Source organism: Caretta caretta, chromosome 11 (assembly GCF_965140235.1).
Source record: "Caretta caretta isolate rCarCar2 chromosome 11, rCarCar1.hap1, whole genome shotgun sequence".
Lineage (NCBI taxonomy): Eukaryota > Metazoa > Chordata > Testudines > Cheloniidae > Caretta > Caretta caretta.
In genome coordinates this window covers 38,581,767-39,107,400 of record NC_134216.1, presented here as the reverse complement: position 1 = coordinate 39,107,400, position 525,634 = coordinate 38,581,767, and the positions used below count along the sequence as shown (strand labels likewise).

The 525,634-nt window shown below is 41.8% G+C and overlaps 8 protein-coding genes and 1 non-coding gene across 19 annotated transcripts; 4 read left to right on the top strand and 5 right to left on the bottom strand.

Annotated features, from left to right (window-relative positions):
* Positions 1–3,894: 3,894 nt before the first annotated feature.
* Positions 3,895–68,687, bottom strand: LOC125644979 (uncharacterized). Of its 2 annotated transcripts, XM_048869851.2 has the most exons (37): positions 68,612–68,687; positions 65,557–65,726; positions 63,152–63,720; positions 62,099–62,119; positions 59,710–59,769; positions 58,292–58,345; positions 57,910–57,954; positions 54,294–54,320; positions 54,056–54,100; positions 53,297–53,341; positions 51,402–51,455; positions 45,796–45,864; positions 43,747–43,815; positions 41,335–41,403; positions 38,227–38,295; positions 37,453–37,521; positions 37,303–37,371; positions 34,445–34,513; positions 29,523–29,594; positions 26,051–26,119; positions 23,349–23,420; positions 21,251–21,319; positions 21,062–21,130; positions 18,915–18,983; positions 17,650–17,718; positions 15,736–15,804; positions 13,574–13,642; positions 12,535–12,603; positions 11,565–11,645; positions 10,313–10,348; positions 9,837–9,873; positions 9,048–9,605; positions 7,960–8,189; positions 6,807–6,897; positions 6,625–6,717; positions 5,324–5,512; positions 3,895–4,822 (listed from the first exon to the last, which is right to left on the bottom strand). In XM_048869851.2, exons 2-37 carry the CDS (start codon positions 65,711–65,713, stop codon positions 4,815–4,817), a joined length of 3,579 nt encoding a protein of 1,192 aa, XP_048725808.2. In that variant the 5' UTR covers positions 65,714–65,726; positions 68,612–68,687; the 3' UTR covers positions 3,895–4,814. The 2 variants fall into 2 exon arrangements, with proteins under 2 accessions (XP_048725808.2, XP_074974034.1); XM_075117933.1 differs by lacking the exon at positions 17,650–17,718.
* Positions 68,688–81,576: 12,889 nt separating this feature from the next.
* Positions 81,577–107,010, top strand: LOC125645064 (ATP synthase F(1) complex subunit beta, mitochondrial). Of its 2 annotated transcripts, none has more exons than XM_048869868.2 (10): positions 81,577–81,791; positions 83,060–83,242; positions 88,823–88,997; positions 92,293–92,414; positions 92,803–92,987; positions 93,481–93,639; positions 95,796–95,918; positions 96,084–96,296; positions 96,480–96,681; positions 104,329–107,010. In XM_048869868.2, exons 1-10 carry the CDS (start codon positions 81,677–81,679, stop codon positions 104,352–104,354), a joined length of 1,503 nt encoding a protein of 500 aa, XP_048725825.1. In that variant the 5' UTR covers positions 81,577–81,676; the 3' UTR covers positions 104,355–107,010. The 2 variants fall into 2 exon arrangements, with proteins under 2 accessions (XP_048725825.1, XP_048725824.1); XM_048869867.2 differs by lacking the exon at positions 104,329–107,010 and adding an exon at positions 99,316–100,213 and having other exon boundaries at positions 81,584–81,791.
* A 36,697-nt stretch (positions 107,011–143,707) lies between these two features.
* Positions 143,708–324,442, top strand: LRP2 (LDL receptor related protein 2). Of its 3 annotated transcripts, none has more exons than XM_048869191.2 (79): positions 143,708–143,973; positions 162,488–162,595; positions 165,305–165,427; positions 168,060–168,176; positions 181,776–181,886; positions 182,019–182,132; positions 182,310–182,426; positions 183,712–183,855; positions 189,949–190,068; positions 192,402–192,530; positions 193,404–193,573; positions 197,347–197,570; positions 198,674–198,880; positions 200,669–200,871; positions 201,770–201,910; positions 202,292–202,495; positions 204,583–204,775; positions 207,720–207,845; positions 208,197–208,327; positions 209,242–209,379; positions 210,305–210,586; positions 211,655–211,894; positions 213,533–213,652; positions 214,067–214,183; positions 214,896–215,273; positions 216,225–216,473; positions 217,777–217,988; positions 219,105–219,289; positions 220,570–220,798; positions 222,415–222,592; positions 224,585–224,713; positions 228,773–228,939; positions 239,105–239,248; positions 240,274–240,383; positions 241,893–242,070; positions 243,209–243,422; positions 245,164–245,403; positions 245,972–246,160; positions 247,683–248,603; positions 249,886–250,051; positions 251,526–251,684; positions 258,281–258,570; positions 260,719–260,922; positions 261,350–261,592; positions 263,140–263,265; positions 266,164–266,283; positions 267,655–267,786; positions 268,697–268,898; positions 269,333–269,628; positions 270,248–270,764; positions 272,143–272,295; positions 272,567–272,737; positions 274,481–274,704; positions 275,170–275,347; positions 276,433–276,629; positions 278,583–278,828; positions 280,644–280,772; positions 282,054–282,173; positions 282,809–282,925; positions 283,223–283,339; positions 284,884–285,021; positions 285,944–286,066; positions 287,301–287,429; positions 290,298–290,429; positions 292,123–292,254; positions 293,448–293,591; positions 294,462–294,627; positions 299,831–299,959; positions 301,162–301,382; positions 301,846–302,025; positions 303,102–303,221; positions 308,163–308,253; positions 308,818–308,885; positions 309,031–309,148; positions 312,752–312,881; positions 317,221–317,331; positions 317,991–318,098; positions 321,442–321,513; positions 322,903–324,442. In XM_048869191.2, the coding sequence occupies exons 1-79, from the start codon at positions 143,742–143,744 to the stop codon at positions 323,062–323,064; spliced, it is 14,115 nt and encodes a 4,704-aa protein (XP_048725148.2). In that variant the 5' UTR covers positions 143,708–143,741; the 3' UTR covers positions 323,065–324,442. The 3 variants fall into 3 exon arrangements, with proteins under 3 accessions (XP_048725148.2, XP_048725147.2, XP_048725149.2); XM_048869190.2 differs by having other exon boundaries at positions 143,709–143,973; positions 309,028–309,148; XM_048869192.2 differs by having other exon boundaries at positions 143,710–143,973; positions 301,849–302,025; positions 309,028–309,148.
* A 1,303-nt stretch (positions 324,443–325,745) lies between these two features.
* DHRS9 (dehydrogenase/reductase 9) lies at positions 325,746–363,537 on the bottom strand. Of its 3 annotated transcripts, none has more exons than XM_048870228.2 (7): positions 363,139–363,537; positions 353,423–353,771; positions 349,040–349,298; positions 348,004–348,167; positions 346,675–346,897; positions 329,278–329,441; positions 325,746–328,388 (listed from the first exon to the last, which is right to left on the bottom strand). In XM_048870228.2, exons 2-7 carry the CDS (start codon positions 353,739–353,741, stop codon positions 328,138–328,140), a joined length of 1,380 nt encoding a protein of 459 aa, XP_048726185.2. In that variant the 5' UTR covers positions 353,742–353,771; positions 363,139–363,537; the 3' UTR covers positions 325,746–328,137. The 3 variants fall into 3 exon arrangements, with proteins under 3 accessions (XP_048726185.2, XP_048726186.2, XP_074974033.1); XM_048870229.2 differs by lacking the exon at positions 363,139–363,537 and adding an exon at positions 359,516–359,601; XM_075117932.1 differs by lacking the exon at positions 363,139–363,537 and adding an exon at positions 354,648–354,727.
* A 6,434-nt stretch (positions 363,538–369,971) lies between these two features.
* LOC125645243 (U6 spliceosomal RNA) lies at positions 369,972–370,077 on the bottom strand. The gene has a single exon (XR_007359256.1). It is a non-coding gene; the product is annotated as a U6 spliceosomal RNA (small nuclear RNA).
* Positions 370,078–383,444: 13,367 nt separating this feature from the next.
* On the top strand, positions 383,445–452,798 carry ABCB11 (ATP binding cassette subfamily B member 11). Of its 2 annotated transcripts, XM_048869326.2 has the most exons (28): positions 383,445–383,520; positions 385,684–385,705; positions 387,696–387,744; positions 392,316–392,557; positions 396,069–396,156; positions 397,540–397,673; positions 399,233–399,404; positions 401,155–401,279; positions 403,282–403,456; positions 406,618–406,731; positions 407,648–407,758; positions 410,893–411,018; positions 413,952–414,155; positions 417,894–418,064; positions 420,373–420,578; positions 421,149–421,180; positions 421,346–421,385; positions 423,115–423,247; positions 425,805–425,966; positions 431,934–432,038; positions 432,153–432,314; positions 442,281–442,484; positions 445,851–446,092; positions 446,206–446,362; positions 447,143–447,340; positions 449,581–449,787; positions 450,314–450,460; positions 452,160–452,798. In XM_048869326.2, the coding sequence occupies exons 1-28, from the start codon at positions 383,445–383,447 to the stop codon at positions 452,358–452,360; spliced, it is 4,005 nt and encodes a 1,334-aa protein (XP_048725283.1). In that variant the 3' UTR covers positions 452,361–452,798. The 2 variants fall into 2 exon arrangements, with proteins under 2 accessions (XP_048725283.1, XP_048725282.1); XM_048869325.2 differs by lacking the exon at positions 421,149–421,180 and having other exon boundaries at positions 420,373–420,574; positions 421,310–421,385.
* Positions 452,799–464,238: 11,440 nt separating this feature from the next.
* Positions 464,239–473,140, bottom strand: G6PC2 (glucose-6-phosphatase catalytic subunit 2). The gene is made up of 5 exons (XM_048869927.2): positions 472,923–473,140; positions 472,467–472,576; positions 468,381–468,492; positions 467,059–467,174; positions 464,239–465,911 (listed from the first exon to the last, which is right to left on the bottom strand). The coding sequence occupies exons 1-5, from the start codon at positions 473,138–473,140 to the stop codon at positions 465,400–465,402; spliced, it is 1,068 nt and encodes a 355-aa protein (XP_048725884.1). The 3' UTR covers positions 464,239–465,399.
* Positions 473,141–487,908: 14,768 nt separating this feature from the next.
* On the top strand, positions 487,909–495,941 carry SPC25 (SPC25 component of NDC80 kinetochore complex). Of its 4 annotated transcripts, none has more exons than XM_075117931.1 (8): positions 487,984–487,998; positions 489,387–489,452; positions 490,223–490,380; positions 490,461–490,526; positions 491,506–491,652; positions 492,857–492,961; positions 493,712–493,810; positions 495,660–495,941. In XM_075117931.1, the coding sequence occupies exons 3-8, from the start codon at positions 490,227–490,229 to the stop codon at positions 495,782–495,784; spliced, it is 696 nt and encodes a 231-aa protein (XP_074974032.1). In that variant the 5' UTR covers positions 487,984–487,998; positions 489,387–489,452; positions 490,223–490,226; the 3' UTR covers positions 495,785–495,941. The 4 variants fall into 4 exon arrangements, with proteins under 4 accessions (XP_048725887.2, XP_074974032.1, XP_074974031.1 ...); XM_048869928.2 differs by lacking the exon at positions 487,984–487,998 and adding an exon at positions 488,075–488,093; XM_048869930.2 differs by lacking the exon at positions 489,387–489,452 and having other exon boundaries at positions 487,909–487,998.
* Positions 495,942–496,674: 733 nt separating this feature from the next.
* Positions 496,675–524,821, bottom strand: NOSTRIN (nitric oxide synthase trafficking). The gene is given in 15 exon segments (XM_075117653.1): positions 496,675–497,199; positions 497,476–497,559; positions 499,575–499,689; positions 500,390–500,515; positions 500,918–501,006; positions 501,928–502,036; positions 506,431–506,544; positions 506,657–506,755; positions 510,269–510,394; positions 512,554–512,652; positions 514,829–514,891; positions 516,024–516,105; positions 516,728–516,835; positions 517,980–518,063; positions 524,727–524,821. Coding segments are annotated over 15 exon segments (1,527 nt in total). The 3' UTR covers positions 496,675–497,065.
* Positions 524,822–525,634: the final 813 nt, after the last annotated feature.

The window sequence follows — 525,634 nt, the reverse complement described above, 5'->3', positions numbered from 1 at the left end:
TAGAACTTTTCACAAAAAAGGAAGCAGTATTTTTTGCAAGGCAAGATGCTCTGTGTTTGTGGCTTAGTCCTCCAGTCAAGTCACATATATCCTCCCCTTTCCTGGAGTATCAAAATCCCTTCTTACTAATGGGCTCAGGCAGCCTTCCCATTCACTGCCTAACTGGTGCCACTTTCCCAGTGGATGGTAGGGGCCCTCTACTCTGGGTTCTAGCTCAGGGATCCTCTAATGAGCAGTCAAGGTGTGTTCCATTCTAGACCTTTTTCCCTGGAGCATTTTCTAACCTTCTGGCTCCCCCCACCACTTTCTCTGGGTTTGCCCCAAAACTTCCTCCTCCCAGGGAATAACTGTAGGCTACTTTGGCTCTGTCGCCTCTAGACACACCTCCCTTCTCCCTGAGGTGTGACTGCACCCTCCTTGCTGCAGCATCCTGTCTTTATTAATACAGTCCAGTTCCTTCCTCCTCTGCTGGCTCCCTCATTATTCAGTCAAGGGATTATTAAACCACCTCATTATCCTCAGCTGTGGCCTGTCTAGTTAATTGGCCCCCTTCTTAGCCTACATTAACCCTTTCAGGGTAAGTGTGGGGGATGAACACTCTGTCAGAGGTGGGTATATTAAATGCCAAAAATATGGCCCTTTTTGGAGAACTGCTGTCTCCTATGCTTCCAGTGACCCCTCTGCTGGGCCTAGGTAGTGAGTAGGAAGAAGCTGCCAGACTTCAGTTCAGAGCGGAAAAGAGCTGAACCTTAGTAGATTGGGATAAATAGCCTGGGGGGAATGGAACTAGAAGCTGGTAGAGGGAGAGGGAAACAGGGACTTGAGATGGGACTGGCTGGACAAAGAGACTGGTATTGGGAGCTGAGGTTGCAGAAGTGCTGAGTGCTCACAACTGAAGTCAATTGCTATGCAATATGTGCTTTGAACATATAAAGTGTCCTATAATAATAAATACTCTAAAAAATCTTGTCTTAGATGTCACAAATTGGGCATCCAACATTAGTAGATACTTTTTTACCTTAATCTCTGCATACCTAAACTCCCCATCTGTAGAACAGGAATAATAATACCCCTTCATTTCACAGGGTTGTTGTGAAAATATATTAATGTTTGTGAAGCACTGGGATACTATAGTGATAAACGCCCTAGGAAAGCCCATGAGGAAATTAATAATTTTGTCTTCAGAGCAGGATTTGAATAGTGTGCATGAAATAAAGTCTGGGGCCACACATTGAACAATGAGAAAAAGACTAAAATAGCTGACCATAAACTGAGCACTGTTCTTTCTGTGCACTAAATGAGGCAGAGATCCTGTGGAAAAACAGCATGTGATCATGTAATTCAAGTCTGTATCATAATGCATATGCACAAGGGGGCTGAATTAAGGTTGCACATGCAGCTGTAATTCTGGCATTTCCTAACTTCTGAGTGGTGGGTTTTTACAAACTTAATAGGTTTGGTTTTTTTAACATTTCACGTACGTGTGTGTGTATAATATATTAAATAAAGCAAGACTGACTGACAATCACATCAGTTACTGCAAATGGGAGGCAGTAAGGATAGATATAAACTGGGATAGTAAATGTAATATATAGTTTTACAGTACACGTCTCCTCTATTCCAGTGAATGTATTCCAGATTGACAGAACTGCAGCCTGAAGTAGAATCATAGATGATTAGGGTTGGAAGAGACCTCAGGTGGTCATCTAGTCCAACCCCCTGCTCAAAGCAGGACCAACAACAACTAAAGTATTCCAGCCAGGGATTTGTCAAGCCAGGCCTTCAAAACCTCCAAGGATGGAGATTCCACCACCTTCCTAGGTAACCCATTCCAGTGCTTCACCACCCTCCTAGTGAAATAGTGTTTCCTAATATCCAACCTAGACCTCCCCCACTGCAACTTGAGATCATTGCTCCTTCTGTCATCTGCCACCACTGAGAACAGCTGAGCTCCATCTTCTTTGGAACCCCCCCTTCAGGTAGTTGAAGGCTGCTATCAAATCCCCGCTCACTCTTCTGCAGACGAAACAAGCCCAGTTCCCTCAGCATCTCCTCATCATGTGCCCCAGCCCCCTGATCATTTTTGTTGCCCTCCACCGGACTCTCTCCAATTTGTCCACATCCTTTCTGTAGTGGGGTCCCAAAACTGGATGCAATACTCCAGGTGTGGCCTCACCAGTGCCGAATAGAGGGGAATAATCACCTCAATCTGCTGGCAATGCTCCTACTAATGCAGCCCAATATGCTGTTAGCCTTCTTGGCAACAAGGGCACACTGCTGACTCATATCCAGCTTCTCAACCACTATAATCCCCAGGTCCTTTTCTGCAGAACTGCTGCTTAGCCAGTTGGTCCCCAGCCTGTAGCCATGCATGGAATTCTTCCATCCTAAGTCCAGGACTCTGCACTTGTCCTTGTTGAACCTCATCAGATTTCTTTTGGCCCAATCCTACAATTTGTCTACGTCACTCTGGACCCTATCCCTGCCCCTACCCTCTAGCGTATCTACCTCTCCCCCCAGCTTAGTGTCATCCGCGAACTTGCTGACGGTGTGATCTATCCCGTCGTCCAGATCATTAATAAAGATGTTGAACAAAACCGGCCCCCTGGGGCACTCCGCTTGATACTGGCTGCCAACTAGACATTGAGCTGTTGATCACTACCCTTTGAGCCCAACAATCTAGCCAGCTTTCTATCCACCTTACAGTCCATTCATCCAATCTATACTTTTTTAACTTGCTGGCAAGAATACTGTGGGAGACTGTATCAAAAGCTTTGCTAAAGTCAATATATAGTCTCTTTATAGATCAGTTATAACACAACAGCACTTCTAGTTTCTTCATCTGTATTCTGCAGGGATCACCTCTGTAGGTAAGACAATAGATTGTTTCTTGGTTTCTCTGTTAAGACTGCCAATGAAGGTACAAATACTGGTGTTAGGTTTTGTAATATGGTCAGCTCTGTATTTGGAACTGAAGTAAAACCAGCAACTCAGGTCATGTAGGCCATTGAAGAATTGTCAGATAGTATCGATATACTGGCTGGTCTGGAATCAGCTTGCTCTAAAGATATAATGCACTTTGGCTTGCAGGGTTAGTAAAGAGTAAGGCTATGATTCTGTCACAGAGGTCAGATTCCGTGACTTCTTCCACAGTGACAGGGCTGGAGCAGCTATCAGCCCTGGGGCCACTGCAGCAGCAGGCAGTGGTCAGCCCCGAGGCTGCTGGAGCAGTGGCCCCGGGTCTGCTGGAGCAGCTCCCGCAAGAGCAGCAGCTCCAGGGCTGAAGCAGTGGCCAGGGTTGGGTCATTCCCCCTGGGGCTGGAGCATCAGCAATCAGCCCCTGGTGCAGTAGCAGGCCTGAAGCACTCCGACTGTTACTCCTCCCCACGTGTATTTTTAGTAAAAATCACAGACAGGTTGCGGGCTTCCGTGAATTTTTGTTTATTGCCCGGGACCTGTCCCTGACTTTTACTAAAAATACCCATGACAGAATCTTAATCTTAGTAATGAGCTATCTAGTTCTCTTAGAATATTTAGGAGTAAGTATTTAATGAAAGTCCTCACTGATTACATGTAGGAAATGCAGTATATTCCATAAGGGTGAATTGTTATCTCATATCTGCTGTAAATTTTGTTGATATTCTGGATTTATTGTTGCAGATATTTATATAAAACCCCAGATGTGCAGTGATTGGCAGCGTGTATATGAGTGGCAAGCATAACCTAGAAGGTTCAATCCTGTTAAAGTCAGTAGCAGTACTTCCAGTGACTACAGCAGGAACATGTAAAACTGCAGGTGTTAACCTAAACCCTGTGCGATTGTTAAATATCATATCAAGACAGATGTTTAGTTTTGCAAAGCTGCTATTCTCTACTGGCAGTAATTCTCTCTACTGGCAGTAAAAACAAAATAAATTTTATTACAAACAAGCTTTGTAGTATAGAATTTGATTAATACAAAATACATCAGATACTGTTATGCATGCACATAAATGCAGCAATGCAGATGGGCGCTGACTTAAACAGGAATGCAAAATGGCTTGTTATTGTCAGGCCTATGCTGCAGTTGTTCTTCTGAACATAAGTTAAACGAGTTTTAAAAAAATGTTGAGGTTAGAATATTAAAATGCATTTAAAAATCAAACACTGCCTTCAGAAACAATACTTTAAAAAATAAAAACTACTTTACGACTGAATTGATCTATTTTAGCAATGCCAGTTACAGTTATAATCAGTCACATATGTTTCTAGGCATTATTAAATAGATTCCTCTTGTATCTTACTAGCCAACAGAAACTAAAGAAAAAGTCTTTACATCAGAAGTACAATGTTTTTGTATAGTTACAAATATAATATTTTGCATGTATACAGTGACTTTCATAGTGATCTTAAAAGTACTTTGTAAACATAAATTACTTATGCGTCAGACCCTCCCCATAAGGGAGCAATATTACAGTCTTTCATTTTACAAATGGGTGGATTGAAACATAGAGGACATATGTGACTTTCCCAAGATCATGGAACTGTTAATTGGTAGAGCTAGGAAAATAACCCCAAGAATCCTCTATGCCACTTTCTCTTAAAATATTTGTCCTTCTCGTTGAAGCTCTAATATTGATAGATAGCAAGTTGACAGACATAGGTGATGATAACCCCTGAGTAGTATTTGCTTTCAAATTGTAAGTTGATGTACAGTGATTTATTTAAGTATTATATCAAAATACTTTACAAGTGTAAAAACAGCACTTGGGTAAAACTTTCAGTTTTTACTTAAAAAAAAGAAGTCGTCTTTGTTGCAGAATTCAAATCAAACTTTAGTCTTCTGTAACAGAGGAGAAGAAAGTACATAATTATACTGTTCAGAGACTTACACACAAAAAATGTTACTTAAGCCAAGCCATATGTACAACTTAAATTTGCCTACTCTTATTATTTTATAATTTGAGTAACAGTAGCACTTAGGGACCCCACTCAAGGATCAGCATCCCATTGTGCTATGTGCTGTACAGATTTGTAGTGAAAAGGTAATCCTTGCCCAGAAAGCTTACATTCTATGTACCTCTGAATATGGTCCTATAGAAAAAAATAGTATGTTGTCATGTAATTAAAGCCTGTATCATTTTGCTTATGCACAAGGGGGCAACATTAAGGTTGCACAGGCAGCCTTAATTTAGGCATTTTCTACCTTTTGAATGTTTGACTTTATGTTAATAACATTCTTTAACTTTTTTTGGTATGTAATATAGGATACCAGATAATTAACCATACTAGGGAATCACATAAAATACTAGTTCTTAATGTAGAAAAATGTATACAGACTTACCTCCAGAATAAAATACACAGGCCTTTTTACATTCATCTTCAGCATCAAAGCGATTTGCATTTCCATCACAACCGCCATACCAAAACTGAGCACAGGCATTGGCTTGTTTATCATAGTACCATTTTATTATATACACACGACATGACCCTTGATCTAATCTCAATTTACATCGTGGATCCAGGATATTTTCTTAAAAAACAAAGGATAAAAAGAGCTGTCAGCATGTGAAAATAACTTACATCTCAATGTTTGTGCCTTTTAAACTGTTTTATTGCTGCCAAAGTGATAGAGCAATGTAAAGTTTCAGTTGAAATTTTTAAATATTTTAGTTGAAATTTGGAAGCCTAATTAAATGTGCACCTTTATTAGACAGGCACCTTCATAAATCATAAATATTATAATTCGAAATATTGTACTATAAAATTATTATTCTATAAAAAAAAAGTTTGGAAACAGTCTGACAATTTTGGAAGCTAACTGTCAGCAGTCAATCTTACCAGCAGCGAAGAGGGAGAAAAGACTGATAGGCTAAAGATCTAGGAAGTATATACAGTATTCTTGCATTGGTACTGTGTGTGAAAGCTTCTGGTTCTAAAACCCTTATGTTAACTACCTACAATACATAGTCCATCTAAGTTCAGGTACAGCATCCATCACTGTGGTATTGGAGCCCTCGCATTAGAATAGTTATTAGAATCAGAAATTGTACTCAGTGTTTTTTCTAAGATGTGCACACTTCACTTCTAATGGCAATAGGTGGTAATCAAGTGCTGCACATAACAGAAGAGCTGATAAGCAAAATAAATCAATGATAAAAGAACGTAGCCGCAGCAGTGTGAGCTGTGGGATGGGTTAGGTGCCCTGAGTATGTGCCTAGCATCTCTGATGGGTATGTATTGGGGGTCTCTGTCCTGCAGCTCATGCTGCCACAGCTACATTCTATTTTTAGCACGCTAGCTCGATGAAAGCTAGTGAAAGTATGCCCCCTTGTACTGGGAATCACCCACATCTAGAGCAGACCTTCCCTCAGATTTTTTCTGATCCTGGCCTCTGTTTCTGTTCACAGCATGAGGGAAGCAGCTGGTCCTGGCTGTTGGGGAAGGCAGGGCATGTTGGACGAAGATGCTGGAGAAGCAATGGGACTGAGTCCACTCTAAATCCTAAAATGGTCCCTCCTTCCCATCATAGCTTTACCAAACCTAGGAAATGAGTTAGTCCTGAAGACATAACTTTGATTTAGGATCTTTAATAAAGGTTAATGTTCAAGTAATCAAAATTAAAAGTTGAGTATAATATATAACCTGGTCTGGGTGTAAGCAACACAGAGGAAGCTGATGAAAGAGATGGTGACAGCATTTTGTCTGGCAGTGATGATGGCAGTGATGATACCACTACTGCAAGTGAAGAAAAAATAATTGTTTTTTGTCTGGCCTAGAAGAATTAGGACACGAAATAGTAAGAAGCAAGATGATAGTGAAAATACCTCTGGTGTTCACTGAAGGCAAGGGTGACTGCCCATCTTCCTCAGCCTCCTCTTCATGGTCTTCATAAACTGTCACAGATGATTCTTTGGTCTGAAACAAATGTTTCATTTTCTTTAATTTTAAAATACTTTTAGGTTAACCGTGTCCCTAAAAGTGAGGTGGGCTCCTGAAGAATCCACAAGTAACTCTAATTTTTGAGCCTAGGACTAGATGGGATTCTATTTGGGAACCATCAATGCTGTTTCTTAAAGTGTTGTTAAGGTACCAAGAGTGACGAAAAGTGGCACCATTTTAGTATCCTGATTAGGTCCCTATGCAAATTCAAAGTTAAATCTGTTTATTTTTCTGACAAAAATAAGTTATTTTTTCTCCGATTAGCTAAGTTTGTAGTAATATGCGAGAGTGAACTGTATTCTATTCTGGATCATGCATAAGCCAGAGAATTGTTAACTAAATTTTGGTGGGGAATATTGGTGTCTGGTGGTGATGCATGAGCCCAAAGAAAACAGTTTGACTCTCATCTCAGGACAGGTTTGTGGTTTTGGCTCTTCAAAATTCTGTAATCAGCAAAAATATAATATAGAATCATAGAGTAGAAATGCCACTTCTTAGAAAAAAGAAAAGGAGTACTTGTGGCACCTTAGACTAACGAATTTATTTGAGCATAAGCTTTTGTGAGCTATAGCTCACTTCATCAGATGCTGTAGCTCACGAAAGCTTATGCTCAAATAAATTTGTTAATCTCTAAGGTGCCACAAGTCCGCCTTTTCTTTTTGCGGATACAGACTAACACGGCTGCTACTCTGAAACCACTTCTTAGAGTTTCTTTTCAGAGTATAACTGCCCTTTCAATATCTCATTCTTTATATTACAGCACAAATATATTATTATAAAACATGTTTGTAATAATCCTTGTCTCTTCATGGATATTGTTACTATTGTTAGTTAACTGCACACATGCTGCATCAGAACTAGCATTCACAAGATGTAGCTCTCAGAATTCCCAGTGAGGTAAAGGAGAAACTCCAGAAGCTCAATCAGTAGAGGGAACTAGGGGGAAAAAAACCTGATGTACTGCATCAGTAGCAGAAAGCAGACAAGGAAGTACAAAGAAGCCAGTTGGTTATTAAAATAAATGATGCATTTTTATACCGGAACTAATGGTTGAGAAAGCTTGCTTTCTCTCACAGATGTTCCATGCCTGTCTGATGAAACTGATTGTCCATTAACATTATTGATGCTGTGAAGTAAGTAATGTGAAGAACCGGAAGACAATGAATGGATAGATGGTCCACTTATGCTTGCACCATTTCCAATACGATTATATATTAAGGCACCATGCTCGTCTTCACAAAACTGGTTTACTAATTTGGACTCCAAAGCTTAAAGAAGAGAGAACAGCATTATTTATGGAAGTAGAGAGTCAATCAGGAAATAAGGTTATTTACATGCAATAATAATTATTAATTAATAATAATAAATAATACAGACAACCCCTCTGGACTATTTGTCATAAGTCTTCCAGCTCCCTCAGACCTCCATTACTTGTACTCCAGTGTGCATGGCACATTGTGGCATAAAACAAGATCTGTGTCTCTAAACTCAGCCAACTGTGCTTATACAAGCCCCTGAATCTCTTAAAATATCTCTTAGTCATTACCTCATAATAGGCCAAATCCTGCTTGCCTTTGTCATGTAATTAATCCCATGGAAGAGAATAAGAAATCAGGAGTTGGCTCAGTGAGCCAGATTCTGGCTCCCTGCTCTGGATGCTTTGCATTAGGCCAGTGGTGCAAATCAGCTGGACGCCTTGCTTAATTACCTATTTGGGAATTCCCATTTTGTAAGTGGAACCCGTGGCTGGCATTGAGCCAATGTAGAAGCTCAATACCTTACCTCTGCCCAGCCCTTTGGCATAGCTGATGTCACTGGACCATCTCAGTGCTTCTGCAATTCCCAGCTGCCAGAATGATTCCATTTGGACATGTGCAGCCTAGTGTAAATTAAAGCAGCCCAAAGACTGCTCTAATTTATGCTATGTGTTGGACCACTCCTTTACCAGCCTCAGAAACTACTGCACCCCATCCCATAAGATGCACCCAGTATAGCTCAGAATCTAGGCCAAGATCTCTGGAAGTTTACACAGAAAGAAAAACAAGCCATTCTTTCCACTGGACGAGTTTAGCATGCTCTGGATTAATTTACAAATATTTAACACAATTAAAACAAAATGCACTCACCTGGAAGAGTATTAAAATCATCAATGAGATACATATGTTCTCTGTCAGGATCTGATGCGATCAGATTTAATTCACGCAAGAATTCAACTTGTGTTGGATCTGAAGTATTTACAATTCCTATTGCATACATTTCAATGTTGGTTGCATGGGCCTCTCGGACAGCGATATCCAATTTAACAGCCTCTCTCTTATCTGCCTGTCCATCTGTTAATACTATAGCTACTTTTCGCACACCAGTTCGAGCACCAAAAAATCCTTCCTGTGTTGCTTTACGGATAGCAGTTGCTGTGTATGTACCTTCCCCCATATACAGCATTTTTCTAATTGCTTGTTTCACGTCCTGTTGGGTTGAGTACCTGTTAAGTCCAAATTCTAGCCGAACCTCTAAACTGTAGAGTACAAGACCAATTCTGGTAGCATTTCTGCCTACAGTTACTCTATCCACTAATGCAGTGACAAAGTCTTTAATTATCTCAAAATTTTCTGGTCCCACACTTTCAGAGCTGTCAATCACAAACACAAGCTCCATAGGTATTTCCTTACATTTAATACCACAGCCTGTAGAGGAAGAATAAAAATCAAATCATGATTAGTTCTGAATTTATTACTATACTTAGTCTTGTTTGTTTATAATGGATATTACTTCCATTATAGCTTGAGTAGAGCTTAATATATTACCATATACTGGCTATGCAATGTTAACTTTATTCTGTACTCATGGTGGAAGAGGAGAAGGTAAAAGTAAATTAATAAACAGGATCTGAAATGTAAGGTTGATTGAACACTTACCACATATCTCTTTAATTAACTTAATTATATCTTCTCTCTAAGTACGAAAATAATAGAAAATAACAAATAGCACATTATTTGACAATTGTACACTTTCAGATGACCTATAATATTGTCCTTGCCAATCATTTAATTTCAGATATTTGTTCTGATAAAAAATGCCATAGTCTTTCATGCTGTGAGCTTAATTATGCCTCTGCTGAGCCTGAACTGCATCGGGGCCCCAATTCAGCAAAACTCTTACAGGAGTGTTTAAGTCCCATTGAAGTCAATGGGACTTAAGTCAGGCACCTTTTGTATTGTTTCTTAAATGTGGATAATATAGCCAGTTGCGAGACTTCTTAAATTTTTTTCTCAATGTAAGACTCAATCAGGAAACATTCCAAATTATAATTCCCCTGTGATTCATTAACTCATAACATCTTGCATTTAATTTGTATCTTGCATTAATGGAATTTACAACAGGATTTGCTTACTGTTAGGCCTTGCTCTCCCTTGGGTCCAGTACTGCCCTGCAATGAAGACCATAATTTAGCTATTAGCAATTAATTAGTAACCATTGCTGTAATGTGAACCATTATTTTATCAGCCTTGTAATTATATAATATTTAGATAATAAGAACTCTCTTTTCTATAAAAATGTATAGTTAAAATATTAGGGCTCAGTCCGACACAAAATATCTACAGCCTTCTGGGCAGTACAAGTCTTGTGAGACTGCAGCTGTAATTGGAGTCTAGTTAGAAGAATGATCAAAATGCTATGAAGACCAGAAGACCCCAAACCTCCAGCTGCAGGACTATGAGTTACCATCTATGGAGGGAAGGGAAAACTCATGCAAATTATTACCTGCCTGCCATGCTCTGCAAGTGCCAGTTCCCAGAACATTGTGTCTTCCAACCTGCTACTATAGGAGTAGCTGCAAGAACTCTAGGATTGCCATAATTCCCCTTTGAGTGCACAAGTAGACAATGATAGGCTCAATACCAGGGTTAAGGGCTGGGGCAGTTTTATTTAAAAAAATGAAACAAAACACAAACAAAGCCCACTAAACAAGAAGCAAATGGCAGAGGAGGAGTTGGTCATCAGGCTTTTCCCATCTCTCTCTCTCCACTCCTTGCTGTGATGATTATTTGGGTCTCTCTCCATCAGTATTCCTTTCCATACACACATGCCCCCACTTAATCATTTCTCTTTTATGGAAAGGGTTGATTGACAGTTAAATTTGACTTTAGAACAGAACTATGTGGTTGTGTACCTTTAAGTGGATCGGTTTCAGAGTAGCAGCCGTGTTAGTCTGTATTCGAAAAAGAAAAGGAGTACTTGTGGCACCTTAGAGACTAACCAATTTATTTGAGCATAAGATTTCGTGAGCTACAGCTCACTTCATTGGATGCATAAGTGAGCTGTAGCTCACAAAAGCTTATGCTCAAATAAATTGGTTAGTCTCTAAGGTGCCACTAGTACTCCTTTTCTTTTTAAGTTGATTGACTTTCACTTCTCTAAGGAAGAAGCTGCACCTATTGTTTTGACCTCTGGACTCTCACTGAGCAAGGGAATGTTTATGTTATAAGGAATTCTGTCTTTAAAATCCTTGCATAGTTTGACTTTTTCATAAGCATTTCAGATTATTTGCAGTTAAATAGTGATGAAAACACTTTATGCAGTCATATACTTAGGGTGTTTAAAATTTGTTACAACAAACTCATTGATGAATTGTAGGAACTCACAGGTTCTCCGAACAAACCAGGATCACCCATGTTGCCTTTTTCTCCTTTTCTTCCCCTTTCACCTGCAGCACCGCGATCACCCTTGGAATGATGCATTAGTTAGACAATAGCTGTAAGTCACATCTTTCAGTTAAACTTTTCATTTTATATCTAGCTGTCATTGTGGAAACCCTGTGCAGCTGGTGGAAAGGACTAAAAACTATTCTACCAAAGTTCTGTTGCTTTTTATTGTAATAAGTTCTACATGTCATATTTCAAAATATATTTAAATTGTAATATTGTGAAAGGTACTTTATAAAATATTAAACTGAAGGCCTGATCCTGTGGGGGGCTGGATGTTCCCAAATCCCACTGACCATAAGAGGAGTCACTGAGCACTTTACAATGAGGTGTTCAGCACCTTGCAGGATCAAGCCCAGCGTTAGTTACAACAGTACCTTTAAATTGTACTAAACTCAGATAAAGCTTTTTATTGCTTTCTTGCACTCTGACTTGTGTAAGATGTAATCAGATTAATAATATCTGTGAGGGAAGAAAATACTGGAGTTGAAATGCTGGCTTTCTACTGTGAATTTCTCATTGGCTCACTTTTTAAGAGGCGTGCATGATAATGAAAAGAAGACATACTCTATCAGACAGAGTAGAAACTCCAAGGAGCAGGCTCCACTGAACTAGATGGCAAACGGAGCAATCTGCTGCCACATTAGTAAAAACTCAATTTAAAAAGTTCTGCATACCACTGCACCTAATCAGACTATAGTATGGCAAGATAAAATATGACATCTGGAATACGGTTTACTTATTTTCCTCATCTCTAACTATATTCTCTATTACATAATTGCCCTACAAATTCTCATCCCCTAGCCTTTCTCCCCAGAATAGAAGTAACTCCACTCGGAGTTGACTCCAGTATGTTGACTTCAAAGGGAGAACTGGGCACCAGACATTATCTTTCATTTATATACTGTACCTTTGGTCCAAGTAGTCCTTCCCCAGGAGGCCCCCGAGGTCCTGGCATTCCTTGAATTCCTTGCTCACCCTAATGATATTTCAGTTAGAAATGTTAACACTTGATGACCATTCATCATATATTAATGTTAAATGTTCACAGCAAAATTGTTTCAAGCTAAATTTTAATGAATATACTGAACAATATCACAGGTCATGTAGATTTCTTTATGCAGATATATTTTTGACATATGCTTTCCTTGCGTCCCATCAAGAATATTTTTGAGCTTCCTGTCTCCAACCCTTAGAAGGGCCAGCTTGTGAATCCCTCATTCGCCCTGCTGAGCACCTATTTGTGTAAATAGACAAATTAAAGTGAATGGGACCTTCTCATAGGAGCAAGTTCTCACCAGGGTGAATAAGGGCTGTACATGCCAGCCACATATACACGCCTGCTTTCCTTCTTAATATTTTAAAATAAAATTGGCTTTTTCTGTTTCTTTTTCCATCTTCTGTGTCTCTCCCACTCATTCCTCTCTCCCATCCCTTTGGTCTGAATCATCACTCTCCACTGATGCATCCCTTCACAGTGTAAAAGTACCAATTATAGGAGAAGAGGAGCATGACATCTAGACTCAGTGCTGCACCTTCTCCTTCCCATCTGACAGTTAATTGAACTACTCCAAGCTTGGCACAAGTGTGCATCACAGGGATTGAAAGAAAAGGAACAGGGAAACATGGCCTTGTTTTTTGGTGCCCTCTTGCAAGGCTAACTATATTTGAGACTAGAACCTATCTGTCCTGGAAACTCCTGGGCCACCTCCCCTTGGCCTTGCTGTTAATCTAGAGGACAGTCACTGTTGATGCTCATGTTACTCTTTTCAGTCTCCACCTTCAGCCCCTTAGCCAACCAGGGTATTAAAAAAAAAAGCAAAACAGGAAACAAATACCCACCCCTACGCAATAAAAACAGGCAATCTGTTTCTCAATTCCTTTATATTGTGATGGTCAGGTTCTCCCCTGAGTTACGTATGAGTACTGAAGTCAGTGAGTCTTTATACCTTAGATCCCTGAATACCTTCACCTGGAGGTCCCTGGAGGCCTGGGGACCCTTGCCGTCCTACATTTCCCTAAATGGAGAAAAACCCACACATGTTAAATACAGTACCTAATAAAACAAACATATCACACAATTTCATGTTACTCCTCAATAACATGTGATGTCCACCTAGAACAGGGGTGGGCAAACTACGGCCCGGGGGCCACATCCGGCCCTTAAATCTTTTTAATCCAGTCCTCGAGCTCCAGCCGGTGAGTGGGGTCGGGGACTTGCCCTGCTGTGCGCATGCCATGACTTTGCACAGTTCCTGGAAGCAGCGGCATGTCCTCCCTTCTGCTCCTACATGTAGGGGCAGCCAGAGGTCTTCATGCTTCCCTGCCCCAAACACTGCCTCCGCAGCTCCCATTGGTCGGGAACCATGACCAGTGGGAGCTGCAGGGGCGGCACCTGTGGATGGGGCAGCGCGCAGACCCACCTGGCCCTGCCTCTGCGTAGGAGTCAGAGGGGACATGCTGCTGCTTCCGGGAGCTGCTTGAGGTAAGTGCCATCTGGAGCCTGAACCCCTAACCCACTCCCATGCCCCAACCTCCTGTCCCAGCCTAATCCTCCTCCCGCCCTCTGAACCCCTCGGTCCCAGCCCAGAGCACCCTCCTGCACCCCCAACACCTCATTCCCAGCCCCAGCCCAGACCCTGCACACCCCCATACCCCCCAACCCCCTGCCCCAGCCCAGAGCCCCCTCCCGCACCCTGGACTCCTCATTTCTGGCCCCACCCCAGAGCCTGCACCCCCAGCCGGAGCCCTCACCCACTCCCACACTCCAACCCCCAATTTTGTGAGCACTCATGTCCTGCCACACAATTTCCATACTCAGATGTGGCCCTTGGGCCAAAAAGTTTGCCCACCCCTGTCCTAGAAGTACCATGGCCACAATTCATCAGAGAGACAATAAGGAGATATTTGTTTTTCAAATGTTATCAGATAACTAATGGCTGTAATATGGTTCAGCTTTCAGAAAGCTCATTAAGGACTAACTGGGCACTGACAGTGAATCACTCTCACCCTTAGAGGTGAGCTCTCCAGTGAAAGGATGCAGCACGTTGGTGAGGCAGTGGGGAGAAGACTGCCCTGTGGATAAAGAACTAGAATTTCCAATATAGCACCTTCCACCAACACTAAATTCATTTTAAAACACCGCAAGACACATGCACTAATTATATGGCAAAGCAAATAAATGGTACTTTGTTGCCTATTTATAAACGTTTCATTTTTAATGGATTTTCTGTGTTATTCACATGAAAATAACTGCAACCAACACATTTTAACATTCATGAATTTTATATAAATATAGCTCTAATAATTCTCACTAGATCTGTTGGTCAAAATTTGAAAAGAAATAGACTTCGAAACACAAAATGTGCTGGTTACTTCTTTGATCTCTATGTGCATAACTTTTGTTTTAATCATTTGTAAGGGTCTAACCACACAGTGGATCCCACTTACAGGCCCAATCCTGTACCCAGTCTACAGGCTGTGGCTGCTCTGTGGTTGCTACTGCAGCCTCTGGCTGCATTAGCTTCTGCGACAGACATACCTATCCCTATAACTGTGTACCATTTGATCAGTGTAGTCACAGATCCCTTGGCCAAGACCCTGTCCACCATGCTAACATGGATTGAACCTCTGGGAGCATTACTCTGCAATGTACAGGCAATACAAAACCAGTTTGCAGGCTCGTTGCCTCCTACCCTGGTGTAAGCAATACTGTTACATTCAAGGGTTTCGTGGCTGGGGATTGTAGGGAGGCAGGATCCTTCCCATAGTAAGTTTGGAAAAAGTGACACTTCTTGGACAGATCTCAATCACTAAATTAACAAATTTCCTTTTTTCTGTGCATAGTACGAAACAAAATAGCACTTGGCCTGGGTGAGTCACTTAACTACTTTATCTCGGTTTTCCCATCTGCAAAATGGGGACACTGACTCCCCCTTCTATCTTACTCATGGGACCAGTTGTTTCTAGAGTAGCATGAGAACAGAAAGTACTGCAGTGTGTGTGTGTGCGCGTGTGTATGTACAAGTATTTATATTATATTTGTATATTAAACATTTCTTTTTTTATAAAATTGTTGATGAAGTGAGACAAAACTGTTTAATTGACTTACTTTTGGTCCTGGAAGGCCCTCTCCTGGAGGACCTGGGAGACCAACTGGTCCTCGAACACCTGGTTCACCCTGAAAATTGATACTTGTAAAAACCACATACTGAATTCAGGCATGGCTTCATGGGTTTATGGGTTCAGTTGCACGCACAGAAATCATGAAACCAAGGATACAAAAACACTGATTGTTTTATATACTCCATTAATAGGTATTTATATTGAAACATCACGAAGGAGTATCATTTTGACTGGACCCTAGGCAAATATATACTTCTTCCACTAGTGCAGGGGGAGACGTGGAGGTAGGGAGCCGAGGGGGGTTGGAGCGTGAACCCACCCTGCACTCATCCCACAGCGATGTTTTCTGTCCTGTGGGACTGGGAGCCCACTGTCATCATTGTGATCTGGTGCCACTCAGGTTGATGGTTGCCCAAGTGACCCTTTGTGCCAGATCACAATGCCCAGAGTGGGGAGTTGGGTCCATCCTGAGAGGCAGAAGACACTAGCCTATGCTTTTGGGCTCCACACCAAATTTATAGTATAGTTTAGTATAGTGCACTCATTGAATTGGGAAGCTACATCTGCTCCTGAGTGAATACCAGAGTTTCACTTGTTTTTATGATTTCCATTGTCTGCAGTGCTCAATGGGGGACAAAAGGAAATAGGGGAATTAGCTAAACACCAAAGCACATGTCTGAACAAGTCTAATTAAAGAGCAGGACAGGTTGGGTCAAAGAAAATGTATTAAACTAGGAATGAGCACTGGCAAGTTGTCCAATTTGACTGAAGAACAAAAGACTAGCTCCTCTTAGCTGGTGCAAATGGCCTTTGCCATAACATCACTATAATTTCAGTACTCTTATTATATAGTAACCAGGGGTTTGAGCCAATGGGAGTCATTCCTTTGACTCTCAGGGGAGTTGAATTGGACTGCATGTTATTTAGTTGCTGTTTGGTGTTACTCTTTACCCCTCAGGGGCCTGGGGCAGACAGTATTCTGGTTATGTTGGGAGGGAGTTTTATGTCAAGAGATATAAAATGTGATAAAACTGTAGAAATCCCATCAAAGTACTTGTATAATTCAAATCAGCTTGCAGCTCCTTTTTATTTATATAAACAATTGTCAGTACATCTAGGTGACCTTCATAGGAGAGGGAAGTGATATCCCATTATGCTCTGTACACTCACTAGTCATTGGAGAGAGAGGGATAACTGAGTTCTGAAGCAAAGTTTGAATGAAAGAATGAAACACAGCACATAACAAATGTACCACAGTGCACCATTAAAGGGCAATTACATTTATGGTGATATTGCACCATACCTAAAGCATATATCAGTGCTACACATATTTGTTAATTATAGATCTGATCAGGCTCCTATTGGAATCAGTGGGAGTTTTGCCATTTATTTCAACTGAAGCAGAATCTGGGTTCTCCCTAAATTTTGTAGATTCCTTTGAGCTACTTCCATTTGTGTACGTAGTCCATAGCCCTTCAATAATGTGACCATGGAATATTCATTAGTGTTTACTAGTATCTCTCAGGAAAGCTGCATGAGATTTTCATTAGGCTAATTATTATTTCTATTCTAAACAGGTTGTAAGTGTCCTCTGAAGAGAAAACGAAAAGTCCTTAGGCCATGATTGTGTTTAATATTAAGTATGTTTGATCTCTGATATATATCTGATAACTGATATATTTTTGAAAAATACAGAGGAATATATGCAATAATATATGAAAAAAGCACATCTTTTCTCCATGCACTAGAAGTCTCTGAAAGGGATAATATTTTAGATACTAATGAATAAACCAAATCTGGGTTTAACAGACCTGACTGTACTTTGAATATAACCCATCTGAAGGAAACAATATCTATGTAAATGAGAATTTGCTTTATATTTGAGTTTAGTGGCCTGTACCTTAGGTCCTGGTGATCCAAATCCTTCGGGGCCTTGTTCACCAGGAGCTCCTGGAAGACCTGGAAGTCCCTAACATGGAAGGCACACACAGACAGACTATTAATCTAATCTGAGGCTACATCAAAGGGATGCGGGTTGTGTTTTTATGGGACACTCTCTCTTTGTAAACAACACATTCAATTCTACCTTCAGGAAAGCATGCACTGAAGTCTATGGGAACTGTATGCATGTTTGGAGATACAGGATTCTCTGATACCATGAGCCAGATGCAAGGAATCCCAGCATCAGATTTCACAAGTGCATCAGAAAACATGACAGTAATTTGTATTTTGACATTTACTAACTTCACTTGACAACATTTTGACACTTAACTTCTTTAATTCTTAAATATTAGAAATATTAGAGAACTTAATGTAGATCAGTGCTGACTCATCATCATTAGACACTTTGGGCTCTCTTCACAATAAATGTTCACTATGCTCTGGAATGTTGGCACATCACTCATGTAACTGACAGGTCCTGCAGTATGTGTTTCTGCATGTTACAGGTATACAAGTGGTTAAGGGTCAGACTGTGCCTGGCTCATGCATACGCAAAGGAGGATGAGGATACAAGGAGCCTCTTCTCTTTGAACCCTCTTCATGTGGCTGGGGAAGCATTTGTCAGCCCTAGCCTGAGAAAGGGGGCTGAGAGGGGTGAGAAGGACCCCACCACAGAGGTCAGCAAAAGTGACCAACAGCAGAGGAATGTGCACACTACTTTCTCTTTAAGGGTGATGTGGTACCTGCTTTTTCTAGAAGTTCCCTGAGGCACGATGCTTCCCAGAGCTCCCACTGGTGTACTGCAGCTGTGCAAGAACTGATTTTCAGAACTGTGGCATAACGCCACAGTTAGCTCTAAACAGTTTCCCTGGCTGACTCTGACTAGATGTTCTATCAGCTACGTCAAAAAGGAAGAACCAGCCCTGCATTAGGATATTAAGGATACTGCTTGAAACATCAGTGATGGCATTAGAAATTTCCAACTTGTAATCTCTTGAAGATTGTAATCAGAATGAATGAGAGGCTTTGCTCCTTGGAAGGAGTTCGACTCTCATGCTTCCCAGAGGGAAAATTTCCCTTTCACTCCCAACACTTTGATGAGCCTCCACGGCAGATGAGCCTAGGAGACCCATAAACTTCCTGCGGTCCAACAGCCATGGAGGCTAATTTCATCTGGTCATGTTTATCTATTCACAACGGGCATATCAAAAATTGTCTACTCACAGGTGGGCCTGGATAACCATCTCCCTTTGGCCCAAATGGTCCAGGTAGTCCCGGATGACCACGGTCACCCTGATAATAGCAGAAAAATAGTTAAAGCGCATGCCCATACAATAGCGGTCAGGTAGGTTTACACAAAAATAAAACTCGTCTGCAGAATTTGGCAAACAAATACTGAAAATGGCTCTCTCTTATTTGTATATTTCAGTTTATCAATGGCTGATGATGTAAGAGTGGGCTTAAGTTAGGGGACCGAAAGGCTCTGAGGACTTACAGGGCCTTTCAGTTCTAGAATGCCAGTTCAAATCTTGTCCAAAGGCTCTGTAATTACCATACATTGTTACAATTTGGTGGCCCATGTAGAATGAGTTGATGGCCTCAGTCCAATTCCCGATGCTCACATCTCAAATACCATCGCTCCAGGCCCTGTCGGAGTTGAGGGCATCCAGCAACTTCCAGGACTGGGCCCAAAATTGGCACCCTTGTTGACAGTGTCAGCAGAGAGGCACAGAAACTGAATTACCCTCTAACTGCATGGGACAGTACCTGCAGCTGAGGCTGCCAAACTACAGCAGAACAGTGGGAGGAAGTTATCACTGCCACTGCATATGTTGTACATTTTCTGTGGATAAAATGGAGGATTTAAAGGGAAACCATCAACTTGAAATCCAGTCAGTTTAGAAAAATGTTTTAAAAGTACTGTCATGCATTTCTTCTGCCCCTGAGTTCCCTGTTAAGTTTGTGTGGTTTCAAAATCTCATTTTCTTATATTTTAAAATGTTTTTCATTCTCCTGTTACTGTGTGGAAGACAGACACAGACAACAACAGTCTGACTGACTGTACTCAAGGGACTGTCACAGGTACAAAGTCAACAAAAACTGAAAAAACAGGAATAGGAATAACACCCAACTTCATGGGTCCTTGACATCAAATGTAAACTGCACCACTGCTCACCTTTCTGGGTATCTAGCCAAAATAGCACCTGAATGAAGAGCAGCTGACTAAAGATGAAGCTAGGCAAGACTGAGGGGTGTGGGAAGAGGGAATGTGTTTGTAATAATTTGCCTCTCCTATATCATCTCACACTTTCAAGGGCATCTGCTATGTGGTCCTTTTGGTAACTGTTGGACTCTGATCTGGCCATGCCGGTGATTCTGTTGTAACTCATACTTAGGAATGAAGCCACCTCCTGAAAAAACTGCAACAGGGAGAAAATGCAGCAACCTATGTGAATTGCACGTAAGTTTTTGTCATCACCCAGGTGCTCTGCTGTCTGTGCTTGCTTCCCAATGGACATAGAAAGCTCAAGCTCTCCATGCAATTGACTCTAGCTAGCTGAGAGGTTGTCTCTCCCGCTGTGGTCATGGCTCTTACAACAGCTATGGAACAATTAAACTGTCCATCAACACGTAGAGGCTTGTAAGTGCCAAAGATAGAACTTTCACAGAAGCAGGTCCTAGATTATGGAACTCACACTCTCTCTTGAGAAGAATGAGGACAGACTTAATCATTTTCAGAACTCATAACAAAACTGATTTTTAAACTTAGCTCTCCCTTGATTAGTTACTCACGTTCATAACACAACACACCCACCCATGCATACCTGCAGAAAAACAAACACACACAATATCCTTGAAACTACTTAAGCTATTTCTCATACTAGTTGTGAAGAAAATATGTCAGATTGTCTTTTATTTTAAACTATTTTAAAATACTTAGTAGTTGTTCAGAATACAATAATGGGAGCCATAAAGATAGACAGAAACACATGAATAATAAGAGTTAATAAACTTATTTTGTTTGACTTTCTGTTAGCAAAATTTTTACCAACATTTAATTAAATATATTGAGGCAGCCTAACCCAAATATCTTGAATAAGCTCCGCTGTGGCTTGGAGGAATAAAAATGTTCAATAATTGAGATTTTGGTTTCAAGTTTTCAAATGGTTATTTATAAAATGATGAGTAAAGATGGTTTTAAATGTCTTTTGCCGGTCTTTCTTGAGGGATTCTGCGAATCTACTTCAGTCATTCACACTGACAGTTATAGGGCATTTGCTGTCCTAGGTTACCAGCTCTTCAACTTATAGGGTAAGGCCAACCTTGGGTTCTCTTATGTTTTTACTTTAGTCTGCCAGTTTGGGGTTTACCTTAGCGCCAGGAATCCCAACTCCTGGTTCTCCAACTGGGCCAGCTGGACCAGGTAACCCAATGTCACCCTATAATTAAGAAAATATATATCCTGGTTTAATTAGCTCACCATACTCTACAATGGATGCTTAATATATTCCATATGTTGATGATCATAAACATTTGGCAGCTTGGAGTACAGACGTTACCTTTGGTCCTAGAATAGCTCGACCAGGAAGGCCCGGCATTCCAAGACGTCCTGGCCCACCAGGTTCACCCTACAGCAAATGAAAAAAGTAGAATGGATTTTTATGAGAGGTGGGCCTGAGCAGTTTCTGGGTAGCAACATTTCTTGAAGGATGTTTTAATGTTCTATTAAACAAATTGCAAGTGATCATGACAAGTTCTAACTAGTGCAATTATACTGGTTACCAGTATAATACTGATTCCTCAACGGAAAATGGGATTTTTCTTTTTTCTAGTTCATTTTACAATATTTAAGTTTAGAAGATCCTTATACTAATGCACTACAGGCTCAGTCTAAAGTACATTGGAGTCAATAGGAAGACTCTCAATGGGCTTTACTATTGGAATAAACTGAACACTAAAAAATTCAGCCTCTTTTCTTGTCTTAAAATACAAGATTTCCATCTCTAAATACATGTGACTTAGAGTTCTTAAATGTTCTTTTCTCTATATTTTACCCCTTTTCAATTTTTCCTCCTCTTGTGTGTTTGTGAACATCAGAAGAGTTCATAGAAAGCTGAAGGAAGGACATGAAATTGCTAGAGATGATAGGCTTGATTCTCCTCTCATTCTCACTGGGGTAAATCAGGAGTAACTTAAAGTCACTGAAATTACATTAACACAAAACCAGTGTAAATAAGAGGAAAATCAAGCCCTGTCCGTTTCATATGTACCTACTGAGACAATGACAGCCCCATCACTGTATTATTCCAAGTACTTCCCAAACATTTAAACATAGAAATAACAACAGTCTTCATCTTCTTTCCCAGACTGTAGAAAAAATAGTGGGATTAGTTCAAAGGGTTTTTTAAATGTTTGTTTGTGTATATATGAGTGGGTATGTTACGTTCCCATATGTAAAGAACTTACTGAGCGAATCCTTAGTTGAAGAAATGAGTTTTGCATTAAGTGCTGAGAGTATTTACTTTTGTGGTCATTCATATCTCTTGCAGGAGAGAGCTCATGGCATTCAGTTATTTTTGGTGCATAGGACAAGCCAGATCAAAGGTACCAGAAGGACTGCAGAAGTGTGTGGAGGAGGAGAAGCAATCAAAATGGGCCAAATTTGAGTGGGGTTGCAACCCCATGTGCCATGTTACTATACCACTCATTCAGATTTGACTTGGCTACCCTTCCGTCGTGATTAAGGCTGCAAGTCTTTCATGGAAGTCAGGGATTCTGTGACCTTCCGGGACTTCCGCCGCTGCAGTGGCTGGTGTGACTGACCCAAGGGCCGCCAGAGCAGCTGCTGGGGTGGCCCTGGAGCCAGCCACACTGGCTGTTGTTTGGGCGGCCCTTGGCAGCTGGTCCTGGGCACTGCCCTGGAGCAGTGGTCCGGGAACAGTGGCGGCGCTCCAGGCTGCCACCCCTGAGCCGCAGTAGTGGTACCCTGGGCCGCCCCCCAGCCTGGAGGAGGAGTGGCAGCGGGACTCCCGGACCATCTCCCGCTGGAAGCAGCGGCGGCGGCAGGATCCTTGGCCATCCACCCACCCAGGAGCAGCAGCAGGACCACAGGCCGCTCCCCCCGAGGAGTAGCGGTGACCACCAGAGCACCCCGCCAGAGCAGCTGTGTCTGCTGGAGCGCCCACCCTCCCCCAGCACCTGAGATGTAGTTAAGGGTATTTTTAGTGACTTTTTGTTTATTGCCCATAACCTGTCCATGACTTTTACTAAAAATACCCGTGACCTAATCTTAGCCTTAGTCATGATTTGGGCCAACGTTGAGAGAGTGTCTGGCATTGTAGCCTGATGCATGGGGTCTCCAGTAACCCACTCAGATTTGGCCTGACTGCTTTTCTGTCATGCAAGCAGGGAAGAGGATCTGCCATTACACCACCCAGCTTCAGTCACGGGCCAAGGAGAGGGTGTGGGCCCTCTTCTCCTCCTCCACTCCAATTGAGCCTGACTGAGTTCAAGATCTCAAAACTGGGGGTGAGGGAACATGTATTCTCCCATTTAAAAGGTGGGGGGCAGTGGCCTTTTCACCCCACCATCTCCACCACTGATGAGCTATATCTTTGAGACCTCAGTTATAAAGATACAGTACAAAACTAAGAGTACTTTAGCACCGGCAGGTCCAGGTACTCCTGTTGGTCCCGATAATCCACGTACACCTCTCTGACCTTGATCACCCTAAACAAATGAAGAAACATTATTCTACATTTTATCAATATGGTTAGCAAAAAGTCATTTGAAATCTCTTGTAAAAATCAATCAAATCAGGGCCACACAGGTCTTTTTGGGGCCTAGGGCAAAATCTGAAACTAAGCTTCCTCCCATCCTTTCCAAAAATAACTACCACTGAAGGGAGGCAGGGGGAGAGGTTGGAGAGCAAGCCTGCCCTGCTCTCACCTCATAGGTGTGGGTCCTGTCCCACAGGGCTAGGCCTGGCTCCCTGCTCAGGGTGCTATGACCAGGCATGCAGGGTTGCAGCACCACTCAGTTTGGCCCAGTGTCCCCTCCATCATGACAGAAGGGTTGGTGGGCTAAATTTCAGTTAGTCGTTGCAACCTCACACAAGAGCAATGCCACTCACTCAAATTTGCCTGGCTCTTCCTCTGTCATGATGAAGGGGTTGCTGGGCCAAACCTGAGCGGTGCTATGACCCCATATGCTGGGTCCCAACACCACTTGGTCTGACGCCTCTCTCAAAAGTGGGGTCCAGGGCAAACTACCTGTTTTACACCTGCTGCCCCAGGGGGCCATGAACTAAACAAGGGCCTTATTCTACAGCTGCTGCACATGAGAAATTTCCATTAACTTCAATGGGAAGTCAATTAATTCAACTTCAGTTGCAGTCAATGGGCCAAATTCTCCCTTAATTACATCTGTGTAAATCAGGTGTAGCTTCTTGAATGTCAATGGTTCTACACTGGTATAAAACCATTGTGAAGAGACTCAGATCCAAAAGGAGTTGTTTGCTTGCATCAGCAAAGTCGAGTCTAGTGAGTGGAATCAAATAATAGAGAAATCATTTACATGAAATTATTTTAATAAAAAAGACTAATAAATAACTGGAGACCCATTTTTTAAAAGGTAAATACACTATACATAGAATAAGATCTTTTTGTCTGTCAAGGAAAATCAACAAGCCAAAACACTCACCCTGATTAATCTGTTTATATACTTCTAGACAGAAAAATGTGAAGATCAAGTGTAGGTTGTAAAGGGATAACTATTAACACATTATTAGAACACAGTTATAACAAAAATACACACGAGATAGTGGTTCAGAAGACCTAAACATCTGAAATTCTGGAAACACTCAGTTAGGGTTCCAACCCCAGCCATAACTCTCTCTTTACCCTGTAGGATATCACCTAAATATATTTCCTAGAGAGGAAATCTTTTGAACTCATCTTAGATAGTGTAATTTCCAGTCTTCACTTTCTCTTAGCCCTTAAAACTTATTGTTATGGTGACCTTCAACCTATGTAAAGAGGACTGGATGCGGCTTCTTCCAGACACCCTAACTCAGAGGTGGGTAAACTATGGCTTCTGGGCCACATCCGGCCCGCGGGACCATCCTGCCCAGCCCCTTAGCTCCCGGCCGCAGAGGCTAGCCCCCGGCCCCTCCCCTGCTGTCCTCCCTCCTCCGCAGGTTCAGCGCACCACGCTGCCAGTGCTCTAGCCCGACGCTCCTGTTGGGCAGCGTGGGTGGCATGGCTGGCTCCGGCCAGGCTGCGAGCTCCTGCTGCTCTAAGCAGCATGGTAAGGGGGAGGAGAGTGTGTGTGGGGGGGTTGGATAAAGGGCAGGGGGTCCCGTGGGCAGTCAGGGGACAGGGAGCAGGGGTGGTTGGATGGGCATGGGAGTCCCAGGGGAGCTGCCAGGGGGCAGGGGTGTGGATAGGGGTCGGGGCAGTCAGGGACAGGGAGCAGGGGGAGGTTGGATGGGGCAGAGGTTCGAGTGGGGGGTCAGGGAACAGGGGCCTTGGATGGGTTGGGAGTTCCGAGGGGGGCAGTCAGGAGTGGGAAGTGGGAGGGGACGGATAGGGTCGGGGGGCACAGCCTTCCCTACTTGGCCCTCCATACAGTTTCACAACGCCGATGTGCCCCTCGGGCCAAAAAGTTTGCCCACCCCTGCTCTAATTGAATGGGTTTCGTTAGCACTGACCCCCCACTTGGTAAGGCAACTCCCATCTTTTTATGTGCTGTATATTTATACCTGCCTACTTTTTTTCACTCCATGCATCTGATGAAGTGGGTCATAGCCCACGAAAGCTTATACCCAAACAAATTTGTTAGTCTCTAAGGTGCCACAAGGACTCCTCGTTGTTTTTGCTGATACAGACTAACATGGCTACCCCTCTGAAACCTGTCACCATTTTTTCAGGTGTCTAGAGGGCTTCCTAGAGAATGATCAGAGGTGTTTCATCCTCCTGCAACCAATCATGCAAACATAGGCCCAATCATGCAAACATCTATTTGAGTAATCCTTACTCAGATGAGTAGCAATCGGAGGATCTGCAGGATTGGAGACTGTAGCAGTGTGTTGAATTGCTACTGGATTGATGGGCTGCCCAGCTCCACAATGAAAACTTGCCTTTAATTGTATTTTATCAATTTCACTACATTTTTTTTATTGGGCTGAGACTGAAACCAACTTTGCAGTCAGCCTGTTTCACAATATAATTAAGAAAATCACATAGTGCACTTTTTCTTCACTGTATTTATTTATACTCCACCAAGATGGGGAAAACTGTGACAAATCTATTTCCTGAGCATTGCTTTAGCTAACTTTAATTTTCACAAGGAATTCTTACCTTCTCACCTTGTATTCCAATCCCTGGGGCACCCTCAGGACCTCGAAGGCCAGGTACTCCTGGCTCCCCCTGTAAAGAAAAAAACAAATCAGCACTTGAATTTAGTTGTATTTTTAATTAGTTTTATTATTAAGTTGTAAGGCTGGAAACAGAAGTCCTCTCTTTAGTCATAGAAACTATATACTCAGGTAGCAAGTCCTGCATTGCTTACTCAGAGTAAGAGATACCTCAGACGAGTTTGTATATACATTTGTTATAAGATAAATTCTGAATTAGTTTGAATAAACTGCAGCTCAGCAGGAGCAGGAGTGGAATCCTGGCCCCTCTGAAGTCAATGACAAAATTCCCATTGACCTCAGTGGGGCCTCAGGTTTTCAGACAGTCTCAGTAATGAACTCTTGCAGGGATGTACAAGGTGACATGTTTCTGGCAATAAATGATGTCATGCTCAGTACATTATTTTTAAACATGTAATGCAAACTGTATTATAATGTTTAGCCACTCGGTTGCCCCTTGCATAACATACTTTACCTGAGCTGGATAGTGTCTTAGAGAATGTCTACACACTGAAAATGCTTCGGCAGCACTACTGTTGCACTTCAGTGTAGAAACTACCTATGCTGACCAGAGGAGTTTTCCTCTTGGTGTAGGTAATCCACATCCCCAAGAGGCAGTAACACTATCTACACTGGAAGTTAGGTTGGCATCGCTAAGTCTCTCAGGGACATAGACTATTTTTCCAGGTATGTAGAAATAATGTACTTGAAAGTCATAACAGGTTGCAGTATTACAGAGAAACTGGAGTGCACTTATTTGACAAAGGAAACACAATGAACTTATGACTGCCTGATGGACCTTCAGCCTGGAGCCAAGGTTCCCTTCAGTCATATATATGCCTCTCTGAACCAGAACTTCTGACTCTTTGCACTTATCTGCACGAAAGCCTACAGAAGGGGTTTATCCATCCATCCACATGTTTGGTGGGGGCCCCAATCTTCTCTGTTAAGAAGAAGAATGGCTCCTTGAGGCCCTGAATTGATTACTGGGCACTCAACAAGGTGACTATTCAGAACTGATATCCCTGCTCCCTGTCATCCACAAACTCTTACATCAACTGCACTCCACTCGAATTTTCACAAAACTAGACCTGAGTGGGGCCTATAACCTGGTGTGTGTCTGTGTTTGAGAGGGAGACGAGTGGAAGATGACCTTCCATGCCCACTATGGTCGCTTTGAGTATTTGGTCATGCTGTCCAGTCTATGCCATACCCCAGCGACCTTCCAGCATCTTCGGGGACTTGCTGGACTGATTCATTACTATTTACCTGGATGACATTCTTATTTTTTCTGAGAACCAGGCCTTCACTATAGGCGATAAAGTCTGGTTTTCTGCCCAAATTCTTAAATCAATGCATCAGCAAACTTGGACACCTGCCAAATCTGAGGAAAACTTCCTGCTTAGCCCCACTCCTCTCCGCACTGCAGCCTTTGGCCAATAAGCATTCGGGGCCAAGAAGAATACTGGCCTGCTTCCTTGCTAACTTCACTACTAAGAAATAATAGGGTCAGTTGCACTGCCCTAGAACTGCCTGATTAATCGCAGTGCCCACTGCCTGCAGGATCAGCAGCCTGATTTATAAGCCCAACAGCAATAGCAAAGCACTGGCTGCTCAGCACAAATGCCCATAGATTTTCTGCCTTCCTCTGCTTGCCTCATTCCTAGCCCTGCTCCTGCCTTGCTCCAGCCTAGAACCTGCTCTGCACCTGGCCTTGTTCCAGTCCTGTCCCAGCCTTGCTCCTGCCTTGGAACCAGCCCTGTTCCTGCTTTCCCTGACTCCAGATAACACAGTTATGACCCTTAGCTCTGACTCTCTGGACCCTTGGCTCTGGTATGTTGACTCTGACAACTAGGCCTGACTCCTGCTCTGACCACTCAGTCTGACTACCTATGACCTGGTCCCCTGACATCAGGTAACTCAAAAATGGCTGAACATATTTCTGTGAAAGATTTCCCTCAAAATATACTTTTGGGCTGAGAATTTTGAACCCCCCACCCCTCCCAAAAATCAATCAATTTATTTATTTTTGAGAAAGAAAAAAGGCACTGTCAAAGGTTTCTAGCTCACCCTCATGTATACTCATATCAAACTCTGATATCATTAGCAACATGGGAAGCCCGTTAATAATTGCGGACCTATGATGGGATGTTCACATCAGCCCTGATGGGGTTAAGGTGGCTCAGAAAGAGCCAATTAACCATATAACTGCATCTGGGGAAGAGACAGGGACTGATAAAGGCTACCTGATGATGCTGCCCAGCTGGGCAGGGGAGGCTGAGCTTGTATAAAGCCATGAAGTTTGCAGCAGAAGGGGGCTGCTACAGTTGAGGCTAATAACATACATCAGAGCAGGGATAGACCTAATGAAGTGTTTTAGTTTAGAGCACTATCTGGCCATTGTGGCTTAAATAGAAATATTTTTTTGAATAAATAGACCCAATGATGGACTGTGTGTATTCTGTAGGGTGAATGAAACAATTGATGACCTTTTATAGCTATGTAAGGTCTTTGATAAAGAAAGGGAGAAACTTTCTGAGGAATTTAAACATCTTAAGGTAAAAAAAATTATATTGTTATTTAGTAAAAACATTGGGGAAATGGGGCATTATTAAAAGGCACTGTTACATTACCTGAAAGACAGCGGGCAGAGAGACATTATAAATGGCTAAGTAATGAGGAACTATAGTTGGTGGCAGGTATAAACTATTCAGTCAAGTCTGCTTCACCATACAAAAGAGGAAGAAGGGGGCTGCAAGGAGATGGTCTGCAGCCTTTCTTTTGAAAGGATGAAATCTAGAAGAGACCATAAGCCCTGGGGTCTGGACCCTGAAATGACTGTCAACCCAGAGGGTTTTGGGTGAGAAAGGCTTGAGCAAGGTTGGAAGTGGTCTAGAGAAATAGCAACGGTGTCTGGGATTGAACAGACTGGTTGCTAGGCATAAGGTCGCTGGGCTGAAACCTGGTGTAGTGGGTGGGCCCATGTTTGTGAACCAGCCACTGGGAAAGTGGCATAGAATTGGCACAGAGGACTGCCTGGGACAGTGTACAGACTGCTGGTCCAGAGGGACTTTGGTACCCTGGAAGGGGAGGACTGGAGGGTGACCTGGATGGAGGGCTGAGTCACAAAGAGGGAGCACCCTGAGTCTACAGAGAGAGAGAAACCATTCTCCATGGTGTGAACAACCAAAGGACTGGGCACCAGAGAGCTAATCCCCTGACTCAGTGGTGAGTGTACCCTGTTACAGGTCATCACTGCATCTGGATCTCCCTTTCTCAGCAATCCCTTTGTCAATCCCTTTGTCCCAGACTCCATGGAGGGCTTTCTGCTGGACCAGGGTATCCATATGAGGGATGGGGCAGGCAGTACGTGAGCTGAGAGAGGAGAAAGGTTTGGGACAAAGAAATACACAAACCTTTTGTCCTGGGGCTCCATCTTCCCCTGGAAGACCAGGCAGACCTGCCAGTCCTGAAGATCCTGGTTCACCCTGAAATGGAGATAAATAAAAACATGTCCATATCTTAAATGTAACTATATACCATTATCTCTTATAATCTGGGAAACCTCTTTTTTTAAAAAAGGGCTCCTAATTTTTTGCAAGAAAAACCTTTAGGCATATGAGATCTAATCTTGCAGTCATTCTGTACACAGAACTTCTCTGAATTCCAGACATGGAAGGAAGGAAGGATCAGGAAATACTGTACTAGCTGATTATTAAGAACATACATTATATATTAAGGATAAACTATGTAATTAATCAAGTATCAGAGGGGTAGCCATGTTAGTCTGGATCTGTAAAAGCGGCAAAGAGTCCTGTGGCACCTTGTAGATTTATATTCACCCATGAAAGCTTATGCTCCAATACGTCTGTTAGTCTATCAGGTGCCACAGGACTCTTTGCCGCTTTTATATAATGGATGTTAGTTAGGCATACAATTGTTTTGAATATTGGTAGTCTGGGAGGGTGACCTAAGTTCCTAAATTTGTGTTTGGCTGAAAGTTTACAAGACTTATAACCTGTTTTTGAAGATATAAGAATTGAGAGGCATAGTAGTAGTTAATAACTTGTGAATTGATGTCAGTGCTCAGGCACCACAATGATAGACAACTTTGCAAAAACCGACATAAATGAGAACAGGTTTTACAAAAATATCTAAGCACACAAATACTTTTAACAGTATCTGAAACCAGTAAATTAATGCTAGTTGTGGAACTACATACTGTAATAATGGGTATTAATGTTTTTGTTTACTACTTTAGAAGTTGGGGTAGCTTGGAATTGTTTGTTGTGGAGTATGAACCTCTGAAAAGACCAGTGCTGGTCTTTGCAGTTAGATGACTTGAAGTAGTCCACCAGGATAGCTTGCAAGAAACTTTGCTGCATCTCTAGTTGAAGGAATATCATTATATGCTAGTTAACTAATTTACATATTTAGACCTCTTCATTAAGTAAGTTAAATACATCCCCATCAACTTTAAGTGTTACCTGTTTCATTGTCCATCTTCCTGACTTCCAATAACCTCAATAAACACAATCATGCGGGTGCTATTCTACCTCTTTTCTGAATTTCCATTATGGACCACAAAAAGAAAAGGAGTACTTGTGGCACCTTAGAGACTAACCAATTTATTTGAGCATAAGCTTTCGTGAGCTACAGCTCACTTCATCGGATGCATAAAGTGGAAAATACAGTGAGGAGATTTATACACTAATACTCATTACAATTTCTCTCTTCCACCATGATTTCAAAAATTTCCATCCCACCATCAACCTCAGCCTGGACCAGTCCACACAAGAGATCCACTTCCTGGACACTACAGTGCTAATAAGCGATGATCACATAAACACCACCCTATACCGGAAACCTACTGACCGCTATTCCTACCTACATGCCTCCAGCTTTCACCCAGACCACACCACACGATCCATTGTCTACAGCCAAGCTCTGCGATACAACCGCATTTGCTCCAACCCCTCAGACAGAGACAAACACCTACAAGATCTCTATCAAGCATTCTTACAACTACAATACCCACCTGCTGAAGTGAAGAAACAGATTGACAGAGCCAGAAGAGTACCCAGAAGTCAGTTACTACAGGACAGGCCCAACAAAGAAAGTAACAGAACGTCACTAGCCGTCACCTTCAGCCCCCAAATAAAACCTCTCCAATGCATTATCAAGGATCTACAACCTATCCTGAAGGATGACCCAACACTCTCACAAATCTTAGGAGACAGGCCAGTCCTTGCCTACAGACAGCCCCCCAATCTGAAGCAAATACTCACCAGCAACCACACACCACACAACAGAACCACTAACCCAGGAACCTATCCTTGCAACAAGGCCTGTTGCCAACTGTGCCCACATATCTATTCAGGGGACACCATCATAGGGCCTAATCACATCAGCCACACTATCAGAGGCTCGTTCACCTGCGCATCTACTAATGTGATATATACCATCATGTGCCAGAAATGCCCGTCTGCCATGTACATTGGTCAAACTGGACAGTCTCTCCGTAAAAGAATAAATGGACACAAATCAGATGTCAAGAATTAGAACATTCATAAACCAGTCGGAGAACACTTCAATCTCTCTGGTCTCTTGATTTCTGATCTAAAAGTGAGTATTCTTCAACAAAAAAACTTCGAAAACAGACTCCAACGAGAGACTGCTGAATTGGAATTCATTTGCAAATTGGATACAATTAACTTAGGCTTGAATAGAGACTGGAAGTGGTTGAGTCATTATACAAAGTAAAACTATTTCCCTTTGTTTATGCCTCCCCCCCACTGTTCCTCAGACATTCTTGTTAACTCCTAGAAATGTGCTGGAAATGGCCCACTTTGATTATCACTTCAAAAGGTTTTCTCTCCTCCCACCCCACTCTCCTGCTGGTAATAGCTATCTTAAGTGATCACTCTCCTTACAATGTGTATTTTTTCATGGTCTGTGTGTATATAAATCTCCTCACTGTATTTTCCACTTTATGCATCCGATGAAGTGAGCTGTAGCTCACGAAAGCTTATACTCAAATAAATTGGTTAGTCTCTAAAGTGCCACAAGTACTCCTTTTCTTTTTGTGAATACAGACTAACGTGGCTGTTACTCTGAAACCTGTCAGTATGGACCACAGTTTCCTTCCATATACTAAATACCGTTCTATAAACTGTCTTTATCATAGAATGGACAAAGAATTTTTCAATTTAAATTTAGGTAGTTTTGAGGATGGAATGAATTTTACCAGCAAACTGAGTTAATTTTGACTAGAAATACTAACTTTTATTTTAAGAGTCACTATCCTATCATTTTAACTAATAACAGTGACAGTATTTTAAGAAATACTAGCATTGACCTTAATATGGTATGATGAGCCCAATCTTCAGCTAATATAAATCAGCAAAGTTCCACTGAGTCAATTGAGCTAGGACAATTTACACCAGCTAAGGATATGAGCTGATACATTAGGATTCAGATTAAATGTGGTAATTTTGGATTCAAATAAACATTTGTAAATTAAAAAAACCACCTAGCTATATATTTTGTATTCATCTGTCCATCAATGACTGATTTTGATCTCAAATAGTTTTAGACTGACAGTCACAATTGGTTAGTCTCTAAGGTGCCACAAGTACTCCTTTTCTTTTTGCGAATACAGACTAACACAGCTGTTACTCTGAAACCAGTCACAATCTGGTTGTTGCTTCCCCTGTGTGTCATAGGGAGAGTCTTCTTAGCGTATGCACAAGGTGCCTCAGCTGGCACATGACCAGGATTCATCACCAAATTTGGTCCGCTGGTTGGATCATTAGCTTCCCCAGCTTCGGCTGGGTACTGATGGGGAGTGTGACATGAACACTCATCCATGCCCCCCACAGGGGATATAAGTTGTGCCAACCCTTTTTACTGACATAACTTACTCCCCACTCTGTGCCAGCTCCGATGTATTGGCTGGTGAGCTGGGGACAGAGCCAAGGTTCTGCTCACTCCCCATCCACTTTTCTAAGAGGGAGAGTAACAGCCTGTCAAGGTTCCTCCCCCACTCTGAACTCTAGGGTACAGATGTGGGGACCTGCATGAAAAACCTCCTAAGCTTATCTTTACCAGCTTAGGTCAAAACTTCCCCAAGGTACAAAATATTACACCCGTTATCCTTGGAATGGCCGCTACCACCACCAAACTAATACTGGTTACTGGGGAAGAGCTGTTTGGACGCGTCTTTCCCCCCAAAATACTTCCCAAAACCTTGCACCCCACTTCCTGGACAAGGTTTGGTAAAAAGCCTCACCAATTTGCCTAGGTGACTACAGACCCAGACCCTTGGATCTTAAGAACAATGAACAATCCTCCCAACACTTGCACCCCCCCTTTCCTGGGAAATGTTGGATAAAAAGCCTCACCAATTTGCATAGGTGACCACAGACCCAAACCCTTGGATCTGAGAACAATGAAAAAGCATTCAGTTTTTTTACAAGAAGACTTTTAATAAAAAATAGAAGTAAATAGAAATAAAGAAATCCCCCCTGTAAAAATCAGGATGGTAGATATCTTACAGGGTAATTAGATTCAAAAACATAGAGAACCCCTCTAGGCAAAACCTTAAGTTACAAAAAAGATATACAGACAGAAATAGTTATTCTATTCAGCACAATTCTTTTCTCAGCCATTTAAAGAAATCATAATCTAACACATACCTAGCTAGATTACTTACTAAAAGTTCTAAGCCTCCATTCCTGTTCTGTCCCTGGCCAAGACGACTACACACAGACACAGACCCTTTGTTTCTCTCCCTCCTCCCAGCTTTTGAAAGTATCTTGTCTCCTCATTGGTCATTTTGGTCAGGTGCCAGCGAGGTTACCTTTAGCTTCTTAACCCTTTACAGGTGAGAGGAGCTTTCCCCTGGCCAGGAGGGATTTCAAAGGGGTTTACCCTTCCCTTTATATTTATGACACAGCCCATGGCTGCTGCTCTCCCCTTGCTGTTCAGGGTCTGCTAATGTGGCTAGCCTGTGCTGGGCACTAAAGCAGCTTCTATGCCCCCTTACTCTCGTGCATGATTGTGCAGCCAGGTTTAGTGAGGCCTAAGCACCACTGAAGCCTAAGTTTTGGCTAGGCATCTGGATTGTTTCAGTCCTATGGAATTTGTCTACTAGCGTACAGTGCTAATATTTTAAAACATACAATTTTGGATGCCATTAAAAGTTAGTGTCCACAGTTTTCAAAAATAGGAGCTTAAAGTTTAACTTGTAAGTCCATGTTTTAGTGCCTACAGGTGGGATTTTCAAAAGCGCATAAGTAATTTAGGAGAAGGAAAGAGCTCTTTATTAACACCATACCTTTGAACCAGGTTCCCCAAGTCCTCTTTCTCCTGGAGCTCCAGTTTCTCCTGGCAAGCCTTGTTCACCCTTAAACAGAAAATGTTTTTGAAGAATTTTAACACCAGAAAGATAAGACTACATTGTCTTGGCAGCTTACATTTACAGAAAGAGCATTCAGCTTAATAAAAATGCATTATTTGAGGTCCTAGCTTTTTAAAATTTTGACTGAAAGGGCTAGATTCTCCAGAGTATTATCTACTTCATCCTCTCTTGGGAAATTTGTCACTGAAACTGATGAATGCTGTAAATGTATGAATAATGTAGCAGACATTTTGAGAGCACATGTGACTCAAATACACTTTACTCATGTCTCTTTATATCATGAGTAGAGCATATCCCTGCTATTAATCATTCCAAATGTGTGAGGAGCGCTCTGCTGTTCCCTAGTTACTTTTCTTTACCTGACAGAGATTGCTAAACCTGTTATAACCATATCAAACTCCTAATGATGTGAAAGGATTCAGAACTGGGATCCTGTGATGGGGTGATTGGGACCATGAAGGGGTTAATGTGGGTCTGAGAGCCAATTAACATACCTGGCAGTACCTGCAAGAGAGAGAAGGCCAGACTTAACTGATAGTGAAGTCCAGCTGGTGGTGATTATAAAGTCAGGAAATTTGTAGCAGCAAACAGCTGTAAACACCTACCTGAAGGAAGACTGAGAGTGGTACTAAAACTGTACAGTAGTATATGAAGAAAAGGTGAGGAGCCCATTGGCTGGAAACATGTGGTTAATGTTCCAGTAAGGAAACCGAGCAAGCTATGATCCAGACCTGATGCATGCAGGCCAACTGTCCTTACAACATGTTTGAAATGGTAAAAATGATAACTGAGAGATTGGTTTCATACTTCAAGAGAAACAGACTCATAGGTAGCAAGCAGAGTGAGTTTAGGAGGGGAAGGCAGACAACTGACTGTATTGTAAGGATAGAAATGGAAGAATGAAAAGGTAAAAGAACTAAAGAATTTATAGTCACTTTTCTGGATATTGAAAAAATTTATGAGATGATATAGAGGGAGGGTTTACTTTATGAAGTGGCTACCATGGATATAAAAGGAAGAATGTATAGGTGTAGAAGGGATTTCTTAAGTAAAAGAACTATGCAGGTCAGAGTAGGGAAAGTCTATTCCAGTATATATACACTTACAAATGGCACTTCACAGAAGAGTTTCATCAGTCCTACTTTATTCAACATCTTGGTAAGTGATCTTCCAAAAGAAATAAGTGTAGGAATAGGCATCACTTTATTTGCTGACTACTGTGCCATATGGCCAAAACCAGAAACCATGAAATAGCTGCTTAAGAGTAAATGAAGCACTAATGAAGTGTGTAGAATGGGGAAACGTGGGGTTTTAAATTCTCAATTGATAAAACTAAGGGAATAATATTCACAAGAAGGAAAATTTTAAAAAGATTATAAATTGTATCTATAATGGACAGCAAATAAGTATAATTAAAAGCTTTCAAATTTGTAGGTGTAGTATTTGATAGCAAGCTCCCTTGGAAGGATCATATTGACAACATTAGAGATAAATGTAAAGGCAGAATCAAATGACTTAGAAGTATTTCTGGAACTCCCTGTGGTGCAAATAAGAAAGCAGTGGTAATGCTATTCAGAACGCTAATAAGACAAATTATTGAGCATGGGTGCCAGGTTTTCAGTTTGGTATCAAAAACAAATTTGAGAAAGCTTGACTTAGCCCAAGCTCATTGCATGCGGTGCCTTCATCGCAATGCCGCTGTATGTACTGCAGAGAGCTGTGGGTGAAATGCCTATTACTTTAAAAATGAAGCTTTGGGATTTAACCTTTTTGGCTAAAGTCACTGGAAATGTAGAAGATGGAAACACCCAACTAATATATGATGAATGCTGGGAATTAAGCGGTTAATGTGTCGGGCAAAAACTCAAAATGTCTCATGTAAGTAGGGTTAAAGTGTGGACAAATGATCTCAGTGAAAAGAAAGACCAAAAAGAGGTTAATCTATCGCTTTGGGAAAATGCATTACAATTGGAAACCTCTTAAGATAGATATGGAATTGTATAATAAAATTAAAGGAAAAGGAGTGTTAAATGGGCAAGATATGGCATATCAATATGGTTTCTGATAAGTGGGATGCTACCGCCGTATGTATACTCAGGGCACCAAAGATGTAAGAACGGGAAGACTGGGAACAACATTCTGCGTTCCTTCACTCAAGAAAGCTGTGAGGCTATCAAATTTTGTAAATGTTTTGACAGCTGAACAGGCAGGGATAATACTGGCATTAAATACTGGCACCCCTCTATACCTAAGGCGTATAGAGGGGTGCCAGGTGCCATAGTCATCCTGTCTGATCCATTATCAAGACTACTGGTGATCAGAAACAACACTTCAGATAGCAGAAATTATATGTTTAATGAAATATTACCATTAACAGATTTCAGAGTAACAGCCGTGTTAGTCTGTATTCGCAAAAAGAAAAGGAGTACTTGTGGCACCTTAGAGACTAACCAATTTATTTGAGCATAAGCTTTCGTGAGCTACAGCTCACTTCATCGGATGCATACTGTGGAAAGTACAGAAGATCTTTTTATACACACAAACCATGAAAAAATGGGTGTTTACCACTACGAAAGGTTTTCTCTCCCCCCCACCCCACTCTCCTGCTGGTAATAGCTTATCTAAAGTGATCACTCTCCTTACAATGTGTATGATGATCAAGGTGGGCCATTTCCAGCACAAATCCAGGGTTTAACAAGAACGTTAACCCCCAGACGTTTAATGCTAAAACCAGAAATTTCTGTTGTAGCTCTTACATCAGTGAATTTCCTTACCTTTGATCCAGGTAGCCCTTGTCCAGGTGGCCCTCTTGGACCAGGTGGTCCTTTTGGGCCTTCTACCCCCTAAAAAGATTTTAAAATTAATCTTGAAAATTACAATAGTCTCCCAATATTACAGAAATGCTTTAAAAATGAAAATGCCACCTTTTCTCCTTGAATCCCAATGCCAGATAACCCAATAGGCCCAGGTAGACCAGGTGGGCCAATTTCACCCTGTTGAACAAAGTACAATTGCTTAACTTTGTAAAGATATGGAAACAATTTGGGTCGGATCCTCAGCTGGTGTATACTGGCATAGCTCCTCTGAAGTCAATGGAGTTACTTCAATATACACCAGCTGAGTCTCTGACCCTACCCCTTATTAACATTTCTTCTTTTTCCACTTGTGTTTTATAGTGTGGCAGACTCACTTGCTGAGTTTATGACCACCAAGCCCTGGAATCTCCATCATTGGAGATTTTTAAGAGCAGGTTAGACAAACACCTGTCAGGGATGGTCTAGATGGTGCTTGTTCCTGCCATGAGTGTAGGGGACTGGACTTAATGACCTCTCGAGGCCCCTTCCACTCCTATTATTCTAAGATTCTAAAGAATCCATTTATACATCTTAGCACATGCTGGTCAGCTGCTGTAAACGACTGTTAGTCTCTCTCCCCCCCCCCCCATTCCAGATCTTAACTTTCCCAGAGAATCAATCACTTTTTGTTCCGTCTCACATTTTACTATGAAGAGATTTTAGAATTGGTTGGGGCAGTTTATTGGCTATAAATCTCACCACAAAATAAGTATTGTGAGGCTCCTATTGTAGATACCAAATTCTTTATTTTGCTTCATTACATCTTTTGTAGCTAATATCAACCCCCACTGCATTCAGATTCCTTTGTAATTTTGTTAACTGCCTGACATATTTACTGCTCACCTTTTCACCTTTTATGCCAATGCCTGGCTGGCCACGAGGTCCTTTTGGACCATCAAAACCACGCTCTCCCTACATGAAGAAAATTACATGATGTTAACTTCAGCAATCCATGGTTATTTACTCTCCTCAAATCAGAGAGACTAGTGGTAGCATAATGATGGAAATCAAAACAAGAAGAAGAAGGCAGTGCCTGAATTTCTTTGTTTCTTGGTGTACCAAAGAGGTCTTCTTTTCAGACGAGAACGCTCGTCAGTTTGAGATTGATCACAAAAGAGAAATTAACAAGCTTCTCTTTACCCTTCTTTCCATTTCAAGCACATTCGGCTTAATTCTGCTTCCATTCAAATCAATGGTTTAAATGTCAGCAGGGCTGAGCCTCATAACCTGCTCAGGGCTGAATTCTGCTCATTTACTCATGTGAGTAGTCTTGGTGAAATAAGGTAAGCAGGATTTGACCCTAGTTGTTTTGCCTGAATAAGGATTTCAGCACTGAGTCCACATTTTGTCATTGTAATAATTTGAGAGTAGCAAATGGCTTTCTCAGTATGGCAGCCACGCATTAGTGATGATAATGGGAGGTGATAAGTCTACAGTGTTTCCCGAACTTGGGACGCTGTTTGTTCAGGGAAAGCCTCTAGGGGGCTGGGCCGGTTTGTTTACCTGCTGCGTCCGCAAGTTCAGCTGATCACAGCTCCCACTGGCCACGGTTCACTGTGCCCGGCCAATGGGGGCTGTGGGAAGTGGCGGCCAGTACATCCCTTGGCCCACACCACTTCCCGCAGCCCCCATTCGCCGGGCACAGTGAACCGTGGCCAGTGGGAGCTGTGATCGGCTGAACTTGTGGATGGGACAGGTAAACAAACTGGCCGGGCCCGCCAGGGGCTTTCCCTGCACAAGCGGCGTCCCAAGTTTGGGAAACACTGTGACAAGAAATAGACAAGTGAAAAAGGGTTTGTCATACACACAAAGAATTTTTTAAAGAAAATTTAACTACAAAAGGAGGTCTTAAGGAAAATGCAAGTTAATAAGGAGAAAAAGATTGAATTTCCTTGTATTTCTATTACTAAAGCATATAGGAGAAGCGCTCAGCTGGTGCAAATTATCATAGTTCTACAAAGTGAAGTTAATAGAATTAAAGACCTTCCCCCACTAATCACATTTCTCACTTTAGTTTTCCTTACTTTTTTGAAATTTCCTACTTAAAATAACATTCTTTACTCCTACTACTGTTGGACATCTGCTATGTTTTCCTCTGACCAAAGTCTGATCCTTTAACAAACAAGCTTTCTTAGAAGAAGCAACTGTATAGTTTTTCAGATTTACAAATCAACTTCTAAAATACATGATTTAATGTCAGAGACCTGACATACTTGGCAACAGGATTGGAGATTATACAATAATATAGAATCTGTTGATATATGTTTGGCTTTATTTCAAATTGGCAGTAAAATATAGTGCATTTTTGTATGCACAGGAGTGCTAATAACCCTGCTGTCCTGGCCAGATTCCAGTCTGGTTAAAATATATTCATTCTGCTTATCTAAATTCTCTCTGTAGCTTCAGTTAGATGCATTCTTCACTTCCTTAACCTGTTGCGTAGTGTTGCTTGGCACTGTTAAATAGTGGCTGTATTTCAGTAGTGGTGGAGTGATTTCTGTCTGTTTTCTTTAAAACATTTTCATCTTTGCTATGTAAATGTAAGCGATGAACATTAACAACATCAGAGAACTTATACAATTCTTCCTGAAATATATATCATAAATTGCGATGAATTAAGTAAAAATGATTATTCTGATAGCAACAGCCAAAATCAAACCCAGCTATTGCAGTATTGGTCTAAACAAAATGCAAGAGAGTTTGAGCTGAGGGAAAGCCAACATTAGCATCTGGGGCCGTACTTGCAAAATGATTTTTCACCACTCCCCCAAACATAACTGACATCTAACAACCATGATCACCCTCAACTATGCCCAGGATCACCGTGGGGATTTTGAGGGGAGTTAGTTCTTTGGGATATACCTCAACCTTACCTAATTTAATTTCACATTTAAAAAAAATTCTTTAGGCCCTCTGCCTGCATTCCAGAGGAGTCCAGCTGCTTATGCTCAGGGCTATGCCTGGCTGTCAACATTTTAAAAAAAGTTCTGCAAGGAACAATTGTTCAAGCACATTGGGAGTTTGGGTGTCATGAAGTCCCCAATCACTGGAAGGTTTTATGTGAATTCTGGTGACTTTTAGCATTTGTAGAGAATTTACTCATAACTATATAATTACAGTTTACCCGGGAGGTATTTAAGATTTAATCTCCATTTATAAAATGGGGATAATAAAGCAGAAAGTACATAGAAGGCCACAGAGAGAGTCAGTTTCAGGGCAGGGACTAGAAGTGGGAGACCCTTGTGAGTCCCATGCCTAGACCACTTTATCTCTCATGCTATTTAGTTGTCTGTTGTTGTAGCCAAAGATCAAACTGGCTTGTCAGCCTAGGAGTTGGCTCAGCTTCGGGCCAATATCTGGAAGAGAGTTAGCAATGTTTCTAGTGCTGTCCCCTCATCAATGAACTACCATATCTGAATGCCAACGACAGTAGTAGCATTGCCTTCAGCTGATTTGGGGTTCTCCACAAACTCAGGGACCTATGGCCAAGATTTTCATTAACCCTAAGTGCCAGCACTGGATGAAGGTAAAGGGTACTGAGTATAAAGATTTAGGAAAAATCAATGACAAGTTTTCACTCTAGGGATCACTTTAGATTAGTTTGTTTTCAAGACTCTCTTCCAAGGTAAGGTGCTAGAGGCTATTGTAAAATTAAAGCTCCAATTATTTCCCTTTTTAAGGTGCCCTAAAGCAGAAGGGAGAGGCCACAGGCTATGGAGGCCTCAAAGGCCAGCTCTGATTAGAGGTAACATTCTGAGCCACTGGCTTCAATGAATTTGTACTAGTTTAATTGAGCGGCCTATTTGCCCCAGAGGGTTAGTTTGCAGGCTAATTTGACTAGCTAAATTTGTTGCCACAGGTCTAGTCCTATGTGCATTGAAGTAAATGGAAAGTGGGTCACTGGTTTTAATGGGATCAGGATTGGGCCTTATATACTATCTGTTACGGTACCTTTGGTCCTGGAAGCCCTTCACCTGGTGAACCTCTTTCTCCTTGAATCCCTAGAGGTCCTTGAGGCCCCTGTTAAAATAAATTTAAAACAGCCTAGAAAATATATCAACTATTCAAACTGATAACAGAGCAATAAGTCTTACTGTTGGTCTTTAAACACCTCTTTGCATTGGTACATAGTTATAACCTGTTAAAAATAATATGGTAACATGATAGTCACAATAAATCAACAAAGAAAGCATTCTAGCCTGCAGCTATAACATGTTATACAGGATTACCTTAGTGGCTTACTTATGAGTCATTGAAAATTCCTTCTCTTTACTCATCTTCTTAATTCTTCCCTCCTCATTCTTTCGTTCATTTTGGAAATTATTATTAATGCTTATTAACATTTGAGCATAATATACTATGCAGAGAGAACCAGATTAAAGGCCGCACAAAATAATGTGGAAGAAGGTTTATGTGAAGAGCTACAACTCCGTGGTATGAACAAAACAGCATACTTGCTGGTGGGAATGTAGCCTAACAAATATGAGTGGGCAAAGATTTGTGCTAAAGACAGGTCCAGAATCTTCATATATTAGGCCTGTTATACAGTGGCTCCCTGTGTCTGTCTGCCTCTCAACTTTATCCTGGCAGGCACAGAATGACAGACTTCAGTACAGTAGAATCCATAGAAGCTAACTGTGGTTGGAGAGGGTCCTGTGTACAGCTTCAGAACTATCCTTATTTTTTAGGTGGAAAAAATCCTACTGTCTTCAATAATAAAAAGGAAACTCCCTTTCAAACAGTTGTGCTTTTCAGCTTTGTAATTTTTTTTCTGGTTTCCAAAAAAATTAACCAGAAATATGATTTGCCAGAAGAGTTTACAGTTTATAGAGAGCTGGACACAGTTTATTGTTAAATAATGATTGTAAAACAAGTAGGACCTGCAAAAGAAAGGAGGGACCCTCAAAAGATTGAGGACATTGATTCTGCTGTCCCTCCAGTGTGGCGTTCCCAGTGAGAACTTTGAGCGTGGAGCAACTGCAGAATCTGGCCCTGAGACAAATGTTGAGCAGAGAGTTCTATTATTGCTTAGCCATGAGTCGCATGTATAGGTCAATGCATTGTTGCCATAATCTGCTTCCAAGTCCTCTTCTCTGTACCAGGGGATATTCTGAGTGACATCAGTCCTATATGTAATACACTGTAAGTTTCTTGGTGCACCGGTGCAGCTATGATGGTTGGCATATGGGGGTACAGACAAGTCTTTGTCCATTCACCACCTCTTCTCATCCACATGCTCAGGATAGGGGATGTAGGACCTCCACAGAGGCTGCTCTTTCCTGTGTAGCTACCTGCAGTATGGGTAACTAGCACAGGTGATGAAGGGGGCATTTTCCTAACTTCACTGATTGTCACTAGTGGTATGATTTAGTAAAGCTGTTTACCCTGTGGATTCAGAACCCTTCAGCAAGAAGCACTCATTCTTCTACATGAATTTCTTTTCAAGCTGGGCTGAGGTCACTCTATTTCTCATCAAATTCAGCTTTCTCATTTTAAAGAGAAAATGTTTTATGAAATGATTCTTACAAATTTCTGCCTGTTCATGGGGGAAAAGCTACCTCTGAATAATCCTGGACTATATTCTCTCCTGGTTACAGTGGTACAACCTCATTGAATTGAAGAGAATTTAGCCCAGAGTACATAGAACAGCTTAATAAACCACACTGATTTGGAAAAGGGACTGCACTTGACTCTGACGATTGGTTCTACTCTGAAAAGTGACTCTGCAAAAATGGTAAAGTGGGCCCCGGGTTTGCCTCAAGTGTGCTCAATTTACAAGCACAAAGATATGTGGAGGGAAGGGCAGGCTTCCTCATTGACAAACCTACAAACCCAGTCATGTGCGGGTTCTTAATTCATCAGTCATTGGTTTTGCTGATCAAATTATGATTTTTAGGGAAACCCATGCAACCGGAATGCCTTTATGGGGATTGCACAGATGCACTTGTTTGGAATGTACCAAAAGAACTGGGTTAATAATCCACAGAAAGGAATAGAACCCAGATCTCTCTCTCTTAGCTGTGCAGGCTCTGCAACGTTAAGAGGAGTGAGAAGCAATAAAACCTTAAATCAGCAGATATAGCTTTGAGTACATGCAGGAGCAGATTTATTTTATTTTTTTTCCAAGTAAGAAGGTGCCATTTTTCATCGTTACTTTGTGGAGTAGAAGCACAGTTTAAGATAGGGAATTCAAGATAGGTTCTTCAAACAACCAAGGGTGATGAAAGTCATACCAATTTCATGTGTATAAGAGAGAACTAGTCTAAAGATGAAAAGAGTTGGCATAATTTAGCATGCAAGTACTTGTTAACATTTGGCCCTTCAGAAGGTTTCCCTCTCTCAGCTCTCAAACACAGAACATACCGGTAGTCCTGGCTCACCAGCTCCAGGTGGGCCAACAGGGCCTGGTCTTCCCATCAAGCCAATGTCACCCTTCCAACAAAAGACATATTTAAAAACCCATTTTTTTTATGTATGGGTATTTGCATTTGCACAATATATAAACACATTTTAATCAGGCATCCTTTGTTTGGGTGTTTAATCTACCTGAATATAATAAGTGAGGCAAATCCTAATTTTCTCACCTTGCTGGCATCACATAAGACCCAGTAGATAGTAGAACTGGTGCAATTTCATGGTAGGGGGGGATGGATGGGAAAGCTGCAACAGAGATCATGGAGCAGCTTCGCTGCCACATCACTGGATATAGAATCCAATACATCAATAGGATGCTTTTTACCATGGCTCATAACTATGGATATGATTTTGTCATGGTAAAATTGGGCAAAATTCATGGAACAGACATGGTAAAAATGTACAAAATCAGGATATGATCACAGCGGGGCTGAAGCCGACACGCGAGCACCGCTGCAGGGGATTGGAGCTGAAGAATTTGTGGACATCTGTTAAAGTCATGGAATCTGTGACCTCCATGATCAAATCGTATCCTTACCTATAACCATCTATCAGACCTTATTCTGACATGTTTATAACCACCTCTAACATATGTAACTGACAGCCGGACACCCTCTTAAGGTTTCTGGATCCCAGCAGTCCTCACTCTTGGGCAGAGACCCGTGTCTCTCTTCTTCCTAACTGACATTTTAAGGCTGCACAGCTCCCTGCCTTACACTGAAATATCCCCAGCTGCTTAAGGCCACTGCCTGTGCTTTGCTTACTCTCTGAGGGCTAAGACCAATGCATTGCCAGCAGTTACAAGTTACCACCCATTGCTTTCTAAGCAAGCACCTTTATTCTTAAGGTAGAAAACATTACAGAGAGAACATATTTAAAAAAACAATAAAAGTTCCTATGTGCATTCTAAAAGCTTGCCAGAGGTCACCCATCAACCTTATGGAGCCCTGGCTGGTCAAAGTCTTTCCAACTCTTCTGCAAAGGTTGGGGCTCTTGGACAAAAGGCCCTGTCTGTTGTCTGGATCAGAACAAAGGCCCTATGTCAGTTCAAGCTCATCTTTTTATATCAAACATCCTTTGTCTTTTAGTCTCTGCAAAACCCAGTCTGAATCAGAATATGCAAACCACTCCACAAGGTGGTACCTCTTTAGAGTTGTGATTAAGGTGAAACACAGACTAAACCTCTCACTGATTTTTAGTACCTGGAAGAGCTGCTCCCCCATGGAGCAGAACACAATCATACATAAACCATTCATAGACTTAGTACAATACGGTCCCCAAAGATAGTGCATATGATTGCAATATCTGCCACAGCATTGCTTTGCTCTTATTTTAGAAAAAATATTTTTCCTTATATAAACTCTGTTTTCAAACATGTTTTTGAAATTGAATTTGGACCATGATTCAGACCTACATGTATGCATAAGACACAGCATGCACTATGAGTTTTTTGGTAAGTCTGTGTTTGATATTAACATTTTTAAATTATGATTTTTGATGACAGATCATTGACAAAATAAATGAATGGAGAGCCCTTCTGAACCTTAACTCAGCAGAAGTTGAGACACTACAATGTTTACTCTAGAAAGAGATGATGATGATAGCAATCCCAGTACAGTATAAGTCAGACATAGCCCTTATTCAGAAGGCTAACATTTTGTTTACAGTAAGCTTGTATTCTTTGTGCCAACTATCTGAACCACCAAGTGTGTTCATAATTATTCTTTTGTTTGTGACAATATGTATGTGTCTATACTCAATTAGCCATGTACTCCCTGGTTTTAATTATACCAATACTATAAAGCGGTGGTTTGTTGTGTGGTTGTTTTTTTTTTTTTTTTAAATCTATGAACACTTCGAATAACTTTGCAGGTACCCCAATCTTAGCATTTATTGTACTTTATCCGATAATATATGAAATATTTATATATTCAGCTGCTGTTGCTTTTGTTCTTTTACAAAGTCATGCACAGTATACTGTATGACTAGCATTTTTACCTTTGGGCCAGGCAATCCTATTCCAGTTTCTCCAGTCAATCCAGGCGGCCCAGGGAGGCCTCTTTCACCCTTTTTAAAAAATAAAAAGGAAAGAATTATGGATCTCTCATAAAAAACCAACCTTCTGCAGAAACTTCCTCGTGGCTGGACTTTACTAGAACTAGACAAGCCATTTACAACACACACTTTGCTTCTCTACAAAAGAAAAAGGACACTAAACTTTCTAAACTACTACATGCCACAAGGGGCCACAGCAATGGTTCCCTCAATCCACCCAGCAATATTAACCTATCCAACTATACTTTTAGCCCAGCAGAAGCAGCTGTCCTATCTCGGGGCCTCTCCTTCTGCCCCTCCACCCCCACGAACATGATACAATTCTGTGGTGACCTAGAATCCTATTTTCGACGTCTCCGACTCAAGGAATATTTCCAGCATACCTCTGAACAACATACTAATCCACAGAGACCTCCCTACCAACACTACAAAAAGAAGGATTCTAGGTGGACTCCTCCTGAAGGTCGAGACAGCAGACTGGACTTCTACATAGAGTGCTTCTGCCGACGTGCACGGGCTGAAATTGTGGAAAAGCATCATCACTTGCCCCACAACCTCAACCGTGCAGAACACAATGCCATCCACAGCCTCAGATGGCCACTATGGATGTAGAAGCCCTCTACACCAACCTTCCACACAAAGATGGACTACAAGCCATCAAGAACACTATCCCCAATAATGTCACAGCTAACCTGGTGGCTGAATTTTGTGACTTTGTCCTTACCCATAACTATTTTACATTTGGGAACAACGTATACCTTCAAATCAGCAGCACTGCTATGCGTACCTGCATGGCCCCACAGTATGCCAACATTTTTATGGCTGACTTAGAACAACGCTTCCTCAGCTCTCGTCCCCTAACGCCCCTACTCTACTTGCACTATATTGATGACATCATCATCATCTGGACCCATGGAAAAGAAGCCCTTGAGGAATTCCACCATGATTTCAACAATTTCCATCCCACCACCAACCTCAGCCTGGTCCAGTCCACACAAGAGATCCACTTCCTGGACACTACAGTGCTAATAAACGATGGTCACATAAACACCACCCTATACCGGAAACCCGCTGACCGCTGTTCCTATCTACATGCCTCCAGCTTTCACCCAGACCACACCACACGATCCATTGTCTACAGCCAAGCTCTGCGATACAATCGCATTTGCTCCAACCCCTCAGACAGAGACAAACACCTACAAGATCTCTATCAAGCATTCTTACAACTACAATACCCACCTGCAGAAGTGAAGAAACAGATTGATAGAGCCAGAAGAGTTCCCAGAAGTCACCTACTACAGGATAGGCCTAACAAAGAAAATAACAGAACGCCACTAGCGATCACCTTCAGCCCCCAACTAAAACCTCTCCAATGCATTATCAAGGATCTACAACCTATCCTGAAGGATGACCCAACACTCTCACAAATCTTGGGAGACAGGCCAGTCCTTGCCTACAGATAGCCCCCCAACCTGAAGCGAATACTCGCCAGCAACCACACACCACACAACAGAACCACTAACCCAGGAACCTACCCTTGCAACAAAGCCCGTTGCCAACTGTGCCCACATATCTATTCAGGGGACAGCATCACAGGGCCTAATAACATCAGCCACACTATCAGAGGCTCATTCACCTGCGCATCTACCAATGTGATATACCATCATGTGCCAGCAATGCCCGTCTGCCATGTACATTGGTCAAACTGGACAGTCTCTACGTAAAAGAATAAATGGACACAAATCAGATGTCAAGAATTATAACATTCATAAACCAGTCGGAGAACACTTCAATCTCTCTGGTCACGCGATTACAGACATGAAAGTTGCGATATTACAACAGAAAAACTTCAAATCCAGACTCCAGCGAGAGACTGCTGAATTGGAATTCATTTGCAAATTGGATACAATTAACTTAGGTTACCTTGCATAATGACTTAGCCACTCCCAGTCTCTATTCAAGCCTATTTTCCCCTTGTTTTTTCCTACCCCCCCCCCCCCCCCGACGTTCTTGTTAAACCCTGGATTTGTGCTGGAAATGGCCCACCTTGATTATCATACACATTGTAAGGAGAGTGATCACTTTACATAAGCTATTACCAGCAGGAGAGTGGGGTGGGGGGGGAGAGGAAAACCTTTTGTAGTGATAATCACCCATTTTTTTTCATGGTTTGTGTGTATAAAAACGTCTTCTGTACTTTCCACAGTATGCATCCAATGAAGTGAGCTGTAGCTCACGAAAGCTTATGCTCAGATAAATTGGTTAGTCTCTAAGGTGCCACAAGTACTCCTTTTCTTTTTGCAAATACAGACTAACACGGCTGCTACTCTGAAACCTGTCATTTTTCAGACTAATCTCCTTTTAGTCCGAGTCCAGCAATCACTCACACCTTCTGTAGTTACTGTCTTTTGTTCCAGTTTCTTTCAGGTATCCTTGGGGGGTGGAGAGGCTAACATTTATTTGAGCATAAGCTTTCGTGAGCTACAGCTCACTTCATCGGATGCATCCGATGAAGTGAGCTGTAGCTCACGAAAGCTTATGCTCAAATAAATATGTTAGTCTCTAAGGTGCCACAAATACTCCTAGTCTGTAAAAGGAAGCTTACTGGAACTGGTGAGGTTTTGTCTGTATTCAGTTTTATTAGACATTTGGGTTTTATTTTATTTTGCTTGGTAGTTCACTTTGTTCTGTCTCTTACTACCTGGAACCGCTTAAATCCTACTTTCTGTATTTAATAAAATCACTTTTTACTTATTAATTAACCCAGAGTATGTATTAACGGGGGCGAGGGGGGAAACACCTGTGCATATCTGTCTATCAGTGTTATAGAGGGCAAACAATGTATGAGTTTATGAGAGTAAAACGGATTTATTTAGGGTTTGGACCCCACTGGGAGTTGGGCATCTGAGTGTCAGAGGCAGGAACGCTTCTTAACTGGCTTTCAGTTAAGCCTGCGGCTTTGGGACACATGTTTCAGACCCTGGGTCTGTGTTGGCTCAGCAAGACAGGGTGCTGGAGTCCTAAGCTGGCAGGGAAAGCGGGGGCAGAAGTAGTCTTGGCACATCAGGTGGCAGCTCCCAGGGGGTTTCTGTGATCCAACCCGTCACACCAGACTTATGCAATTTGTCTAAAAAGAACAAATTTTGAATATGAATCACAATGTTTTTTTGTTTCTCCTGTTAGGAATTGAATATTTCAAACCCACTGGTATTACATTGTTGGTGACTGAATCCACTGCCTTCTCCCTAGACCCTTTTAAGTCATTCTGTGTAAAAATGCAAGCCCTGTCAGCTAGATTCAGGCTCGTGGGTCAAAATGGGATTGCAAAAGGCATTAGAAAAAAACAAAATGGTAGTGAAATAGATTAGATTACCTGGGTCTTGAGCTGGTCATTCTTTCTCACAGGAGTCGATCCACTGAAGTCAAGGGGATTTTACATGATTCAGGCTTACTCATGTAGGTAAGGGTATGCAGGTTTAGCACTAAGAGCTCTTTCTTATTTCTAATGTTTATGATTCAGTAACACTGTGGTAAGCTTTAATTCTGAATCTTCTTGTTTATATTACCTCTGTGCTTCAGTCTTCTTATTTTAAAGTGTGCTGAGTGCTTCTGGTAATAAAAGCCAGGATTTAGCATTTTGGATTTATATAGTGAAAAGGAAAACTTGGTCCACAAAATATTAGCATTAGAAAAGGGATGAAGCACTAGGAGAAAGAGGGCACTTTCCCAGTATTGTTTATGGATTATACTCAGAAACCCTGCATACCCACAAATTTCTAACTTAAAAGTTAGTTAATTAAATGATTGAATCTTGGAATTTAGAGATCTGATCCAAAGCCTATTGAGGTATATGGAAAGGCACTTACTGACTTCAGTCGACTTTGGATCAGGCCCATAGTACTTAACACTCAAGGACCAGATTTTTAAAAAGTATTTAGGTGCTTAACACCCACTGATAATCTGCCTATATTTATACTTGTCTTCAAGACTTCGTTTAAGGGCTTGATCTTGCTCCTGTCACTGTCAATGGCAAAAACTCCCATTGACTTAAATGGTGACAGTTTAACCCCTAACTGCAGGATTGGTAGTTCTGCAGAAGGCTGGAGTCCTAGGAACATAGGAATTGTCACACTGGATTAGACCTGTGGTCCATCTAGTCCATTATATTTTCTCTGAGAATGGCCAGTACCAGATGCTTCAGAAGAAGGTGTGAGAATCCCACAGGAGATAGATGTGGGATAATTTGCCACTGTCATTAGTTCTCATCCTGATCTGTGACTGATAGGGATGGGTTTACACCCTGAAGCATGAAGTTCAATATTCCCTCCAATGTTATCATAATTAATTATAAACAGCTCTGGATATCCTTATCCATATAAATGTCTGAAATCTTTTTGAATCCTGCTTAGTTTCTGCCTGTGACACAGTGCTAGGAATCTAGAGCTGACCCAGCGCTCTCAGTACTAAGGTACTCGCTATTTCCCCCTTGGAGTGGATTTAACGGGGGTGGGGGGAATGGGATGTTCAATGGCTTAATTAGTCAGGAGGCTGATGAGCTAATGAGAACAATCAACCCACCAACAGATAAAGGACAGAAGGAAGTGCAAGGGAGGAGGCTGGCAGGGGCCAGGGGACACAAAATCTCAGGATGGTGAGATCTTGCCTTTTACACCCCTGGAGAGTACACTAAAGGGAAAGTTTATTTCCAGTTGTATGTTGTAGCATAGAGTCGTACTGGTAAACTGGTGGCGAGGACCCAATAAATAACACACTAGTATCAGAAATTTAAAAGCATCCATCCTGTTTGTGGTGGTCCAATGGGAAGAGAAGGGAATTTGTGATATTACCCTAAAAGAGTTCCTGTGAAAGGTCAAAAGGCTGATAATGTAAAAATAGCACCTTCTTATTCAATGTATTTGTTCACGGTGCAGATTCAAAGTCTGATTTGTTTACCTTACTGACACATGTAAGTTCTGATTTTGATTTTTACTTCTTGTTAGCTGAATTGGCTCCGCAATGCTATGGGAGAACAAAATGGCTTTGATCCCTTTTCATGCATAATCAACAAGACTATTCAATGAGATCCAGTTGCAGAATTCATATTACTAATAAGAATGCACAATCCAAAAGAAACACTGTTCAGCTTTCAGATCCCAGGCTGAATTTCCATGGTTGGCACTTACAAGTAAAACATGTTGTTGTTTTCTAAATTGAACACATCTGATACCTCAAGTGGTAAGAGACAACAAATTTTTGGAGTAATACTGCACTTTAAATGTTCAAGTACTAGAAGAATGGGGTATAAGTCACTATACTGAAAAGACAATGTCCAGCTGAATCTACTGTAGTAAACATCAGGAGTAGACGAGCAGTTTTTGCTAGGTAACTTGCAGGGATATTAGATAGATGAATTACTTGCAGTCCCCATTTAGCGAAACCCCTTGAACAGAAGGGAAAAGTGAATGTGGGGAAGAGCATTATTGCGGTATGGATAACTGTATATATCTTTTAATGTTAAAAAAAAAAAAGAGGAGATCTTTTATTCTTGCCTTTGATCCTTGCACACCTTCAGGCCCTTGGTCTCCGGGTAACCCTTGGGAACCCTGTTAAAACACAAATGTTTTTTCAGAATATTCCAGGCTTTCAGAGCAAGGGGTTTTTGAGAAACAAGCAATAATTTACTGCAATCCACATGAAAACCTTTGTCACAAACATTTCAAAACTAAACACAATTTAAATTCTGCCCTTGTATGCAAGAATGCAGCTAGTGGTGTGTAAGCATCTGAGGACAGCACTTGGCTCTTTCTTAGGTAGAATAAAAGTAAACAGTCATCAAAATTTATTTACAGCATCACTGCAACAATGACAATACTACAAGCTCCTCTAGGTATTAGTAATGTAGGGTTTGGGGCAGGGGTGCTGGAACTATTTTTATAGCAGGGATACGGAGAGCCATAGAACCAAATTGTAAACCCTGTATATAATGGAAACTCCTTCAAGACAGGGGGTGCATCAGTGCCCCCCGCATCTCTAGTTTCAGCACCTATGGTTTGGGGGCTCTTTTACAAAACACTGCTCCCACTAAAAGGTTGTTATGGCAAATCTGATCTATTTAAAATGTGTAACTTTAACTTTCTTGGGTTGCATATTTTTCATAAAGATTTTCTGATTTTTGTTATTGATTTTTATGATGCACTATAACAAGTTTGCTTATATGACAGATTCTCCTAAAACAATAGGTACAAAAACAAGCCATTTTAAGTCACAAAACCTCATTGCATCGAGTGGGAACAGAACTGATCCAAAACGTGCAAACTGGCAATATTCTGGACTGTTCTAATTCCCTCATAATATGAGAGTATAATTTATCAATGTACATGACTTTCAACCCCTTTTAGAAAACAATAAAATGGGCTAGATCTTCAGCAGGTATAAATGGGCATAGCTTCACTGACTTTGGTAGCTCTATTGACTTCAATGGACCTATGCCAGTTTCCATTAGATGAGGATGGCCGAGCCAATTACTTTGATTTATATGGGTCACATCTCACTAGTGCGCTCATTTATTTCAACAGTCTGCTGCCCACTGCTCCTAAAGGATATGTTGTTAAGTTATCAGTGTTATTTCTTTTCCTACATTACTTCTTAAATCAACTACTCCATTATAAAGGGACAGTGGTTGGTAGGCCTGACATTTTATACGCTTTCTGTTTCCTAAAACTTGTTGCATATTTTCATCTTCTGCCTAATCAAGAGTTTAGTCACCTGCTCCTTATTCAGACCAATGAAGACAACAAGGATGAAATCCTGGCCCTGTTGCAACCAATGGGAGTTTTGCTCCCATGGGGCCAGGATTACACCCCAGGCATTTTGCCCAAGTAGGGAGAACAGAATGGGGCCCTAGAAGTGTCTTAGAGATTTTTCCTTAAGGACGTACAAGGTGACAAGGTCAAATTATTCTGCCATCCTAAAGATGCAGAATATGACACTCTGAATTAGATAAAAGATACAAATGTGTGAAATCAATCCTTAAAATAAACACATTTTTGGGGGGAACAAAGTCTCCGATGCTCAGCAGGGATCTATACTCTAATTAGGCCAAACTACCTGAGGCCCCAATTCAGGAATAAATATATGCTAAGTATTGTCTACAGCATTAGACATAACAGCATGGTCTTTCCATTGCTGTGGGGGTCTCTTCTCCTGCACACTCTACTATTTCTGCCAGTCAATAATCGGAGAACAAAAATATTCAGTTGTCTACACTGAACTCCAAAAATCCCTGTCAATGTTACAATGAAAGAGGATACATGTGTTAGGCATGGAATATTTTGAATGAGACTGGCTCTAGAAGTCTAGGCAGCTGAGCCATGTTGTGAACTAAAGTGATTTCACAGCTTTGCAAAGCACCAAGAAAGCAAAGTATGTCTGTGCTGTTTGTTACCTGTAGACCTCTCAGTCCTGTGTGACCAACTGGACCTTCTGGACCCTGAAAAGCAAGAAGACAAAAGTGCCTACAAAAATCTAAAACTTCTAAAATATATTTGGATACATTAAAATATAGTACAAAGAACATCAAGAAAAGAAATCAAGAAGTCAATAACTTGCAAGAAAGTACTGCATAAATATGAAACTGGGATACAGTAGTTAAATTACAGTATGAGAATGAATTTGAAGTCCGATACCAAGATCCTGCATGGTCAAGTTTTACATCTATTTCATTAAACATGTTTACAGCTACCATACACTGAACCTTCAAGCCCATTGCTGGAGTTAAAATCTTGATTTTCATTTTCATAGTCATACGCCCCTCAGTCCATCTTCCCCCTTTAAAAGTGGGCCTGATTCTGTTCCTGCCAAAGTCAATGAGAGTCTTGCCAGTGTCTGAAGTGGAAGTAGGCTTGCATCCTAAATGCAACAGCACTAAAGTATAAGAGCAGCTGGGATAATTATTGAAAAATGACCTTTTTCAGTTTATCTTTATTTGATTGACCTTAAAATTTGTCAACTGTATTCTCCCTCTGCTTTATAAATAACATTTACACTAAATCTACCACAATGTCTATTATCAGGGATAGCAAATTTTAAATCTCAGGTAATTGTGTCCTATAACTTCTCCATACTCCATTTCACTGTACATTAGGAGAAATAGTGTTCTATAACAATGTTTTCCCGAAAGTATAATAAGCAGATAGATACTTACTCTGTCACCTTTTATCCCTGGAGTGCCACAGTCACCTCTTTCCCCCTAAGGAAATAAACCATGAACATTCAAAAAGTTTACTGAGCATTACAAGGATATTTTTATTCATTACATCTTCCTGCCAGAACACACATCCCAAATGCTACAATTTTTCATGAACAGCCAACCAAATATGTTGATGTGTATATCTACAAGACCATACAAACATGTCAATAAATGGTCCTACTGAAAATCATACCTTTTCTCCTTTGTAGCCAGATTTTCCCTGGGAAAAGAAACAAAAAAGATTGGAAGATATTTTAACCTGATTTAAATAAATTAATTGTGACACTATTACACAAGCTGCAACTCCATAGTCTTTACAGAAAAAACATAAAATTTCAGGCTCCAATAAAAATTCAGCTACAACACTGGATCTCTGAGGTGGCAATATGGCTGTGTATATGACAGCTGTCTACAATAATATATATTATTATATGTACAAAATACCCTATGTCAATTGAATTTTAAACTGAGATTTTAATTATACAAAGGCTTGAGCTCTAGAGTTAAGGCTGACACTCCTGTAAGTGTAAGCATTGTATTTCTGGAAAGGTAGAGGTGGTGTGGGCGTGGTGAGGACATCAAAGTTTCAGACTTGTTGCAAAACTTTTTAAAAAACTGGAGGAAACTCAGCACGGGGGGAAATGTTCAGTGCCCTGCACATAACAGTGCAACTCTGAAAGAACTGCTGTATTTGTGTTTTTCCAATCCTTGTATGACTATTATGTGAGTGGAAAGGCTACAAAGCTGAACCCAGTGTTAATAACTACAGGTGGCAAAATGAAATAATGCTGATATTCTTCTTTCCATTGTAAATCAGGTTTCCGGTCCTGCAAGAATATTTGTCTGTGCAGACCCCAATGCCTGTGTGGAATCTCACTGAGTCAATGAAAGCATGTTGGTCATGCAGCTGGATCAGGGACATAGTGAGAACTACTTTACTGGTAAATGTTGATAACTCATTATAACAGGAATTCTCAAACTTTTTCATAGACTGGACCACATGTCAGAGTGTTTTGCAGACCACCTTCCCTCACATTCACAATCACAAACACTACCTCCACTGCCATTTATGATCGCATACTTCCCCTATGCCAGCTACAGCCATTTTTAAATGGAAAAGTAATACTTTCCTCCTATTTAATATATTAGGTTGTCTTTTAAAGCAATTGGGCCTGTGTTACACAGGAAGTCAGAGTAGATGGTCAAAATGGTTCCTTATGGCCTCAAAAATTTATTATTCTAACAGCAGGAAATGTATCACTCCCCCCAGTTTTTGTGTCCTCTACAAACTTTATCAGTGATGATTTTATGTTTTCTTCAAGGTTATTGATAAAAACGTTAACTAGAATAGGGCCATGAACTGATCCCTGCAGGACCCCACTAGAAATGACCCTGCTCATTGATGATTCCCCATGTACAATTACATTTTGAGATCTATCATAGACATATAGGGCAGGAAGAGACCTCAAGAGGTCATCTAATCCAGCTCCCTGTGCTGATGCAGGACAACGTATACCTAGACCATCCCTGACAGGTATTTGTTGAACAAGTTCTTAAAAACTTCCAGTAATGGGGATTCCACAACCTCTCTTGAAAGTCTATTCAGAGCTTAACTATCCTTATTGTTAGAAAGCTTTTCCTAATATCTAACCTAAATCTTCCTTGCTTCAGATTAAGCCTATTACTATTTCTACTACATTCATGGACACGTAGAACAATTGGTCATCATCCTCTTTATAACAGCCCTTAAAATATCTGAAGACTGTCAGGTCCTTCCTCAGTATTCTCTTCTCAAGTCTAAACATGTCCATTTTCTTTAACCTTTCTTCATAGATCAGGTTTTCTAAACCTTTTATCATTTTTGGTGCTCTCCTCTGTTCTCTCCAATTTGTCCATATCTTTCTTAGTCTGTTGCCCAAAACTGGACACAATATTCCAGCTGAGGCCTCACCAAAACTGAGTAGAGTGGGACAGTTATATACAACACTCCTGTGAATACATCTCAGAATAGTAATAACTACAGTTGACTCTCTCATTCAAAATATGATCCACTATAGTCCTCAGATCCTTTTCAGTACTACCACCTAGCCAGTAAGGCCCCATTTTGTAGTTGTGCATTTGATTTTTCCTTCCTAAGAACTCTGCACTTATCTTTATTGAATTTTATCTTGTTGATTTTAGACCAATTCTGCAATTTATCAAGATCATTTTGAATTCTTATGCTGTCCTCCAAAGTGTTTGCAAACCCTCCCAGTTTGGTGTCATCCACAGATTTTATAAGCATACTCTCAACTCCATTATTCAAGTCATTAATGGAAATATTGAATAGTACTGGACCCAGGACTGACCCCTGCGGTATCCGACAAAATACCTCTCCCCAGTTTGTCAGTGAACCAATGATGGCTACTTTTTGAGTATGGTCTTTCAACACATTTTCACACACCTGATACTAATTTATTCTTGACTACATTTCTTTAGTTTGCTTATAGAATGACATGTGGGACTATCCCAAAAATCAATATATTTCATGTTGACAGTTGCTCCCCATCCAGGCCAGGCTGGTGACTTTGTCCAAAAAGAAGCTGAACTCTGGCGGGATTCAAATCCACATCCTTTGAATACCCTCTCAGATCTAGAAAGCCAATGCACTATCCATTGTGCTTCAGAGCCTCTGTTAGTTAGCAGGCCACTAATTCACTTAATATGTGCCCTATTAATTTTGTATTGTTCTAGTTTTTTAATCAAAATGTCATGCAGTACCAAGTGAAGCACGTAACAGAAGTCTATTAAATCAACACTATTACCTTTATCTACCAAACGTGTAATTTCATCAAAAAAAGATATCAAGTTAATTTGACAGGATCTATTTTCCATAAACTCAAGTTGATTTGTATTAATTACATTACCTTCCTTTAATACTTTATTACTTGAGTCCAGTATTAGCTGCTCCATTATCTTGCCTAGGATCGATGACAGACTGACAGGCCTAAAAGTTCTGGATCATCCCCGTTATCCTTTTAAAATATTGCACAATATTATCTTTCTTCCAGTCCTCTGGAATTTTCCTAGTGTTCCAAGACTTATTGAAAATCACCATTAATGGTCCAACAAGCTCCTCAGTGAGCCCTTTACAAATTCTTGGATGCAAGTTATCTGGACTTGGTGATTTAAAATGTCTAACTTAATCGCTCCTGTTTAACATCCTCCTGAGATACTAGTAGAATGGAAAAAGCGTTAGCCATATCCTATGATGATGATATCTTCTGTTTTTCCCCAAATATAGAACTGAAATAGGTATTGAATACTTCTTTCTTTTCTGGATTATTATTGATAATTCTACTGTTTCCATTTAGTAGTGGACCAATACCACAGTTAGGATTCTTTTTGTTCCTAATATAGTTAAAAAATCCTAATTCTTATTGTTCTTAACTCTGCTGGCCATACTCTTCTCCATCTGTCCCTTTGCTTCCCTAATCAATTTTCTTCAATTCCTAACAAGGAAGATTGTAAACTGAATATATCAAATATAGAAGATTAAATCATTTGAAGGGAGTATATAACCCCAATGGAAGTGTGTAATTGTAACTCCCATTACTATTAAATAAGAGTTAAACACATTCTTTAAACAACAATACTCCTTTTCAGTTTTTCTAACTCTTTTTTATTTCTTGTGTTAACGAATCACTGGATGCTAAACTGGAACTGAAAACTCTGCTTGGCTATTATAATGTTTATTGCAAACATGGGATCACATCCTTGAAGTAAATGAACAATGTAATGACTAGAGAAAATACTGATTTCCTTTTTACCTCTGTTCCATCTTTTCCTGGAATTCCATTGAGACCTGCATCCCCCTATGAAGAATCCAACATCAAGATCAGTCAAACAAGGAAAATGTAATGTTTTGAACTGTACTTACATTGTTCTCTTTAGTATAATTTAGTACATAGTAAAGGATGCATACCAGCTCCCTCTTCTAAAGTTTTAATTATCTTATATGCAAAATACTAACATAGAAGTTCTGTTTGCAAATTACATTAATGTGTATTTTTTTACTTCAAGAGAAAAGGAGGACTAAATAACTTAGATGAACTATTCCAGTTCATAAATGCTAAGTACATACATTACTATTCTTTCAGTTCAAATGAAAATATTGGATGCTTTTACTAAATCTTTAAAAAGACATGCCACCTTTACTCCTTTCTGGCCAGGAGCCCCATCATCACCTGGACGACCCTTTTTACCCTAAAAACAGCCAAATAAAAAAGTTATGTAATAAAACAGTCACATATCATATGCCCCACATCCCAAATTCTGTATAAATCATTCAGTACTTTTAGACAGGTTCAAGTAACTTCACCACAAAAGGAGTTATTAAATAAAATGATTTTTTGGCAATGTATGTAGTACTTTAGGAATTATATTTTGGTCATTTGTTTCCTGAACCTTAAACAAACCAGTGTAGTTATCACAGATGTCAAACAGCATGTCTGGGAGGGACATGCTCACCTGCACAGAAAACCTGTTTTCTTCTTAACATTGCTGTAAAGCACCTAGGACTGATTTCATCTGAAAACAGATGCAGATGTTTTTGTAGAGGTCACAGTTGTTCATTTTAGCACTGTTTAAATGATGCATGTTTGTATTGAACTTTTTGAAATGTATGATTTCATATAAAAGATACCTGTGTTCTTCAAGTAGTGATATCTTATTGTAACTTAAACAAAAACTGTATAATATATATTAGTTTAAACTAAAAGTGCTAGTCTATAGAAGGAAGAGGCAGTAAAGTTTAGTGTTTGTAACGGGTCCAATGAAAAAAAGTAGTCAAGACTGCTGGGTTCTATTCCTAACTCTGCCTCAGACTCTGTGACCTTGGGCAAGGAATATATAATCCTTTTATACTTCAGTTCGATTTTAATGAGTATAATAGTGGGCTGTTCAAAGGCTTCAGGATTCAGTTTGACAGCTAAACCCTGCAGTTTAGTTCATTGGGACTGACAATGAAACAATCCTGCATCTTTGCTTGGAGGGTCTAGTTCGATGTACTCTCCAAAGGAAGCCCCCTCTTCTCTATATGTACCTCAAGCCAGTTCCCTCTTGAGTTGGAAATTCCTAATGTTTCACCCTCCAGGATTTCCTTTCTCTCTTTTTTTTCTCCTTACCTCCTTGCCTCAAAGCAACTCAGTTTTTTTATACTCCTGATTTGGAGCTAATGAGTCATCTGGTCTGGCTGTCAGACTGAATCAGTAGAATAACTCTGCACTTCCACAGAGATGAAGCCTTCTTTTTGCCCTTTAACCATGGGGTTGTTTTTTTTTGTACATCTGCTATGACCAAAGCAGATCTCTGGCAGATCATAAATCACATAGCTGTTCCCTTTTAGAAAGGAGGATCTCATGAATAGCAGGCAAACTTTCCGCACATTTCTCATTGATCTGACACTTCCACACGGTGTAAGTACAAAGAAATACTACTTATAGCTCTAACTTTGTCTCATGGATCAGATTCAGAGGATTAATCAAAATGCCTAGAACAAACTTAATAGCAAATTACATTATGCATTATTCACTAAGACAGAAGGAAAATGAGAAATGACAGCTACTTACGGCAGGGCCAGGAAGGCCTCTTTCCCCTTTCTCACAGTTACATGTGGGAGCTTGGGGACACTTTGAATGAAAATGTTCACAGCAAATCAGTGCACTTTAATGGGTAAGCCAGAAAACATTGCAACATTTCAGTTTCCATATAGCTAATCTACAAGCACCAATGAATTACTTCTGTAGAATAAACAACTTTGTATCTTTTAATTGCATTCAGTTACTTTACCGCTCATAAGTAATGTGGTCGTCCCACACCCAAGCCAAGAAATCCTTTATATCACATCACATAATCATGACTTTGCCACAACCCCCTTGTAAGGGGTAGCATGTTGTTGTGCAGCATGGTGGTGGTGGGGAATGTAATAACTCTGTGCTGCTCAACCCACCTTACACAACTACCTGTTGTAGGGGTAGCTGGTACAGGGGAATAAGGGGGCACCATACATCCTTACACCCCCTTATTCCATTGCACAGGCATGCAGGATGGGTCATAATCTGACCTTATAGAAATGCATAAACAAAATGCTTATATGCAAATTAAGATAATCTAATTAATAAAATTAATTTTAATAAATGTCCTGCATTTTTTCTCTTTACTTTGCATTTATATTGTGTCAGTGGATCACTGATCCACAGTGATTATATGTAGTTACTTTTTTTATGCTTCCAAACCATAAAATATGAAGACTCAATACATATGGAAAAAGTTTTTAAAAATTATTTATTAAATCTCTATTCAACTTTAAGACTTAGACAAGTGGGCACCCCAAGCATCATTGTTATCCGAATATCCCAGATAATGTGCCTCCCAAGGACAACAGCATGTAATCCATTTTAGGGTTTTGTACTGTCACACATCACCATCATATCTGAATGCCTACAGGGAAGTTTGATTAGCATAGCAAGATCCCTAGAGGACTTCATGGAATCATTTGGCTTGTCTTCCCTCTCAGGTTATAGGAAGCTTTGCTTAGAGCAGGATTTTTCTGGAGAGGGCAGGAGAGGAGAAGTTATTGTCAATGTCATTCTTTTTATGGTGTTTCTTGTTGTGCGTTGGTTCTCATTCCTTTTGTTTTCTCTGTGTTTATTTTCAACCCTACTAATTGTGCATAGGCCTGGAGATCATTTGTTTTGCCTTGCACATCTCTATTGATATGGAATAGCATGTTAATGTCATCTGCAAATCCAATGTCCTTTAACTTCTGTTTGAAAATCCATTTTATGTCACTTGGCTCTTTCATGGTCTTTCTTATTACCCAATCTACTGCTGTAAAAAGATTGTGGGTGACATAAGACATTCTTGTATGACGCCTGTAGTAACATTGAACAAGAAACGCCAATCATACTTTTCAGGACAGACATAGAACAGTTCCAGTGTTTCACGTATGTTGAATTGTAAATACACCAGGTGGAACAGATGAATACATTACAGCCAGAAAATCAAAAGCCAGACATGCCTCTGTAACCTTAAGTCTGATCTGGAGAAATAGAAATCTTGCCCTCCAAAGTAAACTTAGAATATCTAACGCAATTGTAAAGTTGGTCTTAGTATATGGTTCTGAAACTTGAAGACTTATTAAGATGCTACTATCTAAACTCCAATTTTTCATAAACAGCTGCCTTAGACAAAACTTCTATTAGATCTCCAGAAAAAAAATCACAAATGAAGAACACTGGAGGAGGATGAAACAGAAGCCGACAGGACAGGAGATTACAGAATGAAGGATTGAGATGGCCGTGAAATACACGGAAGAAATATACAAACAATGTAACAAGACAGGCATTGGAACACCCAGGGGAAAAGATGACAAGATACACCAAGGATAACATGAAAATGCACAATAGAGGCAGAATTGAAAGCTATCAAAATGACATGGGAAGAAGCTTAGACTGCAGCAGGAGATCAGTAAAGATGGAAGGCTGTGTGTTCTGCATGGAATAGAGAGGTATAACTATGTATAGATATAGATAGTGTTATTCAATTATAAATATATTGCTGTTACGTATACATCAGAAATAATTTCACTTATATCTAATTGCTAAGAGAATATATAAACTTATTAAAACTTATTACTTTGGCTTTATCTGATATCACTATATATTTGAGATATTGTTCCTCTTTGAAAATGTAAAGTATGTCAGGCCACAGAAATTTGTAGTTTCTCTAATTCTTGTAAACTATTTAAATTTAGAAAGAAATAAAGGCTCCAATCCTGCAAAGACTAACATATGAAACCTTACTCACATGAGTAGCCCCATTGAATTGTATCTCATTATCTAGTCCCTCATAGTTATTTTTCTATTACATGAATATTTATTACATTACATATACTATTTACAGGACAGCATGATTAAATAGCAATTCTCATATTTTGTTTACCAGTTAATTACTTACCCCTTCTTCAGCCAGATCTTTCTGTGAAGACAGACATTGAAAACAAAATTAGAAATTAGAGGTCATAATCCACCTATAGAGGAAAAAATGCATGTTGCTATCCAGAAAGCCAAGAATGTTGTCTCTATCTTTTTCCTTTGAGCATAAGCTTTCGTGGGCTAAAACCCACTTCATCTGATGAAGTGGGTTTTAGCCTACAAAAGCTTATGCTCAAATAAATGTTAGTCGCTAAGGTGCCACAAGTACTCCTGTTCTTTTTGCGGATACAGATTAACACGGCTGCTACTCTGAAACCTGTCTCTATCTTTGATTACAGTGAGTGAAATCTATTCCTTGTTCAGCAACTAATTAACACAATTTCAAGTTATTAAAAGACTTCCATCAAATTCTCTAATCTATTTTATATTTCAGTTCCTATTTTGTAACGTTAACCCACACATAAGCATACACACACTAATCCTTTCAGTCAAACTAATGCTGTCAGAAAGTCTACTATGACTCCAATGATATAGTAAGTAATAGCAAGAGAAAACAGTGATGAAGAGCAGGAAACTTTCAGGTCTGGAATCACATTTGCTTCTCGACTCCCTGGTAGGTTTTCCAGTGGACACTTATAGAGATTTAGGGTCAAATTCAGATATGTGCTAAGTGGACATGCCTCTGTTAAAGTCTATGGAGGAGTGCTTATGCCAGAGGTGAATCTGGTCTCTGTGACTAAAACAATATAAACTCTCTGGCTTGTTGCAGAAGAAAGAATTAGAATGTTAATTATCTTTTTAAACAAAGAAAACTAAAAAAAGTTTTAAAATACCTTTCCTGAGGAAAAAAATAATAAAAATATCCCACATCATGGAGGAGAGTGAGGGAGAAACTTGTGCTTTGGAATGATGACAAATGGCAAATGAACTGTATTAGATTGAAATTTAGAGTGTTGCTTCTACCCATAAAATACTGATTTTTTTAAAAAGAACACCAAAAATTAAAAACACTCAGAAGAGAGCAGCTTTTTAAATATTTGGCTAGAATAGTTTCAAATCTTTGGTCCATACATACCATTTCTTTCACAATTTTCTCCACAACTCCTTTCTCTTGGAGGTTGAAAACAAACCTTGATGCTGGGACACTGGCCAGAAGTCGAAGCTTGGCAGCATTGGCCACCTCCTCAGCCACTCTGGTCATTCCTACTGTGAAGAACACAATTCCTTGATGTTTAGCATCAGCAGTAGCTGCAAAAATATCTGGATTTCTTGGATGATCCACTCCATTTGTCAAGAGCACAGCTGCTTTCACACTGCCATGAGTCCCTTCAGTCATGTACAGTTGTGTGAGATTGGTTATAGCATATGTTGTGTAGGTACCATGGCCTATGTAGGTTATGGGAGCAATGCGGGATTTGAAAGCTTCAGGACCTTTCCAGTCTCGGAAAGTTTGCTCTATGAGAACAGTGCTACTGTACTGAAGTAAGGCCATCCTCCAGCTGAGAGTACGTCCAGAATTGACTTGAGCTTCTTTCATACTGTTCACTGTTCCTAATACAAATTTTTTCTGTTGTTCGTGATTATAGTCCTTAGCACTTTCTGAACTGTCCAGTAGAAAAGCTATTTCAAGAACGCAATCTTCATCTGGAATAAATTTGTTAGATAAGTGAGTTTAATTACATTAGGAAGCTATGTTACTCATAAAATGATATATTTGTATGTACATAATAGGCTTTGAAAGTGGAAATCCAATTTTCTGGAAGTTTTAGAATACTTGCATAATAAACGTAAGGATGAGGAACCTTCTGAAATTTGGGAGAGGTTTAGAGTCTATGGGATGAGGAACCTTCTGAAGTTGGGGGAGACCTTCTTGGGGGAGAAGAAACCTTCTGAAAGTGGTACGATCCTCTGGCATGAGGAATGTTCTGAAGATATTTAGACCTTCATTCAGAACTCCTACCTGGTATCTTACCAGGGCGGGGACACAGAAGATCGAGGGTGGGCAAACTACAGCCCGTGGGCCGGGTCCAGCCCCTCAGAACTTTGGATCTGATCCACAGGATTGCCACCGCCATGGGCTGTGGGCTGCTCCCAGAAGCAGCCGGCACCATGTCCCTGCGGTCTCTGCTGCTGGGGGGTGGGGGGGAGGGCTCTGCATGCTGCTCTTGCCTGTGGGTACCTCCCCCGAAGTTTCCATTGGCCAGGAATGGGGAACCATGGCAAATGGGAGCTTCAGGGGAGATACCCACAAGCAAGAGCAGTGTGCGGAGTCCTCTGCCCCCGCCCCCTCCGGCAGGGGCCTCAGGGATGTGGTGCTGGCCACTTCCTGGAGCAGCACAGGGACAGGGACAGGGAAGACAGGCAGGAAGCCTGCCCTGGCCCCGGTGCGCGCCACTGCCACCTCGTAGCCACTCCAGGTAAGCGGCACAGGGACGAAGCCCACACCCCAAACCCCTCCTGCACCCTAAACCCCTGCCTTGAGCCCCCTGCTGCACCCCTCCTGCACCGCAACCCCCTGCCCTCAGTCTCCTGCCGCACTCCGCACCTCTCCTGAACCTCAACCCCCTGCCCTGAGCCCCTTCCTGCACCCTTCCCTGCACCAATGCCCTGACCCCCTCCCGCACTGTGCACCCCCTCCTGCACCCCAACCCTCTGCCCTAGCCCTACATTCATCACTCTGCATGCAATGTCCCCACCCAGATGTGGCCTTTGGGCCAAAAAGTTTGCCCACCCCTGCAGAAGATTCACTTCTGAATGGCGAGTTGGGAGAGCTGGGTCATATTCTTGGCCTTGCCACTGATGTGCAGTATGATCTTAAGCAAGTCACTTTATCTTTCGGTGCCTTTGTTTTTATTCCTGCACTTTATCATGTGTATTTCAATTGTGAGCTCTCCAAGGTAGGCATATTGTCTCTCACTATAATGTGGGCATACTGCGCCTAGCATAATTGGTCCCCAACCTCTGTTGGGACCTCTAGAGGCTACTGTAATACAAATAATTAATAAATATATTCATAGACTTGCATCTCTGACTAGGTGGTGCACTGAACTTTTTAGAACACTTCATTTATCCTGCTCCCATTGAGTTCAATGGGAGTACACAGGTTTGTAAACCTAAGTGTGTACTTAAAAGTTTGCAAGCTCAGGGCCTAACACAGTGCAAATTAGGTAATATTAGTTTTCTGAAAACCTAAGAAAATTGCTTCTGAATAAATGTCTATCTGCCACTTTTCTTTTACTGATAATACCATGGCTGATAGACAAAAATATTGAGAATGTAACACAAGAATCCTCCAACCTTGCTCTTTTAAGCTCTTCTTCTCTCACCCAAGTGAACTATACATCTAAGTGTAAAAATATGGCAAATGAAATTGTAAGTGGGAGTAGCTCTGCAGGTTGTAAATATACTGCTTTAAGTGCAAGTTAACTATACAGTCTAGAACCTGAATAAATGTTAAGAAAAAAATGTGTTAAAATTCACCTTGATCACTTGGACTGGGATATTTTTCTACAGTATTTGACAGAAGGTGCTTAGATTTTTGTCGTCTTACTCCATCTCTTTTGTCTTCATTGAGATTTTGTGCCAAAAACACATGCTGTCCTAGTGTCCACAAAAGCCACCAGAATCTGTAGAACATGTTTTGTTTTTTCCTAAACAACACAAAATACAGTGATGATGCACATTATTTGTGCTGCACAAGAACAATGAAGTATGGGTCTGCTTTGCTCCAATGGTAGAAACAGAGGTTAATTCTTTAACAGCAGTACATGCGCCAAGCAGAACATTCAAGGGTTCTATTTGTACATTTATTTACTGTAACAGCTACTGTTAGCATTAATGGGAATTACTTACCTAAAGTCTAACAAAAGGATGGGAGAATAAATCTTCAAAACAGTAACTTAAAAAAAGTCAAATGAAAAGTTAGGTATTTTACTGCAGTGTATTAAGACCTAGATTAAGTTTTATGCCTACCTTTATCTTAAAGTGATTCATGTATGAAGCAAACGGATAGTCCTTGTGAAACCCTTAGGCTATCTTCCAACAAAGATTACATAAGAAAACCTTTACATATACCCAGTGAAATATTTTAAAAATAGAAAATAACCACCCCTAGGACTCAAGTATTATGCCAATTTACAGATGGAGAAACTGAAATAGATCATAAGGCTCAAATTGTCAAAACTGTTGGTACTTGTGGGTGCCTGGATTTGTGGATGCCCACCTTCAGACACCTTCAAGCATTGGGTGATTTGTGAAAGGACACACAGCAAGGCTGTACTGGAGCTGGGAGTAGACTTTCAGAGTTGCTGGCTGTCAGCAATGCACACAATCCACTAGACTTTGTTGCCTCTTGCTACTTCCATCTATCACTCTGTTAGATGGAAGTAAATTGGCTATGAAACCAGTTTTTCTGGAACGCTGAAGAAATTCCCTATTCAGTCACTTTGCCTGTGTTTACTGTCACAGTTTTCTTCAGATTTCCTAATCTTGAAATATCACTAGTACTGCTCCACCACTGGTAGCTATGATGGGAGCAGTAGTGTAGTCCAGCCACCATCAGCACCTTGACCACCAGCTCTTCTCAGCCTGAATAAGAGCCGGTATAATACTTGAAACTAGTTGTAATTTATTTTTTATATTGATCCTATTTGAAGTTGCATGGGTGCCTTTTAAAATAATCAAGATTTCCTCTTCACATGGACCAGGTGCATGACAAGGCTGGATAGGCTTGTTCTTTTTTTCTGAAGCATGGTGTATGCTGTATGAACAAGGAGAGCAGTCTAGTAAATGGAATAATTCTCTGGCCTATGGCAGCTTCCAGTCACTTAACCTCTGAGCATTTATAACACGATATAATGGCTCAGATTACATCACAAACTTCCACATATATTTTAAAATCCGGTTCCTGTAAGAACGAGCTGTTTTTAATCTTCTACGCACAGGAATTTCCTTCATGCAGCCACCATGATGATATTGTATTTGATAACAGAAACATACTAGAGCCGTTTTCAAGCACAATGTAAATAGGTTCAGTACTTGACACAAACTGATATTATAGGCACTTTCATGGTATTTTTAGAAAAAGTAAACCAGAAAAACACTCTCTCTCTCTCCCTCTCTCTCTCTCTCTCACCAGGCTACATGGCACCGCTTTTAAAATGGGCATTTCTCAGACGGAGGTTAAAATGCGTGTACGCTCGAGATTTTAACTGTAGATGAACTTGTGGTGAATGATGATCAAACACACAGAAATTCACCCAGGAATGGTTATTCACGCACCGTTCGCAGAGCCTCCAGGGAAAGGGGAGAAGGAGTGGGACCCATTCAGCGCCCCTGTTCATGTCCCTCTCAGAACAGCTGCTGCGGGGGGATGAGCCATACATGGAAATCCCCAGTTCACTCGCCCCCTATTTAACCCAGCTGCTTTGGTCCTGCTCGCGGTGCAAGTCGCCTGGCGCGTAGTTGGTTGCAAAGACGGAGCGGCTGAAAGGTCCCGCGGGCGGGGGCGCTTCGGGCTCCCGCACGGACCTTCGCTCACCGTCTCGCTCTCTGCTTGAGTCGGAGCTCCCCCCTGCTGGCCTTTGCGCCCCCCCCCCCCGCCCCCAGAAACGCAGGTGTGGGGACGGGCGAAGTCCAGACTTGACTGCTGTCTGAATGCAACGTGCGTGGAAGTTTTGCTCCTGCAGCGAACGCAGCCTCCCGCCCGCGGTGCAGAGACCCGGCTGGGACCCGCTGTCCGTCCGCACGCGCGAGTTCGCTCTTCCCCTCCGCGCGGCCAGCCGAGCCCGAGCGCCCCGAGCAAAGCGCAAAGCCCAGCCACGGCCGCGGGGCCCTGGGGCCCCAGAGGAAGCTCACACCCCTCAGCCGGCTGCACCCCGCTCTGACACGCTCTACTGTCATTGCTCGGGGATACACGTTACCCAGCCCCAGCAGCCCTAGGGTCACTGTTCCGACCCCGTCAGAAATTGCCCCCCCCCCACTAGCCATTCTGCATAATTGCGCTCTCCCTGCTAATCCTCTTCTACTGGGAACGTGCCGTATCTTTACAACTCAGTGACGGTGCCACAACAGGTCCGCGGGTGGGGGGAGGGGGCGGGGGTGTGCTGGGGAGAGTCTGAGCACAACCTTCCTGTATATTATTTCAGCAACGCTCTCCCACATTAGAGCCGTGCAGTTTCCGCTGCAGCTCGTGTGTGCACCTTGCCGCTGGGCAGTCGTGCTAAGCCCCTTGGGAAGAAGCTGCCTGTTAGAAACGCTCCTTGCAGGAGTACAAGTAATCCTGGCGCGTGCACGCTCCCGACAGGCACAGCCCAAGGCTAGTAGTGGTGGCGGGAACACATTCATCTCTTTCAGGTAGACTCCGGTTTTTCTTGCGATGGTTTAAAAGCATCGGATCTGAGGATGGGAGAAATGAGTAACAGAGCCCGGGCAGAAGCACGGACTCTTGCTTTTAAATGGGCGTTACTTCACTGCCGGTTTCCTAGCACTCCCTGCATCCAGGCACTTGCACAACAGTAACAACCAGGATTCTTACCTCGGTGCTTCGGGTGAGTAGATGGAGCGGCTCAGCGTCTAGGAGCTGGGAGTGCTGCGCTGGGCTCCGCCTTGGCTATTAGCAGCAGAGACCTCCTCCCTGCTCTAGCCACTCTATTAAGTGGGGAGGGACCAGGGACGGGCAGAGGAAACAACAGAGTCTTGTGGGAATTAATCTCTGTAACGGGGGGCGCCAACAGAGAAAGAAAAGCAACTGGATAAAGAAAACGGAGCATTCACCTCCCCATCCACACTCACTCACTTTTTCATCCACACCTCTTCACCTCCCCATCCACACCCACTCATGTCCCCATCCACACTCTCCAGTGTGTGTGTATATATGGATTGTTCTGGACTGGCTTCCATCTGGATAAAAATGAAAACAAATGATCACTATATAAAATATGCAACCATAAATGATTTTAGCGACATTGTTCCAGTACTGTAAATCTTACTTTTAACACAACCTAAGTCTTGACAAAGTGTTCTAGGTATCAATTGAGTATTTCAGACATAGATTGTGGAGAGTTACATGAATCTTCATAAAATGAAGGATTATATAAACCATGCTATAAATCATAGAACTATAAAGGTTAGACAGTCTTACTGTTATAGCTGTTCAGTCTTTGACTATATGCTTTGAAAGAGCCTTCTGCTTATATCTGTGCCAGCTGTGTTCTGAATGATAGCTCTTTTCTTTTCCTATTTGAAACCTGGAGGCAGCAAGCAAGTTGTGCAGACCTGTCACAGTGGAATGCGTCATTGAAAAGCACAACCACAAAGACCTCTGTAGTTACCTTTCCTAGTTTGGATCTTAAAGTAACTAATAGCTACATTAACCCAGTTTCCTACATTTAAGTGACCTGTTTTTCAAATGTGCTCAGCACCTGTAGTTCCCATTGAAGTGTCTGGTACTCAAGTTTGACAGTTTTGACCTAAATAGTTATGAGTTATAGATAAAAACTGATTAAAATACAAAATCTACTGGAGGTGCAGTTTATCACATAATTTTACAACCATTCTTAAAGTTTTCCAAAGTATTATCTTATCAGGTATATAAAATATATAGCTACCTTCCTTCTACAACATGCCTGTTTATTCTTCCTAAATTCCTAACTTTAAAAACAGCTGGGCAAAAATACACTCCAAATCAAAAACACCACCACCATTAAAAATGGCTATCTGTAAGTGTCTGAGACATAAAAACTGCGTAGTGTTTTGGTTTGTTTATAGATGTTGCAGATTAGAATCTGAACCCACAGAAGGGGAATAGATTACACAGGATCATATTTTAAACTTTTATACAACCTACTGTGAATGGCAACTAATTTTGGTGTCTCGTGGGGGTGGAATTTATTTTGTGGGCAGAGCTTAAAAGAAAACTGGCTACCTCCCTCCCGCCCCATTTGACTTCTGGTGGCACCTTTAAAGAAAAGAGCACTGACCCCAATTTTGCAGCATAAACTCCATACTTGGACTTTTCACTCTTTCATTGACAAATACTTTTCATAGATTAACTTTTAAAACATATAAAAAGTGATGGTTTGAAGACTAAAAATATTTTAAATTAAGAGCAACGAAATTTCCCAAGTTTTTGAATGATGCATTAAGCTTTAGTTGCATTCAAATGATTAGGGCTCCTAGGCTCTACGGTGCTACTACTACTGCTACGACTTATATTAAAACTAGAAACAATCAGTGCTAAGTCAATGAGACTTTCTTCAGTTCTACAGACTTCTTGTGTTTCAAAAATCAGCAAATAGTCATGGGTAGTATGCACTTTGACTCTAAGCAAAAGATATTCAACGTGCTTCAGTCTTATCCTTTTTAGGTCCAAACACTGTTTCCCGCTCTGTGGGACCAAAGCCCTGTGTACAACAGAAGTGCACAGCTCTGCTGCACATGACAGTAGGCCACAGAGGGCTTGTCTTCATAAGAACATTATATAATCTTTGCGTATAATTGTGGAGAGTAGTGTTTGCTGACATGGTCCTGACCATGGCCTGGTGGTCAGGGCAGACTAGGGCAAATTGCGTTTGGCCTCATGTTAGCTTTGCATGATTGAACTATTGGGACTAATTACAGTTTAATCATGAACCATGATTATCTGACACAATGTCAAACCCAATTTGCCCAGGTCTACCCTGACTTGTCAGTCATAGTCAGCACCGTGTCAGCTAACCTGACTCTTCACAATTGTATTCAAACACATTCTACTGAAGACAAGCCTGGAGAGACTTTTCAGGGGGACCCCATATTCCTTGTGCTCTACAGTCCACTCCATGGTGCCTCTCTCCACAAGAATGCAGAAGGGGTTTGTGGGAAGGCTGGGAGGAAGGCTGAGGGAGTAGCCAGTGGATAAACTGAGCTCTATCTGCTACTTCACACTATGAGCTGTAGAATAGCTGCAGCAGTGCAAATCCACACCGCAAGCAGACATAGCTAAGCCAGCAAAACCCCAGTTTAGAAAAATTCCTTCTTTTGGTATATACTGTGTCTACACGCAGGGGCTCTGCTGGCATAGTTATAACTGGTATGCTATATTAGCAGAGCCTGTGTAGTGTAGGCTAGCCCTTCATGTCAATCTTCCAAGTTGGGCAGGGGTGATGATTACTTGTCTTCTTTCACTCTTATATACTCTGTACAAGCCTATATACTTAGGTTTTGTGTCTGGCAGGGAGGAAAGGCAAGGGAATAGGGGAGCATCTTCCCCTTAGGGAATAAAAATAATATATATATTTTGAGTTGTGTCTCTAGCATATACAGTAGGTATAATAAATCTCATATAATCTATAAATCTTATCAACCAAAGATCTAACAAAAACTTGTAACTCTGGTTGGGATTGTGTGCATCCTATAAGTAAACCTTGCCATTCTTTCATTAATAGTGTTAATTCATATCTTCAAACATTGGTGGCAAATAATTTCTTAACTGATTGTTTTGTTTATTAGCAAATTCTTGGCTTCAGGGCATTTTCTTTTAGTAATTAGCAACGGTTACCCTCAGGACAGATTTCTTTTTTCACCCAGGTGTACTTTTGCCTTGAATGCAATTTTATAGCTGAATGCATGTGATGCATGGCAATATTCTGACCAGAATTCCAGGTATGTGACATGTCTTATACCATTCTATGCACTTCTAGACTTGTAGCCTTCTGAAATTGTAATGTTTTCAATATCCACCTTATGCTTAAGGTGACAGTTCATCAGATAATTGAATGATGCAGATGTACAGAATATATAACTTTGATGTTTCTGAAGCTATTCTAAAAAGAAAGTTAATAAGGCGTTCACCATTTATTACAAATGATAACGTAAGTTAGCACCAAAATGCTTTTTTCAGCATTTCTTTGTTTTTTGCATTACTTACATTAATGTAATGATTACAAACATCAGCTAAGATTAGCAATACTTTGTATGTATTTAAAACATTTTTTTAGCAAATGTGTTTTGCAAAAAGAAGAATGTGCTCTAGAAGATAAAGCCAATTTTGTTATGCTATTTTAAAAATGGTATAAAAATTACTGCTAGAATATCTTCTTAGCTGCCTGTCCAACACAATTAATTTCTTCCAAAAAATGAAGTATCTATTTATATATAAATATTGTCATTTTATTTTAATGAATCTTGGCCTTGATTCAGCAAAGCATTTAAGCATGTATATGATCCCATCCCTATTCAGCATAATATTTAAACACATGCTTAAATCCTGTTGGCTTCAATGGGAAAATTGCTGAATCAGGGCCTACATGTTTTGCTAAATTGAGGCCCAGGTATTCACATCACACAGACCACCATAACAACTGCCTGTAAAAGCATCCTGACTGGCAATCTCTGCAGAGGCCAAAGACTGAATGGGTATTGAGGCTGCATTATACTCACATCTATGCAGGCCATCAGTCTGGATCAAGATACACCAAACTTCTGGATACTTATTCAACTCTTTTGAGGCTAATTCATCAGTACTTCAAACCCTGTCTCAGTTTTCAAGCCTCCTCCACTCTTACTATTTCAATATAAGGAATGATGCTCAGAAAGTCTTGGAAGAACTTAACAGATCCTTCAAGTGATGACTGGCTTTTAAAAAATGTAGATAGATAGTTTAGAGTCAATCAACAGAAATTTCCCATCAGTTTATAACAGTTGAAAGATACTAGGCTCAGTCCTCAGCTGTGTTTGAGCTCCAGTAAGTCCAGCTAAGAAGGGGGGCAAAGGTGATATTATGCCACCTTTATGCCTCCATTACCATGGTGCTGGCTGGGGGCAGCCTGAGGACTATATTAAGCTGTGTTGTCTGCTAAGGTGTCATTCACCAGCTGGGGATTATTGGACTGCAACAGTGCTGTGACTATGTGCCTTTCTTTAGCCACCCCCTTCACATGCAAACTGTACCAAAGCTAGGGAGTTAAGCCAGTTTTCTGGAGCAGTATGAAGCAGAACGGGATCCAGGTTCTAGCCCATTACTGGTAATATGTTAGCCTAAAGAACTTGACATTAACCCTTTAAAGTGTGTGTTTCCTATTTTTGACAACTCAATGTGAAGAACGCACATATCTCCTCTGCTGTGAACAGTTAAAGATATGTAAATTTCACAAAATCTCCTTCTAATGTTTCATGGCCTCAGGACAGGTCTGTTTGTGTCATGCAGTCATGACATTCAGAGGCTATTAATACCTACAGGCTTTATCAGGATTTTCAGTTTAATGAAGAGAAGTTTATATGCTTTTGTTATACCATACATGCAAGTGCATGACTTACTTACATAGGAGAGAAAAATAATGTTGCATGATCTGGAGTTATTCTGGATTTACACTGCTGTAAACATGAGAGGAGAATCAGGCCCACTGTTTGCTATATAAATGTCTGTTATTGTATGGCTGCTCATGACTGAACTTTGGGCTGCTGACACTGACGGCAGATCTTCAGTTGATGTAAATTATAAATTAACAAAGCTCCATAAAGCCCTGAGTTTTTAAAAATAAAAAAAGCATTTAAACATTTGTTTGTAAATTAAAACTTAAAAATTTGCAAGGAATGTGACCCAGGCTCTGTGGAACGACCTCAGAAGGACATCAAAGTTGCTCATCCATTCTAAATAATGTTTAGAAATCTTTTCATTTGAGAATGACTGCAGCATGGCACAGTGATATGTTTTTGCATGTAATTTACGTTTTAATGGGGTAAGAAGCCTAGGGCACAACCTGATAGGTAAGGTGCTTAATTAAATACAATTATTACTGAAATCAGTGGAATTACACGGATGTATCCAACAACAGAATAAGGCCTTTGGTGGTTAATCCTGCCTGTTCTTAGCTTTGTGGTAAATCAAACCACCTACATCTTGCCATTCAGCCTCTAAACATGTGTCGAATCACAACAGTAGCTGATTTTGCAAGCGAGGTGGTGTTACCAGTGTCATGCTGCCTAGAGTAGCTCACAACTGAGAGTGCCAATCTCAGGTCAGACTGTCCGAAAACAGGGCAGACACCCCAAACTTGTTGTATATTCCATTTCACCAAGTCAGATACAACTGTGCACTCCTGGATTACTATTTTAGTTTTACCATGGAGTCACAAACAGTCCCCCTTAGGCTCTCCAGCGCACCTTGCCACCCAGACAAACTGGACTAAGTGATGAAAGGTTATTAAAAATCACTACACATTAGGTCACTCCTGATCCCCAATGGGCCTGTCACTTACCCCCAGGTCCTTGGATACTCTTAATCTCACACCAAAAGACAATGCTGTAGTCAATTTCTTGAGAAAATTAACTAAAGATTTATTAGCTAAGAAAAAGAAATGAGAGTTATTGAGAGGTTAAAGCATGCAAAATACATTACAGGTGAATCAGAGTTTGTAAGTGCAAATGGTAGCAGAGGCACAGTAATCTTCTGATTTTCCACAGGATTACCCAAAGTGGCTTTGAGGATTTCTCTCTAATTGCTCAGAGTTCCCCCTGTCAGAATCCATCAATCAGAGATACAGGATCGCTCCCAGGGTTCATTCTTAAAGCTGTCTTCCCCAGAAAGCAGTCTGGCACGTATTCCCATTACAGTCTGGGTCAGCAGATTTTCCATTGTTGGATGCAACAACCCGTGCTTTGAAGTTAGCATGCTTCACATTTACAGTTCTAAGGTTTCATAAGAACAGCCATTTTGGGTCAGACCAAAGGTCCATCTAGCCCAGGATTCTGTCTTCCGACAGTGGCCAATGCCAGGTTCCCAGGAATGAACAGAACAGGTAATCATCAAGTGATCCATCCCTTGTTGTTCATTCCCAGCTTCTGGCAAACAGAGGCTTGGGACACCATCCTGGCCCATCCTGGCTAATAGCCATTGAAGGACCTACCCATCATGAACTTATCTAGTTCTTTTTTGAACACTATTATAGTCTTGCTTTTACAACATATTCTGGCAAGGAGTTCTGTAGGTTGACTGTGTGTTATGTGAAAAAATATTTCCTTTTGTTTGTTTTAAACTTGTTGCCTATTAATTTCATTTGGTGACCCCCAGTTCTTGTGTTATGAGAAGGAGTAAATAACACTTCCTTATTTACTTTCTCCACAGAAGTAATGATTGTATAGACCTCTATCATATTCCTTCCTTATTTTTCTCTTTTCCCAGCTGAAAAGTCCCAGTCTTATTAATCTCTCCTCATATGGCAGCCATTCCATACCCCTAGTCATTTTTGTTGCCCTTTTCTGAACCTTTTCCAATTCCATTCCAATATATCTTTTTTGAGATGGGGTGACCACATCTGCATGCAGTATTCAAGATGTGGGTGTACCATGGATTTATATAGAGGCAATATGATATTTTCTGTTTTATTATCTATCCCTTTCTTAATGATCCCCAATATTCTGTTTGCTTTTTTGACTGCTGCTGCACATTGAGAGGATGTTTTCAGAGAACTATCCACAAATGACTCCAAGATCTCTTTCTTGAGTGGTAATAGCTAATTTAGACCCCATCATTTTATATGTATAGTTGGGATTATGTTTTCCAATGTGCATTATTTTTCATTTATCAACATTGAATTTCATCTGCCGTTTTGTTGCCCAGTCACCCAGTTTTGTGAGATCCTTTTGTAGCTCTTCACAGTCCACTTGGGACTTAACTATTTTGAGTAGTTTTGCATCATCTGCAAATTTCACCACCTTACTGTTTACCCCTTTTTCCAGATCATTTATGAATATGATGAATAGGTCTGGTCCTAGTACAGACCCCTGGGGAACATCACTATTTACCTCTCTCCATTCTGAAAACTGACCTTTTATTCCTACCCCTTGTTTCCTATCTTTTAACCAGTTACCAATCCATGAGAGGACCTTCCCTCTTACCTCATGACAGCTTACTTTCCTTAAGAGCCTTTGGTGAGGGACCTTGTCAAAAGCTTTCTGAAAATCTAAGTACACTATATCCCCTTGTCCACATGCTTGTTGACCCCCTCAAAGAATTCTAGTAGATTGGTGAGGTATGATTTCCCTTTACAAAAACCATGTTGACTCTTCTCCAACAAATTATGTTCATCTATGTGTCTGACAATTTTGTTCTTTACTATAGTTTCAACCAGTTTGCCCGGTACTTAAATCAGGCCTGTAATTGCTGGGATTACCTCTAAAGCCCTTTTAAAACACTGACGTCACATTAGCTATCCTTCAGTCATTTGATTTAAATGATAGGTTACAAACTACAGCTAGTAATTCTGCAATTTCACATTTGAATTTCTTCAGAACTCTTGGGTGAATACCATCTTGTCCTGGTGACTTATTACTGTTTAGTTTATCGATTTGTTCCAAAACCTCCTCTAATGACACCTCAATCTGGGACAGTTCCTCAGATTAGTCACCTATAAAAAATGGCTCAGGTTTGGGAATCTCCCTCACATCTTCGGCCATGAAGATTGATGCAAAGAATACATTTAGTTTATCCACAATGGCCTTATTGTCCTTGAGTGCCCCTTTAGCATCTCGATCATCCACTGGCCCCACTGGTTGTTTAACAGGCTTCCTGCTTCTGATGTACTTAAAATTTTTTTGCTATTACTTTTTAAGTCTTTGGCTATCTGTTCTTCAAATTCTTTTTTGGCCTTCCTAATCATATTTTTACACTTCATTTGCCAGAGTTTATGCTCCTTTCTATTTTCCTCACTAGACTTTTTAAAGGATATCATTTTGTCTCTCACTGCTTCTTTTACTTTGTTGTTTAGCCACAGTGGCACTTTTTTGGTTCTCTTATTAGGTTTTTAATTTGAGCTATACATTTAAGTTGAGCCTCTATTATGGTGTCTTTAAAAAGTTTCCATGCAGCTTCCAGGGATTTCACTTTTGACACTGTACCTTTTAATTTCTGTTTAACTAACTTCCCTGTTAATGGGCAATTCAATTACAGAGACATACATAATGCATTTAGTTATTTAGTTACAGCCATCCAATCTTTCATTAGTATTTATGAATAATGTGATAGCCATAAACAATCCTTCATTGGTTTTCATGCAGTTCTTCACATTGACTAAATTCTCAACTAAACGCTAATACATCCTTTGATCTAGGGCTAATTTAGTACAGGGATATATATAATGCACATTGTAATGTAATAACATTCAAGAGGTTATACATAAATGAAGACAATACCATCACATTTCCTTTGAATTAAAGTAACACTCACGTAAATTTGTATACTTAACATTCCTTTGAGATTCACACACAAGTTACTTGACCTATTGCTCTGACCTGAGCTGGCAATCTGTTAGACAACATCACAGTTGAGGACGTATGATGAAAATGGGTTATACTGATTGAGTTATGTTAGTATAACATGCAAAAATCTGCTCTCAGATGTATTTGAACAGCTCCCACTAAGTTCAACTTTTAAAAATTGTGCTGTTTGAGTAATGAGAGTCATGTCTTTGTTTTGAGTATTACTATTAAATCCCCCCCCCCCCGCGCATCTGAATTAATGCTATTTTGTGCTCATTTAACTTCACTTCTTCAATTAGCCAGAAAGGGTCACCAGACAGCAAACTGATACACTAAAATGCCTTCCCAGCTCCTATTCAAATGAAGGGAAAAATGTCTGACTGACTTTAATGAGGTAGAATTGGGCCCTGTGTGCATACCCTCCAGAAGAGCATCTCCAGGTCCTGCTGGCCAAAAGGCTCAGGACTAGGCCCGCCAATGGGGGAGGGGGGGTGGGCAAAGGCGACAATTCTCCAGGGGCCCGGGCTCTTTTAAATCGCCCGAATGGGCCGTAGGGCTCCTAGGCTCATGCAAACCGCTTCAGGCCCTACGCTCTGGGGGACTTGCAGGCTGGCGCAATTCGCCAGTGCGGGCTGTCCCAAAAGTGACAAATTCATCACTTCCATCCCAGGCCCCGCCCCGCCTAGGGCCAGCCTTAACCCTGGAGCCCAGAATTTCTGTCAGCAGGCCTGCTCAGGACTGAGATTAAATGCACGTGCAGCAGCATGCTGCATTGCCTGGAAGAGCCCTACTCCAACCTTAAATAACATTAATTTCTTTATCCTAAATTAAGAAGAGTTGCTTTTAGCAACCTTAATATTAATTAATGACATTCAGGATTGTCTGATTCAATGGTCAAAGAAGCTCTTCTGTATTTTAGATAAATATTGACTCTGCCCAAATGTTATAATAGATCTGTCTCTGAGCCATATATTCCTCAGTTGAAATCTCCTGGGAAAAGAGATGTGGTATTTACAGATATATTTACCTGGAATTAGGGGACCTTCTATAGACTGTAACAATCTAAGGGGCTCTTCAGAACACAAGCTCTTCGGGGAAAGGGCCAGGTCTTTCACTTGTTTTTGTGAGACACCTACCCCATATTGTGTGCACTCAAAGAATAAAAAATATTGATGATTTCAATAAGTTCTTCAGGTACTATGTCTTTCTATACATTCTGTACATTCTATACATTCTCTCTTTCAGGTGACGTAGAAATAAATAATAATTGGTCAAATTTTGAATCCAGCTTTAGTCCTTCTAAAGTTAAATGCTTACTATTTAGTTATGATCTAGTTTTCTAGAACGTAATATTTTTATCAGTATGAAGAGGCTGAGAAGTACAGTGCATATTTTATCGAGAAGCATCTCTATTAACTGGTAGCAGTGGATGCGATGGTGGGAGACAGAAGTTTCTGCCAGGTTTATTGGATCAGTAAGGATTCCAAATGAAGCCTTCTCATCATCTGGTGAGGATGGCAGTGTGTACATGGCAACTCATGTTTAAAACCATTGGCACTACCCATCCAAAATAATGGAGCAGCTGATATGGGACTTGATTAATACAGAATTAAAAGAGAGTTATATAATTAATGCCAATTAACATGGGTTTATGGAAAATAGGTCCTGTCAAACTAACTTGATATCTTTTTTTGATGAGATTAGAAGTCAGTGCCAGAGTTGTCACTAAAGTGGGTTTATCTGACCAGAGTTCTAGGGACAGGCAAGCAGGATTGTTGCTATGGATGCAAACTTCCAGGGTGCATCACACCACTGAGCTTTTTGTGCTGCTTATTGGACAACCATTTTTTTTTTTTGGCTCAGCTGGTTGGGGTGGGAGCCCTGAAAATGATACAAGAGTCGTTCCTGAATCTGACTTATCAAGACCAGGAATCCTGACTTTCTATGGATTGAAAGAAGAAGGGTGAGCACGCACTGCACCATTAGGGTTGCCGGGTATCCAGTTTTCGACTGGAACGTCCAGTTGAAAAAGAAACCTGGCGGTTCCGGTCAGTGCTGCTGACCAGGCCACTAAAAGTGTGGTCGGCGATGCAGCGGAACTAAGGCAGGCTCCCTGTCTGCCCTGGCTCTGAGTGGCTCCCGGAAGTGGCCGGCACGTCCAGCTCCTCGGTGCATGAGCAGCCACGGGGGCTCTGTGTGCTGTCTGAGCGCTGGCTCCACAGCTCCCATTGGCTGGGAACCACGGCCAATGGGAGCTGCAGGGGTGATGCCTGCGGGCATGAGCAGCGCACAGAAAGCCCCCTGGCTCCTCCGCCTAGGAGCTGAACATGCCAGTGGCTTCTGGGAGTTGCCTGAGGTAAGCGCCACACGGCTGGAGCCCACACCCCGAAATTCCAGCCACTGCCCCAGGTTGGAACCCCTTCCTGCACCATAACTCCCCTCTGAGTCTGCACCCCACACCCCCTCCCATACCCGAACTCACTGCCCCAGCCCTGAGCCCTCTCTTGCACTCAAACTTCCTCCCGGAGCCTGCACCCCACATCTCCCTGCACAAACCCCTGCTCTAGTTCTGAGCCTCCTCCCACACCCAAACTTCCTTCTGGAGCCCAAACCCCCACCCCAGCCCTGAGCCCCCTTCCGCATTCCAAACTCCTTGGCCCCAGCCTAGAACCCCCTCCTGTACCCCAAACCCCTCATCCCTGACCCCACCCCAGAACCCGCACCCCCAGCTGGAGCCCTCACCTACTCCTGCACCCCCTGCCTCAGTCTGGAGTCCCCTCCTGCACCCTGAACCCCTAATTTCTGGCTCCACCCTGGAGCCTGCACCAGCCCAGAGCCAGTACCCCCCACTATACCCCACCCCCCTGCCTCAGCCTAAACGCCCTCCCACACTCCAAACCCCTTGGCCCCACCCCACAACCGGCATGCCCCTCCCACACCCTGAACCCTTCATTTCTGGCCCCACCCTGCTCTTCCACACCCCAGCTCCCTGCCCTAGCCCAGTGAAAGTGAGTGAGGGTGCAGGAGACCGAGTGACCGAGAGAGGGGGTAATCGAGTGAGCAGGAGGCGGGGCCGCAGAGAAGGGGCGGGGCCTTGGGGCAGGGCAGGGGGCGGGGAAAGGGAGTTCTGTTTTGTGGGATTAGAAAGTTGGCAACCCTATGAACCAACCAGGGACAGGATAGGGAGTTGTAGAAGAGCACTGCCTATCTAAACCCAGAAGAGTAGTGGGAGCTGTCCACCTGCTTTTAACAGTGGAGATGGAGGAGTAGGTGTAGCAGAGGGATAGCTCAGTGGTTTGAGCATTGGCCTGCTAAACCTATGGTTGAGAGGTTTCAGAGTAACAGCCGTGTTAGTCTGTATTTGCAAAAAGAAAAGGAGTACTTGTGGCACCTTAGAGACTAACCAATTTATTTGAGCATAAGCTTTCGTGAGCTACAGCTCACTTCATCAGATGCATACTGTGGAAAGTACAGAAGACGTTTTTATACACACAAAAAAATGTGTGATTATCACTACAAAAGGTTTTCTCTCCCCCCACCCCACTCTCCTGCTGGTAAGAGCTTATGTAAAGTGATCACTCTCCTTACAATGTGTATGATAATCAAGGTGGGCCATTTCCAGCACAAATCCAGGTTACCCCCCTCCCCCAACACACACACAAACCCACTCTCCTGTTGGTAATAGCTTATCTAAAGTGATGACTCTCCTTACAATGTGTATGATAATCAAGGTGGGCCATTGCCAGCACAAATCCAGGGTTTAACAAGAACGTCTGAGGAACGGAGATTCCTTGAGGGGGCCATTTAGGGATCTGGGGCAAAAATTGGGGATTGGTCCTGCTTTAAGCAGGAGGTTGGACTACGTAACCTCCTGAAGTCCCTTCAAACCCTGATATTCTATGACTGCACTTACCCTCTGCCCCCCCTCATATAACAGCTTGGTCTGGGGCAGCACCTCATCATTTTATGTTATGATGCTTTGCAATTGCATTATCCCTGAAAGCGAGTCTGGGCCCTGTTTAACAGCGTAGCAGTGTGACACGGAGGCCAGCAGGAAGGGAGAGGGGTACAGTGAGCTAGAAACTTCTTTTAAAATAGTAAGGTTGCTCCAGCAGGAGCCCCTGTCATGATGGAGCCTGTAGTCCAGGGACACGCCTCAGAGGGAGCATTGCATACTGGGAAATGTAGTTTCTTTCGGCGTCGTCCCCTCACGTGAGGGAAGGTCGGCCTCTTTGGGACAGGATGGAACGCTTTCCCGCTACGCATGCGCCGTCTCCTCGTTAGCGCCAGGGGGCGCGCGCGGTTCAGCCGCGGCCGTTGGCGATAGAAAGGCGCGAGGCGGCTGGCGCGGGGGACTGTTGGAGCAGCCATGTTGGGGCGGGCGAGGCTAGGCGGCGTGGCGGTCCTGCGGGCTCTCCAGCCCCTTGCCGCGGACCGTGGCTGCTTGGCAGCAGGAGCCGCCGCCTCCGCCGTGCTCCCGCACAGTGAGTCTGGGGGTCCCGCGCCCGGGAAGCGCTGGGGGGGAGGTTTCAGCCTGGTCGCACCCTCCCGCTGCGTCCGTCCTAGGGACGTCCCAGGCGCCCGCCGCCTCCTGGCCTCGCTGGTCCCCGAGCGCCCTGTTTCGTTGTGCTTTGCCCCTTGCTCGGAGCCTGCTGCCCCTTCACCTCCCGGGGCCCAGGGGCACCCACACCGACTGCACCGGGCGGGGCGCTCTGCAGCTCTGCTGGCTTCTTGGCGCCTGCCCCATTTGAAGCCTGCTCGGGGCTGGGGTGCTGGGCCGGGAGGGGCTGAAAACTCTGGGCTGGGAGGGAGGCAGGAGACCTGGTTCTCTGCTCCACCCGTGACTCCCCTAGTCCCTGCTTCTGAGCCGCAATGGGCATCTTGATGTTTCCCTTCTTTAGGCAGCGTGGGGGTGGCCTTCAGTGATATGTGCAGAACATGCTCAGCAGCTCTGTTGGAAGCAATATGGTTTGTTTGTTTTCTCCCAACCTTCATCTTTTTATTGCCCTTTTAATCTGAACACCTCTTCCCCTCCCCCCCCCACGTACTTGTTCTGAGTATCCACTTCTGGGCTTAAAATGATCAGCACCAACATGTTATGCCAGTCAGCTCAGTGCTTGCTTTCATGTTTTTGGTTGTAAGATGCCCAAACATGGGTGTTAAAAAAAGTAAAAAGTCCCTTTCCACTAAGCACTGTATAATTAGCTAGGTGCAATGTGCTCTAAAGGGTTTTCTTCTTTTGAAGTATTAATTAGAAGGCCACTATCAGAGATACTGAACCTGATAGGTCGCTGATGTGATCCGGAGCAAAAAACCTTATGCTTCTTATCAGGGCGGTATTAGAACTTGATGCGCCGCCTTATCACTGATGCAGAGGCCCTGTGGAGGATGGTGAACGCTGCACCCATTTTTAAATTTTGCTTCTGTTGATTTGCGCATGAAATTAGGAATCAGGTGTACTTGTGGTTTCCCTGCCTATGATGTAATCTACTAGTAAAATAGCATCTGGATGTTTGTTTATTTAATCCTGAGTTCCCATAGTAAAACATCAACTTAGTCCCACTTCTTAAAGGTTTCTATTATGAAGAATGCTACATTTGTTCTGTTCCTAGAGTCTTTAACAAGTGTCACATTTGTACTTTAATTTAAATCTTGCTTATGTCAGTAAAATACATAAAATGAAGAGAGGGTCATGTTTCCAACTAATAGGCCAATTGTTCTAATTTTGATTCTGGCAATTACTTTTTGTTAGGGCGAAATTATGCAGCTAAGACTTCAGAGTCTGCCAAATCTGGTACTGCAACAGGGCGTATTGTTGCAATTATTGGTGCTGTTGTTGATGTCCAGTTTGATGAAGGCCTTCCTCCAATTCTCAATGCCCTGGAAGCGACAGGCCGTGAAACTAGATTGGTATTGGAAGTTGCTCAGCACCTTGGTAAGTCTGTCTTGTAAAGCCATGTGCTTTAATTGTTGGTCGTTGTTGCTATTTTCTCCTTTTCTCTAGCTTCGTTTTACCACTATTGACTCTAGGGTAGTTTGAAAGCTGTCCTGAAGAGATTTCCTTACTACCCACGACCCTTGTTCTATTGCACATTGTACTATTGAGGTCCCTTCTACCGTGCATTGTTGTACTTCCTCTAATCATTCTCCATGCACTTTGGATGTAGCATGCTCCCATCATTTCCCCAAATCCTGCTGCAGCAGAGATGCGTTTTCTATCAGTGTTGGTTTTGCTCTTTTTCACGTGCACCATCTTGGTTCTTCAAGTAGGCTTCCTCTTTTCCTTTGGGCCTAAGCTTCCCAGACCTGACTGGACAAAGCCACTTTGGCTTCTCTCAGACCTACCTAGAAAAGGCCCTTAGGAATGTTTTGAACTGTGCTTCTGTCCAGGCCAATGCCCCACAAAAACCTCTCTGGTCCGCATATATGCCATGTAAATTAATATTCTCTTCTAAGAGTCCAGATTTGGATGATCAGGATCTGGCACTCATTACCCTTGAGGCAAGATCCAGATCTAGACTAACCGTTTTAGAGGACCGTTTTAGAGGACTTCTAACATGGACCTCATCCCGCCAATCAATTTTCATAATTTTCTTGCCATTCTGGTATAGGTTCCAAAGGCTCAGATGAATGATTCTCCTTTCAAGAGAATCCTTTCTTTTGGCTAAAACCCAAATGGCTTTTCCGTTTATACTGGTATCCTCAGTAACATTAAAGGAAAGACCATATGACTTTGGTCCCATGGCGAAGCAGTATCCAAACACTCCTGGGGATTCAGATAGGGCACTTCCTGTTGTTGGTGGATACCAGTATTCTCTCAACTCAGAATCTGTGTTGCTTCTGTGACTTGATAGTTTCTTCCTTTCTCACCCCTAGCTAGAGGTAGATTTGGCTTTTCTCAGGGCTTGTGAAACCATATTCGTAAGATGTTGTAACAGAGGGAAAAAAATTGTGTAAGACTTCAATGGTCTACGTTGAAGAGAAAACTTCATAAATTTTTTGAAGATCTATATTGTCTTGGTTATATACTACAGCAGGGGAGGGCAAACTGTGGCCCGTCAGGGCTTTCAATCCGGCCCATGGGATTGCCAGCCCCATGGTGCAGCTGGGCTAAGGCAGGTTCCCTGGCCCCGTGCCGCTCCCAGAAGTGGCCGGCATCACGTCCCTGTGGCCCCCGGGGGAGGGAGGAGCAGAGGGTTCTGTGCGCTGCTGTTGTCTGCAGGCACTGTCCCTGCAGCTCCCATTGGCTGAGAACGGGGAACCTTTGGGAGGTGGTACCCGCAGGCGAGGGCAATGCGTGGCAGAGCCGCCTGCCCCACCCCACTCCCAGGAGCTACTGCTGGACATGCTGGCCACTTCCGAGAGTGGTGTGGGGCCAGGGCAGGCAGGAAGCCTGCCTTAGCCCCGCTGCGAGCCATTGCCACCCTGGAGCCGCTCGAGGTAAGTGGTGCCGGGCCAGAGCCCGAACCCCTCCTGCACCTCACACCCTAACCCCCTGCTCTGAGCCCCCTGCCGCATGCTGCACCCCAAGCCCCTGCCCCAGCCCTATGTTCATGGCCCTGCATACAATTTCCCCACCCAGATGTGGCACTCAGGCCAAAAAGTTTACCCACCCCTGTACTAGAGGGTTACATGCATGGTGCTTAGCCTACAGAAGCAACCAAGTATCTCTTTATTCTCCCCAAAAAGCTTCTTGTGTGCCACCCTCCCATCTTCCTGTATTTCTGGAACTCATTGCAACTGTCCCTTTCCGACTGTGTCAGGGGCTGTCTGTGCTCTGTCATTCCCCTTTCCCAGTACTAGAGTGCTCCATTCTCTTTCTCCGGGTCAGGGGCACTGTCCTTTTCATACAGGTTGTCCCATATGCCATGAACTCTGTTTTGGAGCCATGGCCAGAGATGATATTCAGGGGAGGGATTGGAGGAGGAGGTATTGTTGTGTGGGGAGGTATTAATGGCTGTCATCAACCAGTTCTTTGATCTATAGGCAACTGCAGAAGTGGTTGAAACTCCCGGGTCTGCTAACTAGATTCAGGGGGTCCATGGGGTGGGGCCTTCAGGTTTTCACCAAAATAAATAGGATTCTGCCCATTTATGTCTAGAACATTTCCTGAAATTTTGGAATTGATTGGATGTGGTGTTCTAAAGTTATCACATGAGAGACAGATGCTATAAAGTTGAGTGTAGGACCTCTCTTTGCTTGGCCAGCCAAGGTGCTGTGGCAAAAAGGGACAAAACTCTGCTGCAAGTACTCCTATATTCTGCTACATGGTTAATTTAATTTATCTCCATGAAATATCCTTAATTTCTTTCTCTGTCCTCCCCGAAAATATACACTAGTGTCTATTTCTGAGGATTTTATTTCTATAAGCTCCAGGTAGCCCAGCTCTGAGATTCTGTTCCTGTAATGTTGTTCTGGATGTTTCTCAGTATCTCCTGTCCTTCCCATTCCCTTGTGTGTCAGGAAGGGGAGGAATTTGTAACTGGCGTCAGCTCCTCACTGGTATATTGTTTTCCAGACATCTCCGCTCCCAGCCTACACTCTAGCTCCCCCCAGACTCCCTGGTAGCAAGCTGGGCTCCAGGTCTGGCTCCGTGACCCCATGCTGCCCAGGTCCAAGGAATGCTGCAGAGATTGTACACTGTAATCCAGCTAACTCCCTCTTGTGGGGAAAGCTGGAGAACAAGAGAGATGTAGACAATTCCTGGCAGGTCAGGAAGACAGGAAACTGTATCAGGCACCTAGCTGCAAATAACGTAAATTCAGTGCATCTACTGCTTTCCCCAAGATGCCACAGAATTACAGAGTCTCATGCATGGATGCCAGGTTTGTATAATTTTTGTTGGTGCCCAGAGTGGGTACAAGCCTCACCCCCTGACACCTGCCTTGTAAGCCAATATATTTTAAAACAATGTAAAAATGGACTGGAAACAGTAAGGGTTTAAGTTTCCCTATATTGCACAATGTGTGGTGGGGGTGTGGGGATGAGGGCTCTGGCTGGAGGTGGGGGTGAGGAGTTTGGGGTGTGGGAGGGGGCTCAGGGCTAGGGCAGAAGGTTGGGGTGTGCGGAGATGGGGGCTCTAGCTGGGGGTGAGGGCTCTGGGTTGGGGCTAGGAGTGTGGGAGGGGGCTCAGGGCTAGAACAGAGGGTTGGGGTATGGGGGGATGAGGGGTTTGGGTGTGGGGGGGGGCTCAGGGCTAGGGCAGAGGGTTAGGGTGTGTGGGGGGGTGAGGGCTGTGGCTGGGGGTTTGTGCCCTGGGGTGGGACTGGGGATGAGGAGTTTGGAGTGCAGGCAGGATGCTCAGGGGCTGGGGCCAGAGGAGGACCCTCCCTGAGTCCTCTCCCCACCGGCCAGGCCTGCCAACAGGGGATGGGTGTAAAGGGGGCAATTGCCCAGGGGCATGGGCGATTTAAAAGAGCCTGGGTGTCCTGGCCACTGCCGCGATAGTTCTGCCTGTTCTGGGGAAAAGCGTATCTTGATTCAAAGGTTTCAGAGGAACAGCCGTGTTAGTCTGTATTCGCAAAAAGAAAAGGAGTACTTGTGGCACCTTAGAGACTAACCAATTTATTTGAGCATGAGCTTTCGTGAGCTACAGCTCACTTCATCAGATGTTTACCGTGGAAACTGCAGCAGACTTTATATACACACAGAGAATATGAAACAATACCTCCTCCCACCCCACTGTCCTGCTGGTAATAGCTTATCTAAAGTGATCAACAGGTGGGCCATTTCCAGCACAAAACCAGGTTTTCTCACCCTCCACCCCCCACACAAATTCACTCTCCTGCTGGGCTAGCACCAGCAGGAGAGTGAATTTGTGTGGGGGGTGGAGGGTGAGAAAACCTGGTTTTGTGCTGGAAATGGCCCACCTGTTGATCACTTTAGATAAGCTATTACCAGCAGGACAGTGGGGTGGGAGGAGGTATTGTTTCATATTCTCTGTGTGTATATAAAGTCTGCTGCAGTTTCCACGGTAAACATCTGATGAAGTGAGCTGTAGCTCACGAAAGCTCATGCTCAAATAAATTGGTTAGTCTCTAAGGTGCCACAAGTACTCCTTTTCTTCTTGATTCAAAGACTCTCTTGATATACCCCATGCAGGTTCTGGGGGAATAGCAAATACTGTTGCTTCAGCCACCCCGGAACCTGCATAGGGCATATCAAAAGCATCTTTGAATCAAGAGACGCTGTGGCGTTTCCCCAGAGCAAGTTGGGTCAACATAGCTGCCCTGGGGCTCCTCCAGGCAAGTGTGGGATGGGGCTGCGGCCGGCGGCAGTCCTCTGGCAGGGAGTGGGGACTCTCAAGGCTTCTCCGGGCAGGGGGGCTTGTGGCCCTGGCTGAGGGAGGGGGAGAAGGGAGCCCATTGATCTGCCCTGGGGCCCAGAATTGCTGTCGGTGGGCCTGCTGCTGGCAGCACACACATTGCACCGTTCTGCATGTGCTCCTAGGGCCCCTCTCTGCTGTCCCGCTGTGACACTGTGTGTGTGCTGCCCAGCGCTGGGGGGAGGAGGATGTGCCCCATCACCTAGTGGCCTGATTAGTGAAGCATCAGGGCCAGGTGGGGCTGCCATCATGTCAGGTGTGCATCCTCCCTCCGCAGACAGCAGCAGCAGCCACCTCAGCCTGCCCTGCTCCCTTGTAGTCTGAGCAGTGGAGTGGTGCTGGTGGGCACAGCATGAAAGGAGGCAGCCGGTGAGGTAGCACAGTGCAGGGAGCGACAGCCAGCTGCTGCCCAGGGTGCAGGGATGCTCCAGGGAAGGTACATGGGGGCAGTGGGCGGGGTCCGAACACTGGTGAAGCTGGGCACCTGTGCTCTGAACATTGGTGGAGCATGGGCACCACGGGCCCATATAACTTGCCGCCTATGGTGTCTTGGTCTGTAATTGAGATGGTTGGGCACGACAGCTCTCCCCAACACTGTTTCATGTTATCTGCAAACTTAGGACAACATTTCAACAGTTTCCACTAAGTTCATGTTTTCAGTCTTAACTTGACAACCGAAGGGCTAGACATTTAACTTAATTCAAAATGAAAGCTAAGATTCTGGAGCACAATATGTGGTGAGCAGTGAGTTCTGCAGATAATAATTTTTTTTCCCTACAATGATAGTTAATGTTCATTGTTTACTTTTAAAAATAAATAAATCTCCAAAACAAGCTTAGAATACTCTGTAACTCTGGATAATTCAGTGTGAATGTAATGAAGACTATGTAATTATGTAGAGTACTGTTTAAAAATATTACTGTAACTTAAGATGATCTATGGAGCTTCTATTTAAACTTGATTTGCCAATGTAGGAATCTTATAATTGATTTTGGCAAGCCAACCTTAAATCAGAAAAACTAAATTTTTATCTCAGTTGGCTGAGGCATGAAGTAATGTCCAGTTGTTCTACATAATTTGACTCTCAGTTCTGAAACCTCTGAACGTAACTACTTTAAAAGTTCTGAAGTTCTCCTGCAATAAGGTGAACTTTCTCTGTTTAAAGAGTAAACTTAGATTTTATACACTTAGGTGAAAGTACTGTTCGAACAATTGCCATGGATGGCACTGAAGGCTTAACCCGCGGGCAGAGAGTTCTGGACACGGGTGCGCCTATAAAAATTCCAGTTGGGCCAGAAACACTGGGAAGGATCATGAATGTAATTGGTGAGCCAATTGATGAAAGAGGACCTATTGCAACGAAACAGTGAGTATTTTTAAATTTAGTTGATTTGGAGAAGAAATTGCTGCTGTTAGTATATTGTTCTGAAGGTAGCCATTAAAGAAGTGGTGAGGGTGCAGGAATCCAAAGGCTTGTCTAAACGTAAAAGTTGTACCATATTAATTATACCAGTATAGTTAAAGCAGTTTGACCTCCCTAGTGTGGACGCAGTTTACTAGTTATAAAAGTGTCTATCGGTATAGTTTATTTCTGTATGGGAAGGAGTATAAGCTATACTGATATTAAATTAAAAAAAAACTACATAAAATTAACATTATGAAAATTGCAAAGTAAGCACTCAAAAGTTGGGAAATGCTAGAAGTAAGGTTCTTTGCAACCTTAATTTGGCCTCCTTGTATGTATGCGTCATGATAGTCTTTAGTTACATCTCCATGTACAGTAGAACCACAGAGTTACGAACTCCAGAGTTACAAACTGACCAGTCAACCACACACCTCATTTGGAACCAGAGGTACGCAATCAGGCAGCAGCAGAGATGACCCAAAAATAAAAGCAAGTACAGTACAGTACTGTGTTAAATGTAAACTACCAAAAAACGTAAAGGGAAAGCAGAGGTTCTACCGTACTACTTCCCCCCACCACCACCACCACAGGCCCCCTGCCTCATTCATTGTCCGGGTGGACCTACTCAGGGGATAAAGCAAGGTTGTGTACTGAGAGACCAGTCTGCAGGATCTCCTGCTTCAATTGTTGCAGAAGTGTGCAATGATAGAGGGAAAAGGGTGATCTGATGGCTAAAGCAGTTGAGTGCTGCCCTGGATATTTGGATTCTATCCCTACTTCTGCCACAGAGTCAAGCAATTTAAATAAATCTTTTCGCAAATGGTCACTAATTCTTTATTTTCTGGGTGATTGACATCAGACCCTGAGGTCTGACTTGCAGAAGTGGTGACCACTCTCAGGTGCATTTAAAATCAGGGGAGCTGTGCCTTGAGCTTAAGTGCTATATCATGCTAAGTTGTCTGGAAAAATTGGGTCCTATGTGTCTCAAATTAGACACCCAAAGTTAGTGGACACTTCTGACCTTCATCTCTCTGTGCCTCAGTTTCCGTCTGTAAAATGGGTATGATATTCCTTCATCTCACAGGGATGTTGAGAAAATGATATTTAACTATAAGATACTGCATTAATAATTACTGAAACAATTGAAGAAATACTAGTCTACAGTACTAAATAGTAGTAAACTGAATACTACAAGCAAAGTCCAGCATCCTGCCAACAAAAGAAATTGGACTTGTAACCACCTAGTGAGGCCCCCCAAATATTACAGGTATTTGCCAGCTTGAGTGTGGAGGGGAAGATCATCTTTCTGTCACCCCCAAGCAAACAGAAAATAAACCTGGAAACTTGTGGTAGCTGTGCTTCTTCAACATTTACTGGGGATAGAATTTAGAGCACAGTCTACAGCTCAAGTAATTCCACTTAATGCTGGGGAATTCCCCAATAACTGGAGTGGGAGAAGGGATTTTTCCCTCCCTCATAGCCCAGATTGCAGGGGTGACAGCAGCAAAGGCCAATCTGTGTCTCCATGCCTCCTGTAGTTGGTTCCTTCATGCATGGGGAGAATGGCTAGTAGATCTATGCAGTGGAGGATCAACAGGCTCGGCTGTATGTGGGGAGCTGGGTTATGCAGCTAATAAAAGACTGCACCGGCATTCCTAATCACACTGGTTGTGCTGAAGGCAATGTCCTTTGCATCTGCAAAGGTGAAGCAGCGTATGCCCAATAAAGATAAGGAAGGGAATTTTAATTGTGATAAATCAGTACTTAAACTGAGATCATTTGAGATTATGTCCTGCCATGTTCACGAAACTGGTGTGACCTCCTTGTAAATAGTTAATGCAAAAACTCATTAGAGTATTAGTAAGAGCATCATTTTTCTGACACCAGAACAGTAGACTTTTCAGAAATATCTTAAAAGGTCAATATATTGCTGTGATGGTTCTCAAGGAACCCAGGACTGTGAGTCACCTTGCTTTACCCCCTCTGCCTCCAGTGAGAGGGAGTCTATCTTGTGGTAGCTGGGTGTTTGTCTTTGTCTCCACCAGCCTTTCATCTGCTCAAGCACTCCCCTCTGAGCTATGCCAGCCCTAAATTCGCCTTGCAGATTAACTCTAGGTGCACCCCAAATCCCTGAATTCCTTTGAATCATTTCCTTGTGATATCCAGCTTGGGATATTGGCTACTCCCAGAAATTCCAGATCCTCTGCACCCAAAGATACAGTGTAACTCAGTTTACCAGTTTTACTGTAAACCACACAGCACTAAATAAAAGCATGTTGTTTTTTTAAGAAAGAGTAAAGATTTCTTTAGAAACAAGAGTGTGTGGCAGAAACAGATGGTCGCAATGCAAAACAAAATCATAAAATGTGAGCCTAGGTCTATGCTTATGAATAGTTACTTTTCCTATGTTATAAAGTAGATTTCCGCCCACCCCAGAGTTCAGTCTGTTGCAGAGCTGGCTGGCTTCACAAGAACCAGGCTCCAAATGTTCATTAAAGCACTCCTGCTCCACATAGGGTTTCTTTGGTGAATGGTGATAGTCCTTTTCCAGCATCTGTGTTATACTGCCTTTTCTGTTTACAAGACAGGGATTCACCCTGTCTATCGAGTTTCTTTTGTACCTTTATGTTGTTTTGTTTTTTTGTCATTGCTTCTGATGGTTTTCCATTGAAAGCCTTAGTATTGTGCAAGGTTGAACAGTTGAACCTTGCATTGCATCACTTGCTAAAGAGGGCAGCATGGCAAATTCTCCTTGCCTGAATAGGCCTTCACCAAGACACATTATATCCTGGTGATTAATTTCTACTCAAGTCCATAAAGCATACTTTCAGTATAAATACATTATTCCTTAAATATTACCTGTACATGCCTCTCACAACAATTACGAATCTTGACAAATTATGAGCTTTCTTAGAGATTGTACATATTACTCTTTATGGATAAATAACCTGCAAGGTGTGTGTGTGTGTTGTAATGAATTTGTCAATTCTGGAGTAGGCTGTTTGCAGAGAACCGGATCCTTTGCCAACGGGTCTCTGTGTCACAATTGGCAAATCCAGTACTGTTTGAATTAGACACTTCTAATTCGTAATTTTTACTGATGGCGCTTCTAAATTTTACCTAGATGTAAACTTGATTTCTGTTTAGGGACCACTAATATAACCACCTTATTCAGTATCTCTTAAAAACAATTTTTTCTTGAAATTTTGATAGTAAAGACAAAAATATGTAAAATAGTTAAAGATCTTCTTTACAGGTTTGCATCTATTCATGCTGAAGCTCCTGAATTTCAAGATATGAGCGTTGAGCAAGAAATTCTTGTGACTGGTATTAAGGTTGTAGATTTATTGGCTCCATATGCCAAAGGAGGTAAAATTGGTAAGTTTCTCTTCTGAAGCAAATAGATATACTGTAAATTTATGCAACCAGTACTATACATAAAACATTCTGTACTTCAGTTTGAGGGAAACTAAGTTTGCTTTATATAAACTTTAAAATTTTAGTCTTATTCAGTTTCCTAAATCTGTGTGCTTACTAGAAAGTGTTCTAGTGCGGAAGATTAAACAAACTAGCTGTTGAAAATGGATTCTGCTAACAGCAGCAAATTTTAGATTGGTTTGTTTTGCTCTAGAGTTAGCTTAATATTCCTACACTGTTAACAGGCATTTTGAGGGATAATAGTGAAGTATTGTAGCTGGATGTAATTACATTAATTGACAATCTCAAACTGCAAACTCAATTGTATTGACAAAAATTGTTGTTTCAGGGCTCTTTGGTGGTGCTGGTGTAGGAAAAACTGTATTAATTATGGAACTTATTAACAATGTTGCTAAAGCCCATGGTGGCTACTCTGTCTTCGCTGGTGTAGGGGAGCGTACACGAGAGGGTAATGACTTGTATAATGAAATGATTGAATCTGGTGTCATCAACCTGAAGGATGCCACTTCCAAGGTAACTTTCAAAGGGTGTGAGTATTAAAACAAAACAAAACACACACCCTATTTGGCAACATACTATTTTAATACAATTTTTCCAAGAAAAAAACACTTTCTCTATGTGAGCAGTGACAATTTGACTTGTATATACATGCTAATTTTTATGTTCTTCCAGTTAGGCAGGTCCGCAGATTCTAATAGTGGACCTTCAATCAATCACCCTTGCTGCTTTAGTGGCGTACTAACTTATAAGATTAGAGTGAAAGTTTAGTCTTGTAAAAGTGTTCATACTTTTAGGGAAAAAATACTTACATTAATAAAGGGTTTTGTTGCTTAAAAAAAATTTAAAAATTACACAGCACATATGCCATTGTCATCTGGTCCCTGGCCTTTGCCTCCACAATTGGTCCAAGGCCTGTGGGTGTTGAATATAATACATCTCATTATATAGTGTTGATTATCTATAGAAAATGTAGTAGCCTAATTTTATTTCTGTAATTAAATTCCAGGTTTCACTTGTGTATGGTCAAATGAATGAGCCTCCAGGTGCCCGTGCCAGAGTAGCCCTGACTGGTTTGACAGTTGCTGAATATTTCCGTGATCAAGAAGGACAGGATGTGCTTCTCTTTATCGACAATATCTTCAGATTTACCCAGGCTGGTTCAGAGGTTAGTATTCATAATAAAAAGTTCCAGTACAATACTTACCTCAGAATCTAAAAACTACTCTTAGAGCTCTGAACCTGGAACCGCTTATTGTGCCCCTCGCCCCAAAAAAGAATGATGAAAACCTATCGAACACCAATTTTAAGCAAAAATTCAGTGTCTCCTCTTGCTTGGGAGGAGGGAACTCTGTATATGCCAGTCAAGTTTTGAAAAAAAGTTGCCTAGATATCTTCTTAGCTAGGTACAAAACCCTACAATTTTAAAGGGGAAGAATAAAGCCTTTAGGTGTATCCTCCCTCCCTATGACTTATACCAAGTGGCCCACACTTGATTGATTCCAAAGTCAAACAATTAAATTGCTCTTCAGAAGCATAGGATCAGGCCCAAGCCAACTTTAGAGTGGGTGTAGCAATATCCACAGAGTAACTGTAAATTCTTACTTTGACTTAAACAGAATAAAGACCTAAACACACCCAAACTTCACTTCCGAGCGTTTACCTCTATTAACTTAAAATAATACAAAACCCCCTCAGCCTAAGCTTTCTCTTGAGTTCAGTTTTTCCTAGAAGCTTTCTCCCTGCAGGACTCCTTCTTTCTTGGAGGTTGCAACTTTCTTGTATATTTGGTTTGCTAGTAATAAGACCTGGCTGAAAAGCATAGAGGACATACTATAGAAGTAATTAAGAGAGCAATTGAGGGTCTGAGTAAGGGGGAGTGGAGAAGGGGTGGCAAAGTGGTGACAAATTTCTGTTAGAACCCAAAATGGGAAGAGCAAAACACGGCTTAGTGCTGATGAGTAGCATGGCTTCTGGAGGCAGGGGCAATTATAGGCTGCCTTGACAGCACCATTTCTCTGGCTCCAGTTCAGTGTATGACTGGGTGAATGACTGGTGTGGGGGAAAGGAGGTGGCTAATATCCCAAACTAGCTGGTGTTGGGTCTGGTAGGGGAGAAACTGAAGAAGCAATAGATCCTCCAGTCAACATAGGCACCCAGCTGGTCCCAGTGTGGCAATGCTTAATGGCTGGAGTGGTGAAAGGTGTATGCAGTTTGGTGACCTTGTTGCTCCTGGGTAGACAAAAAATTAAACTGTGCCCATGGAGCAAGCTGTTGCTTCTGAAAGCCCCAGTTCCACCGCGCATGGTTGTATCCTTCCTTAACTGGTTTAATTTTTTATTGGGAGGTGTAGAAGCTCCAGCTGGCCTTACTGGGTCTCACTTTCAAGCTCCATTAAAACTACTTGAGTGACATAGAAAACTTTAGACAGTAGGAAAATTAGCCAAATAAGTTAAATATATCTTTATTTAAAAATAGATACAAAAGCGTTGTAGGCTTAACAGTTAGAATGATGCACACTCTTTATTCTGCATGCTGGACTACAAGCTTTTAATTATGGACTACATATGTCTTTCTGTTCACAGAATAAATATGCTCAGAAAGTGAATCACATATTGTATGTAGTACGTTTCTCATTGTAAACCTTGGGGGTTCTTGGGTTTTTTTGTTTTTGTTTTGTTTTTTTTAAAGTGGATTTCCTCAGGATAGGGAAAATTGCAACAACCCTGCTAAAGGGTGGGGATGTTGGTGTCCAGTGCCCAGAATGGCAGGCCCTGTGTGTGTCTGAAGGAGGTGGAAAGAAAAGGAGATGTATCCTTATATCACTCTTGCTATCTTTCTTTTATTTTCTTTGTGGGCACATAGTTCTGTTCTGCCTTCCTCTAATCCTCTATAATATCTCTCTGGCTCTTGTGCCTCCAAAATTCACCAACTTTTGATCATACCCTCTCTCTCCCTACTTCCTCTTTCTTGCTCTGCCCTCGTGAATGCACACAGTACTCCTGGTTTGTCGTCTGTAGCCAAGGAATAATAAACCTGCCTGCTGAAGTGAAAGAAGACCATTCCAACTTTCCTTCTTGCTGGAAGAATGAAATGGGGTACCATCCTGATTTTTGTCTCCACTCTTTCCATTTGGTGGCTGAGTGTAAAGGCTGAGAGCAGACCTGCTAACTGTTTGCCGTCTTCCCACTCCACTTAGTATTGTGCCCTGTATGCTTCCTAACACTTTTTAAACAGCGCAGTTTAAGAACCTTTGATGTATCTGAGAAAATGAACTACAAGAGTTCTTTAACTTGCTACGTTATCTTCTCCTTTGATCTTCAGGTGTCTGCACTTCTTGGTCGTATCCCCTCTGCTGTAGGGTATCAGCCAACGTTGGCTACTGACATGGGAACAATGCAGGAAAGAATAACTACTACTAAAAAGGGATCAATTACATCAGTACAGGTATGGTGTTAAACAGGTATCTTTATATCAGTAAAGAGTTCGGTGCTTAGCTTCATGAGTAGAAGGTGAAGGTGGCAGTTAATAGTAGATATATTATGAGGCTTAACGAGTATTAGTTTTTTTACTAAGATCTTATACTTTGATTTTCAAAATGACTTATTTCAGGCTATCTACGTACCAGCTGATGACTTGACTGACCCTGCTCCAGCTACTACTTTTGCACATTTAGATGCTACTACAGTATTATCCCGTGCCATTGCTGAACTGGGTATCTATCCAGCAGTGGACCCTCTGGATTCTACTTCACGTATCATGGACCCTAACATTGTTGGCAGAGAGCATTATGATGTGGCTCGTGGTGTACAGAAGATTCTTCAGGTATCTTGTTAATTACATTTTCCCCAATGAATTTAATTCAAACTGGAGATAACTGAGTGTTAAGACTTAATCAGTGAAATTCAACTTTGATATCTAGTCTTTTGAATAAGTTGCAATATTAATGTATCTACACATGGTATCAAGAGATTATTTAATTTGAGTTGCCTCCTTTCTCCATAATAGGATTACAAATCCCTTCAAGATATTATTGCTATTTTGGGGATGGATGAATTGTCTGAGGAAGATAAACTAACTGTATCCCGGGCTCGAAAAATCCAGAGGTTTTTGTCTCAGCCTTTCCAGGTTGCTGAAGTCTTCACTGGCCATGCTGGAAAATTGGTGCCTTTGAAGGAAACAATCAAGGGATTCAAGAGCATTTTATCTGGTAAACCAATATATTTTTACTTGCATGATTTCCCCCAGTTTCAGAGCTGTATTCTGGAGATTATCAGTTTCCTTTAATATTTGACACTCACTTCTACAGACTACCTTATGCTTAAATGCATTCACTAAATGTTACTGCTTTAGTAAAATAGGGGGTGTTAGTTTCACATATGTATTGTAGTGGGGCCTAAGGGCCACAGCCTTATTGTGCGGAGCACTGTACAAACATAAAGAAGGTTCCTTCACCCAAGAGCTTAGTCTAAGTATAAGATGTGGGGCGAACAAGTGGATATGGAAATGGATGGGTGGAGCACTAGGCAATGATTCAGCCATGCCAGTGTGGAGTATGATGTGCAACATCTAGTGTTTAAGCAGTTAGTTCTCAAGTACAGATTTATAAAACAGGGGAAGGGATTGAAATCCAACTTGGCTCCCAGATTTCTTCCCCTTCCACTCCATTGTCAGAACCTTCCTGGCCCCTGCTTGCACCACCCCAAGCTGTTTGAGAGTCATTGCCTGGGTATCCTCTTCACTGATCCTCTGTACATGCCTTCATCGTGACTCTAGGCACTGTGCCACTTGCTAGTCCAAGCTGGTCCCTGCTGCATGATCCAGGGAGAATTAGGAAGACAAGGGAGCAGGATTTAGTGTTTGTCAGACAAGGGTGGGCAGGACACTTCAGTAGTTCAGTCTCTCTTCTTAGTAGCTTTGGGACCAATCTCCTTCCTCTTAACCCTTAGAACTGGACAGTATTCTAAAATCTAAACTATGCTGTCTGAAATGTGGCATTATATTGTTGCTGGGAGGGGGGGGGGGTCTCCCTTGTCATGGCAGCCCCCAAGCTAGGGCTGGGGAGGAGGGGGTGGGGGTTATCTCCGGCAGCCCTGGAGCTGGGGAAAGTTGCCTCTCTGGCCGCCGCAGCCTTGCACGTCCCAGATTTCCTCCACCCCCTCTTCTCACCCCACTGCCCCTTCCCCCTTACCCCCTATTGCCCCCAAGGCCACCACCTCACCTTACATGTGTGTCTTCTCCAGGGTCCAGGCACCTAAGGGCTCCATTAATTAGGTGGGTGGCCCTTCATTCTCTTGTGTGCGGCTGCCCAGGCCCGCACCTTGGAGGGAACAATCCACGGACCACCTGAATGGAGCTCGACGGACCGCTGCCCTAGAGAACCTCTGCCCTAGATGATTACTTTAGTTTCACTAGCGTAATTACTGACCCTAACAGCGCTACTTGCACCAGTGACTACATAGCCAGCCAGTGTTGTGGGAAGTTGCAGTAGTACACCTTTCAAGCACAGAGTACTAGTGATTCCTTACTTAGGGTTGCATTCTAAAATGAGGCATAAATGGCCAGTCACTCTGTGGGGGGGGGATTCAGGGGTTTATGCCCTTTGAATTTTCTATGTATACTGTTCATTTGTTTTTTTCCCTTCATGAGTTTAATAGGAAATCTGGGTTGGAAAACTTTTCCTTGGCAATCCTGCTAGTTGTAATTGAACAATATTCATTGAACTGTCAAATAAAAAACTTGGCTGGGAGGTGGTTGGATGATGGCTCTTAGTTATGACATGCATAAGCTTTTAGCCATTAGACAAGCCTGATTAATGGGGGCCACATGCATGCAGGCCTGACTGAAAAGGAGGTGGTGAAGCGGCTGAGTGCAAATAAAATCTTATCTGGGAGCTGCCCTTTTCTGTGAGATCTGTTGTAGGATAAGGGTTTCTCGTGCAGTTCTTGATGGATAAAATCTTTACTGACGGCAGCTGCCTTCCCACCTCTATACAGGCCCATCTCCACCCCCACTTAAGCATTTTAAAAAACCTAGGGAAAAAACCCCACAAAACTTGTTTGGAAGTAGATAGGGTTCTTACAACAGCATACTTGAGACAAATCCACAAAAGCCCTCTATTCCTGCACTCTTGGGCATGCATCTTACTATTACTGCCACTATAAGAAGTAGCAGACTATGCGCTGCAGCCTTCTCTCTGTCCTGGTAGGAATGATACCCTTCAGTCACCCCCTTAATTGTCCTCCTGCAAACATCCCTTTACCAAACTGTCCTCTAACAACACAACTGCTACACCAAACATGAATTACTAGTGTTGGAGAGGGGGAAAACCACTGGGGAAAAAAGGGTGTGCAGAAAGGGGTCAGAGTCAAAGGTTGTAATGTGCAGTCTGCAATGTACTGTGTTTGTGATAAAAGTAGGTGTGACTATCTGGTGGAGGAGTAAATATGTTGCTGGCTGGCTTCTAACAGCTTACCTTTTATATATTAAGGATGGCCTTGATAACCAAGGGCAAGATACTTCAGTGTAGGTTTTTTTAAGAGACTTTTTGCTACTGTGCTGTTTACATATCACTTAATCTGGCCCATAAAAATACTGTGTTCACTTTTGTTTTCTTGTTCTATGTATTACCACAATGTTAATGGTTGAGTTGCAAATAATAGCTAATTTTTAAAGTGAAACAAAGCTGAACACCTCTTACAAGTGTAGAAAACATACTGGATCTTGTAAACACTTTCACTTTTAAAAAACCCACGGTAAACTTTGGGAATCTACTACCTCAGTCTTCATAATATCTTTTTAACTTTCTTTCAACAATTGTCCTATTCAAATTGTGTCATTGTAGGTGAATTTGACCATCTACCAGAACAGGCTTTTTACATGGTTGGTCCTATTGAAGAAGTTGTTGCTAAAGCTCAGAAGCTGTCTGAAGAACATGCCTAAACTGGACTGTTATATTTGCATATGGTCTTCTAAATTTCTGATACATGTATACGTTGTATGTGTAAAACAGTTGTTCCAATCTCTGAGGTCTCTAGTTTTTTCACATCTACTGAAGAGAATTAAAGGCCTTTTTCGTACGTGTGAACATGCAGTATTATGTAAATGTCACCCAAATGTCTGTTACAAAAGCCAGACATCTTGTTAGTAAACATTGTGATATACAATTCCTCTGATTACTAGTTCTTTATTTTTGTTTAGATTAAGACTAATCTTTTGCCTCTGGAAATAATAATTTAAGGCTATCCTGAACATCAAAGTTAACTCATGAAAGTGGCATTTGAAAGGTGATGTGTGATTACTTTTTGATCCTTGGAAAAGCTTGATACCAAAAATAGTGCTGATTAACCTCATGCTGCATTTGCCCTGAATTAGTTTTTCTACTTGACACTTTTGGACTTTACATTTTTTGTTTATTTCTGTAATCTGAGGAATTGCACAAACACAATTTTACTGTAATCAGTTACAGTATTGCAAATGGAAAACTATTAACTCTACTTGTGTGTTCTTATAAAATTGGCCTGCTTCATAGTTCAATGAGCAAAAATTTTAATCCAGTTTTTTAAGACTAGAAAGGTTGACTACCCATAATTCATGTTAGCTTTTGATCAGAGGGACAGTGCTCCTGTCCAAACCAAATGTAAAACACATTTCTGGAAGTTGAACAAAATATTAAACAATTGTATTGAAAAGTGACACTTCTGAGATCATTAAAATGTTAAATTAAAAATTCACAAAAATAATCTGAAAGGGTAATCTCTTCACTGTGCCTAGTTGTTAAAAGGTAGAGTATGCGTGTTGATTTTATAAAAGGAAAACATAGGTTCAAAAGACTATGGCAAAGGATGGATGGAATGAGGGCATTAGTGTGATAATGTGTTGTGGTGATCTGGTCAGAGGAAAGGAAAGTTAGAGAAAGGAATTGTAATACTGTACTGTGAATGTGAAAGGAAATTACAGGAATTTGAAATGCTCCAAAAGCCTCTTACATCAGAGCTAAACCAAAAGACAGATTTAAACCACATATTAAATGAGATTCAAACGGAGAACAATACTCTAAAAGCAAAAATAAAATAAAGCCGCTCCTCTGCATGCCAGATTGCTGCTAGCATATAACAGAAGGGTGATTTTACTGACACTAATTCAAGGAGCAATACTGATAAAGACCAAAACTAAATCAATTGGAAATGCCTTGAAAAACAAATCCAAGATTGGAACCTGGCACATATGGGGGAGAATTGAGGTAATTGGCCTCCTCCTCCTCTTCCTTCTAATCCAGACTTAAGGGCCAGTGCTTCCCTAGCCCCTCTCCAAGTAACCACCCGGTGACAGCAGATAAGAGTGTGTCTTATAATACTTATAAATGGTCAGGCTTTTAAACTCCATGACCCGCTAGGATCCAGTGGCCCCCTTGCTTGTCAGTACTGCTGATGCAGATATAAACCTCTCAAGGCCACGCTTACAAGCATGGATAAGGGGCCAGCCATGCACAATTCTCGTGGACATGGGAGCGTCAGTTTCCATTACTGACTACAACAGTACATTACCATTTCAGAGGTGGGGGTGCACAACTCATGGCTTATAAAAGCTACCCTGTTCTTGCAGAATCTAATCTATTCTTCTGGACTCAGTCTTTTTATGTAGCTCCAAATGCAGAGGGGACTATTTTGGGCATGGATGCCTTCTGCGACCTTGCAGCAACTCTTAACCTTGCCCAAAGTACAGTTACGTTTACTGATAAACTTATGCGTACTCATACCATTCCTCTCCGTAATAATAAAATTTCTCTCTTCTGTTGCAACTGCCAAATCCTTGCCTCTCACTTGGGACATCTCTAACCTTTTTCAAGAATTATGTTCCAGGCTCCCCTTTGTTTGGGCAGAAAAGTTTTCTTGCAGTTTGGTGCCTGCTCTTCTCTGTCCACCCGTCCCGGTTACTGGTCAACTCCCTCCACCTACCAAGCAATACCCTCTCAAACCTGAAGCCGTGGACACGGTAGGTGGCATTACTCACTCTTTACTGCAGCAAGGCAGACTGGTTCCCTGTTCCTCCCCCATCAACTCTCCCATCTGGCCAGTTAAAAAACCTGATAGTTCCTGGTGCCTACCATTGACATCCGCATGTTGGTTAACGGTGCAGTAAAACTTGCTCCTCTTGTTGCTGACCCATCAGTGGCCCTTTCGGGCCTTGACCCTTCATACTGTATTTTTACTGTGTTGGATATTGCTAACGGTTTCTAGAGCTTCCCCATTCACCCAGAATCACAGCCCTGGTTTGCATTCACCTTTGGCCCCACCCAGTATACTTGGGCCTGCCTGCCCCAAGGCTTCCACAACTCCTCTACCCTTTTTTACCGGGTTATGGCTCAGGCTCTCTCCTCGGTAAATTGGGCTGCTGCCAACTCTGCATGCTTACAATATGTTGATGATCTATTGCTTGCCTCCTCTATGGTCTCTGACCACTTATATGCCCTTCAACTGCTACTTCAGGCCTTGACAGATGCAGGTCTAAAGGCCAATCCTCGAAAGGCCCAGGTAGCTTTACCTACCATCTAATATCTGGGCTACGCGGTCTCCCAGGACTCAAAAGCCCTTACCTCAGACTGTCGAATTGCAATTGCAGCAGCCCCACAACAGTGCGTGAGCTATGCAAACTAATGGGGCTTCTCAACTTTTGCAGGCAGTATGTCCCATCCTCTTCCACCTTAGCACAACCTCTCGATCTCCTTAAAGGGGCCCAAGACTCCTCAGACCTCATTTCTTGGTCACCAGAACATGACCACTGCTTAACCAAACTTAAAATATCCCTTCTCTCTGCCACTTGGGTTTCCCCACCCCTCAGTACCATTTGAACTTTGGACACACGTACAGGTTGGCCATGCTGCTGCTTACTCAAAACCATGGCGACAGGTGCTGCCCAGTGGCCTATTTCTCTGCTTTAGTCTTTAACCACTGCCTCCAAGCTGTGGAGGCAGCTTCTTGTGCCATAACTGTCACAGCCCCTCTAGTCTCTGGGGCCCCTCTTACAATCTTTGTGCCACATGTGGTTCATAAAATCCTGGATGGGGGGGCCAAATTTCAAAAATCACCTCGGCCTAATGGTTCAAGTGGGAGTGCACCCTCTTAAGCCCACACATTACAATTGCACATTCTAACCAGGATTAACATTTAATCCTGCTACTTTGATGCCAACCACAGGGGAACCTTATCAGTACCCTCTTTCTGAGGATACTATTGTTAAGGACCAATTTTATATCTGAACAGCCATTGCCCTTCTCCGATTTTGTTCTATGTTAATGGCCAACCTTACATCGGCTGGGCAGTTTGCAACCTGTCAGGTACATATCTCCACTCCGCTCCCTTGCCTCAGTCCTGTTCGGCCCAAGTGGCAGAATTGGTGGCCCTAACACAGGCCTGCCTTCTAGCTGAAGGCCACTAAGTAACTATTTACAAGGATAGCCGCTATGCATTCGGGGTGGTTCATGACTATTTGGATTCCTGGACTAACAGAGGGGGTTAAAATGGGGGGTATGCCACAAATTTATTGGAAGCAATCCAAAAGCCATCCAAAGTCGCCATAGTCAAAATCAAGGCATACCAGAAACAACGATCCTCTTTCCCTTGCAAAGCAGGCGGCTAAAGAGACTGCCACAATGCCCTAGGACAATTTCCAAATAGCAGCCACCCAAATCCCTAATTTAAAGCAAATTTCTCTACCTGAGATACAAGAGCAAAGCCCTAAAGAAGAAAAATGACATGGTATGAAAATGCCTGCAAAATTGAAAAATCCAACACCTGGGTCACAAAAGATCAACAGTTTGTGACTCCTAGAGCAATTATAGCTCACCTTTGTGATCCAAAGCACCTGCCAACACATCCAAACCCAAAAGCTATGCTGCACCACATAAAGGGAAAGTGGTGGAGGCCTAAAATGGCTGGACATACATGACCACTGTCAACGATACCTCGATGTGCCAAATGTAATGGAGGCAAAAAGCTTAAAGTAGCTATAAGGCATCCGCCTCGACCCACAGGCCCTATGCAAAAAATTCAAATTGACTTTGTAGGTCCCTTGCCATCTGCAAAAGGAAAAAAAATATTGCTTGGTTCTAATTGATCACTTTACTCAATGGATTGAAGCTTCCCCACAGCTAAGAGTGATGCAGGAATGGTGGTCTGGATCCTGGCCAATGAATTCTGCCCCTGATGGGGCTTACCCTGTTCAATAGATTCAGACTAGGGAACGCATTTTACAGGACGAATTATGAAGGTGGTCTGCTCTGCCTTGGGCATTAAACAAAAATTCTGCTGTCCATGCCACCCTGAAAGTTCTGAATTGGTAGAATAAGCAAACTAAGCTCTAAAGAAAAAGATCACAAAGCCTTTACTATCTCAAGGAACCAACTGGGTAGCATAACTACCTGCTGCCGTTCTTTCCATGAGGGCAACCCCCAACTGCTAGTACAGGAGTTACACCCTTCGAACTTATTACTGGAATGACCATGTCTCTATGGGAAGGATGTGTAGTCCTGGCTCCCCTTCCCCTGATCTCTGATACTGCACAGGAATATATCCAATGCCAAAATGAAGTCTTGCACTCCGTAAGACTAACTGTCCAAGACTGACAAGAAGCCCAGGACCCTCCAAAGACTCCCTCCTGGGTGGACGTACAGGAGGGAGTTCCGGTCATGGTAAGAACATACAACGCTGGAGTACTTCAGCCAAAGTACTCTGGCCCGCACATGGTATTGGACCATACAGACACCTCTGTGAAGGTGTAGGGAATCCCAACGTGGGTTCATAAAACCAGAATTAAAATGTATAAATAAATTCATTTTGTTTACATTGTATTCTTCTAGGTGACAAATGTGGCTCTCCACGTTAATCCTCCTGGCAAGTGTACCTGGTGCAGCCTCCTGGGACCCGCCTTTGGTAAATGTCACGAGAGACACCTGCTTCAAAGCTGACCAGTATGTGCAACTCCCTACAAGAGGCAGCGGTGAATGGGTGAAGAAACCAGACACTTGGTTTATCCCCAGACTGGATTACCTGGGACCAAGGTCACGATCCGACTACCACAGTCTTCGGCTCCCTCACTGCATCTGGACTGTAACTGGGTATTTAGCTTCAGGGGATGTGGGCACACACATATAGGACCCCCAATTTCGGGATGCAAGATCACAGAACGTTGGGAAAAGGACCAAAGGACAGTGTCAATTTAAGGATATCCCCCCTAGAACAAACAAACTATTCTATTTCCAGGGCCTTGGATGGATCAGTCAAGATTCACACCATTTATGAAGCCGCTAATGGGTTGGGAGAATATAGGTGTGAATGTTTGTGGGAGAGTTGGGCACTTTTCATTAATCTAACTGTGTCTGTAGATGCAGGATGGATGGATGTTCCTCCTCTGCTGCAGGAACTTGGGATGGAGGGACGTTATTGTCAGGTTAAATGTTTACATTGTACTGATATACAATATTATAACCTGACCACTTATGGATACTCCCTGCCTACTATCTGTCCGGCACTGTAGCCTACGCCACCAGATGGCATTATCTAAGTAGGCCCCAATGAAACACTTTTGTATGATGCCCTTATGGTCTCTGTTCAGGTTAAATATGATTTGTCCAGATTTTTGGCACCTTTGCAAAATGTGTGCTCAGATCACCCCAGCTCCCTGCAATGGCTGTAGGTCCGGCTGCAGAATCAGCTCCAGTTTCTAATGCACAGTATGTTGTTTGGCCCCACATAGACAAAAACGGAGCATCTTAAGTGATATTGGAAGATGCTTTGGCAGCACCAATTCTATACTAAATATGCTTAACCTAAACTCTGAAAGGTCATACAATTCTTGGGACAAAAGCCAAACCACCCAACTCCTTAAACATACGAACACAGGTTTATCTTATGCTCTTACTGCAATTGATGTAGCAATAGTGGATTTTTACAAAATCATTGAAGAGACCTCAGACGCTATAGTCACCTTGGCCAAGTCAGAAGCTAAAGGCCGTGCTTGTTGTATGTTAGCTTGTGACCCCTTTAATATTGCAAAAGAAGACATGCTAGATGTATGCCTGGCTATCCCCCCTTCCCATACCTTTTCTTCCCCTACCCTTGCCCACATTGCAAGCATTTTCACTCAATTGATAGTGGGCTCTTTACTTCCTCCAGATTCATCCTTCTCCTTTAATTTCCTCCTTGTATATCCCTCTGTTATTCCTAGTCATGTGTTTCCTTTTTCTTTCTGTTTCAAGTCTATCGGATATGTAACTAACAATATGGTGTACAGAGTAGGACTGTCTGGATACCTGGCACCATCACCCATAATACCACACTAATGACAACATCAGACTGCTGCACAGAGACGGATAGCTATATCGTGTGTTCCTGGTCTACTTTCTGTCCTTTACCTCTGTCCACTTCCATTCTTTTGGATGTCCTTCCTCTGACAGATGTTGAAGCTGCTGTGCAAGTATCAGCCACTCAGTGTTTTATCACCGCTTCATGCAAATACATGTATGGACCCCTGCAGTGCCAGGCAAATGCTTCCATGTGCCTGCAGATTACTGACTCGTTTACCCTAAGTGATGTGCACCTCCCTGGCCGTGTGTTCACTGGAATTACAGTGGCTCCTCGGTGGTATGACCGGAGAACATGCCAGTTCGACTGGCCAAGGAGCTACTACTCAAAGTGGTCCTGGCTGCAGCTTCTGTGTCTACCACCGTTCATGACAGCACCACTAAAGGCCGCATCCAAGTTCAATTTTCCAATTACCAGACTGGAAGATCCTGTTCGTAATGCAGCCTACAACCCTCTCTCCTAGTAGACTATTGTACAAATAGCAGCCGCTGCTGCTTCTATTTTTGTGTTACTAGCCTCGAGTGTCATGTGTGGTTATTTCAGACACATGCTTAAAAATCTCAGTATGCTTCCTACCCTGTCCCCTTCCTCCGACTCCCCTCTTCCTCCTCTCTCCCAGTCCCCCCTTGGGTAACCCTAAAATCGATCATGTGTACCAAGCGTTTAAGTATTGACTACATCTCATCTAGGAGTTTATTTGTCAAACAGGAGGGAACTGTTAGGCAAGAATTAAAATTCAGTTAGCAGCTGAGACAGAAACCCACGTAACTAAGAAGCAGGAACACCGGAAGCCCAAGGATGCTGGCAGCTGTAAACACTTGATAAATGTGTATGGTCAAATGGCTGCCCAGTAACTCGGCTCTTAGAACAGAACAACCCCCCCCCCCCCCTTCACAGCCCTCCAGATATCTGTAAACACTCACCCCACCCCACCCCTTCGCCTAAAGGACAGTTATAGATAATGATGTAATCAAAATAGTTTTGATGCATATGTTCTCTTTCTGTCATCATGTTAAGTATGTTCTCTGTCTCTGAAACAATGTTTGTCTCTGTAAGAACAAGGTAAATGCAAATGAAGCGGTAAGAGAAAGGTATATAATTGGTCACTGTAACCCCACACTTTTGAAGCTGTCTTGTCAGTCTTCCCGGTGCAGTGAATAAATCCCTTCAGTATTGTCTGTGCCTGTCTGATTCTTGGGGAAAAGAATCTCCATGCTTCACAGCATCAAGAGAATAGCTGTCCTTCTGTAAAGAATGCATCAATGCAGAGCACTGAAATTAGCAAAACCTTATGCACAAGGAAGGCTGCTAGGGAAAGCAGCAAGCCTTGGCTGATTGGGGAAACAGCCACAGCTGTGGCCACACCCCAATCAGGGTCCAGCTGGCCTTTATAAGAGGGCAGTAGGCCAGTAGGACACAGTCTCTCTCTAGATGTTGAGAGGGAGGGGCCTGACTGCTGGGAGCTGAGGAGGGTACCTAAAATGGAGCAGGGCTGGGGAAAGGCCAGAGGAGCTGGGGAGCTCTGGCCTGAGAAACCCCCAGGCTGCAGGCCTTGATGAAGGCCTAGGAAAAGGGTACTGGGGTTGCAGAGGGCAGCCCCAGGGTAGGCAGAAGCAGCAGGTCCAGACCCTCCTTGCTGATGATGAGTGGCAATTATACAGCAGTCTGCCCCAGGGAGCGGGGGCTACATGGTGACTGGCAGTAGCCAAAGACTGAGACGAGGTGGGGATAGAGGGTTGGAGTTCCCCGGGGGTGGGGAGACCCAACTCTGTGGGGGTACTGCCAGGGGGCAGCACTCCGGTGTGAAAGGAGCACCGGGATCCGGGAGGGACTTGGGGCCCAGCGGCTGTTATACCAATAAAGTAAAAACCAGCAGGATCTTATTAAAGGGGAAAAGGCAAAATGCCACATTTATTGTGAATACAGAAAGAATCCTAGTAAGCAGTTAGTTATAGCTAAACTTTCCATTCAATTTCATATTTATTCACACATTCATTCATACACACACACAGAGGTTCTGCAAGGTTGTTATCATAGTTACCAGCCTTAGAGTTGCTCATATCAAGCCACGGGCCAGGTGGCCGAGACATGAAGAGGGAGCAGGGCCTTGTCAGATGCTCATCTGATGCTCCTGGAAGTTGGTTTGCAGAATCAGACCCCAAAGTTCTCACTTTCTAGAGTCCATTTTTATAGGAATTTCTTCCTATGCCAGTCTATGGGAATTGCTTCATCATGCTGTTGCTGAATCAATCAGCAGATGGCACATTCCTGATGGCTCCATGCTGCCAGATGTTATCTGGTTCTCCCATTCCCGAGGCCGCTGGGTGGATTCCAGTCTGCCCTCCGGGGGTCCCCTGGCCACCTCCACTTGATGTCTTCCTCAGCCGATGGACACCGGACTCTTAAGCTGGCACCTCCCCGATCACTCAGCCACCATCCACACCAAGCATCCATCCACACACATCCTCCATCTCTATCCTAATCACAATTGTCAACAAAGCGAGATGAACACAACAAAAGGGCGGGGAGTCTGTGGGTGCTGCTTCTGTTGTTACAGAGTATTGCTTTGAGTCTCTCTCTGTGTGAGTAGCTGCTGTTTACAAAGAATTGCCTTGAGAACAGACTCTGTCCCAGAATGCACCAACACAATTAGCAGCCTGCAAGCTTCACACACAGAGGGAGAGAAACAGCACCAAAAACCAAGAGACCTCCCAACCAGCAACACCCTGGAATTCAAACCATGGGGAACCAAACTCATCCGCGACTCCAACACAGAACCTCTCCAACATGATCCAACACGGCAAGCGGGACACCAGCCTGCAGAGGGCGCACTGGAAACGCTAATTCCTTGGACGACCAGCAGGAGGTAGTTGCCCCGCTACAAGGACTATTAATGATATAGCTGCTTCCATTTTGAGGGCCTTTATCTACATGCAGTACCTTATCAATAACTGCATGTTGGCCTGCGTTAAGACTGATACTTATGCTATTTTTTATTCAGGTAAGGAATTAAATTTTACCTAATACATGCAGGAACAATTTAAGTGTCTAAAAGTATAATGCTGTGATGTAGCTCATAAAATAGATCTACTTATTTGTATCCTGGAACATGCAGATGTTACAAGTACAGAACTGACCAGCTAATTCAATGGTACTACTGTTCTAGGCCTAATAGAAAACATTTTCTCTGCCCCAAATAGTCTACTTGGAATGAAAGTGCCAATCACTGCCTTGTGGTACTAAACATCACGCTGATAGTAATCACGAACAGCCAACTTACCCAGTTTGACTGGATTCATTTGGAAGATCATTCTATAGGACTGAGGTTACATGTTCTAAAGATGCAAGTAGCCAAAAAAATCTCAAAACATTTAATTATCTGTGGAGAATTCTGGGAGGGAGGGAAATTTCTGGTCAGCAGTTCAGAAGCTTGGTTTGGCCTGTGAGAACATCTGGGTGGTGGCTAACAGACAGCTGTTTCCATTAGCTCCTCTTTGATGTATTAATAGGTGACATTCACTTTTGTCTGGGACTCTTCAGGTTGAGAGTCTTTCTGTGTATGATTGAGCACCTGAAAGACTGTCTTTCATAAGTTAATATATTTTTGTCAGGTCATATCAATATTTGCCTTGCTGGTATTTGCTACTTTCATGGATACATATATAGATATGTACTCACTCAGTTTCAGATACTTAGCATATACTGATCTCATTTATTTTAAAAGTGAGATGGAAATGAGGCATTGACATACTTACGAGGTATGGGTGCAGGCACATGTCTAATGACTCCATGTATTTGGTGAATTTTTAAGTGTACATGTGAGCAAAAAATTGTAATCCAACAACTTGTTAATATTGGGTGAAAGGGAGAATAAAGGTCATCTTGTAGATGAAAGGTGAACTGTGAGCATGGGAGTCTTCCATGCTACAGCCAAATGTATTTCCAGCAAGTAGTCGGATGTATGCTATGTGACTGTAATTTAATGAGTGTGATAACTTGTGTCCACAATACATCCTTCATGTTAAAGCTGTTGGTGTTTATAGGTAATTCTCTTAAGTAACTGAATGTTACATGTTATCCATGAAAAAGCTGCATGAAATGAACAACAAAGGAGGCATAGACAGTAAACAAATTGTCACACTTTACTGTAAATCACATAATTCATGTCCTAGTGGATGGGACTGACAGGAGTGTACTCCAAAGTTAACAATGTTAAACACAAAATTTAATTTACACATTCAACTTCATTGTTGGGAAACTACAACTTTTTGCACTGTTAACCTAGTATAATAGAAAACATGAAATAAGACTTTATATCTTAAATGGCAAATTACTAAAATTAAACTTTTAACAGCTTGATCAAAAACACTGTCTTGTCACCCATTAAAATGACATGAAGGTGTTAATTTGTTCTAATTACTATTGTGATACATTTGCAAGCTGAAGAACCCAACTGCATTCTTTTTGGCCTAGTTCTCATTACTGGAAATGTATTACTAATAAAAGAGTACTGAAATGAGACAGTGATGAGAGCTGTGAAACCAATGGTGAGAGTTACAAACCAATGATGAGAGCTATGAAAATCTCTCTATTTTAGTTACGTGTTAGAGTATTGCAGTGACCTATTACCTTTAGATTACTCAATAGTAAGGGTGGCAGAAGTGAACTATCTATGAAGGAGGGTTAAAACAAAGTGCTTTTACATATATGTCCATACAGAGAGAAAGTAAGAGGAATAAACAGACTATGGTGTTTTCTTTTTTTAATTAAACCAGTAAATAATTTATACATGGCACCTATTACCATGGTGAATTTTCAGTTGTTTTTGGTTAAATGTATGGCTGAGCTGCTTTGAAGTTCTGACTCTCAAAAACTTCAGGAAAAGCTACAGAAAATAGCTAGATAGAAAGGAAGAAATTAGGTAAAGGTTTGGCCACTGGGTGTCAATCTTGATTCAGGTTTAGCTCAGTTTAGCAATAAAGATGTTTCTACAATCTTGATAGTATAATTGTGATTTACCTCTAGGTAACTTTCAGAGCAAACCAACTGAATCATCAGTACAAAGATTTGTCTTCTCCTTTTGAAAACTTCTGCAAACAGATAGAAACCAGTTGTAGTGGGTCTGTCCTGGGGAATATGAGAGCCATAACTTTATTACTGCTTAGTGCATATAACACCAAAGTAGGGTGTCTACTTCTTTTACTCCCATCTGAACTTTTAAATACTTTTGGGGGGATTGAGTTTTGCATGGCTTGGGAGCAGGATGGGTTGCAACATGGTATATATATTCATCTACAACCACCACTCAATGGGATGGCATCAAGCTGGTTAAGGCTGACACATTCAGAATTGTTTTACAAAGCATAGGTTACCTTGAAGGGTCCTTGCCATGGAGAGAGAGGGTGAAGGCTGAGGCCAGCAAGCACTGAGGGTAGTGAGAGAGAGGTCAGTTGCATAGATGACCCTGGCCACTGAAACTCTTGAGATAAATAGGTTTAAGTGGCTGACCCCCTAGCCAGTTTAATGAATATCCTGTCCTACACATACGTTTTCCCCATGTATTTGGTCCCTTTTACAACTATTCTTTCATCATTTGATGGAACTTCAGCCATGCATTCTGAAACTCAGCAGAAAAGAATTTTCTACTGTTCTCTTGCAATCTAGTTTGTCATCTTCTGGATGTGGTGGTTTGGATGCCCACTTGAATCTCAGTGCCTCTAGACTGGTGGACAGTCCCAACCGTATTGTTTGTGTGATGGTGGTGGAGCTTCCATTTGCCTCTCCTCAGCCTACTTTGAACTTGGTTATAGATGCCCATCTGGGATCACTGCAGCCTCAAGGTCCATGGTCTGCCCAGGATTTAACTCTTCACGTAGATGTAAGAGAACTTAGAGCCATTTGATAAGGTTGTCATGCTTTCCTTCCCTGTATCACAGAAAGGAATTTGCCAATGCTTATAGACAATACAGTGATCATATTTTATGTGCACAGGCAGGGAGGGGCCCTGCCAACTCTATGCCAAGAAGCAGTGCTACTATGGGGCTCTTGAGCTGATGACACAATCCACCTCAAAACATCCCAGCTTCCAGGTGTCTAGAACAGTTAGATGGACCAGTTGAACAGGTCTTTTCACCAGCCACCACAAGTGGTCTCTCTGCCCAGATGTAGCCAGTTTCATTTTCCACATAGGCCTGTCTGCAACAAAAATCAAAAGGAAGCGTCATCAGTTTTGTTGAAGAGCAGGTCACAGTACAGGTTCTCTGTCGGATGCTTTCCTGTTGTCTTGGGCACTCCAGCTTCTGTACATGTTCCCTCCTATTCCACTCCTACACAGAGTGGTGTTGAAAATCAAGCAGGACTCATAGCCCCAATGTGGTCTCTCTAACGCTAGTTTAGCCTCTCAGTCAAGGCTCTCTTGTCTCTAGTGCTGGTTCCAGACTTGGTCTCTCAAAACCACAGATGTCTCTTTCATCCCAGCCTAGAGGCCCTTTCCCTGAAAGCCTGGATGCTCTATCCTTGGTACCTCAGGAGGAGATCTGTTCTAAGGAAGTGAAAAACGTGCTTTTAAATCTTAAAAAACCTTCCACTAGGTATACTTAGCCAGTGAAGTAGTAGAAATTCTTCATCTGGTTGGGCTACATCATGATCTGGACGACTAGTTATACATAAAACAGCAAGGTCTAGCCATTAGTTCTGTCAGCTAGCTAGTTCTGGCATCTGTCTTGGCTTTCCATCCTCCAATCGATAATTGCTCTCTTTTTTTTTATCCAGTCCCATCAAAATAAGATTTTTTGAAAGGTTGGGAATGGTTATTCCCAAATAGAGGATCCTATTTCCTTGGGACTTAAACTTGGTATTGGCAAAGCTAATGGGGTCTCCTTTTGAACTGTTGGCTACCTGTTTGTTACTCCATCTCTCAATGAAGGTAGCCTTTTCGGTGACGATCACCTTGGCTGGGAGAGTGGGTGAATTATGAGCTCTAGTATCTGTCACTCCATATACAGTGTTCTATAAAGATAAGGTATACCTCCTAGGGCTGTCAAGCGATTTAAAAAATTAATCGCCTGATTAAAAACGTTAATCATGTGATTAATCACACTGTTAAACAATAATAGAATACCATTTATTTAAGTATTTTGGATGTTTTCTACGTTTTCAAATATATTGATTTCAATTACAACATAGAATACAAAGTGTACAATGCTCACTTTATATTTATTTTTTATTACAAATATCTGTGCTGTAAAAAAACCAAAAAGATTGTATTAGGTGAATTGAAAAATACAAGTACTGTAGTGCAATCTCTTTATCATGAAAGTTGAACTTACAAATGTAGAATTATGTAGAAAAAAAACCCTGCATTCAAAACAAAACAATGTAAAACTTTAGAGCTTACAATCCACTCAGTCCTACTTCTTGTTCACCCAATCGCTCAGACAAACAAGTTTGTTTAAATTTGCAGGAGATAATGCTGCCCGCTTCTTGTTTACAGTGTTATCTGAAAGTGAGAACAGGCATTTGCATGGCACTGTTATACCTGGCATCGCAAGATATTTACATGCCAGATACGCTAAAGATTCATGTCCCTTGATGCTTCAACTGCCATTCCAGAAGATGGCATTATCTCCTGTAAATGTAAACAAACTTGTTTCTCCTAGTGATTGGCTGAACAAGAAGTAGGACTGAGTGGACTTGTAGGATCTAAAGTTTTACATTGTTTTGTTTTTGAGTGCAGTTATATAACAAAAAAAAAATCTACATTTGTAGGTTACACTTACATGATAAAGAGATTGCACACAGTACCTGTATGAGGTGAATTGAAAAATACTATTTCTTTTGTTTCTCATTTTTACAGTGCAAATATTTGTAAACAAAAATAATATAAAGTGAGCACTGTACACTTTGTATTCTGGGTTGTAACTGAAATCGATATATTTGAAAATGTAGAAAAACATCCAAAAATATTTAATAAATTTCAATTGCTATTCTATTGTTTAACAGTGCGATTAATCGCAATTAATTTTTTTAGTTAATTGTGTGAGTTAACTGCGATTAATCGACAGCCCTAATACCTACACCCTTATCTGAAATTTCTTACCAAGGTGATGTCTCACTTCCACATCAACCAGGTGATATATTTACTAATTTCCTTTTCTAAGTCATGTTTATAGGGATGAGGAGAGACTCATCCCTATGGTAAGAAAGAATTAGCATTTTACTTGGACAGGACTAAACCATTTAGAACATTGTCCCAATAGCCTGTGATGATTGCAGACAGGATGAAACGATTTCTGGTCTCTTCTCAAATAATCTCATTCTGGATTTCTCCTGCATGCATTTGTGCTATGACTTGACCAGTGTTACTCCTCTGAAATTGGACAATTAACTAGATCACTTGCACATTCTGCAGCCTTTCTAGCTCAAGTGTATGCTCTGGGCATTTCTAACATAGCAACTTGGTTTTCAGTACATACCTTTACATCACATTATGCCATCTCTCAGCAATCTAGAGTTGATGCGAGATTTGGACATGTGGTCCTTCAGTCATTATTCAAATAGACTCTGATCCCACCTTCAGATCAAACTGCTTGTCTGTCACCTGAAGTAGAATCCCCCTGTGCAATCACTTGAAGAAGAAACTTACTAACTTGTTCCTGAACCACTCTTCTTCCCCTCTATACTGGTGTCTGTCTGGGAAGAAGGAACTGAGGAGGGTTGGGGGCAGTTCTGCCCTTTGTACCATTACACAGCAGCATGAGGCAGCAGAGGGTGCTGGGCACTGCTGAGGGGAAAATCTCCAACAATGCACTGGGTGTGCACACACCTGAAGTGGAATGGACATGTACAACAAGAGGTATGGAACAGGTTAGTAACCCTTTCTTCTTTCTCTCCAGTATTTTATTAATTTTCTGGAAGATTTTTCTGTTTTGACTTAGCCCTGGTCTACACTAGGACTTTAGGTCGAATTTAGCAGCGTTAAATCGATGTAAACCTGCACCCGTCCACACAATGAAGCCCTTTATTTTGACTTAAAGGGCTCTTAAAATCGATTTCCTTACTCCACCCCTGACAAGTGGATTAGCGCTTAAATCGATGTTGCCGGCTCGAATTTGGGGTACTGTGGACACAATTCGATGGTATTGGCCTCCGGGAGCTATCCCAGAGTGCTCCATTATGACCGCTCTGGACAGCACTCTCAACTCAGATGCACTGGCCAGGTAGACAGGAAAAGAACCGCGAACTTTTGAATCTCATTTCCTGTTTGGCCAGCGTGGCAAGCTGCAGGTGACCATGCAGAGCTCATCAGCACAGGTGACCATAATGGAGTCCCAGAATCGCAAAAGAGCTCCAGCATGGACCGAACGGGAGGTACGGGATCTGATCGCTGTTTGGGGAGAGGAATCCGTGCTATCAGAACTCCGTTCCAGTTTTCGAAATGCCAAAACCTTTGTGAAAATCTCCCAGGGCATGAAGGACAGAGGCCATAACAGGGACCCGAAGCAGTGCCGCGTGAAACTGAAGGAGCTGAGGCAAGCCTACCAGAAAACCAGAGAGGCGAACAGCCACTCTGGGTCAGAGCCCCAAACATGCCGCTTCTATGATGAGCTGCATGCCATTTTAGGGGGTTCAGCCACCACTACCCCAGCCGTGTTGTTTGACTCCTTCAATGGAGATGGAGGCAATACGGAAGCAGGTTTTGGGGACGAAGAAGATGATAGCTCACAGCAAGCAAGCGGAGAAACCGGTTTTCCCGACAGCCAGGAACTGTTTCTCACCCTAGACCTGGAGCCAGTACCCCCCGAACCCACCCAAGGCTGCCTCCTGGACCCAGCAGGCGGAGAAGGGACCTCTGGTGAGTGTACCTTTTAAAATACTATACACGGTTTAAAAGCAAGCATGTGAAAGGATTACTTTGCCCTGGCATTTGCGGTTCTCCTAGATGTAGTCCTAAAGCCTTTGCAAAAGGTTTCTGGGGAGGGCAGCCTTATTGCGTCCTTCATGGTAGGACACTTTACCACTCCAGGCCAGTAACACGTACTCGGGAATCATTGTAGAACAAAGCATTGCAGTGTATGTTTGCTGGCATTCAAACAACATCCGTTCTTTATCTCTCTGTGTTATCCTCAGGAGAGTGAGATATAATTCATGGTCACCTGGTTGAAATAGAGTGCTTTTCTTCAGGGGACACTCAGAGGAGCCCATTCCTGCTGGGCTGTTTGCCTGTGGCTAAACAGAAATGTTCCCCGCTGTTAGCCACGGGGAGGGGGGAGGGTTGAGGGGGTAGCCACGCGGTAGGGGGAGGCAAAATGCGACCTTGTAACGAAAGCGCATGTGCTATGTATGTAATGTTAACAGCAAGGTTTACCCTGAAAGAGTGTAGCCACTGTTTTATAAAATGTGTCTTTTTAAATACTGCTGTCCCTTTTTTTTTCTCCACCAGCTGCATGTGTTTCAATGATCACAGGATCTTCTCCTTCCCAGAGGCTAGTGAAGCTTAGAAAGAAAAAAAAACGCACTCGCGATGAAATGTTCTCCGAGCTCATGCTGTCCTCCCACACTGACAGAGCACAGATGAATGCGTGGAGGCAAATAATGTCAGAGTGCAGGAAAGCACAAAATGACCGGGAGGAGAGGTGGCGGGCTGAAGAGAGTAAGTGGCGGGCTGAAGAGAGTAAGTGGTGGGCTGAAGACAGGGCTGAAGCTCAAATGTGGCGGCAGCGTGATGAGAGGAGGCAGGATTCAATGCTGAGGCTGCTGCAGGACCAAACCAGTATGCTCCAGCGTATGGTTGAGCTGCAGCAAAGGCAGCTGGAGCACAGACTGCCACTGCAGCCCCTCTGTAACCAGCCGCCCTCCTCCCCAAGTTCCATAGCCTCCACACCCAGATGCCCAAGAACGCGGTGGGGGGGCCTCCGCCCAACCAGCCACTCCACCACAGAGGATTGCCCAAAAAAAAGAAGGCTGTCATTCAATAAATTTTAAAGTTGTAAACTTTTAAAGTGCTGTGCTTAAAGTGCTGTGTGGCATTTTCCTTCCCTCCTCCACCACCCCTCCTGGGCTACCTTGGTAGTCATCCCCCTATTTGTGTGATGAATGAATAAAGAATGCATGAATGTGAAGCAACAATGACTTTATTGCCTCTGCAAGCGGTGATTGAAGGGAGGAGGGGCGGGTGGTTAGCTTACAGGGAAGTAGAGTGAACCAAGGGGCGGGGGGTTTCATCAAGGAGAAACAAACTTTCACACCGTAGCCTGGCCAGTCATGAAACTGGTTTTCAAAGCTTCTCTGATGCGTACCGCGCCCTCCTGTGCTCTTCTAACCGCCCTGGTGTCTGGCTGCGCGTAACCAGCAGCCAGGCGATTTGCCTCAGCCTCCCACCCCGCCATAAACGTCTCCCCCTTACTCTCACAGATATTGTGGAGCACACAGCAAGCAGTAATAACAGTGGGAATATTGGTTTCGCTGAGGTCTAAGCGAGTCAGTAAACTGCGCCAGCGCGCCTTTAAACGTCCAAATGCACATTCTACCACCATTCTGCACTTGCTCAGCCTGTAGTTGAACAGCTCCTGACTACTGTCCAGGCTGCCTGTGTACGGCTTCATGAGCCATGGCATTAAGGGGTAGGCTGGGTCCCCAAGGATACATATAGGCATTTCAACAACAGTTATTTTCTGGTCTGGGAATAAAGTCCCTTCCTGCAGCTTTTGAAACAGACCAGAGTTCCTGACGATGCGAGCATCATGCACCTTTCCCGGCCATCCCACGTTGATGTTGGTGAAACGTCCCTTGTGATCCACCAGAGCTTGCAGCACTATCGAAAAGTACCCCTTGCGGTTTATGTACTCGGCGGCTTGGTGCTCCGGTGCCAAGATAGGGATATGGGTTCCGTCTATAGCCCCACCACAGTTAGGGAATCCCATTGCAGCAAAGCCATCCACTATGACCTGCACATTTCCCAGGGTCACTACCCTTGATATCAGCAGATCTTTGATTGCGTGGGCTACTTGCATCACAGCAGCCCCCACAGTAGATTTGCCCACTCCAAATTGATTCCCAACTGACCGGTAGCTGTCTGGCGTTGCAAGCTTCCACAGGGCTATCGCCACTCGCTTCTCAACTGTGAGGGCTGCTCTTATCTTGGTATTCATGCGCCTCAGGGCAGGGGAAAGCAAGTCACAAAGTTCCATGAAAGTGCCCTTACGCATTCGAAAGTTTCGCAGCCACTGGGAATCGTCCCAGACCTGCAACACTATGCGGTCCCACCAGTCTGTGCTTGTTTCCCGAGCCCAGAATCGGCGTTCCACAGCATGAACCTGCCCCATTAGCACCATGATGCATGCATTGGCAGGGCCCATGCTTTCAGAGAAATCTGTGTCCATGTCCTGATCACTCACGTGACCGCGCTGACGTCGCCTCCTCGCCCGGTATCGCTTTGCCAGGGTCTGGTGCTGCATATACTGCTGGATAATGCGTGTGGTGTTTAATGTGCTCCTAATTGCCAAAGTGAGCTGAGCGGCCTCCATGCTTGCCTTGGTATGGCGTCCGCACAGAAAAAAGGCGCGGAACGATTGTCTGCCGTTGCTCTGACAGAGGGAGGGGCGACTGATGACACGGCTTACAGGGTTGGCTTCAGGGAGCTAAAATCAACAAAGGGGGTGCCTGTACATCAAGGAGTATTTCAGGCAGGACTTCACGGAGGGTTCCAATAAGAAATGGTGCACCTAAGTTATCGTTCTTATTGGAACAAGGAGGTTAGCCTGGCCTCTGATTGATACATGGCTAGATTTACCTCGCTGCACCTTCTCTGTGAGTGACTGCAGTGTGACCTAGAGGAATGAGTCCCCTAGACAGGGGAGGAGGCAAATGAGTACAAAACAAATCTGGTCTATTTCTTGTTTTGACCCACTCCATCTATCTTTTACATCTTTGGCTGGCAGCATACGGTGCAGAAGGACTGCATGCCATCCACATCTCATGGCTGCTCGGCAGAAGATGGTACAGTACGACTGCTAGCCATCCTCATCTCTTGCCTGCCTGGCAGAAGATGGTACAATACGACTACTAGCAATCCTCATCTCTTGCCTGCCTGGCAGAAGATGGTACAGTACGACTGCTAGCAGTCCGTATCGCCTGCCCGCTCACCATAAGACGGTTCAATAGGACAGACTGCAGGACTAAAGAGAATGACCTGGTCAAGTCACTCCAAATTTAGTCCCTGCGCCCATGTCTGCCCAGGCGCTCCCAGCCGACGTGGCCAGGAGCACCTCGGACACGACGAGGACGACTACCAATCGTATTGCACCGTCTGCTGCCAGAAGGCAATGGGTTGCTGCTACTGTGCAGCAAAGCCGTACCGCGTCTGCCAGCACCCAGGAGACATAGGGTGACGGTTACCTGAGCGGGCTCCATGCTTGCCGTGGTATGGCGTCTGCACAGGTAACTCAGGAAAAAAGGCGCGAAATGATTGTCTGCCCTTGCTTTCACGGAGGGAAGGAGGGAACGGGGGCCTGACGATACGTACCCAGAACCACCCGCGACAATGTTTTAGCCCCATCAGAGTGCTCCATTGTGACTGCTCTGGACAGCACTCTCAGATGCCCGATTGTTTGCCGTTGCTCTGACGCCGGGAGGGGCGCTTACAGGGTTGGCTTCAGGGAGCTAAAATCAACAAAGGGGGTGGCTTTACATCTAGGAGTATTTCAGGCAGGACTTCATGGAGGGTTCCAATAAGAAATGGTGCACCTAAGTTATCGTTCTTATTGGAACAAGAAGGTTAGCCTGGCCTCTGATTGATACATGGCTAGATTTACCTCACTGCACCTTCTCTGTGAGTGACTGCAGTGTGACCTAGAAGAATGAGTCCCCTAGACAGGGGATGGGGGGAAGCAAATGAGTACAAAACAAATCTGGTCTATTTCTTGTTTTGATCCACTCCATCTATCTTTTACATCTTTGGCTGGCAGCAGACGGTGCAGAAGGACTGCATGCCATCCACATCTCATGGCTGCTCGGCAGAAGATGGTACAGTACGACTGCTAGCAGTCCGTATCGCCTGCCCGCTCACCATAAGACGGTTCAATAGGACTGACTGCAGGACTAAAGAGAATGACCTGGTCAAGTCACTCCAAATTTAGTCCCTGCGCCCATGTCTGCCCAGGCGCTCCCAGCTGACGTGGCCAGGAGCACCTCGGACATGACGATGACGGCTACCAGTCGTACTGTACCATCTGCTGCCACAAGGCAAGGGGTTGCTGCTACTGTGTAGCAATGCCGTACCGCGTCTGCCAGCACCCAGGAGACATACGGTGACGGTTACCTGAGCGGGCTCCATGCTTGCCGTGGTATGGCGTCTGCACAGGTAACTCAGGAAAAAAGGCGCGAAACGATTGTCTGCCCTTGCTTTCATGGAGGGAGGGAGGGAACGGGGGCCTGACGATATGTACCCAGAACCACCCGCGACAATGTTTTAGCCCCATCAGGCATTGGGATCTCAACCCAGAATTCCAATGGGCAGCGGAGACTGCGGGAACTGTGGGATAGCTACCCACAGTGCAATGCTCCGGAAGTCGACTCTAGCCTCGGTACTGTGGAAGCGCTCCGCCGAGTTAATGCACTTAATGCACTTAGAGCATTTTCTGTGGGGACACACACACTCGAATATATAAAACCGATTTCTAAAAAACCGACTTCTATAAATTCGACGTTATTCCGTAGTGTAGACATACCCTTAGCTTTTCAACAATCTTTTGTAAGGTGGTGGTGTCATCCCAATTGTATAGATGGGGAAGTTGAGGTACAGAGAAATGTACTAACTTCAGCTGACTGGGAACCTGTTCCGGAGCTGGGAATAGAATGCTGATCTCCTGCCTCTGTGCTTGAAGCAGAAGCCCATTCTTTCCCTCCTTGATAGTGAGGTAATAGTGATGGGTGTAATTTTTCCTTTGTACTCTAACTTCTCCATGACAAGCACTTAGGGTTTCCACTGCACATGCCACTTAAAAATTACAAAAGAACAGACATTTAATTTTACTGTTGACAAATTTCTTATACTCCTGAACTCTAGTTAAAACTGGCTTCTGCAAATTCTAGACAGCTATTGCCTATATATTAGAACAAATATCCTGTGGATTATTTAGGAGACACTCTCTGAACAAAGTTCTTAAGCAGCTACTTTGGTTCCAGGGTAAAAAGTGAGGACATTTTAATTTGTGATTGCATCAGATATCTGTAGATATCAAACAAACAAACTTGTAGCCTGTGTAGAATGTGTTTGTGGTTTCAGTCTGGTTTCCAGTGATCAGGTACATTTCTTTTTCTGGTGTGGATACCTAATTAGCATATTTCAGTAGATGCTCCAAGGACTGAATAGGAATGGAAACTGAACTCTCCCAGAGGGGTTCAGTTAAGGCAAGTTGGCTAGTCAGTTTGGGGAACCTATTCTGTAGACCGAGAGGGCTTTGGTCTTCTAGCATATAAATATAGCCCCTTACCTATCTTAAGTGAATTTAACAGTTACAAAAATGGCAAGTGTAGGCTGATTAAATTGGCATATATGAACTGGATCACATAGAACTGTGTTCATATTTTGTAGTGATGTTTGTGATGCTGCTAAGTGAGTTTGCTTTTTCAAAGCGGTGGTGAAAGTTTTTCAACTGTGTAAATATTGTAAATACAGTGTGCCAAATTTAGCTCTGGTATAAATATGTTGCAACTCCATTGAGGACAACATGTGGGCCAAAGTTTTAGGGATCCTGAATAGTTTTGCCAGGGTTGGAAATAATTTCCAAACTTGTAAGCAAAGTCTATTGGCCTTGGTGATCGATAAAAGTGATAGGCCTACTCACTGCTTACTATGCACCCACTGTAGCCAACCGGATACTGGATACAATATCAGGGGAGTACAGTGGAACAGTAAGTAAGAGTAGGAGGTGCCTATAATTTTTAAAAATTATTTGAATCCCAAAAATGTAGGGCCCTATTAGAAGGACTCTTATCTCAAAGATTACTATATTTGTTGTTAGTTTTAGCCAGGAAAGATGCATATAAGCAACTGATACTTGCATTTATTTGTATCCAAATGTTGGTCCCCAAATCTAAAAATACCAGTATTAACATCTATGCACAGCCCTGGTATAGTATCACTGTTGATTGATTGCAACAACATAAATTGTTGTATACTCCTGTATTTAGATTTCTACTAGTCCAGGCAAAGAATTTTCCAGAGCCAAACATAAACACGCAGAATTTGCAGAGCTCCTAATTTTGGTGGAAATTCCTAACTGATACACATTTACCCCTTCTTCAGCATCAGGTCGTTGTTCCATCACATTTATCAGTGAAAACGCCTACATAAAAGAAATAAATTCCTTTAAAAAAAATGGAGAAGAAGTAGAGGTGTAAGTTTACTGAGTCCGTTATTACTTAGCTTGCTTTTAGTGCTGGCTAATGCTATATTGAGTCTTTCCTTGACTGGGCCTACTTATGCAGAAAGGAAAGAACTGCAGCAAATTGGTGCCTGTTTCCCCAAGCCTGCTCAGTGTCACCTTACAGAGATCAGAAAATACCTCCCTCTTCCTCAGCTGGGACCCAGCTGAAGAAGAGCTCTCTTCAGAGACCCAGTCTTTACTTAGCAATAATGGATATTAGGTATAATATTGTTCTAGTTCATATTATTACTGGGCCTGCTTCTACTCTTTTTTTTTTTTTTTTATAAATCAGGAACAACTCCGATGAAGACACTAGAACTGTGCCAGCATAAAACTGGTGTGAGAACAGAACCAGGACCACTCCGCATTCCTGATAAAGAGCTCTAAAGTGGAGAAGGCATGTGATTTTCTATTTTCTTTATCTACAGCTTTAACCCTCTCAGGAGAGCAATGATAAGATTAAAAGAACCAGGCTTTCTTCTTACTATCTGCCCCCTCCTACCTGAAGAAATCCATTAGGAAGAAGTTCAACCCATAGACACAGAATTTGACCCTCCTTTATCTGAAATGGTAGAAGAGGTGCCTTTCTTGAGATACTGTGACAAGGAGGGCTCACCTTTGGAAATAAGTGTGTAAAACCACAACTCCTTCCCCCCCCCCAAACAAACAAACAAACAAAACCCCAGAAGTTTCAGATGAAGGAATGCAGTTGTTCTCTGCATTTTGTTAGTCAGCTTTCTGTGGAAAAAATATAAGCAAAACTATTTAAAAAAAAAAAAACAACCCTGATACTAGGACTCCTCTCCAAATGGTTAATATTAAATTCCTCAGAATCTGTGAGAAGGTTGCAAATTTAAGTGTTCTGCATTAACAAATGCCCACATTAAAGTTGCATGCAAAACTTTAACTCTGCTCCTTTTTGCATATGTGTTATGCTACCCTTTTTAGGATTATATGTTATTATTTTGTAGGTTGCATATAAGTTATTTGATGCCCAATAAAAGAGGAAAAAGTGACATCTATTTACATTACTAAAACAAATAAAAATGGAAGTATGCGGTGACTGTAACATCAACCAAAACTAAAAATGCTGTATTTTCTCTATGGACACAAAATCCTGATTATAAAAATTAGTAATGTAAACACATATGTAAATATATTATTTTTAGCCTCACTGTTCGATGAGTAGACTTTCTTCATTTACTGCACAATGTCTAATCTGAGCAATGAATGACTGAGGTCCTACAGGAATAATAGTATGTGATCACTATAAATACTGTATTGTAATATATATGCACAAAGAGACAGAGTTAAAGTTGTGTTTTTAGACTTTCTATGCACTGATAGAATGTGCTCCAGCAAACAAAAATACTGGTATTTGGGACTTGTTCCTATGCTCATTGAAAGCAATGGCAAAATGCCAATTGACTTTAATGGTCAATGTGTTTTAGCTTTTTTGAAATATTAGCTCTGTTTGGGAGGCGGAAATGGGAATCTAGACCAATAAGAAAAATCAGTTTATTAATGAATTAGACAAATTATGTATATTTGGAAGCCTCATTTGCTACCTCTTTTTTACAGATCCACTTGTAAAGAAGTCAGAAAGAGTCCAAGTAAAACACCTTTAACAAATTCACATTAAATGTTTGTCTCCTAATGGTGGGGCTAGTGAAGTGAGACCTGAATTAAATCTCAACATGATAGTCTCCTGAGTAGACTTTCCTATCTGACAAATGCTTATCTGTTGATTCAAATACTCCTAATAATTCTTTAAAATGCAGCATCAGTCTTTGACATTTTGACAGAAATGGATGAAAAGCCACTAGCTTGGCAAGTGCTATGATGCAGAATGGTTTTTATCAATATGAGTAAGCAGATGTAAAAATATTAACTGGTGTTTTCACTTGTTTGTTTTTTCCATAAAACAGATAAAATTAAGATTTTGTGTTTATAATCTGCACAAATCCATATTTAAAAGCCAATGGCATATATGTATGTTTAGGCTTCTTGAAATCCACTAATAGTCAAAGAAGGTAATAACTGAGTTCTTAGTGACAACATAGTAAACATTTATTTGATGGCAGCACCCAAATGCCCCACTTGGAACCAGGGTTAAGAGGGTTGGGAAACTGTACAAATGTAATTAATCTTTTTATATACACACACATATTTAGTTGTAATGAGAAGCATTGCTTGGAAAATCCTGACGTCCTCTATTCTCAGAAAAAGTGCTGCATGAGTGACAATACAAGCTTCCTGCAGCAAACCCAGAACCCTGACACAGAGAGGACCCCCTTTACACGAGAGGGTTGTCTCCGTTTCCCTTTAATACTTGACCTCTTCTGCCATTAAGGGTGCCACTGACAGTGGTGGTGAATTCCTCCCCATTGGGAACTGGTCTGACAAAACCACATTTTTCACATCTCTAGAATACTACTAACACTTTCTGGTCTTAAACAGCACCTTTTTCATCAGCAGATCTAAACAGTTTTACAAAGTGGATGTAGCATTATTCTCCACATGCAGCATAGTCATGAATCTAACCCTATGACTTGCATTGTAACTTGGTGTGCGTGTATATATATATATAAAATTAAATAAGAAATTTCAATTATACTTAGGCTTGGCAGAATTTGATTTTTTTTAAAAATAGGTTTAATGGATAATATTGATTATGTGGGGTGTGAGACAATAATTATGTAATTACGGTAGACACTGAGATTCAAAATTAACTCTATAACCATTGAAACACAAATTGTCAACATCACATGTCAAAATATACAAAATAAATATCCAGTTTGGAAAAGAGATGGCTAAGGGGAGATATGATTGAGGTCTATAAAATTATGACTGGTATAGAGAAAGTAGATAAGGAAGTGTTGTTTACTATTTCTTATAACACAAGAAGTCTTATGAAGTGAGCTGTAGCTCACGAAAGCTTATGCTCAAATAAATTGGTTAGTCTCTAAGGTGCCACAAGTACTCCTTTTCTTTTTACAAGAACTAGGGATCACCAACTGAAATTAATAGGCAGCAGATTTAAAACAAATAAAAGGAAGTATTTCTTCAAACAATGCACAGTTAACCTGTGGAACTCATTGCTAGAGGATGTGAAGGCCAAGACCATAACAGGGTTCAAAAAAGAACTAGATAAATTCATGGAGGATAGGTCCATCAATGGCTATTAGCCAGGATGGGCAGAAATGGTGTCCCTAGCCTCTGTTTGCCAGAAGCTGGGAATGAGCGACAGGGAATGGATCACTTGATGATTACCTGTTCTGTTCATTCCCTCTTGGGCACCTGGCACTGGCCACTATCAGAAGACAGGATACTGGCCTAGATGGACCCTTGGTCTCACCCAGTAGGACCATTCTTATGTTCTTATCCTTAAATCAAACACTAATAACTTCTCAAACTGCATTTTTCTTATTTTGCCTATCTGTAAATTTCAATGATCATTGATGGAAATATTATTTTCATTGGGGGGGGCTTTGGGGTGTGTGTGTGTGTGCACGTGCAGTGAAAGCAGCATTTAATGATAAAAATCTGATCCTTCCAAGCCTAATTATACTACAGCAAGAGTGATAAGAACTGTTACAGTTAAGGCTCCTAAGGCTTTTCCACACTAACTCCCTGCTTTGTTACATGTAACTTTTCAGAACTTTTGATCTTTAAAGAAGTGACTAAATATCCATGAAGAGATATGAGAAAGACATGAAGAGGTAGGAGCCCAGAAAGAAGGAGAAAAGGCCAAAAAAAATTCTGAAAGTTATCAGCATATTGGGGACAAAAGACTATAGAATTAGAAATGATCAACCAGAGGGACAAGTGTAGTGACCCTTCAGATAAAGGTAAATGGTTCTCAGAGATCTATGGTGTGGCTCTGAGAGCAAAATTTGGCCCTAATATTGTCTTGTCACACCACAGAGATCTTGGTGGGGAAATATGTGGGGGCAGCAGTTAACACACTGCACTTCCCTTTAATCCCCACTAACACTAGAGAATACTCGTTGACGATCTATTTCCATCAGGTGATGTCTTGTAAATGATTATTTTCTATAGATGTTACTGAAAACAAAAGGAAATTCTTATATACATAAGTATTATATACTTTCTATTATGTACAGTGTAAAGAATTTTAATAAAGCTAATTTGTCTAAATTTATTACAAAGGTTAGAAGGTTTCCACAAGAAACTATAAATATTAATGTATTATGGGTTGTGAACAAGCTATCTAGGACATAATTCAGACAAGATGGAGGGCATGCTGATTATTGGGGGGCAAAAGAATATGAAAACGATGGTGCCTGCACCTATTATTGAGAGGGTTCACCCTGCCTTTCTGAAGGAGATTTGTGATTCAGATTTCTTCATACCTTTATGCTCCTGCAGATCCAGGTGTCTTCCATGGGCCAAAGTACTTTTTTCCCCATCTGCTCATAATGTGATAATTATGGCTATTGCCGATGGGAACCTTGCTATAGATATCTATGCTTTTGACCTCCAGGTTGAATTACTGTATTGTGCTTTCCAGGGTTCCTGAAAAAGCCGCCGACTGACTACATAATGAGGTTAGTTAAAGGAATTACTATAGATTACACTGGCTTCCTATACGGTCAGTTAAAGGTGTCCGATATTGATCTATAGATTCCTAGATAACTTGGGTCATTTACTGGAAAGACCTCCTCTTTCCTATGAAACACTGCAGCAAGTCCAATCATCTGATGTGTTCTCCCTGACAGTTCTAAGATTTGAACATGAGGGGAGACTTCGTGCAGGGCGTTCACAACAGAGGCTCCTCAACTCTGGAGTTTCCCTGTTGGTCTAATAAAACCAGAGTTAAATCTTCTCGCTCAAACTGGCAGAATCTTTCAATGCAGAAAAAGCTCTTTAAGTGTGACAAACGTAATTTAGTTGAAGGTTTGAGGAGTTGAAAGATTTTGAGGCATACTCCTTATTGACATAAACTTGGTCACCCATCAGCTTCTTTTAGTACCATGCAAGAGTGACATGTCATGATGTAGAAACAGGAAAAAAACTCCCTTTCCAGTCTCCACTGTACAATAATTAACTGGGTATCCAAGTTAAGCTGCTAATTCAGAGGTCTAAAGTTTGAGACTTTGTTGTCTGAATTATTTTCCTGTGAATATTTTAACTAAAAAGCTAAATTAAAATAGAGTAACATGTAACTTCTTAGTCTAACAAGGCTCTGGCTCATGACCTTTGGATTAGTAAAACAGCTCTTCTACTGTACCTAGTCAGCCACAAAAGATTATGGGGAACTAGGACATTTTCATTAGTGTCTCTTCTGAACTGCCTGACACAAAGGGATGCAGCTGCAGTTGTAGTGCAAAAGTTAAATATTAAAAAGTAAAATGCTAAGGACCAAAAGGGTTTTTTTGGGGAAAGTGATATGTAACTTGTCATTTACTTTAAGTGCTTTATATCTTTTAAAAACCCTTCTAATTCACCAATATTTACGGATATGTTGCATAGCTCTACATTTAAGTGGTTTTAAAATGTTAGAACAACTTTTCCAGTAAAAATGTAGACAAGATGAGTAGTGTCCCAGTCTCTTCTATATGCCACACAGCTAAATAGGTAGAGCAGTTATACTGCTATTCCATGTGCTCTGTGTTTGAAACTTATGTACTTAAAGTCAATTTTTACATTGTTTTTCATTTAAAACCTTATCCTGAAGAATGCTGATCACCCTAATTTCCTATTGTCTTCAATACAGTTGCTCAGGAGTACATACTCACCACCTTGCAGGAATGGGTCATTTAAAAAATTATCTCGACCAAAAAAATCTCAAATTGTGGAAGAGCAGATTGTTACAGTTGTTTCTGCTGGCAGGTAGTAGCAATGGGAAAAAGATGACGTGTTGATTTTGATGTCTTACAGAACAAACATTAAGCTATTAATGACAAGTATTATCAGCAACAGAAGCTGCCCTGTATTGCCTTTCCCCTTACTGGGAGTTCTAACTCTGAAGAGTGACTATAAAAGTGACATTGCAGATTCCTATGTTTATTTTCCCTCACTGATTTCCATAGAAAATATCTTCATTTTACAAGTAAAAAGATTATTTTTTTCTAACTTCCAGCCTTTTGATCACAGCCTCTTCTGTGAGTGTCAAGCTGGGCTCTTTCTACCTTGTTTATTTTTACTAGTAACAAAGGTTCTGTAATTAGGACCAGATATACCTCTCATTGAAGTCAATGTGAATTTTCCCTTTAATTTAGGGTTTTCCATTAAGTCTGTAATCCATAAAATAAAATTGCTCCCTCATACACCTCTACCACACTCCCACACCTATGCAGCAAAAAACGGTGTCTCCTGTTTACAGGACTAGCTGCACCTCTGTCCCCTTTCCTGGTTTCTTTTGAATGCACCCTATCTGGTGTCAGACTTCATGCCTTTACCTCTCCTGTAATGGAATCACATGAATCTCCCACTCTCAGACCAGGTTCTGGGCTACAGCACCTTGTGTATCAGCTGGGCTTACCTAGCAGCTCCAACTGGGTTTTTTATCTGGAGTTCTTCCCTTCAGGAGTCTGTGACCAGTGGTATTTGGTGACAAAGCCACTCTTTTTTAAAAAAGAGTATTGTTTATTTTAACTGTAGGAGCAAAGCATTAGAGGATAAAGGATTTTTAAACAACAAACAATCTACACAAGTCTGTTTTACCTAATGGCTTACCCATCCCCTGATAGTAGCCTAGGCAGGCCTAGCTTCCTCAGATACCCCAGTGAATACCTGTATCTTAGTTTTGTTCCCCCTAACAACTCCCTCTCTTGAGAGACAAAGAGAGAGAGAGAGTCCCTTTTAAAACTGCTTATAGTCTTTTTGATCTTGTGTGTTCCTGGGCTTAGGCCAGGGCTTAAATTCAGCCAGAGTTTTTATAGCATGTTGGGGGATGGAGGCTGGGGTTTCGGGAAATACTCTATAAACTGCACTTCCCTTTGATCGCCACTAATACTAGAGAATACTTGTTAATTATCTGTTCTTCTTCGAGTGCTTGCTCATATTGATTCCAGTTAGGTGTGTGCACGCCGCGTGCACAGTTTGCTGGAAGGTTTTTCCCCTAGCAGCATCCGTCGGTTCGGCTCTGGAGCCCCTTGGAGTCGCGCCTTCATGGCGCTGCGTATAGGGCCCTGTTGACCTGCCGCCTCTTCAGTTCCTTCTTACCGCCAGTGACAGGAGTCGGAGCGTTTCGTCTCTCGTTTTCAATGAGCGATCCTCTAGCATAGTATTTCTGTAAATAGGTAGTTTTAAAAGTTGTTTGTAGTTAGTTAGATATTTGAACTCTGGGTACCTTCCCGTTCCCCTGGTACCATGGCCAACACAATGGCAAGTACTGGCTCAGATACTGACTCAGTGGCCCTTCTGGATCTCATGGGTTTACCACCAATCCCAGTAGTCCGCCTTGGCATACTTCTTTTTGGTCACTTCCGAGACAAGGATGAGTCTAGGACCAGGGATCTCTCTCAAGCATAAGGCGCTGCTACAGCTGCTAGCCCTATGATCGGCACTGCGGCCAGCACTGACAGCAGGACTGGTGCTGCACCCGGCACCGTGTCCAGCACTGCGGCTATGATCAGTGCCACGGAAGGCACTGCGGCCAGCACTGACAGCAGGACTGGTGCTGCACCCGGCACCGTGTCCAGCACTGCGGTTATGATCAGTGCCACGGAAGGCACTGCGCCCAGTACTGACAGCAGGACTGGTGCTGCACCCGGCACCGCGTCCAGCACTGTGGCTATGATCAGTGCCACGGAAGGCACTGCGGCCAGCACTGACAGCAGGACTGGTGCTGCACCCGGCACCGTGTCCAGCACTGTGGCTATGATCAGTGCCACGGAAGGCACTGCGGCCAGCACTGACAGCAGGACTGGTGCTGCACCCGGCACCGTGTCCAGCACTGCGGCTATGATCAGTGCCACGGAAGGCACTGCGGCCAGCACTGACAGCAGGACTGGTGCTGCACCCGGCACCGTGTCCAGCACTGCGGTTATGATCAGTGCCACGGAAGGCACTGCGCCCAGTACTGACAGCAGGACTGGTGCTGCACCCGGCACCGCGTCCAGCACTGTGGCTATGATCAGTGCCACGGAAGGCACTGCGGCCAGCACTGACAGCAGGACTGGTGCTGCACCCGGCACCGTGTCCAGCACTGTGGCTATGATCAGTGCCACGGAAGGCACTGCGGCCAGCACTGACAGCAGGACTGGTGCTGCACCCGGCACCGTGTCCAGCACTGTGGCTATGATCAGTGCCACGGAAGGCACTGCGGCCAGCACTGACAGCAGGACTGGTGCTGCACCCGGCACCGTGTCCAGCACTGTGGCTATGATCAGTGCCACGGAAGGCACTGCGCCCAGCACTGACAGGAGGACTGGTGCTGCACCCAGCACCGTGTCCAGCACTGTGGCTATGATCAGTGCCATGGAAGGCACTGCGGCCAGCACTGACAGCAGGACTGGTGCTTCACCCGGCACCGTGTCCAGCACTGTGGCTATGATCAGTGCCACGGAAGGCACTGCGGCCAGCACTGACAGCAGGACTGGTGCTGCACCCGGCACTGTGTCCAGCACTGTGGCTATGATCAGTGCCACGGAAGGCACTGCGCCCAGCACTGACAGGAGGACTGGTGCTGCACCCGGCACCGTGTCCAGCACTGTGGCTATGATCAGTGCCACAGAAGGCACTGCGCCCAGCACTGACAGCAGGACTGGTGCTGCACCCGGCACCGTGTCCAGCACTGTGGCTATGATCAGTGCCATGGAAGGCACTGCGGCCAGCACTGACAGCAGGACTGGTGCTGCACCCGGCACCGTGTCCAGCACTGTGGCTATGATCAGTGCCACGGAAGGCACTGCGGCCAGCACTGACAGCAGGACTGGTGCTGCACCCGTCACTGTGTCCAGCACTGTGGCTATGATCAGTGCCACGGAAGGCACTGCGCCCAGCACTGACAGCAGGACTGGTGCTGCACCCGGCACCGTGTCCAGCACTGTGGCTATGATCAGTGCCACGGAAGGCACTGCGGTCAGCACTGACAGCAGGACTGGTGCTGCACCCGGCACCATGTCCAGCACTGTGGCTATGATCAGTGCCACGGAAGGCACTGCGCCCAGCACTGACAGCAGGACTGGTGCTGCACCCGGCACTGTGTCCAGCACTGTGGCTATGATCAGTGCCACGGAAGGCACTGTGCCCAGCACTGACAGCAGGACTGGTGCTGCACCCGGCACCGTGTCCAGCACTGTGGCTATGATCAGTGCCACGGAAGGCACTGTGCCCAGCACTGACAGCGGGACTGGTGCTGCACCCGGCACCGTGTCCAGCACTGTGGCTATGATCAGTGCCACGGAAGGCACTGCGCCCAGCACTGACAGCAGGACTGATGCTGCACCCGGCACCGTGTCCAGCACTGTGGCTATGATCAGTGCCACGGAAGGCACTGCGCCCAGCACTGACAGCAGGACTGATGCTGCACCCGGCACCGTGTCCAGCACTGTGGCTATGATCAGTGCCACGGAAGGCACTGCGCCCAGCACTGACAGCAGGACTGGTGCTGCACCCGGCACTGTGTCCAGCACTGTGGCTATGATCAGTGCCACGGAAGGCACTGCGGCCAGCACCAGGGCTGGCACTGAGGCGGATTCTGATTTTGGGGCAGAGCCACAGCGTTTTGACAAACTGGATGGGCAGGACAGACCCTCCCTCGTTTGCGGTTCCTCATAGCCATCTCCAGATGAGGCTGTGGCAGGAACATAATCGGGGCCTCCCCTTCCGGACAGAAGAGCCCACCTTGAACTTCTGAAGCGGGTGGCTCAGAACCTCGGGATACAAATGGAAGAGGTCACCGAAGTGTCAGATCCAATGGTGGACATTTTGTCCCCAGCAGGATACACCAGAGTGTCCCTTCTCCTGATTAAAACCATTTAGGAGAAACAAAAACTCTCTGGCAAACACCATTCTTTCTGGCTCCTACAGCTAAAGGAGTCGAGAGAAAGTACTTTGTGCCCTCCAAGGGCTACGAATATTTGTTTGCCCAACCCCTGCCAGACTCTGTGGTGGTGGTGGCTGTCAATGAAAGGGAGAGGCAAGGGCCTACCTCTCGAGCTAAGGATGCAAAGAAGCTGGACATCTTCAGGGGGAAGATATACTCCACCGGAGGGCTCCAGTTTCAGATCACAAACCAGCAGGAGATCCTTAGCTGATATAACTTTAAATCAAGGGACCAATGTTCCAATTTTCACACCTTGTCCCACTGAACTCTAAGCCAGAATTCTTGGCTCTCGTGGATGAAGGAAGACAATCACCAGGACGTCGCTGCAAGCGGCGTTAGACTTGGCGGACTCTGTAATGTGAGTAAAGTCCTCGGGCATCGCAATACACTTTTGCTCATGGCTGCAGGCCTCAGGCCTCCCCAGGGCGGTCCAACAGACAATTCAGGATCTCCTGTTCGAGGGTGCCACATTATTTTCAGAGAAGATGGACTTGAGACTCCACAGTTTGAAAGACTCCCGAGCCACTCTGAGATCGCTGGGGCTGCACACTCCTGCCACCCAGCATAGAATATTTAGGCCTCAACACATGCCATGACCATACCAGGGGCAGTCTAGGCAGGACCAGAACCGTAGGCGATCCAGAAATCAGAACTGCTGTTGCCAACCTCAACCCCTGAACAACAGGGGATCTGGGTCGTCCAGGCTCTAGGCAGACCTCTTGAGGATGTGCCTAAGGGTGCTATACCAACCTCCTAACTGGATCCTTCTTTCCCCTTTTCGTCATGTCTGTCCCATTTTCTACTGGGCGTGGTCCCAAATTACTTCAGACCATTGGGTTCTCTGCACGGTAGAAATGGGATGTTGTCTCCAATTTTCCTCGCGCGCCCACCCCACCTCTGCTCCGTCCCTCTTCAGGGACCCTTCTTGTGAGCAACTCCTCATCCAGGAGGTACAAACCCACCTATCAGCAGGGGCTGTGTAGGAGGTTCCACTGGAGCTCAGGGGAGAGGGGTTTTACTTCCAGTGTTTCCTAATACCAAAAACAAAAGGGGGGCCTCAGACCCATCTTGGACTGCACAATCTCAACAGGTTCATGAAGAAGCTAAAGTTTCGTATGGTCTCCCTGGCCACTATTATCCTGTTCCTGGATCCAGGAGATTGGTATGCCGCCCTCGACTTGAAGGACACACATTTCCATAATCCCACCCCACAGGCACTTCTTAAGGTTTGTAATTGGGAGTACCCGCTACCAGTTCACATTACTACCATTCGGCCTATCATCAGTGCCTTGGGTGTTCACCAAATGTATGTCGGTCATGGCCGCTTTTCTGCAGAAAAGGCAGGTTAAGGTATTTCCATACCTAGATAACTGGCTAGTCAAGGGCTGGTCCAGGACACAAGTGGATCAACATGTCTCCCTCACAAGATCCTATAAGGTGGCATTTTTGGTTGCAATAACATCAGCCAGAAGGGTGTCCGAGCTCAAGGCTGTCACATCCGACCCTCCATATACTATTTTTTACAAAGACAAGGAGCAATTGCGACCTCGCCCAGCGTTCCTCCCAAAGGTGGTCTCGAATTTCCATGCCAATCAAGACCTATTCCTTCCGGTCTTTTTCCCGAAACCCCATGCCAATAGCCTCGTGCAGCGGCTCCACTCCCTGGATGTGCAGTGTGCACCTGCGTTTTATATTGAACAAACTAAGCCATTCCGCAAGTCGAACCAGCTGTTTGTTGCAGTAGCAGACAGGATGAAAAGGCCTCCCAGTGTCCACGCAAAGGATATCATTGTGGATCACATCCTGTATCCTTGCTTGTGTGGAAGTATAACATTGTATAAGGGGACATGCTGGATACATTGTATTTGAGAGGGCATGCCAAAACATGTTACAAAGTATCTGAGGGAGCACACCTAGGGACAGTTAGCTTTTGAATGGAGAAGCAATTAAGATAGAGCCAGCATGTCTAAGAAGCAGGCATCAGAATGGAAGATGTGAAGGGCAATTAGTTAAGTTAACTGGAAGCTGTTAAAGGAGATTGTTAAGGGTGGCAGGTAATTGAAGATACGTGACTGGTCTCAGGGATCTCGAAGGGTGGTGACTAAAATCTTTTTCTTCTTTTGTCTGTAACTTCTCTGTAACTTGTTCTCCAAAAAACTGTATAAATTAAAAGACACAAGCCCCACTCGGGGGGCTCACTTCTAAATGTATTAGCAGAGCAGCTTTGCCAATAAAACAGAGTGGTCTGATAAATTGTGAGTCTGAGTCAAACTTTGACACTTGTTACGACCTGCAAAGGTCTCTGCCCCTGCCCTAACTCCACCAGAGCTCAGGCGTCCTCAGCATTCTTCCTAGCCCAGGTCACAATCCAGGAGATATGTAGAATGGCAACGTGGTCCTTTGGTCCACACCTTCACTTCCCATTACACTATCACCCACCACTCTAGGGACGATGCAGTGTTTGGCAGGGCTGTGCTTCAACCAGCAATTCCATGAACTCCGACCCCACCTCCTAGGTAAGGCTTGGGAGTCACCTAATTGGAATCGATAAGAGCAAGCACTCCAATAAGAAGAAACAGTTACTCACCTTCTCATAACTGTTCTTCGAGATGTGTTGCTCATATCCATTCCAAACCCACCCGCCTTCCCCTCTGTCAGAGTATACGGCAAAAAGGAACTGGAGAGGCAGCGAGTTGGCAGGGCCCTATATACAGCACCATGAAGGCTCGACTCCAGGGGGCTCCAGAGCCAACCTGATGGATGCTGCTAGGGGAAAAACCTTCCGGCGATCTGTGCACACACCTAATTGGAATGGATATGAGCAACACATCTCAAAGAACAACAGTTACGAGAAGGTGAGTGATTGTTTCTTTCCATCAGGTGGTGTCTTGTAAATTAATATTTTCTATTCTATAAGAATTTAAATCCTTTCTGGGAAAAACTGATTTGCAGGTTGGCTGCTGAGAAGTCTTCAAAGCTACCAGTATGGGCACTGTTTCTTAGCAATGCTCATGAGCCACTGCTGTCATGAGCCATTTTGCTTTCTTCCTAGTTGTTCTTCACTACAGCTCCCTATTAAACTAAGCCCATATATTCATTCAGTAAACATCCCATACTACCGTTCTGTCTAAACAGACCGATAGCCAGGTCAACACACAGTATTCATCAATTATTACAGCTCCTCCTCCATCATGCTGGGTCTCATCACACTCAGACAAGTGATTCATTTCCCAGGCCTATGGCTGCCTATCATAAGAAAGGGGTCTTACATACCTGGTAAAGAGACTTGGACACATAGTTCATGGAACTGGACCAATAAAATTTCAGTTTATTAAGCGATTGAGAAAAATACAAATCAAAACGGTTTAGGATTTATCCGTCTTCTAACCCCATATCACTAACCCTGCCTTCTCTCCTTACTGCTGAAACTGCTGTGGGCATTATGGTTTACTGATACATACTTAGTGGTTATGTGTTTTGGGGCTTCCTGGGCTCAGATCCAAAAGCACAGAACAGACTTTTACTTCATGTGCCACTAATCCCCTAGTATTAATTCATATATTTCCCCCTGTGCTTTTGGTGGACGGTCACTGTGATCTCAGTGGGCATTTGATTTGGGCTGCTAAGAAAATAGATACTGGGTAAAGTTGCCAAAACCATCCAAGTGGTTTAGGAGAAAAAATACCATTTTCAAAGCAATTTAGGCACTTACGAGCCTAAGTCTAATTGAAATCCACTGTTAATATTACACCATTCGATTGTTTGCCTCATTCCCAAGAAATAAAGATAATCTAACATAGAATAGATTGTTTTATTTATTTAGTTACATCTCTTTGGCAATTAACAGTGTGACTCCAGTGGGAAGTGAGATTAAAATAGTAATTTGTTGGGCACGCTAATTTGAACATGAGGGGGGGGCTGCTTATTTACAAAGATTGCCCAACACTTCCCTTTATAAAATCCTATTTTTAATTCCTATTTTTAATTCCTTATGACTTTGCCAAACTTTAACTGTTTGGTCTGAAATTTTGCAGGCAGAGTGTCTATCTCAGGCTGAATGTTTTTGAAAATTTCAGCCCAAATGGTTTATCCATTTCTGAGAATGAGGCTAGTAAAAATATGATGTTTTGCCCTTGTTAAAAAATTCGGGTGCTCTTTCTTTTAAACAGTTTTTGTGCCCCCATGCATTGGAGCAGGGGCTTGAAATTTGGCAGGGGGTAGCCTGTGTGTCATGGATGTATCTTTTGGTGTCCTTGTAAAAGTCCACCTAAATTTGGTCAAATTTATAAGCCATTGAAAAATTGCAGCGAGAACATGCTCAGTGAGGATAGAATCTTCAGAGATTTTTGTTGTTATGTTCTAGTTAGTCTCCACTGAATCAAACAGCTTTGAGTCCTGACTGGATTGTGCATGCACCATTGCACAGAGTGACTGAGCACACCCAGCCCAGGGTGATAAGGCTCATTCCCTGTAATGGCTGCTCCAAGCTGAGGTGGAGCTGGGCACAAGAGTAGGGAGTGTGCTGGCAACCAGGCAACTTGGAGGAGGAAGCCATCTGCTTCAAATGCTGAGTGGACAAAAGCTGGTCTGGAGGGAGGGAAAGGAACAGAGACAGGGACTAGAGAGAAGAAACAATGACCAAGCTGGAGAGGGAGGCTGGGACTGGCAGTCAGTTTTCTGGGGGGAGGGAAACATTGAGCTCAGACAAAGAGCTGGAGGGAGACAGGGAGAAAGGATGGGGGCAGGGGAGAGGAGAGGTAGATCTGACCAGGAGCTGAGGCACTGAGGGAGAACTGGGACTGGCTGGGCATAGAGACTGGGACCAAGCGTTGCATGTGGGGAGACTGGAGGAAGGGGCTAGGTAGGGAGACTGAAATTGGATGAAGAAGCTGGGGAGGGAGACTAGGACTGGGAACTAGTGAGGGGCAGGGGAGAGACACATTGGAGTGGGGAAGTGGGACTGGGTATGCAAGATGATTGGGACTGGGTGCGGGGAGGGGTAAAGACTGGCAGTGGGGTGAGGGAGATAGGGATTTCGACAGCAAGCACAGCAATAAAGACTAGAACTGGCTGGGTAAAGTGACTGGGATGGGAAGCCTGAGAAGTGGAGACGGGGACTGGCTAGGTGAGGATAAAAGAACTACAACAAGGAGCTAGGAGTGAAGAAGAGAAGACAGGGACAGGTTAGAAGGAATGGGCAGAAAAGATAGTTTTGAGGGAAATGGGCAGAGACTGTTCCACTAGAGCACACCTCTCCATAGACTGGAATGGAAACCAGGATTCCTGAGTCTCCCCATTTCTCTGCTGTCAGCAAATATGTGGGCAATCTACTGGCAAAGTATGCACTAATATTTCTTGTTGCCCTCTGGTGCTGGTCCACATAAAGGATGACAACCTACTATTGCTATTAGTTACTCCATTAGTTCACGTGGCAAAAGTCTGTGCCGTGGGTCTAAAGGTGCCAAACCTGCCGATGACCCATGTGGGTATCAATATGATGCCACATAATAGGAATTTCATCATTTCAGTTTTCTTAATCTAGGAAAAAATAGTATGTAATTAAAGACTATCATAATGCATTTGCACAAGCAGGCAAATTAAGGTGGCATAGGCAAAATTAATTCTGGCATTTCCCAACTTTTCAATGCTTGACTTTATAACCTTATTTTAATGTTCCTTTAACATATGTTGTGTTATATTTTATGTATATGTGTGTATATATGTGTATATACACACACACACTAAACATTTTTCTGTGAAGATAATATATGGCCTTAAAATTCACTGATATGTAAAAATCCACAATTTGAGGATAGATAGTTTCTCCACCCCCAACTCCAAATGACCTGAAAAGCTGCCTCTAAATCAAGTTTTTAAGCCATAGTCTGCCACTAGTAACAGTTGTTTGCAGTGTTGTTGTAGCCATGTTGGTCCCAGGATTTTTGAGACAGGGTGGGTGATGTAGTATATTTTTACTGGACCAACTTCTGTTGTTGAAGAAAAGACACTTTTGAGCTTACACATACACAGACTTCTTCTTCTGAAGTTGGTCCAATAAAATATATTACCTCACCCACCCTGGCTCCCTAGAAACAAGAGTATAGAACGACACCTATTTGAAGGCAATAGCAAAACCCCATTGACTTTAGTAGGAGCAAGATCCGTCTTTAAGTTAAATGTAAGACGTTCGAAATTTCAATTGTTTTGTTTTAAGAGGGTGTACAGTACGAGACACTTAACACTAATGATTGACTATGGTATATCACTAATGTTCAGATCCTGGTTCCTGCAGTCCTTAGGCAGGCAAAACTCCCACTGATTTCACTGAGAGTTCTGGCTCTCTCTTCATCACCTGATCCCGTAGTAGCCAGTCCTTAGGCAATGTCTTTCACTTCAGTGAAAAGCAAATCACATGCCACCAAATGCTGTAGCTCCCTCCCCTACAGGACATTGCAGTAAAGCATGTAACTCTGAAAAAACATGTAAAAATTCAGTCCAAATAAGAACTTGGGAATAATAATAATGCTTATTTGTCCTTATTTGTTTTTCACTGCAGGGGCATACAACTCAAGCAAATATAAATAGTGGAAAGTGGGGGAAAAAAACCTTTAGATTTTGTATGTTGCATTTTTTGCATTACTGTCATGGCTTGTTTCAGGAAGATCTTAGTATAAATTTTATATGAAGACAATGGCTCCAGTTTTTCTCAATAAGTAATATTTCCATTTTTTTTAAAAGTAGTGTTTAAGGTAACTCAGTATTACCCTAACCCATCCAATTTGCATTATGAAAGTTATTTTAAAAATAAATTAATTGGAAACACTTCTTTGTACTATGGAAAGGAATCAACTGTAAATTCTACCTATTGCTTTTAATCAAGGTCAGACCAGGATGCCTGAATGGCACAGGACAATCAAAAAAGATAAAATCAGGATGAAATTCCATTTCTAAGAAGGAGAAACTGATAATAAATATATTAGGGTTGTGCTTGCTTAATGGCTTGGGTTCAAACTACCAATTTTACATTTCTCTTGCTGCATATTTATATACTTCTCATCCATTGAACAGTTACAATTCCAAGTATGGTAGATGTGATTATTGTTAAACTATGGTGTTTTCCTCCATTGTGGGATAAGCACAAAGTGTATATGGAGATTTATTTTGCTCTCCTGTCTCTGCTAATTTCACTTGAGGGAGTTTGTTACCAATATGATATTTCTTGCATGCTCCAGACTCTGTTGTTTGCAACTCATTTACATTTAAACTGCATTATGATCAAATTATGGGTTGAAAGAGGGTTATGAATGAAAGAGCCCAGACTAGAGACAGTGGGAAATACTTTAGCTGATAGTAGCATTATTACTTGCATCTTAAACAACCACCACCAAAATCCAGAGCCCTTTACAATTGTATACATGTGTAATGAATGGAAAAGGAGGAAAGCATTAGAAATCTGTTCATGAAGACCTAAATTATTACTAAAGTGGAAGAACTGCTGCAAATTTGAGAAAATTCCTAGCCTTTTGCAATATCCCCAGTGGGAGTTTCGCCTGTGATTTCAATGGGAACGGAGGTGGGTCTCAAGTGAATTTAAGAAGAAATTGATTGTACTGTGAATAGTTCCAGAAGCACCCCTACCCCAAACATAACATAAGGTAAGTGAAGTTTCTATCACATAAAAACGAGGTGGGTTGTTGTATATAGTAAGTAGAGACTCCAGAATAAATGTGACTTTTTAAACTGGAGAACTATGGTAAAGCCCATGGGAGGAAGCCACAGAGCTTTAATGCTCTGTGATGAACTGTTAAGCCCACAGAGAGATGGGGACATCTTGTACTTCAGATCTGTGCAGGCTGTCTGCTATATTAGCCTCATATTCAGAGGAGGACATAGACAGATGTACCTGTGCATATGATATACAATAAAACCTTTACAGGAGAAGGTGTGGTAAGCATAATATGATGTGGTATTAGAAATAGCACCTATAAAATAATTTATCTTTGGAAAAATCGGAGTTCTTCGGAGTGCAGACTGGCTGCAGGATTACTAAATGCTAGCGGTGACTGCAGCTCTGTTTGTACACAAGGGGGCAGATCCCCGGCTGGGGTAAATTGTAATGGTCAAGTCACAGCGGAGGCTCTGGCCACAATCTGTAAAGGTGCCTACATCTCGTTTTGCTGGATGTTAGGTCGGTTCGGTAGTTAGTAATACAGCAATCTCAGCATTTCTACAAGTTTATTAAGAGTTAGTTCTCCTTTTAGACGGGACAGGAAAAGTGAACGCTGGTCAAAAATCAATCCTTTTAATTTTTAACTTCTCTGCTCAGGGCACTTCCTTAACTAGTAAGCGATATGTCCAATCCCTGTAAATTTAAAGTTTTCACAGCTTTTCTGAATGCTTGTTTACAGGAAAACAAGAAAAGCAAACCTTTCCCAATGCGGATTTTGCATTAAAACCAGAGTAAACAGATTTTGCTGTATTTCTTCTAAACTTCTAAGTGGAGTAATTGAATTTCCTTAAACCTAAAATAATCGTTGTTCATTATTGTCTTTGAGATCGTTCACTTGACGGTACAGAGCGAGCGCCAGCCAAGCAGGAGAGCTACACTGATAGAAGTGATCGTTGAATGTAGTTTCGGAATCTGTATTCTTTAGTTGCATTTCTTGTACTACCCTTTCCCTCTAGCTGACTCTGGCTTGGAGGCATTTGGGCCCGATCCTGCTTTTCTTGCGCACCCAAACTCCCATCTAAGTCATTTGTTGGTGTAGGGATTGAAGAATCGGGTCCTTTGTTTAGTTGCTGTGGTTCAGTGGAGAAAAAGGACTTCAGAGGGAGAAAACAGTGCTGCTCTGCTTGTCCCAGGCACTTTCCCAAAGATGAGCTGTTACCCGAGCGCTGTATTTTCAGCCATAGGAGCAGCCAAGCTGATAATACTCATGACTTAATTCGCCTCCATTAATTGAAGGGCTGACCTCGAAGGAAGAAACCTTTCGAATACATTTGTGAATGAATAAAGTAAATTAAACAGTGGAATGGAACAGAAATATATCAAAACCCAAACTCCACTGACCCTAGCTGTCGGGGGGAGAGTTTCTCTTTCGCTCAGTTACCCTGTTCATATTTGGGAACCAGTGATCTTTCTACAGCTAGGGGAGGAAATAGGGACAATGCGTTTGCCTCCGAGATTAAGTAGGAACTGCCCTTGCTTTTGTGTTGATCTCAATTAAAATCTTAATCTCGAAATCCACCCCAGATAAAAATACTTTTGAAAACTCTCTGTCCCGAATGGACACACACATCTCAAGGCAGAACAACGCACGGCGTATTATTCGCCAACAGACGGGGGTTCCAAGCGCTGGAGCTCTCTGCAGTGGCTGGCGACGTTATTTATCCATAACCCGTCTTGCTTTCAGTTCCTCTGGTAGTGCCGGGCTCGCAGCAGTACGTGCTCGGGCGTGAATTGGCCAAACTGTTCCGTTCTAATTAAATGTAGCCAATCTGTGTGTTTGCTTTTCAGACACCCATTTCTATGGAAAGGATCGGCTGTACCCCTGCGTGTGGATCCCGTCCTACCCTCCCCTTGGCGTTGTTGTGGGATTAAAGCCGCGCGGCCCCATACACAAACGCAGCTGGTTCCGTTTGGTCAGCCTGAGACACTTGCTGTGAAACTACGACAAGAATTCCAGTAAGTTGGCAACACTTTCACACAAAGAAAACAACAATAGGAGAAGTCCTTCCGTGCAGAAAGGAATGTTTCAAACACTGTTCTCCTACAGTGAAAGGAGACAGGGAGGGAGGGAAGGAGGAGAGAGATTTGAAGAGGGCAGTTTCCCCCCACCCCAGCAGCTCTGGATCTTGTGATGGAGAGATCTTATCCTCTCTCTGTGATTCAGAGGTGCCAGGAAACTCGTTGAATATTCTGATCTGCCCCAGTGTTTCTTGTGGCTTGACCCCGGTGCTGTGTCGTACCACTACACCAAGCAGCCCTGAACCTGCATAAATCACAACCCTGCAAAGCCTACACTCCACATCTTATCTTTCTTATTCCCCCTCCCTTTCCTCCTCTAGCATGATAGATATTAAAAAATCCTTACGGAAACGTTTGTGGGATTAGCGTCCTAAGCGATCAACGCAAAGAAAAATACCGTATCTCCTAATCAACAACAAACCAGCCTGTATAAATTACAGCACTTTGGAAATTAGAGTCTGTGACAGGGCCAAGAAAAGTTAAGTAATGTTTCAGAAATGCCTGTCAAACTCTACAAACAAGCCCTGCAGTTTAATATAGAAGGTAAACTTTATGCAAACAATATAAGGAGTTTGTATAGATGGGGCAATTAAAATGAATAGGACAAATCATGTTGTGAGATAAATGCATCTCTCTGATACCACGATTTATACAGCAATCTCTTGTTCCTGAAATACAGGAGTATGTTGTATTTCATACAGGAGGGATTGGGGGGGGGGAGGGCTAAATGAAGTTCCCCACCTAAAGTTTTATCGTGATAAATTTCCTCTCTAAAACTACAGTGCCACTGTCAGTCACGTTAAGCTACCCGATCAACTTCTCAGCGGTTTTAACAGAATTATAAATACTGTTTGTTTAACATCATTTCTGTGTGATGCTGCCGATACTGCCTTCCCACCACAATCTTCTGATGGGCTCCAAAAATACTTCAAACAGATTAGATTAAAGGGTAATCTCCGAAAAATGCAAACATATCCCGTCTTTCTCCTTTCGAATCCTCTACTTTCCTACAGTAGTCTTGTATCTAACTCCTGAAATGGCAACACTATCGGAACCGTGGCTTGATATTTCACCCGTGATTTGTTGTGTACCTGTGACACAAAGGTCCCCTTACCAAAGCCAGGATCGTCACAGTACCCTCTGTTGACAAACTAGGAGCAGGGATATTAAAGTTTCCCTTAGCAATAGCTTCATACTCGGCCCAAGCTTTTAGTGAAACTGACTTTCTCTCCTGGGCAATCCATGAAAGGCTGGGGTGGAGAAATAAGATTCATTCTGTGATTGTCAAGGCTTCAACAGCGTTTTAGAGGTGATTGACCGCGTCTCTCTATGGAGTAATCAACTAAATCAGCGTTTTAAACTTTATACCGACGTCTGAATGTAATGACTAGTTCTAAAGCCTTTATAAGGCTCCTTCGTTTAAACCCCTTTTCTTTGCGTGGGGCATATTGTTTGTCAGTTGGGACACTGGCGTCTGAGGAGCATCAAATGCTGTTTGCTATTTAAAATCACCCCGGATCTGCCCCAAATGTATTGTAAAGCAGCACCACTGTGATGTAAAGTCATTGGAGTGCATTGGTGTGAAAGCATCCCTCCTACCCGGCAAAGTGCGCGCGGAAGGAGGGGCAAAGGCAGCCTGTGGCTGCAGGGACCTGGAGCAATGCCTGATTCCCTCATGCTAGTTCCGGGGCTGCTGGGTATAAAGAGCTTTATGCAATGTCTGGAGGGTGGGAGTTTCGTCTGCAACTAGCGGGATCAGAAAAAGACACCAGGCTGCTTGGGCTGTTGCAGGGCCGAGCAGCCTTCCTGAGCCCAGCAGCGTGCTTTCTAGGGCGCTGGAGCATCCCAGCCCAGATGGGATCTCGCCACAGGATGGACGGAGGAGCAGCAGCTTCTTGCAAAGTGCTCATATTATTCACTGCATGCATCATGCAGGCTAGTGGCCAAGGTAAGTCCCGTACTGCAGCCTAGTCTGAGTGGGACTCGGGGATCTTCCGCGCCCTCCGGGAACGCCAGGGGGAGGAGAGAGGGTCGGTGGCTGCCGGGCTGTAAGGGAGCTGCGGCCCCGGGGCTTCCTCAGCGGGCTCGAGCAGCAGGAGGTGACTCTTCCCAGAAGTTGTTTATCCTGTAGTGGAAAGTAGAGCGAGCCCGGGGGCTGTTAGAAGCGAGCCCGGCGTTTTCTGACACGGCTCGTCCTCAGGCTGGTTTCGACCTTTGCTTCTGCCAGCGTGGTTCTTTACCCAGTGAAGGGGTCGGAGTCCTGCGGGGGAGCAGTGGCTGCGCTGGGGTTACGTTTGGAAGGGCCGTTCAGGGGGTGCAAATCCACAGCGTAAAGTCACGCCGGGCTTTCATTTTCTGGAGATGCACTGGAGAGAGAAGCCTTTAACTGGGGGGAGCGCTCCTCGCAAGGAGGCCGGCCAGGGCTCCGTGCCTAAAGCGGGGCAAGACAATCGCCGGAGCCTGGCGCTTGCTACTGAAACGTGTTTATTGGCCCGAGTCTGGAGCACATCTATAAAGATCCGTCTGTGGCCGTGCTGCCGGCCCCTCTCCACGCACCAAATGCAGGTGGTTTGGGAGCCCAAAGTGAGCAGGCTGAGTGAGTGCCCCCCGTTTCTAAGAGCGGGTTTTGCAGCCCGCTCCTCGGTAAAGTTGCACCTCGAGCTGGGTCCCATTAGGCAGAGCCAGGCTTTGCTGTTTTTATTTGCACTGATCGTGCATGTGCAGCGTGTACGTGTCTGTTGTATGTGTAACAGATGCGGTATTTTATAAGAAAGAGTCTAATAAAGAAACAGATGCTTAGTCTGGAGCACAATAAGCTTCCCTCAGCCCCAGACACAGATTTGAAGTTGGGAGAGAGAGAACTTTTTCTCCGGGCTTTGCTGTTGCTAGGTTACATTGGGGAGCATGTGACTGGCCGAGCAGGCTGAGCAGGATAGGCTGCGCCGCCGCCTACTGTGGTACTAAGCTGGCTGCTGGGGATGGAGGAGCCCTATCTCCACTCCCTCCCTCCCACCCTGTAGCTGCAGCCCCTCTCTTCCTGTCTCTCCCCTTCCCTCTCCCACACAGTGTAATTGCCCCACCATTAAAATGAAACCCCTTATTGTTCCAGCAGGATGAGATGAAGTGAATTTCCTGGGCCGCATCTATTGGCCTGGTAGCCCCACTGTTTTATGTGTGTGCGTTAGGTGGATGTATTCAAATTGTTAATCTGCTTTCTTTGCTCAACTCTTAGTGTAAGCTCCTTAGAGGGAATCAAGTAAGTAATTATGCTGCTAACAGCTCCCTTTTCTGAGCAGGGAAGTAGTTAGGAGATAGCTAATGTACAGCAGGAGCATTGCAAAAGGTCCAGCCAAAGAGGTCACATTGGGTAGAGAGCTAATTCCTTTGCACTCTTATTTACACTGCATAGAACTAAAGCTACAGGGCTGACTTAAATACGTATTTCCTTGCTCTACAGCCACCTTAGAAAATTTAGGACAAATGTACAGTAGATGTGAATATGAATTTACCAATTATTTGGTAAAGTGAGGGTAAAATCTTGAATTGGAACCCAAAAGCAGGGCAGGTGTTAAGAACTTTGCTGTGCTGGATGAAAGAATTATCAGAATAACTATGCTAATGAGATGATGTAATGTTAGTAATGGAGTCTATGGTAATACCTGTGTTAAACCTCTTAAAGTAGTATTGTCAGCTCTTGGGATTCTTATTCCAAGTCTCACAATATTTGGTGTTTTTCTTAAAACTCTAGTTCTTGGAATCCTGTGATTATGTGAGGATTTCAGCTTTCATTTTAAAAAGAAAATGATTGTAGACCTTGTGGTTGCAGAGAGAGAAACTTGAAAACATGACCCAAACATACACTATCGGCTCAAAAATCAGAAGCCCCACCCTCAAAAAAACTTCAATTTTTAATTAAAAAAAGTATATCATGATTTTTAATCCAGTCTCATGATATTTTGAAGCATGATTTATGATTTTTGAATACTAACAATTTGAATTTGGGAGTACTGAGTGGAAACTGGATGTTTCCAGAAGCCTAAGAAGACTCAGTTTAATCTGAGTGTTTATACCTATATTAAGCAGTGTTGTGCCTTCTCCCTTGACAAATCTGACTCCTGAATTTTGTTAAACATGGTACTGGATAAACTGAGAGAAAAAATGACTCCTCTCACCATCCAAAGTTGCATAGGAACTGATCCTGCAACCTGTTACTCATGCCAGCAGTCTTTATTACTCAGGATTACTGTCATGCGTAGAGATTTCAAGATGGGGTCCATACTCTGTCTAATTTGAGTTCCCTCACTGTGGTATCCAAAAGTAGCATTTTATGTGGAATTTTATAAGCAATATTTTATATTACCATGGCATTTCATTTTGAAGAATCCCAAACCACTTCAGACAGCTACCTCTACAGCACTGCTGAAATGCAGCCACATCTTGGGTGGACATTGCGGTGTACAGCAGTGTGTGAAGGGCAAATCTGGATTAAGACCATCAAGGCAAATGTCTGAATTTGCTAAAGAATCTGGCAGTCTTTAAGGATTTGCGTACTCACACAGTATTCCATTTATCTGGTATTTATTATGGGACTCATGGAAGGACTGACTCTAGTCTGCTAAAATGTGACCCTCTAGTTCCTGGGAGCGTAGGTGTTTCAAACCTTGCTGCTCTTAATAGTTCACTTCCATAGACAATGTTTTCTGTGTGTGTTCTTGTTTTCTCTTTATAGTGGTTATCCATGAATAAGAAACCTATTTTCCCTCCTTAGAAGGAACATTCCTCTTTGGACTCTCAAATTTACTTCCAACTCACACAAACCCGATTTTATTAAATAACATTTTTGTAACCTATGTTCAATTAATCACAAATCAATTAAGCTTCCTACATGACTGTTTTTTCTGGAGTGCCTTATTTTGGTTCAAATTCAGGAGAGATGACATCTGTCAGAAAAAGAGTATATATACATAGTAAAGTAACTAGCATGTATTTGGCATTCAGTTGATAGGCAAAATGAGGTAAAATACATTGTAAGGAGGAGGATGACAAGGATTTAGGAGGAAAAACATAAGGTAGTGGAGCTCCCACTTTATCTGATATGCTCCTGTTAACTTCTTTTCTTGCTACACCACTTTGGTCTCCTCAGTGTGTAAGTTGCATTCATTTTTCCACCATCTCAATATCAAACTACTGCAAGTTACAAAACATCGTCACTCACACCTGTTTTTTTGCAAAATTCCCATTGACTTCAGTAGGGCCAGGATTTCACCCCATGTGTAATTTACATCAACATTTAAATCCCTGCTTTGAATCTGGTCTTGTCTGTATCTTTACTTTTCCTCAGTACTCTTCCCTGCATTGCATTAAATGACGAGACTTTTTTTTCCGTATATCTTGGCCAGATCTCTCTAGTTTACCAGATTAAGAGTCCAGTCCAAGTCAGCTGGACTTGTGTGAGCAATGATTGCAGAACTGCGCTCTGCATTTCCATAGTTAATAAGTAATATCATGATATTGGTCTAAACCTTTATAATGCTGGAGAGGTGAGCATTTCTGGTGATAGCCTTTCACCTTACATGGACACACTTGTTTGGTCTGTGAATCCCCTGGATACTAAATGTGTACAGCTGCCTGAATGCACTCTACAATTAAGTTGATTTCCAACTTTTAGTCTATTCCTCCTTTTTAAGTAGCTCATAATTTCCTGAAGCAAAATCCACATGGGCTGAGATTTTTCCATGGCTGGTCTCAGGCCAGAGGTGAAGTTTTTTATAAAGTTTTAACAAATCTGATTCATCCATTTTACGTGTACATTGAGAAAAATATATATCCTTCCCAGTATAACCTGATCAAAAATTTTGCAAGTGGATAACACAATTCCTTAGATCATTGAGATCTAAGGAATAAGCCAAGTTTGAAGCAAATTGGTAGAGTAGTTTTAAAGGCAAGGGGAGAAATCTTGGCCCCATTAAAGGCAAAGGGAAAACTCCAGTTAATTTAAGTGGGGCCAAGCTTCCATCCAGGAGAATTTAAATTTGGAAATTTTGCACTTGTACAGTTCAGTTTTGCTACATGAGCCATGATTTACTTTATGTAAGGGTTTAAAATAAACTTCAGAGTTATTTGACAAATAATATGGAATGGTTTTAGGAGAGACTATTTTAAGTCTGTACTCAGAACAGAGTTAAGGTTGAAACTTCAGCTGTAATACTACAATTCCTGTCTTTTGAGTGCTTGATTGCAAAACCTTAAAATGTTAAAGCTTATTTGTTCAAAATAAAAATGTAATTCTGCTACATGTATGAAAAAGTGATGTTGGCTTACATAGTGGCATCATAATTGATAAACTGAGATTTGTAGCTTTTATGTATATTGGTGAATTCACATTCTTTGACAGTTTTTTGGCCAGCCTCCATTTTGTGCAAGTTTAAAATTGGCTCATGTACCTGCATGTACAAACCACAAATTGGATATTTAGGTGAGCAATTACAAATCTCTGTGTGCAAATGTGAGCACTAAGTGATATAAAAAGTAGTAATATTTGGGGTTTGCTCATGCATGCACAACTGAAAATGTGTCCTGTGTTTAAGTGAGGTACGGTAGAAAAGCAAATCCCTTAACAAACAATGGTAGTGAACAACTTTGGGCAACAGGAATATTCTCTCAAAAGGAGGAGGTGATTTCAAAGCCTTCTAAAGTGTAAAACAGGGGTATACAATGGCAGAGTGAATTATACTAGGATACAAAGGTGAACTCTGTTCACTTCCAGGTTGCCAGTTTAAATCCAACCCAGGGCTGGATCTGCTAGGGTTACACGGTGAGAACCCCCCCTTATAAATTAAAAACAATTTTTTGTATACTTAACACCATTATGGATATACAGTGGCCTTTGTAAAATTAATAGGTGATCACAGTCCATATCCTGGTGGATAGGTGTCCACATCTCAGAAACCACAATCACATCTGGCACGAATTGACGCTTTTGCTGATAGTTTCACAAAAGAGGCCAAGAAATAAATGGGCATGGATGGTTCTTATAGACCAGAACTGCTACATATTGTTAGGGTTACATGGTGAAGCTTGCACTGTTATCTACTATCTCTGTTCTGTGTATGGGTAGAAGCCCAGGATGTCTGAGCAGAAGATTGTGTCCCTTGCATAGAGCCCCTGGGTGAAACCCCTACTCTGAGGTTTTACACAGGGGAGGGAGGATTTGGGTCTTAAGGGGAGAAAAAAAAGTCAAGTAGTTGTTTTGAAAAGAAAATGAATACGTCCAATTTACAGTCTGTACTGCTGGTAAAGGCAGATATGGGAGAGGACCTTTAGGCTGAACTGTTTATCAAAATCCTGCACTGGTATAATTTTCTTGTACTCTGTCAGTGAACCATTATAAAAGGAATGCTGGGCTTGATCTGCTCTGACTGAAATCAACAGCAGAATACCCTCAGACCTCAATGGGACCAGGACTGGGACCTCTGATTTGGGGAGGGGGAGTTGTGATGGCTTGAAAATTAAAAATACATATCAGTGAAACACATTACAATCTTTTTACCTTTTAATTGATAAAAGTGACATTTCTATGAACTTAATGTCAGTATTTGTTTTCGTAAGGTTTTTTTTTTTTTAAATGAGTAATTTACTTTTAGTACTTGTCTTGATCTTTCTTTAATTATTTACTCCTTTTCTATATCCTGGGCAGCGAAGTATATCAGGAATTTGCTAAGTAATCATTTAAAGTGAAGAATAGCATTAAAAAACAAAATTTCAGTTAAAAATTGAAAGCAGTAATTAGCTGACACCTGGTTAGACTTAGATTCTTCACCAACTGCTAGAATTACTGTAAATAATTAAGCTGCAGGAGTCAAGACAAACAGGGACAGGACATTCAAGAAGATCTGAGCTAAGATAGATGTGCAGCATATGCAACACTTCCTATAAAGCAAATCAAAACCTTCTTTTATATATTGAGCTGACTGGAAATTTGAGCAATGAAATCCCACTTTAATCCAGATTTACTTTCCATGTGTTTTGCAGGAAATGAGCAAAGATTCATTGAGGGGGAGGGAGAAGTTGTGGGAAGTTAGAATGCAATTTCATTAAAGCCTTTTAATTCTTTTCTTTTTGGGCTTCCTGGGTTGACGTGAAATCAATCACGCTGTTCTGAGCCTTTACTTTGTATACGCCTTTTGCATTGTTAGATTATTGGGAGATCAAAGATCACTAGTGTTTGTTTTTTCTTCTAGTTATTTAGGGGCAAATCTGTGGGTCTTTCAGTATTTTACTCAGAGAAATGTCTGAAGTCAGTTGATTACGAACTTCAGGATTTGACTGCCAATAATAAGTTATGCTTAGCATTCCCCACACATTTTTGAAACAATATCTTCAATCTTTGATATATTGCATCCAATACTGTTCACTTTTATTGGACAAAACCAAACCTGTTTCAGGACTGGAAAACTGTTAAAGCTGTTCAGAATTACAGATGCAGAAGCCCCGTTTCTCCTCATTTTAAATTCTGCTTAAAAACTGATGGCACAATATAATCTTCTGAGTGGAAGCTGAAAAAGAAACAACACTTTTTAGAAGATTCATTGGTGAGAAGCATAGAAGATTTTTCTTAATTAATCCTCTACAGGTTGACACCTGAATAAAGACTAGCTAATGTTAAGATTGTGTCACTGTGGTTAAGTAGCTATGGCAACCAAATAAGTCAATTATCTGCTTGTTAATAGTTTACATTAAGTCTGGCAACTAAAGGATGGAAATGTCATAGTTTTAAAACTAAAATATATTTCTTGATATAACTTCTTAATGATATATCATGGATTTGTTTTCCTTTTTCAGTCTTAGGAGATATCTTGAACCAATTCCAGCTTGATTCTCCTCTCACTTAAACTAGTTTAATTGCACTGATTCAGCTGAGCTACTCCTGAAGTGCACTAGTGTAAGGGAAGGGAGTATCAGAACCAGACACTAAAAAGTAGGTGGTAAAAATTTCTTTTAATAATTTACTATATTTTGAGGTCTGGTCTGAAGTCCACTCTCTTACTGAATGTTCAGTTTATTAATTAGCTCAGCTCAGCACATTTTTTGGAATGATTTAAAAAAATGAAGCTTAATGAGTAAACATGGAAATGTTGAATGGAATAGATAGTTTTCTGCAGATTCCACAATAACCTTTTACTGTTGGTATCAAGCTTTTTAATGTTTTCTTTGTTTTGCAATTCTTAAACTGGATTTGAGATCTAAGGATCACTATTAGTAGTTTTGTTCTAGATTAAAAAAAAGACATGTAAGAGTTAATTGAGACTAATTTTGTTTTCTGAACAGTTGTATTTTAGCAGTAATAATCTGGTTGGTTTGAATTTGATTGACTGTATTGTTATACACTCCTATTTAACATCAAGGGGGTCAGATCCTCAGCTGGTATAAATGGATTTAGACAGTTGATGTTCTGACTCTCTCTCTCTCTCTTTTTTTTTCATATTTGGGTAGGCCTTGTTCCACACACACGCACCCCAATTCCAGTTTGGAGCCCCAGATGCTATTTGTGTATGGGGGTCTGCTTGTATATTACAGGTTGCAGGATTGGGGCCTTTATTGTGGTTTGCAGCATGGTTGGAACAAACCAATTTGTATCATATACAGATGTTGCAGGAATCAAAATAATAATAATAATGTCTAGCACTTATGGAGTGATTTTCATCTTCAAAAACCTTGATGCACATTTACTGATCAAGGAAATATACCAGTGGTTCTCAAAATTCTGTACTGGTGACCCCTTTCACATAGCAAGCCCTTGAGTGCGACCTCCCCTTATAAATTAAAAACACTTTTTGTATACTTAACACCATTATAAATGCTGGAGGCAAAGTGGGGTTTGGGGTGGAGGCTGGCAGTTCGTGGCCCCCCCCATGTAATAACCTCGCGACCTCCTGAAGGGTCCCGACCCCCAGTTTGAGAACCCCTGAAATATACTCTTGTGATTCTCCTTTGGTTTGGGGAAGTAAGGGCTGCAGAATCAGGCCTTATACTCATGTGAACAATCCCTTCAGACATGCCTAAAATAGGAAAGTTTACCCAAAAAATTCCATTTGGTGCTCCCACCATGTCAGCACCAATGAGAGCTCTCATTTAATTGTGACTGGAACTATGACTAATGCTGTGTCAACTGAACCTACTCTTCAGTAAGCTTAACTAACATGTAAGCCCCCAGAGCCTTGCTTACAGTAGGGCTCCCATCAGAGCTGCAAGGAACCAGTGTTAGCACTAGTGGGAATACTTCGCTAAAATTCTCTCGTGTAAGGATAGCACTTGACTTCAAGGGGGCTGCTCATGCGTTTACTTTTGAGCAAAGATTGCAGGATTGGGCCCAATATATGATAAAATAAACAAGATGGAAGATTTAAAACCATGACAAGAATGCTACTGTAACTAATATTGGCATTTTTGCCATATGAAAAGGCTATTCATGCATTCATTTTTACTTTTACAAGGTCTAATAGGCTTTTAAACTATTGCACTTGTAGTGAATAGGGTACATACTGGTCTGAAATTAGCAGACGTGCTTCTGGCCTCTTGCTTGCGATTGTAGGAGCTTTCTTTATTAGTTTTTCAGATTCTGCCCTTCCTTTCTCTTTTCAAACCAGCCCCAGGGCGCTCTTTAAAAACCTGGCCCACTTCACCATTTAAAACCAGTTTAGCTCCAAATATTGTGTAAATGCACTGAAGCACTAATATTCTTTTCATTACCTCTGTGGCTACTTGAAAGGTATTCACTGTAGTAATTAATCTGGATGTTGACAAATGTGAACTGGCAGAACACCAGGAAATCTGAATTGAATCTCAGATACGCGTTGAGGGGCCTATTCTGTCTTCCTTGATCAGGCAAAAAGCCCATTTCTTCAGTGTGAGTTTTGCCTGAGTGAGGAGGACAACAAACTCCCTGAGCACTTGCTAGGGAGTTATCTCCTGCTATGGGATTTGTACTGTGACTGAATGCAGTCTAGTATACAGAAATGGCTGTCTAATAGTGGAAATAAAAAATTGCTATGACCCTTCTGACCTAGTTTGGGTGTGGCAAATGTATCAAAACTTAAATGCCTGAAGTGCTTTAGGAATTTGGACATCAATTTGGGGAAGAAACAGGCACTTTGATAATTTACAAATAATTAAACACGCTGAAGTAAACAATGGCAATAGCAAAATTTGAAAACGGATGACTTATGACAGCTAAGTAATCATACCTATTAGTGATAAAGGTCACATATCTGTTTTGCCCCCCAACACTTCACCTTTTTTTCTGTTTAAATGATCCTGTTGGTGGGTTAGTTAGCAATAAATCACAAGCACCGTTTTTGGCAAGTTAGACTGTAAACTGATCAGTGCTACCATGCCTAGTCCGATAGAAAAGTTGGCCTGGTTACCACCACACTAAGGCCACGCTACTGAAAAGACTTATGCAGATGCTTAATTTATTCACTGGGAATAGTCACATTGACTTTCATAGGACTACTAATTGTGCATAAAGAGTTAAGTAAGAGTATGTCTACACTGCAGTAAAACACCCGTGGCATGGCTGCTACTGGTCCAGGTCAGCTGACTTGGTTTGTGGGGCACGGACTGCAGTGCTGTTGGGCTTGTGCTAGAGCCTGGATTTGAGACCGTGTGAGAAGAAAATTAAAATTGAGGCCAGGTCTACACCAGAAAAGGTTAGCCAGTAGCGCTATGCCCAGTATAGCTATAGCAGCTATACCACGATATTTACACCAGCACACCCTCCCAGTGTAGACGCAGCTCCAGCTGGTAAAATTTCCTTTTGCCCATATAGTTTATACAGTTCCAGTCTTCAGTCCTTACCTGGGCCAAACTCCTGTTGAAGCCAATGTTTGCTTTTGTCTGCATATAGACTGTCTGCAGCAATGGGTGTGTTTCTTTCAAAAGATGACTGGAATGATTAAAAACTGGGCAGATAAAGGGGTCCAATCCTGCATCCCTTATTTTTGTGAGTAGTTGCATTGGGCTTCGTGAAAAAGGGCAGCAGGACGGGATCCAAGGATTTTACGTGGGTAAATGCTTGAGGCAAAGACAGCATAATTTAAATCCTTATGGCCTGCTTCTGCTCCTGCTGAAATCAGTGAGAGTTTTGCCATTTACTTCAGTGAGCAGTGTCTAAATTAAGGAACAAACAAATAATTTTCTAGAAGACAGAACATAGGGGCCAAACCCAACTTGCCTTACTTGCCTGGGCAGTTCCATTAGTTACAGTGGTGCTATTCGAGTGGTAAAGGCAAGCCGGATTTGACCATAGATATGTGGATGTGCTGTGGGGAGAGAGAAGTATCTTTTGTTATGTGCACTTACAACTTGCATTTAACTAATACCTGCAATTATTTTTTCCTGCATTGAAGAATTTATGAGAATATTCCCCAATAAAGTTGGGTCAATACAGGCATTTTTTTTTAAATTATTATATGTTATGTGTCTTCTTAAATATAGCAATGAAATATATAATGGATTTTTAAAAACAAGTTATTTAAGATTCAGTCTTGCCTAATGCATTTGGAAAGCATTGTTTGGGGCTGATACCTGGAGCTGCCGGGACTCATCACCTCTTAGGATAGATAACTTAATTGCATCCAGCTTAATTAAATCTGGCAGTGGCATGAGATTTAATTTTGAGAGCAAGCAGCTGATTGGATAGGAAGTTTATTAAAAGTACCTCAAACCATTCAACTAAAAGTGGCTTCCTGAGAGGATGGTTTTGTAGCTTGAAACTGCATTCATCAGAATTTCCCAGTGGTGTATACTATACATGACACATCAGAGTTATCTGAGCATGGGTTTTGTCATTGTTTTCCACATGCTATACAGTTGTAAATACTTCCAATTCGTGGAGGTTTTCACACTTGGTCCCCCATTGCCCAATTGTTATTCTGTAGCAGCCTTGGGGCTATTAGCCAGTTTCATTCTTATGAAAATGCTTGGGATGCTTCTTTCTGTGAGTAGTTGAGGGTGCCTTTTACTTTCTTCCAGTTTGCTTGTTCTTCCTCCTCCTCATGTAATTTAGTCAATTAGAATAGATTTTTGCATATTTAATGTGCTTCACAACAAAGAGATTTTGAACAGCAATAGTAGAGCTCAGCAGAGTGTGCTTCACTAGAGATCCACAGTGTGTGCTTCACTTATCCAGCTAATACAATCACAGCTGATTTATATGGATTAAGATACCAAATGTGAAGGCAACTGATTAATATTATCCAATTTAGTGCAGAACATGTTATTTCCATACAGTGTATTTGAAATCACTGACATTTTGTAAAGGCTAGTAGTTAATACCAGTTTCAGAGTAGCAACTGTGTTAGTCTGTATTCGCAAAAAGAAAAGGAGTACTTGTGGCACCTTAGAGACTAACCAATTTATTTGAGCATGAGCTTTCGTGAGCTACAGCTCAATTCATCGGATGCATTCTGATGAAGTGAGCTGTAGCTCAAGAAAGCTTATGCTCAAATAAATTGGTTAGTCTCTAAGGTGCCACTAGTACTCCTTTTCTTTTTAGTTAATACCGAAAATTCTGACTCTTTAAAGTTAATCACAAAATAAATTTTGTAAAATAAGAGTACAACTAATTTTATACTGGACACCTTTAAAAGTACTTTTAATAAACATTTATAATAAAGAAGTTATGGCAGAATGCCTTTTAGGGAAGTGAAAGACGTAACACAACATGCATGTGGCATTCCTTGGTTGTTGATCTTGAACGGTGGGGAACTGGAAGCACAACACCTTCTATACTTAGATTGTAAGCTCTTTGGAGCAAGGACCATCTTTATTCTCTTTTTGTACAGCGCCTAGCACAATGGGGTGCTAGTCCATGATTGGAGTCCCCAGGTACAATACTACTGCTGCTCTACTTAGAAGCCCTCATACCCTCATTTCATAGCTCCGGCTCCCAATCAGCACAGCTCCCCGGTCTACATATTCCCTGGGATACTCCCTTAAAGGAAAACCTAACCCACAGCCTCATTTGTATGTGCAGATCTTCCAGAAGAGGGAGCAGTGTGGAGTGTAAGTTATGCTCAGATACGCACCTAAAGATTCTTCTACAATGATACTGTCATTTATTTAATTAATTTGTTTAAATCACTAATCCAGCACTGTAAAATAAATGGCAGTTTCCAGATATTCAGTCTAGGAAGACATGTTTCCTGCTCCAAAGAGGTTGCTGTCCAAAGGTAATCTGTAGGACGTGTCCTTTAATAAGAAAGCACAATAACATGGCTGAAGGGTATTTTGTTTTAACATGATTTTTTGTTTGAATAATTTGCCTTTAATACCAATACATTATTTGATAGAGTATTTATTTTGTGTAGATTTATTATTGCAATGAAATATCAATTTAATGTATAAATGTGGAATTTAACAGCATAATTTTGGCAGGTACCTCTTTGTTTCTCATTATGATCTACTCTATTTGCTTCTTCTGCATGTTTCTTATAACTTTAATTTGCAACACAATACTAATATTTAACATCATATAGTACGTAACACACACTAATGAATAGTCACTGACCTTTATATATTTTACAAATGGAGACTATAGCGGGGTGTACTTGCTCTTTAAAGTTAGGTGGGAGACCTTCCTGGGCCACTTTTACCCCATTCCAGGAACCCTGACAATTGAACAGGGGATATGATCATGGAGGGGGACACTGCTTATAATGCTGGCTGTTTACGGCCAGAGACTGGTGGTCTGTGAGCAGGATGGGCTGGAACATCCCTCATTCCCTCACTACAGAGGGAACCTTGTCCATGGTTCAGGACAGTTCCCTTCCAATCTCTCCTTGAGAGCCACAGAACAGGGTTTCTTGGGAAATGTTGTCCCCTGAGCAGTCATAACAGTAGTCCTAGGCTGGGGCTAAGCATGCTAGCACTTGAAAGGCCTATATAAATAACATTTTTCGATCAATCAAGATTGTTAGGTTGGCTGGGAGATGCAACCTCATTAGGAAATGAGACCTAGAATCTGCCAGTTTACTATTACTAGTATACCAAATAATTTGAAATAACTAAGGTTTAAATTTACATGAATTTTTTTTTGAAATAGGAGTATCTTAAGTATTTAGTAATCCGCAGTTTTCTTTTTTGTGGGAAAAAGCAGTCTGGTGTCATGTTAGAAAGCTTGCATCAGTATGTGATCTGTGAGTGGGTTCCTGTGGTGGAAGAAAAGCAAGCAAACGGTCTTAGCTGATTTATGCTTGCTTCTTTCTTGGAATTCATATGGAGTTTTCCTTGTTCCTTTATTATGTGAGAGAAGGTGAATAAAAATATCTAGTCTACCTCATTGAATGCAAACTCTAAGGCAGGAGTCGGCAACCTTTCAGAAGAGGTATGCCAAGTCTTCATTTATTCACTCTAATTTAAGGTTTCACGTGCCAGTAATACATTTTAACGTTTTTAGAAGGTCTCTTTCTATAAGCCTATAATATATAACTAAACTATTGTTGTATGTAAAGTAAATAAGGTTTTTAAAATGTTTAAGAAGCTTCGTTTAAAATTAAATTAAAATGCAGAGCCTCCCGGACTGGTGGCCAGGAACCGAGCAGTGTGAGTGCCACTGAAAATCAGCTCGCGTGCCGGCTTTGGTGCACGTGTCATAGGTTGTCTACCCCTGCTCTAAGGCTTCAGGTCCAGATCAGATCCTATGTCTTTCTTGTAAGACAGCATTTGGTTACCTCCCTGGACAAATTTCAGGTTAGTGCACTGTGTATCACATTTGGGCTTGAATGTAGAAGGTTTGAATGTAGACTTTAGATTTCAATCTAAATATTTATCCAAATATATATTAGGATTGAGTATGAATCAAATATGAATATGGGTCAAATATAGCATAGGAATAGGAAAGTCCTAACAAACTGCCTTTATGCTGAAAATCCATAAGGGATCTGAACCTACAAATTAAAGATAGCCTCCAGCTTCCAAAACCTCTGTGCTGAAAGGGCTTTGCACTACCCTCACCCACTGCCACCTGGCAGAGTTCCACATGGCCTACTGTGGCATTGGATAGTGTCTATTAGCTGGTGAATGGAGCTTTACTACAATTCTCAGGGGGTCACTGGGTCTGTATTTAGCATCAGCTTCATTTAAACACTTTAACCCCATGCAGTCAATGGGCCAAATTCTCTATCCATTTCAACAGTGTAAATCTAGAATAACTCCATTAAAGACAAGGGGGATTACTCCAGATTTACACTGATGTAAATGAAAATTTTGCCCTAAATTGTCTTGGGGAACAATTGCATTGAATAATACAGCTATCCAGGCGTGGTATTGTAGTGTAAGGCTTGATATTCTGCATCTGTTTTGATACCATATATAGTTTTATCTTTAATATTGAATTATAGGCCAGGATCACTATGCCGTGGTTATAAGTATTTACCCCCCAAATCTTTTGTTCCTCACAGGATCACTCTATGATGCTTTCTAATAGAAAGTCATAATCCTGCATTATCTTTTGTACAAGTAGCTTACTTTGTGCCATGGAAATTGGCCTTTTCTGTTTTGACCTAAGTGGATTGTGAATCCCAGACATCTTTACTCAGGAGACTATTACAAGAGAATCCCAGACACTGCTACAGAAGGTGCAGCAGCAGCAGTTGTAGCTTAAGGACCAGAGACAGCAAGTCTAGCAGAAACCTCAGGAACAGTACTCTTTCTGTATATTTCCCAAGGGATACATTTTAAGCTATGGGCTGGATTCTTCAGTGCAATATTGCCTTATAAGAAAGTGGATGTGGTAGCTTTGTTTTTTCCAGTTGCTTTCTTGAATCCCTAAAAATTGAAACAGGCATTCATCAATTTTTGAAAAGTTAGAAGCCATACTATTTAAAATAAACAACAACCTTGGACTCTACTTTGCATGGGTTCTTCTGGGATTCACAAAATCTTACCATCTGTCTTTTTGGTCTGTATTTGAGTGATAGTTTCATCGCAGTTCCATGGGTAAAAAAATATCATCAAATTAAAGCAAGGAAAAATAATTCTCTAGATTTTGAACTTTCTTAGGAAATATGAAGGAAGACAATAAAGACTAAATTTTAATGATTGATTGTGTATTTTTAAACCCAACAATATTTCCTGCAGGAATCTTGCTAACAGGATTCTGTTTGCCTGAAAGAAGTGTCTGGCTTTGTCAGCATTGCCATGATAAATCAGCATTTCTACTAAAATTAGCTCATTAGTATTAATTTTTTGGCAGTCATGGACTAATTTATGAACTGCCTTACCATTTAAAAAAGGCACTTATTAAAAAGAAACTCTTTGATACAATAGGATGTCAGTAGTTACTAACCCCTCAGTGAATCCAGTCTTCCACTTAATGTCAGTTAACAAGAGGACACCCCTTATCTTCTAACATCTCCCTCCTAGTGTAGAGCAATAGATTCTGCATCCATATGTGGCATAGCACTTAATAATGCAAGTAGTCCTGTTCACTTTGATGGACTACTCATGTGAGTAAGTGCTATTTGTTGTGAGTAATGGTTCCCGAATATGTCCCCAAATTAATACTTTAGTTTAACAAGGGTTACTGCCTCTTACATCAGTTCAGTCCTTGAACACAAACTATTATAAAGCCTTCAGAAGCTGGTTTTAGTAGATGATGTCAGTTTCTATTTTGAAACAAGGGGCATGTTTCTATGGGTTGTCACTTGGAGTTACTTCTGAAATTATTTTTATTCATTTAATCAGTCATTTTACTGTTAATTTTTTTTGGATGGTGGACATTTCTAGCAATGGATTCAATAATTGTGTGTACTCTGCATACTTCCTCCTTTTGATGGCCAGCATTTCTTTTGATCACAGTTTGAAAAAAACAACATACCTTTTAAAACCTTCTTGAGAAATGTCTTTGAACCTGCAGATTACTGTTACTTCTTTATCACCCGTAATTTATTTTCAACCAGAGCCCTCTGCCTTTTTATTAAATAAACAATCATTTTGTACTATCTAATGTACTAGTACTTTTGTACTGAGAGGATACAAAGCAAGGATATGTGAAGCATCAGTTTTTTTTGCTTTTTTGAAAAGTTATTTCAGAACCTCAGTCTTCAAGGAGAAATAAGCAAGCATGGAAGATTACATTTGAAAAGACTGATACCATAATTAAATGAATTATAATAGGTCTGCTGATGAATTGTATAAATGGGCATTGGTACAGCATTTACTGTATGTAGTTCTGAGTGATTTGAACTATAATTTTTAAAAGTATTACAGAGTGTAAAAGAACTGGTTGGTTTGCAGATACTCTTTACATTCAATTACAGTTTTTTATGCTGTATGAAGACTGCTGTATTTATAATGTTTTCCAAAAAGTGTAACCAGTGTTATCTCATTTTATGTCACCATAAGGATATGTTTAATAACTTAGTAGAAGAAAGGCAAAAGAAAATATTAGTATTATAGACAATGCTTAACATTTGCTGGTTAATTATTTGAAACTAATGGTATAATATACAATGAAATTATTTCCCACGCTGTTTGTTTTTAAGCATATACTTTTCCCATTTAGAAACCTGAAACCCTTTGGATGTTGATTAAACTCTGTATTGTAATTTCTTTTTCAGTCAGGTGCTATTAGGATTCTTGTATTCTTGGATGCTACTGATGCAATAAATGTAGAAACAGATTGTTTTACTTCCAATAATAGTTCTAAGTGATAAATTGTTCAATATATGCTGTGTTTAACAGTTAAACTTTAAAAAGGCCCTAAGAGTCTCAAATTGAAATGTTGTCTTGTAGGGCAGAATTTAGTGAGAGGGTCTGGGATTCCAGGATGAACTTGTACATTCTTTCAGGGCATTTTTGCAAGGGAGGTTGTTGTGTTTTAAAGGTAGTTGATAAGAGACCTGCACCACCAACCCCAGACCTGCACCACCAACCACCATCGTACATTAGTCTATAGAAGGTATTTGGGTGTACATACTCCTGTACCACTCGGTACCACCATTCACCCGAGTGCAATTTTTGACCATTTGCAGGATACATTATAAATCAGGATGTCACTACCAGACAATCAGATTTGAACATTCCTTGCATAAAGTAGCTTGCTTATATCCCTTAGGAATACATCACTTAACTGTGCTTATGTGACCGTGTTGGTATGTCTGGTTTTACATGAAAGTTAGGGTAACACATTGTTTATTTATGTCACTGTGAATTCAAGAGTAGGTGTCTGTACTTTATATTTAGTAAAGTTATCTCCTTTGGTCAAGTCACTTAGAATAATTGAATGGTAATTTCATCACTTGATTATTAATTAACAGGAAATTGCTTTTTCTTAGATGTTCTAAGAGTTGATCTTTGCTACTAACTCTGTTCTTTCAGTATTCTTTGCTTCAGGGTGCTGACTGAGGCTATGTGAAATAGAACTTTGTGAAACTAATAAAGAGTTACGACTTTTCAGTTTTGGGGACCATAAAATTGGTTAAAAGTTCACCTCCTCTCCCCTATGACTTAGATCATGTTTCCCCTAGTGGCTATAAACAGTGTATTTCATTCTCTTATGGCATCAAGGGACTTCACTAGATATGTTTGGTAAGGGCCTGATCCTGCTGTTCTCACACATGGGAGCAAGAACCATCTGATCAGGTCCTCAGTCCACTGACATAGCAAATAGGGTGGTGGCTTTTAGAGTCTGATTGACAGCAGGTCAGATTTTGATCAGTGAGAAAGAGTTTTAAAGCTCAGATTCTTGTTTTAAAAAAAGCTACTAAGATGTTCATTGGAGATATATTTTCCCCTGTACTGCAGAGAGATGGACTTTATATATTTTTTTATTAAAAAAAAAATATTTATCAACGTTTTGAAACCAGATACCAGTACAGGGCTGGCAAAATGAGATTTCCACAGCAGCTAAGGGGATTAACTCTGATTTTTTGGGTTTTTTTTTTTTTTGTATTTTTCTTAAATACTCAGGAACTACAAGGGGGTGGGCTAATGTTTAGGCTCCACAAATGATGTGGAAGGCCATTTTCCTCCTTCATTTAAGTCTGTATAACCTGAGTCCATGAAATGAAAATGGACATTTTTTGTCTTAGAAGGCTTCCATACCTGGCAAACCTTTCCTTGGTTTTTTTTTCTTTTACCCTTTTGTTTGACTATTAAAGTAGACTATTGAAGGAGACTATACAACAGGTTAGATAGGAATAGTCTTCTATATTAAGAGTTATTACACTTGAATGTTGGGTCAAATTCTGCTCTCCCTTATATCAGGGCAACCTTATGGAAGTTCAGTGGGCTTGCATGGGTGTAACTGAATGTGGAATTTGGCCCACTGTTTTACCTGAAAAAATGTATTTAAAATGATTGTTCTCAGTGTGTGCCTGAACTGTTGATGGGAACAATCTCCCATATCTGTTCTGATATGACGCTATAACCAAGCTTCTCGATTTGCTGTTTGGTTGCAGGGTGTGAGAGTGGGCAGTTCCGCTGCGGGAATGGCCGTTGTATTCCTGCAGACTGGAGGTGCGATGGAGCAAGGGACTGTTCGGATGACACGGATGAAGCTGGTTGTCGTAAGTGGAATATCCACTGCATTAATTCAAAGCATTTCCACTTTTTTACAATATTCAGAATTCTCAGCTACCACGATGCTCATGGTACACCATGCCATGATGAGGAGCCTCTTAATTCTTAGAGAGAGAGAGAGAACAAAGGTGGTGTAAAACTCGTGGTTTGGTGGGCAATGGCTTTGGAATCTAATTGAGACTCATGTTTCTTGAGTTCTGTAGTACCGGTTCTATGGATATTAGAATAGTGCCAAATTTCCAACTCACCCTTAGAAAGAGGTTCAGGTCACATGCTGCACTTCCCTCCAATATCCATAGCCATATGTCTAATAAGGACATCTTTTCTGATGTCTGTGGACTCTAAGCATGTGTAGATGGCTAATTGATATTACTGCAATGAACCTGAATGGTGCACACATACAGACACCACAGTCTTCAGCATGGATATAACCTTTGGTATTCATGGTCACTCAAGTTCACGAGAGGGCATCATACACATTTAATTGGTACACTGTATCATGTATGAAAAAAGGTTCTGTGGCTCTTGACAGATTTCAGTTGAATCACTATGGAGATTTTTAAAATGTGTGTCTATTAAAAATGTTACAAACAAGAAGAAATGATTCCCCATTTTCAGAAACCCTTCTACGTTTTGCTATCTGCCAGCACTCTTCTAGGTTTCGGAACCCTTTGTGCCAGTTAGCCTATGCTACAGTTCGGCCAGGTTTTGTCCTTGAGTTGATTTGGAGTGAAAAGGCTAATTTACATTGTTTCCTCTCACATTGGCTTGGCTCTTCTCAGCTTGAGCCTTGCAGTAATTGGGGGGTAGTTCCTGCAGCCAGACTGTCTGATTTTCTGATTAATAGGTCAGCCAAGTGCAAAGCCAACGGTGTTTTGGATGAATATCTTGCATTAGAAATAACTGCCATTCTGAGTCAACTGGCCATGTCACCCAAGATATTTAAGTCTGAATGATTTCCTCTGAGACAGGAGCCATGGTGCTATTGAACAAACTACTGAGCAAAACTTGCATTAACTTCAGTTGGATCAGAATCTCACTCCTAATGTATTTCCCTAAATAAGTGAAGTTGTTTTTGTTTTCATCTTCTTACAAATGGACATAAAAATAAAAGATGGAGGATGAAAATGAATTTCAGTTTTGTTTAATTGGCTTATCTTGTTTTCTAATTATACTCACATAGTATAATGTTGGGGCCATATAAGTACCTACACAGATTTTAAATCAACAGAACACAAATATATTTTTAAAATGAAACTCAATATTCATTTTTGTTCCTGAAGCAGGAATCCAAAATAATATTTATGATATGCAGCTAAACCCTTTCCTTGTATCTAATTTAATTATGCATTCTTCATCTATGAAGCTGCAATACAGCGTCACATCACTTCTTTAAATGGCTTCTTTACATAGTTAGGTAATCCTCAAATCTCATTCCATGGGCTCAGACTGTTGCTGGGTTGGCTTGCAATGCTTGTGAACTGGCAGAGTCCGAAGACATGATCTCAGGGAGAAGGGTCATTAAACAGAGAGGCCCGGCACAAATCAAACTGGATGGTGTTGTGCTAGTGAATCACAAGATGAGTATTAACTAGGGCTAGGCAAACTGTTCCAGAATTAGGTTCAAACGTCTATTTTGTCTCTCTTTGTGCTCACAGTTTTTTTTCCCCTTTCTTTTTTTAATAGCCACTGTGACAAAGCTCCGACCTTGTCTCAGTGGGTCCCGCGCTTCCTGGCAGATTACGTTAGCCTCAGAGGCTCACTGTGACCCTCCACATAGCCCTTCTCTCTGTAGAGGCAAGGGTCACAGCCTACTGACCCATTTTCATCATAAGCCAGTAAGGGAGGTGAGGAGAAGTTATCCTCCCTCGCACAGTCTCTGTTGTCTCCCAGCCTCCGTGATTAGTCAGGGAAGGGAGGGGGGAGCCCAGACCCGCCCTCTACTCCGGGCTCCAGCCCAGGGACCCTGATAGTAGCAGCTCTTAGTAGCCGACTTTTTGGAAATAGGATGAGTATGATTCCCTGGGCCACTTCCCCACAGCAGTCCCCACTTCCTCAATATCTTTGTCACCCTTACCTCAGGGCCTCCTTTCTTGTGCCCAATAAGGTTTGTACTGATCCGTTTCTCCAGCAGCCTGGCTCCCTTCTACAGCTCCTGACGCACACCTCCCACCTGACTAAGTGGGAAGGCTTTAAACTAGTTTCAGCCAGCCCCTGATTGGCTTCGGGTGTCCCAATCAACCTAGCTGTCTCCACTGCTTTCTGGAAGGATCTTAATTGGCCCCAGGTGTCTTGATTAACCTGGAGCAACTGCCATTTGGTTACCATGGTAACAGGGATTTGTTTAGCCTGGGGTTAACATACCTGTTTCTCACCACTTTCCTATAGCCATCTGGCCTTGCCCCGTCACACCACCTATAAAGTAATTAAAAGAGCAGGGATAGTAGAACTTAAACTATTCCAACCCAAGCCCTGCATCATGAATCCACTAAGGAAAATCATGTGCTTAACTTGGAAGAGGCCTCTCCCTTTAGCTCAAAAGTTGTAGGTCTTGTCCAAGAACTGTAATCCCAGGGTAGAACGCCTCATTCCTATTCTTTTGTCTATAGGTGTCTCAGATGCTAGTTCACGCAGGTGAAGCACACTCTCCTGAATAAACATTGTGAAATAACAAATGATTTGCTTGTTTGTACTAGCACAACCTACCTGTGAGGGAAATCAGTTTCAGTGTCAGACCGATGGAGAGTGTATTCCACAGTCATGGGTTTGTGATGACGAGGAGGACTGTGAAGATGGCTCAGATGAGCATCAACAATGCCGTAAGTATTTCCGTCAGAACATTATACCAACATCATGAAAGTGCAAACCATTTGTATGTGAACATATTGATTACATAAAGCGCATGACATACACACAAACACACAGACACGCACACAAATAAACAAGGCTAGTGCAAGCATAACAACTTTTTATCAGAGTGATCTCTGTAATAAACAATTGCTGAAAATGGAATACACTAAAATAATAATGAAATAAAACATAATCAAATAAATCTAGATAGGGATTATTTAGGTTAATAAAACCTCTCCAAATCTTGCAGTAAAGTAGAAAAATAATTGGCTTTTCAGTTTAAATAGAAAAGAAAAGAAAATTTAAGATGCGTATCCGTTACAGAAGTAATAGGGAACCTGATTACAAAAATTGAATAGCGAATTTACATCATTTTGTGAACAGTTATACGCTTCTCAATCACCCTCAGTTAGGAGCCTCTTCATTCATTCTTTACTAAATCTTTTATTCATCAAGCTCAGAATCAAAAAAAGAAACTACATTTCTCCCTGGAAAAGGTTTGGAATCTATAAAAGGAAAAATGAGTAAATCTCTAAGTAGAGAAGAGTAATTAAGGGACATTAAACAAACCCTTAGAGAGATTCTAATGCCATATCTGGTGAAACTCTTCAATAAGATACTAGACCGACATTGCAATCTTTCACTGTATAATGAACAGAGCTGTTATCCCTTATATTCAGATCCCAAAAAGCCCTCACGTTTGCTAATAGTGTTATGTTCCATTATCACTTAGATAGCTTAAAGCTAGTACATAAGTCATGTTAATATTTCAGTTCGGAAGGGAAATATTTTGATGATACTCTATGTATTAATCATGCTTGGATTGGTATTTATGAACAAAAATATTTAATGTTCCTTTTCTTCTTTAGTAAAATAAGTTATTTTAAGTATAATAGCTACAGACCAGTTTCTTTTCTCAGTATTGATGGTAAGATATTAAATATTCTAACTAGCTGTTTGAATTCAGTAACCAGTGCTTAATTTGTAATGAAAGAGGTACTGGGGCTCAAGCAATCAGACATTGTAACTAATACATATCAGTTGGGTTTTATGCCATACATAATACATATCAGTTGGGTTTTATGCCATAGAAACAAACAGTGATTTGAGTGATTTGGCTGCTGCGCATTAGGTCAGATTTTGCCCTCAGATTATTAGCATTTGGTAGTGCGTGGGATGTGGGTGGTCCAAATAATAGCTATAACTTATTTTTGGTATATCATTAGAAAACAAATGACTTCTGACTGAGTAGGATCGGGCTTATTTACTTTTCTTCTTACACAGATTGGTTTTGGTCCTAAGATTTGACATTTTATTTAAAGTATCTAAATATCTCTACAGTTAATAAGCCAAATTCTGCTCAGTTACACCTGTTAAACCCCACTGACTTTGGTGGATTTTCATGAGTGTAACTTAGATCAGAATTTGGATCATAGTCCAGGCACATGGTCTTAAAACTTCATTTCTATCTCTGCTGCAGAGGGGAATAAAGCTGGGCTGTCTTTTGCCCCCATTCTCCTTTGCGTATGTGATGCAGACACTAGTTAGTTATATATCTACTAAGGACAGAGTAGATAATAAAGTCAAAATCCAATGAAGGCTTTAGGTCAAGATTTGAACTGGGTCACTGTAACTTGCCTTCATTCTATGTGTGTCCATTAATTGTGAGCAATTTAGAAAGTGCCCCTCAATGACTGCACAGTAAAATCCTGCTGCTTCTGCTTTGGAGCCACCTCTGGGAATATGCATTGATGCTAATTAATTTAAGGCACTTTTGTATTGCTCCTTCCTAGAATGCTTAAAACTTTTTTTTCCATGATAGCTATTCTGAAAGGCACACACAATTGGAACGAAGAGAAGTTTGTTTTACTCCAAGTTTTACTTTCTCACTTTTCTAACTGGGTTAATGCCCTAACAACAGAGCCCGTGATATGAGCACTAGTGAGGGAAGAAGGCATAGAGAGTCTCTGTACAAGAGCTGACCAGGATCCCATACAGCACTTTCCAGAGCATGAGGTGGGGGGAACAAGTTAGCATGCCAGGTAAAGGCATCACAGCCATAAGAGAGCATGGTCTACTGACTAAAGGCAAGATCATACTCCACTCTCCTTGCATGTCAGCAATGGTAGATAGGCTCAAGATTGCATGCCACTTTGGCCATCCTGAACTATCCTGCAGTAGCTGGCGGAATGGTTTTGGGCCTGCTGTGGCTGGTTCCACTTATTATTTGGGTAACAGTAGTGTCCTGAGACTTCACTCAGGACTTGGAAACCTATTGTGTTGGGCACAGGACAAACCAGCCCTCAGCATGGAGGAAAAATTGGAGATGAGGCTGCAGGATCCATGACGATGCAGATTAAGTGCTTCGAAGCCTTGGCATGGGTTGGAGCAGTGGCTGTGCATTAGGAAATGCATTATGGTTGTGTGGCGTGCCCACTGGTTGGCAGGTGACTTTTATTTCTGCCCGAGACACAAAGGTCAAGTAATAAAAGATTGTGTATTTCATGAGAGGGACTCAGGAATAAAAAGGGGAAGAGGAGAAGTACTTTGCTGCATGTAGGTCCTTCATTGGTGAAAATCTAAATTAACTGTTTTTTGCAGCGGGGAGGACATGCTCAAGTCAGCAGTTCACATGTTCAAATGGACAATGCATCCCGACTGGTTACGCATGTGATCGAGTTAAAGACTGCACTGATGGAACAGATGAGAGAGGCTGCAGTAAGTCTTTTAAATCTTAGCACTAGATCTGGTTTCATCCTGTCTCTCTTTGGCATTTTAATCAATTTGTAAGATTAAGGGGCTTGTTGATGGACAGAAATGACCACAATATGCTTCTTGTTATCAGAATTTCATTGCAGATTCTTTCATGGATTAGAGCTGATGTTCTGATACAGTTTCATTATTGTGAGACTTATTAAGTCCCTACTGCTGCCTTATGGTCAGGGACATTTTCGTTTGCCCGTCTCAGCAATAATAAAGTTTTCATTTTAAAAACATCTTTAAAATGTTTTTAAACTTTGGAAAATTTAAAAAATATTTCATTTTCCATAAGAACTTCTATAATCAAACCTTTGCATAGCTCTCAGTGGGGATTGTGACCATGTATCTAAAGATGGAATTTGGCCCCAGGTATTTCATGTATTTTATTTTTAAGTCAACTGCCTGAAAATAATGTAGGGGAAATTTAAGCATTTCTTGTCTTTGTTTTTTTCTTAAGTAGTTTTAATTAAAAGTTACATATTAAGTTTAAATATAAAAGTGGTCAACAGAAAAATTGTAGGTTTGACTTTGTTTTTGCTTATTGTCTGTAGTACTTTATGCAGATGTGTATCATCTGCTGGGGTTATATCAAATATTGTGGTATGCTTTATAACCATAAGTAGAGAGTGTGTTCCTTCAGTGATTATTAGGATGCCTAACAAGGAAAGTACAGCTCAAGGCCTTGATCCCTCAAAGATTTAAGCATTTACTTAATTTTGTGCAATGTGAGTAGTCCTGTGACTTCAGTGGGACTGCTCAATGTGTAAAGGTAAGCACATGCATGGTCAGAATCTAAGTGTTGGCCTGGGGAGTTTTGCTGTTGACTTCAATGGGGCCAGGTTTTCACCTCTGACAATTTCATGGGGCATGGGAAAAAAAGCATTGTATGCAGTGAGGGTGAAGGTGAAGACAATGGGATGTTGAATAATTACTGTGCATTTGGGAGGAGGCAAGCGTGGGAAACATCATAGGAGGGGATGTGGGAGAAGGAGATGGTGAATGGGAGAAGGGGACACTGGGAGGGAAGGAGTCAGTATACACTGGCGCTGAAGGAAGAGACAGTTATACATAGGGAAGAAGAAAGTAAGCATGTATGCGCCACCAGTTGTGTATCAAAAGGATGATAATGTGGAAGCAATGGGTGCTTTGGGATAAAAAAATATATTTTAAGACAAAAAGAGGATAATTTTAATTTATATATTATCAAAGATTTACAAATAATGTAACATTCAGTAGAGGGAAAACTTAAGGTATATATAAATATAAAGAACAAAATGTTCAAAAGTTGGCTCATAAGTTGCACTTGCAAAATTTGCATGCACAACCATTGTGAATGCAAATTTACTCAAGCAAAATAGCTAATTGCCCGGACAGTTGTTACTTAAAAGCACAGCGCGTCATTTTGTGTAACCAGATTCCTGTTTATACATGCAAATGTATGATTTGTGCACACAATATATATGTGTATATTTTATGTGTATACATAAACTTTTCATGCACAAGATTGGTCGAATATTTAATGGTCAATGCTTACCTTGTCTTGCCTAATAGTCAACGGGAGTTATTTGGGTGGATTAGAGGTCAGAATTGAGCATACTGTGTTTTGCATATATTACTAAGAATTCTATAAGTAATATGCACAACTACCCAAGGGGCTGCATTGCAGGCCCCCCAAGCAACATTTCACTGGGCCCAGGGCAAACTCATAACATGAGTGCCCAACCTACTCCACAGAGACAATAATTAATGAAAGAAAAAATTATATTTTATTTCTGAAATGGCATAGATGAGCCTTATCACTTTACAGCTTTACTTTCTGATCTTTTTTCAGTTGCAAATTCACAAATGACCTCACTAAAGTCAACTTTTTTTATGAGTTCACACTTAAGTGACTTAAGCCTTCCTATGCAATAGTAGATCGCCTGCTGTGTTTTTGATGAGTACCAGCTTGCTGAAGACTTCTTTTGGCTTCTGCCACCGTCATTGGCATTATGCAAAATGTTCGTAGGGCTATACACACTTCCCTGAAAATTAGTCGTATTTTTTTTGTAAATCTCATTAAGTCAGATGAGTGGTAGCAGATCAAGTTCTATTCCAAAAGTAGACTTGAAGCCAGTCTCTTAGAATCTTTTCTCTGTTGCTGGAAGTCCTACGTTTCAGAAGAAATGTAGCAAAGCTATGACTGTTAACAGCTTTTGGATAAACTTCACTAGCTTCTGCATTGGTTCGAAATTCGGAGGACCAGATAGAACAATTTTTTGATAAAGAGAATCTGTAATGCGTTTAGGCCACAATACTGGATCTTGTAAAAAGCATGACTTAATAAGTAGTGTAGCACTTCTCTCTCCTGCTTCTTGCAAATCTTCCTCTAAGTCTGGTGGTAATATTACTTGACTATCTTTGAAAGTCATTAAATTGGAATCACAAGATTAATCTGGCTGCTTTTCTTCAGTTTCCACAGTCTTTATACTGAAATCACTGTCACCTTGCAGTTTCTGTTTATCCAGTTCCTTAGTTTGTGCATTGTTTGAGCCAGGCTGTTGAGAGGCCTTGTCTATCTGGAAATATTGGAGGATTGACTGTTGTCCTTTGGCTTCTTTTCTTTCCCTTTCTTTAAGCTCTTGACATTTCTGGCTGCCTGATTTGTATTGATAGCCAAACATGGCAGTATGGTGCACATATTAATGATACACAAGTGACAGATGCTCTCTAGGCACCCTGGAGATACTGTTCCCTGTCCCTGGAGATACTGTTCCCTGTCCCTGGGGTATGGTCTCAGCCATCTAAGTATCCTTGAGGGCTAGATCACTGTTTGGAATGTTGCTTCTGTTTTAACATTGCTTCTGATTTGGCTCAGGTAAATCTTGCAAGATCACGTGAGATCTGGACACCACATAGATGTATAGGCACAAACATACTCACCGAGATATATAACACTGAATCAAACTAAAACATCCACAATTCAGCCTGAATTTTTTTCTCATGGTGATGGGCTTTCTGGCTGGGTCTGTTGTTGGACCAGACTCTAGTAAAGTGTACCCATTGCCTCCCCTATACTTGGGGCCTGCTGCTTTGGAACAGCTAGTAGCTGTGAGTTCGAGAAAGTGGAGGCTGCTATGGTCACTTGTGCTTCTTCTCTAATTTCAGTTTCATTTCTTTGAGGACATCTTACCCCTTTGGGGAAAAAAAGTGTTGGATTCCTCCAGTTTGAACTCTGGACTATACGGAGCGTCTCATGGCAGAGAAGAGACAGAACTGAGTCATTATGAGTATAAAGAGGATTTTTCATTGGGCCTGCTGGACACAGATAGATCCTATAGCTCTTCGAGTCTATCTCCCACAACCGCAGAGTTAAAATAGCTGTGGACTGCCTAGTGACACCACATAGGCCAAGTCCTGGCCTAGAGTTCATGGTCATGGAAGAGACTACTGACTGAGCTACAGAATAGAGGCCTCATTTTTCAAGGGAGTGTCATTTGTGCCTAACACCTACTTAACATAGTGTACATCAGCATGCTTACTGATAGCGTTAATAATAATAAAAAACTACACTCATAGACCACGAAGCAGGTGCTGGTGTTTACAGTGTTGCTAGCAAGAAGATAGCAGTGAACTACAAAATACACTATCAGGAAACAGATTTGGAAAAAAAGTAGAGCTTTGGATACTGGGTCATTAATAGAGCAACAAGAAATAAAAAGTCACTAATGGCTTTATTTACATAAAAAAGGCTGGTGTACATGCTATATAAAAGAAAACCAGAATATTACTTACTCAGCCAACAGCCTGTGCCTTTTATCCCTTACTTACAAGTGGCTAAAAATGAGTGCTGTCTGTAAAATGAAAAGTGATTTAGAAGCCAATGGTATGCTGGAATAAAAGGCAGCCCAGACAGCCAGCTTGGAGCTATTCCACATGATAGACCTCCAGCCAACTCTAAAGTCACCAGCACAAATGCCTGAAGAGTCTGCCAAGGATTCAGGAACAGATGCCACTGCTGGACAGATATTTTGCACAGCTTGGCATTTGTGTCCTGTAAAAGCTTAGGAGAAAAGAGATGGTGTTAGCCTTTGTTTAGCAAATGTTCAGAATGTTTTTTGGGGAAAATAGTTTTCCTGAAAATGAAATATTGTTAAAAATAAACATTCTTGTGAAGTGAAAAACTTGATGGTGACAATTTGTATTTACATAGCACCTTTTATTCAAGGGTCTCAAAGCACTTTATAAACAATAATTAGCCTCCCAAACTCCTTGTAAAATAGATGAACATAGAATCGTAGGACTGGAAGGGACCTCGAGAGGTCATCTAGTCCAGTCCCCTGCACTCAGAGCAAGACTAAGTATTTTCTAGACCATCTCTGACAGCTGTTTGTCTAACCTGCTCTTAAAAATCTTGAATGATAGAGATTCCATAGCCTCCCTAGGCAATTTATTCCAAGGTGCTTAAGCACCCTGACAATTAGGAAGTTTTTCCTAATGTCCAACCTAAACCTCTCTTGCTGCAATTTAAGCACATTGCTTCTTATCCTATCCTTAGAGGTTAAGGAGAACAATTTTTCTCCCTGCTCCTTGTAACAACCTTTTATGTACTTGAATGATGTTATACCCATTTTCTCAATGGGTAGAATGAGGAATAGAGAGGGTACTTGACTCATCCAAGGTCACACAGTAAGTCAATGGCAGATCGAGCAATAGAACTCAAAATCCTTTGCTCTGAGCAGCAAACACAACAATGTTTGAAAATGAAATTACACACTTTGATATTCTGTGTTTTTATTTTAATGCTCCCAGATAAATAGAAAAATAAGATTTTGGTTTAAAGTTATTGGAATTGGGCCTGTTGCATGGTTTAGCAGTGTTGCTCTCCACTGCCGGGTGAGAGACCCATTCTTGGGCCCTATCTATTACTCCACGGGTCATTAGATCTTGGAATTTTTGTGGAGGCAGCACACTGAGCCCTGAGGAGAAGAACTGCCCCATGTCATTCAGCAGCAACCACTCTGGCTGATTGGGGACTGCTGTTGACAGTCTTTCTTAGTCAGAAGGGTGACGACTCTGACTTGACTGCTTGTTAGAGAAAAAGTAGTGGTGGGGGGAGGAGGTGAGGATGAGAAAGATGTAAGCGTCCAGAGGACCATCCCCAAAGAGCTGGTGAATTTTACACCTCTGTCTTTGCAAGGACTGGGGCTATAAGCAGAGACCATGAATCATAATGAATCGTGGTGATTTGATATACTATAAAATGGGGATTAGATTTTATACTTTGCTAGCAGTGCAACTGGTGTGTTAATATTAGTAAGCACTATTTGTTTCCATCCAGTCATTTTCCTTTCTTATCCATGTTGATGCAAAGAAATGGTAAGAGAAATATCATTAATTTGGACTTTTCCTCTAGCACAAGTAATTTGTGCTAAAGCGTTTTCAAATGAAAAATCTATATAGAGTGGTCACGATTTATTGAGGAGACATCAAAGTTCATTTGAAATTGCTGCCATTTTTCCTCAGAGTGTAAAGTGTATGTAAACATTTAGTGGACAGGTCTCTCACAGCAGAACTTTGTATAGTGTTGTGCCAGTTAATTATTTTTGGAAGCAGATTTAAATTGTAAAGAAGATAAAGACTCAGTTTGTTTCTGAATGAGTTGCAATATTTAAGAGACCAGTCAAATGCAAAATGCCACCAATATTAAGTAACTGAGCAATTAAACCTGTAGTAAAATGCAACATGAAGATTCAAAGCCACAGTCCATTGTCCTTGCTAATAATCCCATTAGCAGTAAAAGGCTAAGATAAACAACAGAAAAATGTTTCAGCAGCAGGCCATTTAATTAATGTATTGAAGCTGTTTTTATTTCATAAAAATAATAAGGTTTCTTATCTCATTAAATAAATGCATCACTTTGCTTGTCTGTTTTATAGAAAACTGCTAACTCTTAGTTCAGTTTTAAAATACTTATTGTTAACACTTAAAAATGCAGAATGAAAATGCAAACTTTCAGCAGGAATGATTTGATAACAAATGGTGTTTTAACCATAAATAGCTAAGGTCTGTGTGATACTGAGCTGTCTTCCTATTTTGGTAAAGTATAGTGTTCCCCCACCCCTCTTGCCATCCTCTCAATTTAAAAATGTAAAAACCTATACCTGGAGTGGGGGCACCTGGTATCTCTGTGTTCTACTCTGCAGTGACTGCTGTAGCCAAGAAAAGGGTAATTACATGGATCCAGCCTTGTCAGCCAGGCAGGTCGCTGCAGTGTGGGGCTATGAGGGAAGAAGGGAAATCCTCCCAGAAGGACATGTTCATTGAGGTTGATGATCTGACCACAGGCTTAGGGGCTCCTGAGTTTTAATCCCAGTTTGGACACTGAGTTCCTAGAATGGGTAAATCACTTAACCTCTCAGCCTTTGCCCCAGTTACCCTATCCCTAAAATGGAGACCACACTGACTACCCTAAGAGGTTTTAATAAGTTAAGGTTTGTAAAATGTTTTGAAAATGTCCCTGTAATAAGAGGTGTGACATGCAGGTGTGCTGGTAAGAGATTGCTCATTATTCCCTGGCCCCTCTCATAGGACATGGTCAGGGTTTCAAGAGGTTACACTCCTGCATCATGTGGCAGAAGTCAGTGTCTGCTGCTTCCACTGGCTACTGTTACAGCTAATCTGCTAAGTATTATTATTGCTTGGTTATATTTTCCTCACAACTGTTTATCCCTGAGGTCTCAGAGCAAAAATATTAGGTGGAAAGCAAAACAGTGTTGTTTTAGCTGCTGCCGTAGAATAGCTTTCAAACTGTTTATGAAGGTACAGTATAGTGTGTCCTCTGCGTAGCTACGTTTTAAATGCACCAATTAAATAAAATAACAGTGGCGACTGGTGCCCAAAATAGCTTGTTGGGCGGCGGGTAATATGGTGCCTCCTCTCCCACCTGCCCTCTTCTGATGGTTGATCATATTTTGAAAGTGGAAAACTGGGACAATGTGGTTGGAAGCTCACAGGGAAGTGCTTTGGATGGGGATAAGCAAGGCCCTTAATTTTTGTTTTTTTTTGAAAAATTCCCAGGTTTTACAAAAGCTAAAATGCTATTTGTTTTTTATTGAATTTTGGACCACTCAAATACATAAAAACACAGATTGTGTTAAGAAAATCCAATACATTACATTAGGTAGGTGTGTTTATGTTAATAAATTAGTCTAAATGTAAATATGAGGATTTGGCTGACTGCTCCGGAAGGAGAGATGGCAGGTCAGTAACCTGGGCAGCCCAGGTAATCAAACCGGGTCAAAAGTACTCTTACATTTCTCTATATAAAATTTTTTTCTGTCCTCCTGTCCTGCAACATTAACCCAGATATTTACCAAAAAAGTGTGAAGTTAGTTTTTCGCACTGATTTTTACCCATTTTTAAATTTTTGTAATAAACACTGATAAATTCCTGGACAGTTTTAAACAAAGTAAAAACAGAAAATGAAGTATCTTGGGGAACCCTTCTACTGCCTACTTTCCTTCTCCACAGCTAGTCTGTTCTGAAACCTCTCACACCCAACAGCCATAGGCTCAGAACAAACCCAAAGAAACAGTATTGTCAGCAGTTGTGATTTATCACAAGTCTCACACATATTTGGTGTTTTTTCCTACAAGCTCCAGCTCTTGGAGTCAGGAGATCTCATAATCTCAGCTTTCATTAAGAAGAAAGTTTCTAGCCTTAATGGTTGGAAAAACCTGGAAAATGTGAACCCTGAAGGCCCCACATCCAGCAGGAGAATGTAAAGAACTCCATGTTTATTATTTTTCAAAATCTCGTGATTTTTAAGTCATGATTTTGGGGGGCCTGAATCATGGTTTTGAAAGATTGAGGGTGGCCACACTGTAGAACACACACACAAATGACACACACATTAAATTAAAGAGATGGGGATTAGTACAAGAATTGTAAAGTCAGTAAGGACCTGGCTAAAGAGGAGAAGGCAATGGGTTTTGCTAAAAGGTGAACAATTGGATTGGAAGGAGGTTACGAGTGCAATTCCTGAAAGATTGGTCTTGGGACCAATCTGATTAGGCTGCATTGTCAATACAGATGAGGGTCAGAATATTATACAGGAAGATCTGGATGACCTTTTAGACTGAAATGACAGAAATGAGATTAAATTAAATAGTACAAAGTGTAAGATCATACACTTAGGGTCTAATAATAAGAATTTCTGCTACAAACTGGGGGCTCATCAGTTGGAAGCAACAGAGGAGGAGAGAGATGTGCGTGAGTTGGTGGATCACAGGATGACGATGAGCCACCAATGTAATCCTAGGATGTATCAGGTGAGGCATTTCTAGTAAAGGTAGAGAAGTGTTCATGCCATTATATGAGGCAGTGGCAAGACCGCATCTGGAATACTCTTTACAGTTCTGGTCACCCATTTTCAAGAAAGATGAATTCAAACTGGAACAGCTGCAGAGAAGAGCTACTAGAATGATGAGGGGAATGGATGTCCTATCTTATGAGGAAAGGCTGGAAGAACTTGGCTTGTTTAGCCTAGCAAAAAGAAGGCTGACAGGGATATGATTACTCTTTGTACATACATGAGTGGGTAAACCTTTTAAGCTAAAGGACAATGTTGGCACAGGAACAAATAGACATAAACTGGCCATGAACAAAACCAGGCTGGAAATAAGAAGGTTTCTAACCATCAGAGAAATGAGGGTCTGGAAAAGCCTCCCAATAGGAGTTGTGGGGAAAACAATTACACCTCTACCCCGACATAATGCGGTCCTCGGGAGACACAAAATCTCACCGCGTTATAGGTGAGACCGTGTTATATCGAACATGCTTTGCCCCCACCCCCCACCCCCGTTCCTTGTTCCCTGAGCGCCCCCTCCAGAGACCCCTCGTCCCTAATCATGTAGTGAAAAATATGATAGAGTATTTTCATATCAGTTGGAAAACTATACTGTGGTTAGGGGCTTTACCCTTTAACCCATGAAATTCATGGAATTACTTGTGTGAGTAAGGATTGGAGCCCTCCAGCTCTAACTCATTATTGCCATCTGGCCTCTCACAGAATGCTTTTGCTCAGAGGAAAGGGAAAAATTAATTAAATAATCTCCACAACAAATAAAATGGAGGAAAAAAAATATAATGTACTTATTCCCTTAGTACAGGGCAAACTAGGCCGGATCTGGCCCATCAGGGTTTTGGATCCAGCCTGCGGGATTGCCACCCCTGTGGCACAGTGGGGCTAAGGCAGGCTCCCTGCCTGCCCTGGACCTGTGCCACTCCTGGAAATGGCTGGCACCACATCCCTGCGGCCCCGGCAGAGCGGAGGGCAGAGGGCTCTGCGTGCTGCCCTCACCTGCAGGCACAGCTCCCATTGGCTGGGAACAGGGAACCTGCCTTAGCCCCGCTGCGCGCCGCTGCCACCCCGAATCCCTTCTGCACCCTGCACTCCAACCTACTGCCGTGCCCTGCACCCCTCCTGCACCCGCACCCCTGCTCTAAGCCCCCTCCTGCACCCCAAACTCCTGCCCTGAGCCCTCTGCCACACCCCGCACACCACCTGCACCCCAACACCTTGCCCTGAGCCCTTTCCTGCACACAGCACCCCCTCCCACACCTCGCACTCCCTCCTGCACCCTAACCCCCTGCCCCAGCCCTACATTTGTCGCCCTGCATGCAATTTCTCCACCCAGGTGTGGCCCTCAGGCCAAAAAGTTTGCCCACCCCTTCCTTAATAGTACTTATTATAAAAACTAATAAACTGCAAACTGGGCAAAATACATATTTTAAATAACACCGAAACACCTCTGCTAATGGCACCCGATGACATCTTTTTAACTCTTTACATTGACATTACATGAGGAGAATGCACAAGACCCGAGTTGAGAGCATGCCCACTGCAGGAGTGATGCTGCCATAGGTTCTCTCTTCTCCAGAGAGATTCCAGTCTGTAGTGGGGGAAAATGGTGCACACTAATGTGAACTGGTTGTCATTAATTTACAATAGTTTGGTGGTAGGTTTCTGAAGGGACAGTCCAGGGGAATGGGGCCAGCTTTCATATTTTTCCCTCTGAGCCTTGCTCAGGGGATCTGAAACAACACAGAATATCATTTGAAGGATTTCTGTGCAGGTGAGATAAAACTACTCCTCCCTTAAAACACTTCCCCACGTTAGGTCTATGGGTTTTGTCTCCCCTCCAGTTGTAGAAATGGAGCAGGTTGTGGAGCTGGCTGCAGTTATTAATATGCTTTAAAATGTTGTTTTGTTGTTTGAAGTTTTGAAAATAAAACACACATGATATTTTTACTCTTTCTTTTTTGGTGACAGAAATGATCCATTAGTGGTTCTCTAGCTCAAACTAACCTCTTTTTTTCCAAACAGAGATACTGTCAGGTTCCACCAGCTAAGTGATCTGATTGGTGGAATATTCTTATATGCTTAGTAAGGCCTGATCAGCCAGATTTAGCCTTTCAGGCTATTGGTCCCCAAAAGAACTTTGGCTTCCTGAGCTCCTTAGCTGCAGAGGTACCGAGTGGGAAATGTCTTCTGTGGCATGCCCAGTTAGGCATTCTCTGCCAGCACCTTTCCTCATCATCTTGTATCCAGCTTGATCAGAATACATATCAGTCAGTTGCTTGAGAAATCTGTCAGCTAGGGGGAGCAATACCATGGCTATGGCCTGAAATTAAATAAACAAAACAAATGGCCTCCCACTGTCTCTGGGGTTAGGTTTCAGAGTCCAGTGGGAAGCCTGCTACTCTGTATGACTCAGTCTGTATAAAGATGCTTTAGTTAATTTAGCTGTTCTAACAATATAGGATTTTATATGACATAACTGCAGTTGATTTAAGTGAACAGGAGGCCTGTACATAACATTTAATACAAAATAGAGTTTTACTAAGACCAGCCCAGATTTTGGGGTTTGTAGTTTGAAAAAATATCTGCAGTTAGATATGTTAATTATTAGCTATTAGTCTCTAATGAGTGCCCCCTAAATTTTGGTAAATAATATATTGTCTGAATATTAAACATCCTAATCTGGGACTAAATTTCCCCCCATGTTAACTTTAGTTAAAATTGCTCCAATTTACATTGGTGTAAATGAGATCAGGATAGGTTCAATGTATTCTACACTTAGTTCATCTGTTAGAGCTAAAGTTTTCTAGGAGTTCATTCTAAATCAGCAGCTGCTTTCTGTGATCTTGATAAAATTCTTGATCATTAGCAGCCCCGACAATTAAAGGGAAGTTAATTTCCAGGCTGGAAAAATCTGCTATTTTAATGAAAAAATTTAAAGGGACAGTTAAAGGAAGGCACAGAATTAGATCTGAGTGATTTGCCAGGCTTATGAGTTGCAAGACAATAGAAAACTTATTACTCTCCACTATAACTATAAAAGACAGTGTTAAAATAAATGGCAAAAGATACAGTGATACCAGGTACACATGTACACTTTGGCTTATAGTTAAGACATGGGATTTTTTTTTACCATAATCATATGGGTTATAAATTATAAATGCATTAATGAAAACTGTCTTTGGGGCAAGATCATCATAGTCTTGTCTGCAAAGTAGGTCTTGGCACTGAGTAGATGACAGGGTACCAGGGCTAGGAGAATCTTTCCTCTATGAAGTGGTGCCAGTAGGTATCTGAGGTACCCATACATGCCCCCACCAAAGGGGAATGGGGCTGGTGGACTCTCACAGTGGCTAATGCCCTGCACTCCTTATGAGGTTCTGCCCCTTGTGTATTTCCATCCATGGAGCCCAGGTGGTGTGGAAGTTTGCAAACTTCCACACCACCTGGACTCTATGGATGGAAATATAGATGTGTGCCCCCACCCATTGCTGTCTCCTTCACTGTACACTGTAGGTTCCATTGCCATGGTGTCCTCCATGTTTCCAGAGACAGAGGAAGCTTTTGACTCTCAGTGAATAGCATAGTTTGGCTCAAAGTCAGGCCCTAGAAACACAGCCATACACATAAGACTGCAGAATCTATACTATTGGTGAAGTTGTATGCCGACTCCCCACAACCGCAAGCACGTCCCCCATGCAAGGGCTAGGAGTAGCCTGTGTCAGAAGTGGGGCTGCTTGGTCAGGGTGTTTGGGCTAAAAGATGTTAAGCAAGCCTTCTGACACCAGGCCATGCCCTGCAACTAGAGTTGGCAACATATTTCAAAAATAAGGGACTGCTTTCTTAGCACGCCTGCCTCACCTCTCCTCCCAATATTGTAATCATTATAATAGTAATAATTAATAAGATGTACTCACCTTCATGGGTATTTCTTGCTGCTTTTTGCAGCATTCAGCAACTCCCAATCTTGTTGTACAGAGATGAAAAAATAAGGAATGTCCCTTGTAATAAGGGACTGTATTCAGCCCTACCGAAGAACATTCCCTCGTTGGGTCCAACCACAAAACCTTTTGGAGTGTGAACTGTACTCGTTCGTGGGAACCCCAGAAGGATACAGCAGCTATGCTCTGGGGTTCCTCTTCTGGCCACCCCTTTTTCAGTGATGTATACAGCGCCCCAGTCTGCAAGTTGCTGAGGGACTGCAAACCACATTAATTACAATGGGAGTTTAGGGTTCTTGCTACCTTGCAGGAACGGGCCCGCACAGAGATGCAACCTGAATTTGGCCTAGTATGTTTGACATTTGATACACCTATTTATATTGTAAAATTAAGAACTTTTGTAAATAGATACCATTAAAAAATGCATCCAGATGAGTCCATAAATGACTATTTCAAGTTTAAGGAGAAAAATGGTAACATACAGTATGAGAACAACTAATTTTGTCGTTGTGTTTAGGCACAAATATTTTATCTGTGGAATTTATTGTTTTTTTTTGTGTGAATTCTGTTGGAGAGAATTAATAATCCATGTTTTAAATTCCAGTTGGCGTGTATGAAAACGTGGATGAGAGTGAGAGAGAGAACGAGAACTTTGTCCTGTTTATTAATAATATAAGGATGTAAAATGGGAAGAGAAATACAGAATGAAAATTTAGGGCCACAAAATGAATGAAGTTTGATTATTCTTGAGCTCATTTGACTGGCTAAATATTCCTTCCATGTAAAAGTCCCGAGACACTGAATTTGAGAGCTCATGGAGTTCTAAGAGGCTCTAAATCTGAGTGCAAGTACCTCCATTTCTAGTTAAACATGTTCACTGAGATCAATAACATTTAAAACTAAGATAAGAATAAATAAAATACTTGCTTTCTTTGGTGTTGTGTCATTTTCCATATTGCCATGGGTTATTTGAATTGTAAACTCCTTGGAGCAAGAACCCGGCCCTGGGATAGGGGCAGGTTGTCTCATAATTGCCTAGTTTCTTGCAAGGTTTTTTGTATGTTTCTGTGACGCATCTGGTACCGATCACAGCTGGAGACAGGATACTGAACTAGATGAATCATTGGTCAGTTCCAGTATGGCAATTCCTATGTTCCTTTTTATATTTGTCTGTAAAGCACCATGCATAGTGCAGAATGCATACATAACAATATAATCATAAAGAGATACTGTATATTCTAATACTTGTGGCTACTGTGTTTTTTCTTATAGGTTACCCAACATGTGAACAGTTATCTTGTGCAAATGGAGCATGTTTTAATGCAAGCCAGCATTGTGATGGTAAAGTAGATTGCAGGGATGCCTCTGATGAAGCCAACTGCAGTAAGTGCCACATTTAGCATAACCCCAAACATTTGTAGTACTATGTATCCTCTTTGTAAGAGAAATACTGGAGTTTGTTTACTACATTTGAATATGTTTTTTTCTTTTCTCCGTTCAAATGATATCGTTCAGCTCATGGATGTGCCAGTACCCAGTTTCAATGTGCCAATGGAGAATGTATCCCCCGAGCCTTTATCTGTGACCATGATGATGACTGTGGAGACAGGAGCGATGAAAACTCTTGCAGTACGGTGGTTTTATTTGGCTTGTTTGCCTGTTAAGAGCTGGTTTTCTTTGAAAGTGTGACAGTTAGCACAAAGCAGGGGCAATGCTCTGTTATGTAGCAGACAGAATCCAAAAGTTCTTTTAATATTTTTTTTTTTGTGGCTGAATGATGGAAGTTTCTCTTGTTCCTTCCCTCAGCTTATGCAACTTGCAGAGGCAATTTCTTCACTTGTCCAAGTGGCCGCTGTATTCATCAGAGCTGGGTTTGTGATGGAGATGATGACTGTGAAGATAACGAAGATGAAAGTGGATGTGGTAAAGACAGAAGCAAACTTATTTTAATGATGCAATTTACAAAGAAAAACCTTGCAAACCTCACTGCTAAAAAGTCTTAACATAAGAATGTTTTATATCAGAATTTTTAAAGATCCATGGACATTCCTGGAAAACTTTTAATTGTTTTTATAGATACAGTTCTACTAATATAATATATATAATTTTAATACTTTGGGTTTTCTTATTTTGTATTGCTAAGATGGTGAGTATAAACCAGGGTATGTCAAGAATTCATCTGCTTATTCCCTGTAGCCCAGATCTTGCACCATTTAAATCAATGGAAACTTTGCCATTGATTTTCATGGGAGCAGGGTATGTCCTCATGTGAAGCCAGAATTCTCAGTTTGTAACAGAATGTCCATTTCCACAGTAACTAACTCTGATGTTACAAGTACAGGATTATGATTTCTGGTTGGTTGAGTATAGGAGGAGATAACGTGCTGGAAGGAAAATGCCATTTTTGTGTAAATATTCTGAGTAACATTTTTGTTATTAATAATGTGATATTCAAAATAACCATCTCTATCTTTAACAAAGATCTTCCATTTATCAAATCACCCTTTTCAGAGGAATTTGTAGTAAACATGAATATACCAGTTAATGAGAAATGAGTGTGTAGGCATTAGGACTGGTGAAGAGTTTTCTGCTGAAACTGTTTTTCTATGGAAAACTGAGTTTTCGGCTAAACAATCTGCAATGCAGAAAGTGCCTCCTTTCCCATGAAATTTTTGATTTTTCATCAAAAAAATGATGCTTAAAAACCAAAATATACTGGCTAAAAACAACTTTCTGACAAAAAATTCAGTTCAAATTTCTTGTGAAAAATTGAAATTTTCTGTGGGAAAATTTAAACCATTTTTTTTTTTGGTGCTGAAATTTTCTGTGATTACCCTTCTCCCCCCACCATTTTTAGACCAGCTGTAACAGGCATGTTTCAAAAGAACAAACCATTGTTCCATTTTTAGTACACGGGTCAAGCAAAAGCTAAATAGTAATAGGTATCTGAACAATGGGGAAAAATGGAAAGGGTTCACCTGACTGCATGAGTATTTTCCACAGTGTAATTTGAAGATCACTGAAAGAATATGGTGACTAGGATAGATACTATTTCTTTTGTGGGCTGTCACAGCTACATGCAACAATCAAAAGCTGAATGAAAAATAATTGAAGATGCTTATTCTCTAGGAGGCTTTTGGGAAAGCAGCTCCAAGTAGTACTTGAAGCATGTTCCTCAATTATTCTGTGTTGCTTCTCTTTTCCTTAGAAAGTGGTCGCCATGAGTGTTACCCAGGAGAATGGGCCTGTCCTGTGTCAGGACACTGCATTCCAATTGGTAAACTGTGTGATGGGACTGCAGACTGCCCTGCCGGAGAAGACGAAACTAACATAACTGCAGGCAGACACTGCAGTGAGTATTAGAACTAGCAGGATGCATGGAATAGCAGAAAAGCACATTAATGTCTTTTTTGTGTCTTTGGGGTTTTCTAAACAGCACTGAGAATTAGGAGGTGTGTTATTTTTATTAGCGCTGAGTGGACATATTGAAAAGTATTCTCTGCCATGCATGTACAGTTCTGTTGACCTCTTGTGTGGAAGGTTTGATAGATAAACATTTCTGATAATTTTTTTCAATATTTATTTGAAGAGTCAAGGGTTGAGCTCTTGTGGGCCGTTGTTTCTCTTCATCCAAAATATTTTTGTTTCACCTTTTCACATTAAACAGGAAAGAGTAATACCTAATGGTTAGAGCACAGGACTGGATGGCTGTGTAACCTTGGTCTGGGCAAGTCACTTAGGTCAGAATTTTCAAAATTGTCCATTGATCTTGGGTACCTGCGTTTTAGTGCTCAGCCTGAGAAACTCAGGGCCTGGTTTTCAGAAATGATGAACACAGAAAGGTCCCATCAACTTCAGTTGGACTTGTGGGTGCTCAGTAGGGTTGCCAGGTGTCTGGTTTTCGACTGGAACACCCGGCTGAAAAGGACCCTGGAGGCTCTGGTCAGCATGGCTGACCGAGCTGTTAAAAGTCTGGTTGGCGGTGCAGCTGGGCTGGCAGGCTCCCTGCCTGGCTCTGCGGGGCTCCTGGGAAGCAGCCAACATGTCCCTCCAGCTAAGGGGCGGCCTTGGGGGCTCCACACACCTCCCCCACCCCGAGTGCCGGCTCTGCAACTCCGATTGGCCGGGTACTGTGGCCAGTAGGAGCTGTGGGAGCAGGGGCAGCACGCAAAGCTCCCTCACCACCCCTTGGTCTAGGAGATGGAGGGACATGACACTGCTTCTTGGGAGCTGCCTGAAGTAAACACCTCCCAGAGCCCGCACCCCAAACTCCCTCTCACGCCCCAACCCCCTGCCTCAGCTTGGAACCCCCTCCCGCACCCAAACTCCCTCCAGGAGCCTGCACCCCGCATCTCCCCCCAGGGCTGGCCCATAATATTTTGGCATCTGAGGCAGGGAGCTCAAATGACTCCCCTATTCCCCATCGCTCGGGCCAAAACTTTGAAAGGTCTCAATTCTGCTTTCTTCCTGTTCTACTCCTCTCATGGTACTGCTCTGCTACCTGCCCCAATAAAGGAGAACTAACAACTTAAAATGCCTTGTTCAAAAATTTAAAGTAACACTTAACTTTCAAACGCCTGAACAGCAAATGTAACTTCTCTTGTCTGCATAGTAAACACTGGCATTTTTATCTGTTGAATAATCAAAGTGGTGCTTTCTGTGCCTTCTTGGTTGCAAAGATTTGAACTGCTTCCTGAAGGTCCACAGTCTGGGCCAGCTCATGCACTATTGAGATGGTTGCAAGGCCGACCAGCCTCTCCTATGTCATTGTGGAGCATAGATGTGTTTTTATTAACTTCAGCTTGGAAAAGCTGCATTCTCCACTGGCAACTGTTACAGGAAGTGTTAGAAGTATTCGCAGAGCAACAAAAGCATTTGGAAAGAGGGTGGTCATCTTATTTGTGCACATATATTCCAGAACAGCCTTTGGAGTTGACCTTGCTGAAAAGTATCTTGAAAGGGCTTTCAATTCATCACCTAAATCACTCGCATCAATATTGCGCATGTCATCATGTGTCAACACTGTCTCTAGTGCCCTGCATTGCTGGTGTAGGTCTTCTTCAGCTATAGTGAGGAGTTCTGGAATATCGTACAACATCCCAAATATACTGCGGTGTTCCTTGAGCTGCATGAAACGTTCTTCAACTGACTGTATTGCACAATCTAGCACCTGGTTAAAGAATTCAACTTTGAATTGTTGTTTGGGGTCTCTTATGGGATTATCCCATGCCTCATAATCAAAATGTCTTCTTCTTCGCTGACTCTTGTATTCTTGAATGGGTGGGAAAATAGCTTCAGTGTGAAGTTCCTCTGCCAACTTCTGTGCGCTCTTCAGGACGTTTTGAAATCTCTCATCTGACCGGTAAGACTGTAGGTATGACTTTGCTTTGTCCAGTTGTTCCATTGCTCCAGATATATCAAGGTCAACACCCTGGCGTCTCTTGCTTTTAAACACCATTTATTTCAAACAGTATGTCATGCCACAACACTAAGCCACACAGAAATTTGAAGTTATGTATGTTTCTGGTGATTCCGTTTCCCTCTGCCACTGTTCTCCCACGAACAGTTCCTGTCATAGCATTATCCTCCATAATAGCAACTATGGCATCATCTATCTTCCCAATTTTGTGTTTGATAGGCTTTATCGCCTCCACTCAACTTTCCCATTGTGTGGCACTCAGTGGTTTCATTGTCAGAGAGGATGTTCCCCGACGTTGTTTCAAAATTTGCCATCGATGAGTTGATGCAGAGAAAAATACATAGATGCTTTGAATTACATTAAAAAATTCAGCAGCCTCACTAGATGCTGATGCTGCATCACTGACCATCAAGTTCAATGAATGAGAACTGCATGGGACAAAAAAAGCTTGAGAGTTTAACTCTCGGATCCATGTCTGCACTCCTCTGTTCTTTCCTCTCATGTTGGCACCATTATTGTAGCCCTGACCTCTTATGTCAGTTATCACAATTCCTGTATCTTCCAGCTTTTTAAGAAGCACATTTGTCATACCAGCTCCTGTAGTATCATCAATGTCAATAAATTCTAGAAAATGCTCTCTGACAGTCACCATTGCAGGGATATTTTCACTAGGTTCTGTTGTTGTAACAAAACGCACGATTAAAGTCATTTGTTCCGTATGGCTGATGTCAGGTGTGCAGTCCAGAATAACAGAGTAATATCTTGCTGACTTCAGATCTGCCAAAATCTTCTGTTTGACTTTTGTTGCCAGTAACTGTATGATCTCATTTTATATGGTTTTTCCAAGGTAGTGGTGTGTGTACATTTCTTGCGTGGTGACTCTTCTTAGATGCTCCTGGAGTACAGCATCAAATTCAGCCATCAGCTCCACAATTTTAAGGACGTTTCCATTGTTTGGCACATACAGCTGATCTGAAGTGCCACGCAGTGCTAGGTTTTGTGTAGCAAGCATTCTCACAATGGCAATGAGCCTTTTCAGAACATTTTGACAGTAAAGAGACTAATGCAATCTTCTCCTGATGCTGATCATCTATGGTGGCCTTTAACCTTCGTCTCATCTCAAGCTCTTTCCATCTATGGAATGCTCTCTGGTGATTTGCTGCCTTCTCATGGCATGCCAGATTTCTAGCCAGATTTTTCCAGTCCTTTGTTCCTGTAGAACTCAATGTGGCTGGAACATTAGGCTGGAAGAGTTTGCAACAAAAACAGTATGCAGCATTCTGGGTTTTTGAGTACATAAGCCATGGCCTCTCCACTTTGTCACCATTGGGAATTTCACGCCAGTAATGTGTTAGATGGAAACTTCTATTTTCATTGTTTTTGGGGAACAAGAAGTTTTTCACTTGCTGTGGCCCATGCAGTACAAGGAAGTCCCTCGGGCTGCTGCTCAAGTGGATCCACAGTCCTGGATCATCTAGACTTAAGGAACTAAACTCAGCAGCAGCTGTTTCTTGTGCCTCCACCACACTCTTCTCTGATCTACACTTTTCTTCAGAAATGTGCATGGTTACATCCATTTGAGATGGAGATATGGATGCTGCAGTAGCTGCCAGGTCACCTGTACTCTGACTAACTGGTAGATCAGGCATCTCCTCACCACTCACGTTCTCACTGGGGCCGGAAGGCTCACCGTGGACATTTGTGTCTGTGTATCTCAGGAGAGCTCCTTCCCGCTTAGATAGAAAAGCTCCCTTTGCTTTCTTTCTTTTTCTGAATGCTGCCCCAGAGGGGCGTTTTCTTCTTTCTCTCATGACTGCTGTTCTGTGCCAGCTATAGTGGCTCTCAACACTCAGTTGAAGGGGACAAATAAGCAGGCTGGTAGCAGGGCCTGAGTGAGGGAAGATATCAGCGTCTCAAGGGCCTAACTGGCTCCTACTACTTCAGTTGACTGCCTGTTCTCCGCAAGTGGGTTCAGGGAAGCAGCAGGAAACAGGAAGCTCCCTGAGAAGCTGGTGTTAATCAGTCCAGGCTCCTGGGGGTGCTAGAGAGATACATAAGAGGCTCCTCCCTCCTCCTCTCTCTCCCTGCAGCTCCTGCTGCTTTCCGTTATTCCCTCTCACCTTTTCTCCTGCCTGCCTGTTATGTCTCTTGTACCCTCCTTCCTCCACCACAGCACTCCACCATCTGTGTGTGTGTATCTAGAGCAGAGAGAATACATATGCACCAGCAGCAGACACAATTATTTACAATCTGGGTCCTACTGGCGCCCCCCCCCCCCCACAGTCTGGCACCTGAGGTGGCCGCCTCAGTTCGCCTCATGGTAAGGTCTGCCCTGTCTCCCCCCCACTATATCCCAGCCCCCTGTCCCAGCCTGGAGCCCCCTCCCGCACTCCGAACCCCTCGGCCCTAGCATGGAGTCTCCTCCGGCACCCCAAACTCATCATTCCCAGACCTACCCCAGAGCCTGCACCCCCAGCCACAGCTCTCACCCGCTCCTGCACCCCAATCCCCTGCCCCAGCCCATTGAAAATTAGTGAGTAAGCAAGGGTATGGGAGAGCGAATAACTGAGGGAGGGGGGATGGATTGAGAGGGGGTGGGGCCACAGAGAAATGTCAGGGGCAGGGGTTGGGGCAAGGGTGTTCAGTTTTCTGCAAGTAGAAAGTTGGCAACTCTTGTGCTCGGTGCTAGCCTCTGAAAATAGAGCTGTGGTGTTTTAAATTGGGCATTCATAATTATGGGAAAGGTCAAGAAAATACACTTCTCCCATTTAAATCGCACTTCTTGGAATAAGGTTGCAGCAAAATGACAGGTGTTTAAGGCTATGCTGCTGTAAGGTCTCCAGTGTAGCCTCTCTTTTCTGGCAAGTGAGAGCTCTCCTGCCGGCATAATTAAACCATCTCCAGGGAGCAGTGGTAGCTATGTCAGCAAGAGAGGCTCTCCTGCTGACATAGTGCTGTCCACACCAGCACTTTTGCCGGAGAAACTTATGTTGGTCAGGGGTGTGTTTTTTCACACCCCTGACCGATAAAAGTGGTTGTGTAGACAAAGCCTAAATCTTGTCCTGGGAAAGTGTCTCTGACCTCTGCTGAGTGATGTGATTGTAACATCAGAGAGCTGAGCTGCTTAGAGAATAGCTTCGGAGGGAAAAGGGGAGAAGGGAGTAAGACAAGGGAACTGAAGGAGGAAGAGAACGACCTCTCTGATATCACAATATCATCACTCAGCAATGAGCTGCTTGTAGGACAGAAGGAAAGGGAGGAGGAGTGAAGAACTGGAGAGGTAGAGGAAAAAGAAGCCCACCCATTATTTCATGAGTGCAGCCTAACTCTCACACGCTCATATTGCACTGGTTAATGAATGGAATAGAAGAAGAAACGCTTTCCCGACCACCCAACTATTAAGAAAGTCAGTGATTGTTGCAGAGATGTTGTATATATGTAAATAGTGAGGGCTGGTAGTGTTGCCAGTCGATGGCGCTCAAGGATATGCAGCAAGCTGCTGAGTTTTGTAGGATCAATAAAGCTTGCAGTTATGCACTGTAATGGCTGCCTCAGTGCAGCGATTTATATGGAGCTCTTACGAGTGGTCTATTTGGTTTTCATACAAGACTGAATTTCATCCTTTCACTGCTTCCTGAAAACTGAAATCCTCAAAGACTTCTCTAAACCTTAGCCCTCCTGCCTCTCTATCCTGCTAAATTAGATGTGTACGCCTGCATGCACACAAACACACATGGTACTGTGGAACAAACAAGATCATTGACTTTTTCATTGTTCCCTTCCCCCTTCCTTTTTTATACTGTCTAGTTAGAGCCTGATCCTGCCGCCAGAGCTGCCCATATTTGTTTTTGCATGGGAGTGTGGTTCTTTGCTTATGGACCAGTTTCAGGATGTGTTCTGCAAATTGTAAGCTCTTCACAACTGGCATCTTGACTTCGTAACTGCTTGTAAAGCACCATGCAGCCAGCTGCTATACAGATGACACTACTATTGGTCATTCCTGAAGTGACTTCATTTTATTTTTAGACATATCCCACTGTGCTGCCTTGAGCTGCCAGTACCGCTGCCATTCTTCACCATCTGGAGGGACTTGCTATTGCCCTGCGGGATATGTAATCAGCAGCAATGACAGTCGCACCTGCATTGGTAAGTGAACAGTAGAGATGCAGATATATAAGTCTGGACTTTTCTCACAGGGGTCCTGGGTATTAAGGATTCCACAAATATGAAAAAGAATCCATGATTATTGGATAAGTATGTGTGGGTGGACACATTGGCAAGCAGGTAAATCTTGAGAGTTACAAAGTTAAACCTCAAGTTGAATGGAAAAATAGCAAGAGAGCAAAAGCTCAGCAGCAGCATAAAACCACTGTGGGGACAGAGGAACAGGCCAGTGAGCGGTCATGAGGTCTTCACTTCCCAGCTAAGGAAAGACCAGTTTTTTAATACTTGGAGAGGTTGTTTGTGTTTAGAAAGGCTGACTCTGGTATGGCAACTTTATGTTCAAATCTGATGAAACAGCCCTTTTACTGTTCTTGAGAGCTTGATGCTCCATGCTGGGGTGTGTGGTTATACACCTGGGAAATCAGAAGTTACTCAACATTTGATCTATTATTCAAACTGACATTATGTGAAAATGCAGATTGTTGTGGGTAAGGTAAAATGAGTATGGTACATTACTTTGCCACTCTGGAGTGCTGTATCTCCTATTATGAATACATCATATAGCCTTGCATATAAACCAAAAAAAGTCTGTCATAATTTCAAGGTGTTGTTTGGCTTATCTACAAGTCATTGGGAAGAAGGGAATCACTGAAGTAGGTATCCAAGGAAGTAGATCCCCATGTAGCTGTTTGATTCTGTGTTAAAGCAAATGCACATGCAGAGAGCCCTCTTCTTTAACTCTGATTCAGGAGCAAGTTGGGAAACCTACTCTCTGACCTAATGTAATGCCAATCGCTCTTCTCTTAATCCCATTGATAGGCCTATAAAACAAACTCTCCACATTTGCTAGGAATTGTGACAGGATCTCAGGTGATATTCATCATGTGAGATTCAGTCTTGCACAGAAGAGATGGGCCATAGTCATTTTACTCAAAATCTAGCAAGGGATCAGTGGTTCCTCTCTTCTTCCCACTGACTCTCATGTAAAAGGGGAAGTCCCTTGCTCAACTCCTGATTCAGTAAGTAGAAGGTGGGGGCCAGCGGACATGTGAATAATTTCCTCTATTGAGATAAGAAGTGAAGGGGTTGGCTTATTAGCTGTAATGTTCAATAGGTTATTCTTTCACTTTTTAGTTTAAATTTAGTTTTACTGGTCATATACCTGAGGAATTCAGTGGGAAGTAGTTTTAGTGGAAAGCATTAATTTCCCAAACCCATAATCTTTTCATTCTCCCCTCTTCTCTGCTCCTGGTAGGGTTGCCAACCCTACCAGTTTCTCCGGGAGTCTCCCAGAATCAGGCTCTATTTCCCAGAGGCTACTGAAGCTAAACCGGGAGATTTTAGGTGCTAAAAGTCTGGCGGCGCAGTGTCGCTAAGGCAGGCTCTTTACCTGTCCTGGCCCCACGCTGCTCCCGGAAGCGGCCGGCATGTCCCTGGGAGGGGTGGGAGCAGGGGGGTGTCTGCATGCCACCCCCACCCCGAGCGCCGACTCCCATTGGCTGGGAGCTGTGGCCAGTGGGAGCTGCTGGGGTAGTCTTCAGCTACCGTAAGCTGGTAGAGCTCCACTGGAGTCAGTTACAGCCGTTGAAGATCTGGCCTATGGTTTTTGCCTGGAATTATAGAGCAGATCTATATTGTCTAACTAGCTCTAAGTACCTCAAAATACAGGGATCTACAGGCCATTCACTTGTAATATGGGTTTTGAACTACTCATCTCATCTGAACAGCAGTTTAGTTCTGTTCTCTCAGCCAAGTCTAATGGAATTACTGTGTTAGATAGCAGCACTTCTAAGAAGGTGGCTGTTGATATGTTATACATGCTAAATAGCTGACGTGATGTGCCTTGTGGTTGTACTGGTACTAGGGGCTATACTTCTGGGAGCATTGCACCCTCGGGTACCCCATGTATAGTCTCAAATAAGAGAGATATTTCTGAGCCCAGTCAGGTGGGTATCTACCGAAAGTATCTCATATTCATTCCATCATTTGCTTTCCATTGTTCTTGATCACTCTTGGAAGGTAGACACTGAAATCCCTTTGCTACCAATTATTTTTTCCTCCATTGCTTGCACAAACAGATTTGTTGTTCTCAGGCAGCCCATGAAGCTTAGGCAGCGTCACTGATCTTTTTCTTTTGAGGAAAAGAAAATAAAAGCATCTGTTGTCAAAAGGGAAACCTACCTACCAATAGCGACAGGGACTTTGCAAACAAATATAAGGAAAAGAGGGAGGACAATCTTCTCAGGCCTGCCAAGTATGACAGTGTCCTCCTTACTGGAAGCTGTGTTTATATGCGTGCCTTGTCCACCTAACAGATTTTGATGATTGTAAGATGTGGGGTGTGTGTGACCAGCTGTGTGAAGACCGTGTTGGCCATCACCAGTGTCACTGTGTGGAAGGTTATTTCTTGGAGCATCACCGCCACTGTAGAGCCAACAGTTCATGTAAGTAAATGGCGCCAAGTGTGGTTCTTGCTGTAATTTTACTTGTAAAGGAAATATTATCTTGTAATTTTCTGTGTATTGCTGAAAAAAAGTAGTGAAATATGCTTGAGTACAGCAGGCACACACAAAATGTTCCAGTGGCATGAAAGATTCTGCTGGTTCCAGAGATATTCCCTATCTGCAAAATGCAATATTCAGTTAGAAACAGGATTTTCAGACTGGTGGATCATTATTAGGCTGCTCACTCCATTTACTTTAATGGCAGCTTTGTCTGAGTGAAGTGAGCAGGATTTGGGTCTTAAATATCATCCACTGAAATAGATCCACTAGTCGTCTCCATGGATATATATTTTCAAGGCAAACTTTCAAAGCCTTCTTATTGGAGAGTCTCTGCTGCTATGAAATGCTCTAACGGGATGTGAGAATGAAGAATACATATGGGAAATGGCAATAAATAAAAATTCACAGAAGATAGGCTGCATGGCAAACTCAAAGAATATCCATCTCTCGTGGGAAAAAGGTCTTTTGAGAGAAGGTGGAGGGTGGCAAGAGAGAGAGGGAGAGAGAGAGAGAACCTTCTTCAGGATGTGGATATACACAGGTTTGGTAACATTTTCACACACAAGTGTTTTTACTGCACATTCCTTAGTTGCCTCCTCCAAAACAGGCTGTAGACCAGGTTGCCACGCAGTGCTTAAAGGGCCAGATTTGCAAAGGTGGATGCAATGTGTGCAGTCTACAAAAACAAAATCATATTTGCACCCACCAGCAGACAGGTATACACTCAATATTGATAAGTGTCAGTTTATACCTGTGTATTCTATTTGTAGTTTGCAAATACATTAATGCCTGTTTGCAAAATAACACTTTCAGCTGGTGTTGCATCAATTATTTTCTCCAATGGTCGTGATTTGCTGATTGGAGATATCCATGGAAGGAGTTTTCGTACTTTGGTGCAATCCCAGAATCGTGGCATTGCGGTCGGAGTGGACTTTCATTTTTTCCTACGTAGAATCTTTTGGACAGACACAGTGCAAGATAAGGTAGGTAGAAATTTCAAGAAAAATATGATTTTTGGAAGCAAAAAGACCCAGGAGCGGAATGTGTTGATAGTGTTTCATTTTTGTGAGCTGATGCAGGCAGTATCTTTGTTTTCTAACAAAAAAGGCCCTTGAGAAGTTTTACATTAATCACCACATTTTCCAAGCTATACTGTTACATCTGATATATTAAACAAAGCATGCTATTATATGGTGCTATCTTGAGCAACTTTTAATTTTATTAGAAATGGAGTCCAGAAGCCTAATTAAGAGAAATAGTAGACATTCTTTCAAAACTGGACAAATTTTTCTTAGTAATTTTTTGAAACCTGATCATTTAAAATGTAAAACTGCTGTGCTTTCCAAGATGATAAAAATCAGATTTCTCCCATATACTCCAAATGGGATTGTAATTGAGCTTTGGGTAACAAATATTGACAATATTTTGTGTAATGAGCCAATATTTTGTTACACTACTTTTTTTTTTAAAAGAGGAAATATGTTCAGTTTAAATCAGAGTAAAACAGTAATTTTCAGAAGTCAGTTTGGGGTACATGTCAAAGGAGGTAGGCTCATATTTTTCCCATTGTCTCTTTTCTCCTTCCCCAACCTCGTTGAAAAGAATAAAAGTTGCAGTTCAGTTGCATAAATCCAAAACTTTTATAAGAACTTTGTAGGGCAAGTAAACCAACACTGGAAATAAGCTGATAACTCTGTGTCTGGAAGAATCTGTATATTTCTGAGTATAGAACCGTGTCACTAATGTTACATGTCATGTTACCTACACACCCCATTTCTCTAAACTCTAGACTACCAAAAAAGAGCCTAATTTCAATAATAAAAATTTTTATAGGACACTTACTTATTGCCCTTGCTGGATGGGGAATAAGATCTTCCGGGTTCACCTATGACCCACTCCCTGCTGACCCTTATGTGTAGAGCAGGGGTCGGCAACCTGCGGCACGTGTGCCAAAGGCGGCATGTGAGCTGATTTTTACTGGCACGCTGCTGCCAGCCGGGGTCCTGGCCGCCAGCCCCGCTCAGCCAGCTGCTGGCCTGGGTGAACGGAACCCCAGGCCAGCAGCAGGCTGAGCGGGGCCGGCGGCTGGGACCCTGGCTGGCAGGAGCTAGCGGACGGAACCCCAGAGTGGCGGTGGGGTTCAGCCGCTCAGCCCACCACTGGTCTGGGGTTCTGCCCACTGGTGTAGTGTATTAACTTTTTCTCCCCGTAGGAATGTGCTCCTTGCAGAGCACCAGGACTGGCAGCTATAAGTAGTACACCATAAGTAGCACATTCCTACTTTAATACAACTACACCCGTGTAGGGACGACTGTGCCTCCCCAAACAGCCTGCCCCCTATCCGCCCCCTCCCACTTCCTGCCCCTTACTGCCCTCCTCATTAACCTCTGATCCATCCAACACCCCCTGCTCCTTGTCTCCTGACCGTCCTTCCCCCCAGACCTCAGCCCACCATCCAAGCCTCCCTGTCCCCTGACTGCCCCGATCCCTATCCACACCCCCGACCCCTGACAGGCCCCCCGGGACTCCCACGCCTATCCAACCACCCCTCTTCCCCATCCTCTTACCATGCTGCTCAGAGCACCAGGAGTGGCAGCCGTAATTAGTACACCAGAAGCAGCACATTCCTATGCGGAGCAATGTAATACACTCCACCCAGCCCCGCTCAGCCCACTGATGGTCTGGAGTTCTCAAAATATGTTCTCGCACCCCTTATCAAAAATAACACTACACTTAGCTTAAAAACTTGAAAACTTAGAAACTTAAAAACTTGGTATATTACAGTAATCATTAAAAAATGTATAATGTTAATAAATACATAGGTTTGATGAAACAAAGTAGTTGTACTTATGTGCCTGTGCTTAATTTGTGTTTTCGATGATTTACCGTCTAAAAAAATCTCGCATGTCTCGCACCCCCAGAAAGGGCATCTCGTACCCCCAGGGCATGTGTGCACCTCAGTTTAAAAACCACTGCACTAAACTGATAAGATCTGCGTTTTAATTTAATTTTAAATGAAGCTTCTTAAACATTTTAAAAACCTTGTTTACTTTACATACAGCAATAGTTTAGTTATATAATATAGACTTATAGAGCGAGACCTTCTAAAAACGTTAATATGTATTACTGGCATGTGAAATCTTAAATTAGAGTGAACAAATGAAGACTTGGCACACCGCTTCTGAAAGGTTGCCGACCCCGGTGTAGAGGGTTTGTACAGAGCAAGGTGACTGTCACTGTGCTGGTGTTTACCACATGTCTAAATTTGCCAGGCCTTCCACAGCAGAGCCACACCGTCAAGGGCCCTGCCTGGCCATGGAGAAAGGGCAGAATTTGCCCCATCGTTGTTAGCTTAGCAGAATTGCATTTTCCCCACAGAATATTTCCATTTATTATGCTTAAGACAGATGCAGCAGCATAGTTTAAGGTTGAGGCCAGAGTTTTACCTGTAAAATGTTTTTGCCTGCAATTATACTGTTGTTTTACCTTTTACTGTAAAAGGTACCAACACTTCAGTGAATGGACATTTCCATCAAAAGCTTTTTGTGGCAGAGACTGTCTATTTATCTATGTTTGTGTAACACATAACACAATAGAGCTCCAATCCTGTTTGCAACTTCTAGGAGTAACAACAATACATAAGGCATTCTCTTACATGTGAAATGCATTGTAATAAATATTTATTATAACAGAAATTACATAAATGTTAGAAAAACAAATACTATTAAACACTCTGTTAACAATTAAGCTAAGGTACAAACTAATCAAGAACATTATGAGTTATGCACCTACGACATTCTTCATCTCATTGCATCAATGCATTCTTCATCTCATTCATTTCATTTGCATTTGGCCTAAAATCCTCAAGATCCTCCATCACTGGGTTTAGAACAATGGAGTAGGTGCTTAAACAGTTCATATGTTCAACAATTTGTGGACCCAACTGGGTGGAGTTAAAATTGTGACCTTTTTAGTTCAAAGCTTTCTGGATTGTATTAATTTGTGGTGCATCGTAACATTGGTTTAATGTAGGCCCCCCGCCCCAGAAAAACACTTTTTTGGTATGAATCTTTATCGTAGCAAAAAGACTAAAAGACTCACTCGTTTGCTTCATCGGACTGTAGCTGTCAGCTCACATAAATTAAAATGGTATGTCTCCTTGAGCCTTATACTCGTAAGAGCCAGGGGCTACAGTAAGGGGCAGCAAAGGGAATGCAGCTCCCCCTCTGCTAAAGCAGGAGAGCTTTCAGTCCTCTTCTTCACTTCAGTGAGCAAGGCTTCCCTGCAGCTCCCCCTGCTTGCTTGGTTGGTGCAATAAGAGATCCTTCTCCTGTTTGTTTACTTAACCAAGGTTAGAGCTTTGCTAAAAGACTCACCCTTGGTTAAGCTGTTGAAAACTCATGCTTTTGCTGTGGTCCAGAAAAGCCACTCCAGGACTTTTGCCATTTTTACTGTGGTAGAAGTCATTTTCAGTCCGGTAACTTGTCCAGTCTGCAGGAATGACACATGGAGCAAACTCTCTGTTTCTGCATTTGGATCCTAAATTTCACAAAGATCCTCCTTATTTCTTTTTGCAAAAGCCTAGAGAGCAGCTTTAAAGGGTTTACATGGGTAACCACAGGCAGAATTTGGCCCCATATCTGTAGGGCCATGTGATTACCTCAGACATGACAACTACTGTGTGAGTAATTAAGATGACTAATGGAATGTCATGGTAGTTAATAGTTTAGGTTAATAATATGTATTTTATTTTCAGGTGTTTTCTGTTGGCATTGATGGTTCCGGTATCCATGAAGTTTTAAATGTTTCACTTGACACACCTGAAAATCTCGCAGTCGACTGGATTAACAATAAACTGTATGTAATTGAGACCAGTGTGAACAGAATAGATATGGTAAACTTGGATGGAACTAACCGTGTAACTCTTATTGCTGAAAATCTGGGAAATCCTAGAGGAATAGCACTCGACCCAACTGTTGGGTAAGTGATACAGGTGAGGTAATGAGAAAAGATGGTTAAAATCCCTGTATTCGTATATAAAGGAACAGTAACTAAGAAATAGTCAATAATTGTCTTTTGAAATAAAACATAAAAGGGAGGTCTTGACAATCTGTGTTCTACTGGCTGATCTCTTGTTTCACAAGAGTTATGGGTATTAAACCCAGCACCACAACTAAATTCCAGTTTAAACATCATGCTTGGTTTGAAAAGTTACTTAACCTCTCCCTTTCACATCCCTTTGTAGTATGGCTCATACATTTGCCCCTCAGAAGTGTCTGCATTTCATTGTGGGTGAACGTATTTCTGTACATGATGTATTGTACAGTGTCACGTTATTTGTGAGGAAGACTATATAATTATAATTGATAAATAATATTACCTATATACTACAGATATGGACTAAGACCCTAGCTATATACCATGCTATAGAACTGTCTGTTACGGCAGCACTATGAAATGCTTTTACTCTCATTGTTTGGAGCCTGAGTATTATGACAAGATTTTGGCCTTCAGTGTGCACGTGCAGCTGCCATTGAAACCAATGAGAATTGTGATGTGCATCCCGGGGGTAGAATTTTTCCGTAAAGGTTTTGTTGTGGCTGCTAGCTTCTTGCTGTTTGGGATGCAATAGTGGGTGAACCCTGTAACGCTTGTGTTTGTCCCTGCCCCATATACTTCAGCAGTACGTTAGAGGCATGAAAAAAAATGATCTTCCTCTGGGACAGAAAGATGAGTTTCTGTTTATTGCCCTTTATAATGATGAACTGCCCACGTGGTTGATCCTGGCTTTTTCCTGGTGGTCCGTTTGGTTCCTCTGTCTATTGCTGTGCACATTAGAAGTTCCATAAACCTCTGGGTGAAATCACAGTCTTTCTGAACTCCATCTGTAGAGAAAACTGTAGGCCAGATCCTCAATTGGTGTCAACTGGCATATTTCCATTGTGCACCAATTGATATTATAGCTCCAACTCTAAAAATGTGCTGTTTTAAATGATGAAACAATTTGAAAAGTCCACATAAAATGTAGCTTTTATATAAAATCTCAAGGAAATGTGGGACCTTAATTTTTTTTTCTTTTATAGTTATTTATTTTTCTCAGACTGGGATAATCTTTCCGGCGATCCTAAAGTGGAAAGGGCCTTCATGGATGGCACAAACCGACAAGATTTGATAAAAACAAAATTAGGTTGGCCTGCTGGAATAACTCTGGATATTGTATCAAAGAGACTTTACTGGGTGGACAGCCGCTTTGATTACATTGAGACTGTAACTTATGATGGGCTTCAAAGGTAGAAGAGAATTTTGTTTCTTATATTTTACAGGCCTGTTGCACTATGTCTGGTTCAAGATCTGTCTAACCAAATGAGATTCCCAACATCTAAACTATAACATAACTTGAATGTGATATAGGACACCTTAATTTATGAGAAGTGTCACTCTGACGGTTGGAAAATGTTAAATTCCTCCACTGTACCTCATGTTTTATGCCTATGTCCTATTTTCCCCTTGATTATATTTTTGCACTTCCTTCTTCATTCACATTGTTTTGTATTGTCCACTCCCATGATACATGTCTTTTGATGGCATGCATTTTTATTTCTTTGAACACTTTTTACATTTTCTTTCTAGGTCTTTTCCTTATGCTAGTTTGTTACATTCATTTTAAATTTGAGCTTCCTAAACCCCACACACCACAATGGAAATAAAATGTTCTGATTTCTTCTCTTTTTGATTGCACTTCAAACCTAATCACAAATCTACAGTAACAGCTATTAAAAAGCCATCATTTACCACCATTTACCACACACAGTGATGTCTGAGACATTGCAGTCACTCCTGATATAAAAATAGGGAGTAACCACAGTATCTCAGCTACCACAGAAGTAATTGTTGACTTTTAATGGTGACCACTGAATTTATTGTCTACTATTTATTGTTTAGAAGCTCCCTCACCTCTACATTGCTAATAATGGCCTCTGTGTTTCTCAGACATGAGACAAAAATTGTTCCCTTTCTAGTTCCCTTCAACATCTTGTCCAAGAAAACAATTGTCTGTCAAGTCAACAATTTTATTACTCAGTTGATTGCTTCATTTGCAAGAGAGCGTTTCTTCATGTAAAAGCAATGCTGGTATCTTTGTTTTTCTCCTTATATCTGCACTTTTCAAGGCCATTTTCATGGTTTAGTAAGGCAGGAATGCAAGTGGTTAGAACAATCTCTATTTTTCTAAGATAAAAACTTATCACTTATTGCAACATTGAGTATCTTACATTAATGTACAAATAATGCATTTTTGAAGTGAGTCAATGGTATATTTTGAAAGTGCTCTTAAAATAGAGTTTAATGTCCTCCTGAGTAACACACCAGAAAACCACAGCACACGTCTCCTCACAACTGGAGACCGCTGGAGGTATAGAATTTGACCTACATAAAGGAAAAGAACCGTCAGTCATAAATCCAAGTTCATGTTAATATATTTAATAGTAAAGTGTTGTTTAGAGAAGTAAACACTTTGCATTATCCCTATAATTGATCTAGCATACATTATTGCAGCGTTTGTGTGAAAACCATATTTTATGATGTCTTTTCATGTGTCCACATTTAACTAGTGCAGGCCTCTCTGATTTGACCTTCTGTAGCCTTCTCCAAATTTTCCTCTTGACTTGTTCTTTTCTCCAGTATGTCCTGGCATTTTATCTTTTCACCATCCCAGGCCTCTTCTGTCTCCTGTCCCATGCTTGTCTGATCTCCTCTCTGTGGAGACTGTCCACTTTCTGCTTCTCTCATCCCCTTAGTAATTTTGAGTTGCTTTCTGCATTATTCACTCTTTGCCTACCCTGCATTTCCTCTGAGACATTACTCTGCATATATCGTATCAGCTTCACTTCTTAGACCACTCTTGGTCTTTCCCATCTATGTATTGGCAGCTTATTTGTATATAAAAGCAGAAGCTAATGATTTAGTAAAGTTTATCATGATTTAGTAAAGTTCTATTTTTTGTTGTTTTTGATCAAAAGGAAGTGAAATTATCTTTTTGACATTATTCTACATGTAACCTAAAAATGTTTTTGTAACAGGAGAACAATAGCTCATGGAGGGTCAGTGGTTCCTCATCCTTATGGAATAAGCCTTTTTGAACATAATGTTTATTTTACTGATTGGACAAGGATGGCAGTGATGAAGGCTAATAAGTTTGCAGACTCTAACCCTCAAGTTCTCTACCAGTCTTCACTGAGGCCATATGGAGTGACAGTTTACCATGCTCTCAGGCAGCCATATGGTAAGCCAACTGATTGTCAAGAGAAGTGTTGGGATTGTCCTCTCTAGAGTTGCTAAAAGCAACACTAGACAGTTATATTAGTTGCAAAGAAGCTGATTATACAAAATTTAAAAGCAACGTCTGAGTAATGTATTGATATTTGGAAGAAACAAACTTGTGTTTATGAGCAATTTTCACTTTTATGGCTTGATCCAGCTGCCATTAAAGTAAGTGGACGTATATATCCATTGACTTTAATGGCGGTTGGATCAGGCCCTCAGTGACAAGTAAATATTGTATGTTAGACATAACTATGTACTGAGTGTAGGGCTATATCTACACTACCACTTACGTAGCTGTAAGTTATGTCGCTCAAGGGTGTGAATAAGCCACTCTAAGTGACGTAAGTTACACTGATCTAAGCGCCAGTGTGGACCAGGCTGTGTTGACATCAGAGCTTCTGTGCTCTGGTTGGGGGTGGATTAATTAAGTTGATATGAGAGCTCTCTTCCATCAGCTTAGAGTGGCTACACGAGAGGGCTTACAGTGGTGTAGCTGTGCTGCTGCAAGCTCTCTAGTGTAGCCATAGCCAGAATACAGAAACTTATAGACCAAAGAGTTTATCTTAAAAGCTATGGCCCCCAAACTGCAATGTGCTGAATACCTTTTGAGAGGTGCTGAGCAAATTGAATGCCAGTTAACTTTAGCAATAGTTGATGATCGGGGCCTCCTGGGAATGACTCAGCATCTTACAGGGCCCTCCATATCATATTTTCCTATGGGAGTTTTGCCCTCATTAGTTAATATACCTCCAAATGATTTGCCATAAATACTGAAAAAATGTCTGAAAATATAAAAATTGATGATGTATGGAAAATTTATAGCATGAAGATTTAATCCCATCCATATTATTTTCCAGTAAGAAATCCTTGTGGAAGTAATAATGGGGGTTGCGAACAAATCTGTGTTCTCAGTCATAAAACAGATAACGATGGGCTGGGCTACCGCTGCAAATGCACCCTGGGCTTTGATCTACACGTGGATGGGCGACATTGCATTGGTAAGAAAATGTATTAGTGGCTGTTGCAAGTGGAATACCCTGCCACATCACCATATGTTCTTTCAGAGATTCCATTTTTCTTCTTTCTTCCATTTTCCTTTTTCAGCCTCTATTTGCTTAAATTCCATTTCTGCTCTTTCCTTTTCCCTCTTCTTGAAACTCTAATTTTTTCTCATTCTCTTCTTCTCTCTCATCTTCTACCGATCTCTCTCGTTTTTCCCCAGTCCCTCTGTGTTATGTGTTTAAATTTTATTGTCAAAACAAACATTGCAAAATAAAACTAAAAAGTTCCTTACCTTACATTTAATTAATTTTGAATCATCTGAGCCTGAGGAAGCCCTTTAAGTCACTAAAATCTATACATGTTCTTTTCTTTTATAGCTGTGCAACAGTTTTTGCTCTTTTCATCACAGCTGGCAGTGCGTGGGATCCCATTCAATCTGTCCACCCAGGAAGATGTGATTATCCCAGTGACTGGGAGCCCTTCATACTTTGTTGGAATTGACTTCTGTGCCCAGGATGACACCATTTTTTTTTCAGATACAACTAGAGATATAATTTATAAACAAAAAACGGATGGGTCAGGTGAGATGCAAACTGTTGGTTTGGTTTCTCTATGTGTCTTCATATGAAAAAGCTGGATATTTGCCTTGGCAGGAAATTTTGTAACTTCCTGCAAATTTTAGCCATTTTGCAAATGTACTCAAGCCCCAGTCTTACATTCTTTGCACACCCAAACTGCGGTGGGTATGCAGGCCACGCAAAACTCACGTTTTGCAATAGCAAAAAACAGTAGTCTACATGTGCCCTGCTGCTGTAAATGATATGTCTTTGTACCATTGCTGCCTGCTGTGTATCCAAGCTGGATTCACCACTGGCCATATGCAGGTGACCTCTCCATTGCTGCTTTTCCTGTAGGAAAGGGCAGCTTTAAATTACACAGGTGTCATCTCCAGTCCTCCATACCTAGGGTGACCAGATAGCAACTGTGAAAAAACGGGACGGGGGGGGGGGTAAAGGCACCTATATAAGAAAAAGTCCCAAAAAACGGGACTGTCCCTATAAAAACGGAACATCTGGTCGCCCTATCCATAGCCAAACCCAACCCTCTATGTTAGGACTCTGCTCGTTCTCTGCAGGCCACTGTTGTTTGCACAGGATGTTGTGATTAGCATGTACCACTGCAACCCAGCTCTGGAAGGATATTATACCGCTGGAAGCCCTCAAGTAGGGTTTGCACTGTCTTTTACCAAGGCAGAGGGTACTGTGATTCTGGTTCATTACATATTCACATAGTAAGATATGTAAATAATCTTGCATTTTTAGAAAATGCCAGCTAATTGAAACAATGATGGTAAAATATCAAAACCACAGAAAGGAGTATCCTAGAGAAATGCAGATGAATATCAATCCCAGTTTCAGGCTGAGAAAGTACAATCACAAATATTTATACTAATCTTTTATGGGGCTACTGTAAATACCACTCTGAAAACATTCGAAAAGATAAGAAGGCAGTAAGGAGCCTTCCAATTCCTTTAAGGGATCTGCAAGGACTGACGCTTGCATTTTGTGTTATTTTTCCCTGTTTAAGGGCATACTACTACAGTCCTCACTCAGGGAAAACTCCCACTCAAGTCATTGTTGGATTCTGTTTTATCCTCATTTCTTTCCATTATAGGTGTATATGCTGGCTAGCATAATGGTGCCTCAGTCCCTGACTGGGAGCCCTAGAAGTGAAATTGAAATGCAAATATTGAACAATAATAATCTTAATGTGATTGTGTTATCCATAAACTGACACTTCTGCTGGTCTTTAGCAAACTTGGCAACTTTGTCACTAAGAATTATTCCTGCTGTGTTCACTTAGGAGTGAAATATTTGTGCCCCCTCCTCCTACTCTCTCAACTAGTGCCAATTCATCAATTCTGCTATGTCTTTAAATGGTGAAAATTAGGTGTTTCTTGTTTTTATCTCCTTCCATGAGATAAGTGAAGACTCTGGCCTGATTGTTTGAGACAGTGCAATATAACAAGAGACCACACTAGTTGTGTGATGATTAATAAGAATCATATTTGTGGTATTGTTAGGAGTGTTCCTGACTAAGGTACAGATTAAGGACCAGTTTCTGTCCTTCCATACACATGCACAACCTCCCATTGACTTCAGCAAGGGCTGCATGCACATATGAGAGGGGAGAACTTGGCCTTACTGGACTTGACTCACTCCTGGATTAAACTGGTGAAAAATCCCCAGAGTGCTCACCACCCAGCTCCGTCAGGGAGCCTGAAGTTGGCCAGCGCTGTTCAAACAGTGGGTAGCTCTGGCTAGGGGGAGGGAGGAAGCATGGCCAGGGTGCCTAAAGGATGTGCTGATTCAGTGCGTCCCTTAATGACCACCCTTTGTAGGACTCCTATGAAACCCTGTTTGCAAATTATAGCTGCCCTTTTCTGGCCAAACCTTAATTTTCCTTTTTCTAGGGTGAATCCCCCTGAGTGCAGCAAACCCTCTCTGGCGCAAGGGGTGCAATCCAGCCTGCTATATCATTGCTCGGTTACTCATAGATAATTAAAATGATCCAAAAGCACTCTGTTCTGTGAACAAAATTGTGCTTTCCTGTGATTTTATCCACATCCAAAGGACTGAATTTATACTGTATATATTGCAAATTCTAGGCAGAGAAATTCTGACAGCCAATAGGGTGGAAGGCATTGAAGATTTGGCCTTTGATTGGATCTCAAAGAACCTGTACTGGACAGATCCTCGATATAGGAGCATTAGTGTTATGAGGTTGACTGATAAATCTAGACGAACCATTGTCCAGAATTTAAATAACCCTCGATCAATAGTGGTTCATCCTGTTATTGGGTAAGTCTGATTTCGTTTTTACTTTAAAAGCTGCAAACAATTGTATGTTTTAGCAGCACCAGCACAGGTTAAATTTACCTTTCAGAATTTCTGTTTTTGGACTTCAGCTCCTTTCCAAAATATTATCTCTCTCTCTCCAGCTTCCCTCTGCATTTTTCTTATCCTGGCCCAGATTACAGCACCCCAAGCAAAGTACAAGATCATACATATTGAGCATGAAAGGAATATTCAACAGAATTATCTTTAAAGGCACAGATTTTTTTCTTTTGCTTTTGTCTATTGATATAAAGCCAAGAGAAGCTTGTTAGTTTTGTATCATTTGGATTAGAAAATTGCTCTCCGCCTCCACAGTCTAGAGATAAAGTTATATATGTATTATTTTAACACAGGATAGTTCTGAGAAGTATAATTTGGATCCTTTTATGACTTTCATTTTCTGTATTTGAATAATTATGTTTGAAACTTGTAAGATGCTGCTGTTTGTCTTTGACATACACTCTAAGCAATAAGATTCTACTTTGTGTAATACAATGAAAAGAAGAGGCTGTGTTTCTTTTGATGGAAATGCCTGACCTTAATTGCAACTCTCTATGCAACTGCAGCTATGCTAAAGTGTCACTTTCACTGCATACTTTAGGTTCCTATCCCTGTTATAGAATATCTTAATGATTCTGTGCATATTTTTCTTAATTGCATCTTCATTTTTAATAACCCATTCCCCTTGGGGGCTGAGTTATCCTAAAAGTGTAGTGATGAGCTGATAAGGAACATTCTTAATCTCTAACCCTTGGAATGTGAAGCTTTGTTCACTGGTAGAGTTGTGTTAAGTAGCTAAGCTCAGCTCTATGCCTGTAGGTGCGCTGAAAGGTCAGGATAAAACTGTGCACATATTAATGCCTACCCTGTAAATATTAAGAAAGGAATTTGTCATCTTTTGGTTTGATTTTTCTGTTTGAATTAAATCGCACTATACATTAAAATCTTGACAAAGATGTGGCTACCTCATGCCTAAAGGAAAAAAACATCTGAAAAGTAGAGGGTACTGGGCATAAAATAGATATTTTGCTTCTAGTGCCACTAACTGTATAGGGTTGGACCAAGGAGGTGATATATGTACTATTGAAGACCAGTAACTACACAGATCCTTGAAGCTGCTGCTCTTACCCAGCATATTGTATTAATTAACCTGTTAAATCTGGCACCTGGAGGTCACTTGCTGTGCTTGCTTTTTGCTCATTAAACATTTAGCATTGCAGAACACTGCACTTCTCCCCATCTAAAAAAATACTCTGCATTTGTTAGGGTAGTTTCCAAGATTTATAAACCTTACTCAACACACACTCTTTTTAAAGTATTTAGGAGGATGCCTCTTTCTTTTTATAGATTGTCTTTTTGGTTTAGTAACTCTCTCTCTCCTTGTTCCTTCCTTTCTCCTGCTGTTCTGTATTATCTTACTCAAGTGTTGTCATAACCTTCATCTCCTCTTCATCTTCTTCAGCACAGCCAGTTGGTCCTTCATAATTATTTTAAGATGAGAGGAGTTCCTTGTGATCTTACAGACTCCAGTTTCTGCTGCAACCATTGACTCCTGTTGTTGTACTGTGTTGGCACTGAGTGGACTGAACAACTTTCCTCTTTCTGCTGTCTAACTAACATCTCTCTTTCTGCTCTAGGTGCTCTATTGCTTTATGAGGTTGATCTGCATGATCTTTTACTGGTGACTTTTGCCCTAATTCTGCTTTCTGTTGAAATATGCCTTTTCCCTGCAACATGTTTTTTGTATTTATGATTCATTGGTTCCTTATTGTTCGAGCTCCACCAGTTGTTTTGTAATGATTTTGGGAATCACCAAATTAGCCACTTTTAAGAGAGACTTGTTACCTGCCAACACAATCAATTAGTAAGTTATCTGTGCAAATATATGTAAAGTCTGTTGTGGTGTTCGAACTCAGCTATCATTGTCTACCATCCACCATTTTGAATTGAGTCGCTTATCTTCTGCAAGAAGTCATATTTTGGAGTACCTTTTTACTTCATCAAGGGATGGAGATTTAGGAGTGATGTGAATATATGACAATATAATAATTGAATCAGCAACGTGTGCTTCAGAGCTCTTGCTCTCATCTGTTTTATTATGACATGTAGTCATCTTGATTTGATGTTTCACCTTTGAGTCATATGCATGGAATCTTATTCTGCACCTCCCAGTTCATGTTGGTACTCTAAGTTTGTTTTGTAAAATATTGTTTCCCAGTGCTGTAGTCACTGATCTGTTACCATAAAAATATAAGTGGAAGCATTTGGTTCCCCCTGTTACCATAAAAATATAAGTAGAAGCATTTGGTTCCCCAAATGATAACAGCGGTTTCTCTCTCCCTGTGCATAGCCTGGTTTCAGTGTCCATTAGTGCTCTGTTCACATGTGCTATAATGCAGCCTAACTGCATCAAGATTGCCTTGGCCCTCATGAGCTTGCATCTACCATCTCTAGTTTCGAGTGTATTCATGTGTATCAAACTGTGGAAAGAGGAAGGGCTGTGGAAACTGTTTAGAGCAGTGCAAATACCTCCTCCCCTCTCTCAGGATATGTAAGGGACTCTGCTGGCTCTGGGATATGCAATTTACACCTCCCTGGGTCAGATGTAATGAATCTGGGTCCTTTCCCCTGCGTAGTTTTAGTGAATCTGGGTCCTTTTCCCCGCTTAGTTTTAGCAGAATACCTGGATGAGTATTATGAAATATATTGCTGCTGGATGGAGCCATTTCTTCCAACCAAGAGAAAATCTGATTTTTTAAAATGATTACAATGGTGTGACACAAAAAAGAGCGTGCATGGTTTTTTGAATTGTGCGTTTGTTGGGTTAACCAAACTATTTCCAGTGGACAAAACCACCTGTTTCTTCATGGTTATGAATATTTCCCAGGCATTTTCTTTTTTTCCCCAGCTATATATTCTGGACAGATTGGTTCCGCCCTGCTAAAATCATGAGAGCCTGGTGTGATGGATCCCATGTCTTGCCAATTGTGAACACAACACTTGGCTGGCCCAATGGCCTAGCTATTGACTGGGGGTAAGAAAAAGACCAATGAGAAGCCACGGAGGCCTTTTGAGCAAATATGTGTTTCTTTCTTTAAACAGTTAGGGGGCATTGTAAAAGACACCTTTGCAACTATCTTTTATTGTTTACAAGAAGCAAAAGTATGGAACACTATATTTCATACTGCATGTTGCAGTGCTTTTATTTTCTCTGGGAGCTGTATTTTTTCAAAATGTCAAAACTTGAAATTTGAGATTTTCTCAGAAAAAAAATTCTGAAATAACTTCATGAAAAATCTAGTCTAGGACTGTTCACTTACTGAGAAACTTATTTTTGTTTGTAAAAACGTAATTCTTTGAGATGAAACCTTTTTATTGTTTTTAGTGCTTTAAGGCTGTATTGGGTGGATGCCTTTTTTGATAAAATTGAGCACAGTACCTTTGATGGGTTAGACAGAAGGACTCTTGAACGCATTAATCAGATGTCTCATCCATTTGGCCTGACTATCTTTGGAGGTGAGTCTGGCATTGAAAAATATTAGCTGTCTATTACAATCCATAACAGTTTACCATGAAATGAGCTGAGACTGTACACGATGAAGTTTTATGCAATCTTTTGCGATGCAGGTTTTCTACAAGAACACAGTTTTGAAAGTTTCTGTAATAAAATATACTCAGTGCTGCTTGCTTACTTTGGAGGCTGCTTTTCACACATTTGTACTGAAATCATTTGAGAACTTAAATGATTGTTCTTGTAACTAAGTTTACCTTTTCAGTGTAATATCTTGGGTACGTTACACTACTATCTGCAGCTTCTAAAAGGGTGTGATTGTGTAATCACTAGACACTAAATCATAGTCCCTGAGAGGTTCTGTGTACCTTCAGCCACCACTGACCTCCCAAGAGGTGCTCTGTACTTGCAGGATCGACTCAGTTGCATATAGGGTATGTCCTGATATTTATCTAGAATGGCTCACATGATGTTAGTAAGAGTATCAGAACCTGCCCTCTCTTTGTGACATTATATTAAAAAGTTATTTTGCAAAATATCTTCAGATGCTGGAAAAGTTTATTGGCAAACAGTTTTTAATGTTGTATTAGAAGTTGAGATGGGACAAAGTCATTACATTCTGATACAGAATCAGATCTGAATTTGAGCTTGGACAAAGTCTGGGTGGGCAGATTGGATCTGGTTTTTGGAGCAGGTATTTCTACAGATTTAGTGGCAAATCAGTTTATGGAATATCTTCCACAATGCACTATGTAATCATTTTGTACGTGCTGCCATTTTTTGTTTTTCCTGAAAGACTTAGGCATGAGAATTCATTAGATTTACATGACCAGCACTGAGGTTTTATCCAGCATTGTTTGACCTTTTGTATCATGTTGTACTATAGCTGTTACTAAGTGTTAACTGTCTTTCAATGCAGGTTATGCATATTTTACTGACTGGAGACTTGGAGGAATAGTTCGAGTGAGGAAATCAGATGGAGGAGAAATTACTATTATTAGGAGGGGCATTAGTAATATTATGCATGTAAAATCTTATGATGCTCATTCTCAGATAGGTAAGCTAGCTTGTTGTACCCACAAAAGAGTAAAAGGATTTGCCCTCTCACCTTTAAAGGTTACCCCCTTGGGCTGTGACTGATTATGTAGTTCAGTGTTCTGTGACTGGGTGTGGTTTTGCATGGGGTGTATCTGTTAGTTGTTTAATAACCTCATAAAGATGAAATTATAATTTCAGTACATTTCTGCCAAATTAATATTCATTACAACCCAATATTTCCACTTTCACAAATAAAGGGTATTTTGATTAAGCTGCACTATTTGTCTGTGACAAAAACTTGAAGACTGGACCAAACATCTTCTAAGTCATGCTGTACCATTCTTTAAATTATCACCTTTTTACATGATTGAAATTTTAATTTAGTCTTTTCACTTAGCTGAAGGTCTGTGCATTAGGCTATTTGAATAAAGTATTACATGCAGTATGCTGGCACTGAAAAACCCACCTAGTTTAACAAAGAATGCAACAAAATCTGGCGGTGAGCCTTTTCACTTATGTAGAGCTTTTCGTTTTCAAGGTGCTATACAAATATTGTGTGAAATCCCACTGCCTTTAGTCAGGAAGAAGTTCCAGTTTCCAGCATACATGTGTATCTGTTTCCAGACACTTGCCAGAATTGGGGCCAAAATAAGTAGCATGTTGTTAGATTTGTTTCCTACTAGGAGAAATGTGTTATTAAACACTTACTGTACTATGGGCCTGCTTGTGATCTCATTTACACCACTCTAATCCTGTTGACTTTTCAGTAGTGTGGGAGCAGAATTAAGCCCTAAATATTTTTTTAAAACTTTACCCAGATCATTTAGTTTTACATCATTAATCCACAGTTTATGTTATGTTTTATGATAAACAATGTATTTTAACAGTTTCCAGATGATTACAAATTGAACATATATTAATCTCTGAAGGCATTTTCTTTTTAGGATCTAACTATTGTAATAGAGGAACAAATCCCAATGGAGACTGCAGCCACTTCTGCTTCCCAGTACCTAATTTTCAGAGAGTTTGTGGCTGTCCATATGGTATGAAGCTGGGTTCTAATCAGCTGACATGTATTGAAGATCCATCAAATGAGCCACCCACTTTGCAGTGTGGTGCCTATTCATTTTCCTGTGGCAATGGAAGATGTGTGCCAAGATACTACCAGTGTGATGGTGTTGATGATTGTCATGATAACAGTGATGAACAAAACTGTGGCTCACTAAGTAAGTAGTCCTTGTAATTTACCGTTAGTGATACTTGCACTGCAGACAGTTTTGGTGGCTCAGTCTGCATTGATTTTTAGTGCTTATTTGAGGACAAATCTTAGAAGTCTTCCTAATTCATGTGACTAGTCCCACTGGAGTTACATGAATACGGGATATATAATTGGGCCCCTAGAGCTTAGACAATACATCTTTTGACTGAAAAAGGGGCTTGCAGTGTCACAAGAGTGGCTTTTCCTAGGAGATTTCCATTAGTAAACTTTAAGGGATTAGTAAGGCTGCAAGGTACTACAAGAATAGCTGCTTGTGATATTTTGATATTTCTGCTCCCAGATGAAACTAGTAAATGCAGAGGCATGTGGATGCTTGAACAAAATTGTGTCAGGGTTTGGGTTCTGGGTAAAGGTTTGGAAAGGTTTTTATTTTATCTCCTTGAGTTCTCCCAGGCCTGTTGCCTGTATGTCTTTTCTCCCATTCCACAGTAAAGTGAATTAAGAGTGCACTTTCAGCCTTTACTGTTCATTTCCTGGCTTTGCTGTAAATTGGCTCAAACATGCAAAGTGTTTAAATTTGTTGATCAAAAATAAACTGTGAGAGTAGCAGGAGAATTACTGTTGATGATATAATACAGACAAGATACCGGATGAATACCACATATTTATTTGGTGGTTGACATCTTCAAGGTGGTTTATAAGCAAGAGTCTCATTGACTTTACTGGGAGTTGCATGTATGTAACTGAAGGTAGAATCTGGATCTGTACTGTTACAGGAGAAAAACTAAGATGTCATTCTGGTGAGAATGAAGGAGCAAGTGACTTTTCTTCTTTTTTTGATTGTTTTGAAATATTTTTTAAAACTTTTACCTTACCATTAATAATTACAATTTAAAAAATTGTTCTAAGAATGTATTTCTTAAAATTACTGATGGTTTCTTGCCATAAATAATGGTTTTGATATTAGTTTTAGAAATTGCATAATTACATTTACAGTCCTTGAATGTGTTTTCAAGGAAGGCAAGTTTTGGAGCTATTGCTGTACAAATGTTTTCGTATATTGTTTCTTGTTTAGATAATTCCTGTGCTTCATCAGCCTTTACCTGTGGCAATGGACAGTGCATTCCAGGTCGCTGGCGTTGTGACAAACATAATGACTGTCTTGATGGCAGTGATGAACAGCACTGTCCTACTCAGGGTCCCACTTCATGTCCTGTAACCTTGTTCACCTGTGACAATAGCAGGTGTATTCCCAGGATCTGGCTCTGTGATACAGATAATGATTGCGGTGATGGGTCAGATGAAAAAAATTGCAGTAAGTGTCAGAATTATCTGGTTTGCAGTACAGTGTGTATAGATTACATATGACTACATAAATATATGTACATATGTATATGAGAGGGATAAATATGTTCAGAAGGAAAGAAAGAACCAATATGGAACTTGGAATAATACTATTCCATCTTATGGGACTTGGAAAAGTCAACATACATTCAAATATTAAGACCCCAGGGAATTACAAAGCAGTCACTATTAAAAATGATGTAATTGTGACAACTATATTGCCCTGAATTTTGGTATCTGCAAAACCCCATTGCATTGCAGTTTACAAAATCAAAGAAACTAAGGTGCAGTGTTGTAAACATTACATACAGGAGTGGTGCCATCAACTAGTCCAGGGTGGGCAAACTTTTTGGTCCAAGGGCCACATCTGGGTATGCAAATTGTATGGCGGGCCATGAATGCTCACAAAATTAGGGGTTGGAGTGCGGGACGGGGTTAGGACTCTGGCTGGGAGTGCAGGCTCTGGGGTTCAGGAGGGTGGGACTGCAGGGTTCGGAGGACAGGAGGGGGATCAGGGCTGGGGCAGGGTGTTGGGGCGCAGGAGGGGGTCGGGGTGCAGGCTCTGGGTGGCACTTACCTCAAGTAGCTCCCGGAAGCAGCAGCATGTCCCCTCTCCGGCTCCTATGTGGAGGCACGGCCAGGAAGTTCTGCGCACTGCCCCATCTGCAAGCACCACCCCTGCAGCTCCCATTGGCCATGGTTGCCGGTCAATGGGAGCTGCAGTGGCGGCGGTTGGGGCCAGGGCAGTGTGGGGAGCCCCCTGGCTGTCCCTACACGTAGGAGTTGGAGAGGGGACATGCTGCTGCTTCCGGGAGCCGTGTGGAGCCATGGCACACATGGAGCGGGGCAAGCCCCGGACTCTGCTCCCCGGCAGGAGCTCGAGGGCTGAATTAAAACATCTGAAGGTCCGGATGTGGCCCCCGGGCCATAGTTTGCCCACCCCTGGACTAGTCTATTGATAGGAAGGCCCCATCAGATGATATAGGGTGACTGTTTTCACCCAGCAATAGCTCACAGAATTTTTGCAATGAAATAAGAGCGTAAGCTCTCTGGTCACCCTTCTGCAAGTCTCCTTCTCACAGGTTGGAGTCCTGGTTAGAAAGAGAATGGAGATCAGTTGTTCTTCATGTCTTCATTAAGGGTAGGACAAGAAGTAATCATCTTAATTTGCAGCAAGGGAGATTTAGGTTAGATATTAGGAAAAACTTCAAGGGTAGTTAAGCACTGAACAGATTACTTAGGAGGTTGTGAATCCCCTTCATTGGAGGTTTTAAGAACAGGTTAGACAAACACCTGTCAGGGGTGGTCTAGATATACTTGATCCTGCCTCAGTGCGGGGTGCTGGACTCGATGACCTTTTGAGGTCCCTTCCAGCCCTACATTTCTATGATTCTATGGTCCTATTTTGCATGATTTCCAACCTGCATCTAAATAAATCATTACCTTGTACTAATGTCTATGGTGGAATGTTTTTAATTTATCTTGCTGTTAGCTGTTAGATAACATGCAAAGCTAAGAGAGTTGATTCTGATGTCTTCATGTTCTGACCGTTTTCCTGGTTCAAGGTAGAAAGGCGAGAAAGCAAACACCTTTATTTTGCTCTTAATAGATTTTACAGGGACATGTGAACCTGGTCAATTTCAGTGTCCTGACCATCGCTGCATTGACCCATTTTATGTTTGTGATGGGGACAAGGATTGTGTAGATGGAGCAGATGAGCGTGATTGCAGTAAGTATAATTTCCCTCGTAAACAGGGTTATTTATGAATTTGTTTGCTGCACATGCTGGTTTCTTTGGACTCTCTCATGTCGTGTAAGCACAGGCTCTTAGTGGGTTTGGCATGGAGCTGCTCAGAGAGGCAAAGTTCCTCCTAAAATTCCCCAGTGTGTATGAGTAGCAATTCCATTGCTGGGGGAGTTGGTGCAGAGTGCTAGCAGCCTGCTTTCTCTCTGCCCCTGGGGGGCGTCTGGTTTCACAGGGGGGGCAAAGGCTTTATCGTTTCTGTGCTCCAGAGAGCAAGAGACTACAATAAAGCCTGGATTTCTTGCATTTCCCTATCTTTTGTACCTACAGACAAGATGGGGACAATCTAGCCCTTTATAAGGTAATAGCTAATGCAATACTGTATTTATTCATTTGTAGTATACAACTGTAGTGCCTCAGAGTTTAAATGTGCAAGTGGAGACCAATGCATCAGTACTTATTACCAGTGTGATGGTGTTTTTGACTGCAATGATCACTCAGATGAGACTGGTTGTCGTAAGTACACTATACTGCATAGACATTAAAATAAAGGCTCTGGTTATTAAAGTTAATAAAAACTGTATCTCACCCACTATTATAACCTCAAAACTACTTTCAAAATACTTAGTCTAAAAATATTTCTCCCAGGCAGAAATTCTGCATGCAGTAGGTTCCAGCCAAGAGCCAATTTTCTGGCATAGGCTAGAGTCTTCATTCTTTGTGGATCCAAACCGTGAATGGGGGGCTTGGCATTTTATAATATTTTGAATTATGATACTTTTTTGAAATCTCATAACCCACAAGAGCTAGACTGTAACTGAAGCTTAAACACTTTGTAATTTGAGCTAGTTCCTTTGAATCATTTTGTACATTAAAATTAATGAAGATTTTGAGGTATAACGAGCAGATAATTGCTGTTTTAAAGACTTGTGGCAATTTGTGTGAGTCTCTGCGTGCGTGTGCATATTAATGTGTACATACTCAACAGTGTGAAAAGTGAATGAAGCTACCTGGTTTTTGCATTAAAAAAGTAGCAAAAGTATTTAGGAGAGTCTAAAACTTCATGTCTGTAGCCAGACTTGGACCTGTGGCAAGTGGGTACAATTCTATTGACTTCTCAAGAATTGTACCCACTTGTACCAGAGTTGAATTAGACCCATTGTACAGTATTTGCATCTCCATTTGAGCATGTAAATACTTTCCTTAACACCAAATATCACTCTTCTAGCTACAAGACCACCAGGGATGTGCCATCAGAATGAGTTCCAGTGTCAGTCTGATGGCAATTGCATTCCTGCTAACTGGGAGTGTGATGGCCATCCTGACTGTGCAGATGGCTCAGATGAACATCAAAGATGTCCTGCCAGGACCTGTCCTCCATCTCTTTTCCACTGTGATAATGGAAACTGCATCTATCGAGCGTGGATTTGTGATGGTGACAATGACTGCAGGGATATGAGTGATGAGAGAGATTGTCCCACTCAGCCTTTCCGGTGCCCCAGCTGGCAGTGGCAATGTCCAGGTCACAACATTTGTGTGAATCTGAGCAAAGTATGTGATAACGTCGCAGATTGTCCTAATGGAGCTGATGAATCCCCACTCTGCAGTAAGTTGCTGTTTAGCATATACAATAATCTAGAAACTTTTGTGCTGTTTCAAAAAGTTATGCAATACAATGAGCATCATCACTGCTTCTTAGTTGTATATTCAGCATAGAAACATTTTTAGCAGAAAATGCAAGATTCACTCAGAAATGTGTTGGGATTCAATATGAAGCTTGGTTAAGTGTGAATCTCAGACCGGTGAACTGCACCTTGCAGTAGAAAGGCAATTCCAGTGAATTCTCTCCATGTGATTGTGAGCCCAATCTTGCACTCTTTATTCAGTGGAGTTCCATTGACTTCAGTAGAGATTTTGTTTTATTGAGGAGTAAAATATTGGACCCTATTTGCTTATGCTTTACATTTAAAAAATGGAACTTGATCAAATATGCTGTCATTTAAAATTAAATTGGATTCCATCTTTAATATTTTCTTAGATATTTCTAACTTTGTTTTTCTGATTTTAATCTAAAACCCATGAGTGAGCAGAATTTGTGTTATGTTGATTGTGACTGTTGATTTTCACTTAAGTGTAACTTCTTTCTTTCTTTCCTTGCTTCCTTCCTCTCTTTAATCAATGCACGCTCTCAGATGAACCCCAGCCAGGTATGATTATGAAATATATTAAATTATATAATATTTTAGTTTCCCATTTGCACTGTAAATGATTTATGTACTTCCAGCTAACTCTGCTTTTAAGCATTATAGAACTTTAGGAAAGCACTCTTATGTTTTGAATTCCTTTTACGTGATAGTGACAAATATTATTAACATACTTTACTTTTTATGAATTATACATATTATACTTTAATGTGATGAATAAAGATCCTGGCCACATTCTCAATAATTGGCAGTTGCATGGGTATATTGGAAAGCAGAATGTGGCTCATAGTGCAAATGTACAGGATTGACGCAAGAATAGAAAATCTGCTTGTTTCCCCTCACCCCTGTTTCAGATCAGGAGAGTTGCTCTGACAATAATGCTGGCTGTACTCACGAATGCATTCAAGGGCCCTTTGGAGCTCAGTGTACATGTCCAGTCGGATACTATCTTGCTAATGACTCCAAGACCTGTGAAGATATTAATGAATGTGACCCTCCAGGCTTTTGCAGTCAGCGTTGTTACAACGAAAGAGGGTCTTCGAGGTGTTACTGTGATGAAGGATACATTTTAGAAGCCAATGGAAGGACTTGTAAAGCTGCAGGTGAGGAATACTGATATAAAATCCAAAAAAGTGGCTAGGAGGTTTAGGTACACTCCACAGCATCATGTACACAGACATTTTGATAATGCTACAAAAACCCCCTGTTTTACAAGAGGTTATAAAAATAGTCATTTTAAATAATTCCTGGCATATAACCCCGGATATTAAAACTGTTAGCTGTGAGGCTAGCTAGTAATTATCGTCCTTTTCAATATGCTTGAAATGGATTGTTCTGCGTTTCTAATGTTGGGATTGTGAAAGTACATTTTGGAGGAAGGTGTTCAGTGGGTGTGCAGATGCTCAGCACCTCTCAGGTTTTGACCTGTTGAGTAAAATTTGCCTCTGGGCAGATTGCAAGGTCTATGAACTACTTAAGTCCCAGCCTTACATAAGACTTAAATATTCCTTTGGGCTGGCCTTCTGTCACCCACTAGTCATCATTCTCCATTGTCTTGTAGTCTCTTCATGGCACTCCGGAAGTACAAAGGAGCCACAAACGCAGTGGATCTGGTCACCAGAGTATTCCCCTGTGATGGGGGACTCGCCAGATGGTGGAGCAGCTCTGCACCACACTCCTTGCAGACTGTGTGGTTAGAGAAGGGGCATGGCAGTGGCACTTAGGCAATTACTGCCTGCTGGAGCGATGGGTCTTTGACATCATGGGCAGCTGTATGTTAGAATGGCCCTGAAGATGCCCTGACTTATGCTGGGGGGCCAGCCGGTCCTAGTATGGCCCTAGAAAAGTGGCTACTTTAAGGCTACCTTTGACCCTCCACCTTCATTCTTGTACCAAACATAGCTTGGCTGAAACAAATAACTGGGATCATTGGGTGGTACTCCTCAACACACATTATAGACAAAATATACATCGTGTATTCAATATCTACATTATAGGTCATGCAGGTAACATTGTTTATTGTGCAGGTTGACCAACGGCTCCCATTTTCAGTTGCTTATAACGTTTGCCAAATTTTTAGCTGTTCTGGCTGAAATATTCCTTACGAGATGTCTACCTCAGGCTGTTGTTTTTTTTTTTGAAAGTTTCAACAGAAATGATTTAGACGCTTTCAAGAACAAAATTAGGGAAAATTTCATTATTTTGCCCGTATTAAAAATGTAAACAGCTTGTTTTATTAAGAAACTGTAGCACCTCCATACTTTGGTGTGAGAAAAACCCACTCCAATTTGGCCAAATTATAAATTTTAGTGGTTCATTTTCCTCCCCTAGAAAAACATTCTGAATGGTTTTTGGGGTTACTATTGCATATCTTATTTGTTTGCATTCATTTCTTTTCTTTTGCAGAGTCTGGGAATCTTCTCTTACTAGTGGCAAGCCGTAACCAAATTGTTGTAGACAACATCACCTCTCAGGCACACAGCATTTATTCTCTGATTCGAGATGGGAGGAATATAGTAGCTATTGATTTTGATTCAGTCACTGGTCGCATCTATTGGTCTGACACCACACAAGATAAGATTTGGAGTGCTTATCAAAATGGCACAGACCGAAAAATAGTAAGTCTCTTGGGGAATGTTGTCTTTTATTTCTTTTCATTATGTAAAGGATGAGAGTATATACTATACCTTCCATTAACAAAGATGGAAGATGCAGTGTTTGTCCCATGTTTATAGAGACACCAGGTGGGTGAGGTAATATCTTTTATTCAGCCAACTTCTGTTGGTGAAATAGACAAGCTTTCGAGCTATGCACAGCTCTTTTTCAGGTCTGGGAAAGGTACTCAGGGCATGTCTACACTTAAAACTCTGCATCGGCACAGCTGCTGTGCTTAAGGGCTTGTCTGCACTGGCTTGTCTACAGCGCTGCAACTTTCTCGCTCAGGGGTGTGAACTCTTCCCCCCCCCCACCCCCCGAGCGCTGGAAGTTTCAGCGCTGTAAAGTGCCAGTTTAGACAGTGCACCAGCGCTGGGAGCCACGCTGCTCATGGAGGTGATTTTTTTATAGTGCATCTGAAGAAGTGGGTTTTTTACCCACGAAAGCTTATGCCCAAATAAATCTGTTAGTCTTTAAGGTGGCACCGGACTCCTTGTTGTTTCTGTGTAAGCTTGACAAGCTTGTCTCTCTCACCAACAGAAGTTGGTCCAATAAAAGATATTACTTCACCCACCTTGTCTCTCTAAAGATGTAAGAGGCAGCTCTCCGTGTATTGTAATGAAAAGGAAGGTAACTTAAAGAAAGTGAAGTGGTTCACGATTTGCAGGAAGTAAGTTTAAAATTCCATAGATGATAAAGCACTTTTACGTATAACATTTTGAAAGAGAAGCTAAAGTTGTTAGGAAACACACAGACACACGCACACACTACAGATAGTCTTGCACGTATTAAGGCTATGCTGACATTATTCCAACCCTTTCTTGGTGCCAGATTGTAAACCCTTCTTACTGCTAGTGGGCCATTACTCACCCAAGTAGTCCTATAGACGACAATAGGACTACTCAGGTAATTGCTCACCAATGGGAGCATGGGGTTCATAGACTGGCCCTTATTTTGTATAAGAAATCTAAAGGGTAAAGGTTACTTGTGTCCTCTTTTCTACAGCTTTTTAAAAAATGTTACCAATATTGAATTATAATTATTTAATGCTAACTAACTCTTTGATCTTTTTTTAACAGGTGTTTGACAGTGGTGTCACCGTGACTGAAAGTATAGGGGTAGACTGGGTAGGTCGCAATCTTTACTGGACAGACTTTGTTCTGGAAACAATTGAAGTCTCTAGAATGGATGGGAGCCACAGGACTGTGCTGATTAGTGAAAATATAACAAACCCAAGGGGACTAGTGTTAGATCCCAGAATTAAGTAAGATTTTTTTTTTGTTTTTAAAAAATAAAGTATTTTATAATGATTTCAATGGTAAAATGATTTTAATTTGTACCCAAAGTGCAATATTTAAGAAGTAACCAACTTTATCGTAATTGTAAATAACAATTAGGGTTTGGATTCTAGGAAATTTCAAGTTTACTAAACTAAGTTTGTTCACAAGTCTCAGTTACAGCAAACACTTAAGCTTATTCAAACCACAGTATAATTCAGCCATTTGTTAACTGTCTTTCACCTTAATTGCCGTCTTTGTTATCTTGAAACAGACGTTATAACACTTACTTGTATGAAGTCTTGTTGTAGCTGTGTTGGTCCCAGGATATGGGAGAGACAAGATGGGCAAGATAACACCTTTTATTGGATCAACTTCTGTGGTCTCTCTCACCAACAGAAGTCGGTCCAATAAAAGATATTGCCTCACCCATCTTGTCTCTCTAATAACACTTATTTCTCAGATAAGAGCTTATGCTTTATAATGTTAATATGTTGTGGTTATTCAGCGTTGCATCACATAGCTACTTACCATCTAATGTGTCATGCCTGTATAGCAAAGAGCTGGTTCTGTTGCACGCTGAAAACATTTACACTACGTTCATTTGGGAGAGCTGCCGGTAACTCATTAAGTGCTTTCCCATCTGAAGATGTGACAAAACAGTCAGTGCTGAATATTAGTGGCAGATGAATTTCTCCCCCACTATTTGTGTACTGCTGCTGACTGTACTGAATAGTGGAAGGTAAACTGACAAACTCCTGCGTCCATATACTGTTTTATTAGCAGAGCGTTGGCAATCTACTGTGCTCTCTAACAGCTTGAGCTCTGAACTATGCTGTCAATCATGCTGAGCTGCTCAGTTACAATAATATGGTAGCTGTATAGGGGACACACCATGAAAGACACAAATATCTATTTTATTAAGTTGGCATTAAGCAGTTCAGGAGTTGGAATGTAAACCATTTTATCTAAGAGTTGAAAAATAATCACATGATTATAAAATAACTTCCAGTTAGAATTACCAATTGTGTATTAAAGCTATAGCAGAAAACATGTTTAAAAATGTTTTATTATAAAAAAGTTATGGCTACACTTCTTTTGAAAAAGAAGTATCCTAATCCACTAATCCTATATTGATTTCAGTAGTGTTTATTGCATAGTATATTTCGTAAGTGTCATTTTATTTTTGTCTAAAAAGACTTTCTCTGAAATTTCTCAATATCCAAATAATTTTTCTCGATCAGTAACCACACATTATTTTTTACAGTGCTCATGTGATGTTCTGGACAGATTGGGGCCAAAATCCTCGAATTGAAAAAGCTAGCATGGATGGCACAATGCGAACAGTTATCATTAGTGATAAAATCTACTGGCCCAATGGACTTTCCATTGATTACCCAAATAAACTGCTTTACTTTGCTGATGCCTACCTTGATTATATTGATTTTTGTGATTACAATGGAAACCACAGGCGACAGGTGGTAGCAAGTGACTTGGTAAGACAATAGTAATGAAAAAAACTGTTTCCCATGGTTCTAAGGTTCTTTTATGGCCCCCCTTACAGATGGGAACTAAGAGATTAAGTGAGTTGCCAAAGGTCATATAGCAGATCAGGAAATTGAAATTGGGGTCCTGAGTCCAGGCTAGTGACCTAAACACTTCCTCTCATCTGCCTCTGTTTAATAGCATGAAGTCTAAGGGCCCTATCCTCCATTGCTACTAAACTCAGTGCATTGGATGAGCTGAATATGTTATGTAAAGGTTTGAACAACATAAGGGACATTCTCACCAACAATGAGACTGCCACAGTATGCTTTGTGCTACTGCTCTGTGTTGCTCATACTCGCTATTGAGAGGAGCAGATGAGGAAACCATGCCCCCACCTATCGTCATGGTATGAGTTCCAGTGTGGTGGCAGCTAATATCTGCTACTATACTTCAGGTCATCATTGGTAGCTCGCATCTCCCTCTCCTCATGGTTCACATTGTTACTTGCAGCACAACTTTGCCCATGGCTGCCTATCCACACGTAATACCACCTATTTAGTTACAAGCAGGATTCAGTACTTTATGTAGTCTGAACAGGTTTATCAGCTAATGCTATTAGAAACGTAGAAGTATGTGAGGATTAATGTATGGAATTCCTCTTAATGCTAATAAGAATTACATTCACAAATCTTTCCATATTAAAACAGGAATCTGTCCCTTTATATGGGATAGAAAATATGAACTAAATCTGTAATATGTGATATGCATATGTAATACATAATATAAGATCTATTTGGAGTGGACATAACTGAAGTTAACTGTCCATTTTGTGTGGTTTAGTTTATTAAGTGGATAAAAGGTGTGTGTCTCAGAGTGAGTGTGTGTATGTAGGGGGAACAAACCGGTCCGTGTTCTTTTTTCAGTTATAGTCTTGGTAACAGTTGCCATAATTGTGGATTGTATAAACATGAGTTCTCTGTACTGCAGAATGAAGGATGTGTTAAATCCTCAGCTACTATAAATAGGCATAACTCAGTTTAAATCAATGAAGCTACTTGGATTTACAACAATTGAAGCTCTGGCCCTACTTTTCTATGGCAGGACAAACCAGTTCTTGTTAAATTGGACCACTATAATCCTCAGCCCTCTTTTTTAACCCAAACCTAATTTTCCCCAGATTTGGATAAGCGACCCTCTACAACAGGCCAGTAAGCTACAGGGGATTTCAAAGGTACAAAGGGCACCCAACCCCCATTGACTTTTCCACTCATGCCTTTGAAAATCTGCACCGCCCCCCTTTATTTAATAGGCTCCTCTGTTTTACCCTTACAACATCTGACAGTTCTATTGATCTTCCAGGCTATGCATCTTATATTTTACAATGACAGACATAGTTTATTTACCAAGTGCTTTTTCATTTAAAAACTTCTTTTTTTCCAGAAAAGCAATTAGCACCTATCATCAGGTGACAGAGAAGAGGGTAAATCATTTGTATTCCTATGGAAGGATCTGTGTGGGTGACAACTGTTATGTTCTCCACCGTGCTTAGCTCTGCTGTTATTTCAGTGCAAGTGCCGGATAATAATACCAATGGAACTAAATTGGTAAATATTCTTGCTTTTAGGTATTACGGCATCCACATGCTCTGACTGTCTTTGAAGATTTTGTGTATTGGAGTGACCGATACACTAATCGAGTCATTCGGGCCAACAAGTGGCATGGAGGAAACCAAACAATTATGATTTATAACATTCACCAACCTTTGGGAATTGTTGCAGTCCATCCTGTTAAACAACCTGGTGGTAAGTCACACAAAGCAACTTTGACAACACAAAAGCAAAATCTGCTATATGCATATTCATAAGCACTATTGGAATCATTCATGCCAACAAAGGGCATGGCTTAAAATAAGATGACATTGCTAATGGTATTCCCTGGCTGTTGGGGGTTGATCCAGTCCATCCATCCTGGTGGTCAATTAAACAAAGTAATCTTGCCAATACAAACTCAAAACAGGCAAAATGTGTAGTAAGGAATTGGTATCTGGAGTTTCTCTGTTATCTATTTTTATCTTATTTATTTCTTTATTTTAAGACAACTGACACCTTAGAATGCATTTGACTTAGTAAAACGTCTCTGGTTGGAATAGGTGGGTGAATTGCTTGCACACAATTATGTCACTTTTTTAGATGAGATCTCTTGCTGGCTTGCTTCTTAAACACTTTTACTTTGATTCATAGTGAAAAGGAAAGGGAAAAGAATGGTGCTATTCCATGGTGTGCCCACATCTTGAATACTATGTGCAGCTCTGTTCATCCCATCTCAAAAAAGATATATTAGAATTAGAAAAAGTACAGAGAAGAGAAACAGAAACTATTGGGGGTCTGGAACAGTTTCCATACCGGGAGAGAGTAAAAAGACTGGGACTGTTCATCTTAGAAAAGAGATGACTAAGGGACAATATGGTAGATGTCAATAAAATCATGAATGATATAGAGAAAGTGAATAGGGAAGTGTTATTTATCCCTTCATGTAACACAAGAAGCAGGGGTCACGAAATGAACTGAATAAGCAGCAGGTTTAGAACAAACATAAGGAAGTACTTCTTCACACAACGCATAGTCAACTTGTGGAACTCATTGCTGGAGGTATGTTATGAAGGCCAAAAGTATAACTTTGTTCAAAAAATAATTAAGTAAGTTCGTGGAGGTTATGTCCTTCAATGGCTATGTGCCAAGATGGTCAGGGATGCAATCCTGTGCTCTGGGTGTCCCTAAGTCTCTGACTGCCAGAAGCTGAGACTGGGTGATAAAGTATGGATCTCTCGTTAATTGCCCTATTCTGTTCATTCCCCTGAAGCATCTGGCATTGGCCACTGTCAGAAGACAGAATACTGAGGTAGATGGACTATTGGCCTAACCCAATATGGTTGTTCTTATGTTCTTATATTTATCTACTATATTATTCTTCTCTATCTTGAGTTCTGGTTTTATGCTGCTGCCTTACTGCTGTTTTGTTAATCTCTTTAATTTTCAGAGGTTTTAAATTAGAAATGATGACATTTTATCCTTGAGTTTCTAGGCCTCTCAGAGTAGCTAGATTAGCCTCCTGCTAATTGTTAGGGGTAGCTTCAAAACATGATTTCACTATGTGAAGATCACTCTTCATGAGAACTCCTCTTTAGTGGCAAGTGTGTGGGATTAAACAAAGCAATCTAACTTGGAAATGCAATAAGTAGATCTGTGGTGATCAGAGAGACCATGTTCTCTCTGTAATTTGCATTTTAAAAATTTAGTCTGGGATTTTCAAAGAGATCCATGGAGTTAGGCAATCAACTCCCACTAAAATTGAATGGGATTTGAGCACTGCTTTTAAAATCCCAGCCTTGAGAATTAATTTAAAACCCCCTACATTTGCCATTAATGATAAGGTTAGCATGATCATGGACCGGGAATTCTGAACCCCTTGCCATGCAGGGACATCAGACATTGCAGATGGACTCCAATGTTCTGCATTATACAAATGAAATGAAATGGCTGGTATGTCAACAGCACTGTTGTTTTAACAAACGGCGTGGGAAGGTTATTCAGTGTTACAGTGTCTTAGTGCGTTCCTGGTTCCAGAAAATGTAGTCCCTGCATTTAAAGAAATACAAGTAAAGTAATGTAGTGGACCCAGTCTAACAGTTTTAACTTTTATAGGATTAGGACCTAAATAGACATTGACTCAGAGTGTATGCATACAGAACTTCATGACCTATTGTAGATTTACCAGTGCTTTCTTTTTAATCTCAGGTATCAATTCTTGTGCATCATCTTCCTGTAGCCACCTGTGCTTGCTTTCTTCATCAGGGCCACGGTTTTATTCTTGTGCCTGCCCTTCAGGATGGACACTTTCTCCTGATAATGTGAACTGCATGAGAGGTAAGACCATAATAGCCAGAGATGCAAAAAAATAAAACAAGCAAAGAAAAAAAACTGTTAGATCATTGTCCATTCCTCTGCCAGGGCAGGATGTACCACACAGAATGGTGGACTGCTATTTGTGGAAAATGTATCCTACATAGTTTTAGGCAGTTCGCATGGAATGTACTTTTTCTTGAAGACTTGGGGCCAAATTTTTGCAAGAGCTCTGGGCCAGATTTTCAAATGCTCAGCACTCACAATCTCTGGGGGCAGATTTTTGAAAGCACTCAGCTCCCATTTAGGCACCTACAAAGGAGCCAGATGTTTTAAAAAACATTCAGCACATTGGGTGTTTTTGACAGAAATACTAGTGAAAAGAGTTAATTTTTAGTAAATATTAGAGAATATTAACAGAACGTTGAACTTTTTTTTAACTATTCAGACTAGACACCTCATTCTAAGACTTGTAGTAATCCAATCTGAGAACCAAAGGAATATCATGCTGTATGTATTATGTTGTATGTAATACATGTTATATATATTAGTGTGTAACTAATAATGCCTAATTGCCGAGGTTGGCAAGAGATGAATTATGGAGAACAACCGAAACTGTTGCAACATGCACTCTACTGTTCCTTGGCTAAAAATTCTGAGTATGAAGTTCAGGACCTCTAGAGGCACAAACTAGTATTACAAATACACGTGATATGGGATAATCAAAACGAACCTACCCAACTCAAATTTCAGATATAAGATAATTACACTGATTTGCCCTGGACCAATCTGCAGACCAAGGATTGTTTGCAGAAGTCATTCAGCAAATTAATTTTCTAAAAATTCAAGAAAATCATAAATTGCTTGGAGGGAATTCATGACCAGAAAAAGAGACTAAATTAGTCAAAGAAAGCATTTGCTGTGAATTGTTCACTTAACTCTGGAGATGTGCAAAGTCCTTTGGTGTGTTTCTCAAGGGGAAGCTCCAGAGCTCGTGAAATTTAGGGTGGAAATGCTTCTGGGTTAAGCAGAGAGTGGGGTTCTCTGACTAATTCAGCAGACACCTCCTAACTCTCTGAGTTTTCAAGGGAAAATCAATGGTGCTTCTCCCCCCCCCAAAATAGATTCTTAAGCAGTGTATTCTTCAAAGAGCCATATCGATTTCCCCTTACTATAAGAAACAATAAACTAAATAAAGTGTTTTAAGTGTATGTGCACCACACATTTGTTTTTACAATCTGGAGAGAAGGGCGCTACTCATGGAAGTATTCACTATACTCTAGAGTAAGAGGGTGTAGGGATGGGCTTAGAGAGAGTACCATGAAAGAGATAGATTACACCTGTGGTCAAGCAAGCATGCACATGAGAAATGTTATGCACGTTTGCAAGTGTTTGCAGGATCTTTTATGCCACTGTATCTAGCCAACGGGTCAAAATATTTGGAAAGTCTTGTTCTTTCTTCCTAGACCATAAACCAGGGCATACTGTGACACTTCCTAAATCCATTTATTTACCATTGTGACCTTTTTCTAAATTCCATAGCTGTGCAATACATAGAATTGTGCAACAAAAAGGGATCTGTAGAAATTTCTGTATGAGTGAAGAAACTGTATACAACTTCAGACAATTTTAATCTGTGTAGGCTTCTTTATTCTGTTTAGTTAAAATTGCTATTATACATTGAAAAAACAGCATATAGAACACAGCAGATTTTATGTATGCATTAGATTTACTACAGGTCAGAACTTATCAGCAAAGGGTATTATACAACACTGCTGATTCTTTTCATGGTGAACGATTTTAATTATCGCTAATGATTACAAAAGAATAGGCATTTGCCATTCTTCTTCAGAGATTTATTATGATTGTAATCCTTGCTGACATTGTTTAGTTTAGCTTGCCAGCACAAACTTTCAGCAGAAAGATTAAACTGATTTACGCACATTTTGGCTGCATAGTGGTCTTTCCAACAGAGTGATATTGGGGAACTCTGCATAGGTAATTGGCATATCTAATATTACTAACCTTATGTTGATGGAAAAGTGTTAATTCCCAGATTGCACATTTTCTTGCTTTATAAAATGGCTTTGGTAATTTTGATCTCAAGGTTAGGTTTTGTAGTAATTCTATTTTTAAAACTTTGTGTGACATGAGTGTTAGTGATGTTACCATTTTCCTCGGTGAGTCTAAAAAAAAATGTAGTCGTAACACTGAAATGTAAAATATTATGCTAACAAAGTAAATTTAGTGTCTCAAACATTTAATTGAAATGGAATAAGACATTAATTTTATATAAAATACAACTTAATCATGTAAATGTATATTAAAAGTAATAGCTATATGAAGGATATATTTTATGGACCTGATTCAGCTTCACTGATTTTATGCTCATGTGACTCCATGAGCTACAGTGAAGTTACTTCAGAGCACAGAATCAGGCTTTACATATTCATAGTTGTGAATTAATAAAAAAAAAAACCCAACCAAACTCCTTGCTTTTAATATTCCATGGGTATGTAATGAACTTATAAGTAGGTTATTGTGTATAATATAAATGTGCATCTCAGGCACTTCCCATGTGACCTCCTTTTAGACTAGGTCGACACTTAACATCTGTGTAAGGGCCAGCATATAGCTGTGCTTAATGAGGAACCTCCCTGGCAGGGAATTGTGACTCTGAGGCCTTGTTTGCCCTGGGGTATTTTTGCACGAGTGCAGCTGCACACAAAACCCTGCTGTAAATGCACTGCAGCTCTAAACCAATGCAAAAAATCCCCAGGGTAAACAACCCCTTAGAGCAAGGCTTCTCAAACTTCATCGCACTGTCACCCCCTTCTGACAACAAAAATTACTACATGACCTCAGGAGGGGGGACCGAAGCCTGAGCCCACCTGAGCCTTGCCACCCCGAGGTGGGGGCAAAGCCCAAGCCCAAGGGCTTCAGCCCCAGGCAGGGGGCCTGTAACCTGAGTCCCCTGCAGCCCAGGGCTGAAGCCCTCAGACTTCAGCCCTGGCCCTGGGCAGTGGGACTCAGGCTTCAGCCCTGGGCCCCAGCATGTCTAAGCCAGCCCTGGTGACTCCATTAAAATAGGGACACAACCCACCTTGGGGTCCCGACCCACAGTTTGAGAACCGCTGCCTTAGAGTGTCACAATTCCTTCCCTGGTTCCACTGTGCTCCCGGAGGTGACGTAAGTTACTGCTGCCCTTCACATGGTGCAGTTTACTTTTCCACTAGTACTGGCTCAGCTGTGCGAGCTGATGCATTGCTCTCACTCCTCACCACTCTCTACTCATTCCCTGCCTATTTGTTCATGGCGATTGGCAAGGGCCTCGAGCAGCAGTCCCGCTGAACCTGCTCTTTCCCATGTTCCCAGACGGATGAGACGGATGGCAGAGATTATGTGTTGGCTCATGCCCTCTTACTCGCCTCTGCACCTGCATTAGGGCAAGTGACAATCTTACCCTTTATTATTTGTTCAATTAATAGAATTGAATGATTAATGACTAAAGCTGGCTTTGCTTATCAGAGCAATAATTTTTCAAGTTTTCTTTGTTATGGTCTTATATTAATTCAGCAAAGCACTTTGGCTTATCTTTAAACTACTGATCTAATTACTTCAATGGAACTTAAGCACATGCTTAAAATCAAGCATATGCTTAAGGGTCTTTCAGTAGTGCCTAGATGACTTAGGAGCACACATTTTATTGAATTTCAGTGGGGCTTGTGCTCCTAAATCACTTAGGCATATTGAAAATACTGCATATAGGTATTTTACTGAATTAGGCCTATATTATAGTATCCTGCAAACAATTACACTTGAGTAACTTTACTCATGTGACTAGTTTCACTGACTTCAGTGGTAGCTGCTAAGTTCTCAGCCCTTTTGAAAACCAGGTCATTGATTTCAGGGCTTAAATGTCATTTTAGGGTTATAACTAATACTCATTTTTGAAAAGCTTACTGTATGTGCTCACAAATTCTGGCACAAAGTTAGCAAACACCATCCCATAGCATCTCATTTCCTTTACTGACTGAACTATATAGGAATATAATTCCGATTGCTGTTATGTTGTTTTCACAGTTGAACATCCCTTCCTTATTGCTGTAAGAGATAATATCATTTATGGGATTTCTCTTAACCCTGCGGAGAAGACCAATGATGCCATGGTTCCAATAGCAGGTGTCCAGAATGGTGTTGATGTTGACTTTGACGATTCGGAACAGATGATCTATTGGGTTGAAAATCCAGTAAGTTAATACTTATGTATGAAATGTGCACTAAAGGGACAACACCCACTTAAAAATGATACTTCTGTCTAATTTTTTAATATACTAATATTATAGATAATATTTACATTACAATAACTCAAAGAAATGAAAGAAAATATTTCTTTATAGTTTTTCCATTTTGTTTATTAGTCAGTTTCTTGGTTTCTTCTGTATATTCAGTTAGGGGTCAATCCTACAAACACAGGAGTAATTTTACCTATGGGACTACTCATTAGAGTAAAGTTATTCATGTGTGTGAATGTTTCAAGGGTTGGGCCTATAGCTTGTCAGTACAGAAAAATATGTAAAAAAAGGCGGGGGGGAATGTGATTTCAAAAACACAACAATTTGCAGGGGGCTCTGGGGAGGTATAATACTCTGAAACTAGTTTTACCTGATTTTGAAAACTGACTACATTTGAAGTTGATGGTGCCCCTTTAATGACTGCTCCTGCTGAGCTAATAAAAGGGCTTGTTCTCTAAGGTCAACACAAAATATTTCCCAGCTTTTGCAGTGTGGAAGCTTATTTAAAAGTCTGTGGAAGCCACTGAAATGGACTTAGCAAGGAGTGTGCTGATTCAGCAGCAAGCAAGTTAGGCCAGGGAAACTCCTTTTTTAATTTCTTGCTCTGCTAAGTCCAGGAGAAGTGTGGTGTCAACTAAGTAGTTCTCATGAGTTGTGCTGTACAGCAGGTTATTCATGTCAGCTTCTTACCTTCCATCCATGTAGGGATTTCCTTAAACTTCGCCCTGCAAGTGAAAGTGGTGAAAATTTCTTCTTTCATTATTTTTTGCCTTGGTTTTTTTGCAGGTTTCTTCAAAAATAAAAAAAAACGTGTTTTGGAGGAAAGAAACTAAAAATAGGGCTAGTAATGCAAGTTTCCCCTGTAGATATGTATTTAATTTTGTAATTAATTTGATTCAGCTATGTATATGTCCCCATTTTTTTTAATGAACTTTCAAGCAATCAAGTTTTACTGGCAAAAATAGTAGCAAAAGGTGATTTTCAAAGTTTCATGAGCAAGTATTCATGGAAATCAAAGCCCTGATTCTGCAAAGATTATTTTGCTTGTTTAAACACATACATCAGTGTTTGCAGGATCAGAACCTCATTTTAAATTTACATGCTCATGTTTCTGTGGCAGAAGTACTTTAATTCGGTCAGGGAACAGAAAAAATGCTGTGTGATTTATCTGCCGAATCACACGTAAGCTACACAGCTGGAATGTCTAATGTTCACAATGAAGGCATTAAATAAAATAAAAATCAAATAGATGTTAATCAAATAAATTCCAATAGGGCTTGATCCTGCAAGGTGCTGCACACCCTGGTTCCAATGCAACAAAGCCCATAAGCATGTACTTAACTTTAAGCATCTGAGTAGTCTCTTTGACATTAATGGAACTACTCATGTGCTTACATTATGGCATATGCAGAATCCTTCAATACCTTGCAGAATCAAGCCCATAATAAATATGAGAAAGTAGTCACAGATCGCCTCACAGATATTCTGGGAGGAAAAAGTGGCTACCTTAGTTAAATAAATAATTTAATTTACTGAGCTCTAAAAAAAATAGCAGCTATTTAATAGATCCATAGATTCCAATGCCAGAAGGGACCATTGTGATCATCTAGTCTGACCTCCTTTGTAACACAAGCCATAGAACTTCCCTTAAATAATTCATAGAGCAGATCTTTTAGAAAAACACCTAGTTTTGATTTAAAAATGGTCAGTGATGGAGAATCACTATGACCCTTGGTAAATTGTTTCCATGTTTAATTACTCTCATCATTATGAATTTGCACCTTATTTCTAGTCTGAATTTGTCTAGCTTCCACTTCCAGCCATTAGCTTGTGTTATACTTTTCTCTGCTAGACTGAAGAGCCCATTATTAGGTGTTTGTTCTCCATTTAGAGACTGTAATCAAGTCACCCCTTAACCTTCTCTTTGTTAAGCTAAATAGACTGAAAGAGCTCAATCACTACAAAGTAAGTTTTCTAATACTTTAATTCTTTATGGTGAAAAAAATTGTTTTGCTGATGAATTGACAAAATATTGTTTGGTACACGTTCAGTAAACTTTGTTTGTTGCCCCTCCTTTTACGAAAGTTCATTATGCATCAAAGTTTCAAATTCTCTGTTGTTCACAAAGATCTCAGGTTTCAAACATAATGTTGGTAGTTTCACAGAGCTGTATGACCAGACCCTCTGATCTGAATTTTTCAAGCTAGGCAGTTTCCTGGGAGCAAGGGGAACTAAGGGCCTCATTCTGCCGTGGCTTAGGCATGTGCTTAACTTTACCCACTGTGAGCCGGATCTGCAACCTGTATAGATTGTCGTAGCTGAAATAAAGTAAATGTAGCTATGACAGCTGGGCCCAGCAAAGGATCTAGCCCACACTATGTATAGTTAAACATGTGTATAATTCTTGCTGGATTTGGGTCGAAGTTTGGCAGCTTGGGTCAAAAGGAAAAATATATATTTTATCAGATGCAGCAATGCATGGCAAGGTGTGTGTGTGTGTGTGCGTGTGCGCGTGCATGTGTGGGTGTGTGTTATCCTGGGTGCCTGCATGTGTTAGATACCTGTTAGTGCTCATGTATTCACAACTATTTGAGAAATGTTTGTATCCAGCACTGCACTTCTGGAAGTGTATTATTGCTTCTATAAAAAAATTGTGTTTTATCTTCAAATGTCAGAAAATTTTAAAATTTAGTTATCCATTTTTAGGTCAAAAAAGACGTAAAATAATTTCTTTTGAAACATTCTCAGTCATCAAACAATGGATTTGTGTTTGCCCATCATCATAGTTCCTAATTGCCAAGAAGTGTAAAATAAATGTATTTATTTAAACTGTTTTTTCAGTAGAGAAACAGTACTGAGTTCAAGAGTCTAATTTGATCCTAGCTGCTGTTTGAAAAAGATCATTGCCAGATCTCAGCTGGAAGCTACAGCTGAAATTTACCAAAAGTCTAATAATTCACCTGCAGGATGATGTATCAATTCACATAAGTGGCAGCTGAAATTCCAGGTGCAGCTGCAGGCTGAGTTCTGCAAATACTATATTTCATTTGGAGTCTGCAGCCCCAGCTGGGCAAAGGGACTCAGGGTGATTATGGGACTATTGCCCCAATCCAGATCCCTGACCTCCAGGTGGGCCTGCTGGGCAGTCCCCATTGCTATTGGTAGTTGCCATTGTCAGTCCTGACAGGACTGAGGCACCCAGGGTGCACATACAGAGTCTTTTGATCATGGACTCTTCTCTACAATATGCACTTCTCTCAGATCTAAATGTGTTAGCAAATTGCCTACATTTCCCTTATGTTCCTTGCTTACACCACCACTCTTCCTTATCACTCCATTTTGGTTCTGTCCCTTGGGCTTTGCCTACGTTAGCATACTTTGTAGCTATAATTCTCCCTCCATGGCGGCAACAGTTGAGGCTGTAGTATAGACAGAGCTTAGGTAATTCCCACTTTGTTGTCCAACTCTGCTTGTAGAAAGGTTAGACGACATGGTGGAAAAATACCCGAGCCCTGCCTTCACTACAGTCTTTGCTGATGGACCTACATGGATGGAGAACTACCCGGGTCCTAATTTACTCAGGACTGGAAGACACAATGGTAAAAATGCTTGAGCCTCATCTACACTAGTACTTAAAATGCGGGTAGCAATGGTGCAAAAACACACACCCCGATTTTCCTCGTGAAGGCAAAGCTTGCAGTCTACCTGCACCCAGTTCTATTCCTTTTCCATTTTCTTCCTGACCCTTCCTGTCCTCATTTTGTGCCCCAGCTTCTGCTTGTTCGTCTACACACAACCCATCCCCCTTAATTACAATTTTTGAATAAAATAATTAAAAGTAACAAAAACAAACAAAGAATCCCCCCACCCCTCCACACCCACTCAACACACCAGCAAGGTAGGTGCAGTACTGTCACAGTATTCTCACTATCCTCTGCTTATAACCCTTGACTCCCATTCACACTACTTATTCCCTATGTGTTTACCTTCCATTCCTTAGACCAGGGGTGGCCAACCTGAGCCTGAGAAGGAGCCAGAATTTACCAATGTACATTGCCAAAGAGCCACAGTAATACGTCAGCAGCCCCCCATCAGCTCTCCCCCCAGCGCCTCCTGCCCACCAGCAGCCCCACTGATCAGCGCCTACCCCTCCCTCCCCACACCTCCCAATCAGCTGTTTCGTGGCGTGCAGGAGGGTCTGGAGGGAGGAGTGAGGGCACGGCAGGCTCAGAAGAGGTGAGCGGGAAGGGGTGGAGTGGGGGCAGGGCCTGTGGCAGAGCCAAGGGTTGAGCAGTGAGCACCCCCCAGCACACTGGAAAGTTGGTGCTTGTAGCTCCAGCCCCGGAGTCGGTGCCCATACAAGGAGCCACATATTAACTTCTGAAGAGCCGCATGCCTTAGACTGTAAACACTTCATAACAGTTACCTGTCTTGTTATATGTCTGTGAGGTGCCTGGGTAACTTTAGTTGGATCAGTGAATACATATATAATAAGCATCTACCAGGCTCTTGAAGACTTGTGTTTTGTTTTTTTATTAAGGTGAAGTTACAATAAAATGTTAACATATGACATTGTAGTTACTTTTTACTTATACAGCGTCTGGTTAATATTCAAAGAACCTGGCTAAAGATTATGGCTTCCTGGCTTGTGAGCCTTCCTTCTCTGAGTGTGGTAAAAAGGGTGATCGAATTTCTAAATACCTGTCCTCTTTTTGGCTCTTCTCTTGTGTACGTACTTGGGTGTGCAAGCTTTTCCATTGAAGGACAGTCCCTATTTCACTATATCACAATTCCACAGGAGAAGACACATTTTTCCAAGAATGTGCAATACAAAGTCTTGCGAACAATAAAAAAGAAATTAATTTATTGTTCTGTTTAAAATGTAGATCCTTTCCTGGAGCATCAAGTAAGCAGATGAGGTAATCTATAGGAAGCCAACATTTTGTCATAGAAGTCTAGTGTTTTCAAGGTGAAAAATGAGACTAGAAAACAGTACGAAAAATAATATTCTTTAGAATCATAGAATCATAGAATATCAGGGTTGGAAGGGACCTCAGGAGGTCATCTAGTCCAACCCCCTGCTCAAAAGCAGGACCTATACCCAATTAAATTATCCCAGCCAGGGCTTTGTCAAGCCTGACCTTAAAAACTTCTAAGGAAGGAGATTCCACCACCTCCCTAGGCAACGCATTCCAGTGTTTCACCACCCTCCTAGTGAAAAAGTTTTTCCTAATATCCAACCTGAACCTCCCACACTGCAACTTGAGACCATTACTCCTTGTCCTGTCCTCTTCCACCACTGAGAATAGTCTAGAACCATCCTCTCTGGAACTACCTCTCAGGTAGTTGAAAGCAGCTATCAAATCCCCCCTCATTCTTCTCTTCTGCAGACTAAACAATCCCAGTTCCCTCAGCCTCTCCTCATAAGTCATGTGTTCCAGACCCCTAATCATTTTTGTTGCCCTTCGCTGGACTCTCTCCAATTTATCCACATCCTTCTTGTAGTGTGGGGCCCAAAACTGGACACAGTACGCCAGATGAGGCCTCACCAATGTCGAATAGAGGGGGATGATCATGTCCCTCGATCTGCTCGCTATGCCCCTACTTATACATCCCAAAATGCCATTGGCCTTCTTGGCAACAAGGGCACACTGCTGGCTCATATCCAGCTTCTCGTCCACTGTCACCCCTAGGTCCTTTTCCGCAGAACTGCTGCCTAGCCATTCGGTCCCTAGTCTGTAGCTGTGCATTGGGTTCTTCCGTCCTAAGTGCAGGACCCTGCACTTATCCTTATTGAACCTCATCAGATTTCTTTTGGCCCAATCCTCCAATTTGTCTAGGTCCCTCTGTATCCTATCCCTGCCCTCCAGTGTATCTACCACTCCTCCTAGTTTAGTATCATCCGCAAATTTGCTGAGAGTGCAATCCACACCATCCTCCAGATCATTTATGAAGATATTGAACAAAACCGGCCCCAGGACCGACCCCTGGGGCACTCCACTTGACACCGACTGCCAACTAGACATGGAGCCATTGATCACTACCCGTTGAGCCCGAGAATCTAGCCAACTTTCTACCCACCTTATGGTGCATTCATCCAGCCCATACTTCCTTAACTTGCTGACAAGAATACTGTGGGAGACCGTGTCAAAAGCTTTGCTAAAGTCAAGATACAATACATCCACTGCTTTCCCTTCATCCACAGAACCAGTAATCTCATCATAGAAGGCGATTAGATTAGTCAGGCATGACCTTCCCTTGGTGAATCCATGCTGACTGTTCCTGATCACTTTCCTCTCATGTAAGTGCTTCAGGATTGATTCTTTGAGGACCTGCTCCATGATTTTTCCGGGGACTGAAGTGAGGCTGACTGGCCTTTAGTTCCCAGGATCCTCCTTCTTCCCTTTTTTAAAGATTGGCACTACATTAGCCTTTTTCCAGTCATCCGGGACTTCCCCCGTTCGCCACGAGTTTTCAAAGATAATGGCCAATGGCTCTGCAATCACAGCCGCCAGTTCCTTTAGCACTCTCGGATGCAACTCATCCGGCCCCATGGACTTGTGCACGTCCAGTTTTTCTAAATAGTCCCTAACCACCTCTTTCTCCACAGAGGGCTGGCCATCTATTCCCCATGTTGTGATGCCCAGCACAGCAGTCTGGGAACTGACCTTGTTCGTGAAGACAGAGGCAAAAAAATCATTGAGTACATTAGCTTTTTCCACATCCTCCGTCACTAGGTTGCCTCCCTCATTCATTAAGGGGCCCACACTTTCCTTGGCTTTCTTCTTGTTGCCAACATACCTGAAGAAACCCTTCTTGTTACTCTTGACATCTCTCGCTAGCTGCAGCTCCAGGTGCAATTTGGCCCTCCTAATTTCATTCCTACATGCCCGAGCAATATTTTTATACTCTTTCCTGGTCATATGTCCAACCTTCCACTTCTTGTAAGCTTCTTTTTTATGCTTAAGATCCGCTAGGATTTCACCGTTAAGCCAAGCTGGTCACCTGCCATATTTACTATTCTTTTGACACATTGGGATGGTTTGTCCCTGTAACCTCAACAGGTATTCCTTGAAATACAGCCAGCTCTCCTGGACTCCTTTCCCCTTCATGTTAGTCCCCCAGGGGATCCTACCCATCCGTTCCCTGAGGGAGTCGAAGTCTGCTTTCCTGAAGTCCAGGGTCCGTATCCTGCTGCTTACCTTTCTTCCCTGTGTCAGGATCCTGAACTCAACCAACTCATGGTCACTGCCTCCCAGATTCCCATCCACTTTTGCTTCCCCTACTAATTCTTCCCGGTTTGTGAGCAGCAGGTCAAGAAAAGCTCCCCCCCAGTTGGCTCCTCTAGCACTTTTACCAGGAAATTGTCCCCTACGCTTTCCAAAAACTTCCTGGATTGTCTATGCACCGCTGTACTGCTCTCCCAGCAGATATCAGGAAAATTAAAGTCACCCATGAGAACCAGGGCATGCGATCTAGTAGCTTCCGCGAGCTGCCGGAAGAAAGCCTCATCCACCTCATCCCCCTGGTCCGGTGGTCTATAGCAGACTCCCACCACTACATCACTCCTGTTGCTCACACTTCTAAACTTAATCCAGAGACACTCAGGTTTTTCTGCAGTATCATACCGGAGCTCTGAGCAGTCATACTGCTCCCTTACATACAGTGGTACTCCCCCACCTTTTCTGCCCTGCCTGTCCTTCCTGAACAGTTTATAACCATCCATGACAGTACTCCACTCATGTGAGTTATCCCACCAAGTCTCTGTTATTCCAATCACATCATAATTCCTTGACATCACCAGGACCTCCAGTTCTCCCTGCTTGTTTCCAAGGCTTTGTGCATTCGTATATAAGCACTTGAGATAACCTGCTGATCGCCCCTGATTCTCAGTATGAGGCAGGAGCCCTCCCCTCACAGACATTCCTGCCTGTGCTTCCTCCCGGTATCCCGCTTTCCCACTTACCTCAGGGCTTTGGTCTCCTTCCCCCAGTGAACCTAGTTTAAAGCCCTCCTCACTAGGTTAGCTAGCCTGCTCGCAAAGATGCTCTTCCCTCTCTTCGTTAAGTGGAGCCCGTCTCTGCCCAGCACTCCTTCTTCATGGAACACCATCCCATGGTCAAAGAATCCAAAGCCTTCTCTCCGACACCACCTGCGTAGCCATTCGTTGACTTCCACTATTCGGCGGTCCCTACCCAGGCCTTTTCCTTCCACGGGGAGGATGGACGAGAACACCACCTGCGCCTCAAACGCCTTTATCCTTCTTCCCAGAGCCACGTAGTCTGCAGTGATCCGCTCAAGGTCATTCTTGGCAGTATCATTGGTGCCCACGTGGAGAAGCAGGAAGGGGTAGCGATCAGAGGGCTTGATGAGTCTCGGCAGTCTCTCCGTCACATCGCGAATCTTAGCCCCCGGCAAGCAGCAGACTTCTCGGTTTTCCCGGTCAGGGCGGCAGATAGATGACTCAGCCTTCTTCCCAGAGCCACGTAGTCTGCAGTGATCCGCTCAAGGTCATTCTTGGCAGTATCATTGGTGCCCACGTGGAGAAGCAGGAAGGGGTAGCGATCAGAGGGCTTGATGAGTCTCGGCAGTCTCTCCGTCACATCGCGAATCTTAGCCCCCGGCAAGCAGCAGACTTCTCGGTTTTCCCGGTCAGGGTGGCAGATAGATGACTCAGTCCCCCGGAGGAGAGAGTCCCCGACCACCACCACCCACCTCCTTCTCTTGGGAGTGGTGGTTGTGGAACCCCCCATCTCAGGACAGCGCATCTCATGCCTTCCAACCAGCGGAGTCTCCTTCTGCTTTCTCCCCCCAGACGTATCATCTGGTCCACTCTCCGCAACGGTACCTGTGGAGAGAACATGAAAGCAGTTAGTTACCTGTGTCCGCGTTGCTGGAACCCGGACATTCCCCCTTCTTCTTCTGGAGGTCACATGTTGCCAAGCTTCTTCACTGGCCTCTTGGCTCCGCTGTGCAACCTGCTCTAAATCTTTAGAGCTTTGTGCCCGTAGAAGCATATCCTGACTTTTGTCCAGAAAATCCTCCGTTTCTCGTATGCAACGCAGGGTCGTTATCTGTTGCTCCAGACCTTCAATCTTCTCTTCCAGTATGGCGACCAGCTTGCACTTTGTACACACAAAGTCGCTTCTGTCCTGTGGAAGAAAGACAAACATGGCACATCCAGTGCAGGTCACAATAGCTGAACCCCTCCCTTCCATACCACCTTCTTACTATGAGCTTCCTCAGAGAAGTTGGCAAGATGTAAGCCTCACTGGGCTCACTTTCTTGTTTTTCTCTTTGCCATAGACATAGTGACTTGAGGGAGGATTATTTGTATCGCAGTACTGTGGAGATATGCCACTTGGCTTAAGCTGGTACTACTCCATTGAAGGCAGAGAAGTTATGCCTGCTTATGACAACAGTAAATTTGACCCAGTATCCACACAGTTGTAGCCTTTGGCTTAAGCAGGTAGCACTCTGTTGAAGGCGGAGAAGTTATGCATCAGTGCAGCTGCGCAAATGTAGCGCTGTACTATAGAATTGCCCTAAGTGTCATCTTTAGAAAGATAGCAACTAGTGTTGGAGATTCCATAGGGTTTACACTCCTGGAGCAAGAGTGGGTAGGATCACTGGGATAAACTTAGTCAAGTTTCTTGACATTATAACTGTTTTCAAAGTGCAAATCTTAAAAAGTTATACTGGGGAAAAGACCTTAATTTTCTTTTATTGTGTTTAAACTGTATCAAAGATGTTTATCACAGACCTTCCTTGAGTTTTTCCTAATAAAGTGTTCATACTATAGTATGATTATATATAACTGTGGAAGATATAAACTCCAACCTTCTGTTCTATGCAGCACAATTTTATATCCTCCAGTCAGGATAGAGAGTAGTAATGTTTCTTTATATAATGTAGCTTTTACTATTTAGAATAATAATTTTGCCCCTCTTTTGTGTACTGCGCATATACGTATACATTCTACTAGCTGTGTTGGATATGCTTTTTCCTAAGCAAATTAGTATCATGTAAGGGAAGTGCTTGTGAAGAGGAAGAAATGTGATATTTTCTTTGTGACATGTCCCTCAACATTTTCTCACTTTTCTTATCTTTTTCCCACAAGGGTGAAATCCACAGGGTGAAGTCAGATGGAACTAACAGGACAGTATTTGCTCCAGCAGCTGTTACTGGTGCTCCTATTGGCCTGGCTTTAGACTGGATATCTGCAAACTTGTATTATAGTAACCCTGGCACGCAGTCAGTTGAGGTACTTATTTGATAAATACCATTTAAAGGTGAAAGCCTGAATTTTTCTTTCAGAGGCCATACATACAGCTTCAAAGCAGCAAGTCATTCTGGGGAAATACACCTGAAAGCAGCTTTATTTTAAAACTGAGTATTAAGGATAAAAAGCAGAAAAAATCATTAGAAAATTTAGTTGCCTAAAGAATCAAACTAAATAAATCGAACTCCAATCTGGACATATGTATGTAGCCAATGTGATTTTAAAAGCAACACTTCATAGGAGCATCCATTAACCTGTGCACAGATCTATTTTTTCTTCAAATCAGTAAGCTCTCCGATGTTGTTTGATGCTGATAAATCCTCAGAACACTAGAGTGGAATGCTGTATTACACTTCTGCATTAAAGTCTAAGCTCCAAATCCATGCCTATTGAAATTAGTGGGAGTTTTGCCACTGGCTGCAATGAAAGAAAGTTCAGGTCCCGGATGCTGTGGTATGGTTTGGTGTGTTGTGGCTCCCCAGAGACTAGCCACTTGAAAGTAGCTAAAGGATAAAAAGACAAGGGTTATTTAGGGTGGAAAGGAGAGGAGTAATAGGGATCTAATGTAATGGATGATGAGGGATTTCTCTGTCCCAGTATAATAAAAGGGGGCATGTGATTAAATTAAAAGGAAGCTAATTTTAAACAGGTTAAAAAGAAATATTTTGTAAAGCAGCATAAAATCAACCTGAACCTCACTTAACACCTCTAGTGTTATACTGAAGTATGGAAACAGTTTAGTAAAGATTTTAGTGATTTTTATGAGCAGGAATAATTTGCAGTTATGCTAGCTAAATTAAGTATCACAGGAAGTTTGTTGGAGAAGTACTTGTCAGAGGAGAGAATGCATTGGAGAAGTACAGAACTCAGTGCTTTTTCTTCATAGTGCTTGTGTTAACTTTTTCTTCAGCTTGGACCTATGTGGGTTCAGGCTGTCCAGGTTTTAGTTTGAAATTATACTGTCAATTCCACATTGTATACCCTAATTGTGTTAAACATTTATGTAGGTACTGAAGCTACATGGTGAAGTAATGTACAGAAAAACTCTGATTACCAATGATGGTACCCCTACTGGAGCTGGAGTGCCAATTGGTTTGGCTGTTGATCCAGCACGAGGGTGAGTTTCCAAAATAGTTTTTTCTTTACTTATACTTTATTTTCTAAGTTATATCAGCTTGTAAATAGTAAATAGTTTCTGAATTATTTTATTTCTCTCCTAATTTTTAGGGTTTGTATGATAGGTGGCAGTGATAATTTGTTGCAGGCATAAAATTGGCATACATAGAGTTTGTTTTTTAAAATTATATTTGGATTGAATCAGTTAATCTTTTATAACAATAGCTAGAGCCTAATATACAATACGATCAATTACACGAATGCATAAATTGTTGCATAGTTGCAGATTATTTTTTAATTGTCACATAACTTGAATTCTGGAGCATGGCTTTCATTTAAAAAATTAAATCTCAAGCCATTTTGACTGCAAAGAAAACATTCAAAATGTCAACCCAGTGTAAAGTGATACAAGGATGACTATCTGGGGCCTAGTCTATAATAGGAAAAGACATCATGTTAGAAAACACGTTAACTCTCACATATTAACTACCATGATGTTAACATGATTTTACCTCCCCCATCCAAAATGGCAACTCTCCATATTAATCCATATTATAAATATTAAGATAATGTCTTTGGGTAAAAGTTTTTTTTTTTTTTTTTAACTGATCAAGCCTAGCAAAATACAAAAAACCCTCATAAACATTTAAAAATAAATTAGATTCTGGCTGGCTGGAAAATTTTTGACAAACATTTTTTCATCAGAATTTGCTGATTTGTCTAAATGGAAATGTTCTGCAGGACTGTGTTGATTTCACAAAAATTTTGCAGGAATCTAGGCAGGTTTCAGAGCTCCCAGACTTGTTGCTCTTAGCAGCCGGGACTCCTGGTAGGACTTGGTAGAGAATGGTAATTCCATGTTGTGAAGAACTTAGGCTATGTCTACACTACACAGCTTTTAGCGACATGGCTATGTTGCTACAGCTGTGCCGCTAAAAGTCACGCCGTGTAGTCACGGTTTGTTGGCTTTCCTGCCGACAAAAAACTTCCACCACCAACAAGCAGGAGAGCGCTCCTGTTGACAACACGCTGTTCACACTGGCACTTGTCGCAACAAAACTTTTTCTTTCGGGGGGGGAGGGGAAGGGGGCTTAACACCTCTGAAAGACAAAAGTTTTGTCATTCAGTTGCCAGTGTAGACATAGCCTTAGACATTTTTGGTTTTCATTCCTCATCAGAACTAAGCCCAATTTTGAAATCTCAGAATCCTCTGCAAAATGGAAATTAGCTCTGTTAGATTCTTAAAATTCGATGAGTTTTAGTAATTTAAGATGTTGTGAGTGGTTCAGGAAAGGAAATATTTTTTCTTAAACTGTCTTTAACATGGCAATGTTCCGATAAAGTGAGACATGTTGTTGGACCTGATTCAGCAGTCCATCCCTACTCAGAACATATTGAAGTATTTTGCTGGGTAGCACAGTAGACTTAAGCATATTCTTAAATGCTTTGGTGAACTGGGACCTGAGAGTCTTACCTGCTTCTGTAATTGCTGCGATAACATTTGTTGCAGGAAACTGTATTGGACAGACCAGGGAACTGACAGTGGGGTCCCAGCAAAGATTGCCAGTGCAAACATGGATGGCTCAGATATAAAAACCCTCTTCACCGGTAACCTTGACCATATAGAGTTCATTACCATTGACATTAAGGAACAGAAGTTGTACTGGGCTGTCACAAGCACGGGAGTGGTATGAATTTTTTATACTGTTGCTGTAGTATCTGTGTGCCCATTTCTGCCGCCGTAACTCGTATAAGAAGTTCACGTGTTTAACTGAGACTAATCATGTGACTAAAAGTTTCAGGCCAAACATGACGGATTCATACAGTATACAGTAGCTGCTGGACTGGAATGAATCTTGCTTTTTTGAATTTCAATGAGAGTTGAATGCCTAACTGCCTTTTGTGCCCCTCCCTCCATGGATACCGAAACAGCAGTTAGGTATGGGGACGACACAGTAGTCTTGTTTACCAAATAAACTATTTATCCAGTGTCCCTGTGGAAGAGTGTGCACTCACATGTTCCATAACATTAAAAAAGCCATAGTGATTTTTGACTACTGGACAATTGACCCCTCGAGGGCTCCTATATCCTGCTCATATATGCTGCTGTGGGTCAGGCAGAGTCCAGAGGAATCTCTCAGTGTGAGCAGGAACATACCTTTCTGATTCATAACTGTCATGGGTGTACCTGTGAGGTCCAGGAGGGCATTAGTTAGAACAGGCTTTCCATGAATGACATCAAAGTTTGCGAGAGAAAAGGTGTGAACTATTCACTCCATTCTGCCGGTTTTATTGAACAGAGTGTATCCTTCTAGCACAGGGGTTTTTAAACTGGGGATTGGCACCCCTCAGGGGGTTGTGAGCTAAACCCCGCTTTGCCTCCAACAGTTATAATGGTGTTAAATATGTACAAAAGTGTTTTTAATTTCTAAGGGGGGGTGCACACAGAGGCTTGCTATGTAAAAGGGGTCACCAGTACAAAAGTTTGAGAACCACTGCAGGTAGTGGTGCCCACTTAAAAAAAAGAATAAAGTAGATTAAAATACTTGTGTGTGTTAATGAGATAGGAGTGAATAATATTTTTACTAACATTAACTTTGCTCTTATATAATTATACTTTTTTCTTTTCTCCAAAGAGGCTTTTATTTTAGATTGCCATTAGCTGTTTTGAAAAATGACAAGTTTGTTAAATTTTAATGGAAAGAAAAGAATAGTTCTAAAAAAAATCCAATTCTCGCCCCAAACCCAAGGAAAATGCATAGATTTCTGTTCACAGAGTTTATCAGCATGTATAAAATTCTAATTAAATTCTAACTGATCTCTTAGATTGAAAAAGGCAATGTGGATGGTACAAATCGTGTGACCCTGGTTCTTCATCTGTCTCACCCATGGGGAATCGCTGTCTATGATTCCTTTCTGTACTATACTGATCGAGATTATGAGGTCATTGAGCGGGTTGATAAGTCCACTGGAGCGAACAAAGTGGTGATGAGAGACAATGTTCCAAGACTGAAGTGCCTACGAGTGTATTATAGAGACAGTGAGTATTTGCTCCAATTTAAAGAGGCAGAGTCAGGAAGCCTTAATTTTGAAAAATCTACCATCCTCAAAACAAGAATCTGAAACTTTATTAAATTGCCAACAAGACGGCATGGCAAACCATAAATTAGTCAGGTGGTGGTTTGGGTTTCTGAGAGCATCTTTACACATCATGCAGGTGCATAGAAGTGAATAGCCGCATTCCTCAGCTCTACAGTATTTGTCTGCTCATTTCTGTTCAGTCAGATTACTGACGTATACAAGAGTAATGCTCTACAAGAGCATTCCTTTGAAACCAAACTAAGTGGGTAGGGCTAATTTTAGTCTTTTCGGCTTTGATGATATGTTGATAAAACATGAACTTACTTATGGGATGCACAGTAGGATTTATATATGTCTTCGACACAACATTTTAATACTATTTTGTATTTGTAGTTCTGAGACAAATTAATGTTATTGCATTTTCAAATATTTCTATAGTTCTCATGTAGGTATCTCTATTTTAAGAGTTTCAAAATATTTATTGGAGCTCAGAGGAGATGATCATAGTGGTCCTTTCTGGCCTTAAAATGTATGAATGTAGTTTAGGGTTGTTTTTGTTAGTTTTTATTTCAGTATGATTTCTAGTAGTGTGGTATGGAATTCAAGTACATTAACTTTCACTGCTCTATACTAACACAGGCTGTGTTAACTTTTTCTGGGAGAGAAGGGAGTTCTGATTGATTGTAGAGATCCTTCTCACATGCATAGTTGAGATCTTAACTTACACAATGTCCAAGGGTGTTATGCTCTAGATTTGACATTGGGCTCATTGCTAGTCAGTTTATTCATTTCTGTGCTCAAATGTCTTCAAGTAATTTGTAGAACTGGTTGATTAATTCACAGTGAATAATATTTTGCTGTGAATTTTAGCATCCTTTTCTACTTGCAAATTGTCCATGAGCAGTTTTCAGTTTTCTCTAGTGTGTTCCTTTTTCAAAATTATTCACCTAATAATTTCTGTGAATAAATCTCAGCATTTTATTAGATTATTTGGTATTGAAATGCCATCCATGTGGTTAATTTTCATAAGAAACATTGGTCAGATGATGGTGTCATTTTTTTCTGACTGAAAGAGCACAATTTATTGAAGTAAGTTTCTGTGGAAGTGTATTTCTGAGTTCAAAAATTCAGTTTCGCTGGATGTTCTAATATTCATGTAAAATTCTCTGTTTTCATGAACATTCCTGGATATAACCTCATTTGCTTGAATATTCTCAGGAATAGAACACAAAGGGGTATGAATACTTGCAAAGCAAATTTTGTTTTTTTTATTTGAGGACAATCATCTGAGGCATTTCCCAGCTCTAATAATTAGTTGTGCGGTTATCCAGTTAGGATTTTGCTGTCGCATTTGTTTTTATAGTAAGTTTACAGCTGTAACTTTAACTGAATAATTAATTCTGGAATTTTATTAGCTAGTTTACTTCAAATTTATATGAGAGTCATATCTGATCCTGAAAAAATATGCTCTACTGAAGATCTCTTCATCTTAGGTGAGAGGAATCCGGACAATTATTTTATTATTTATTTGCCACAGTTCAAAATTATTAAGATTCTTACTGTTGCTAGCTGCTTATTGTTGTTAGTCACTTTCCTGATAAGCTTGTGGCATGTACACATTTTATTCTAGAACAACAAGAGTTTATAATGAACAGCTGAACTGTTGGGGTTTTACATGCATCTGTTTGTTTCCGACACAGATTCTGCTGGTTCCTCGAATGGCTGCAGTAACAATATTGGAGTTTGTCAGCAGCTTTGTCTGCCTGTGCCTGGTGGGCTATTTTCCTGTGCCTGTGCTACTGGCTTCCAGCTAAATCCTGATAACAGGACTTGTTCCCCATACAGTTCCTTTGTAATTGTTTCCATGCTGTCCGCAATTAAAGGATTTAGCTTAGAGACATCTGATCACTCTGAAGCCATGGTACCGTTGGCAGGAAGAGGTATGTGAAGATAGTAGTAGATGAGAAAAATCTCTTTATGGCTAATGTTGTCATTTTCTGTTAAAGATTTGTAATGCTCTGGGGATTGCCTATCTGACATATGGTGTATTTAACAACGAGACTAATATACTGAATAATAATATTGCCTAGGCATCATGCCATGGAGGTAAGGAATGTATACAATTCAGTGGCATATACTGATCTCCACATAAAGGCCTACATTTTCAGAAGACAACCTCTTTTTGCAGATGTAGTTTGTGAATTTAATTTTAGCACACTGTAATAATCAGACTTTATTAGTTTAATATTCTCCTGCACTATTTTAAATATTGAACAACTGAGCCATAATATATACGATGCTCTGCACATTAACAGAGAAGCCAGTTGTATGATCTTATCTGAATGTTTACATATAAAGAGTACCATGGCAATGTAAATTGATGGTAGATTTTATGCCATGAGATTGTAAACCTCAATTCACTTGTCCTTTGCAAATAACATAAACCACAAATTTTAAATAAAATACTTTATATTAAAAATAATTGATTGCTTTTTAAAAATGTTTCAGGACGAAATGCACTTCATGTGGATGTTCACATGCCTTCTGGTTTCATTTACTGGTGTGACTTCAGCAGTACTGTTTCTTCTCAGAACGCAATACGTAAAATTAAGCCGGATGGTTCTTATTTTAGAAACGTTATTACAAATGGAATAGGACGAAATGGAATCCGTGGCATTGCAATTGATTGGGTAGCAGGTAAGCAGAACTGCTGCATAGCTGAATTTATAATAAAAGTTTTTCTGTATATGTTGTAGGAATCTTTAGACTAATTAGTTTTATAGAAAAAGGAACTCATGGAAATATTTCAAAGGGAAAACGTGTGCTTTTAGGTAGTGCTGTATATGCAGAGTGGTTTTAAAATGAAAAAAATGTATGAAGGGCAGCAGTCCCATTGATTACAGTAGGAGTTGAATGAACAAAGTAGAGGACAGAATTTGGCTCTAAGCTGTAGACTTAAAACCATACTTTCCAATTAATATTGCAAGTTAAATCAAACAGCAAGTTATAATTAATGCAAATACCAACTTTTTAGAAAGCATTTATTCATTTAACACTAAACAGGAGATCATTGTCAAGTGCATACATTTGTTTTTGTTTCTTTGGTGTAATTTCTTCCAGCTGTGTCTATGCTGCACCCGTCTTTTGGTGGTGTGTAGTGTACATACACATGGGTATAAATAGCAGTATAGATGGTGAGGCATGGCTTAGTTTAGTAGACTACAGACATGCCTGAAGGATGTGGATATGTACCCGACTATTTACCCTACATGGCTCTGTACATGTCCAAACCTGTGTCCCCATCTAAACTGCTGTTTTTAACAGTGTAGTGTCATGCTTTCCCTGCTCCAGAAAAGTGGAAAGATTCTGCCAGCTCCCTCACCACTGCAGAAACTCTTCTCCACCACTGGGAAAGTCTCTGGCAGCTCCCATCCCTGCTGCAGGGAAAGACTCTGGCAGTGGGGAAAGGCTCTGTCTGGCAGGGGTGAAGCAGTGGGGAAAGGCTCTGCCAGTTCCCCGCTGCTGGAGCCCTTCTCCACAGAAGGGAATGACTCCAACAGTGGAGAATGGCTCTTGCAGGGGAAGGCTGCGGGGAAAGGCTCAGCCTTTCCTCACCTCAGTGAAAGGCTCCGTCAGCAGGGAGCTGCTGAAACATTTCCCCTCTGCCTTCCCTCTCCCAGAGCCTGTCACTGGCATGTGTAGCTACACACCTCGGGGTGTGTGCTTTTCACTGTGGCATGCATTGCACATATACTACTTGCCGCCACAGTGGTGTATATATAGACATAGTGTCTTTAGTTTCAAATAAAATGCTAAGGAAAAAATGTTAATGTTGATTTGAAGCAATGCAATAAAATAAGACCTTTGAACTAAATAGATATTGTTGTATGAAACCATGATGATGAGCTATATGAATGGGCCAAATTCTGTCTCAATTATGCCCATGCAGCCCACTGAAGTTAGTAAGGATGGATGAATGAATCCAGGGCAGAATTTGAATAATGTTATTTTGTGGTACTGTTTGTCTAATTCTTCACAGTTGAGCATCTATTTTTAAAGTTCTTTCTGAGGAAGCAAATGTCCTAACCAGATAAATATTTGGGTCTTTGCTCATCATAATTTTATGATTCATTTTTTGATCACCATTTGAAGGTACCAGCTTGTGTTCCTCTGGTTTTGAATTAAATTGTATTTTATCTTTTTTTTTTTCCAAATACAGGAAACCTTTATTTTACAAACGCTTTCCTGACAGAGACTTTTGTAGAAGTTTTGCGTTTAAACACTACTTATCGACGTGTTCTCCTGAAAACCAGAGTGGATATGCCAAGGCATATAGTAGTAGACCCAAAAACCAGATACCTCTTCTGGGCAGATTATGGACAGAATCCAAAGATTGAACGTGCGTTTCTTGACTGCACAAACAGAACAGTGCTTGTGTCTGAAGGCATTGTCACACCTCGTGGCTTGGCAGTAGATCACAGCAATGGCTATGTTTATTGGGTTGATGATTCTTTAGATATGATCGCAAGAATTCATCCTGATAGGGGTGAGGCAGAAATTGTTCGCTATGGTAGTCGCTACCCAACACCATATGGCATCACCATCTTTGAAAATTCTATGATCTGGGTGGACAGGAACCTGAAAAAAGTCTTCCAAGCCAGCAAAGAGCCAGGCAACACTGAGCAGCCAACAGTTATACGAGACAATATTAATTGGCTAAGAGATGTTACCATTTACGACAGCCGTTTTCAACCACAGTCTCCCATCAGTATCAACAACAATCCTTGTTTGGAGAACAATGGAGGTTGTTCCCATTTGTGTTTTGCCTTGCCTGATCTGCAGATGCCTAAATGTGGGTGTGCCTTCGGCACACTAGGAAGTGATGGCAAGAGATGTTCCATTTCAACAGATGACTACTTGATTTTTGCCCTTGAGAATGCACTTAGAAGCATACAGCTCGATCCCGAGAATCACAGCCCCCCATTTCGCACAGTGAATGTGTTAAGAACTGCAGTGGCTCTAGATTTTGACAGCATGAACAACAGAATATATTTTACACAAAGTTCTCCAGCTGGGACAGGAAAAATCAGTTACATTAATATTTACTCAGGAACTGGCACTCCAACTATAGTTGCGTCAGGTAAATGCCATTAAACTTGATCTAAACTAACTGGATATTAACAAGATAGGATTATAGCACATGATCATTAGTTAAATAGTTACAGTATGTTTATTCTAATGATCAAGACAGACTGTTGAGTTAAGATATTCTCTTGAAAGCTTCTGTTGACATTTCTGCTTAGTTTTTTCCTCCTTTCAGGTTTTTACTCCATCTTTATCAGTACTCACACAAACTATGAAAGTATAAGACTAGTTAGTACTATTATTGTTTGTTTCCAGCAGTTCCCACAATGTAATGAGCATTGAACCAACATATGGGAAAGCATAGTCCCTGCCCCAAAGAACGTACAATATAAAAGGACAAAACAGACAGATGAAAGGTTAGCTGGATGTAACATACAAGCAGAGTGTTCAAGGTGGTGTTTGGCCATGTCTTGATAATACAGTGTTGGGTACCACAATGTTCTGGGTTTTTAGTTTTTTTTTAATTACTATAGAATATCTGCAGTTTCCTGTCACCCTTGGCATTACCAGTCATCTTGGGTTCTTGTAGGTGTCACCGGGGAAGTGGGTCTTCAACAGAGATTTCATGGTGGGAGGGGGATAGTGATCTTGCAGACCAGCTCAATGAAGGCCTTCAGTGCATAGAGGATGGGGTGGAAGAAGACATGGAGAAGAGAAAAAGCTTGAAAAGAGCTACAGGGTGTTTTGAGAAAGCAGAGCTACTCATCATAATTGCTGAGTTACACTGTTTGTTCATACTGGGCCAAGTCCTCAGGGGGCTTTTCAGCGCAGCCCAGTGGTGGCGGTGAGGGTGGGGCTGCACCTCCCCTGGGAGAGCTCAAGGAGGGATTCTGTCTTGGAATCCTGCCTGTTGCTGTACCCATTCCAGGGGCACAACTTAATGCCCTGACTGCCTTGGTCCCACTCCAGGGTGGCTGCAGAGAGAAAGTAGGGCAATGTCTCTGCCTCTTCCCCACCTGTCTCTGCCTCCTTTGGAGCACTGTGCACTCCCAGAGTAGTAGTGTGGGAGGAGTCCCTGCACTTCCTGGGGGATAGAGACTGCAATTCCTCTTGCCCTTAAGTAGGCCACACAAGTGTCTGAGAGAACCCACTCCCACTGCATGCCCTTATAAGGGCCTGTTTCTTAGATTTGTATTTAGGCAAACACCCATTGATGTCAATGGAATCTTAACTGGATAAGTACCATAGGATTTGGCCCATTGTGATGGTGACGATTTGGTGAAGTGTATGGCAATGTTTCAGAAAGTTGTAATGAAGAGATGTTCTCCTTTCTTAAGGGTTGGGAACTCCAGATGGCATAGCCTTTGACTGGATCAGTAACAGAGTTTATTACAGTGACTATTTGAACCAGACTATCAGCTCAATGGCTGTCGATGGATCTAACCGCACAGTGGTTGCCCGTGTTCCACGCCCTAGAGCTATTGTACTAGATCCTTGCAGAGGGTATGTCTTTCTCTTTTTCTTCAAAAGTTTTCATTAAAATTGTATTTTTATATTAGGTGGGGCTGGTAGTGCTGCTGATCGTTAAGGATGCCCGACACTTCCCATTGTTAGACCCATTTGACAGAGAGATCACCCTGCTCTCAGCAATGTGGGTTTTTTTGCTGTTCCTGTGAGGAAACTGCCCATATTTGGTCTTTGAAAAATATGAGTTTGCTCATGTTTAGTAGAGACTTTTTAAGAGTTTGTCAGCCAAATTTGGTACTGGGCATGCATCCAAGGCTGCAGGGCTGAGCAGGACTTTCCTTGCAAATGTTGTTTCTGGCTGTTGTGGTGCTGGGCACCAGAACTGAGAGCTCCTATGCACCCAGGCTCCTCCTGCTGGTGCCTGTGCAAGTGTGGAGGAGGAAGTGGAGGGGTCAGAATTAAGGTTGCATGGGGATCCTTAATTCTGGCATTTCTTAACTTTTGCGTGTTTGACTTTGCAACTTCGATATTCTTTATTTGTGGTTTTTTGGATGTAGTATAAATATAAGATTAAATTTAGATATAGACCTTTGGTAGTTGGCTTTGTCAACTAACTGTCAAAAAGACAAAAGCAGTGGCACTCTGAGGTAAATCATGCGGGGTACAGTGGGAGTAATACTATTATTAGAAAAGAAATAGAGGAGAAAAATGATGTAAGTTTGGAAATATGTGTGCTGGAAGATAACAGCTTGAGGGTACTATGTGAATTGCACAGAGTTCTGTGTTCTGTTCCTGGCCAGTGCAACAGAATGTGCAAGTATATTCAGATATATGCAGACAATATGAGACAGTGCTTTGCAGATGAAATCAGAGGACCCACAAGAGACTCCTTCATCTGACAGAGAATGCTAGCCAATCTGGATAGGTGCCAGAAAGAGCTCTATACCAGCAGGAAGGAGAGGCATCCAGCACCAGATGTTGGTCAAACTAGACAGAGAAGATAATGGGAAGGTATCTGTCTACCACTCAACTGAGCTGAGCAGAGGACCAAGTGGTGGTTGCTCAAAATAAGGCTTCTCTGAGAGTATCATGTCCCTAGGATTAGTTGACACACCAATAAAATCTACCTATTTAGATTCCTATATGATTCCAATACCCCGTACTATCTGAGTGCCTCACAAGAATTCATGAATTTATCCTCACAGCAGCCCTTTGAATTAGGAAATAACGTTATTAGCACTATTTTGCAAATGGAGAAACCAAAGGAGAGAAATTCAGTGACTTTCCCAAGGTCACACAAGAAGTGGTGGGGCTTCACGTGGGTGCAGTAGTTCTTGCTATTGCAGAATCAGGGTCCTAATTGATGGAGATAGTTCTTCCCTCACATATATATTTCCAGCTGACTCTTGACTTCAGTAGGAGAGACCAGAATGGATGTCTCTTACGACAGAATTGAGTCCTGTGGATTTTGTTTGCCAAAGAGATAACTTTGCAATTGTCTGATTGATAGTTACATGTACTGGACTGACTGGAGTACCAATGCTAAAATAGAACGAGCTACACTTGGAGGAAACTTCAGAATACCAATTGTAAGCACCAATTTGGTGTGGCCAAACGGACTTACCCTGGACTATGAGGAACAGCAGCTTTACTGGGCTGATGCACATCTGTATGTATCTGTCTCGTCTGTGGTAGGATTTTTAAAAGAAATTTATTATAACACTTTACTTTCAGAGCTCAGATTTTTTTTCTCCTTTTTTTATCACTTCAGATGCATTTGGTACCATTTTATACTATGGCCCATTAATAATCATTTAATAGTTTTTAAATTCCATTGTGAAAAGTAATCAGTAAGTACGTAGTGCTGTAATTGTTAATCACATGGTTGTTTCTGTCTTATACCAGGTAACCAAAATTGTAGGGACCAAATTCTGCCACCATTACTCAATCAAAACTTCCATGACTTCCTTGGCAGTTTTGATTAACTAACAAATCTTAGAATTGACCTGTGATTTTGAGAACAGTGTATGTTAGTAATTTGCAGGCACATAGAATTACTGGGTTTCCTGAAATTCACATGGAGTTAAATTTACTCTAATGTTGTGCTAGCTCATTTGTCTGATTCTTAATGCAGTATTTTAGCATCTTCTCTGATCTATACATTGCTTCTGCACAGCTTCTCTCTACATTCATCACTAATGGGCAGTGCCTCTCACTGTGGGGGGGAGGGATAGCTCAGTGGTTTGAGCATTGGCCTGCTAAACCCAGGGTTGTGAGTTCAATCCTTGAGGGGGCCATTTGGGATCTGGGGCAAAAATTGGGGATTGGTCCTGCTTTGAGCAGAGGGTTGGACTAGATGACCTCCTGAGGTCCCTTCCAACCCTGATATTCTATGATTTGGAGATGGTCCAGTGTTGTTGCTGGAGGCTCCAGGACTAAACCCCACCCGCAAGCTCAGGCCACCAGAATTTCTGCCTTCAGCAGCAGAACAAGTTGGCAGTTCAGTCTCTCTACGCCACTTTGTTTTCTAAGTTTAAAGTTTTTTCATGGTGCATAGTGACTGCATTTCAGCTCGTGTGTGTCTCTGTCTCTCCTGAGGTGAGGAGTCACTGGAGCATTGAGGCTCTAATCCTTGGGGTTCCCCAGTACAGCATCTCTTCCACGGCTGTCTCTGCCCCCTTTCCCCTTCACAGCAGCAGAGAAGCCTTGCAGGCATTGAACCAAGTCCAGGAGGTGCTGTGCACAGCTTTTCAAGAGCCTTGGAGGACGAGCTGTGCTCTGCTGTCGCTAGCTGCTGCCCCTCACTCTGCCAGGGCATGAGGCTGGAGAAGGCGAGCTGTAAGCTACTGACCCTTGCACTGCTAGGGGATGGGGATTTGCACTGGACAGCTGTGTAGGGTGTCAGTCCTTGCCTGAAGCTGCGACTCCAGTGTGGAGGGCTTAGCCAAGACAGAGAGGAAGACCCGTCACAGCCTGCCCCAGAGTAAGACTCTGACCTCAAAAAGGCAAAAGCAAACATCCCATTCATAAGGCAGTGATTAATGTAGTTAATGGGCAAGTGGTATAAAACCCAGGATTTAAACCCTTTCTCCTTTGCCTTCCCTCCATGAAGGAGCATTTGCTGGGCTTTGTATCAGGATTGCCCCCGGCATGCTTTTGTCAGGGCATGCAGATGCCTGGTGCACCCATGGAGTCCTGCCTCAGGCAGCAGCTGTGTTGTCAGTGCTTACTTTGTTCCAGGGCTTGTCAAGGGCTGAGCTCTGGCACCTGTAGGCTTGACAGTCCATAGCCCCCACACCGCTGGGCTTGCTGCATCAGTTAAGAAAGTAAAAAAATGCTTGAGTCCGAGCACCTAATTGTTTGTGCCTTAGCACCTCTTGCATCACAAATTAACCACTGAGTGTTGCTGATCTCTGAAGTTCAAAATTCAGGAGACAGACCCTCCAAAATTTTGAGATTGCCCTCCCCCCAAGAAAGAACTAGATAAATTTTTCATCTTAAGCCAACAAATACCTGAGGATTTGTACATGAGAGATCAAAATTCCTGTACAAGACTCTTTCTTTCAATCTGCCGTCTGCATCCAGAATCCTAAGAAATGGCTGGTAATAGTCACAGCAAGGCTCAGGTCCCCAGTTAGGCATCTATACCCATGCACGGACAACATCACAACCTGTGCCATGCCCAGAGAAACAGACTCACTCAGAATTCGCCAGCTGCTGGAAAAAATTCAGCCCCACCACTTGATCAAAATCAAGAAAAATCTTTTGAGCCCAGTGCAGAAAATTGTTCAACCAGAGGTCAAAATAAGCATGGGTCTGACTGTAATTTTACCATTATGGTAAATATTCACAAAGATACAAACTTTATTGCGTCAATCATTTCCTGGCAGTGCTTATCCATAACCAATTGTCTCTAGTGAATGTGTTTGCTGGTACCAAGCATCTGTGTTATCCCCGATTTCACACAATGTGCCTCCAGATAGTCGTCCTGAGAACATGGTACCACTGAGGAGATGTAATACAAAATTAACCGTCATTCCTGAATCACATCTGGATCTCCCTTGTGGACAGGTAAGTACAAACAACATGCTGAAAATCAACTCAGTTTTCCCTAGAGATCCTTGCATACTTGCTATGAAAGTAAACCTTGCAGGGTCGGAAGCATACCTGGAAGACAAGATGACCCAGGGATTATGGTTCTCCACTCAGAAAAAGGAAAGCATGCAGGTCTCTCAAGGTCACCCCTTGAGCTGTACCAATTTCCAGTATCTCAGAGTGCCCATCCTTTTAATTCACTTCAGCAGCTCTGTTAGCGGTGTTTCTGAGCACAGCCATAATGTTGGTTTTGCAGGACCAGATCCATCAAGTATGGTGTCCTGTCTCTGACATTGACCAGTACCATATCCTTTAGAGGAAGGTACAAGAAACCCTACAGAGGGAAATTATATAAAAACTTGCCTACAGGGGAAGTTTTGTCTTAACTCCCAGTTAGAGGGTTGTTTATGCTCCAAAGCATGAGTGTTTATACCTAAGGCTGTGAGTTTGCCACGGAGGTCACGGAAGTCATGGATTCCGTGACTTTCCATGACTTCTGCAGCGGCCAGTGTGACTGGCTCAGGGGCAGCTCAGGCAGCCCCTGCGCAGAGGCACACCAGTTGCTGCTGGGGCAGTCTTGGCCTCCCCGCCCCCAGCTGCAGAGTTTGGGTGTGGGAGGGGGCAGAGGGTTGGGGCACAGAATGGGGTGAGGCGGGCTCTGGGCGGCACTTACCTGGGGGGCTCCCCGGAAGTGGCGACATCCCCCTCACTCAGCTGCTAGGCGGAGGCGTGGCCAGGCAGTTCTGCACACTGCCTCCGCCCAGAGAGCTCGCTTCGCAGCTCCCATTGGCGTGGAGCCAGGTAAGGAGCCTTCTGGCCCTGCCAACTCCCAACACCAACGGGGGTCCCAGGCTGCATGCCCCCACCCAACCATCCAGCCCCTCCCTGCCACCGCCCATGCCTCCCCCAGCACCCACGGGGCCCCTGGGCAGCCGCCCCTCAAGTTTTATTCACTGGTATTTTTAGTAAAAGTCATGGACAGGTCACAGGTCGTGAATTTTTGTTTACTGCCTGTGACTTTTACTAAAAATATCAGTGACTAAAACATAACCTTATTTATACCCCTTCCAAAACCAGGGAATAACCAGAGGTCAGAGTTTCTCTGTGACAATGGAAATAATGTTACGGTCAGAGAAAAGTCTGCTGCCTTTCAAGATGGTTCATGTAAAGGATGTGGAAAAGAGGAAAAAGGAGAGTTGAAGTCCTAATCCTCCATGGATCAGAAGGCACTTTATATTTGATAAACAACTGAGGTACCTCCATTACATCTGCTGAAAGACTCCTTCTTCATCTGGACCTGGACCACCTCCAGTTAAAAGCCTGGGCATGGGAAGAGAAGTGCAGTTCAGCAGGGTTTCTCCATTAGTCTCATTGATACAGTTTGGTATCCAGACAGAATTTAACCAGGTCAGATTTCATTTCTGGTGTGAGGGGAAACAGAAGGCACTTTGGGGCAAGTATGGTCTCTTTGTTATTTGTTTGTACCGTGTCCAGCAAATGGGGCCCTGGCCACTAATTTACGACAGACAATTAATAATCACAAAGTTCTGATGATCTCAGCTACGCTACAGGTTTTCCCAGATGACTGGTCAGAATCCAGCAACCAAATACCATAAAAAGGTGTGTACCAGCCCTAGCAGTGTTCTTCATGGAGGTACACCAGACTCTCCAATGAGTATCATCAGGTGTCAAAATTCATCAGAATGGCCAAACTAGACGAGCTTATGTGCAGCTTTTTTCTTGCCATTACTTCCAAAAGACAGGGTTGGAATTAGTTCCTCTATCTGTACAAGAATGACATAGGTGTTGTCAAGTGGAAAAGGTTATTCTTGTAGCTCCAGAAATCGTTCTGATCAAGATTAGTTCATCTTTTTACAACTCCTGTGAAACAACGTTTCCATCATTTTGTTCCAATCCTTACACTCCCTTGGAAAGTTGTGACCTAAATGGATATTCCCAAAATGTCTCATTCTATCCAAAATGCCATGGCCTTAGGACATCAAACTTGCTGCAGGCAAGACATTAAAATCCTTCAACAGTTGACATCCTAGGCATCTGGGAGACTATTTATGGAGTACGAATCAAGGTGTCCTCAGAAGGTCTCTATTGGCATTGTGGGGAAAAGTGTCTGAGGCTCATCTGAAGAAGATTTGCAAAATAGATTTTCATTGCTCTGCAGAGGGAGTATTTTGGTAGGAAGGTGCTACTGGGTTGGTTCCCACATAATTCCTTAAATTACAAAGCTTTTGCTTTATATGAGGTAACTTGTATGTCTGCCTATTATTCATCTTGTAATAATAATTAAAATTCTGCTTTATCTTCCCCTCCTCCACTTTTATGATTCACTGTTTCTTACTTCCCATTAGTGATGAAGGAGGAGAGAAGCCATGCAGCAGAAGGAAAAATTTCTTACATGATAATTTTCTTTCTGTCAGCAGCTTCTCTCCTCATTCAGCCCACCCTAGTAGTCTGGTGAATGACCAGAATGCAATTTGTAACAATTGAAATGTTTCTCTAAGGGAGACTTAAACATACAATTACCCTAAGATTAGCTAATGTAAGTTCATGTTATTCACTTAAGGCTAATGATTGGTTACCTGCATGCTTCTACAGCTTTGAAAGAGCTTGTCTGGGTGTTAAATTGAAGGGCGGGACTTAGTCCTGGAGCTGCAACATTGAACTCACCTCTGGACACTGGGAATGTTATTGTTTACAGTGTAATTTTTCAGAAAACCTTTCTGTTCCATTGACAGTCTGCACACAAACATAGCTTTACTACCTGTATTTCTGTGTCTGCAACCTTGATGGGCCTTGTCTTCCCTTTAACTGCACTGTGAAGAGAGAAGCAAAAGCATGGCAATTGCACAGGCACATCTTTGAAGGAGAGGAGCAGAACTCACATGACCTTCTTTCTCCTGTCACCAAAGCCCTGCCATGTGTATATAACACCTCACTGAGTTGTCTGATCACCAGAATTCTGGGAAATGGAGTCAGGTAGCAGCCTTTACCCGGAGCATAATACACTCTTCACAATTGCTCTAATTTCTCTAATTCCCCTACACTCCACCCAGTATTTTCTCCTCACTGCTCCCTTTTTCTCTTCTCACTCCCAGCTTCTAGCAATACCATGCTCCTTTTTTACCAAGCACTTTCTCTCTCCTCCTTGAAATCCCTCCTCAAAATGCATTTCTTCTAGAAATCCTTCCTACTTTGTCATCCTTCCTGCCAACAATCTTTCCACACCCTCCTTTATCTGTAATCTCGTGTTTTGTTCTTGTGTGGCTTGTCTGCTTGGACTGTAATCTCTGTGAGGCAGGGAACTTGTTTAACTGTGTGCCTTAAGTGCTGCAAACATTTGTGGCCTGATAAAATAATTTTACATAATAATGCACCGGCAACTGTAGCATAAATTGAGTCTTCCTGAAGCAGCACTATCTGACCTTCACTGGAAGCAGGTGCAGGTGGGTCAATAGCGCTGCTAGGGATAGGATGGGTAGACAGTATAGAGCAGGGATACTGCTTGCCACAGGATTTGTAGGGTTGGAGCCTATATCTCCTGTGGGCCTGGGAGGTCCTGCTTCCGTTAGTTCTGGTCATTGTTACAGAGGGGAGCCTGAACTCCAAGGTCAACAGAGAAGAATTTGTGATTATTTTATAGCAACTCTTCTTCTTTCATACATTTATTCGTGGGAAACTTAGCACATAGATTTATGTATTTATTTTGTATGTGATCTACTATGTATTTTCTGGTAGCATGAATTTGGATCTTCAGTAGTGCCAACTAAAAAGACAGTATCTTTCCCTTTCATGGTGCCATTGTACTCCTAGTGCAAGCCTCATGAAATTTGAGCCCTTTCAAAGGAAAGAATTCTGTCATGAAATTTGTGCTCATTTTGGTTATGTATAGTGTAGCTTAAATGTTTAAAAGTTTTCTTCTAAAAACTGATTGCTTCCAGTACATTATTTTATTAGTGCTTCAAAGTCATTACTTTGCATCATTATTGAATCAGTAGTTTGAAAAGCCCCTGAGACCTCAAACTGTATTTAATAACAAATCTTAGTTAAATATGCTCCAGTACTTAATTGGTGGGAACTGGTCACAGAGTGTAATTAAGTAGGTACTGGTACCTGTAAAAGTTCAAAGCTTTAGTATTTCCTTATTTATTTTAGACAGAAGATTGAGCGATGCTCCCTTTCTGGTTCCAATCGTGAAGTAATCATTAGCACTGCTCTATATCCATTTGCCATGACCTTGTTTGATCAACACATTTACTGGACAGATTGGAATACCAGAAGTATTTACCGAGCTAACAAATACGATGGCTCAGATCAGATTGTAATGATCATGAATCTGCCACAAAGACCAATGGATATTCATGTTTGGTCAAAAAGTAAGCAACAACAGTGCATCAATCCTTGCAACCAATTTAATGGCGGTTGCAGTCACATCTGTGCACCAGGTAAACTATTATGTTTGATGATAATGTTGACTGTAGCAGAACTCATAGTATGGTGGAGTGCTAGGTTTAAAAATTACTTGGGAGTGGCTGAAATATTTATTCACCTAAACCAGGGATGGGCAACTTTAAGGTAGCATAGCACCACAAAATCCCCTAAAAGCCCGGGCAGGCCATACAGAATTTTTTTTTGAAGATAGATCCGGGTCACTGAGGGGTTCCATCTTTTAGTAAAGCTGTTGCTGCCTCATACCCCTCTGCTTGGCTCTGCTTCCCCATCAGCCTTTCTGCACCATGCCACCAAGTTCCAGTTACTGTCTCCCCCTTGGATCATTGTTTGGGAGCTGAGAGCCCATCAGGTTTTGCCCAGCACCCTCAAGTAGTGGGTGAGAGCAGAGTACACCTCTGCCAACAGGGAGGAACTAACCGGACCTTGGTAGCATGGGCCAGAGCTGGATCATGTGCTGATGGGGAGCCTGACGTATGGGTTCCCCATGTCAGGGAGTCTGTGTTTATGGGGGAACAGAGTGAAGGCAAAGACCATGCACAGAGTCGCAGCACCACTCAAATTTGGCCCAGCCACCAATCTGTCATGTCAGCAGGGACATTACACCATCCAGCTCTGGTTACTGCCTCCCTGTTGGCAGAAGTGTTCCCTGACTCGCCCACGGCTAGGAGGGGTCAGGGCTGATGACAGATAGATTGGCTGTGGAAGATGGGAGCCAATGGGAAGGCAGGAACCAGAGCCAGGAGACATGAGCCCTCCCCTGCCTGAGTGACCGAGTTGGTTGGGCCAGTGAGTGGTGTTGCGATTCAGAGCCTGGGCTCCTGCTCCCAGTCCGGTACTCTCTCCACTCTGTACTCCCTGTAACCCCTCTCACTTTAAGTGGTTGTGCCTGGTGCTCAGATTTGGACAGGCCGGGGTGCTACTTGGTTGGGCTATGGCCCACCCAGGCTACGCCCCTGCTCAGTCCTCCTGAATAATATTTTTACTGGCTGCCTATGGACAGGCCAAATAAAATGATCTGGTGAGCAGGCTGTTTCCCCTATGTCTACAGTTGCCCATTCCTGGTCTAAACTAAAATATATTGAGGTCCAGACTGTACAAACTGAATTTTCTGTGCTGTGACAGCTGCCATTTTGGCTGACACACCAGGGATTGAACTACATGAGCTGCTACAGTTAGAGCTAAAGCACTCTAGCGGGGGCTGTACCGGACACCTGTCCTCTATGGATTCGGCACAGAGGGGGCCTATAATACATACTCACCAGTAGATTACACTGGGACCTCCGAATGGTACCACATCACTAAATATTTCATGCTGCAAATTTAAAATTTTGTCATAATCTGGATTTCTTTATCACATGGTATTACAAAATCTTTTCATTACCATTATTTCCCAGACTCTTTCAGAACCCTTGCTGTACGATCTCCATTTGTTTTGTTGTGTTATTTTAAAAGCTTTGGTAATTGAAATCCCAATTTCCAATAGAAAATGAGTGGGTTTAATAAGTTGATAATGTTGTACAAGTTTGGCACAAGCTGAAACTGTAAAATAAATTTGGGGAGGGATTTTTAAAAGCACCCAGGGCAAGTTTTTTAAAGGCTCCTAAAGATGCAGATAGGTGCCTAGTGGGATTTCCAAAAGCACCTAGGCACTTATCTCCCAGTAACTGTTGGCCTGGAGGCAAAGGGAAAACTCCCATTGACTTCAATGTGAACAAAGTTAGTCTAATGTTTTCCAGTTTTAAGGGCCAGATCTTCAGCTGGTGTGGCCTTAATTTTTGACAGCAGGATACTTTCTCACTTGGATCCAAAAAGTGCACTTGTTATCACACTGAGAACAGCCCAGAGATTTCATGGTATTTATGACAAACAAATATTAAAAATCAGTGCACCAGATTTTGAGCTCAGTTACTTAAGCGTAACTCTTGAGTAGTGCTGTAGAGTTAAGTGGATTGACACAGGTGAACTGAGATCAGAATCTGACTCAGTAGCCTTGCTTATTTAAAAGGCTGATACATACAACAAAGCTAGCTGTTATAGTTCAAGAATAATGAATGTGGTAGCTGTGAATAATTTTATGGAAGGCTTATCTTAATGTGTTGATACTCTCATCCTTTTTTTTTTTTTGTCTCAAATATATGCAGGTCCTACTGGTGCAGAGTGTCAGTGTCCTTCTGAAGGACGCTGGTATTTAGCCAATAATAACAAGCACTGTATTGTGGACAATGGTACCAGGTGTGATGGAGGGCTCTTCACATGCCTTAATGGGCGATGCATCTCAGAGCGGTGGAAATGTGACAATGATAACGATTGTGGGGATGGCAGCGATGAGCTGGAAAGTGTGTGTGGTAAGCATTTTAATAACTGTGTTGGAAAGTGACACAGGGCTCAGTCCTGCTTCCACTGACATCAGTGGCACTTTTCCTATTGGCTTGGTGGCAGTAGGATTGAGTCATGTGGTAGTAATTCGGAGCGGGCTCCTGCCTGCTTTCTGATTTTGTGTCTGCATCTTCATGTGTATTATGACAACAAATCTGCATTAGAAACAAGAAAAGATTTGTAGGCATGCCTTTAACTTTAAATCAAGTTTATCTGACTTTACCTTTTGACTTTGTCTAATTCAAAACGTGTATTTTACTTTTCATGCAGTCCGTTTTGCAGCGATGTTTGCCCTGGCAGGTAAAAGTGAAGCATGTTTTCCTTTGCTACATTTGTCAAAGAATTGAGTTTACATTGTATCCATGACTTTTCCTTCCTGTTTTTATTCCCTTTTAGCTTTCCATACCTGTCAGCCAACAGCTTTTACCTGTGGCAATGGGAGGTGCGTACCTTATCACTACCGCTGCGACCACTACAATGACTGTGGAGACAACAGTGATGAGGTGGGCTGCTTGTTCCGAACTTGTGACTCCCACACAGAATTTACTTGCAATAATGGAAGGTGTATATCTCTTGAATACGTCTGCAATGGTGTAAACAACTGTTATGATAATGGCACTTCAGATGAGAGAAATTGCCGTAAGTTCATCATAACTACCTATTGTATATTTGGATCTGACTTTAGACCAAAGAAGAGGCAAATATTTTTGCTTGTGAAGAATAATGAAGCTATCAGCAAAAGAGAACAAGTGACTTCTCTTGACATGATTGGTTTATTTTAACAATATTCTGCTTTATACTATTTTGAAACAAAATACAGTAATTAAAATATTTATGAGCAATATGAGAGCATAGATATTTTATTTTATTTTATTATTAAAAACAGCCTGTCCTCTGTACGTCCCCAACCCTGGAAAGATTTATGCATGTGCTTCACTTTATGTGCTGTGAACAGTCCCATTCAGTTTGACAGGGCTATTCATGGTGCATTATGTCCTTATGTAAGTCTTCACAAGGTTGGGACCCAAATGTGTGCGGTGGGTATATGCTATAAAGTTTTATATCATTCTTACTGTGTTAATTGCAATAGCTTTAATCACCAGCAGCAAATATTATGCACGTTACTGCAGAGTTACTTTACTCCTTAATATGTATTCTTTATATAGTTAAAAAAGTGGAAATGCTTCATTGCTTAAGTGTTCATTTCAAAATCAACAGAATTGTTTTTGGAAATGAGTATTATTTTCAATAAAATACAAAATGCAGTTAAGTCAATATTGACCAATAACATGGCTAATCAGGCTAATCAGCCCTTCTGGTCAGTAGGAAGTTCTCCTATGGAACATTCATAAGTGGAGCTGAGCAAATAATTCGTGATGAGAAATTTATACAGTTAAGATAGCCCCTTTTTCTGTTTGTACCATATTTGTTGGTATATTGTGATTTTCCGGAATGTACTTGTAATTTGCATTTTTCTAAAATTTTTGAGATGTTTGCTCTATAGATTTATCACAGGTATTCGAAAGTTCAGCTATGTTTCTTATTTGTGGTTGGTCAGATAATTCACATGGTATTATTTCTGCCACAATTGGTTGAATGTACAAGCACTTCCAATGTGAATATATGTGCATGTGAATTTACAATATGGTTTCTGTGAAGACCAGCACATGCTACTTTGAAAATGCATTCTGCCAACATTTTTGCCAGTAAAACTTAATTGCCTGAATGTTCACAGAGAGTAGCAGGACAGAGCCATGAGCATGGCCCCAAGTAATTCATATCAACATTTGAACAAAAATGAGTGGAAAACATTTTGAGTTATTTGCCCAACTCTCTTTGTAGCTTCTCAAGACATCCATGTTTAGCTATTAATCAAGAGAAAATATCCCAGAAAAATATGTAAAAAATCTATTTTGTGTTAATTTACTATTGATTTAACTGTGAGGAAAACAGACTCCTAAAGTTTTGCAGCTGTTTTAGCTCCCTCTGGTGTTTTTTAGAGCCACTTTTGTTTCTTTTGAGTGAACAGTGATATAGTGGCAGTCTCTTACCTAAAACTTATATAAGAGACTGAAAATTTACTCCAGAGTAAATTTTATTTTAACAACATTGTGTTTCTTTCAAAATGATACAGTTTAGTGGGATAAAAATGATCTAAACATTTGCTTTCTCTTTCCCTCTTAAAGCTGAACGCACTTGCCAATCTGGTTTTACAAAATGTCAAAGCACAAACATTTGCATTCCTCGAACGTATCTGTGTGATGGAGATAACGACTGTGGAGACATGAGTGATGAGAGCCCCACTCATTGTGGTAAGTAAATAGTGCCCTAATCACCTTTCTTCACATCAGTAATTCATTCCTCAGGTGCCTTTGGTACAAGCTCAGACGTTCTTGTAACATCTGTTCTTTATACTCCCTGAGGTTTATGAGGTATATGTACCATAACGTGCTCACCATTTATGTAGCCTCAGCTTTTCCCAATGAAATCAGGCATAATTTCTCTATCTTTTTTGTATAGTATTTCAAGAATCCCTTATCCATTCTGATTATTCTTTGCTGTACCTTCTACATCAGTGGTTTTCAACTTGTGGTCTGCGGACCCCTGGGGGTCTGCTGACTATGTCTTAGATTTCCAAAGCTGTCTGCACCTCCATTAGAAATTTTTTAGGGGTCCGCAAATGAAAAAAGGTTAAAAACCACTGAACTACATATTTTTCAAGGTTACCAGAACTGAGCACACTATTCTGAATGTGCCTTTGTCAGTTCCTTAGTGCTAGAATAATTTCCTCTCTCTTTTGCTCAATACTTTGGTTTATACCAGGGGCTGGCAACCTTTCAGAAGTGGTGTGCCGAGTCTTAATTTATACACTCTAATTTAAGGCTTTGCATGCCAGTAATACATCTTAGCGTTTTTTAGAAGGTCTCTTTATAAGTCTACATATTATATAACCAAACTACTGTTACATGTCAAGTAAACAAAATGTTTCAGAAGCTTCATTTAAAATTAAATTAAAATGCAGATCTTATCAGTTGAGTGTGATCCTTGCCCTTGCTTTTCCTTGCTGAGTTTTCCAATGTCTGGCACGTATTTGGATACTATAAGCTGCACACAGGCTTCTGAGTGATCAGTTGTTAACCGGCTCCGAGAGGGACAGAGGACAGATTTCATGTGTTAAAATACCTGTTCACACAGGTATGTGGATCCAAATGCTGAAAGCATTGCAAACACAATTTTCTTCAAACAGTTAAATTTCACTGGCAGGGACATCCAGCAGGTCAGAATAGAGGCCCCATGATCTCTTTCGGTAGCTTCAAATGCGCTCCGCAGATCCACAAACTTTGATGTCCACAATTCTGAGCTTTTTAACTGAAAGAGTTGCATTTTGAAATCTTCAACACCCATCCACTGAAATACAGACAAATCCAGCTCGCTTTCTTTGAATTTTTCAGGTTTAATTAGAAAAGAAAGCATTGGGCCAAATCACTGGAAATCTTGAAATCTGTCAGAAAATTCTGATTCCAGTGCTTGTGTGTACTTTCGAATCTCATCGACATTGACAGTGCAACGTGTCGATAGCTCTTTTATGAGTTGGAAGTAGTGGAAAGTAGAAGTTTGAATATCCCTGGAAAAAACTGCTAGTTTCACAACAAATGCTTTCCAGGCTTCATAAAGATCCAGAACTGTTTGCCCTGCACCCTGGAGACAGAGGTTGAGTTTGTTTAGGTGAGCGGTGATATCAGATAGAAACATGAGCTTACACAGCCATTTGTCATCCAGTTCAGGGTAGTTTTGTTCTTTTTTCGACAAAAAGACCTTGATTGCATCAAAACAGTTTACAAAGCGCACCAAAACCCTGCCACGACTTAGCTACCGAATGTTGCTGGGAAGTGGGATGTTGTTATAACCACTGTCCATCTCTTCTAGCCACGCTTGAAATTGTTGGTGAGTCAAAGCAGATCGAGCAACAAGGAAATTCACAATTCGCACCACTGTATTCATCACATTATTAAGCTCTGAATTAGAAATTTTAGCACACAGGTTTTCTTGGTGGATGATACAGTGAAATTTGACTGTCGGACGGCCAATTCGATCGTCAAGTAACTTTACAAATCCCTTCTGTTTTCCGACCATGGCAGGAGCACCTTCTGTTGTCACACAAAATATTTTTCTGATGTCAACTCCTCGTTCTTCAAAATGGTTTACAAAACTTTCCAGTATATCTTCCCCCTTTGTTGTGCCATGCAGGGGTTTTAGGCAGCAAAGTTCCTCTTGGATTTCATCGGAAGCACAATATCTTGCCACAACTGCCAAACGTGGAACGTCGTTTATATCCACGCTCTCATCAACTGCAACAATAAACACTGCTGTGTCTTTCAATGCAGTCATCTGCTTTTCCTTAATGTTTTCTGCCATTTCACTTATGCGTCTCTCAACTGTTCTGGCAGAGATGGGCAGTTCTTGTATTCTAGATATGATTGTATTTTTATTTGGTAAATCATTGAACAAAACCTCCGAACTACTGAGAAAAACTTCTTTTATATATTCCCCATCTGTAAACAGCTATCATAAATCTCGGAAGTCCTGCTATGTTACTGATGGGTTTTCTGCATGGAGAAGGGGTGAGAGATGGCAAAAGTGTAGTGCATTGTGGAATAAAAAGAGAGAAAGGGAAAGTGGGAGGAAGAGAGGGACAAAAGGGAAACGGAAACAAGCTGAAGGGTGTTAATGAGCAATACATTCAATGCTCCTGAATTCCTTAGTTGTAGGGAAACAGTGAAGATAACAAGTTCAAGGCCAAACAGCAGATTTCTAGTTTGTAGAGTTCCATTTTCCTATTATTCTTAAAGTGAAAATCATCTTAGTCTCATCTCAACTATAAATATATAGTGTGCTTTGTTCTCTAGTTGCTCTGTGGAATCTTATACTAGGGGCAAATTCTGCATTCCCATAAGTGGATGCAACAATAGAAGCTGCACGTACTTGTCTAAGGAGAGAATTTGGCCCAGTAGTTGAATAGAAAGAGCAGCTAGATTGTACAAAAAGCTCTTTGCAGATAGAATATGAAAGGGCATCCTTGCTAGCATAATTTTTTCTTTTTGTTTTTTGGAGTCTGTAATGTTTTTGTGTGTCATGGACTCAAAAGCAACTTAAAACAAGTTGGAAGGGTGACAAAAAGAAAGAAGTCATACATAGGTTTTTTCTTCCAGTTTCACTGACTTGCACAAATAGTGAGTTTCGTTGTACATCTGGACGTTGTATTCCTGCTCATTGGTACTGTGATCGAGGAGTAGACTGTGCTGATGGCTCTGATGAACCTGCCTCTTGTGGTGAGTGTGCAGTTAAAAGAGAACTGTTCTGGGGAATGGGATGGCTTAGGAAATTGGTTATGGGAAATAATTAATTTCTCTTCTAGATCAGCAGTACAGATCCAGTCCAGGCTGGTAATAACTGGAAAAACCTTTTAAGGCCTATTCAGTGGCTTGTCTGATATGAGCCTGTAATTTCAATTTATTTCTAAGTGTTTGCATCACAAACGCTCTGTTTGGAAAGTGAATCTTCTTAGCTAATCATGATTGATTACTGGTAAATGAAAACCATTCCTTTCTCCTTTGAAACAACAGTGTTGGTGAATTGGCTGATGTGGGGTAGGTAGCCTGTATTTTGGAATTGGCTTGGACATGAAGAGTGCATATGCACTCTGACATTTGGGAAAAAAGGTGTGGACAGAGGGCTACACTTCAGATAGTGTGAGACTGGGGCATTCTAGGATTCTGAGTGTCCCATAATTCCTTGGAGTAGTCAGGTCCTGTATGCAGGATGGAAACTGATTAGAATAAACAGGGAAATAAGAAAGGGAAGGGAGAAGGAAGTAGGGAAGAAGCCAGGTATTTTCTCCATAGGGCGGAAGAAGAGGAAGACCAAAATCACTGGGATATGGGTAGAGTACAACATGGCAGACATCAGTGGAAAAAACTGGTACTGTAACAGGACATTAGGATTTTCCTGTGATTGAAAATGGGCTGATGTCTCATTCTCCACATTTCATGAGGTATGAGAAATTCAAGTGATAGCTGGTAATGCAGTGTTGGTTTATTACTAGCAATGTATTTATTAAAATAAAAACTACACCTTTTGATTTCAGACTTAGAAATGATTGTGACTTTTGCCTGCATTTCTAGGGCTCTGAGACACATGCCTGCTTTTGGGGGAATTCAAACTGACACACCTTCAACCTTATTAAGACCTGTCTAAAAGGTCTCTGGATTGCTCCAAAAACCTCAGCCCTTGATTACAAACAAGCAATTATAAACATACATAGTAAAATTAGTACTGTCACTGTCAGGACGGTGAATTCATGTTAGAGTTGATGCCTGCTTCAAGTTTACCAAGTTTCCTAATTTCAGATTTCTTTAACAGTCTACTTTTTGATATATAACAAGGTTGACATACTAATAATCAAAGCAGTAATGTATTTGTAGGGGTTGTTAGTGCAAATGACCCATAAAGAGAAAATGGGGACATGGAGAAGTGGTGTTCACCTTATCTCAGCAAGTGTGATTTGACCAAGGTTCTAATATTTGAGCTTTCCTCTTACATTTCACTAGAGTAAACCTGTCCTAAAGAATGCTTCCATTAGTAGGTTATTACAACGGTGCAGGCTAGTTTAACAAGCAGAGTAATTCTATTCATTTTTTAAGTGTCCCATGTGCGGACTTGTTCAAGTAACCAGTTCAGGTGTGATGATGGCAGATGTATCCCAGCAAGCTGGATCTGTGATGGTGATAATGACTGCGGGGATATGAGTGATGAAGATCAAAGACATAACTGTGGTAGGTGTCCAATACAAATAAAGTATTGTGCTAGGGGCAACCCACGGGCTTTCAGACCAGGATAGATTTACTGAAAAGTCTGCATGACATAATTTTTTTTCTGTCAGACTATTTTGTATAATTTCTTATTTTATTCCACATTTTTGGAATTAAAATTCTAAATTCTAATAAAAAAATCCCTTCTCATTTTGTCCCGTTCCATTCAATAGCCTTGAATTATAAACTGCTTTGAGATGAAATTTATATGGCAAGTTTGTTTAAGACAGACTGCAGTAACAACTTCAACATATATAGTGCCTGATCATGACAGTACATCTTCTCTTGTGAATCAGTATCAGTTATTAATGTCAGCAAGGTTCCAGTAGAAATTCTATTAGCTGGAGAGCAGAGGGTCAGGTTGTGCCTGGCTGTTTAGTGGATGCACAAAGAGGAGAGGTGCAGGAAACCTGGCCTCCTTCCTTGTGCCGTTTAGCAGTTATTGGCTCCCTTGATTTGCCCTCTGGGGAACAAGCATCTCACAGGAGTGAGTAGGGAGAGGAGGGGTCTTAGCTCTGCTTCCTGATGCACCTGGCATCAGGCCTCTGGCCTGGCACCAAGGGAAAGAACGCTGCATCCCCAAAAGGGAGGTAACAGCAGGGGTGGTTCCCCTGCATGCCAGGGAGCTCTGGGAGGAATGCTGCTTCTCACTGGGTCATTGTGGCACCACACCTACCCTCCACACACAGCTGTGGTCAGTGGAGATACACCGGGGATGAATCTGGCTTTTTGCAATGGATAAGATGCATTTTAATGAATTTCTGCATGAAATTTCTGGTACACATGCCCAGATGTGAATGGGGAATGCACATTTTATACATGTAAAATGAAAATAACTCTACTTCTGTTACTTAGCAAATGTGCTTTATTTTAGCAAACCGCAGCTGCACAGCCACTGAGTTTACATGTGTGAACAATAGGCCGCCCCTGAGGAGGTGTATCCCTCGGGTGTGGGTCTGCGATGGAGATGCTGACTGCAGTGATGCTTACGATGAACATCAAAACTGCACGCGACGGTCTTGCACTGAAAATGAATTCACGTGTAACAATGGATTGTGCATCCGAAACTCTTACAGGTCTGTATGTACTTCAGCAACAATACAAAAGGCTTGCAAATAGTTTCAAATGAAGGAATGAATTCATTTCAGTTTTTACACTTTGTCATTAAATAGGATTACATTTAAGTGTGAAATAATTTATGTGCAGTGCATTCACATGTAAGTTTTAATTTTAAAACCTCTAGGATGCTTGAGTAGTTTAATATTACCAGAGCCTACCAATGGCATTAAACCTGTACTCCTGGGCACAGTAACTTTTAATGGGAGGAATCTCACTGGTTTCTTTAGTAGCCATACTTACATGAGTACATTTTGATTTCATTATAATTATTCATGTGAGTAACGGGGTACAGTTGGAAGTAAGGATTTGCATGACCAGGTGTGTATCTACCCCTCCGTCCATCCGACAGTCACTACCTTTATGTGTTTAACAACACCACCTTTCTTTCCAGGTGTGACAGGCGGAACGACTGTGGTGATAGCAGCGATGAGAGAGGGTGCATCTATCAGCCCTGCCAACAGCACCAGTTCACGTGTCAAAATGGGCGCTGCATTTCAAAGGCATACATCTGCGATGGGGATAATGATTGTGGGGATGAATCTGATGAGTTGGAACACCTGTGTAGTACACCAGAAGCAACCTGCTCTCCCCATCATTTTAAATGTGACAATGGAAACTGCATTGAAATGGTTAAAATTTGCAATCGGCTGGATGATTGCTTTGATAATAGCGATGAAAAAGGATGTGGTACGTGTGGAGTGTTGGGGGTAGGGGATTAGGGTTCTGATATTTTATTTTAAATATTTTAGACAATTTAAAAAAAATGAATGCTTAATGAAGTCAGCAGGTTAATTAAGATGATACATGTTCCATCCGGACTTGCCAATAGGATGTATGAAGAATGCATACATATACCACACATTTATTAATTATTAAATCATAACACAGTATGCTATCTTTTAAATATAACATGTCAATTCATATACTTAAGCCATGAAAACTAGCCAGTACTTGGTAAATAGAATGAATATATCATCACAGATTTTAGATATGAAAATATGCCAGATAAATAGTTATAACTATATATATTCCTTCTGAGAAATAATACTATTCTGCACTGACAGAATTTGGGGCAGATCCGCCACTGGTGTAAATTATCATAGCCCCACTGATTTCGGTGGAGCGTGATAATTTACACTGGGTGTGGATCTGCCCCTGCAACTCAATTGTAGCCACCCAAGATTCAGAATATTTTGGTATTTTTGGAATAAAAGTTGTTGCCCACTTGTCATGATGTTGACTCTTATGAATACTTTCTGGGTAGCTCAGTTGCTTGAATAATAATGTTTTTGTTTTTGTACCACAGGTATTAATGAATGTAATGACCCTTCAATCAGCGGATGTGATCATAATTGCACAGATACCCTGACTAGTTTCTATTGTTCTTGTCGTACTGGACACAGACTCATGTCTGATAAACGGACATGTGATGATATTGATGAATGCAATGAAACGCCATCAGTATGTAGTCAGATTTGTGAGAACACTGCTGGCTCCTACATCTGTAAGTGCGCCCCAGGCTACATCCGTGAGCCTGATGGAAAAAGTTGCCGGCAAAATAGTAATATCTCCCCCTACCTTATTTTTAGCAACCGTTACTATCTGAGAAATCTCACAGCAGATGGCCAATCTTACTCTCTCATTTTGCAAGGACTAAGAAATGTGGTGGCACTGGACTTTGACAGGGTGGAAAAGAGGTTGTACTGGATTGATGTGGGGAGAAAGGTCATTGAAAGAATGTTCCTAAATGGGACAAACAAGGAGACAGTAATAAGTGATGATGTGCCAAATGGGGAAGGTATTGCTGTGGACTGGGTTGGCAGGTAAGAAAATGTTTTCAGCTTTTCTGATCTATTGAGGAGTTATGTTTTTTAATGTGAAAAATATGAGTTCAGATACTTGTTTGGGACTGGTTTTCAACCCACATACCATACACCCAGTATAACAGTATCCTAATAATGTCAATAATAATTATTCATAATACTACTTGGCTCTTATAGTGTGCTTTGTATTTTCAAAACGCTGCACAAACATTCACTAACTAATCCTCACAACAGCCATGTGAGATGGCTACATTGTGTTATTCCTGTTTTGGTGATGGGGAAGCCAGACTGAGAGAGGTTTAGTAAACACACACAGCAAACTAGTTGCAGAGCATGATTAGAAAGTTTCTGGCTCCTAGCCCTGTGCTCAGTCCTGCTGGCAACAAAACATGTTCTAGCCTGGTGTTCTTATAGTCAGAATGTGCAATAAGGGCACCACGGTAATGCAAAGACTTTTGAACATTTATGTTAATGGACTAAGTTTAATAATAGTAATAAGGATAAGAATAATTAATAGAAGATCCACCTCTTTGATGTGATAGGAAACGTCTTAACTGGGAGGAATATATTAACCAAGCAAACAAAGACAATTGATAAATCCTGAATTTTTATATTTAAAAATACCCTTATTAACCAGGGAAATCTCATTGACAGTGCCATTTGAGAACCAGATTTTGCTGGGTGTGCTGTGAGGAATGATTCTTGCAACAGAGGTCTTACCCAGTGTGTTTCCCTTGTCTCCATAAGTGACAGTACTTTATAACCATGCTTTTTTCCCCACTCCTTTGGTTTGGTGAGAGCAGGGATAAAACTGCAGGGGAGGAAGGGAAAGATGGTGATTCTTATGGCAGCCCCACCCGCAACCCCACTCACAACCCCGTGCATTGCACATCTCCCTTCCTGGCCCCTCTCCAGGTCATCTCCTTGTTGCCATTTCTTGGTAAGAGAAGAGGGGAGGAAAAGGAGAGGCAGTGACACCTTGTGCTGGCCATGTGCTGCAGGCAGCTGCCTGAGATGGGGGGTTTATTCCCCAGCTGACCAGCTACAGTTTTGAATTTGGCACCAGTAGTGGTAATTGGCTAGTGGTGCCAATGTCAGGGGAGGGGATAGGGCAAGGTGGCACATGGCTCATAAAAGGTGGAAGTACAGCATATGGATTTGTATCTACCCAGTTTGAGCCCTGAGCAACAGTTGGCAGCATTTGTCTTTTGTAACGTTGGCCACATTGGAGGATTGAGAAGTATGTGGTCCTGATTAATTCTTCTTTCATTACAGTGGATTCATCATTACTGTAGAGAGAAAAAAGCAGTGAAATTAAAGTGCGGTGCTTTATTTTGTATAAAGTAGTGTGTAAAATATTCATTATAAAACATTTCAGGAAGTTGTACTGGGTGGATGCATACAAAGACTGTCTCTATGTCGCTGAGCTTGATGGCAGATTTCGGAAAAAATTGGTGGATCGGTGTGTGGACTCCAACAACACCTTCTGCTTTCAGTATCCCAGAGCTATTGTCGTTCATCCAAAATATGGGTATGATATTTCCAGAGTGATTCTCTTTCACCTAGTAGTTCGACAGTCTCATGCTGTTTCTGTGAAAGTCCATGCTAAGTTATCATTTTGCATCTGTTAGTAAGAATAATTACAGAATATTTGGATCATATCCTTCTGTTCTGCAAAAATGCGCCAAAGGTGGGAGATGGGTTTTGTTTTAATGCATGAGGTGTTATGTTGCAAATATAGCTTCTAGAATTTGTCCCAGGATCTTTTCCTACAAAACTAACTATGGATGTTGTTTAAATAGACAGGTTTACTGGACTGACTGGGCAGACCGAGCCTATGTTGGAAGAGTGGGCATGGATGGCAAGAACAAGACGGTGATTATCTCTACCAAGTTAGAGTGGCCCAATGGACTCACCATAGATTATACCAACGACAAGCTCTACTGGGCAGATGCCCATCTAAACTACATTGAGTACGTACATAGAGAAGAATAAAGCAACTGGGTAACTGTTCATACCAAATTTCAGTGGTAGCACTTTATTTTAAGAATTTTTTAACCCCGTCACTGCTGACAGTTTGTGCATGGATCAAGGCAATAGGTTTTGTTTTTTTTTAAATCGAACGTACAGAGACATTTTATGTACCGTTACAGTACAGTTAGACAATGACATATCCAATTAATCCATCAGCATTGAAAGGGTTAACTAATTCTAAATTAAAATGGAATCAGAAGTTAGGTATAAAGGGGATGAAGAGGAAAGACTGCCTCCTTATTTGGATAAAATTAACTTTTGGGGTTTTTTTCCACTTGTTCTTTAGCTGCAGTTGGCACTTTTGTTCTGAAGTTTTATAGCATATATTTGCTAGCTCCAGTAATTATAATAAGGGACATATGTGCAGTGGGTCTTCAGAACTTTGCAACGGGGTTAGACTGTAAACTTTTTACTCACACTAGTGAGTAGTTACATGAGTAGTCTCACTGGAATCTCAGAAACTTCTCATGGAAGTAATTGTTCAGAAATTCAGAAAGAGGTTCACAGTCTGGGCTAGAACTTGCCAGTGCATCTTCATGTAGATGCAAAACCTAAACTGAGGCAGAACTGAATAGGCAAATCATCATTTTAGTCTGTAATTACCATTTTTTTGCCCACAGATCTGAGGACAGTGATAAAGAAATGTATGTGCATACATTTGTAGAGTTCTGCTGAAAATTTGGCATTAATGTGTTCCCCTTATTAAAAGTTCATGACAATACTGCATGGAACCTATTGCTTTGTTACGTTAATTTACTGTATTTGATACAAGTCTATAAAATGTCAAATACATTTCTGATGATGAAATGCTTAGACTTCAATTTCAGCACAAGTAATTAGCTAACTTTCTGATTCTTTCCAGGTATTTCCAAATTAGCACATTTAAAAAATCTCCTTCGTGTGTATTCTTTTAGCGCCGTTCCAAGTTTCCATGTTAAAATGAACCATTTTAGAAAAAAAAATCTTTCCCATAATTTCCTGCTAGTCCCTGGTCATAACAAAAAGAGATAACCCATTAAAGATATTTTACTGTAACAGACACTGTGAAGTCACAAAGAATTAGTGTTTTTAGAGCAATATGAAAGTGAACAGTTATGTTAAAATTTTAATGTTTAGCATTTCTGTCAAAAATTTAGATTTGGAAGATTCTCCATTGGATTCATTTTTGCCAAGTTTCTTAAATGATTTGTTCATTAATCATAAAGTTGTTGTTCAGAGTTTCTAACTTAGCCTTCTTTGTTATTAATACAGTCAGAAAAAAGTGTGAGAGTTACAGAACATTTTTCTATTAAAAATGTTGTTAAAAGTAACATATAGCACTCCTAGGATATTTAAAATTTAGGAATAAAGGTGTTATATTTTTCCAAGTGTCACTTGAGAGGCTATCTGAATTATACAGCCACTTTCCTGCATGACAAGTAACCTATAATCTATGCACAAAACTTCATTGGACAGCCAGATACATTTCTTAGGGATGGCTCTGTATTTCCTTTTGCGTGTGTTTGGTCTATTTTTATAACTAAAGTAAAAGCTATTTAAACCTTATGTGTCTCAAAATGAACTAAACTATTTTGAATCAACTGATCACCACTAATGAACTGCTTGCTGTAAGAAGATACCTTAAAGGCCGGAAGTTCTTGCAGCTTTGATCTCAGTCTTATGCATGTTTTTTGTTCATGTAGGTACTCTGACCTGGAGGGACGACATCGTCACACAGTATATGATGGGACTTTACCTCATCCATTTGCAGTTACAGTTTTTGAAGACACTATCTATTGGACTGATTGGAACACAAGAACTGTTGAGAAGGGAAATAAATATAATGGATCAGGCAGGACTGTTCTGGTGAACACGACACACAGGCCATTTGATATCCATGTCTACCATCCATACAGACAGCCAATTGGTGAGGAAACAGATTTAAAATGTAATGTGGATGTCTGGCCCTTATTAGGGCCTAACCCTGATTCATGCCGTGTTCATATCTCCCATTGGCGTTAGAAGGAGTTGAAGGCACTTGGTATCTCACAGGAGACCCACTCAGTTTCTTGAAGGATCAGGCCCTTAGTTAACCTACACAGGTGGTCTTCGATTTGGCTATCTGGTAAAGTAAGATAAATATTGAGAGCAGAATCAGATCTGAAGTATGGATTTAAAGCCAGTTTCTAGGGTTTCAGGGTTCACTGTTCATACATCTTCAGTAAACTACAGCTGAGACCGGATTTTTCTGTCTGAGTGCCTGATTTATCTGTTTGTTTGTTTTGATTTGCAAGAGATAATATCAATGCCCTTCTGTGCAAAAGGAGACTATTGCAAGGTCTTTCCGTGTATGGGGATGTGAAGTGTGATGATTATTCTTCCATTTTACTAGTGAATAATCCTTGTGGTACCAACAATGGTGGCTGTTCGCATCTGTGTCTAATAAAAGTTGGCGGTCAGGGTTATTCTTGTGAATGTCCAGATAACTTCATGGTAGTACAACTTGGCAACACTGCACACTGCCTTCCAATGTGCTCCAGCACCCAGTTCCTCTGTGCAGACAGTGAAAGGTAAGTCCTTTGCTCAGTATCTTTTTTTAAAGCTCTTTACGGATAACATTTATATCTAAGGCTAATTTGCCTGGAAGGCTTGAAAATATGTAGTAATTCTCCATATTTTGGGTTCTGAAGTCTGGTGGTAAAGACAATTCCAGTCTGACTCCTGTGCTGGCAAAAATTTCTAGCAAAGTCCTCCTTTCTGGCTAATGGGATGAGCTTCTTATTAATGCCCTTTCTTTGTTGTATCACATGGCTAATCCAATAAGGACTGGGGTGTTAGTCATGCATTGCTTCAGAGGCCATTTCCCAGTGATTTCATGAAATATGAATCTGCTCCTGTCTTTTCTACATGCTGTGCAGTATGTTTGTTTCTGCTGTTAACTGATTAATTTATTCTGGCTGCCAGTGGCCCATAGGTCCCATTCTGGCAGTAAGGGGTCTGCTGATGCGGGGGCACAGCCCTGGCCCTTTTCCCTGGCCACCCCTATGTGGCAGGAGTCAGAATTGGGGGGACAGGCATAAGTCTTGCTATCCTGGCTCTACACCACCCCGGATTCCTGTAGGCAGCTGGGTTTCTCCAATGGCCCATTCTGCCAGCCTTAGTGCTGCCTCACACTGGAGCACCCATTGCCAATATGGTTAGGTCATGGTTAAAATTATACACTTAATAGAATTCTCTATCTAAATTTCAGATCACTTATGGAAATGTATCTTGTTCTCCATCTCTCTCGGCCTATCCAGCTAACATTTGACTTGCTTAGGTGTCTGTCTGAATGATGAGTCTCAAGAAAGCCCAGAGTGACAGTTTGCACAAAAATACTGCAAACTTGAGTCCACGTTAATTTGCCGTGAGCCTGTTACAGAGGTTTCACCATCAACATCTGTTACTGGCAACACCATGTTGTGGTATATTTTGTTATCACATGACAAATGGCTTCATGTCATGTAGAACTGAGGCTCAAGAAATATCTGAAGCCAAATGTTGCAAGATGATATGTCACTGGCAAAGGCTTGTCTAACAATTGATCCTTAAAGGGATGGCTGGACACCTGTAAAGTCATTGATTCATCAAAGGAAATATTATTTTCTCTTTATAGGTGCATACCGATCTGGTGGAAATGTGACGGACAGAGAGATTGCAGGGATGGCTCTGATGAACCGCCGACTTGCGCGCACCGATATTGTCGTGTTGGGCAGTTCCAATGTAGTGATGGGAACTGCACCAGTCCCCATTTCTTGTGTAATGCTCTGCCAGATTGTCCTGACAGATCAGATGAAGATCATGTACTTTGTGGTAAATGTCAGATAATTATTCTTAGCACGTGTGTGGCACTTCACATGTTCAAAACATTGTATAAACACTAACCATGTAATCCTCACAAGCTGCCCTAAGAGGCAGGTGAGAATCAGGATCCATATTTTACAGATGTTAGACCTGAATTTCTGCTGCCTTACACCTTACGTAGTCATTTATCCGAGTGCAAAGTGTTGGTAAAAAGGATGTAAAATGCTACCAAATCAGAGTGGCAATGTTTTACACTCACTTTGCTTCACTTGCACTGGTGTAAAATACAAGGCTCTGGAAAATAGGTTTCATTGTGTGCTCAAAGCAACACGTGAAGTTGAGCTTGTCTGCATGGTCCCACAGTGCAGACTTCAAGGGTGTGAGTTGTAGCTTGCACTAACATGCTGTGAAAACTAAAAGTTACCTAGTTTGGGTTAACATTGTCTCATTTCAAACAGGACTAGGTTAATGCAAACTAAGTACCTTTTAGTTTGCGCTAGCAGGAGCTACATGGGGCAGTTAAAGCGCAACATCTTAAACAAACAACTCTATGTAGACAAACCCTGGGTGTTAGAGGCAAGATCAGAACTGAAGATTTCCTAACTCCCAGCTCAGTCCATCAAACCATGCTCCTTCTTACCATAATCTGCATCTTTAAACAGTGAAAAAATTATTTCACATGAAAATTGCTCAAAATGCAATATACCCAGGCAGATGGTTTTGGAGAACTGAATGTGATAGAATTTTTTAAAAAATTGTAGGCATCTAATTATAATTGTGAGACAGTGTATTAACATTTTTTAAAACCCATCTTGTTTCATGCGCTTGTGTCTAATTAGAAAGCTAATTATTCTCCTCTTGTAAATAATATTACACTGGGAATTGAAGTCTGAGCAGTGAGAATGAAAAAAGGAAGCTGTGTAGTCATATAATTGATAGTTTCACTGACTTTCATTAGCATATAATAGTATTTTCTGTAATATCATAATTAAATGAAACCTCAATTTGACATGAATTTCAAACAATCAAGCTCTTAAGTAAGGCACAGGGGAATATTAAATAAGAAATTGACAGCTGCATAATAATGAGTTCACATGTCTCTTTATTTTATTGGGTAAAATACAGATGATTTTGGGGTATATCATACAGTTACCTAAGGGGGAAAACTTGCTCTAGAAAAGCTGTGTGTTAAAGTTTGCAGAAATCATGCTATATTCTCTCTTCCTGGAGAAAGGGATTACTGTGTATTAAAAGGGGCAGTGGGAGAGGTACCCAGACCATGTAGGCTGGAGATCTGTGGAAAGCCAAAGTGAACACCCCAGCTCACAGGCTAGCACTTAATGTGACTCCCACTCTGCAAACATCACAAGCCTCACCAAGCCCCCACCACTGCTAACATTGACTTCTGCTCTGTGACTATGCATGAGTTCCCCTCTGAGGAAGGTAGAAACTGTGGATCTACAGTTAATGGTGCTTTGAGCAGCATTAACTTGTGCCAAGTGTCCTGGCTTGCAGCATGCTGGTTTAGCAGGAGAGTATGCTGGGTAGAACTAGAGTGGTTCCTCTTTGGCCCACCACACTGTCAGAATTTGCATGATGGTCCAAAGCCATGTTGTCATTCAGGTGCCCTGAATCACTGTGCTCCTCTGCCCTGACTCAGTGCGACAGCTGGGCTTGTATTTCACTCTGCACTGGGCAATGACAACTCTGGATGTCTTTCTTCTCCCCAAAGGCTCTCTGTTGTATTGTTCAGCCTTTGAAAGCTGGATGAAAGCAGCCTGTGGGCCATAGCCATCCAGGATTAGAAGTCAGTATCTGAACTGGACAAGTAAATTCTAAACTCAGATTGAGTTACCAGCATTTCTTTAATATGCGGTGATGACAGATTCAATTCCCATAACACTGAAGGGCTCAATCTTTCTATAAGCTTCAACAGCCTAATAAAAATGTGTATTCTTTTAGCTAATCACCAGTGTGAGACACATCAGTGGCAGTGTGCCAACAAACGGTGTATCCCAGAAGCCTGGCAGTGTGATAAAGAAGATGACTGTGGGGATAACTCAGATGAGGATAGCTCTCACTGTGCCAGTAGGACCTGCTCTCCAGGCCAGTTTAAATGTGACAATGGCCGCTGCATCCCTCAGTCCTGGAAATGTGATGTGGATGATGATTGTGGTGATCACTCTGACGAACCGTTCCACGAATGCAGTAAGCACTAAATCAATGGCAGCTGTCTATATTATAGCATGATAGGCAGAGTGAACAGCATTGCTTAATTTTCAAGAGGTTTGCTTTTGAGGAGATATGAATCCTACAAATTGACTGCTATACTGCAGTAGGTAACTGGCACTGCAACACAGCACTTTGTGACTTGGTAAGAGAGTCTCATGAGATACCAAGCAACAAATACTGAAGGGGAAAAAAGTCACTAAATAGCTACAAGGTTTTTGAACCAATCATGGGGTTGGTAACAAACTCAGAACCCAAAGAGGATGGGTTTATAAAGAACAGATATAGCCAGGCAAATTTGATTATGTCTTGCCAGACTGGTCAAGTTAGCAGATGAAGGGAAAGCAACAGACATAATACACTTGGATTTTCATGAATCTCTTAATACAGTTGCTCATAAATCTCTTACTTTCAAATTTAAATCTAATTGACTTAGATATGAACACAGTCATGTGGGTAAAAAAAAAGTCTGACAGTTTGCGAATAAAGGGTTACGATAAACCACAAAGTGTCAAGCTGAGGGGAGCTATCGAGTGGGGTACTACAGAGATCTGTGCTAGGCCTGGTTTTCATTTATATTCATTTAATGATCTGGAAGTGAGTAAACAACATATTAATGAAATTTACAAATGCTACTAAATAGGGAGGAGTTGTGGGCATCTGAAATGACAGAGAAATAATAAAAAAGCACCTAAAAAGATTAGATACAGACATAGAAAGCAACAAAATGAAATTTAGCTTGGAGAAATGCAAGCTAATACAACTGGAATAAAATAATCTGAACAGCAGCAGTCTGAAAGCTGGAAAGCAGTAATGTGACCTACGAGTGATAATAGTTAGCAGATCGACAGGGAGTTTGCATGCAATGTGACAGCTGAAAAGGCCAGTGCAGTTTTGAGCTATATACTTAAGTAGGTCAACACTTAAGGCAGCGTGTAGAGTACAGACACTGCGCACCCAGCTAGCATGGATATAAATAGTGATGTAGATGGTGAGGTATAGCCTTAGGCAAACAGAGTAGAGACATACCAGAACCGTAAGGTGTATATCCTACATGGCTCTCTACATGCCCAAACAGTGTCTCTGTCTACACTGTTATTTTTAGCAGTGTAGTGTCCCGCTGCTGGAGCCCACCACACTGGAAAGCTCTGGCAGTGGGGAAAGATTCTGGCAAGGGGGAGGCAGTGGGGAAGGGCTCTGCCAGTGGAGAGCTGCCAGAGCCCTTCCACACTGCCTGCCCCCTAGAGCCTTTCGTTGCCACAGTAAAGGGCTCCAGGAGTAGGGAAGCCAAGTTCCCTCCTGCTGTGTTTCCTGGGTTGGCACAGCTACTTACCATCCTTTACAGAGGGCTGAGCCGAATGGCTCAATCTAGCCCCAGAGGAGGACATGATAAAAGTTAAATATTTGTAGAATAGTCATCAAGGAAGGAGAAGAATTATTTAGGATGGCAAGGAGGAGGTATAACTCTGAAATGAGGTGAAATTAAGAAAGGGGAAAGTTAGTCTGATTATCAAGAAAAACTTCCTGACGGTGACTAATTGGAATTGTCCAAGCAAAGTGGTAGATACCCAGTCACTTAGCATAAAAATAGAGTGGACAAAATGCTGGTAACGGTATAATAGGACTCCATTGTGCACCAGCAGGGAGATGGGCTATATGACCTGACAGATTTTTTTTTCAGTCGTTGACTCCTTTTAATGGAAGTAGTGCACCATAAAACAGAAATCAGATGTTTAAGTCATGCGCATACAGAAGTAATACAATGTTCTTTGACAACTCTCTCTTGTGTTTTAGTGGGTCCTGCCTACCGGTGTGATAACCACACCGAATTCAGCTGTAGAACCAATTACCGCTGTATTCCACTGTGGGCAGTATGCAATGGGTATGATGACTGCAGAGACAACAGTGATGAACAAGGCTGTGGTAGGTGTAGGGAAAAGCTTTTTTCTGAAATGATGTTATGCTGCGAATATTTCTCCAAGCTATAAAACCCTCATGGAAGTCTTCTCAGTGACAGTTCATATGCTTGTACTTCTTTCATTTTCTGTCAGTTGACTTCACTGATATCCATTTGTGTGGTGGAAAATTCTGTGGACAACAATTCACTGTAGGTCGTGTAGCTCACAGCCTGTAACCCCTGAAAGCTAGATTATGACTATTATTGTACTATTCATTATTGAATGTTGATTCTGTGCTTATCACTGAATAAAATAGAGGAAAATATATTTTCCTGCTTCCAAATCTTACATTTAGGAACACACATGAAAGCTGTGTTGTTGTAGCTGTGTTGTTCTCAGGATGTTAGTGAGACAAGGTGGGTGAGGTAATGTCTTATATGGGACCAACTTCTTTTTGGTGTGAGAGACAAGCTTTTGAGCTTACACGGAAGTCTTTTTCATATGAAAGCTGTCATTCAGTATTCTTTTTGCATATCTTCAAAGCTACTTCCAGTGCTCAACTGGGGATACACTGTACCAAAATCACCCATGTTGAGGATTTATGATGCTGCAAGAGTTGTTCTGAAACCTTTTAAAATGCTACAAACTAAGTTTGCAGGCCATGAGTTCACAACATCTAAATCAGAATAACTCAGGAAAAACAGGGTGTGACAGTCTGGCCTACAGTGTGCCATATGGCTTTCAGCTCTGGCTGTTTGTCAGTAAAAGCGTGTGCCACTCTGAGAGTCATTAGATACATACCCATATACACAGAGCCTGACCATTTTTCTTGCACCAAATCATTTATTCTCCAGGTAATATGTGTTTCTATAGATGCTGGTTGTTTTATACTTTTCCCCTCTGAGGGACAGTAGAGTTGATGTTTCTGCACAAGTAGGAAAGGGGGGTTGTTTTAGGACTCCCTGACTCTGCAATCCTTGTGTTGGGAGTAGCAGTCTCCCTTTCTAGAAGATGGATATGTCCAGACAATTACTGTAAATTACTGAAAGTGCAAAGTCTCTGCCTGAGCATTCCCCTCCCAATCCTATATCATTACTTGATGGGATGTTTCCAAACTGCTTTCCCTAAATTACTTGACCCAGTTTATGGTATGGAAAATTCCATCTCTACAACCCTCTGGGTACTCTACCCTATCCAAAGCATCCTACCCTACTCTAAGCATCTCTCTACCCTGTCCAAAGCATATTCAAGAGTATGATAATGTATGCTGGCTTATTGTCTTGGTGACAAATTGTGTGCTTTGCAGAGGAGATGACTTGCAATCCTTTGGGAGATTTCCGCTGTGATAATCACCGGTGCATCCCGCTGCGCTGGAAGTGTGATGGAGATAATGACTGTGGAGATGGGTCTGATGAGAACAACTGCAGTGAGTTGTCACTCCACTCTCATGATATTTTAGTATTCCTTGCTTTTCACTTATAGCCTCCCATTTCTTCTGAAAGTGAGGCATGTTGTTCTTAATTGCAAGAGTTCAGTTATTCCACTATGCAGTCTGTATTGTTGCTGCTGAGCCATTTGGAATGCTGTGTTAAGAATAATCTCTGTATTGTACAGAAATAAATGTTAGTGAATCCAGTTATCAAGAAGAATGTTATAATGTATGTGAAAGTATTAGTTCTGATTTCCACTAGGGTTTAAGGGCTCAAATCCTGCACTTTTGTGTGTGTGTGTGTGTAAAAACATTTCCCTGAGTAAAGAGTGTAGGATCAAGCCCAAACTGAATGTATTATTTTCTGATAAGGAGATGTAATTTCCTCAAGATAAAAATCACTCTTGGGTAATGTTGTAACAAAACAAATTTGAGATGAGTTAACCCACAGAGAGACATGAAGTGTTTAATATCACATAATATGTATGCAGAAATATCAACTTGCCATTTTAATGATTGTCTCACATCTCACCCAGCAATCATTTTGCCTATTTTAATGAGACAGGCTTGGATGTTTAGAGTTACAGTTGAGTGACTTCACATGTTGTTTTCACTTGTCTTTTAAATTGAAGGCCCTCGCGAATGCACGGAAAGTGAATACCGTTGTGATAATTTGCGCTGCATTCCTTCTCGGTGGGTTTGTGACCATGACGATGACTGTGAAGACAATTCAGATGAACGTGACTGTGGTGCGTATTGACGTTTGGGTGTCATTTCATCATATTAGAAACTAAGGTTTGTTCAGGTTTGAAATCATTCTGCAAAACCATATTTTACATCAAGCAGCATTAGTGAAGCAACCTTTACTGCACTACATTGTTTACCTTTATTTAGAACAGGATATGCCACAAATACTATCTTACATTTAGATAGTGTGGATGGTGAATGCCCAGTTTTTCATGGTATCTTCTGTACATGAAAAATATCCACTTTGATCTTGTTTTTCACGTGAAGACATTTCACTAATCATTTTGGAATCTTTTCAGAGCTGAGGACATGTCATCCTGGATATTTCCAATGTAGCAGTGGGCATTGTGTTGCAGAACGCTTCAGATGTGATGGAAGTGCAGACTGTCTTGATTTCTCTGACGAAGCGACTTGTCGTGAGTTTAAAGCGTGTGGTGGGAACTTATGGGGGAAGAACAGCACATAAGACACACTTTAATTTTACAGAAACTTAGTCTTTATTGTCTGTTTAATACAATAGACAAAATCCTGAGTGGTACTGAACACCTGCAACTCAAATGACTTCAGTAATAATTCAGGAAAAATGTAATACATAGAGCTACTTTTTAATATACTAATGGGTTCTCAGGTATTCCACTGGCAAATTATAAATAGATTAAAAGAATAAACCTGCTGGAGAGAGTGATGCCCAAGAAGCCCTGCTCTTTGCAAGGATGGTCTAGCACAGTGTGAGGATTTTGTTCTGTCCCAGCTACACTGCAAGACAGAATGGCTTTTTAAACATTTCAAGGCCTACTGTACTGTAACAGACTAACATGGCTGATTTTATAATGTGCACAGGGCTGTAGATGGTCTCATTCCTCTTCCCTTCCCCCCATTATAAATGAAAACAGGAAAACACTTTGTTTCTCTTGTTGTCACCTCTGGTCTGGATTGTGCCCCTGATCTCTACACTGGGCTACGTTTTAAGACCATTTGGGAGTTGCAGCTTACGCAGAATGTGACTGCTTCCTCATTAAGCAATGTTTTTTGGGGGGCATTTCACACCTCTGCATTGATAGAGCTACACTGGCTGCTAGATGATTCCCAGGTGAAGTTTAAGGTGCTGGTTTTCATCTACAGAGCCCAAATGGTTTGTAGCCTTGGTACCTGGGATGATGCCATTCTTCTCGTGTTGGTGTCATAGCAGTTGTGATCATCCTTCCAGGCAGTTGAGCTAGAAACCATGGATTAAGTGGGAAGGGGAAGACTCAGGACATTTTCAATGATGGGTCCTATATTCTGGAGTTTATTTCCCAGCATATTTGGTCCAACAGAGGCTGGATTAGACAATCTTTGTGGCATGCTGAAAATCACATATTTTCCCTGTTTTTAGTTCAGAGAAAGGGAAAGAAGGTTTGCTTAGAAAGTAACTGATGGGCTGTAGAAGCTGATGAAAGGGAAATGATTTGGAGAGTGGTTGTGTGTGTGAGGTGTAGGAGGGGGAGTTCCATATATGGTCTCTGGATCTTTTGAGTTGTGTTTATTTTCAAATTTTGTATAGGATCCACATAATTGGATGGACACTTTATAAATGTGAATACATTAATAATTAATTATCTGGTTAATTACCTGACCATTCACTGGGGGTGCTGGTATGAAATTTGTGTAGATTATATTTATGGATTGCCGTTGATAAACGCAAACAGTGCCAGTAAAACTCACATCACCGTATTGTGGTTCTAAGGCCTCTGGCAGTAACTTTAAAGTATTATTTAGCTTTGTAAAATCTTAATCTAAATTAATCAACGTAGTTAGCCAGTGGCCCTCAGTCCTTGCAGTCTGCTACCCCTGCAAACTTTTAGCCGTCTTCTCCTGTAGAGAAGAGGTTGCGGAAGAAATAATGACCTACGAAATGCCTGAATATTATTTCAGACCAAGCTAACTTGTTTATACTAAAAATTAAATTTCTTTTCACCAGCAACACGCTATCCTAATGGTACATACTGTCCACCTATGTTGTTTGAGTGTAAAAATCATGTCTGTATCCAGCCCTATTGGAAATGTGATGGTGACAATGACTGTGGAGATGACTCTGATGAAGAACTTCACCTTTGCTGTAAGAGAGAAAAATGAAATAAAAATGAACAATGTTGATTCCATTAGTAAAACTATATAATGACAATCATTAGTGGTACAGAAGTAAGAGCTAAATCATAAATATGTTCTTTTGACTGGAGATTCTCATGGGTTTTGATAAAGATAAACACCAAGAAAGTGTTGTTTCACAAGAAGCATCTTTAAATTCACTTCATACTCTCTCTTGTGATTTTGTAGCTCATTAATTGCTTTGCAGGCATCTAAATATGCAGCTGTAAGAAAGGGGAGAAGTCAAATGATGAGAGACAATCCCTGTAGCAATTAGAAATATGAATAACAGTCAGCATTTTCAAAATTGGGTGCCTAAAATTAGGAGCCTTAACTGAAATTTAGTAATATAAGGGTCTGATTTTCAATGATGCTGACTAGCATCCTCAACTCCCATTAGAGTCAGGGCATGTCCTTAAATATGGATTATGGGTCCTAACTTTCGGCACTCAAGTTTGGAAATGTTGACCAATACCTATGAAAAACATACGTTACATACAGTTGAGGCAGCCATGACAAATGCATTTATAAATTGGATGGTCTTTTCTATAAATGATTTCTGCTGTTGTCTAGAAAGATATAGAGCACAAAATAGCATGGTAACTATGGCATTGCATTCCCTGCAGTAGTGATGAATGTTTGCTGTCTGGAGTACAGACTACCTTTTTCAAGAAAGTCGATTATCACTATGTTAGAAACACAGATTTTAGGTTATCTTTTGACAAACCTAATTCAATGCTGTGACTGAAGAATATGTATACTTTTGGCCTGGAAGACTAGTGCTTTTTAAAATAGAGGCACATGGTAACCAAAAAAAGTGATGTATTGATTTGATGGATTGTATGCAATAAGTGTTTGCATCATACTTGCTTATTTGATCTATTTCATTTCAGTGGATATTCCCTGTGAACCACCATTCCGTTTCCGCTGTGAAAATAATCGCTGTATCTACAGTCACGAGCTGTGCAACCAGGAGGATGACTGTGGAGATAGAAGCGATGAGAAAGAGGAGCACTGTACGTTTACACATGTACAGCCAATTTTATTCAGTAATCAGTAGATACATTTTCTAGTAATCCTAGACTTGGACTTCCATCAGTGTAAAGTATTTGTAATGTTTAATAATAGTAAAAAACATCCACATTGAATGACAAAATGAAACAAATATTTTAAAACTAATGTTCAGCAGGAAATGATTTGAACTGTGGTTATTATAGCGCAGAATATTTGCAGCATATAGATGCAAGTATAGGTTTAATGTGTAACAAGTCCCTCCCCCAGCAATTGTATGCCCACCATATACCGTAAGCATGCTGATAAATTAGTATAGTCTGAAAAAAAATATCAAATTATAATGTTATGGTATAGTCTGTTTAAAATAATGAAGAAGAAAGAATTGGCAATTCAATAATGGTCAGGATGGCAAATGTTGCTGAAGTTGTTTTGAACATGGTTGTCTCTGAATTCTGACCATTGTTGTGCATGACTCAACAATATTGGACCCTGAATAATACGTATGAGGATCTTAAGTGTTTAGGCCTTGATGCTGCAACTAGTTCTGCATGGGTAGACCCCTGCACTCACATGGAGCCACACTGATTTCACTGGGGCTCTGCATATGAGTCTGCCCATGAAGAACCAGTGATAGCATTCGAGAATTAGCACCTGGAATAATAGATACGTTCTATTATATATCTTTATTATACAGTGCAAAGTTCTGCTCTCAGATATATTCACAGTACCCATTGACTCAATGGGAACTGCATGTGCACGTTTCATAGCAGAATTTGGCCCCAAACGTAAGAATGTTTATTATTTACTGACTTTTTAAATTACCCAATGTCATGTAATTGTAATAGCATGTTGTATATGCTAGAATGGTCTCAACTAAACTAAAATATCAAAGACTGGAGTTAAAGTACAAAATATAGAGATAAAAGATATTAAATAGCCCTGCCAAAGCAAGAAGTTGAATCCACTGTTGAATAGAAAATATGTAACAAAAAGTGTTTATGAAATAGTCCTTGTATCTCTGTAGAAGGAGGAAGTCTGGTTTTTGAGTTGAAAGTGACTGGGAATTGGCAGACTTGGGTTCTATTCCCAGCTATGCCACAGACTTCCTGACTCACGTGATCAAGTTATTAAACCTCTCTGTGCCTCATTTCCTTCCTCTGTGAAAGGAATTATGCCTAACTTGTGGATGTTGGGAAGCTTCATAGGTGACAGTAGCGTGTGTCTTTTGAATTGTAGGTCGAGAACCTACCCCAAGACCTTGTATGGCTGAAGAATTCAAATGTGGTAATGGAAATTGCATTCCTCTACATTACGTATGCGACAATTATGATGATTGTGGAGACCATTTTGATGAAATAGGCTGCAGTAAGTAACAATGTTGTTGTTACGCAGTATAGTAGTAATCAGTAGAACTGAAATAAAAACAGTTTTTGAAACAGAAATAATAAACGTATAGTATTGACTAGAGCTAGAATATAATAAATTGGAACTGCTCTCTGCTCCTGTTATCTTACCATCCTCCGCATATCTTTCCGAAACATTGACATTTGCAAACTAAGAAGCTCAGTATCCTGAACTGTGCAAGTTTAGGCTAAGAGTCTTGTGCTTCACAAGAAGCAATTTGGTCTTGTTCTAAAATAGGATATGCTGTAGAGGCTGGAGCAGACCCTGAACTGGCGTAAATTGTCATAGCTCCTCAGAAGTCAATAGAGCTAGCATGATTTACACCAGCTTAGTACCCATCTCTGGAGAAAGTGAACAACTCATCTCACACCAGCACCCTATTGGCCAGTGCTCAGATTGAAGTCACCTCCAGTCATCAGTGTTGTTAACAGTTTTTCACAAGATGAGGTGCCACAGGACTCTTTGCCGCTTTTACAGATCCAGAATAACATGGTTACCCCTCTGATACTTGACACCAATCAGGAGAGTCACTGCAATGTGGAAACTTTGAGTAAAATATGTGTGTGTGATAGGGCGTGCAGAGAGATCCTAGAGAAGTCCACCTGAATAAAGCATTTTGACTGCAATAGACAGACAGCTTAGATTTATAATTTGAGTATGCACTTGTGATTTCAGTTTGTCAGGTGTTTATGGCTTCAGGTGAAAATGTGCCAAATGATGTACTGGGGATTAAAACCTAGTATGTTCGCATATCACAAATAACTCACAAACTGTTAGCATAGTCTTTTCTGAGGTGGCTTGCATCTCTATTTCACATCCATCCCAGTGGACTTTGAGTAGTGGAAAATAATGATGTGACCTGATGAAAATGTAAAAGTATAAAAAGGATGTGAAATGGTGCAAATCAGACAATTTGATGGCATTCAGCCCTGTACTGTTCATGGGCAGACATGAGCTCAAACCAAACTTACGGCGTTTGGATCCTTTCCAGCTTCAAACATCAGCATTAAACAGAGAAAGAATAAATAACACTAAATAGTTCTATAAACCTAATCAGGATGACAAATATCTTTTGTTTTGTGATGGGAATAAAAGGTGTCTAACTTTAATTGCAGGAATACATTTTAAATATGAATGCAAAGACACTGTGTGTGTGTGTGTGTGTGTATAATATGTATGTATATAAAGGTAAGTGTGTATAATTATTGTAATTAGCATTGGTATATAGTTGTAGGACATAAACAGTTAACTGAGTTAGTGAAATAATATTTTGGGCATAAATCTGCATCCTTCCTCATCCTGTGTCAATACACATTTGTTATTTAATTGTTTCTACTTACATGTTATAGATCTACTTGCTGTATTTTCTAAGTGTCAGAGTAATTTTTGTAAATGCAGTGCACCTCAGCTTACCAGTATCGCCATAGATCACTGCTTCATTTACACACAGCACATTAGATATGTTTATAGTGAAAACAAGTGTAAGTTTCTTTAACAAAGACTAGAGATAAGAGAAGTACCATGTAAGAGTACTGGAAACAAGTAGTTACATCTAAATTAAAATCATAACGTGTTATAGAGCCTACACTTAAATAACAAGGTACTCTCCTATCTAATGAAGTTTAGCTCACCCAAAGTCTTTGCGGAGTTTTCCAGTCAGGCTGGCTGTGACCCTCCTTTCATAAGACAGAACATGCTGACAGTTTGTCTTCTTGGTGAAGGATCCAGGTGCGCTTCAGGACTCCTAGTTATACCCCCAAAATCCATTGTCTTCACTCGTAAACAGGATACCCCTCTGCTGTTTTTGTATTTTACTGCAGCTTTCTTCTCTTGTGATTTCATAATCTCTTCATTAGCATCAGGCTCAGTAATGCAAACAGGTCTTCAAGGTGATACATACAATACACAATACACTCCTGACCAGACAGAGATACGTGTCTGCTAGCCCCTACCTGAAAGGAACCTGTCCAAGGCATTCAAATCCTGGTGACCTGCCTTTAACTTCAAGGCTTTAGGATCATAATTTCCAGTATAATTATATAGCTTTTAATTATTATATGAGCATACATTTTGCAGTGATTATGACGAACAGCGGACTGCTGGCTCTCAATAGAGACCTCATAGCCACCCTTTAGTGAATCATTATGCAGATACCTGACCCAGGGGATCTCTGTAAAACCCCATACATCCTCTTTGTGTCCTCTACCAGTTGGCACCAGAGGTCCCTGGGTCAGAGGTCCCTTGCTTCTTCCCATATGAGGCCTGATCCAAAGGCCACTACAGTAAATGGAGTTCACTGACTTCAGTAAAGGTTGGGTCAGGCCTTACATGAATTAGGTACCTACCCTAATTCCAAGGTATAGCTGACATAGGTCTATATCACATGTAAAAGGAATTTAGCAAGCATTCTGTTTTGGTTGTGAGATGGGAGGGAGGTGATGGTTGTAGTGGGGCTGTCAACCTATCCAAATCCCTGCAATAGTTGCAGCTGCTTTGAACTGGCGTCCAATATTTTATGTCATTCCCCTTAGTGCTGGGTAGGCTGGGTGGGTAATGAGGTCATTCAGTATGGCAATGTCATGGATTCATAGCCAAAGAAATGATCCTGCCTGAGATTTTCCTGACCTCCTTGTAATTAGTAAGTAGTACTATGGCCAGGGAAATCCCTGAAAGCCCTTCATGTCTGCTGAAAGTTTTTTCCAAGGAGGAAAGAAGGAGAAGGCCAACTTAATATTTGAAAATTGTTTACAAATAAGAGAAAATAATAGAAATTGTAGCTCTCAGTATGGTTTATGCTTTTCCAATAATAATGATTTACATTCTTTTCAGACTCAGGAACAGGACGAACTTGTGCTGAAAATATCTGTGAACATAACTGTACCAACTTAAGTGAAGGAGGCTTTATCTGTTCCTGTAGGCCAGGGTACAATGCCAGTGAGCTGAACCGGAACTCCTGCGATGGTATTTTCAATATTTTATTAATCTTCTCCATGAAAGATGTTCAATTTGGTTTTGTTACAATAATTTAAATGTAACTATTCATTATTGCATGTAAAGAGGATTTTTGCACTTCAGTGGACCTTGTATGACACAGATTTGGCTTCTGAAATATATATTCTCTCCCAGAATTTAGGCCCCAGTTCAGCAAAGAACTTTAACTTACGTATAATTTTAAGCATGTGAGTAGCTCCCTTGACTTTAATGTGAGTACTCAGATGTTTAAAGGTAGACACATTCTTATTTGCTGAATTAGAGTTTTATGGCTTGATCCAGCTGCACTGAAATAAAGGGGAGCCTTTCCACTGACTTAAGGCTAGATCATATCTGAGTTACCACTGTCTATAATTAGATTAGAATCAAAGCTTCTGCTCTGAGAAATTCACTGACTTGCTTACAGTGCAGTTCTACACTGTTGCTCAACAGCTGTTTCCTGTGCATCTAGTATAATATATGCTCGCTTTAAAGATGAAAATACATTTGTATTGCTTCTTACTCTAGCTAGGGCCATAGAACCAGGCACATCTAAGAGAGAGTGAGCTGGATTCTAATCTGTCAGCTCTCAGTCTAGAGAATTATTTACTGAATTCTAAGAAGTGGGGTTTGCACAGATGTACACTGAAGTGTTGCTGAGGGTAGCATATAGCCCACAGAAGCTTTAATGCTGGTGACGATGTGCTCTATGGAAAGAACCTAGCTGGACTCTCAGATCCCAGACAGACAGTTAGTACAAACATTAGTAAAGCAAGCACAGTGGATCTGGAAATAACTGAGACAAAATAAACATGGGAGCCTGTGATGTCATGTTTAGAATCCCTTTACAGAGCAGAACATTTCACATCCTGGGTATCTTGGCATGTGCAAGGCCAGATTAGAGCAATCTAAGGCCCTAGGCACACCCTGACATGAGGACCCCTGTGGCTTCATCTCCATATGGCCTCGCCCCTGCTCTGAAGCCTTCCCCACCCCTTGAAGTGGGAATGGTGGTGTCCTTTCCCACAGAGGCATGGGGCCCTTTTCTCTCCACCCACCAGAGCAGCAGCAAAGGCCCTCCCCCTCAGGAGCAGCAGATGTCCCCCAATATTTACGCCAGGATTTGGGTGTATCTGTTTGAGTGGGTGAGCTGGGGCCACTCCACACTTTTCTACCTGCCACACACAGCTTCCTCTTTTGGGATGGTGTTGGCAGTGAGTCCTGGTTGTTCACACTCTTCCGGCCACGCTGTAGGTGGCGAATGCTGCCTGGCGCAGTGCAGCAGCTCAGCGCAGCGGGACAGAGCCCCCCGCCCCCGCCAAGTCATGTGCTGGGATGGGGACAGCAGCACTCTCCCAAGTCCCAGACAGCGTCTGGCCACGCTGCCTGGGAGGGGACGCTGCCAGCATGGTGCAGCACAGTGGGACAGCCCCCCTCCACCAGGTAACGTGGGATGGGGAAGGGACAGGATGGGGAGAGCGTGGGGGCCCCAGGCTGGGGGTGGGGCAGGGAGGAATCATGTGGGGTGTCACATGGTGAAACCATTGCCCCCCTTTGGCTGGTGCCCCCTTTGTGTTCCTCCCCACTAGTTGCCCCAAATCAGAACGTCAACATTATAAATGTGACTAGTTTAGCTAAGGAAACAATTAAACCTGAGATATTTTCTCTCTCCATTTGTGTTTAGATATCAATGAGTGTGAGATCTTTGGAACCTGCCCCCAGGACTGTAAAAATTCCAAAGGAAGTTATGAATGTTTCTGTGCTGATGGCTTTAGGTCCATGGGTGATCAAGAGGGAAAACAGTGTGCTGCCAATGGTATGTTTAACTGACAGCCTGACTGATTGCCACCTGTGAAAAGCAAGCTAACTGTAATAACTTTAATGAATGTAGGCGTCTCCGTTATAACAGGGGGGAAAAACAAAAATCTTTTTGTGCAGCATTAGATTCTGTACATCCTTGTAACCTTGTACATCTTTGTGCAGGAATGTAAATACTCCCTCTCTGCTTCCATTTGTAACAATTAAAATAATACCCACTTCTTGCAGGTATCTGACGTGATAAATACTCTAAAATATGTTGGGTGCCTGCCCTCCTCTCCCCTTCATCCAGATTTCCTGAAAACAAAAGACTGTCTATGCTGTAGGTTATCAGCAAAAGGCAGCTGCCCGTTAGCTCCCACCCCCTAAGTAATGTATCAGAAGAAGACAGTGTATTGAAGTGGTGCAAATCAAAGACAGTTTGCTGACAGATCACCGTTTATTGTTCATGGACTGATGAACACAAACAAGAGGATTTATAACAGCTCATTTATAACTCCAATCATTAGTTCTGTCTCTTAGGTTAATGTCAGTGGCCGTAGTATGTGACAGTCATTGAGTAGGTAGATTCTGATTTGGTTCAGAAAATGAAAAACAAAGAGCTGGAGAAAACAGAAAAGAGGGCTGACAATGGAACAGTAATAATATATGGTGATTGAAGCGGGGTTATGCTGTGTATAAAAAGATACTTCGAGCTTTTAAAGGCTAAGTGACAAAGTTGTGGTGTATTGAGTTAAATAACAGCCTTACAAAGAGGAAGCAAGGCACCTGGCCTGTTTGCAGTAAGCATTTTTAAAAGCTTGAAAAGCCAAGGTGTGTAAGAAAACTTATTAAAAAAACAGTTTTCACGGTTTCCAGTCCAAAGGCCTGAACCTACAAACACTTACTACTAGGCTTAGTGCTTATTGTGGTAAGTGAGTGCATTGACGTCAACAGGACTAGTGATGGTAGTTAACACCAAGCTTGGTAGTAAGCAACTGTAGGATCTGACAACAGTTTTGCAGACCCAAAAGGGCTGGGTAGTTCAGATGATTGTCCAAGTAAGTATTTTTTCTATCAGGTATATGATTTTCTGAACCAAATGTAACCTCTAAAACTTTAATTTAGGTTTGACCATCGGTAGTTTTCACCTGCTTCTCTTGTGAGAGTACTATTGAATTCAGAGAAGTAAAATCTATTGTTGCGTTCTAGGTAACCCCCCATTGTTACTCCTGCCAGACAATGTGCGAATTCGGAGATACAATATCTCATCACAGCAGTACTCTGACTACATTGATAACCAGGAGCACATCCAAGCTATAGACTATGACTGGAATCCTGAGGGAATAGGCCTGAGTGAGTATATTTGAAGCTTTCATACTTAACAATGCATTATTTGTTTCAGAACTAGTGTTAGTTTTGGAGGTTAATTTTCCTTTTTAATTTACAGTCAAACTAGATTAGTTAGCAGTTCTGGTGGAGTGGATGTGTCCTTCAGCTATATGCCTCCCTCAGACCTATCCTCTCACACCCTGTCAGTTCTTTTACTACATCTAGTCAGTGAGTTTTGTTTTGTGGTCTCTTTCTTTCCCTTTCATTTCTTACCCAAGGACATTGTGACTTTTATGACAAGGTTGTGGCTGGCTCTTACTATGTGTGCAAGCATAGGAGGGTGCAAGAAGCCCCTCACCCTGGCACCCCCAACTTCAGGGCTGGCCACAGCTAGTTCCTGCACTCTTCTAATCTCAACAGGGCTTCAGGACTGCAGTAGTTTGCAGTCATGTGTCTCTCCTCCACCGCTCAACCCTAAGGGGGAAAAGGCTGGTGGATCCTTATGTTCTGTCATATGTCACCCTACCAATGAACTCATCCTCTGCCATGTGTAGCCCCTGTATGAGCTCCCAGGATCCTGCCTGTCCTGTACAATGAAATAGACATGAGAGGTAAGGCACTGACTCTTGCAAAATGTGGCATGGGCTCTTTAATGACTTCAGCTGCATGTCTTATCCAAAGTGTATATTTTAGACTGATGATTTTAGAATTTGTGCAAATTTTCCTATATTTTTCATTTTCATTGAGGGCTAACATGAGATTTTCACACAAATAGAAATATGTTAAATTGGTATCTCATATACCATAGTTATCTCAATAGGGGTAGGATCTTCCAAAAATGAGTAAACATTTCAAATGACTTCACAATGAAAATGATTTTTGAATTTTTTGTAGGTATTGTATACTACAGCATTTTGGGACATGGCTCTGAGTTTGGATCCATCAAACGTGCTTATCTCCCCACATTTGATGGCAGTGGAAACAATCCTGTGAAGGAAGTTGACTTGAATCTGAGATACATAGTTAATCCTGATGGTCTAGCTGTGGACTGGGTTGGGAGGTGAGTAAACAGAAAAGTTAGGAATTGTACACACTTGAATATGGTGAGAGTCTGAGATATTGATCACTGGTTAGACATGTGAAATCCAGTCCTTTATCTTAGACAGGCATGCAGGAGACGTGAGCAATATGGTGCTAGTCATGCATCCTGCACAAGCCGTCCTCGAGCTGGAGATGGGAGGTCTCAAGGTGGCCCAGATGAATGCACTTTTCTTTGCACTTTGCTTCTTTGATCAGAAGCAACATGTGCCTCAGTCTAACACCTGTTGCTGATTGCATCATATGTTCTAGCTAGCTGCCTGGGCACTGCACATACTCCCCAACTGGCAGATCAGTCATGCCTCGTTTGGATTACGGTGCACTGGCCACTATGTTTGCTGAACATTCTCCCTAGCATTAAATTAAGAACTTGTGAAAGAACTTGCCCTGTGGCTTCTGCAAAGGGAGGAGGCTCCCAGCCCCCTTTCTGTCTGTCTGTCTTCTATCTGTCTAGGTTCTTACTTGGTTCCTATCACCAGAGTGTCTGAATGCCACCCAGAACAGAACAAAAGCAAGAGTTGAACATAGACTCGAATTATCTGAGGGTACTAGAATGTTAAGTGTGTGTGAAAGCGTTTCCTTTTCTTCCTTCAGTTATTGGGCTAGAGAATTTAGTTTTTCACTTAACCCTGAAGATGAGGTGGTCTGTGGTCATTGTTGCTCCTCTGGAAGAGAATTCCTTGGCCTTGCACCAGATGTGGAGGAAGCTTGGCCCCTGTGCTGTTATGAGATTATGAGCTGACCCTTTTGTTGTTCTTGTGGGATGGAACAATTGAAGGAGGCTGTGGTCCCTGAATAGGAGGTGTTGTTTTAGATAGCTTGATCTAACGCCATGGAGTGCCTTATGGGTGTAGGGAGAAATCTTTAAATGTACCCAGTGTTCTGCGGAGAGCCAATATCGTGAGTGGGGCACAATGTGTTCTCAGTAGCAAGATTCATTTTTGAGATGGGCTGTTGCATATTGGACCAGCTGAAGTGTTTTAAGGATGGTGCAATCATTCCAAATACAGGGAGTTGCCGTTGTATTTGTTGTTGGCAAGGGAGTTGGCAGCAGTTGTTGGCAAGGGAGTTGGCAGCAGTAGCTATTTCAGCATGCACAAACAGTGAGGAGTCTGAAAGCAACTCCCAGCCAATGAAACAGCTTGTCTGAAGACAGACTCCCTTAATGGTGGGAGATAGCATGGCAGTGATTATCTCTGTAAAATGGTTCCCTCTACCCTCTGGCATCACCGCCGCCTTGCTTAGTTTTAGCGTCAGTCAGCTGCCTTTCATCTACTGGCTGATCTCACCGAGGCGCTGAGATAGTTGAGTGTCTGTCTTGGAAGTGAGTGAAATTATTGTGCTGAGTTATTCATCTGAGTAGTGTGGACATTTAAGACTGTTAAGTTTCATAGTTTTCCTTGTGGTTCAGTCAAGATGTGGTGATAGAAGCACAACATAGTGAGCAGTCTGGTAAAGTGAGGAAGAATTGCTCATTACAGCTCTGAGTTCATGGCCTGAGAGCAAGGAACTCGGCCATCTCACTGCTTTCCCATTATGGGTGGTGGAAGGTCATCCATCAGCATGACTAATGTTATTTCTATTTGCATATGCTAGCCTGAAACCTGACTGGGAGGAGACCTGGATATTGGTAGTGGACGAGCATAGTTGGAGACAGCCCTTTTTAGCTTGTTGGGTCTGAGTTACCAGTGTTGAGTCAGACTTCCTGTAGTTCTTCAGAGCCTCTTGTGTGAATGACTGGGGAAAGGAGACAGATGTTTCTAGTTGTGGGCTTGATGGGTGGCTCCTGTTGCTCTGCCTCCTGGATTGGGTAATATGCTCTGTGAAATATGTTGGCAGCTCCTCATCGTATGTTGTGCTGGTTACCAGGGCAGGGCGAAGACAATCTGGTGGGAGGACATGATTTACTACCCTGAAAAGTTCTGCTGGTTTTGACTCAATGGCTGAGGGGAAAAATTATCTCTTTTCTTCCACCACAGCTGTGTGATAACATTGGAGAAAACCTCTGTGTTGAAAGCCTTAGATTTACACTGTCAGCCTTCTTGTTCTCTTACTGTCTACGTTACCCATGACAGATCAACCCAAAAACCAAGGTTATCTCTGAGGGCAGTGGGGGCTGCCTGCATTTATGTGTCAATATCTCCACAGTTGTGAGCAGGTACAGGCAACATAGTGGTAAACACACCAGCAGCCTGTCTATCCTGGCACTTCTGCTATTACTGGCAATGGATTTGTATTAGTACTAGAGCAATGGTGAGAGATTTAAATAAAAAACTGCTCAGTGTGTACTTAGGGTATTTCTACACGCAACTGGAGGTGTGATTGCAGTTTAGGCATGTATACCTGTGCTAGCTTTGATCTAGCTAGCCTGACTAAAAATAGCATTGAAGATGTGGGGTAGGCTGCACAAGTCCACCTGGAACCCTGGTTAAGTACTCGCCTTGCTAGCCAGTGCTGTGGTGTGTGCCGTCACATTCTTCACTGCTGTTTTTAGCTGCGCTAGCTAAATTAAAGCTTGTGTGAGGGGGCCTACCTGAGCTGTACTCACACCTCAGACTACACTGCAGACCTACCACAGGATCTGTACAGTGAGACAGGGGTCACGTCTTTGTGCCTCTGTTTCCCCATCTGTGAAATAGGAATAATAGGGCTGTCAAGTGATTAAAAAAATTAATCGCGATTAATCACGTGATTAATCGCACTGTTAAAGAATAATAGAATACAGCTTATTTAACTATTTTTGGATGTTTTCTACATTTTCAGATATATTGATTTCAATTACCACACAGAATACAAAGTGTACAGTGCTCACTTTTATATTATTATTTTTATTACAAATCGTTGCTCTGTAAAAAACAAAAGAAATAATATTTTTCAATTCACCTCGTACCAATAATGTAGTGCAATCTCTTTATCATGAAAGTTGAACTTACAAATGTAGAATTATGTTAAAAAAACTGCACTCAAAAATAAAACAATGTAAAACTCTAGCACCTACAAGTCCACTCAGTCCTATTTCTTGTTCAGCCAGTCGCTCAGACGAACAAGTTTGTTTACATTTGCTGGAGATAATGCTGCCTCCCTTCTTGTTTATAACGTCATCTGAAAGTGACAATAGGTGTTTGCATGGCACTGTTATAGCCGGTGTTGCAAGATATTTACATGCGAGATGCACTAAAGATTCATATGTCCCTTTATGCTTCAAGCACCATTCCAGAGGACATACGTCCATGCCGATGGCGGGTTCTGCTTGATAACGATCCAAAGCAGTGCAGACCGGCTCATGTTCATTTTCATCACCTGAGTCAGATGCCACCATTAGAAGGTTGATTTTCTTTTTTGGTGGCTTGGCTCTGTAGTTTTTGCATCAGTGTTGCTCTTTTAAGGCTTCTGAAAGCATGCTCCACACCTCATCCCTCTCAGATTTTGGAAGGCACTTCAGATTCTTAAACCTTGGGTTGAGTGCTGTAGCTATCTTTAGAAATCTCACATTGGTACCTTCTTTGTGTTTTGCCAAATCTGCAATGAAAGTGTTCTTAAAAAGAACAACATGTGTTGGGTCATCATCTGATACTGCAATAACATGAAATATATGGCAGAATACAGGTAAAACACAGCAGGAGACATATAATTCTCCCCCAACGAGTTCAGTCACAAATTTAATTAACACATTATTCTTTTAACGAGTGCCATCAGCATGGAAGCATGTCCTCTGGAATGGTGGCCGAAGCAGGAAGGGGCATATGAATGTTTAACATATCTGGCACGTAAATACCTTGCAGTGCTGGCTACAAAAGTGCCATGCAAACACCTGTTCTCACGTTCAGGTGACATTGTAAATAAGAAGCGTAAATGTAAACAAACTTGTTTGTCTTAGCAATTGGCTGAACAAGAAGTAGGACTGAATGGACTTATAGGCTCTACAGTTTTACATTGTTTTGGTTTTTTGAGTGCAGTTATGTAACAAAAAAAAATCTGTATTTGTAAGTTGCACTTTCACAATAAAAAGATTGCACTACAGTACTTATATGAGGTGAATTGAAAGATACTATTTCTTTTGTTCCATCATTTTTACAGTGCAAAAAGTGTACACTGTACATTTTGTATTCTGTGTTGTAATTGAAATCAATATATTTGAAAATGTAGAAAAACATCCAACAATATTTAATATATTTCAATTGGTAATCTATTGTTTAACAGTGCAATTAAAAGTGCGATTAATCACGATTAATTTTTTTAATCGTGATTACTTTTTTTGAGTTAAATGCGTGAGTTAACTGTGATTAATTGAAAGCCCTAAGGAAAAACAATACTTCCTTATGCTCACAAGGTGGTGGTGAGGCTACATTGGTTCAGAGAAGAGGCATGGTACAAGTGCTAAATATTATTTTGTTTAATATATGATCTTCTTTGAGACAGCTAAGAAGATTAACAAATGTATTACAATAAAGATTAGCAAAATCCAAGGAAGAGCAAACAGTGCTCTGCACATAGGATCAGAAAACTTTTACATCAGGTATGATACTTAAAAATTTATAACAACCTTGTTTCTGAAAATGTTTTTTGTTAAAAGATAAAAATACAGAATGGAGCTGTGGCACCAGCAATCCAAACAGATGCACTCACATGAGTTACCAGATTAATTCAAATGTAAATTAATTTTCAGTTTTAATTAATCAGATTTCTGTTCCCAGAAGACTATGGCATCTGTGAAGATGCTCATTAGTTACCTGCAGTGCCTAAAAGTAATAATAAAACCTCACAGTAGGACTTTTATCAAGGTTATTTGACAGGAAACGAGGCCAGCTGCAGAAACTTCTGCGCAAAGAGAAACCCAGTTAACCTTATAGGTAAGGTCTGCTGAATTCTGCAACAAGCTGCACCTAAATTCAACAGTCAGGTTTCTGTGGCGAGGCATCCTGGGAGTTCTACAATGCAATTAGTGCAGTATTCCTATATTAGTTATATAGGTATTAAATGAATGTGATTTTACAGGGTCCCAATGTTTTTTAATGTGCCAGGTTTTGTTTTTCATTTGAATACTGAGTGCTACAGGAAAAACAACAAGAAACTTATTAAAAGATAAGCAGATTTTCTTAGCTCTATCCCCAGTTATAGCATCTTAACCTTTTACAGCATTTTAATTGTGTTTTAATATAATTCAGGCATCTTTACTGGACTGATGCTGGGACAAATCGAATAGAAGTAGCAAAGCTAGATGGACGGTACAGGAAGTGGCTTATTTCCTCTCTACTGGATCAACCAGCAGCTATTGTTGTGAATCCCAAGCTTGGGTAAGCATTTCAGGACCTGAAGGAGTTCTGTGAAATAGCATGCAGCAAGTAAGACAGAACACAACAATAAGCTATAGGAGAGCTTTTACCTCAATAGCTGAAAAGACTAAGGCTATGTGTTGCTGTTGATGTCCATACACATTTCTGTCCATATACTGGCTGCAGGGGATTTTTAAATAAGGGAATGTATTTCAGGGCCAGATTTCAGGAAGGGTCTGGTTTGGTGTTACAACAGGGGCTCAGGGTTCAAACTGTTGTGTCTCAAACTGTAGATGCTGGCTCCTTAACATACCTATTAAAGATGTCTTTCCTACAACTCCTCCTGCCTATCATATTATCATTACTCAAGAGACAGAAAAAGCTGTGGGGATATCTTTCCATTTATTCAGACTACAAGAACCAAAGAAACATCACCATTTTCCTTTTTTAATTATTTGTTTTGGCCTAACCAGTCCCCATTTTGTATTCAGCATCACACAAGACGCATCCTATGGCCGATCCAGCAAAGCACAATTCCTCCCCAGCTCTTCTCTTCAAGTTACTTCTCCCCTTTCTGGATGCAGCTTACCTCTTTTGTGCTTGACCAGCTCTGCTACTGGGCTGGATGGTGGAGCCCTATCTCCATCCACTCCTCATTCCTTCCCATCCCTTCTGTAACCCCTTGCTCACAGGGGGATAGCACCAGGCACTCAGCCCCATCTGTGCCCAGAGCTGTAATCTGGGCAACCCTAACATGGATGCACAGAAATAGGGGGAGTCACTAGCCCCTGTTCAGCTGCACTAGGGCAAAGTTGTGTCTAGCGCATACGTGGTCCCCTTAAAGTCAAAATTAGGGTAGGTCCATTGAAGCCAAAGGAGCTGTATTGAGTTACATGAGCTGAGGATAACACTCAAAGGAAGCTGCTGATAACTCTTTTTCCTGAATGACCCTGTTAGAATTGCCTCTGCAACTGTCCCTTCTCCACCTGAGTGCCAAGATGCAGAAACTCTCCTTTGACGTTTATTTTCCATTTTATTCTTTTATAAAAATTTGCTCATCTGTTGAGCTCTGTGTGTGTTTTTCTTGATCCCAGTCTGCAGATCAGGAGTTACACAACATACTCTTTGATGAGTCCTACGACTTAGTTATTGGATGATGCCAAAGAAAACAATCCCAACCACTGAATTCTAAGTCATTTTAAATTCTAGTTATACTGTTGTAGGCTTATGTACTGGACTGACTGGGGGAGGCAGCCAAAGATTGAATGTGCCTGGATGGATGGACAGCAAAGGCAAACGCTGGTTTCTGAAGACCTTGGCTGGCCCACAGGACTTTCTATTGATTATCTCAACAATGACAGGCTGTACTGGAGTGATTCTAAAGAAAATATTATTGAATCCATGAGACCTGATGGAACAGACAGAACCACTGTATTACACGGAGGTAGGAAATTAACATGAATGTTGTATATATTTCTGGTCTAAGAAATTAACGTGAACTTAGGGCCAGATTTTCAAGTACTCAGATCTCACAACTGGGGCCAGATTTTCAAAAACGCTCAGCTCCCAATTAGGCACCTTATTAAGAACCAAACTTGGTAGTGTTTTCCATTCACTTTGCATGCATGTAAATGACTGTGCAAGGTGGTTGAGAATTAGGTCCACTGTGATTAACTTGCATGAGCAAAACAGACAGAACATGGCACAAACTGGATGGATAATTGTTGTTTTACGTGCGTTGTTATCAATTTGCAGGAACAGTGGCCTGCTCTTTTCAGTCACGCATTTCCATCAATACAAATGCAAGTGGTTAATGAATAAAATACTTGATTCAAGAAGAAGAATAGTTGGCTCATCGATACTGCTAGGGGTTCTTTGCTAACTGATGATAATTTTGTTCCTTTGAGAAGTCAGCAGTCCGTACAGCCTTGATGTCTTTGAAGGCCATTTATATTGGATTTCTAAGGAAAGAGGTGAAGTCTGGAAGGAAGATAAATTTGGAAATGGAGAAAAGGTGAAAGTGCTGACTGTAAACCCTTGGCTCACTCAAGTGCGCATCTATCATCAGCATAGATACAATCAGTCAGGTAATCACCAGTCTCGGGTGTTCTGTTCCCTGTTATCTGGAAACTACTATCCCAAATCCATAACAATGCCTTCAGAAAGCTTAGTATTAGCCTGGGAATAGGCAGATCTCTAAGCACATTGAAAAGTACATATTTTTGAAAGCATAAGGATGGAACTGGGATTGACAAGTGTATTAAATATAGAGAGAGGGGAACATATAAAATAAAGCAGGGTTTAAATACAGAAGAACAGTACATTTCTCTTTTGCAGTCATTTAGCACAAAATTATGGCTGAGTCCATTTTCCCCCTCCTACAGCTTCTACACAGGAGGCAACAATAATTTATATTTGTACTCCAAAAGCACAAAGTGCAGGCAACTTGTTACTGCCTCCAGTATAGACCACCTCTATCTTAACTCTCCTGTAATAGCAGGGCTGCCCAGGAGCAGTTCATACTACTCTAGCATGCTCTTCCCAGAAGGCTTTGTCTGCACTATGGTGGTGGGTAGTGTACATATAGCTACATGCCACAGAGAAACGCAAAGTGCGTCCACATTACGATGTGTAGCTACATGTGAAAGACTCCAGCAGCAGAGAGTGGCAAGGAAAGGGTCTGGGAAGGGGGAGGCAGCAGGGAAAGGCTCCAGCAATGGGGAGCTGGCCAAGTGTTTTCCCACTGCCTCTCCTGTGCCAGAGCCTTTCCCTGCTGCTGGAGTCTTTCACTGCAGCAGGGAAGGGCTCCAGCAGCAGGGAGCTGGTGGAAAGAAGCAGGCAGTGTAGATGTACCTTTAGTAGGCATGCTTCATGGTGCTCAGACAATGGAGATGTTCTGTTCCTTCACCTCTTTGTGCACTTGGCTCGAAAGCTGTATTTAGCCCTTATAATGAATGTAAAAGAAGACAGAAGACTTTAATGTAAAATACAATATTTATAAGCCATCTCGGTTGTTTTACATGTAGAAAAAGCACTCGGTTTAGAATTTATTACTGTAACAATCATGAGCTACTTTGCTGACAGGTGGAAACCCCCTTGCTTATGTCTCAGAAATGGTGCTAGAATGCTTCTCCAGTTAACCTCTGTTATATCTGCATTTCAGTGCCTAATCCTTGTAAAGATATCTGCAGCCATCTCTGCTTGCTGAGACCAGGGGGATACACTTGTTCTTGTCCACAAGGGGCTCGTTTTATAGAAGGCAGCACCACAGAGTGTGATGCAGGTAGAGTGAATAGTCCAACTGCAAATGGAACCACTGACTCAGTCCTATTTTCCTTTAATATGTCATTCTGATTTAGAGGGGGAATGTATATAGCTTTTCCATGACTGATAAAGCATTCTTGAATTAGAAATACAAACTGGGAGGAGGGTGCTTCAGTGGTTAAAGCAGGAGCCCTGAAGCCAGGACATGTGAATTATCTAGCCAGTTATACCACTGACTTGCTGTTACCTTAGACAGGTCACTTAACTTCTTTGTACCTCAATTTCTTCATTTGTGAAATGGATATAATAACATCAACTCTATAAAATTTGCCAGGTTTCAGGTCCAGCTGTGAAACAGGCACTGATTCATTAAAACTGTTCACTAAGTGTACAGCTGTCTCCAGAGACCCCTGGCGATTTGTTTTTAGTGAGTTGAACCAGAACTGAAGACTCATACACCCTTGAGCTTTGGGGAAGTTAGGCTCCAAATGTGGATTCAAATTTTGTAGCCTAGGTTAGGTCCTGTGTACATTACAGCGATAGCTAGGGGACCAAGTTACAACATGGATACAGATGGAGTGTAACCTAACCCACTAGAGCTGGGAGGAAATTTTCCAGTGGAACATTCTTCGTAGGAAAATGCTAATTTGTTGAAAGCAAAATGTTTCTCGGAAAGTCTTTTGGCCTTTTCAGAATAGAACATTTTGATTTTCTGTTTCAAAATTGCTGTTTGTTTCAATTAAAAAAAATATGATATAATATTATATAATCTTTTTAAACATCAAAATGGGAACAAAACATTTCAATTTTATCAAAACATTTAGATCAACCCCAAACAAATCTTTTTAAATTAAAAAAATTTCATTCTGTGGGTAACTGAATTTTTTGTTTCATTCCGTTTTGGAATGGAACAAATTTGAAATCGTGGAATTTTGCTTGAAACAGAAAATCCAGTTCCCACCCAGCTCTAAAAAACACTCCATAATTGGGCTAAAAGCCTTGGTCAATCCAGGATTTTGGCCTGGCTAACGGATATGATTGGCATCAGCTACGCTACAAGTTTAATCCATGAGCAACCAGATTCTTTTATTCTGTTATAAACCATTTGTGTGTATACATTAGTGCATATACATTAGTGTAAATGGAACCTTAGAAACATAGGAAAATGAATCAGTGTTTGACAAAATGCAAATTATAATTACAGTTCTGTACATTTTTCTTTTGTGTGATCAGTAAACATTTTTATACAATACAGGCGAGAGAAGACACAATGCTCAAAATACATCCAGAGATCATTTACAAGTAATTGGCTTATCATTCAAACTTGTTAAATATAAGCATCCACACAGTGCTATCAGGAGCACCTGGGAAGCACAGTTGCTGTGCCTTCCTTGAGCACGCACCCAAAGCGGTAGAGAGAGGTATGGGGCCCATGAGCAAGCTCCCACCTCTCTCCACCCTCAATAGATAAGATGGGGGCAATACCCAGGAAAAGGCCTTGCACTTTGTGAGTGTGAGGGCTGCCATTTTACTTAGCTGTTAACTGAGGTTCCAGGTGTTCTCTTCTTTGTGCACCCAGGGAGTCTGGGTTCTGGCTTAGTTTGGTTGATAGCACCTTATCACAACAAAAAGTACAAAAGATGAGCCAAACATATCCTAATCTTATTTCCATCTTGATTGGCAATAACTATAACAAAGTGGTCCTTGTGAAACTAAATCTAGGCTACTTCTCTATATTAATCCATCTGCAGGATTAAGAATGAACATTGGTAAGACTGAGGCTATGATAGCAGAGGGAGGAGGACCCACCATGAAGGATATTACAGGCAGAGAGCTTAGAAGAGTGAAAGAATTTAAATACCTAGGTCAATGATTGCTGGCAATGGTACCCTCCTGAGTCATGCCCAGCATTGTACCAAAGCTGCTTCCTGCAAATGGTGGGAGCTGGCACCAGTTATCTGTGAAAAAAAAGATGCTAATAAGGTTAAAAGGTAGAGTGCATTGTAATTTCATCCATCCCAATGTATGAAACGGAGACTTGGCCAGCCATGAGAAAAGAAATCAGTATGCTCTGCTCTATGGAAATGAAGATGTTAAAATGGTCAAATGGCTGGATGCTCTGTGATAGTCAGCTAAATGAGATTGAGAAGTTCCTAATGAGAGTTGCCCCAATTGATGACAAGTTGAGGGAGCTAGTCTATGTTGGTGTGGACATGCCCAGCAGAGACCCAAGAGTTACACTGGCTAAACCCTTGCAGTAATTGAGGACAGAAGATGATGAAAGGGGAGGCAAAAGACCCAGTTCATGGACTGGATATCGGTGGAGCTTAGAGAGACCAATTTGCCTGATAGCCAGGTATACAGTCATGAGTTTTGGAAGAAGGCTACAAAAGTTGCCAGCCTCAAATAGGGAAGTGGCAAGATAGAAGAAGAGTTAATCTGTCTGCTGTGAATTGCATTAGTCTTTTTGCAGGACAATTTCACAAGCTACTCCACAAAGATAGTGCCACCTCTGATTTACATTTACTCAATACTTTATGGTACTTTGACCTATTATTGTCACAAGACACTATTTAAGCATTAAGTATTGGATCATCTCCAGGCAGGTCAAGGAGATGTTTCAGTTTACCACTGCATCTCATTAGTATCTAGCACAAGTTTGCAAATTGCAAATTTAAAGCCTTGCAAATTGCTTTAGCTACATTTTATGACAGTGATTTTCTGTTTATTGCTCATAGCGCTTACATTTGTTCCCCTTAATTAAACTGCTTTAAATAATCTGGCCAGAGACGAAGAAAAACAGGTGAAGATTTTCAAAAAGAAAAGGAGTACTTGTGGCACCTTAGAGACTAACAAATTTATTACCAGCAAAAGAGCGGGGGAAGGGGGACCTTTTGTGGTGATAATCAAGGTGGGCCATTTCCAACAGTTGACAAGAACGTCTGATTATCACTACAAAATGTGTCCCCGTCCCCTCCCCCCCCCGCTCTCCTGCTGGTAATAGCTCACCTTAAGTGATCACGCTCATTACAGTCTGTATGGTAACACCCATTGTTTCATGTTCTCTATGCATATAAATCTCCCCACTGTATTTTCCACTGAATGCATCTGATGAAGTGAGCTGTAGCTCATGAAAGCTTTTGCTCAAATAAATTTGTTAGTCTCTAAGGTGCCGCAAGTACTCCTTTTCTTTTTGCAAATACAGACTAACACGGCTGCTACTCTGAAACCAGGTGAAGATTTTGTTTTGGAAAAAAATAATTGTACAACAAAAGGTATTTTTCAAACAGGAACAGAAAATTGAGTCACAGGGCCCAATATGGTAACTTTGCTTTAAGCTTTTATGTAATACCTAACTACACAGTGGGGCTTACCCAATTAATTGCCATATCTGTCAGATATAGTTTTGCTTGTTTTTTTATCATTTTCCCAAATTAAAGCCTCTAATTGGAAGGAGAGACCTTAGCCCCAAATCAGGGATCCCTATATAAGCTAAATTACCATTGACATGAATAGGAGTTTTGCTTGCATAAAGGTTTCAGGAATGGACTACTTCTGACTGAAAAGTAGTTAAAACTTTTATAGCCCATCTAGTATATCTAGGTTGTAAGTGTAAGAAAGAGAGAGCCAAAATGCATCTTTCATTTATAGACTATAAAAGCATAGAGGATTCAGACCTTTTCCATAATATTTGCACCATGCTTTTTAGTGTGTAGATTTCCCGAAATTCGAATTAAGGCCAGTAAAATTATACTTCAAAGAAACTTACTCTCTTTTTGAAGATCTTCATTAGGTTCAATATCAAAACATCAGAAGAATGTGGAAAAAGAAAAGGAGTACTAGTGGCACCTTAGAGACTAACCAATTTATTTGAGCATAAGCTTTCATGAGCTACAGCTCATTTCATCGGATGCATCTGATGAAGTGAGCTGTAGCTCACGAAAGTTTATGCTCAAATAAATTGGTTAGTCTCTAAGGTGCCACTAGTACTCCTTTTCTTTTTGGGAATACAGACTAACACGGCTGCTACTCAGAAGAATGTGGGTTTCTCTTAAAAAAACGTACCAATCCAATATTATATGGATGTGTCTTTGGTCCAAGTCAGACAATGTTGCAGCCTCAGGTGATACCTGAAGAGTGACTGAAGCACAAGATGACGTTTAATGGGCTCCAGTGCTGAATAATGTGGAGCTTGAGCTGCTTTGTGCTGACAGAGCACAATGTAGATAATAAATGGAGACTCCTCGGATTTGGGATTTCTCCCCCTTTGTCATTTTCCTAATTGGGGCACATCAGAGGTTCCCTCCTCTTGTTTAAAAGCAAGTTTCCATCCACTATTGCCCTCATTCTCTCCAAAAATAAATGCATCATTTCTGGACAAATCACTTAATGCCCATCCCTATGGGACTGAATCTGCCAGCTGGCTTAAAGAGGAGTTTGGGACAGATGAGGTAGGATAATGTTGCATTCTGAATTTTGAGCCCTGCAGGCAGGGAACAGGAGATTTGCTTGACCTGACTTTGCTGTGTCCATCACTTTCCACTTTCCAGTGTTAGAAGCATACACTGCAGTGTCCATCAATTTTCATTTACATTTCTTCATTTTATATGCAAGAAAAAATGTTGAAACCTGCTCCCTTCCTGATGCTGCTGAACCATTTTTACTGAATAACCCCTTATTATGCAAGAACAGAAGTTTTACCAGGATTAAAAATGGTATTTTGGCAGAACAGTAAATATAGTAACCTATGTCCCTGGCATTAAGAGCAATATTTTCAAAAAATTGCATCTGAGTTTGAATTTGCAAATGTTAGCACACACTCAGTTTGGGTGATTGCATGCACAAAATTACAAGCCTGATTGAAATTTGGCCCTAAAAGTAAATTTAAAAAAATTGCATGGTAGCATATGCTTTGCTGAGTATGGCTTATTAACACATGCATGGCTTTCCATTTCTGCAGCCATTGAATCCCCTCCAACAATGCCACCAGCATGTAGGTGTATGTATGGAGGAACATGCTATATTGATGAAAATGATCTTCCCAAATGCAAGTAAGTCAATGTTGTAGTGGTCGTAGGTTAGAGTTTGCTGGTTTAGCATCACACTAGGGTTCAGTTCTTCAAAATGCAGTTACAATGAGGCATTAACAGAAGATTTAACACATTGATAATAGCATATTTGTAGCAATGGTAGGAAAAATGCACATGACCATAAAACATTAGCAAATAAGTAGTTTGAAACTAAAAGGTTTGGAAAGGAAAAAAAAGCAAACCACAAAGAGTTCTCTAGTACAAGCTATAAAATAAAGGCAAATTTGGTGAAGGGGGAAAACAACTGTAAATGCACAGAGGTATGAGCCAGTAGGTGCCGCCAATGCTCCATGGAAACCAAATCTCCAGATTTTAATTACTCTAGTTTCTGACTCAGCATTACTGTATGTCTATTTCTAAGCAGATAATAGATATATTATTTTTACAGTCAGTGAAACATATAATTACTATGAAGTGAGTTGAACTCTACTGCCTGTCTGTAAACATTACAAAATATAATAATAAAGCTTACCCACTAAACTTAATAAAAGACAGACGGTCAAACTATCTCCTTTATATTCACAGGTGTTCTGATGGCTACACGGGAAATTATTGTGAAATAGGATTGTCAAAGGGAGTGCCTCCTGGAACAAGTAAGCTTCAAGTATATATTAAACTTGGTGACTGAGCTAAGTCATGTGTCAGTTTAAGGTCAACCTTATACTTCTGACAGGCTCTTTTTAACTTTTAAGGTATGCTTGTTTTAATATTTACTTACTCTTCTATCTCTCGTAGCAGCAGTAGCAGTGTTGTTGACAGTCATTCTAATAATAATAATTGGAGCATTGGCAGTTGGAGGGTTCTTTAACTACAGACGGACAGGCTCCCTCTTACCAGCACTTCCCAAACTACCAAGGTATGTTTCACAAGACAGGTTGTTGTTTAGAGTCTGTATACCAGATGTTTACATTTGTTTACATTTGTGACTGAATGTTTCTTAAGGATATGATATGTCCACTATATAATAGTTTTACTGATACAAGGGAAGTGCAGGGTTAAAGCAATTCCTAAAGATTTCTGCTGCCAGTTAATAACAAAGCTGGTCATACCTGACAACAAAGATTACCATATTGTCACACTACTCTGGGCCCCAATTAGTTTTCACATAAATAAATACAACGTGCTTTTTAGACTGGGTATTCAGTTCAGAGGGATGGCTAAATATGTTTATTTTCATTACTTTATCAAAGGTTATAAGACTACAACTCAGGCAAGTTAGATACAGGAACTCTTTAACCATTAGAAGGATGAGCTCTTCTGTAATGTTGTACTCACCTGCAAGGAATGCTATGCCAAATACCCACATGTTTCATGTTTCTGTGAGGCAGGAGACCTCTTTCAGATCACTGGCCATGTGAGAAGCACAGCAATTCAGTGAAACTCAACTTCATGAATTATCATTTTTTTAAAAAGTTTGACATTTTAAAGTGAAAGAAGGGAGATGAAGAAAATACTTCTAAAAAGAAGGGGCTCAGAGCACAAGCAGGTTTTTAAACATTTCTTTCAAAATATCTATTTTATTTAAAACATTTACTCCTTTTTCCTTTCAAACTTAAAATTGGTTCTTGAAGTTGTCAAGGTTCCTCCCCCACTCTGAACGCTAGGGTACAGATGTGGGGACCTGCATGAAAAACCTCCTAAGCTTATCTTTACCAGCTTAGGTCAAAACTTCCCCAAGGTACAAAATATTCCACCCGTCGTCCTTGGATTGGCTGCTACCACCACCAAACTAATACTGGTTACTGGGGAAGAGCTGTTTGGACGCGTCTTTCCCCCCAAAATACTTCCCAAAATCTTGCACCCCACTTCCTGGACAAGGTTTGGTAAAAAGCCTCACCAATTTGCCTAGGTGACTACAGACCCAGACCCTTGGATCTTAAGAACAATGAACAATCCTCCCAACACTTGCACCCCCCCTTTCCTGGGAAATGTTGGATAAAAAGCCTCACCAATTTGCATAGGTGACCACAGACCCAAACCCTTGGATCTGAGAACAATGAAAAAGCATTCAGTTTCTTACAAGAAGACTTTTAATAAAAATAGAAGTAAATAGAAATAAAGAAATCCCCCCTGTAAAATCAGGATGATAGATATCTTACAGGGTAATTAGATTCAAAAACATAGAGAACCCCTCTATGCAAAACATTAAGTTACAAAAAAGATACACAGACAGAAATAGTTATTCTATTCAGCACAATTCTTTTCTCAGCCATTTAAAGAAATCATAATCTAACACATACCTAGCTAGATTACTTACTAAAAGTTCTAAGACTCCATTCCTGGTCTATCCCCGACAAAGAAGACTACAGACAGACAGACAGACCTTTGTTTCTCTCCCTCCTCCCAGCTTTTGAAAGTATCATGTCTCCTCATTGGTCATTTTGGTCAGGTGCCAGCGAGGTTACCTTTAGCTTCTTAACCCTTTACAGGTGAGAGGAGCTTTCCCCTGGCCAGGAGGGATTTCAAAGGGGTTTACCCTTCCCTTTATATTTATGACAGAAGTACATGGGTGAGAAATGACACTTTCAGCTGCAGATCAAACTTGTGCGTGTGTGTGTGCGCGCGCGCAAATTTGTGGCTGGGTGCTAGTCTACACACTGTATAGACTACAGTATATAGATATACTGTACAGTGTATGAACCAATGTAACTATAGTGGGTTCCAAACCATTATAATTAAGTCAGTGCGACTTGTAATGTGGACCCGGACCTAGTTATACTCATAAAAAAGTGTTTATATTGGTATGCCAAAACAAGCAACCCCCATATACACACTTCTGTGTCTATTATAACTGCATCCACACTAGTGATCACACTAACTTAATTATATTGGTTTCTGAGCTGATACAGCTAAATGGGTGCAAAAACTGTTGTAGAACAGCCCTGAGAGAAAAAGTGTTAGAGTTCTAACTGTTGGATGCTGACAGTAATATTCTGTTTCTACATTGTTTCATGGAAATGGTCATTGCGTCACCAGATACTAAGTGAAAGTTTTAAAACACTTACCTGATTTTGACTAGTGTCAATTTCTATGAAAATGGGGTCCACTGAAATAGAGTTCTAAATCTCATTCCTCTAACTACTGGTTCTCATTTTAAAATCTTTTTCAATGAGTATGACTTAGCACTAAAGTCTGTCATTGTTCAACTCCTCCTAATAGGCTCTCCCTATGTAATGCACTGTCTCAGTGCGTGTGGTCGTGTGTTCTGCTGGCAGTTCCAACAACTATAAAAGCCTGCTGCAGACATCTAAAGGAATTCTCTTTTAGCTCAACACGTAGGGCTTGTCTTCACTGTAAAGTGTACTTGAATTATAACTTGAGTGTTGCTCCTAACTTGAATCCAGTCCACACACAAAAATCCTTATTTGGAGCATGGTGGTGCTTTTAACTTGAAATGACTAGCCCATCAGAGGTTATAGTCTAAAGCTCAAAGTAGAAATTAACACAACCACTCTGAAATATGGACCTAGGCTGGCTCCATTCCAGTGCTGCCAGTCCTCCAATACCTTCCGCCTTGAAAGGACAGACAAGCTATCCCACAGTTCATTGGGAAAGAATTCATAGCGCAGCTCAACTTACTTACATGCAAAGAACCATGTGATATGCCCCCAGAAGTCTTATCTCCACGCATGAGTGAGGTCAGTGTCAGTGTGGAATGAGCAACTTTAATGTTATTTAGCAGTGTGGGTACTTTCACTGAAGCCAGGTTAACTCGAGAGAAGTAACTTGAGTATAGATAACCTGAGTTAACTCTACAGTTAAGGCCTCTGTTTTAGTTGCTGAAGGTCCTGGTTTTGACCACTGCTAATATCTTCATGTGTAAGGCCACAGTTCATATTACTTAGAACTTATACTCTTCCTCTCACCCAATTTCTAACATTGCTCATACAATTGCAAGCCTAAATTGCACCTGCAGTTATCCCAATAGCATGTGCAAATTAGGCATTTACATGAAAATACCCATGAGGAATCTAAATGGTTATTTGTATGCATAGACAACTAATATATACACACAATTCTTGAAATTTTATCCTCCAGTTTGATATACAATTATAATGACATTTTTGTGTATGCTTTGGGCTTTTGCCCTGTGGAAATCTGACCCTAAGGTTTTAATAAGAATTATACTATTGAATAGTAAAATGTTTTAAAAAGACAATGAATTTATGAATTTGTCAGGAAAACAAAATTGAAGATAAGACTAACCAAACTGTAACCAGCATACCTTTTTTTTTTAATGACTCAGTATATCTTGTATATAATTAAACCCTGAGGTTCTTACTCCTTATTTGGCCAGAACTGCCATTGTATTCAATGAGAGGTTCGCTGAAGTGAAGAGTAAGTAAGCCTTCTGGAGTTGGCCTATAGAGAGAATGTTTCAAGTTTCCTAGCAACAATCACACAGAACATTTGATTTAAAAGGTTACTGTCCAAATAATTGATTTTTTTATTTTTGAAGCTTAAGCAGTCTTGTAAAGTCCACTGAAAATGGCAATGGGGTGACCTTCCGATCTGGAGCGGATGTGAGTATGGACATCGGTGTGTCTGGCTTCGGAGCTGATTCTACTATAGACAGAGCAATGCAGATGGTATGGCTCAATTCCAAAATCATCTTTAACATTTTCCCTTGTTTTGTAACTGTTTTGTGTGTCACATGGAAGAATTTTATACAGAAAGACAATGAGGTGATAAATGCGCTATAAACAAAGAAGTGAATATTGAATTAGGTTATTCTAAAGAATCATAGAATCACAGAATATCAGGGTTGGAAGGGACCTCAGGAGGTCATCTAGTCCAACCGCCTGCTCAAAGCAGGACCAATCCCCAATTAAATCATCCCAGCCAGGGCTTTGTCAAGCCTGACCTTAAAAACTTCTAAGGAAGGAGATTCTACCACCTCCCTAGGTAACGCATTCCAGTGTTTCACCACCCTCCTAGTGAAAAAGTTTTTCCTAATATCCAACCTAAACCTCCCCCACTGCAACTTGAGACCATTACTCTTTGTCCTGTCCTCTTCTACCACTGAGAATAGTCTAGAACCATCCTCTCTGGAACCACCTCTTAGGTAGTTGAAAGCAGCTATCAAATCCCCCCTCATTCTTCTCTTCTGCAGACTAAACAATCCCAGCTCCCTCAGCCTCTCCTCATAAGTCATGTGTTCCAGACCCCTAATCATTTTTGTTGCCCTTCGCTGGACTCTCTCCAATTTATCCACATCCTTCTTGTAGTGTGGGGCCCAAAACTGGACACAGTACTCCAGATGAGGCCTCACCAATGTCGAATAGAGGGGAACGATCACGTCCCTCGATCTGCTCGCTATGCCCCTACTTATACATCCCAAAATGCCATTGGCCTTCTTGGCAACAAGGGCACACTGCTAACTCATATCCAGCTTCTCGTCCACTGTCACCCCTAGGTCCTTTTCCGCAGAACTGCTGCCTAGCCATTCGGTCCCTAGTCTGTAGCTGTGCATTGGGTTCTTCCGTCCTAAGTGCAGGACCCTGCACTTATCCTTATTGAACCTCATCAGATTTCTTTTGGCCCAATCCTCCAATTTGTCTAGGTCCCCCTGTAACACTATCCCTGCCCTCCAGCATATCTACCACTCCTCCCAGTTTAGTATCATCCACAAATTTGCTGAGAGTGCAATCCACACCATCCTCCAGATCATTTATGAAGATATTGAACAAAACCGACCCCAGGACCGACCCCTGGGGCACTCCACTTGACACCGGCTGCCAACTAGACATGGAGCCATTGATCACTACCCGTTGAGCCCAACAATCTAGCCAACTTTCTACCCACCTTATAGTGCATTCATCCAGCCCATACTTCTTTAACTTGCTGACAAGAATACTGTGGGAGACCGTGTCAAAAGCTTTGCTAAAGTCAAGAAACAATACATCCACTGCTTTCCCTTCATCCACAGAACCAGTAATCTCATCATAGAAGGCGATTAGATTAGTCAGGCATGACCTTCCCTTGGTGAATCCATGCTGACTGTTCCTGATCACTTTCCTCTCATGTAAGTGCTTCAGGATTGATTCCTTGAGGACCTGCTCCATGATTTTTCCGGGGACTGAGGTGAGGCTGACTGGCCTGTAGTTCCCAGGATCCTCCTTCTTCCCTTTTTTAAAGATTGGCACTACATTAGCCTTTTTCCAGTCATCTGGGACTTCCCCCGTTCGCCACGAGTTTTCAAAGATAATGGCCAATGGCTCTGCAATCACAGCTGCCAATTCCTTTAGCACTCTCGGATGCAACTCGTCCGGCCCCATGGACTTGTGCACGTCCAGCTTTTCTAAATAGTCCCTAACCACCTCTTTCTCCACAGAGGGCTGGCCATCTACTCCCCATGTTGTGATGCCCAGCGCATCAGTCTGGGAGCTGTCCTTGTTAGTGAAGACAGAGGCAAAAAAAGCATTGAGCACATTAGCTTTTTCCACATCCTTTGTCACTAGGTTGCCTCCCTCATTCAGTAAGGGGCCCACACTTTCCTTGGCTTTCTTCTTGTTGCCAACATACCTGAAGAAACCCTTCTTGTTACTCTTGACATCTCTCGCTAGCTGTAGCTCCAGGTGCGATTTGGCCCTCTTGATTTCATTCCTACATGCCCGAGCAATATTTTTATACTCTTCCCTGGTCATATGTCCAACCTTCCACTTCTTGTGAGCTTCTTTTTTATGTTTAAGATCCGCAAGGATTTCACCGTTAAGTCAAGCTGGTCGCCTGCCATATTTACTATTCTTTCGACTCATCGGGATGGTTTGTCCCTGTAGTGAAAGAAGTGAAAGCAAAGACTGTTCTTTGAGATAATATACTTTTCTCAAGATTTATGTGGTAGAAATTAAATTAATCAGTCTGGAAATACTTCAGCATATCATCAGGGAATGAATGGGCACTTTAGTCCTTTAATTCTACAGATATTACTAGATTTCCCTGCAAAGGTCTTTGTGTACTCAGGCATCTCATGGAACAAGTCAAAATGTGCAAGTTACAAGGGGTCCCGCTTCCCGCCCCCCAGTAATATTATACATAACTGAGACTTCAGACATAATATTCAGAACCAGTCACAGGAAAAATGACTTTCTGCATCGGATTGTAAACTTGTGAAATTCACTGCTGCTGGAAGTCTGTGCAAATCCTGGATGTTTCTATCAGTTTTTGGACATGTCAGATTTTATCCAGGCTGATGTATCGCCGTGTCTGAGAAATAGCACTGTTTTTCAAGTCTTACATGATAAAACTGTGAATTGCTCCCTGCGGGCCCCTCCACCAGCATGCAGAATCTTGGGTGGGCTCACTTCCTGCTGCTGCTTCCCAGCTCCCTTGGGCTCCCTGTTGCAGCTGTACCTTCCTTCAGGGGTTCCCTGTCTGCTAGCTGTCCCACTCAGCTCCCTAACTCTAACCAGGCTTCTCTCATTGAGTGAGAGCAGAGATTTGCTCTCATTCCTAGTCAGGCCCTAACTGAGCCAGGTTCAACTCATTTAACTTCTCCGTCCAGGTTTGACACTCACTGCAGGTGTAGCGCATGTGAGGCTGATTGTGCCCACAGGCTCTCATTTACCTGCAGGCCCAGTGTGGGGTTGGTACACTCCAACACAGAGTACAACTAGCTGCTGTTAGCTGCTGATGTAGTCACTCTGTCACGTGAACGCAGGTTAGAACCACTCAAGTACTGCAAGTCCTCCAGTGCTTTCCCACAATCCCCCCATGTGCCCAGAAAGGACAGACAGGCTCTCTCACAATTCACTGGGAAAGAACTCATAAAGCAGTTCAGCTTACTGTTGCAGAAAAAAACACACATAAGCGAGCTCAGTGCCAGTGTGGACACAGCAGTTCGACTGTTATTTCAGTGTGGCCACTATCCCTGGAGGCAGCTAATGCAAGTGCCAACACCCTGAGTTAAATTTGAAGTGAAGACATAGCCAGATAGTGTTGTGGCTAGCTAAATCTGAAACAGAAAGTCACGTATCAAGATGCTGCAAGACTTTGAAACCATTCAGACTGGATCCATGAGAATTCTCCAGGGGAAATCCTCAAGTGCAGGGGAAATCCTCAGGTGCTTGAGAGTTGCCATAGTGATTGCTGTCCCACCCTCGCCCTCCTGGCTGCTGGCAAGGAATTGTGACCTGGAGGGAAAAGGGGCTGTCAGGGCAAACCTATCCCCCAGCCATACTTGGCAAACCAGAGCAATTTCTTGGGGTCATCGGTAGCCAGTGTCCTTTAGAGAGGCCTTCATGTTGCTCTAATCTGCCCCAAGGGACTAGCCCAGAGCTCAGTCCGCCAAACACTAAACGCTGTTTCTGGCAGCATCTTTATACATCTACCCAGAGCACCGCAGCCACTGCTCAGGTCTGGCACAGTATGTGTGAAGTAGCTTATATTATGCTCTGCAGGAATGGTGTATTTCTGACATAATTTATAGGTTTTTAAATGAGCAGATGAACTTGTGTTTCTTCTGCAGAAAAATATAGCAATCTCCCAAATGGGGTAATGTGAATTGATCCCATGCTTTAGTATTTCAGATACGAATGATTAATTTGTATGTCACGTTGAAGCCTCTACAGTGAAACACCTGTTTTGGGATTATGCTTCTTTTGACATTTCCTTGCTCCTGAAGGCTAGATTTGTGGAAGCCATCATTCCTCTTTGTAACACATTTTGAGGAAATTATTGAAATGTTTCTTTTTTGCCTAGCTATGAAATGGACTATGAGCCATTATTATGTGTTCAGGCTTTGAATGTGATGTATTCGGTGATCTGATAGACAATTAAGTCGAGTGGAATAATGCATGGTAAAGTTACACATTGAGTTTCATATATAACTTTACAAAAATAAAAATGTATTTCTCCCTGAGCTAACGGATTAGATTACAAAGTGCTGGCTATGTTATATGTATATTATACTGTGGGTTTTTTTCACAGAATGAAAACTTTGCTGTGGAGTCAGGGAAGCAGCCAATCACGTTTGAAAATCCAATGTATACAACTAGAGAAGGTGGAGCCAGTGTAGTGAATGTAGCTCAGCCGACATGTGTAAGAAAGAAATTGAGTGTTGCTTTTCTTCTTTCCTTCTTCTTACGTCCTTGTTCCTCTTCTATGCACTGGATCTTTCTTTCTCTAATTTCTTTTTTAATTATTATATCAGTCTTTGCCTGTGAGTCGTAACTTTTTCTCATCATTACTAGGAACTGTATAAATCATCCAACAGATTTTTTTTTGCCCCATATCCCTAAATGGCCCCCTCAAGGATTGAGCTCACAACCCTGGGTTTAGCAGGCCAGTGCTCAAACCACTGAGCTACCCCTCCCCCCCATCTTATTAATTTAAAATTCTCAATTTTACTATCAAATGGCTTGGTTCTAAGTATTTTCTGAATTTTAACAAATGTATTTGTTGTGTCCAGAGATTTCATTATTTTTCATACTGAACGGTCCCAAAAATCTGTTTAAACTTTATGGTCAGCTGTGCTGGGGATCTGACCGCTTTCCAGAAAACTGTGGTTATTTTTAGGGCCAAGGTTGGAAGAGAAAACTAACATGTCTCATGTATGAAACTTTGAGAGATTCAGATCATTTCTCTTTATCCCTGCCCTATAGCTTTGTGTTGGCCTTGACAGAGCTTTCAGTTTAAATGGTTAGATTGGATGGTTCCAGGGCTTTATCTTTACCCTTTTAAATGATTTTTATGAACAGGTAACAGCATCGAATAGTGAGGAAAATGAGAATTTTGAAAATCCTGTCTACTCTGCTGCAATATCTGCTAGTGCACAGCAACCTCCTGTAAGCACAGAAACAACACAGGTAACACAATGGTGCTTTTAAAAAATTTAGAACAGCGCTAATTCATTGCTGTATTGTTCTTAGTTTTTGAAAACCCTTCAGTGCTGCAGACTCAGAGCACTGTTTTATTTGTGATCAGTGTTAGGATAACTGAACTCTCACACCTAATGCAGGAAAGATGTGTAAGATAATTTTCACTTTGAGTAAAATAATGACCTGGAGTGAAATTGACACGTCTCATTGCACAAAGTCCAACTAATCAGGCTTTATATGACAGTAACAAGGCTGCAGTTCATCCCCTCTGCTGTTGCTATTCTAGCATACAAGTTCTTCTTCATCTCCTGTACAAGGATTTTGTCAAAGCATCTCTGCAAGAGTTCTCTTCCCTTGTCTAACTCAAGTATCCACTTCATGTTAGTCTATTTACAGTCTGTGCAGAGTTTGCCTCCTCATGAAGTGCAGAGATCATGCTATGCAACTGCTCCACTCAGGCACAGTTCCAACACAGCACTGCCACAGGGATTAAATGTTGACTTAGGGTATGTCTACACTGCAGTTATAAAGCTGCAGCTGGCTCATGCCAGCTGACTCAGGCTCATGGGGCTTAAGGAGTTGCTTAATTGTGGTGTAGATGATCGGGCTCAGGCTTCAGCCTGAGCTCTGGGACCCTCTAATGGCTCTAGGTCCTAGAGTCCAGGCTCCAGCCTAATTGTGAATGTCTACACCCCACTCAAACAGCCCCTTAGCCCGAATTAGCTGGCATGGGCCAGCTGTGTGTTTTTAATTAGGCACCCGATCTACCCACAAAGTTGCACCATTGTAACTAAAGATATGGTGGGGCACTGATTTAGTTAAACCAATATGACTCTGGGTGTGGACACTCTTATATACCTTTAAATCTGGTTTACAGTCATTTAGACAAGCCTTTAAAGAGGAGTTGAGGGCATTTGGCACCTCACAGAAAGTATTTGTACCTCAAAAGATATGGCCCATAATCCTTTTTGCTATTCTTCCCTGTCTCTGCAGCACAGATGTCAACACTTCTGAATACTGAGTATGCTTGACAGTTGTAGCAACCAGCTGCTAAAATTTGTCAAGTTTTATTTCCTGCTAAGACTCTTTCAGCCCCAGATGGCTTCACAGGGTTCTCGCTGTTTCTCTCCAGCACTGGCTACGCTTGTGACATTGACAGTGTATTTGAATGGCAGCATTTGTACCTCTGCAGTGAAGAGCCTACCAGTGTTTCCATGAGAACCCTCTCTTTTCAAGGTCTTCTCTCAGCATGAAAGTTGCAATGTGAGACAGGAGATCCTCAGCTGGTGTAAATTGCCATAGCTCTGTTGACAATAGTGGAACTATGACAGCTTACACCAGCTGAGGATCTGCTCCCTCCCACTCACAAGATAAGTGATATTTTTTAACAAACATTCATACATTCAACAATTAAAAAACAAATCCCTACTGAAATACATCTGCATAAAAATGTTCAATTTTTCATAGACAGTAACACGACACTTTAATCTAAAATAACTGAAATCTGATTCATTGTAATGAAAATGTAAGAGGTTTATCATGTGTGTAGTTTAATCATGTTTTTATATTCTACTTATAACCATGGCAACATTAAACATTGCAATTTCATGCATCAGCTGCATACAGAACAGTTGTTTTGAGTATTGTTGAGTATTTTCAGTGTTGGACATCAAAGAATCTTCTCACCTAGATTAGTCAAGTGATTCCTGGAAGTCACATTATTATTTCTGAGAATACATATAAGCAAAGGCTATCCTACTCTTTAGCTCATCTCTCACATAAATTACCAGTTGAGGTTCACTATGAATTTCAGTGGGCATGCGCCAGAGAATATTTTGCTGGCTGCACACCCGTTGCTAACAAAATGATAACAAAGTGCATACTATTGAAGTTTTCTTGAGGGGCAGAGGAGGTCCGTTAAGGCAGTTAGGATAGGGTTTTGCTTGTGGTGGAAGCAAAGTCCCAGGCTTATCTGGTGAGTGGACTGAAAGGCTGAGTGTTTAACTTAGGTGCTAAGTTATCCTGCCCATTGAGTTGACAGCATGTGTGTGTAAATGCTGATGCTGCAGAATGATAGAGCATCCCTGGAACTTCTCTGGAAACTGAGGCTAAGAGAAATCTATTGAATTACTTTCGTTAGTGATGTGGCTCTTGTTTACAGGTTAGCATTCTTTTAGGGCCTGATTCTACAATTTGCTCCTTGTGGATGGACCCCAGTTTCCAGGCAGAGCTCACAGGGATTTGTATTCCTGTATATACTTGAGTGTTGCTCAGTCATTATAGTATTTCTCATTTTATAATTTCATACCTGTTTTTTCTTTTCCATTTGATTTGCGTAGAGTCCATATGTAGTGTTACTCTCTATAAATAAATGTTGTCATTTTATCTGCTGTCGTCTTACCTTGTGGATACTGCTTTAGTTAAAATAACAATAATTGGCCTATTAGATCGGAAGCTGGACAGGAACTCAAGAGAACTGGGTTCTATTCTAAGCTCTGCTACTGACTTGCCTGACCTCTGTTTCCCCTCCTTCCCTTTTTCTGTCTTGTGTACTTCAAATATGAGCTCTTTGAGGCTGGGGCTATCTCTTTCCATCTGTTTGTAAAGTGCCTAGAACAGTGGAGCCCTGATTCCAGTTGGGGCCTTTAGCTACTACTGTATTACAAATAAGCAAATAATGCTAACAACAAAAGGGGGGTGAAAGGGAAATAGTCTAAGATGAGTTCATTTGGATGACATTACTGAGTATTAAAAGGTAGATTTAGGGAGATGACTGTTAGCCCATACGGTGACTTAAACAAGAATTAAGTGGGTGGTAGTGAAAACCTAGTTTATTTTCCCTGTACTGAAAAGATCCACTGAATTGCCTTCTGAGGCTGGTTGTCTGGTGAAGGATTAGAGGCTTTGTCAGGAATAATAGTATAACTGGCCATTTTAGGAACAATTTGTGGGTTCCATCTGATATGTTTTTTTTCTGATGAGCCTTCAGAAAACCCCAAACAAACAATGTCTGTACTCTCTGAAGGAGAAATTACATTTTTAGAGACTTTAACTGTGTTGTAACAGATGGGTTGTCATTTTAACAATTGTCAAAGCACTTAGAATCTGTGATAGGCTTTAAAAAAATTACATCAAAAGAGCTTAATTAAAAAAACATTAAATAAAAGGGGCTGGGTTGAACGTTTCCTGAATACATCACTTATGGATAGAACCAATAGGAAATGCTATTGAAAACCCTCCCTCACTGGTATTGTCATTTTGCAAATGAAAGGGGAGAAAACTGTTCTGCTAAAGAGTTCATTAGTAAAGTTCTATTATTTTCATCTTTCAGAAAACAAAGTGGAGTTTCTTCAAAAGAAAACTGAAACTAAGTACTAATTTTGAAAATCCAATCTATGCAGAGGTAACTCTTAATTGTATCACTCTCATTCTCAGCCTGCACTTTTCACCTAGCTCACAAGCGGGGTTGGTTCTGATGATGTGGGAAGCATGAATTAATGTTTGTTTTTATAGTATAAAGATTATGGATAAGAGTCTGGGCTGCACCAGTAAGAGGCACAGCACAGCACATGCAGCACGGGAAGAAGAGGCTGGGGTGGATTTAAAGCCACAGTTACACCCTCCCAACCTTAGGCTGTTCCTGGGGCTGAAGAGGCTGCTGGCATAAGTCCCCAGGGCTATCTAAGGCTATGTCTACACTATGCACCTTTTAGCGACACAGCTGTGCCATGCCGCTAAAAGGTGCGCAGTATAGCCACTCCTTGTTGACAGGAGAGAGCTCTCCTACCAACAAAATAAATCCATCCCCAACGAGAGGCAGTAGCTTTCTCCTGCCGACATAGTGCTGTCTACACTGGCACTTTTCATTAATAAAACTTTTGTCATTAGGAGTGTGTGTGTTTTTTCACACCCCTGAATGACAAAAGTTTTACTGACAAAAGTGTAGTGTAGACAAAGACTAAGTTACAATAGCCCCCTGGTGCTGCCCTATGAGCCACATCACTGCCCAAAATCTCTGAAGTGCTGCAAGCTATGGCCCTGCTCTGAGCTCTCCCCTCTATCCTCAAACCCACCCTTGGCATGCTTGTGAGGGGGTTCTTGTAAGGCAGCCTTACAGTGGTTTTCTACAGTGCCTGCATCAGGGGAATTCTCCCATGGCTGGACACTGGCGCTTAGGACCCTTTTACCTAGCACAAAGGGGCCAGATCAAGAGTCTCACACTGTGGGTAAAATTTTCAAATGCTCCGGAGTGACTTAGGAGCCTAAGTCCCAAATTAGGCATGTAGGAGTTTAAGTGTCATTGAAAGTAACTTCTCCACAGTCACGTTGGAAAATGTGACTTAGGTGCCAAGACATGTAGGTGCTTTTGAAAATTTTACCCTATTTGTCTCATACTGTGAGATGGAGTGGGAATTTGTAAAGCAAAGGACCCAGCCCGGCAAACACTACTGAGATAATGCTTACTTCATAAGTAGTGCCAGTTACCTCAATAATTATCTAGAGTAGTGAGTGTGTATGGACATATAAAATTACTCATTGTTAAACACCACGGGTGGTAGTAATTGTTGGCAGGATCAGCCCTGACTAGTTTAGTGATTTATTGTTTTCTCAGCTTTGCCTGCTGAGGTGAAGCCCGTGTTTAAATAATGATATATGGGCGGGTGGTCAGAGGGGCTGAGTATCCACCTACTTCATTGACTTCAACAGGAGCTATGAATGCTTAGCAATTCTGAAATCAAACCTACAGTGAACGGTTCATGTTAAACCATGGGTTTTATGGTGATTGTTTCAGATGGAGAAGGAACAAGAAGGGGACACTGAAAATGCCTCTCTCCCCTCTCCTTCACAGCCTCCTAAGATTATTCTCAAGAGAGACCCACCTTTAGCTTATACAGCAACAGAGGATACATTTAAAGACACCGCCAATCTTGTTAAAGAGGACTCTGTTGTATAACTAGTTAATCAGTAAGAGAATAGTTAGACATACCCATTTGCACGTAGATTTTTTTATAAACAGAAGGAAAAAGGTTCACATTCAAATGCTTTATAAAAATATATATACGCCGTTTAGCCAATAGCTGAAGACGTCTTTTGAAGCTATGCCTTGTTGTTCTGATAAATGCCAACTGCTGTTTTTATGAACAGTTATCATGGTGTACTATATGTATATCTTTGCACTGAAGCTGTCTGAAAGTAATGTTATAAATATATTGTACATTTGTAAATTTTTGAAAGATTATCTTGTTTGTTGATGTAGCTAAAGAAATCTGTTCTGAATCGGTTGTTGCATCTTTAGGGATAAATCCATTATATAAATGATCTAACTAAAAAACTCAAGGTAAATATAGAGGTTTACTGATTTACAGAAACTTTTAGAGCATATATTTATAACAGCACCTTCTTAAACTTGTACTGGTGCGTTGTGCATCTCTACTACCCATTTAATATACTACTGTATATAAAAATGGGTCTCTCTGTCCTCTCTCTCTCTCTCTGTATATCTCATATTAAACAAAAGATGGAAAATTCAGTACAGCGTATTTTGGCTGAATAGCTACCTACACAGAATGTTGTTCTTGCAATATTTTGTCTGGTTGAAATCAAATAATTCCTCCCAAGATCCATAAGACATGTATTTTCCCTCTAGGTTCCAATTAAAAAATCCCATTAACAGCATACATAGGAAGATTTGATATATTTAAATTTTAGTACCAGGCAGTAATTTCATACTTAATTTAATGAGATTTTCTCCTGATCATCAATGGAATAACTCTGTTCTTGGCTGGAGTCTCTGGAAGTCGTTTGTAGTGTTAAATGAAGTAGCTAGCAAAGTACAAAAGATGCTGGTTAATTTAAAAATGAACCAGCTTTTTTCATGTGAAAAATTTAATTTTTATTGACTATTTATTTCCTGAGGTGGACATTAATAGAAAGGGAAACAGTTTCTACTGATGCAATATTTGTAGGTCATCCGGTTATTTCCATAATGTTCTATCAGAATATACTGTACATGTTGCTAGCTTTTCCACTAATTAGCCAGTTTAGTTTCCATAACATGAACTGGTTAAGGAAAGTCTGAGCACCACTGCAAGAACGTATACTCTATTCTGTTATTTAGCATTCCTGGCTAGTTACTCATATAACTGCAGGTTCCTCAATTTATAATCAATGAGACTTCCGCTGTTTGATTGTTTTATGCCTGAGTTCTCAAAATATATGCTATCCCTATTTAGAATGCTTGTTGTAATGACTTTGAAATGTATTTTGATTAGAAAAGATAACTGGAAAATGATGCTGCTGAATAAATCTAATAAATGTGTTATTTTATCATATTCTTAATCCACAAATTATTGAGTCTAATGCACCATACAAATCTGTCATAATCTGGATTTTTCAGTACAGTCTGAAAAAAAGCAGTGCTTTAGAGAACACTAATAAAAGTACTTAGTACTTTCCAAACATTTGAGCCTAGTTACACACTGAGGGGTAAATCAGAATTCTACTGAAGTCAGTTATACCTTGGTAAAGCATGAGATGAAAATCATTCCCATTTAACATATTAATACTCACAATATTCCTGTAAAGTAGGAAACTATTATTCACAGTTACAGATTGTGAAACGGGCAAAGAGACTGACTGGTTGGAAGCCATAGAAGGAGTTGATGTCAATACTGGGATTAGAGGTGAAAAGTTTCTGGTTTCCAGGCCTATGCTCTGGCTGTACAGCTCTCCAATCCCAGTAAATCACAGAAGGCCAAACTTCAGCTTGTATGCTCCAACATGCATATCATACTAGTAATTGTAGACCTCCCTGGAGAAAATACATGCAAATTAATGCCTACGCTATCATGCTGCTAACACTGTTGTTAATATCCTTCATGAGTTCCTATCCAGTAGTCTCTGTTCTGATGAGGATGAATGCCTGTCACTGTGTTGGTCAACATAGGTGTATTAGAGTAATAGGATACTTCAAATCCACATGCACCAAACTGGGATCTTAGACCAACACATATGTTTGCTATTGCTGTGCTAAACTTCACTTGTTAAATACATTGGAAGCCTCCAGTTCAGGCAAATGTTTGCGAGGGTCAAGGTTTGTCTCCCTGCAGCCTTATGCTGTGTCTTACTTCTTGAACCAAGTGTTTGCCTAATATTCCTGTTCTTGTGGGAGTGCTAGCCAAATACCTGGCCCAAGAATCACGATATGACCTTTTACCTGGATGTCTTTCTGGTGTCTGTGTGCCAAGGGAAAATAGAGCTGGCTGCACCTGCTTTATTCCGCCTCCAACTGGAATAATATTATTGGTGTAGCTGGCACAGCTTTTGTGTTGGGTTTGAAAGGCAGCTTACTCAAAGGTTTTGCTTTGGAGAAACACATCCACTTTTGTTCAAGCCAAACCCTCTGTTTTAAGCTGTACCCATTGATTCATGAAACCCATGCGGGTGTGATCTTATTGCGGGAACTGATTTTAATGTTGGTGCAGATTTGCACGTAAGCGTGATTCAGAAGATGTACTCCATTCATGCATTAGTTGCTTGCAATTTTAACTTCGTGAGTAAGTGCATCTCACCCCAAAAGTTGGCGTGGAATGTTGTAAATCATATCATTTTTACAACTCTTCTATGATATATTTTATTCACAGTTTAAACAATAATGCAATATCCTACAATACATAAGAATTGTTACATCCTGGAAAAGTTATGAACAGTGCCTTTTGCACAAAAGTTGTATAATAAATTGCATTTTACAAATGAACCTGTGTAAACATGTACAGTATATCTCTTATTCTGTAAAATCAGGGGCCATATTGGCGGTTGGTATATATTGGTGTAACTCCATTGACTTCAACTAAGCTACACCAGTTAATACTAGCAAGGATCTGGCTTCAGACTGGTAAACCTTTTCAGGTACATAGTTCTGTTATAATCTCTCTGCTCAGTATTTTGGAACTACCAAAGAAGGGACTACTTCAAAGAGGCTCTTTCCAAGCCATTACACTGAGCTCAGTATATGGTGGAATAGGACATAGGGAGTGTAGTTAGTGCTTTATGAATATTCAGGCAGTTACAGACCTGAGTAAAACAAATAATGGGTTGGTAACTCCATTTTACCCCAGTGCTTTACTTTAAGGTGTTCCTAGTATAATCTGGGGAACAGTTTACAAAGGAAGGTGTTTTTTAAAAAGTGGCTTCTTTTTTTGAAGGAAAGACCCACAAAGTTCTTATACTTGAATTTTTAGAGAGAGAAGATATTAAGGCCTACATTTCCCAAATCTGGCCTCCCTTTGCACCCATAAAAAATGCAGGTGTCAATTTTGCAAATTATACCCACAAATATAAAGCTTCAGCCATACTGAAAATCTACTGCTAAAACTCATGTTCACTTTAAATATATAACTGTTTTTTCCACAAGATTTGTAAGTTGTCAGACACAAATGAAATGTACTCTGTTTGGGGCTGTACTGTTTACGTAGTGTATATGTTTGCTAATGCTTAAAAAACCCTTTCTTTTTCTGGCAGAGGGACCCCCGGGCACCAGTTTGGGCTTCCTCTCCTCTCCCGTAAAATGTATAGCAAAGGCTTCTCCTCCCTTCCATGAGTCAATGAATGGAGAGTAGCTATGGTACTCAGTCCAGCAGAGGCTTTAAGGCTTTTCTTCACAGCTTTATTCTCTGATTTCCTTCGCTTTACGATCCCTATCCCTTGTTGCCTTTCTGAACACTAGATTGATGTTTGAAAGATGGTCTGTTTTCTATGAGCTTGCAATCTCTCTTTGTAATCTGCCAGTGTTAGGGCGATAAATGACATTAGTTTCTCTCAGATGGAGGATCTTTCAGGCCATTGGACCAGACAGGGAAAAATATGTATTAATGTGTGTTTATCGTCAAATGAGGTAAAATGAATTTGCTTTCTCTGAAGACATTTGGTAGAGCGTAGAATCTGACTTGCTATGATATTTCTGTAAACTTAATTGACCTGGATATCAATCATTAATCAGCAACTCAAAACTCTAGTAAACAAAACCTTTACCCTATCAGTTTTCAAACCACCATGCACACCATCATGTCAGCTACTGACCAGCGGCTTATCAGGGAAAAAACCTATAGTGCACTTAGCATTATAATCTCAAGAGGCATTATAACCTCAAGTCGTATTTTACTATGCTTAGTGCATTGCATATAGTAATATTAATCGACGACACCATAAACAAAATGATCTGCTTCACATCAGACATTAGCATTGGGTGAAATGTAAAACCCCCTGGGATCCCTCAGGATAAAAGGCATCATGTACGTATGTATTCTCTTTCAGATAAAACCACACTAAAATTAGGAATCAGGGTAATGTATAAATATTGTGGTAATGGATAACAATTGTCTTTGATTGCTTGTCACTTATATTACATATTGTTGAAATAACCTGTGTATTATCTCCTCTATAGTAGCTGCCTATTGAATGGTAAATAGGCACATAGATGTAGTTGAGCACTGGAACTAAACGCTAGGGGTTTACTTTGATTTGATCAAGTTTAAGCCTTTAGGTTCACAGCTTTGTTAAATTCAGTGGCATGATTCAGTCAAATACCCATATTCAACATGAATAGATGTATCAATTCTTGAGTAAATGTGTTCTTAAAGAACATGTATATTCTACCCACTAGAATATATGGATTAACAATGTTGCACTTTGCATACCAACATCATATAATTCATAGGCTGACGTTTGGACTTTAAGAGCAGAATAGATTTGCATATAGCAGGACTGATTCGGGAAATAAAAGGTCCAAAGTCACCAAACGTGTTATCTGATAAATACTATTTGACCAGCTCTGCAGGTGAATGTTATACTGCAAATATATCTCTGATGAATATAACAAAAAACTTTCTCCAGACTGAAACTCAATAAAAATCAAAGTGCTTTCTGAAGAGAATTAAATCAGTCAGATAGTTATAGGTAGGAAAGAGAACAGCTGATTTTGAAAAGAATAACAGTCACCACTTTAGCCTTGATCCTAGAGTATTAAATATTAAACATCAAGTGGAACAAAGGATACTGATTTCCTACTGGCTGTTGGAGTTGGAAGCAGCATACGCAACATCATATCAGATAGAAGGGTTGGTGCATAGGAGAGGGGCAGCCAAAAGAACTTTGCATCCCATCCAGATCCATAGCGTGTCCTGGGGTATTTTACTATCAAGGCATGCTCCATGCATTTTATGACTTTAGAAATATCAGAGTCGCACAATCTTTTCATTGAAAATCTTTGAGCTCTGACATCTGCAGGGAAGAAAATAAATCCCTGAATGCTTATGAAACATTCTCTGATAAAAGAATTTTAAATAGTTGACAGCTAAAACTCTGTAAAAGAAAAAGAAGCTCTCCACACCCAAATGTTACTGTTATCTGTATGGTAAAGCTTTAGAAATCATTCTATTTTTATGTTAGTAATAGTTGCTTGTTTGCTGCTCATGAAACAAATATTAATTAGCCCATAATTAATCTATGAAACTGCAGGCTTTGTATACTGTACATATGTTTCCAAGTTTTACTGTTTATCCCCCTGCCTTTTGTAGCCTGAATTAAGTATATTTAATACGTAAATTTCACTTTCTTTCTTCTTGAAACTTCCTCAGGCCCTCTAATTCTCTACAAATGTTCTTGTACCCTGTAAGAGTAACTCAAAACTAATCTTCAGCAGAACAGGAAATCCTGCAGCAGAAGAGAAAATACTCTTTAGTGAAACAGCAGAATAGGAAATCCTATGTAGAAAGAAAAGCTATTCTGTAAAGCATTGGGAAGTATACTGACTTTTGAAGATTGTGATGAATTGCATGGATGAGTGAGGAGTGTCCTGCAAAGCAAAGACGTGACAACCCCCTAGGATCAAGGAGATCTCCTGCCACTGGCTCTCTAGCTGTCAGGAGTTGAGGACAAAGGACAATAATATGTTTTACCAGGCTATCAATAGAGCACTCTGTCAGCTGAATAGCATTCTTTACCAGAGTTATCTGAACCAGAACATGTTCCACCCATCTAATAGGTGCACCAAGAGACTAGGCCCTTCACTCCAACAGGAGAGTTGTACTCCAAAAGAGATAATGGTCAGTTCATGACTAAGGTTAGCCAAGTCCATTCCGGTCCAGTGATGTTAAGTATTTGTACTTACACTCAACAAAGTATTTATCTCCATAGGATTCTCTGACCTCAGGAGTTAGTTGGTTCCAAAGTCTTAGCAGGTCTCTCTCAATGACCTCTGAGTTAGTTACTGCAGTCTTAAAGCATCCCGGCTCAATTATGCTCACCTTCACTCCAAAATGCTGCATGTCTCTCCTGGGAATGGAAATAAAATACAATAGCAAATGTTTTCATGCTGGCCGACCCAACAATTATATGATCTTTAAATATTTGGTTCTGTAATAACCAAAGTGACATGTATCTTCAGAACATAAAGGTCAAATGTTGATTTATTTCTGGTTATGTAAAAATGTCAAAAAAGTGCAAATATGCTTTATTATATGGCATATTGTCTTTTTGTTGTAACCTATCATAGGAAAAGACACACTGTACAGAGAACTAAACAATCTAGCTGCAAACAGCGCTTGAATGTAGCAGCAGGTATACAAACGCCTATTCTGTGTGGTTTGCTTAGGAACAGTGAGGATCAAGGTAACTCCCAAATCTATTTGAGCCATTCATCTAGCTGAAACGCTGTACATTTCTATTCAAAGATGTAGAATACAAAGAAATGTTTCCAGTTCCTGCTGCTCTGTTATAATCTACTTCTGCTGGTAGGCCATAAAGAATCTGAAAGCAAAACACAGCTGGGCAGAATCATTTGACTGGATTAGGAGTCTCAACTCTGTAGATTTCATTGGCCAAACATTCATGTGCTGAAGGTGAATTCATTTACTGTTAATTAATAAGAAAGGGAGCAGATGTTTACAGTTTATATTTTGCTTTGCAGTTCAGCTCCTTCACCATGAAAATTGCCTCTCTCCACCTAAGGGCAGCTTCAGAGACCTTTGGGGACCTGACTCATTCATGTGTCGTTCCAAACCATGCAATGGAATTGAACACTCTTGTACATCAGCCACTAAATTTGTTTCTTGGAGCATATTCTGCTTTATCTGAATGTTCACAACTGCTCCCAGTCAATTTTACCAATTCTACCTGCCTGTTGAGAGGAGCCTCTGGATCAGCTCTTCAGCCTCTGTAAATCAGCATAGCACCATTGACTGCAGAGGGACAGATACTCATTGCGTATAATATTCCAAAGTTATGTGTAAGTATCTTTGACATACGAAGGCCAAACTGCTGCCCAGCATCACCAGTGCTTAGATTATTATGGGATAGTAAAGACAGCAGAGGTCAAGGATACAAGGGGCAACAAGGAAGTTTAGGCCGTGGAAGCATGTGATTACAAGAACCAGGCAGAGGAAAAGACCAGCTAGCAGAGGAGCAATAGAGCTCAGAAGCAGAGCTGGAGAATGAAAAAAGGGGACAGCAGGCAGTAACTGAAGGTGGGAGGGCAAGGAAGAAGAGAAGAGCAACTAGTCCTGTAAGAAGAGGGGAAGAGTCAATGGAGATACACAGAGTTCAGTGCCCCAGGGGGATTCAGGAGGACTTGTAGAAGATTGCCAGGGAGAATAAAAGACAAGAGGACTTGCAGCCAGAAAGAACCGGAATAAGGCCAGAGGAGACTCACACCATCACCAGGAAAAGGCCGGTCTATGCGACTGGGGACTCCCTACTAAGAAGAACAGATAGTCCTGTCACCAGAGCTGATCCAGAGAACAGGAGGGTGTGCTGTCTGCCAGGAGCTAAGATGCAGGATGTGGATCTGAGGTTGAAGAGGATCCTAATGGGAGCAGAAAAGAATCCACTGATTGTCCTTCATGTGAGAACAAGTGATACAGCTAGATTCTTGTTGGAATATATCAAAGGAGACTATACCAGGCTAGGGAAGACCCTAAAGGAAATGGAGGCTCAAATGACCTTCAGTGGGATTCTATCTGTCCCTAGAGGGAGAGAATGAAGGAGAGACAAGATCATGATGATCAACAGATGGCTCAGACAGTCATGCTATAAGGAGGGCTTTGGGATGTTTGACCACTGGGAGTCATTCATGGACAGAGGAGTGTTCTTGTGGAATGGATTCCTCCTGAATAGGGAAGGAAATAGACTTCTGGGATGGAGGTTGGCACAACTCATTAAAAGAGCTTTAAACTAGAAGCTCGGTGGAGGGGGAGGGACAGTTGGGAGATGCTCATGTAATCTCCAGGCCTGATTTTAGCACTGAGAAGGAGGAAAATCAAGTAAGAAATGATACAGAAAATGGAGAAAGGAACAGCACTGGGTAGGAGAATGGACATTAGGAGGAAGGATAGTGCTGATACGAGTCAGATAGGCAATACTGGTAGTAGAATGACTGTACCCAATTGGGCAAGGAATGTGGGAGAAGCCAAGCAGCAACAGTTAAGACGTTTTGTACACCAATGCAAGGAGCTTGAGTAACAAAATGGAGGCATTATAACTACCAGTGCAGGAAGTAAAACCGGATATTATAGGGATAACAGAAACATGGTGGAATAGTAAGCGTGACTGGAGTATTGAAAGGTTTGTGCTGTTCAGGAAAGACAGAAATAAAGGCAAAGGTGGTGGAGTAGCATTGTATATTAATGATGGGGTAGACTGTAAAGAAATTAGAAGTGATGGAATGTATAAGACAGAATCTGTTGGGGCAAAATCACTTTGGGGAAGAAAGCTACTAGAGGTTCCCCTGGGCTAGTGCTTGGGGCAAGCTACAGACCTCCAGGATCCAATTTGGACATGGATAGAGACCTCTGTAATGTTTTTAATGAAATAAATACTGTTGGGAACTGAGTGATTATTGGAAACATTAACTTCTCAGCTATAGATCGTAGGACAAGCATTAGTAACAATAGTAGGGCTGACATTTTCCTGGATGTGATGGCTGACAGATTTCTTCACCAAATAATCGCCAGACCAACAAGCGGGGATGTCATGTTAGATTTGGTATTGGTGTGTAGTGACGACCTCATAGAAGAACTGGTTGCAGAGATCAATCTTGGTTTGAATGATCATGAGCCTATTCAGTTTAAATTAAATTGAAGGATAAACAAAAATAGATTTGCAACTAGGGTCCTGGATTTCAACCAGGCAAACTTTAAAAAATTAAGGGAATTAGTTATAGAAGTGGACTGGACCAAAGAACTCAAAGATCTGAACGTGGAGGAGGCCTGTAATTCCTTTAAGTCAAAGTTCCAGGAGCTATCTGAAGCCTGCATGTCAAGCAAGGGGAAAGAATTTGTAGGGAAGGGCTGCAGATCAATCTGGATGAACAAGCATCTCAAACAGGTGATTAAGAGAAAGCAGAAAGCCTAAAAGGAATGGAAGATGGGATGGATTAGGAAGGAAAGCTACCTCTTGGAGGTCAGACAGTGTAAGGATAAAGTGAGAACTGCCAAAACCCAAGCAGAGTTGGACTTTCAAAGGGAATTGAAACCAGTCATATAAATAAAAAGAAAACAAGGAAAGAAGTGGGACCACTAACCAGTGGGAATGGGGGGAGATTAAGGATAATATAGACATAGCGCAGCAGCTAAATAAATACTTTGCCTCTGTTTTCAATAAGGCTAATGATGATCTTAGAGAGATAGTGGCAGGGTGACTAATAGGAATGAGGATGTGGAGGTAGAAATTACCACATCGGAGATGGAAGTCAAACTCAAACATCTTAATGGGACTAAATCGGGGCCCCCCGAATAATCTCCATCCAAGAATATTAAAGGAACTGGCACATGAAATTGCAAGGCCAATAGCAAAATGTTTTAATGAGTCTGTAAACTCGGGGGTTGTACCTATGTCAGAAGAATATAGTTCTCATATAGTTCCTATTTTTAAGAGAGGGCAATAAAGTAATCCAGGAAACTACAGGTCTGTTAGTTTGACCTCAATTGTATGCAAAGTCTTGGAACAAATTTGGAAAGAGAAAGTAGTTAAGGACATAGAGATAAATGGTAACTGGGTAAAATACAACATGGGTTTACAAAAGGTAGATTGTGCCAGACCAATCTTATCTCCTTCTTTGAGAAGAGAACTGATTTGTTAGACAAAGGAAATGCAGTAGATCTACTCCACCTGCATTTCAGTGAGGCATTTGATATAGTTCCACATGGGAAATTATTAGTTAAATTGTCTGCCTGCTCAGATGGGGCTGATTGGTAGCCTCGCAACAGCTCTAAAGATAAAAGGGCTGCAGGACAGGAGGGCAGGTCGGCTGCCAGAGGAACTCCAGAGAGGAGACCCCTTCCACAGACTGGCAAGCAGCTGCAAGGGAAATCAGACTTCCTGAGAGGGAGAACCAGAACAAGAGCACTGGGGAAAGCCTAGCAAGGAGGCGAGGTAGGAATCAGCTCAGAGAGCAGCAAGGGTCTGGGAGGAACTGGTTCAAGCTACTTCAGACAGTGTCCCTGAGCTGTAACCCAGTGGAGTCTGTGGGCTTGGGTTCCCCTACCACCCTCCAACACAAGGCATGGTAAAGACTTTGGAGCAAGAAAAGACACTAGGCCTGCATGGCCTAGAACTGTCTACCCTTCACTAGAGCCACTGGACTCCTCCTCACCCTTTATTACCCCTAAAGGGTAGTGACTAATAAGGGCCTGGCTGGAGGACTGGGGTCATAACAAGAAATCAGTATTGACTGTGTGAAGGGGACAAACTGGATCAAACTCAGAGTAGCACCCACACAGTCACAAGAGGGTGCCCCCTGGTGAAGGCAGCCTCAGACATAGGGATAAAGTGACTACACAGAGCAAGACATCTCAGATGTTAACTCTGCTGGGTTTTCACCTTGTTAGCTGAGTCAAAGCTGCATTTCTAGGACTTTGTACAGGAAGGTTTATGCTGTTAAAAATGGGATAAAATTAGAGAAAGCTCCAAACTAACCCTCTGCTGAAGGGAACAACCCAAACTCTGCTAAGGATCAGAATTTCACATCTGGTTTCTAACCTTTTATGAACTCAGCCACAGCCTCAGATTCAAAGAGCTACAAACTGTAGAGCATTTGAAATCCAGAACTAGCATCACAAATCCATCTCTGACTCACCGTAAAATGTCCGAGAAAGCTTCCACGCCCCACTTTGACAAACAGTAGCCACCACCTAAAAACGCCAAGCGACCCAAAACACTGGCAATGTTGACTACTCTTCCTTTAGCCTTCTTCAAAAGCGGGAGAAGCTTCAGGGTGATTTCAATCAACCCCATCAGATTAACATCCATAATTGTGTGGAAATCATCTATCTGCATCCAGTCGGTAGGCGCCATCGGCGTTGCTCTTCCAGCATTATTTACCAAACCAAAGAGGCCTAAGAGTATTCCAAAAATATCACGTTCGGTATGTGCCAATATCACAGCAGTGAGTGGGGTTGGAGACAGGACATATGGCAATGGACCGCGAGAGTTCACATTTTGCACACCATTTAACGAGATGAATGTAGCTGACTGGGTTTCCTCATGACTTTCTGAATTTATACTGTACATCTGGCAACCTTTTCCCCCCTTCCTAATGCTTTAGTCAATGGTTCTAAATTAGAACTGGGTAAATATTAATGGAGAAATTATTTCAGTTGGAGCCATGGCTTCCCAGGCCTTCTCAGTACTAGACCCAAAGGGTATGTCTACCCTGCAGGTGGGGGTGAGCCTTCCAGCCCACGGAGACAGACTAGCGCGAGTGGGACTTGCTTAGCATGCTAAAAATAGGTGTGTGACATTGCAGCACTGGGAGAGCTAGCCCATGCCACCACTGGTTCTGCAACATGCACACAGCTGCTTTTAGAAAAGGAGTACTTGTGGCACCTTAGAGACTAACCAATTTATTTGAGCATGAGCTTTCGTGAGCTACAGCTCACTTCATCAGATGTATACCGTGGAAACTGCAGCAGACTTTATATACACACAGAGAATATGAAACAATACATCCTCCCACCCCACTGTCCTGCTGGTAATAGCTTATCTAAAGTGATCAACAGGTGGGCCATTTCCAGCACAAATCCAGGTTTTCTCACCCTCCACCCCCCCACACAAATTCACTCTCCTGCTGGTGCTAGCCCATCCAAAGTGACAACTCTTTACATAAAAAGAAAAGGAGTACTTGTGGCACCTTAGAGACTAAATTGGTTAGTCTCTAAGGTGCCACAAGTACTCCTTTTCTTTTTATGTAAAGAGTTGTCACTTTGGATGGGCTAGCACCAGCAGGAGAGTGAATTTGTGTGGGGGGGTGGAGGGTGAGAAAACCTGGATTTGTGCTGGAAATGGCCCACCTGTTGATCACTTTAGATAAGCTATTACCAGCAGGACAGTGGGGTGGGAGGAGGTATTGTTTCATATTCTCTGTGTGTATATAAAGTCTGCTGCAGTTTCCACGGTATACATCTGATGAAGTGAGCTGTAGCTCACGAAAGCTCATGCTCAAATAAATTGGTTAGTCTCTAAGGTGCCACAAGTACTCCTTTTCTTTTTGCGAATACAGACTAACACGGCTGTTCCTCTGACAGCTGCTTTTGTATGCTAGAGTGAGCCTCTTTATCATGAGTTCGCCTAGCTGGGCTTAGAGCCTTGCTCCTGACTGTGGTGTAGACATATGCTAAGTGGGCCTGGAGCTCTCTGTGCCTCCGTTCCCCCATCTGTAAAACAGAGATAATAATGTGTCTCCACCTTTGTAACATACTTTGGGCTCTAGGGATAAATAGTTCTGTGTAAGTGCCATGTTATTAATATGCCTACAGCACCCTGCTCAGGACGGCCTATTTCTAGAGAGAGAGGATAGTGTAGACTCCCTTCTGAGTCAGTGCTTGGCCTCTTTAATTATATGGTTAGAATGAGGATTACAGTGAGTGTTAGCTGCAGTTGCCTGTCCCTTATAGACTAGCCTGACACCACAGTGCTTGTCATATATGGTAGGTGGAGAGGAGTTCAGAAAAGTCCCTGGCGAGATGAGTCTTGCCAGAGCAGAAAAATTCATTGGGTTAGGAACCAAGACAGCGTTTTTAACATTTTCTGCCAAAAGCAGAAGCCAAGTAATGATCTAAACTCTCTGTTCACAGGTATTCAGAGACCCACGTTCTTCCCTCTTTCACATCATTAAACTCACTGGCACGCACAGCAGTAGCTCTCTCTGGTACAAGGAAACACCACTGCAGTAACGATCCAAAGGGAATGATGGATTTGGACAGTGCCCCTGTTTGATTGCTACAGTCAGTGTCATCATTATGTGCATTACAAAAATCAGACTTGTTGACAGAGAAAAAACTAACCCTTTGCTTTCCCAAAGGAGGAGAGCATGAACTCGACTAGGTATTTTTAATTGGCCAGGTTGATTGATTGCTTAGGTAGGTCAATGAAGTTCTGATTAGTTCCAATTAGCACTCCCTCAAGCTGAGTACTCTACCTGCAGCTGAGTGAGACTTAAGAACGTGTACAAGTATATTTTCTGACTGTTAAAATATCAAGGACTCTGATACTTAGAAGTCCCCTGATTGATAAAAGTGAGGAGCAAACACAATGGCAACAGTTGAAACTGGCTTTGGAACATAAAACAGTCTTGGAACTATGGTGGTTGGTGCTAATAAATACCTAACTAGATAGAACCATAGCACTGAAGAAAGTACAGCTTTAATCAGCACAAGAAATGCACCTGTGCGGTTATTATGGAAGGTTACGACCAGAACTCTTCTGTTTTATACTGGAGTATGTTTAGTAATTTGTATGGACTGCGGCTATACCACTTACCCTCCCCATCTGTCTCTTGTTTCACAAACTCCACTGCATTGTCAATGCTGCTGGAGTCAGTTAAGTTTAGTATCACAGTCTTCAGTGAGATGGATGTGCAGGCTAGTAGTTCTCGGCTTCCATTTTCTGTTAGACACGCAGCAATGACATGGAATCCCCTTCGGTCAAGCTGTTTAGCCAGCAAGTTTCCAAATCCACTGTCACATCCAGTTATGAAGACGTGCTTTCCATTCAGGTCTTTCACTTTAAGACTGTCTCTGATGAGCCAGCAAATAATGAGGAGAAGTATGGAAGCCAAAATTCCTATCTGCGCTGAGTTTGAAAGCAAGGCCTATAAACAAATAATGTTAGAGATCTGGAAACTTAATGGAGTAAATTACTATATCTATCTCCAAGTTCAACACAGCTCCTATAAAAGGCTTTGTGTCTAGTTCCAGCTTTTTCTGTCTTATTGTGAGAAAAATGGGGCACAAGCTTAGATGTTTGGGTACAGTTTGAATGGTGTCCATGAATAATATATGTGTCAGCAGAGCCTTTCTCTAAACCTCCTTGTCAATACATTTCCATTGTTTTCAAGATGCAGCTTCACTTGCCCTTCTCCCTCGTCTGCAAGGTGGTTGGAGAATGTTTTAGGATGAAAGGAAGCATGTCCCTCACTAGCAGCAATGCCTCCTGTTGTGAACGCTTCTGATTATTGAGGGTACTGCTGGAGAGAGAAGAATTCTGCTACAAAGGAGTGCAATTCGGTATGATCATCTGCTTCTTGCCACTCACAGTGCTTCTTCGCTTCATAGCACAGAGACTGTGTGAGCTCTGGGCAAGAACAGAATAGTCTGGGCTAGACTGGGTGAGTGCACTGACTCCTTTGGTGTGTGCTTTGTAAATGTCAAAAATGCTGGTGCTCACAATCTGCTTTCTTTAACCTCTGGTCTTTGAGCAAGGCAGCACTTCAGAGCAGGATCTGAATCTGTTCTCTCTCTTGCTATCTCCCTCTCACTAAATAAGTGGTAAAATGAATGGAAATACTTATAGCAGGCAAGTGCTGATGGGAGCACTGATCAGCCTGACTTTACTGTGAGAAAGTGGACTTCAAAAACGTTGTTCAATACGAGTTGCCACCATGATTATTGTTGTATATTTAAATATACAACAACATTCTCATTCATGGGGACAGTCCACACTCTCACATGCTTCTTCATTGTCATGGGCTGGCTTTGGATGCATTTGCACTTTGGGTTGGTGCAAGAATTAAACTGAAGCTGTGGGACAAGGAGACTGTGTTTTCAAACTTGCACACCTAAAGCTAGATACCCAAATCCAGTTGTAGACACCTAAACAGAAAAGGTCTGTTTTTCAAAAGTGCAGAGCACCTGCAGCTCTCAGTGATTTTGATGGGATATGGGGCTGCTCAGCACCTTTGAAGTCTACTTTTACTTAGGTGCCTAAATTTGGCTTTAGTTGCCTAACTTTAGGAACCCAGATTGAACATCTGAGCCTTTACTGTTAGTTTTTCATAGCATTTTTAAAAATAATTACATTTTAGAGAAATGTGTTTGATCATTTTTAAATCCTTGAAGTCGTTAAATGACCCCCCAACCTTTCCAATTTTTATGTTTTCCTAGAATTCAGAATTCTTTTGTTTTTTAAAATTCATTTAGACAGCCAAAATATCACACAATAATCAACTGTTTGAATACATGAACATTAAAACAAGGAGGAGATGCTGAAATATTAGGCCTGGTCCCTGTAATCCTTACTCATGTTCATATTCCTATCAGACCATTGGAGTAATCACATCATTTTCTAAAAGCCATAGAAAAAAAACTATCTTTTATTGCACTAACTGCAATAGCCAGCAAGACACTGTGTGAAGCACAAAATGATTCTAGTCTGTAGGACTCAAGTCAATAACGTCTGTCAGTAAAGTGTTTTATCCAGAACCCATAGCTGGTTTGTTATATAACAATCTCTAGAAATCATTCTGGAAAAGTAGCGACTTAAATCTGAGTGTCACTTTGTCACCTCTTTCCCACTGTAATTTGTTCTATTACTACTCTGCAAACTCATATAGCCTGTAGTTTTACACATTGGTTTTGTTCTGATGCTGGTACTTACATTCTGGGGAGTCATCTGCAAGCTCATTATACGATTCCAAGAGAACAGAGTCTTTGCCAATTACAGCTAGTGCTGGAGCAAAGAAGTTGTTGCAAATTTTAATTCACAAGGTTTTTCAGTAGGATCTGCACAGTGATACCTTGCTGAAAGTCTCAACATAGATTCTGTACTCTGTGGCACGGTGAGATCACTGTACAATAGCCGACAAGCCCGGTACAACTCCCTGCTGTTGATTATGACTTACATTCCGATGACTATTTTAGTCTCTTACCAGGAATTAATCTTATGTGTAGTCTAAATGCCTGTGTAACCCACCTCGGTTGTCTAAGCTTTGCTGGCCTAAATACAGTAATTCCCAAAGCACAGAGATTATCAAGACTCATTAGGGAGATAGAATTTATCCCATTAGAGGCCCGATCCAACTCCCATTGATTTCAGTTCCTCCATTGACTTTAACAGGAGTTGGATCAAGCCCTCTGGGAATTAATCTTGTTTTTTTCCCCCTATACATGTGCACAATTTCTGTTTGCATTGATTGGAGTTGTGGGCACAGAAAAGGTGAGGAAAATAAACTCTTGTGTTTGATCGTGTGTTTGATCGTGGTTAGGGCCAATTTCTTTTTTCTGATCTACAGTGCCTATTTCTGATCCCTAGAATAAACGCTGTCTCTGAGGAGCCGACAGCAAATTTTTTTTTTAAATAAAAAGCTTAGAATCCGTGAGGGCTACAAGCCCCCATCTGGGAAAAGCATCCATGCAGATGTACAACAGCGAACAAACTGTTATAAGCTGGCCCAAAGCTGCCCGCTGCCCGCCTGGGTGCCACAAAACCTTGTGCGCTACATTTTGGATTTGGATGCAAAAGAGTTTTCTACCTGTACCTTGTTGTCCTTCCCTCTTTTACCCTCAGACCTACGTATTCTCTACCCTCATACAGGCAGAGCTGCCCCAGGCAAGATAGGCTGGACAACTCTGGCTTTTGAAATGAATGCATAACTGCTTGTGAAAAGTGCTCTGAACCTAACTGAGTGAAAATTTAAACTGGAAAGGAAAATGCCTACTCCTCCTATGCCTGCTATGTGACGTAGCCAATAGAGACCTCTCTGGCTCTATGACCATATACGTTTCTTTTATCTAAATTAGAACTCCTGAATCAAACTGCACCATTCATGACACTATGTGGATTTGTGACTTTCCCTGGAGACTTGGGTCAATGCTTTATTTTATTTATTTATTTATATTTTAAATCCTGTATTAGCATGCAGCATTGTGGAGGTGGATTTTTTTCCCCGAGGTGGGAATTACACTGAATCTCACTGAATTTAAACTTTTATTTAAAATAATTAGGAGCTAGTTTGTGCAGCCCTTACAATGCTGAGCCCTTACTCATGTGAGTTGCTATTTTAATGGTTTTTGTTTTAGGTGTAGATGGAAAGGAGATATTTGCACTTGTTTTGCAGGACAATCCTCATTGACGTTCCTCCCTTTTTATTTCTTTCTCCATTTGTATCTTTTCTTCTTCTCTTTGTCATAGTCTGTCTCTCCTGCTGCTTCTTTCTGACTCCACCTCTCTCTCTCTATAAAGGCGACTGATGTACGGCTCCCCAGTACATGCCTGGCAGTCTGGACCTGCCCAAAGATTCAAAATGTCTGTCACATATGATTTAACATTGTCAGGATATTCAGCATATAATGCAAAACATAGTTAAAATGACCCCCCCACTGCACTATTCTCCATCAGAAGTCCCAGGCTATTCCTGGAGGAGCATTCCTCTAGGTCTTTTTGCTGTCAGGTTGCATCCCTATTTTGAGATGTCACAGGCCTTCCCTGACTGAAAACAGGTGTAGTAGAAAAAAAATCTAAAGGGAGACTCAGTACTCCCTGTTTATGCTGAGAATCCTGGGTTCTGAACTGTGTGAAAACTTTTTGGAGGGGTTTAAAGGTCCTGCTATCTTCCCCAAACCAGTGACTAAATGGCACTCTTCCACCCAGGTAGCTTGTTCACCTGTGACAGAGATAATTTGTCAGTCTCCTGAGCACTCTCAGAACACAAGATATGAGAGAACACAACAGAATGGAAATTACTTAGGCAAAATGTGAGCTCGGGCTGTGACATTCTGAGAGAGTGTAAAGCCTGGCCCAAGACAGCTTGTCATCTACAGAACGCCGTACTTGAAAGCTGGCATTTCTCATCACTTCCATAGGCTTATTTCGTAATCGAATCTCTAGGTCTGAGAAAATACATGGAAAAATGACAGTGCTTGAAGGCTGGCTTTGGGAAAGGAAATGAGATGTACAAATCCCCAGGCGCAAAGAAGAATCCAACATTCTTCATGCTAGACACAAGAACATTTTTAAGGTGTATGTTTCGTACACCATGGTTATAATGACAGGGAGTGTGGTATGTTGGCTAGAATAGGGAAGTGGGAGTCAGGACCCCTGAATAGGATTGCCAACCCTCCAGGATTGACCTGGAGTCTCCAGGAATTAAAGATTATCACATGATGAAATCTCCAGGAAAACATCTAACCACAATTGGCAACCCTACCCCTGAGCTACTTTTATTTGCGGTATGACCTGAGCAAGTCCTGTCATCTCTCTGTGCCTCAGATTTCTGATCTGTAAAATGGACATTTAAGGATTTACCTGCCTGAAGGGGTTTTATGGTCTTAATTAATCTAGGTTTATAAAGCACTTTGAGAGATGTAGCTTGAAAGATGTTATAGGAGTACAAAATATTATTAAAGTACCTTCAAGTTCATTAAAATCAGTCACTAAATCAGATGACTGAAAAGTAGTCAATGTGAAAAAGGTGGTGATTGTGGGAATAACAGATCAGTGAGTCGTACTTCAGTGTCAGGTTAATAAGCTAAAAAATAATTACAAACTGATATGATATGGGAAGGAAAATTGTCTTTCTAGTCTACTAGAATTCTTTGGCGGAGTCAACTAAATAGTGCATAAAGGAGAACTGGTCAACACAATTGATCTGGACTTTCAAAATGACTTCGTTAAAGTCCCTCACAAGAGGCTATTGAGGAAATGACACTAAATAGTTACTCTGTGAGAGGTAAAGGTCTGTCATGGATTAGGTACTGTCGGGAGAAGGGAAAAGAGGAATGAATGGTACATTTTTAGCATGGGTGTGGAGGTTAATGTTGAAGGAGGCCTGGGTCTCACTTTCACTCCACACCTTCCTACTCCCGTTGGGGTAGGTAGCACCAGCAGATGTCCTAGCAGAGAGCCCCACATGACTAGTGAAAGATTAGTCACATCTTGGGTGCCGGTCAAAACGTGAGGCTAAGAAGTACCAATTAAATCTGATTACAGAATGAGAGTCCCCAAATTCCTAGGATCAAAACCAGCAGAAGATTAAATCACAGACCCCCCCCCCCAAAAAAAACTCAGAGAGGAGACCAAATTGCCCTGCAGGTTGCCAGTATCCTTGTCACTGATCAAGGTTAATATTTCTCATTCCCATTTTCAGCCCCTGAGTGAGTAACAGACCGTTCATGTTTGTAGTGTTTTATGATCAGGGAAGCAGAATGTATCCACTCACTGAGGACTGGCCAAACGTTGCTAAACTTTCTCTTCTGAGAGGTGGGAGAAGTTGTAGGAACATAAAGGTATATCTACATAGCAATAAAACACCCATGTCTGGCCCATGAGAGTTGACTTGGGCTCATGGGGATTGGGCTGCCAGGCTATAAAATTTCAGTGTAGATGTCTGGGGTCAGGCTGGAGCCTTTAGGTCCCAGAGCCCTGGCTCCAACCTGAGCCCAGACATCTACCCTGCAATTTTATAGCCTCGCAGCCAGACATGGGCATTTTATTGCAGTGTAGACATACCAATACTGTGCTGTGTAGCTCTTTCTGGACTGTAAATATTCAAAGGGCATCTGTATAGAATCACATTTCTTAATTAGGTCCACAACAAAGGAAATACATTTATTTGTGTCTGATGCAAATGTTCTGCGGCTGTAAATCACAGCCGCTAGGAGAGGCACTTTCCATTTAAGTATACAGGGAGGCTTATTTTAAACAAGAATGGCACACCTAGTGTTTCAGATTTTTGGTGAGTGGCCTATATGGGAGGAGTCTGACTTTCAGGGGAAAAAGGCTGAGTCCTAAGTAGAGTGAAAGTGGAGAAAGGGAATGATGAACATGTGGGGGGCTAAGATGCAAGAAAACACAAAGGGTTAGACTGTGACACCCTCACTCATGTCAAACAGTGCTTTAGTCTTTGATAAGTCAGTGGGACTCCTTAAAGAGTAATGGGTCCTGCTGGTGTGCACTAAAGATTCCCTAGCGTACTACAACGTACTGCCGTTTGAAACAGCATTATGTTAAAGTGCACTTGGGAACCTTTCGTGTACATCACTGGGGTTTACATGGACCGATTAAAGCGCAACATATTAGCGTGCTTTGGAAATCACACCCCCATAAGGTGCATTACCCTCCTGTGTAGTCAAGCTGCCAGTGACTACTCAGTGGGAGTAATGATGTCACAGTCTGACCCTCAATAAGCAGCTTACTTTAGCTTGTGTTCTGTTGGTCCCATGTTTCTGAATTCTCTCTTTCATCCATTTTCCTTTTTGGAGGAAGTGTGTTTGAAGGAAGGGGGGTGTAGGTGGAAGGACAGTGCCCTTTCTGTACATCTTTTTATCACAGAGTCAGCCACAGGTTAACCCTAAGAATGATGGGGTTTTTTTCTCTTCAATGAAATATTCTAACGGAGTAGTCCAACTGTTAGAATGGAAGACTCCGGTTTAAAAGTTATTTCCACAACATGATGCAACATTATATGTGTACAGTTTAACTAGCTGAGTACCAGTAAGTATTTTAATAATACTATGCAGAATTAAGAATCAATGGGGAATGGTAACATCCTTAACACAGGCTCTGGTGTGCAAAATGCCTTTAGAGGGGTTCAAATACCCCAGCAATTTAAGCTAATATGCAACTAGGTAAACAGATAATTTAATGTTTAATAATTTAGGTATTGCATAAGGTAGTGGCCTGAAGGTCAGCCCTAGAAAGAACTACTTAGCTGCATTCAAATTATTCATGCATATCCCAGAAATAAATTTTACAAGGAGGAAGGGCCACTGACTAATTTTACATAATAACCAAACAAATCAATTCATTAGACTTAGTAAACATTGTATTAAAGGAAGGAGGTAGCAGAAGAGGTTTTTGAGACAAAAAAACATTGATTAAAGTGCAATTTTAAATGGAGTATTCTCTGAATCGTTTACTATTACAAGTGGCTGCTAGATATTGGTCCAGAATATGGGCCGTAGATTACTCTTTCCAGTTGTTTTTCTGTCTCAAGCTAAAGAACAGACTGTTAAAAATGATTCTGGTAATTGGATTAGAATAGAGTTGGAGACCAGTTTTGCATAAAGCTACATGAGATCAAAAAGAGTAATAGGAAAAGTCATGATGTCACTGGGAAAAGTTCTGCTATTATATACAGGCAATTCCATTAACATTTCAGGGAATACAGTTGCTTAATCAGAAACTGAAACTATGTTTTACTTCCATAAAAATAGAATAATTTCCGCTTTTTTATTAATTACTTTTACCTCAGCAGAGAAAGGAAGTGTGACTCGCTCATTTCCGGTAGGTCACTGGCCAAATACTGTTCTCATTGACAGTGGAGTAAATGAGGAGTTTGGTTACAATGGTTACATTTAGGATCATCTTACCCACTCCCAAAACTCTGTTTATTCTTCACTTTCACTGTCAGATTTCATAGATCTGTGATATCACAGCAGGTGACAGTATGAATGAGCTTCTGAAGGAACTGATGCACACTCAGGTGTAGTTGGCTATATAAATAATGAAGATCAGAGTAGGACAATAAGCGGCATTGATGTATTCAGGATTATTTCTATTGGTTAGATACAACTCATTTTCTTTGCTTCCTTAATCACTCCAACAGCCTGGGTCTGGTTTGCTCAGGGCTAGACGTGCTACACTTGCACAGCTGCATTACTGTAGCGCGTCTGGTGAAGACGCTCTGTGCTGATGGGAGAGCTCTCTTCCGTTGGCATAATTACTTCACCTCTGCAAGAGGCAGAAGCTATGTTGGTGGGAGAGTGTCTCCTGCCAACATAGTGCCAGTGTGGACTGTGCTTAGGTCACGGTAACTTGTGTCGCTCAAGGGGGGTGGCTTTTTCACATCCCTGAGTGACATAAGTTATATCAACTTAAGTGGTAGTGTTGATCTGCCCTCAGTGAATAAAATACTTTCCAGTTCAGTTCTGAGGACAAGTGGCACATGAGCGCAGTCTGGTGATCTCAGTTCTGTAGAAGCCAAAGACTCGGCTAACATAAGAACCGACTGACCTCTAGCTTAAAAAACCAGCAGCTCTTCCAGGCCCAGGCTAAGATTAGTGGGGTGGCAACATGTGGATGCTCACACTGCAGCTATCTGGCCTATGATTTAAAGAAAAAGAGTTTGCTTTCCCACCACTCTGTCCCTTTGCCTTCATGAGTACAAACATTTTTAAAAGAAATCTACACTAGCAGGCCCACTAATACTCACTGCAGTAAGAATAGCTAAGCCACAGGCATATGTACAGCACACCTCAAATTTGTTCTAATAGGAAATAACCCCTACACAATTCTGTTCATGCAAAATATAAATTAACTCAACACACTGATGACTAAATACAAGCTGCAGTCAGAAAGCAGAGTGATACCTTGCAAGCCCCAGAGAAGTTAAATTGAAAACTGCAATGTTTAGACAGGCACGGGGTGGCTTAATGTTTAGTCAAGTCATGTCACAACAAACTCATCAGACCAAAGAAAGCATTTGGCTTTGCCATTGGCCAGTTTTCTGCCCAGTGGAAAACCACTTCCTGGGCAAACCACTAAACAGTTATGATTTGAGGTGAATTTTGTGCCGTTCTGGAGCACTCTGGTCATGTCTAATCCAAAAGGAGCCCAATCCTGAAAAATACTGAGCTCCTCCTGTCATGTACTATGTGCCCTCATTTCCCTTGTACTTTAACACAAGTTAAAGCCCCCTTGCAGGAGTCACTCAGCACTTAGCAAAACCAGGGTTATTGTCTCTTTGACTGGAAATAATTTAATCTAAAGACTGAGGCCTACATTTTTCAAAAGTTGCTAAGTGCCCAATCTGAGTGTGGGTGCTCAGCATGGACTGCAAACCTGGCATCTTTTAGGTTTCACAAGGTAAGCCCCCGAAATCACTGGTCATTTTGACCTCTCTAATTCATATTTTTCAGACTAAAGAAAAATCCAACACGAAATATTGTAAGGTTTGTAGCTGGTGATTTTTGGCCCACTTTATAACACTTTATGCGCTTAAAGCTGGATGACACATGAAGGATTGGTCACTTCTTTGCAACATTTCCTTTTTTATTGATTCTTTGATAAATGTGGCCTGGCTTATACATAAGATTAAAAATCTGGCTACAATATGTATCACAGATTTGAGAAACAGGCACTCTAAAAGCCTTTCGAAATATAAAAAAAATAGGTGTCGGGCTCAGTTTGGATCAGCAGGCAGAGGGCTAAAAGAACGGGCCGGTTCTCATTGACTCAGAGAGCAGGGCCCCGCCCCCCCCGTTCAATGGGAAAGTGTAAATAAAGGAGGAGAATTCACCCCGCAGTTGGGTCAGCAAGCTCTGCTTTGTTTCTCAGGAGTACAAAGTCCTGTAGTGCTGCAGGCATGCTGGAAAGGGGGATCCAAAGAAGCTTCGCATCCCAGCCCGTGGAGTAACGTGAGCGAGGATTAATGCTCGTTAGCGCATGCTCCATACATTGCACAACCAGTGAGAGGTTTGTGTTCTGAAGCCTCTGAACCAGTTTTTCTTTCCTTGCTGCATCTGCAAAAATCAAGGAGGACTTCACTTCAGTGGCAGGACCTAAAGGAAAGGACAGCTAATTCTATCCCATTTCCTCAGCGTGCATTTGTGATGGTTACTTTGATTTTCAGTTCTGGCATGGCAGAGCCAAATGGCAGTTGCTGTTCTCCCCAAGACAAGGAGGAAAAGCGGTCCATATTAAGGGCCAAGTCTGGTCATTTTTACTCAAGCTAAGTAGTAATTTGCTCCCTGAATATTCCTATTGATTTCACTTGTGGAGTGGGGTACTACTTAAACTGAGCAAGGGTGGCAAAGCCTGGCTCATGACGTCTGTGGAAAGTCAGTCAGTCATTTGCTCAGAAGAAGGAAGAGACAGAAGTAGAATTGAAGGGGACATAGACATTTCTGGTGCCAGGTTCAGTGCTGGTGTAAATGGGTGCAACTTCATTGACTTCAGTGGAGTCTACCTGCTGATGCCAGCAGTGAATCTGGCTCATTGGGATGGGAGAAGATACAAAAGGCAGCTGTGGAGAAAGACACTAGGGGAGGAGGGTATAGGGAATTTCCAAGGGTTATCGGATAAGCAGATCCCATTTCAAGCTGGATTCAGCAATAATCTCTCTGTCAGAGGAGCTGATCCTGCAGTGATCTTTCTGCAGGTGCAGGGATCTGTCTATGCAGAGCCTATTGCCAGAATGTGGCCTTAGGTTTTTTCCATGGGTTCCATCACCATAGTATCTAATAGGAGCAAAGAAGGTTTGTCCTTGAATTGCCGAAAACTGGTAGTAGTGGGGAAGACACACATCTCTCTCCTACCCTCTCATTGTTTTCTGCTTGCATCTTTGGGTCAAAGGTATGTGCATATGCATATTTGTTTGTTTAAGGGTCACATGCCAAGCTGACTATTCAAAACTCAGATAAATCGGAAGGGGCAGAAGGAACAAAATAATTATTATTTTGTGCATAGTCATTTTATGACGTCTAGCATTTTAAGCTTCCATTTTTACATCCAATTTCAGAAGAAAGAGGTTCACTGTAAATCAGAAAAGTCTGGGCCATTTTCCAAGGATCCTGAAGCTGCAAATGCCATGGTCCCTTCAATACAAACTAATCAAGTAATGTCTCACCTTTCTGTACATACCCCTCTCCATATTGTTTTCTAATGGCAGGAGGAAGTTGATTCCAAATGGCCTCCCTTTCTTCGATGACCTTTTTTCGATTGGATAGTCCAGTTTTGAACAGCCCAGGTTCAATGCAAGAAACCTTAACTCCAAAAGCTTTCATGTCCCGTCTGCAGAAACAGCAAGTTAATGATGTCATTGCTATTTTAGACAGCATTGTTAATAGCTGATGTATTTATATCTGCACTAATTTTCTCTTCCTATCTCTGTAGCTCATTGTGCGTATTGGTAAGGCCAAGATCAAACTGTAAGTAAGTGTTATCTAGTGGTGAGCCAGTGTGTAGACAGCTCAGGGAAGCAGCCACTGTTTTTATTTATTTGATGTCCTTTGCAATGATACACAAAGGGGGCTGTACATACAAGACTATATATATATATATATACACACATACACACACACTTTAAACTTCAAAAGTTGCCTTTTGTTGTAGTTTTAAACTAAAATATGGGTCATTGCTTTTTTTATCTGAGTTGGTTCACCCATCCATAAGACTGCCTGTCTATTACATGAAGTTCTGCTCTTAGTCCAAGCATTCTGGAATATCTTGCTGTGCGCTGTTTAAAAAACAATCACAAAAAACACCCTCCCCCAGCAAAAAAACTCCTACCTGCAAAAAAATCAGGGTTAAAAGGCTGAGAAAAGCCCATGTACTCAGTTGAAGAGGCTTGAGGAAAAAGCAATAGTTACAGCCCAACTTTGTTAGGATAACTTTAACTATAACACACGACTATCTGGCAGGTATTTCCTCAGGATAGCGCTTCTGGGACTTTATAAGTAACCTTGCATTTTAAATTATGCCAATTGCAGTGCATACTGCAGTCATCTAGACTCTGTGTAAATGAGAATCAGACCCAATAAGGCCTCTTAATTCTTAGATTCCCCAACTAGCATTAGTTACCCCTCTGCTGGGTACTAACTCACTATCAAGTCTCTCAGCATTATCAAAAATGTATTATTTCCTCAAAATTAACATTACTGTACCTTAAACTGTCATTAAATCCTTCCACCCCAAACTTGGAAGGAACATAGCCACCCCCCCAGACTGCCAGGCGACCTCCAGTGCTGGATATGTTTACTAGTCTCCCTCTGGCCTTTTTTACCAAGGGAAGCAAATGTAATGTAACATTTATGAGGCCAATTAAATTAGTTTCAATTGGTGCTCTGAAGTGCTCAATATTCAACCAGTCTGTCGGCGCTGATGGTCCCATAATCCCTGCATTGTTGACCAGCCCCCACAGACCTGCACAGAAACAAACAAAAAATTAAAGTAGTGATTTAGGAAGCAAATATTCACCTCTATGTAATATAAAGAGGAGCCAAACCAACTGAGAACTCATCAAGAACTGTCTGAGAGCCAGATGGATTACAAGATGGGCAGGGACTCATACATAAGATACCTCTATATCTCCTGCAGCCTTCACCATTTTACCTGAGGCTTGCATTTCACCACCACTCTTTCCAAACCACTTCACAACCTGTATTAACATTTTCCTTTGATGACCTTTGAAGGTGTGTGGGTGGGTGGGAAGTCTGGGGGCTTTGGAAGTCAGTGGGACAGTGAGGAGTTAGAAACAAAGAGCTATAATATTTTTGACACAGCTAAAAGTAAAATATCCAGAATATCAGGGTGGGGTAAGATGGTCTGGATAATATAAGAGACCTAGACTTGCAACCAAAATTGAAGTCAATCTTTTTGAAAACAGCTAAGAGCACAATAAATGGGAAACATCAATATCATGTCTCCCTCCACTCAATATATGATTGCAGTGGAAGGCTTGCATCTCCTAGTTACAATAATCTCAGAGTCATTCTGTAGACTCTCTTCTCATGGCTTCTCTTCTATCTCTTTCTGTATTAACAGAGCAGTTAAAGTTGAATTGCAGGACTGTATTAGGCATCTTTTTTTGTATGGGTGCTCCATCCAGAAAATATTTATTCCCCAAAGGAGCTCCCATATCCTGGCTTCTCTTTAGTCACAGCAATGTAGTATGGTGAAGCACCACCTAACAAAGGTGTTGGTATTAACATTGGCATAACAGATTTGTAGTTATTTGCCTTCGGAAGCTAAGTGCTTTCTTAACTCAGCTGCCCTTAGACTGAGTTTCCAAGAGCTGAGCTCAGGTTTCTCTGCCCTCTTATCTTTGGAAATGTGTCCAAAAAATTCTTCTATTACACATGTGTAAAACTGCCAGCTTTAAAGATTCATAACTTTAAAAATCCTGAACTGATATTTTCAAACTTGGATTTTTTACATTTCAGTGAAGCCTTTCAAACAAGATAAATCTGAAGTTTTGTTCTTCCATCATTTGTGTTGACATTGACATAGGAAAGTGAATTTTTCTTATAATCACAAAACTCAAAAAAGAATTGAACGGATAGTCCTCCAACATTACAGCAAAAATCACCTTTAGGTTTAGACCAAATGTTGAAAATTTCAACCGCAAAACAACTTGTTTGAGCAAGTTATAAGCAATTAAAAAGGGAGCGAGGGAGGTTAGACTGGAAGTTGCATGTTGCAAGTTCCAAGCTGCATGGTTCAACGGGCCAGATTCTGTTTCATCTTACCTCTGATCAGTGCTTTTACTCCACCAGTAGCCCCATTGAAATCAAAGCAATCAATTAATTAACACGAGTAACAGTATCAGAATTGGATCCTATGAAGGTAGCCTCTGGATAGTTAATATGGGATTGCAAAGGAAATATTTTATGGCTGGATAAATAACTGATCGAGGTGATTAATATGTAAATGAATAATTTGTTCAATGAATTTTGTCTCTTTTCCTATTTGAAAATGATCTGCACTCAGAGCCCAATTTTCAAAAAAATGCATTTAATATTCAAAATGATCCACTAAATAAAGTTCTATAAATAATAATGGGTCTGTCTATTGTTCATGAGCAGTTTGTTGAGAGTATTCAATATTAAAAATCTTAACTCTGTACATAGCTCTCACGGTATACTTAAAGAGCAAAAGAATGGCCACCCTGGTTCAGACCAATGCTATAGCTAGTTCTGAATCCTGTCTTCTGACAGTTGCCAGTGTCAAATGCTTCAGAGGAAATGAACAGGGCAATTATCGAGTGATCCATTCCCTGTCATTCATGCCCACCTTCTGGCAGTCAGAGGCTTAGGGATACCCAGAACTTGGGGGTTGCATCCCTGACCATTTTGAATAATAGCCATGTTGATGGAACTATTCTCCATTAAACTATCTGTTTTTGAACCCAGTTATACTTTTGGCCTTCACAACATCCCCTGGCAAAGAGTTCTACTGGTTGACTGTGTGCTGTGTGAAGAAGTACTTCCTTTTGTTCCTGCTGCCTATTAATTTCATTGGGGACTCCTGGTTCTTGTGTAATGTGAATGGGTGAACAACACTTCCCTATTCACTTTCTCTGCACCATTCATGATTTTATAGACCTTACTCATATCCCCCCTTTAGCGTAGATGCTGACTCCGTGGGTGCTCCGGGGCTGGAGCACCCATGGGGAAAAATTAGTGGGTGCTCTGCACCCACTGGACGCCAAGCTCCCCTCACCCCCCCACCTCCTCGTCCTCCCCCTAGCTGAGCACGCCACGTCCCTGCTCCTCTGCCTACCTCCCAGCACTTCCCCCCAGCTGCTGCCAAACAGCTGTTTGGTGGTGTGCTGGGAGGGAGGAGGAAGAGCAGGAATGTGGAGTGCTCAGGGGAGGAGTCGGGGAAGAGGCAGGGCCGGGGTGGGCATTTGGGGAAGGGGTTGGAATAGGGGCAGGGAGGTGGCAGAGTTGGGGTGAGGAGTTTGGGGAAGGGGTTGGAATGGGGGTTGGGCAGGGGCGGGGCCACATTGAAGGGGTGGAGTGGGGGGCGGGGCCAGGGGCAGAGTGGGGCGGGGGTCGAGCACCCAGTGGAAAGCAGGGAAGTTGGTGCCTATGCCCTGTAGTCATCTTTTTTCTCAGCTGCTTTGCTCTCTAACAGGGGACTTCGTTCTGCAAAGTGCTGATCACTCTGGCACTGATCCAGCAATGCACTTAAGGATGTGCTCAGCTTGAAACACAAACAGTCCCATCAAAGTCAATAAAATTCAGTTTCCATTGTGAATATTTGTCTACTTTCCAACAATATTCTCCAATATTCACCTAAAATTAACTGAATCCATAAAGATTCCTTCCAGTGAAGTCATCCATTAGAATATTTGTGGAAAGCGATATAAAAGACAACACAGCCAAATACAAATTTCAAACAAATATCCCGAGGGATCTATTTTGCAGTTTTTATCCATGCCTCTTAAACAGTTGCAATTCACGTAAGTGTAACCTCTCATTGGAGTTTGCTCAGCTCCTAGAGCTCTCGACTGAGCTTCCCGGGGTTCCTACCCTCTGGACTATAATAATAACGGCTACCAGAGCCCTCTGACACCATTTCCAAGCATGCTTGGAGCCAGGGGTGGAGATAGAATGGTTTAGAAACCCTTGCTGAGGTCAATAGGGTGGTTTGTGGATGAGGTGATATGGACAAGCAGTTTACTGGGCCAGTGATGAGCCAGGGCTGCTCAGCCCCTCGATGGGGCTTTGTCCCGACTCAGAGACAAAGGGACCAGTTTTTGTTTCAGTTTTGAGTTTGGGAGCGGAGCGAGAAGCAGACCAACTCAGGGGATCTTTGATTAACTTCCCCTCCCTACAAAGGAGAATCTTTGAATTGCTGTGGAGTCTAGTGCATGGGTCAGGCAGTTCCAGCTCTGCAGAGACCAGTGTCCACAGTGATAGAGATCCAACCCACCAAAACCTCCATTGGACTCCCAACCAGAGAGCCATGACAAGACTTTGCCCACCTAAGGGTAAAGACACTGTAAGAGGACCATTTTGTTTTTATTTTAGTTGGCCAACAGTGCTACAACACTCATCTCCAAACTCACCCCCACCATATCACCTACCTGCGATGTGCCAGCTGTGGGCTGGAAGGTGTTGTGCATGTTGAGAGGTGGGGAATTGGTTGATTTATTCATGTTTTAGTACTTATTAGTTAACCCTAACCTTTTCCTTCCCCAGAACCTATAGTCCTGCTCCCAGTAAAGGTCACTGCTGTTATATTGTTATTTTTGGATGTGTCATTTCTTTACTGGGGTTTATGTTGATGTATTTAATTGTTTTGCATGTGCTGGGTTTTATACTTCTTGCTAGCAATGGTAGTATTAATGTTCTCCAGGGACAGCAACCTTGTGTCACAGGCACAGCAAGGAGTCATCTTGGGTGGAGACACCAGCATCACTAAAAAGATCTCAGGAGAGGGGAGAAGCCAGTTCCAAGAAGCAAGCATAAAGGAGGAGGTATGAGCCACACCTCAGGGAGGGGCTACATAGGAAATAATCCAGATCTTCTGTCACTCACCTGCTGACCCCACTTCAGCTTTAATCCACTCAGCCACCTTCCTAACATTGTCTGGATCTGTCACATCCAGCAACACTGTTTGGAGCTGCTCTGAGGTTGCTGCTTTTAGCTCCACTGCTCCCGCTTCAGTCAGACAACTGGCAAGAACTCGAAATCCTTTCTTATCAAAAGTCCTTGCTGCCAGATTTCCAAATCCCGAGTCACATCCAGTGATGAATATATATTTGTCTGTGAGATCTCTAATCTTCTGCGCATCTTGTGCCTTCCATCTCCACCACAAATAGAAGACGGTCAGAAAGATGAGGATGTGGAAAAACATTTTCACTAAAGACTTCTGGTCCCTTTTCTCCTGAAACAGAAAGAACCAATGAAGGGAGGCTTTCCCGCACTTTTGTTCCGAGTTCATTTAAACAGGAGAGGACACAGCTCCTTGAAGCGACTTCCTCAGTGTTCTGCACCTATAGGATTATTGCTTGATTAAAATGAGGACAAAAGCTAACATGGCAAAAATGTTATGATGGGATTTTACAGAATAAAAGGACCCTTGAACACTGCATCCCCTTTTCAGAGCCTCAGCTCCAAAGGAGACATAGTTGAGATGTAAAGAGTTTAGAGCAGGGCAGCAAAAATGAAGGCTGTATAGAAGGAGACTGACAAGACTGGGCTGCACTCACTCCTTGATTTGTACTAGCACAATAAAGCAACGGGCAGTGCAAGGTCTATGAGGAGCAGGGGTCCAGCTGCACAAGCCACCCCCAACCTTCCTCCTTGCAGCACCCCAAAAATGTGGGTAGGGCCATCGTGGAAGGGAGCAGACCAGCACATCGCACAATGGGGTCCTGATCCAGGACTACAGCTCCTAGGTGCTATGGTAATACAGGTAAAAATAGATTATAATCACAAATACGCTGATTACTGGGATTATGCATTTCCGGGGGACAGTCCACTAGCAGAGCTCCTCCCAATTGGAATCTAAGACTGTCTTTCCCAGACAGAGTCCCAGAGGAGGATGGTGGCACTTGTCCCCCTCAGGGAGTAAATTTCTCCTCTAGTACATTCGTCCCATGAGTTCAGGAGGGTGCAATTTGCATCCCTGCTCCTTTAGAAGTGAATCTGACCATTCAACCCTGTGTTGCCTTTTGTGTTTGGTAAGAGTCTACCACATTTTGGGATCGACTGCAATAATAAGAATGAGCAAATAATAAATAATTAACAATGGACATACCAGCATTCATTACAGTCAAAACTTGAGTGAAAAACAATTGGTTGTGCCTCCTCATCTAGGGCCATGACACAGAAAACAAGACACAATGAAATAATCTGGGAGACCTGCTAAACAGAGAGAAGGTAACTTAGTATTTTTATACACTGCATATAGACACTGCTATCTCACTGCTGCAGGCAGTCATTGCTGCTACATTCACTCTGGCCAAATTCTCCATCTGGAAGAAGACAAAAACAACCAAACAACTAAACAGTGCAAAAGCAAAGCACATGCATTTAACCTGTTGTTCTGTATTGTGGGAGGGAGGGATGTTCCTGTATTGTATTGTGGGAGGGAGGGGTGTTCCTTTCTTATCCCCACATGTAATCACTTTATGCCCTAAAACACAAGGACCCATATATCTTTTGCCTGATTTCCTAGCTAATGTGGCTGCTTGTCAGAGGCTGCTCAAGACAATCTGCTGCCCTAGGTAAAACTTCAGTGTGCTTGCCCCCTCCTAGGGCAGTAGATTTGGCCTGGTTGTGCCTCCATCATGACAGAAGAGTAGCCAGGGCAAATGTAAGTGAGTGGTGTTGTGACGGGGCACCCTGGGTTGCAATGCCACTCAGATTTGGCCCAGCTAATTCTCTGTTATGGTGGAGGGTCGGCTGGACCAAATCTGCCACCCTAGAGAGCTGCCCAGAAATCTGCTGCCCTAGGCTGTTTCCTCATTTGCTTATAGCTAGAGTGGCCTGTGTTACATGTTATGCTTGTCTTCTTGTAAATATCTTTGATGGAAGTGGGTGCAGCCTCTTGCATTGCAAGGTGTTGCACATAAGTGTTGCAGAACAGGATACATACATATACTAATTTGTGTTGCTTAACTTTGCTGTCCCCTGTGACTTCAGTTGTGGGGAGAGGTCACTGAACTAGATAAACAAATGCTTGATCCCAGTGTGGTTAAGTATATTTTCTTTGTACATTAGAACAAGGAGTTCTAGTGTGTAAACTTATGTATACACAAAAGAATGTTGCTTTTCTCTGTGACCTTTAATCAGCTTCTTTGGAAAAATAATTCGGTTTATCATAGTGCAGATGGGTGAGGCACTGCTTGGGTGTGTAGAGAGCCACAGAGGATACACAATCTAAGGGTGTGTCTACACCACAATTAAACACCCCCTGGCTGGCCTGTGTTCAGCTGACTCTCAAGGGCAGTGGTTCTTAAGCTTTACTGCAGCCTGTACCCCTTTGGTTCTCAAAATATGTTCTCGCACCCCTTATCAAAAATGGTTGAAGTAGGTCAGTTCTTTAAACCTAGATATATCATAACTATAGACTGAAAGAGATAGAATTATATACCTTATATACTCGTTTGTAAGCTGAATTTTTTTAGTAAAAAAGGAAAGCACAAGAGAAGGGGGTCGGCTTATGAACGGGTATAGAGAGCGGGAGAGGTGGGACGCAGCCCCACCCCCCAACAGAGGGGGCAAGGAGAGGCAGCACAGCCAGAAGAGCCAGGAGGGAAGAGGCAGGGCCAGAGGCTCTCCGCTTCTGGCCACGCTGCTCTCCCCACAGCCTCTGAAGCAGCTGCAGCTCCGGGGCTGGCAGGCCGCGGCTGCGCCGCTCGACCCCACCCACCAGAGCATGCTCTGGCCCCGCCTGCCGGAGCAGGCTGTGACTGCGCTGCCCAGCCTGCCAGAGCAGCTCTGGCTAGGCCAGAGACATCCTCCCCTGGCCCGCCCCAGCTAAGGTGGGATGGGGAAAGTGTGGGGGTCTCGGGCTAGGGGTGGGGTCATGTTGGAGTTGGTCACAGGGGTTACTCCCCTGACCCCAGCTTTTCCTTCCTCCAAAAATTTCCCCACCAGTTCTGGCATGCCGGGACACTTTATTTACTTAGGTTTACCTCTGTGCCTGTGGACGCTAGAGGTAAACAAACCATCTCGGCCTGCCAGTGGCTTATCCTGATGGCCCGGTAGCCAAAGTTTGCTGACTGCTGAATTATAGGGTCAGCTTATGACTGGGTCATAAAAATTTTCCATTTTTCCTTATCCATCTTGGGGGGGCTCAGCTTATAAACAAACTGGCTTGTGATCGAGTATGTATGGTATTTATTTTAATTTCACAGTAAAATTAAGAATACATGAAAAATTACACACTTTAAGTTTACCAACTCTTCTGCTGTTGCTTTTGTTCAATGATGTTCGAGAAATGAGGAACTTTTTTTGAAATAGCCACACGCATGTCTTCACTCTCATTTAGGCGGTTTCTGGCCTTTGTTTTGATGTGTAAGAGTGATGAAAACCCTCTCACACAAGTATGTAGTCACAAATGGCACAAGGATCTCCAGTGCCGTCTGCATCAGTTGTGGAAACGGTGCTAGTTGAGGACACCAGAAATTCCCAAGCATCATTTCGCAAACTCCATTTGGATTCGGCCATTGGCTCATAATTCAATGAGATCTTTCATCAAATCACTATCGTTGATGGAATCCAGGTTAAAAAGAAATGGATCCAGTATCCATTTCTTTTCTACATCAAGATCTACAGTGGAAAAATATCCTTGGAAAGAGTCACTCAACTGTTGCAAATGCTTTGTCACTTTAGTTGTGATGGCCATTCCTTCATTTTCTGAAACAACTGTTTGTTGTACTTACGTGCCTGGGCTGAATTTGTGTTTTCGATGATTTACCATCTAAAAAAATCTGGCATGTCTCACCCCCCAGAAAGGGCGTCTTGCACCCCCCAGGGGCGTGTGCACCCCAGGTTAAGAACCACTGCTCTGGGGGGGGGGGGAGATCAGGCTGCAGGGCTGTTTAATTGAGGTATAGATGTTAAGGTTCAGGCTGGAGCTGGGCTTTGGGACCTGGTGAGGTCCCACAGACCAGCTGCAGGTGTTTAATTGCAGTGTAGACATGCCCTAAGGTTCTAGTGTGTCTCTTCTCACCTAAGCAGTGTCTCATCATCTACACTGCTATTTATGCCTGTGCTGGGAGGAGTTTGCAGCTTCTGTACTCTACTCCCTGACATGAGGAGTGTACAGTGTAAACAACCCTTTAGACTGAAATTCAGTCTAATTATTTTGCTTTCTTTGAAATCAGCATTTTGGAATGAAATTTTTTTATTTTGAAGCATTGAGTTGAAAGAATAATTTTACGTCAAATCATTTCATTTCGATTGAAAATGTCCTAATTTTTCTGTTTTGACATTTCCAATTTGAAACTTTTCAGAATTCTTCATTTTTTGTGAAAAATTCTGACATTTTGACTTTTGGCTCCAGTTTGGAATGGAAAGTAATTTTGAATTATAAAAATGTCCTGTGAAAGGAAAATCCCAAATTTTCAAACAGCTGTAGTCAGTACAATTACGTTTCTCTGTATAGTGAAGTTCTATGAGTGAGACCACAAGAAAGTAAGCTGGCTTTCTGTAATGAGCTCCTTACCAAGGTCATCAGTTGTGATAGAGGTTATGATGTTTATGGACCAAAACCACAGACTTCCCCCCCTTGATCTGAAGGAGTAACTCCACTGGCTGATGGTGATAGTAGACACATACATTATATGCAGGCAGCCAGCCACAAGAAGGAGACAGGAGCACACAGATTTAGCCATTGTATTATAGCTACTGTACCTAGCAGTTCAACTTATTCCCCACACAAATAAGAAATTTCATTTCATTAAATGAAATGAAAATTGATTCTTATCAGCAAAGAACACCTTTCAGAGAGGCAACTCCTCTCTTCTAGCTGGCAAAGTTACAAATTACATACTTTTTCTTAATGGTCAATTTACTTTCTTCAGTTCTGCTTGGGGTATTTCATTTCCTTCTCCAAAATCATGCACAGATGAAGGAAAAATATTGTAACTATGTAGTGGCATCTCACAGGACAGACATGCCACTTCTGCTTTTGAACAGTAAAACCTCAAAAAAAGTAGAGGGTAAAACCTGTGTTGGACAAAGTGAATACTAAATATCTCTAGCAAGTTTCCTGTGAACACCAAGAAAAAAGTGAAGACACATTTTCATGGCACTATTCCTGAATCAGCAGGAGCTTTGAAGCACTTTCTGTGCACAGCCACACTTCAAGAATCTTGCATTTGTGGCAATCTTGTGTTAATACTTGTAATTCAAACTGAGAACAACTTTTTTCAGAAGCATAGTGTAGGGGCAAGGTTGCGGAAGATTGGTGAGGAGCTAAGTGGTGGACTGAGTACGTGACTGGATGTAAGCAGAGGATGCATGCAGTTTCAATGAACTTTGACAGACCCCGCCAAAAGCTATTGTAGCATAGCTCAGCATTTTTGCCTGTAAACGAGTCAGTTTATGTAATAAGCATAAATAATACATGTAAGAATGTAACCAGCTGTTGACCTCAGGTAACCCTGAGATAAGAGCAGAGAATATAGCGCCGCAGAGGATGCCCCCCGGCAGAATCCTGTCTGGTCAGCTGTCCCGAACGGCCAGAGTCCCTGGCAGCGGCTCCGTGCGTCCTAGGGGCTCCCCGCGCAGATTGGGGCGCAAGTTCTTCCTTCCTTCAATAAAGGATAGTTTACTATTCTTGGGCCTGAGCGTCCTCCTTTCGCTGGTATCTTCCCGCTGGCCCTCGCGGCCACACATAGCAAATAGATTAAGTCCCTGCCTCTCAGTGAGCTCATTTGAGAGGGAGAGACAAAAGTACCCTGTTGTTCCTCAAAATTTCAAAACCAGATGAAAGTATTTCCCTGGCAATTGTAAAAAGCCAAGTATCACCGAACTGGAAACATTTATCAGTAACTCTAAATGAATCAGATTCAGAAAAGCGTTTCCTTTTCTTCCCCTCTATGTCTAAGGTTACCATGTAAAGACAAGTTTGAGCCGAATAAATAAAATGCTTACATGAAAAATTTTACTCACAACTGATTTAGGGGAGATATGGTCTCTTGAAGGTAGTCACTGCCTTGTTTCTCTGTCTGTTTAGGGAAGATATGTTCTCTGTGTGTGCTTACTTAAGGAAGTAGTGCTGAACCAGGAAAAGACTGGTTACATCGGTTTCACAAGTCAGTTGTCATAAATAGCAGCTCTGTCTTGATCATTGGAAGATTGGATGAGCTTGATTAATGTTTGTTCCTTATTCATGTTTGTTATATGATCCATTGCTGGGTATTATATATGTCACCTGTGCACTCCGAAATGAGCCAAAACTTCACTGTTAGTGTAGGCAGCTACGTTGGTTTCAGAGGTTCTTTGATTTGATTCTAGCAGGGCCACAGAGCTTTTTGGGGACGTGCGGCAAAATCTGAAAATGAGCCCCTCCCATCCTTCCAAAAAATTACCACAGGGGGGAGGAAGGGTTAGAGAGTCAGTGTACCCTGCAGCAACAGTGTCCCATGAGGCTGGGTCCTGCTCTGAACATTGTGACCTGGTGTGTGGAGTGGCATTGCCATTCGGGTTTGGCCCAGCTGCCTCTCTGTCATGGTGAAGCAGCCTTCATGGCCAAACTTCAGTGGTGCTGCAGCCCTGTGCACCTGCTTGCAAGACCACTTGGTTTGAGGAGAGGATGGGGCAAAAGTGTCTTTCCCCTGACTCCTGGATTCTAGAGTGGGGCAGATAATGAAAAGAATTCACCGTGACCATTTCCTTGCATTTAAAAATGAATGTGCTTGGATTGTTCATTTAATATTATTTGTGTTAACATAGCACCTGGATCCCTCAGTCATGGACCAGGACCTCATTGTGCTAGGTGCTGTACAAACACAGAACAAAAATGGTCCCTGCCCCAAGAGGCACACAATCTAAGCATAAGATAAGAAACAAGAGATGGGTACAGACAGCTTGATGGGGGAATACAAGGAAACAATGAGACAGTATTGGTCAGCACGATAGGCAGAGGTCTCAGCACACCAGCAGTCAGGTGTTATGTAGGTATCACAGCAAAGGAGGGTTTTGAAGGAGGAGAATGTGGTAATTTTGCAGATGTTTATGGGGTGATCCTCCCAAGCACAAGGGCCAGCATGGCAGGGGCTTTTAGGGAATTTAACCGGTGGGTGATGGAGGCTGACACCATGGGCTGATTGGAGGGGACAGTCAACATCTTGATAGTGAATGAGGGATGACAAGTAGGGTGGGGATAGACCATAAAGGAGCTTGAAAATTAATGCAAGCATCTTATGTTTAATGTCATAGAGAAAGGGGCTCCAGTGGAGGGACTCAGAGAGGGGTGACATGGTCAAAGCGACAGGCTAGGAGAATGACCTTTGCAGCAGCATTCTGAATGGATGTAAGTGAGGTAAGATTAGTTTGTCAAGGCCAGAGAGAAGGATGGGCAGTAATTGAGATGTGAGATGATGAGTGCCTGGATGAGAGTTTTAGCTGCTTGGATGGGTAGAAATGATTGTATCTTAGTGATGTTTTGCAGAAAGAATCAGCAAGATTTAGACATAGCCTGGATGTGAGGACCTAGACAGAGTTCTGAGTTGAAGCTTAGGTTACAGCTCTGGGCGACAGGCAGGGTGGTGGTGTTGTGTTCAGCAATTGAGAAAGCAAGTGGTTGGGAGAGTTGGGGAATGGCTTGGAGCTCTGTTTTAGCCATGTTGAGCTTGAGCTGGTGGCTAGACATCCACAAGGAGATGTCAGAGAGACAGGCTAAGATTTTAGTTTGGACAGGAGACTGGTCTGGAATAGAGAAATCTGTGGGTTGTCAGCATAGAGATGATAGCTGAATTTGTCTGCAGATGAGATTACCCAGAGATAAAGTGTAGAGGGAGAGGGGAGGAGATCAAGGGCAGAGCCCTGTGGGACCACCACAGAAAGCTGGAGGAATGATGATGAGGATCCTCTGAAGATCACACTGATGGCATAGTTAAAGAGATAGGAGGAGACCCAGGGGAGAATAGGGTCATGGAAGCCAACAGTGGCTGACAGGTTAAACGGGATGAGACTAGAGACTGGTTTCTGAACTAGGAAGTTCGTGAGACTTTGGTGAGAGTGGTTTCCTCATCCAGTGGAGTTCTTGTCTGTTTTGTGTATGTTTTCTATAATATTTTAGTGATTAATTTTACTGGTAGCAATGGAAAGAAAAATGATAAATGTTAAGAATATATTGAAGGATATTTGTGGAAAGTGCCTTTTGAATTAATAGCTGAACAGTTATATTGGAATTCTGATTCTAAGAGTTCTGCTCATGCAATCCAGAAAAAGAATCATACCATGTGACCAATCAAAACTAACCAACATAACCTAATTTTGAATATTGGAAATGTTTGAGAATTATTTGCCGAAATTACATGACAAATTATTCTGAATGGTAAATTAAAAAGACAATTGCAAACGATTCAGTCATGTACCCATCTTCTTGTTCCTTTTTTCTAAATAACTTATGATTTTAATTTAAATTTTTAAAAGATATGAAAGTATATAATGTTACCCTAAAACAATAGGGTAAAAATGATCCATGGATATCTGCAGATAAAAAGCAAATATCCATGGATTTGCAGGGCTCTATGCATATATAGAGCCATGTTATTTTATTTACTTTCATTCTTATCATGCAGAAATGGAAAGGTCGCAATAATGTATTTTCTTTAAGCTGGTCAGCTGGTTTGTCCACAATTTTCTTTTTTTGGACCCACTCCTGCAATTTTTGCTAACACTAGCAAAGACTCCCATTAAATGGAAACTTTGTCTGCTCTGCAGCCTTCAGGAGCAGTTCCTGTATTTGTGACCTGATGATTTCTTTTCATTGCTAGATGAATAACTGAAGAGAACACACCAGTGAGAAAAGTCAGACGCTAAGCAAAGTATGTAGTCTTTTTCCAAGGCCACAGATTTAGCATTTTTGAAGTACCAGAAGAAATAAACTGTTGTTCTCAGAAGTGGCAACATGAGAATAAACTATTTTGACATGCATGGTAATGAAATGATCAATATCCCATTGAAGCCACACATAGAAAAATAAATGCTTTTAACATTCATCTTATGGAAGTTTTGATTGACTGTTGGTTCTTTTCATTTCATTTCATTTAGAAGCTAGTACTAGCTAATGTTAAATGTATTATAGCTCTTCTGACTAAAGACAGTGTATAAGCATGGCAAGGTGGGTGAGGTAATATCTTTTATTGGACCAACTTCTGTTGGAGTGAGAGACGAGCTTTTAAGCTTACACAGAAAATAAATTACCTGAAGAAGAACACGGTTTAAGCTCAAAAGCTTGTCTCTCACCAACAGAAGTTGGTCCAATAAAAGAGATTACCTCACCCACCTTGTCCTCTATTTATAACTCTGCCGTTGCAAGAAACGCCAATCCATGCAGTGTAAGTGAACTGATCAGGGATTTTCCTGCTACAATGAACATATGCTAATTTGCACTGCATATTTACTACTGCCAGTGTCAGAGTTAGGCTTGGCAGAATTTGATTTATTTTTTATAGTTTTGATAGATAATATTAATGTTTATTTTTACTTTAATTTTTTATTGACTTACATTTTCACAGTTGTGGGAAATTATTGGGGGAGGGGATGTCACAGGGTGCTCTACTCACCACTTGTCTGGCACCTCCTCCTAGTCACTCTGGGGATTAGCTCTTGAGGTCAACACCCCTTTGTATCGCTGCACCTCTCTCTCAGGTCCGCAGCTCCTCTCTCATCCAGGAACAGCAGCATCCTCTTAGTGACTCAGTCCTCCAGCTAGGTCACTCAACGTTCCACCTGCCGGGTACAATCCTTCCATTCTCACAGTGACTCAGGCAGTCTTTCCATTCACTATCCTGCTTGTGCCACTTCCCCAGTGGTGGGTGGGGGAACCCAGACACACCCTCTACTCTGGGTTCCAGTTCAGTGACATTCAGCCCAGCAGTTCTCGGCTTTCCTCTCCCAGCCCTCACTGCTCATTCCCTGGACTGCTTCCTATCACTCTGGCTCCCCTCCTTTCCCTGAGTGTACTGCCTCCAAAACCTCCTCCCTCTTCCCAGGGAGTGACTGCCTTTTCCCAGCAGCTGCCCCTGTCTGTTACCAGCTTCCTGGCTTTATAGGCCCCACTTATTCGTACACAGCTGAACCTGCTTGCAATCACTTCCCTGCTCCCTGGCTCTTTCTTCAGGTGCATCCTGAAAGTTTATGAGTCTGTGAGCTAATAGGCCTACCTGGCCACCTTAACAGCTTCCAGTCCTGTCTGGGGTGGAGAGCCCATCACATGGGGTCAAACAATAATTATTTAATGACAGTAGATTTTGAGATTCAAGAAGTTAAAGCTTTATAACCGTTAAAATGTTATACCAATAAATTAAAAACCTGCAGGATCTTATAAAAGGGAAAAAGGCAAAATACCACATTTATTGTGAATACAGAAAGAATCATAGTAAGCAGTTAGTTATAGCTATAACATTCCATTCAATCTCACATTTATTCACACATTCATTCATACAAACACACACACACAGATTCTGCAAGGTTGTTATCATAGTTACCAGACTTAGAGTTGCTCATGCCAAGCCGGTGGCCTGGACATGAGGAGGGAGCAGGGCCTTTTCAGATGCTCATCTGATGCTCCTGGGAGTTGGTTTGCAGAATCAGACCCCAAAGTTCTCACTTTCTAGAGTCCATTTTTATAGGAATTTCTTCCTATGCCAGTCTATGGGAATTGCTTCGTCATGCTGTTGCTGAATCAATCAGCAGATAGCACATTCCTGTGACGGCTCCATACTGCTAGATTTTATCTTGTTCTTTGGTTCTCCCATTCTTGAGGCTGTTGGGTGGATTCCAGTCTGCCCTCCAGGGGGTCCTCTGGTTATTTCCACTTGACGCCTTCTTCAGCCGATGGACACTGATTCTTAGGCTGGCACCTCCCTGATCATTCAGTTATTATCCACACCAAGCATCCATCCACATACATCCTCTATCTCTATTTTAATCACAATTGTTAATACAACAAAAAGGCGGGGAATCTCTGGGTGCTGCTTCTGTTGTTACAGAGTATTGCTTTGAGTCTCTCTCTGGGTGAATTGCTTTGAGAACAGACTCTGTCTTAGAATGTACTAATGCAATTAGCAGCTTGCAAGTTTCACACATAGAGGGAGAGAAACAGTACCGAAAGCCAAGAGACCTCTTAATTAGTAATACCCTGGAATTTAAACTATGGGGAATCAAATTCATTTGTGATTTTAATACAGAACTTCTTTAATATGATCCAACAAAAACACAAATTACCAAAATTACAGGTCAAAATATACAAAGTAAATATCCTTAAATCAAAATCTAATAAGGTCTTAAGCAGCATTTTTCTTGTTTGCCAATATGTAAATTTTGATGATTACTGATGGAAATATTTTTTCCGGTTTCTGTGGGTATGATGAAATTGATTTTTATCAACAATTACTGATAAAAAGCTAATTCTTCCAAGCCTTTTGTACCATAGAACTATCTGTCCCCTTCTCATCTCTTCTATTTCTTCTAAAGTCTTTTATCTATTATTCATTATTATTATTCAACTGCATTAAGAAAATTAATAAAAGTACATGACACACACTCCAAGAAAAGATTAAAAATGAAGACTTTTAAAATGAAGATAACTTAAATTTCTTCCTTAAAACAGGTTTCAGAGTAGCAGCCGTGTTAGTCTGTGTTCGCAAAAAGAAAAGGAGTACTTGTGGCACCTTCGAGACTAACCAATTTATTTAAACATAAGCTTCCTTAAAACAGTTGCTCCATAATTTAAGTTGCAAACAAAAATAATAGATCCTGTTTCCTGGGTTAATTCTGGAACCAATTATACACACTGTTGCTCAGCGTCTCTATTTTTTAGGACTTTGTATTATTTGGGCACGGGAGCATGATACCATTTGGGGCTAAACAGAAAAAGTTACTTCCGAAGCCTTGCTGTCCAGAAGTGAAGGTCTGGTGAGCTGAGAGATGTGAGTTCTCTGAAATGGGAGGAAATAGGTTTTTTAGCAATTAAACAAAGATAAAGTACAATTACTCAAAATGCTAGTAGAAGCAGGATGCAGAGGTATTAGTATGTGGTATTGTGGCTTGCCCTACACTGGCTCACGATCTGCAGCTTTAACACTGTAAATGACAAGGTGAAATAACTGTTTGGAGATGTTTCAGAGTAGCAGCCGCGTTAGTCTGTATTCACAAAAAGAAAAGGAGTACTTATGGCACCTTAGAGACTAACCAATTTATTTGAGCATAAGCTTCCGTGAGCTACAGGTCACTTCATCGGATGCATAAAGTGGAAAATATAGTGAAGATGTTTTTATACACACAGACCATGAAAAAATGGGTGTTTATCACTACAAAAGGTTTTCTCTCCCCCCACCCCACTCTCCTGCTGGTAATAGCTTATCTAAAGTGATCACTCTCCTTACAGTGTGTATGATAATCAAGGTGGGCCATTTCCAGCACAAACCCAGGGTTTAACAAGAATGTCTGAGGAACAGTGGGGGGGGAGGGGTAGGAAAAAACAAGGGGAAATAGGTTACCTTGCATAATGACTTAGCCACTCCCAGTCTCTATTCAAGCCTAAGTTAATTGTATCCAATTTGCAAATGAATTCCAATTCAGCAGTCTCTCGCTGGAGTCTGGTTTTGAAGTTTTTCTGTTGTAATATCGCAACTTTCATGTCTGTAATCGCGTGACCAGAGAGATTGAAGTGTTCTCCGACTGGTTTATGAATGTTATAATTCTTGACATCTGATTTGTGTCCATTTATTCTTTTACGTAGAGACTGTCCAGTTTGACCAATGTACATGGCAGAGAGGCATTGCTTGCACATGATGGCATATATCACATTGGTGGATGTGCAGGTGAACGAGCCTCTGACAGTGTGGCTGATGTTATTAGGCCCTGTGATGGTGTCCCCTGAATAGATATGTGGGCACAGTTGACAACGGGCTTTGTTGCAAGGAGAGGTTCCTGGGTTAGTGGTTCTGTTGTGTGGTATGTAGTTGCTGGTGAGTATTTGCTTCAGGTTGGGGGGCTGTCTGTAGGCAAGGACTGGCCTGTCTCCCAAGATTTGTGAGAGTGATGGGTCATCCTTCAGGATAGGTTGTAGATCCTTGATAATGCATTGGAGAGGTTTTAGTTGGGGGCTGAAGGTGACGGCTAGTGGCTTTCTGTTATTTTCTTTGTTAGGCCTATCCTGTAGTAGGTGACTTCTGGGTACTCTTGTGGCTCTGTCAATCTGTTTCTTCACTTCAGCAGGTGGGTATTGTAGTTGTAAGAATGCTTGATAGAGATCTTGTAGGTGTTTGTCTCTGTCTGAGGGGTTGGAGCAAATGCGGTTGTATCGTAGAGCTTGGCTGTAGACAATAGACCGTGTGGTGTGGTCTGGGTGAAAGCTGGAGGCATGTAGGTAGGAATAGCGGTCAGAAGGTTTCCGGTATAGGGTGGTGTTTATGTGACCATCGTTTGGAGATGGAGGAATTAAAATAAACTGCAAAAATAACAAGCTGTGCCTCAGTTCCCATATGTAAATACAGGACATTAACACTTCCTTTCTCACAGGGCTGCAGTGCAGCTTAATTTATTAAGATTTGTTTGAGTAGTCTTTGAGATCGTCATACGCAAGGCATTAGAACAGCACAAAGTGTTATCATCAGTGTTCAGAAGAGACCATGATGATCTCCCTAGAAGTACCTTACATTGACAGATGAAGGACTGATTTTACTGTCAGGGGCACAACTGAGAATCTGGAGTAATTCCACTCAAAATTTAATTTGAGTGTGTGAGTCATTGGGAGATTCTCAGCTGATTGTGGCTCCTGACTCTTGGACCAGTGTTATCTTGCCCCTGGCCCTGACGGAGTGTAGAGTAACCTGACTTGAGTGCTGCTCTGAACCAAGTCCTCTGACAGTCAGAGATAGTCCAGAATGCTACCCCTGACAGCAGACTTTGGCCCAAAGCATGGACGCAACTTGGTCATCTGGTGTGTCAATCTGGAATTAATGTGTGGTGACATATTGGAAATATATGGTCATCTGAGTACTCTACAGCTATGACCCAGAATAGGAAGTCACAGTTTGTGGCTAACTCTCTTGTGCTTGAAGCTTTTTATTGGATCACTTTCACTAGGGATTTTTGGGGGTTATTTTTTTTGGACAATATACTAATCTACTGTGGTAAAACCAGTTCCTTTAGTTAATTGTAAACAATTATGTCACATCTTGGAGCTAGGGAGTGCCTTCTATAGGAGACTTAATAATGTTTGCCAAAGGGCAGCCAAACATATGTATGAGAGAAATAATCTGTCTATGAATATTGAAGATATTTCCCCACTAGCTTACTCTCATGAAGGATGTTGGAAGAAATACGAAGAATAGATGGTGATTTTGCATATACAGTGACATAAATACTTTGGTTAAAAGGAAACATTAAACGTATTGCAATTTGACCTTCTTCTGCTCATGCAAAGTAACATTAGAATAAACTGAGACCAACACAATAAGTTAAATGCTTCCTTTTAACTTAGATCCTGGTAAAGAAGAATCCCTCAGGCAAAAGTAGCATACATTCCATGGACTGAATTTCAATGGGATTTTGGCAGCTAACTCCCTCAGATGCCTTTGAAAATCCCAGCCCTGGCCTTTCATGTTTTAGTGCTGTGGTTCTTACCTAGTACACAGAAATGCTACTTGAACTGAACCCAGAGAAAGCAATAGATTGGTTTCCCACTTTCCAGCACATCTAAAGAGTGCCAGAAAGCAGTAATGTTCCAGGAAAAATGCTAGATTTGGCAGATGCACTATTAGTAGTTTGGAAAACATGAAGCTGGATGTGACTGGGCACAAAACAGGGCCTGCCTTGCACTGAAAAAGTGGGAATATTTGAATCATAGTCGTAGTCATAGATTTTAAGGCCAGAAGGGATCACCAAATCATCATCTGACTTCCTGTATATCTCCTCCTCCTCCGCCTCCTACACAACCCAGAACCCCCACATTGGTCCCAACAACCAAATCAAAATATTATAGCCCACAAGAGAACAGAAGAGACTGAGGTGCACTGATGCTCAAAGCCCCTGAAATGGCAGAAACTGATATATATAGCCCATGAGATATAGCCCATGGTCTCAGCAAGTGACTCACACCCCAAAGGTGAAAAAAAACCTATATCTGTCAATCAGGCCTGGGGGAAAATTCCTTCCAGGCCCCCAAATATGGCAATCAGTTAGACCATGAGCATGTGAGCAAGAACCAGCCAGACAAACACCTGAGAGAACACTTGGTGCCACCTCTGAGCCCTGGTCCTCCCCATCCCGTGTCCCATCTTCAGCTGTGGCCATCTCTGATGCTTCGAAGGAAATAGACAAAAAACCAAAACCAATCATCAACCCAACCAAGCTAACCCCCCACTCCCCAGAATGCACTGGGAAGAAAACTCCTTCCTGACCCCTGCAGGTGACGAGCTGAAGGCTTGAAGCATGAGATTTTAGAAACATAAAACATAACCCGGAAGGGACTCCTGCCCCCCATGCCAAGCCCTGTCCCCCCTACCCCATTACAAGCAAACCTGTTCATGGTCAGTTTCTACCCATTTGTTCTTGTGCAAACATTGTCTATTAGCTAAATAGCTCTTCTCCCTCCCTAGTGTTTACCCCCATGATGTATTCCTTTGCTCATAGGCAGCACCCATTCAACCTGGAATTTCTTGTTTGTCTCCCCACAGATAGTCATGCTTTTATTTACCCACCTGATCTCTTCCTTTTAAAGATAGCAAATAATTTATCTGAAGGCTGGGTTCATTTTTCTTTTTGTTTTAAACATTTAAAAATATATTTAGCCTGCTGTGTATTCAAACATATCCAATTGGATGCTCCAGAGAAGGATCTGTTAACATCTAACTGCAGAACAAAGCCCTGACTCCCTTCAATCATTGTCTAAATAAGCAGAACAAATAAAGGATGTAAATCAAAACGTGACTTAGCGACTCTTTCACGATGAGGCCCTGTGAAGAAGTGTTTGAAAGCTGAGGGGGCTGGGGGTCACCAAGAGGACAAAGGCCTGCTGAGCCTTTCTAAGCAAGGTCACAGCAGGAGGGGCGGGTTGTAGTGAGGCTAATTGGCTGGCTAGCTACTTAAGCTTTGACTTTACTGTTAAAAAAGGTGTGTTTTACTGAGGCTGAATAATGCCTGTCTCGCTGTAAAGATCTAGCGGAGATGAGCCACCATAGTTTTACCATAAGGTGAACAAGGCAAGATCAACGACCGATGGGGGATACAGCACTGACCTCGCCTCACTGCCTCGTGATAAGAACTACAGGGCGCTTGGCTCCACTATGATTTTACTGTCACGTGTTAGTTATCTAGCTGTAGAAAACTCAACCTATTAGCCGTGATGACAAAGGGTTTGAGCCCATGTCAGAGAGGAGGGAACAGAGATCAGGCCTGGGAATGCTTCACGAATTTGCGTGTCATCCTTGCGCAGGGGCCATGCTAATCTTCTCTGTATCGTTCCAATTTTAGTATATGTGCTCAGGCCTGGGTATGGGCAGAAAAGCAAGCTTTTGGGTAAGGACCAAATGTTTATTCTCTCTAAACTTAACCTCTGAACCAGTATGTCTATTACTCAGCAATTTTTTTTACAGAACCAATTATTAAGGCTGAGGTTGGTGTTTACAATGGGGATACTAACCTACTCTGACCCACAGCATTGCTTGCCGAGTAATGCTATAATATTGTCTTCCTATAATTTCAAGAGGTGTATGTTTTAACCACAGGAGAGCTGACTGCTGCCCAAGTGCCCTGACTTTGTGTGCTGTGATCACTTTAGTCAAGTTTAAACTCTCCATTTTATGTCAATGAACTGTAGCATGGTGACTGCAAGGTTACTGACACAAGGTGCAAATAGTCAATGCCCACTTAAAAAGCTTCAGACCCCGTTAATGGGTTAGAATGATTCAGACTGTGGTTGGAAATGGGTGTACACATCTTTGGCTAACTGCACTGAACTGGATCCTTGCGGTTTCTTCTATGGTTCTTTCTTACATCTATGGTGAGCAACAAATCTGTCATATTTTGAATATTTGAAAGTAATAATCTAAAATTTACTGATTTTAAAAGTGACTTGTATTTTTGCCCCAAAATACTTTGATGAATAGTATCCAATGAATAGTATCTGAGTATATTGGTGTCAATGGGACTACTCAAGAAGTTGAGGCACTATTTGGCATGCACACTACTTTTAATCTTTCAGAGCAATCTAGGCTCACATATGCAAAGAGCAAAGAATGATATCTATGACATTTTTTTCAATGCCTATTTTCAGGGCTTATTTCTAATTTCTAGACAAAGGGCCTGATCCAAAACTACTGAAATCAGTGGAAAGATTGGACTTTGAACCTAAAGTTCCTTCGTATAGAACATATTTTCATTTGTTATTTTAATGTGACAATTTGTTTTTAATGACCCTGGATTCATTTTCCTTTTTATTTCCTTAGAGATTTTGGCTTATCAGAAGTTTAATATTTATAGACTGTTTGGCTACGGCAAAATGTCATTTCACTTTAATGCCATAACTGATACATCTTGTGCCATTAGTTGTTTCTGCACATGGTGGGGAGAAATATGATGATCAGATATCTTCTATTATCTAATTCTGTCCTAAACCATATATCAACTTCTCTAGTCTGCAAAGTGCTACAAATGTTCTGTAGATAGACTAGGGTGACCAGGCAGCAAATTTGAAAAATAGGGACATGGAGTGGGGAGTAATAGGAGCCTATATAAGAAAAAGACCCAAAAATCGGGACTGTCCCTATAAAATCGGGACATCTGGTCACCCTAAGCTAGACAGCCAACCCTAAAAGGACAGTCTGTTCTAGCACTTGCCCAGCCTGTTAGTCTGGTGTATTAATCTGTCTCTGGTAATCAGCAGAATGATGCTTGCTGAGGAGTATGTATTTTGAGGAGCTTCAGAAAGGTAAAAATGCTTATTTAAAACAATCGGTTCCTTCTTTATTATGATCATTCACAATGTTACAGGAAAAGTCAGATCATTTCACAAAGTCTGGTTCTAACAAAAACTCCAATGAGACTCTTTGCCCAAAGCCAGTAGCAAGAGAGAAAAATGACATTTCAGCTTTACCTGTTGAATTTTTTTTTTATAATTTAAAGCAACCTTCTGTAAGCTTTATGCATCAGAATTCTGGGTTTGGGAGGTTTCAGCTGTGTAGGATGATCTGTAGTTGGATTTGTATCAACTGGCTGAATCTAATCTCAATCCATGGGTTCAAGATTCTGAGGTCACTGACACTACAGAACTCTTGCTTATACCTCTACAGGGTGAAGCCACACCTCTCTGATTGCCATCTAGAACGGGGGCAATTCATGATGTCAGCAGGTGTTTGTCAGAGGACATGAGGGAGCATGCCCTGAATCTGACTGGCAGGAAGCCAGCTACAGAAAGTTTTAAAGAACAAAGCCCTTCCTAATAAAAGTACTAACCATACATTGCTCACAGTGTAGTGACCTGGGATGGCATGTGAGCATCAGAGCAAGCAGGCTCTTTGTTTTAGAAAGGTACCAGATCTTTTACACAAAACAATGTAATGATTGTGATCTCATGTATTCTAACACAATGATCTTTAGCTGACCACTATTTGACATAGGAAATGCAATACAATGCAACATTTTGGCAAGCACTTCAATGGAACTTGCCACACAACAGTAAGCAGCAGGCTCAGTAGCAAGTGTTCACAGAATCAGGGTCCATCTCAAATGATTTTACAGAGTTAAACACTACGGTTGCAGAGAGAGAAAGAGACAGAGAGGGAGTTTTGCCTAACTCAGAACGGGCTCCCTCACTGGAGGCTATGACATTATGTTTCTGAGGTGGAAATGCTTCATCATATAGATTTTCATCATAGGGCCAGATTTACTCATTTGCTTTGGCTGCTTTCCACCGATCCAGTTAAATCAGGCTCATGGCTGCTTTGCATTCACAGAACTGTTGAAAGAAGCCGGAATGTACCAGTGAATCGAGCCCCTTAGCTTTATATTTTAAAAAGTCTCATATTTGTTGGCGCAATGCAGTTTCCGGGTGAGTTTTCAAATATTTAAGAATTGAGGGTACGAGCATTTCTGCAGAATTTGCTCACACAGTGCAGGAAATCAACTTGGGAATGAAGTCATCATTACATAGCAGAACATATATTTTCACAATCCGGTTTTGCAGTTCCATTTATAATTATACTTGTGTGAATGTAAAGGTTACAGAAACATTATCGAGTTTGCCTTTGGAAACACTGGGTAGTCAACAAACTTCTTTGTACAGTCAGTTACTGTTCTGTAAACACAGTGACAATACACAGCAATTAGAGCTGAGGCCAAGGAACTAGTCCATTTAATGTGTTTAACTTAATAAACAAAGGATTTATTTTGGTTATACCCATCTGAAACATCTAACCCTTTACAAATAATAATCATAATGAATAAACATATCTGCTCTTTGTAGTTTAATACCCTAACCCTAACAAGGCTGATAGATTGTCATTGTCTGAACAAAGTCTGTTTGCCATACTGTAAACAAAGGAAGTAGTTGTTGGTAGTAGACTTAGCCCTGGTCTACACTAGGGGTATGTCTACACTACGGAATAAGGTCGAATTTATAGAAGTCGTTTTTTTAGAAATCGGTTTTATATATTCGAGTGTGTGTGTCCCCACAGAAAATGCTCTAAATGCATTAAGTGCATTAACTCGGCGGAGCGCTTCCACAGTACCGAGGCTAGAGTCGACTTCCGGAGCGTTGCACTGTGGGTAGCTATCCCACAGTTCCCGCAATCTCCGCTGCCCATTGGAATTCTGGGTTGAGATCCCAATGCCTGATGGGGCTAAAACATTGTCGCGGGTGGTTCTGGGTACATATCGTCAGGCCCCCGTTCCCTCCCTCCCTCCGTGAAAGCAAGGGCAGACAATCATTTCGCGCCTTTTTTCCTGAGTTACCTGTGCAGACGCCATACCACTGCAAGCATGGAGCCCGCTCAGGTAACCGTCACCCTATGTCTCCTGGGTGCTGGCAGACGTGGTACGGCATTGCTACACAGTAGCAGCAACCCCTTGCCTTGTGGCAGCAGACGGTACAGTACAACTGGTAGCCGTCATCGTCATGTCCGAGGTGCTCCTGGCCACGTCGGCTGGGAGCGCCTGGGCAGACATGGGTGCAGGGACTAAATTTGGAGTGACTTGACCAGGTCATTCTCTTTAGTCCTGCCTGCAGTAAGTCCTATTGAACCGTCTTATGGTGAGCAGGCAGGCGATACGGACTGCTAGCAGTCGTACTGTACCATCTTCTGCCGAGCAGCCATGAGATGTGGATGGCATACAGTCCTTCTGCACTGTCTGCTGCCAGCCAAAGATGTAAAAGATAGATGGAGTGGGTCAAAACAAGAAATAGACCAGATTTGTTTTGTACTCATTTGCTTCCCCCCCTCCCCTGTCTAGGGGACTCATTCTTCTAGATCACACTGCAGTCACTCACAGAGAAGGTACAGCGAGGTAAATCTAGCCATGTATCAATCAGAGGCCAGGCTAACCTTCTTGTTCCAATAAGGACAATAACTTAGGTGCACCATTTCTTATTGGAACCCTCCGTGAAGTCCTGCCTGAAATACTCCTTGATGTACAGGCACCCCCTTTGTTGATTTTAGCTCCTTGAAGCCAACCCTGTAAGCCGTGTCGTCAGTCGCCCCTCCCTCCGTCAAAGCAACTGCAGACAATCGTTCTGCGCCTTTTTTCTGTGCGGACGCCATACCAAGGCAAGCATGGAGGCCGCTCAGCTCACTTTGGCAATTAGGAGCACATTAAACACCACACGCATTATCCAGCAGTATATGCAGCACCAGAACCTGGCAAAGCGATACCGGGCGAGGAGGCGACGTCAGCGCGGTCACGTGAGTGATCAGGACATGGACACAGATTTCTCTGAAAGCATGGGCCCTGCCAATGCATGCATCATGGTGCTAATGGGGCAGGTTCATGCTGTGGAACGCCGATTCTGGGCTTGGGAAACAAGCACAGACTGGTGGGACCGCATAGTGTTGCAGGTCTGGGACGATTCCCAGTGGCTGCGAAACTTTCGCATGCGTAAGGGCACTTTCATGGAACTTTGTGACTTGCTTTCCCCTGCCCTGAGGCGCATGAATACCAAGATGAGAGCAGCCCTCACAGTTGAGAAGCGAGTGGCGATAGCCCTGTGGAAGCTTGCAACGCCAGACAGCTACCGGTCAGTTGGGAATCAATTTGGAGTGGGCAAATCTACTGTGGGGGCTGCTGTGATGCAAGTAGCCCACGCAATCAAAGATCTGCTGATATCAAGGGTAGTGACCCTGGGAAATGTGCAGGTCATAGTGGATGGCTTTGCTGCAATGGGATTCCCTAACTGTGGTGGGGCTATAGACGGAACCCATATCCCTATCTTGGCACCAGAGCACCAAGCCGCCGAGTACATAAACCGCAAGGGGTACTTTTCGATAGTGCTGCAAGCTCTGGTGGACCACAAGGGACGTTTCACCAACATCAACGTGGGATGGCCGGGAAAGGTGCATGATGCTCGCATCTTCAGGAACTCTGGTCTGTTTCAAAAGCTGCAGGAAGGGACTTTATTCCCAGACCAGAAAATAACGGTTGGGGATGTTGAAATGCCTATATGTATCCTTGGGGACCCAGCCTACCCCTTAATGCCATGGCTCATGAAGCCATACACAGGCAGCCTGGACAGTAGTCAGGAGCTGTTCAACTACAGGCTGAGCAAGTGCAGAATGGTGGTAGAATGTGCATTTGGACGTTTAAAGGCGTGCTGGCGCAGTTTACTGACTCGCTTAGACCTCAGCGAAACCAATATTCCCGCTGTTATTACTGCTTGCTGTGTGCTCCACAATATCTGTGAGAGTAAGGGGGAGACGTTTATGGCGGGGTGGGAGGTTGAGGCAAATCGCCTGGCTGCTGGTTACGCGCAGCCAGACACCAGGGCGGTTAGAAGAGCACAGGAGGGCGCGGTACGCATCAGAGAAGCTTTGAAAACCAGTTTCATGACTGGCCAGGCTACGGTGTGAAAGTTCTGTTTGTTTCTCCTTGATGAACCCCCCCGCCCCTTGGTTCACTCTACTTCCCTGTAAGCTAACCACCCGCCCCTCCTCCCTTCAATCACCGCTTGCAGAGGCAATAAAGTAATTGTTGCTTCACATTCATGCATTCTTTATTCATTCATCACACAAATAGGGGGATGACTACCAAGGTAGCCCAGGAGGGGTGGTGGAGGAGGGAAGGAAAATGCCACACAGCACTTTAAGCACAGCACTTTAAAAGTTTACAACTTTAAAATTTATTGAATGACAGCCTTCTTTTTTTTGGGCAATCCTCTGTGGTGGAGTGGCTGGTTGGGCGGAGGCCCCCCCACCGCGTTCTTGGGCGTCTGGGTGTGGAGGCTATGGAACTTGGGGAGGAGGGCAGTTGGTTACAGAGGGGCTGCAGTGGCAGTCTGTGCTCCAGCTGCCTTTGCTGCAGCTCAACCATACACTGGAGCATACTGGTTTGGTCCTGCAGCAGCCTCAGCATTGAATCCTGCCTCCTCTCATCACGCTGCCGCCACCTTTGAGCTTCAGCCCTGTCTTCAGCCCGCCACTTACTCTCTTCAGCCCGCCACTTACTCTCTTCAGCCCGCCACCTCTCCTCCCGGTCATTTTGTGCTTTCCTGCACTCTGACGTTATTTGCCTCCACGCATTCGTCTGTGCTCTGTCAGTGTGGGAAGACAGCATGAGCTCGGAGAACATTTCATCGCGAGTGCGTTTTTTTTTCTTTCTAAGCTTCACTAGCCTCTGGGAAGGAGAAGTTCCTGTGATCATTGAAACACATGCAGCTGGTGGAGAAAAAAAAAGGGATAGCGGTATTTAAAAAGACACATTTTATAAAACAGTGGCTACACTCTTTCAGGGTAAACCTTGCTGTTAACATTACATACATAGCACATGTGCTTTCGTTACAAGGTCGCATTTTGCCTCCTCCCACCGCGTGACTACCCCCTCAACCTTCCCCCCTCCCTGTGGCTAACAGCGGGGAACATTTCTGTTTAGCCACAGGCAAACAGCCCAGCAGGAATGGGCTCCTCTGAGTGTCCCCTGAAGAAAAGCACTCTATTTCAACCAGGTGACCATGAATTATATCTCACTCTCCTGAGGATAACACAGAGAGATAAAGAACGGATGTTGTTTGAAAGCCAGCAAACATACACTGCAATGCTTTGTTCTACAATGATTCCCGAGTACGTGTTACTGGCCTAGAGTGGTAAAGTGTCCTACCATGAAGGACGCAATAAGGCTGCCCTCCCCAGAAACCTTTTGCAAAGGCTTTAGGACTACATCTAGGAGAACCGCAAATGCCAGGGCAAAGTAATCCTTTCACATGCTTGCTTTTAAACCATGTATAGTATTTTAAAAGGTACACTCACCAGAGGTCCCTTCTCCGCCTGCTGGGTCCAGGAGGCAGCCTTGGGAGGGTTCGGGGGGTACTGGCTCCAGGTCTAGGGTGAGAAACAGTTCCTGGCTGTCGGGAAAACCGGTTTCTCCGCTTGCTTGCTGTGAGCTATCTACAACCTCCTCCTCCTCCTCATCTTCTTCGTCCCCAAAACCTGCTTCTGTATTGACTCCATCTCCATTGAAGGAGTCAAACAACACGGCTGGGGTAGTGGTGGCTGAACCCCCTAAAATGGCATGCAGCTCATCATAGAAGCGGCATGTTTGGGGCTCTGACCCAGAGCGGCTGTTCGCCTCTCTGGTTTTCTGGTAGGCTTGCCTCAGCTCCTTCAGTTTCACGCGGCACTGCTTCGGGTCCCTGTTATGGCCTCTGTCCTTCATGCCCTGGGAGATTTTCACAAAGGTTTTGGAATTTCGAAAACTGGAACGGAATTCTGATAGCACGGATTCCTCTCCCCAAACAGCGATCAGATCCCGTACCTCCCGTTCGGTCCATGCTGGAGTAGACCAGGGCTAGGACTTTAGGTCGAATTTAGCAGCGTTAAATCGATGTAAACCTGCACCGGTCCACACAATGAAGCCCTTTATTTCGACTTAAAGGGCTCTTAAAATCGATTTCCTTACTCCACCCCTGACAAGTGGATTAGCGCTTAAATCGACGTTGCCGGTACGGGATCTGATCGCTGTGTACGGCTTCATGAGCCATGGCATTAAGGGGTAGGCTGGGTCCCCAAGGATACATATAGGCATTTCAACATCCCCAACCGTTATTTTCTGGTCTGGGAATAAAGTCCCTTCCTGCAGCTTTTGAAACAGACCAGAGTTCCTGAAGATGCGAGCATCATGCACCTTTCCCGGCCATCCCACGTTGATGTTACTGAAACGTCCCTTGTGATCCACCAGAGCTTGCAGCACTATCGAAAAGTACCCCTTGCGGTTTATGTACTCGGCGGCTTGGTGCTCTGGTGCCAAGATAGGGATATGGGTTCCGTCTATAGCCCACCACAGTTAGGGAATCCCATTGCAGCAAAGCCATCCACTATGACCTGCACATTTCCCAGGGTCACTACCCTTGATATCAGCAGATCTTTGATTGCGTGGGCTACTTGCATCACAGCAGCCCCCACAGTAGATTTGCCCACTCCAAATTGATTCCCAACTGACCGGTAGCTGTCTGGCGTTGCAAGCTTCCACAGGGCTATCGCCACTCGCTTCTCAACTGTGAGGGCTGCTCTCATCTTGGTATTCATGCGCTTCAGGGCAGGGGAAAGCACGTCACAAAGTTCCATGAAAGTGCCCTTACGCATGCGAAAGTTTCGCAGCCACTGGGAATCGTCCCAGACCTGCAACACTATGCGGTCCCACCAGTCTGTGCTTGTTTCCCGAGCTCAGAATCAGCGTTCCACAGCATGAACCTGCCCCATTAGCACCATGATGCATGCATTGGCAGGGCCCATGCTTTCAGAGAAATCTGTGTCCATGTCCTGATCACTCACGTGACTGCGCTGACGTCGCCTCCTCGCCCGGTATCGCTTTGCCAGGTTCTGGTGCTGCATATACTGCTGGATAATGCGTGTGGTGTTTAATGTGCTCCTAATTGCCAAAGTGAGCTGAGCGGCCTCCATGCTTGCCTTGGTATGGCGTCCGCACAGAAAAAAGGCGCGGAACGATTGTCTGCAGTTGCTCTGACGGAGGGAGGGGCGACTGACGACACGGCTTACAGGGTTGGCTTCAGGGAGCTAAAATCAACAAAGGGGGTGCCTGTACATCAAGGAGTATTTCAGGCAGGACTTCACGGAGGGTTCCAATAAGAAATGGTGCACCTAAGTTATCGTTCTTATTGGAACAAGGAGGTTAGCCTGGCCTCTGATTGATACATGGCTAGATTTACCTCGCTGCACCTTCTCTGTGAGTGACTGCAGTGTGACCTAGAGGAATGAGTCCCCTAGACAGGGGAGGAGGCAAATGAGTACAAAACAAATCTGGTCTATTTCTTGTTTTGACCCACTCCATCTATCTTTTACATCTTTGGCTGGCAGCATACGGTGCAGAAGGACTGCATGCCATCCACATCTCATGGCTGCTCGGCAGAAGATGGTACAGTACGACTACTAGCAATCCTCATCTCTTGCCTGCCTGGCAGAAGATGGTACAGTACGACTGCTAGCAGTCCATATCGCCTGCCCGCTCACCATAAGACGGTTCAATAGGACTGACTGCAGGACTGAAGAGAATGACCTGGTCAAGTCACTCCAAATTTAGTCCCTGAGCCCATGTCTGCTCAGGCGCTCCCAGCCGACGTGGCCAGGAGCACCTCGGACATGACGATGACGGCTACCAGTCGTACTGTACCGTCTGCTGCCACAAGGCGAGGGGTTGCTGCTACTGTGTAGCAATGCCGTACCACGTCTGCCAGCACCCAGGAGACATAGGGTGACGGTTACCTGAGTGGGCTCCATGCTTGCAGTGGTATGGCGTCTGCACAGGTAACTCAGGACAAAAGGCGCGAAATGATTGTCTGCCCTTGCTTTCACGGAGGTAGGGAGGGAACGGGGGGCCTGACGATATGTACCCAGAACCACCCGCGACAATGTTTTAGCCCCATCAGGCATTGGGATCTCAACCCAGAATTCCAATGGGCAGCGGAGACTGCGGGAACTGTGGGATAGCTACCCCCAGTGCAACGCTCCGGAAGTCGACTCTAGCCTCGGTACTGTGGAAGCGCTCCGCCGAGTTAATGCACTTAATGCATTTAGAGCATTTTCTGTGGGGACACACACACTCGAATATATAAAACCGATTTCTAAAAAGCCGACTTCTATAAATTCGACCTTATTCCGTAGTGTAGACATACCCATACTCCCTGTGAAACCTACATGATAATACAGGCAGTTTCTAAGACCCACAGGTCAGGGCATTAATGATACTATCTATCCTTACAGCAAGAGAAGTAGATGTTTTATATGCAAACAATGGTCTCCAGTGGCATAATTCCTAGTAGAATTGTCAGAAGTGACCACCTTCTTTTCATAGAATAAGTCAAATGAGTTTGCAAGTTGTCTCTTACAGATGTTGTTAATACAGCAACCAATGTTTTGGCTAATTTAACCCAGTGAATTAATAACTTTGATAAAATTATACTAATTAACAAAACTTTACGGCCTTATACATTTCTCCCGCTTTTGTGTGTGTTTGCATGTGTGTATCCGACATGCATGGGAGAGTTGGAAAATTAGGCAAACCTTAGGTTGTTTGCTTATTTGTATTGGCTTTTCCCCATGTCTCTAGGAATCCTGTCAAGTTTATCGGGACTTTGCATAAATGGAGGAGGGTCTGTACTCTCTGCGTAGCCTTGCTCCCACCCCAGAAGCCAATCAACACCTTTCATATGTGTTTGATACAGACTAATTTAGAACAGATGCTTTTGTTACAAAGCATAGCTGTAGCCTGTGATCAGTGACACAGCTGCCCTGAGGAGTTTAGAGAATATAAGAATGGCCATACTGGGTCAGACTGAAGGTCCATCTAGCCCACTATCGTGTCTTCCGACAGTGGCTTGAGGTGCTTCAGAGGGAATGAACAGAACAGGTCATCATCAAGTGACCCATCCCCTGTCGCCCATTCCCAACTTCTCACTTTTTCTGAACGTACTTTTCTTTGGATTTTGGGACAGTCTGAAAAACTGCTTTCTGCTGGCCTCTTGTTTTAAGAGTTTTAAACTCATTAGTTAGCCACCACAACTGCTAGCGGAGGAACTGTTGTGTATTTTCACTGTGGGAGTGGGTGAGTTGTGCTCTACAAAATGATTTTAAACTGCTAGGAATTTGTGCTTAGTTGTTTTCTTTTTTAAGGGGGGAAGGGAGGATTGCATGTATGTTTTTATAGATTTAAAAATAAATTAGATATTCTCATGTGAATACTGGGCTTTTGCAAAATTTTCTTTCCATGCACCTGATCTGAAACTAATGGAAAGACTCCCAGTGGCTTCAATAAGCTTTGAATCAGGCCCCATGTAGGGGAGGGTGAATTTGTATACAGCAAATTCCCAACCCCGTGACATGTCCTTTAGTTGGACAAATCCTGGCTTTACATGTTTTCTCAAAAGCTTCCAAGAATACTGTCCCCCTTTTTTTCTGCATATATAGCTTGTGACCATTTTAAACTAAGATGACTTTTCATTTTCCAGCAGGGCAGTAATTTTTTCCTGTTGGCCTGTAAATTTGTCCTGTTACAGGCAGCAGTTTTTCTTCTTGTGATTTTAATCTAAAATCAGGTGCAACAAAGCTTAAGTACCTGCTTCCCCACCCAACGTCTGACACCACAAACCTTGGCTGCCCTCTGAAAAGGGGGGATTCTGAATTATATTTGCCTTTTAGAAAATAGTCTTTATACGTGATTTTCTGCTCTTATTATCCTAAAGGTGTATCATACACAGTCTACAAAAGGAGGATAGACTTGTGACATTACAAGCATTTTTTGTTTTCACTTGTGGCTTTGAAATCAGGCATAGTGTCTGGCTCCTGCAGCCTTGTTTAACCCAGCTACCATGTCTGCAGGGGGACTAAAAATTACAGTTGTGAAGTGTGTGTAAAAGAAGAGTTTTCTTCACAACACACCTTATTATCAGGGGTTATTTTAAATACACAGAGTTAAGTTCTTTGGGGTATAAATGGATGCAGTTCCTTTAACTTCACTGGAGCGTTACATATTTACCCCAGGTGAGAATCTGGGCCCTAGAGTGTTTGAAATCTTCTCTTTAATCATTCTAGAGGAAGAAAACATATAAGCCTTTTGTGGTGTTTTCATTAATTTTTGATTCTAGCAGATCTCTTTTCCCCACAAATGTTAATTTTATCCCTTAAACATATTTTAAACAATTATGCACCAAATTCTCCTTCTCCCCTCCCCCCATTTTAGTTTTTCTCTTGATTGTTGGATGCAACACTTTGTTTCTAGGAGTATCACTGTTTATTGGCTAGTGGATTAACAGTTCCATTCCACACATCAAAATCCCACTGGCTATTCTTCTACTTAAGAAAGGTGGATACAAGTACCAAAAATGGGATATGGGCAAGGTTCAGAGGAGGAGAGGCCAAAAGGAAAGCCCAGTAGGAGGAAGGTGAAGAGTCAGGATGGGAGTGAATGGTTCTGAAAGGCGGGAATGAAAGGAAGGGACTGGACAGGAAGTGGCAGGATTTATACAGGAAGTGACTTCAACATAATTATCTATTAATCAATCTCCTATTTATCCCTCACTCTTGATTTGACGGGGGTGGGGGGTGGTATCCTTATATTTCTTGCATCTTGCTGTAATTTAAGAGAGAAATTGCATCACAGCTCCTTCTGCTTTTGTGTAACTGCCACTCCATGGATTTCATACAGTGCATTAGGCAGATAAACAGCCATAGTGGAAAGGAGAAGTGTGAAGCAAAAACCTTTTAATACTAAGACATGTGAACACATAAGCAAGTGGTAAGAGGGCAACCTATATACACAGAACAATAGAGAAGGAAGCCATAGCCATCAACATGACACTCAGAAGCCTGAACAGACCAGCATAAGACCGAAATAAATGGCAGAAACGGGTAGATGCCCTGTGCACAAGATGGTGTGGGAGGATTCAGAAAAAGAGAGAGAATAGACAAGTGCAGGACCAGCCAATGGTGCTGCGCAGCTTGGGAGAGGTGTGCTGCCATTCTTGAAGGGGTGAGGCCTAAGAGAACGAACCAGCAGTGGAGGACTCCAGGGACAGGCTGGGAGGACTCCCTGTGTTTTTCCAGTGGTTTCCAGGCCATGTAATATGTCCTGGATGCTACCTTTCCTGCTGTATCCAGCCATTGGTTTACTAATCCCAATAAGATGATGAGGCAGACTGAGGACCCTTCAAAACCCATTCAGGGTTTAACCATGTTAAAACCTGATGCAATAAACTACCTGTGAGGTGTAACTTAGCCTGAAGCATTGTTTCTGCTAGCATGACTGTTAAAGAGAAATCCCTGCTTGTATTGTATAGGCTAACTGTGCTACAACCAGGCTAGCTATAATCAAGTTGGGGAAACCCTTGCTGCGTAGCGTCTGAGCCACGCTCAGCAAGTATTGCAATATTTCACGCCTTTTGAAAGACTAACATTTTAGTCACTGATAGTTAAATGTGCTTTTGTTTCAGCTATCTTCACTATCTGTAGTGTCACTAGATTTGTAGGACTGTATTCTGTTCTCAGTTACACTGGTGTAAATCCAATGTGCTTAGCGGAGTTACACTGGAATAACACGGATGTAACTGAGATCAGAATATGGCCCGTACAATGTTGTCTTATCATTTTAAAAGGCATTACTATGGTGATACTTTTTGCCTTTTTAGGGTTTCTGATTAAAGGAGCAAATCATCATGTCCAATCCTGTTGTTCTGCGGAGTATTAGGAGATTTGAAGAGGATAACTACATTTATGACTCAGATGGATCACGTAAGACATTTACTCTTTAATCAGCTTCTACTTTAATTTTAATAGCCTGTTGAAAACACATGCCATACTAGATATTGCAGTTCACATAATTATGGGCATGTTTTATTCAAAACAACTTTTGTTTACAAGCCTAAAGCAACAATCCATGTAAGTGAATGATCTCTTGTATCTGTCTATATGTCCCCATCATCTGTCTACCAAATGTAACTAATCTATCTAGATTTTTATACCATGCTCATCACCATGGTATCTGAATAATTCCATTGACTTCAATGGCCTTTCAGCAGGGATGACTCTGGCATTCCTCTTTAAATTTTAGAACTCACAATAAAAGCTGAAAACACCTGTGCCCTGCAGGTTTCTAGGGTTGATTTATTATATTTAGAATTTCTTTTAAATGTGTGAACAGGTCTTGCTTTCCTCACCCATCTCCAAAGCCTCCTTTCTCTCCTCCTTCCACTCTTGCTTTGTTTCTCCTCTTCAAGCTTCTTTTTTTTTAAAGGTACTTGTTAAACACCAAGCATCTCTGTTCAAATTAAACAGGAGGTGGTGGCAGGAGGCTTGGGGTGTTAGGTGAAGATGAGGAGGAGAAAAATGAAGAGAAGCTGCTGAATGTATTGACCCTGTCTTATATGTTTCGGAAAAGCAGGTGGAAAATTAAAGGGACACAATATATTTATATTTAATTGAAATTGCACATGGAAGCAAGTTAACACGGTAAAATAGTAACTACAGGTGCAACAAGCAAAAGCGAGAGCACATCATAAGGAAATATATGTCCATACATGACCTCTGGATTTAAGCACAAAGCCCACACTCCATTACATCTGCCATGCCCATATGCAAGGCCCAAGATGCAGTGGAAATACTGTGCTTTCATTGGGAAGTGTGGGATGAGCAGGCCACAGAGTCCCCAAGTGCAGGAAATTCTTTGCACCCTTTGAATTGTGGTACACAGCTTTGCAGTGACCATGCAGAGCAAATAGGCATGAAAGTGTCCATGCTAAGTGCTGTGTTGCTGAATGGTAGAGAAAGTAAGAGGATGGGGATTTTCTATTCAAGCTGCAGCAAGAATTGGTTGAAAACTAAAACATGATTCCAGTCCATGTTAGGACCTAAAAATGGGCAGTGGGTTGCCAGTGCACTGGAAAACTCTAGAAAATTGCACTGACTCTTCAGGAATGTGCCCAATGACTATTCAAGACAACTCTGAGCTCCCGGTGGTGTTGCTGCCGAGAGCGAGCGCTTCCTGCTGTGTCACGCAAAGTGACTTGTGATAAACATTTGAAGCACTGATCCTTCATGGTAAGGCCTCCCCAGCAGGACCACTGTTGAGATATATTTTAGGGCTATCATCCTTGACAGCGTCTCTTGATGTGAAGGGTCAGATCATGGCTGTTAGGCCACGGCCTGAGTTGCTATGGAGGCTGAGGTGTTGTACTGAGGCCGGAGTCCCCAGATGGAATTCTGCCTCGCTAAGTCACAGTTCCTCCAGGGGCTTCCCAGGAGTGAATACCTGTGTGTCAGCTCAACCTTCCTGTCAGGGGATGGAGTAGGTACTCATTTCTGTGTACTGTCTGGGCTGTTGCCAAAGCCACAGCCCCTCCCCTCTACAGCCCCTTTCAAGTTACCGGCACCCTGTGCGAGACCGTGCCACTCATCAGGACCGTGACTTACAGAACCAGCTGGATAGTAGCAAACACTATTTACCATCAAAGTATTTACCACTTGATGGGAATGTGCCCCAAATAAAGTATTGAGTGAATAATATTCAGCCATGTATTTGTGGTTAATTATTCGAGGGGAGAGTGACAACATTAGCAATTAATTTATTATGCGCAATCAGGGGTGCTGGAACAATTTGTATAGTGGGGGTGCTGAGAGCCATTGAACCAAACTGTAAACCCTGTATATGATGGAAACCACTTCAAGCCAGAGGGTTGCTACCACACCCCTAGCTCCAGCACCTACATGCACAATGAATTATTTCACCAACATTAGTACCTGGTGCCTGAGGTGGCGTATGGGTGAGTGGAGTCTCCCTGAATCCGGGGCGGGCTGGGTACCTTGGGCCCTAAGGTTTATTTCGAGAGCATGTCTGTTGGAGACTCTGCACTTTATCAATAACGATTAACTATGGTTTGTATTTATTTCTCCCAACAGATAACAACCATAAGAAACCAGAGTAAGTCCTATAGTTGCTCATTGGTCACACAATCATTATTTGTTTCTAGAGCTATCAAGTGAAATAAATGTTATTAACACATGACATTAATGCATGTATGGTATTTATGGTATTTGAGATGCGGACATGCACTTTGTTTTCTGAAACTGCACTATTCGATTCAGCTGAGGCAGGCTAAAGCAGTCTTTACAGAAGAGGTGAAGTGAAGCATTGAAGATGCAGAGTAGTTGCTGCAAAACATCAGGGTCTCCTTCAGCAAACCCCTTTAAAATTCATTTTGTGTCTGTTCACACCACACACACAACATGCACCCCAACCACCCAGCGTGGTTTGGAGAATAACATTGTGGGGGAAGTTTCAACATAAACTTCATAACTTTTAGAAATATGAGACTAGAAGTGAAAAAGATTCAGTCCAAATCATTCAGCAGGAGAGGAATTGAGATTGAAATATAAATTCCCAGCTATTCACAGGTTGAAAGGTCATAGAGACCCCAATCATTCTCTGTGACTGACAAGTGCTTGTGGGGAACATAACACTTCTATTTTCTTTGATTCTGGAGTTGCTCTACACCAGATTAGACACCCTGAGAACTTCTGTAATTTGCAGCCATTCTTCATGGCCACAAAGGGCTGTTTCAGGAGCAGGGAATCACTAGCATTGTTTTATTTTTTATTTTGTTTTTCTCGTAACAGAGCAACTCACAGGACACCAGACCCAAATTTAAGCTGCCCCTGCCCTAATTACTAGAGGTTTCTTGAAACGCACATAGGTCCTATATGGCACACACATGTCACATATGTATCTTATTTAGCACACATGAAATTCAGTGGTAGCGTCAGAGGCTCAGGCCTCTGAAGAATGTGCAGTATAAATATGGCTGTAATTTATTTGTTACGTATTATAAAAATTTTAAATGTCATGTAAACTCAAAACCAAATCCACTACTCATACAGCTCTCACCGCATAAAAATGTTTGGTATAACATAGATCCCATTCCTGTCGACTTGATAGGATCTTTAGGCTTCATAAATTACTGCTGTGTGTAACAGACTAATGTGGGCATTGCTAGAGGGTCAAATAATACTCTCCAGCAGAAAACCTGTGCAATGGGATAGGGAGAGAGATTCCACTCCAGGCATGCAGGTGTGGTGTGGTCCTGTCCAGTCAGCAGTGCTAGCAGAACTGGTGGATATGGGAGCAGGAGAGGACACTTACACTGGAGATTCACAGGAAACACAGGCCTATATCCTGTGTATCTCTGGCCTTCTTGCAGATCAGTTGTTCCTCCCTGTGACCTCAAGGAACTCCTAATTCGTGTTACAAACAGTGCTGTGAAGTGGGATTAGTGGTGGCCCCAGCAGTGTAAGCCTTCATGTTTCTTTAACCACGGAATTTTGTTCCTAATCTGAGTGCTGCATATTGGCATCTGCTTCTTTGGTCCATCCCCTCTCATGCACAGTGCACCATCTTCCTGGTACTCCTGGGTGGAGGAGATTCTGCAGGATCAGAGCATGGGGGAGTTTGTGATGGAGTCACAGCCCCCCTTTTTGCATATCATCCACCCAGGCCAACAGTCCCTTCCATCAGCAGAGCTAGAAAGGAGCAAGAAGCTGTTAAAGTAGGTTTAGAACTGGAGTCATTCTACAATGGTGATATGTCTACAGCTTTCAGAAAAACCTACTTCAAATCAATGCCCTAGAACAAGTCTGAGAGAGAACTACATCATATAGGATTTTAGAAGAAAAGTTGTGTGGCTAAAGTGTTCTACAAAAGAAAAATGATGCCATAGATAGAATCAAGTGAAAGAAAAGGCTCATGTTAAAAGTGCTTATAGGTATTTCTATACAAATGAAGAACCTTTTCCAGAGAATAAGAAAAAGGGGACAAGGGAGTTAAAGTCAGCTCTAAATGCAATCATTAGGCAAGAGAAAATATATGAGATAGTGGAAATTGAAGGTTTATAATTCTGCATTTTGTTTTCTTGAAGGTCATCAAACAAGAAAGAAAATGAAATTCGACTTGGCTTCTTTCAACTGGTAACGAAAGTGTTGGATTTAAATATTGTACACATATTATACTGTGGGGTCACTGAAATGTATCTTTAGTTGCAGTATGTAGTTGTGACTCAGTTAAACCTTTAGGGTGAAATCTTGACCTGACTGAACTCGATAGGAGTTTTGTCACTGGCATCAATAGAGCCAGAATTTCACCCTTTGTCATTATGTCACATGTATATTGCCTATGGGTCATGATTGGAGCCATTGGCCATTATCTTTGAAAACTCGTGGCGAACCGGGGAAGTCCCGGGGAAGTCCCGGATGACTGGAAAAAGGCTAATGTAGTGCCAATCTTTAAAAAAGGGAAGAAGGAGGATCCTGGGAACTACAGGCCAGTCAGCCTCACTTCAGTCCCTGGAAAAATCATGGAGCAGGTCCTCAAAGAATCAATCCTGAAGCACTTGCATGAGAGGAAAGTGATCAGGAACAGCCAGCATGGATTCACCAAGGGAAGGTCATGTCTGACTAATCTAATCGCCTTCTATGATGAGATTACTGGTTCTGTGGATGAAGGGAAAGCAGTGGATGTATTGTTTCTTGACTTTAGCAAAGCTTTTGACACGGTCTCCCACAGTATTCTTGTCAGCAAGTTAAGGAAGTATGGGCTGGATGAATGCACTACAAGGTGGGTAGAAAGCTGGCTAGATTGTCGGGCTCAACGGGTAGTTATCAATGGCTCCATGTCTAGTTGGCAGCCGGTATCAAGTGGAGTGCCCCAAGGGTCGGTCCTGGGGCCGGTTTTGTTCAATATCTTCATAAATGATCTGGAGGATGGTGTGGATTGCACTCTCAGCAAATTTGCGGATGATACTAAACTGGGAGGAGTGGTAGATACGCTGGAGGGGAGGGATAGGATACAGAAGGACCTAGACAAATTGGAGGATTGGGCCAAAAGAAATCTGATGAGGTTCAATAAGGATAAGTGCAGGGTCCTGCACTTAGGACGGAAGAACCCAATGCACAGCTACAGACTAGGGACTGAATGGCTAGGCAGCAGTTCTGCGGAAAAGGACCTAGGGGTGACAGTGGACGAGAAGCTGGATATGAGTCAGCAGTGTGCCCTTGTTGCCAAGAAGGCCAATGGCATTTTGGGATGTATAAGTAGGGGCATAGCGAGCAGATCGAGGGACGTGATCGTTCCCCTCTATTCGACATTGGTGAGGCCTCATCTGGAGTACTGTGTCCAGTTTTGGGCCCCACACTTCAAGAAGGATGTGGATAAATTGGAGAGAGTCCAGCGAAGGGCAACAAAAATGATTAGGGGTCTGGAACACATGAGTTATGAGGAGAGGCTGAGGGAGCTGGGATTGTTTAGCCTGCAGAAGAGAAGAATGAGGGGGGATTTGATAGCTGCTTTCAACTACCTGAAAGGGGGTTCCAAAGAGGATGGCTCTAGACTGTTCTCAATGGTATCAGATGACAGAACGAGGAGTAATGGTCTCAAGCTGCAGTGGGGGAGGTTTAGATTGGATATTAGGAAAAACTTTTTCACTAAGAGGGTGGTGAAACACTGGAATGCGTTACCTAGGGAGGTGGTAGAATCTCCTTCCTTAGAGGTTTTTAAGGTCAGGCTTGACAAAGCCCTGGCTGGGATGATTTAACTGGGAATTGGTCCTGCTTCGAGCAGGGGGTTGGACTAGATGACCTTCTGGGGTCCCTTCCAACCCTTATATTCTATGATTCTATGATTCTATGATTGTCTGCTAGGCACATTGTCATTAGAGCAAGTCAGAAATATTTGTATGATACTTTTTTTATTTTACAAAATATTTTGAAAAATATGACAATTTCAATGGGAAGCTATTTTGAAATTTTGCTTCAGAATTTTTAAATTTCATTTTGAATTTTATTTTGTTTTTTACATTTTTATGCTGTTTTTATTATTTCATGACATGCCAGTAGTAGTAGTGCTTAATATGACATAACTTAAAAGTTGAAATATATTACTATTTTTATTTTATTTTAAAAAATCATGAAGGGCAGCTGTCACTTATCATCAAACACACATAGTCTACTAAGGACCGTTGCTCCGGGCACAGTAACCATGGTTGCTGGTATTGCACCAGGCATCATGTAGTGAAGTTCCCAGATCTGGCTCAGTCCTGTGAATTCCCGAGTCTCTGGGGTGGCCCTGCGGTTTGCGTCAAATAGAGCCAGGGTGTGCATTCCTTGGTGTATTGATGGACAGTCTGAGAGCATGGTGTGCTGGGGTGTTTTTATTTTCCCGGGCGACATAGCTGAAGAGCACACAGTGCTGCTTTTGAATAGAATGAGCAATTGAAGGAAAGCAAACCTTTGCAAGATTATGACATTTTGCACAAAGTCCAACCACTTTATGCTCAGGATTCAGCCCTGACAGTGAATATGGAATGCCTGTCCGCTACCATTTAGAACTAACTGAAACATTTTAAAAATAAAATAAAATAATTACTAACAATTGAAAATAAATACTGACATGTCATGAAATAATGTAAATAATACAAAAATAATAGGGCTGTCAATTAATCACAGTTAACTCACGCAATTAACTAAAATAAATTAGCCTCAATTAAAAAATTAATCGCACTGTTAAACAATAGAATACCAATTGAAATTTATTAAATATTTTGGATGTTTTTCTATATTTTCAAATATATCGATTTCTATTACAACTCAGAATACAAAGTGTACAGTGCTCACTTTATTTATTTTTTTAATTACAAATATTTGCACTGTAAAAATGATAAAGAAATAGTATTTTTCAATTCACCTCATACAAGTACTGTAGTACAATCTCTTTATCATGAAAGTGTAATTTACAAATGTAGATTTTTTTTGTTACATAACTGCACTCAAAAACAAAACAATGTAAAACTTTAGAGCCTACAAGTCCACTCAGTCCTACTTCTTGTTCAGCCAATTGCTAAGACAAACAAGTTTGTTTACATTTAAGGGAGATACTGCTGACTGCTTCTTATTTACGTCACCTGAAAGTGAGAACAGGCATTTGCATGGCACTTTTGTAGCCGGCGTTGCAAGGTATTTATGTGTCAGATATGCTAAACATTCATATGCCCCTTTATGCTTTGGTTGAGCGATTGGCTGAAGTAGGACTGAGTGGACTTGTAGGTTCTAAAGTTTTACATTGTTTTATTTTTGAATGCAGTTATTATTTTTACATAATTCTACATTTGTAAATTCAACTTTCATTATGAAGAGATTGCACTACAGTACTTGATTAGGTGAATTGAAATATAATATTTCTTTTGTTTTTTACAACCCCGTCCGCAGTTCCAGGCCAATGGGAGCTCCAGGGGCAGCGCTTGGGATGGGGGCAGCGTGCAGAGCGGAGCCCCCTGGCTGCCCCCCCCCCCCAGGAATCAGTGGGGGACCATGCCGCTGCGTCCAGGAGCTGCGCGGAGTGGCCCCCAACCCTGCTCCCTGGCTGGAATGCCAGAGCGGGGCAAGCCCTAAACGCTGCTCCCCAGCAGGAGCTCGAGGGCTGGCTTAAAAATGCTGGCAAGCCGGATCTGGCCCATAGGCCATAGTAGCCTACCCCTGCTGTAGACATTACCTACACCGATGGGAGGGATTCTCCATCTGGTGTAGGTAATCCACCTACCCGAGAGGCAGTAGGTAGGTTGATGGAAGAATTCTTCTGTCAGTCTATCACTGTCTACACTGGGGGGGTTTGGTCAGCTTAACTACGCTGTTCAGGGGTGTGGATTTTTACACCTCTGAGCAACGTAGTTAAGGCAACTTAATTTTCTTGTGTACACCAGGCTTTAGTCTGTCTTATATCTTCCCCTAATTTTCACCATCACAATGTCTCTGTCTTCTATGTTTGCTCTATTTCTCTACCTTTTTTTATCCCTTGACACATTACAGCATCTGTGTATTACTTGTATCTATACTCCACCTCTCTCCAATATGTAAACCTATATTTTATACTGCATACTTATAAATATCAGTCCCCCTTGCAGCAAAGAGAGATCACTTCTCTAATAGTACCTGACCATAACACTCTACATACATTAATTGGTAGTGTGTATCTATGCAACATCCCAACCTGAGTCTATTTAGCCAAATTTCGACCATATAACCACAGAACCATCAGGAGAAAGTCACAATAATTTACCTTATTCACAGGTTGTGTAGAATGTCCTAATTTTTTTTAAAAAAACATGCAAAGTAGACTATACAAGTAAACGTGAATTTCAAGGACATATTCACAGTCAACCTTTGAATCAAAGTGTGGAATACTGATACCTTGCAGTGATGCTTTATCATTTGGATTTCATTTTTTGTTCTCTCTGCAAGTCTGATTATACGTTCACTCAGAGGGTCAAACTCTGCTCCCATATTCATGAATAATTCCCACTGTAATCAAGAGGGATTACATGCCCATGCAATGAGAGTAGGATTGGTTCTACATTGTGAATCAAATATTCACTAGTAAACATTGCTGAAATTACTCTCCTGAAATGTCAATCAGGGACATATGATTAATGAATAATTAATGCATAGCTAACACCAAAATCACTCGGACAGTCTTTTTTTCCCTCTCTTAGTTTCGATTCTCTTCATCATCTGAGATTTTAATGATGGTTTTTGGTAGTTTCTGTGCCATTCTTCATGGAGCAGCCCAGCCATGCATGTTGCTTGTCTTTGGTCTGATGACAGACACATTTATTCAATATGACATTGAGAAGCAAGAGCTTAGTAACCCAGAGAAGGCATGTGTGAATGGCACCATAGTGTGGATCAACAGTTCCCTTCACCAAAATGAAACAAATACATCAAAAAGTTGTGGGTAAGTGGTCCCTGGAGTTTGTTTCTTTTTCTTTCTTATTAAACACTGTAAGTGAATTTCTTGCTAGAGAAAAGGGCCCAGTTCAATCTAAGAAGCTAAATGTTCTATCTGTAGGAAACGTGCCCATGTTCTTTCTGTTCTACTACTATGCCTCAAGTCTCACCTGGAGGGACCACATCTAGGGATGGGAGGGTATCTCATGCCTATTCACCCCTTGGTCTCTCAGCTAGAACTGCCAGCAAGGATTCTGTTTAGTGGTGGCTGTTTAGTGGTGGCCTGGTTCATCCAGGAACAAATTTGAGACCCCTAATGTATTTCACACAGGTAACTAAACATCCATTAGAAGGGAAAGACTTTTGGTAATTTTCTGCCTACCTAAACAGATTTGAACTAGTCACTTCAAGAGAAAAGGCTCTGTAGCCAGGTATCAATTCCCTGAGCCACCAAGGCTCCCGGCAACTTTTGTTGAATTGAAAATGATTCATCTGACTGCCTCTGATGTTTTATGAACAAAGAACAGGAGTACTTGTGGCACCTTAGAGACTAACAAATTTATCTGAGCATAAGCTTTCGTGGGCTACAGCCCACTTCATCGGATGCATAGAATGGACCATATAATAAGACGATATATATATACATACATACAGAGATCATGAAAAGATGGAGTAAGAGGCTAATTAATTAAGATGAGGTATTATCAGCAGGAGAAAAAAAACTTTTGTAGTGCTAATCATGATGGCCCATTTAGACAGTTGACACGAAGGTGTGAGGATACTTAACATGGGGAAATAGATTCAATATGTGTAATGACCCAGCCACTCTCAGTCTCTATTCACACCCAAGTTAATGGTATCTAGTTTGCATATTAATTCAAGCTCAGCAGTTTCTCTTTGGAGTCTGTTTTTGAAGCTTTTCTGTTGCAAAATTGCCACCTTTAAATCTGTTACTGAGTGGCCAGAGAGATTGAAGTGTTCTCCTACCAGTTTTTGAATGTTATGATTCCTGATGTCAGATTTGTGTCCATTTATTCTTTTGCATAGAGGCTGTCCAGTTTGGCCAATGTACATGACAAAGGGGCATTGCTGGCACATGATAGCATATATCACATTGGTAGATGTGCAGGTGAATGAGCCCCTGATGGCATGACTAATGTGATTAGGTCCTATGATGGTGTCACTTGAATAAATATGTGGACAGAGTTGGCATTGGGCTTTGTTGCAAGGATAGGTTCCTGGGTTAGTGGTTCTGTTGTGTGGTGTGTGGTTGCTGATGAGTACTTGCTTCAGGTTGGGGGGCTGTCTGTAGGCAAGGACTGGTCTGTCTCCCAAGATCTGTGAAAGCGAGGAATCATTTCTCAGGCTAGGTTGTAGATCTTTGATGATGCGCTGGAGAGGTTTTAGTTGGGGACTGAAGGTGATGGCTAGTGGCGTTCTATTATTTTCTTTGTTGGGCCTGTTCTGTAGGAGGTGACTTCTGGGTACTCTTCTGGCTCTGTCAATCTGTTTTTTCACTTCAGCAGGTGGGTATTGTAGTTTTAACAATGCTTGATAGAGATCTTGTAGGTGTTTGTCTCCGACTGAGGAATTGGAGCAAATGCAGTTGTATCTTAGAGTTTGGCTGTAGACAATGGATTGTGTGGTATACCCTGGACGGAAGCTGGAGGCATGCAGGTAAGTATAGTGGTGTAGGCTGAGGTTGATGTTGGGATGGAAATTGTTGAAATCATGGTGGAATTCCTCAAGGGCTTCTTTTCCGTATTTCCAGTGCTCAGTTTCTGCAGGAGGTCAGGCTACATGATCATAATGGTCCCTTGTGGCCTTAAAATCTGTGGCTCTTCTAATTTTGAGTTTGATGAGCTTTTAAGAAAATAGACTGATCCCAACTCTCATTGTTACCTATCAAAATCTAGAGAAATAGCCAGGAAGCTCCACTGAAGTATTTTGAAATAATGTAAAAGTAACAGCAGCAAATTGGTGTTCACCATGGAGATTAGGGATAATTTTGTATTTCCACATGACCTGAAGGAAATTATTATTTCAGATTTGGGTACCTTTTTCATAACATAATGTAATATTTGAATGTACAACAACCACCCCTCACACTTGTCTATAGAACATTGTTTGATTTTTGCTACCATGTTAGCATCTATATTGGTAAAAAGTAACTAAGGGCTTGTTTGCATGAACATTTAGTTCACTGCAAGCTGGGGTGTGACTCTAACCCACACTAGCCTGTTGCGAACTAACTGGCCATGTGGACTGTTCCTTACTGTGCTTTTATCTAGTCCTGTTTCAAAGAGGGATAGATCAACATATGCTATGTACTCCTGAGGGAATTCTGTGCCAAAAAATTAAAAATTCTGTGCACAATATTTTAAAATTCAACATATTTTATTTGTCAAAATAACACAATATAATCACACTCTTTTCAATTATTTGCTGACAAGTATTTTGAAATAAATTACCAAAATAATTGAAAAGGGTGTGATTATATTCTTATTATGTTACTGTGTTATTCTGACAAATATAATATGCAGAATTTTGCAGAATTTTAAATTTTTAAACTTTTTTCATCTCCGTTCTCCTCCTCCTCCCCGCCTCCCCCAACCAGAACTAACATCCCTGGGTGGCCAGGGCATTTCCAGACCTCCCCTTCCAACCCCCAAACCCTCATGTTGAGTTACCTCTCCCTGCAGCTTCTGTGGGTGCCTGAACACACACCCATGCTGCCAGGGAGGAGTGAGTGAGCGCTGGTCCAGGAAAACAAAGAGAATCGGGGAGGGGGAGAAAGTGGGGGACATGTTTCTGCATGCATGCAGTGGCACTGAATTCCCCCAGGAGCAGCTATGGAACTTGTAGTGCACATCAGCAGGGTCCACATGGACAGTTAGTTCACAGCAGACTAGTGTTGGGTAAATTCACACCCCAGCTTGTGGTGAACTAAATGTTCATGTAGACAAGCCTTTAGTTACTTTTGTTCATGGCAAGCTGGGGTATGAATTTACCCCACACTAGCCTGCTGTGCACTCATTGTCCGTATAGACAAGTCCTATATAAGGTCACTATCTACTGAAACTATGTTGGACACCTCTTCCCCAAAACAATCTTTTCCTGCACCTTTTCATTGCATGAGGTCTGGTGGTGTTTCACAACCATCCACTGCAAACCACTCTACAGCACTCCTTGCATTTCCCAGTCCCCTCCACATCTGCATTAGGCTCAGAAACAATCTGGCCCTTGAGAACAGTAGACTATTAATGAACAGCATTTTAGGGGACACCTCATCATTTCTGATATCAGAAGAAGTGTTTTTGCCACTTCTTACCCCCAAGATGTGATGTTGCACCAGCTTTAGAAATCAATTACCAAAGTGCCCTTATTTTAAATTATCCTGAATAATGAATGCAAGGAATGCCCTTGAAACATCACTGGTAAGTGGACTATTAAGCAGATTTGCTGTCAGAAATTTGTAACAATATTGTTTAATCTTCTCATTTTATTTTACTTTATAGGTTCCTGGATATTGAAAGTGAAATGATCAGATTTGCAAGTTACTATGCTGGAATCGGGTGTATGGTGCTTGTGTTAGGATACCTCCAAGTCAGTATTTGGTTCCCCATGTTATTTCCAATATATAAAACACTAAACTGTTATGTTTCATAACAAAGGCTCCTATTTACTGTATATTTTTGCACAATGTAATGGCGAAGGCATCTGCCCTTGCAATGTTTCAGATTTTAATTTTATGGGATGCAGCTCACCTCTGTGCAGAGGGCCAGCCCGAGTCTAGACAACTGTAGGGCATAAGCCCATGTTGGTCCATTGCATAGGGGTGAATGTAACCCAGTGTGAGATTAGTGCATGCAGGTTCTGTTGCACCACATGAAAAGTTTGCTCCACAATGGTTAGGGAAACAAAAAATTGACTAACATAGCCAAGTTCAAAGGGTCAAAAGCATCATAGCCAAATGTCAGTGAGGACAAGTTATTTCTTTAGTCTTTATCACTATACAATATGATATATATTTCATTCTATCTACCGTATAAAGGACCTGATTCTCCTCTGACTTGCATAAGAATAAATCAGGAGTAGCTGCAATAAGGCCTATGGAAATACACTCGGATAAAATTGGGTTAAGAGGAGAATCAGGCCCAGAATTTTCTGAAGTAATGGCTCAGACCACTACAGCTTATCCCTGTGTGATGTGCTCTGGGGTTTGGACCGTTCCTGTAGAATACTCTAGTAGAGTTTTTTGTCTGTACCCCACACATTATTTTCAACAGGAGAAGCCATTTTTCACTCTTCCTCCTAAAAGCACGTGGAATTTTGCTGGTGCAGAATGGTTGCTGCCCTAACACTGGCTTTGTTTCGGCAGTGAGTGATGTGATCTGAACATTACATATACATATAGATAGCCAGATTTTGTCCCCAGGGACAGCCATGCAACCCCATCGATGTCAGTTGTCTTGCATTACCTCTCCAACTCTTATAATGGAGGCAACTGCTTGCACCAGACCCTGTAAAGCATGTCAGCTTATGTAAAACAAAAGGCATAAAATTAGAGCTGGGCAGGAAATGGTTTTGACAGCCCACGAATATTTTGAAGGTGTCAGAAATTTTCCAATTCTGCATTGGGACAAAACTGAGACCTGAAATAAAATACAAAATACATCTGGGGGGCGGGAGAAGAGAGAGAGAGAGAGACCCACCCACCCACTCCTGAATAGCCAATAGCCCGATGATTAGGGCACTCACCTCAGAGTTCGGAGGCCTATGTTCAAGTCTTTGCTCTGAATCTGGAAGCAGGGTCTCTCACATCCCAGGTTCTGATGAAAATTCCCAGGCAGATGTCACATGTATGTAGTTAGAATATATTCCATGTTAATGGTTATCTCATCATTAACCATGTTACTTTTTTGCAGTTACGGGAATGGAAAGGGTTTTCTTAACAGTAAGTCAGTATCCACATTACTGTCTTCCCAGATCTGCTTTTGGGTAATGTCTGCAGCTCGTCAGATTCAGAAAATCAGGAAAGCATATTTCAGGAAAATAATGAGAATGGATATAGGCTGGTTTGACTGTACATCAGTAGGAGAACTGAATACACGAATCTCTGAGTAAGTAATCTAGAAGAATCCTATGCCACAGTGCATGTCTTTTTAGTTTCTAAGGTGCTGTGAACAATACAGCAGTACATAAAAGACTTTAGAAGACTCAGTCCACTGGGGGCTATTCCATCTCCTATTGACTTCATTGGAAGTTGGATCAGGCTCTAAAGACCTGATCCAAACACCTTCAAGTCTTTGGAAAGACTCTCATTGACTTCAATGGGCTTTGTATGAGACCTTGAAACCCCAGTTATGGACTCCTAACTTAGGTTAAAACATAGGTATTCTCGTGACAGGGGTCCATATAAATACATAGACTGTCAGAGAGGTTATCAGCTAAATTCTATTGTAAGTTCTACAGTCCACATTTGGCAAACAGGAGAACTGAAACTTATAAAGAGCTAACACAATACATCAAGGATCCCATTCATAAAAAAATACTGCATACGGAGAGAGCAGGGAAGTTACATTCCAACTATTGCCATTGTCACTTTCCTGTGACTGCAAAACTTTTTTCCCTTCTGCCTCTTGCCATTGCATAGTGGTGCCTGTCATTTCCAGTAAACTTCTGGACCAAGGTCAGTTGTGTGTGGGCAAGAAGAATTTCAGGGGAAAAAGATGATGTAAATAGCTTTGCATTTCCAACTACTCTGATATAAGCCAGTTCTCTTCTTTGGCACCGCTTTGTGTCACACACCCAGAGAATCCTCAGCATGAAAACATGCCAGAGAAACCTTCCAAACTTGTAAACATGTTTCATAAATCAAACGGTATTATTTTTGCGGTAGAGAACTTAACATCTTACTGGCTAGCAGTTCTGCTTCTTATAGCTCTTCCAAACCTCCATGCCCTCTGCTCCTAAGGGTGACATGAGTGGACAGCTTTGCATGAGGTGACAACCAAGAGCTGCGGAAGTGTGTGACCACTGAGTCATATTAAGACCCAACAGAAATGTCTTCTGCACTGAGACAGCGCATTACACAGCAGAAATGCATCTGTGTGTTCATTGTGACTGAAACTGTGCAGTTGCTCTAGGGCTAGATAGTGATAGTCCCTGCCCTGCCACACAGGAAGGGTATGGGATTGCAAAGGAAGCCTTCCAAGGGCCTCCCACAATAGCAGTCCATACACTCCCTGCTCCCTCCTGCTCCATTCTATCCCCCCTCCAAGGGGACATGAAGCTGGAAGAGTGGTGGAGAGGGGCTAGCAGAGAGAGGGAAGAGTTGTGGTCTTGGCCTTGTCCTCCCTCCGAATCATCCCACAGAGAAGGGCTGGTAAAGCAAGGGAGGCAATGCAGTCTATTTTAAGGGGCAAAGGGCAGGATGCTCAGCCCCGGGGGAAGTCAGTATCTCAAGTCCTTCTTTAGATTTCACACACAAATACCTCTTGCCATTGGATGGAGTGGGGGGAATTGTACCAACTCCTTCTCACTACAGCCCAGAGTTGCTGAAAGTGGTGATAGTGGGGAAGAATAGGGGCAAGGAAAATTACAGGGCCCCAATTCAGCTCTGAATTATAATGCAGGGGAAATGAGATTCATCTATCTTTGCTTTTCTTGTTCTCTACAGTGATGTTAACAAAATCAATGATGCTATTGCTGATCAAGCAGCACTGTTTATCCAGCGCTTCACTACCTTTGTTTGTGGATTCCTGTTAGGATTTGCTAGTGGCTGGAAACTGACCATGGTTATTATTGCTGTCAGCCCACTACTTGGGATAGGAGCAGCTATCCTGGGCTTGGTAAGAGATTTTAATGCAGTTCATGTCTTAATGCGATGACCATTTAGAGCGAGATAGTAGTATACCACAGGGCTGGGGGCCAGATTCAGGTCACAGTGGCACTGGTGTAAATACTTCCACTGAACTCTGTCGAGACTCAAGAGACTTTGGATTGACACTGCTGTTGCTGAGATCAGAATCTGACCCACAGCTTTCTTTCACTGTAGTACCTTATGTTTTAGAGAATTCCTCAACAAGGGGCTTGAACTGTGCATGTGTGTGAGAGGGAGGAAGTTCTGGAATAGTGCCATGTCTTGTTTGCCCCATTCCCTGCTCCCCCATTTTCACTACCCCAACTGCAAGTGAGCGAAAGCTTCTCCTTTTCTGAAATCTTCCTCATTGCAATTCCCCATTTTTCTTCCAGGAAATGAAAGGCAGTGTGAAAACATAAACCCAAAAATACCCTTAAAGTTCTGTGTGGCTATTCTTGCTCTGCGTTTTCTTTGTGGTGGCTGCTCTATTTCCCTCCTATCCATTTGTCATTTTGCTCTTCTGTCCATTGAGTGTTTCCTCTGTCTCTCCCTATTTCTCTTTTCTTCTATATGCTCACTGTCTCTCCCCATGGCCTGGATCCTTTGCTCCATCTCTTTCTGGCCCCAGTTTCTCTCTGTTTTCTCCACAAACCTGGTCTCCCTGATATCTGGGCAACCCTCTCTCAGCTTGTCCCATGGTGTTTCCATCTCTCCACTATCTGATGGATATTCTTTTCGTCTCTGGTGGGTCACTGTACTCCTAGTTGTCCAGTTTATCAGGGGTGTCTGGGTGGAGAAGCCTAAGCTGCTTTTAGGGCTCTGTGGCAGCTGTACAGCTGATTACTGTCATGGAATAAAAGAGGATGTGGAAGGGGTACACTTAAATGAGTCGCTGCAACTGCCCTGTCACTAGGGTGACCAAATGTCCTGATTTTATAGGGACAGTCCCAATAGTCAGGGCTTTGTCGCACCTATTACCCCAAACCCCCACCCTGATTTTTCACACTTGCTATCTGGTCACCCTGCCTGCTGCTGCTTGTGCATCTGGTCTCCAGTGGCTTTGCTAAGGACTGCCACAAGGGAACAAAGAGGGAGTGCTGAGGTCTCTAATTGAGCTACTCCTATGGCTACCCTATGGGCAACAGGAACAGATACACAGGCAGGTGGGAAACTCTGAAGTAGTTGCTTGCTGCTTTTCCCCACTCCTTATTGTCGGCCCAGCTGAAGAGTGAGTCAGCACTGGAAACTGGGCGGCACCTGGCGTTTACAGCCGCTGCTCCCTCTACTTCCAGCTGGCATCCTCTGTGACTCCTTCCCTTGCTGTTTAACTCTGCCTAACCGTTCTCAGAGCTGCTTAGACACATGCAGGAGCAATGAAGGAGGAGAATGTGAAGCCACTCATTGCCAGTTGCTCTCCCCAGTGACTCACGATCAGCAGAGCAGTTGGCAATGGGGCATGGCCATGCTGCCCAGAGTGCAGGTATGCATTGTGGCCACAGGCTAGTGTGGGTTTGTGCATTAACAGGACAACACAGAAGATTTGGAGGAGGTGAAGTGCATAATAAAAATCTGTGGTCTATAAATTCTGCTTAAAGTACGCTGGGGAGACATAAAGTCTGGCTAGTAGTGTGAACGAGGAGTGCTTGCTGATCGTGCTTGATTGGTTAAATGCGATACTGTAGGCACTAAAACTGGAGCAGGATAATATTTTGCCACTAATACTTCTTATGGCTTTTTAGGTGGTGGCAAAACTGACAGGCCTAGAGTTAAAGGCATATGCAAAAGCTGGTGCTGTGGCTGATGAAGTGTTGTCATCAATCAGAACAGTGGCTGCTTTTGGTGGGGAGAGGAAAGAAGTTGAAAGGTTTGTTCAGTCACATTTCTATGAGGTTTCTTATTTCTTTAGATTGAAGCAATAGTGTTTTTTTGTTTTTGTTTTTAAAAAAGGTTATCATAAACTCCCAGGCCCTGGCAATTAGTCTGACAACTACAAAATAATGACCACCCAACAGCATTAAAAAAACATACATAGCTAACCCATAAACTCAGCCTGCCAGCAGCATCATGCAGTCATAAACTTTAATATCTTATAACTCAGCCAGCCAGTGAATTACAGCAGCAGAATAACTCCTTTCCACCTGCCCACCACCTCCAGGAACATACTTTCAGCCTTCCCCAAAACCGTGGTAAATATGTGGCTTTTTCAGTGTTCCTGGAAAGTCATCATGGTCAGCAGGGGGCAAGTTCCAGCCACAGGGCCCTTTCAGAAAATGCCCTTCCAGCAGCCTGGTCTCTTTTATTTCTTTGAATTAGCATTCCAAATGGCTAGATATTGATGCATACTATACTGTTTCATCCACATTGCTCTAAATACCAAAAGCCACTTTGCCAATACAACAGCCATTATCCCTATTGTCATTCCCACTTAATGACAGCTGTTTGTTAAATAAGAATATATCTATGTCTTTAAAATGAGCTTTTCAAAAGAGATTTTAGAAATACTGTTACAATATCTCCATAAGATGGAGTAGTATAGATGTCTGTCAATGAGAAATTACTTGAAGGAAATGCAGCCTCTTTGAAAGCCTGGAAACTCAGTATTTGAGTCTGTGAAAAAGGAAGCAGATTGATTGAGGTGCTGTACGGTACATTATATTATTGTTTAGAAATTAACAAGTTTTAATTACTGCAATAATCCATAGCAGATATGAGACATTATTTTAAAAAATCAAGGAGGCTCAGCTCAATGTGCTCCAAAATAAAGGTTTTTGCTGAAGACCCAATAGAAGTGCTTCTACGATTTATTAAAAATTCTATGTGGGTTGCAAATGATGTAAGGACTGTATCTGAAAACACATACATACGTTTCTTATATTGCTTGCAAGCCAAATATAGCATTATGTAGCCTGAGAAAGGGAAAGGGAAATTGATTACAAGCAATTGTGAAACTGACTATCCTATTTTTGTTGACCAAATTGGGAAAAATACAAATAGTAAATGAACAGTATAAACACTTAAAAGTAAATTAGATTTTACATGTTTTACATGTTAATAATGTGAAGTGTTATTGGCCACCAAAATTTGCTTTCTGAAAATATCTGCATAAATATGCCTTAGCTTATGGAATGTAAATACAAAGGGGCATGAACACAGTCAAAACAAAATTTAATTTAGAAGTTGCCAAAATATTCATGAACAGTTTTTCCTACTATTCACCAGGTCTAGTAAAGACATTTTTTTAAAGTGTTTGATTTTTAACCTCACCATTCTCTTTAACAATAACAACAACAAACCACCCTAAACATTAATAGAACCTTGGTGTCAACTGCTTGTTTTAGTCACTCAGGTGCTGAGCTGCATTTCAAGTGCCATCAGACTGCAGATTCCTGTTTAATTAACTTGATCATTTATATATTTTTTTCAATTATTTACTCTTTGTAATTAGATGTAGTGAGTTGATGGTATTATACTGCAATTCTCTTTTAAACTAATTTAAAATACAGCATGATTGCAGGTCTGTCACAAATTATCCAAAACTTCTCCTACGTCAGAACAACGCAAATTCTTTTGGGCAGGTAGTTGCAGTAACTCTGATATTTTCCTATATTTATAATAGGACAGTCTACAATTTTATTGTCTGAGGTTGCTACTACACCCATTGGAATCATTAGCAGCTTTGCAGTTAATTTCAGTGAGAGCAGCATGGGGCCCTTACTGCAGAGGAGTAAATGCTAAATTTTTTATGGTATCCACTGTATTACTGAAGGAACATCCCTCCATGAAACAGCCTGATTGTATTGGTCTTTGCTCATCAAAGTTTTCTGGTAAATGCAATTCATCCACTTTCATTTTTATTCTTTCCTTAGATATGATAAAAACCTAGTGTTTGCCCAGCGCTGGGGAATTAGAAAAGGGATGATAATAGGATTCTTCACTGGTTACATCTGGTTCATAATCTTCCTGTGTTATGCATTAGCATTTTGGTATGGCTCAAAACTTGTCCTTGAAGAAAATGAGTATTCACCTGGAACTCTCCTACAGGTACTGGTTATAATACTTGCCCCTTTCATGTCTGATAGTTTTTCAGAACTGTCCCTGAACATGTACATTAGTTATCACCTATCTTTCAGAGTGGTGAATACTGTCTGACCATGCTTTTCTTCTCTGCTCTTTGCTCTCGTATTTAGTTACCAAATATAAAATGGCAAAACACCCTATTTTTCCCTGAAGGACCTTCTTCTCCACTACTCCAGGATTCAGCTGCTATTTCTGTCTATAGTGTTCAAACTCTGGTTCTTGCAGCGGTGGCTGGAAGCACATTGTGCCAACTTTTATGCAGCTCTGGAAGCTGTTAGGTGAAGTAGAATGGCTGTTTGAGATACCAGGGTTTAAATGTTATGGAATCTGAATCCTTAGATATTTTAATTATTCTCTACTGCTGGCAGATGGCCCTCATATGGAATAACCTGAAATTACACTTCGCACTAATAGGTCAGTGCAGCGATAAAGCCCGTCAGAGATTTCCTTGACTTGCACCCAATAACTGTAGTTCCACATTCCCAACTGGTAAATGGCAACCAGCAGGGAACTATCTTGTAGCTGATAAACTGTAGCCAACTTTGGAAGGGAATATCTCCAGTGCTGCCTTTCTTTTCTCTGCTTTCTGAGTTACCAATCATCTTTCTTTTGCATCAAATTTCTTACTTATCACTCTAAACATATACACCCAGTCTCCACATATTCCTTTCTGGGTCACAGAGAGGTTGTGCTGAACACCCATCCAATTAATTCAGTGAGGGTTAACCAAGCAATGCTTTCCTTTATTATAACCAAAACCACTGGGCCTAGTTCCCTCTTGCTTAACTCTGATTTTACAGCAGTGTAGCTTGGATGAGTTCAGTGGATGAGTTCAGTCTTGATTTATAATAGTGTAAATGGGAGGAGAATCTGCCCCTGTGTATTTTTTATTCTCCCCTGGCAATAGAGTTTACCTGCCACACCCTGCCAGCCTCTCCTTACACATGCCTGTCTGCTGTTCTCAGAAGGCTAGCTGAGTCCTTAACGGCTTCTTAGCAGAATTCCACAGACATCACCAAACTAATGTAAATGGTTACACATAATCCTCTTTGCATTTTTTTTTTGTTTCCAAGCTGATCAGTCATAACAGAGCAAAAAGATGGGCCAAAATCAAAGGGCATAGGCCAGATATTCATTATCTGCTATATCAAGCTACCACCTCCATGATAATAGCCAAGAAGGGATGGCATAAATCAAAATAAGTTCTAAACAAAAGTTTAATTCTAATGAGGGCAATTTGTACTGTAGCAATTACCAGGTTAATGTTACATAGAATATATTACAGCCCAGTTCCTTGAAATAAAAGAAGCAAAGTAATGAAGAAGTCTTCCCTCTTCCCTGATCATTAAGAAAGGGATAGATAATAAGACAGAAAATATCATATTGCCTCTATATAAATTCACGGTACACCCACATCTTGAATACTGTATGTAGATGTGGTCACCCCATCTCAAAAAAGATATATTGGAACTTGAAAAGGTTCAGAAAAGGGCAACAAAAATTATTAGGGGTGTGGAACGGCTTCCATATGAGGCGAGATTAATAAGACTGGGCCTTTTCAGCCTGGAAAAGAGACGACTAAGGGGGAATATGATAGAGGTCTATAAAATCATGACTGGTGCGGAGAAAGTAAATAAGGAAGTTTTATTTACTCCTCCTCATAACACAAGAACTAGGAGTCACCACATGAAATTAATAGGCAGCAGGTTTAAAACAAACAAAAGGAAGTATTTCTTCACACAACACACAGTCAACCTGTGGAACTCTTTGCCAGAGGATGTTGTGAAGGCCAAGACTATAACAGGGTTCAAAAAAGAACTAGAGAAATTCATGGAGGATAGGTCCATCAATGGCTATTAGCCATTATGTTCAGGAATGGTGTCCCTAGCTTCTGTTTGCCAGAAGCCGGGAATGAGCAACAGGGAATAGATCACTTGATGATTACCTGTTCATTCCCTCTGGGGCACCTGGCATTGGCCACTGTCAGAAGACAGGATACTGGGCTAGATGGGCCTTTGGTCTGACCCATTATGACCGTTCTTATGATCTCTGTCCCCCAGTATCCTATTCTTTGAGTTCCTCGCCCCTGATTACAATGACCAACACTTTCAGACTTTGGTGCCTACAGTCAGGCACATAAATGTAGATTTATGCACCTTAATAAAAGTGGTTTGATTTTCAGAGGGACTGAGCATTCAAAGCTCCCAATGAAGACAAGTTCTGGCAAATGCTTTCAGCATTCTGGCCTCCTCCCCAGATTCCCTGCCTTCCTGGTGGGCTCTTGGAGTGCAGTGTCTTCAGCTTGCCGGTGTTCGCCCCTGCTGGCTGAGCTCTCTAGTGATCCCTTCAGAAAGAGAGGCTGCACCAGAAACACAGCCTTTCTTCAGGTCCCATGTCAGATCTCCTCTCATGCTACCCTGACTTAGCGCAAAAGGACATGATCCTGGGAAAGGGGTGATCAGCAAGTGATTCCTTTCTTGGGTTCTTAGCTAGGATTGGGGAAGAACACTTTCACTGGGTAGGGCTGGGGGGAGCTGCTGCAACAGCATTCATTTGCAAAACCAGAGGAGGAATGTGGGTATGCTGTAGGAGTGGAGTTGAGGCTTCCACAAATACAGCAGCTACGAAGTGACACAGCATTCTACCAAAAGGGCCTGTACGCTGTCCCATCCCACCCTCACTCAGTTCAAGCACTGGCAGGTGGAGTATGGGTTCTGATGGATTAGGCACGACTGCTGTGGTTCACTTTTACATAGGGGGGAGGGGAAATCCTCTCAGTGGCAGGAACCTGCCTTTGTAGCAAGATTTGCAGGTCGGATACATATACAGCCATCGGTCCCACATTAACAACAACAGTACTTCAACCAAAGAGTATTTTAAAGCTGCTGATTGAGCATAATACCAAACAACACAATGCATTTAAAACTCCAAATACAGAGGGCACATCACCATGCTGTCCTATATGTTTTCAAACATTGGAGCATGAATCCTGCTTGCTAGCCCCAAACATGTCCAGAAGACTTAGGCCTTGTCTAGTTACCACCCAGGTTCTGTACCAGGTTGTTTTCTAAGCTCTAAGGAAAAAATTAACATAAAGCAGTTAATGTCTTCCCATGTTTTCTCAGGTTTTCTTTGGAGTCTTAATAGGTGCTTTAAGTCTTGGTCAGGCTTCTCCTTGTTTGGAGGCCTTTGCTACTGGCCGCGGGGCTGCAACAAACATCTTTGAGACGATAGATAAAGTAAGTACAGAATTCCTAAGCTCTGTCAGTCTGCTGTGAAAAATAGTTAAATAAGCCCCATGCAGGGTAGGCTTTTATTAACAGTGTAAATGAGTGAAATGAGGGTAATTAAGAAACAGCTGCCTGCACAAGAAAAAGACCTAGCTGCAATTTATAAAGAGGACATTGAATCGACATCTTTAAATGTTTTGTTTATGAATATTCAAGTTTTTACCAAACACTGATATTTCATGCTCAGGTCTTGTAAGTGCAGCTAATGATCAGTTACAAATTAAGGCTAAAGGCACAGAAGAAGGTCTTAATATTCATACTGTAGCCAAGCTCCAGGAAACACCCAGCACCAAATCTCCAGCTGATGTAAATGGATATAGCGTCATTGATGTCAATGGGCTATGCAGACTTGCACCAGATGAGGTGCTGTCTCCCAAAGCCTGTCTGTGTGTTTAGATGAGAACAGAAGTTTGTGTTTTTAATTGTTGTTATGCTGTCTTTATATATTATTTAACATGATTCTAATAGAAAGTGAACTTACTCATAATTATACCATTGTGTGCTGTGACTTCTCCTTGAATTTTTTTACAATGACAAAGCCACAATATTTCTTATGCTTTGCCTTGACGCACACCCAGCCTTTCTAATGGATTATCCCAAGTGACGTAACAGACTGAGAGAGATGGCTGTGTGCCCCATGCAGACATCATTTCTCTTCCCAACTTTCCTCACCAGTGACAACCACATTGTCATTTTAGCTTAGAGTCTTATGCTCCTGTAGCAAAATCTGTTCTGCTTTGGAGTACAGCCCAGAGCTCTTCAAACTGAAATGTCATTGTTTTGTGTGTTGGAAGGAATACTGTATCTACTGCAGCAGTCTCGGTTGTTTAACACCAAATAAATAACATGACAAATTCTACTCTAGAAACCTACCATTGACTGCATGTCAGAAGAGGGCTACAAGCTGGATAAAGTAAGAGGTGAAATTGAATTCCACAATGTAACATTCCATTACCCGTCCAGGCCAGAAGTAAAGGTGATTATTCATCATTCCTCTTTTGAATAATTTACGGTAACTAAATAGAATATACTGTTATGTCAGTAATCTATAAACTCCTATGTTATAACTTACTTTCCAAAAGCACAAGCCCTTTGTTTAAAAGTAGGCAATTAATTAGTTTGGTATCAACAGTGTTAGAAGTTGTGTAGTTTTCTTTTCCAGTACATTCATGAGAATTCTTTTTTGTCGACTGTGAGCTCACAAAAATTCATCTGGGTTCATCTGCATATTGCTTCCCTTGAAATCATAGATTCATAGAAATGTAAGTCTGGAAGGGACCTCAGAAGGTCATCTAGTCTATCCTCCTATGCTGAAGCAGGACCAAGGAAATTTAGACCATCACTGACAGTTTGTTCATCCTGTTCTTAAAAACTGCCAATAATGGGGATTCCACAACCTCCCTTGGAAGCTTATTCCAGAGCTAAACTATCCTTATAGTTAGAAAGTTTTTCCTAACAGCTATTCTAAATCTCCCTTGCTGCAGATTAAGCCCATTACTTCTTGTCCTACCATCAGTGGACACGGAGAACAATTGATCAGTGTCCTCTTCATAACAGCCCTTAACATATGTGCAGACATAAGAACATAAGAATGGCCATACTGGGTCAGACCAAAGGTCCATCTAGCCCAGGATCCTGTCTTCCACAGTGGCCAATTGCCAAGTGCCCCCAAGGGAATGAACAGAACAGGTAATCATCAAGTGATCCATCCCCTGTCGCCCATTCCCAGCTTCTGGCAAACAGAGGCTGGGGACACCATCCCTGCCTATCCTGGCTAATAGCCATTGATGGACCTATCATCCATGAACTTCTCTAGTTCTTTTTTGGACCTTGTTATAGTCTTCGCCTTCACAACATCCTCTGGCAAAGGCTTGCTAGCAGGTCCCCCTCAGTCTTCTTTTCTCAAGGCTAAACATGCCCAGTGTTTTTAACCTTTCCTCAGAGGTTAGGTTTTCTAAAATGTTTATAATTTTCATTGCTTTCCTCTGGACTCTGTCCAATTTGGCCACATCTTTAATAAAACATGGTGCCCATAACTGGACACAGTACAATTGCTGAGGCCTCACCAGAACTGAGTAGAGCAAGACAGTTGCCTCCTGTCTCATACATACAACATTCCTATTAATACACCCCACAATGATATTAGCCTTTTTTGCAACTGCATCACATTATTGATTTACATTCAATTTGTGATTTACAAATATAACCCCCAGATCCTTTCCGCAATACCATTGTTAAGACAGTTATTCTCCATCTTGTACTTGTGCATTTGATTTTTGTTTCCTAAATGTAGACTTTGTACTTCTCTATATTGAATTTCATCTTGCTGATTTTAGACCAATTCTCCTATTCGTCAAGGTTGTTTTGAATTCTAATCCTGTCCCCCAATAAGCTTGCAACCTCTCCCAGCTTGGTGTCATCCACAAATTTTATAAGCATAGTCTCCACTTCATTATCCAAGTCATTCATGAAAATATTGAATAGTACCAGAACCAGGACTGACCCCTCTGGGACCCTGCAAGATACTTCCCCCAATTTGACAGTGAACAATTGATAACTACTCTTCAAGTATGGTCTTTCAGCCAGTTTTGCACCCACCTTATGGAATGGAAATCTAAACCACATTTCCCTAGTTTGCTTATGAGAATGTCATGTGTGTCAAAAGCTTTACTAAAAATCAAGATATATCATGTCCACCACTTCCTCCCATCCACTAGGCCATTCTTTGACAGGTCAAAGAAGGAAATTAGGTAGGTTTGGCATGATTTGTTCTTGACAAATCCATGCTGGCTTTTCCTTATAACCCTATTATCCTCTAGGTGCTTACAAATGGATTGTTTAATCATTTGTTCCACTATCTTTCCAAATATTGAAGTTAGGCTGGCTGGTCAATAATTCCACAGGTCCTCTTTATCCCCTTTTGAAAGGTCGCTCTGTGTGTGCCTTTCTCCAGAACTCACCCATTGTCCATGAGTGCTCAAAGATAATTGCTAATGGTTCCGTGATTGCTTCACTTAGTTGTTTAAGTACGGAAGTTGAATTTCATCATGCCCTGCTGACTGATCTATATGTAACTTATCTAAATAGTCTTTAACCTGTTCTTTCCCTATTCTGTCTTGCATCCTTCCCCCTTGTTGTTAATATTAATGAATAGTTAATATTAATTGTGCTGAATATCTGTTTATCATTAAGCTTTCTAGTGAAAACTGAAGCAAAATAGGCCTTAAACACCTCAACCGTCTTGACACCACCAGTTATTAGATCTCCTTCCTTGCTAAGCAGAGGACCTACACTTTCCTTCTTCCTGCTGTCTTGCTCCTAATGTATTTAAAGAATCTCTTCGTATTACCTTTTATGCCCCCTGCTACGTGTAACTCGTTTTTTGCCCTAGCCTTCTGATTTTGTCCCTAGAGGCTTGTGCTGTTCTTTTGTACTTCTCCTTAGCACTTTGTCCATGTTTCCACTTTTTATTGGATTCCTTTTATTTTTCAGAGCTCCTTAATCAATTATACAGTTCTATAAATTTATGCAAAAATAGGCTAGAAGGTAGTAAAACAAAATGAGCGAAGAGATTTTATAATTTAATTCTTCCATTGTTCTGGGGAAGTGCCGTGCATTATACTGTAAAGTGCTAGGAAGAGGGAAAAGAACACTGACTGTATGTCTCTTGCTTCACTGCTGCTGTGGCAAAGTCTGCTTGAAAAGAGTATTATTGGACAAACAAATAAATGCAGCCACTTCTAGACAGAGCAGCATATTAAGTATCATATTATTCTATACAGTATCTTTGGTGCAAACATAACATGTAGATTTTAGCAGGTACTCATAACGCATATACAGCAAATTCTCCTCTAGGGTGTATCCAACTCCTCTTCATTTCAGTGGGAGTCAGACATAACCAACAAAGATCAGAATTTGTCTGTATATCCTTCATGGAAAATAATGCTGTTAACGAACTGTAAAATCAAGCTTTTCAGTTTATTTAAAAATCCTTTGGTTCTCTTTTCCCGTCTTCATTTAAGTTGAAAGCAAAACATGATGATTTCCAGTCCATCTGCTTGGTTTCAGGAATGTTGTAGTTACAATAGATGGTCTCTCTTGTGCTTTCAGATTTTGGATAATCTTAGCATGGTTATTAAATCAGGGGAGACAACTGCTTTTGTTGGACCCAGTGGAGCTGGGAAAAGCACCACAGTGCAGCTCATCCAGCGGTTCTATGACCCTACTGAAGGCATGGTGAGTGTCTTACTCCAGCAGGGCTTCTCTAACCTTATTCACTTTAAAGGGTATCATCATTGTTACTCAAAGATGGGAAGCAGGATTCTGGATTTTTTTAAAAATCCATTCCAAAGAACAGTGACTGAGGAAACGAGCAGGATGCTTTGTTTAGTTCTGTTCTGGAGTCTCCTGAATGATACAATCAGCAATATTTATGGGAAAGAAAAGAAGTTTTTAGTGAGGACAAAAGTGGTTTCCCTACAAAATAAGAATTAAATGCTAAGCTTCAATGAGAACTTCACTTATGCATATAAAAGTCATATTTAGGCTAGGGAATCCAGAAGTGACAAACAGTTTTAAATCCTGAGAAATTTAGTCTTGAGCACTTAATCATTATCCTATAATTAAGGCTAAGTTTTTGTCACAGATATTTTTAGTAAAAGTCACCGACAGGTCTCGGGCAATAAAGAAAAATTCATGGAAGCCGATTACCTGTTGGTGACTTTTACTAAAAATACCCATGGCAAAATGGGGAGCTCAAGTTACTGGGTCCCCACTTAGTGGCTAGGCAGCTGCGGTGGGCCACTGGGAGCTCTGGGGGCCCCCTCCACCCATGGGGGCTCGGCGCTGCGAGGTTCCCTGGTGCCTGTGGTGGCCAGGAGCTCCAGGGTCCCCCCTATGCCCTGCAGCTCCCAGCCACTGCAGGCTGAAGTCACGGAAGTCACTGGAAGTCACGGATTCCATGGAAAAAATCTTAGCCTTACCTATAATACTGTTACAGTATATGCTGAATGGATTGGCTATGTGTTATTACCAACAAAAGAAATGTTTAATATATAAACATTCTTATTTCATTAACATTTGGCTCCATGGTATAAATCACATAAATGGTGCTCTGTAACGGAACTTAAAAGAGTCAAAGGATGAGTGAAGTATAAACCAATTCTCACTTGGAACCCATTTATATAGAAATCAGTCATATTATGGTGATCTTTCCATAATTTCCTCATGTCCTAGTCATGCTAATAATCAGCATATGCTATACTCATATCACACCTTTTATCTGAGGATCTGAAAGTGCTTTACAAACTGGAGCAGGATGAAAAACGGGGAAAAAATCCTGGAAAATTTCAAAGTAATTTTCATTTCTTTGGTTTCAAAAGAGAATGGATTTATGTTTGTTCAGTTATCTTTGTGAACATTTTTATCAAAAATGACTGGTTTTGAACATTTTCCTTTTCAAAATGTTTTCGTTTTCATTGTTCCTTTCCCCCTCCCTTTCTTTCCCTTTCCCCCTTTTTTTCCTTCTTCTGTTTTGCCAGTGAAGCAAGGAGGGGGAGAAGGAAAACCAGGAAAGAGAACAGGGGGCAGAGAGGAAAATGTAGAACTGAAAAACAAACAAAAATAACCTAAATTTTCATTTTCCGGTTTTGTAAAAAAGAAAAAAAACACCCAGAACATTTTTTAAAATCCTTTTTATTTGCAAAAATTTCTATTTTCTAAAGTCCATTTCTCATCCCAAAAACAAATCAATTGAAATATTTCGACCAGCTCTATTACAAGCACTGATTAGTTCTCATAACCAACCCCTGAGATGTAGGTATAAGAAACTGAGGCAAATGAACTAAAATGTCAGTTTGGGGAAAAAGAAAAGGAGTACTTGTGGCACCTTAGAGACTAACCAATTTATTTGAGCATGAGCTTTCGTGAGCTACAGCTCACTTCATCAGAACATCTGATGAAGTGAGCTGTAGCTCACGAAAGCTCATGCTCAAATAAATTGGTTAGTCTCTAAGGTGCCACAAGTACTCCTTTTCTTTTTGCGAATACAGACTAACACGGCTGTTCCTCTGAAACCTGTCAGTTTGGGGAAAAAAATTCATTCTGAATTAGGATGAAAAGTCAAATGTGAAATTTTTCATGGGAAGTGATTTATCTTTTGATTGTCATAGATTCACAGATTATAAAGCCGGGGGGACCACTGTGATCATAAAGTCTGGTCATAGGATTTCCCTGAATTAATTCCTGTTTGAGCATATTTTTGGCAAAATATCCAATCTTGATTAAAGATTTATATGATACAATATAGCAAACGTAATTGCTTACTTCCCTGAGGGGTGGGAAGCACTCGTCTTCTTGCCGAGTTGAGTCCAGTATTCTCATTATTTCTTTTTATAGTTTTATTTTTGAATCTATAGTCTGAAGTCCAAATAAGGCTGGTTTTGATCTGTCTGGTACCAGAATTACTCTGGAGTAACTCCATTAGAGGCTGTAGAGTTACAGCAGTGTGAGATCAGCTGCTTTCATAGGCGCCGACGCCGTGGCTGGAGCACCCACCGGGAAAAATTAACTCAGCTCCCTGCCCCGCCCCAGTTCACCTCCTCTCCGCCTCCGCCTCCTCCCCAGAGTGTGCTGTGTCCCCGCTTCTCCCCCCACCTCCCAGCGCTTGCCGCCGTGAAACAGCTGTATCACGGTGGCAAGCACTGGGAGGGAGGGGGAGGAGGCAGGGCCGGCTCCAGCGTTTTTACCTCCCCAAGCGGCAAAAAAAAACACTTGCCACCAAACGGGAAGGTGGAATCCTGCCTGCCGAACACAGAGGCGGAGTGATGGTGCGGCCGCCGTATTGCCAGAGCCCGACGTCCTGCCGCCCCTTTACATTTGCCGCCCCAGGCACCTGCTTGGTTCGCTGGTGCCTGGAGCCAGCCCTGGGAGGAGCAGGAACGTTGCACGCTCTGGGAAGAGGCGGGGCCAGGGTGGGGGTTTGGAGAAGGACTCCAATGGGGTAGGGAGGGGGCAGAGTTTGGGGAAGGGGTTGGAATGGGGGGGGCAGGGGCGGGAGGGGGCGGGGCAGGGGTAGAGTCAGGGCGGGGTTGGGGGCGAGTACCCACCAGCACCGGAAAAAGTTGGCACCTATGGCTGCTTTTTCACTTTTAACTGGTGTTCTTCTGTAGGTTACCCTTGATGGCCATGACATTCGCTCCCTTAACATTCAGTGGTTGCGCTCACTGATTGGTATTGTTGAGCAAGAACCAGTCCTGTTTGCTACCACAATTGCAGAGAACATTCGCTATGGCCAAGATGATGCTAGTATGGAAGACATCATCAAAGCAGCCAAGGAAGCCAATGCCTACAACTTTATCATGGATCTGCCACTGGTAAATTTTGCCTGCTAAAGTATTTCATCAGAACTTGATGAATAGTGAGAAAATTCCTCTTCCTTTCTCTCTGCAACCATGATCAGGACTGGAGAATGGAAAACATACTACCTATCTTTCAAAAAGGGGAAAAAGAGGACCCAGGAAATTATAGACCAGTCAGCTTAACTTTGATACCTGAAAGAGATTGGAACAAATGATTAAACAATCAATTTGTAACCACCTATAGGATAATAGGGTTATCAGGAATAGCAAACGATGGATTTGTCAAGAACAAATCATGCCAAACCAACCTAATTTCCTTCTTTGACAGTGTTATTGGCATAGTGGATGGGGGGCAAGCAGTGAACATGATATATTTTGATTTTTAGTAAGGCTTTTGACACAGTCCCACATGACATTCTCATAAGCAAACTAGGGAAATGTGGTTTGGATAAAATTACTATAATGTGGGTGCAAAACTGGTTGAAAGATCATACTAAAAAGTTGTTATGAATAGTTCCTTGTCAAACTGGGGAAAGGTATTTAGTTAGGTCCTGCAGGGGTCAGTCCTGCATCTGGTGCTATTCAATATTTTAATGAATAACTTAGATAATGGAGTGGAGAGCATGCTTATACAATTTGTGGATGACACCAAGCTGGGAGGGGTTGCAAGCACTTTGAGGGACAGGATTAGAATTCAAAACAACCTTAACAAATAGGAGAATTGGTCTGAAATCAACTAGATGAAATTCAATATAGACAAGTGCAAAGGAGCAATGGTCTCAAGTTGCAGTGGGGGAGGTCTAGGTTGGATATTAGGAAACACTATTTCACTAGCAGGGTGGTGAAGCACTGGAATGGGGTACCTAGGGTGGAATCTCCATCCTTAGAGGTTTTTAAAGCCTGGCTTGACAAAGCCCTGGCTGAGATGATTTAGTTGGTGTTGGTCCTGCTTTGAGCAGGGGGTTGCACTAGATGACCTCCTGAGGTCTCTTCCAACCCTAATCATCTATGATTCTAACTACATTTAAGAATTAAAAATCAAATGCACAATCACAAAATGGAGAATAAGTGGTTAGACAATAGTAGTGCTGAAAGGATTTGGGGGTTAGACTGGATCACAAATTGAATATGAATCAACAATATGATGCAGTTGCAAAAAAGACTAATATCATTGTGGGGTGTATTAACAGGAGTGTTGTATGTATGACATGGGAGGCAACTGTCTCACTCTCAGTTCTCGTGAGGCCTCAGCAGCAGTACTGTATCCAGTTATGGGCACCATGTTTTATTAAAGATGTGGCCAAATTGGACAGAGTCCAGAGGAAAGCAATGAAAATTAAAAACTTTTTAGAAAACCTGACCTCTGAGGAAAGGTTAAAAACACTGGGCATGTTTAGTCTTGAGAAAATGAAGACTGAGGCGGGACCTGATAGCAAGTCTGCAAATATGTTAAGGGCTGTTATGAAGAGTATACTGATCAATTGTTCTCCATGTCCACTGAAGGTAGTACAAGAAGTGATGGGCTTAATCTGCAGCAAGGGAGATTTAGGTTAGATAGTAATAAAACTTTCTAACTATAAGGATAGTTAAGCTCTTGAATAGGCTTCCAAGGGAGGTTGTGAAATCCCCATAACTGGAGGTTTTTAAGAACAGATGAGGCAAACACCTGTAAGGGATGGTCTAATTATAGTTGGTCTTGCCTCATCGGGGGAAAAAGGGTATAGACTAGATGACCTTTTGAGAACCCTTCCAGCCCTACAGTTCTGTGATTCTATGGGCAACCTGTTGAGTACTCAAATGGATGGGGAGAAAGCATAGAATGAATGAAAATAATAGAGTTGCACACATTCCTTTGAAGTGACTAAATAAGGTGTACTACATGTATTTGGCCACATTTGGGAGCAAAGATGAATACACTCCCCAAGAAACATACACAGAACATTCAGTATCAGGGGAAATCTAGAACTACGTGGTAATAATCAATACATCAAAGAGAGGAAAGGCAGATTTTCACACTTCCCAGGTCTGGTTCTGCCCAGGCAAAAAGCTAGTTAGGATCCAATCCTCGCACTCACCTAAATGTGTTTCTGAATAGTCTATGAAGAACCTTCCAGCTCCCCACCCTCCTATCTTAATACTATCTGTCATATGGAGGTTCCTCTGCCCCTTAATCCCAACCTCCTAGAGCTGTTGGTTCATCAGGCCCAGTAACCTCTGTGCCCCTAGCTCATATTAATTGGCACGTTAGTCCCTACGGATATTATTTAAGTATCTGACTGGCCTAAACTGATTCCTGGACAGGGTTAAAATAGATTCCTTTTGGCCAGGGTTAAAATACAACTAATTTGCTCAGAGGCAAACATTTTATCATCCCAAGCTGCTTTCCTAGGTTCCCAGGTGAAGTAGATAGGCCACGTTAGAAAGACTGTGTAATACACACACAGCTTGCAGTGTCCTTGGCAGTAGAGAAAAGGCAGAATTTGGTTATAAGTGAATATATGGTGTGACAGGGTTGGGCCAGATGGCTATAGGAGAGTAATAGAAGGCAGATATAGTAGCCCCAGGCTAAGTAGGTCCCTTTTCTTTGGGTAAGGTAACAGGGAAGGTTCCAGAACAATCAGGAACCTTCTGGAGATAATTAAGACAGGCTGATTAGAACACCTGCAGCCAATCAAGAAGCTGCTAGAATCAATTAAGGCAGGCTAATCAGGGCACCTGGGTTTTAAAAAGGAGCTCACTTCAGTTTGTGGTGTGTGTGTGAGGAGCTGGGAGCAAGAGGCACTAGGAGCTGAGAGTGAGAACGCAGACAGTTGGAGAACTGAGGTGTACAAGCATTTCAGACACAAGTAGGAAAGTCCTATGGGGAGGATAAAGAAGGTGTTGGGAGGAGGCCATGGGGAAGTAGCCCAGGGAGTTGTAGCTGTTGCACATCTGTTCCAGGAGGCACTCTAGACAGCTGCATTCCACAGGGCCCTGGGCTGGAACCCGGAGTAGAGGGCGGGCCCGGGTTCCCCCCAAATCCTCCCTACTCCTGGTCAGACACAGGAGGAGTCGACCTGGACTGTGAATTCAGAAAAACGGCCAAGCTGAGGGCTGCCGTGAAGCTCCAAGGCGAGCAAATTTGCCAATAAGCGCAAGACCCACCAAGGTAGAGCAGGAACTTTGTCACAATGGAGATTCTACGCTGGGGCTATAGGACATAGACAAGGCCATATCTGGCTCTCTAGCTCCCAAACTAACTCCACACAAGCTGTGCAGTCACCTAAATCCTGACCTGGACTAAAGAGCGCCCGTGTGCCTGACATTGCTACGCTACAGTGATCATCATGAGTCATCTAAGGCCACATGGGTCCCTTCCATCTACAGACAAGCCCAAACTGCTGGAATGTTAGCTGGTGAGCTGCCCACTGGGGAGGGAGAGATGAGTGATTTTCCCCCATGGTGCAGTTCTTGCTGATTGAATTATGCTGGGTCAAAATGAACCTTAAGTTTTATCTGAGTATATAAGTTTGGTTTAGGACTGGTACACATGAGAAGCCCAGTTTGGGAAGAAAAGATTTGTTAAATATGGAGGAGTCTGCTCTACAGTTCTATGAAGGATCTAGAACCCTGCCACACTGTACTTGTCTTCCAAAGGTTGTTATTCATTTTGGGCCTGCTCCCATGGAAATCTGTGAGAGATTTTTACTATTGACATCAATGAGAGCAGAATAGAATTCTTTGTTAATTATTCAATTTTTCCCTTTCACCCAGCAATTTGACACCCTTGTTGGAGAGGGTGGAGGCCAGATGAGTGGAGGTCAGAAACAAAGGATAGCTATTGCTCGAGCCCTTGTCCGAAACCCTAAAATCCTGCTACTAGATATGGCCACATCAGCATTGGACAATGAAAGTGAAGCTATTGTCCAAGAAGCACTTCATAAGGTTTGCTATGTTATATCTGTAATCAGTATTAACGGGACAGAAATACATTTTCAAAGCATTGTGTGGAAGATACTTTTGTACTGTTATAAACTATTGTTTGACCTTTTTTAAAGAATCTCAGCAGTGACAGAGAATTGCTGTTAACATTTTCAATCTAGCTGAAACATTAAAAAAAATCTGTAGAGCTGTCGATAAAAGTTCTATTAATCCTTTACATTAAAGTTCCAAAATGGGCATTTGAAATTATACACAATAAGAAAGATTTTATATAAATGAGAGCTGATAGTCATTGTGCACAGTCTATCAATATGAAAGTCCACAATGTAGCTTTTCTATGGATTTCAATGGTTGACTATTTTGGAATCAAAATGTGAACATTCATATTTTGAGCTTATATTTCAAAAACCTTTTGCTCAGAAATGCTCCTATTTTTTCCTCAGAAATCAGCTTGATCATGGGGGGTCCATTTATGAGTGAAAAATTCATGCAATGAGATAAAAATTTTGGCAAAATGGGTCTAACTTAGCATTTGTAGCAAAGTGAAATAACTCAGATTTTAAGTAATTTTGTTTTTCATTATGAATATAAAAAACCTTTTGCCATGAACAAACTGTGATCTCTTTTTGTAAACAGAGGCCAAAATTTTCAAACTTGGTTGCTTCATGTCCAAGGTCTGCTGTGCTGAAGGGGTCACTGAATATCCTCAATGGTTCATGGCCCATAGAGGTCTCAGGAAACTTCACATAAACTTAGGGATTTTTTTTCACAGATCAGATGGCATTTCTTCTCACGAACAACATGGTTGCAATGGATTATCTGAACAAATGTTATCTGTTCCCTTTGTTAGGTCAGGGAACAATGTATCTGTGGGAATGGTGCATTCAGAGCAAGGTAACCATGTCTGCAGAGCATCTGTCAAGTGCCAAACATACTACTGCCTATGATCTGAGTCAGAAAGGGGTGGATCAGTGTGATCAGTCACTCAGGCCCTCATTGCATATCTGATTTCTGCCGAGTGAGGTTACCTGGACTTGGACTTGTTTTAACTTGTAGCAAACAGTTGTGTGAGACTTTGGTCCATGACAGGCAAGGACCCATGATGCTATCAGATGCTTCTTTCACACTAGAGTTAAGGCTTCCTCTGTGCCTTTTTCTTCATTTTGTTTAATACCCTAGCAATTAAGTGCAAGGCCAGGGTGAACTCTGTTGCTTGGACAGGAGCCTGGCAAACTTGCTTTTCAGCTCTGCGGGCTCTTTCCAGGGAACAACCTTGCATTCTTCCCCTAAGCCAAGATCTTTTGCCCCAGCAGGGAGATTGGGTAGTGCACCCAAACATCCAGGGCACCTAGGTCAAGATGACACTTCTTCCAGAGAGCAAATACAATGCTGCTAGAGTCCAGAAAGTCTCCACAGGGGAAATAATTATGTTTCCAAGCAGACTGTTTAAGAAACTCATCCAAAACAAATATTTTGATCCATTCTCTTGTCCAGTTTTGGCTGCCTTTAATCTCTGATGTCTAAGAAGGTGAAGGGGTTGCTCACCAAGGTAACTCTTGCTCTCTGATTATACTGGTTCTCCAGTGCCTCATGGACCCTCCTTCTTCTTCTTCTCTACTTCAGAGCTCACGTTCCAAAGCTTCTGGAGTTAGAGAGAAACTGAGGGACAGTTTGAAGAGGCATGTTATTTACATCTTTGATCAGTGGAATATAAGGGTCTAGGGAGCTGAGTGTGACCCCTAACTGCTTAAAAAAGTTTTGTGGTGCACAGATATTATGGTGATGCGAGCCCTTTACACACCCAGATAGATTGACTGTATCCTAGGCACATGGTTCTTACAGAGTGGTTCTGAGGAGGCAATAAATTCACAGAGCATGAGTTACCTTGATAAGTGATCCCTTTTCATTGATTGCATGATCATTCTTGAAATCAGAGAGTTCTTATCAGTTTCCATATGCACCTCAGCTCCAGCTTAATTTTACTTTAAAAGCCTTGAACCTTTTAATTACCATTCAAATGAGCATCCATTACCCTTAGATGTCGTATCTTTGGTAATAATTATTTATATAGCACTGCAAATGTATGTGGTGCTCTATAATACGTTCAGAAGTACTTACAGTCCAAGGGCCATGTCCTGAGACATGCTGAGGTCAGTGGGAGAGATTGGTGCTCAGCAGGGGCTTGATCCAAAGCCTATTTAAGTCAGTTTTTTACTTATGGATCATGCTCCAGGTGCTCAGCTCAGCATCTCTCAGGATATCAGGTTGCTGTCCTAATAATAACATTGTTCCTCCTCTCTCCCTCTCTCAGGCTCGCCTTGGGCGCACTGCAATCTCCATAGCTCATCGTCTGTCCACAGTCAAAGCCACTGATGTCATCATTGGGTTTGAGCATGGAAGGGCGGTCGAGAGAGGAACACATGAGGAGCTACTGGAAAGGAAAGGGGTTTATTTCACACTGGTGACCTTGCAGAGCCAAGGAGACAAGGCACTTACTGAAACAGCAGAGGAAAGCAAGTGTTTTATTTTGTTTTTATGAAGTTAAGTTAAATCCCACAGAACACAGAGCATCTATAGATTCCTTTATCAGTGTTAGTTGATTGTTCTCCTTTGGTTTTTCTCAAGGCTGAATTTTAGCGTCCATAAAAGTGATATATCGATAGCACTGGTCAGAATGTGTTTTTTGCACATTTGTGCTGAGCAACCTTCCTCATACAGATCTGTCAGCATATACCATTTTTGACCCGCAATACACTGGCATTTTATTGACAGTTTGGCCATGTTGTATTAGAAAAACAGACAAATTATGGAGTATGCCAAGACCACCCTATTTGTTTTACTAGTGATCTGAGGCAGAAGTAAAAAGCTAATATAATGACCTGTTGTACTGCTATGAAACAACAGACTGTGATTATCTTTGAGGATGAAAGCATTTCCTGCCACTTAACAACTTGTAGTACCAAAATGTTGAAACACCCTTACTAGCCACACCCACAGTTTCAAAATACGATTGTCATGGGGTTCATATTAAATTTACCTAACTTTACTATGTCAAATAAATTAATATAAAATGTATAGTATTCTAAGGCATAGTGGCAAAGATGAATTGCATTCCTTTTGTTAATGTAATCTACAAAATATTCCAGCTATGAATTGGAGACATTTTTTTGTTTTGCAAATAAACAATTGGTTTAGCTCAATTTTAATACAAACTAAGGAGCTTCTAACATTATATTTTACAATTGCAGGAAATAACTTGCTTGCTATGCCAAACCTTAAGAAAGTCCCGTCTTTTAGCCGTGGGAGCTATCAAGGAAGCTTCCGGTAAGCCTTTAAAACACTGACACCTCTTGATACATTTCCAGACGTTTGTATTCTTTGGTGACTTCCTAAATCACATGATGCTGAGGCTGCACTGCCTTGGATGGTGCAGAACAGGGTGAGAGAATGCTGCAAACACCTTCACTAAAGCACATAGAGGCATAGCAGGTGTGGAAATGTATAGACTGCATACTAAGACATCCAAGCCCATGAAGTCAATGAAACGACTCCTACATTTAGTCTCTCTCCACTCTATGTGCACTCTAATCTTATGGCCTCCTGCTCAAAGGGTGTAGGATTTGGGTGAAAACTGGGGGTGGCCACAGGTGGATTGTCTTATAGTTCTCAGGGCTCCCTGCTAAGGCACAAAATGACCATCAGGCAAGACAAGTTTTACTCCTGCTTTACAACAGTACATGAGGCTGGGAATTAGCACTTGCATCTATTCACATTAATAGCTTACTCTCTTGCACTCATACAGCAGACCTTGGTTTATGCAAGTGCAGGATCAGGGGCTTTAATTTGTGTAGCCATTTATGTTGACTATACAAGCCTTCTCATTCATCTTATACTATACTGACTGATGAAGATGGCCACTCTGTTGAAGATATAAGACCAAACCCTGCCCTGTGTTGCATAGGTAGTGGAAGATGGTATCCAGTACCTCTTCATCCCACACTGAAGGCAGTCAGGATTCTGGCATAATGTTTTCATATTTATGTACGATGTCCATGCATATATTCATATGCGTACTCTAGTTAAATCAGTCCAATAACGTGGAAAAAATTACTTGCTGTGGAATGTATTGATACATTTGAGGAATCTTGACATTCTGTCTGAGAAGATACATCTTAGTGTTAACACACAAGGGCATTTTTGTTACCAGTTCTACCCAGGATCAAGCATTAAAGATTATAATCAATGGGCCAGATCCTGAGTGGAGCAGCCAGCCCCAGATGCCATTCACCTTAATGGGAGTTGCGGGTACTCAGCTGATAATTTAGAAATAGATTACAAAGAAACCAATACTCCTCTCTTCTGCATTGCTATCGAAACATTTATGAAAAATGACAGCAGGGTCTGCTTGGATTTCACAACTCACTTCTGTCTCTGTCAAATCCTCTTTCTATACAACAAATTTTGTTTACTTTAGACAGGGATGATTCAGACGACACTGCCAAAGTAGCAGTTGTAGACTGGGGCACCCTACTGTCACGGATAGGTGGAAAATTACAGTATGCTGTTGAGTGCTCATGCTCCAGTACTGTGCCTGTGGAGTACAGCTACTGTGTAGTGACTGAGGGCCCTGTGGTGAAACTGACTAGAGTACCTTGCGGGCGGAGAATACCTCCACTTTTCTGTGGCCTTGGCAAACGTATTGCAAGTTTAACAGGAAACACCCAACCACTATTTCCCTAATTTCCCCACAAATACAAGCTGGAGTTTTAGATCTAAGAGAACAAGGTGCAGTATATGAACCTGAATAGAAGTATCTATGTCTGTTGTGGAATTCCTCCTTCCCATAGTTTAGGAGACTGAGGAAGATGGCAGCATGAAAGGCAATTTTAGGCCTTTGCAGTCATAGAGTTTGCAGGAGTCGTCAGCTTTGCTTCAACAAGCTCTGATTTCAGGCTCTGATATAAGCCAGGATAAAAACTGACCCAGTCTTCAAAACACATATTGTGTCATTCAGCCCATGAAGAACAGACCTTCTCACCTTTCTGTTTCACAGAGCTTCAGTTCGACAGCGTTCCAGGTCTCAGCTCTCTAATGTAGTACCAAGCCATCCATTATTAATCACTGCAGACCAGTCAGACGCTGTGTATCAAAAGTATCAATATGAAGAAGGCGCATCTACACAAAAGGTCAGACATCATCATTCATTATTAGATTGCTGATAGATAAAGCATGTTTTTACATCTTTTGGCCCTGATAATAATATACAGATAAGTATTTCTGTTATAGGTGGTTGTTGGTAGATATAGCATCTTGCATGTATCCTTTTTTATATTTAAACAAAGATATTACTCCAGGCCTCTACTCTCTCTGAGGTAAGTGCTGCATTGGATGGCACCTAGTACGTATATAGCCACATGCAAAGCCTTACACAGAGTAAGTCTGGCGATCTGGCTGTAGGTGAGGTTGAAGTGAACATATAAAAGCAGGTACAGGTTACATGAGGGGAAATGCTCATTTTGTGGAGTATAACAGTTGCTCAGAGGTAGAAATTGCACTGTTTGTTCATTATGGAGCAAGTACCCAATATCTGTGGACACGTGGTAGTCCTTAGACAGTGTAACTGGGGCTTCATTCTGAGACCACTGAAGTAAATGGGAAAGTCTTGGTGACATCACTGGGCTTTGGATCGGTCTCCTGGTGTGGTTCAGCTGCATGGAAGATCAGGGCAGGATGCCTTAAAATGGCCAGTTCAGAACTAACTATTCAGGAATATGCACAGTGGTGATTTACATCCCGCCCTGAAGCTGCCAGCATCAATTCCAAGCACTTCATCAGCTCTGTATAGGGCAGTGTGGAAAGTGGCACTGTTGCTCCCAGCACCGTGCCAGGGTAAACAGAGGACTCCAGTCATCAGGGCTCTCGCACCTTTGGCTTTCACCAACCCCATAGGAAAAAGGAAAAAATAGAACATTCGTCTACCCCTCCTCCCTTGTATTTCTGGTGAAAAGATGTGCAAAAAGGTCCATTTCCAGGAAACTGAGCTGAAATAAATGAGCAGGGCTCAGCACAGTAAGTGTTGTAATAGCCATTGTCTCCTAAATCAAAGAATAAGGTAGGGAATCATTTGATGATGAATCTTCTGCACTTACTAGGAGTAATTATGAGCATTCTTGCACCTGGCGTGCAGACAATTCACACAATGTGAGGTGAAATTAGTGTATAACTCTGAGGCCTCCTTTTTGTTCTAATTGTAATGTATGCCTATTCATCCCCCACACAGTGTCTACTCAATGCCTACAACCACAGTGTTTTGAAATACTACTTAAGAATTTGCCATGAACAATACAATAAATCACCTTGAGAGGAAATAATTTGAGGGCTCTGTAATGGCTCTTGCAGCCCTAGTGTTCTGGAGGGAGGAGAAGGTGAACTGCCTGAACGGCGGTGGCTGGAAGCATAATGCCAGCATAGGGAAGCAGCAAGCGTAAAGATCTTCTTGACCCCGGGTGTAACTCCACTGGAGTCAGGGAAGTTACCCCAGGGATCCATGTCCCATTGTCTCCTGACATGTTGGAGGGAATGTGTTCTGAGGCACACCTGTGACAGCAGGCCCCACCAGGGAGCACAAGGCACTCTTATTAGGGCTGTTTCCTGTGCAAGGATAATGGAAAGAAAGTGGCTCCCTCTCTGCACTTTTTCTTATGGCCACTGAAGCCCTAAGTGTGGCAATTATATAATTAAGAGGCATGCCAACATTCTACTATTGAGTAAGGATTTTACTACCAGTGAGTGGCAGAGAGAGATTCCTATAAAGCCTATTAAATACCAGTTTGAAAGAAAATGTATACCATAGAAATGAAGTGTCTGTGTCTGTGTTCATTTTAATACTTCCCAAAAGAATTTCAGCTTGTTTTTCAACCTTTCCATCATGATATTTCTCTAAAAAGCCTAGGCCTCTCTTGAGCACTGAATCCTACGAAACCATGTGGAAGTTTCAATCCAGATCTATGAGTGGATGGCTCAGCTGGGAGCACACAGGTTTTCTGTACCTCCCTCTTGGCTCTGCTTTCAGAACTAGGAAAACCTAGGACCACCATTGCCTAGGCCTTCTGGCTCGGTCATATTTGCTCATAATACAAGTTGTAGCTGAGAGAGAGAGATAGTTATCTGGTGATCTGAATACAGAGAGTATACTTATGCTCCCAAGAACAATGGGAGCCCCTGTGTGTGGCTCTTACTAACTTCCACACAGTAGTAGGAGGTGAGCTGCCTCTCTGGCATTGTCCCTTCCCCTTCTAGGCCCGAACAGAAGACTCTCCATAGAGTCAGGGTTTCCACAGGTTATGGGGACTGTGCAGGCTGGGGCTGGGAGTGGAGGCTTAGTGATAGGGGGTATAGGGGCTACACTTCATTCCAGCACCAGCCACTCAAATATTGCCCGGGAAATACACTCTGTGTATGGTTTGGGGGTGTTGATTGTCAGCCTGCTCAGAAGCAACACGACTATGATGCCACTCTAATAAAAACACAATTTAAAAAAAAATCTGACCATGGTGAAGTAGCATGCTGAAGCTATAGTGTCTGGAAATTATCTGCAGATGTGCAGTGCACAGGTCTGAGCAGGATCACATGAGCTGTGAAGTGGAGCTTACTAAAGGAACCCTAATGCGGGGAGATGAATCTCTGATCGGTGTCATTGAGGGAATGTTTATGCTTCATAAATCAAATATATTTTGTTAGCAGACATTTGAGGAGGAAGAAGAGGAAGTGGAGCCTGCACCAGTCACCAGGATTTTGAAATACAATACTCCTGAGTGGCCTTATATGTTGTTTGGATCCGCTGGCGCAGCTATGAATGGGGCAGTCAATCCACTCTATGCTCTATTATTCAGTCAGATTCTTGCGGTAAGTCATGCTAATATTTTAAAATTCATCAGTAGGGTTGGTTATTACTCTTACACCTTTAGAGCTTATAGCAGGCAAGAGTGGATGAACAAATGGAGACAGGAACTACTAAATGCTAATCTCAGTGCTGACATTGTCATCTTGGGTGAGTCTTTTAACCTCTCTGCCTTATCTTCTGAGTCAGGCAAGTGGGGATAATCCTTCTTACCTACCTGAGCAGGGTGATCTGATGAGGAAGAACCTGTTCCTGCTCTAGTCTATTGTACATAGCTTTGTATGCCACTCCCATCACCATAGTATTTAATCAACTTTGCAGAAGCATGTTACGCAATGTGACTAACATCTGTCAAGTGTGGTGCCTTCTTTCTGTCAGCTTCTCCCTAAGGGGAAAAAAGTGTGTGTGCAGTGTAACATAATGTGTTGGTATCTTGGGGTGTTTTGTATCAGTATATTCTGCTCTGTGCTCGCATAAGAGGTGGCATAGTCAGAGAAGTGTGTCTTACACTTGGAACAGGAGATGGTGAGGTTTGTTATGGTTTCTGCAGGAGTTTGTTCCACAGCCTTGGACCGACCCCCAAGAAAGCTCTATCTCCTGCTCAGATGAGCTTTACCTAATTAATTAGGGCATGATTCATGGTCTTTCTGAAGTATATGAAAATCCTGCTATTGACTTCAATAAGACGATGATTCAGGCTCTAATTTATCTGTTCATGTTTGTAAAGTATTCTGTATGTGGAAACTGTTAGTGTTAATTGAATTGTTTCAAATACCATTTTTTTCAGGTAAAATGAAAAAAAATGTGAGAAAAATATCTACAACAAAATATTATTTCCCTTTTTAATTGTTTTTTAATCTGTCCTTTACTCTCAGCAGGAATTCACCTGTTACATGAATGTACTAACAGAGACAGGACCCAGGACTCTTGGCTTACTTAGCATCCACTCAGTGAAGATCACAGCTAATACAAATTCCTGTCTAGAAAATATATTACTGGGAAAATGGGGCCCAATCACTGCTAAACCATACCTATCTGTGTAGTTCCACAGTTCTCCTCCCATGGAAAATCAATGGTTTTCAGGATCAGGCCTATATTTTGACCACAAGTGTCAAAATGTAATAGAATATAGAGCACAATTAAAACACATCAGAATATGAAAATACCTTAAGGCTCTGGGCCTGAGCTTTTCCTGCAAGGTAGTGAGCACCTTGATCTCCCTGGATGAATTCCTCATCTACAAGGATTGGGTCCAATGGGAGCTGAAAATGCTCAGCACTTTGCATCCTTGAAGAATTAGGCCCCAAATGAGATACTTTAACAACCAACAGCCATGCTTTATTATCCATAGCCCTAAAATGTTTTTGCTGTTTTAGTGCAGGGCCAGGCAGACAGCCTGCTAATAGATGGAGCACACACCCTTCTCCAAGCGCTGTATGAATATCCTCACTGATGATGGTGATAGGCATGTTGGCTTGTGCTGGAGGAGAAATAAACTCAGGGAAGGGGGAGAAAACACATTTGTGAGTAGAAGAAGCCAAATCTAGGAGAAAGAGAGAAATGTTATTTGGAAAGTTCTCAGATGTTGCTATAAAAATAGACTGAGATTAAAAGAAATGAATCATAAAAAATAAAAGTGCCAGACAATATATTTAGAAAGAAGCCAGTTCATGAGTGCAGCAGAGACCATTGCTGCAAGCACAGAGCTGGCTTGTTCTACTTACATTACAAATAATAACAGTGCTTCTGACACACGAGCAAATAGCCCCCCTTCCATCCCAGCTGCACTGGCATCTACATAGTGGAATTTGTGAGAAGGGGGGTGCAGAGGGTCTGCACTATGGTCCCATTTCTGGTGAGACCTTCTGCATGTGTTTAAGTCTCAGTTGAGAAGAGCACTTATCCATGTGCTTACATCCCACTGACTGCTCCGGAATCAGGGCCTGTAACAGGAACCCCAGATTGAATTGTGATTGGCTTTGCCAGCATTCCCCCTCGGGCCCCTACAGAGTGCATGCTGCAGGAGTAACACTGCAGCCCTTTAACTGGGAGCAGATTGCATTCTCCTGTGTGCTCATCTAGCTTTGCCAGCTGGTGAGGAAAGGAAGCATGGCTATGACCCTCCCCTCAGAACATCTTCCTTGCAGCCTTTGGAGAAGCTTGCACCTGCACTAATATGGGAAGCAGTGGCATGACTTTAGCCAGCGTGGATGGCAAATGATGCAGAGTTTAAGGAAGGGAAGGTGCTTTGCACTCACTCCTTTCACTTGCACAGCTGGGGCTGGATCCTGCCCTATTGAAAATTTGTCATTTTGACTCCAATGGGAGGAGGATCAGACTTCTGGTCGCAGTCACCTATCATCTAGCCCTACAGAAGTAGTCAACTCAAATATATTTATAGCGTGTTTCAGTATAAATACTTACAGGAATGCACTCTTGTGCATTTGGGAAAATTTCAAACTCTTTCCCCTCATTTAGAGCTCTCATTAATTCTGGAAAGTAAAGTATACTTTAGCCTGTTTCAGAGCCATGTACTCTGATCCATAACACACTGTTAGTTTTATAAATTTATATTTCTGTTCCTTCAATAGACTTTCTGCTTCTACCATTTCAGATGAAGAAAGCTGGTTCCGAGAGCAATTGTAACATTAACACCTGCTGTGTGAGGATGATCTGTTCTCACACTTGCTGCGTTTTGTGCTGGTTATATGCACAAAATGCCCATTTTTATGAAGCATTTTTCATCCCATTTATATAAAGTTTAGACATATATTATGAGCTTATAATTCCATGTGGTGCAAGGCTACAGAAAAAGACTAGAACTAAGAGCAATTAGGTCTGTGTTCTAATCTAGATTCAGAGTGGGACATAATTTATTTGAGTCACTGACTTCAGCTTCTTGTGTCTCATTCAGCTCAGGTGTAAAATGGGACTAAATCCTATTGAGAAACAGATGCTAAATCCTAAGGTTTATCTTTCCAGCTATATAAATTACAAATATTTCCCAACATTGCTCACAGCCTGACAAATTAAGGATAAAATGAGCTATGTTGCATCAAGGGGACAAGAAGTGCAGCAGATGCACCCTTATATATCATGCTCTTATTATGATGGATTAATGAGAAGAGATTACATAAAAATGGGTGTTATTTTTTTAAATAAATGAAATTAAGTGTGGCCAAGTCATATGCTTTACTGTTGAAAGGTAATGGCAGAGCACAGACATTTGGAGCAGACTTTAATCTCTCAACACTAAATGCGAACCAGGCATCATCATTTTGGATTTTGCAGGGTTTAGTTTGTTGCCAGGGAGCTGATACTGAAAGTTAAAAATTACTTTGAAGAGGCTTTGCCAGTGGAAAATAACCATCCCTATGCAATTCCTATTCAGTTCCTTTCAAACAATTTTTATACATCACTTCTGAACTATAAATACATCGGGTGGCCTTTTAAGAGGAAGGCTTAAATGTATTTTGTGGAATTTTATTTGTTGCATCTGTAACTAAGAAGAAAATTCCAGCAGTCCTTTCTATTGTCAGCTATTTAGTTGCAAGAATTTAGGACAGTTCAGACGTAAATCTTAAAGGTCAAATCTGCAAGCTATTTTTAACCACTCCCAAGAGCTAAACATGTTGCTCTCTTGGAGGATTGGCAGATGTATAGTAATTTGACTTGTGAACCCCAGTTAGAATATTAGAACTATTGTCATTTTAGCAGAGAAGTCCAAACACAAGCTACCTACGAGCAGTAAAATAATTAACTGGTAGGTATTGCAACGGACAGTAACTCCTATGAACTGGAACTGCTGAAAGATGACTAGTGAGATTAGGACCATTACTTCATTGGCAATCAGTTTAATAGCAGTAGATAAAAAGATCAGACATAAAAAGAAGAGATAAAAGAACAGCATTTGGGAGGGGAAAATATTCCTAATTTGAGCTCTGGACATTTTTTCTAATGGATTCTCTTCCCAACCCACACTAAGAAGAGAGTGACTTATTTTCACGTTGGTTTAACAACACGTGGGACCTGTGTTCTCCCTTTGAAACATGCCTATATCTTCCATTAGCAGAATCAATGAGAGCTGTTCATGTGTACCAAAGGGAAAATTATCCTGATTTGAAAGTATGTACTTGGAATATAAGTACTTGATTTTGTACCTCCCAATGAGCCAACAGCTGTCATAGATTTTATGAGTGTTAAGGGAGTTGCTCTATTATTGCTTTACAGAAAGAAGAGAGTAATTGAGTCCACTAATCTTTTCCACAGCCTTGTGACTTCAGCCAGTATTCTCTGGATCACTATCACACCCCCCTTACCCTTTTCCAGAGTCGGGCGGAGAATTGTTTTGGATGTAATTAGCTACGTGCAGCAAATGGTATTACGCTCCGTGACTGCATGTAATATCTTTTGCCTCTGTTTTTATTCTCATTAACCTTATAGCAAGGGCCTTAACCAGGAAGAAAAGGCCAGACAAGGAGGGAGAAAATTTGTTCTTCTTAACTTCTGATGATAGGACAAGAAGCAATCGGCTTAACTTTCTAACTGTCAAGGTGGTTAAGCACTGAAATAAATTGCCTAGGGCAGCTGTGGAATCTCCATCATTGGAGATTTTTAAGAGCAGGTTAGACAAACACCTGTCACGGATGGTCTAGATAATACATAGTCCTGCCATGAGTGCAGGGGACTGGACTAGATGACCTCCTGAGGTCCCTTCCAGGCCTATGAGTCTATAATTCTATGACTTAGTTTAGGAAAATAAGAACTGCCATACTAATCTTAACAATGCCATCCAGTAGCCTGTCACTTATAGTGGCCAGTATGCGATGCTTCAGAGAAAAGTGTAAAACCCACATAAAGGGTAATTATTCCATGGGAAAATTTCTTCCAGCATTGAAGCTTGTTGCTTTTCAGTAGCAATTGAGGTGTATGGTTTTGTGGATAATTTCTTGTTCATTGGACACACTGTAGTAACTGTAGAGAGAGTACAAACAATAGCATGCCCTCAAGCTTTAGGCTGATACTTATGAGTTTGCAAGAGTACAATAAGGATCATTTACTTTTGCTTTTATTATACAGCGAGATGGTCCTGAACTGGACTATTGGATCCGAACCCCCTTGATCTTTGAGAAGATCTGGATTTGGATCCACACTTTGTGGCTGAGATCCCTCTCTACAAAGTACATCCAAAGTAGAACTTACTTCAGACCATGATCTGGATCTTATCCTTACACCTCAGGCTTCTCTCTTGTTATATTTGAGAGTCTGGCTCTTCACAAGCAAGCTGTCATAAGAGACTGGGAAGTTGGGACTTTAAATAAATGCAACCTAACTCAGAAACTAAAACATTTAGCAAATTTATAAGGCCGTTTTGTGCTCTAAGCTTGTCATATAAATCAACAGAAATCAAATGAAACCCATCTACTGAAACTGTGGTGTTTTGCACCTGGATTTCTCCTGGGGGTCTCTGTGAAAATCACAGAAACTCATAGTCAGACCATTCAGGTTTTCTAAAGGCAAGACCACACCCCAGGACCCAGCCCTTAATATAGAATAGAATATTAATATAAATGTGAGTAATGCAGTGAAATGAAATCCATGTCCATTCAAAATTTTAAAAGATTCTAAACAATTGGTTAAAATTTCTCCAGTATGTTTAGACGGATTCTGTTTATTTATATAGATGTACTGTAGTTCCAATTGTTTGTGAAATAATCAAGTAATAAAGACTGGTTGAATTTTAAATCTAAATATACAGGGCACCAATCAGCATAAGTGTTTTGATTCCTTAATCTTATGAATTTATACCAACTGAAGATATGGCCCATGATGTTTTCATCTGACCGAGATCTTTAGGGGCTGACGTGAAAACTTTATACTGTATTTCACTGGCATAGACAAATTCTGCTCACCTTGTTCACACTACTACCATTGACAATCTAATGTTATGACATTCTTTTTTTTTTCAAAAGACCTTTTCTATGCCTGATAAAGAAGAGCAAAGAGCACTGATCAATGGCATCTGCCTACTTTTTGTTGTTGTTGGAGCTGTATCATTTTTCACACAGTTCCTGCAGGTAATGGCAATTTGTTAAACTTCTGCTTTGCTAGTTTCTTTTTCTGTTCATGTCTGGCCGTGTGTGCATGTGTGTGTTTTGTATAATAAGTGTATTTGTTCTTATGCATACCAGGGATACACATTTGCAAAATCTGGTGAGTTGCTTACAAGACGGTTAAGGAAAATTGGTTTCCAAGCTATGTTAGGGCAAGAGACTGGTTGGTTTGATGACCACAGAAACAGCCCTGGTGCCTTGACTACAAGACTTGCAACAGATGCATCACAGGTTCAAGGGGTAAGAAACCACATATTAGGAATTCTTTTGCTCCATGCTAATTACTGCATTACTATGGTATGTGATGTCACAAGAATTATACAGTGTGTAAATAGTAATATAAATATATATCTAATCTCATGGTTTCTACTTTCACTTGGTCTAGCTAAGCCATTTCCAGTGTGTGCACTGTCTATCATAGACTGGCACAGCAATTAGTTACTCTCCATATAAAGAACTAAATGCAGAACTAGAGCCAGATCCTGCTGTCCATTGTACAAGTGTAAACAGATCAATGCCATAAAAGCCAGTAAAGTTACCACAAGTCACTAATATAACAGAAAGAAGCATTCAGGGTATAATCTTTAATTTCTCATTCCTGAAGGTGGAATTTTGCCATAATCACTAAATGCATATTTCTGAAACATATCACAGTCATTTTCAACCCAAATTTATCAATAGTAATATCATTGATTAAACAGCATTTTCAGACTGATGTAGAGTTTATTACATGTGGCTGTTGTGATTTATGCTAACAATCCACTTCAGAAAAACACTCCCTACTACTACATGGTATGTCATTTTGGGATCAGTCTCAGACTGGCATGGACTAGTACTGCAGATGTAATGCTCTTATTTTGGGGGAAAGGCTGCCTGTTAGCACCGTATTCTAGCACCCCCTACTGGTTGAAGGTGTGTGCTGCTGAGTTATGTGTGTGGTCAACCTTAGCTCTGATACTTGGCTCTAAAGCAAGTAATTTTGTTTCTACAAACACAAAAAGCAATGTATGGACTTTTTTGTTACTGATATTTAACTGGTTATAGGAGTTTTGCTGGACTTTTTTCTCCTTGGAGTTTTAAGGAATTTAAAATAAGAATGAGACAGAAAAAAGAAAAAGTTGCAGCCTACGGCTTCCTGTCAGCAGCAAGCAGTTGGCATTTCCCCAGCACCTCAGAAAGCAGCAGCCATCTCCCTCCCCCTTCTTACAGTTACCTTAAGTTGCAAACACTTACAGGTTCCATTTTAATTTGCATGCACAGACTTCTTAACACCAACTCTGCCTTACAGTAGCTGCATAAGAGAAGGCTTTATTCCAGGCTAAAGCAGTATTCTCTGAAGAGTCCAGTTACTGCACTCTACACAAATAACAGAGCTGTGAATGACAAAGCCAAAAACTTTTCCCAACTCTTGGGTTTAGTTTCAGTTCCGTTATTAATAAGAGGTCAAATAATGGAGCTCAACTGGAATTTATTAATCAATGATGATTAGTGAAGGATTAACACAACACAATACAGAATATAGAAAGGAAAGCTATGGTTATCAAACCAATCTGGAAGCTGGACAAGTTACTGCAGCTCAATTCACTCCTAAGTCCCAGAAACTCTGCTCTTTATATACCAACTTGTTCAAGACAAGGAAAAATCCTTTCCCTTTTTGATCTAGTGGAGGAGATCCTTTTATGCTATTTCAGTTTACCTAATCAATGAGCTAAAGACATCTGTAATTTATGTTCTTTTATGGTATCTTAGCTTATCTGTCCTGATTATAGAAAACACCTGTGGCAACAAGTAATTCTTAATAAGCTAAAGGCATCTCTCAGTGGGTCATTATCTCATCAATCACTGCGACATTATCTCATCAATTACAAGTGGACCCCTACTGGACATCTGGACATATTCTTCATAGGTCAACAGGCTCAGGGTAAAAATATTATACACATTCCTCCACTTGGTCACACACTAAATTTAACCTAAATACAGAGTCTCTAGAATCATAGGTACAAAAACTAGAATCATAGATACAAAACACTTAAGTTCATGCACAAAGGCTTATGGAGTTTTATATACAAAGACTCACAGGGAGTTTGATTCATTTGCTAACAGTCCAACCTTTTCTACCTAGATTACCAATCATGGCAATACTAAACTACTTGATTAGGTGTTTATATGAGGTTCTAGTTAATGCATTCAGGAAGGATTTATCTTGTTTTAACAAAATATGCAAGCAACGATATAAAATGAACACAACTAAACCTAACACTATTTGTAAAACAATTAATACTTTAAAGGTAACTTCTCTCCATATAGTAGAAATAATTAGGTCCAAGTCACCATTATATATTAAATCTTCTACATCTGTATACATGTTATTGCTAATTTGAACAACATGGGTATTTTTTCAACTAGTAATGCTTTTATAGTTAAGGTCAGTGGATCAATAATATGTAATTTTCAAGATTTTTTTATTGGTTGGGTTCACTTCGAATAATAGTTTCATTCTGAAAGGCTAGTACAGGAATAATTGTAGTTTGGTCAATAATATAACATGCATGAGGGACAAAATAAAAATTTGGATTGGTGACATTGCATGCAAGATCTTCGTACATATTTTTTTTATTGTTAGTTACTACATAATACCGCCCATCAATGTGGTAGGCCATTTTACTGCTGGGAGTCACCACCTGGTGAGTATCACAGGAAAGGAGACAGTGGCGGCTAGCTCATCTGTCTTGTTTGGCTGGGTCTGGCTGGCATGACCGCAGACAGGCGTTGCGATGTTGAAGACATCATACCTACATAGGTAGTAATAGCCCTTTTGAGGAGCAACTAGCCATAGGCGGTGCCCACCAGGTTTGTGTTGCTGAATAAAGTAACCAGCAGATCCACATAGATATAGGTGTTCTTTGTAGATTCCTGTTTTTAGGTAACCTTCTACTGTGCCTAATTTATTAAAGATTTTTATGTTTGGGTTTGCTATTGGTAAAGATACCGTAAATACAGTATACATAGAATCCGACACTCAACAAGATTGTTTAGAATAACATGTGCCTTGATTAGGATGTGGTGTCACAGAGCCCAAATTTTGAAGAGTATTAAAAGGAATTTGTTTACATGCTTTAACATATTGCCAATTCACAGAAGTTCCTTTTGTACATTTGGGACAATACCATTTATTTAGGTGTTTATTCTCAATAAGATTTGGCACCTTTCCAGCTTCAACATTTCTTAGTGTAGTGATTACCCTGTCCAATGCATAGCCGCCATAAGCGGTACAAATGATTTTCATTTCCACTTTGTTTTTTGCTTTCTTGTTATTAACTTTAACCAATTCATTGATTCTTTTGCCTGTCTGTTTAAACAAATGAGCAATGTCATGCATATTTAACAGTGTTCCTGTCTTCATTAGCTAGACCCTCGAATCAATCAGTCATTGGTGGAACACTGTTAGCCCCAGGATGTTTAATGTAGCTGACATGTCTTTTTTATGTTTTGAAAATCTGCTCTATTTTAACTGATATACTTGATTTTAAAAGGCCTAATTTGTTTTTGCTTTGTAACTAGGGCTGTCGATTAATCAGTTTACTCATGCGATTAACTTTAATCGTGATTAATTGCAGTTTTAATCGTACTGGTAAACAATGAAATACCAAATGAAATTTATTAATATTTTTGGATGTTTTTCTACATTTTCAAATATATTGATTTCAATTACAGCACAGAATACAAAGTGTACAGTGCTCACTTTATATTATTTTTTATTACAAATATTTGCGTTGTAAAAATGATAAACAAAAGAAACAGTATTTTTTATAGAAGTACTCTAGGGCAATCTCTTTATTGTGAAAGTGCAATTTACATAGACAGATTTTTTTTTATTACATAACTGCACTCAAAAACAAAACAATGTAAAATTTTAGAGCCTACGAGTCCGCTCAGTCCTACTTCTTGTTCAGCCAATCATTAAGACAAACAACTTTGTTTACATTTTTGGGAGATAATGCTGCCCGCTTCTCATTTACAATGTTATCTGAAAGTGAGAACAGGCATACGCATGGCACTTTTGTAGCTGGCATTGCAAGGTATTTACGTGCCAGATATGCTAAACATTTGTATGGTCCTTCATGCTTCAGCCACCATTCTAGAGGACATGATTCCATGTTGATGACACTCATAAAAAAAATAATGTGTTAATTAAATTTGTGATGCAACTCCTTTCAGGAGAATTGTATGTCCCCTGCTCTGTGTTTTACCTGCATTCTGCCATATGTTTCATGATATAGCAGTCTCAGATGATGACCCAATACATGTTGTTCATTTTAAGAACACTTTAACTGCAGATTTGACAAAATGCAAAGAAGGTACCAATGTGAGATTTTTAAAGATAGCTACGGCACTTGACCGAAAGTTTAAAAATCTGAAGTCCCTTCCAAAATCTGAGAGGGATGAGGTGTAGAGCATGCTTTCAGAAGTTTTAAAAGAGCAACACTACAATGTAGAAACTATAGAACCTGAGCCACCAAAAAAGAAAATCGACCTTACGCTGGTGACATCTGATTCAGATGATGAAAATGAACATGTATCGGTCCACACTGCTTTGGATCATTATCAAGCAGAACCCATCATCCACATGCATGCACGTCCTCTGGAATGGTGGTTGAAGCATGAAGGTGACATATGAATCTTTAGTGCATCTGGCACGTAAATACCTTGCAATGCCAGCTACCATGCTGCCATGCAAATCCTTGTTCTCACTTTCAGGTGACATTGTAAACAAGAAGCAGGCAGCATTATCTTCTGAAAATGTAAACAAACTTGTTTGTCTGAGTGATTGGCTGACGACAAGTAGGACTGAGTGGACATGCAGCTCTAAAGTTTTACATTGTTTTATTTTTGAATGCAGTTATTTTTTGTACATAATTCTACATTTGTAAGTTCAACTTTCATGATAAGGAGATTGCACTAAAGTATTTGTATTCAGTGAATTGAAAAATACTATTTCTTTTGTTTTTACAGTGCAAATATTTATAATCAAAATAAATATAAAGTGAGCATGGTACACTTTATATTCTGTGTTGTAATTGAAATCAATATATTTGAAAATGTAGAAAACATCCAAAAATATTTAAATAAATGGTATTCTATTATTTTTTAACAGCACGATTAGTCATTGTCATAACCGTACAGCTAAGAGTAGCCTAGAATTCCTCCTTACCTGTAAGGGGTTAAGAAGCTCAGCTAACCAGGTTAGCACCTGACCAACAAGACCAATGGGGAAGAAGATACTTTCAAATCTTGGGAGGGTCTTGTTTGTGCTCTTTGTTTTGTGTTGGGGTTCTCTCTTGGGACTGAGAGGGGCCAGACAGAAATCCATCTTCTCCAACCCATCCCAATCCAAGTCTCCGATATTGCAACCAGTATAGGTAAGCCAGGCAAGGCGGATTAGTTTATCTTTTGTTTTTCTTGTGAATTTTCCCTTTGCTAGAGGGAGGTTTATCCCAGTTTTTTGTAACTTTAAAGTTTTGCCTAGAGGGGAATCATCTGTGTTTTGAATCTGATTACCCTGTGAAGTATTTACCATCCTGATTTTACAGAGGTGATTCTTTTACCTTTTCTTTAAATAAAATCCTTCTTTTAAGAACCTGACTGATTTTTCCATTGTTCCAAGACCCAGGGGTTTGGGTCTTTGATCATTTTGTAACCAATTGATTAGGATATTATTCTCAAGCCTCCCCAGGAAAGGGGGTGTAAGGGCTTGGGGGGATTGCTGGGGGATGGGAAACTCCAAGTGGTCCTTTTCCCTGGTTCTTTGTTAAATCACTTGGTGGTGGCAGCATTACTTAAACCCAAGGTACAAGGGAGAATTTGTGCGTGTGGAGATTTAAACCTAAGCTGGTAGAAATAAGCTTGGGGGGGGTCTTTCATGTGGGTCCCCATGTCTGTACCCTAGAGTTCAGAGTGGGGAGGGAACCCTGACAATCATGATTAATGAAGGACATAAATCCACACCGTGTAGAGATCAAGCACAGGAGTTTATTACGTACAGTGATGATGGAGTGTCACCTTGCTTATTAGGCTCAGAGACACTGTCAATCAATTGATTACAATGGAATATATGGATTTTTCATGGGCAGGGGAAAGTGATGGGGTAGGCAGTCCCACACCCCCAGGTAAGTTTAGCTGCAAGACATGATAGCACAGTAGCCAATGGTTAAAGGTTACATAATGTTTCTGCCCATGGTCTCAAGTTGACAAATTAACATTTAACATTTAATTAGTACTTTAATAAAATGTATTAGTATAAAATATATATGTTGAATTCTGCTTTGGGGTTCATAGGAATGAAGTAGCTTCTTTGATTGTCCAACAGATACATATCTAAGGGTAAAAGCAAAGAAACAGTTAAAGTATATGGCAATAAAGATTGTCTTTTAAGTTGTTTATTTGTGTTTAAGGCAGGCATTGATTCCTGGGAAAGGGAGGTGGGAGGAGGCCATATCTTATACTGACATGCTTGTACCTTTTATAAACTCAAGGCTGGATGTGTGGGAAGAACATCTTCCTACAGAAGAAACTAACCCAACAGAAACAGGGCTTCTTTGTTTTATTTGCAACTTTGAATAAGACACAATTATTGCCCCCAACATCTGGCGTTTTGCTGACCAGGCATATCTTAGCAAAAACAAAGTTATTTTTTGGTTATTTTGCTTTCTCTTAGCTAATTACTATTTGCTAGGCCTCTGACCGCTTGACTAAACTCTGGACTTTGGGCCTGTATACAAATCCATATACCAGGTTATTACATCAGCAATGGATTTTAACCCTTCAATTAATTTTTTAATCACATGATTAATCATGATTATTTTTTTAATCACTTGACAGCCCTATTTGTAACCCTTCTGTCCTAAAAATATCAGAGGAGGACTGAGTTTCCTGACTCTCAATAGCATCCCTTATTTGCTCATTGATATGCAGCCTATCTTTCAATTGGTATAGAAGTGGACAATCTAGACACAGTATTTTTACACGTTTCATTTCTGCCATATGCCAATGTAACAAGTTTAAAACCATAGATTTAGGCATAAATTGTACATTATTAACTAAAGTCCTGGATATTGAAAGAGGGGAGAGTCCACTCTTTGGTCCTGGTTCCACTTTTGGACATGATATAGGTTCTGTGCTTGTCGCAGTGGTAGTTGCTGCAAGCGGGTCTACTACCCTTAGGGTAATTCTTTTTGTTTCTGGTTCTGTGGGTCTTTTTCCCTTGGAGAAAACGTTAATACTTATTTTATAAAACCCTTGGTCTTCCTTTGTTACGGCCTTAACTAGCAGGGAACCATTTTCGGATCACCTGATTTCTGCTTACACTGTTCATTGCATTTTGTAGTATGCTGTCATTGTTATTGCTGCTATTATTGACACCATGCTAAAAACAATACAAAATCCATTGTCCCCTAGAAAATGTAACAGAACATCTTTAATGTTTGTGATATTATGCATTACTAGTAATGACACGTTGTTTCTTATTGTCCCTCCCCCACTATAGATTTATAGACTTGAGAGACGAACCTCCTTTGCCACCCCTTGGGAAGCGGATCCATAGGAGCAGTGCCCGTATCATATTGCTTTCCATGGCTTCTCCTCCTGCTGGGGAGAGGGTTGTCCTTTAAACTGTTTAAGTTGATTAACATAATACATTTTCAGTATCACTTTTATTTTAGTAACCCAAATTTCTTTGCGATGGCTCTGCATAGTCCCACTTAGGGGCACTATGCAACCCTGTCGTAGAACTTTCTTCTAGCAGTGTCAGCTAGAGTTCTTTTGCATCCCCCACACAGACATTCTGAGGGCAAGGTTATTTAGAGAGTGGATCACCCTCACCCCCTCATATCCTTCAAACCATGTGTCTGGACGGATGTGAACCTCCCCAGTCTCTTCAGAGTCAGAGCTTCTTTCTTGTTAAGATAGTTAGTTTTAGCTCATTAGTATAATTAGTTCATTAATAAGTGTTTTTCCCAGTTCTGATTTAGGGAGCAACCAAAGAAGTTGAGGAGATGAGATTCAAGAAGCGTGCTTCTTGCCCGGCTGTCTTCCTAGCATCCAGTGACCGCATACAGTGCCTCAAGGGTCTGGGAGAAGGACACTTGCCTTCTTGGTATTTGGTGTGTTGAACCTATACTCCTAGAGCCCGCAAGGATAGGGAGATGCCCTTGCAGCTCCTTCTAAAGGAAGCTCTTGAGGCTAGATCCTCTGGACCCAATCAGGTGTTGGATCTTAGGTCTAAGAGGCCAGTCTCAGCCCCTGTGACTGCCAATGGCTCCAAGCAACTGAAGGATCCAAGAAGCCACAAACCTTGTCGGGGCTGGATTTGGTTCCTCCAGCTCCCTCAGTCAAATCCCTGAGGCTACATATGTTCAAACTGAGGGCTATGTGGTAGGGTCTGACCACCCCGATTTCAGAATAGAGATCAAAAGACAGTTCACTGGTGCCAGAGCTTGTGCCTTGCAACTAGCTGGCCCAAACAGAACCCTGTGGTTCCAACTTCCATTTGCAGATCCAGGAAGATGGAATTGATCAGCATGTCAGAACTGGGGCCATCAGCATCTTCAGTTCCAGCTGTTGCAGCACTAAAGAAAACGGAACATAGGGACAGAGCAGCCACTGTTAGCAGTGCCAGTTCCCACGGATCAGAACTATTGGGTCTTACAAGGCTGCTACAGTTTCAAAATGGCTCTAGCTCCAGCTCCAGGGAAGAGAGATGGATTTGTGTGTAATGTTGGATCCAGTGTGGTCCAAATTGACAGAACCATTGTCAGTTCCTCTGTTGATTCCGGTCAAACCCTTGGTTCCAGAGAGGTCTGTCACAGTGTCAGCCCAAATTCACTTTTCAACTCTGGTTCATGTGTCTGTTCCAAGTGTGTCACACAAGGTTTCTAAAAGGAGGCATGTTTCCCTGATCCCAAGGTCTTCCTCATCTCGTGTTAGGAAGAAAAGACAGGAAGGTCTTTCCAGGTCTTTCCCTGGAACCCCCTACAGGGTCTCCACAGACAGATGGGTCTCCATACCTCCCTCTGGATCTGTTGTTATCCTCAGTGCACTCTAGCTGAGATCTAGACCTGGATCCTTATCATAAGAAAGTTAGAGGAAAATGCAGAGACCTCTAGTTCACTTCATACCACCCTATGGGATCTGCCTCCTGTAGGCATGTTCCCAAACCCCAGTTGCTGGAGAAATTGGCAGTTCTGGGGCCTGTGGTCTTATTAAGGGCCACCTCAGAAATTTTTCAATTATCTTCCATGTAGATGGCGAGGTTATATTTCATCTACACAGGATCTGGTAGTCCAGAGATCTTTGGGATCTGACTCCTTTGGATCTGTTGACACTGCAGATGATGATGCCTGAAATCCTGTCCAAGGAAGAAGATGATGTGATAGCTCCTTTCTTTGAGCAGGAGCATATGGAACCAGATTTTTAACCTGATATATCACTGGATAAGGACTCTATGCAGTTCCGCAGTTTGGTGGCTTGCACGGTGTCCACCTTAAATCTACCTGCAGTACCTATTAAGAGACTGGTGTTTGATATCCTTGGTGCTACTTCTAGGAGTTAAATATCCCTACCCATTTGGGATGGTTAACTACAGCCAGCTAAATCTGTGTGGTCTGTTCCTTCCCCTTGTCAACCTGTTTCCTGTTAACCTAACCTGTTGTTAGGTTAACAAACTGTATTATGGGCACCTCTTTATTATTCAAAGATAAATAAATACATAAAACACATAAATATTTGGGCCAGATTTCGTGTACTGAGACACATGAGCAGCTTCCATGGAAGTCAAAGGGAGTCATCTAAATGGTAAAAATTCACCCCTAATTACATCTTTATATCTATTACCATCCTTAATGTTTTTAAGGACTGTTTTTCTTTACTAGTCCTGGGGAAGGTCTGTGGGTCAGGAAAACATTTAGAGATTGAGCCTCCAGTCTTTGTTTTGACAAAAATTCTCATTTGACTTCAATGGGAAACAGGACCGCTAGGCTGGGCTAATACCTTTGGAGTCAATCTAAACAGACTAATCCATGCCATGTTATTTTAATATCTAGAATGCTCTAAGTTTGATGGGAAGGTATTTGATTGTCTTTTGAAGCATATATGATGATTGATGTTACTGTGGGGATACAATTCAGTAATCTACTTTTGTTTTATTTTAAGGCTACTGGATCTCAGATAGGAATGATTGTCAGTTCCGTAACCAACATTGGAGTGGCCATTATCATTGCTTTCTACTTCAGCTGGAAACTAAGTCTAGTTATAATGTGCTTCCTGCCCTTTTTAGCCTTATCTGGAGCTGTGCAGGCTAAAATGTTGACAGGATTTGCCTCACAGGACAAGCAAGCTATGGAAATTTCTGGGCAGGTAATGTTTTTTGAAAACTAATTTTTGATTAGCAGGCATTTAGGGCGGGGGTGTGTGTGTCAGTCATACCTCAGGCAGTTGGAATTATCAGTGATTCAGATGCTATAGAAGTGGCAGAGACATACAAGGGGCAGTATTTCAGGCCACTGAAATTTCATGGAGACTTTCCCAGCTCTAAAAGTACTTACTACTTGGAATGCGACTTCCTCCTCAAAAAGGCTATGACCTCAGACAGTAAGATGTGAGTGTCTAATTCCAGGCTCTTTTATTGCTTAATGCTTTTAAAATGCATATCTGAAGGCACCCTCTGATGCTCTTTGTAGCCTATCAGCAGGACACCATGGTCATGTGCATTAAGAAATCATTGCATTCTAGAATTCAGCACTAATCCAGAAAACAGTACCTGCTGATTTTAAAGACAGCTTTATAGTGAGCTGTATTCTGCAACTGGATAGGCTAGATTTTAGGAGCCCACTGTTTCCACATCAGTTGGATTTTCTAAACTAGAACATCGCATAGTAAAGTCTTTCCTTTATAGAAGTAATGTAAACTTTTTTGGTTTGACTTTTTGTACCGTGCAGCTGTCTTCCTCTGCTGTCTCATTTTGATACCAAACAAAGAATACATTGCAACTTCAGTATGTGTTCTCCAAAATGTGTGACGGAAATAGATACAAGTCAAGTTTGTTAAGCAAGCCATCACAGGAGTGAGAGCCTTCACAGGGAGGAATAAGTTGTGTGTGTAGTGTTCCCTGACTGTCTGCCTTCTCTCAGGTGCTCCCACTCCCATTCTCTTCCTATTTCTCAGTTAGCAAACCTCCATGGTCTTTTGGCAATGAACATCTAGGGGCTGCTCCACATGCGGTTCTTAATAGAGTTCTCTGTGGAGAGGTTGTAGGCACTCAATCAGATCAGTAGTTACTCAGAGTGTCTCAGCCAAAGCCACTAGCTGCATTTGCTGGAAGACCTCTAGTGCATGTAGCAGCAGTTGTGGTGGGGAAGAGACAGGGAATGGCAGCTGTGCTTTCTCCCCATTCCTAGACAGAAACGGAGGTGAACAGGGCAGCTGCTCATAGGGTTCCTTGTCTTAAAATCTGTCACTGATGCTGCCAGCCACATGTTGCCAATAGCCAGAACTGGATCCATTTAAAAACATACCTGGTACAACAGTGGATCTGCTTCAAGAAAATGGGGACAGTTGGAGGTCATGGTATTAGAAACACTCCCCATTTAGTAATTGTGCAGACTTCCTTTTTACCCCTTATGCAGAGGAAAAAAGAGATTATGGAATGATTTTTTTCACAGATGTAGGCTTGCTGGCAGTTACACAGCACAATTCCTCCTTCTCTGGGACTGAGGCCAAACAGTTTGTCAGACAAACAGGGATATGCGGTCTAAATAAGTTAAACTATAGACATTAATGAGCTCCACAAATTTAGATTATCCTTATATGTTAACAGAATTCTAGGAAAACTAAAAAAAAAACCACATGCCTGTATACAACATGAATTAAGATAATTAACATCTCATGGCGTTGATAACACTAGTTGAAACAAAGACACCCAAAGTCTAGGAAGAGTTAATGTTGACTGTTCTCTCATTCACAATGGCTAAATTATTTACAGCAAATGATCAATCAAAATACCTTCTTGAAATTGATGTAGAGATAGGAACTTGACAAATGGCCTGTGCATCAGCCATTACTCAATGGAATGACCCGGAGGCTAGGAAGAAAAGGGCATTCAATGCTTCAATGACTGATTATGTCTGGTGATATTTTCTAATTTATTCAGCAGCCAACCGTCCAAATACAAGAGGGTTTGTTTAAGTCTTTTCTACAATTGCTTCTCTGCCATTTTAAAATATAGAAAAACATAGACTGAACATTCAAGTTCTCAAGGCCTATTTATTCGCTCCTTCAAGGTACATGCTAATGCTCCAGGACTAATTCTACACACTGGCCTGGAAAAAATGTAATGGAAAATTGACCTAAATCATTTTTAAGTATTCATATTCAGGTCACCTCCTCTATGCTGCATGCAGAAAGGTTTCATAGGCAATGAAACAAAATTTAGTAGGAATATCTATAGACAAGAGAAGGCAAAACAGACTGAGCCATTACAAATGGCAAGGCAAACAGCAAGTACATTTAAACATGACAAACCTGTGAATTAAAACACACAGGACAAATGGGATGAAGCAATAAGCTGGTATAGCATAAATTCTGTATGCTGATTTTACTGATGAAAATATAGCTCCACTGTGGGTTGAGACAAACTTTACAAGCAACAAAACTAGATCCTAATCCTTACAATTAACAGGCATCTCAAAAAAGTTTCCAAAGCAGAGAAAAAGACAATGCGGAATGGATACCAGCTTCCTACACTGCATTATACAATTACACAATAGATTGTACACGCAGACAGACAAGGGATTACTCCATATCTACCCTCTGGCTGAAATCCTGGTTCCACCGAAGTTGATCAGAGTTTTCCCATTGGCTTCAGTGCAGCCAGGATTTTACCCTCATCTGTATGTTCCATCTAGCCACTTTTCTTGAACATGAACTGGCAAGGTATCAATGGAAAAGATTAAGTAGTAAATTCAGCTGCCTTTAATTTATAAAAGATTTTGACTCCGAAGAAAGAGAACTGGAGACTATCACCCTTTCCTCCAAGACCACTGGTGTAAGAAAAAGACAGAAACAAAACAATTGAAATAAAAACATTCTTAAAAATGTGCAAACAAGAAAATAACCACTTTTATCTATGATTAACACCAACATTCCCACAGGCCATATATTTTAAAATATTTAGCATTATGGCATATTCGGTGTTGCTTAGTTTAGCTAGAGATTGCTGTCTAAAATGCCATTGACAAGCCCATGGTCACACTTAGATATATGTTACAAATCCCTAGTCCTATGTTCAGCGGGACACAGATCTCCCAGCACAACACAATATCAGCATAGGAAGTTGAAGAAGACCATGTTTCAGCTGATGAGGGGGTCTGCCAGAACAACCATACCTCTTTGTTTGGAGTTGGACACATTCTATTATTAAGGAATAGTGGTGCCAATGACATATGCAAAGTGAAATTCACCCATGTGTGAGAGCCCAAGCAAGGCCATCTTCAGTATGAATGTTTTGCAGTAGCCTAGTCCGAGGAGGGTTGACTTCAGAAAAAGTCCTCTTTGAGGTTTGCATTCATTCTTATTGCATCTGAACCAATTTGTATATCATTAGTTTCTATAATTTGCCAAACAGTCCTATTGCCCTCTCACTGAACTGTGGAATAAAGAGAAGGTCGTCTCACTTTTTCAGAGTGATTCCTAAGTGTTTTACCTATAACCTATTTTTTTTCTTAGATCTCCAGTGAAGCCCTCTCTAACATTAGGACTGTAGCTGGAATAGGGAAGGAGAGAAAGTTTATTGAAGCATATGAAGAACATTTGGAAATCCCATACAGAGCTGCAATCAGTAAAGCAAATGTTTATGGAATCTGTTTTGGCTTTGCCCAATGTATAGTGTTCATAGCCAATTCGGTCTCTTATCGATATGGGGGGTTTTTGGTGGAGAATGAAGGCCTTCATTATAGCTATGTGTTTAGGTAAGAAGATACTTGCAGACAGCCACATACTCTGCTACAGAAGTATGTTGTTTACAATAAAATTCACAAATGTACGTAACCCACAAGCTAAATGCTTTCCTCCTTGACTGCAGGGTGATCTCTGCCATTGTGACCAGTGGAACTGCTTTGGGAAGAGCTTCTTCTTATACTCCAAACTATGCTAAAGCAAAAATATCTGCTGCACGTTTTTTTCAATTGGTGGATCGGGTTCCCCAAATCAATATTTATAGTGATGGAGGGGAAAAATGGGTAAGAGTAGAGATGAGCAATGCAGGAAATGTCATTATTCAGCCCAGTGATATAGGTATTGAAACCCCAGTAATTATGGACTATTCCATACACACCTCTGTTTGTGAGCAAAGTAAGGTGACATCAGAATACTTGCTAGATATCCTTGCCTTTTGGGAAGTACTGAGCTATGTGCTATAATGTAAGCATGCAAATGCAGTCAAATTATTCCCAGTCTACCAGAAATTTCACCCGGAGTATCAATAAATGGTGAATACATTTTAATAACTGATCTGAGAGTTGGGAGCTGGATGGATTCACTGGACAATGAGATTTTCTTCCACCTCTACAACAGTGATTTAAATCCAAATGGGTTCAGTCGCTAACCATGTTTATAATCTTCTGGTTCTTGTATGAGCACATCACAGAAACACCATCAAATTTGGTGTTAAATAGGACCTCTGGGGGCAATCATAACCTCTGAATGGAGTTGGAGAATTAACTACCTTCTCAGCTCAAAAGTTGGTCTCCTTCTATGTTTATGCTATTTGCAGTGCAATGTGGGGAAGCTTGCATTGATAAAATGAATACAGCAGCATAGCTCTGGCTAAATAGAAGACCCCTGTCACAGGACAGTCAAGCCAGTCAGTCTTCGGGTTCCTCAGTCTCCAGGGTTATTTCACAAGCACTTAAGTCACTCACAAAAACTAATATTGGAAACAAGAATCATATTTAATGTGAGGAGTTTTGTCACTCTTTAGAATTCAGTTCTCAGCACTTTCTTTCTCACTTTTTCACCAGGACAATTTCAAGGGAAGCATTGAATTTATCAACTGCAGGTTCACTTATCCTTCTCGGCCTGACATCCAAGTTTTGAACGGCCTCTCAGTGTCTGTTAAACCTGCGCAGACACTTGCATTTGTTGGAAGTAGTGGATGTGGCAAAAGTACTAGCGTCCAGCTTCTGGAGCGCTTTTATGACCCTGACAAAGGATGTGTGGTAAGCAGCTTTCGCTACTTGGATATTGATACTCCGGGTATTGATACTCCGGGTATTGATAGTCCGGGTGGATAGTTTTACTGCTTGCCAGCTGCAGAAATCTTCAGACTCCAAAGTTCTTCTCCAATGTTACATAGGAGATTTTACCAAAGAGTAACATTTGCACAGCTGAGGATCACTTCAGTGGATTTTCACACCATCCACAACAGGGTATAGCTCTCTTGATCTTTCCTCAAATTTACAGTCTAAAGTTCTCCAATGATCTTACCTAAGTTGGTGAACCTTGGCTGGTTCTCTCTGCTGATGCTCAGTAACAATCACAGAGACCCCGAGAAGGAGGTAGTACACCTCTATGCAGAAATCCAGGCACACAGATGGGATTGGTGTCATGGAGAGCAGCACTTTCCCTTTTTGACACCCTGCTGCCCCCCAGAATCCACATAGCCAGGGCCAGTTCTAGGCACCAGCAATACAAGCAGGTGCTCAGGGCGGCATATTTCCAGGGGTGGCATTCTGGCTCCGGCCATTCCACCCCTAGAAATGTGCCCCCACCACTCCAGCTCGCCTCTGCTCCGCCTCCACCTGCTCCCCTGAGCACGCTGCCACTGCCCCGCTTCTCCCCACTCCCTCCCAGGCTTGCCGCACGCGAAACAGCTGTTTTGCATGGCAAGCCTGGGAGGGAGGGAGGAAAAGCTGAGTATGGTGGCACGCTCGGGGGAGGCGGCGGTGGTGGAGCGGAGGTGAACTGAGGTGGGGAGCAGTTCCTCTACCCCCCCTGTTACTTCCTGCGCTCCCCCACCCCACCCTCGCTCACCTCTGCTCTGCCTGCTCCCCTGAACGTGCTGCCTCTCCCTCGCCTGAGAGGAAGGGGGGAGAAGCGGAGCGGCGGTGTGTTCAGGGAACCAGGCGGAGGGGAGGGGAGCTAGGGCAGGGGGGAGCCACAGGAAGCAATGCGGGGAGGGAAATGCGGCACACCTGGGGGAGGAGGCGGGGTCAGGGATTTGGGGAAGGGTTGGGAAGGGGTGGAGTTGGGGCAGAGCCGGGGGCGGGGAGGGGCACGAAAAAAAAGTGGGGGCGGCCAAAAATTTTTTTGCTTGAGGCGGCAAAAATCCTAGAGCCGGCCCTGCACATAGCCCAAGTGTAGAGACATCTGAGAGAGCTAGGGAGGGAAAGTCAGACTTAGCTCTTCAAGAAGATCCTCCTGGAATGAGCTGGACCTCGGTTTTTGCTCAGTCTTCTTGCAGGCAAAATCCTCATTGAAATCAGCAGGAGCTTTGCCTGAGTAAGAACTGAGCAATTAAGGTCCATGTATCATACTATCAGTTGTGAAATCTGCTTACAAGTCAATGCACATGGCCTTGAGTAAAGACTTTAGCATTTGGCCTACTTGTGGTCACAATGGGCATACAAATATTTTGTGCCTGTTGCTTGCCACTCAGAGAATGTGGACTATACTGTTACCTCCTTGGACTTGTATAATTCCATAGATTTCAAGGCCAGAAGGGACCCTTGTGATCATTTAGTCTGATCTCCTGTGTAACACAGGTCATAGAATTTCACGCAGTAATTCCTGCATCAAGCCCATAACTTCCGTCTGAGTTAGAGAACCTCTCTTAAAATGAATTCTGATTTAAAAATTGTGAGTGCCTAAGAATCCACCACATCCCTAAGTAAATTGTTCCCATGGTTAATTCCCCTCACTGCTAAAAATATGCATCTATGTCTAGTCTGAATTCATCTAGCTTCAGCTTCTAGCCATTGGGTCTATTGATGCCTTTGTCTGCTAGATTAAAGAGCATGCTGCTATCAGAAATCTTCTCCCCTTGTAGGTACTGCACAGCTGAGCTTGTTTTTCTTCTCCATTTGAAAAAAAAATAATTGGAGTAATCAAAGAGTTCTTGGTTGCGCGAATCACTCAAGCACATGCTTAACTTTCAGTGTGTAAACAGTCCAGTTGACTTCAGCAGGTTTATTCACATGCCTAATGTTAAGCATAGGTTTAAGTCCTTTGCTGGATCAGAGACACACCCAATATATATTGATTTGCTAAAAATAAATCTAAACAGTATTCTTATTCCAGTTACTTACAGTAGTGTGATGTTGTGAAGACTTTATTTTACAAAGCTGTATATATTTAAAGCCTTGTTGTTGGGACTATTTTGTTTCAGCAAAAGCTGTTCATTCTTTGTATGTTGCAAGTCTGACATGATATATCGTATTTTGTCTTTTTTTACTGGTAGTTAATAGATGGCCATGATACCAAGAAAGTAAATATACAATTTCTTAGATCTAAAATTGGAATAGTGTCTCAGGAGCCTGTGTTATTTGGCTGTAGTATTGCTGATAATATCAAATATGGTGATAACAGCAAAGAGATCACTATGAAAGAAGTTATAGAAGCAGCGAAGAAGGCCCAGCTGCATGACTTTGTCATGTCCCTTCCAAATGTAAGTATATTTGCAAGGACAGTAAAAAACTAAAAACCAAAACCAAACAAATGCTATGATGGGGCCTAAATAGCGGGACTACAAAAGACAGCTAAGAAAGGCAAGGTATTCCTTGCAATGAGATTTCTCACCAAAGCAAACTGGACCTTTTCATGTGCCAACACTGATCATTTTATTTTCACAGATCTGGGGGGAGAGGAATGGCATAATGTTGTTTTTGTCGTGATTTATTTTTGGGGAGTTGGGGTTTGATTTTTTTCCCCCTACTGTTGGGCAAATACTTTAAAAATTAAATAACCATCAGAAAGCAATATTTTCAAAATTTCAAACTCTGATAGGAGACAGAAAGGAAAGGTTCCAGTGTAACCAAACAGAAAGGAGAGGAAGCAAACAGCATAACCAAACAGAAAGGAGACTCATGGCCCACTCCCCACAGGGCACCACAATATTGTCCCAGTTTATCCATTATTGTAATTGCCGACATGCTCATTTAGGAATAAAATTTCCTGTATTGTATATTTTTCAGAAATATGAAACTAATGTTGGGGCTCAGGGATCCCAGCTTTCTCGTGGGCAAAAGCAACGCATTGCTATAGCTCGGGCCATCATACGAGATCCTAACATTTTATTACTGGATGAAGCAACATCTGCCTTAGACACGGAAAGTGAAAAGGTAAATGTGCAATAAAAGAGAATGAGGGAGGTTCAGTATAATTATCTAGGTGTGTTGTCATAAAAGAAATGTCCATAATAATAATAATATTTAATTTTAATTTGTTTCTGTCTGATACAGAAACCTTAGAAAAGTACTAGATAAAGAGATACCCTCTTATCACAGTATTTTTTCTTTGAGTACATTCAGTCCTAAAACACTATTTATGATGTTCTAATATGTAAAAATACAAAACCAACCAGCCATAGCTACTCTTAGACTTAGACCTTACAGAGGTTACCTTAGTTCATACTAGTTCCATTTTCAAAGCATTCAATAACCAAGTTTCACATGCACAGTATATATTAAAACAAAGGTACAGTAACTCCTCACTTAACGTCATCTCAGTTAATGCTGTTTTGTTGTTACGTCACTAAGGCCCCTATCGGTGCCCCTCCACCTCCCCCAATGCCTCCCGCACGCCAGCGGCCTCTCAGATCAGCAACTCCCCCCTCCTTCCCTGCGCCTCCCACCTGCAGCAATCAGCTGTTTGGCGCCATTCAGGAGGCTCGGGGACGGGGAAGGCATGAGGATGCGGCATGCAGCATCCCCCCACCCCCCCCGAATGCCCCAAACAGCTGATTGCTGTGGGCGGGAGACACAGAGAAGGAAGGGGGAGGCTGCGCACCGCACCCTCCCTCTCCCCACCAGCCTCCTGAATGCCACAAAATGGCTGATTGCTGCAGGCGGGAGGTGTGGGGATGAAGGGGGAGGCTTTGGCCTCCTGCCTGCAGCAATCAGCTGTTTCACGGCATTGAGGAGGCTGGGGGGAGGGAGGGAGGACGTGGACACCTGGGGAGAGAGGATGGAGCAGAGGCAGGAAGAGGCAAGGTGGGGGTGGAAGGGGGGCTGGCTTGGGGCAGAGCCAGGGGTTGAGCACCCCCCAGCACTTTGGAAAGACCATCAAGCGGAGCAGCCGGATGATCCACCCTCTTTCACCTCTGACTCCACCACCTCAACCAAACTTCACAATCTTCATTGCTGAGTACAGTATTACATTTTGTTTAAAATTGTTTAAAACTTATACCTGTATTACATTGTTTGTTTAAAATTGTTTAAAACGTATACTGTATATGTATATAATGTCTTTTGTCTTGCAAAAAAAATTTCCCTGGAACCTAACCACACCTATTTACATTAATTCTTATGGGGAAATTGGATTCACTTAACATCGTTTCTCTTAAAGTTGCATTTTTCAAGAACATAACTACGATGTTATGTGAGGAGTTACTGTATGCATAAAGGGCCTGAGCATGCACTAATTTCCTTAACTTCAATTAAAGACTACAGCACTGGGACTGAGAACTCAGGCAAGGATTTGCATGGCTTTCTTGCACCTTGGGATGAAAGTAGCACTGGCAGTTTTAAACCACATCAGCACGAAAATGACATTCAGGATGTAACAGAAGGACTCGTATAATTTCTAGAGTTATTCATATTTGCTAAGCCCTCCTACATACTAGCAGTTTAATTCATGGGTCAGCCAAGCACATCAATAACTTCACCTTTGATTCAGTTTTGGTTCAAATGTCCAACAGTAAATTTTGGAACTGCTGAGCCATTGAATAGAATTGGAATAGAATAATCAGGGATTTTCCAGATCTTGACCTCCATTTCAGCTGGCACATTTTCATTCTGATACTTTGTCTATTGTCTGTAGACTGTGCAAGCTGCATTGGATAAAGCCAGAGAAGGACGGACCTGCATTGTCATAGCACATCGGTTGTCTACAATTCAACACTCTGATATCATAGCTGTCATGTCTCAAGGAATTATTATTGAAAAGGGCACTCATGATGAACTGATGGCCAGGGAAGGAGCTTATTACAAACTTGTCACTACTGGAGCGCCAATTAGCTGATTTACCACAGGCTCTGTGTAAACATGGAAGATGATATTTTTCTAAATGAGAATGCTACAGTTGGTTTGGCAATGTTGGTACCCCTTTGAGTTATTACCTGGTACAAAACGCTCTGTCATATGACAAGTTACATGGGACATTATCGAGCCTAAAATGTATCTCGCCTTCTGGAGTAAGCAAGCCTTGTAGGATCATACAAGGTGATTACAGAGTAGCCTGGTTTGTTCAGGAGATAGCCTAGCCTATTGTGCAAGGGAAAGAAGGAAATTTCCTGGTAAGACAGCTCTTTATTTGGGAGTTGTGGAGCTATTCGAGGGTGGGGAGCTCTTGTAAAATGGCTTTGTAGTCTGGCTACACAGTGCCTTACTTGCTTGACTAAATGTTAGTCAAGGAAGAATCCTCCCTGAATATTAGCATGTCAGATTGCTTCTTTTGGCAAGTTATAGGGCTAAAACACAAACCAAGTATGATACTATATTCTATTTTAGTGGCGGGATGAAATATTTCCTAACTTGAAGGTTTTACAGACAGAATTAAAATAGATACTCTCAATGTGGTTATAGAAATCTTTTTTGCCCCATTATTTGTCTCTCTTGTCTATTTAGATTGTGAGCTTTTTCAGGCAAGGACTGTCTTTTACTGTGTGTTTGTATAGTGCCTAGCACCATGGGGCCCTGACCTACATTGGAGGATCTAGATGCTACTTGTGAAATAAATAAAAAATAATAACTACGAGGTCAGCTTCACTCCACTATGACAACGAAAGAGATTGAGAAGAGGGACAGAAGCTGGTAAAGATTAATTCTTAGTTATCCACTTTATTAAATGGCCTCAACTAACTGATTTGAATACGAATAAATACTCAGTTAAATCAAGGAACACAATAATTATTTTTCACTGTTATTTAATCTCTTTCTTACCTTGAAACTGTGCTAGATAAATAGAGAATATCCCTTTTTCATCACTGGTGACAATATCATGCCATTTCTTTTTAAAGAGCACGTAAAAATTTTGTAAAGCTTAAAGAATAAAAAAGATTTCCATTTCTGTTAATCAAGGAGAATGTTCACAGTTAGATTAGATTGGATTGACCTTTTTACATATAAAATATCATGCTTCAAGGCATAAGCCAAATACTAAGCGAAGATTGGGAACAGCCTTCCGCTGGAGGAAGGTTAAGCTATAATTTTCCATTATGAGGTTTATTACACCTTTCTCCAAAATGTCTTTTTTGGCCTGCCTACTGATACTTTTACACTTGACTTGCAGGGTTTATGCTCCTTTATATTTTCTGCAGTAGAATTTGACTTCCACAGGATGCCTTTTTGTCTCTCACCGACTCATTTATTCTGCTGTTTACCTATGGTGGCTTTTTTTTTTTTGGTGGTCCTCTTACTGTTTTCTTTTTCAGTTGAGGAATACATTTAGGTTGAGCCTCTACTATGTTTTTTTTTAGATAGTTTCCATGCAGCTTGCACACCTTTCACTCTTGTGACTGTTTCTTTTAATTTCCATTTAAATAGCGGTCTCATTTTTGTATAATCCCCCTTTCTGAAATTGCTCCTGTGGTGGGTTTCGTTGTTACTTTCCCCACTACATAATTACATTGCGGCCGCTATTACCAAGCAGTGCAGCTACATTTAGGATTGCCAGGTATTTGGTTTTTGACCAAAACGCCCGGTCAAAAGGGACCCTGGTTAGCACCGCTGACTGGATCATTAAAAGCCCGGTCCGTGGCGCACCAGGACTAAGGCAGGCTGCCTGTCTGCCCTGGCTCTGTACATCTCCCTGGAAGTGGCCGGCATGTCCAGCCCCTAGGTGTAGGGGTGATCAGGGAAGCTCCGCTTGCTGCCCCTGCCTCCAGCGCCAGCTCCGCAGATCCCATTGGGCAGGAACTGTGGCCAATGGGACCTACGGGAGCAGTGCCTGCGGATGCAGGCAATGCACACAGCCACCTGGCCGTGCCACTGCCTAAGGTCCAGACATGCCGGCTGCTTCTGGGAGCAGTGCAGAGCCAGGGCAGGCAGGGAGCCTGCCTTAGCCCTGCTATATCACCAACCAGGAGCCACCTGCCCCAGGTCAGAACCCCCTCCTATACCCTAACTCCCTTCCGGAGACCGCACCTCATACGCCCTCCTGCACCCCACACCCTACCCCAGCCCTGAGCCCCATCACAGATTCTACACTCCCCCCTCCCATACCACAATCCCCTGAGCCACCTCCCACACGCCAAACCCCTCAGCCCCAGCCTGAAGCCCCTTCCTGCATCCCAAACCCCTCAGCCCTAGCCCCACCACAGCACCCACACCCCCAGCCAGAGCCCTCACCTCCTCCCACACCCCAACCCCCAGCTTGGAGCCCCCTCCCACACCTTGAACTCTTCATTTCTGCCCACACCCTCCAGCTGGAGCCCTCACCCCGTCCCGCATCCCTGCCCCAGCCCAATGAGAGTGGGGGAGAGCAAGCAATGGAGGGAGGCGGGATCTGGAGTGAGTGGGGTCAGGGCCTCAGAGAAGGGGCAGGACAAGGGGTGGGGCCTGGGGGAAGGGGTGTTCGGTTTTGTGCAATTAGAAAGTTGGCAACCCTAGCTATATTCAGCCTTCATTTTGTTAGGCCACGCTCCTTGAGTCTCCTCTCATAAGGTAGTTTTTCTATTCCTCTGATCCAATGGGAGTCAATGACAGAACACTGGACTAGACAGACCCCCTGCCCTGAAGTGGTATAACAATTTCTATTGTGACGGGTTGGATCACAGAAACCCCCTTAGGGCTGCCAACTGATGTGCCAAGACTACTTCTGCCCCTGCTTTCCCTGCCAGCTTGGGACTCCAGCACCCTGTCTTGCTGAGCCAGACACGCCAGTCTGCTCCAACACAGACCCAGGGTCTGAACCACATGCCCCAAAGCTGCAGACTTAACTGAAAGCAGCTTAAGAAGTGTTCCTGTCCTTAACACTCAGATGCCAAACTCCCAATGGGGTCCAAACTCCAAATAAATCTGTTTTACCCTGTATAAAGCTTATACAGGGTAAATTCATAAATTGTTCGCCCTCTATAACACTGACAGAGAGATAGGCACAGTTGTTCCCCGCCCCCCAGGTATTAATCCATACTCTGGGTTAATTAATAAGTAAAAAGTGGTTTTATTAAATACACAAATATGAGTAAATATACAGGATTTAAGTGGTTCCAAGTAGTAACAGACAGAACAAAGTGAATTACTTAGCAAAATAAAATAGAACACGCAAGTCTATTTCGAAGAAACTGAATACAGATTAAAAAACCTCACCCAGTAAGATTTCTTTTACAGACTAGTCTCCTTCTAGTCTAGGTCCAGCAATCACTCACACCCCCTGTAGTTACTGTCCTTTATTCCAGTTTCTTTCAGGTATCCGTGGGGGTGGAGAGGCTGTCTCTTGAGCCAGCTGAAGACAAAATGGAGGGGTCGCCCAGGGGTTTAAATAGACTTTCTCCTATGGGTGGACACCCCTCCCTCCCCCTGTGTAGAATCCAGCTGCAACATGGAGTTTTGGAGTCACATGGGCAAGTCACATGTCCATGTATGACTGAGTTTTTTTACCAGCCAATCCACATTCCTGGGAAAGCTCAGATGTGTATTGGAGTCTTCAAGATCCATTGTTCGTTAAGTGCTTCTTGATTGGGCATTTAACTTGCACATTTCTTTCTCAAGAAGCTGACCAAATGCTTACTAGGCTACTTAGAAATCAAGCAAGTCCACAGCCAATATTCATAACTTCGAATACAAAAATGATACATGCATACAAATAAGATGAATAGATTCAGTAGCTCATAACCTTCACAGAGATATGTTACATGGCATATGTAGCATAAAACATATTCCAATTATATATATATTCATAAGAATATTTCCATAAAGCCTTATGGTGGGGCACCATCACACTTATGTTCATAAGTTTCCATTGATTTTAAGAACAGATTAAATGATGTCCAGGAGCATTCACTCCTGGGGCTGAGTTGGCTATGGAACTACTGCCACCCTCCCTCTAGGGCTTATGCCAAGGAGGGCTCCATTAATTTACAGTCAGGGCACCATATAACCCTACCAGTTGTGACTACAGTTCATCTCATTGCAGGTAGGCGTTCCCTAGCTAGCTAACCAACTGTTTGAATTGCACTGGCCCATTTGCAACACCATAGACACAGAGGGCAGATTTCCTGTTTAGTTTTCACTATCAGACGTGAGAGAATTAATCAAGTCCTTTAATCTCTTTATTCCTAATACAAACACAACAGGAAGTTCATGACCTGTGGCCCAAAGTAGGTTGAGGTAGGCCACCCATCATAATGTGCTAGTTGCACAAATTATCAGCCAAGACTGCACTAGTTAAAGCTCAAGCATGCAATATTCTGAAGTAAATGAAGATACATCTAGTTATGCTAATTGAGGTTCTGGCCTTTGATTTAAAATGGCCATGCTATGGAATCACAGCTGAAGCTTGATTATCCCTACTGCTTGTAAAACCCCAATTCAGTTTGCATATGGGGAAACTCTGGAGATCAATAGTCTTCATCCATTGGGAGGCTTTGGGTGCTGAAGGGCCTGAACTCTGCAAGTGCCTAGCTCAGCTCTGCAGAGCTTAGAAACGTCACTAAATAAAGTCTGCAGCCTCCTGTTCTATTGAGAACATTCAGGTAGTCTAGACTGGTGGCTATTTGGGGTTTGGTAAATCAGGATTCTACTGTAACTCTTAAAACTTAAGCCTTAATTTCGTCAGTAAACGCTACGATGGACAAATACTTTTTAACACCTATGTCTTCTGCAGCCCAGCAGAACTGTGGGAGATGCTAGGTATGGGCTATTCCCCTCCTGTCTGCAGCTTCCAGAGGCAGATCAAAGCTATAGCATAGCCTATGCTAGGCATGCTCCCCTCTGGCCTGCTGCCAGATCTTCTGCTTCCATGGCAGCAGTCAGAGACGTTTTTCTTTGCTCCCGTCCTATCATTTGCTTCCCCGCCTTTGTTCTCTCCTCCTCCTAGACCAGGGATTTAGCAGCATGTGGCTGAAGCCACCCCGAATGCCTTCTGCAATGCCTCCCTCCCGAGTGCCTCTGCCCCCTTTCAGGGATGGCAGAGCAGCCATGCAAGAACCGGGCTAAGCTTAAAAGTTAGCACCTTTTAGGTAGCTTTAACAGGCTCGACAGAGGGCAAATTAGGTCCTGCCAGTTATCCTGCCTACCCTCATGTTGCTTGGGCATGGAGCAGACAGGCAGGCTGGGACCCGCCCTGAGAAACCATGACTCCACTACAGAAAAGCCCAACCAGGAGACATAGGGCAGAACCAAGAGCTGCTCTAAGGATGAGGCTGGCACGGGGGCAATTCAGGACCCCATGGCTAAGACCCTAGCAGGATTCCAGGTCCCAGCCCGCATCCTGAAATGGGACCTAAGTGCTCTGGGGAGAGAATCAGTGCTCACAATCAGCCCTTCCCTTTCTCCCAGCTTGAATCAGAAAACGCTGGCAGTTAGTCCCCATCCCCCAACCTTGGGGAGTGGGAGCCTATAAGGGAGGACTCTGAGGGAGAAATTTCTAGAAGGCTCAAGGCTAATGCAAAGCTAATCCCAAATACATGCACCCAGGGCATAGCTAAGCTGCCAAAGCATGCAAAACAAAAACTAAAGAACAAAAGGGTCAAAAAAGTAAAAAGCAAAAATGAACAAACAAAACCCTCTAAAAGGTATTTGTCCTTTGACTCAGACCCCCTCCTCCTCCTCTTCTGTGGTAGAAGAGCAACCAACAACTGGTTTTGAGCAGGACAGAGAGTAACAAAGGTTTTACTCTCTTCAAGAAGTTTGAAACCATATGTAAAAAAGGTTGTATCCATGATCCAGATCCAACCCGAGCAAGACCTCAATGATAAATCTCAGAGAAAATGTCTCCCTTCCAAATCCTAGCCTGAGAGAGTGATTCCCCTACACCTATCCTTTGAGAAGGTAATCAAGGAGGCATGGAAATTTTCTGACCAGGGTAAACACATTAATGGGCATATTCTCAGATTCTACAAGCTGTAAGAGCAAAGATGCAGAGACCAACATGTCTTTAAGGCTATACATAAGAAATCTCCCTAGAAACAGCATTTGTGGCAGATGCTTCAATAGATGCTGTGAAGTTTTCTGCCAAGGCCACAGCATCCAGCTCAGTGGCCAGGAGACACACATGACTTCATCTGTGGAGGATAGATACTCACTACAGATGAGTCCTGTGCGACTCTAAATTCACAGGATCTCTCCTCTTTGGAGAAAAACTGGATAAGATAGTGGCTGAAAACTCTGCCAAACTTGAACAGTCCTTCCCCTCTCCATTTGGTTCTCTAATAAGGGATTACAAATTCACTGTCAGAGCACAGAATCATAGAATATCAGAGTTGGAAGGGACCTCAGGAGGTCATCTAGTCCAATCCCCTGCTCAAAGCAGGAACAATCCCCAACTAAATCAAACTGAGTCTTCTGCTGAAAGCTAAATAACTGACTTCTGACATGCCTATCCAAACTTAGGCTGGATTTACATAGAGAGGGTTACCTTTGAACTATCTATGCTCTACATAGCTTATTTCCATTTAAGAACTTCGTTTCTTGTGGTTACTGTACAGCAATAAGAAACTGAACTAATTGATGATCTTGTGGTTAAGCTATTAGACTAGATGCAGGCGATTTGGTTTCAATCAGACACTTCTCTCTGTGCCTCAGTTCCCCATCTGTAAAAGGTAGGTAATCCTTCCTTTCTCCAATAGCTTGTAAGTTCTTTAGGCAGGACTGTCTCTTTCTACATTCATTTAACATTTTAGAAAAGGAAAAAACTGGTACAATTCAATGACTGAACTGAACTAATAGGTAGTATACAACAGACATGCCTTTCATCCTCCTTCCTCACAGAGATTTCAGAGGTAAGATAACAGATGAGGAAAGGGAAAACCTTGGAATCAAAGAACAAGTGGATAATCTAGTGGTGCTTCCACAACATCGAAGGGGTTGTTAAGACACTGAATGAATGTGCTCCACCAGACCTGAGCTCGAGAGGCAGGATTTCCCACTTTTCAGACGAATGGTTTGCATCCACCACAGAAAAACAGGTGCAAGAGATAGTGCATCAGGGATACTCCATCAAGCTAAGGGCTCCATCCCTTCTTCATCCACTTTCTCATCACCAGCAACCCTAGTGGGGCAAGCTGGTCAAGAACGAGATCTCCCGTTGCCTCACCATAGGAGTGTGCCTGCTGTGGGTCAGTTCCCCAACACCATCAGCCTCTGGCAACACAAGGACTGCCTTCCAGGTCTCCACATGCTTTACTCTTTATAGAATAATGATAGGCATACTCCAACCCCTGAGCCCACTGGGCTTCCTCTCTGGAGCATCCAGGGCCTGATCCACTGGCACTCACAGAATTCACAGATCCGCTACGCCTGAAGGAATAGTTCACACCAGCTTACCAGATGGGCCTCAAGATCATCACACCACTCAACACATGGCACTTAGATATGTTTACAGTAAGAACAAGAAGTTTATTTAACAAATAGATAGTCAAGAAGAAGCAAATAGAAATAGTTGAAACAAATGGTTACATATAAATTAAAATAATAACATGCTTTCTATAGCCTAAACAAGACATTGTTATGGCATATAGAGCAAAACCTCACCCCAAAAGCCATCCAGTGTCTTACAGCCAGGCTTTGCTGTGATCTTCCACTCACCAGACTCCACGCTGTCCTCTTGACTCCTCAGTGGAAAGAACCCCTGTGTCTCTTTGCAAGCTCAGATATATCAAAACAGTCCTTTGATCGTTATTCATGATCAGAGCACCTCCTGTTGATTGTTGTTCCCTCTGGTCTCCCTCACTGGTTCACCTTGCAACCTTTTCATTAGCATCCAGCTGGGCCCCACATAGGCTTACATTGTGAGACACACAATTGCACAATGCACACTTGATCAAACAAAGAGTGAGATGCATTTCCTACCCCCTGTCAGACCAGAGGCTGTCCAAGGCTGGTCACTTCGTGGTGCCCTGCTTTTAACTTCAAAGCTTTAAGAACATGGTTTCCAGTACAGATACATAACTTCTTAATTTTTACCTGTACATACACTGTACAATGTTTATGATGATCAGGGTAACACAGGCTTTCAGTAAAGACTTTACATGACACACTTTGGTGAACTAGTATGAAGATATCAGACCCAGGGGATCCCAGTAAACCTTGTTCACCCATGTGCTCTCTTCCGGTTGGCACCAAGACACACATCACCTGGGTCACCCATACCTCCACATTCAGGTGTGCCCCTGCCAAGACAGCCTACTGAGATTTGCTTATGGCATGGATTGCTACCAGTACCGAACAGTGCCATTCAGTCTCTCATCGGCCCCAGGGTATTTATGAAGATGCTGGTGATATTCAATACTCAGATCCCAAGGAATTCACCTATTCCTCTTTCTGGAAGGCATCTAAATCAGACTCCTATGCAGACCATGGCACACAGTGCCATGATCCAGGCTCTGAATCTCCTGAAAGAGCCCAGATTCATGACAAACACCTGTAGATATTGCCTGGGACTGTCTACATTCTCAGGAAGTTGATGACCTGCTTTGGGACCAGTACCTGATTTTGCATGCATGCCAGAGCATGGTCCCATACTCTCAGCAGACAGACGTGAGGCATCTGATCTGTGATCTCATCCATTGAGTGATTCCTCTGCACGAGAACAGGAGGCCCAGTAGCTGAAGGCACTGAGCTGTTGTTGGGCTCCTGCTCTTGACTAGCATGGATATCAAATCTTGAATCTTGTGGAATTTGTCAAATGATGGGTAGATCTGCACTGCTGACATGTCTATCTCCATGCCCAGATGAATAATTGAAGGAATCATGGAATTTGTCTTGGTGTTTGTCATGAATCTGTGTGTTTGTGGGAGATTCAGAGCCAAACACCACAGTACTCCAAGTATAAGTCTCATTATTGTGCTGTTTGCAGGATCCTTGGGCTCCCTGGGTGAGAACTCTTAGGTATCCAGGTCCCTTGGAGCAGTCAGACCAATTTTCCCTAAGTGGGACCTACCATTGGTGTTGAAAGCCCCAACCATCCATCCCTCTAAACCTCTGACATTTGTATTACCATTTTACCTCTCCATCAAAACCTGTTTTCTGGTCACCATCATGTCCACAGTCTTATCCATGCAGGAACCTTACTGTATGTTCAATGATGTCAAGGTGGTGCAGAAATGTTTCTGCCTAAAGTAGACTCTCCTTTTCATGACTCACAGCAGATTGTCCTCCCTTTGGTCTGTCCAAAGTCACAGCGATTCAATGGGAAGATAAGTACCAAAGGTTTATATCAAGTGTCCAGAATCCACAAAGAGATCAGGCTCTCTGTTCATTTCCTTTCACCCAAGGTGTCAAGGACTTAGACTATGTGAGCTATCTCTGGCCAGATGGATCGGACTGTGTATTGTTGAGGCATACAAGGCATCCAGAAGGAATCAAGGCACATGCCACCAGATCTATGGCAACCTTGTGGGCTGAAAAAGCATGTTGTTGCACTACAGAGCAGTGACACGGATATTGGCTCACATCTTTATCAGACACTGTCTTCTGTCTTTTGCAGAGGCCTCCTTCAGCAGGAGGGTGCTGTATGTGGTGCTTCAATAATAACCTTGCTGTTACTAATAATTTTGCTGTTAACTATTTTTTTACACTGCTCTGGAATGAATCTATTGGCAGTAGGCTGGCAAAGGGAGCATGGCTAGAGCAAGCTATACTATAGCTTTGAATTGCCTCCAGAAGCTGCAGGCAGGAGGGAAATAGCTCATATGTAGGATGATTGTAAAAGACGCTGCTAGAAGAATGGAAAAGACTGGGTAAGAAAATTTCCATTCTTGTTAATATTACCATGCACACTGTTACAAACCAAAGTAAGCATATTAGACCTTGTAACCAACTGAAGTTATTTTTCATTCACATTGTAACTACAGTGTAGTTACCACACTGACTTTGGTGATAGGGACATGCATAAAAACCCTGCCTTGTACTCTCCGAAACCGAACATGAATCCAATATTTAAAGGCAAATCAGTATTTGGAACCTACTGTGTTTGATAAATTAGAGTACCTGAATACGTGCATCAGTACTTGGAATACAGTAATGTTATGGATTATCCCTGTATGTTGTAATCCATTCCTGACTTTCCTATGCACTGGTGCCTATTCTAAATACTGGATGTGCTTTTACTGGGAAAAATTGCAATTTCTGGAACCAAGAAAAGTTGCCATCCAATGTCACAGATACTCTTTGCATGAAAGACCCAAATATTAAGTGTTCCTAGGATAATCTAAAATGATTTCCATATTTATCAAATTCCAAGTGCAAAATAATTATAACACTCATGAAATAACCTCCTTCTGTCCAATCTGTTAATTTATTACTTCTACATGGCTAAAAATAAAATTATAATGACCTTAGGCTATTGTTACAATTTTATAGAAAGCACAGTTAACATGGGGTGAATATTGGGATCTGAAACCAAAATGTCTCCTCCTGTGATATAAGCAGTATTTCAAGGATTTTGGGCTACAAGATAGAGCCTTTCATGCCTTGCAAATTGAGTTCACATTAAGTTCCAGCACTTTTCTTTAGAGGTTTTATTTCTGACTGCTGAAGGATGTTCATGCAGCTTTGCCTAGATTTTGTTACTATTCACTCTGCACTGAAATGTCACAAATGATGACTAAATTACTGACATTGCATTAAGGAAGAGGAAAATGCTTTGTAAATAGCTAAATAAAGCACTTAGTGCAGACATACAAGCTCTTATGCATATCTGACATTCTTCTTGTCTTTGGGTTGTTTTCAGATACTTGCAGACAGAATATAAAGCAGTTCAAGTAGGAACTTGACCTTTGTTCATGTCTCTAAAAAGCAGTAGATACAGTGTCTGAATTAGATAGCAAGTTCCTTGTGAGATTGACTATGTCATCTTTAATGTTCGTATAACACTGAGCACATTGGTAGCATTCAATCAATACATAGTAAGCTTTCGCTGTTGCAGTATTATTTCCCTATTATCCTTCCACCCAGCGCAAGAGAATATAAAATGTGTTGTGCGTGTCTGTATAAATATACAGTCCCAGAGCCTCCACCAAGGCCAAGGAGTGCATAGCACAACTCAGGGAGGAGAGGGCAAAGGTGTCTGCCCACTGGTTTGGTCCCCAGAGGTAAGTTAGAGTATTCTGAGGCCAGTTCTAAATTAAACCAGCTTCCAATAGTCCCAAAAGGCTGTGGCAGCAACCAGAGATCACTGGGGCACATGGAAGTCACAGTGACGGTTATAGGAAGTGGGGAATGGAGTACAAGTAGTTAAATTAAAGTCCTTGCCTTGAACTCCCACAGGCTAAGGTCAGCCCTTGCCTCTGGTTCTACCTCTTTCTTGGGTAGCTTCAAGGGGGGGAAGACTCACAGCCAGATCCTCTTAGTAGAGGTTTCTTCTCCTGCTGCTGCAATATGGTACTTCTTCAGGAAATGGCTTCCCTCTTGTCTCCCTCCTGCCTGGGGCTACTGGAGCTTCTTTTATATCAGTCCTTTCCCCGGGAGCATGCTGGTCAGTAGAATCATAGAACCATAGGATTAGAAGGGACCGCAAGGGTCATCTAATTTAACCCCCAGCCAAGATGCCTGAGAGGTGGAGCCTTCCAGGCTCAGTACTGCTCCAGCCCTTCCCTTGGCCTTAGTGTGGGGTCTGAAAACCCTATCCAAGGCACCAATATAATATAGCTCAGTTGTGCTCTGAAAAAGTATAGCACCTGGAAATTACATGGGGTATGAATTGTAGAAAGTCATTGTGCAATGATAGAAATGCATTAAAATGTATAAAAAGGGATATAATTGGCTTTATATATTTACAACAGCAAATTAATCAGCATAGTCAATTCACAAATGAGTTTGTTACATTTACTATAATAACAGTTATCTCTGTGGCTGGGCAAACAAAGGTGGCCACATACAAGCGTCTCATATTTTACTCTTGAATCACTTTTTCATTGTACATCAACAAAGAATTACCATAACCAATTGCACCCCTAAATAGTGATTCTGGTTTGGTACTCTTTAAATGAGATTATTAGACTGATTTACATTTGAAAGACAGGAGCATGCATAACACACTAGGATGTGTGTTGAGATTACATGAATTCACACTGTATGACTTTCTGCAGTTGTTACTCTGTGCAGATGCATACCCAAATAACACTGATTTAAATGTGCTATGTTCATAAGTTTCCACAAAGTTAAATGTATAGTAGTTTTAGTAAATAGAATTTATTGCCTTTTCATTTCAAGATTTTGCATTTAGCTATTTTTAAAAGAAAAATACAAAAAGCAACATGTCAGTACAAAGTTATCTGCTCTGTCAATAGCCCTAGAAATGAAATTACATTGTTTCAGATGAATCTTTCTAAAAATAATTTCTTCTTCTTTCCTGACTCAGTCAGAAGATGCTTCACTCAGAAAACACTAAGTTAAATCTAAAGTTTGGCAAACTATGCAGAACTTCACCACACTACATGGCTGTATTCATGTAGCTAAATTAGTGTGATTTTATCACACCTAATTTTCCAGCAGATTAACATGCAGCATTTATATATATAAAATGGAAAGTGGAATGATGATATGGGAGATGAAGCACCATCTAATTGAAAGTGTACAAGAACTAGAAAATCTACAAGCTTTGGCTAATCCCAACACGCATCAAAACATGTGCATACCCGCAGTGGTGTAGACAGCCATACTGCATTGTAAATCCTGGGAATGAAGTCAAAATGCAAGCCAACCAGTGGTTCTGACATGGCAGTGTCATTCTTGGATGTACTGCTTTTGGGCATGGGACTTACTGGGAGCACATCAAACACATAGTGACACCCACCACTGTTCAGAACGGAGTACCAAAATAATTACCTTTGCGGAGGGTTACAGAATGCCACTTGTATCTAAATGCACCCACCTTTTTTCAGACTATTTTGAAAGTTTATCTAATTTAACTTCTTTTCAGTTGGCCTCATTAATAAGTGTATGCAGTATGGAATCAAGGCAACTACAGTAAGAGGTATGGCTGCACTTTTACAAAAAGAAAGAACATAAAACAAATACTCTGTATGTGTGGGTAACTTGATAAAATCAAACAGCTGCAAGGTAACTAAAGAAGCAGCTATGCACAGTAGCCTGAAACTCGTCTTATATCCATTTTTACCTTTACAGCTCATGATGAACATTTCAGAATTAATGCCAAGACCTAACCCAAAGAGTGCACCTAAATTTCTCACCAGTCCAGCAAATGGAGTTGTGTCAATGTTTATCCAGTCTGGGTTGGCACACCATTTCTTTGCCTTTGGAACGGACCATAGAAGATCAACATCAATAAGTTTGAGAAGCAGGTAAAAGCCAAGAGCAAAGATGAAGAGAAACAAATTTGTCTTGATGTACGTTCTCAAACTCGCTGTCTGGATAGCAGGGGTATGTTCAAATGCTTCAGCAACAAGCATTCCTGGGAATTAGAAATGCAATATTAAAGTGGGCACTGCGCTCTTGGATATTGAAAAAGAATTGCTTTCTAGGGCCTACCTTTAAAAAGCAGAACTAAACCTCCTAAAAAAAAAAAGAATATGTATGGTTTTTCCACATTTATAGTACACCCAAAAACCTCATTCATCTCCAAAACTGCCAAGTCAAAATAATGGGCCTACCTCGTTACTTTAAATGCTAAGATCCACAGTTTCAGAAGAGACGTGTACTTTTTCACTAATAAACCCTGCATTAGCATACCCAGACAGGCCAGTCTCTCTCTCTCTCTCTCTCTCTCTCCTTTTTCATACTCTTCAGATGCTACCCCACGACTAGAAAGGGATGCAGATTGCAACCCCCTACTCTCACAGGGGTGAATCAAGCCTATCTATGCTCTTGGTCCTTCCCTCTTTCATAGTGCTGGCGGGGGAGATGTGTTTCATCTCTCTCCCTTTCCTCATTCACCCCCTTCCTGGCTATGAAGAGGAACGGAGCTGGACCCCAGTAGCTTCAAACTGTTGGCTCAACGCTAAACATGCTGATTTGCACATGGAAAGTAGCAGACGGAGTGCCCCTGGAATTAATGTGCCAATCACTCTGAGATCACACAGTGACTAAAGGAAGCATTTTCAAAAGTGCCTAAATCCCATTTTTACAACTGACCTGGGGCTTAGGAGCCTAGGCCTCGTAGGAAATCAACGGGACTCAGACTTCGAGGTGTCTATGTTCCTTTAAAAAAAAAGGAAGGGGGGGGGAAGGACTAGGCTCCTAAAACACTTTTGTGCTTTTGAAAATGTTACCCAAAGGCTATATTATACTAAGATTGTAGCTCCTGGGGACAGGGGCCCTCTTTTTGTTCTGTATTTGTACAGCACCTAGCACAATAGGCTCCTGGTCCATGATTAGGGCTTCTACATGCCACAGAAATACAAATACATAATGATAAATACGAAATAATAAAATAATAAAATAATAATAACAATATATTCAAACCCTTAGTCTCCCCAGACATCACATGCAGCTCTAGAGACTCAGGATAAAAAGCCTTTAACTTTGACTTGTTTTTAAACTTAAAACAAATGTTCAGATTATGTATTTATATTGCAAAGAGTAAGAATAAGCAATATTACCACCAATTACTCCAAGAATAACTTGATGTGGGAAATGTGTTGCTATGAATACTCTAGAGACACACACACTGATCTGAATAATCCAAAACACACTCCAGAGGAATGACCAGGTAAGTCTATGAAAGAAAAAGAAATTGTATACATGAAATTTTAAAAATCCAAAATATTATATTTCATTGTGCGTCATTCAATTGGGTTCCATATCTGTAGCAGCCAGAGGTACAAATTCAACAGTGTAGAGACAGATGATCAAAACCTGGAGCCAGATACTGAAATAAAACTGTCAGAATAATGGTATGATCTTGCAATCCCATTTACTTTAATGGAATTTTGCCCGATTCAAGACTGCAGGATCAGACACTAATACTGTAGGATCTAAGATCAGATGCTTTGTTTTTGCTGTAAGATATCAGTGGAAAGCTAAAGTGGCAGATGTATTTTTCCATGTGTTTTTCACCATGAAGGCATAATTAAACTCATGATCCATGAAGTCAAATAACAATCCTTTCAACCTTGGTAAAAAGTCCAACCAGTCATAAGCTTTACACAAAACTGAGTAACATGCTGTCTATTGCCAATATTATGTGTATTTTCTTTACAATAAAATATGAATGACCATTCTCAAAGTGGTAAATTTAATGCAATAACCAGTAGACCAGACAAAGAAAGGCACTCAATATAAATCAGGATTGCCAACATTATTGACCTGTCCCACTCCCATAGTGTTTAAAGGAGGCAGGTTCAGATCTGTGTTAATGCAATGGCAGTGAGTTAATTAGATGTCATCCTAAGGAAAAGTCTAAATCTTCTCTATATTCTAATGCAGCTGTTCTTACACTTCATTGCACCGCGACCCCCTTCCGACAACAAAAATTACTATGTGACCCCAAGAGGGGGTACGGAAGCCTGAGCCCACCCAAGCGCATGGGGGGGGGGAGGAGAGGGAGAGGCGCGGCAAAGCCCCACTGCCCAAGGTGGGCAATCTGGCCAAAGCTGAAGCCCTGGGCTAGGGGTCTGTAACCTGAGCCCAGCCGCCCAGGATTGAAGATCTCAGGCTTCAGCTTCGGCCCCGGGCAGTGGGGCTTGGGCCCTGGCGACCACATTAAAATGGGATCGCAACCCACTTTGGGATCCTGACCCACAGTTTGAGAACTGCTATTCTAATTCATTGTCCAAAACCAATAAGAATGAAGACATGTTAACAATTTAAAAGTCAAGTGGGCCAAAAATGAATTACAAATATTTGCTATAATAATGTTTATCTAAACTAAATCTACAAATCCACCAAAATAAAGGTTTCAGAATATCAGAAACTGACTGACCTGTGCAGTGTAATTGTGGATTCATCTTTCCACCTCACTGTGTAGCTAAGTGCTGCTGTTACCATTACATACCAGACACAAGAAGATCCCATAGCGTGGCCAGATGGGCTTCCTGTTAAAAGAAAAAAGGAATATTTTAACTTAAAAATCATTAATACAAGTTTGGAATATAGAAAAAGAATCATTGTCAGTTATTCAAACAATTAATGAACCCAAAACAGTAAAAAATGAAAAACCTACAGGGACCTTGATGGCTTTTCATAAGCTAGGTCAGATTGTCTTGTCTACATGAAGTCTCCAGAAAAGTTATCCACAGGATCTCCAGATCTTTATCAGAAGAAAAGCAGCAGATAACTCACAGACCTTAAGTTAAACATGAGCTGTGATGCTGAGAGGAAAATATGCTAACTAGATAGGTTAATGAATCTGATTTTTGCAAAAAACAAAGGTGCCACAAGGCTTGGATTTATCCATTGCATATGTTCCAGTTATGGTGCCTAATAAAGCATTCTCTATAGCCATAGCTACAAATACATCTGGAGCAACAACAAGCTTAATGTCATAAGCAATGGCACTAGAGGGCAGGTTGACACTTCTTGAACTTGATGTTGATTTATGAATACTAGAACCCCAGTTATGGTGGGTTGTGGCATGTCAGGCACAATTCACAGACATTGATTCGATGGATATTGGGAAGGCAGCCTACCCTTACAATAACCTAAGGGAAGTAATTCTATGTTAGTCTGATAATTTCCTAGGATAGAAAGCAAAAGCACTTTGTATAATAGTGCTGATATGAACAGAGCCACAAAGTATACAGAATACAGCTAAGATGGAAGACAGGTGTATATTGCAATATGGGAGATGCAGGGAATGATCTTCTTGTATCAAAAAACTGTAAAATACAATAGAGCAATTTCAGACTTCAGATAGCCCTTCCAAATTGTCATTTTATCTGTTTCCTCAGTTAAGAAGCCATATTTTCTGTAGATCCTCAAAAGAACAGGGAAAAGTCTTTTCTATTATGTTGGAAGAAAGGGGCTTATTTATGCTCAGTTTGACACAATACCAAAAGTGTTGAAAATTGAATGAAAATTGGTATGGGAAAAGATTTCAATAGATCCCTTCTCATGAAATAATGCTATAACATTTTGGAATTAATTAACAGTACTCTATAGTGGTGCAACAAATGGGGGATTCAATATAAACAAACTTCTGCATATTGAAAGCTTTATTATGTGCCATGATATTTACCCAAATTTAACAGAAGCTATTCTCAAGCATACTGAAGGCAGTGTGGAGATGCAGAGGATTTCACCCACATCTGGTGGAGCTGACCAAAACTCTAATTCCAATGGAATGCTGCTAGTGAAATAATTCATAAAATTACTATAGCAGTTCTCTCTGCAGATACCAGGGTTCAGACTCTCGGCTTCATTAGATTTACATTTGGTGAAGGGAGGTTATGGCTCCCCAGTTCTCACTGGTCCTCAGCTTGGTGCAGGCTTGAGTAGTTCAGAGGCTACTGCCTAAAGGTGTCTCTAACATGTGTCAGCTCAGAACGGTCCCCCAAATCCATGCACCCATTGAATATAACTGGACTGCATTGTGCTCCTGCCATTCCTGCTCCTCACATCACTACCTCTGACACACCCTTCCCCAGTCCCAGCATGCCCTCTGGGCTGGGGGCTGCAGAAATAGCTTAGAGCTGGCTCTGCTGGCTCTAACCCCACTGGGGACTCCATCATGCCACAGGAAAACCCATATAGGGGAGATGCAGACAGGGCAGATAATCTGACTCTGTATGTGTTAAGATGATGCAACGTGGCTTCTTGTGCAGTCAGAAGGGTAGAAAAGTTTGTAGGGCTTATTTTGTAGGCAGTGGAAATCATTTTGTCACTTGAGAAAATGTTGTGACCAGTCCCTTCAGAAGTAGTTCACAAAGGTATGGGATAGCTTGGTAAGGTAGAAAAGTGCATCTAAGAATGAAAATTACATTGATTTCTATGCCATCTACACACCTTTTCTGGACTTGGCTAGGAGATTCTTGATCATGATTCCTTCATTCCTTCTTTCTTTCAAAAGCTACTTGCATGGCACTTTCCATTTTCTCAAGTGATAGTTTTCCCAAAGAGTTGAAAAAATAATCATTTATATCTTTACACAAGATACCATGTTAACTGAGGACACATTGAGGATTAGAATTCATTTTATTGGGTAAACCAACTTATGATCTCATATTTCAGTGTTTAAAAACACTTTTTACTTGCTATTGTCAGTCCTTTCATCTGAAAGTATTTATCATACGCATATGCAATGTGGTTTATTAGAGATAGGCCTAAAGTCCAAAATTTAGATCCACATTTTGAAACTCCACCAATATTTGTGAGAGGGTTGGATCGAGGGGTTTGGTTCAGCTCATTGGAGCCAGCTGCAAAATTCTGACCTAGATCCAAATTCAAATTCCAGAACTTCTACCCCAAAGTTTGAGATTGTCCAGATGCAGGTTTTTAGTTCAAGCTATCTGCGATCCTTGTGTTGTTCACTATTTATTCTACTTTGCTCGTTTAAATATCCATGTTAGTGTACATCTGCTGCTCTAGTCTTCTCATTTAAACTACATATTTAAACATTTTAAATAACAAATTTGGAAAAGGCCATACTGAATAAAATAGAAATAATTTCTTTTTAAACAGGAAGAAACAGGCCTTCTGTTCCAATGAATCATGTGGAAACACACTAATTGATAAGCAACCAAGGTCTCAATATTGCAAGGGATGAGTGCCCTCAGTTCTGAAGTCACTTGAAAGGAGCTGAGGGAGGCTCTTAGCACCTTGGGTTGAGCCCCAAGTGATTTCATGATCAAGTGAGACAGAGAACAACCCTAACAGTTGATAGCAGGTCCGCACATAAAGTAGTAAACAAACGGTCAATCACAAGGGCTCAAATCTCTTCTTCAAAATTAGAGTAAATTATGATGCAGCATCTTGCTAACAAAGAGGAGTAAAATTGCAGCATTGCTATCCATATGAAAGCCGGTAGAATCACAAAGCACATTAATAACAATTACAGCACATTTCTCATATATTGGAAAAAATCCATTTTGCAAGAGCCATAATTAAAGCTGTGTAAACATGTAAAATCCAGTCTAGAGTAGGAATGTCTGAGCTTAATTTGTTTAATTTCAAACTTCATGGATTTGAAAGTTCATTGGATTTACGTTCCACTTAACAAAGAAGTAAAAGCAGAGGCAGAGAGGGTGCTCAGTGAAACAATCCAATGGAATATCTATATCTATATATCTCACATTTATGGTGTATTCTCTTGTACCTGCCTATAGCTTTGAGGGAAGTGGAGTGTTCTATCCTGAACAGATAACTCAGGCTTCCCTTTAGTTAGAACATAGGTGGCTGTTTGTTTTTTTAAAAAAAAACTAAATAGCTTCGGGGAGGAGAAGGTTAGAGGGATTAGAGATTTAAATATCAGAGCAGGGATCACAAATTTGTTTTACTTTTGTGACCCTAAAAATTGCTGCAGTAGCTCAGAAATCCTCAAACTCCATAAGAGTCACCTGTTCTAATCTGGAGTGCTCTTGGGCAATATTTACTTGAATATATACTTGGATATCAAAATATTTCACCTGTTCACTTGATATGCTGAAGAGGACAAATCTAGGGCTCTACTTATCTTCAATAAACCTCTGCAAGTTGCTGTCACTTGCAGCAGAGCTACCTCCAAGAATGACTTTACAACACAGGTGATTCAGCATTTCTGGGGCTGTAAAGTAATTATTGGAAGGGCAGTCCTCCAGCATTGCTACCTGTAATAACTATAATTTTTAAAGTGATGCCTTTCATAGGTTAAAGACATTGAAACAAAATACGCAGACCAGGTAGTCTCAGCTCTATATAATGTTTAGGTTCTCTGTTACGTTTCTACTGATGTGTTTTGATGCTCAGGTGCCTGCATATTGTACTTGATTTTTAGCAGGTATATCAATTTACAGTATAATCACTATCACTGACTGCTACTTGCTGAAGTAATACTTACAATATGTGCAACACTGAAGCCACAAACATGCCTTACCTGGCCCAGTTTCACATGTTATAGGAAATTGTTCAAGACATGGGCTCGATTGATTGGAATAGATCATTGTTTCTTGGACCCACCAATATGGACGATGGCCAAATAAAATCCTAACGAAAAAGAGAACAGTACATACTATACAAATGCAATGAAAAGATCTCTGAGTAGAAAGGTCCAAACAAAGCATGATAATTCACCTTATGCTATACATGAACATTTTTATTGTTAGAAAAATCATACAAATGCTTGTTTGTGCTCTTCTTTGCTTACCAAAATGTCACTGTAAACACATCCTCATTTTGTTAAACCTGAATTTTGAAACACTTTGTATTTTATATTTAAAAGGCAAAACTACATAGGTAAATCTATAGGTTAGAGGATGTATTGTAATCTTGAAGCTGCTAAAAACCTGCGTCACAAAAAATACAAAGTTTTAAAAGAAACACAACTTCTTACCATTTAAATATGAGGTTGAACCAATCTCCAATGACTGCCACCCATATCATTTTAGTACCAACCACTTGGTTAAGTTGGAACCAAAGAGGAAAATAAATTAAAAATATATTCCGGGGATCTCCTACTTGTGACATGAAATTTAGAAAGTCCTGGTAAGACCTGTAATCCTTCTGTAAATGCTGAATTATAAGCACACCATTACTATGAAGGAGATCCATCTTTATCGGTTACACTATACCAAAAGGAAAGTCCCTGTAATCTTTAATTCCTAATGGCAAAATTAGAACCATGAAAGGAGAGCTATTAAAAATGAGAGACAATGACTGACATTGCTTTTATATTGTACCAGACTGGGGTGTCTGGCCATTCCTGAAACATGTGACTTTCCACATCTATAAGGAGACACGTGGGTCTGTTAGCGCTGGAAAGCTTTTCTGTTTGCAATTTTTAATTGGAGTAAAAGAGGTGAAGTATATGCTGATCAGCAGCAAATCATGGGGAAAGTTTTGTGGCAACACAATGACTGTCTTATGCAACCCTTTGTATGAACAGTTGGAAAATGTTTGCTTGAATTTTAACACAGTTCATTTCTCTGAAGGACGGACACTAGTAATTTGTATGCTTGATTAAGTGTTGCCCTTATAAAGCCTAGAAAGAATTCATGACTAATTGGGCTAAGCAGAAGAGTCATTAAATTTGTGCATTTTAATTTGAAATAGAATGTGGCTATATTGCTGTATTTATTACTTAGCACGGCACTTGTTTTAAATTGTGATTAAATCCAAACAGCAGACATAAATTAAAAAAATACTTTTAGTGACAGGTTGTTTTCTAAAGTGATAGTTTTCCCAAAGAGTTGAAAAAATAATCATTTATATCTTTACACAAGATACCATGTTAACTGAGGACACATTGAGGATGGATTTTTTTAGTATGAATTAACACAGAATAATGATGGTATTGACTGGAGTGATTCAGAAGATAAAGCAGGGGCTATGCAGTCTATTCTGCCAAAGCAACTCAAGCATAACCTTCTGCATCCTTGAATTCTTTTGTATAGTCTAACATGAATGCAATAAAGGGATAGTAGATCTTAAACAAGTAATATTTTGCAGAAGCTGGCTTTTAATGTTTAAATATATACTTTCTCTGAGGAAACAAAAAGTGGACCTGAACCAAAACTCTAAATCTGATCTACGTACCTAATGAATAGGCAGAACTAAAGGCCCAATCCAATGCCCACTGAAATCAATAATAGAAAGACTCTCATTAACTTCAGTAAGCATTGGTTTGGACCCTACGGGTATGTCTACACTGCAATAAAAGTGGCTGCAACTGGCTTGGGGGCTATTAAATTGCAGTTTAGACATTTGGGCTCAGGCTTGAGCAGTGATTCTCAAACTGTGGGTCGGGACTCCAAAGTGGGTCATGACCCAATTTTAATGGGGTCGCCAGGGCTGGCTTAGACTTGCTGGGGCCTGGGGTTGAAGCCCGAGCCCTGCCGCCTGGGGCCCAAAGCTGAAACCCAAGGGCTTCAGCCCTGGGCAGTAGGGCTCAGGTTACACGCCCCTGTCCCTCCTGCCTGGGGCTGAAACCCTTGGGCTTTGGTTTTGGCCCACCGACCCGAGGCAGCAGGGCTTGGCAGGCTAAGTCTTAGGACCCCCCCACAGGGTGTGTTGTAATTTTTGTTGTCAGAAGGGGGTCGCGGTGCAATGAAGTTTGAGAACCGCCGGCTAGACTTTAGGTTCTGAGACTCAGTGCCATGGGGTTTTTTTAAATCACAGTATAGACATATCCTAAAACGCCAGATCCCAATATTCCCACACATGGGGAATAGGGTGGGGTTGAAATCTGTGCCTAAATCAAAGTTCAAGGTGCTTGGATTCAGTCCTTTCTAGAAAGAAGTTCAAGCAGTGAATTCAAATCCAAGTTTATGTTTTGGATAGAGGACTTTGGTTCAGTCCCATCCCTAATTTTAAAAAATAAATGTAATATCTTTCTTCACCAGATGACACATTTAGGATATTTAAGACATTTCTTTAAAATATTTCCTAAACTGATTACTAGCTTTTGAGGTTTTGGGTTATTTTTCAAGTGAATTCATATTGTTGAAATTGATATCCCTAAAGAACTAAAAAAGGTCCAGCAGGGGCACACTAGAGTAGCCTTTACCACACTGCCTTGCCACTGTGCCTCAGCCATGCTCTGAGAGACCACTTCTAGAATGAGAGGGCACATCACATTTCATAGCCACTGAGTTCTTGATCTTTCTGTGTAGATTGCCCGCAGAATCCAATTGATGCCAACAGACGTGACTAAGGAAGGGCTTTTGGGGATCTGGTCCCGTCTACTAGACAGAAACCGCCAACTGATTTACTTGCAGTCATTTACCAATCCTGGCTGGATTCAGAAGTGAAACTTGACCCATCCAGCCTCCCCTTACCAGCTCTTTTTATGCGCTACCAGTCCCGTGTAAGGTTGCCAAGCACTTCCCATTATAAGACCCTGTTTTCAATGGTTTATACATTTGTCAAACCTGAAAATTTTCCATGCTGGGTGTCTGCCTCAGGCTGAATATTTTTTTTGGAAAATTTCAGCTAAAATGGTTCCACCATTTCTGAGAACAGGGTTAGGGAGAAATACATTGTTTTACCCATATTAAAAAATGCTGGTGACTTTCTGTTTTGAAAGCTCTAGCTACCCCATGCTTTGGAGCACGGACTTGAACTTCAGCAGGAGGCGGCCTTAGTGTCACGGATATTCCTTTTGCCATCTCTGTGAAAAATCCAACCAAATTTGGCCAAGTTATAAGGCTTTTGAAAAATTGTACTTCACACATGCTCAGTAGGGACTTCTTAGATTCTTTATGCACTGAGCATGCTACAGCTCAGGGAGGAGCAGGACTTTCCCTGTAATTGCAACTCTGGCCTCCTGCAAACCATGCCAGGTCTGGGCACCGAATAAAGAGCAGGGGACCTTTGTCTCTCCTGCTCTTTTCTACTGTACTCTCAATAACTAGGGTGACCAGATGTCCCGTATTTATAGGGACAGTCCCGTTTTTTGGGACTTTTTCTTATATAGGCGCCTATTACCCCCCACCCCTGTCGCATTTTTTCATAGTTGCTATATGGTCACCCTATTAATAACTCCCCCTCCCCCCTCCATTTGGTTCAGGCAACAAAAGAGGAGGAAGCTGCTGCATTCAAATGCAGAAGGAAGAAGAAGCGGACCTACGGGGGAGGTGGGGGAAGTAGATTGGGACAAGGAGCCTGGAGTTAGGGGGAGGGCTGGAGGCTGATTGGGTGATGAGGGAAAGTGGGACTGGGAGTTTAGATGGTAGGGGGACTGGGACTGGTTGAGCAAGGAGACTGGAAAATTAGGGAAGCACAGATTGGATGATGAGCCTAATAAGGGAGACTGGGACTAGGATCCAGTGGGGACAAAGAATGTGGAATAGGAGGGCATGACCAGAGGCAGGATGTGGGACAGAACACATTAGAGGAGGAGCCAGGAGGGGGAAACTGGGAATAGCTGGGCAAGGAGACTGGTACTGGGATGGGGAGTCTGGAGGGGTGAGACTAGGACTTGCTTGGCAAGAAGACAGTGACTGGGATGCAAAGCCAGAGATGTGGAGAGTGGGACTGGCTAGATGAGGAAAATGGGACCAGGACAAAGAGCCAAGGATGGGGAAAAGAAAGGACTGGGACAGGGACAGGTTAGAGGGAATAGGGCAGAAGAAGTCATGCTTGGGGGAGAAGTGGGGGGTGGGGGCAAGGGAAGGGGCAGAAAATTCTGTGCCCACTAGAGCACACTCCCCTCCAGAGCCTAGAATGAAACCCAAAATTACTGAGTCTCACCATTCTTCTTCTGCCAGCAACATATCTGTAAAACCTAAAAGCAAAGTGTCCCATCCTCCTCTAGTGCTGGTCCACACAGAGGAAAACAACCTACTACTGCTATCAGTTACTCTGTTAGCTTAAGCAGCAGAGGTCTGTGTGCTGGATCTAAAGGTTCCAATCCTCCGTGAAGATCCATCTGGGTGTCAGTATGATGCCACATGATGGAATTTCTGTTTTTTTAGTTTGCTTTTTAAAAATCACACACAACAGAACTATTTTAAAAGAACATTATTAAGGTTCAAAGTCAAGCACTCAGAAGTTAGAAAATACCAAAATTAAGGTTGCCTGTGCAACTTTAATTCACCCTCCTTTCACGTATACATTAGAATTAGAGCTGGTTCCAAATTTTTCCAATGAAATGTTTTTCCATTGGAAAATGCCATTTCATCAAAATCAAAACTTTCCACAGGAACATGCTGATTTTGACATTTTAAAAATAAAATTGAAAAAACTGAAAAACAGCAAATTGACCTTAATGGAACAAAATATTTTGATTTCTTGTTTTGAAATTTTACTTAAAATGAATCAGGCTTGACTAGTGATGGTTGTTGTCTGTAGGACCCCTGCTTCATTTGTTGCAGAAGTTGGAAGTTGTGTAGGGAATGAGGCAAGGTATTGCATGAAGAGAAAGGACAGTCTGATGGTTAGGGCAGTAGAATGCTGCCCTGAGGTTGGGATTCCGTCTCTTCCATGGACAGCGTGACCAGATAGCAAGTGTGAAAAATCGGGACAGTAATATGGGGGTAATAGGCGCCTATATAAGACAAAGCTCCAAATATCAGGACTACCCCTATACAATTGGGACATCTGGTCACCTTAGCTGCATAGTTCCTGTGTGATGCTAGTCAAGTCACTTAAAACAAACTTTTCATAGGCGGTCACTAATTTGTGTTCTTCATTTTATGGGTACCTGACTTGAAACCCTTGGTCTGCTTTGCAGTAGTGCTGAGCTCTCACAGCTGCAACTGAAGTCAATGGGAGCTGGACTTTGAATATATAAAGTGCTATACAATACTAAGGACTCAGAAAAATCAGGTCCTAGGCATCTCATATGGGGTCCAAAAATGAATGGATACTTTTGACCTTAATCTGTCTGTGTCTCAGTTCCCCATCTGTAAAATGGGGATAATACTCACTTGAGCTCAGAGAAACATTGTGAAGAGAAATTATTTGTTTGTGAAGCACTCAGCTATTATAATGATGAGTGCCATAGAAAAGGAGAAAATTAATTAATTAATAATTCTGTGTTCTGAGCTGGTTAGAAGACTGTGAAGTAAAAAGGCCTAAAACCACACACTGAGCAATGAGGAGAAAACAAAATATTTCATAGATGCTCATTAAGCGAGCACTGTCTATCCTATGCACTGTATGAGTCAGGCACTCTTTGGAAACAATAGTATGTGATCATGTAATTAAAGCCTGCATCATAATGAAAAAGCACAAAGGGGCTGAATTAACGTTGCACAAGCAGCCTTAATTCTGGCATTTGCTAAATTTTTAGTGCTTGATTGTGCAGTCTTCATAATGTTCTTTTAACAAAGATTTTGTGTGTGTAATATTTATATATATTTGTAGAGAGATAATGGTACACAACTTTAGTATATTTTAGTGACTATAAAAATGGGACAGAGGCACAACCAGGACTTAGCAAGCTTACTCCACACAGCTCTGCCAATGAATCTCATACTAGAGTCACAAACACAAGCATTACAGCTGCACTGAGGTTTCCTGTAGGAAAAATGTATTATACCAACTTGTGCTGTGACTTTGTAGTCAGAACCAATATTCTCTCTCCAGCTGTTAACGGAGACCATAACACTTTAGACTTGTGAATTAAAATCTGATCAGGTCACCAGATGATAACAACTCATTACTTTATCACCGGAATACAATACAGACTCAATTATTAGAAACTCCCTTTTATCTGAAACAGGCTTATGCTCCCTGACATCTATGAATCACATTGAAAAATCCCTAAATTGCTTGAAATCCCTATTACCCACTTATATTCAGTGTCTCCACATGATAATCAGATGATCAATGTTACAGAAACTACAGAATTAAACTCTGGAAACAAAAGCAGCTACACACAAGGCACTGTGCCCTTCCCTATTGGTGCCCTACTTCACTGGACTTTTCAAGTCAAGCTGAAAAAGCAGTGGAGGCTTTGGTCAAACCTATTTACCTTCAAGTTTTTGCTGAAGAGAGCTTTAATAGTCAAACATATTCTTATGATGTGCAGTCAATGAAATCACGTGGAAAATAACAAGTAGATTTAACAAATAAGAAGGTATGATTTAAATGGACATAAAGAACCTTCTTTACCCACTGCCATCTCTCATTTACTTTAGCTATTAAGAGTCTATTTTTAGATGCTTTTTAGCAGATTCCGATCTGAGCCTGTTTATTGCTCCTAGCTTCATTGAGCCATGTAGAAAGCAATAAAGTACCGAATCATGATTCTGACTTCTCTGTGCTCTGTTTCTGAGTAGAATTAGTGTTACATGATTTACAATGCCCATTTGCTCCTACAATTTCTCCTTCTATATTAGTGCTGCTGAATGGTCCATTTCAATTTGTACCACATGATATCAAACACATTTTCTCTAACAAAATCCTCTTAAAAAATAAAACTTCCAGGATAATTCAGAAATAAATATTTTCCAGCTTCTTGGATGTACAAGACATGGAAATTGCAGATTCAGCAAATAAGCTGTCCCAAAGTAGCCTTTGTTATTTGGGGTTTTTTGTTTCATGCTGAGCCCAACAGCTTCTAGCTCTGAAGCAGCCTGAGAGGTGGACCGGTAATATAAATGAGATACTAATCCTGATTCATGTCCTCCATGTTGGCTGAAAATCTCTCTCTCCCAAGTAATTATATAGCATAATTAGGGTAATCATTATTCTCTCCAAAGGTTAGAGTAACTCTCCCTCATAAGGTAGACATGGTGCCGACAGTAAACACCAATTCTCCAAAAGACATTTGGGTTTAGTATGAAGAAAAATATAATAACCCCATTCTCCTGCCTTTTATATGTACTGCTGATTTAGAAACATTAGTTAGCTTTAAATCTCACGTGACAGTCAGTGGTGCTTTAGCAGCCATCTTGATTCTAGTACTTAGATAAAAGAGCTCAAGTAAGTTATTATTCAGTAACTGTTGCCCCGTTAACAAAACTATTTTACAGCAAGTAGGTTTACAGCATCCTGGCACCTGTCAAGGTACAAGATGATCTCAGGAGATGCTTTTCTGCAGCTACAAACAAGCAATAAAGCCTGTCTTATTCCAGCCATACCACAATTTGTTTCTGTGACGGCAGATCTGCCATTCTTGAAACTATTAGAAGAATGACTGCTGACATACAGAGCACAGTGGGACCATTTTATTAACCTTCTGTACACTTGTAGCGTATATATGGTAAAGAATGGGTCAAAGCAGGCCATTCTTTTCCACTGCCTGGGGACCATGCAACTCCATTTGCCCAGGCTGAACTCCATTCACAGATGCAACTCTTCAGGGCTCTCTTTAGTATTTTCAAGAGTGAGATCATACAAAGGTGAAATTTATTTCCCAGAAACATCCATGTGAAGTGCTCTGTCCTTCAATAGGAGCCTCACAAAGGCTTGCACAGTGGTACACTTTTGTACCAGAAAAGACAAACTCTCTTCAGGTCCTTTTCACCTATGCAGCCAAGACCCTTTGTGACAGGGCAGAGTGGCCCCGCACTGGTACCGCAGGGGTTAACCCTTCCTTCCTAGCAGAGGAAGCCCTGCCCCGGAAGCCCTGCTGGGCTTGCTCCAACTGGAGACTAGGTATAAAAGCCTGCAAAGCTGCTCAGTCTGGGCTCACTATCAGAGGAGAAGGAGGCACACTACCAGCTCCTGAGGAGGGTCAACCAACGCTCCAGGAGCCGGCCAAGCTGCGATGCACCCAGCATCCCAGACAGAGGCCTTGACAGGAGGGGATGGACTGGAGGACCAGAGTCCCCCCTGGAGTGGAGAACATGATGTTGAGGGTAGGAAGTGAGTCAGGGGAACTTTAGAGACAAGCAGTGTTAAAGCTGCACCGATGCTTGGCATGTTGTGGGTGGATCCCTGCTGAGTTAAGTGTGAGGGGTAACCCTCCCAAAAGGCGAGCCCTGGGTTGTGATCTAGTGGAGAGGGTGGGCCTGAATCCTCCTACCACTCTGGCCATTGGGATACACTTCCCTGCCTGAGAGGGGGAAGGCTGTGGGCTCTGGCCATTGGGCCACCCTGCCCTGATATGCAGGATGTGATGCATGGACTCTGGCCATTAGGGTCTGCTACCCTGACCAAGGGGTGAGCATGGGGAAACTGGCCATTGGGCCACATAGGGATGCCCTTAAAGGGATGGGGGTGGGAACTTAAGAGTGGTGAGGCCCTGACACTCTATCCACCCCTGCCATAAAGGGGTGGTGCTGGACCTGTCACACCCTTGCATATATTAACTACTTTTGCTTAAACCAAACTTATCCTGGTTGCTTTCAGTAAAGTATTTTCTCCATTTGGCTAGTATTCCAGGACTGCTGGCACATCTTGACTTTGTGGAATGTGGGCTTTCTACAGTTGCTTAGGATAAAGACAGGTTTCTTTCTAGTTAGCAAATGTTAGTTCATGTAAATATTCTATATACAAAAGGGTCTCACAATAATAAATTAAACTACAGCAGCTTTTTTAGCTCTAGCAACCAGCTGCGGAGAGTCTTGGAGACATTATGATTCCTTAATATGTGCTTTGAAAAACTGTCACTTTCCGGAGGAAATTTTCCCCATTTGTTGGAGAGTCCAAGACTTTCCTCTTCTTCTTTCTGCCTATTGGGGAACATTTTAAAAGTTTCCTAATTTGAAATACATCTGGTCTTTGAAGTCATTTAATAGTATACATAAAGTACAACATATTGTACAATCTTTTCAGTAAATGCAATTGCTAGGGGAAATAACCAAGAATATCTTTGAACTGTGTCTTAATTTAGTGTTCTAAACTGAAACCCCACTGAGATTGACAGGTGTGAACTCACCCTTCAATTAATATAACTGAAAGCATAAGTCCCTAGCAAGACAAAAGGTGTGTGATTCTGTCAATGAGCTTGTGGTTGAGTACTGGATTTTTTTTCGGGGGGGGGGGGGGGATAAAGAAAGGATCACACAAACTGAGACAGACAAGAACAGGGAGAGGCAAGAAAAGCAAGTAGGAACTTGTAAGCGAAGTATGACCCTGGAAAAAGTTGGAGAGGGATCTGTGTTGGCTAAAGAGACTTGGGGGGGGGCTGTAAACTAAGCCACTATTCCTTTTGTTCTTGGTTTCTTCTATATTCAGAGACAAAGGACTTTGTATATTCCTTGTAAATAAACAAGACTGCATCAAAGAAAATACCAGGCTCCACCAGTTTCTGTTTCCATCTGGAACGATCCCAGGGCCCTGAATTTTGACTAGCTGCTTGAGTTGAAAAGAGGAAACAATACATGTGTGAAAACAGTATGTTTGGGGGTCAGTAGGTTAAAACTTTAGAAACGGGGGTGTGTGATTTTTTTTAACATAATCAAATGTTTTCATACTCAGCAGAAAGTAAACTAAGTTCAAAAACTTTTTTGTTTATTTCATTAACTTTTGATTTATAAAGACAGACAAAAATGGAGCCTACCCTAAGTTTTATGCAACCTTGACAGTAACTTAAAAACACAATCAAAGTTCAACTGTAGCTAAGAAAATGTTCATGATTTCTTTACACCTACCTATCAAAGCAAACATTAGGTAATAATTGAGCTCGATGTTGCTAAGCAGATCTTTGCAAAGAGAAAGAGCACCCATCAAAGCAATGATTTCTGTAACATTACTAACAGAAATCTATGTACAGACTTTCTGGTACACCTTGATTTAGTAAATGCAGCCCTAACATTAACTTTACGTGTCATAATTGTCACTGGCATTAGTCCGGCTACAAAGATTAGCTAGTGTGACAAAGTCAGACCAGACAGCTGCAAGAGTACTGGAAGGCAGGTATATCAGCAATAGAATGGTAAACAACCTCTTCAGCTCATAGGGAAAAGGACATCTCAGACCAGCAAGGGATACTGAGCCCAATTAAGGGATGCCTGTGACCTCTTAAAATCCCTCTTTTGCCTTGTTGCAGCTTGTCTCTTGCCTCTGTGCAGCCAAGTGACGACAAAGAGAAAAGTCTTCTCCTGAGCGAAAGGCCACTTGCCTCCTTATAGGGGAAGCAACTGAGCTAACTGCCTGTTGGGGAAGGACTGGCACCCAGAGGTAAGCGTAAAAAGGCAACACTCCAGAGTGTTCCCTTTTTGTGTTTGTCTGGTTTGGGTGATGAGTGCTCCTTGGGCCATCCATGAGGCCCACCTTGTAAAATAGAGAAAAATAAAACCCAAGTGAGGAATAGAAACTCTCTGGAGTAGGACTGATTTACTCCAGTCCCCTTCGTTCCTTCCCACCCATCGACTGCCAAAGAGGAAATGCTGACCCTGTGAGGGGAAACAGGTGCCTTGCCACACTAGTAATTTACTAAATGTACAGTTTTTACTTACGAATTAGAGCTGACAGCTGCCTTCTTAGGCTGTAAATAATACTTTCAAAATGGAACATAAGAAAAGATAAGCCCCTTTTTTGGGAGAAGAGGGGAGAATCCTCCAGGAAGCCCTCCCTATTTTCCTTCCTTTCTTTCTTTTTTACTCTCCCAAACATGCCTTATTGGATCCACCCAACCTTCTAGCTAAAGTTTCCTCTGGTATATAGCTCTTGGGGTTTGTCAGAGAAGGTTGAGCAAGAGAAATATGAACTTAGCAAAAAATCTAGCTAACTTTATCTATACACTTGTAGACATACTGATTTTATATATGCAACTTATTTTTTGAATCAGACAATCCACAGGGTAAGCACTTTAGCATCCTTCTGGAGGAATAGTACTATTACAGTATTCATTACTTCCTTATCAGAAGCTATACCAGTGGTTCTCAAACTTTTGTACTACTGATCCCCTTCACATAGCAAGCCTCTGTGTGCAACCCCCCCTTTACATATTTAACACCATTATAAATGCTGGAGGCAAAGTGGAGTTTGGGGCAGAGGCTGACAGCTCGTGACCCCCCCATGTAATTTCATGACCCCCTGAGGGGTCCCAACCCCCAGTCTGAGAACCCCTGAGTGATACCTAAAAATCATAAACATTCAACAGACAGTACTAGCCAGAAAACCGAAGGGCTTATTAACCTGAGCGGCCCTGATCCTGCAAACACTTACACAGGCGCTTAACTTTATTGCTGTTGAGTATTTCTATTAAAATCCATGGAACTACTCACAGTAATAGTTAAGCACCCCATAAGTGTTTGAGGGATGGGGGCCTAAATGGTTATATTCTTCTTGTAAAGAAGAAGTTTTAGCAGCTGCAAATTGATGATCTAACATATGCATTTAAGACATATTGAGTGTGTAAGCCTATGCTGAAGTTTCTATAAGCAACCAAAATAGTATTTGTCAAGAAATGGATGGATTCAGAGAATGCCTTATAGGTGCTTGTTAGGCTAACTCTTCTAGGGGCTGAAGTAGCGGTTGCTCAGTGCCTGCCTGTATAGGGGTTTTGGGCCACTGGATCCCAGTCTCAGTCTGGTGGCCTCTCCCATGCCCACTCCTGCACATACCAATGCATTCAGCACCAGTGTGTGGACCTTTGCATAATGCAGAACATACATGGAGGCCCTCAGCTGTGTGGGTGCTTCACTAGTACCCCACCTTCTGCAGCCTGACTATGGGGGACAAAGTGTTAGAGTGCATTCTCCCAAGACAAACTCCTTGCTCTAATCACCATTAAGAATTTAGTATTAAATGAACAATTTTTTATTTGTAGTTCCTGTTACTCTGACTTCCAGAAACTGGAGAATGAAGGAATACATCCACTGGGTAGATAGAATGTTTAGATTTTTACTGAGAACTGTCTGAATTGTCCATCAAGTAGAACCTGCACATTTTATTGACTATTACTGTAATTCATTCTCTTCTAATCAAGACACTGTAAGATCAATGAGGTGACTTGTCTGCTTGGTCTATTGTTTATCATAACTCCCAAGAGGAAAAAAAATAAGAGGAAATCTGATTTAAAATGTCCATCATTAACATGGATGCAGATCAGCACTATGGAAATGGTTCCTGAGGTCACAGTAATGCATAGAATAACAAGTTTATTGGATAATACCTCCAGTAGTTCTAGAGGTATCCTACACACATGCACTCGCCACTTTCATATTCTTTATTTCAGAATGAATATATCAATAAAAGTTACTGAAACATGAGGAAAAAATGGTTTGCATCTTAACCACAATAGTTATTCTCTATCTGGACCTTATTTAAAATTATACATATGGAAAATCCTCATGTACAAATGGCATTATGGAAACTCTTGAACAACAAATGTGTTCAGTTTACAAGTAAAACAATTGTTTTTCTTACTGCCTGCACTAGCAGGCCTAAGTTCTGAGAGTCACTGAAATAATACAATAAGTAAACCGTTTCTTTTCTTATAGATTCCAAAGACAAAAGGTGATCATCTAGTCTGACCTGCTATACAACACAAGAACTTTCCCAAAATTCCTAGAGCATAATTACTCTGTTAAAATTGTATACCTTAGTTCCAGTCTGAATTTCTCTAGTTTCATCATCCAGCTATGGTATTGCTATACCTTTCTCTGCTAGATTGAAAAGCCAATTATTAAACATTTTCCCCATGTAGCTACTTATAGACTGTAATGAAGTCACTCCTTAACCTTCTCTTTTTTTATGCTAAATAGATAGACTGGAGCTCAATTGCTATAAGGTGTGGTTTCTAATCCTTGAATCATTCTCATAGCTCTTCTCTGAACCCTCTCCAATTTATCAACATCCTTTTTTAACTGTGGACACCAGAACTGGATATAGTATTGCAGCAGCGGTTGCACCAGTACCAAATACGGAGGCAAAATAGCCTCTTACCTCCTTCTCAAGGTTCCCCTGTTTATACCTCCCAGGATTGCATTATACACACAGTTTTACCTGCACACAAACCTTAAAGCAATTTGAAAAAAAATTAATTTTCAAGGAGAAAGTTATTTCTGGTTGTAATAGCAAAAATCATTGGGCAGGTACGAAGACATCACAGTTATGGACTCTGTATTCGAACCTATATAGCCATTAAACAGACACCATGTTTCTTCAGTTGAGAAGAAATTGAGGCCATGCAATTTTATTTCAGAGGTGTAAACTTCTCAGACATTTACAGGTCACTTAATCAGTTCTGCCACTTTGAGTGAAATTAAATGAAAAAAGATGCAGAAATGGTTGCTTCATGTAAGTAAAATATGACTTTTGTAGTACATATCCAAAGTATTTTAAAATAAAATTAATTTAAGATTTTCAAAGTAGGTGTTTGTACAGAGCTTCGTACAATGGGGTCTTGGCCATGCCTGGGGCTCCTAGGGATTGTGAAAATACAAATAATTGTAAGATAAGAATCAAATATGTTAACCTCCTGCCCAAAGTACAGTAGAACACAAGGCACAATGTTAGAAAGCAAGAGAATCATCTCTGTACCTGTTCCAGGACAATAGTGTTCATTCTATATTAGCTGCTGTGATTAAATAAATAATCATTTGCTGTTATTGTGTGGTACAGGTAGACTGTTTAATGTCTAAAAGAGTCAACTGAGTAAGCATCTTGTTTTAAGTCCTGTTTTAAAGGACTTTTTCTTTTCTGAGTCTTGCAGGTAGATCCAGCTCCTCCTCTGGGACAATGAGGGACCAGCAGAATATATGTTTATTATTGGTATGTCAACAATGCATTCAAGTAGCCTATTCGCTGCATATAGATCCTGAAAAACTGGAGGTGGTATGTTGGCAAGTTGCTGGACAATGCAGGGAAAAGGAAAAATAAACAGTAATACAACTAAATTTTAGAAAGAGTAACTAAACAACCCCGGGAAGAACTATGCTATGGCAGAGGACTATTTTTGTATTTTTTTTGGGGGGGGGGGTCCTCTGCTTATCCTGTTGCATACAAAATGGAGGAAAAGAGGAAAAATGCAATTTTCTCCGAAACTCAGTGCCAGTTACATGAAAGGAAAAACATTCATTCAAGGGCACTGAAGAAGAACCATTTATGGAATGCTCCCTCTATAATTAAAGAGGCAGGACTGCATGAGCCAGCGCCCCAGACTACTAAATATCTTTGGCTTTATCTATTCTTTAGGGACAGCCAGGTCACTCTAACCAGGCTGCAGGGGCTACACAAGGTTCACTGAGATAGCTCAGTGGTTTGAGCATTGGCCTGCTAAACCCAGGCTTACAAGTTCAATCCTTGAGGGGGGCCATTTAGGGCTATGGGGCAAAAATTGGGGATTGGCCCTGCTTTGAGCAGGGGGTGGGACTAGATGACCTCGTCAGGGCCCCTCCAACCCTGGTATTCTAGGATTCTGTCCCAAACTCCCAGGCAGCGTCCTCGCTGCCGCTGGATTTGTGCTGATGAACTGGCCGAGAAGCCTCCCTCACCCCTTAGCAGCCTTTGGAGGGGGCGTTTGCTAACAGGGCGGGTTGGCAGGCGCCACCTGAAAGCAAATCTACTGGCCTCACGCAACCTCAGCAAGGCACCCAGCGCCATTCAGCGGCTAGCAGCACACCAAGCGGGCAGCCTGCCTGATGGCGGGCTGGAGCAGCCAGCGCTCCCCCGTGCGGGGGCTGCGCACAAACTGAGCTGCAGGGGCCCGGCGACCCGCTGATGACACAGGGACGCTAGAAACACCGGCTGGCCACGACCCCATCCTCGGGCGGCGGCTGCCGCAGAGCCCGAACACCGCCTCGCAGCCAGCAGCGCCCCTCCCCTCAGCCGGCTCTTTTTTACGGTCGCTCGGCGGGCGGGGGACCTGTGGGCGGGCAGGCTGGAGGAGTGGGGTCCGCAGCCCCGCCCCGATTGCCGTCGCTCCCCTCTCACGCTTACCGTTTGACAACGGACCACATTTCCCATCATGCTCCGCGCCGCTCCACCAATAGCGAGGGAGCTTCTTTGCCGGCTGCGGCAGGAAAGGACCAGTCGTTGCGTGCGCTGTTGCTGGGCGCCGGGGGGGCCAATCAGAGAGCGGCTTTTGTGGTGGCGGCGGGAGGGCAGTTACGGTTCAAACGCTGGCGGTGAGTGTTGGGGATCTGCGCGGGGTGCTCGCTGGGCGGCCAAGCCGCGCCCCCCGCGGGGCTGAGGAGAAGGGGGCGCAGGGCCCGGGGCAGAGGTACGCTAGGAGACAGCCCGGGTGCTGCTTTCACTGAGTTAGCGTCCTGGGCTCGAAAGCGTGACCCGGGCGCATCCTGGAGCCTTTCCATAGTCCGCCGTCTCCCACCGCGCGGGGGTAGGAGAATCGGCTAGAAATCCCCTCCCCTTCTTAAGCTCGGTGGCTCGTGCTCCTGCTTGTTTGCTAGGTAACCAGGCTTAAAGGCCCAGCTCCTCAGAGGCGTCTAGGCACCTAACTCCCATTGATGTCGATGGAAGTTAGGCACCCAAATGCTTCTGAGGAGCTGGCCCAAAGTAACTGCCAGCTGCGTGGCACCGGCATTTGTGATTGCTGCCCTTGGACCTACAGCGTGTTACAGCCGGACAGTATTACGTCAATATGAACTGTCTATATGAACGCTCAAAGGCGGTATATACAATCAGGAAAATTGGCTTTTGTGAGAACCCAAATAAGGGAATAGTAGCAGAGCACCCTTATGGTGCAAAGCATCAGCCATGAAATGTGTTTTTAGGCTGAAAAATTAAAGGTGGCATTATGGGGTTTCACATTAACCTGAAAAGTCAGTCTGGAATCTGAAAGTCAAGCAGGGCTCTCTCTGGCTTCTGCATTGCCAACAATAGAGATTCTGCAACCTGATTTAGGTCACCCTTTTGTTAATAGTGTGATACAGCTCCAGGAGAGTAAGCTATGTTGTCTTTTCAGTGCAGTCCAGGTAGGAATAAAACGTTAATTCAGCAAAGGCTTCTGCACTGTGCTGACTTCCAGTGAAGTCACTGGAAGGACACAGTGCACAGCTTTAAATACCTAAGCCTGCAAGATCAAGGCATTAGCAAAATAAACAGAAATGAAAATGAATACATACAAGAAATGTCTGCTGAGGAAGTGTAGCCACCAATCCTTTACAGTAATTCTCAGAATAGAACTGCCCGCAGACTGAACAGTCTTGCCTTTTTTTTTTTTCCTTCTCATTGTTCTTTCAGGCTACACAAAATCTGTTTAATTATGCGTACAGCATCATTAGTATAATGCATGCATTAATATTTACAGTAATGCATAATTATATCTGTGCAATATATTTTGGTACACTGTCGTGTTTAATAGATGTTTCAAATGTAAATAACTCTCTTTTTAAGAAAAAAGAAAAGGAGTACTTGTGGCACCTTAGAGACTAACCAATTTATTTGAGCATAAGCTTTCGTGAGAGCTGTAGCTCTCTAAGGTGCCACAAGTACTCCTTTTCTTTTTGCGAATACAGACTAACACGGCTGTTACTCTGAAACCTCTCTTTTTAAGGGAAAATTACTCAGTCCATAATAAGGACTTACTCCTGGATGGGCCTGGGGAGAAGGTGACTATAAGGTAACAGCAACCTGAAGCTATGTGAAAAATTGTCTCAAATGTTTATTTTAGGATTACAGTACGCTACCCAGATGATAAAACTTGTAGGAATTCTCCCTACTCCCATGATTGTTACCAGTTCAATATGTAGCAGCCATTTCAAAACATTCTCTACTTTTAGACCATAGCTAAATCTTCCTACCGGATAGTATTAAATAATCTGATTCTTATTCTGGAAGGGGAAAATTTTTTTGATTTTTTCCACAGACAACTTTTCTCCCCTGTCTAAAATATGTTTAGTTCAGTTCAAAATGAGCTAGCAGATGTAGTTTCCCTTCTTTACTTGAGTGGAATACAGTATTTGGAGGTTGGGGGAAAAACTACATGCACAGTAATATGTCGTCACATTTCAGTATATCTTCTATTTTTCTGCTCAATATGTGTATGATAAAACATCAGAACAGGAAGTAAACATGATGTTGCATCCTTGCATCAAACTGATGTTTGAGATAGACAGTTTTAGAGCTATTTCTATTCATAATCATGTTCTGAATAAACTGATCTAGACAGCACATCACTTGTAATATGGCAAATATAAGTAGTAGTAAGTTCTGTTGTATGCTGTAACATAACTGTTTAAAAGTAACTGATAGAGCTTTCAAAAACATACAAGAAGAACAGCACTTAAAGTTTCAACAGCAATCAGTATTGGGGAGAATACATCTCTTTATTAATCTATAACAGCTCAGATTGTCTTGTCTGATCGTGTTGTGCTTTTATGTTTGCTATAGCACTATGTCCCGGATAAAAACAGAAGATGAACTGATCCTTTTTGAAAAAGAGATCAAAGAATTTTGGACGAAATTCAAAAGCATTTGTGGTAGTGAACACATCAACCAGACTTTGGGACTAAGAGAATCATGCAAGGAGTCCATAAAAGCACTTTCAGGTACAATAGTCATGAGTTTACATAGCTAATTTATTTTTAACTCTGTCTTCAGCTGATTAAAATAAATGTCTTTATTACAGAGAAGTGGTCCAAGAAGTTAAAAGAAGGGGATCTAATGATTGACAAAATTCTGGAGTACAGAAATGGTATGGTATTGGCTTGTATTTATAACTTCTAAAATGAACTAAATGTGTTCTGTCAGAACAAAACACTTCAGCTTAAAATGGTTCAGTTAAAAGTGAACTGCAAAGCCAAAATGAAGATGGTATTAGACCAGGATTTCTGGTCAAAATGCTTTCATTAACAGAATAGGTGATGTTCTTCAAACCCAGAAATGCCAAAATCTAGTTAAAAGATCTGTCTTGTATAGCACTGAGTGATTTTGCCACTTAATAAGAAATGAATAAAGGAGAGTCTTGCAAAGCTCAAGAAAATATACCAGTTGTGGTACAAAGTCAGTTTACTGTGATAAGAAAACAAAAAAAATTACTTATCTGTCAAAGTTTACTTGTGCAGTAGAGTACAGTTTTGCACGGCTAATAACTTATTTCTGGGCTAACTGCCTCTCACATCCTGATTAGTGGGCAAAGTCACCTTGTAAATCTAGGATTAACTCACTCATTTTAGCTTTGCAAGTCACTGTAAAAAGTTAGGGATAAAAAAATCACAATGTAACTAGCAGTAGGTAGTCTACTGTTACAGATAGATCTCTTGACACAAAATGAGTAACGATAGGACCATTGCACACTTTTAAAGTGACAATATGCCAAGCTGCACTTTTGAACAGCGAGGAAATGCCAGAGGGCCTGCATTTAGAAGTTATTCTGTGCTTTCCTTCTAAGCACGTAAACCGTTCAGAATCATTTTTGTTTGTACGTGATGCTCGCAGTAGAAGGGCTGCCTCATGCACACAAGAATGTGGACTTCTCTGTCTCGGTGAAATAACTTATGCACATGTGTTTTTGTAGCACTTTGAGCATAACTTTACTCACATGAGTAATCTTAGATTTCTGAGGGAACCATTTATGCATAGAGCTATGCATGTGTACAAAAGTATGTGGAGAATCAGGGACTTATTTAACCAAGGCTAGCCATAAATATTCAAGTTTTTTCTTTTCCTCACAGAGATCCTCCAGCAGAACATATGCATTGAAGAAAAGCAAGAAGACTTAACTGAAATGAATTCCAAAATAAAGCATGAAGAAGAACAAAAGAGAGACTTTATTGATCGCATCCAAGAGCTCAAGGAAGAGTTGACAAGAAAAAAGGAAAGTAAGTTGTAAAATTGAATGAACATGAAAACACTCCAAGACTTTTGGAACGTGAAGTCTTCTAAAGAGTATACTGGTGGCTTTGCAATAGGTGTTTCCAGCACTGTAGCTGTGCAAATCTTTGTAGTTAGCATGTCAATATTGTAATGCTTGTACAGCATAGACAATAGTGGCTTAGGATGTAGAGATAATGTGGTGCTTAGTTTGAATAGTTGTATATAAATCAGAGGTGGGCAAACTATGGCCCACAGGCCACATCTGGCCCCCAGGACCGTCCTGCCCAGCCCTTGAGCTCCCGGCCGGGGTGGCTAGCCCCCGGCTCCGCCTCTCCCCTGCTGTCCCTGCTCTGCTGCAACCTCTCACTGTGCTGCTAGCGCTCTGGGCGGCGGGGCTGTGAGCTCCTGCCGGGCAGCGCAGCTGTGAGAGCTGCCGGCCTGCCTTGGTTCTCTAGGCTGCGCAGCGGCATGGCTGGCTGTCCTGTTGCTCTGAGCGGCATGGTAAGGGGGCAGGGGGGTTGGATAAGGGGCAGGAGGTCCCAGGGGGCAGTCAGGGGACAGGGGGCGGTTGGATAGGCGTGGGAGTCCTGGGGGGCCTGTCAGGGTGTGCATAGGGGTCAGGGCAGTTAGGGGACAGGGAGAAGGGGGGGGTTGGATAGGAGCGGTCAGGGGACAAGGAGCAGGGAGGGTTGAATGGGTCGGGTGTTCTGAGGGGGGCAGTCGGAGGGAGGGAGGGGATGGGGACCAGACTGTTTAGGGAGGCACAGCCTTCCTTACCCGGCCCTCCACACAGTTTCGGAATCCCAATGTGGCCCTCAGGCCAGAAAGTTTGCCCACCCCTGATATAAATGGTCACTTATCAGTGGAGCACTGAATAAAAAACCTAAAATCCTGTAACTCCTCATTCTAACAAGCTATATTTTCATAACTGGCAACTACATGAATAATGCTTTGAATGGCAAAATATACTTTAAAGCATTTATTTGATTCTTAAAATAGCATTCATAATATTAACCAAATAACCACATGCTAGAGTGTGTAAATAATTAGTGCTACTCACATTTAAATGAATAGAAATGGGGTAGTTGTCATGATTAGGGAGATTTAACAAAGGAAGAACACTTGCTTTTAATAGACTTATTTTGAAGGATTTTCCAGTGTTCTAAAATTTGTTTGAAAATGCTTTACTCTTGCTTTGACACTTTTTAGTTATATCTACTAAAAACAAGGCCACCAAAGAGCGGCTGGAAAGACTGAGTAAGTCTAAAGAACTGTTTGAAGAGCGGCTGGGGCTAGAAATACGCAGAATTTATGGTAAGTTTCTAAGTGCACGTGTGTTCAATTATTTACCCTAGTCATACCCCTGATAAGTTGGCAAAATACCATCACTCTCACACACGAGACAAATGGGGTAGTTTTTTTTTTAAATTGTGCTTGCACATAGGAAAAAAAAGTACTGTAGTATTTACATGGTTATGAGTGTGACTTATCTTCACTTGCGTTAATAGTCCATCTGAGCAGTGTGTTGCTGATTTGTTTGCTGCAAAGCAATAGAAATCCTTTCTTGCTGTTCTGTATGGCTATAAAGCAATAAAAATGTCTGCTACTGCCATAGGAACGCTTCTGACTTGATAGAGGTGAAATAAGACATATAGCTATAAAAGTTTCGGATAAACTAATCTCAATTTATAATGACTAAAATCTTTAAAGTTTGATACAAATAAAGATTTTGGACTGTATAAATGCATCTTCTAATGTAGTAAAAAATCCAACATTAATTTTGTTTTGGGCACTCATTGGACCTATACTCAACTGTCAAGTAGTTTAAAGGAATACTCAAATAATTTAAGCCCAAAAGTTGGGTTTCCCTTTTTACAAAAAGAGAAGTCTAGGTTTATTGTACTTTTTATTGTTAGCGCAAGAATATCTTTTACTAACTGAAATTTAACTAAAAAGAAAAGGAGTACTTGTGGCACCTTAGAGACTAACAAATTTGTGGATGCCACCGAGCGTCCTATGCGAAGTTCGTGATTTTGTTCAATTCTATTTCTGCCTTTGCTTTAGATGAACAGTTGCAGTTTATATTTCGATGTATTGACCACAAAGATCCTGACAAGCCATACACGTTTACTCTCTCTATAAATGAACAGGGAGACTATGAAGGTATGTGTAGATATTAAAAGAGACTGTATTTTATTTAAAGTGGTTTTTGAACCAATCTCACATGAGAGGTGCACGTGCACACACACAGAGGGGCAGCAAGTTCCATACCGAACAGTTCAGTCTTTAGAATGCTACAGCTGAAGCTCTGTCCCAACAAGCACTGTAATTGAAGCCGTCCCTTGGCAGTCTCCTCCCAGCCATTGCGGTGCCTTTCTGAAACAGACCACACTTCAAGCTCTTTATCAGCCCTTATGCTAGGAACTGGCGGGGGCAAGAGTAGTTGGGAACTGGCAGCAGAGGGTAGCAAGGTTCAAGAAGTGGGCTAGCCAGGGCTAATAAGAACTGTTTCCAATTTAGAATCTGGACCTGGCCCTACCTTCGAGGTGCCAGAAACCCTTCCACCAATGCCCACAAAACCTTCTCCAAAACCTTAAAAAACTGGCCAGTCTAAGAGTTAGAACTGGTTTATTAGAAAATAGAAAGCCAAGTCCTGTCCTCTAACTTCTATGCAAACCCACTGCCATCAATGAATTTGGCCCAGGGTACCCATCTGGAAAGCATCACTTTAAACAAATGGGATTTCAGAAGAAAAAGTAGGATGTGCTCATGTAATTAAATCGCCATGCAGATGCACAAGAGGGCTCAATTAAGGTTGCACAAGCAACCTTAATTCTGGCATTTCCTAACTTTTGAATGCTTGATTTTGTAACTTTTAAACATTCTTTTAACGATAAGATAAATACACGACTGTTTCCCTCTCCCACCTTTGTGTGTATAAAGTGCTGGCCTTGAGATATTAAGCAAAGAAATGGCTAGGGGGAAAAGCTGAGAAAAGAGAAGTAAGTGAAGCATGAAGGAAGGAGAGGTAAAAGATAGGAAAGGCGTGTGAGTGACCATCTCAGTTTTTTTCACCTTAGAATTTTGTGGGGATGCCAACACTCCCAATCTGTACTTTTGGGAGCCCATTAATCACCAACACAACTTTATTTCCTACTGCTAAGAAATCAAAATTTGTGCATTAAATGGGAGACACACTAAAAATAGGGAACTCACTCATGCCTCTCTGAATGTTTCTATGTACCACTCAAATTCAGACTGCATTAATGATCCTTTCCTTCCACCATAACCCACATGCACTAAGGAAATACAACTTTTAGGAGCTGCTGTTCAACTTATTGCTCTCTTACTACAGGAATTTCTTGAACCTAATTTTCACAATAGAAACCCTATTATTCCTCTGAAATTAATGCATCAGAGAGCATGATGAGGGACATCTATTTTTACTATTTCAGGGAGAAACTATACTCTAATCCCCAGGGTCTCTTAATCTTTCTCTCTTCCCCCACCACTCGATTTGTCTGAAAACTGATGGAGCTCAGCAGTAACCAGTGGTCAGAACATGCTGCAGCTTTTGAGTCAGGGTAGGCAGTGTTGTGACAATAACTTGAGTAGCAGTGACAGCAATGCCACAAGGGGAAGGTCTGGGCATGACAGAATAATATTATGTGCTCTCAGACAAGGTGCTGTTTTCTTCTTGGCTGAAAGTCAGCCCATGGATTTTTAGGCTTAAACTAGACAAATGGAGCACATGCAAAGCTACAGAAAATGGTTAGATTACTATGACACTAAAGTCAGTGAAAGGATAAGAGACCCTTAATATTATGAATGAAAATGCATCTCAGCTGGCATATAGCTGTTACCTGACTCATTAAATGAAAAATTCAAGTCACACATTGTGAAATAATTGACTCAATTTTGTTTTTGGGGAAGGAATACTTGACTAGAAAGTATCACAGCATGCTTCACTGGTCTTGGAAATAAAAATTGTTTTCTAATTGTTTCCTTCTAGTGACAAGCAGCTCTCCTCCTCTGGACTGTATAGCAGAACTCCAGCTAAAAGTGAGAGAAACCAACAACTTTGCTGCATTTGTTGCCAACATTAGAAAAGCTTTTACAGCTTTGTCTTATAAGTAATCTGCAACTATATGTAAAACTGGCTTCATACCTCTCTTCCTGTCTCTATGTGCATTCCCTGCTCTTCCTTTTTGTATTAACATAACAGTGGAGTGAAAGGAAATATTAAATGTATGTTTTTAATATTCCATTTTCTAAATAAAGAAAAATGGTGAAATGTTTTAGTCCATCTTTATCAGCCAGATGTATTTTTGGTAACTCATTTAAACAATTGAAGCAAATATTTCTTCAGTCCACTGTCTCCGCACATGTAACTGTGGACTGGCTGTCAATCCAGTCACTAAACTTGTAACTCAAAAGAAAGCCAGCACATCTTCAAGGAAATAAGACCAAAGCAATCCAATAGGCCAGTGGTTCTCAAAGCCGGTCCGCCTCTTGTTCAGGGAAAGCCCCTGGTGCACTGGACCGGTTTCCTTACCTGCTGCATCCGCAGGTTCAGCTGATCGCGGCTCCCACTGGCCGCAGTTCGCTGCTCCAGGCCAATGGGGGATGCAGGAAGGGCAGCCAGCACGTCCCTTGGCCCGCTTCCCGTAGCCCCATTGGCCTGGAGCCGCGAAACGCGGCCAGTGGGAGCTGCAATCAGCCAAACCTGCAGATGCGGCAGGTAAACAAACCGGTCCGGCCTGCCAGGGGCTTTCCCTGAACGTTTACCTGCCGCATCTGCAGGTTTGGCTGATTGCAGCTTCCACTGGCCGTGTTTCGCGGCTCCAGGCCAATGGGGGCTACGGGAAGCGGGCCAAGGGACGTGCTGGCCGCCCTTCCTGCCCATTGGCCTGGAGCAGCAAACTGTGGCCAGTGGGAGCCGCGATCAGCTGAACCTGTGGATGCAGCAGGTAAGGAAACTGGTCCAGCACACCAGGGGCTTTCCCTGAACAAGCGGCGGACTGGCTTTGAGAACTACTGCAATAGGCTATGCTAACTTTACCCTCAAAGGATTTGACTTCTGCATTTAAAAGCTTCCAAAAGAATCAGGGTACTACATTAATAGAGGTATTTCTATTCATTCAAAAACTTAGCCCAAGAGTAAAGTAGCAATCACTTTGTTTTTTAATAAAGGCTTACAATAATAGAAACGATCACACTCCGGCTCTACCATCAGTGGAGAGAAATGTGCCAGTACGCTTGGTTCAACAAAAGACTGAAGGCAAACTCAAGCAACACTGGGCAGATTTCACTTCTGATATGTATCACATTGGCAAGGAAAAGACCTTGATTATTTAACAAACTGAACAATTTAAAGAAATATGGTCTTCAGGCACCTCAGTGATCTTAATTATTTTCTTATGCTTCTGAGGATGTTTCATCTGTGGAAATAGGGAACTTTTCCACATATGTAGCAGGAAAGAGACCGTTTCTCTCCTTAAGGGTCCCATACCACCATCCATTATTATCCTTCTGGTGAATGATAATGTATTTTTATTAATTCAACTGGATTTATACATGTGTATTGTGCCATTTCTGCATTGACCCTTGTTTAATACTTCTCTCTTCCCCTGTCTCCTTTATAGCACAGTCTAATTAAGTTTAAATGTCTCTGGTGGCTAGTTTAAGACGGAATTAAAACTGGATGACAAACCATGCTTACTACAGCATTATATCATGGCCCTATTCTCCATTGCATTCAGTCTCATTCCTCAAACTAGCGTTTCAGCTGAAATAACGTTTGGAAAAAACAGGAAGATGTTAATTACCTTTTTGCAAACTTAGCTCGTCATCGCTTTTAGCTTGATAGTCATACAAAGTCTTGCAGATCCCATTTGCTGGATTGCTGTCCCCTGGTTGTGTAAAAAATCATTAGAATACAATCACTAACAGCACAAGTAAAGCAGGATGAAATAAAGAGGTCTTGTGTAATAATAGTTTCTTAAAGTTCAATTTTATAGGCCTATGGCCAAAGGTATTTAGGTACTTACTTACACATGCAGACAGGCACCTAGTGGGATTTTCCTATCGATTTTAATTCATTATAGGTGTCTAGGCACTTCTGAATATCCAACTGGGGCCCTGTCCGCATTATTAGGCATCTCAATATCTCTTAAAAATCTGGCTCTTAATAACTAGCATGTCATTAAATGTATGCATGTGGAAACTATTATCTGTTTTGATAGTGAAAAGGCACAAACCTAATTTTTGGAACATGGTTATAGCTGAGAGAACATTCTGAGAACTATTTCAGTTATCTCAGTTAAAGCTGGAAGATTAGGTTGTGGAGCGTCCAGGTAAGTGAAACCCAAATGAGGATCTGATCAGACTCCTAATCAATGTTGATGGAAGTTGGATTAGGTTCAAACTATTGTGGGACCCCACAGAACTGTGAACCCTCTAACAAGGTGAACAGAGTGCACTGGGCCTAGAGAGGAGGTTCCTCCATCCCTCCCCTTTTCCCATACTACCCTCTGACTTCTGGAAGACTCTTCTGGCAGAAGACTGGAATTTCTGATCCGTTAACCACCATGGCAAACTTTTTTGGATTATTGTAGGACACTAGCATGACCAAAGGCTATCCCTATACTGATATGTCTGTGGCTAGGAATTTGGCATTACTATAATAAAGGACTACAAGTTGCCCATTGTTAAATCCACACACATATATTATCTTTAGCATAATTTATCTGTAATACAGTTCCCAGAAAACCTAATTGGGCAGTGATTCCTTTTGGCACATACCAATTGTCTTAACACAGATCATTAAAAGACATTGTGTTGGCTGATTTAGGCCCTAAAATCAGGTCTCTTTAAAAAGTGTTTTACAAAACTAAATCAATGGAAATGTTTACTGACTTAATTAAGGTGAATTGACTTATGTCAATTTACACGTACACACTGGTAATTTTTTAAATTAACTATTGCAGCATTATGACAGAGAACCAGACTGTGAAGCTGTATTTTCTCTGTCCATGTTGAGCAACATGTGTAATTTAAAATAATAGCATAAATGCTGAAAAGTTAAATTACATTTGCAAAATCTTTGTTTTTAAGAGCTAAGGGCCTCATCCTGCAAACACTGCCGTTCTTAGCACATGGGGAAAAGGGATCATGTCCTGACATTCACCTGTCTCTCTCCTACAGAAGGGGAGTTCAATGTCTTCCACAGCCTTATACTTGCCCTCTCCTTCCACCCACCCAAACTCCTGCAAAGGGTACAACTGCAATGGAAACATATGGCCTCTGCAAGGAACCCCTGTGATTGTGAGGTTTCTGGACTGGGCCCACTGCCTACTCCAGAGGGGACACATCCCATCCATCCCAATAGAATGACGTGGGTAGGAATTCTGCAAGGATTTCCTGCAGAGTTTTCCTCCATGTTTTGCTGTGGGAGTGGTGATCCATTCAATAGAACTACTCTTTTAGTAAGTGTTATGCACAATGGTAAGTGTTGGTAGCATCAGGTCCTAAACTGTTAGCAGTAATATGCATAAGGAAATGTAATTGTTTTTAAAAATTTTAAGCCACTGTGGCCATTTAAAATGCATGTTAACTTAGCTAACAATGCCACTTGAGTACACAAAAATGGAGTACTGGAGGTGCCCAGTGATGTGGACACTGTCATTTGTGATATGCCATTCACCACAGTGCTTCAGCTGAAAGTACCCATTCTGAATGCATATCCTGTGCTTCATTTGTGTCCAAGAGTAGAAGACCTTTTACCACCTTACGCTTTTCTAGTCACTTACGCATGTGCAAAGTGAATGTAAAGTAATATCAAGTCAGAATGGTGATGATTTAATCCCATTTGGCAGTGGAGAACTAGAATCCTATGTGCTGATCCAAGAATCCAGTGTGGAGTTACCTGGCAGAAATTTTGAGTTATTCCCCGGCCCACTGGCAGCCCCTCTGCTCGAGGTGTGCTCAAATCGTTTCATTTTAACACAGCAAGAGATGAGGACAGAACTATGTGCACAGTCCTGTTGGTGATATTTAAAAAATAAATATTAAGGAAATAATGAGAGCACTTTCTTATTATTTATCACCTACAGCCTTTTGTGCCCATTTTGAGAGGTTAAGTTTCTTTAGAGATTTTCATAAAGCACAAGAAACATTTTAGAAATAGATCGAGTTATTTGCAACCCCATAGCGTTCTGTGGTTTCTGCCACTGTACTACAGTCTGAGTTCTAACATTTAGCTAAAAGCTTCTAATATTTCTAACACAGAAGCCCACAGGAAGACCCCCATTAGGCCTGCCCCTGACATTTGATCTGTGGTGGTGGACTTCTGTGCCTGTACAGGGCCCCTTTGCCTTCAGTGAGAGTCCACCCCAGACGTACGGTCTGTCTGCAATGCCTGGGACAGACTTAGGGACTGAAGCCTTGGTGCTGCAGTATTACTAATAAACATTTAGCTGGCTCAGATAAAATCAGAACACTTTGGCTAGCTCTACTGGCAAGGGCAAGCCCAGAGCATTGTTGTTAATAATCTGAGCTACATCAAGTCAGTGATATAGAAAGGAAAATGGAATAGCCTTTTACTGAAAATGATAACAGATAGTACATCAACTTCTGCTGCACCAAGCATAGAACGAGTAATCGCCTGTAGAAGGGTTAAAGTACATGCTACGCAAAGTAGTAGAAAAGTGGTCATGACACTGATTACATTAACTGCTTTACCCTCTCTTTCCAGTTGGAGATACAGTCGCTCCAGGGATGTGTGGGCTTACGCTTCTGCTCTAGTTCTGCAAGTACTGTGGATAGTTTGCAGCTGTTTGCTCGCAAAAGGCTTGTTTTTAGACTTGTCTGCAGGCAAGTGGTTACAGTAAATATTAATGAAGTGACCTCATATTACAAGGTATCTTGATGAAAATATCAAAGGCAGCTTTTTTCTAAGAGAGAAAATCACGCTCTCAATTGGTTGTACAGGTCTACTCTTACTCTGAGCCATTGAAAAGTGTCTTTCCTCTTCCTTTCTCACCTATTTCATTCATCTGTCAAACATTGGCTTTAATTCTGGATACTCATTATTCAGATCTCTAATTCTTGGACTCTGGTACTCTTACACTAAACACCAGTTGGTTCGGTCAAGAATTTATAACTAAAACTGGAGCCTAAATTAGCATCGAGTCAAACCTAGACATAGCCAGGTTTTCAAAATGAAGTGCTGTAGTCAGTAAAAATGCTACGTTTAAAATAAGAATGTACCTGCTCCAGGAGCACAGCCGTGTCTTTCTGGTTCTTTACATCTGAAAATCAGGGGGTCTCTGTGTATGTTTTAAGCATCTGCTCCAGACCTGAAAAGTATCAAAGAAACTGACAGGCATGTGAAGGACTTCTTGGGTCATCTAGTCCACATTGGCTAATACTTTACCCTGTTACTGTCATATTCACCCTAAAATTTCCCATTCCTTAATCTCATCCTATTACTCCCATTTATATGCCATTGTGTTCCACTCTCAATATTTTCTCCCTCCTTCATATGTAAACTTTTCTGACACTCGTAGACTTACTCTCTACCAACCCCAATAATCCTATAGCCACACTTTAACTTTTGATCTTTTCTTTCAAGTCAGTCTGTCTAGCCATTTGCTATTTTTGTTGTCCTTTTGTAAATGGTCTCAGATGTAGCTATGTGCTATTGTTCCCAGAACTGGGGCTGTTGATAGGACCAGCCTGGGCTCAGCTTGAGAAGTTTGGTCAGGGTGTCCAGGCAGCATTCAGTGTGTACAATGTTCCCAATGGAAAGGGGAGATGGCTGGAATACTGGTGTGCTCCGGTGATCCCTGGCTGCCCAAAAGGGCATTTGGGGCCATGGCAGCAACTTTAGAGCAGACCTGTGGTTACTTTAATTTGTGCTGGAACCAATTCAACCCCGAGACAGCCCCAAGATTTTGTGTGTGTGTGTGCACACGCAATAGCAGCATAAAACTTTTAAAGCGATTTTTTTTGGTACCCAATATAAAGATGAACTAGTGGCTCCAAAGTTAAGATTGCAGTGACATAGTCTGTTGCTGTCCTGTGTTTTTGTTCACTTTCACTTGCTTACTATCTATGTTTTGGAATAAAAAATGACACTCTCTCTGTGTTACACCCAAAGTGCGCATGGAGGATTCTCATTTACCACTTGCAATTCCCCTTACATGAGGCACTGTGATGGGGCCCATAATTTAATACAATCCATTAAGACATTCAGTGCAATAGCAACAGACAAGAACCTTCTTTTTCCTGTGCTGCCTTGTTTAGATCCTTCTGCAATCGCAGCACTTTTGCTTTGATTGAAGCTTTTTGTCTTGCTTTATCCATTCCATTTGTAAAATCTTCCTCCTTTACAGAAAACATTTGGATGTGCAGCTCAGATGACACAGGAACCACCACATTGTACAAATAAGACCCCTATTAAAGCCTTCACTGTGGATGCTGGGATTGAATTTTATGAAGAGAAACAAGCGCAAGTTCAGAACAAAGAAGGAGGTCTCAGTAATACTGAGATAAAGCCCCCAATTATAATTTCCACCTGGCTTCTTGCTGACCAAGCTTATCTTAGCAAAAAACAAGGTTGTCCTTTGTTTGTTCTGCTTCTTAGCTAATATTGTTCACTATTTGCTAGGCCTCTGTCTTCTTGACCAAACTCTGGATTTTGAGCTTGTAAAAAGAGCTGACACAGTCTGTATATCAGGTTGTAACATAAACAGCATATGGATTTTAGCCCTTCAGTTACAATACAGAACTGCATTTTCTTCTTTGAGTAGATGCAGCCATGTATTCATGTAGGTGACTCACAAGTGGTACCCGCAGGAGGAGTCTGTTTAAACAAGGACTGCAGGGCTGCTCTTCCAAAGTGTGCACCATGCAGCATCCACACAGAGATGCAGGGAGCTGAGTGTTGGGTGGAAAATTTGACCATAATGCTGAGTCAGGAGGTCAGGATGAAGAGGAAGGGATGTGGGAGGTCAGATTGATAACACAAGGAGGTCAGAGAATCAGCATTGTCTCAGCCAGGCTGCGGTAATGAGAATGAGTTTGGCCTGGTCCAATTTCAGCTTGAGAATGACCTGCGGGATGATTGGAAAAGGAGGAAACCCAAAGAGAAGCGTCAATTCCCAGCTTAAGTGAAAAGCATCAGTCAGGGAGCCCTGGATTGAGGCTCCCTATGGGAGCAAAACAGCCAGCATTTCTTCTGGTCTCTGGTGGCAAACAGGTCAATCGTTGGGATGCCTCTTAGTTAAAAAATGGACTGTAGGATGCTTGATATCAGATCTGCACTGTCCACTGCCATAAAGAGTCCAAGATTAGGGGACGTCAGACCTGACTATCCAAGGGATGGCGATTCAGACAATAGACTGAGTTCAGCCACATCTGAAGAGGCTGTAGGCACAGCTTGGCAAATTGGACTACTTGTGTGCAGGCAGATTTGTGACCTAACAACTTTAAACATACTTGGGCTGTGGTTAAGGGCTGAGACTGCAGCTCCAGACAAAGGTGGTGAATCAGTCAGTCGGCAGAAATGCTGTCAAAATCACAGAGTCTGTCAGGGCCTCAATGCACTCAATTCTTTGAATTGGGACCAAAGTCGACTTCCCGCTGTTCAGGATGAGACCCAGATGATTGAGTAAGCGTAGCATGAGAGAGGACTTCTTCTCTGGACTTGCCTCTCAGTAACTCACCATCCAGATATGAGAAGATATGAAGTCTCTTCTTTCTGAGGTACGCTGCTACCACAATCATGAATTTGGTAAAAAACCCGAGGAGCCGAAGAGAGACCAAAGGGGAGCATGGTGTACTGATGGTGTTGGTCCGCCACAACAAACTGAAGAAACCCTCTGTGGTTTGGGAGAATTACTACATGAAGATAAGTGTCCTGAAGCTCCAGGGCAGCAAACCAGCCCTCGGGATTTAACACAGGGTGGAGAGTTGCTAGAGTGACCATCCAGAATCTTGTGTATCTGATGTATTTGTTGAGGTTGCAAAGGCTGAGAATAGGTTTCAACCCCTGCCTTGGGATTGGAAACCAGAAAATACCAGAAGCAGAATCCCTGACTCTGATGCAGCAGGAGAACCTCCTCTACAGCTCCCAAAGCTAGTAGGGACTGAACACGCTTGAGGAGCAATGTCTCGTGAGAGGGGTCCCTGAAGAGGGATAGGGTAGGAGAGTGGGAAGAAAGGATGGAGAGAAGCTGTATAGTATAACCTGATCTAATGGTGTTTCGGATCCTGTTGTCCATGGCAATCGAGTCCCAACCACTAAAAATGAGCTAGCCTGTCCCTGAATAGGGGGGACAGAGCTGGAGAGGTCACAACTGGATCACTGCTCTGGACACAGAAGTTAAAATGGGCTCCTGCCAGATGCTGGGCGAGGGCGGGCCAGCTGGCTGAATCCAGAAGCAGAGGATCTCTGCCTCTGGGATCTATGATCCTTCCTGGGGTAATCCGGTTGCCTCACAGGAAAGGAGATCTGGCTGGAGAAGTGCTGCAGATGGTATTGCTGTTGCTACTGCTGACAGTGATAGTGGTGTCTCTGTATCATTTAAGTATAAACTCTCAAGGAGTGCAAAGTGGCCCGGGAATCCTAAGACACAACTACAACTGTATACAAGAAACAAGTCTCTAGTAACTAAGACAGAATATATGAAGTGAACGAACACCATACAGAGCTCCTACTCCAGCCATGGACAGTGAGAAGAAGCTGACGGGGGGTTGGGATGGTGCCACCCTTATATGGCCAGGGGAAGGGCTAAGGCCAAAAGATGTGAACACCGTCCCAATAGGTATGGCTAGGCAAAGTTCTCCGGCTCTAGTGTGTTGGGTGCACTCACACATACATGGAATACGCGGCTGCATCTACTTGAAGTTCAGGGCCTGATCCTGAGTGGAGGTGAGCACTCCCAGCGTCAAAGGCAAAGGTAATGGGAGCTTCAAGTGCTCACCCCAGTTCTAAAGGGGGCCCCAAATACATTATAAGAGTGACTTTCATACTATGGGCTGTTCCTTAATACCCCTTTCCAAGTTCACATTTTAAGATAATTTGAAGGAAAGAGGAATGACTATATGACTAATTCAAACAATATGAATTCAGTGTAGCCAAACACAACAGTAATAATATTTTGCATTTATATAGAGTTTTTCATTAGCGATCTAGAAACACTTTACAAATATGAATTTGGCCTCACTACTAACCTGTAGCATAGATAATTATTAGAGTAAGTATTGCAAAATATCCTCAGGAGGCAATGGGTAGGGCACAACAGACAGCAGATTTCAGCTGCCCACTTAGGGCATCTTCTCAGCCTTAACATGGGCCAGGATCCTCAGTACTGGAGGACTCCTCTTGTTCTACCCACTAGGTATGGAATGTCCAGAATTCCTTTGGGATTTATTGGCAAACATTTTCCAGCACCCGGAGTAGAGAAGCTCAGGGATTTAATATATAAACAAGCATTTCAACATGCCATTATGCAGGCTATTATTTTGAGATCTGCTCCCCCTCTGTTTAGATTGCATATGCATAATAGCAATCCCAGCATAAAGGAATGTTCTCATGACAGACTAAACTTTCCAGCGTATGTAGCAAACTCTTTGCCTGGCAAACTGCTAGAGCAAACTGCGTTGCTTGCATTGCCAGAATTCATCTATTCTATATGAAGTTCAAGGGAATATGTGACAAGTGACAGTAACAGTGTCATTACGATGTCTGACTAATTCTCCTCACTATGCACAGAGATGCACACATATAGCTAGGGATAAGTTAACCAGGGGGTTTGGCCTCCCATTATATTAAATTCATGTAGTATTAAATTCTTTGTCAAGCCTTCCCTTGAGGGCAGAGGCAGCCCTAGTATATGTCTGTGCGGAGCACGGCACAGTGGAGCCCCAACTTGGCTTGGCACTGCTGTAATACCAGTAAAAACCAGCAGCAGCAAACATTTCATTGTGTCATCCTGTTGAACTGCAGCGTCGCTGCATGATGCCCGGGTGTCAGTGCCATGACGCAGCAGCCTTACGGAGGAGCCGCAATCAAAAAAGACTTCTCATCAAAAAAGAAATGAGGGAAAACTGCCTGACCTGGGAGAAAGGAGATGGCAGAGACAGCATCACAGATCAGAAATGGGCACTAGTGACAAAGGGACATAGGGTAAGACCCCAGAGTGTGAAGCCATGCCCATGGTGGACTGTACCACCTTTGACAGATACCTAGGGGGTCTGTCTCTTTTTCAAACTTGGGCAGAACTTGCATAGCTTGTCATGTCAATTAAATCCTACTGAACTGAACTGAGAATGATAATATTGCAGCATCAGTGGGTGATGCCATTGTGCTGCGATATCACATTGAGTTACACAGGCACAGGGGCACAATATATTATCTTGTGAAAACTTCATTCCTCATCCTTATTTGTGGCCCCTAAATATACGTCCCCAGAGACCTTCATTCTCCTAATTCATGTCTGCAAGTAACTGCAGCAATGTTAATTAGATTAACCCTTTATGAAACAATTTTGAAAAAATCACTTGCTACATTTTATCTGGCTTTAAGGGTCCAGCTTATGAACAGAATTGTTAATAAAGTGCTCAGCTTTTGGGGTTTACACTTGCACTTTTACTTCTCATTTTCAATCTAGTTTTCTTTATGCTAGCATTCAGGGTACTGGAATGAAAGAAAGAACAGATGGTAACAACAGAATAATAGATCACAAGCAAAGCTTCCTTCTTTGCTCTGTACTTACATAATAACCCATTAATAAGAACTCAGATTTGGTTTCAGGAGAGAACACTGACATTTCTTCCAGTAAAGTCTGAATGTCCTTTTCAGCATCCACCTGGCTTATGGCACTATGAATCTGTGTGTGACACGAGAATAATGGCAGAGGATGGGACACCAGTTCAGAATCAGGAACTGCAACAGTGTCAGGGAATTTATACAGGAAACTAAAAATCTTAGGAACTACCTACTGCGATCAAGTTTTGTCCAAAATGGGAAAGGTGCTGGTTATAAGTATTTAGGATATTGCACAGAAGCTGCAATCTTTCCTTCTCCAGGTCTAGAATACTCTGAAAAAAGGATGCCAGCAGTCAGTGGCAGCAAACAAATCAGTGACCACACCTTAGGGACAACCAACCAAAGATTAAATGTTCTGTTGATAGAACAGATCAGATCTTTGGTACAGCTGCTTCAGGAGCCATTCTTCCCCTGCACCTTAAATCTATATAGCTCCTTTTGTTCCAAAGTGCCTTCCACCTTTACACAGAGCCCCACTGATAATGCAGTCATTTCCAGGCTGGAGGACAAAAAATACTGGCAGCATTGTGCAAAAAAGCAATGGGGAAAATTGTGGCCTTAGGGCAAACCCTTTACTCCTATGAAAAATGCCATGGGTGTATTTAATGTCCATATACAGCATCTCAGATTTGATAGGCTGATCTCACTCACATGCACATACACACATACACCCAGGTCTCATTGATCTTCCTCAGAAAGGAGAAGGGATGAATAGACTGTACTGGAATTTAAACCTCTAAGTCCAGGGTGCCTAAGGGCAAAAGTTAACTCATGATGTAAGTAGACACAATGCCACTGACTTCAATGGATTTGTGCCTCCTTACAGCCAGGTCTAATTTGACCCTAGAAGTTTGAACTCCAGATCTGAGACCACCAAGCCATCCCTCCAGCTATGATAACAGTATTTTGTAAGCTTTTAGTTTTGAGCCACCAAGGACCATCTCCTTTCTGTACACATGCAACTCCCATTAAAGTTCACCAGCATCCCAATATACTAACATCACCATATTTGGTACTACTGTCAGCATAGCTTTGCCAAAGCTAATCATAAGCCAGAAGCTGCTTGCTCGTTATGAGACTGCATGATCCATATTCCTCTGCAGTCTTATGCCTGCCCCTCAGTTAACACTGAACATCAGTCTATGACGCTCAGTTCCCAGCATCCTAGCTGCAATCCTCTGGTTACCGGGTGGCCTGGTGTCTCAAATGCCATTCTTTCTGATGCAGGGACATTCTAAGAGCTGCCTATAGGGTATGCCTACACTGCTCTTAAAAACCCGTGACTGGCCTGTGACTCGGGTTCATGGGGCTTGGGCTAAGGAGCTGTTTAACTGCTGTGTACACATTTGGGCTCGAGCTGGAGCCTAGGCTCTAGGACCCTGACAACTGGGAGTGTGCACAGCTCGGACTAAAGGAAGTACTTCTTCACACACACTCAGTTAACCAGGGGAACTCGTTACCAGGGGACATTGTGAAGGCCAAAAGTATAACTGGGTTCAAAAAAGAATTAGATAAATTCATGAAGCATAGGTCCATCAATGGCTATTTGCCAAGATGGTCCAGGGTGCAGCCCCATGCTCAGGTGGTCCCTAAACCTCTGATGGCCAGATGCTGGGACTGGACCACAGGGAATGGGTCACTTGATAATTGCTCTGTTCTGCTCATTCCCTCTGAAGATCTGGCATTGACCACTGTCAGAAAACAGGATACTGGATTAGATGGACCATTGGCCTGACCCAGTATGGTGATTCTTGTGTTCTTATGAAAAACACTGAATGGTCTGGAACAATTCTGAGTATGTAATAAATACTGTATCTCTCACTGGCCAGGGTAATGTTTAACAGGCTTTAATTAGATTTGAGAGTAATAATTAAAGTGATCTATGTCTACTTGTGAAAAGAGGTTGGCATAAGTTTATGGCTAATTCAGTTGTGCAGAGGGGGAATCCATAGCACATTTAATGAACACTTATTTCTGATTACCTTTTTGGTCAAACTGTAAACTAAGCTACAAGAAAAGTCATTTTAGTAGACAGCCAGTAGTGTACAGAGCTGTAGTCCAATGGCCTGAGCACAGGTCTAGGAGCTATGAACTCTCAAGCAGTGTCTCTGGCACCCACTGCTTTGTGACTGGAAGCAAGTCACTTAACCTCCCTGCCTCAGTTTCCCCATTTGTAAAATAGCGATAACGATAATGACTTGTAGGGGTTCGATCATGATATGTACTTATTGTATCTCACACTAGTTTTCTGAGGATTAATTAGTCAAGCGGCCAAATTCATCTGTAGTGTAACTCAGCATAGTGTCTACAGTGGGGATCCGCCAGGGATGAAGTTAGTTCTATGTGTCTAAAGCATTCCAAAAATGAAAAGTGCTATATTTGTGCTACTCCAATGCACTCAGCTTCACACAAACAACACAGACAAGACACTCACTCTAAAACAGCAAACAGAGGGTAAACAGCAGTTTAGATCATTTGCCATGGAAAAGGCTTTTAAAGATAAAAGTATAAAGTGCAAAGGTAGTGTCAATCAATAGGACAAGTTTGGCTTGCACTGCCAAAGTCCTGCCTCCCATACTCAGTATTAGTTTTGGCGGCTTTACAATCTTCCACAATAAGCTGCATCACTGCTAGCGTGCACCTCTCCCTTCCTGCTACCACTGCCAGCTTCATATGGAGAATCAATGAGGAAATTTCTTCTACACAGATTCAGGTTCTGCGTAAGCAGAGAAGGTGCCCTTGAACACTGCCATAGCTCAGTTCACCTAATATTTTATAGTCTAGCACACAGACTGAACTCTCCACCAGAGGTCAATCTGTGATGTGTTTAATGTTAAAACAAGAATAACTACCCTAGACGGGATACAGCAGAGTGAATTCAACGGGCTGCCTCCCTTTCCACGCCAACTTTTATTTCTGTCCCCTTGAGTTTCTGATGGGGAACCAAGTGCATATGTCAATTCACACATACAATCGGATAATTGACAATAGGCTCCAAGATTATCTCCACTTAATTAGCCCATAATTGTAAGCTAAAGACTTATCCTCCTATTTCCCATTGACTAGCGTTATGAGAGTGTATGATATTAAAGACCGTGTCATTATGCCAATGAGGCAGATAAGAGACGTATGTGAAGGGAGATACAGAGAAAGGGGAAAGATAAGGAGAGGGCAAAAGAATGAAGCATCTTTCTCTCTGAATTTCCTAAAACTGCACTGCAAGAGAACCTGAGGAAATTTTATAAAGGCAAAAAGTACAAGCCTCTTGACCTATGGCCAAAGAAGACTTGCGCCATGCGCCGCAGATTAAATAAGTACGAAGAAAGTCTGAAGACCAAAAAACAGCAGCGAAAAGAGCGCCTGTACCCTATCCGGAAGTTTGCTGTTAAGGCATAAACCCTTTGCATACCATGGATCTGTCAATTATATTGGCTAGCTTTTTCTCATTAAACATCTAGTTGTTTGGAAAAAAACCAAAAAACCCACATGCCCTTACTGCAGTATTTGGGGCTGTTTCTGAGGCAGTATGAAACAATGATACTTCAGAGAAAGGAGTAAAACCAGGGTTGTCTTATTCCTTCACAAATACCAAATACTAATTTTCACAATGAATATTCAGACACTAATTATCTTATTTATATTGGTGTAAATTAGGAGTATATGTATTGAAGTAAATGGATTTACACTGGTGTGAAACTGGCATGAGATCAGAATCAGGCTCACAGTCTTTGGAAAAATCTCAGATAGAGACAGAACCACAACAGAAAGGAAACAAAATTACTTGCTTGATAGCTATTTTCTAAAGCTGTCTCCCAAGTCAGTCTAGTTTCATAGCCAGATATATTTTTTTGAAAATAATCTTCATCTTCCTTTGTCATTTTTGTTGCTGATTTTTCTAGCCTTCTGAGCAACTAAGGTAAAAATATAAACGTATATTTATAATCATAAATATTAAGGCAAACACAAAAGAGATTTTGCACATGAATATAATATTCTATTTCCTTCATTCACTTAAGACATAAACCGTGAGCCTGATTCTGATCTCTTGACAGGTGTAATTCTGCCAGCTTCAGTGATTACCAGGATATGTACGCAGGTGAAACCTAAAGCAGGACCCGTGCTACCTAGACTACAAAATTACATAATATCAGAGTCATATCTAGCTAGAAGATACTCGGGCCATGGACACAAATGATCACCAAATACAGGAGAAGAAGCTGAGGTTTAGAGAACTGAAAACAAGTGTGGGAGGCAGAAACACCTAAATTCTTATCTTGGCATAGCTGCTGCTCTTAGTGTGGTCTTGGTCAACTCAGCCTTTCCGTGTCACATTTTATCCACCTGTAGAAATGATGACAATAATGTTTATCTACCTTCCTACCTACCTCATGTAGGGACTAATTAGCGCATGGACAGCAGTCTGAAGTTATAAATCACCTATTTACTTAAAGCATTTCTATCTATATTCTGTCTGCTTTTCACTCTTTTCTAACACAGAGAACTTAACCTTGGAAGAAACATTTCCTAATGGTGCTTGAACAAATTATTTGTATCCTTAGTGATTTTATTGCTCTGATCAGTTTGTTAACAATTCACATGTTGGCAGTTGAGAGTCTGACAGGCCAGTGGAAGGCACATTTTAAGGAGAGGAGGAAGTTTGCTGTTAAGGCATAAACCCATTCTTTTGCCCTCTCCTGGATTTGAAATGCAGTTTTACCTCTAATTGCAAATCTAAATTATAGGGAAAACTTTGGTTAAGTGGTTGAACTTATTCCTTTGATATCATCCCTAAATGAATCTCTTCTCCTTTTAATGTGCTCATTTCTGTGGCTAAAGAAAAGAATCCAACGGGATGTTGCATTGAGGGGGCCTTGAATAGTCCAGGTTACTGTTTACTAGAAAGGCATCTTTTGTGAAAGACAGAGTGGGAGTCCATCATTAGCTTGGGAGACTCTCAGCTGCAGCTGTTCTGATTGCTTTTAATTGGCTTTCACCTTCTTTTGTTTATTTCTTGGTACAGGTCTTGTTCTCACAGAGTTCTAGAACTATGTAAAAGTTGGGTCTAGTTAAAAGTCACATAATTAAAGAAGAATATCTGTTTCACAAATAATACCTTTTATTCCTACAACTGAAAGAATTTTAAAACCTAGCTCACTTTTCACCTTTGTTATTCTTTACTCTTGATTAGTTTGGGGCAGTGATTATTGTCTCATCTTATTATTCTTTGTAGACTAAAAGAATTTACAGGGACCAACCCAGACCGAGGCCCCATTGTACTAGGCACTGCACAAAATCTGCCTAAGGATTTTATACTCTCGCCCATCACAGTGGTATCTAAGAGCCGTCCACTTCAAATCAATAGTGATAGTGAAAGCCCTAGTGTTCTTCGTAGAGTCTCTGGCATATCTCCCATTTCAGGGTCAAAACTCTAGTTGGGGAAGGGGTTTGGGCTTTGTTTTAAAAAAAATAGATAAAGGTTGGAGGGGAAACAGTCCCTGAGAGGTAAAGTGATGTGACCAAGGCCAAACAAGAGATCAGTGTCAGAACCGAGAACAGAACCCAGCAGTCCAGTACCTATCCACCAGACCACATTGTCTCTCTTTGGACAACAGAAACAGACTAGTCAGTTTAACTTTTGCTGCTAGCCAGTTGCAGTTTGTGGCTGCCATGCACCAGCACAAAGCTATAACCTTTCGGTTCCGGACACCTATTCCCATTGGAATTTCTAATAGTCTGACAGTTTGTCAACACTGGCCACTAGGCCTGTTTTAAAGCAGCTTTGCTGCCAAATTATTCCCATCCCAATTGAGGGTATGGATCCGAGTCTTTTGTGAAGCATATTTTTTTAAAAATTAATTATTTAATTTTGAGTGGCCTAGCTTGGAGTATGCTTTAAAAACGGGTACTTTACAAAGCAAATACAAAACAAATTGCACCCTCTTTGAGATGACAGAGAGGTACATATGAAGCAAAAGTAGTGCCTGATTTTCTTGTCTAATGTAGCCATGGATGCTCTAAGTACATCCATTGCACAGATTTATGTACACAGTTGGCTCTACAGAGGAGTTACCTTCTGCTGCTTCTTCCCTGTAGCAAATTGCTTGGTGTTTTCTACACAACGGAAGAGTGCTTCACGTTCCTTGGTAAACCGCATTCATTTCCTCTTGGCCTACAGACAAACACACCAATAAAAAAGAGTCAGGTGTAGAGTGCCAACAGACAGTCCTGAAATTGCCAAGCAGAACGGCTGCAGAGCTTGCTCGACGTTTCTAGATCTCACAGGAATTATGCTTTCAATTCCTGCCCTCTCCACAAATCTTCCTGCACTGATGAAGAAGTTGTAACTGATACCACTTTATTGTCTGTTGTGACCAGAAATCCTGTATGTTCTCTCACATCTTTGGTATTTTGGAGAAGGTTGCAGCCCTTACAAAAACACTAAAAAGCGACGCAAGCAACAAATACCATTTCCCTTGGAGACAAATCCGCACAAGGCTTGTTTGAACCCCGTGTGTCTTTGCTTACTAGCCACTTTTGGCAATGCAATAAGTGAAAATCATGTCACCTGAGTCAAACACCAGTATAGGGCTTGGCACAGAGGAACTGCACTGGGGAATAAGGGTGGTGGGAGAGCAATTGGTAGGCTGAAGAATGGGAACAGAGCCACATCCACCACTTCTGTAGCCTCAGAGTTGCACTACCCTGCACTCTGTAGCCCGCTCTGCTTTGAGCGATGCCCTGCAATGGCCATTACATGCATACTCTCATTCTGCCTTTACTGTGTCTTGTGCAGGTGTGGCACAGCGCTAGGAGAGAGCTCGAAAAAACCATCTCCACGAGGGGCATAGCTCCCAGCGCTGGTGCACTGTCTATACCGGCACGTTACAGAGCTGAAACTTGCAGTGCTCAGGGGGGTGTTTTTTCACACCCCTGAGCGAGACAGCTGCAGTGCTGTAAAGTGCCAGTGTAGACAAGCTGCCAGAGTCTGCCCCACCTCCGAACTGGCATGTCCACTCCACACAAGGGGAATGTGTGCCTGAAATATTCAGATCCCTACAGAGGGGTAGGGCTCCCCCAGATCCCAGCACATACATGGAAGGGTAGAATTTAGGACTGACAGCCTTCCCCGGTCCTAAGCCCCCAAGTGTCCTCTGATACCCCTCATTCTCCAACCCCTCCTGTCTTCTCCCCTCCCATTCCCCCTAATCTCTACCCCTCCCCCTTACCTGAGCCCTCCAACCCATCTTTCCTCCCCATCACCCATTCCCATACGAACCCCATCCCTCACTGCAGACCCAAACTCCTCTTCTGCTATTACCATCTACTGCCCCCCATTACTCCTCCCCTCCCAGTGAGCATTCACGTGTAATGTATTTTCTTTTCAAAAATAGTTTCCGTGCCTTCTGAATATTCTGCTGTACGCAGTTTACATTTCTCCAAAATAAAATATATTGACAGAGGCAGATTTTCCCCAAAACTTTACAGTTCATTCTCAGATTTCTGCCCAAGGTGGGCGTCAAACTTCAAAGTTGCTAGAATCTTCAAAGTTGCTGGGGGGTTTTCCTGAGGACCGTATCTCAAGACCGCCTTGCATCAAATGACCCCACCTTTGGATCACTATCCCTACCCTGTACTCCATAAGGCATAGCAAATTTCAAGACAATCCGTGTAAGCATACAGATTTTAGAGTGCTTAGCAGCACCCATCCTTGAAACAGGACAGGCTTCCCAACCTTAACTAGACCAGAGCTGGCATTCCGTTATAAGATTGTATGAACTAGAGAGAGCACAGAAGGCTCAGAAAGGCGTTAAGTGTCCCATTCATCTCAATAAGATGTTCTCAGCTGAAAGAGAATAGCTCACACCCCACAAGACACACCAAATGTCAAGGCAATCTGAGCATGCGGGTGGATTTTAGAGCACTTAGGCCTGTCTAGCTTTACACAGAAAGGCAGTCTCAACTGCAGTGGAGTTGTCGCTCTGACATAACAAATACCGGAGATGTTTCCTCCCCATGTGGTCTATGACGATGAATTTTATGGGTTTCAGAGTAGCAGCCGTGTTAGTCTGTATTCGCAAAAAGAAAAGGAGGACTTGTGGCACCTTAGAGACTAACCAATTTATTTGAGCATAAGCTTTCGTGATGCATCCGATGAAGTGAGCTGTAGCTCACGAAGCTTATGCTCAAATAAATTGGTTAGTCTCTAAGGTGCCACAAGTACTCCTTTTCTTTTTGATGAATTTTATATTAAGAATACAAGTATCTGCCTACATCTTTGGAGTAGCGCAGCAAATGCTTTCATTTGAAATTATGCCTTTATGTGAGAACAAAGTTTGGGAACTTGCCTTCTTTTGTTGGCTCCAGTTGTTCACTACCAGTTTTGCTGACTTTTCAACTGCATTATCTAGCTAGTGGGAGAGAAACACAGTATGACATTTAAAGAACAAGGCATTTCTCCATTGTTAGTTGCTTGAGGAGACTGGCAGTGGCTCTAAGTGTCAAATTTCACCATGACTTGCGCAGTCCTGCCAACTTCCAGGGGTAGAATTTGGCCCACCCATAGCAAATAAAAAATACCCATGTAAATTAGTTGCTGGTGGAAAGCTTTCAGATCACCTTGAATTCCACTGAATAATTGCATGGTGTTTACCAAGGACTGACCAGCCTTTAAAAGTTTCTAGATGGAAGAATTGTTCAGAATTTCAGAGAGAAAATAAAATATGGAAAAGCATAAGCAGCCCAGTTCTGATCTCGCAGTAGCAGTGGACGAATGGGACTCCATTCACGGCAGTTTAGGTCCTCCTCACTGAGAGATCAAAATCCAGCTACCCAACTCTACAATGATGCATATTGTCTTTTCCTTGGAACCTGTACTTTGTCTATGTTCATCCATCCATCCCAAGCGCACTGCTGTTGTATCTGAGGGCCACAGGTTACTCATGTGAGCAAGGGTGCAGGATTAGGCCCCTGGACCAGGCTCTGATTTTTCAGAGTGCTCTGACCACTTTGCACTTCTGTGGCATTGCAGAGCAGTCCCAAAAACAGTGGATCTGGGCACATGAGAATTTTTTTGTCTAGAGGAATCCTCAAGTGGCATAGAACCAACATAGCAGTTCTTCTGTCACCCCTGTTCTTAGCCAGGGGTAGTGCAGTTGGGGCATCTCTGCATCCAGCTGATACCTAGTGATTAGAGAAGCTCTTGGGGGTCATTCCCAGTTGGCACATGACAAGGCAAACTCTGGGGCCTAAAATTCACCTTTGCTCCCTCACCCCAGACTGGGGCCAAGAAACCTTGGCCAGGCTGGAGAATATGGCCCTCAAAATGCACAACATAATGTTTTGCTGGGGATGGGTGAGAGAAGGGGTATGCAGGTTTCTGATTTCCTTGCTCTTAAATGGAGTTGCTTTGCCATGAAGGATGTAAGTGTTGCTTACACATACTGTATGTTATCTCTGATTTGATCCAGCCTCACTCACAGGAAACATAGTATATTGAAATGCTGCATAAAAAGAACAGAAAGACAAATGCTTTGACTTACTGCTTTTTTCTTTTTTTCAATGTTCATCCAATATATGATTAGTTGAGTTTATTGATTCTAACTGAATTGCTTTGCCAAGTTTGCTGGGCATAGAACATAAAACACACACAACCACTGCATTAGTATTTGCATTATTGGACATGCTTTGCCAGAAAAAATGGTGTGTCTAGTAGTAAATATTCTGGGCACACCCCCAAACTAAGCAGTAAAGTTTGAAATGTTTATAGTGCATTAGTTTAAGAGTTTACCGACTGCTTTGAAGTTTAAAAAATGTACCTGCTCACACTTACTGGTGCAAATTTCATCCCCTCAGAAACCCACAGAGCCATGCATGGCAAATGCAGCTAAAGACAGAAAAAAATGCACACAATGGCTTTGTTTCTATGGCTATTATAAAATGAAATATAAAACATCAAGGGTGAGATCCTCAGCTGGTGACTTTCCTGCAATGACACTAATTTATGCCAGCTCAGTATCTGGCCCCAAATCTCAACACTAATCACCAATCCCTTATCCATTCACCATTCATGTTTGCTAAACTCAGACAGAACTGTAAGCACCTAAAGTGGAACAACATTGCGTAACAACTCTGTGGCTACCTCAGAATTTCCTGGTTGTTACTATGCTGCACACCACCGCCACCTGGAACTTCACGGTGAGAGCAGGAATAGTACCTGAGTTGAAGAAGAAGGAAATGTTACTCACCCTGTGCAGTAATTGTAGTTCTTTGAGATGTTCCCCCATGGGTGATCCACTTCAGGTGATTTCTGAGCACTATCCCCGGAAGAAGGAGTGGGGCTTCGAAACAGGCCAGTTCACCTGCACACCCTTATACAGCCTTGGTGTTTGGTCCACGTATGCCTCCTCGTGGCAAACAGGCACTGCTAGCTAGAAATCTCCAGTCAAGGGCTCAAGAGGTGCATGCAACTTGAAGTGGACCACCTATAGAGACACTGGTCAAAGAATGATCACTTTAGATAAGCTATCACCAGCAGGAGAGTGGGGTGGGAGGAGGTATTGTTTCATGGTCTCTGTGTGTATATAATGTCTACTGCAGTTTCCACGGTATGCATCCGATGAAGTGAGCTGTAGCTCACGAAAGCTCATGCTCAAATAAATTGGTTAGTCTCTAAGGTGCCACAAGTACTCCTTTTCTTTTTGCAAAGACAGACTAACACGGCTGTTACTCTGAAACCTTCATTAGCTTTTGCAGGATGACTTGGGACACCATCGAGCAGTTCTGATTTCATCCACTAGGGGCCAGGGCTACAGACACACAGGAGCTGATTCAAGTTTGATTCTAGAAGTGGTCAAAGAATTTGGTTGACATGTGCTTAATTTTTTTTATGCCAGTTCAACCCTAATTATTACATAGGATCTTCATCTCCAGATCCCTTTCTCTTATTAAACACCTACGGCCAAACCCAGAATGGTGCTGAGCTCCTGCTAGCTGTTTAGCTGGTGATCAGTGCCTTTTGGAGTTGTCCTATACCGTCCTCCACTGCAGTCTAGAAGTTGGGAAGCAGTTTTTTGAAAAGTGTTGTATTGACTTTTTGGATATTGGAAATATACTACAAGTCTAAGGAATGTTGGTCAGCTAACATAATATTGGCTACTAAGAATTAGTGTATTGTGTGCACTTAATCACACAGCAAAGTGCTAGGAGTTTGTATATACCAGCTGGATGTCAGATGTGAAAAGAATTTAACTTGCTATTTTAGCCATCCTGGCTATTGGAACTGAGATTTTTGGTAATTACACCCCCATACAATTAAGAGTGACTGGTGTGTTGTGCTCAGATGGTTTTCATTCCTTTGCATACTGTTGGATGTTTTATACATACTAAAAAAAGAAATCACTGTTTACGAATGTGAAGATTAAAGAAGAGGAAGAGCCTATGCTGTACTCTTTTCATTTACACTCCATCTCATTTTTGAATTTGGTAGATGTTACTTACTTCAGCTTCATCTTGTCCAAAGCTTTGGTAAGCTTGTTAGCCAGCTTTTCCAGTCCTTTGGCATAGCTAATTTCTGAGGTAGCCCTGTCAATACAATAATAAAAATCATAATGCAATTCAAACATTACCTGACCTGTAAGCTTTGAACAGGTCTGCTTGAGCCAAAGATTTGGTGCTTACAACCAAAGAAAATTGCTTCAACATAAAAAAGGGAGTGATCTCATAGCGAAGATACACATATGCAGATCTTTCAGCCACACAGGCATATTCAGCAAATCACAATAGCTCTGTAACACCATATGATTGTATAACGTATCGAGACTCAATTAACATAGAGTACTTAACCTAGCTGAGAACAATGGCAATGACACAAATCAGGTCAGCTTTTACTACCCGTACAGGATTGAACTCCAGGGGATACTAGGATATTGTCTAGATAATATCAGACAGCAAAACTTTTATTATTAATTATTATTATTTTGTGGTTATGAATAGACCGTAATTAGGTCTATTCAAACATTATGTATAAATTCCATACAAAAGAACTACACTAAAAGAACATGAAGGTTGACAAGTCAAGCACTCAGAAGTTAGGAAACGCCAGTATTAAGGTTGCCCGTGGAACCTTAATTTGGCACCCTTGTGCATTTGCACTATAATATAGTCTTTAATTATATGATCACATGCTAGTTTTTCACAGGACCCCTTCCTCATTCAGTGCACAGGATGGATGGTGCTTTGGGAATGAATCGGGTTTGTACTGTTAATTAGGCTATTGTCGCAGTCTCCTTGCCCAGCCAGACCAGTCAACAAGCCAGAGCAGAGTCCAGGACACAGACACCGGCTTTTCCCTTTGCGCAGGGGTGCCCTGCCACACTTCACTCCTTCCCACAAGGCTTTGCTCTTGCCCCACCTTTTCCTGCTCACTCCCGCGAGCGCATCCAATCCCCACTACTTCCCCTCCCTCCCAGCATCTCCTGCATGCCGCAGAACAGCTGGTCGCAGTGAGCGGGAGGTGCTAGGGGGAAAGAGAGGAGCTGGCTGCTGGTGGGTGCTACACACCTGCTAATTTTTTTCCATGTGTGCTTCAGGGCTGGAGAACCCACAAAGTTGGCGCCTATGGTCCAGGACCAGGTCTAGACACATAAAATGGCAAAACATTTAGATGGTGAAGTTAAAGAAGATACAAATAGTGTTAAGTGGATTTCCCCTCATCTAAAAATTAATATATCTACAATTGGGAAATCTGCACTGAGCAAGGGCCTATGCTAACCTTTATTGGCTATCTCATTTTTACATTGGCTGTTTTTCAGATTTATCTCTACATGCCGGACCAGTTCTTTTACTGACTTGCCTTTGTGAATTTTTTTTGGACTGGGTACAGCAGATCAGGGGCCCAATTCATTATTGTCTTTCCCCTTATGTAGTGATTTACATCAGTGGAAAGTACACCAGAACTTCAACTGGTGGAAACTGACATTCCCTTTATTGGTGCTATTCTGATTCATATCAGGTGAGAATCTGGTCAATTGAATGTAGAGTGGGTAAAAATTGTTACCAGACTGATTTAGCAGTATCTGACATCTACCTTACACAGGTGGAAATGATTGTAAAAGGCACAGGGAAGCTGAGAATCATGCCACATATGTTAACTTTTGGCTAAGACGTCTAGGAAGCAGCTGATCCATATTTTAGAAGCTGGAAAGATACTGGTGAGGGAGAAGTAGAAGAAATGGAAGAGAAGAAGCCTGATATATTTGTCCATGATTTATTAGCTGTCTGAATTAACTCTGGGTACATTTAATTCAAATATTTAGTTCATGTAAAAAGTGAGTGGATAATTAAGAAGCTTGTACTTAAGCTCATAACAGCAGCCTAACAGAAGACAAACTTGATAGTCTAAATCCACCCTACTGTAGCACCATTAAAGGAGTACATCAGGGATGAATTTGGTCCACTGTATTTTTTAGATTAATTCTGGATATTCTGTTGCAGACCGTTTCCTGCTGATGACTTTGCTGAGCAGTTTGTAAAGTCAGGGAAGCATAGGGTGATCAGACAGCAAATGTGAAAAATCGGCAATGGGGAGGAGGTGGGGAGTAATAGGAGCCTATATAAGAAAAAGACCCAAAAATCGGGACTGACCCTATAAAATAGAGACAGCTGGTCACCCTGGGAAGCAAGCTGGTAAAATTAAATTTCCAAAGAATAGATCTTCAAAAAAACCTCCTCTGATGTGAAATACTACGAACAGTCATCTGCAGTATTGCAGCAATTATCTGTCATTTTAGGCTCCAGTCCTCACCCATATTGGTCCATAATTCTGTAATCCAGGCTGCATGGGATGGCACTGAAGCAGACATCACCCTTTCTAAGTGTTCTGCACCATCATAAATCAGTTATACCCAGTTTGTATTCAACGTTCATGTAATTTACATGAGAAAATTGGTTTACATCCCTCAGCCATGCATGCTGGCTTTCACCAAAATGTAATTTAACAACATGGGTTCTTGGTACAGAGCAGGAAACTCAGAATATGAAGAGAGGGAGCCTGACAAAGAGACAAGAGAGACTGAAGGGAAGGGAAGGAGCCTGGCAAAAATGAGGGAAATAAACCCAGATTTGCGAACAGCCCTCATCGCCCACTACTTAAATATACTAAAAATCCTGGTCCTGCATACTGAAGGTCTGACTCAAGCAGCCAGAATTTACACAGCAGCTAATCCAAGATGACACTGATGCTGGCAGCATTATCAGGGTAATATTTTCACAAGGACAAAAATGGTCTTGTTCAATTTCTCTAAAAAGAAAAGGAGTACTTGTGGCACCTTAGAGACTAACCAATTTATTTGAGTATAAGCTTTCGTGAACTACAGCGAAGTGAGCTGTACTCCTTTTCTTTTTGCAAATACAGACTAACACGGCTGTTACTTCAATTTCTCTGTTGCTCTTCTGCAACGGCAGGCAAGTAGGTCTTTGCTAGCTAGGATTTACAAGTAAAATATTATTATTGGTGCTCTGAGGCAGTGGGATTTGCAAGATGATAAACCTGTATCCCCTGGAATAAAATAAAAGGGACCTGAGACAATTCAAACCCCCACGCAGGGATTGAGTCTCTCCTCACTTAGGGCCTGCTCCTGCTTCCATGGGAGTCAGTCCTGTTGAACACTAGGAGATGGATCTGGTCCTTGCACTGGTATTATTACACCATTATAGCTTTTTTGACTTCCATGGACATACTCCCGATTGGCACTGGTGGAAGTGAGACGATAACCAAGCTTGGAGCATGAAGTTTGCCTGGTCTTGGTCCCCATAAACACATTGGGCTAAATTCTGCCGGCTCTACATGGATATACACCATGTGAGAGCAGAATTTGGCTCAATGGGCTTTCCCCAGGTGCAAGATACAGTCACCTGTTGTTCAGAAAAGCAGCTGAGATGTTTTTCAACACGCTGACAATGCATTGCCATTTTAGTGAATCTGGACTGCACTTGTGTTCATGAGAACACCATGCACGTTTTGTGAGACTTTGAATTTCGTTGCCATTAAGACAAATATCTTACCCTCTTCGGAGCTGCCATGTCCCTGCCCCCTACACTCTGATGGAGGCTAGTCAACCTGGCATAGTGAATAGAGTCTGTAATAATAATGGGAATCCAGAGAAACACTGATTGCGTGGGCAGAAAGATGACAATGGGCTCAGCTCTGCAGTTACTCTTCGAATTCCAGTGGCCTGGGGAACAGCCTCAGGCACAGGCTCAATAGTTAGAGAATGCATTTCATCGTGCAACTGCCATCCATTTCCTGGGTGCTGAGAAGTGCCTACCGACGGATTGTTTCTCTGTGAGGTTGGCACTTAATGTACCACCTGTCCAAGTAAAAAAGGGAGAGAGAGAGAAGGCAGGGACAGAGTGGCCCAATGGACGTGGGACTTAAGAGGCTTGGGGTCTATGCCCAGCTTTGGCACTGGCCTGCTGGGTAACGTGGGGCTGGTCACATCGCCACTGTGTGCCTCAGTTTCCCCATTTGTAAAATGATGATAATGCTATTTTTCCCCTCTATTGTAGAGCACGTTGGGAATCTCTGGATGAAAAGTGCTGCGTAAGAGCTTGCCTCCTTAAATTAAATGAAGGCCAAATGAGAGCAAATTTATTTTGCCAGCTTTCGCAAACATGTCTGTAAAATGACAAGCTTTTGTGTTGCTGGCAAGAAGCAGCTCTTTCAAAGCCACTTTAGGAGGACAAGTGTAATTAAAAAGGAAGATGCTCTTTAAAAAGAGCCCAGATTGGAAAGAGAGCTGCTGACTAGATTAATACACGACAGAGGTGATTAAATATTTATTTTCAAATTTAATTAAGAATTGCATTTTGCTGTTGAATTTCAGGTTGATTTTTTACGTAGGTAGAGGACAAAACTTTGCCTAATTATGGCAAGACAGCCCATGGCCAAGCAGTTATCAGACTATCTTAACCAGCAGTTTTGGAACCACTGAACATCACCTGCATAGCATTTCTCTCTCTCTCTCAACTGATAGACAACTGGAGAAGACTTGTGGTTTGATTTCCCACCCAGGTTCAAACTGGCCATTTTGTAGAGGTATCAAAATCTATGTTTGTGTTTCTGGAACTGCAGTAAATCTAAGTTATTCCCTATCAACTTCCAACTGTTCAGAAATGATGTACAGCCAGCATGCAAATCTGCCGTACAAAGGAGGCTGCATATGTACTGCATTGCAGTGGTAGGTCCTGCCTTACTTGTGGTGAGATAAACTTCTTGAGACAGAAGGTTAGATTATTAAGTTTAGTCTCTAGGTATCATGCTATGATTTTCTTTTATCTATAATCCTTTTGCTTGCACTATTCTTATTCATTATCTCTTGAATCTTAAATCTTGGATAATCAACTTGTTGTTTTCATTATAAATACATCTCATTGCTGTGCTATTGGAGAAGGAGCTGATCCTGAGCGGACTCACACATGCTGTAGTGTACACTGTTCCCATGGGGACAGCAGACACGGTATGATTGTGAGTGTTCATTGGATAAAGGGGCTGGACACTCCACGGGAATACTTCAAAGGGGCTCAAGGACTGGGGTGCACCTACTGCTAATCTGCAAGGCAAAGTAAGGGCTGGCCTGAAATTGATCTTTAAATGAGACAAGCCATGATTTGAAGAAAGTATACACACACACACACTCAGAAGGAAGGGTATCATTTACCAAATCATTAATATCACTTTCCGCAACTCTCCTTCAAGTACAGACCCTGCCTGGCTTATGAGATCTGGTGCAGCCAAGGAGGCATGGCGGCTAACTCTTACCTTCAAGTTGTTGTCTTTGTTATAAAGTCCTGCTTCCAAACATTTAGAAGTTTTCATATAATTAGGTAATAACGGACTTATTCCTGATCCTCCTCACTGTGGACTTTATGAAGACAAACTCTGGCCATACAATGAACATTTTATATGTGTGGTAGTAGAGAGCTGCACACAGCCTATACCATCAATATACAGGTGTGTATTGTAAACGCAGCCCTTAAAAATCAGGGAGGATTTTGCTGTTTATGTAACTTCCTCTTTGTTAATGTGGACCAAATGGAAGCTCTGGTGTGGGAAAATATCCTTGCATTTGATCTGTACACCTCTCACTTCAAACCAGCCTCAGTGTCAATATGTTCTTCTTTTAGGGCTAGACTGTGATTAGCAGTCAGCGAGGGAGGCAGTGCAGGAGACACAATCTGCCCACAGCTCCAGGAGGTACGGGGACTACACATGCTGCCCCATGTTTTATGATCCATGGCCCTGCCCCCATTGCAGTGGCTTCACCGTAGAGAGCAATCCTGGTGCTTCCAAAGCAGAGACAATACTTGGTCCTGAGCCTCAGGAAGGAGGCACACAGTGGGAGGCAGCCTGCTCATCTGTACAACTGTCAGGCAAATTCTAGCCCTTAATATACGATGTGCTTGCAGCCAAGTTTCACAGGGATCAATCTTAAGGCTCCAGGTGTTAATTGAGAATATAAATGGTAGTCAAATAATTTGATTTGCATAAAGCGAATTATCCTAAATTTGAATAAGCCCTAGAATATGAAGACTAATGGGCAACTAATTAACAATGCATTTTTCACACAGCTGTGATCTAAGATTTTAAGTTCCAGAGGGAAGCATAATAATTGGTGAGATTTTGCATCGCTAAATTAGCCCAAATTGCATTCTAGCGTCCTATTTGTCACTTCCAGAAATATTCGTGCCCTCTCCCTTTACACCATTCAAGGTTTAATGTGCTCACCTTTGAGGCTCCTTGTTAAAATGAAAAAATAGAAATGGATAATATACATTTTGTTAAAGGCGAGGGTGACATTAGTTTTGGCACGTATGAATGTGAGCATGCAAGAACAATCCTGTTTACTTGTCTTGTCACTAATTACACCAATTTATGAAAGACTATAAACATTGTGGTTAAGTTTAATAAAAACTGAGGGGAAAAAGCGATAGCTTTATTATCAAAACCCATTCTGGACCTTCCTTACACACAGACCCAGAAGGTCTCCTTCCTCACAGGAACCATGGATGAGGACAACTTACCCTACGGCAAAAACAGCTAGGTTTGGTGCTATAAATACATTGCCTAACCTCCTCAATGGGGCAGGAATGGCTGCTGCAGAGCAGGAGCAGGGAGGAAGCCAGAACGCTCAGATTTACAATAATGCTCTCTGGGCAATCCTTGTCCTTACCATGGTGGATACCTACCTTACCAGAGCAGATTCCTCCATGCAGATTCCAGGGCTTCCACCGATAGTGGCATGGCTAGCTCCTGAGACAACAGCAACTGGCATCCCCAACATGATTGCACATTTTGATTCCCTCCACGTGAAGTCATAGTGTCAGGAGCTACCACTGGTCTGAGAAGTAGCAATGTACATGGTTGTTTGCCACAGGGTTTTAGCCCCTGTCCTAAAGAAGCAGGAATCTTCTGTTCCTCTCCCAGCAGCTGCACCAAGATCCAGTTGAGCGCCAACATTGCATTCTGTGTGCAAAGAGAATTCAGGGGCAGTATGCTGGGGAACCTCAGGTCCCCTCCACATTATCTCTAGCCATTTGCCATGCACGCTGCTGGCTTCCCACCATGCTGTGTAAGTGAAGGGGGCATCTCGGCCATGGGCAGCGCTAGATGTTAGACACACTATATTGGCCAAACTCCCACATAATTAAACCTCTTAATGAAACCCCTAGACAAGCAAGGACTTAAATTATGCATTTTTTTTTTTAAAAAAAAATTCTATGCTAGCGTACTCGGAGGCTATGTCTCCACTAGGAGCTGGGCTAGGGATCACCCAGCTTGCGGCCATGCACTCGCGCTAGTTCGCACTGAGTTAGCACAGGCAGGGACAGCCCCGCAGCCGCGGCAGCGCCCGGAGCGAAGCTGTGCAGAGCGCAACACCCCTGACGCTGCTGGCCAGGCACTCGGCCGCACTCGGCCATGCCCACAGCCGGACTCACACATTCGGCACAGCACCTTCAGCGGCCCTCCCTGCGCTCCGCGGGAAACACCAAGCCCGCCCCCCGACCAAGGCCAGCACGGCTGGTTCCATAGCCGCTGACCCCACTGGCCAAACCCTGAAACCATCTCGTCCCCTTCTCGGCCCCAGCTCTCCCCT

Bases quoted from the DNA above. Each gene is read 5' to 3' on its own strand.
- LOC125644979 (XM_048869851.2), bottom strand. From the start codon at position 65,713: ATGTTCTACAGATTCTGGTGGCTTTTGTGGACACTAGGACAGCATGTG. The intron at 62,120-63,151 runs GTATGTATGGAC...CTGTCTTCACAG, and splicing joins AGAAAATTGTGAAAGAAATG to AAAGATCTGGCTGAAGAAGG. The intron at 15,805-17,649 runs GTACAGGCCACT...ATCAATTTTCAG, and splicing joins TTGGATCACCAGGACCTAAG to GGTGAACCAGGTGTTCGAGG.
- LOC125645064 (XM_048869867.2), top strand. From the start codon at position 81,677: ATGTTGGGGCGGGCGAGGCTAGGCGGCGTGGCGGTCCTGCGGGCTCTC. The intron at 83,243-88,822 runs GTAAGTCTGTCT...TTATACACTTAG, and splicing joins GGAAGTTGCTCAGCACCTTG to GTGAAAGTACTGTTCGAACA. The intron at 92,988-93,480 runs GTAACTTTCAAA...ATTAAATTCCAG, and splicing joins TGAAGGATGCCACTTCCAAG to GTTTCACTTGTGTATGGTCA.
- LRP2 (XM_048869190.2), top strand. From the start codon at position 143,742: ATGTCTGGAGGGTGGGAGTTTCGTCTGCAACTAGCGGGATCAGAAAAA. The intron at 197,571-198,673 runs GTAAGTGATACA...TTTCTTTTATAG, and splicing joins GCACTCGACCCAACTGTTGG to TTATTTATTTTTCTCAGACT. The intron at 268,899-269,332 runs GTCTGTATGTAC...CTTTCTTTCCAG, and splicing joins TGCATCCGAAACTCTTACAG to GTGTGACAGGCGGAACGACT.
- DHRS9 (XM_075117932.1), bottom strand. The intron at 348,168-349,039 runs GTACAGTAATGT...CTGTTTCTGCAG, and splicing joins GGATTTAATGACAGTTTAAG to ACGGGACATGAAAGCTTTTG. The intron at 329,442-346,674 runs GTGAATTCTCCT...TTCCATTCCCAG, and splicing joins CTTGCTGACCCAACTGCGGG to GAGAGACATGCAGCATTTTG.
- ABCB11 (XM_048869325.2), top strand. From the start codon at position 383,445: ATGTCCAATCCTGTTGTTCTGCGGAGTATTAGGAGATTTGAAGAGGAT. The intron at 420,575-421,309 runs GCAAGTGTTTTA...TTACAATTGCAG, and splicing joins TACTGAAACAGCAGAGGAAA to GAAATAACTTGCTTGCTATG. The intron at 447,341-449,580 runs GTAAGCAGCTTT...TTTTACTGGTAG, and splicing joins ACCCTGACAAAGGATGTGTG to TTAATAGATGGCCATGATAC.
- G6PC2 (XM_048869927.2), bottom strand. From the start codon at position 473,140: ATGGATCTCCTTCATAGTAATGGTGTGCTTATAATTCAGCATTTACAG. The intron at 472,577-472,922 runs GTAAGAAGTTGT...CTTTTTCGTTAG, and splicing joins TTCAACCTCATATTTAAATG to GATTTTATTTGGCCATCGTC. The intron at 468,493-472,466 runs GTAAGGCATGTT...TTCTTTTAACAG, and splicing joins AACATGTGAAACTGGGCCAG to GAAGCCCATCTGGCCACGCT.
- SPC25 (XM_048869930.2), top strand. From the start codon at position 490,227: ATGTCCCGGATAAAAACAGAAGATGAACTGATCCTTTTTGAAAAAGAG. The intron at 491,653-492,856 runs GTAAGTTGTAAA...GACACTTTTTAG, and splicing joins GTTGACAAGAAAAAAGGAAA to TTATATCTACTAAAAACAAG. The intron at 492,962-493,711 runs GTAAGTTTCTAA...CCTTTGCTTTAG, and splicing joins AGAAATACGCAGAATTTATG to ATGAACAGTTGCAGTTTATA.